Raw genomic sequence first — 541,327 nt, 5'->3', positions numbered from 1 at the left:
GGTGGTCCGGGGGAGATGAGCTTAATATTGGGGTGTTGCTCAAGAAGCTCCGGGAGGCCGAGGGTTAATTCCCACGCACCACACCGCAGCATGGTCTACACCTTTCACACAATTTGTTATGGGACAAATTAAATACCTGCTTAGAATTTACGTCAACTGTCTATTGATTTTTGGGTAAAAGTAGAGGAGATGTTTCACCAACACTGATAAAAGACAATTGTTTACCAACTTCAAAAAATGACTTGAATTGGTAATAAACAAATGAATTACGTTGTTCAAATGTAAGTTATCAATCATATTAACTTGGTAACTTCTAAATTTTAAGTTTAAAAACAAACTGAATTCATTCGTTTTTAATAATTGATTGTTTCACTAATGTCAGCAAAATTATAAACGTACTACCACCAGCTTAAATTGTGAATGTTTGCTCCCCCCTAAATAAATATGAATAAACATATTTATTATGTTCTTGTCATTATTAGGATTATCCTAATAATAATGTAACACATCATACAATGTTATCTCGGGCTCTCAGCATTCAGAGAGATGATAGGGCCAACACTCTTGTTGACCCTGGATGCCTTGGCCTTGCTATTTAATATGTCTTTTCTGTATGATCTGGGTCAGACCTTTGAACCATTCCATGGTGAAGGAGCTCTGAACCAGCTGAACAGATGCTGTTGTACTCTTGACTTTCATTCAATTAATATGACTTTTAGACAAACTTGTTATATTTGAATGATTATCTGTTCATTTCTTGAGGAAATCAAGATTTCCACCACACTCTAAATGATTGAATTTAGAGGTTACACAAAGGTTAAGCACTTATTTAATCATAACTACCTCCATGAATAGCTAATGTTAGACTTTTCTTAGTTAATGTTATCACTACCAATGCCTCTACCAGTTAGGTTATCATATACTCATGTCCAATTATGGTCATCCAGACAAAGTGTATACTAAATCAAACATATCTGATTGTGTAAAAAAAATACAACAGAAACACTGTTAGAGTTTTTAAGAATTATTTATTCATGTCTCCTGTCATAAAAAGGACACACGTGCATTCCTCTGAGTCTTAAAAAAACATGGTAGTTCGGTACAGACCCATCACGTGTAAGAAAGTTGTGTATGGCATTTGAGAACCATTGTAAGTGGACATTATTGCAGCAGACTGACACTGACAGGCCGAGCTTGAGACTGATCGTGTTACCATGGTTATTTTTGATTTTTCCTTGTACTTACAGTGATTGCTTTTTAATTTATGTCGCTTTATCCTCCCTTTATTTTTTTCACGATTCTGTCAGTTGACAATCAAAACATAATTATATTTCCCTGTTTCAGAGAGACCAAACTGCAGATCAGAAAATATTAACATGTAACGATTACAGTATCTGATCTTAGTCAATTTCAGCCTAAGCAGTCTGTGTCCTTGCTGATGTTACACATTAAGTGATGCAAACAATTTGGGCATGTATCTGTGGGCTCATGGGAAGCAGGATGTGGAACTTGATCTCAGCCAATCAGATCTTCCCAGGGTCTTCTTTCAGAGTGACTGTTCTGTTGAAGATAAGCTGTGATGACAGAAAGATTACAATTAAAGCTGGAGCTCTGATTAACAATATGAATAATTGAATAATTTCTAAAATGAACAAAATAACAGAAGCTTTCATCAATTAATATTTATAATAAAAAACTAAAACTTTTATGTACCTTATCTGCGGTGCTGTCAGGGTCCAGGGAGAAGTAGCCAACTCTCTCAAACTGGAATTTGTCCAAAACTTTTGCTCCCTTGACTGAGGTATCCACTAAGGCACTACTTATCACCTGCAGGGAATTCTAAAGGACAAAAAGAAGATATCCGTTATCCGTTGTAACATCTCAGTTAATCCAAAAAAGGCCTTCTGTCACAGCAGAGCAGAATCACTCACAGAGTTGATGTCACTCAGGAAGCCGCTGGGCACTTCAGATGGATCCTCTGGATGTTTATGCAGGAATCTAAAAAGAAAGTGAGAAGATTAGGTTGAGCGAGGTTTTCTACATGAAAAACTAATTGTGAATGACAGGTTGTTTGAGACTTACAGTCTGTCGTAGAGACGCACTTCACACACCAGCGGCTCGCTAACCCAGTGGATGAAGGCCTTCGGCTTCTCTGCAGTCTCAGAACTGCAGCAGTTCACCTCCAGTCCCACCACTTTGCCCTGAGCATCCTGAGAAATGGTTAAAGGGAACAAGTGCATGTTGTGAGGACACAGGTTTAGCAGAAAAATAAGATTTAACAAGGAGGACACAGAGGTAAAGACATCTACAGACAGAAGCAAACACTGCTGAGGATGTAAACATGGTTTCTGCTGATTAAATCTAATTAAATCTAAGGAACAATAGTACTGGGATTTTCCAAACCATTTTTTTGATGAAATTATTTTCGACCTTTGTAAAATAAATTCAAAAGCTTTTCCTCAATGTGAGGAATTTCCAAGTGAAACAATAGATGTAAGCAGGGTATAGTTATTAAAGAGTTTTAGTCACATCCTTCAGATTCAATTGGATCACTTGAATATAGACATGGGTTGAACAAATAACTTTACCCTGTGTCTTTACAAGCTACCGAGTGAAAGTCTTACCTTAATGACCTTCTGCACAGAGATGACATACCCAGCATGCCTCAGGCCTACAGGCTGTTCTGGGGTCAGACGCTTGTAGCCCTTCTCCATTACCTGCAAACGAAAAGGAGTCCATCATCATATAAACAATCAAGAGAAAAATAAAGTATTTTACATGTACTATGAGTGGGTATATGTGTATGTATTTATTTTCTCTCGGACCTCTCTAAAGTCGCTTTGTTCAATGAAGATCGTGCGTGTGAACGGAACCATGTGGCTGCCCTTGGCCTCGTTGGCAGGAAAGTCTGGTACTCGTACATCCGACTAAGGGAGAAGAGCACAACAGCAGGAAGATTCAGCAACTGTGATGTTGAATGCTATGTTAAAGACAGAACACACACAGTTTTGACTTCAGGGAGAAGTCTGATGTGTAACATAAGAAATGTACAAACCCGTGAGTTCTCAGGAAGGTTAACTATGGTGATTTTAAGGGGTTCCAGGACAGCCATGACTCTGGGAGCTGTTTCATTCAGCACTTCCCTCACACACGACTCCAGTAGGTGAGGCTCTGTTGTTGTCTGAGAAACAGTGACTCCAACCTGCCAAGACATTTGACGTACTATAACACTACAGTAAGCACCGTATTCTGACATGTAGTTACTAGCTCTTCCTTCCACAAATCCGTCCTCTCATCCACTCTGCATACCCGTGCACAAAAGTTGTTAATGGCCTCTGGTGGGAAACCTCTTCTTCTCAGCGCAGTCAATGTGAAGAGACGGGGGTCGTCCCAGTCTCTATAATGAGAGAAGAAATTGTCTACAGTTACCTAATAGATAATATTTAGCATGAAGACGGAACATTAAAAAACTGGAAACAATTAGCAAACAGAAATGCCATTTCACCTGACAACGCCAGTCTCGACCAATTTGATGATTTTCCTCTTGGAGACAACAGTATAGGTGAGGTTCAAGCGCCCATATTCCCACTGCACAGGGCAGTACAAATCCAGAGCGTTACACAGCCAGTAATATGAGGAACGCCTGTCACAAAAAAGTAAGGAAAACAACAGGGGGTGTGAATGTTAACATTGCATGCATCTCCAAGAAAGATCATCATGTTGAGTTTTGACATAATTCATGTATACCTGGCCTGAAACTCTTTGGTACACAGCGAGTGTGTGATATTTTCAATGGAGTCACACAGACAGTGGGTGTAGTCATAAGTGGGGTAGATGCACCTGCAGAGAAAGAAAGTGATACAAGTGTAAGTAAAACACATCTTGTTGTGAGAAAGATTTAAGATTTAAATTGAACTACCCCGGTTGAAAAAAACATATCAGATTTTCATACCACTTGTCTCCTGTTCGGTGATGTGGCGTGTATTTGATTCTGTACGCCACAGGGTCCATCTTCCCGTCCTCCATGACCATCTTCATCCTGAGTGTGGCCTCTCCCTCTGCAAACAGGCCCTTCTTCATCCTCTCAAACAACACCAGGGACTCTTCAATGGGACGGTCCTTCCACGGTGATGGAGGAGCGTTATGGCCCTTCAGTTCCTCTCCCTTCTGGTGGCACACATAGGCATGGCCCCTGAAGATGACCGAGAAGAGAATGAAACATCATCTAGAAGGCTTGTGCACATTTACCAACATGGATACACATTTCCTACACCCACCTGCGAATAAGATCCACAGCAAGGTCGTAGAGCTGCTGAAAGTTGTCGGATGCATGCGTGACTTCATAAGGTGTGTAGCCTGTGGAAAACACTTTCACTGGTAAGAAACTATCTTCTTGAATGTACAGCCTTAATCAGACCCCCCAAAAAGTGTAAATCAATCTCACCTAGCCACTCCACCATGTCCTTGATGGCAGTGAAGTATTTTTCCTCCTCCTTCTCTGGATTTGTGTCGTCATACCTCAGGAAACAAATACCATCGTTTGCCTACAGGAAGAGTCGATGTTTGAAGAAAAAAAAGCTGCATCAGAGAGAATCAACATTAAGCACCTTATGAAATGGTGAAAGGTGAGAAAAAGCATTGTACCTTTGCATAGCCAAAATTGAAGTTAATAGCTTTCGCGTGTCCGATGTGAAGGATACCGTTTGGCTCAGGAGGAAAACGGGTACGAATCTAGAAGGAATTCGGAAAAACCAATACGTGAAATCTTGGTTAACAGTTAAAGTTCAAGTTATTTTCATTATTAAATTGATTAGTTGTATATTCTAACATATAGTGAAAACTTTGATTCAATGTCTTAAAAAAGCTTGTTCCGTCCGAAACCCCAAAAGAAAAATTTAGTATCAGGCACTACAAAGAAAAACAACAAACTGTCAAAATGTAGAAGCTGGAAACTGGAGGAATATTCAGTTTATTTTCTTAAAAATGACTTGAATGATTAGTAGATTATCCATTATAGTAATTGATGATTCATTTTCTGTTAATCAACCTTTCAATTAAATGACAGATCATTTCAGCTCTAGTGACACATGTAAAGTTTATACCTGTCCACCGGTGAATTCCAGGTGCTTTTTAAGCAAGGACATCGTGTTTGGTGTAACCACATAACCCTCAGTTGTATAGTTCTCTCCTGTAAAATGGAAAGAAAGGATGAGAGATCAACATACTCATCAAATTAATTTTAATTGAATTAACTTGATGTAGCGGTGGAGTGTGGAGAAAAACTAAACCGTTCAGGTGGTTTATTCTCACCCGTTCTGTGGAACTTGAGTGCTTCTCCTCTGAGCTGTTCCATTAGTGACTTTCCCTCCACAGCGTTTGCCTCACCTAAACAACCAACACACACACACACACACACACGTAAAAAAATAAAAAAAATAATCCAACACCACATAAAGTTAAATTCGCTCCTGTCTGCTGCTTACCGTTCACTGCCACCTCGTCCTTCTTTGACTTTACCTCATTGTCTGTGACTTTTGATTTCTGGACCTGTAAGATCATGAGATATACAGATGAAATCAAAGTTTTCAAGGTGCAGTGATTCATCATATTTGCTTTCGGATAGCTGCCAGCTAGCCTGAAACAGGAGGACACAGCTCGCCTGACTTTCTCCAAAGGTGACAAAATCTGTCCAACTGCAGCTCTGAAGCTCACTAAATAAATTGCTATATCTTGTTTGTTTAATCAGCAAAAAAAAAAAGGGTTAAAAACCCCAAGTTGTGGCTTTACAGGGTTAGGGGTTAGGGGCAAATTGTTTCTTGAAGAAAGCACATTTCCACATTTCACCCCCAACATTGTTGAAGCATCACCTTAGATTTCTTCTCCAGATCAGCCTCTGTCTTGGGTCCTAAAATGTGTAGGACCTTTAAAACCAAAGCCAGAGTTAGTTGAGATCAACCTCTGATCAAAATATTCCCTCACAACAACAGACACACTACTATTCATTACGGTACATGCTCTTTTTCCAACACACCTGCATGTCCACCTCATTTTTTATGACCTTCCCATCAGCCCACTTTAGGGCAGAGCGAGCTTCTCCTGTAAAAGACACAAGCTCAGTGAGACGTGCCATTTGTCTGTTAGGCTTTAACGGCTTCAAAAACATTTAACTAAATGAAAGGTGCTCTATGTAAGTTTTCTCTGCTGCCGAACAAGGTTTTTTGACAATAGCGAGTGGTGGTGACGATTGCTTGCAAAGAGCTATAGTCATTTACAAGACAGGAAGTTATATTGTGCTCTCTGAGCTGCGCTACGTCTTCAGGGCAGACTGGACACTACAGTAACTCACTATCGGAAAACAGACAAGATGAGTGTAGCTGGTTAACATGCTGACATGAGTAGGGGAAAAGAAGTGATAGAAACAAGGCAAAACAAGAGTTAACGTTGTTGTTGCTTTACAACAGTGGAGAAAAAGCTCTTGGCGAGTAAAGGAATGAAATTTGATGCTGAACTTGCAACTTTCTGCCAGATTGGTAGGTACACAGCTATTAATGCTAACGCCGGCGATGTAGCACGAGCAAAAACTTACATATAGCCCCTTTAAGTGTGAGATCGTACCCATTAGCAGTCCCATGTTGAAGCGATACCTCTCCTTCAACAGCTGTTCCTTGTGCTTCTTGATCACAGACTCCACCTGCACAAAATTCCACTGTCACTGATCACACCACGCACGGTGAAGCTCGTAAAGAAAAAAAAAAAAGTAAAAAACTTCTGATCAGCGTGAGCTTGTGCACTTACTGCATCTTCAATCTGCTCTGGAGTTGTGACCACGCCCACTCCGCATGCTTCTTCAAATTCCTTCTGGTTAATGGGGTCCTGAGGGTGACTCTTCAAAAAGTCCAGTGCAGCTGCAAGAAAAGGGGACAAAGCATCACTTGCAAATTCATGTTGAAATATATATTTAAAACTTCTGTTTAAAACAGTTTGGGCATGCGGTGGGCAGACATAATAATAAACAGCTAAAACTTGTTTTCTTGTGTTAGGGATTAGTCTTGAAAATGTACAAGTCACAAAAGACTAGTGTTAACATTTTTAATTATCACACAGTCTTGGTCAGTCACACATTACCTGCCAGTTGTAGCTCTGTGCAGATTTTGCGCTGAGCAATGCTGTCTGACAGGAACACCAGTCGTTTTGTGTCTTTGAGGCGAGATGCCATACTGTACAGCAGTGTGCCCATGGCTTTGTCCACCCCTGATGCCCCATTGACACGCTGCACCTATTAAAATACAATGGTAAGAGAACAAACTTGTGAAAATCAAAACAAACTTGTGATTACATTATATGGGGTAAACCTGGGGCTCTTTTGGCCCCAATTTTAGGAACCGAAATTGCCTGTTTAGTAATCCAGCCTTGTTGCAAACAACCTCTGGAAAGTGAAAATAAAAGTGAAGTGAACATATGGAGCCCATTTTAAAAACAGCAAGACGAAGAGAAGGTTCATACAACAAGTGAGCTGAAGAAAAGGAATGCCCCAGCTGTCCCTCCAGTTTCTCCACACACACACACTGGGGTCACACCTGAGTAATTGCGTCCTTCAGGACAGAACTTAGTGCTTCATTCTTCAGCGTTTCTTTCGCCTTCTGCTCGCTGAGACCTATGGAGGAGAAAAGTGTCAACGTATCCGCCATTTTCCACCGTAATCACCGGCTAGACCGGAGCCACGCCGCCGCCAACGAGTCTTCTCTAGTGGGAGAGGAAGCCAAATATGTCAGGGACGACTTCCTGTACACCTCAAAGAAAAAAACCGATATGGAAAAATATTAACCAATAGGACTTGACGAGAGCGGACGATATTGACCAATCATAAATACGTTTGAGCTCAATTTACCGCCTACTACGAACGATAGGCCAATCATAGGCTGTACCACAGCAGCGAGGGAGGGGCTACTGGAATCTGTTGTAGTCTTGCATCAGTTTGACAGTGCATTCACGTTGTGTGGAAATAATCGGAAAACGAACAACCGACCGGGAAAAATGTACTTCTACATCAAAGTCTGCGAAACTGGTGCATAATTTGCCGAGTTATTGTCGTCACAGACACAGAAACATGGTGGACGAAAGTAAATGTTAGAAACCTTTGATCAGAGGTGCAAATTAAGCTATCGCATATCATTTTCATTTAATTTACCGTTAATTGTAACCGATAGCTGCCCGCCCACATAGAGTGACTTAGATTAGTTGGAAACGTTATTAATTAGCAGTAAGATAACGTATTACTCACACAACGGGGAAATATCGGCAATAAAAATGATAAGCTGTTTCCAGTAAAATTATATTTAACTGGAAACAGCTACCAACGTGTTGTATAAATGCTCTGAGCAATAGAATATTTAATTCCTTCTATTTATTGTAGCTTTTTAAAATATCCATATTGTCTACACTTTTTTGTTTGTAAGCATCTGGACCCACGGAAGGCGGGTCTTACGACTTCCCTAATTTGATCATCAACACACAAATGTATTATTCAGTAATTTTAAAGAAAGAACGCACGTTGAGTTGAGAGAATAGGTTGAGATATGAGAAATGAGTTCGGAGAGAATTTTGGACTATTGTTAGCCTACATTAAATTCCTCAATCACTTCTCATTTAAGTTTTAAATTACACGTGGCCAAACTTTGCCCTTCTATAAAACCTTTCTCATCGAATATATGCCCCGTTTGAACGCAGCGGTAGGTCTTTGTTGTCCATCGGTAACTGCTAGCTAAAACAACTCCTCGGAGTCGGAAGTTGGAGCTGTTTACACCTGCCGCTGCTTGAATTGTTCAATGAAAGTGTATCTCCAAGTAAGACCACTTGCACTCATGCGTGAGGTTTACTTTACGCAGGCACACGCATCGAATCACTGTACGATGCGTTTGACAATATTATGACACCGCTGTCAGGTCTGTGCACGCTCGTTGTAACATTTAGAAACTGTTAGCGTCGATGGCCAAACATGCGCTGCGTTCATCGGGGGGACACATGTGGAGATCTCTGGCCTGTGCCAAGTCGGAACTGCGTCTGGAGCTCACGCTTGCCTGTGGACAATCTTTCCGGTAGGTTGGACACTCTCAGAGAGTCTCTGGACATCATTATGCAACAAGAGAGGTGCATTCAAGATCACCCCCGTGGCTTTGCATTAACACATTTACTTCCATCCTCAGCTGGAGAGAATCCGGAGAGGGCCACTGGACCGGGGTGTTGGGAGGACGAGTGTGGACTCTGACCCAGACAGATGACACGCTGTGGTACCACGTTTATAAGAACCGAGAGGGACAGACGTGTGGACCTGCTGGGACTTCTTCCCCAGGGGTGAAGACGTCAGAGACGAGAACCAAAGGGGCCGTGAAGGAGGTGGACGAGTTAGTGGCTGTGGCATCAGTGAAGGACGCCGAGGAGGAAGAGGAGATGCTGAGGGACTACTTCCAGCTGAACGTGAAGCTGGAGGAGCTGTATGCAGACTGGCGAGCAGCAGACCCCCACTTCAAGCACATTGCAGACATCTTCACAGGTCAGTGCGCATTCATATGACTTTACAATGTGCAATTAGTAATAACTGAGTCGTAGTCTTAAGGATACAGTTTGGTCTTGCTCAGGTGTGCGAATGCTGCGCCAGGACCCCACCGAGTGCCTGTTCTCCTTCATTTGCACGTCCAACAACCACATCTCTCGTATCCAGGGCATGGTGGACAGACTGTGCCAGGCTCTGGGGGCCCCACTGTGCCAGCTGGATCAAACCTCTTACCACGATTTTCCTGCCCTGGCGGCGCTTGCAGGTACTCTGTCCCTTCCACAAAGACCCTGTTTATAATCTTGTGATGTAGTGTTTTTAAACTATCTGGCCCTGAGTTCACTTTGTCCCCAGATATATAACTTATCCCTTCACTTTTTGCTTTTGTGTTAGTGGTTCAGTGCTATAAAAATCCAACCAGGAGTCCATGATTCATTGCGTTTCCACTGCAACACCGTTTTCAACTTCAGCCATGTTGCTGAATAGAGATAAATGTTCTCACAGCCATTTCCTATCATTGATTGTTCAGTGGTGCTAATCCACATTTGACATTGGTTTAACTACTACCCTATGGCAGTGTTTTGCTGCCACCATGAGCCCTGACCAGGACCGAGTCATGACCTGGTCATCTAACCACATGCATGTTTATCAGTCATGTTTTATGAGTAATTTGGGCGTCTTTCTTGTTATAAAAACATACCAACGTATCATGTTATTATGAGAGAAGTTAAGTAATAAGTAGCCAAATTGTGACTCATCCTGAGTAACCATGTGAGAGGACAGTGAGCGAAATATTCATATCCAATAAAAGAAGTACACATTATACCAGTAAACGCTCACATGTTGTCATCACCATTGTTTGTTTTCTGAATTGTAACTGGCAGACAGCAGCGTTGAGGCGCGTCTCAGGGATCTCGGTTTTGGATACAGGGCTCGGTTCCTGCAGCAGAGTGCCAAGCAGATTTTGGACACCCATGGGCTCCAGTGGCTCAAAGGTCTACGCAGTGTCCCATATCTGCAGGCCCGTGATGCCCTGCGCACTCTTCCTGGTGTGGGCAACAAGGTACAGAAGCTTTATTATGTTTGTTTTTTTAATTAGGTCAACTTGTAGTTACAATTGCATGTACTGAAGGCATTTCTTTCATTCTTTAGGTGGCAGACTGTGTGTGTCTGATGTCCCTTGATAAGGCAGAGGCCGTGCCAGTTGACACACACGTGTGGCAGATTGCTAAGCGTGACTACAAATATGCTACTGGCAACAGACAGAAGAGCATCACTGATAAACTTCACAGAGATATTGGTTGGTATCCACGAGCCTCAGTAGTTTCAAGTGGATTTAAACACTGAATACTTGAAATTCTTCAGACAATTCCTCATATATATATTTCAACACAGGGGATTTTTTTAGAAAACTGTGGGGTCCCTTTGCTGGTTGGACACAGTCGGTCAGTGGTATTTTTGAAACATTCGATATCTTTGGTCAATTTATGTCATGTCTCTCTATCTGCTATAACCAGTGTCTGTCTCTGTTATAGGTCTTGTTCTGTGCTGACCTGAAGAAGTTCCAAAAGCTAAAAGAAATGCCACGCCTGGTGCAGCCAAAGAAGGAGGAAGAGGACGAAGAAGAAACGAGGATAGCGTGCAAGAAAAAAAAGATTAAAGGGAAGAAAATGGAACCGTGAAGCGTGCGAAAACCAAGCCAGCAGGTCATAAGAAAGCAAACCTGTCTGTCAAGAATGAGAGGGTGGTGTGAGGTAAACAAGCTTCTTACATCAAGATTCACACCAGATTACAATAACACTGTATGTTATTACAGCTTCATTTAAAAACAAATCAAAATGGAAAATCTAGATTTTTTAGTCAAAAACATAGCCTACAACTAAATATAGTAAAGTGATTCTCATATTTCTATAAATTACTGGAACCTGTCCTATGTCTACCTCCCCCATGATTTCACAATTACAAATGCAGTTTTCTTTTTTTTAATAAAACAAAATCCTTTATTCCATTTTAGTGTATCTATTTTGAGAGAAAATGTCTGTATTAGCACAATCATCAATATCTTCAGGTCGCGTTAAACCATCAGGCACATTTTGTTCTAATTGTTCCCAAAAGTGGCCCCTAGGTGGCAGTATGCATTGGAAGATATGAGGATATTTCCCTGCCACATAATAATAAACATAGTGTGCCATTTGCTTTAGCTGTTTTAAAAATATATGGTCAACGGTTTTTGGTGGGGGAGGGTTTTTTAGAACAAAAATTGCACTTGGTGAATATTTTTAGTCCAGCCCCCAGGTTCTTGCCACACCATGTACCCACGCCATGGCGTTCGTGTGCATGTCTGCAAAGGTCATAGGATACATAATTGGGTTTCCTCTATGAGTTTCATGCATTAGAATAGTATATCTATCGGTCAGCTCATAAGAAGCTGTTTGGCTGGGCTGCAGCGGAGTGCCATGGTGTCTGTATGTTTATCTATAGGCATTAGTTGACTGTGTCAGCTGGTCTTTTAATAGCAAGGATTGCAGTTATCTGTTGTCAGTCTCTTGTGACAAAATGGACATGCCTCTTTGGGATTTTGACTTCATAATGTCTCTTTACAGCCATGACCAAGTCATATTATAGTTTGTCTAAACATATACTGTATATGAAAATGAGTTATTCTGCAATGTGGCAACATCATACAGGAATATCAAATCACTCTTTCTCTCTCTCTCTCTTGCCCTAATTTGAGGGATATTTTCCGAAACGCAGGCTTAAGTGAGCAGGTGCATCATGCGTGTCGTTGTTGTGTCTGTACACACAAACAAATGTTTGTTGTATTTGTGGAAGAGTGCAGCCATGTGAGTTAATGACTGAGTCAGCTTTCATCCCCACTCCAGTTGAGCTGGACAAAAGCTGGGGCCAGCTTTAAGGCAATGTCACGCTGAAGAAGATAAAAAAAGTAGATAGTAAAAGGAGTATATAAAAAAGGAGAGAGTGGAATAGGTGAAAGTGTGCTTGAGGTGGGGACATGTGATTTCAAAGAGAAAGCTGCATGTGCATGCAAGTTGACACACAAAGCCCAAAACAGCAGCACAGTGGCCTGTGCGTGCATTATGTAAGAGGTGGGTCACAGCTTGTGTTATGCCCTCGAGAATTGCTCAGTTGAGAGAACATCTCTCAACCTATGCTCTCGACTCAACATGCCTTCTTTCTTTAATAAGAGCCTCCCTTTCAGGCACTAGGGGGCGCCACTTTTGGAGCACCAGAAAAAGGGGGAAAGTAGAAAGACTTCTGACTATTTCAGATGTGCAGCACCTGAATTGCATTTGTTTGCCTTGTCGGCGACAATGTGTGAGAGGTGCGTTTGTGGTAGTTGAGTTACAGAGATGTGTGTGTGTGTGTGTGTCATACAAATCATGATGTAGAAATTTAGGAACACCTGACTAAGACCAATGCAAAAAATCCTTACTTTGTAAAGGTTTAAATGTTCTGTTCTTGTTGACACTGTCGTGAAAAGGTGAGAAATGACTATAGAATAATAATAATTGCTATTGTTACAGATTTATTTAAAAGATCTGATTTGTATTTCATATCCATTCTCTGTAGGTTTGTCTCTGCTGCGACTCAAGTGCAAAGATGTTCATGCACAGTCGCACTTTGTCTGCTACTTGAAATGATGGATGTTATCATTCCTGAACAGTAACAGATGTATTATATAACGGTATCCGAGACAATTCCTAAAATGGATCAAACTTAGAGGGAGTTGTGTTGATTCACCTTCGATGTGGTGAAACCCAATTCTGCTGGAGACGGCACTGGGGGAGCCTGGGGGGGGGGGGGGGGGCAGTCCCCACATAGGAGTCTGTCTTTGGGGCCCAGAGTTGGGGAGATTATTCTTTGGTGTCTAGACAACCAGGGTGTAGGAAAAAGCCTCAGCGAGAAAGACTGAGAGCACAGAGCTGGAGGTATTTTAGATAGTAAGCTTATCTGAATCACATACGTGCAGATGGACGTTGGCATCTTCACTGTTCTTAATCAAAGAGGATTATTTTGTGGTGACATTTAAAACTTTCTACCATCTGATAGGGTCTCTGCTTAGCTGGCTGCGATTAAGGTTCAGTGCCTTATAAATTGGGTGGAAGAAACTGTTCCGTCTGCTCTGGTATTACATTTCAGAGGCCGCGACCACGATCAATTCAAATGACTTAAGTGGAATGTATTCTACACATTCCTGGACAAAGATGGTAGAGAAACACTATCCACAGTACGTGGGATAGCATATATTCTGTTTGTGGATTTGGTGTATGTGAGTGTCAGTGCAGTTAAACCTTTCCTTTTTAAGAATCTGTTCATTTAGGGGGGTTTAAATAAAGCTGCCCTCTCTTTATTTAAAGCCCCCTAAAAATTCTCCATATGGATCAAGGGCTGTCAGTCAAGGGTGATTTATGTGGAAGTCACAGGGTTGACATGCTTTAATTTCAGTGGGGCACTGTCGTGGGAAGTAACTAAATACATTTACTCATGTACTGTATTTAATATCTGCTAATTTTGAGGTACTTTTTATTGTGGGTCAGATGCTTTTTTTTACTCCACTACATTTCGGAGGGGAATATTGTACTTTTATTCTGTGCTACATTTACCTGAGAACTATACTTACTAATCAAAATTTTATTTAACATGAAATTTAACTTTGTAATAAATGGGTATCTAAAGGTTTCCATGCAAATGAGGTAGCTCAGTAAAAGGAAAAATGTGAATGAATGCACTTTTCCATTCACTATCCTTACGCAAACATAAGGAGTGTAAGAACATGTGGTAGTGCTAATATTCCAGTCACGCATCAGTCAAATCTCAGATGGTGGAAAAAAAATGTAGGAAATATTACATGGTATAGATGTTTGCTTCATGTATTCATTTAACGTGACAAGTTTGACCTTTTCCCTTCCGAATATCTCACATAGTTTTAATTTAAATCATCTTGTATTTAGATTTTCTTTTTCCTCTTTACCGTTAATCATCTCAGGACCCCTCATATTCATCTTTTGACAATTTGGAGGGGCCCAACCCATATGTTGGGACTGGACTACACTAACTAAATCTTAGGTCGACAAACTAGCTTGACTTGGACCAGCAACAGAACCATAGTTCAAATATATCATTTATCAGACACCTTTGTTTTACCGAATCATTGTCTTTTTAACATTCAGCAAAGAGGACTTAGAGGACTTAAAGGAAAAAGCTTATCTGGGCCTTTTTACATTACGCTTCAAGATGTAAGATAAATCAGCTCCAGTACTCTAGATTACAGTTATCTTGTTTAAGGAGAAATATAACTAGATAACAATCCACTCATGATCTAAATGCTGCACCCAGGTGGTGAGTAGCAGATGGGAAGTGGATTGCACACACAACACAACACACTGCCTACTTGTGCTAATATTCTGGATTGCAAGACATCTCTTGCAATAATGTCACAAAAATCTGTTCATTATTTATTTCTACTAGGTGAGTGGCTTTTAATATGTCGTGTTTTCTATACACCTATATCTCCTATATACCCAGAGAATATTAACTCATAATCCATGTGCAATGAATCTGATTAGCATCTTTAAGTGTCCTGGCTCCTCCTGTCCAAACCCGTCAGTGTCTCTCCCGCTGGTTCAGTAGTAATTTAATGGCATTAGGACAATCCTCTGAGCTGCACTAGTTATTCTAGGAGTCGGCAGTTCAGTACAGACAATCTAATGAAAGTGACATACTGTACATGGGGGGGGGGATATTTATTAGCATTTCTCTGCTCTCGGGCTCAATCAGGGCCGAGCTTGCGGTGACAACAGCATGTCCAAACTAGTGTTGTCTTTGAGCAAGACAGATATAGACAATCAGGTGGAGGATGAAGTGGCAGGGGGCACTGAGCCACGGTGCAGTGTCATGTTGGCTCAGACCAGCTTGCTCCCCTCCACGAACCCTGCGTGGTGGAGGGCGGGCGAGGAGATGGAGGGTATAGAGTTTCAGGCACAGCTCTGTTCCCAGTTTATTGTCCTTGGCTCCTCTCCTCACCGGTGTCCCCACATGACCCCACCTGGCCACCGTACAAGAACCCATGCGTAGACTGAAACCCTCCACAACGCGCAGAGAGGCACTGCATGCTGTGATGATGATGAGGACGAGGATAATGATGATGATGATGATGATGTCAATGGCGGTGTCGTCATATTTTACACTTGAGCCGGTCCAAACAAGCCGCTGTGTGAAGACGGGATGACAACTCACCGCGTGCCAGACGCGCCGCTGTTGCGTCACAGACGTGCCAGGGTTGATAGGTAGGAGGGCAATCGTGTTCATCCGCTTGAGAGAGAGGGAGAGGGAGAGAGAACGAGAGGGAGGGAGCGATGAGGAGAGAGATGGAGCGGTCGGAGGGGGCGCACGTCTCCTCACTAGCTCATGACCAGAGGGAGCTGGCCGCGGCACCGGGCTGCTGAACGCGAACCCACCGGCGAGTGTGCGACGGAGGAGCGTTTGTCACCTGCGCCTCGAAGCGGTCCACGGTTGTTCCCCTCGGATAACCCGGCATGCCGTAGCCCTGGTGTCCTGCCGCAGAGGAGCCGCACAGGTACGGTCGGTGAGTCGAGGACTCTTTGGACACCAGTTATAGGGAGAGGGAGAGAGAGAGAGAGACTGCTATGCGGCGATACTTTGCGCAGTGACTCACGCGTGACGCCGCCGCCCCCTCTACCTGAGCCGCGGCGTCCACCACACCTTCACGTGTATTACCGTGTTGTGACCGGTCGTCGTCGTCGTCGTTGTTGTTGTTGTTGGGAATAATAAACGCCCGAGTCCCGGTCGTGAGTGGCGAAGTGTCGTTATGGTAACGTGAAGAGTCACGACGCGACTGCCTCTCGTGACCGACCCGGTGAGTGACGGCACCGACGCGCGGGGAACAGTTCGCATCACTGAACTGTATGGAAAGCCACGCATTTTCTAAGACGATATTTGCGCTTATGGCTTTCCATAGAACTACCCTCGGTCCTCTTCCACACGGACACGTGCGGGCTCACGTTCGCCGACGTCACTCGGCTGCCGGCGTACTGAACCACAGGCAGCTGCCCCGGGGACGGTGCGTGTGGGACTCGGTGTTCAGTTCATCGGAGAGCTCCGTCATAGGGATATCTGACACGCAGTCCCGGTGCGTGTGCCCACGTGACCTGACGAGCAGCCGCGTTCGTCACTTTGACTGGAACGAAACATCTGAATGTGCAGCAGATCTGCGGGAATTTGAGACTCGTGGTCTGCTCATGAAGTGGAAAATAAAGTGCGTGCACTTGGGCGCTGAGACGGCAACAAGTGGAGTAGTATTTCTCCTTTAGGCCAAGTGCTTGTTGCAGGTGCGCAACGTGTTGTGTGTGTGTGTGTGTGTGTGTGTACGAGGGTTGTCCAACCTCAGCCTGCGGGAGAAAGGCTGTGGTTCCTCAGAGGATCTGGTTGCACTTGTTCCTCGCCAGGACTTGAACGCATCCAGCCGGGGGGGGCGCTCCAATGTGCGCCTCTCTGCCGAGGGCGCACGGGACAGACTGGGCCGCTGCTCCAAAGTGCTACTGGATGTTACGCAGAGCTCAGATAGACGACTGGAATTCAAAGGAGAAATTAGAATTTACTCATAGAGTAGCTTGAAAAAATATTTACCAGCTGCTTTGGTAGTATTTTCATGGAGAATTGTTTTTTTGTGTGTGGAAGAGTTAAGGGGTGTTGCAGTACTGAGGACGTTCCATGTCTGCATGCCTCAGTATTGGATAGCCCCCCCAAAAGAAAATGCTCACGTTAATGGCTTATCTTTCAAAAAAAAAGAAAAGAAAAAAGGTTATCATTCACTCATATTGTGGGCCAGATGCTTTCAAGCTGTCAGGATGGTTAAACAATACCTCCCATTTAACCGCATGTCACACTTCCCAGAGCAGACAGTCCCGAGCTGTCCGATATAGTGGAAAGTAAAAGCATAGTGATGAAGCACAAACCCACCAACCACTGGACACATCTGTTCCTAAAAGCTCTTTCATAGCTCTGGAGCTTCTTTTTTTTTCTTTTCTTTTTTTTTTGCTATACAGGTATATATCAAGCAGTCAAGTGAATTCCACACATTTTGAATAAAGTAAAGAATAAGCACCAAGGAGGTCCACGCACAAACTAATACTTTATGTTCCTAAAGCAAATTGAATGATTGCCACACAACACACCACTTAACACAGCAGTCACTCTATTGAAGGCAGATGTGAGAGTCTCTGGGTCGAGGTGGAGCTCTGGTGAACTCCCTGCAGCAGGCATCCAGTTTATGACTTGTGATGCCTGTAATCACTTTTCCTGAAGGTTGTTTTGTGGCTTGACATGGTTTAAGCAGCTGTCTTAATCAGTCCCCAGACTTGCTATCTCACAGCGTGTAAATTCTGGGAATGTGTGCAAGGTAATTTGAACATCTGAGCACACTCTTAGTCATGAACATTCACCGAATCTTTGTGGACTGTGTCAGCCCTCTGGTGAACTTTCTCTCCGTGGTAGCCGATCATACGTCAATGGTCGTAGCATGTTTTTTTTTATGCAGAGCTTTGTCATTTTCCACAGTGTGTGTGTGTGTGTGTGTGTGTGTGTGTGTGTGTGTGTGTGTGTGTGTGTGTGTGTGTGGTGCAGTGACAGTTTAGAGTGCCCCACTCTTTAAGGCTGACCTTCTTCACATGCAGGCGGAACATCAGTCAAAGATGTTGTGGAGCTCAGCACTTTAAAGCTGGACATCCGCTCCGACTGGGGATCAAAAGCATCCACGATTGGTTCTGGAGCCTCCTCTCGCCATATAGCATGACCTCGCTGTGTGGTCGGGTGCCCCCCCCACCGCCCCCACCACCCCAGGGCAGTCGAGCACCACGAGAGGGGCATCTTCAACAGTCTTTGGCTTGACTTAGAGGGTCTAGGAGTTGGTTGAAAAACTTTCTGGAACAGCTTGTCTATCTCTTCATATATAAATTTAATATAGACTGAATAGTTCAGTGTCTTGTTTTATTGAAATTGCTTAACGCGGTAGCTATATTCAAAATCAGCAGGAAAATAATGTGGGAGCTGTTTCCTATCCATATGTTATTCCAAGGTGGGGAATTTTTAACGGTCAAACCAGCGACCTCCCCCCACCACTCGCATACCAGCATAACCACATATACTCCCCCGCCCATGTCTCCCCTCACTCTTTTTCTCTCGGCGTCTCGCGTACACACATATTAACAAACATACACTGCTTCACAGTCTCACCTCTACACTTCCAGAGTGCAATACAAACAAGTCACACATCTGCATGGCAAGCTGATGGGCCAGCAGCAACACATAGTTGCTCTTTAGCTGTAGCTCTGCAGTAGTCCCGCCAGCTCTGGGCTGGTTTATTCCAGTCTCTTTCTGTTTCTATATCTCATTATATCTCTCTCCATCTTTGCTAATCCTCTGCCTTGCTTTCTGTGTCCTCTCTGTCACTGCAGAAACACTATTACTGTAAATCTCTCACCTTGTAATCTGATTTTTACTGTCAGTTTCTTACGCTTTTATTTTATTATTGGAAAGCTTTGGATCTCTTCATCCTCCCTGGTCTCATTTCCGCCCCCATCTTTCCCGAAGCAGCTGTCCTTCTCAACGGACTGCCTCTCTGGACATGACTTTGTTAATTCATGCTCATTGGCGCGACACTGGATACTGTATAAGTCAACTCCGGTGTTGGGCACGACCTTGTAATCCCATGCCCAGGCACACACATTACATGTGCACATGTGTGCACACATATTCACACATATACTGAAGGAGACTAAGGCTGAAATGTTGTTCAGTCAGTCCACAACTTTCCTCCAGGCTGTGACGTCTTTTAACAACTATTCGTTGGATAGTCATCACATGTGGTAAAGACATTCATGGTCCTGGATATTTCCTCTGATGCCACTATGAGGTTGTCATTTGCCGGCAGTGGTGCATTCGCAGCCATGTTTGTAGTTGTTTTCTCCAAGTGGGAGAGATTGTCAATGTCGGAAAATCTCGAAATCTCCAATTCGGGATTATAAGCTAGAGACTGATGTCGACTTTTAGTTTTGTTCAGTTGTTTATGATTATGGTTCAACCTATATTAATGCGCATTTAGGCATAATACCAGAATTTTGTTAATTATACCAAAAAAGTACTTACTGTATTTTGGTAACATACTTTGAAGAATACGATGAACGTCTTTCTACACAATCCTTGTTGTTTAAATAAGGAAAAGTCTGTTCAAAGAATAAGTAAAATAGATTACTGTACATATCTGACCACACATTCAGTGCCTTTGTATTTTATACTTGACAGTTTTCAAGTACTTGACTAGCTTTTCAGTCATTACCAAACAGTATTGAGGCTTAATACCCAGCACTAATGGAGCCAAGTGTAGATTAGACCAGTCTTTGTTGAAAAGACACAGAGCCTTCTGTCTCCAATGGACTTATGTCTGTCCCTGGAAATATTCACTCAAATTAATGGAAATTTCGTACTGCCACATGTGGCTGGTGAGAGAGAGGGAGGTTACAAAAACGACAGAGGTTCACCAATAGCTTTACTGCACACCAAACCCCATCTGCCTGACTCTTTAAGCAAAGTGACATTAGCTCACTGTGTAAATATATAAGAATAGACATTGGCACGTTGGCACCACTACTGCAAGGATTAACTGATGAGTCACACGATTGCATAACCAGGTCTATACTGTGGGCAAGGAGTTTATAGTAATCTTCAGATTGCAGCTTGCCACTGTAACACTGGATATTATCCATTGGGCATTTCCTGCCCTGGATAAAGAACGTATTGTGCGAAAGAGGAGTGACGACATCCACGCAACATGCACACCCCAGTGCGAATGAAATACAGAGTGAGTGTGCTTCAACCCCGAGGGGCTGGATGTGATAAAAATACACCCGTCTGCCTTCCCCCCCACTGGACAGTCACAGAGGGACGTGCTGTCTTATTTGTGAGTGCGTGCGACTGTGTTTTACTCACTGTTGAAAGGGATGTCGTATACGAGGATGCTCGGTGATTGACTGAGAGTATGTAGGTCTGTATTCAATCCAAACACCAAACCAAACGGAATACACTGATCTGGTCTTTGTAGTGTTTGGTTAGAAGTGAAATCCAACGAGCCCGTTCCCAGCTTGAAATTCCGACTGCTCAGAGGAGCTGCCAGGCTGCTTCATTTACTCCACTTGTATTACTATAGTGGAAACTTGTAGTAAATCCAGTCAAGAAAAACATTTTGGGGGGAACCACTGCTCTGTGTGTGGCAGTGTGATTGTGCATATGGCCCATGTGTGGAGATGAGATTAGTGCTGACAGCGTTTTAAAGACGGGGTGTTTCTCTCTTTTTACCAGAGTGTAGTTGGCTACAGAGACTCATTAATCACTACTACCTACCTTCATACACATGGGCTGATTCATGCTGGATTACCTTGGATCAAGATAGTGGTATGTTTACATCCATTTCTCATAAGTCCGGTTGTTTATCTCCAGCTGCCAGAGACTCCACACCTGCCAATAAACTTCAGAGCAAAGGTGAGGTAGGCTCGGTTTCCCCCGGATGCCTTCCTGGACACGTTGCCATATCTCTGCTTGGACCATAACAAACCTGTTAATTCTGAAACATGCTGGAGTTTCCTCGTGACTCTTCCCCTCTCTCTCTCTCTCACATATCCTACTTCTCAGTTTCTGACAGTTTCTATCAACTATCCTCCCTTGTCCCCTTCGACATCCTCTAAATATTCGGCCCCCACCACTTCTCTCAGTCATAATTTTTGCCTCTCCATGTCCTCCACTGTCAGATTCATTACCATCAGTGAGCCTCCACCATCTTCTCCAGCCTTCCATCTCCGCCTATCCCCTCCTGCCGCCCCATCCTCTCGGTGAGCCTCTCTCTTATCTCCACGTTCTTACATCAACCTCCTCTGTTTCTACTTATCTCTCTTATCTTCGGGGCTTTTTCTTTCAACCGCCATCCAAGAGCATGCTGTAGAACTGTGTTGAAATAACTCATGAGCAAAAGAAAGACAGGGGATTTATCGGAGATTGCATTGGCTAACAGCCGACTACGCTGAGAGAAGAGGAGGTGACTGTAAACATTGAGGCTTTTGTGAGTGGGTGGAGATTGAGATATACCACCACTATATTACTGTACTCATGGACCGCTTTTCTCTACAGCTGCTCCACTAACACTCAGTAAACAGGGAGACAAAACACGTGTAAAGGCGACAAGCTCAAATGCATGCAGAGACTGTATTTGCAGTGCACTGGTCTAAAGCTCCTCACATACCTACAGTATGCTCGTGAACTTCGTGCTTGGTGACTGAACCCCTTCTGCACACACATAGACTCAAAGACATTTTCCATATACTCACAGAGATTTCTCACATCGACTTCAAGAGCACAAAATGCACATACCAACTGTAGTGTGCTGGCCGCCGCAGTCATTTCTCAGAGAACTAGACACCAGGGCTGTGAATGGGCCCTCGGTGTGAGTCATACGCAGCAGAACGGATTCTCCCATAGGCACTGATCTCTTTTTTTTCTATGCTTTCCCTCCTGATGTTTCAGGATGAAGTTTCCGTATGATTCTGACTCTGCTCCCTGAGGCTATCTCCAAACTGTTAGTCATAGGTAGGGACCAGTTTGAACAAGGGAGCTTTATGTAAGACAGCGGCTGAAATAGTAAAGGAAAAGGGGTGTTTTTCCATAAGAAGTCCACATCGGGGTGCGACTGGCAGCTGTTTAGCTCGATGACTCGTATAGGATTGTGTAATCCTCAGGAGCCTGGGGAGGGGGGGGGTTTCTGTGTGGCACTGGGCCCTCTGAGCTTCACCGCACTCTGGTGATACAGCTGTCGGCTCCTGGCACCCGTGACTCAAAACAGAACTAGCATGAAAAAAAAGGAATAGAGTAGAGAAAGAAGCTGATGTTCATCCAAAGAACATTTTATGACAGAAAATAGATAGTGTGTGGGGGGGGAGTTAATTTCTCCATCTGCCACTGAATGAAACCATCTGTGACTCCTTTTGGTTTTTGGCAGGGCTCGTTATATAACTTATAGAGTTTGAACTCTTGCCATTGTGTTTGCCTGTGTGCCATTCATTCTGAAACCTTAAACCTTGCCGCACCCTGTGTGTCTGCTGGTGTCGTGCTGCTGAAACCACGTGGGAGTCTCGTCAACCTGCTCCTTGAATCAGCCGTGTTAACTCCTCATGTAATACATGTTCACACAATTCAGCGTATCACCGTTTAGCCAGCTATGGACCTTTGCCACTGCATAAATATAAATGTGCAACTGTGAAACTGTGTTCTACCACTCTTCGATATCATGTTTTCATGTCCACAATATTGATGTCTGTGCTTGTGCTGCTTGTTTTATTGCATGACATTTACACGGTGCCTGTTTTTCTCTGCCACCAGGAGCAAAGCTGAAGGATGAAGGTGTGACAGATACAGAGACAGACAGAGGGACCAGTCACTGCTCACCATGGCTCCTATGTGCATACTTTTCCTGGGCTTCCTCCTCTCCCTGCTCCATTCTTCAGATGCCCAGACCATCATCGGCTCCTCGTCCTCCTTCTCTCCTCTCGACCTGCCTATTAATTCTTCACCTCCGCCAACCAAGCAAACTGCTGGATTCTGGCCCTCGTTACCTCCCAGAGGGCGTAGTGATGTGCCTGTCAGAGCTACAGTCCGGGATAGGCTGACAAATAGGAATACGGTGCAACAGGGGCAAAGAATGACCCGTACGACATCACAGTCCATTCCTTCCTTTGTATCCGCCCTCTCCACGAAGAACTTCAGCCGTGGGCCAGTTTTAATCCAACCAACTGCCTCCAGGCCCAGGACTGACACAGCCAGTTTAGTATTCAGCAGAGCCTTGGCAAAGGGGGACACCACTACAAAGAGTTTGACTCCCCCTTTGCCCACTTTGCCCTCCGCTGATGTCGCTGAGCCTGCAGGTAATACGCCAGTGACAGCAGATAATCCAGAGTCAGAGGATGGTGATCCACAGGGGTTAGGGTCAGGTAGTTCTCCAACACTGATGGTGGTGAAGGAGGAAAATCCTGTCCCTCTTCCAACGGTTGGCGATGAAATGGCACAGTATCGGCCACAGGCACAAACCGCGATATCTAAAACTTCTGATGCACCAGCGCCTGACAGTGAGACCGCGATGCCTCACCCGTTTGTGCTCACAACAGCCAGTAAAACCACCACATCACCACAGACTGAGACCAGAGCAACCCTGTCCCCTGTGGTGAAACTAGCATCCCCTCGGACTGTAGCGTTAACAGGTGAGAAATTGACTATATTACAGTTTCAGGAAAGTAAAGTGCTGTTTACTTTCAAATATTTAAACCATGTCACAAACTTTTTTGTCTTTGTTATTTTAGGTGAACTCACAGCAATCACTCCTCCCACCGACAGAGTTTCTGTAAAGCAGGACTCTGCTGCTGTCACGACCTCCGGCTCCACTGATAAACAGCCACAGGCTCCAGCGTTGCCAGTTACTGCCCAAAGCCAGGAGAGTTCACATTCAAACACCACGACACCACAAGTGACAACCACATCTACCACATCTACGACATCTGTGACCACCCTGGAGGCTGTGAGAACGCCCTCAAAAGCATCAAATCCACCAAACAAAACATCACAACTAGGAAGGAAAAGAGCCAGCACAACAAGGACAGGTAAGAGACAGGCCTGCTGTGTTTTAGTTGACTAGATTTTTTTATTATTTTTTTTCGAAAATCCTTTGATCATTTAAAATGGAATTATTTGTGCAGCTGGGACTTTTTTTACTGGAAGAAAAAATTTCGAAGACAGGGAAAAGTACACACACTTTTCCATGGAAAGTGGGGTGGTAGACGTTTGGAGTAGACACAGCAAGGGGAGAGAGTATGAGCGGGAGGAAAGAGGGAGGGTGGACGAGGGGGTGGGTGGTGGATTCGCAGCCAAGCAAAGAGATAGACAAGAGGGGAAAAACACGGGGTCTGAAAAAGAGACTATTGGGAGTACAGATGGGAGAGCAGACTGGGTGGGTGAGAGTGTGGCAGAAGAAAGGTATGGGTACAGAAATAGAGGGAGTGGAGAAGGTAATGAAAACCAGATGCAATGAGAAAGCAATGGAGGGAGGGGTGTAGAGGAAAAGTAGATGGAAAAGGGAAAGGCATGACACATGGGACACACGAGCCAGTCTCCAAGATACCATGAGAAAAACATCATATCGACTATTAAACACCCCAGCTCCTCTGCCCGATGAGCACATATAAAGTCTGCAAGTGGGCTCTGCGGCAGGTCGTTGACAGAAGTAACAGCCTGCAACCACGAGTAGCAGTTTGTACAGTCTGTATATACATGTCCACTTTCGAATCTGGGCCATAAACACCAGTGTATTTACTATGAGATGGAACAGGATATTTATTTTGTAGTTAATTGCAACATGTGGACATACAGTGTAACGCAGTGTAAGCGGAGGAGAAAAAAAACTCAAGGGTACGGGGTTGGTATAAGTGTATCCAGCTGTGAAATGTGATCAGCACATCTGGAATGTGTCTGGATTTTGCTCCTTTGAGGGGAAAAAAAGTAGTTTGAGGGAAGGAAGTAAAACATACCTTTTATAAAAATAAAGAAGCGTGTCTGTGATCTGTACGCAGAGCTAGCCAATGTGAGTCTGAAAGTGTGTGTGTGTGATAGGAAGGATGGAGTGAGGGACAGAGGCAGGAAGTGAAACACATGTTGGAGTGAGTCATTAGTCAACATATCAGCTCTATTGGTGTCTTCAAATATATGTGTGCGTTAAAAATTCTTTATAAATAATGGCTAAAACTGAGTCGTTGTATTTTTACATATTTATTTTCTTCCAATAAAACGATTTTAAATTATTATATTTAGCAGTATTTTTGTTCATAAAGTCCTGGTGCTCACAGAGTAGCTTACGAGGCACTTACAATGTTGTTGGGTGTTTCCAGGGTTTCGCAGTAGGACAAGGTGCGGTGCTTTAAACAAACATCAAGTATGTGTGTATGCATGAGAAGGTGAGAGACATTGTTGTTGAGTTGTCTTGTGTCGTGAAGGATTTATGCGTCGTATGACGCCGCACATTTGAACAGAGCCATTTCCCCGTTGAGTTGCATTGTGACATTGTGCTGCAGTATGTAACGTAGATGAGCTTGTTCATTACGTAATCTAATCCAATTAGGGTCACACAATAACTGCTCAGTTAGCTAGAAGAGTTTCGCTCAGCAAAATGTCCCATGCAGTTATGAATATAATGTGGATGGCGATGTGGCGGGCTGGTATTCAAAGCATACTGAAATGTCATGATTCAATGAGTAAATATTTTTTTCTGAATTGTTATTTAAACTTAATCGGACTTTGGCTCAGATATGTGTTGGCTGAGTTGTTGTGCCTTGTGTGTGTCCTTTGTGTAATTTATCCACTTGTCCCTGCACACAAAGGAATACTGTCTTTGGTCTGGGTCTGTTATTTTTACACCAGGTCATCTTTTGTGATACGGAATTACAGCTGATGGGCAGCAACGCACCAAACCTGCCGCAGAGACAATGAGCTGATAAAAAAAAAATGATTTTAAAAATAGATGTTATTGAGTCTGATAGTTTGGTTAGACCTTGTCTGCATCGGTGTCTTGTGTCTGTGCATAAACCGATTAAGTTACTTTGAAGAACATTGAGGGTCAGATGGTTCTGACCCCCTCTGGTGGTGATCTACACCCCTCTAGTGGCTCTGAATAGTACTTCTACTTTTCAGTCAAATGGCATTGAGGAAGGAATATTCTGTATATTCAGTGACATTAGACTTTATATATTTAAAAATCTTAAAACTTATCTTCTCTTTTTCTAGGGACAACTTCTCTCCTTACCACCGATGTCGTCCCAGTCACCCGGACAAAGTTTGGCCCCACCTTCCAGTCTGGTATTAGTCAGAGGAACCGCTCCATCATCCTGGGACATCCTCACCAAGCTCCCCACTCCACTTATAATCCAGTCCCCTCTCCCAGCGCAGATCCCTCCACTAATGGCACATTTCTCTACTGGGGTGACCTGAGCCGGACGCTGGCTTTCGCCTGGGAGCTGCATGTCTACGGCTCAGCAAGTCTCTTCCTCCTCCTGTTTGCCGGAGCTGCTCTTGGCCTTACCTTGTCCCCTGCCACAAACTGTCCACATCGGGGCGCTGTTGCACTCGCCAATGCTCTATTGTTTCTAGCCGGAGGTCTTAGGGCAGCCCTCTTTCTCATTGACCCCTATGGCACACGGAAATTGCTCCCCCGCCCTGCAGTGATGGTCCTTTACAACCTGCCTCTGCACCTGCTGGTGTGGACACACGCTGCCCTGGCACTGTTGGCAGTGAGGGTGGCAGGGGTAAGTGTGTTACCTCCAACCATGGAGCGTCCCCCTCTGGTGGCCGTGTTGGCCGTGTTGCAGTGTACCCTGCTGCTGGCAGCTGATCTTCTCTCCCCAGCCCTGTCCCCTGTGGTGCCCGTCACCCTGCAGGTCCTGTCCCTGTGTTGGGGCCTGGCGATCTGTCTGGGTTTCCTCTGCTATGTCTTTCCACGCATACGCTGCCCGTCTCTTCCCCACCCTGGAGTCCCTGAACAGGGCAGGAGGAAGGCTTGGACGGGCAGCAGGAGGATAGGTGTGATCCTGGGGAGAGTTCTGGCAGTGTGCGCAGTGGTGGGGACACTGTGCTGCGGGCTGCATGTTTATGCCACCTTATGGCTCTATGGGCTGCTAGGGGACTGGACACACTTCAACTGGGGATGGTGGCTGGCTCACTTCTGGGCCCGCCTCTTAGAGCTCACTTGGGGTTTCTCACTCCTACTCCTGGCTTCATGGCTGTTCTGGAGGCCTCAAGGTTGCCAGGGAAAGGAGGAGGGTGGACCAGATGGCCGAGCAGCTGGAGACCTGCCGTCCCCTGGCCAGTCTGTAGGGTCCACTCAAAGACATACCTGCTGGTCCAAGATAGTGCAGAGCCTGAAAGTGAAGCCTTGTAAAAAATCTGACAGTAATGGGGTGGGGGGAGGAGGAGGAGGAGGAGGAGGAGGAGGACCAGGGGAGGTCCCTAACAACTGGGCGGGTCAGGAGCGTTCTGGAGCTGACATCAGTAAAAGTCTGATTAGGAACCAGAACCACGAGCAGGCCAATGCCCAGCCACGCTACGTCAAAGACAACAACAGAGAACGCAACCACAGGGGCCACTCTGCAGAACGAGGCATATCTGATGGCTCTTCAGGCTCCCTGCTGAGACTGCAGGCATTGGGACGTCCTCCACAGCGCTCAGTGAGTGGCAGCCTGGATCAGGATAAGGACACTTCGCTGTCTCTTTATGAGTTTGATCTGCGCCCCCCGTCTCCCATTGACCTGACCCGCAGCATCGATGAGGCTCTGCACAGGGGACACCTACTGGAAGGAGGCAGCCTTTTTCATCCTTTGAACCAGACCTCACAGTCCCCATCTCCAGGGTCAGGGGTCAGCCAGGGGCCCTGGCTCCGCAGGAACAGTGATCCTCAGATGCTCTCTGAGAGCAGTGATGCCCCAACAGAGTCCTCCATGCCACTAGGGGGCAGCATACTCAGCAGTGTGCCCAGCAGGCAGGTGACTGCTCCACCTACACCTTCCCATCAGGGTAACAGGTGGGCTGGGAACGGAGTGGGGAGTGTCCCTTCATCAGTGTCCTGTCCCGTGTCACTCCGACCCTCCAGGATATCGACAGGGCATCTGGACGAGGACGCCGTGGATGACACGCGGCCGTTCATCACGCCAGACTCAGAGAGGGTGCGGGGAAGGGCTGGAAAGCCGACAGGATCACGGAGTTACCTGGAGGTCAGTCGTCATGACGACTCTGCCAGTGTCAGCAGCGAAATCATTGACCTATGAACCAAAATCTGGACAAGAGGACCAGTGACATCAGACATACCCATTTGACAAATTCTGTTCCTAACAGAGACTTCAACACATATTTGGGAAAAGTTGACCTCGTTCCAGGGTTCGACGACTGTGTTTGTGGAACAGAAATGGAACACCTTTTACTCTGAGAGTAAAACTGGGAGCTATAGCCCAGATAAACAACACAGCAAGCTCATCACTCTCTCTCCATCTCTGTTAAACACGCACACACACACACAAATATTATCTCCCTCCCTTCCAAACACACACACACGCGTCACACTGACATTACTTCTAGTTCACTGGGACCATATACACATTTCAATAAGCGCTGAGAAACGCTCATCAGCAGATTTTGGGTGTGAAATATGTTATATTGATCATTTCCTTTGACCATATAGTATGAGATCAATAAAATAGGTTTGTATCATCAATTCTACGCACAGGAACATACTTCACATTATGAGTTTCAGTGAGTTTCAAGGGTGAGAGACGAATGTAGCCGTAGGTCCAATTTCTATTGTCTGCATGTCAACCGTCGAGCATTTCACTGCTTTTTTGAAGTTTATTTGCCGTCTTCCATATTTCCAATTTGCGTAGTTTCGTAAAGATGTGCCATACATAACCACGGTTGGTTCTGTGCTATTTTTAATGGTCCTATAAACCCATTATTTGGGTCACGTCTCTACAGCGTCTTACCAGTGTCATAGTGACTCAACTATGGATTAGTACGTCTAAGCTCTTCACATCCCGCCACCGCTGTTGTTGTTGTTGTTGTTATCTTTCTGCCTTGTACGCTTTAACGCAAAGCTGGTTACATGAAGAGGCGGGCTTTGAGCAACGGAACGCGCAGACGCATGCTCACGTGGGAAAGTGCTGCCAAGGCTTTTAGCTTTTTGCTGAAATTGTCAGTGTTAAAATAAGATCCAAGTCTTCACCTGTGAGGTTTATGCATTTCATCTTTTGCTGTTAAGACAAAGCTCCTGCAGCTGATGTACAACTGAAGCCTCTTGGTTCATTTTTACAGAATCTAACTAAGAATATTAGACATAATCAGTTGCATTGGGTCAACTCCCGCTGTGTGACCTCTTATCTAATCAGATGCTCCACAGCTTTACAGAGCTGCAGCACACACACACACACACACACACACACACACACACACACACACGATTAGCCTGGCATGAACCTTAGAACTGTTATACCTAACTCATTTTCAGAGCACTCAACTGTAAGCCTGAGCACTAGACTGAAGTATTTTACTACCCTAGAGGAGAATATCTTTCAACTCTACGACGAATAAGCAACAATGTAAATACTGTTATTTTTGATGTACATGAATAAAGGGTGTATTTGGAACAGTTGTAGTTGTTACTGTGAAAGACAATCTGAAGTGGTATTGCTTATGTGTCCAGGCTGCGCCCGCAGTTGTGCTGTTTTCGACCTCAGATCGTGGCCCGTTGAGGACGTGCAGAGCTGTGACAGTGACAGTGATCAGGATTCTAATAATGATGCTGGTTTTGCAAAATGATTTTCCAAAGGCCATGGTCTGCAGGATTTTGATATTTTTTAAATTTTTTTCAGTCATTAAATGATTACAAAGACAATTTGTGAAGAAACAAACAAAACACACCCCAGTTAGTGTATTAATTGACTCCAATTTGTCCTGAAAATAGCCCGTGAGTCCCTCTCTTCAGTTTTACATCTGCAAGGTTTTGTTCAAAAATGACTTGCTGTCACAGTCTCTTCTTACAGAAAGGCTGTTTTGGATGTTGGTGTGAATATGTTATGGTACTTTTGACATTTTTCCCCAAGTGGATAAACATAGTTTTGGACTACAACTTAACTCATGCCTCCGTTCCCGGTGAGAGCCAGTCCATGACTCGTTTTCCGGTTACCTCAGGGTGACCTGCAGTACCTCCCAGTGATGTGACATACTCGACTTGTTTAGTATTTGCAGTACAATGGCCTTGTGTTCTTGTCTACATTCCAATGAACCTGTAAGATTTTACTGTATCAGTACTCGCTGTTACGTAATTTTACTTCTTGACCAGGGTGGTATCTCCACCGCTCAGTGTTTTTTTTCCTCCCTCTGTCTGCAAAGCAGTACGTGCCATAGAAAATACAATCGCTCTGTAGTCGCAGTGCCGAAGTACAGTGTTAGTTTGATTCATTTGTTTTTCCTCATTGAACTTTTGTTCATGTATTTCTTGCTGCATTTTGTGTCTGGATCCCAAATAAAATTGAGGAGCGTTAAAAATCTCCTGACTGTCTATTTAGTTATGTATTGTCACATATTAGATATATACTGGAGTATATATACTAGAGTATAATCGGCTACAGAAACTAATGATCAATGTTTTTCATCTTCTTTTTAAAAGTTTTTCTGTTGAGCAGTAAAATCAGTCACCAACAGAAACATAGATACGGATAAGTCTCAAACCTCAAGGGTTCATGTAGCCGAGGAGTCTGCTCAGCGTTGATGATTTACAAATTGATATTAGTGTGATGGTAATGACTCAAAATCATAAATATTAATAATGTAAGTTATTATAATGTGTTACTTTCTATGTTTAGAACCATTGGCATTCATCATTCACATCATTCTGAACCGAGCGAGAAAAGGAAAAAAATACGCGAGTGGGTTTCTTTTTCATTGTTGACATTGCTGTCAGGAAACTTAAGCTGCAGCTGCACAGTGGATCCACTTCCAGCAAATTCCTTTAAAAAAAGTCACAGTAAAATCAGTGAAAGTCAAACTCATCGAGCTTTGATATTTGATACATTCGTGTCTCACAACGATAATATAATTTCATTGTCACCAAAAATTTTAAACCTGACTAAAGCTGCTTTCAGACCGGCACTGAAGTCCGTACATTTTCCGAATGTCCGAAAATGTTGCTCTAGCCATATTTCGGAATTTTTCCTCTCAGAAGAGAAATCGACGGAAGATTCACTGCGAGCGAGTGGGCGCTGTACGCTGTACACAGCGCCACCCCTCACCTGAATGATCCTTTTTGAATGCGTCTCCTGCTGCCTTCTTCTCAGCAAACTGGAAAAATGTAGGGACACGATGTCTGAAAACAGCTTCAACAACATTATTGTCGTTGTTTGATCACACATCAGCTAAGATTGATTATAATGATAATAATGAGTCATTATGCGCAGCCCGGCCACGCCTCTACATTTCGGTACGAAACTTCAGTGTGGAGTTCTTCATCTTTTTCTTGTGGTCTTCATCAAACTCTTCATTCTGCGCCACAGTGAAGTGGTTCTTCCAGTCACCAACTTTCCCTGTAGAACAACAGAGAATGAGCCCGGTAACATCATGAGATCAGTGATAATGGTTTGAGTTTCCCAATACATTTGTGACCCACCGTACCTTTTCTCATGAAAGGAGACACACTGTGATCCATTATTTGAACAGTGGAATAGTTGGCCATTTTGTTGTGTTTCATATTATCAAACTTCGCTCCAGTTAAGATTCTTTCCTTCTCCTCAGCCGAGGGAGACAAACCAAGGAAGGAACAGAGCTGGTCCAGCTCACGTCCACAGTCCTGCACGCATTGAAGAATGTCAGTGTCAGCTTTGTGATACATAGATTAAAAGACACAAAGCATCTTTAAAAGGCTCTTATTGTTCTAATCATCTCGGCACAACATTGATTTCTATGCAAATACCAAAGGTCTGTGCAGAAGGTATATGCTCACTTGCCGTCTAGCTGAGAATCAGTTGTTTTTATATCAAAATTGTGTTTGTATATATATATTTTTTTTATGTAATAAACCCATGACATTAAACAGACATGGGTTTATTTAAGTCAAGACCACTTTAACAGTTCTTTTGAAACACTCTCTCTCTCTCACACACACACACACACACACACACACCTCTCAACTAACCTCAATCAGATCTTCATAGAACATGTAGTGAATTTTTGAATGTGTCTGTTTCTTCTCCCACCAGCCGTTCACATGGTCGTACCACGATCCAAACACCACTGAAGCCACAGAACAACGGATGGAGGAACATTTAGAAAAAAGGAAATGTAGGAACTGGAGCCTCCACTTATATGACAACTACTGTAAAACTCACTCTTCCCCTCCTTGAAATTCTGTAGGAAGTTGCTCCACTCGCCTGGTTCTGGCTCCATATTGTTCATGCGGTCAAAGTGGAAAAAGGAAACTGCGTTGTCCTTGGCATTACGGGCGACATACACTATCTAAGGGGAGAGGAATCAATCAAATCAATTTTAAAGGAATCAGAAACTAATTTGGTCCATAAATCGTACAGTTCTCGGGCTTTTACCCTGCTGTTCTGCTCCCAGAAGGACCTGGGCACTAACTGGACAGGTAGGTGAGTTTTAATAAGACGAGGAGTGGTGGGAAGACGGTCTGCGAGGTCTTTACCTTCATGGAGAGAAAGATTCATCCGTGACTTAATGCATGCACAATTAGACTTAATATACCGGACGACAACAACATGACTTACAGCCAAAACAGTTGTAGCAGTTGTTGCTTCTCAGACATTTTACATGATTTTGTGAGTTTACAAACTGAAAAACTGCTGATAAAAACATCACAGAATATGATCATCAAGCAAACGAAAGTTATCCAACTACATATTTTCCGAGGTGAATTCAAGATAAACAAGACCCAGTATATGGCATAGGCTGTGTATGGTCAATGTGCAAAACTGAGGACGTGGTTGAAGGTTGTTGGGAAACTGCTCTAAACAATGACTTTCAAAGGAAAGTGGCTAAGCCTGCCTGGCGTCGGTCAGTTTGAGCCTTTAATCCATTTCCTCTTCTCCTGCTGTCGGTGCTCACATATACAGGATTTCAATGCAGCCGAAACCCCCCAAAATTCTCATTGACAGGTTTTTCTGTTTCTGTTGTCAAAGGGCCACTTTGTTGAAATCTTCCCATAGAGCTGACATGCCACACTCATGCCCAATTACGAATAAAAATACTCAGGAGTTCTGACATGGATGCAAAACGAGTTTTGTCATAAAGGCCACAAAATGTATTCGTAAAATGAAAATTGACTAATGAAACCCCAGAAGGCCGACTTCCTGGAGTCCCAGACTCAAGTCTTTGTCTGTAAAGTAATTGTCGCCATGGCAATAAACACGCAACGGAGCCAAGTGCAACAAACCGATTGAAATGCACAGGAGGAAGTTTTTTTTGTTATGATGTCATACAAATGTGATTGTGAACACATGACACAAAACCTTTGACTCCATAAGGAATGCTGATCTCCAGGAAGGGAACTCTCTCTTGAATTGGAATGGACGTCTGACGCTCGGGACACATCTGGCCAAAATACAGCAGATCCAGGATGTAAGAGACCCACGTGGTGCCTGAAATCAAAACACATATGAACACCGTTGCCTGGTCTGTTCATCGACCTAAGATGATAAGATTTATGATTATAACTATGATGCCAAATGTCCCGTACTCTCGCACACACACAACCCCACCTGCTTTAGGATAGGTAGCTATAAGAATATCATCTGGTCTCGCTTTGAAGTTTTGTATGTCGTCCCAGTTGTCGGTGAAGTATTTGGTCATGGAGACTCCATGGAAGTCAAACAGAGTTGGTCGAAGTGGCAGCTCCATCTGTGGGAAATATCAATGAGACGGGTTGTTTTTTTGGTTTTTAAAAATATTGACCATGCAGGCAAAAGAAGAATCATACATAAAACATATTAGTCTGTACTTATTCAGTCCAGTCTACAGATTATTGAAATGGAACTGGTATCTGTTATAATAACTAGCAGCCAGTTCAATACTAATTCATAATTACAGAGTAACGTTTATGGTTATTGCATTTAAGACAAAAAACGAGTCTGCCTACCAGCTTGAAAACCACACACACACACACACACACACACACACACACACACACACAGAGTGTTACAAATAGAGGGGAATACAAATATTACAACATACAACTCAGAAAATCCTAGACAGGCTTAATTTACAATACAATGTGATTCAATCTGCCAGTAAATGATAATCACGTGTAAGTGAAGGAAGTTCTTCTTCAAAGACCATTCTCTTGAATGAATGACACAGAGTGTTACAAATAGAGGAAAAGAGAAAAATTACAACATTTCCTATTAAGGCTAAGTGTTGCTTTAGTGTGTGGCAGACCTCAGATTTATCGCTGGCAACCTGTGAATGTGAGGCTTGTTTGCCTTTCTGCTTCACCCCTGATGACTCAAACATTGTCTAGATTGTCGATCAAAGGTTATCGAAGAGCTGATGTATGCTTGGTAAAATAATTGCAGCGTATGACCCGTAACTTTAAAGAGCATGTCTCCTTTTGGAGAAATGTTTTAAAAGTGCATAATATGTGTGGAGAAGATTTGCTTCTGCAAAACAAGAAGTGCTTTTTGTGCACAACGGTGAGCAGATACAGAAAAACTGTGTGTGGACACTCAAGAGTGTGTTACTGCAGATGCAAGTAGATCTGACTCTGATTGGATAATGACAATGAAACTGTCCAACCAGTAGTGCATGATCATACATTTGAGGGAGTAACATGGCCACTCAGTACAGTACATTTACATCTTCGCTGACGCTTTTGCACAAAGGAATATCTGTGCATCACGTCGTGACGTGTCGCAGGTCACATGCTCGGGCGGGTCCGCGGGTCCTTATTGTCTCAAGGGGGAAAAGAAGAGTAAAAAAACAACACTTACCTCAACGAATCTCCGAGCACAAATATGACCAGCCAGCAGCTGCAGTCGACTTTCACTCGCGGTACACTTCGCAATTGTCCAATTGTCCAATCCTGACGACGTCCGGGGAGGGGGGGGGGGTAACGACCGACGCCTGACGTGCGGACGGGGGGTGTTGCTCCGTCCGAGGACAGAGGTGGAGAGTCTCCTCGGAAGTGTCGTGTTGTATTCCGACCGCCTACAAGAGAAAGAACAACGCAATCTTTCTCCCCCCCCACTTTCTCTTCATTTGTGCAGGTCGTCGTGAGGTCAAAGGTGGATGTTCCTCAGAGTGCATTCAGATAGAATGGCATGGGTGCTTTTGAGCTTCAATATCAATTTTGATAATAACACATAGCTCCTCTAATAAAGCAGAGACAACGAAGCGTTAAGAAGCCAAGCTCTTACATTCTTTTCCAGAGTACCAATGTATTCACTGTGCTCTTTCATCTTCTTGTGCGGCACTTTTTTTCTGTAGTTGTAAGCTCAGTTCCAGATGTGGTGTGCGAGTCCACCCACTCACTGTCCTTCCAGATTTCCTGTTTTTTTTAAGCCACCTGTTCAATGAAACAGTAAAGATTCATCTAGTATGGTCATATGCACGCCCATGTTTGTGTGCATCGGACATTTGAACAGGGGAGGTGACTAGATACATCTCAGCATTAGTAATTCCATACGATTGTTTAAAAACAAGGGTGTTCTTACTTCCATACTATATGTTCTTTTAATTTAAAATATTCTTCAATTTTTTCTCCTACAAAATCTTGCAGCTTTAACACAATGTGCATTTCAGCTATACTAACCAATAGTCTAGTGTGCAGTCAACTTAAATCATATGTCTTTATTTCTTCTTCACGGTGCCTCTGAGGTTGTTCAAGAGAATACACATACATGGATCAGCCTCAACAGTAAAACCAGTTACCTGCTATGATCTTATCACTGATCAGTGTGAAGCATCTTTTTGCATAGAGGGTGGAGGAATTTCTGACTGCCGTCGATCCAGAACGTTGCAGCTGACAGCTGTCGGGTCTGTGAGCATTTCTAATAAATCCTTGATTAATTCATTACACCTGTGCATTCCCTGCACAGGTGTAATACCGTGTTCTTGTCACCCAATAATGTGTAAAAATGTCTGCTGTGAAAAAAGACAACCATTTAATTATAAATTTATATAATGTTAGGTGATAATATGTCAATGTTGTTGTGTATCTCTAGGTGATTTTTGGAGCTCTTCAGTCAAAGGTCCGAAAAACATATTTTTCCAAGATTTCTGGTATAATAGCAAAGCTCATTGTCATGTTTATGAAACCAGTTTGAAACAAATGTTGCTCCTGTGATATGTGGCGTCATCGTGCTGCAGCAACAATACTCACATTCAACATTCAAACAATGACGGATCCTCCTGAGATCATACATAAACAGGAAAAATGGATCGATGATTGACATTGTATCTTTTGGTTGGTGGGATCAAAGAAGAGTTTCTGATACAAAGTTCGCAACTGTATGAATATAAATGGGTAAATAAAGAATTGAGGGAAAAAACGTTTTTGTTTTATCTCATCTGTACTTGTGTATTGTTGTACTGTCTGTTCAATAGTCGCTCCAAATAAATGATCATTATTATTGTTGTTATTATTATCATTACATTGATGATAATAATAATAATAATAACAACAATAATAATAATAATAATAATAATATTTTTTCTCTCATGGAATGTGTACAAGTAAAGATGTATTGTGATTTCTTTTTGTAAAATTGTTTTGATTACACTGAAATGAACAACATAAACAATAGTGAGAATAATAATAATTATAATAATAATTATTATAATTATAATAATTATAATAATTATAATACAATGTTTTTCCCCTTGGGATAGAAAATAAAAACATACTATCAAAAATAATTCCGAATTGATCAGAATAAATCAAATAAATGCAGGACGGGAAGTGACGTCTTTCATGTGCGACGTCGTAGGAACTGAAAAACGTATACAACAAAGATGGCGTCCCCCGGCAAGGCGAGTGTGAGCGATTCACACGTGGGGAAAAAGAAGAAGGTAACTGCGATGAAGTCATTAAGACGAATCGTGAATTGTTGAAACCGTGTCAGACTGTTGGTGTGACGTCGTGGCGCCTGCGAGCAGCTCGGAGTCACAGAGCTTTGATTTTGTACCGAACAAACTAACTAACGCCCCGAACTCGGCTCCTCTTTAAGTCAATGCCGCTCAAAGCCGCCAACCGTGTTCTTGTCACCCAACAGCCTCCGGCTCGATACTGGCAGGAGGAGACAGATGGAGAAAAGAAAGGCGCAGAAGACGGAGGACGGGCCGCCGAGGAGGAGCCCAGGACCCAGAAACCAAAACAAGAGGAGCATCAGAGAGATGGAAAGAGATTCATATCAGGAGTAAGAGGGTTTACTTTCATAATCCACGTTTCACAAGTTTTTACATCACGGAAAATGTTTCATCTTATACTGTCTGAATGGTACTAATACCAGTCACTGTTTGCTTGAGTACGCTGATCTGGTACTGTGAGCATGATTCCACGTCTTTTATAATGGAAGTGAAACATTGTTTGTCCCCAACCCTGCTGCCGAAGTTCCCACAGATGTGCTGCACTCGCAGGTCGCTTCGGTTCCGTCTTCTTCTGTCCAGTTCATCCTGAAACCGGTTCTGTGAGGTTCAAGTCTGGAGACTAGTTCTTCTCTTCCTTCATGTGAAGCCACTGCCTTGGTTCATTTTTCTAACGTGCTGGGTCATTATCTAATTACAGGATGAACCCCTGCGTCCAACCAGTCTGTTTTCTTATTGTTACTTGTCTTTATTTTCAGCGTTCTGATGTATATTAATATACAATACTTTCCTGACAATGCACCAGAGGGTGTATAACACTGCCCTTGTGCAGACAGATGGGTTGTAAGAGATCTGTAGGAATTATGTGCATTAACTTTCAAGACTACATCACTATTTTTATTTCTTTCTTTATTTTTTACCTAGGACAGTGAACTCACCTTTGTACGACTTAAGGTTATTAACTGGACTTGAACTTCTTCAATTTCAATCCAAGCCGAAGAATTTGTGTTATTTTAAAATAACACTGACCAGAAGTGTAATCAACCTATTTCCCAGCTGTACACTCGCTGCCCTTCGTCCTTGTGTGGACAAAGTGTATTTTCTTTAATTATTGTTCCTATTCCCTTTTAGAAATCCGACCCTTTCCCTGGTCCTGCTCCTATTCCAGAAGACAGGCTGCAGAAGTTCAAGAGGAAAGAGAAAACTAAAAAGGTAAACAACCCAGTGTCTCTTTTTTCCCCTTACAGTTTCTGGTGAGTATGTTGAGATAACTTATGCCACCAGCCAACATCCAATAAAAAAATTTGTGTCCCTCTTCCCAGCATCGTCGGCAGCATTACAAGCTGAGAGACATCATCACTCGCTCTGAAGAAGCTTCAGAAATGGCCCAGAAACAAGCTGCCCGGTTTGACATCTTACTCCCAGAGGACGCAGGGTAAAATAAGCAGTTTTCCTCATGTCCCTGTTGGAGATGTGACCGATATTAAATGAAGCAAAATGGCTCTTGGAGCCTTTTATCAAAGGCCTGGTTTTGACACATTTCCCTCTGATCTCAGGTTTCTCGAAGGAGACGAAGAGGAGGACACGTACACGATCTCTCAGGAAGATATTGCAGATGCTGTGGACATAACATCTGGAGCAAAGGTGGCAGACACTAGTGAACGTGTTGGGAGAGTTAACTTCTGACATTTAAGTGCTGTGGCCCTTTTCTTACCAACACCTCTATTTTGACATTGTGAAAGTTACCTTTTTTTGTAGATTGATACAAAAAAAATCACCTCTGTCAAGACATTAATACATCAGGAAAATTATAAATGGGTATCCAAATAGAGTAAATAATAAGCCTAGCTTTTCCCCTTTTCTCGTAATAATTTTACAACTTTTTGCAATTCGATGATAAGAGACATCAGTAAAACATAAATTAAAATGCACCTTTTCATTGCTTCCCAACCCCAAACTAGACTAACTCCATGGACCCTCTTCTAAATACCTGGCACATAATAACATAAATAAAACGAAGTAAGAGTTAAATCTTTACATCATAGTTATTGCATAACCTGGCCTGCTCTTTTTCACCCAAGCATCAGAACGCTCCACAGATACGATCTCTACTAGACAGTGGTTCTACTGATGGATAGAAAGAGCGTGCAGTCGTTGCCACCACCTAACTGGCAATATCTCTTTAACATTTGTGCAAGCTGAAAGCCACACCTGTCTCCCAAAACATTGTAACTGGTGGTAGTCGTGTGTTACTTAGTAATTAAGTGCAAGCTGTACATTAAAAAAAACCTATGAGATCAAAAAATTCTTCATCACAAATTTAGTGAATTCTCTCCTTGTTACTGGAGGCACATCAGATTAGACGGAGTAATGTGCACCGGCTGCATTTCAAAGTGTCACACAGGCTGAGACCATCATGAGCAATAGACAGTACTGGTTGTTCCCAGCTCACTCAATCATCACAAGATCACGTGTCAAAGCTTAACTTGACAAATCCAATATGTTTTTAATTCCTGTTTCTAGTTGAAAAAGGATTTTTTTCCCCCTTTATTTGAACCTTTATTTTTTATTTTTATGTCTCCAGTGAAGTCAAACCAAAGTTAATTTCAGATTTGTACAGTTTATGTAACTTAATTGTTGTGTTGTCATGTCATACTCCTTTTGTTACACAATGTGCTGGATGGTATGATTTACTTTTGGTGTGTCTTGATGCTCAAATTTCCATAGTAATGACAAATGTCTAATACTGAGAAAACATGTGGGATTAACATACGTTGGCAAATTATGTATGGATTGCCTTTTAACTATTGTAAATTAATCCCTATCTCTTCTATTGTTGCATTTTATTAATCCGTGTTTTTCTTCCTCAGTATTTTAACCTGAAACTGTCTCAGTTTGGACCATATCGAGTGGATTACAGCAAAACTGGACGGTCAGTATCATGCACTCTTCACTCATTACTATTCTTTGCACCTTGGGGGCAGCACAGGAAGTATATTGTACCCTAATGTTATGTATTTATAAGTTAATGATTGTCTTTTTTACTGCAGGCATATTGCCTCATTATTGCAGGAAAAGTTCAGGTGTATTTTGTGACATTGTATAAGTTAATTTTTACTTGGTTCCCACAAGGTGGGAATTGATAGGCACATAACAATTACACGACTAAACCCAGTGGCCTTAGGTCTGTTTAATTTTCATAGACACATTTAGTTAACATAGTAACATAGATTGTGCATCAGTGATGGTGCCCACAAAGTTTCGGTGAAGCTTGACTCAGTACTCAGAACCCTGAACCAGAGAATCCCCCCCCAGCTGCTGCTGCGACTGCTGTTCAAAAACATAACATGTATCCACATTCAACACTGCATTGGCTGACAAGATAAACGATTCTCCAGATATGTTTTATTTAGCAAGATTAGTAAGACGGTATCTCAAGCAGTGGAGAGGGCCTCTCTGCTGCCCTTATATATATATATATATATATATATATATATATATATACGTGTGTGTGTGTGTGTGTGTGTGTGTGTGTGTGTATGTGTGTATGTATATATATATATATATAGATGGATTTAACTTTAGCATGCCCCCTGACCCTCCCAGAGAGTCTGACGTCCACACACCATAGTCTTTGAAAGTCCCATGGGAAACAATGAGTGAGCGTTATTTAAGAAGAAATAGTATAAACAGGAAGTATATTAGTCAACACAAAAACTGTGTATGGCACAAGTTATTGTGAATTTTTCATAAATGACTAAACTTTATTTTTGTGGGCTTGCTGTGGTCAAAGTGGGCAATGAAGCAGATTTAGGGGATCTGTTAGCAGAAATTAAATGTAGTATTTATGGGTTATGTTTTCATTAGTTTATACTTACCTGTAACTAAACACGGCTCTAGGCTGCACGGTGGTGTAGTGGTTAGTGCTGTCACCTCACAGCAAGACGGTTCAAGGTTCGAGTCCCGGTTCAAACCAACCAGGGCCTTTCTGTGTGGAGTTTGCATGTTCTCCCCATGTATGCATGGGTTCTCTCTGGGTTCTCCGGCTTCTTCCCACAGTCCAAAGACATGCAGAATGGGGTTGGGTAAATTGGAGACTCTAAATTGACCGTAGGTGTGAATGTGAGAGTGAATGGTTGTCCGTCTCTGTATGTGGCCCTGCGATAGGCTGGCGACCTGTCCAGGGTGTACCCCGCCGGATTAAGCGGTAGACGATGGATGGATGGATAAACACGGCTCTGTTGTTGTTACCTTAGAAGCGGTAGACGATGGATGGATGGATAAACACGGCTCTGTTGTTGTTACCTTAGCATGAGTTTTTCATATATACAAAGGGAGCGGTCCTGAAATTGACATGCGTGATCAAACTGAGCAGAGCCACATCAAGTCTCTGGGAGTATATTCAGTTCACCACCCAAACACTCGTTAACATCTGAATAGCTTACAATATAAGTGACTTATTAAAGAACAGGGAAAAAAGGAATTGGTACTAATGAAAAAAATAATTGTTCTTAACATCCTCGCTTTTGCTTTTTTTTCCTTCAGTCACCTTTTGCTTGGTGGGAGGAGAGGCCACGTTGCTTGTGTAGACTGGCAGTCCAAACAGCTGATGTGTGAAATTAACGTGATGGAGTCTATCAATGATGTAAAGTAAGTCCTCCAACAACAATACGTAATATTTTTACGGTCGTGCTTCACCTACCAGTATCTGTGAACATGTTCTCTGTAAATGAAATTCATTTGTGCCTCGTGTAGGTGGCTCCACAGTGAGACCATGTACGCTGTGGCTCAGAAGAAGTGGCTCCATATCTACGACTCCAATGGAATTGAGCTCCACTGCATCCGAAAATTCAATGACGTCCTTCGCATGCAGTTCCTCCCCTACCACTTCTTGCTAGCCACAGCGGTGGGTGATTCATTACCTTGGCCAAGGAGGATATGTTTTTTATCTGCGTTAATTTGTCTGTTTGTCAGTTAGCGGGATTATGAAAAAAGAAAAACTATTCATCCAATTGTCATGACATTTTGTGAAGGGGTGGGGTATGAATCAGGAAAGAACCCATTACATTTGAAAAGCAGATATGGATAAACAGGCAGACCAAGGATTTTTTAACTACAACTGCCTTCCCGTTGTGCTTAGAACACCAGTCATTCCCTCCACGCCTCAGATTGAATAATAACAAAACCCAATAATTTTAAATTCAATTCACGTTAATGTGAATGATAATTTCCAGGTCCCTTTTGAAATGTACCTGTATTCATCAACCGTCACCAGCTCTTGCATTCCCTCCGTGTCGTCCCTTGTCTTCAGAGTGCTTCGAGTTTCCTGAAGTACCTCGACGTGTCTGTGGGAAAAGAGGTGACAGCCATCTGCACCAAGACCGGCCGCCTTGATGTGATGTGCCAGAACCCCCATAATGCAATCATTCACCTGGGACATCCTAACGGCACGGTCACCCTGTGGTCGCCCAACCAGAAGGAAGCCCTCGTCAAGATGCTCTGTCACCAGGGTGGCGTGCGCTCCGTCACTGTCGACAAGTCGGGCACGTGAGTCACCTCAACACCCTGAACTGCATGTAGGACACTATGGATTTTGGTTTTGGTTTAGAGGCTGCAAGCTCGGGATACTGGTGTGTTTAATTAACATGGACTGCTTGATAGTTGAAAATATTATCATTAATATTTTACTTTACAGTCCTGGAAAGATTAATTAGTGCTTGTGATCATTGATAAATGTTTTCTTCAGTTCTCACACATCCATCACCCGAGGGGCCACATTTTGTGTGATTTGCTTATAAGGGATTTTTCCCCCCTCCACAGTCGCCAAGTGCTGCTCATTTTAGGAATTGATGGATTTCTCTGTATTATTATAAAGTCTTGACCTCACCATGTAAAGTGCATTGAGATGATTCATGCTGTGATCTGGCGCTATACAAATAAAATTGAATTGAATAGAGTTGAATTGAATTGATAAAACTACGGTTGAATTTACTGGAAAGAAAATAATAATAATACAACATTCCTCCTGAACATTGCGCAGGTCTGATCTACAGATACTGGATGTTCCTCCCCACACACTTACTTGGTTGTTATTTGCTTAACCACATTGTGTTTGTCTACACGTGTCACTTCAATTATGTGCAGATCATATTTTATGAGCAACCAATGCAGGAAATTAAACGTGATCAAAGCTTTCACGCACTCACTTAGCTCATGTCTCTGTTCATACACAATATGGATCACATGATCTCGTTAAATTCAACTGTGCATAGAGGAAATCTGAGTAGTGCTCATTCCCATGGGCAGAACAGAGGGTGATTGAAGACGAACACGTTAGCAGAAGAAATCCATAAATGTGACGAACAGCTTCATTGTCTTGTTAAATATCTGTCACTTTTTCTGTGGTCACCAATAGAACTGAACTTTCCTCAATATTCATTGTTATAATGATCTTCTTCTTTTGGCAGATACATGGTGACATCTGGGATGGATAAGAAGCTGAAGGTGTACGACATTAGAGCCCTCAAGCCCCTCCAGTCCTACTTCCTCCCGGCTGGAGCTTCCTGTTTGTCCCTGAGCCAGAGGGGGCTGCTGTCTGCAACCACGGGGGATGTGGTTCAGGTCATTATCATCGCCACAATGCACGATTAATGATTTGTCTTTTTTTTGCAATCAGGCAAACACAAGGTCATTCACATTAAAGTGTGGAAGTCGTTGGTTTTGGATGCACACAGATGGATATACACACCATGAAATAAAATGTAGTTTTTTGGCTAACAATGATGCAGGATATTGAAAAACACAGATTGCAGTATCGGTGATGTGACGTGATTTAGCTTGGTCACACTTTATTTTATGGGTCAGCAGTATCCTAATAATGATCTGGAAAGTTTCCTAGAAAGAACTATGTCATTTGGTTCTAATTATGGAGAAAATGGAGGCAGATGCTAGCATTTCAGTAGCCGTGTGTGTGTGTGTGTGTGTGTGTGTGTGTGTGTGTGTGTGTGTGTGTGTGTGTGTGTGTGTGTGTGTGTGTGTGTGTGTGTGTGTGTGTGTGTGTGTGTGTGTGTGTGTGTGTGTGTGTGTGTGTGTGTGTGTGTGTGTGTGTGTGTGACAGAGGGATCGAACAATTCATTTACAGTTTGAACAGGGGAGTAACACTGTCAAATTGTTCATGCCGCAGCTCGGCGATTTGAGCTCTGGGGCGGTAAAACTTTTAATTAAGAAACCAGAAGTCGTGTTGGGACAGTGAAAACTCACGAGCTAGATCCCAAAGGAATGAAACAGTGGGACAGAAACAATACAGTTTCTACATTACTGACCTCTTTACATATTATTAATCTTCAACCTTATTTTGTGTCTTTGAAAACTTGTCTCAGGTGTACAAGGACGTGTGCAACACCCCAGTGACTAAACCATACATGGCTCACAGAGTTCGAGGAACAGCATGGGGACTGAGCTTCTGTCCCTTTGAGGACGTCCTCGGGGTAGGACACGGAGACGGCTTCACCAGCATGCTTGTACCAGGTCTGACTTGATTTCACACCACACACTTAAATAGACTGAACAACTAGGGTGCAAAAAATAGGTCACGGTCAAACTATCCGTGACCAGGTGACGCACAGTATGCGATCGCTAATCCTTTTACTTTACATTTTCATAAAACCGTTCTGGTTCCTTCTTTACCGCTGTTTGTCTTCAATAATAATTCACAGGTGCGGGTGAACCTAACTTTGACGGTTTGGATGCAAATCCCTACCGCAGTGCAAAGCAGAGGCAGGAATGGGAGGTTAAAGCTCTGCTGGAGAAGATCCAGCCAGAACTCATCAGTCTGGACCCCTGTGAACTGGGACAGGTCGACCAGGCCACCTTTCAACAAAGGCACCAGGACAGGGTCCAAGCCTTGGTCAGTGTCTGGAAGAATCTTATTGTTTTATTGGATACATGAAATATTGTTTTTAATGTTGTTTACAGCCTTCTAAAAGCAATTTCTGTCTTCTCAGGGCTTTGACCCACTTGCCAAAGAAAAATTTGTTCCCAAGTATAAGAAAAAAGGTCGTAGTTCAACAGGCAATGTTGAAAAGCGCAAGAGGCAAGTGGCGCATGAGGACCAGAGGGTGAGTAATCCAGAATATAAGATGGAAATTGATTCAATGACAGGCTGATTCTTCTGCTGTGTCTGCAGTGCTTGGCTCATCTATCATGACTTGTTTACCCTGCAGGATATAATCAAGCAAACTGTGGAAGACAAAATGAAAATGGAAAAAGAAAGAAAGAATAGGGAAAAGAAGAAGGCAAAATTATCTGGCTCGAGATCTGCTCTGGACAGATTCAAAAACTAGAAGAGGAGGACCCATTGTGCCACCCAGCTGCCAGTGACATCCTGTGCGAGTGACCTTTTGAACTTCATATAAAGGACACATTTTTTGGACACATTACTCCACCATAGGAACAAAACTCAAACTGCAGAAATTCTGGATATTGTCTACGAATGACGACATTGTGATGGGTAACAGTTGAGGCAGTTTATTTAATGCCTGTATCCTGAAGCGCTTCCTGTCAACTGTGGTAGATAATGTGGGGTGCCATGGCTGGCATGGTTGTCACAAAGAATTTGTGTTAGGTTTTTCATTTTTCTTTTTTTCTCTCCTGATGATAACATTCTAATTAATTGTTGAACTTTTCACGTTGAGCTATTTGGTGGCTGATCTGACCGAGCATACGTCAAATGTTTTATATTAACAGGTCCTGAAAATAAATAACATACTGCCCAGCCTCTGAGTTCATTGCTATTTGACGTTGTGTCTAAATCCCTCATTATCAGCACTTTGTTTCACTCATTAATAGATTGACTCTTCACAGCCGATGTTTACACAGCAGGCGTGGTGTGGTCTACAACCACTTGTAGTAGTAGTAATAAAAATAATCTCAAAATTCTGTTTCAGAAGGCAGCAATTCAAAGAAGGCCATGAAGAGCCTTTAAATTAAAAACAGTAAAACCCGAAAATATATTCTTAAACATGGTAAAAATTACAATGGATTAATGTGGCTGCGCAAAAGAATTCATAAAATAGTTTTTGCGGTGTTCATGTGAGACTTTGAAGATACAGACCACAGTGGAAGGCAAAGCAATTACGGAAGAAGTCTTTCACGTCAGTTGAGTTTTGATCTTAGTCACTTGACAGGTTTTAAAATGTCCTCATACCAACTCTTTCGTGGTAGGCAGACAGGTTTGACATTCAGCTCTCTAATGGAATTCAGCCGAATGAAAAGTACTGAGAGTATTTGAGGCTTATGTGCTTTGTTGGTGTGTGTTTGTGGGGGGGGGGTGAGACTCGCCGGTTGTCTTGGATTGACTTGTGTACACTAATTGTAATAGGAAAAACTTCCACAGTACTCCGGTGTATAAGATGAAACAAAATATTTATTCCAGTTTGCAAATCGTTACAGGAGTGTCCAACACCAAGAATTCCTCACACAGGAGTGTAGAAAACAGTGCGGCTCGGTCGGTCTTTGAGCCTCTACTGAACTCATGGCACATTCCATTATAACTCGGAACTCGGATCTCCGAGCCGGGAAGTCGGGGTGGTGATTTTTTCCCAACCTCCCGAGTTGGAATTCTGACTTGGAGGGGCGTTTCAGTCGTAATTCCGAGTTCCGAGATTATAATGGGCAAAACAGGAGCTCTGATTCCCGAGGTATAATGGAACGCAGGGTAATGATCTAACTTAAAAGCAATGCACTAACAAACTCCAAAGCCACTTATTTAAACTAAACCTGAATATGTGGGAGTGTAACATGTCTCCCACTGTTGGGCTCACTCGTCCTGTGTGTTTGTTCTTGAGTTAAATGAGATTTGCTGATCAAACAGTTAATCACAGATTGGTCGTTCACTAAATGGCACACTTACTAATGGCAATGAGCAGGAATGTGGACTGCCAGTGACTCATGATATCAGGGAGTGATCAGGGTTCAAACACAAGTGGAACCTTGAAGCTGTTCATTATCATAAGGTTTGTTTCCTTGCAGCAGTAAAACAAACACTATCAGCCTGTGCCATTGTTAACATCCTTTGAAGATACCTGCATATGCATGTGTATGTTTTGACCTCTGAAAAAGATGCCAGGCAAACCCTAAGTTGACACTGAGAGGTTTATTTGTGACCGCATTGGATCCATACACCTATTTGCTGAGTGTGAACACACTGACATTCTCTACGTTTACATTGTGGGAGGAGTAAGACGGCCTGATCTTTGACACAAGATAAACTGTCCTTTAAAATTGACTCATAGCATACTGGCCTAAACTCGGTCTAGAGACACATCGGCACAAAACTGTCATTTCACACTCGACTTCATGTTTCGCCCCCTCACAGACAAAAAGTTAAAAACACTGAAGTCCAGTTCAGTGGCGTTATAGGTGTGTATCACGTCAGTTTGACTGTTTATGTTTTCTGAAATACTGAGCCTTCCAAGAGAGAACAGACACTTTGCAGGATGTCTGTTCCCAGAACTGAGTGGTCAAATCTGTCTCCAACCGACCAATTAATGTGCTGCCATTGCATGTACCATCGTGTCCTTAATACTGGATAGCAAAATGAATTAATTTCATATATTCACATGATTAATTTTAAGATAATAGCAGTTTTATGTATCTATCATTACTTCCTTCCTATTGTATATGTCAATTTTGTGGTTTGATGTGTTTTTTGAAGACATGCATTTCTGTGTATTATTAGACTAACATCTACAATTTAAGTACCTGGTGATTTACTACATATATGACGGCAGCAGCTTATAAATGTTGGGCATAAAGTGTCGGTAGAAGTACGTATTTTCTCACTATACTATCAGCATGCCAACGCTGTGTGTTCTACATCTACAGTATGTGCCAGTGTAATAATGCAGGATTCTGTTACAGTCTAAAGAAGTTAAAGGTGAGATAGTTGTTCGTAAAACCAACTGATCATCCCCATTTCTGCAACAAAAAAAAAAGCCGGTTAAATACATTATATTAAAAAAATAAAGCTATAAAAATAAACTGCCATTTTCTCAGTGCACAGAGTGGAGCTTCACAATCTGAAGAGCACTTGTGCTGTTCACAGCATTGAAGCGAGGCACAGCCCCACTGATTCCTGTTTTCCTGCTCAGCAACACTTACGACCCTCACAACCCCTGCTCCAGCCCCAAAGCCGACCCAAGCATCGCCCTGACTTTGCACACCCCCAGGGATGCACGCAGATTCAGCCAGGAGCAGGGAGGAGATGAATGAACGTCGGCCCAGAAGTGCAGCATCTCCCTGGGTGGGATGTGGTGGATGGACACCATGGCCTGGTAGCAGCAGCGCCCATAGGGAACGAATGGACCACCCGAGAAGAAAGGGCAGTGTGATGGCAGCACCCCGGCCGCCCGAGCACATAGACCAACAAACACATCCTCAGGGGGCAGAGGTGTGGATAAAGGTGAAGCAGAGGCTGCCAGGGAGATTTTGAGCAAGGCAGAGCGGGACAGAACATAGGCTGTACCACTGCAGTAATCTGGGAAGACAGAGGGCGGGTAGGCTCCTGCAGGGAGGTAGTGCTTGCTTTCAGGGTCACGGTCCGGAGCCACATGGAGATGCACCCTGCCCAGGTACAAGTCTCCTTGTTCATAGGGATTGCGGCTCTTGTTCAAGAAGTGCAGAAGGCTGCTGGGATTGAACAGGACATCATCATCCACTTTGGCCATGAAGTGAGCCTGAGGGCAAAAGCGGCGGGCCCAGCCCAGCATGGACAGGGTCTTCAGTGTGAGGTTGGAATAGGTGTCCAAAAAACGCCCCTGAATCAGATCGCCTCGCTCCCGGGCCTCCTGTATCAGCAACTTGGCCAGTCCCGGGTCGGACGCCACGCCGACCATGAAGAGGGTCATGACCCGCAGGCCCCTCACCTCGACCTCCCCTCCCCAGGTGTCCCTGATGGCTTGGCGGGCCCGCTGATTGGCAGGCGCCGTGGTAACCATGGCGATGAGGTAAGGCTTGGCACGCTGGCACACGAGCGGGCTGGGCATGAGCAGGAACTCCTCGGGTCGGGTGGGGGGCACGCTCTGCGGGGGGACGATGCCGGCGTGCGGCTCCGCCACGGTGTTCATGCCCATGGAGGTGACCCATGACTCGACGAGGTCGACGAAGAGCAGGGCGAGCAGCGCTGCGGTCGCCATCGCGGCGCAGACAAAAGGCAAGACCCCATTCCTGCCCCCTCGCTTTCCAAGCCGGGGCTTGCACGCCCATAGTCCCCGTCCGACCATGACCGACCTCAGCTCTGGGGACTGCGATGGCTGCTACGACTCCCCCCGTTTCTCCCTCGTCTCCCTTCCCTCGTCCTCGCGACTAGACGCGCTCCTCTGCCATTGCGTGTTTGCGCGTCTCCTCCGCTCCCGGTCTCCTCGTTGCTCCGTTGCTCGGGGATCGAGAGCCGCAGCAGCAGCAGCAGCTGCAGCAGCTGCAGGAGCAGGAGGACCAGGAGGAGGAGGAGGAGGAGGACCAGGAGGAGCACGAGGAGGAGGAGGAGGAGGACCAGGAGGAGCACGAGGAGGAGGAGGACCAGGAGGACCAGGAGGACCAGGAGGACAGTGTCGGTGTCCGTGTCAGTGGGGACGCAGCAGAGGACACGTTACCTCTTCTGCTGATGCTGCAGCAGCTCAGTCCGTTGTTCCAGAAGTGGGGTAGTCGAATGCATCGGCGCAAACCGGTCGAAGCGGTCGACACTGGCCCGCAGCTCTTCTCGCTCTATACTCCACCCTCGTGTGGCAACGCGCCTTGCGATGCACGTCTCCGATGTTCCGATGACTTTTGATGAGCAGTTTTTATTTTTCCGGTCGTCGGGCTGCGCAGACACACAAATCTAATGGCACAAAGAAATTCCTATTTGCTTCGATACATGTTGGTGTGTTAATAATTTTATATTGTATAGCCTATATTGTATTTTGGGTTATATATATATATATATATATATATACACGTACACGTGTTAATTAATGAGCCATCGCTTTAGCTATTTATGAGATGGCACTGTTTTATCTTTACAAGGCATCAGCCCTTAAAACAAACCTTGTGCTGCTGACTGAATGTAATTGGCTCGATATGTTCCCCCCCGCTGTAGGCCTATTCTGACCCAATTCAAATCTATGTTTCTGACATAATCGATTATAGCTGCAATATGGGCCTGTATTTCTATCGAATAATCTACTGGACGGAGATGCAATAACAATATGATGCAATCCCGGTCCAGTCAAAGAGGCGAAACGTCCATATTTGAATTTCATAAACGACAAAAACGAGAAAATATTTGACCACGGTGGACTTAAATTTCAGTTGGATATTTCCACGAACATTTAATGCGCATCCAACGGAAGTCTTCCTTTCAGACTTCACCTTATGTTTGCAGGCCGACTGGTATTTCTCCTTTCCTTCCGAGCTTAAAACCACTCGGGGGGAATTGACATCGAGGACTAGAGCTGGAGGTGATGTCCGCCTCCTTCTGTCTCTTAAAGCTAGATTCACATTTATTGTTATTATTCCACTAATAATAGTAATAATAAGAACCTATTGTGCCCGTAAACATCTCGTCCTGTCCTGGTGCAGGTTGACATCTAGTGGTCAATTTGTGGTAATGCTGTTTTATGTGTACTAAATATATTCCATGTAGAGCACTGACACAGACTATCTATCTATCCATCCATCCATCCATCCGTCCGTCCATCATCCGTCCATCATCCATCCATCCATCCATCCAAACCATCTATCTATCGATCTATCGATCTATCAATCTATCAATCTATCTATCCATCCATCCATCTATCTATCTATCTATCTATCCATCTATGTTGACTATGAGTGTGGGCATGTTTTTTTCCTTCTTGTTACTCCCTTCTTTTCCTTTTTATCTTTTTTTGTCTTAAATTTCCATAAGATAAAAGGTCTCGCAAACACAAATATGAATATTTGAACATATGGCACATGCAAATATGGGTCCTCTACTGCAAATATATTTAAGCATTGTTTATTCAATATAATATCCAGGGAAGTTGTTTGGGATTTACAGAACTGCATTTTCTCTGTCTATTGGAATATAAAAGATGTATCGCAAAAAGAGATGCAGCATAAGAATAAATATGAATTAATTTTATTGTATGGTGTAGATGTTTTTAATGTGTTATGGACCTTCTTTGTATGCAATGATTACAGACAGCATCAAAACAGCAAATAACACAGTGAAACATTATCAGATTTTTGTTACTAAATTACATTTGTTTAACATTTAGATTAATGAGTTATACTTTAATATGTTACACTCAGTCACACTAAAAGATGATTAAGAGATAAATTACAAATAAAAAACCCTTTGATCATTAAGTTCTATCATGTTTGGAAAACAACATTAATTACAATTTAGATTGGATTAGATAAGATTGTTCTTTGACCCGTCGAAACCTAAAGAGGTATAATCATTCAATATTTCTCAAAATAAAAGAAAATATTCTATCCAGAGTCCTTTGCGCCATCAGACTGCACAACACCACAGCACCACAGTCAAAGACTCCAGATCTCAAACTGCACAATCACGTAGCTTTTCCAAACAGCTACATTGTATTGCACTGTATTCATTATTGTATATAGTATTTGTTATTGTATATAGTATTTCTATTTTGTTCTATTTTACCCCAGAGTCTGTTTACTATTCTTATTTTTTTTAAATTACATTTTCTATTTTTAATCAAATTTATACCACTGTAAAAAAGAATTCACTGGCACATTTAAAGTGCAATAACAAAATGTGAAATATTTATATTCTATGTGTAACTATTGCTACTGCTCTGTATATAGTATTTCTGTATATAGTATTTGTATATATATATTTACTGTTATATTTTGTACATTCCTATTGCTTTTTAAAATTTCTTCCTATATTCTTCTGTCCACCTTGCTGCGGTAATGCCCAAATTTCCTCATTGTGGGACGAATAAAGGTATATCTTATCTTATCTTATCTTATATTCCCTCACCGCAGGATCAGTGAAGGTACATTTTATCTTCACTTATATACTATTTCAATAGTCTAGTATATACTTCGGGGCAAAACTTCCTTTTTTAGGACTACGACTATCAATATGGCTTTTTTGATGATCGATTAATCGGCTGATTATGTTCTTGATTAACCAATCGGTTATTTTGTCTGTAAAGCGTGGAAACAGCGTGTAGGTGCTTAAGCTTGAATTTAAGAATCTGTATATTTCTCTCACCACTGTTTATAATCAATAAGGGTTTTCCTTTATCTTTTTCTTTTTTCTTTTTTAATCTATAACTTAACGACAAAGTGACCAGACCAATGACGTCAGTCCTGTCTGGCTCGCGCGGAGGAGGGGGGCGGGGGGCGGGAGGAGGAGGAGGAGAAAAAAAACCCTCAACCATCATCAACGCGCTGGCGGTGCGGGGTCACGAACTATGACCTTTAACAGAAGAAAAACCAAAACAAACATTTTTATAAAATAGCGGAGCGGCCAAAATCCACGGCCGCAGCCCCCCACAGGTGAGTCTCGGTGCCGGACTGAAAACCGCGCAGAGTTCTCGGAGACGCCGGCGGATAAAAGCAGCGCAGCTCATCTCCCGGCTAGCTCCGTTAGCTTAGGCGGCGACGAGCTCCCCCTCCGGCCGCCGCCTCCGGCGACTCGGGCACTCGGGCACCCGGGCACCCGGGCACGGAGGCTGGGCTCGGCGTGTGGCGACGCGGATGTCCCGTGCGGACAGTCAGACTGAGCGTCGCCGCGTCAGTCTGAACTAACCCGCGTCTGTCAGAATGAGCGCGTCGCGGGGAGACGCGGGTCGAGTCCGCTCCCGCTGCAGCCCCTTGTCGAGTGCGCTGTGCGGAGCTAGCGTTAGCTGAAGCGGCTAACGGGGGAAGATGTAGCTGCTGCCGCGGATGAACTCGACCCTGTTACCTTTGCCATCCCGGGGACAAGACTGCGTTGAAACAACCGCGGCTTCATTTTTACAGAGCTGCTTTTTTCTTTTTTCTTTTTTACATTTACTTCATTTAACAACCGTCCAATTACAATGTAGTTGGAAAATCGTTTTTTTGTTTTTTTTACTGTCATATTTATCATTAGGATTCGTCTTCTCCAGTGTTTATTGGCTCACTGCCACATTCTCCATTTTGTTCTGTGCTGTGTGATGCGTTTGGGCACCGAGCTACTTCTGATGGACGTTGTGTTGCACCAACCAGTAGACTGCTCCCTGTGGGCGGCCAGTCAGTCTGTGGAGCTCTGCAGGGACATCCATCACTCTTCACTAATGCTGTCAAAAGTTAAGGATGGTCCAGGCACCAGGAGGTGATGTCGATGATATCTGATAGAATATACTTGTTATTTTGCAAATTAAAAAAAAATAAAATACAATTTTGGTCAAGTCACATAAATCAGACGATCTGACTGCAGCACTAAGAAGAAATATAACTTTAGATTCTTACGTCCCAATACATCCTCTCTGTGGCGCTCCAGCATTAAGAAGAATTATGTTTTTTGGAAAAATGTCCCGGCGTTGTTCGGCCCTTCAGTGTGAGGTTTGACCCTGTTGGTTGATTAATGACTGTGGCGTCTTTCCAAACAGACCTCAGTAATGACCTTACATCATCATGACATCCAGCCTGAATCTGCTCGCTCAGCAGAAAGTGGATTCTGAGCACGAGGCAGAGGTGAGTGTGCAGAGGGAGAGCTGCTGACAATCTGATTTGCTCCATATAGGCCATTAAGGTTGTTTTTTTTAAATAATATAAAAACAGTAGTATCTTTGCATGTGTTGTTCGGTGCGGCGTTTCATTTTTTTTTGCCATCATGACCAACACTCCCCAGACAGTTCCCTCTTTAATTTACAATTTTTTACAATGACATTTCTACGCTTTACACAGTCAAGTGTAATATATTTGTGTTGATTTTCAATTTGAATGTGTTTAGCGGAGTTAAAATGTGTAATTAATTGTAGGTGTCATCCTCTCCGTCAGACTCAGTGATGAGTGAGTCTCCACAGGGCTTTCAGGTAATCTCCGCTGAGCCTGCCACAACACCACAGCGATTACAGGTAACTGCTCTACTCTCCAGTTGGTACCAGAGAGTGTGACACTGCTCCTACACATTGGTGTTGTCCTCATTAGGTGCATCAGCAGCAGCAGCAATGATCAAGTCGATGCTACAACATGTAGACTAAGCTCTTCCATCTTAACCGTGCTGTATGCTCATTTCCACCTCCTCCCTCTCTTTGTCTCTCCCCCTTCCTTCCCAATCACTCTCAGATTGTAACTGACCAGCAGACAGGTCAAAAGATCCAGATAGTGACTGCGATGAACCCGTCCAATGCTCCCAAGCAGCAGTTCATCCTCACTACAGCTGACAGCTCAGGGGCAGGCAAGGTTATCCTGACCTCGTCAGACAGCCACAACACTAAGCAGCTCATCTTCACCGCTGCAGACAGCCTGATGCCAGGACGAATACAGGTACTGTATCATCCCCTGGTACATAGTGTGACGATGCTATTTGCATGTGTGGTTCCATTTTTATGCCTCAGCCCCAGCGACAGCTGCAGGCATTTGTCTGTACATATGTCCAATTCCGTACGTGAGCATCATATCTCAGGAACGCTCTCGGGAATTTCTTCAAAGACTCAAAGATGAACTGGTCAGATTTTGGTGGTCAAAGGTCAAAGTTACTGTGAAGTGATATCAAGAATTGATATGCTGAATATGATCAAATTTAACAACTTTGGTGAAGTGATGACATTTCATATCCAAACATGTCATAATCTTCTGCTAAAAATCACACTGGACATTATTAAATTTTTATTCAAAACGGAAGCTCAGGAACAGAAGAGATTGTGACCATGTTTTCCTGCAACTTCACTGGTTTGCAAAGGCAAACAGACCTTGAGGCTGTAATTCAGACTTTGTTATAACTATGTAACAGATATGCAAAGTCAATGGCCTGTTTTTGACTTTGATTTTCAGATTGTCACAGATCCAGTTGCAATGGAGCGGTTGTTGAGTCAGGCGGGGGACTTGAGTCGATCGCAGCCAGTCGAGTACTGTCTGGTGTGTGGTGACAAGGCTTCAGGTACTAAAGCTTGCCTGTGCATTACCTGGAGATATGACTGATGCCTCCTGATGTTAAATCCAACAACACGGTGTCAGTAATCTCACACAGTGGCTCAGACACTTGTGACCAGTTTTCTCTGTGTTCAGGGCGTCACTATGGAGCAGTCAGTTGTGAGGGCTGTAAAGGCTTCTTCAAGAGGAGTGTGAGGAAGAACCTGACCTACAGCTGCCGCAGCAAACAGGACTGCGTCATCAACAAACACCACCGCAATCGCTGCCAGTTCTGTCGGTTGAGGAAATGCCTTAAGATGGGGATGAAGACTGAGTGTGAGTTTGCATCCCAAATCCAGGATGTGAAACCTGAAGACAAAAATACGGTTCCACTCAGAAACAAGTCAGGTATCTTCAGGGTATCTGCTTGAGAAATCTTAAAATCGGTGAACAAAGTTCCCTCAGAAAGGCCTTAAAGGGTCTTAATTTTTGTCTTGAATATATTTTCTTGCCTGGCGTAGACGGTAACATTTGTTCTAACTCTTTATGCCTCCGCACAGTCAACAGCCGTAGCCGGAGACATTATCTCCCACAAAAAGGTGATGTTAATTGATTAATTATATTACTGGGGATTATTGTTATATACACCTGGGAAGTTCTGATTAAAATGTGATATAAATTCATATAATTAATTTATAATCATTTTAGGCCTTTTTGTCTTTTACTGGCCGTTAAAAAAAGCTATTCTGCTGTGATCACTATCATTGTTACACTTTTCACGTACGAACATTGTTTGCCTGCAGCTGTCCAGAGTGAGAGAAAACCCATTGATGTAGTGCCCAGAGAGAAACATGCCAACTGTGCTGCCTCCACCCAGAAGATCTACATTCGCAAGGACCTCAACAGTCCGCTCATTGCCACACCAACCTTTATCTCAGACACAGAGACAGATGGCTCCAGGTCAGTGGAATCAGCACTCCAGAAAAAAATGTTTTGTTCTATTTCTCAGTTGTTTTTGCTAACGTGAACTGGATTTTGATAAAGCTCTGTGCCTTGTGCAGATCCAGCCTGCTAGACCAAGGGATGCTGGTGAACATCCAGCAGCCGGTCGTCCAAAGTGATGGAACGTTGCTGCTGGCCGCTGACTCAAAGGTACAGATGTCTCAGCAGATACAGTGAGAGAAACATCCGTCTGCTCTGCTCTGCTGCCTGTCTCCTTCTAATATGTTTAGTCTAAGAACCACATCAATGGTTAAAGTTAAAGTATCCGTGCTGTACATGCAGTGTATTTAGTACATAGAAAACAGCAGTTCCACCACATGACCACTAGATGTCGACCTGCACCAGGTGCGACAGGACTGGATGATCGTTAATCCCTGGGAGGAATTTATTTTCGTAGCAGCCATACAGTCAGAGACAATGTCAAAAAGTACATGCACTAAGATAGTACAAAAACAAAAACAAAAAACTAACACAGTTCACAACCCGGAAGTAATTGGAAAAAATATAAAAAACAAAGTGATAACAGATATAAAGATACAGAACAAGTGGTATAATAGTCCCTGAACAGAGGACACATTGCAAAGTGTTTATGGTGCTGAGAAATTTGATTACATTAAGTCCAGTTCATTGATCACAGACCTGGCGGAGGTAGATGAGTTTAAAAGTCTTCAGTGTGTTTAAGAAGCATTTGTCATTTTATTTTGTTGCATGTCACTTGTTTAAAAAAAACAAACTAGAATGGATCTAGAATGGATCAAGTAAAACATGTAAAATAATCTGCATTGTTTCTGTTCTGTCTTCAGATGGAGTCTGGCCAGGGGGACTTGGGGACACTAGCCAATGTGGTGACATCACTGGCCAACTTGAGCGACTCATTGAAAGAAAACTTAAACAACGGTGACACCTCAGACAGCCAACTAGAGGAGCAGTCTGCCAGCGAGATAACACGGTAAGTGAGCAGGACACTGACAGGAGTGAGTGTGTGTGTGTGTGTGTGTGTGTGTGTGTGTGTGTGTGTGTGTGTGTGTGTGTGTGTGTGTGTGTGTGTGTGTGTGTGTGTGTGTGTGTGTGTGTGTGTGTGTGTGTGTGTGTGTGTGTGTGTGTGTGTGTGTGTGTGTGTGTGTGTGTGTGTGTGTGTGTGTGTGTGAGAGATATCAGCAATGTTTCATCACTCGATTTCTTGTGTTGCCTTGGTTTGACTTGGCATTACTCGTAAATTTACTGGCCTCTTTAGAAGCAGATTGTTTTCAAAGGTCCAATGCTTCTCTCTACAGAGGCAAGAAAATATATAAAATAACAGGTAAAAGACCGGACCTCTAGTGTAATGTATTCTGTTTATGAAGTGTAATTCTACCAATTTAAGCCAAAAGGCCAGAGTTTGCCAACTCAAACTGGCATTCAGAATTTGTGATGATGAGTAATCCTACAAATCTGTCTATGTTGACATCAACCTTATGTTATGGGTTGTAGTATCTGCAATGGTTTTATCACTGGTAGCACCCTGTTCTTTTTTAAATTTTGATTCACATGATATAATTTTACTATGATTATTACCCACACCATTGTTCATTTACACAAAACTTTATCAAAACTAAAGAACTTTACCACAAAACAAGAAATTGCTGAACACCAAAAAACAGTGGCTGAGAGCTCAGGTGATAAATTTGATGCACATGGGGATGTTTAGATTTTTTTTCATCACTCAGGTGTGCAAGACATTCAGTTTATACAAAAGGGAAACATTTTTGTGTTGAAGTGAATTTGACTGATATGTCAGATCAGTGAATTAAAATGTGTGTGCGCGTGTGTGTTGTGCAAAGTGCCTTTGACACTCTGGCAAAAGTCTTCAACCCACCTGAAGTCGGGGTGCGACAAAGTCTGGCAGAGAAATCGCAGTTTGTCGGCGGAACAACGATCCAGCTAATTGGTAGAGGCCAGGAGACGCCCATCATTGAGGTGGAAGGACCACTGCTCACTGACAGCCATGTCGGCTTCAAGGTGGGTGGATGTCAAGACCGGCATAATGTACAAATCCTCCTCACCTATAAATCCAATCCGTATTCTGGCCCCCCAGTACTTGTCTGACCTCCTCCACCCTTATCCCTCGTCCTGTAACCTACAGTCCTCAGATACAGGTCTGCTCGCCATCCTATACACCAGCCTGAGAACCTGTAGTGACAGGGCATTCAGTGGCAGGCAGAGATCTGCAATGCTCCATCTCTGTTCACTATGAAAAACTCCGGAAAACTCACCTGCACAGTTAATCGATTATTAATCGACTACTATTTGGATAATCGATTAATCGTGCCAAATAGTTTTTATGGAAAAAAGTCAAAATTCTCTGATTTCAGCTTCTTAAATGTGAATATTTTCTGGTTTCTTTGCTTTTATACGAGACTAAACTGAATATATTAGGTGTGTGGACAAAACAAAACATCATCTTGGAGTTTTTGGGAAACACAGATGACATTTTCTCACCATTTTATGGACCAAAAACAACTAATTGATTAATCGAGAAAATAATAAACAGATTAATCGATCATGAAAAGAATTGTTAGTTCTGTCCTTGGTTTATTTTATTTAGTTTTATCTTCCTAACTGTAAAGCAGCCCTGGTTACCCTGAAAGGTTCTATATATATTCAAGTTATTATTATTATTATGATGATTATTATTATATATTTATTTGAATGATCCGGCAACCTCCTGTCTTTGCGTCTTTCCTCCAGCTGACCATGCCCAGCCCCATGCCTGAGTATCTGAATGTACACTACATCTGTGAGTCGGCATCCAGGCTTCTCTTCCTGTCCATGCACTGGGCGCGCTCCATCCCTGCCTTCTCAGCTCTCGGGTGAGAATGTATTTGTCACATGAAAACTCACGTTACACTATGCATGATTTGATCTAATGACAGTACATAAAGGCAGCTGTATACTCTGAGCTCCCGCCCATCTTTCTTTCCTCCATCTTCAGTCAGGAGGCGAACACCAGTCTGGTGCGAGCCTGCTGGAACGAGCTGTTCACACTGGGTCTGGCTCAGTGCGCTCACGTGATGAACCTGTCGACCATCCTCACCGCCATCATCAACCACCTTCAGAGCAGCATCCAGGACGGTACGGATCACAGACCTCGTCAGCACTTCACAGTAGGACACGCACACACATAAACAGGAGAGAAGAGATGTGATGTTGAGAGTTGTTACTATGACAAACTTCGCTTGAGGAGTAGTAACATGGTCGCCGCTGTTGATTAGATAATGATGTTTATAGTTTAAGATGTGTGATTTAACATCATGTTGGTACATTTCCACATTCCCAGCCCTGATGGCAAATCAATGTTTTATTTATTCATGTGTCAGACATTATTGCTGATTGGATTTTTATATTAACTCAAGAATTGATGCCTTTCTTGTTTGTCTTAATCAAAATTTCTGGTTAGATAAAGCTCAAACAACACAATACTAAATACGTACATTACGATTGTTGAGACATCAATTTGGGCATTTTCTTCGGTCTTAGACAAGCTTTCGGGGGAGAGGGTGAAGCAGGTGATGGAGCACATCTGGAAGTTCCAGGAGTTCTGTAACAGCATGACGAGACTGGAGACCGACAGCTATGAGTATGCCTACCTGAAGGCGATCGTGTTATTCAGCCCTGGTGAGTCTCAAGAGCAGTGTCTCGATTTATGATATGACCAGTTAGATTTGAGGAACACAATGGAAGAGAGAATGAAACAAACGTGAATAAACCTGCTCCATTTGCATCTTGTGGAGAGATAATTGTGTTTTTGCCTCGTCAGATCACCCGGGTGTGGACAGCAGCGGCCAGATTGAGAAGTTCCAGGAGAAAGCTCTGATGGAGCTGCAGGACTATGTGCAGAAAGCCTATCCTGATGACATGTACAGGTCCGTTCAGACAACCTCCTCGCAGCAGTTCAAAGAGAACTGAATTTAGTCATTGTGCATCTAAGGTACAGAGGATTTAAGTGACATAGATTTTGCTTTTGAAGACCATTGCTGCACACTGAGGAAAAAGATGAGGAGCTCACAAGAACATCTTTTTTTTGCAAACAAACAAGTAAACACCATAACTAAATGTGCTGTGTGTTTGCCTCCCCAGGCTGACCCGTATCCTGACCCGTCTCCCTGCCCTGCGTCTCATGAACTCAAGTATCACGGAGGAGCTCTTCTTCACGGGCCTAATAGGTAACGTCTCCATTGACAGCATCATTCCCTACATCCTCAAGATGGAGACGGCCGAATATAACAGCCAGGACGCTGATGCCACAGAATGACAAGCCGCCACTCCAGGACCCAGAACTGTCGAGGTAAAGATGGAACTCTCTTTGTCACTAAAAGGGGTTTCTTTTTTAACCCCAGTCTAAAAAAAAAAGAAATCCTGCAGCAGCCCCTTGTTCCCCACCGATCCGTGGTGCAAAGTCATTCAGGATCCCTTCATAGATTAAGACAATCTGGCACTGGAGAGCCTGGATGACACTTGGATTGTTTTCTGGAGCTGATGCAGTGTGGGGATCCTTGAGGATTTCTCTGCAGCTGCAACTGTGCTTGTCTCCGGCAACGTCTCTGTAGCACTTAAAGCTTGTCACATGTGAACTTTAACCTCTGAACTAAGCCTTTTTCAAATTGTTTTAGTCTCATCTAAGTCTTTCTATGCTTTCATATTGACCACATAAATAATTTACAGGTATCAGATGATGTACATCAACAAACAGATCAGAAACTGAAATTTGACATTTTAATTTGGAATCAGAGTATTTCCTTTAAAAAAAGTGTACTTTGAGCTGTAAAGTATTTATTAATTTTGAACATTGGCACTGTAATCTTGTACGGTCAACGACTGTGTTGTTTAATTAAGAATTCAGGCTTTAAAAAAGATTAAAGACTTAAAAGTAATTATTTTCTTTTTTTTTTATTTGAAAGTGACAATGAAGGAACAGATCTGTACTCTAATGAATCTAAATGATAGTTGGAAGCACTTCAGTCAGGAACAAGAGCAAACTCAAACCTCAACCCTTAATTTGCAAATAATTCATAGGCAGTGACTTTCACAACACTGAGAAACCAGTAGCTCATTACAGTTTGTCCGGTAACTGATTTTATTTCATCTTTCAGTTTAAGTTTACATTCTCGAAACCACATAAGCCAAATTAGCCAGTTAAATTCACGACATGTCGTTTTTTATACTGAATGACAAACATAAGAGTCATTATGTTTGGGTACAGTTTCCTCTGGGTTAACATGCATCTGTTTGTTTTATAATCAGTGCAATCACCACGTCACTTTTATGACAATCAATTATATGTTATCTCCTTCTGTGGCATTAGTGTCACGACAGCTCTTTTCAACCCGCATTTTGTCTGCGTATTTATCGGTGGAAATTTATTTCTTCTAAAGAATTTGATTCACTTTAGGTTCAGAAACGTTAACTATGTGTAGCTATGCTACTGTTTTTGGTTTTCTGCGCAGTGCACATCAGTCGGCTTTTGTTGCATCTGTGCTGAAAACTTTGTGTTTTTGTATGTTTTCTAAAAACTTACATTTGTTGTGAACATTTTTGCCTGTTGCATACTAAGTGTACTTAAAGTACTTTTGGGCAGGTTTCCCTCATTTTAAAAAAAAAAAAAAGAAGAAGGAAAAAATAGAGAGATCTCCTGGGAAGCCAGTCTCCTGTGTCATTGTTTTTTCCTCAGTTGTCTGGGGGCATCCTTGGCACCGTCGCCCAAATAATTTTTTTAAAAATTTTTCTCGATCTTCGGTTTCCTCGCTAAGGCAATGGTTGGGAAAATACTGAATGTCTTGAAGAACATATGGAGATTTTTACGCTGGCTCACCCACTTGTATAATGGTTCAGAATAAGCATCCGCAGCAACGTGAATGAATGATAACGGGGATATAAAGAAGTCAACAACTACTTATGTCTTGTGAAATTAATGTCAATTGTAATAATAGGGTTTAAAACCCATACAGACTGTTCGTAAAGACACTGGTGTGAAATGACCTTTGTACGTGTAATTTCATGAAAATGAGTGCATGTTGTTTTTAAGCGGGGTTTTATAAGCTTGTCGCTGTCTGCCCTAATAAGGAGCATTGTTATAATTTTTATAGTGCATTGCAGTGCATGAAGAAGTTGCTTAAGTGCATTTTATCAAATGCTGTATGAAAATATTGATTTCAATGTTGTGGCTTTAAAATATCAACCATGAGCAGCTCCCAGGTAAGAGAGTGTTAGAGCAGAATTGTTTTTCCAGCTTTGTGGATTGAGTATCCCATGGTTAAAATTTTATGCTATGTAAATGTTTTTTTTTGTTGTTGTTGTTGTCTCATGTAAAATGTATTTCTTCAAAAAAAGAGATTGAGAAAATCAAACATTCATGTTTTGCTCTTAACCCTACATTTCTACCTCACACCAATGCAGCTGTAAAACAAATGTATTACCGACTCAGCTCCTGTTTCAGCATTCCAGTCTCTGGGGCCGGCTTCTCCGAAGCCGCGTATTATAGCAGAAATAAACAATTATCCATGAAATATAACACGACTGGCAGGTATTCATGATCAGTGAGAGTTTTACGGTATCTGCAGGAATATACAGTTATTCTCATTCTGTTTGTTTTATTGTGGTGTTTAGTTTTACGCAGCAATTCCCTTTGTCTGAGACAAAGCGATAGAATATGACCTCTAACCTTGAAAGATTTTTGCTAGAATCAATAATCATATTGATAAAGTTTTGTTAACAACATGGGCAACACCATACCAGGTTTCACCTCATCATGTATGTGAGGTCTCTGTCACTATTAAACACAGATGCGTTCCTCAAGTCTTCTCCAATTTCTGTCAGAACAAATTACAGCTCTTGATTACTTGTTCTTTTTATTTAGTAAATGAAGTCTTCTTAACAGATTAATAAAATATAATATATGATATGATATTATATGACATAATTAAACTTACTGTCTTTCTCTGCTATTTCAATATCTGATGTACAATCCTGTTAAAGTGTAAATATGTAGGTTACATTGATTATATATATTATGTCAAATTATTTTGATTTCAAACGTTTATATTTTTTATATTTCTTAGAATGTAATATGATGGGGGTTTAATCAAAATATCGCGTATTCCTGATTTGCCATGCTATAATTATGAAGCATAGAAAACTTAGAAGCATAGAAATATATATTTATCTGAATTTTGTTTTTTATTTCTTTTGTCATTGTTTTCATCTCTCTCTTCTACACGATGCAAGAAGTGTTATGAAGAAGTGAGTTATCATCCTTGTCTGTTCGCTCTCAGTCGGATAAAAGTGATTAAATGATATCGTACAGCAAAAACTACAACTACCAGGCCGCTCCTCTGTTGCGCTCCTCACTACGTCATCCGAACGCGTCTTGTATCCGTGCCTGCTTGTGCGACAGGTCCATGCTAGCTCCTGTGAGAGGCAGGTTGTTTTCACATGATTCCGCTGTGAGGTGTAACGGAGTTTGTTGTTCAAGATGCCGATGAAAGGAAGGTTTCCGATCAGGAGGACCCTGGAATACCTGCAGAGAAGCGACATCATCTTTAAAAACCGAGTGAAGATCATGACGGTGAACTACAACACGCACGGGGAGCTCAGCGACGGAGCAAGGTCAGAGCTAACGGCTAACGGCTAACGTTGTACTGTGTCTGTGCTGTGTACATAACAATATGATTGTTACGGAACAAATAAGTACAGATATTTACAAATGAGACATATCTAATGCAGTTACTTTAATGTCATTAACTTGAGGAATGGGAGGGAAACGTCAACAGTAATTGTCGCAATTTATTTGATCAACTAATGGATCAACCACTAGTTATATTCAGCTCTAATTTCTTAAGTTGACTTTTACTTGAAGTCAAACAAAACTACCACAGATGGTTCAAATTGTTGAGTACCAACATTTTTCCTCCCAAATTATTAATTTGAGAAGTTGAAATGAACCTTTAAATTCAAACAGTAATATAAGAACAATTGTTAAAAAACACTTCAGTTGGTATTTCACATTAAATCCACTCACAGTTTCTCTACATACTGTAGCTATTACGATATTTATAGAAAACTGCGTCAAAGAATAATGTGGGATACTCTATGTAACTATTCATAAGATATACTATGCAATGCACCAGTGAAGTTGTCATTCAATTGATTGTAATTTGTCCCCCTTTTTTTTTTTTTTGCAGAAAGTTTGTGTTCTTCAATATTCCTCAGATTCAGTACAAAAACCCGTGGGTCCAAATAATGATGTTCAAAAATATGACACCATCACCGTTCTTGAAGTTCTACCTGGGTGTGTAGCTTTTCCACTATATTTTTTTATCCGCCAGTGAAGTATTGATCATTATAATAACTTATTATAACTGTGATTTCATGAAGCTGGTCTAATCTCCGCTCTGTCCTGCAGATGACGGGGAGCAGGTGCTGGTGGATGTGGAAGGGAAGGAGCACATACAAATTACACAACATATAAAGAAGATTTTGGGCAAATCAGAGTAAGATATTCAGCTGTAATTCTGCACGTGGATGATGATTTGTGACAAATACATGACTGTAGGCTTGTGATCTTGGTGCTCAAACATAAATAATATGGATGTCACTTTTCATTTCACTTGGCTCATGCAAATAATTTTAGACCTGTTAAAAATAATATGCACGTTATATGTGTTATTTAATATAGCTAAATCAGGACCCCGGAAACAAGCACCGAAATGAAATCAGACATTATTTGTTTATTCATTTACCTCTGTCTTTTCCAAGGACATTTGACAAATGTCTGATCCTGCAGCAACCGGATGATCTGTTCATGTATTTCTTTTACTGTCTCCCTCTCTCTACAGAGAAGTGTTACAAGCGGAGGCTCGTGCCAAGATGCAGGCCTCCAACCCTGCAAACTTTGGTCCAAAGAAGTACTGTCTGAGGGAGTGTATCTGTGAGGTGCACGGCCAGGTGCCGTGTCCCGGCATCACACCGCTGCCCAAGGAGATGACGGGAAAATACCGGGCAAAGATGGCAGCGTCGCAGGAGTGAAGACGCCCGAGGATGAGAGCGTACGATTCACGATTTTACTGGACAATATTATTATATTGTTTAATTTTGTACAATTACATTAATGGACTAACGCACAGCATATTGTGTTGTAAATATGCGCAAGTGAATGGATGGTTGAGGATCGTCAGTGCCTGGACTGACGGCCTCCACGGGTCGGGGCAGTTAGCGCTTTGGATAACTTGACAACGAACATTGTGTTTGTACATGATGAGGCCTGGTGAAAGATTCTTCACATCTGGATGTGAGCTGAATATTCAAACATTCAAATAAAGCTCAAGATTTGCCCTTGTGTCTGCTGTGACCAGACAACTTTTTCATCACAACCAGACTGAAAATAGATAAGACAGGATCACAGCATTTATGGAAAAGAAAAGGAAAAACACAACCATGTTTTAGAGTAGACAACTTTTTTTTATTGGTGCTGTGATGGAAAGTTAATACAGCGATGTCCGCGTGTCCAGAATTTTGCTGTTGCAATTGTTTTAAATACAGAGGTGTTAGTCAAATTTTAGCTACTTCCAAAGCTAAAATCAACGGCCAACATACATTAAGAAGCTGCTCGTCAACTTATTCACACTTGTCACAAAACATCTAGCATCACCGTTTGCTTAGCGTCTTCTGTGGACAACACAGATAAGTAGTGTGAGATTAACAGGCAACACAAAACACGTTTCTATTGAGAGAAATGTGGACAGTTAGGTTTATTGAAGGACAGACCATAGCAGCACTGAGTGATAATACTTGCTGGCATTCATGTAGTGTAAATGGGTCTAAAGTGTTGCTTTGACCTAACAATTTAGGCGTTGGATTTTTCTGAACACTGGGATTTCTTGTGAATTCTGGTGCCTTAGTTGTTGACTAAAAAGTTGCCTACGCTGCATCTGGAGAGTAGAGTTTAATATATACATGGCAAATGCTGGGACAAGCCAGCTGGATGGACGTCTTTGACTGGACTTCTGAGATGAAACAAACCGAACCGATCACATGCTTTAACATACCAATCTTGGCCAACAGCGCGGAACAAGAGCGATGCTTTGAAAGATTTTTGTCAATTTGTCCAAATGTATAAAAAAAATAATAAACAGAAGCAGGAAGACAGGCTTTTGGCCACGAGCTCCGTAGAAAGACCAGCATTACAAACACTTGAAAGACTCAGAACACATGAATGGCGCAAGACCACTGGACCAGTGGTGCCACTGTAAACATCAAGACCGCACCTGGCAAGCGTCGCACAGCAGGACACGGGCAACCGTTGGTTCACTCGGCTTGCTGTGGCAATTAAGATGCATATTTTTTAAATTGTTTTAAAAAAAGGTCTCAGATTTAACCATGTCAATCCAGATGCACAAAAACTATTATTCAAATCTGCTAGATCATTTCAACCATGCGGAACATGTTTTTTTACACAATATTTTTTCAGTCTTTGATATTTTACTGCAAATTTACCTCCAATTATTAGCAGTGGGTGATTACATCTAACAATTTAATGATCAGGTTCCTTCAAATACTCGGTTGCCCCCAAAAAGACTCACAAAAGTTAAATTTACATGTTATTAAATTAAAACAGTTCCTGACCCAGTTAGAACAGTCGTGCATGATCTTGTTCTTTGGCATTAATTAAATGAACAGCAGGAATATGAATAACCACAAATATAGTCAAATTGTTGTTGTAGTGACACAAAGACATTAATAACAAAAGGACTCCTGTGGACTTAACGCGTCAAAGTTTGAGGGGTTTGGGGGGATTAGTTCTGCATATGTGAAAAGATCTTGTTTGAAGCCATTTTGTGACTCCAGAGAAAAATCAGATTAATCTTCTCGAGTGATGAAGATGACAATTCTTTTTAAATTAAATCTGGGGTTTTGAGAAGTGAACTTTCCAGGCCTCTGTAGCCCGATCCTGCTTAAGGCTACATTAGCCACTACTAGTATAACACAGCCAAATCTCCAGGTTAATGTAAGCAAGAAATTTTGTCAAGGAAGATTTTTTTTTTTAAATCTCTGGTTCTGGTGCATCAATTTTTTAATACTGTCCATAATTTATTTTTAATCACCACGAAGAAAAAACAAAACTATTTCAACATGGGTTTTGTGCATCAATCAATTCCGTGGCTGGTTTGCTCAACTGTAGCCATGGTAACATGTTATGTCTTCATTCATAGCTTCTGGCAGAGAATCACGACGCACATTCTGACTTCCACAAGAACACATTCAGACACAACTCAGAGACAGACCATCTGAATGTCCCATTTAAAAAAGATCTTTCAAGTGGCATTCTTCCATCTTCCATTGTTCATATTTGCAACGCTGCCTGTACAAAGGGATTTTTACTTGTGGTGCTTAAAAAAACTGTGCATGCTGGGATCGCCTCCAGCCTTCTGTGACCCTGTGTGGGATAAGTGGTTTTAAAAGATGTTTGGAAATGAATGGAGTCATTCCAGATGACTGGTCTCCTCTACTTTTCATTCATGGACAAAGCACAGCTTTCTGTGGTGCAGTAGACATCAGCCAAACTAAAACCAGTGGGCTCATTAGTCGTCTAAAGTGAGTTAGCCTTGCAGGACTTGGTAAGTAGCGGGTGGTCATAAGAAAAGGTGTCAGTGCTTCTTCTTCTTTTGCTCTTGTAGGGTGTGCTGCAGCTCTCTCAGGTTCTCTGACAAGAGCTGCACCTCGTCGAGGCGGCCGCTGAGCTTGGCGTCAAAAATGTAGGCCCTGATGTTGTCGATCTGCTGCAGCAGCAGTTCCTCCTCTATCATGTCCAAATCGGGCAGAGCTTCGTCGTCGTCTTCCCCGTCAAAGGGGTTGGTCGACACTCCTGGAGAATTCCCAGAGGCCTCTGTGAAAGGGTTACTTGGGTCGGTGTCGTCGTCGTCCTCAAAGGGGTTCCTGGGTACGGGCTCAGCCGGACTGTTCTCCTCAACGTCCTCCTCAAAGGGGTTGTATTCTTTCTTACCATTGGTCACGTCTTTGTGTTCCCTCTTGATGTCCTCCGAGAAAGGATTGGTTGGATCCTCCTCAACGGGAGTGGAGTCCTCCTCATCAAAAGGGTTGAGGGGAGTGCTGTTCGGTCCTTCGCCACCAGGCGGGGTTATGTGCCCCCCTAAGCTCCTCAACCTGGGAGGCGACTCCTCCTGGCTCGTGAGAGCAGGGAATGCTCTGACAGATGACGGGCTCCTCTCGGCTGTAGGAGTCAGATCGTCTGCTTCAGTGTCTTGCTCTCCCTGGAAGCCGCCTGCTGGGCTGACATCTTGAAACCTCTCCCTGGTGAAGGAAGACTCAGTGGAGCCCACGGCGGGGCCCTGTGGCTCCCTGTCCTCCCTCTCCCAGGCCTCCAGGCGATGGAACTCCCCCAGCTGCAAGCTCCTCTCTTCAGCCAGCCTCTGGGAGAGAGCGATGGCCAGGCTGGTCTGCTGCTGGTCGTATTCGTCCTGCAGCTGACGCAGGTTCTCCTCCAGCATGGTGACCTCGTCTGTTCTCTTGGCCTCCCGCGCTTGGCGGAGGAACGACTGAATGTTCTCAATCTGCTGCAGGAGGGGGTCCTCCAGCTCGCTGCGTGTTTGACCCGAGTCCGCCGAGGGCAACCAGCCACCAGCTTTGGTCATGCGTGGCGCTCTAGGGGCTTGCGGCAGCTCTCCGTTAGCACTGACAGGTGGACGGTTTCTCTCAGGCTCCTGCCTCTTCTTCAGGGCCTCCTGGGCTGACTGTTGAGCAGGAAAGCATATCAGTACCTTGACCGATGACAAAATTTAAAGATAAGCATTGATGCACAGGCTCACCAGTCTCTCTTGTTGGAGTCTCTTCTCTTGTTCTTGTTTCCTCTTTTCTTTTAGCTCTTCATATTTCTCCTTAGTGGGTAAAGACATGAGACCTAACAGCTTCTCCTAAAAGAGGGAGGAGACAAAGAGTGGGTCATTTCAAGGAAAGGAAGGATCAAGGGAGGAAGATTACAGTCCTCCCATAATTCAAATCTAGTCTGGAGGCACTGCATTTAATACAAACAGCTCAGCACAGTGTGATAACTGAAGTAAAGAAAATGATTTAACTAACATAGTGAATCACTTGTCAACTTACACACTTAAGGAACACCAATAAACCAGAGCATGGTCTCACCTGAACAAATAGTGTGGCTGTATATCGAACCATCCTCTGCAGTTGGAGCGACTTTGGATGCGGTGGTGGATCATCTTTAACTCCCAGTGTTAAAATCCTCTTACTGAAAACAAGAAAAACACAGAACTCCAGTTGTAAAAGTCCTTGATTGATTAACATGATGTCTGGTACATTTTGAAAGATTACTCAAGGACCGACTTGTACCTTAATGCGTCAATCAGTTCATAGTATTTCTGTACTTCAAGTCTGAGTCCACCAGCAGTGTCGAGGTTGTACGTGGTTTCTCCGGCACTGTTGGAGCGTACAGCCATGACAGTCAAATATAAAACACATCAACTCACCGTGAAAAGACCATTTCTAAAATGACATTTTCATGTGAGGCTTACTTGAGAGACTCGGCCATTCGGATATATTCGGGAGCCTTTTCATCCACTTTGTCCATGCACATCCTGAGCCTCTGACAGGAAGAAAGAAGTTTTGAGCAAGTGAACAACAGGAAATCCCCAAAAGAAAAACACTGCATGGTGGGAAGGATACGATAGAGTAAACTCTAGACAGCTTGAAAAAGGAAAACACTACATGGACCTGAAAAAAAAGGCAGATTTTGAGTTCAGAAATCCCTTTTCGTGTTTCATGTACCAACCTCATAAAGTTTCACGATGTCAGGCATGTGGTCCTTCTCTTCCAACTTCTGCTGTCTCTTTAACAGTGTGTCCATACAGTGGTGGCAGCAGCGGATCTTCTCGTCGTCCTTTTCCTCCAGCATGGAGGTGACGCTGCTCAGGCTGCTGATGCTGCCTCTCCTGGAGCCCATGCCACTGCTGCCGCCTGCTGCCGGGGGAGACTGGGAGTGACCGGGGCTTCCGTGTGCACACAGGGCTTCTCGTGTCCCGCTTATCAGCTTCTCTGTGAATGGACAAAAGGCCCAAAAAAAATTCACAGAAAGGAGACACGTCGCAAAACTTGACTTTTACAAGATGCCTGATGAGTATTTGGAAGTTTGTAGTATTTTCATTCATACGTACGGGCCAAAGGTATGGGGACAAAGTCCATGCACCTCCGACACATGATAGACCCACAGAGACGACAGTGGTGGCGTCTGTTTCGCATGTTGAACTTGTTTCCACAGTCGGGACAGAACGGGACGTCCGAGTCACTCACCCATGAAACTACAGACTTCTCAATAGCTATAAAGGAGGATGAACAATAATTATTTTACAATTATATGATTAATGATATTTACTGTGAGGACTCTAAATGGAAACGCATGTGGACAAACCTCTGATTTTGGCAGCATCGGAGTTAATCCTGTCGAACGACGTCAACTGAAACAACAGTTTTTTTATGGGAAATGAGTTGGAACAGTTTAGCCCATATAAAGTCTAATTTCAACAGGAAGAAAAATATGGTTTAACTGAGCTGTGTTTTGCTGTTGTATCCACACCTTCTCCAGTCTGATGATGAGCTTGTTGACCTCAATCACATAATGGTCTATCCTGGCTGCCCTGTGTTTTTTGAATACGTCCAGGTGACTTCGAGTTGCCCCTACAAAAGAAAACGCAAAGATATCTGTTAGTATATTATATAAGACATCTGCTAAAACCTCTTTACATTTTAGCGATAATATAATTGCCGCACCCAGTTCCTGAGGCTCCCACATATACGGGTCAACTCCACCATAGTAGAAGGACTCATAGCTGCCAGTATCCGGTCGGTCATCTCCATCCCTCTTTAGGAACTTGTCTTTAGCTTTCTTTGCCTTCTGAACCAAACCTGTGCACAAAACAAATTGGGAGAGAACTGACTCCATGTATAGAAATGGCAAAAAAGGATATTATACAGTATACGCAGAGGTGATTGAGCTTTTGTTTGGGCACAACTAATAATCATTTTCCTTTTTGGCAAGTTTCCACTGGTGCACCGACACTGTGCTGCAGCGTCCCTCAGTCAGCCACAACATGAACCCTCATTATTTAACATCACAGATTATTTAAACCAGTAACTGGGTTCAATGTTGCAGCTGATCCATGTAAATTCACACTCATCAAGCTGTTATTTTAAGAAAGAACTCTCTCTATTTTAAGAAAGTACAAAGTTATTTTTGGAACAATTACACATGGACTCACTTTTAAGTTGCCCCCTCACATGACGGTCATCCCCAGAGTGCTCCTCTTCGTAGTGGTCCTGGAGCTGGTAGAACGACTGCAGGTCTTTCAGGCACAGTGGGCAAAGGAAGCCCTCCTTCACTTCGCCTGTGCCCTCGAAGGGCGGAGGGTAGCCGGAGGCCATGACAGCGGTCAGGAGCTGTGTTGTTCGAGAGGAGGTGCAAGGTGGGATCCTGCGTCGGTCCCCATGTCACTGGGTGTGCGATCCACCCCGCATCAGCTCCATCACGCCAGAAGAATATCCCGGGACACTGAAGAGCGAGATAAGTTTGATTTAACAAAATCCATGAATTAACTTCAACTCTTGACGGGATTTAATATTTATATATATTGATAACTTTCCTTGAAATGCAACAGAGATGTAAACACGTGCTCTACTCGGGACTGTGTGTTTCAACCACATTCGCTCGTTCATACCAAACTATTGCTGCAGAGACACTGTGGGACGTCTATGTGATTGAAACATAAGAGGCAGAAGTGTCACGTTTTGATAGAGATGATGATGTTGAGGCTGAAATATATAAGATTTAGTGAATGAGTGAAGTACAAAAGTTCAAATCTCTAATGTGGTCCACTCGTGAAAAGGTCCATGTCTTTTATTTTGACATGACAGACAACGAACACAGTTTTAGTAGTTGCACGACATTAAGCATTATATATATATGTATGTATATATATATACATATATATACATACATATAGATTGTCTTGGTTGAATGTCCTTTAAAACGAACTTCAATGAGGGTGTGACGCGGCTAACGACAACTGTCAGTTCATTGGTCTAATCCACTAACTTTATCTACACAAACTTAACTGTACGAGCACCATCTTTATTTAGTGTGTGTGGTCATACTCTATAATAACTTGTATTCTTTCATATTTGTGTCACGTTGGCCGCCGCGACACTGAACGATCATGTCACGTTAGCTGGACGATGCTAGCAGCAGCAGCAGCTCTCGCTTTTCTTTAGCATCGTCTCCACAAATGTCGCTGTTATGAAACACGGGGACAAATCACGTCCAACTCCACGACACAAGTGCTCGCAGACTAATCGACACGATGGAGGGTTTATACTTACAGGTGTATGACACAATAGGTGTGTTGTTGATAGTTTGTTTTGTCAGTGACAGCTCGACAACACCAGCTGCAGCAGCAGCAGCGGCGGCAGCAGCCTGGTCATGTGATTAGCAATCCGCCTGTACAGGAAGCGGAGAGGGACACGCGGAACGAAACGCGCAGCAGCATACGGACCCATCACAGCAACATTAAAGGTGACATTATTCTGCTCATATTCAGGTTCATGCTTTTAATTTGGGCGACCTGTTGAAAGGGTTTACATGCGCTAATGTTCAGAAAAGGCATCAGTGTTCTCATACTGCCCATTCCTGCGGCTCCTCTTTTCTCCCTATGTCTAAAACACCCGGGATGCGGTTTAAATGTCCTTCCTATCTACTCTTCCTTGACCTCAGTGGAAAACGTCATGAGGTCAAGGAAAGGTGTAAAGGACAACTGATAGGACTTAGGAAAAGCCGACAGCGCTGCTCAGAGAATCCAACTCGACTTTCACAATACTACGTCCTCAAGCGATGGCGGATGTTATTGCCGTGCGTGAAACCACTAATTTCCGTAGATTGACTACAAAAAACGCAGTGTCTCCATCCGAACAGCTCTTATCATGGGCTGCTGATCAAATACTTCTGGGTGACTTCAAGAACTAGGAAACTTCCTAAGCCATTTTGACAATTAGACCTCGCCCCTGGATTTCTTTTAGCTCTTCCTCCCGATTAAACCCCCAGTCTGCTCTGATTGGTGAGCTGGCCCAGTCTGTTGTGATTGGTCAATAGATTTCAAAAGGTGTAGGAAAAGTCACGCCCCATCACCAGAGAAGTGGAGATTCTCATATTGCAGGCAGGGTTACCCCCAAAAGAGTTCAACTGTGACATCACAGGGGGAGAGAAATCTGAACCAGTCATTTGATTGTGATTTTTGCACTTTAAAACACAATGTGTTTTATATATTAAAACCCAGTGTTTCAGTTGACATTGACAGTGTTTGCTAGCTTCCCTATTTTATATGATAGTAAACATTTTGGGGGTTTTACTGTTGGTCTGACAAAAGGTTTGTTTATTGTTGTATGGCAGAACAGTGTCTTTATAGATGATAGACACTTTCCACCTCTTTAAAAAACAATGATGAGCAGTCAATGCTGCACCAAGGGTTTGCATGATTAATGGAGGAATGTTTCCTAAAAGCTCAAACATGTTGGTGACTGCTTTGGTGTTGGTGGTGGTGGGGTTTGTGGGAATGCAAAATTGGAAACTGCCTCGAGAACTCAAGTTCAGTGAGTTTCAGTTGGTTATTGAATTCATTGCAAGTTTTTTTTCCTGGAATATGCAGCAGAACTTTAAGGTCATCCCTGCATTATTCTTACTCTGAGGCTCAGTGCTTTGAAGTGGACCTTTCAATTATTACAGTTTCTGTTTATATTTAAAAAAGAATTTGTCCTATATGGCCTATAGAGCAATTAATTAAAAACAATTAAATGCCCCAATGCAATTAAGAAAAGAAGAGGAGGATTATTAGGTTAATACCGGGCCAAAGGTCATCCAAATACCATAGAAGGTTGTTCCTGTCATGGGCAAATTAAAGTATGATTCGTAGAGTTATCTCAGATGTCCTCATACATTTTTAAGATTGATTTTGTTTTAATTATGTTTTTTTTCTACATGTGGAGCATAAATCTGAGGGGATTCGTCTAAGAGAAAGTTCAAGGATATTCAAAATTATGTTCTGTAAGACATATATTGTAGATTCAATTTTCTTTGAATTTTGATTCTTTGTTGCAAAATCAATACTTTTTCTGGACTCTAAAATGAACTCAAATTGAACAGTCTGAAAAGGAAAAAAATCTGTCATTGTTGTAACTGCTCCACGAATAGACGGAGTCTCTCAAGTGTGTTTTACGCTCTGTATGCATATCACAGTCTGTGTGAGTGTATGTGTTTCAGAGGAGCATCGCCCTACCATTAGATCTCCATCTCTAACTCACATGCCTCATGAATAATCTGCATATTGATCAGGCTCTGATGGAATAAGCCCAATTATAAGGAAAGGAGGATCCCTGACACTCTCCATCTTCTACTCAACCACATTAATCATTCTCGCTGAGGCAAAGCAGTCGCCCTGTCCAACAAAGCAGGGCGACTTTGGACTACACACTAATTAATCTAAGTTGGGTTGAATCAGCAGTTTAAAATACTGAGTGTGTGCATCTGCTCCAACTAAAAGCAAACAATACGTTTATACCAATGCACTTTATTGTTCAACAAAAACATTGGTGGTAGGTTTTTAAATTTACAACACTGGGTTAAATAGACGTAATCCATGCAATAATGTGTAAAAAAATAATCAATGACACAATTCATTTGCTGTGATATTCGTTATATTTTACATAAATACAAAATAATGAAATGCAAATCAGTCGGTAAATAAGGTTTCTATGCATCAGTGTAAACGCAGCCACTTTGATGTGTTTCAAGCATGAACTGCACTGACCAGTGTGTGTTGCCTCACAGAGGCGACATCGCAAAAGCCAGTAGACTATAATAATGCTTTAATCAAGGACTTGACTTAGGCAGTAACTGAAAAAATACAGAATAATGATAGCGATCATTTATTAGTAAAGTTCAACATAGAGCACAAACTCTCATGAAAACCTTATCAACGGTGATAAAAGTCAGTCTGAAGGACATTTTACGCACAAGCTCTCCAAGCAGACAAACTGCAGATCAATGGTTTTGCAGTGATGATACAATAATTGTCTGCCGATGGAAGAAACGGGAAAAACAGCGGCACAAAATGATAAATGATGTCAATAATTTTTTCAATTTTTATAATACGTTATGGTCACTTCATTTACACATTTATTTGTTTACAACACACCATTACGCACAGCAGAGGTTATATGTTTCTTGACCCTACTCTCCTTTCACTAAGTCCTGCTCGGGTGTGAACCTTTTACCCGGGTGTTGCCTCTTCTCCTCGGCATGACTCTTGCTGATGTTGTCTAAAAAGTCGAGCAGCAGACTCGTCTTGCTGCAGCTCGTGGGGTCCAATACGTCACACGGACTGTTCGTGCCCAGATCCGGACTCGAGTTATCCCAAAACCGCTTTCCTGGGTGTTGACGCTTTTCCAACCCCGCGAGGTCTTCGTCTCCCTCTGCGCCCGCGTCCCAGTCCCCGTCGCCATCCCCGTCGTCAGGCTGGCGCTTACCTGGGTGCTGGCGTTTGCTGTGCAGCACCAGGTAGCGCTTGCCGGGGTGCTGGCGTTTAGAAAGTTCACTCAAGAGTATAACGGGGTCGTCAGAAATGTAGCCCCCCGCGGAGCGCTTCCCCGGGTGCTGTCTCTTCTGGAGCTCCGTGAACGAGTGTATTTCGTCTTCGCGTTTCCCCGGGTGCTGTCTCCTCTGAACGTCCAGGTACTGGTCCTCCTCGTCCTCCTCTCTCCTTCCCGGATGCTGCCGCTTCTCCAATTCGTCTCCGTGTCTCTTGCCGGGATGCTGTCGCTTCGTCACCCATTCTGGCTGAGGGGTAAATCCCTCTGGAGACAGGAAAACAACTTTGAACCTCTTCAAGCCGAAACGTGACCGTCTCCCGAGCTCGTCTACACACACCGTGCGGAAATTACGCACACGTTTGTATAGTTGGTGGGCCACGCACAACGCAATATGTGAAGATTGTTTTTCATGTTCATATTCTATAACACAATTAAAAACTTTATTTGTTATTTCTATTTGTAATCATCACGCTGAAAAGATCAAAAGTTGGCGTAAAGCTCATGCTGCTTTGAGCATCTATGTGCTTGCCACTATAGTTCAAGAGTTTTTAGGTGAAACCATTGAACAAAAACTCTAATGTCCATGCAGTGGTATAGAAGAAATATACCGACAGACATAAGATTGCTAATTGAGCATTTTAAAGTAAACTGTGGAACTATTTAGCATCAAACGAATTCTGGTGTCGCCCATAAAATTGACGCAAGACGTATATTTTACGCACCGCTCCTGTCGTCTTCGTCCTGCATCTTTGCCAGGATGGACCGTATCAGGAGACTCTCCGCTCTCTGGAGAAGGATGTCGTCTATGGTCCTGCCGTCCGTGTCCTCCTCGGCGGGGATGCCCTGTCCTCCGCACACCGCCAAGTTGAAGAGCACGAGAGAAGCCAAGATGAGGAGGCACGTCGACTTCATGGCAAGTAAGTGGGTCGTCTGTTGGAGAAATAGAAAAATGAAACGTGGGGTAAAGGTGAACTAGTCTAGGAACGCGTGGTTACACTGCATCATATTTCTAAGGTCATTTGACTCCATGTAAAGACCAAAAGTCTATAACAAATGGAAAACGATCACAAACGACTCTTTCTTATTTTCCAACTTATCATTCCAACTTGTCATGGGTATTTTTTTCCCTTAAAGCTGACCACTGTCCTTAAATTCCGAGTTATTATAAAATCCTATGTAGCAGCAGTTCAAACTTGTTTCACTGGAAGAGAAAAGATGGACAGTAAAAATGAACCTCACCTGAAGTATCCAAACTCTGCTCGTTCCTGGCCGCCGACGGTGATGTTGCTCTCGGTTGCTCTGAGCCTCTCGCAGCGGTGGGTGACCCGCAGAGGCCAAGTCCAGAGGTATGAGCAGAGGAACTCTCCGCCCGAGCCTTTATACTCACCAGTCACTGTCGTCACGCCGACGCCGGAGTCATTTTTCAGGATCCCTCGTCCCTATTGATGTCACTAGTCGTGCGCAACCGACGTGGTGAATGATCCTCCTATAGGGGCCTCTGTCCAATTTATCATTTGAAAAAAAAACAAATAAAGGGCCAGAGAGTGAGAGATAGACAGCTGGCTCTTCTACACAATGACTGGATAAGATCAATTCAATTAGTAGAAATGTTTTTCAAGTGTAGGGCTGTGTAACGCACAAGCTGCTGTATTAATCCTAATGATGGATTTTTCATTGCTGTTTGCGATTATATAGGCGAGTATCCTAAATCTAAAGGGCCTATGGGACATTCATATTTTCCATAAATAACCTATAAAATCGAAAGACTCGGGAGGGGGAGAGCTGAACCCATCTGGTTCTTCTGAATACAAATAACGCACTTTCTGGTCACGATGCAACGCAGCTTAATGTATCAGAGGAGGCTGTAGCAAGATTGACACGGAGTGGGAGCAGGGGATTTTCAAGCAACCAGAAAAAGCGGTGCTGTAAAATCTGTGGGAGTTTTCATATTTAACCTCACAGCATCCACAGCTCCCTTTTATTTTCTCTTAAGTAGCTTCAAGGTTGGTAAAATCAATGTATCTCCATTAGAGCCATATGGTGTTCACACTGAGGGAAAGACTCTTAGGCTGCATCAAATGGAAATACTCCAGACAGTTGGACATTTTATGATCTCCAATAGAATTTCCAAAGAACGTCTGGAGGTTTGCTTGGCTGCATCGCCAAGGTTTGTAATGACTGACCCAGACAGAGATTGTTGATTGGAGTTTATAAAGTTAAATAAATAAATCAAACTTGGTTATTTGAGTTGTTGCCTCATGCTCATCTACAATATCCTTGCAGATGAAGAAAGGTGAACCCTAGTATGACCTTTACACCTTTAAAGCATCAGTCAACACAAACAAAACAACGACATGTTCCCTCTGTGTTCCATCTCCATCCAGACTCTGACTGTCAGTTGAGCTCAATGAAGTGACGCCACAACTGGGTCGGTCAAGAGTACTAAGGATTTTTGTGTTTAACTGTTTGAATTCCAGGTCAGAAAATCCCTTTTTTTAAGGCGATTTGACCCGTTACCTGTTGAGCAGCAGCAAAACAAAGTATGCGTCTCATAGCCAAAATTTTTATAAAAATTACCTGTATGAAAATATACCTGTAAATATATCCTAGTCCATTATACAGAGTCAAATCACTGCACGGTCTGAATGAACTCCCATAATCACACTCAGTCAGTGGTGAATACCATCGTGAATTGAATTGACCGTATAATGCCATAATTACTTGCTTTCAACGTGCTGTCACGTTCAATACTTCAAGCTGGTTTAGTCTCCTCCCGAGTGTGCAGTTAAAAACATCAATATCATGGTGGAAATCAGTACGTATGCTTATTGCCTGATGATTTCTCAGTATCTTCACCTCATCTATAGCTATAAAACTACAGCTATCTTTTCTTTTTTTTTTTACTTTCTGAGGGAAAAGAACAATCTCTGTTTGACATTCCCTCTGCTGTAACAATGAAAGAATAAAAAAGATCCGTATCCTCTCACAAGGTGAAGTTCGTCAGAATATTGACATTTAATTAAACGCTTAAGCACTAAAAATAGTATGTTTGTTAAACGTTGTGCGTTGTCAGTTACAATGTGAACAAGATCAAATATTTCCCTGTGAGAACAGACTCCGTCTGGGAGGGGCTCCTTTCTGCACGGCCTCGCCTCAGACAACCACGGAAAGCAAAAGAGGCACAATTAAGACAAGTCTGATCTGTGTGGGAAACGACCTCCTCACGTCCGTCATGTGGGCTACATGTCCCCTCCCTCCTATGAGGCCAAGAGTGTAAAGACACGGCCGAGGGAACCAATTAATTGCCCAAGAGAGTGTGTTGGATTCTAAGCATTTAGAGCCAGCATGTGCTGCTTAAACATTGGAAAGTTTGCAGCACGCGTGCGGCGAGCGAGCGAGCGGTCGTGATACTGAAGACGTAGCACAATTAAAGCCGATGAGTGATTGTTGCCGCAGATGTTGGCGACATTTACGTTGTCACGTTAGCACGATAGGGCCGTAATTAAAATAAGCCCTCCTTTCTCTTGATTTCACTTTCGGTCGTCCTGCGCAGAAAAAGCTCACCATCAGACTCTTTCGGAGGTGGGAAATCACAACAATTAGTATTCCATATAGCTCATGTACTGAGGAAGAGGACAGGCTAAGTACACAGCCTGTGCGGCATGTGAAAATAATAAGACTCATTAGCCTTTATCCTGTTTATTCTCGCTGGTGTTGATTATATATTTTCTCTTGACAGTTGTGGTGAACAGGAAGCTTCTGCAAAGAACAGCTACATCCAGTGTGTGTATTCTGATGGATGCTGCTGTGTCACGAAGACATTAGATCACTGGGTGAGCAGCTTTCGTCAGCTTTAACTTTCACTAAACTGCCTTTCTTTTAGCCAGGTTATATCGCCATAGTAGCCTTATTGCGTGGTATCAACTTCAGTGGATCAGTGGCCGTTTTCACAAGAAGGACTTTGACTATGTTTTAGATGAAACTAATAGAATGTACAGTATAATATCACCGTAGCATCAAGAACTACTTGAATAAAGAGATTCATATGATGATCTCAGTGAGGAAACTGGTTTAAACACAGCAACTAAAAAAAAGATAAAGCATCGACCTCACATCTTTGCTAAGTTCAAGTTAAGCTGTTTTATGAATGTTAACTCTCCAGAATCTTTGTCCTTCATTTCTCTGATGATCTCCGGTGACATTGCTCACGTTTATTCTCAATAAGTTCGGACTGACACAAAGTTTCAGTTTTATTTAGTGTCAGGTTGACCGTGATATCGTCGAGCAGGATGTGATCTGCATTTGGCTCATGATATGTATTTTTATGGCTCACCGAACAGTGACAAGGGTAAAATATAATGCTAAAGATGAACTGAATCACATAAAACAGACAGATCTGTTTGGCTCGTGACACGTAGCAGTCGGAGGGCAGCAGGTGGGGGTTTTCTCAATCATGAAGTTTATACCGTTCGAGAAACGAACTGCTGTGATCAATAGCCACAGTGGTGATCGATGCCTCTTAGCCTAGTTCTGAAATCACATTGAAGCACAGCCTCTCATGAATAACTGCCTAATAATCCTCTGATATTTCTTTCCGTGCTGAGAATGAGGGATGTTTTGGTTGCTCAACAATAAATGAGTTCAGAGAAGGAGAAAAAACAAAGTTCAGTCAAAACTCATTGAAAGTAGAGTGCGGGTCTGTGGACAGGTGAAACCCAACACCTGGATGTTAAAAGACACGTCGTCTGACTGTGAAAGCAGCTGCGTGTTAGCAGCGGAGAGTAACAGGCGGACAAGACGAAGACAGACACTAAGAAACAAAAAAGATAAATATATAAATGCAGAAGCGAGTCTGTGTGGACGGCGTGATAACCCTGTCCCCCGATAAATGGCAGTGGCCTGACAGAGGTCACTGAGGCGGGGAATGAGTGACAGTTTACAGGGTGCACTGGTGGAGAAGGCTGTGTGTGTGTGTGTGTGTGTGTGTGTGTGTGTGTGTGTGTGTGTGTCACAGGTCCTGCAGACAGACTCAGTCACGGTGGGGAGCTTGTTGTCCTTATCTTGCATATTAATATTGTGCAGAGATTCAAAGTAAACCCAATCTTTCCAGTTGAAATCATTCGTCATGCTCATTCAAATGCGCTGGATCACGGTTATTAATCATTTCTTTTTTATGAATTTTTTTTCTACTGTCAGTAGAAGCATTTTTAAGCATACTCTCTCTCTCTCTCTTCTCTCTCTCTCTCTACATACATATATATATATATAGTAGATAAGATTGAAACCATTTGATATCTTTTGGATATATAAATAAGTTCACAAAAGAATGTGAGTTCTCACCCGAGGTGATTGTTTACCCTTTATGCTCCGTGAGAGAGCTGTGCCAGTTGAATGGTTGGAGCTGTTAGTGAATAATATTTGACCTGAAGTGCTTGGTGGGTGTCTGTAATAAACTCATGAGAAAAAGAGTGGATGAGGGACAGGGGCAATTTGCATCAGAGAGTGTATGTTCACTGGAAGTAAATATCAAAATGGGTTCTTAAAGGGCTCGCGCAGCGGGTGAGCGGCCCCCCGTCGCTGCACATGACATAACAACAATGTGTGACCTCGGATCCATGCCATGACAATCCTGCACACTGCAGCTGCGGGATAACTGTAGAGGAGGGTGTGACATCAAGCGAAACACAACTAACCCTGCCACCGCTGCAGGATGTCAACAGTATCACTATAAACGATTGACTCTGTGTCTCTCTGCCTGCCTGTCGGAGTTTCAACACTCTCAACAACTGCCAATCCGATCAGGTTCAAACTTGAATGGTGTATTGCTGGGAAAGTGCAGGGTCGACTGTTACGTTTTTTCCCCGACAAGCAGCAGTTTGAGAGAAAGGTTCAGATGTAGATTTTGTTTTAAATACTACTTGATATGAAGAAAAAGGCAGAGTTGAATCAGGAGCAACTGGACTTCGTTTTAGATTGTTGAAGACGTTTACCTCTCATCCAAAAGTCTTCTTCAGTTCTTCTTCAGATTTTTCAGTTCCAACTATTTGAAAAGCTGCACATCATGTCTATACAAGGTTTCAAAGCTGACAATGCATATCGGAGCACAATTAGGTCGAAGGAAAGGCCTGCAGAGCTCGTAGACACGATTGTGTCGAGGCACAGATCTGCCTTTATAATTGTCACATAGAAGAAGTTTGAAAACTGGAGGAGGGCTTAAGAGAGATGTGACCAAGAACTGTGAAAACAAGATACATGATGCCCAGGGTCGGGTTTCAATTTCTTTGTTAACTCTTGTAGTGATTCTTATTTTGCCATTTTGTTGCCAAGAAACTCAAATCTATGCTCAAACTCTGAAAGCTGGAGTTCCCATATTGACTCAAGTATCATCTCATTTTTCATCCCCCAGAATATGTAGTTGGAGTCACAATATACATACAGATAGGAAGACATGTACAAGCCCACACTGGCGTGCGCGCGCACACACACGCACACACACGCACACACACACACACACACAGGAGAGAAAGAGTATTTAGTATTATTTATTTTCAAATATCATTTCTGTCTTAAGCTGTGTCTGATGCACTGAGAATCCCATTATCTCCCAATAACCTGTGAGGCGCCTGTGTGTTTCTCCAGCCGGAGACCATGATTGGTGCACCACTACCACATGGTACAGCTCACTTATCATTGCGCTCCCTCTCTTTCCATCCGTGTCTGTCCTCCTTGGTTTTCACACCCCTCCATCACAGTCAGGTGGTGTCTGGCACCGGCCGTGATTGTGGAAGATTGAGCTGATCTTACGGCCTCACGCCCAGCTGAAATGGCAGATGCGAGGTTTTAAATATTTCAATCTTCGGGACTGATGAGGGAAGGGAATATATCTCACAGTAAAAAAAAAAAAGTTCCACAAAGAGTCTATAATCACAACACTGCAGAAATAAAAATCTCCATCTTATCGAGCCATTCGGTCTGTGATTGAGACCCCAAACCCCAATTTTGCTAGAAAAAAAAGAAGAAAAAAACAAACTAATTTGAAAAAATAAATGTATTTCAACCTGTAAGCCTGATAATTTACTTGATAATTCATCAGAATTGATTTCACTGTTTGAATTGATACACAGACAGATACACGGGCAAGTAATAATCCCACAAAGTTTACCGGCCTTAAACTTTACCTTGCAACCTTCAATCTTTCAATTCTGCTCCTTGTTCTGGTGCTGCACACCAATTCTGATCTAATCGTACAGCTAAACAAGCTATATTTGGCAACTTGTTGTATAAACATTTGCTGAACAATATAAAAATTAATTTTCCAAGACCAGATATTCAGACCTTGAAGCTCAAAAATGCTCCAAGCGAAAACATTTCCCGTCATCTAGCTGTTAGCTCAAGGAAACTCAAATATCAGCCCTTGAGTCATTTTGTCTCATTTCTGTTGTCGTCACTTCACGTCAAACATACTGTGGCAAGAGTGACGGTGTGTTTATTGGTGTGTAAGTATTGAGGAAGGTTGATTTATTTTTGGGTTTGTCCTTCTTTCCACCCCTTGCTCTGTTCTCCAAGCCGTCTAACACGCCGACAAACACTTGCATACACCCTCACACTTCGTTCACCTGTGTTAGTGGCTTTTTGAGCTCTCAATCAGAAGGTGGTCCTGAGGGAGGTTGGACGAGGACTGCTTGATTGTGTCTTTGTTGAGAAGAGTGCGGGGCAGCTATTTCTGTCTTCCACAGTGCTCAGTGGGAGAGGCCCATGCGGTTGACCGTCTTGATGAGCAACACACTGATTCAAGATCTGATGTCAGATCACCAACAACATCTTCCGACCCCTTACTCACCGCGACAGGAGACGGTATAGGACGTATGCCCAACTTATGGCGTGCATGGCGAAGATGGCTCGGGCCACGTGAGCTGAAAGATGTAACAATCAGAGAGTCAGACTTCTCGGGCTGCTATGAAAAGCGCCCATGTGAAACCAATCAAATGGAGACCAGAAAGGCACTTAGAAGAGCGCATACCTCCGCCAAGGCCCAACAACAGTCAACTTCATTTCAATCAAGCTGCACCCAATTGCACACACTAATAGATATCAGGCCCCTGAATATGCCAGATTTAAAAAAAATCAAGATCCATGCTTTATTTCCTGGGAAATCAGTGATAATGTGTGTGGGGAAAAGCCCTATCTCGCGGTGTTGAAGAAAAAATGAGAAGGAAAAAAAATCCTAGATCTGCCCCTTTGTCCAGCTCCATACCAAGATTTAAAGGGGTTCTTGACCCAAGTCTTATCCCTCCACCAAGTTTCGTGGAAATCTGTCGAATAGTTTTTATGTAATCCTTCCGACAACCCAACCAACCAGCCCACCAAAGAAACAAATGAAATTGAGCGGAAACATAATCTCCTTGGCGGAGGTAACAAACGAACAGGGGTGAAAACATAACCTCCTTGGAGGTTAAAATGAACCTCCATACAACAAGAGGAAAAAGTCCTTCTCTCTCTCACATGTCCTGTGTTTTCTCCAGTTTTGTTTTTTTAGCACCTCTGAAGGCATAGTGGAGAGTTTGCATACTGTCTTGTTCAGGGTGTGTCATGCTTGGGAAGACCACCGGGGTAGACCAGTCGACTCACGGAGGAATCCCTCTGAGATGTATGACTGTCGCAGCAGGTGGTGATTCTCCTTATTGACCCAGTCCCAGGAGACAGCAGAGGGGAACGTCCTGTCTGCTCTGTCAGTTGTGATCAGGCTCTAGCCGGGGAAACAATACTCCACATCTTCCTTTGCTGTCACTACCAAGAGAGACGCACCTGAATCAGTTCTAACCACATTGCGTTCATTTTGTTACGGTCAAGTGAAAGCACGTCCCATGAGGTCACAACTGTTGTTGTCCAGCTTCACCTTTGCTAACGAGGTTGTGTTCAGTTGAGGCTCGCTGACATTTCTCACAGCTATTGACATTCCATCTGAATTTGGACCATATTATATCACTCCGACATCAGACAAATCAGTCATCTCCCGGGATGACAAAATGGTTGCTGTTTAAAATAAAGAGCAGCACTGACAGGGTCGTCTGTTCCACCAACCCAATTGTCTGCGTCGTCCGTACATGAAGATCTCTCTGCAATGCTCGGAGAGGTTGTAAAGGTCAGACTGCAGAAGAGTTGATCTAGGAGTAGTAGACGATCATGTTTTGTTATGACTGAACTCTAGTCACAGCTCTGTAAGATGCTGTACATGAGACAAGAACATTGTTAGAAGTCGAACACATGACAGGCAAGAATTAATCCGGTGTCACACTGCTTTAACTCAATCATTATCTTCTGAGTGAAGCAATTTTCTTTCTGCAGATCAGCTGCATTGACTGGTAGGTGTATTTCCACTTGTTACTTTTTTTCTCCAAACCTGATCTTAGACAAATGGAAAAACATAATAGCCTTGTGGCAATGGATATTATTTGACATTTTGAAATTTAACCATGGTTGGAATGAGGGTTACCACTCTGTACTCTCTGTGTTACAGCGTCAAAGGATAAGGTTGGTTTTATTCTAAACCAACTTGTTTTAAACTAAACTAACTTTTTCTTACTATGAACCAAATCCATGAAAACACCAAACACCGATGTGCGCAGTCATTCATCTCTCAATGCCTCCCATCTTCCCTCCCCTGTCTGTGGCACGAAGTCACAATCCCAGTGGTTCCAGCAGAGATTTGAAAATGGCTGACGCATATAGCTGAATGATGACACAGTTGGATACAGATATCCGCAGTGGATGAATCCAAAGAGATTTTGAATTAATGAATTTCAAATACCAGCAATGCTACTGCATTAGTTGTATTTTGTGTTTAATGACAAAATGTTTTTTATCATGCTAACAATCTAAACATTGTGCTGCTTACGTACAGCCTTGGATTTGTTGTTTGAATATGAAGCTACTGGCAGCAACAAGCAATCGTACAGCTACTAGTTTAGCTCATCTAATTTGGTCAATCCAATCAGAAACCAAATTGTAAAAATGTGTGATTTTATAAGGGTGTGTGTTTTAAAAAAAAGTTTTTGAGCATTAGTGGAGGTAAAACGGCACATGGGGAATAAGATATCAGGCTTTGCCTACACAGGCCATTCTAAGCAGTATCAATTAAAGTCTTTTTGTGCAATTTGGTCACAAGAAACAAAAATGGCCGTCTTTATCCTGTAAATATGCTTCCTGCTTCTTAGAATTTGAAACAAATTCAAAATCAATCACCAGCATATTCAGGCCTTTGCATAGCCCTCGAATGTCCGAGACAACTTTATTTGAAGATGGCTCATAATGAGACTGATTCATTTCTTTGTACAGATGAATGAGATGGCTATGTGTTGTTATTGTGGACAGGAAGTTGAGAGGATGTAGACTGACAAAGGTGGGACAGATGGGATGAGTCAACTGAATCACAAAATCACTTTACTTAGGCCCTTTGTCAAAGCTGAAACACCCTTTGAGCTGCTCAGAAAGTAAGTTGATTTGAGTAAAAAAAGGCCACTTAAGAGAACACAATGACATGGTGATTGTGGTATAGGTGGCATCTGTATTGTCCTGGAGCCATGAATACGGTGGGATTTTCTTTTCTTTTTTCACAATGCAGATTCTAAATAACACGCAAATCAATTTGTTGGCTCAAAGTGATGCTCAAAATGAATCATGTCCATGGTGTCTTGTTTACTTGCAGCTGACCTATTCTCCTGTCTATGCGAGATGCAGTTATTCCCATGTGGAAAAAGTTCAAATGTCATGATAAAAATAAATCCTGATCCTGCCAAAATGACCTTTAGTATTCCTTCCATGTTTTGCCTCCTTCATCATTTTTTCCTGATGCTTCCAGGACCTAGCTTTTTCAATTTTCCTTAGTTTTGCCAGTTTGATGCATTAAGGTGGCTAAGGCCTTCAAATGCATGGACACAGAGGGCAGGAGTGATTGATTGATCGTCTGAAGTTGTGTCTGCATGTGACTTACTGTAGCTAACAGATAATAGCTTTGTGATGAGGTCCAGTGCTCACACGCAACTTCCAGCCTTTGAGCAAGGCCTCGGTCCACACACCCACCACTGAGATTGATTCTCGGTCTGCCGTTAAAACTTTGATGGACTTCTGTGAATTGAGATGATAGCTTTAAAAAAAAAAAATCCACTTAAGTTTGTTTCACTCTAATAGGTTTGAGTTAATGGGTGAAATGGAGGAATCACAAAATCAGATATTGAATCTATTTTTACTTTATGCTTGATTCCTTTTTTGATCACTTTAGTCAGACTAAAGAATGAACTATCTTGCCCCGTCAAGCATTGCTCTTGTTTACTAGACCAACATGGAGGGATTTCATGCTTCTGTGTTACCAGTCTCAAGTTGTGTGATCAGTCTCGAGCCCCCTCCTGTCTTTTCTCCCTGTCAGACAGCCCTGTCATTGTCTTGCTGCCTTGCCACCCTGCCAACCAAATGCCTGCCTGCTGCCATACTGACGGAGCTGAGGAACAGTGAGACTGACAGTCAGGATGACTCACCAGCCCCAAACGACTTCTTTAAAGACACCCCTACACGATCAACATCCGCAACACATCCAAAACAGGAACAGGACCAAATCTGGAGAACTGAAAGTATGTTGTAAGATTTTGATTTCAATTTTTCAATTCTATCCATCATGTACACATAATACCACAAAACAGCAATGACAAGATAAAAACTCCAATCACCCAAAACAATTTAAAGTGCTATTGTCATTTTTCTCCCCATGTGGTTTCTAAGAAGACTGATTTATCATTTTTCTTAAAGCTATTGCTTTTCCATGCCTACATAAAAATCTATTTTCCCCTCCAGAACTTTAGAGACAGGAATTGCATATACAGTAATTTGTGGCTGTAGGGAAGGGTATCAAGGACATTTGAGTCACGCTTGCTCAAACAGACACAAGCAGGTGTGTTCACAGATCTCACAACAGGTGCAGGTGTAACTGAGTGCTTTTATATGAGCTCATGTGCATGTGTACAGCTGGCCTCAGCACAGATACGGCTCGAGGTGCTTGCCATGAAAAACGCAGGAAGAATAAAAGAGATCTTGATTGTGTGTCTCACTGAAACATTTGAGATTGATGCCCTTAATAGATTTTTGAAAGTGTTGATGAAAAGAATATCATACGTCTTATCCTGTATCCGATTTCCACAGTCCTGCAGGTCGATTTCTATAAATATACTCAAAATATTTTTCATTCTCTTGAAGGTGGTTTAGGCGGTTTTGAGGTTTAGTATGAGACAGGATATCCGAGAGTTACTAACAATTGTGGCTGACTACACATTCATTTTATTTCATTGCACACCTGCACATGGCCTCTTTTTTACCGAGGTCACATATTTCAAGTTGTGGATGAAGGCGTGGGGTGAGTGAGCTGCTGGATATAGGTGCTAAACTGCAGACGGCTAAGCCAACTCTGCCTGGGCTCTTTATAATGACTTTGCAGCTGGTAACGTAGCTGTTGTCTCTATGATCTGCCTTTGGTGTTTGCTGTTATAGAAGCTGTATTGCTGCAGCTGCTCGACGGGTTCGCTTTTGAAATATCGATGTCAGAATATTTTGGAGAATTATCAAAGACTAGTAGACTGAAGTTGTCGAGCTCAGAGTCACACAAGCACCGCTGTGCGGATTGACACACACGATAGAGCAGCACATTTGTGCACTCAGCAAGAGTTCCCGCTCACCCCTCACAATTAAATGAAGACACATTTATCTTACTGATGAATCCAGAATTCACTGTCTTTCTGTATGACTGTCCTTCGATTTTGTGCGATTATTGCTGGGGACTCGCAAACAAATTATTACTGGAATTTCAACTGAGGGTGAAATGGATGCTGTGGCACTTGGGAAATGGAATTGAAGTAGAATTGGACGGATGAAAATCTAAAGCATTTACACCAAATAAATGATATTAATGCATATCAGTGAGATATGTATTTGTGTGCATCTAAATGTGTGTGACGCTGCTTTTGTGTACAGTCTTGCTGTGCATGGAAATCTGCCTTGAACACACACACACAAACACACACACACAGACACACGCACACACACACCCCCTATATATTTGTATTACCCTATATAACCTACGGTAAACATTTGTGATTGTGAACATCATCTACATGAGCAACATGGAGCCGTTCAGTAGCAGGAGCGTTTGAAGAAGGTTCTCCTTGTATAATACATGAGCAATAATTAAAGGCCTTCACCGTTAGCATTTGTCCAAGGTAGGCTCGCACGTAACTAATAATTAACAGGGTTTCCTGACAGCAATGGCCACCCACATATCACTTTACATTTACTACAGAGGCAAAGAGAAAGGGCAAGCAGGATCACGTATTGTTTGGAGGCAACGGTGTGACATCTGCAGGAGGAAAATTAAAAACATAAAGATAGCAAGGGTTTGTTGTTGATCTCTCTCTCTCTCTCTCTCTCTCTCTCTCTCTCTGTCTATCTGTCTCTCTCGGTCTGTATGTGATGGCCGCAGTGCTGTGGGCTGTAATAGAGAGGAAGGAGCATTAGGCACACTCAGCACTGAGGCAGCGGTAACTTGCAGCAGAACTCCACGGAGTCCTCTCCATCTGTAATCAGTGGAGTGAGTGGGGAGTCACACCTTCTCTCTCCTCCACACAAACAATCCCCATCTCTCCCCCGCCTGTCTCCTTCTTTATCACTGCTTTTATTTCCTTCCTCCCGATGCTATACACTGCCTCCTTTGACTTTATTTGACATATTATCCATATCCATATTCATTTATATGGTATATTGTTTGTTTGCCTTCTGTGATATTGTTTTTTGAAATCTCATCATCATCACACATGCACATATTTCAAGGCTAGACAGTTTTATTTATAAAGCACAGGTCAGAACAGTGTGCCTACGTCAAAATAAGTACATATGACAAAAACATGCACAGAAGAATATATGAAAAAGCAACAATAACAAGCAAGGAAAGGCAAGAAAAAAATTATTTCTGGTCAATAAGCAGAAGATTAAATCCAAAAACTCCTTTAAGTTGCACCTGAATCTTGTTAGTTTCTTACAAATGGCAGCCTCCTCCTGATGCACACATCTGTCTGGTGTGACATCATCCATATATGTCTCCTCACTTAAACATGATGCCTTCCAAACGGTGTACCTCACTCTTAACAATAAGCCCGACAATTTAAACTCCGCTTTGCACTTCACATCCCACCTCTTCTTTTCATCTCACTCTTCCCCACTTGCTGAGTCTTATATAACTGTAAGTAGCCCTCGGTAATATTGCCTGCTCTCTGTCCTCCTCCTCTACCCCAGTCTCTCCATCCGTCTGTTGGTCTCAGCAGGGTTGTCTGTATTACACCAGCTCCCTTAAGGAGCCAATTCATGAATAAATGAATGGAACTGGCAAATGATGACAAGATTGCTCATTTCATAGCACAACATTGTGTTTGTGTGTGTGCGTGTGTGTGTATGTGTGTGTGTGCGTGTGTGTGTTTGTGTGTGTGTGTGTGTGTGTGTGTCTGAGCCACTCCAATGTAATGAGTCCATTTACATGAATAACCTGAACTGCACCTACTATAACTACCTTCAAAAACCCCGTCTGTTATCACAATTTTGTGTCACTTTTATAAACCGATTTAACTCTGATATGTATATAAGATGGGATGTTTAAATACTAAATTAACGTGTATTAATGTCCATTTTAACTAAAGATTCAAACAATGCCACTTTACCCGTCTTTAAGCCAGTGGCCTACGTCACCTCACTGTATCCATGACACCTACCCCAGTACCAACACATCTTCCTCGTAATCCAGAAGCCAAAAGCTTCCGAGCCACCACTTACCTAAAAATTGAAAGGAACAGACATGAAAGCCATGCATTGCTTGAAGCTTGACGATAATAATCTTAACAAGAATGTTGTGTACGTTTTAGCTTGAGAGGTAACATACATACCTGTGCCCTCATGAAGACCAGCAAGAGGATGAGTGAGGGAAGGTAGCTGGGACAGGAAAATCCTTAATTGAATATTTACCGCGCCACGCTTCAAAGGTGGAGACAAGCCAAGAAAAGGACAAGAGGTGGGGCCCTGCAGCAGAGTGCCAACTCTGCACTGTGGTGATGGATGGTTGCAGAGTCATCTCAGAAGTAACAATAATACTTGTTCTTCTTTTTTCAGTGTTGTTACCGTGTGAGCTTGAGTGTAGGTTTGCAGCTGTAAAAGTCAGTTATGAAGTTGCACCTGAGTGTCTTCTTATGTCTTACGTTTTCTTATGTTCTGTGAATCTTGATGCACGATTCAAGTAGAAGGATCCTGTCCTTGCAAAACTGCCGCCGTGGTCTCTGTGTTGCCACGCACAATGGGATGATATGACTTTAAATTTGCTTTGTTAAAGTAAAACCAAGAACATGAGGTGTGTTCACCACAAAGGTGCTATAGATCTGCATGTCATTAAATGTACAAAGACACATTCAAAGCACACAGCTGCCGACTGCTGGAGCCGCCTTCCCTCTTTCCCTTTAATTGACCGAGCGGCTGCCCTGAATGGAGCAGTTGCTCGGCTGCTGTCATCGGGGAAGGTCAGAGCAGTCACGTACGTGTTAGTGAATCCTTTGTTTGTACAGACACATATACATGTACTTACTATGGTGTGCCTCTGTGTGTGCTTGTGAGTGTGTATGAAAAAAATGCTCAGTTTTGTTCTCTCTGGACTGGTTTAGATGAGATTCTTTGAGAAGATATTCATCCACTGTGTAGCCTCTTCTGTTGACACTGAGAGCGGATATATATCTTATTATTAGTTTGGAGAAAATGTTGCTTTGCATTGCAGATTTAAGTAGTACTAATGTATACAGCAGCAGTGGCAGTAATAGCATACAAAGTACAAATGGTAGTTGTGGTAATCCTCACGGTGAATATTAGAATGAAGCTGTTAAAACACAGTTGGGATGTCCTCGGAAAAGCCTTCTCCTCCAACACACAGTATATACGGGTTTAATTGCTCTCGCCATTATGTCTTGAAAGGACGTGCAAGACTTCAGCCAAGAACTTTAATAAGACAGAGTGTGGCTGAAACCTAAAGTGGCATGTCCTATTAGCACAACATAAAGAGAGGGGGAAATCTCAGCCTGTGTCACAGGCTGCAGCACGATAGGTAAGACGGCCTGTCGCCGGGCAATCACCAAAAACTTTAACAGGGACACAGAGCAGGTATTATTAAACCAACAGCGCCTGTTGTTGGTTTTGGAATCTGAAAACAAGGACAATTGGAAAAAAATGACAAAGTTGAAATTCTCAAGAGGTGATTAATTTTTTTCTGCGAAGCTCATCCATTTTTAATGTAATATTTTGACATTTCGGGAAACAAGCTTATATTCTTTCTTGCCATGGTTAAGATGAGAAGAACGTTTATTGATTTAGACTGCATACTATTGACCAGGAAAAGTTTCAGTTGCGAAAAAAAGCATTGTTAGCTGCCTGAGTGGTGCTTGTGTGTGAGTGTGTGTGTGTGTGTGTGTGTGTTGTGTCAGATTAAAAGAGACAAAGCATCAGGTGAGGTTGCTACCAACCTTCATCCTTCATTAAAAGTTATGCTCAACCTTACTTTTTCTCCTTTAGCCTGCACATCACCCAAACTTTCCTAGTGAGATTTCTGTGTCTTCCGTGGTTGTATTTTGATTTCTCCCCCCCCCTGCGTATTTCTGTAGTTCTCTCCATTGATTAAATAACCCATAGAAGTAGAATTTGGCACTCAATCCGATGTAATGGCTGCACTTCAACAACTGGGATTTGACTCTTTTTCAATTTCTCCATTTGCATCGACACACAAGTTCATTATATTGGGTCCGATGTCATATGGATCACTTCTGCTCTTGCACAGTCTCTCTCAGGACATTATCTCAGATCAATAAGACAGGCCACTGCTCACTGTGACTCACACCAGCAATCTTTTTATTTGCTTTGCACTTAGGGGTTAAAAGCCAGTTAAAACTAATTGGCCAGTAGCTGTGTGATACTAACAATATTAAGAACAATGACCATTATGTACCACCAACATGAACAGAGAAAAAAATGACGCTAATATTTTTTCCAGTTGCTTTTTAAGGCAAACTGCTAGAAACTTCCACATTCATGTGGGATTCTCTTAAAAGTGACTTTTTCGGTTAATTTATAATTATCTCACGCAGTTATTGATTCTTCGGGGACTGCATGGGACTCATTAATAAGAATCCCTCTTGTCCCACTTGAGGTATGATATAACTTATACATGACTCATACTAAACTGTGAGGTGTTTGTATCAGAGCCCATCACTTTTCCCTGATAATGAGGACACCTATAAGAGCCTTTGGCTGTAAATTGGGTTAAAAGAAAAGCAATTAGACCACATCCTCAAAATATCTCTAATCTCTAATATGACAATAAATGAATTTTCATATACCCTTTATGAAGAACTTTGATATTGATCTATTATCAAAGTTAATGTTATCACAATGTAAATAGTATACGTTCAATTATGATAACAGTAACATGTGTTCCTGGAGTAAGTTTGGGCAATAATCAAGACGCAACATTGAATAGCTGCCAAAATGAATCTGTGGGCAGTGGCTATTTGTCGTCGATGCTATGGTATATCATTCATTCATTCATCGTCTACCGCTTTATCCATTTAAGGGTCGCGGGGGGTCGCTGGAGCCAATCCCAGCTAACATTGGGTGAGAGGCGGGGTACACCCTGGACAGGTCGCCAGCCTATCGCAGGGCCACATACAGACACGGACAATCATTCACTCTCACATTCACACCTACGGTCAATTTAGAGTCTCCAATGAACCTAACCCCATTCTGCATGTCTTTGGTGTGTGGGAAGAAGCCGGAGAACCCGGAGAGAACCCACGCATACACGGGGAGAACATGCAAACTCCACACAGAAAGGCCCTGGTTGAACCGGGATTCGAACCCAGAACCTTCTTGCTGTGAAGCTGCACCGTGCAGCCTGCTATGGTATATAACAGAAATATTTTTTGCTTATGTTAGCATTAGCCATAACAGCTTTCAGCCCTGCTGGCAGGCCTTCCCCTTTGAATGCTAATCCAAAAACTAGAAATAGCGATTAGTCCTATTAACATGCTGATCACTGTGGAGATGCAGGAACACTGAGGAGGAGGCAGAGGGATCCTGACCTTATCAAAGATTGTCAGCAGCCAGTGGGTATGCTCAGAATATAGAGTGAGCTTAGGTTTTTTTTCCTTTACAAAAAGTGAAAACTGTGCTCAGAAATGCTGTAATTGTTTGGATTTTCAAGTATTGGTTCCCAGAGGAACCAAGGAGGATGAGGTCACTTTTTGTTACTGTCAACAAATCTCTTTGAAACAACAAATCCAAAGAATGAGTTGTCCCACAAAGTATTCTTAGAGCTTCATGCTCATCCCAAACTACAAAAAAACATAAAAAAGCCATAAAGTTGACATGTTTTTCATCACTATGAACATGGAAACTATATAGTTACATTAACTAGAGTGAAAATGCAGCTGCAGACTTATTTCAGAATAAACTTCACTGGCCAAGTTCATGTTAATGAAGAAATATGACAGCAACTGTGTCCGTGGATGAGACTGGTATGGGGCTGTAAGCAGCCACACAGGTAAAATATGTGAGGATGAATTAGCCACTGTGTTTTATCTCTTCAGGGAACTGTTAAAAACAAGACTACAGCCATGATGGCAGCGCCGTGGGGCTGTGTAGAGGTTGATTGCAAGCTATTGTCAATGAGAACAAACTTACTGTACAGCTGAGGCTGATGGGAAACTCTTTAGTTTTGCTGGTATTTGGTCATAAAAATAAATATTGGACACATTAAAATTCCGCCCTGATGATGTTACTGGATGAATTTTTGATATTCATTTGAAATTATTAAATTAAAATTTTTATTTACCACCAAATGTATTATAAGTCACCCAGACGGGGGAACATGAAAGTCTGTACCAATTGTTATTTTGGTAAGAGACAATCATTCTCCTTGTGGCACACAGTCAGCTAATCACCACATTAAGGAGGCTACATGACATGACTGCCTGCACCACATCCACATTTCATGGCAGTCAATCTAATAGTATAACTCCCTTAATAACACCAGCTCTCAGGATACAGTATATCCTTACAACTGACACTAAGGCTAACGGACAACCTGTCATTCATAGAATAGAGCTCATTAAATTCCACAGTAAAAGGAGGAGCTTAGGCTACTCTCCCTCTGGATGAACAATTACTGCTCTGACAGGATTATGAAAAAAAAGAAAAAACACGCAGCTTGAAAAACTCACTCCCCCTGAAGCTTAGTTTGAACGTAACAATGCCGGAGACACAAGAGACTTTTAACAAGACACAGCAGCTTCCACTTCCACAGGGAGAGCAATTTGTAACACGTGAAAAGGAGGTGAGTACGATGAGGTTGTGAGGTCAAACGCAGACCAATATAACATGCAGTCAAACATGGAGCCATCTTATACATAGGAGTGTGACCTATGTGTGATGGGGGAAGAAGATGCAGCCCCTCAGTCCCCAGACTTTCCCAGCTGTGGCCTCACCAGGCTGGGGATCGATCTCGGCCCGCCTGCCTCGACTCCCATGCTCCAGACCCTTCATTAGGCCCCGCCTGCTAGTGTGGATGTCCTAATTGGCGAGGGCCACTGAGAGCCAGCATCCTCGTCTGCTGTGCTCTCAGAGAAAGGGTCGCCAGGCATCAGCCGCTCAGACTAATCTTTCCCATTATCCTCTGCTCTTCTGCGCGAGTGGGAAAAACAGCCTGCTCGTGGTTGGTGTGGGTTTCTTTTTGTGTGTGCAGTGTATGTTATATTTAAGGTTTTTGTCTGTCACCATGTGTAAGCTTCGTTTGAGACCTTTGGCTAATGGGAGCACGGGGCTCATCAGAACATCCTTACCTCCATCGACAACACTTGTTGACAGCTCACTCTTTGAGGACCATGTTTTGAGGAAAACTGGCCATTTCGTCTGTTCCACAGGATGTTTTTCATGTGAACTTGCCTCGGCACTGCACTTCCTGTTGTGTAAGCATCTCTGACACATTCATGAAGGGCTTTTATCACAGAGTGGCACATCAATCCTGCAAACTCTGCCCATCTGCTATGTCCGTGTCACAGCTGAACTTTCACATGAGAGTAGACCGATTTCATTTTCATTCACAGCTCCTCTGGTGATTCATACTTCTCACTCCGTGGGCCCATTTCATTCCTTAATCATTATGATTGAACATTTTAATTTAGACATTAAAGTAATTTACGGCATGGCAGTAATAATTTGCAGGTCAGTTACAATCTTCTACAGCCTGATGAGAAATTAGATTAAACTATTTTTATTTACTTGGCGTGGAGACTCCACAGGGCGGGGCAGCAAACAGAAAAAGGGGGCTGCAGTCAGGGCAGCTCTCAAAGGAGGTCCTGGGAGTAAAGGATGGAGGGGGTAAAAACAGGTTGAACATGTTTCTTAAGTGTTTTCTGTTGGGTTTTACTGTACATGTTTTTCCTGATAGATATAGAAAACATAATGCAACACAAAAGAACAAAAAACAGAACAACTCAAAGCACATGTAACTAATCCGAGTCAATCAATCATCATGAAACCAATGAGGAAAGTAGGAAAAAGGCAGAATATAAATAAAAAGACATTATTATTGTAATATAAGGCATTCGTAACATGTATGTAACATATCACAGAAAAAGTTCCAAGTCATCATCCGAGAAGGGCTCTTTATAGTTACGAAGATGAAAAAAACATGAAATAAGATGCACTGTACGTTGTCTACCTCACAGATCCTCATGAGGAAGTGACGCATGGGGGCGTGACATTTTTAGATTGAACGATTCACGGCCTCTGACACACTTTAAGTTTAAGTTGGAGCACAGCTCATTGGTACTGACACAGAACGGTGAAATATCTTTCCTACACAGAATACTGGAATACAAATATATAGATTTTTATTTCTTCATTTATTTTGTTTTTCCCATACAGGGATGTGTAAATCTTGTTCTTTGGGTTGCAACTAAATTCAATGTTTTTAGCATATAAGTAAAAAAATCGCCCTGCCATGGCTTTGATTAAATTCTTTTTATATTATATTAAGTATATACAGTAAGATGAGATTGCATTCCTTTGGTATTTTATCTTCCTTTCATTATCTTAGCCAATAGATTTTGCCTGTTTATCTCTCCCACATTAGGTGACTCACACTCTCACCTTTCCCCAATGTTGAAAGTAATCTTAGTGTTATAAAAATCTATGAAACATATAGACTCTGTGTAACACAGGAGGTCAGCTAAGGCTTGTGATTCATCTTGTGTGAAAATGAATAGTATCAAAGCTCTGCTTCTTTTTTTGTCTCAGTGATTTTGATCAAATCAGTCTCTAATATGCAACAGGGTTCTTGTAAAGGTCAGTGAATTTTGAGAATATCAGTAACAGCTGCCGGGTCCAGTTGTTCAGGAGCTGGTACAAAAGATAAATACAGACCCGTACTGTACTTTACAGTGTAATCTTATGACACAATTTAAAAGAACGTGCAGAACAGTTTGTTGGAATTTGGATTATTACAAAACCATAACAAAAAATAATGGTTCAAGTAAAGATCCTTTTGCAAATTAAATTAAACTTCTGTCTCAGTCAACCATCCATCCATTATCTATACCACTTTATCCATTTATGATCGCGGGGGGGCTGAAGCCAATCCCAGCAGACATGCGGCGAGAGGCGGGTACAACCTGAACAGGTCGCCAGCCCATCACAGGGCCAACACACAGAGACAAACAACCAATCACACTCACAAGTTTTTGGACTATGGGAGGAAGATGGCGTACCTGGAGAAAACCCACGCAGACAAGGAGACAACATGCAAAGTCCACACAGAAACGCCCTGAAACTTCACCTTCTTACTGTGAGGCGACAGTGCTAACCACCACAGCACCGTGCTGCCCTCTCTTGTGAAAAAGAGAAAAGAACCTGTGATGAGGTGAATCTTATTTTTTTTAAATGCCCATCCACACCCACTCACATATTATACAGTATTCTCCATCTTTAGACCCTCATGGATGCTCTTATCTCCCTCCCCTCCACTTTCCCCATCTGCCTCTTGCCCAGTGACTCTCCAGTTCAGCCGACAGTTTTAACATCTCCTGCAGTCATTCACGGATCAAGTAGAGAGCATTCTGTGTGGGTTTCATCTAAGACAGACTCATAGGGCACTGAACAGTAGGACGATACATACTGTACTCTATGTTCTGATACAGACCAGCTCTCACCAACATACCCAAGTCAATGTTTCCATCTAGTGGAGGGAAATCGGAGCACAGCAACAAATGCAGCACTGCACTCAACAAACTGTCTTTCAGCACAAGCTCTAATTAAAGCTCTTCAACTCTTAAGTTGTTCTTGATTATACTTTAATTTATTTCCTTTTATATGTCACACTTTTATATGTCTCAACAGGCTGTGTTGCCACAGCCTGTTGAGACTCAAGAAATACTTTTGTATGCATGTGTATGTGTACAGGTTTCACTTTTCCGAGCATGACCTCAGCGTTTTATTGGATTATGTTTTAACAACCATGTGGAAAAGACCGATTATGATCATGGTGATAAATCTCAAGGGGTTTATCCTACCTAAAAAAAAAATCAGACTACAGGAAGAGTTGTTTATTACTGTATTATCTGTCATTCAGCTTCACTTTGCTTTGAACTTGACTTCTAGGCTGACTGATTTACCCACAGTACTGTTGCAGAAGTATTGTAAGTTTCTTAAAATTAAAGCTATTCATGACTTCTTATATTAATGATTTTAAATGAAAGGAAGGAAATTGGTCTGCAACAAATTATTTAAAAAGCTGAATTAGATGCCATTTATTTTGTTGACTATTTGGGTCTAAATCTAGACAATACTGTTTTCAATTTGATTTGGATTGTTAGAAATATTGTTTCACACACACACACACACATTCAGTAACAAAAATGCAGCAAATTCTTACAATTTAGGAAATTGACACTTGGTAATGTATGGCTTTTATGCTTTGTGAATAGCTCGAACGAATCATTGATATTCTAAATATTTTTTCTTTTAATCAACTCATTGTTTTAGCGAGAAATTATTGCAGCTTTAATTATAGACATATAAACTTTGTTGAAAAACAGCGAACTTATCCTTTAATGTCACCCCAATAGAATTTACTTTAACAGATGGTTTCCTGTTCTCGTTTTCCAGTGCAACCAAACTCTGTGTTACAAATAAACATTTTTTTTAATAAGCACAATAATATATGTTTTTATAAAATTATGCTCACAAAATTCCAAACACGTGGGTTCGATGAGTATGTAGAGAATCTAAAAGTGCTTTTTTTTTGCAGGCATACATCAAAGGGAAGATATGAAGACTTTAAAAAGAGGTGTGAGTCATCTTACCACAGAACAATCTTTGGTTGACTTCCCGCTAGGTTGCGTCATGACGTCAGGAGAGGGGCTGGAGGGTAGAGTGTGGGGCGAACGTAGCACGGTGCTCAGTAGTTGGGGTGTCCGGGTGTCCCGCCTCGGTCCCTCGCCACAAACGTCCGTGTGTGTTAACTCCAACAGTTCGCTGTCACCAACGTAAGTGTGATTTATATATTTCCACCTCCGGTGTTTTTTTTGTTTATTGGAGGCTGTTTTGTGATGTGTGGCGCGTTTGCGTGCCCTTAGAAAAGGCAGCGACGGTGTCGATGTACGATATAGATGGAGACATTTCACCGCATAAGAGGCACAGTGTGATGACACAGTGGCGGGACTGTGGACCGGAGTCCGGGGACACTCACTGACCGCTCACTGACATCCACACCGACTGACGCTCCTCGAACATTTCAAGAGTCGCGGCTCGTCGGGGGAGGAAAGGGAGGCAGCGCATCCCCATAAATTAGAGGCGAGGGTGAAAAAAAATTAAAGTTATATGTGATGACATTTAAACAGCATTCAGTTTGAGATACTTTATGTTTTAAGTGAATAAATATAGTCTAATTTCGTCCCGGTGTCGTGACTTCTGTCGTGACCGACTGTTACTGTGAGAACAAACCATCTAATGCCATAAACGGCGGCTGCCTTCACGTGGTATCGGAATTATGGTTCATACGAGTCGCCGACTCGGAATTGCACATGAACGCCCCCTCAAGTCGCATTAAGAGTGGGGAAACCCGGAAGTAATTTTCATACCCACGTTCCCGAGTTGGGGTGTCCAGAGCCCTTTCAACGTGGCGGGAAATAAAATGAAAACCATTTCAGCATTGTTTTTTTGTCATGTCATGACTGTATTTCCGTGCAGTTTTACATTATGCGTTACTCAATAGTGAACATTAAAAAATTATACTTTGATTCGTGAAGTTCGCTACTCATCATCATGTGATGTCATATTAATATTTTTGCTGAGGTACGTTAATAACAAAGGGTTTTAAATGTTTTCAAAATATTTGATAACATATGTATTCCAGATCTGTGTCATTATTTGTTAAAAACAAATTAATTTCGCTCCATCTCGAATTCAAATCATTAGCGCTCACGTTATCTTGGTGTTTTATGACTCTGACAGCTTGTCATGGACTCTGGAGCGGGATCAAAGTTATGTGCTGGGTGCTTGGTTCCAGTTAACTAATGAAATTCATGTTTTGATTTACTACGATAGTGTCATGTTAATGCATGTCTGTGGCTTATGCTTCATCAGCCATGGTCTCAAACCCTCAGCAGGGTTTATTTTAGTCTCAACTCAACCAGCTAATGCAATCTAAAGACATCTCATGGCCTGGAAATGATGGCTGTCCACAGCCTCATTACATCTGATAAGGCTAGTATTCATCACAGAGGAGCATTTTTTTCTGCAGCGTATTATTATCAGTGTCTGGGAGACAGAGACACACACAGCAGGCAGGGAAACGCAGAGAGTACAGTCAGTGTGCCAAGGAAGCATTTAGAGGATTACCGTTTCCATCTCACTTTTTTCAACTCTCTTTTGAAGACCGGTGGGCCTGGTGTAGCAGGTTGTCATTGCCACTGCAATGAAGGAAAGCTGCGCCAGCCTCATGATTATGGACTGAAGGTTTGTTTTCATCACTCTTTTTTTATTCTCTACTCCGTTTATATCCTGGTGGTTTTGAGACGGCACTGCACTTACAGTAGATACACATGTCGACGGTCGTAATGGTCCTGTGTATGACAGGATACAGCATATCCTAGTGTCTGTTCGGCATACACTGCTAAGTGGCTGAGAAATGGGCTGCCCCTCCAGGGCACTGCTCACGCAGCCATTCATGTCTCACTGCGATGGTCAGACCACCAGGATGACGCTGCCCTCCTCCTCCTCCTCCTCCTCCTCCTCCGCTGCACTCACTTTGTTCCTCCTCTGCTGCAGAGCTAAGAATTTGGAGACTTTGCTTGACTGTAATGTGTTTGTGTGTATACAGTATGTATGTGTGTGTCTGTTTGTGTGCATGATGTCTTCAAACTCTTCACTTTGTGAAGATGGGCTTAGTCTAACACTGTACTCATCCTAAATCAGATGAACCATTTTAACACAGATTGTTGTAAATACGCCTGGCTGTCGCAAGCGCTCATTAGGTGGCTGCGTGAACAGTAAACCGGCATTTCTCACAAGAAATCTGCAGACAACGGATAAGAAAGATGAAGACGTGAAAGTAGAGACTTGTAAAGACTTGAGATGTTTAATAAGAAAGGAGTACAGATTGTTGTGTGTTAATAAGGTTTTAATGATGATCGCACATACAGTGTTGTTTTACTGTCGTATGACATCATGTTTCTTGAAGATTGGCTGCAATTTACCATAGTTAACATTAAATATAACAATTTCTAGTTAGGTCTTTCTGATGAATCCTCAAAATATGTATAATATGAATTTAATTTGTTTTGTTATTGTGTGAACCTGTCTATGATACTATAGTGTTCGCATAAGTTACACTTACTCAGGCCTGATGCTCTGATTTCTTCCTAAATTGGCTTCTAGCTAGAGTTCAAGAGTTTTATCTGTTCATATGGATGTTAGTCATGTGACAGATTTTTTGTTGTCTCCGCGATGTACCTGACTTCTCACCTAGTTGATGCATATGCAACAGCGTCAACCCTCTACACCCTGAATAGGATAAGTGTTATGGAAGATGGATGGGGCATACAGGGCATTACAAAATATTCTGCCACATTTGACAATGACATTTTTTGTGTTGTTTGTAGCCTACTGCTTGGTTGCTACGCTCTGCTGCAGAGGGTATGATGCACTCTGGGTGCAGCATATCCTGGGTTGCCTTGGTTTGGTTCTTCTTGGCAGTACTGTCCTCAGCTTGGTTGTGCATTCCAACAAACACAATTGGCAGTGTTTGCGAGTGGGAAGCCAGTGAGGGACCATGTCTCTGCAGTCGATCGTGGGGCAACATTAAGCAGCTCTTGAATTTAGTCCTTAGAGTTTTTCATTGAATTCGTTGCCCATCTTAGCTGAAGTGTCCTATCTGGATATACTGCATCATGCTATTGACATTGAGCTTGGTAAAATGGATGAATATGCAACAACTCACCTATGAGCCCCGTCTCTGGATGCAACACAGTTTTTCCTGCACTCCTCCAGTTGGTATGTGAGACAGCCAATCACTAGCATTATTGGGTATTGGCACATGCACACTGCATATTTACTAGACCACTGACGCTTATGAGATTCACGCCTACCTCCATTTGGTACCGAATGTCAAGGCTTATTTTGATGACAGTGTTGAAGTTCAGTACCCAGCCTTACTACCAACAATGGGTACCCAATCATTTAATGTTGGTTTTGTGAAGTTGTTGTTTTTAGCTTTTAGTCGTTTTGTCGTTTTTCTCAATCAAATGATGCAGTGTTCAGAAAGAGATTCAAAGCATTCAGATAATCTTTTTCCCCCCCAACCTCAGTGGAGTCCAAACAATGAGAGCATCATTCAGACGGGAAGTGCTGTATCTCAGAGAGGAAACTTTTTTTCTTTTCACTTGTTTGCCCTCTCTGTCTCACTCTCTCACCTTCTTCCTCTTCCAGCAGGCCTCTGCTGTTTAAAAAAACCCACAGGGTAGCAGAGGTTTCATAGTGCAGCTTAGTTTAGATAAAAACAGACTGATCATTCTCTATCGCTGCTGCAATCAGACGTGAAGAGAAGTAAAAAGTTTTCTATACCGTCCTTTACATTAGTGCTGCAGCTGTGGATAGATCGGGTTTCTTCTCTCCAGTAGGACTTACTCCCACACCACCAGAATGAAGGTGAAATTCCTTTATAAAGGCTGTGGTTTCTAACGGCAACGAGCTGCCTCCTTCCCCTCTGATCCCTTCCTGTTTGAAGACAGAGTCAGAAAAGAGGCAGGGGTCACAGCAAATTTGCACTTTGAAACACGACTGGGGTCCATGTTTAAGTAAGTTAGTATATTCCAAACTTACTGTCTTTTTTGTGTAAAATTCCCTCAGTGTGTTTCCCTGTAATGTGTTTGCATGTTGAGTAGCAAAATGCATGTAGAAATGCAGCTTGTTGGTTTCTGATTAGGTACCAACTTCACAATTCAGATTAGTCTAGAAAGATGTTTGTTCCCTTTGCGTTGCAAATTGGGTTAAATAAAATCCATCTTACAATAATAAACCGATCAACAGTCAGTGTTCAATTTAATTTCATATTTATAGCACCAAATCACAACATACATTATCTCAAGGCACTTTTCATAGTGAGGTTGAGACCTTACAATATGACAGAGAGATCCAGCAGTCGTTGGGTTTGTTCATTCAAACAAACAGCATGTGAGGAAATAGGGATTAAAGTTGAGTCACAATGTAATATCCTGTTATTCAGGCAGTTTAAAACAGGCATTTCATAAATGTCCTGTCATATTTGAACGAAGCAAGAATGATCACTGACGTAACAGTCACCTGTGTCTGAATGTCAAACAGCCATTGCTTTAGCAGATAGATGAAGCAAACATTATTCCATATTCCATATCTGAAAGGGCCTTTAAACATACAGATATTTTGGACTAAAATATCCACGTTGTGTGTCAACTCAGAGAACTGAAGCTCCATATTAGTTCTAAATAAACCTTAAAATGCCTTTTTGTACAGATCTGCCTTTAGACTCTCACACTCTTGAGTATCAATGTCAGGCATAGTTATTCAGACCGCTATTTTGTTATTATGGACATTTCCTTCTGAACAAAACTGCTTAGTTTTCACCAGCCTTTCATTTCGGTTTGTTCATATTTTCTTCTTCTTCTTCGATGTCATTACGGTAGAAGAGTGGACATGGACGTTATGAGGTCAGGGGGCGGAATATTATCATTCCATCTCAAATCTTCTCCCATTTTATATTGTTAACCCACAGCCTACGTGCTGAGCCCAATATCACGCTCATAGTAAAAGCTTCAAGACCAGAGCTTGGATGTGCTGAGCCCCACTAACCCCTCTACTGAGCTATTGAGGTGAGGTGTCTGGTTACCTGAGCCCAGCGCTTTGACTGGAGTTTTATTTAAATAGGCGACAACGTGAACGATTTATATTCGACTGCGCAAGCTGGTTCTCACCTGCAGGCATCGCACAAAGAGCCCGATGCCCTGTGGCCTGACAGCATGACAGGTTGGGCTGACCCCGGGACACATTCCCTTCTCCGTTCCTTGCGGCTGTGCGCCTTTAACACAATCTCTGGTATGAGATTTCAGCTGGTGTGTAGGTGGTTTCCAGCCTGTTGACTGTTGATGATGCTCTGCCAGAGCGGGTGGAATATGAGCTATGTTGGCCAAGTTGGAAGCCTGGCCACCGTTTAACACCTATCAGGTTAGTAAGTGAAGTCCACTTTGCAGGGCTTGAAATGTTTTATATACTCTTAATTTCTCCGCTTGTCAACTGGAAATCCCCCTTTGAGAGCATCTGTCTTAATGTCTGAACACACTTTATATGAGGTCGGACACATTAAGCCAAGTGTTTATTGTAGTTGTTGTCGACGTGGACCAGTGTCGGTTCCATGCACGTGGTGAATTATTCATAAGGAGACTTGTGGTGGTGTTAAACAACGTTCAGAATTATGTTTCGTCACTCACAGCCAGCCTTCAGTTATCTTTCACATCGCTATCCTGCTTCCTAGATTCATTCACTGTCCAACTCCTTTGTACAACCTATACTCAGATTCCTGTGATTTTTACACCCCTGTCTACAACCCTGTCGGTCTCTTTTTTACTTTATTTTTGCAGCATCACAGACTGTTGAGTTGTTGTAGGTGAATCACACTTTCCTTATAACCTATATACCACCTGCTGTTCTGTAGCGACGACTATCCATAAAAGATTGCAGCCAAGAGGCTAAGCAGGCTCCTTACTGTGACATGTTCAAAAAGATACATGAGTCCAAATACTTGACGTGTGCAAGAAGTGATTGTCAACAGAAATATTTCGGAGCCCTAATCTCGTTTTTGTCTACAACCCACCAAACAATTGAACAGGTAAAGAAGGTGAAGACCACACCCTAGCCCCAATTACCCAGAAAGTGTAATAACAAACAATTATCTGCAGCCTATAATAAACAATAACCACCACAGGGGAAATATTCATTTTGGCTCCCACTGTTGCCTTGTGTGTGTTTATTTTGTGTGCATAACACCTTTGTTGGTTTCACAGTAATATTAGTAATAGGAGGTAACAAGGGAAGTACGGTAGTTACATGGGGTCTCCTGTTGCCTCAGAGATTAAATAACATCAGAAATATTAGATAAGACAGACTTTGTCCATACGTCAGTTTCACACAGACACCGGATGTGAACCATTTGTCTTATTGTCAGACAGCATCTTTCATTCTTTAGCATTTTGTAAACAATCTGTGGTGTCTTTTGAACAAACAGATGTTTGTGTGTTTTTTGCATGTGTATGAGTAAATGACTGTGTGTCGTCTGGTTTGTCTTGTTCCTGGAAAGCTGAGCGCAGCGTTGGCAGCACGGCCTCCCTGTGGGTTTCATCTTGCACAAAAGGGCGTTGTGCTTGCCCTCTGCCAGGGAACTACCTGCCATTCACCTTCTCATTCAGACACAGTCTCTGCTGAACCCCTGGCTGAAACCAACGTAGCAAAACACGGCGTGGACTGTCGGGTGCCTTTGAACCAGCGTGGCCTCTGTCACTCCCTCCGTATCCGTTTTCTCAATTACTCACTCCCCCTGTCTGGTACAAAGAGTCATGTCTTCTCTTATCACACTTTTTGCAGAATGCTGAAGTCATCTCCTGTGCTGTCAGGACTGATACAACTGTGCTATTCTCTGACCCCCTCCCTCGCCTCCCCCTGCAACAAACACACACAAATACAGTAACGATTGTTCCTGTTTCCTGCCCATGCTGTCATTATGCAGCTGCTGAATGAGATATGGTCCAATTTCCATTGGCAAAAAAAAAAATATCACACTCAAAGACAAGCGCACATACATATGCACGATATGATTCCCCCTATCTCTCTCTTTCTCGTTCTTTTTCTCTCTGTCTGACGCAACCACACACTCACACACTCACTCACACACACACACACACACACACACAAAGACACACACACACACACACACACACATTGATGCATGCAGCCAGTCACACACAAACATCGCTGCCAGAACTCTCTGGCCTAATTCCCCTCTTATTGATGTGTGTCTGTCAGTGAAAGAGGCGCAGCACAAAGAGCAGTGATGGGCCTGTTTGTGGCTCATAGGGAACAAAGACTCGTCTATTCCACGCCAGCTCTCAGACCCTTTTGGAAACACAGCATGGCCTTGTTTAAGCTATGGCCATATTTTGAATCAGCCGACTGTGTGTTCAGCAACGAACAACATGGCTGCTTCAGTGTCAAAGAGCACGGACAGATTGACCTCCACTTGTGCTGATCATGCCCAGGTTGCTACTAGAATTAAATAGAACGGTTAAAAACAAACAGTGGTCAGGTTATTGTGCATATATTTGGTTTGGAACTAGCTATTCACAGTAACTACTGTTTACATGCAAAGACTGTAATACTTATAAACTGAAAATTTTAGGATCGTGATACTGTAATTTATTGTTGAACACTTGCACTTGACAAAGTAAAAAAAATAAATGAGATAAAGAGGCCAGGAATAAAGAAAAAAAGATTGTTGTTTAGTATTTATGGCAATACCTTTTTGTTTTATTTAACTATCTAAACTATTATTTTCTACCCTATTATTTCACTTTCACTCTGATGGCAAACTTACAAATTGTAAATGTGTGAGTTGTTGTTGCTTCTGTTTTTCAGGCTTCCATGAGTGCCAGATCTCTGCTGAGCTTTAACCACCTGTAGTTTTAACGGACCAAAGACAATGTGACAGCAGGAGTGGACAACTGACTGGAAGGAACCACAGAGTAATGGACAAGGAAACACAAGGTGTGTGTGCGTGGAGTTTTAGACATTGGGGACATGTGAAACACCTTGAAAGGGCTGTTGAAGGATTAAGACTTGGTTTTAGGGTTATGTTCAGAGTAATCAGCAAGGGAATGCATTTTGTCAGTGTCTGTCCTAACAAAAGTGTGTGGGTGTGGGTGTGTGTGTGGGTGGGTAGGTGGGTGGGTGTGTACGTGGGCATGAGTCAGGGTAACACGGTTCCAGGGAGGCCATTGTCCATGGGGTTGTTTGTCATTTGCCTTTGACATTATTGTGAAACGTGCTGACTTGCAGAGGCTGCTGACCCCGTCTGTCACTGACACCTGTTAATCACTGATAATCACTGCCTGTCAAACATCTGCTTCTGTGGTGGACAGTGATTAAAAACACCAGAATACATCCAACCATGTTTTTTAGGTGGATTGGAGGAGCAGGTGAAGAGAGAGAGAATCAAAATTGGTCTGAAGCATGCACTGTTAGTCATTATATAACCAATTAATCATATATTCTTATTTTTTAGAAATATAACAAAACAATGCTAGATTGCAGATATGCAGTATTTTGTTGTATTATGTTTGCGTAGTTTTGGGTCAGAACAGGACAATCACAATACAAAGACCCATCTGGTGTTCGTTCACTTCATCAAGGTGGCATGACAAGCCTTGCTTAGATTGAAAAAAGATGTGGGAGCTCTCACACATTCACAAGCACCCACACCAATTCTGACAATAAAGCATTGTCCTCTAAAGGCTCCTGAAAGAGGATTTAGTTTGAATATAAAACCATGGGCAATCAAGACAACATCCAATCCAGCACTGGGATCAGCCCGGGGATGAAGGAGGGGATTTACAGACGCAGAGGGTGGGATGGGTAAGAGGGTTGGGACAGGGCGAAAGGTTCAACCTCAGCTTCAGGTCAGGAATAATTTAGGTTTAACCCCACCACCACCACTCATCAGACCCAAAAACAACAGCACAGTACACCGCAATAATCACGCATCAATGTGACTGAAAAGAAAATACCACTCACCACCGTATATATAATAACTATTTCATTGTGAGGGTACATGCTTGCATGCACTCAAAAATGTTACGTGTGTATGCATGACTACTATTGTAGACAATACTAAAAAAAAAAAATACATACGTCCAGAATCATAAAGTCATATTCTACAGATATCTGCAAACAGGGGTCTTTGATTTTTTTTTATTCATAAAACATGAGTGACTCATTGAAATTGGAAGTGCGATGTGGGCCTATGTATGATTGCACAATGAAAACTGAAATTAGACTCGGGCAGTGGAGAAACAGTGGAGAAACAACATAATAAAATCGATGTTTGCATTGTGTTGAGATTTAACAGTGATATAAAACTCATCAACACATCATCAAATATTAGCATTTCTTTGTACATTTTTTAGGCACTGTGGGAAATTTAATCAAAATGAATGGAGTCATTGCCTGGATCTAATCAATGTGAAAGTTGAAGCTATGTCATTAATATAAGAGGCGGTTGATAGTCCAATATCCTGATGACCACACACAGCAGCCAGGCACCAGGTCATCATATGAACCTCTTCAGCACCTGCTTCCTCTCTCAGACAGGCAGAGTGGCAACACCATATTAACACACAGCATCTGTATTAAACACATCAGCATCTGCGGCACTGAATCTACTTATGGAACGTCAGCTTGTGTAGAACGTAAAAGCCACTGTGTTAATGTGTTTTATTCATGAATGAAAACCTTTCTTGCCAGTGAAAGTGGCCCTTGTGGAGAAAAAAAATGTATGCTACCTACACACAAGTGTCTAGACATAATTTAAAAAGTACAGCTGATTGTATATACATAATCAAGCCTGTCACAGCTTCGCATGTATGGAATACATTCTTGCAGTTGTGAGAAGTGTGTGACTTTGTGTTTATTCTTCATGACCTGACAGTGTAGCTGAAGGAACATAGTTTTAATATGTAACTGCGCCTCCCCAGGCTCTGAATGTTCCTGCCTCACTTGTTTTGCTGCCCTCAGTGGGAGCAGCTATTGATGCTGCAGGGAGGCTCGGGCCTTACTGCCTTCCTGTTTGTGGGACTTGTCTCGGAGGTGATCGCTTTTCCACCAATAAGACTCCTTCTTGTATTTTATCAGGTGTCTACTCTGTTTGATTTTGTCACTTGACTGAAATTCAGCCTGGCAGTTTTGCGTGGCTGCAGGAGGCGGCCGATCACTGTGATCTGTGTTTTTGTCACCACACCGTGTGTTGTTTTTCTAGTGTGGAAACGCACATCTCTTGCTACCGCCTCAGGATGAGGAAGGGATGTCCTTTGGAGATAATAAATGAGCTCCTGAAGGGACACACAAAGTTGTGACACACATGCTCGTCATGCATGATCTAGTGGCGGCATGTTCACTGCACACAGTGAAAGTGATTATTGATTGCAATCCGAGTGAGATGTGCAATTGATTGAGTATCTTGTGGTCAGTGAGGAGATTGAGATTGAAGTTTCAAATCTTTAATACAGTCTTTGTTTTTCTTCCTTTGGTCTCCCTCATCTCTCCTCCTCCCTCTCAGGTAATCCACAAGAGTGAGTCACACAAGGCTGACTGTTGGGCTGATGGGATGTGATTTTTTTTCACCCTTGTGAAGTGAGTCATTATCTCTTTTCCTCTCCCCCTCGTCTATTCGTTTCTGCATCCTTTCCCTCGGCCTCCTGTTTTTTTTCTGGCTCCATCCCCCTCTAGGCTATTGATTGATTTCTTAACCTGCATGCATCTTTTTATTTTCTAATTTACGAATGCTTCATTTTCATCTGATCTTTGTGTCATGCTAGCGAACCTGGATCCCAAAGCTCTCATAGAGGCAGCTTTTCTAGTATTTATTCATTTTGAAATTATAATTGCAAATGCACCTATTCATAAATAGATAAATGCTGTCCAGTCTACGGACTGCAGAACTTTAGGGTGATTACTGTGCACTCACACTTTCTGCCATATGCATGAAATTGCAAAGATTTAATTCTCAATTTAAATTAGCGATTGCTTTTCACTGGGAAAATTCCAGCCCCTCATAATCAATTTCCTCTCTCTCTGCACTAGACCAGCTTGGCTACTTCCTCCTGAGTCAGAGATGCATGCTCCCTCTTTGGATTCATCCCCCTGACCACCACTGAGCCGATCAAACCGTCTGTCAGACAGTCCCATCTCCAAATCCGCTGTTCTCCATTGTACTCCGCTGTACTCCATTGACTACTGTTTTCTAGTCTCCCCTCCACCGTCATTGTCCGGTTGTTACCCTCTGCACGTCTGCCTGATAGGGAGGACAGTGTTTTTTTCAGACTGTTCATTTGTACAATTCCTCCCTGCTGTTCATGAAAAGTCAGCAGGGCCACATGCAGCCGAGGGAAGGAAGTCAAAGGGAGCCAGAGGGAAAGGGTCTCAGCTCAGGTCGTGGAGCTAGAAAAGGGGGAGGCCCAGGGTTGATAAGGGCCTCATCCCAGTCAGAGCACCCTTCTTTCAGTAAAATGAGCCAGAACGCCAGGGAGAGCGTGGGGGTTCTTGGCCAGGGACTGAAACAGCTGTTCCAGCAGGAGCGTAGACGCTTTTCCCTCTCTCGCTCCGCCACCACCACCTCCTCATCTTCCTCCTCGTCTTCCTCCGTAGTGTCAGCAGGTGGCACCACCCCCTCGGCCCCTGACGATGCCTTTGGGTCCGGCTGTCCCGACTCTGACCGCCCCTCTGCTCCTGTGGTTCCCTCTACAGCTGGCCAGGGCTCAGCGGCTGCAGGCATAATGAGGCGAGGGACCAGCCTGCAAAGTCGGCGCAGCAAGGGATGCGGGTCGGCCTTGGGGGGTGGAGACTTCGATCCATTCCTGAGAGGTAGCCCCCAGCCCCCACGCCGCCGAAATACCAACGATCCACAGCAGCACACCAGCCGCCCACGTTCGTCTTCCACCACTGACGCCAAGCCCAGCAGCCCTGCCCCTGGAAACACAGGCAGTGATGTGGTGCTGTCATCAGGGTACCAGTCCACAGAGGAGACGGACAGGGTAGGTAACCGTAACCGTGAATCATATCATCACTACCCAAGATGATTGATGTGCCTCTTTTCCCCTTTTACTGGCGTCAGGCTTCATTTGTCAGTGAACAAGTCAAGTCTGTCAATCAAAAGCCGAGGTTCACTTTCCTGCTGATGCAACACTCCCTGCTGTTTCAGCTGGGAACACACAGGGAACAGGCCTTTACTGCTGTCTGTCATCACCGCAGTCTGAGTTTGCCCAGTACTGATTATTGATCAAGAGCGAAGACAGGTTTTTAAATAGCCAAAGTAATCTAAGCTGCGGACAGATCCACAGTGCAGCTTGCTAACATTCACACACACCTATGGATATGTTGATGTTGAAGGAGAGGTTCACAGATTTTGATGTGCTCATATGAACATTGAAACAGGTTTGGTTGCTGTAATCATTCCTCGAGTTTAATGTTTCTGCCACCAGAGGTCACCGTCAGACAAGCCAAACTGCTATGTGTGCAGCACTGGGCTTGGTTCATGTGGAGGTTGTGTTTGCATTATGAGCTCATGTTTGTGGTAGACGAGCCTGATCCTTGGGTTAATGAAATCCGTATCAGTGCTGTGTCACAGATGGAGTGATGACTGGATATGAATGCAGCAGCAGTGGGCGGTGTGTCTCGACCAGAGGGTGTTGATATATCCACGTAAACTGACTGTTTTAATTTGTGAGTTAAATTTAACATGATCATTCCCTGTTTATTTATCGGTAAAAACCCAGTGTCCTTCAGGTCTGTGAAAATGACCTCACCTGGGATGACAAACCAGGGCCAAGAGCCACACGTCTGTGCTCCATTAGTCCTGCTGCTGCTGTGAGAGACGACCATCAACCTTTCTTTGGTGTGTTGCTCATAGCCCGCTTCGCTTGTCTACAGCTAACATCATAGCCCTGACTCTGAACATCAACACAGCGGGGTCATCTTTGCGGTCGGCGTGGTTATGCTGAAACTGGCTGCTCAGACCTACGCCCGCCTGCCGTTGCCATAGTAACAGTGAGATCGACCTTGGAGGTGTGTAACATCCTCCTGTTAGTGTTGGTCGAGGATTGTATAGTGGTTCTAAATCAATTCTTCTGTCATCATCATCCTCAAGTCTTTCTTTCTTTCTTTCTTTCATTTTTTCCTGCACCCCCTTCCTTTTTCTTCTTCTTCTCTCTCTCTTTCTCTCCCCCTCTCTGTCCCCCTCCCTCTGTCCCTGGAGAGAGTTTGTATAGACAGTCATCTGGTCCCTCCTCCTCTTCCTACCCCCCACCACACCCTTCGGCTCACAGACAGGAAGCAGGAGGCAACCTTGGCTCGTCCTAGATGAGTTAGAGCTGAGCACTAGTCGTGTGTGAATGTTATCAGTGGTGTGTTTAGAGGAGGATGTGGAGGGTTGTGTATATGTATGAATGTGAACCTCTTTTTTGTTCATACAAGTTTGTGTGTGCGTGCGTGCATGCACGGGATTTGTGCACTGACAACCATGTGGTGTGAGCATCTTGACTGACTGACTGACTGTGTCTGTGAGAGAGAGAGAGCGACAGAGCTCAGGGGATCACTGTGAACATGAGTAGAGGGCAACACAGCTGAGCTGTCTTTATTTCTGCTCGCTCTCTTTTTTTCTCTCCTCTCCTCATTTGTGTTTGTACAGTAGACGAAAGCAGCGTGGACTTGAAATGTGTGTGCACATGGATGTTTGGAGAGTAGGTTAGTGCTTGTGACTTCAGTGTGTGTGTGTGTGTGTGTGTGTTTGAGTGTGTGTGTGTGTATTATGTGAGCGGTGTGTACTTTGGAGGACTATGAGTGGAGAGGAGTAGAACAGGGGGTCCAGCTGTGGGTCTGTCACTCAGTCAGACAGGATGGTGCAGCGCTTCAGTCTCCGCAGACAGTACTCCAAGGTAAGCTTAAAACACAGAAGCGTGTTGTTCATTTAAGCAGTCTGTCTCTTTTCATCTCCATGCTGCATTCTTCTTTCATGACTAACGACAGAGTTGATATTCTCCAAATTTTTGCTGCTGACAAAGTCTTTTATTTTCTCTATAATGCTGATGTGATGCTTTTGCATATCCGTGCATGTCTCTGTCTCCCAGCTTTTTGATATTATGCCAAGAGTTTGTCTGTATTCTGGCTTGATCAGAGCTTTGAGTTCTCAGTTCAAAAATGACTTATCATGTGCAGAAATTTATGAGCCACTTGACAACATGGGAGAGAACTTGTTGTTTTGGAGACTTCTTGCATATCAACACTTTTTTGGTGAAGAGATTTTCCATTCACTTTTACGTCATTCCAAGTGGTCCGTCTTTGCACTTTATCTCAACTCTTGTTAAACAGTAACTCATGCTGAAGCACAGTAGCAGCCTGTAAGGTCAATCAGAGCTGTCACAAAGGGATGTGATTATTAGTAAACATTATGTTTTAGTTATTGCTGATTTGGGAGCATTTATGACTCATTTGCGATAAAGGGCCACTTTGGCGTGCGCTGCAACTGTCCATTACTTTGATATATCTATCCCCTGGTGGTAGTTCTATTGAAGAGACTGTGGGGGTTGTGTGAAAACTCAGCATTAGCTCTGTTCTGCAGCTGGTGCTCAGCCTGTGGGATTAATTACAATTAGCTGATAATAAATTGATTGACTGACTACACCCTCCCTATTTATGTTTAGCCCTATGTTATGGTGCTGGTGATGTTCATATGCCTGGAAGCATCAACATGTACATGCACAGATGGGCAGACAGAAGCACAATATCACTTTCAGACTAGAAGGCCTGAACCCAGACTGGTGGAGCATTTTTTTCTCCTCTCAGAGGAATTGAGAGAGACAGAACAGTAGTAAAAAACAGACAGAGAGGGGCTGGAAGGCAAAAAATGTTCAGTATCAAGACGGAGGACTGGTTAAAGTCAGGAGATGAGGTATGAACAGTGGAGAAGCTTCTAGTGGGATATAAACTTCAACTTGAGATGAAACGGAAGCCTCGAGGCCAGTCCTCTCATTCCATAGGATTTCAGTGTGTGAGAAAGACTGAGGCTGTGTTTGTCTTAGGAGACCATAACCTCCTCCAGGGCCTGTCTGAAAATGTCAGCCAACCCTATCCCCGTCAATTGAGGGATGTTGGAAAATATTGGAAAGGAGGGGGGAGGTTGGTGAGCTCTTCTCTTTCCCTCAGGCCACATCTCCACATGCCCACCTGTCTTCCTGCCCATCCGTTGTCTTTTATTGTCTGCTCTCATACTTTGTTTTTTATCATCTCCTGCAGTATCCCAAACCAGAATCCAAATCAAAACATGCCACAAATTTAAACAATTTCCGAGCAGCAATATCCAGCTGAGCTGGAATGATGCAGCTGTAGACAGACTGAGACTGGAAATACTCCCAGGATTGTGGTCTGATGATAAATTTGTTCTTTTTTTTTTTTTCTTCCTTTGAACACAATTCCCCTTTTTCAAAGGTGAATGTTACCTCACGACAGATTTTCATATAATCATAAGGGGAAGATCTCGAGTGCTTTGAGTTAAGATTACTCTAAGATAAGGTGACTATACTTCAGATGTCCTGTTTTGTTTAACTAACAATATAAAACCCAAAGATAGAAGACCAGACAGGCAGTAAATATTTGACAAACTGAAAGCAGATATTTTTTAAGCAATAATTTTTTAACTTAAAGTTTAACTCTAGTTTGTTACATCTTTAAGAATTAAAGTTTCCATATGTTTTGAATCCATGTTTTATCTGAAGAATTACTCTGAAGAATAAATTTACTGTCCGATTTTGACCCTGTCTTTGTAATAAATGACTGCCACTTACGGAATTTGCAGCAAACTACCGACAAACAAACAACAAACAAAGCGATGACTTGTTAAAACACTTTCTTTTTTTTTAGTAAAGCCTCACTCTTGTGCAATTCCACCTGTGCAGTTGACAGAGCAGTAAGTGTCCGTGGGAGGTGATGAACATCACCTGGTCCCCCGGGGCTTGTTCAGTCCCTGCTGGTTCAACATCCTCATCACTGCGCTCTCGCCGTCTCTCACCTCCCGAGGCTTTCGGCTGTTTGACGGTGAAAGCATCCGTGCCCTTTGCAGCAGGGCACCACAGCTCGTCCCTGAACTTATTTTAGTGACAGGTTTTTTTTTTGAAAGGCTTAAAAAAAAAAGACAAACTGGGTATTGCAGGGTCACGTTAACTTATTCACAACCAGGGCTACAGATGCACATGACCTCAATCAAGACTTAACCACGGCCACAGCAGATTGCCCTGTAGTCATAGTAAACACATTCACAGAAGCACGCAGTCAAACCTGTGTATAATCAAACAACTGAGTTTCGATTGACTTTCAGCGGAGAGAGAGAGAGAGAGAGCCATGGGGACGATGAAGCATGTGCTCTTAGTTAGCTTTTAGCTTTTACTTATGTCATCCCCATGGCTGTGTTTGCCAACTATCAGCCCGTAGCAAATTGTTTTTCAGGCACAGTGTGTGTGCCGGCGGTCAGTCCACCATCGCGGCTCTCTGCATTTTACAGTTGTTGACAGGAACTATGAGACCTTATTACTGTGTTGCAGTCAGATGAGGAATGGGTGAAACATCTGTGGCTCGTGGTTTGTACTGAGTTTCAGGGAAGGACCAGAAAATTGTTATTTTCAAATGTCCCTTAATCTCCCTTCTCTGCTTTGTAATCTTTCCTCCTCTCCTGGCTTTTCCCTCTTATTTACCATTTAGTCATTTCCCCCTTCCTTTATTTTTTAATTCATCTTCTTTATCTCAGATAAACTTTTTTTTTAAGGTGAGTGTAAATATTACCTTGCCTCCCTTTGACATAAAGACCGCAGGTCCATTAAATCAGTGGTGTTATGTTTGTGTGGAAGGCTTTGTATTCTGTAGTGTGGGTGTACATTTGTGGCAGAGAGACAGTCATTGATCAGCAGAGCAAACACTGGTATCGACTGTGAGTCAAACACAATAGATCTCCTGTTCACTGCTCTCACTTTACTTACATTACTCGCTATGAATGGGTTCTCTTTGTGTGTATGTGTGTTTACTGTATAGGTTTGTTAGAAGTGGCAACCCACCTTGACGTCACCGGTTGGTTTGTGAGCTGCCGTTTTGAAGCCTGGAGGTTAGCATTTTGATCAGCACCATGTCATTGTTTTTTTGCAACCGGACGTAGAATTGGGTGTGTGTCTAACTGAGAGCTGTGTGTGCCCACCTCCACCTGCAACCATGCACCGATTGGACAGATCAGCTGTCAATCACGCTGTATCCACCCCCCATTTCATACTATGCTTTATTGACCACAAGAAGAAGACTTGATACTACAGAGTCCTCAGGAAAGTGTTAACTGGCGTTATACATCAAGTGAGAAGTAACGTCATTTTCTCATAGACCTCTTTAGAAACTGACTTCTTTTTGGAACCAGTGAGTTGACGTCTGCTGGTGATTCCAGAGAATACAGACTTCAGGCGCTTCCACATTGGCTTCTTTTTCCGGACCCGATGACTACATTCATTTTTGTAGAGTTTCTCTCAAGATTGTAAACTTTCACCGGTGACAGTCCAAAATCATACATGTATGAAGGCTGTGACGCCTACATGGAAAATCAGTGAAAGCCAAATTATTATACTCAAAGCTCTATACAAAGCATCCACATTTGTTCTAATTTTTACTTCAATAGGCCACCTCCCCATGTATATTTGGGTTTATACTATGGTACAGATTTGTTCATTTGTGAGAGTGGGTTAGATGTTTTCTTTATTGAACAAGCATCTAAACCTGATACTGTTTTTTTTACTCCTTCTTCAGCTTTGCTTGTCTTTCTGTCTTTACACTTCTTACCTTCTGTTTGTCTTACTTTATGTCTTGGTGACTGTCTTTCTCTAGCATTCACTGTGTCCTCATCCCTCTCATCTGTGTCCAGTTCCTCAGACAGTGGAGATGGTTGCCCATCTCCATGGCAACAGGGTGATGTGCAAAGAGGGCCAACGCGTCTTTACCCAGCTGAACGCTCAGAGGATCATTGTCTGATTTCACAGCCACCATCAGCCTGTCTGATGGAGTAAACCCTCTTATATCGAGGAAAATTGTCTGCTGTGTAATTCACCAAATACGCAAACGTTAAATACAGTTTGTTCTTCACGTCACAATAACGCTTGAGTATTTCAAATTCCAGAGCTATACAAAAGACATGTTTGAAGGACACCTTATCACTTAGAGCTCAGTGCTGCGGAGACACCGCTGTTTCCTGTTCCTGTTCTGATGCATTTTTAAATTGAGTTGTCTGAATGATGTACAAAGTCAGTTGTGAATTGTGTAGAAATGTCCCAAAAGAAAAGTTTGTTTGTCAGTTTAACAGACTTCAGTGGGACTCCTGTCTTCCACTTCAAAGGGAATGAAAAAAAACATGATGCACTGTGAAACTGTTGTTGTACCACGTAAAATCCGGGGAGTAGCCTTGAATCGGATGCAAATCTTTTGTGTGCAGGCGTGCACATGTGCTTGAACTCTCCACCCAACTGTTTGTGTTCCCTTTGAAGCGTAGCCCCAGCCTGTTTAATTGGGCTGTTGAATATTCATACGATCGTACATATAGGCCAACGCCCTAATCCAGTGCTGGCTGCTATATTAGCATTCACAATACTGGTGGGAACACATTTGGCTATTCCACTACACACACACCCACACACACAGAAAACAGGCTTCACCGTTGATACATATCAAGCTATGTTGTGTGAAAGACGAACTAAGACACCGGCTCAAAAAGAGAGATGGGGTGGAAGAATGTTTGAAAGGGGTGTGTGTGTGTGTGTGTGTGTGTGTGTGTGTGTGTGTGTGTGTGTGTGTGTGTGTGTGTGTGTGTGTGTGTGTGTGTGTGTGTGTGTGTGTGTGTGTGTGTGTGTGTGTGTGTGTGTGTGTGTGTGTGTCTGTGTGTGTCTGTGTGTGTGTGTGTGTGTGTGTGTGTGGTGTTAATCAGCAGACTGTCGTGGGGAATGAAAGGAAGATGAAGCTGTGAGTTTGAAGCCATTCTTCCTTCTTAACCAGATTTCTAAACTGGGTCTGATTGAGGAAGGAGTCTGCTGCAGCTCTCTGCCTGTTTCTCTGCAGCTATTAATAGACAGATGTCTGAACCAGGACTTCTCAAGAACATTTAACTGTATGAACAAATCTTGAGCAAAGACACGTTCATAAGTTTATTTCATTCAGAGTAAAAAATAACAATACCAGTGAATTGATAATGCTAGGAAATACCCTGATTTACTGTTCACAATTTGAACAGGTCATTACGATGCTTAGTGGGCCACTTGTTAGTCTGCACGAGGTCACATGCATTTATGTGTACATGTCAGCAGTGAGTCACTATGGGTCGTCCTTTGTATATTTATTTTTGGCCTGCAGCTGGTCCTTCCTCTTTGTGTGTGTGTGTGTGTGTGTGTGTGTGTGTGTGTGTGTGTGTGTGTGTGTGTGTGTGTGTGTGTGTGTGTGTGTGTGTGTGTGTGTGTGTGTGTGTGTGTGTGTGTGTGTGTGTGTGTGTGTGTGTGTGTGTGTGTGTGTGTGTGTGTGTGTGTGTGTGCGTGTGTGTGCACGTGCGCGAGCAAGGACATTAGTGTGGGCATTCACATCTATCTATGTTGTTTTCTCAGCCGTTGCCACATATTTGGTGACTGAGGATGTTCTTGTCAACCTTGACCCACATTTCTGTTCCTCAGACACCATCCTCCTCCAGCAGAGTCGACAGTTACTGCTTCTGACTGAGGCAACTATCAGTATTTGTTTTGTCAAACTATACCACCATGCATACCACCCCTTTCTGATACAGTGGTGTTGTTGTTTTTTCTCTCTTTACTCAGAGTGGCCAGTAGATTGTTTTCAAAGGGAAATTGCTCATTCAAGGAGAGGGAGAGCAGAGGAAAGAGGCAGACACACTCAGACAGGGCATGCCCTGCATGATGCATCCCCTGCCACTCCTTGCTCAGTCTATATCATTTGTGTGACTCTGATGAATTATGGATGAAGCTATAGATCGCTGAGCTCAGCTCTCCTCCACTGACCCACTTAGGACACATAGGACAAATCTGATCACATCCACCAGGGAAATATCATAATATTTTCTCTCTATTAATAAACAGAACCGCTATTAGATTAGCACTGGGCGTGGACTCTTTCATTATTTCACCATTTGCATCACATCAGAAAGACTCACTAGAAAATCACCTATAGAACACATATATATTGCTGTAGTTTTGTTTTTGTTCAAGCAAAAAAAGCAGTTGGTTTGAAAATCATAGAAAGGCATTTTCTGCACACTGACATCTCCCACTTTTCTAATCTTGTCTCATGATCTCCTGTCTTGATATATTTTACAACCAAAGGGGTTTCACAATTTGCCGCCCTCGCTCAGACCATTTCTGTGTTTCATCTCTTTGACATATCTATACTCCCTTCCTCCCTGTTCACAGTATCAGCCCACAAGGCACATGTGCACCTTGATGTTACTGCCACATCAGGTATTATGTCATATAAAGGGCTGCATGTCTGTCAGCGAGAGGATTGATAATGAAAAAATGCAATAAAAAACATCGGCAATTGACAGGAAACCTGTCAGGAAATGGTTGCAGGTAATGACAGACCAGTAACAGAGTCAATTGGCCACATAGCAGATGAGGAGCACCATGTAGCATTGTTTGTGGTCTAGCTCCCTCTGGTGGATTTTGCATGGTACAGGTAGTTGGTTGTCATATCCTTTGCTGTAGTTGATTGTGTTTTATTGTCTCTTCTTTTTCTGTTTTAATCATATCTTAATCCACCTTCACACGGAAATTTGAATTGAATCAAATTGAAAGATGATCTTTACTTCTGTGTTCAGTCCATGCATCAGACTTGTGATTAAAACGAGAAAAGGTGTGAAAAAACATGTGAATACATTTAATTATTACTGTGTTGCTGTTACAGATGCAAGCAATAAAGCCCTCTTATTGTGGAGCTGGGCCACTAATAGTATTTGTTAAACCTGTGCTTGTGTCACATTGATGGGTCCAGTTGTCTGTTGTGAACGCCAATAATTAAATTGTGCATTTCCTGAGCTACTAATGGAAATTTCAGTATAATTATGTGCATAGTTTCAGACTCATTAGATAATTACGACTGGGCAATGTGAGAATGCCCTCGAAGATTTTCAGAAGATAATGGCCGTGCAGCACTGATGAGAACTTCCTATTAGCCACATGCCATTCTTCATTATCTGTCCTCCTGTTATGAAATCTAATGCATCCTAATGGTCTGATTAACACAGTGTGCTACTTAAACTTCCCAAACAGTACTCGGACCACAGACCGTCATGTAAGTCTGCTTCAAAGTGGGTAGTGAGGTCAACGTGGGGCCACGATGTGTGGTATGGGGTTTGGGTGGAGAGGACAAAAAAAACTGAGAAGTTGCCAGACCAAATAATCTTCCAGGCACTAAAGGCTGGGACTGTTTGTTCTAGATTCTTCATCTTCCTGTGTATGAAGAGGGTGGCAGTGTGTTTGGGCCTGCGTACGACCCCATGGTAATCTTGGTATTGTACAACATCCAGCCAGACCAACTCTGCATTTTGGGCTAGTGCCCTTTCTGTTTCCACGTTGCATAATCGGTGCGAACTGAGTGTAAACAGAAACAGCTCCAACAAATTCAAAACACTCCCGACGGACAAACACTGTGACTCCTCACGTTCCCACTCTGTTTCCCTTCCTGTACATACACAGCTCATATACTGTACACATACCATCTCGCACATGTCACACTATCAAACAAAACATTAGAGTTATAACCTGACCAGTATTTGTTTATTTAGGCCGATACCAATAGTCAGTCAGTAGATTATGATATATATCAGATGATATCACTGTTTATGCCTGAAACAAAAGTATAATGCCTCTGTGGTGGCAACAGCCACGGCTGGTCGCATGATGTTTTTTGGGTTGTCGGTCTGTCTCACACCAAGTTGGATTCGTGGATGAATTTGTTAGGTTACTTGGTGTTATTTAATTATACGACCATCTTATCATTGGCATGTCTATACTGCAATTTCTTGTTACTTGGCTGACTTTTATTCTGATAGGGATATATCGGCAATAGGCTGATATCAGTCTACCTCTACTGAAGGTAAATTCCTGCACTTTACACATGCAAGGACAATATCCCAAACAGATTCACTAGAGTAAATGTGCATGTTTTCAATTTTCAGACTGAGAACAACTTCATTGTGTATGTTGTTGTTAGTTTGTTTTCCCTCCTGTCCCACTCTTGTAGATGCCAAATATTAGTGTTGGCTACTAAGCTGTTTCACATTCATAATGGTCTCTGTGTACAAAGTGCCCAGTGGTTTATGTAACTGCTAATGGGGCCATTGATTACACCAAAGCTTAGACCAGGAAGGACTGGACAGCTAGGGTTGGACCGGGGGGGGGGGCATTGTTCAGAAAGGCCTGAGCCCTGAGTCATGGTTGTCTCTTCTCTCAGGCTTGAATTACTCTCAGTCCGTGCAAACAAAGCTCCCGCTCTTCTGCCTTTATGTAACATCTCACACCCCCGAACCTTGCCACACCACAAGCCATCGCAATTGACGTCCGCATGGTGGGCACTGTGGTGTTGGCACAGTAAAATAATGATTTGGTTAATTCTGTATTGAGATGTATAATTTTCCGCACAAAAATTCTAAAGCCTTACAACATAATGTTGTACCAACACCTACTTTGTCCTTTGTCCAACCCCAGTCCAGTTGCATCAGAGCCAGTCTCTTCCCTGTCTCTTGTGGATTCTTCCAGAACTTTTTGGCCGCGTGCCGCTGCCTGGCCTCAGTTCAGCGCCAGGCTCTGTCTTGTTGCCTCTCTCCACTGGCTGAGGAAATCTCTCAACACAAGTTGTTTTCTATTCCTTCATGTGTGAGCTCATTGGCCAGTGCATTGTCTATTCAAAATGTACAGTATCTCTATTGTCAAACCGGAGTTGTCTTAAGTTATGTTTCTCTATAAAACATGAGATATGTTTTACCAATTTCCCCACAGCAGTTGGCTACTGTAGCAGTAACAGCTTCATATTTCACCAAGATTGAGTCGGGGTGAAGCCAATCTTTTTTGCCACTTGTTTGCTTGTTTGCTGTAGAAATTAGCAAGTTGCACACCAAAATAAAAGAACATTACAAAGTTGGATTTAGCCATTAATGATAAAAAAGTTCACACATCATATATGCCAAGCATTCTCTAAATCATACATCTTGTAATGAACTATAATTACAAGACTATTAGTAACGTGAGTATTTGTCATATTTTTGTGTGTCGTATTCATCAAACCGGGTCATTGTTTTGCCTGGAAAATAGATGAATTATTGTGCCAGATTTCACCCTATTAATTGAAGTGCATCCGAAATATCGTGTCAGAGCTGAACATTTAATTCTAATCAATTTCAATTAAATTATAGTGCCCCATTAGGCCTGATGATATCTATTTTTCAAACTCTGGAAGACATGCGTCCATTATCTATACTTTATCCTTTAAGGTTTGCTGGGGGACTGGAGACCATCCCAGCTGACATTGGGCGATAGGCGGGGTACATCCACATCCCGGACAAAAAAACCCACGCAGACAATGGAGAGAACAATTCACCAAAAAGAATTCGAACCAACAACCTTTTGCTGTGAGGCAACAGTGCGAACAAAACACCAGCATGCTGCCACTCTGGAAGACACTGCAAAGATAAATCACTCTTCTAAAACCTCTATTGTCATCTTAGCTAATATAAACTTTCTGCCTTTGATAACACCTATGACAAGCCACAGCTGTTCTCCCTATCCTCTAATAATGACCAGCTAATATGGCACTGATAAGGTAAAACTGCCCCTGAGCCGAACATCCCCATTTTCTATTCCTTTTCAGGCATCAGTCACTTGTCAGCACATGACTATATCTCTCCCCCCCCCCCCCCCCCCCTGTGAATTTGTCATTGCGGAGCCTCTCTGCTATTCGCGGTATGTTATGAAGGCATGCTACCAGAGAGTGTGTAAAGATGGCCTGAGTCACCCTGAAAGCTACTCGTATTCTGGGACTACCGTGAGCCGCTGGGGGCCGCATCGTCTCCACAGAGGACTTTGTCCTCAGGCCGGAATGACGCTGAGAGCAGGGCAAAGAATGTATGTTATGCATGTCTGAAAGGAGCCTGTTGGCCAAAAGATCCAGTTTGGGATTCCCCTGAGTGACTACTGATTGGCAGTTAAGTCATCCGTGAGAAGAAAGACCTCATTTTAACTTTTATTTATATCTGTATCTTTACTTGGTGTCACCACATACAGTCCAGGAACTACCCACACCAGCTGTTCTTAAAGCAGCTATAATTAATGTTTTATATTAACAACAGATTAAATGACAGAGTGCCACTGTTAAAAGGGTCGCTCATAGTGATGGACTTATAAAACTTTATGAAAATAATGACGAGAATCTGCAGCTCCTCTCGGCCTAATGGACCTTTAGCTCATAGTTCATGAAGGACTTAACACACAAATATAGTGACAGTGATAATACAAAAAATGTATACAGTTACTTTATTGACATGCAATCACTTTCTTTTGCGATGTAAGTGACTGACCTAAGACTTTGAACCACCAATGCTGCCGTGTGTCCCCTTTATTTAATAGTTGGGTTAAACCTACATGTCACACACTTGCACTTTCATCTGAGCAAGCTGGTGTTTGTTCTTGTATAAGCAGGCTTTCCCCCCCAAATCCTACCCTCTCTCCCGGTCCCCTAACTCCTCCCGCTCTCTCATTAAAGCCTGTATTCATGTTCTGCTCTCCCCCTCCCTCCGGTCGACCTCTGCACACAAGTCTTTAGTAACCCGGCTTCACACTCTACGCTCCCTGCTTTGCTTTGTCTCCCTTATTGGTTTGTACATGTCTTTTGACGCGATCGCTCAAAAACACCCAAGATTTTATCACGGAGAAAAAATATGAATTGCAAATGTTATGATGCAGTGAAGATAACCAACATCAACCCGTTAAACAATACATTTTGATGACCTCTCAGGTAAAATTGAAAAAAATATAAGAATAATCTAGTAAGATTGATCATCGTGCTGTTGCTGTGACATCCCTGTAGAATATTACCGAACCAGTGCTGCTGAAGCAGTTCCTCCATCTGTTCACAAGTAATGCAGTGACGCAGGGACAGGCCATAGTAATGTGTACACACATGCACAGTTTTTAATAGCAGCTTTGTCATCATATGACTGTGTAATCTGTGTAAGTACAACTGGAAGTTTTTTCCTTCACCATAAACCCAAACTGTCCACTCCTCTGCATCTGTGTATTTCGTGTTATACAACCAGACAGTTCGGTCAGTTCATAACGTGTCAGTGGTCAGAAGGAACCCTCGGTCTAGCCCTGTTTGGTAGATAGTACACGGGCAGCGGAAGGTGATTCATTACAGTGTGATCACTCTGCAAACTGATTGGTTGTGACAATCAAACTGTGGGATAATTGAACGGAGGGAGCGGAAGATTTTTTTCCTTTTCTTTCTGCCGGAGATATCCACTGTTTCGGTGGCTGAACTGGCCTAGAAACTTTAACAGAAGAAAAGCCCCCCCCCCCCCCCCCCCCCCCCCCCCCCCACACACACACTTTTCACGAAGCTTTCTCACAACCCCTCTTTCCTCTGCTCCCTCTCTCGCTCTGTCTCCCTCTCAGTGACAGCTACTGGTGGGATCCTTTTTTTCCTGTCTGTTCCCTCGCTCCCCTCACATCCGTCCTCTGCTACTCTTTTCTCACACAGAGGATTTAATGCCCGATGGACCCTTTGAACGCTTAACTTCACGGTAAACTCTTCCTTCTTTTAACCGTGCCTCCATCCAAACCTACGAGTCTTCATCGGATTAACCGCCTTGGCTCTCCTACCTCAAACCTGCATCAGAAGGACCCGTTGCTCCTGAGGAGTCCTTGTTCTCCCGCTAACGCACGCTTTTCTGAGTGAGTCGTGCTCGTCGAAGCGCATATATATGTTTGTCCCAGAGTCTCTCTGCTGTGTGCTGCGGAGCACGTGTTTGCACTGAAGCGTAACCATGGGCTTTGAGGAGCGGCTGCTCTATGAACCAGCAGCACAACACTCTGTAGACTCTTCAGCTTTCAGTAGCCATGGTTCACTGCTGGAGGGACTGAGCCCTCTATGGATTCTAGATATTTAATCAGGCCAAGAGTATCTCCCAAGAGTTGCCAAGTGGAGCCTTTGTTCGCTAGTCAAGTGGATTTTGTTTGGGAGAAGTGTCCGGAGTGATGAGCACTCTCCCAGGGCCGCCACGCTCTGCCCCTCTTCCCCGACTGCGGTCGCCTCCCAAGGGGGACAGAAACTAGACCGACGTGCACATGCGCCTTCCGGCCATGGAGGTCATCCTCAACCTGGTAACTGCTGACACCTCTCCACTTCCCATTCCTACCAACGTGAGTCTCCACCTGTCTATAGTGTGTGTGTGTGTGTGTGTGTGTGTGTGTGTGTGTGTGTGTGTGTGTGTGTGTGTGTGTGTGTGTGTGTGTGTGTGTGTGTGTGTGTGTGTGTGTGTGTGTGTGTGTGTGTGTGTGTGTGTGTGTGTGTGTGTGTGTGTGTGTGTGTGTGTGTGTGTGTGTGTGTGTGTGTGTGTGTGTGCTCATGCTAATCGTTTCCTTTTGAGATTTTAACTCCTTTTATCCACTTTCCTCAGTGACTCAAGCCCATTTCATTGCCCCAGTACCTGTACATTGATATTGACCGTATATGGCTGCTCACTTGTTAAAATGGTTGTGTTACTTGTCACTGTGTTTGGTAACTAAACGTAATATGTGTTGAAACCGTCAGACCTTTCTGGTAGGAGACCAGGTAGGAGACCAGTTTTAAAAAGGATTTTTTTCTTAATATTATAGGAATAACAAGTCTTTGTTGTGATAGTGGAGTTGGACTTTTTCCTCCCCAGACCTGTTGTCTCAGCTCTGTTTCTTTCTTTTGGATGTGAACACGAGGGGATTTTCTCACACTCTCTGAATTCCTGAGGAAATCCACTGGTGGACATTGGCTGTGTGAGACTGTTGTGTGGATGTGTGAGTGCAACTCTCTGCTGTGTGTATATTTATGAGTGCATGTGTTGAGTAAACTGCCCCTTGTCCAGCATCACACAGAGTTATATAATTTTCCATATCTGGTGAATGGGGTTCATTGTTCCCACACTGGATCCCCTTAAAGAAAAAGAAAGGCGTATTTCTATTAAAAACATCTATTTTGTGTCAATTCCAGCCCTGTTTAAATAACTATTCAGTACTGTCGTGTTGTTACTGAGATGGCCATGCTCACTTCACTTTCTGATGCCCAGACTGCAGGGTTAAAGATCAGACCAACTAATCAGGGGTGTGAAGTTCAGTCCGTTAGAAGCGATTGGCCTTGATACAGGGTGAGTGATGAAGTCACAGAGGAATAAGTGGTATAAATGGAGAGGAGACAGCTGTAAGATGTGAAATGAAATGAAATGTTTACAAGCGGGTAAATTACAGAGTTTTTATTCACAGTTCTAGGCGTACACCCGAAGACCCCGTATCTTTTGCCCTCCAGGGATCCAAGGTCCTGTCTCTCATGGATATTGGACTCTTGAAGATAAGCCAGGCTACACGCGCTTAAACTCTGATAGCCCGTGTCATGTCAGAGCTGCACCTTTTCCATATTTCAGAGAAGGCTACTGTAAAATAGGAGAGGTAAAGAGCAGCACAGGAATCTAAAATTACAGTATCACCATGGTATCATTCTTGCATCTTGGCACGTGGAACTGCTGCTTCACATGCTGACATCACAGGAAGCCCACAGCCGCTCGGTACGAATGAGAGGCATAACAACCAATAAGGTACGTTTTTTTGCACTCGCTCATACAACGGACACAAGCTTGACCTTGACCACAGAGAACATATGAAAGAAAATAGGATGAGGCTAAAATAACGTTAGCGTTTCGGACCAATCTGTTTATATCCAAAGCAATCGCAGCACAGCTCTATGCTGTGGTTTATTCTCGCCATGTTTACTCTAAATATTGTGTTTAAGACTTATTATTAAAAACATTAAGTCTAAAACATGACAAATGTTAGGATTATTTTTTAATTCTGTAAACAAGGTTGTAGAAATCCATACATCATTAAACAATAAGTCGCTGCCAGGAGAGGGAATATGCTTCAGACTCAACTCACCCTGACCTGCCGAGTGTAGATATCCATCAGTGTGTGATTAGAAGCTTAAGATTGTCTCTTCTTCCACTGTTTCTCCATCAGAAGAACCTAAACTGAACCTTGACTAACCTGAGTCATCTGGAAAAAAAAGCAACAACATTTTTGTTTTTCAATAGGGTAGAACCAAACAATTCCCCTAAATTAAAAACTGAAAATGTAATTTTTTTTGCTGTGGAAGGAGGAGAAACCTACAACTGCTATTCCGCTTTGTTTAGCACTATGTGTTATACATCAGCTGACATAAAACCATTTAAACAATTAGCTTAAATTCAATCAAATGAATACTGCAGCCCCCACTGTACAAATGGGCCCGCCTCTTCTTCTGCAGTATATTTGGGACGGGGAATCCTGTCAGCTGTGAAAGATGAAGTCTGTCAAAGTTAACATGTAGGCTTCGATAGCTGCTTTACACAGCCACCCACAGTGCTGGCAAGATAAACAGCTGATTAACAAAACTTTTTTCAGGAAGATTTTGAAGGTTTACATTGGACAAAATAAGACCTGTACAAAAAAGGTCATCCACGTTACAGATGAGGGAGACACCCCAGTTCTGTTAATATCAGTTGACAGCAAGACCACTATGTGCCCTGCGCTTCCACATCAGGTGAGCGAGAGCAGAGCCCCCAGTAGCATGAAGTGTTCTTTTAAAATGTGTTGTGCATTTGAAATTATGAGAACCATCACTGTGTACATATTTTTAAAAGCCAATGCTGCAATGGCTTGTCTCCAAAAAGGGTGTGTAAATTATTCAATTCTTGAATGACAATAGGGGGCCCTTTAGAGGGCGTGGCCCATTTACATTGAAACGGGTGAAACATAGAAAAGGCTACCTACGATTGAAGCCCTTCCTGATTTTGCCAAGTGTCCTGAGACTAACAATATGTATGAAGTTTCTGGGACAACGACAGTCTCAGCCAAACGGCGTTTGTGATGTCATCACAGAGAGCAACCCTGACCCTACACAAAATGTTGTTCTCAGGACAGCGTGCACTTGGCCACGAATGAAACAGAGTCCAGAGCACAGGGAACCATTGGATGGCATGTCTGAAGCTATTGGTTCAGAATTGAGAGATTACCCCAACAATAGGAAATGACTTGTGACAGCATCAGCCCATTTTCTGTTCCGTGACCTACATTGAACAGACAAGAATTTGGGGCACACGTGTGACCGGGAGAGATTGAGATGGGCCAGCACAAGATGTCCCTGTTGTGTGTATCTTATTATGTGTGATGCCTATCCAATAACATTAGCGCAGAGAGGTTTATTAAATGCCTGTTTGTGTAAAACTTATGGCCACAGGTCTGGGGGTTTAGGTTTGGATGGGCTCTTCCCAGTCTCCGGGATGATCCAAGGTAAGTCAGGGTTGCCCTTTCACAGCTCTTACCAGCTTTACTTGGATCAGAGGCTGTTGCACAACCAGACCCACCAGCAGGCGGACCTGGTTTGGGATGACATGGGTGGAGTGAAAAGACAGTCTTTCAAGAGGACAGGTCCGTGCAGGATCTTTGTATTTCCACCATCTGATAAAGTCTAATCAGAGTGGACTCTGCCCCCCCCCCCCCCCCCCCTATTTACAAACAGACACAGCTTCCCTCATTAGGCTACTCACTCTCCGGTGATGCAGTGCCTGTCGCTTCTTGCTTCAGTGGCTCAGTACGTCAACGTGTTTAGCTCTGTTGACCCTGGGAAATTAGCTTAATCCTGCAGCTCAGCATCTTTAATTACGTGCATGATTAGTCGCAGGAAAACTGGACCGTTTGGGGATGACACTGATCGTACAGACAACTTGTTTGGTGACTGGAACGGGGATTGGGGATGAAGCATTTCTTTGCCATGTGTGGTAACATAACAGTAAGGCTGTATGAAAAGTGAGAGCATAAGTATGCAGTGACCAGTCACAGACATACGAGCTGGCTGTAGAGCGGTACAAGAGGGTACACCTTTGACGTACCAGCTGTTGGTGGTTTCTTCGTTTACGTAAGCGGAGAGCCCTGCTGACAGTGAAATTTCCGATCAATGACAGAGCGTTGATTTGGTGCCAGTGTGTGCAGGTCATTAGGCCTTCTTATCACAATGTCTAATATCTCTATCTCACTCCAGTTGAAAGGGTTCAGCTGACTTTGTCCTCTGCCCTCTTTATCTATACCTTTGGTCAGAGGGCATATGTTTGATGAGCCAAATAATGGAGTCATCTGTGAAACAGGAACAAACTGGGACATCTTCACATTTTTTTCCCACGGCCATGCTCATATGGATGAAATAGGCACTTTATTCATGCTTTCCCTCATAACACTATGAATACTTTAGTGTTTATAGCCAAGAACGGACCACGTGCCATTCTGCAACGTCACCCCTTAGTTCTTTATCGTGCCAGCACGGCAGGCTATTCTAGTTCTGTGATTCATCTGATCCCCCCGTCTGCCCGACAAGAGGATTTAAGAATGATTAGAATTGTTGCACACAACAGTAATTAAGTCAATTGACTCCTGGATGTGGGGCTTCCTCCAGGCCATTTGAATGTTGCTGTACCGTTATCAACACAATGCAAAATCATTCATTTTAAAGTCAAAAAACGAATTTCCAAATATATAACATCACCCGCCACAGGAATGTGCCCTTGGCCGAGTGTGTATGTGTGTTGAAGAGACGTCGGACCGGTTTTTCTTGCCCTCTTGAGCTCCTCTCTATTGGCTGGCACAGACACAGAGACTGTTATAGTTGATTTAGTCGCACATTGTGGCCCAGACTCTCAGTCTGCCCTGTAGCCTTTTGTTCAACTCAATTATAGAATTTCACTTCACACACCAACTTTCTGATCGCAAATATTTGTCAGGCACATCTATGATTGTTTAACACATTAAGAAACGTTCTCATCTTAGCTGTGAAAGTCTGTCTACTGATAAGCAAATATTTGACTTGTTTGTGTGGATTTTTGTCGTTCATTCTTTCCTACTTGTTCGTTGAATTGATCTCATATTCTAATTAAATAGATGAGAGCAATTATTTATGATATTTCCCATCAATAATTCCTCGGTGGCACTACCTGTACCATTGTTCCATAGCTGTATGCTTAATTTAAATCAAACGTGTAAAGCTCAAAATCTTTATTTGTATGTCTGTAGCTATATTGTCCTGTAAATGTGTTCATAGTGAAATGCTTCAATAGGAAAATACTAATTGCATTTTATCATGTCAGTTAGGTAAAAGTAATGAACTGTGAAATGTAGCTACCTATGTACATAAGTATGGAAGTAGAGTGGAAGTAGAAAAATGCCTGCTGCGAGTGATATACAATTATTTGTTTTATGTTCTGTTGCGAAGTTACTGTCTACAATTGTTATAAATATTCTATAAACGCTTTACATGATTTGTATATAATATCTGAGTCTGAGGTTTAGGGAATAAAGACAGTGTAGTGGAGTAAGAGTGAGTACATTTTCCTCTGAGTTGAAGTGGAACATGCGTATAAAGAAGCATGAAATACTCGGGCACGAGAGCACAGTACCTCCTTAAATGTAGGCTACTGGGACTACAACACTGTGCCGCCTCTCCGCACTGTGTGTAAATATATACTGAGAGTAACTATTGACTAATAGTCTCTCATATAGTGAAGAAAAAGGAAGAAAGAAAAAGTCCCTGACTGAGGATCTATTTTCTGCTCCGTGAGGTTGATTGGAGGATGATGTCATCCCTCAGCCGGGAGGGGAGGGGCGAGGAGCGGAGAGGGGGCGGAGCTCTGCTCACTCGCCCAGTTGACTGACTTTCAGGTAGATTCAACTTTCACAACAATCCCGTCGGGTCGGAGCGGCAGGAGGAACCGGCGGATCTTCCTCTGACCTGAGGGGATGGTCAACAGAGCCGGACTGAGCCTTTTAACTCTGACTCTAGTGTCCGGGCAGACTCAAACACGGCTCCATTTCTGTCTGGAGAAAATGCACTGGGAACAATTTATCCGTTTGACCAATGGAAAGGTGAGCGCTCCTTTTTTTTTTTTTTTTTTTTTTTTTTTAATTTAAAAAAAAATTGCGCAGGATCTGGTCGCTTTTCAGAATGTGACTTTATCAAATGACTTATCGCGGGTTTGTGGGCAGTTTCTTCCTGTGTTGACAGAAAAGAAACTCTTGAAAGAGTTCTGTGTTCTCTGCCGGATGCATTGCGTTGTTTCTGTTGTTGACTGAGCGACGTCTGTCATCAATTAGTCATGCCATGTGCACACAGGTGAGCCCCTGGTGTGTGTGTGTGTGTGTGTGTGTGTGTGTGTGTGTTAATAATGGACGGCCTATTTACAAGCTGGGTGATGAGTGAGTGATGGATGCCCAGTCTGATTTGTTCTGGTTTCTCAGCCCCCTTGGTTCGGCTGCTTATTTTCTTTTCATTTATTTTTAAAAAAAAATGTGTGTGCATGCACAGTGCTGAGAATAATATTTTGATCACAATCCCCTCTTGAAGCACGATTAGCTCCAGCGGTTATCACGGTGTTCCGCGTGTTCCTCCCCTGAGGTGTCGAGGAGATAAATCACTCCGTCCTGCCTGGGACTGGAGGTGCTTTAGGTTCATCATATGCTTGGCTTGAGATTATCTCGTATTTGGGAAATACAGGAAAAACTCAATGTTAGATAGCATCTTTCATTTTTCCACAAATGCTCTGTGTGTGGCCTTTTGACAAACTCAGGCCCGTATCTGAAAGGACAAATATTAATTTGTGAAACTGTTGTAAACAAAAGTCTATTATTCTGTCAGTCAGGCTCCCTGAACTAAGAACAAATGTATTGATGCGGCTGATACTCTTTTCATTCTGTTCTTGCCTGTTTAAACAAACTAGTTCAAAAGCTCTGGATTCACACCTGGAAGTTATGTACATTTTTTCCCTTCCACTTTCTTTTCTTTGTTAAACCCTGAATGAAAAATGAATATCCTGCATCTCCCTCTTCAGACAAACTGACCGCAAGTGGCCTTTTCAACTGCTGCAGTTTGCTCTCTTTCCTGGCAGAAATGCAGAAGCCTTTTTTTTTTCAGTGTGTCAGCAAATTGACATATTGAAACCTAAATATATAACTCACACTGTTTTCTTCCCTCCCCTTAATTCCTCATTCCAATATCTGACTTACTCCAATCTTCCTCTCGTCTTCTCCCATGTTCTCTCTTCAGATCGACCGGCTGGAGGTGAGTGGGCTGGGCCAAACACCGCTGGCTGTGTCTTGTGGGGCAGACGGTTCGTTCCCAGGTGGGGAGGATAGCACCCCAGACCCTCAGCGCACCAAACAGGCGATCGCGCAGCTACAGCAGAAAATCCTCAAGCTCACAGAGCAGATTAAGATCGAGCAGACGGCCAGGGATGACAACGTTGCCGAGTACCTCAAACTAGCCAACAATGCGGACAAACAGCAAAGCACACGCATCAAACAGGTAAAACAAAGAATTATTCTGTTCTTTGAAACTAATTAAATGTCAATTTTGTGAAAGATTAAATCTGGGCCACTTGATGGTTCTGTTTCGTTTTTCCTTAGTGGTAGGGAGGGAGCTTACTAAATATATGCAAATAAAGTGGATTATTGCAGTGTCACTCTCATTCATGAAAACTTGTTCTGTGGCTGTCAGGTTTTTGAGAAAAAGAACCAAAAGTCAGCGCAGACCATCCAGCAGCTGCAAAGGAAACTGGAGCACTACCACCGGAAGCTGCGAGAAGTGGAGCACAATGGTATCCCACGCCAGCCCAAGGATGTTCTGCGGGACATGCAGCAGGGACTGAAGGGTGTTGGAGCCAGAGTCACGGGTTTTAGCGAAGGGGTGGTGGACAGTGTCAAGGGAGGCCTGTCGAGCTTCTCCCAGGCCACTCACTCTGCCGCGGGGGCCGTCGTTTCAAAACCTCGAGAGATCGCCTCACTGATTCGCAACAAATTCGGCAGCGCTGACAACATCCCCTCCCTCAAAGACTCTCTAGATGACCCCTCGGTGGATGAAGGCGTGACGGGGGCTGGCGGACGTTCATTTGGCAGTGCTGGGCATCACCTCCAGTCCAGTCCAAAGTATGGCAGCGAGGATGACTGCTCTAGTGCTACGTCGGGCTCAGCGGGGGCCAACAGCACCACAGGGGCCCCGGGAGGCCCCCCCAGTTCCAAGGACAACACACTGGACAGAGGCCAGAGCTCCAGCCTGGAAATGTTGCTGCAGGAGGTGCAAGACCTGAGGGAGGGCCAGGCGAGGCTAGAGGAGAGCCTCGACGGCCTGAAGAGCCACTATCAGAGAGACTACACAGTTGTAATGCAAGCCCTGCAGGAGGAACGCTTCAGGTACAGAGAGAACCCACGAGCAAAAGTGTGCCACACATTTCTGAAGCATTTCCAGTCAACACATGAAATCCCCTAAATGTCCAACAGTGTGTAATCAGGAAGAATTGCAAATATTTAGAAAGACACTCCTAGGACTGATCATTCATATCACGGTACTTTCTGGTGTATCATCACAGGCAACACTCCCTCGGCCTGTGTCACACAGCTCTTTAATCAGAATTAGCTCGCAGTGGATAAAAAGTAAACCTTGGACCTGGACCTCATCTGCATGAACATGTACAGCTCGCATGAAACAAAGTTTTTTTGAAGTGCTGCTTTTATACTCAACGTATACAGTATGTGCCAGTGTCACTGTGCCATTCACACTATGCAGATTTTGAGTGGCAGTTTTTTATGTATCCCTCATAAACAGGATTGTTTTGGTGACTGACTCTGTTGCCCTAATAAGTCTCAACGGCATTTATCTGAACATGGGTTTTGAAATGTTACTACCCTTTTAGAATTGTAGCTTTGTTGAGAGGGACAGACACACCTGCACAAGTGTCCTCAGAGTACCAAAGATCTTCAGTGTTATTTCAGCCCTCGTCCCAAGCTCTGCATGTAGACTCAGACGTCTGGGGGAAGCTTTCTGTGGGCAGTTGGCCTGAAAAGAAAACACACATTCACATTCCTACAGAATGTTCTGACGAGAGGGCACAAAGATTAAGAGGGTTGGCAAAGAGGCAGGACAACGATAAGAGGGAAACATGCGATTAAGGGTCGATTTTCTTCCTAAAATGTCCATTCGAGTCCAGAGCAGTCTGTGTTTGTCCTCTTAAGGCCATTATCATAATAACCACTGAGGAGCTGTTTTCAGCCTGCTCATGGGGAATAATCATTTATAAACCAATCATGGTGCCATATTGCTCCTGGGGGACTGAATCCATCCTGAAAATAACCAAGAATTGCAATAAAATATGACCAAGTTTCAACCAGGGCTGAAAATAGTGATTGTTGATAAACTTAGAGCTGAAACAAAGAATTAAGCAACAGAAAATTGATCCATAAATTTTTCCCAGTAATCACTTAATTGTTTTAGTAATTCTTTAAATGAAAATGCCAATCTCACTGGTTCTTCTTTCTCAAACCTGATATTTGTTGGTTTACTTAGTTTTCTGTGATAATGAATCCAACTTATTTGACAATTTTGAATGTATCGCCTTCACTTTTCGGACTCAATCTCCAAAAAAACAAAATCTGCAGATGATTGATATAAAAAAGTTTTTGCAGCCCAAGAAAAACCAATTGAAACAATTTCAAGTCATAGTTGTGGGTCATCAGTTGTTGAGTGTATAAAATATGGTAGGTAATAGGTAATGACCCTGAGCGCAATATGATCCCTTCATATAGTTAATTTTGATCAACGGTCGAAGACTGTTTTAGTATACAAACCACTATATCTGTATTTTTATGATATCTGTATAGATCTATTTAAAAGGAAAGTAATTCAGGCAAACTTACACAGGGGCGTCCTCCCGCCTATTCCTGTCCTATGTTTTCCATCCAATTCTATGTGCCTGCCAAAATAAACAGCAGTATAGATCCATCTCCTCCTGCCGGGCTCATCCCGTTGGCTGGTCTCATAATGCAGACTGTCTCTGATTGGCCACTCGGATCAGCAGACGAGTTAGCAGTCCTAATCTTGTCAGTGCTAGTCATCAGTTCAGTCAGGTGCCGTGTGGTCAGATGCCCTCAGGATCTGTTTCTTCTAATTCCTGCATGTGGCTCAACTCTCACGTGTGTGTGTGTGTGTTTTGTTTTCTGTGTCTTGTGTGTTCAGGTGTGAACGTCTGGAGGAGCAGCTGAACGACCTGACAGAACTTCACCAGAACGAGATCCTGAACCTCAAACAGGAGCTGGCCAGCATGGAGGAGAAGATCGCCTACCAGTCTTATGAGAGAGCCAGAGACATCCAGGTTTGTCCGTCAGGCAAACGTCCACAAGCAATGAAATAAATAAGCTGCAGCAAAAAAATCTGCTCTGTCAGAATTACATTCTCTTATTCTCTCTTTGTACTTAAAATTGGATACGACATACATGAACACAAGAGCAGATAAAGCAACGTTTTCACGGAATTGGACAGTTCTAGTCAAATCAAAAATACTCAGACAACAGGACACATGACATGTTGTGTGTGTGTGTGTGTCTGTGTGTCTGTGTATGTGTGTGTGTGTGTGTGTGTTAATACACAGATTTTTAGCATTAATCTAATTGTTGTCTTTTGACATTTTACGGAAGCAATATGCTGCCAAATTTTATGGTCACCTCTAAGCGATGAAACTCCAAACTGACGTGTTGTATAAAAAGATAGAAAATACATAAATGTAATCTGTTATATGTCAATACAGGGGAACATAAATGAACCACTGATCTTTAAGATAATTCATTACTTTGTTAAAATTGGTGCTAATCCATGTCAAGGTAACACTGAGTTACTGTGACAAGAAAGATGACAAAAATAATGAGATATGTTAATCTTATGATGACAAACAGACTTGAAATAATATTCTAATTATTTGCAGTGTGTCACATTTAGAGGTCATGTAGAGGGGAACGTGCTGACCCTCTCTGGTTTTACTCTCTAATATCCGACTCAGACCAGACCCTCGTGGTGTCAGTCTTGAGTTAAACTGAAACTCTGAGGTGGCCACACACCCTCCAACAGTGAAAGGCATTATCTCATTTGTGTATATTGACACTTTAAACAGGAAGATGAGACAGAGAATCCAGTTTGTTCAAAACATAAGAATTTCCTTGTAGACGACTCATGTTACTCGTGCTCTTTCCTGTCCGTCTGTGAGGGTGGGTGTGTGTGTTTGTGTTTTTGTGTGTGTTTCTGTATGTATGCCTTTGTGAAATGTATTTACAGCTGAAGTTGCCCCTTGCTGCATTTCCTTTCCCTGACAGAAGGGGGTGATAAAGGTCTATGAAATATACCCTTGTGGTCACTTTATTAGGTACACCTGTAACCTTAAGTGAACTCCAATACAATAGAGCAGCTATATATTCTACCTTCATGATGCACTATATGTTTATCATTGTCATTGTAGTTTAAAAGGACAGAATTTACTTCATGGATCTCAGGAGGGAAACTGGTTTGCCACCATAGATCAACAAAACATCCATAATAAATCAACAGAAAACATAGAGACAGACACAATATGTACAAAAAAAGTCACCTGTACGTTTGCATTGGAGTTGAATTTGTATGGTTTTGATTATTCATTAACATGAGGGGGGAAGAATATTAGAAACACGTTGTATGCAAGCAGTCACGCACAGTTAAGTGGCAACTGAGTGTGTAGTATGTTGTGGGTTTTGATCTTTTAGATGTTATTCTGTGTACGTATGAAGAATGTGACTGGCTGACCTTCTCATCTTACTCTTTGTGTCATCTGCAGGAGGCGTTGGAGGCCTGTCAGACCAGGATCTCTAAGATGGAGCTGCAGCAGCAGCAGCAGCAGGTCGTCCAGTTGGAGGGGCTGGAAAATGCCACGGCCCGGACCCTTCTGGGAAAACTTATCAACGTGCTGCTGGCCCTTATGGCCGTCCTTCTGGTCTTTGTCTCGACCGTGGCCAACTGTGTGGTCCCCCTGATGAAGACCCGATCGCGCTCCCTCTCCACCCTCCTCCTCATCCTCCTGCTGGCCTTCTTGTGGAGAAACTGGGACGCCCTGTCGGGGTACACACACCGTGCTCTGCAGTCGCCGGGATGACCAGACCAAAGCCAGCACGTATATATGCTCTGGTGTTGCCAGGTGATGTAACTGTAACCGCAGTCATGCAGGATACTTGAAGGACGTGTATGCCGTAGGGATAGCCGTGTGGCCGGGCACTGAAAATTCGGCTGAGCACTTTTCGGACACGCCCTGGAATCAAGACAGACTGGAAGAAACTGAGTACAGTTGAGAACACTGATGAATTTTTTTTTTTAGGAAGGAAAAGACTGTTTACATTTTTAAATGAACTGCTGTGTTGTTTCTCTCGCAGAATGCAACGTTGTTTTTATCTTTAAAGTTTAAAACCGTCATGATGCTATTATTTCTAATATTATTATTATTTTTATTTTCATTGTTATTTTATTCAGTACCATGTAGCATTACGCTCCTCTCACTCTACGTGGAGGGGAGTTTAGTCAGGAAACTGGGCCCGGCGATTCGCCCCAAAGAAGTCGAATTGTTGACATGCAAATGTGATACGGTGGTTGACTGCCTTTAGGAAGAGAACGCTCACCTGGCTGTGACTGGTAGATCTGAACCACGGCTGAAAACCTTCCTGGGAGCTGCTCCTTTCTTGCTGTGATGAAACGTGTTCAGAGTCAGACAGAAGATTTTTTGATTGACTGACCATGGCCCTTTTGAAGTGTCATGACTAGAGACTTTCTGTGCTTCCTTACTTTTCTAATTGCAAAGATGACAAGCTTTTTAATGATTTCTTTTTCTGAGTAATAACAGGACAAACTGTGTTAAATTGGGGGAGATATAAATGACACACAAAGACAATGGGCCAGCTTTAGAGGGAAAAGCTACCACGGGCTGCTGACCACAGAAACGGCACATAAAGGCAGACACCGTCTGGTTATTGTCAAACATCTGCCATAATTGCTGCATGTATACAAGGCTGCACGTTTTCACTAAGAAAAATTACAAAGGAACCACTTTTGCTTTTAAAAGCAATGAAAAAGGGTCGTTGTCAAAGCAAAATCAATTTGCCGGGGTCATTTCCTCGTCCCCAGGCCACATCTAATGTGATCAGGTTTGGAAAGAGACGATTATTGGTGCTCTTCCAGCTCCGTCTCAGTCGGAGTCGGAATGCTGCTTCTTCATATCTACAGTGCAAAAGTCATCTCCACTGCCACGCCAGTCAAAGGCACACTGCCTGTATGTGACATTGTTCCATTCCTCCGACACACTCCCTGCATTCTATCTCTGTGGCCGTCCTTCTTTCTTTCTACACTATGTCATGGTGTAACCACCCAGTGCCAAACCTTAGTGAACCCAGGGATGGGTCCAACCTGAGATGGCGGAAAGCGGAGGTTGCTCTGCAGATGTGTCATGAATGTCTCGATTGTTTTGGGAGACAATAACTTTTGACGAGCTCACAATCCGAACACGAACTTTGACTCCAGATCGTCCGTTGTGTGTTTGCACCTTGCTTTCTTGAGGACAGATCCTCGGCTTAAGCGTTCTAGTCCTTCTCTCAACGCGCCCCCATTTCTCAACTGCCCAAGGACACGACCAGATGACATTGCACATTTAACGGTTCACCCTGCATTTCATTGCTGAGAAGCCGATTTCCTAACAGATAGTGAGATCATTTGAACTGTACAGCTGCACTTTAGCACACTGCTATGATAACCTAGAGGTTAAGGCCGAGGCTTGAGAAACCCTTGATAGAGACCTCCTCCGTGGGATAAGAGGAGTCGACTCAGGTCAGGATCACTGTCATCCTTGTACTAAGCTACAACCCACAAAGAGGAATCTTACTGAAGCTCATTTCTTTTCAAAATGACGACAAACTTGATTCCTCTCACGTTCAACATGTAATTTAAATGGCAGGATGCAGATCCGTTCCTCTGTCTCGGTCTTGCCACTGTGAGTGCAGCAGACGGGTTGAGAGTGAGTTGACCTTTGCTTGACCTTGAAGTAAATTCTCTGATGTAGGGTAGCGTGCTAAACCACTCTAGTGCCTTCTGATGTCCTTTTTTTAAAAGTGTGGAATAAATAAAGTGCATTCCTGACTAACCCCTGTTCTCCTGTTGGGGTTGTTGATAAATACAGATTTGGATCCAGATTTTCATTGTTCGCCGCCCTCACTCTGGCCACTTCCACTAGATGGAGATCTTTAGCCTTCTATCCCCCTCCATGTCTTTTTTCGTGGTCGAAATGCTCCTGATTTAGTCTGTGTGAGTGGTCTTTCCGTAAGGAAGGCGGGGGCCTGAACTGGAGGAGGTGTCACTCCTTATCAGGAAGGAAACAGGTTGGGTGGAAGGCCCCTTTAACCGCAGTCTCACAGCCAAGAGCCAGAGTGGACCACCAGGGACATTCTTTTCATTATTAACGCAGCAGAGACCACTTCTAGCACACACTCACTCTCTTACACACACACACACACACACTCTCTCGCTCTCTCTCTCTCTCTGTCTCTAACACACACAGAGCTTAATTCCGTTGACTGTCGTGTTTGATTGAGCAGCACCAAACCGCAGCGCCCGGTCGCACCTCGCTGGTGATATGTGATGCTGACAGCTCTGACCCACACTGAGCCTTCTCCCTGCAGGACCTCATGCCATGCCCCCCCCCCCCCCCCCCCCCCCCCCCCCCCCCCATGTCCACCGTTGAGACTGCCGGTGGTTCGGTCATTGTGCAGTAGAGGGGGTTCATTATGTTGCACTTTATCAGTGCGCTCTCCTCCTCTCTCCGCGCTACCAGATTCGATGCGCATGGCTGTGCGCCAAGGTAAACACGGGGCGCACTTATCTGCCTCGCTGAAAGCCGCAATAAGTGACGAGGGGATCCGAGAAGAGAAAGGGAGTTCGTCCCCAGAGCAGTGAGTCCACAGTAAATAGGCACAAGCGATTTGCGCGCGTCGTTTTTTAATTATCGCGTGTGTTCGTACGATCGTCCGCAAAAAGTGATTTATCCAGTGTCTGACACGTAATTCGTTATTCCCTTCTAGAGAAAAGCCATTTCTTTTCAGAGATGTGAACATAAGCACACACACACTCCACCCAAAGACAACAATGCACCCATATTCGTGCATATTGTGAGTGGGGGCGCGTGTGTTGCTCGTGAATATTTCTGAGGCGCAGCTCGCAAGGAAGCTGCGTGTTGGAGAGATGTGAATGTCAAAAGAAGAAAAAAAACGGAAACTTGTGCTGATGTGCCCATCTGGTAGCACTTTCACGGTGCTTACCTTGCCGTGTGTGCCCAAAACGGAACCCTCCGGATCTGCAGAACTAATCCGGGGGCCGGGGAGGAGAGGGACGATGACCCGTCATTAACCCCGAGATGAGCGCAGCCACGCAGGGGCGCAGATTCATCAACTGGCCCATCTCGACTTCTCATTCAGCTCCATGGAGGTTTCAAATGGAAAGTTCATGTCAGACCTGTTTGATAGGTTTGTTTTTAAAGTATAAAACGAAAAAGGACAGAAAGAATCAGGTCTAAAATAATCTAATAATTGAGTATTAGATGAATATTTTAATTTAAAAAAAATAATTAAATTGCTCGACCAAGAAATGCCAAATTGTATTTCTACACTGGACACAGTGAACCACCCACTTCTACTACAACTGCAGTTCTCCACAGGTGCAGTTTAAAGTATAAGATCATTTTCCTGCACCATTGATCCCAATTCAATGAAACACTTTATTCCAACAAGGAACATTCCCAGTTTCATATGCTACACTGATCCATTTCCCCACATGGAACCATGTAAATCACACTGGACCTGTTGAAGTTAAAATGATCAACACTCCTGTTACAGAGAGAGCTTGTTCTTTATGGACAGTAATACCACACACACTGACAACAAACATGGGAGACACCAGCCCTGGCTAGAACGCCTCCAAACACTTTGAACATAGTTTCAATCTAACTTCACATTTTCCTAAAAATTTGTTGCAAATCAAATTGTCTTTCAAAAATTTTTTTTTTTTAAATCTCGACATGGCAGGATGAAAACTTCATCTTCTCAACTTACCTTGAGAACAATGACACCAGCTGCTTCCATCCTGTTGAACCTGCTGCCCCCCCCCCCCCACACACACACACACACACACACTTGATATCCTCCCAGTCTGTTTGCCATCGCGTGTCCTCCTCATCCCTAAGTATTCCCCGAGTAAGGTCGATGTTAAAACACTTCAAATAGTTATCTATGTCGTGTCAAAATGTAATGTCAGCTCACAACATTTGGTATTACTATAACAAATGTCTATATTATAGGGGACGGATCAGATATAAATATTACTGACTTTAAACAATTGCATATATTTATGTATATCATTTTTCTTCTTCTTTTAAATAGATACAATGCTGATTTACTTTATTCTTTCAACAGCGTGTTTAGAGTCCTCAAGCTCTGATGGCACCGGTGCTGGATCCTTCACAAATACCATAATTAATGCACTACGAGAGAAGAAAAAGTGCAAATGATGCAAAACAATCAAATAACAACACACACATTACAAACCAGCAAGTCCCGGCGGTCGTTGCTGACGAGGAGAAATGACAGGAAAGCTGCGTAATGGTCACAGATCACTTCCGGCAGCATCAAATCAAAACGGGAATCAAAACAGGCAGACTTCATAAAAGGTAAAGTCACAGTTTACCTCTGGCAATAAAGGGCAGTTTTACAATTCGTCACGGGTCCTGAGTCAGCGGGTCGCATGACGTGGAAGCTGTTGAATTCGATGCACTTATCTTCCACTCCAGCAGTAATGTACTGATGATCCGCGAGATAAAGTCCCGTGTCGAGGGCTCGGGGGGAGATGACCGGCCGAGCTGTCGAGTCCAACCTCAAACCGACCTCACGCGGACCCCCCCTCCCCTCCCCTCCCCCCCCGTCCCGTGCAGTGTGTCAAGCGAAGTCCAGACTTATCTTAAATATGTACTTAAATAATGCTTTTACTGGGAATCTGTTCATTGGGGGGGGGGGGGAACAAAAAAACACACTAAAACAAGACGCAAAGCAAGTTCGGTCGTCTTTGTGCCGGTGTGACTTTGTCGTCCAATTAACTTTTAACTCCATCTACCTCAAGCAGCCCGTTGTGCGTCGGGGAGCCTCGGGGGAGAGGCAGCTGGAGGCACAGTGGGCAGAGGGGGACAGAGGAGGCAGCCTGCAGGAGAAAGAAGAGGAAGAAGAGAAAAAAAAGGGAAGCACGACTCGCTCATCGCGTCATTCTGGGCTCAGGCGTTGAGCAGGAAACAGCCTTTCCTCTCGGATTGTCGCAGTGGGAACAAACGCACATTTTTGTCTTTGCTCAATGCACCCCACGGCACAGAACACGCGGAAGCCGGTCAGAAGGAGAAATGCCTCCTCCGATAGAGATAGCTGTCCTGCTCCTCGGCGTCCTGGCGCTGGAGACGCGCCGGAGCGCCAGCGCGCTGCGCGTCCAGCGGGCGTTCGCGTCTCCGAATCGGACTAACAACTTCGCGGTGGACCCGGTGTCCCGGCGGGTCTACCTGGCCACCGTCAACACGCTGTACCAGCTGGACGGCAGCCTGGCCGTCGAGGCGGAGAAGAGGACCGGCCCGGTGCAGGACAACCTGTTGTGCCATGCGCCGCAGCTGCCCCAGGCGCCGTGCGAGCATCCCAAATCCCTCACCGACAACCACAACAAGCTGCTGATGCTGGACCGAGAGCAAGGCGTGGTGGTGGTGTGCGGCTCGGTCTACCAGGGCTTCTGCGAGCTCCGGAAGATGGAGAATATTTCGGAGATAGCCGTGGAGTTCCCGCCGCGGGGCGAGAAGACCGTCTTCCCCAGCATGCTCAACGTCGCCGCCAATCACCCGAACGCGTCCACGGTGGGGCTCGTCTTCAGGGGCCACGGGGGAAACACGCGGCTGCTCGTCGGGGCCACGTACACGGGCGCCGGCACCCAGTTTTTCCCGAGGAATCACAGCAAGGAGGACCTGCGCTTCGAGAACACCCCGGAGATCGCCATCCGCTCCCTGAACACCAAGGACCTGTCGCGGCTCTTCACCTATGACATCAACCCCTCGGAGGACAACGTCTTCAAGATCAAGCAGGAGGTCAAGACCAAGAACAAGCTGAACTTCGTGCACGCGTTCATCCAGAAGTCCTACTCCTACATCGCCTTCAACAACGACGCGAAGCTGGGCCACAAGGAGAGCCAGCCCAACAGCATCCTCGCCAGGATCTGCCTGGACACGGAGCAGCCCCGAAAGCCGTCGGGGCCGGAGAGCAGGAAGCTGACCGAGTCCTACATCCAGATGCCCCTGCAGTGTGGACTCCACGGGAACATCTACAACCGCCTGCTGTCCGTGTACCCCGCGGAGATCCCGGCCGAGGACGGGCGGGGCTCGGAGTCGTACCTGTTCGGGGTGTTCCAGGACCGACAGACGGACAGGAGGTCTGCGCTGTGCGCCTTCAAGTTCGGAGACATCGAGGAGGAGATCCGCCAGGGCCGGAGGAACTGCTCCAACTCCCCCAGCAGCGACGTGCAGGTGCTGGACAGCGTCATCCAGGGCTCCGGGGCCGCCTGCATTCAGAAGGGGAACCTGGTGGTGAGGGGCTATTTCATCTGTTTCAAAAGATACGTTAGATGAGACGTCAGTGGACTTTGGTTTAACCGAAAGCCACGATTCCATGTTTCCGAGTGTTTTTCAAGTCAAATTTAACATGACACAAAATGCAAAGAAATTCCTAAGTTGAGATAGTTCCACTTGATTCAAGTTGTCCATGGTGAGTTTCTTGATGGGGCATGAACACACCACAACAAAGGGACAGAGGACAAGTCATAAACCTCACAATCGAATTTTGCTTTAAAAAAACAAACAATGCTTTATTATTTCATTTATGCTTTGATTTCTCATCCATGCATTATTTTGTAAACTTCATGCGTTCAAATTGGATACACCCCCTCTATACAGGAATCATGGAGATGATTTTTTTTGTTTATTAATCACCTTTTTAATGAGCCCTGCTGCAGCAAGCCAGGGACACAATCCTTGTATATTTGGCCAATAAACTTATTTCCCAGTCTGATTTCCGACAGCCCCGGCTCCCTAACAGTTGTTCGGGCTCCATGAAAGAAGAAAACCACACTCATGACTGCTCTACCCGTTTGACAGTTCCCAGTTGTGCTCGCTTGCAGTCATCCTCTTAAGCCCCGAGGCTCATGACTTGGAGAGAGGTTCTCTCATGTCACGAGCAGAGGTCATGATGGTTGGAAAGATGCTCCAGAGCCACATCTGAGGTTGTGGGAAAGGGGGAGACTCACACCCGGCAGCTCCCCGTCTCACCAAATATGAAGGAGAGGATGGGGTCAACAGTGTACAGTGTTTTTCAGTTAAGCCCTTAGACATCCTCTCTTTCTTTTTTTTCATTAATGAGTGTGCGCTGCAAACTATTCCGCCACAGATTTAGCCCACTAGTGAATGAATAGCAGCGTTGTCTTATGTTATCTTTTGTTTTTTACGACACACTTTCCACTTGCATATCGACCAACATTTTCCCCCTAAATTCGGCACTGTACAGTATGTTTGCCCTCCTGTGTTTGCCCTCTTTAAGGATGGTTTCTGATAATAAAGGCAACAAAAAAAGAGAAGGCGGCGTCACACAGTTTCATATAGGAATGAAGTGAAATTCCAGCTTTTCACTGTGGTGGTTTTGACTGACAAAGCTGAGGTCAAAGGCGTCTGTCCTGCGCCCTGTGCTGTCAGGTCAGACTGTTGCCCTTCTGGCTGGCACTTGTTGGCTGTGGCCCCGAGGGCCACTCCTCCCGTGACCTTCTATCTGAATACTATCTCAATGGCCCGCAGGCCTTCCCCAAGATAGACAACTGCTCAGTCCAAAGTGGTTTTGAGTAGATTTTTGGCTTTTTGCTTTGATACAACCTACTTACCCCTCACGGAATGAAGTTAGTCTTTCTTTGGTTTAGCATTTTTGTTGCCAAGACCTTTTTTGTACCCAACTGAAGGCTAGCACTGAGGGGAAAGCCAGACACAATTTATGATAAGAGAGACAAGGCCGCGAGCAGAAGGGCCCGTGGGAAACGACTCTACAAATATCCACTGCGCTTAATTCTTTTTTTTGCCTCTGTGCGCTAAAATATTCAGAGAATTCCCAATAGGTCCTGGTGCTCATCCAAGCATGGCACTAATGTTTTATCATTGCCTGCTGAGGATTTGACAAAAGCAGACTCTTATGGGTGTTGAAGACCCTTGTAAGCCCCTTTCAAGTATTCATTGAGATGTCTGAAATGTGATTTAGAAGAATGAGCAGCACCGATGTGATAGCGACTATCAGCTCTTGTATTCCACTTCACTTTCATCACACGGCGCTCTTTTTGTGCTTTGTTCTCTCCTGTTGTCTAACCTCCGTGGCATGCGTTTATATGACAGCTGATGAGAACTGATCTCTCCTCTTCATTTTGTCCGTTTTCTAGCTGCAGCCCGAGCAGCTGGACTGCGGCGCGGCCCACCTGCAGCACCCGCTGGCCCTACGGAGGCCCCTGAGGTCCATTCCGCTGTTTGAATACTCAGGCCTCAGTTCAGTCTCCGTGGACAATGTTCACAACCACACTGTGGTTTTCCTTGGAACCAGTAATGGACGACTTCGTAAGGTGAGACACGTATGAATGAATGCAAACACACACACACACACACACACAGTTGCAGAACATAAAGGTCACCGTTAATGTGATTGAGCCCTCGGGCTTGGAAACACTATAACAGTGCCAGTTACATTGTGCTGCTCTGATGTGGCTGCAGTGAGTCTTTCAATAAACCAAACTCAGGTGTGTGATGAAACGATCCGAGCACCGGCAAAACACGCAGGAATGTGTGCTCTCATCCGATTGGTTCTCAGCACTGTCGTCACCCGACCCCCTCGCTCACATCATCCATGACCCATCCTGGGCCATTCAGCAGTCCTAATCATGTGCTCCGATGTTGCTCAGACATGGTTATTGTTTGAGAGATCACCGGGAAGCCGCTTAACGAGACCTGTGGACGTGTGACTCAGCCCTGCCGTGTGTGTTGTTGGTCTGCGACCTCAGCTTTCAAACATCTGCAGTGGGTCCAGCTCGTGAATAAACCTTCCCAGGTCTAATTAACGGCATTCCTTAATTTTTTCTCAGCCACATTCCTAGTCACCCCCGACTGGGCTCGCTAAGCAGTCGCCTGCCTGTGAGCGCCACAAGGTTTCTACTCAGCTGTCTGCAGGAACAACATTAACAGCTCCCCGACCCTATTGTTTTACATCAGACTCGTCCCTTTTACAGTATTAAAACCCTTCTGCTGCGGGGCGTTTGGGTTCGGGCCTGCTGAAAGAGCTCCTTGTTTTCCTCCCCTGATGAAGCTACTGCTATTGGCCCCAGCTGAACATGCAGTAATATTTTTGGGGGGATGGTTTATGCCGAATGCACAACACTGGTCGGGATGGTGTAAGCAACAGTGAGAATGAGCGTGTTTGTTTGTGTCTGTTTGCCTGATTGCAGGTTTTACTGTGTTTTTAGGTGTTTGACTTTGTCTGTAGGCCAGTGCAAGTGGTCTAGTGATTTCATGTGTTTACTCACATGAATGAGCACCCTGTGATTATGTGCTATATGTGTGTGTGTGTTAGTGTGTGTGTGTGTGTGTGTGTGTGTGTGTGTGTGTGTGTGTGTGTTCTCTCTGCATGTGTGTCAACCTTGTTATACTGGGTGCATGGTATTTATGTGACCTTGGGCAACAACAAGAACTGGGCTTTTTATCTTTATGTGTCTGTCTTTGTTTGTGTGTGTATCTCTCTCTCTCTCTGTCTGTGTGCGTGCGTGTGTGTCTGTGTGTTTGAGAGTGTGTGAGAGTGTGTGTGTGTGTGTGTGTGTGTGTGTGTGTGTGTGTGTGTGTGTGTGTGTGTGTGTGTGTGTGTGTGTGTGTGTGTGTGTGTGTGTGTGTGTGTGTGTGTGTGTGTGTGTGTGTGTGTGTGTGTGTGCGCGTGTGCGTGTGCTGGGCAGCGTCTGTGTGCGTGTGTTTGCCCCGAGGATAGCGCTGTTACAGAGGTTAATGGTGCTGTTAGTGTGTGTAATGTGATTCTGACTGTGACTTTGGCTCCGACTAAACATGGGGGAACAGTGGTTGAGATTAAGTTAGGCCTCTTTTACTGTCTTTGAAAGAGCCCTCAGTGAAGTAATTTGTAATTACATGCATTTTTTAATGAAGTCTCCCCCTCCCCATTACAGCTGACTTCCATTTTCTGCCTCTCGCAGTGTCCGCCTTTATCTCACTCAATCTCGGCCAATTTCCCTCCCTCAGTCAGTCCTCCCCTCCTCTCCTCAGCTCATTGCTTCATTGTCTGCTCTCTTTCACTCAGCCTCACATATAAAAGGCTCCTTTAATTCACATCGCAAACAAACCCACTTCATCTCTTTATCTCTCTTGTTCTCGCTCTTCTGCCTCACCTCCATCTGTCTTTATTCTCTCTCCTTAACACCCAGGTACACCACACACACACACACACACACTCACGCACACACACACAGACACACACACATGTGCACACACGCACGCACACACAGATTGAGCACACAGCAGCTGAGCACTCCTTGGTTGAATAGGGTCTTTCATCTGCAGGCATATAGACAGGGAATGAAGTCAGAGTGACCTGCCAGTACAGCAGGTGGTTCATTGGTTGACCTTGTGGCCCACTCTGCCACTTCTCTCCTCACCACTCCCTCCTCTCTGCTGCTCTTCACCTCCCCGTCCAGGTGTGTGGGCTGCTGTTTACTCGGCCCTCAATGTGTCACTCTGCTTATGTGTTTGCAGTCGCTCGGGTGAGGGGTGAAGACATAGCCCAGCTGCTTACTATGTCCAAGGGAGAAGTGTGTGTGTGTGTGTGTGTGTGTGTGTCTCTGTGTGTCTGCGGATGGGTGGGTGGTGTTACAAACACAACAGTGATATTTGGAAGGTTGAGATAATGCCTCCCATCACAAGCCAATGGTTTACTAAGCTTCTGTCTGCTCTGGTTTAACAGTAACCAGCGCGTCTCAGTGGGTGGTGATGGCTTTTGTCGTGTGTGTCTGTGTGCGACAGCGTGTTTGTGTGTTCAGCAGATGGAGAAGTGGCACAGCTCGTGCTTGTCTCCAGATGCCGGTCAGTTTGCCAGTTCCTCAGGATGGCAGGATGTCTCCATTGAAGGGTGACCCGACGAATTGCTGGAATAAGAGCTTTCACTGTCTGCGCGACAGGAAGTCTCACTCAGCACAGTCTGTTTTTCTTTGCAGCTCTGTGTGTGTCTGTGTGCGTGTGTGTGTGCCTGCGTGTGTGTGCGTATGTTTGTGCGTACGTGAGAACATGTCACCCATTTTGTATTATCTTGAGTTGTGGGAAGGCCAGTGTGTAGATAAATCACTGCTCGGGGAACAAGATTAGGCACACCGCTTCAACAAAGGACCTCCTAAAATATATATTTCAGAAGGTTGAGGATGTAAAAAAAATAATACTTGAAATCAAAGATTAATAAGATAAAATATAAAAAAATACCCCACATCTGACAGCTATTGTCAAACATTAATTTCACAAACAACGACGTAGTTATGGTGCTGTCGTGCGTGTCTCCGTCGGGTTCAGAGGAGTTTCCAAGTTTCCATGTGAAAGAACACATCAGTGTTCATAGTTGGCAGCAGTTGCCTCAAAGTTAGAGTGATTATGATGTAAAAGTTGCTTGTGTGAATCCCCTGCCAAATACAGGCGGAGGAAGTGGATTACTAATCTGCTTCTTCTGAGGGGTTGCTAAGCAAGACACCTGGTCCTGAATCTGCTTGGTGAACAGAAAACGATTGCAGCCCATTGAGCAAATTCGCGATATTTGAGAAAGTCGTCTGTATGAATGTGAAGCAAGAAGTTGCTCAGTTGACTTTTCCCATGTTGAATTAACCTTGAGAGCATATTAGCTCTGCATCTGATCCGACCGTGTGTCCTCTGCTCTGATGTCTTCACACAGCTGACCCTCCTGCCGAACATGACCTTGGCCAACCAGTGGACACTGAAGCTGCCGGCCAGCGAGGCAGTCCACCACATCATGACCTTTGACCCCAGCGACAGCAACTTCCTTTATCTCATGACCTCTCACCATGTAAGAATGTTGCGAAAAGACGAGGCTCCGTTTTGCCGATTCTATCCACCTCTGTCTCTAAATTAATTCATTTCGGCATGAAGGGCCATAATCAGACCTCATTTCACGTCTCGTGAATCCCTCACAATTTGGCTGAACACAAATAACAACGTGTGCAGACCTTCAATAGGTTTTAGTGCTGCTTTTGCAAACCAGTGTGTTTGATAACAGCCGTGCTCATGACAGGATGTGGCATCACCTCCAGCAGTCTCTGTTGTACAGTGCAAATGCACCTGATTGTTAGTTGGCTGTCCTGAGATTAACTCACTGCCCTTCCTGCCTTAAGAAGCCAAGCACTGGTGGTCTGTTTTGCAAACTGATAAGATAAAGCTCTTTTCAGACACTAACATGGCAAACACGATGATCCCTAGCACGCCTGTATAGAACGTATACTGTTATATATTTATAAAACACTTAACTTTAAAGTGATAATCTATTACAGTTGCATGCAATCAAAACACATTTCTTGTCCTGTTCATGTTTGACTTTTTCAGCCGTTGCTTTTGAATGATTTAGTCTGTAATACCTCTCTATTAAGTACTTTTATTTGTCGGTTCAATCTATATGCCTACATTTACATACAATGCATGTTTTTTCAGCTGCAATGTAAACAGATAAACCAGCTGCTCTTCTGTTGTCTGTATAAGCAAACGTCTGCTCAAAGAGCTTTCGCTGCCTCCAGAAATTCTGGGACACGAAGTCTTTATTAACCCTCTGGAGTCCACGCTCCATGATCAAATCATGTGATGTGTCATGTGTGTTATTGAGTCCAATGTGTTGATATACTATGTCAAAGTGAAAAATTATTTGCCTGGTCATTTATGCAATGTAATGCTGGAAAAAAAGATACCAAACATTGGCAAGGTAAATATTATTTTTAATGTGGTATATAAAGGCAAAATCTAAATGGCCAAAACAGCCCAGGGCTCCAAAGGACTACAAGCTGCACTTGTTCATACTACAAGTGGAATGTGTCGCTAAATTTATTCAGGACTGTAACTGCGTGTATTGTTACATGACGTTTTAGTAGTATATGAATATCGAATAGGCTTAAGTGGTTTACAAAGCACTATAAAGTAATTATAAGTGGAGATATTTAATTATTATAACTCCTCATGTGGCCTCCTGATAGGTGGAGGCTGCTGTATGAACAGATGAAGACTGACAATATAAAATGTGTCTTCATGAGACAATTCTGTTGACAAATACTGTACATTAATGAAAAAATTTAAATGTTTTGATACTATGTCAACTATATTACAGTGTGTTATACTGTTGTTGGGGTTTTACTCAGATATGTGTAATATCTGTTTTTTTTTCTTTTTTAATCATCTGATTGAAAAGGCCTGTCATCTTTTCTCAGAGCCAAAGACGACATGTTGAAAGAAATTTTTCTGATCCACAGTCCAAAACCCCTATCCATTTATAGCGACATGAAATTCAATCCTCAACTCCGAGCAGTCGGCCCTGTGCATTTGACGGAGATGATGTTGGGAAGGTTTTTAAATGTTATCAGTGTGTTTGTATTTGATCTTTGGGCTGCGGTTTGCAGATGCTGAGGGTGAAAGTGGCAGAATGTGACCAGTGGAAGAGCTGCAGTGCCTGTTTGGGAGCAGGCGACGCCCACTGTGGTTGGTGCACTCTGGAGAACAGGTAAAAAAAAACCACGCACACAGACACAGTTTTTGTTTGCCTACCTCAATCTGTCCAATTAGCTGTCCTCGAACTTGTTCTGCGTAGCTCTCAGCCTCTCTTCTGCTGCCAGTGAAACATAACTCAATCAAACTATCATATGTTTGTGCATCACGCACATGCCACATGCTTTTTGACGCAATCTGCTGAGGAAATGTGAACATGTTTGCTGTCTGTATTTAAGCAACTGGAGCCGTTTATACGAGTAATCGACTTAAGTCATTGCTCATTTTGAAGCAATAAAGGATCAGACTGATGGCACAATGACACAATTTGACTATGTTGTTTTGATACTTTAAGCGTTTGGATCATTGAAACCGCTGAGGCCCATCTTCTGGTTTTCATCTTCCTCATTCTCATTTCAAAATGCTGCCTGGCTCAATGAGTCTTGGCAGTATCAAAGTGTATTTTTGGGGTTTTGGAACGCTGCTGTTGGATCGGTATGAACTGATTTGCTTTTCATTAGGCCTCCGACTGGGGAGTAGCATCATTGTTTGGAGCGGCCTCTTGGTTCTTTGGTAGTGTAGGGAGGGAGTGACGGGCCGGGCGAGGAGTGACTTGGATGGAGTGTTGCTGTGAGCAAGCGAGAGCGCCACTGTGATTAATGTGGCTCTGTCAGGACTGGCTCTGCCGCTCTGTGTTTCGCTGGCTTTCGGGGAGAATATGTGTGGAGACGAGCTGTTTGTTTGTGGGTTGTTTGCCTGCGTGTGTGTGTGTGTGTGTGTGTGTGCGTGCGTGTCTGTGTGAGATGGTTGGTTGCTTGGTGATTAAAGTAGATCAGACGAGATAGTGAATTTTGTGATGAGTTGTGCTGCAGCTCTGGAGGCTCTGGCATTGCCAGCGGCCATTCAGAGCTGGAAGAGTGGAACTGATGAGAGTTGTGTGTGTGTGGGTGTGTGTGTGTGTGTGTATATATAGATGTGGTCAGACTGTGTCACTGTCATCTCCCTGTCTCCTCTCCTTATTTATCTGTCTGTCGTTTCGTTACCCCAGTCCCTTTCTCGCTTCACTGCCTTTATTTTTTACCCTCGTGATTCCCCTCGCTCTCTTTGACTTCTCTTTTCCCTCGCCTTGCCCTCGTATCTCCAGAAGCGTTGTGAATATAGTTATCCCTCTCTCAAGCCACCTCCTCTTCTGCCTCCCTACTCCTTGTCTCCTCTTCCCCTTGTGCCCTTGTCCTCCTCTCTATCCCTCTACAAAGGAGCGTTGATTGTGATGATGGCGGTGGGAGGCCGAGTGCACACTGGCTCTTTTGACAAGGAAATGTCAGAGTGTGTAAGTCTGCGTGTAAGCGTCAGTGTGTGTGTGTGTGTGTGTGTGTGTGCGCGTGTGTGTGTGGCTGTCTGGCTCTTGAAGGCCAGGGAGCTGATGTCATGAGTGTGTATTTGTGTGTTTGATGCGCTGTTTGGCCAGTCATGTTGGCCGCTGGGCTGGCGCTGTGGCCTCAGAGCCCACGGGGGATCAGGAGGTCGATGTGTGGGGGTGGATGGTCTCCTCCATCACCCCGCTGCCTGATACCACTGAGGACAGGGGGGAAAGGGGCCGCTAAAGAACTATCTACAAATCTGTGAAGCCCCTACTGTCTCTGTGGGTGTCTGTTTGATTTTATGCATGGCTTTGACGTCTCTCAGCACGTCTGCATTTAGAGAGAGCATGAAAACACGTCTGTTCGCTTTCTGGAGTCATGCATTGTTGTCTGAAAAAAGAGAGAGCTACTTCCTCTGCCAGAGATAAAGCTCAGTCCTTGATCACTCTTCATGCTGGAGCTGGTTTAATCTGTCACATGTCACAAGAAAGCACTTTATTTTATCTTTATTTGAATCAAATTATCCATCATGTGCAGCTTTTGCTATTCACAAATTATCATGCCTCTCCGCATGTGCTTGTCTCACAGTGACTTTGTGTGTCTGTGTGTGTTCCTGTGTCTGCGCGTGTGGTTTGGAGCTCATATGTTCAACAGTCTCACTGGCTTCACACCTTATCTGACGTGCAGACACTTAGGAGGTGATGAGTTTTCTCGGGTCATATTTTAGCTGCATGTATTGACTCTGTTTAGTTCAAGGAGCTGCTTGAAAAGCTTTTAAAGTCGTGCCGCTGTGCGGCAGGTGAGCAGAATATTTGTCTTTGTACTGTGAAAAAACAAAAGTGCATTGAATCTATTATTCCTCACTGCTGTGCTCCAGCCCATTGCTGTTTGAGTCAGATCAGGTAAAGCACGAATGCATTTAAAAACAAATAGATAAAAAGGTGAAGGGAAGAAATGTCCTCAGCTGAATGACATTTGACTTTGGAATTTTCTGGCCAGTTGTTACAACTAACATGCCGTTTGTTGATTGTCATCTGAGACCACATGTCTTCTTTCTTTTGAGATGGTGAAGTGGAAGTTTCCTGGATGCTTGCTTCAGTTTATACCAAGTATTCAGTACTGAAAGATAGAATCTGGAGTTTACTGGATAATCTAAATATATTCGTCAACATGGAAAACAAGAACAAGGCACACTTGACCCATTGGAACCCGAGAGGAAGTGGTGTTTCACTCCATGGTCTCAAAATGAAATGCAAATATAGCTCAAAGCACAGGCGCATGTTCGTGAGTACAGTCTCAAAGACAGAGCTGGTTTATTGAGCGTCGATCTTTCAGAGTGGTGACCCAAATGAATGGTATCTTCGAATGCTTTGTTCGGTCTTGTTGACATTTTCTTTGGTTCAATATTCAACTCAGGTCAAGATTTCTTAATCTCGTTGTGTTTCAATACTGCAGAGTTCTTGTTTGAGAAGCTTGGCAGGATTTGTGAAATGAACCACAATGTGTTTAGTTCTACAGCCACGACTTTGCCAATTCTAATGTTGTTTCTAACAGTGTATCTATTTACGGATGTAAAGCACTTTGTGATTTGGTATCTGTAAAAGGTGCCATTTAAATAAACTTTACTTTCTTACTTAGTAAAGGTAACAACGTTTGCCACGGTCACCATCTTAGCTCCTATTGCATGTTGAGAATGAATTTGAAATGTGGAGAATAAAATGGAACTAATAAGGTCACATAAGGTTTTTTGGGGTTTTTTGCATTTCGAGAATAAAGTTGAAATGTTGAGAATAAAGTTGAAATGTCAAGAATACATTCAACTCCCCTGCTTCATCAAATCCAGTTCATAGTTTGATATATTCTTTGACTGTAGAAATTAAAATTAAAATTAATAAAAAATGTAAAAAGAATAAAATGTTTTTTAAATCTCCTCATATGTATTTTTTCTCAACATTTCAATTTAATTCTCAAAGCGGAAAAAGAAAATTCCTCTGCCTGGCTCCAATTCTCTTCCAAACCCTCCAAACCTTTGTATCCATCCATCCATCTAAAAGTTGTTACATTTCAGTCTAGCAGATGGACACTTTTTTAAAAAAGAACGAGGGGTCATTTCGTTATCTGTACTGAAACCCATGTATCATACTGACAGCAGTATCAAAACAATTTCAAGAAACAACCAGCTACACTCTCAAAAGCTTTCCGAGTCAAAATGAAATCAATACCTAAACGAATAGTATAATTTCGCCATATTAGACACCGAGTATACGTCAGGGTGACTGTTGAGTTTGCTGGGAATGTGTTGAGTTTTGAGTTTGTTTGTGTGGAGGGGATTTTTGTGTGGCTTGCAGAGCCACTCAGTTCTATTTTTAGTTCCACAGCTGACCTCACAGCCCCTCTCAGTCCCTCAGCGCCGACGGGACTGAGAAGCTGGACACGCACTTGCCTCGGACACACAAACACCAACAGTCACATGCTTTATTTTAAAACAATTGGAAAGTGTGAGAGGGAAGTGGGATGTGCCCAACTCATTATGTGGCCTGTTAGGACGTTGCTGAATGGAGCCTCTTTGGTTTCTCCTGCGAGGTCACTTTGTCCTTCCGCTGTGCGCTGCAGATGAACAGAGCTCTGTGCCAACAGCCGGTGGAGTTCATCAGTGAAGCAGACGTCAGAATATGAAGCCACCTTGCATGTTGAATGACCTTTTACTATTCTTTTGTCCTACCCAGTCATTATTCTCACAGAGACACACACACACATACACACACACACACACACACTGACTGTGCCTATACAAACATATTTTGGATGCACTATTGGTCAACACAGCTAAAGACGTTTTTTTTATTCCACTATCAGTACCTGGCCCCTGATCTTTTTGCCCGTGGGATGGGTTGCCATAGCAATGTGTGTGACCTGGAGTCAAGTAGTCTCTTGTGTTGAGCCTGACAAACTGACAGCCGAGGTCTGAATGTGACATTAGGAGACCAGAGCACCTCATAAATCTGTGGGAAGCAGACCATGAAACCCGACGGTGAGAATTTGTCAAGTCCAGAAATGAAAACAGTAACGTTCCTGCTCTCCTCACAAAGGATGAAATGTTGACCCTCAAACTCTGCGTATACATACCAGTGCAGTTCTTTATCACAGCTGCAGCTTCAGGAGATGATCATATTCGAATGTAGCACACGCGCGCTGATGGAAAAGCCAACCAGAAAAACCCTAAAGAATTTACAACTTTTCTGCTGCAGCCAAGATTTCTTTGCGCGGGTTAACAAGGAAATGTGTGACCACGACAAACAGCATATAGTGAAGAAAACCTACGAAAATAATGTTTGAAAAAAAATTGCATTTGGACATTTTCCGTAGTTTGCCGTTCACATATGACATATGCAAAATCAGGCGCATTCACAACAACAGTGTAGCAGTGTCTGTGTAGCGCACACAGGAGGCAGGACATGGAAAGCAGTGTTTGTCATCAACACGCCCACTCGCTCGCTGTAGATTGTCCAGAGATTTTCCTGCTGTATCCTCACCCGGGCTCACTCGGACATTTTCCAGAAATTTTCACAGTTGCGGTCTCGCATACAGCCTCTCCAGAAAAGTTCAGGAGTTTTCCGGACTCCAGTGCAGGTCAGAGAAAAGCAGCTTTGTAAACTTTCCCTCTGTTACCTTCTGTCCAGATGCACCATCCAGAAGGAGTGTGCTCAGTGGCGGTCGGCACGCTCGTGGATCAGCATGGGTGAAGGCCCTCAGCAGTGTCCGTCCATGACCCTGACACCGCCAGAGATCAGCGTCTCTGCGGACATCAAGGTATCGTCAGCTCCCTTCCTTGTTACCATCACAATCTTCTCACAAGTCATACAGTCATGACCGCTGCAGTGGTCAGTGGGGGCAGTGTTCCGTATTTAAAGCTGCATTATGACCACCTCACTGTTATTATCACCCCGATGGTTAAGTAGTACCAACACCTTTTTGCTGCGGCTGCAGCTGCTGCCTCCACTGCCCCGACCTTCTCCTCAACAGTGTCAGCTTTTTTGTGAAATTCCAAGCAACTGCGTTGCCAACTATGATAAGAACAAATCGGAAATGTGCAACAGCATTTTTTAACTGGCACTAGATAAATAGCTAGAGAGCTTGAAAGAGTGAAGCAGCTACTTGTCGGGACATTGATCCAGACACTGACTGATAGAGAAAAACAGTGAAAAAGTGGATATATGGTGTAAAGAAAAATACGAACTTATTATCTCCTTAAGAAAAAGCTATGAGTATGGTTTAATAAATGGAACACAAAGATCCCTATGTGCAGCGATACGTTCAGGAGCCCTACTGTACCTTTAGCCCTTCAGGGTTAATGCCCCTCAAGAGGAGGTCACTTTGTTGTGGGTTAAATTGGGAATGAGGTTCTACTGTCCCGTCTCCAGAGACAGACGGGGATGTACTTTTTAGTGAAATGTTCTCTATTCATCTATATTCTCTTTCTTCTGATTCGATGATGTTGAAAAAACTTGAGTTGTTCTGTAGAAGGGAAACTCACCAGAGAAGGCAGATTATTTTTTGTTTAAGACCAAGCTTTCATTTTGTGATGAATTTAAAAGTTACCAAGCATTTGACCACTGCAACTGTACTTTTTGGTTTCTTGTAAACCCAAGATAGTTGGGCATGACACAAAAATATAAAAAATAACATTGTGTATTAAATAACATGAAAACCGATGCTTTCAGTAATTTCTTCCAGCCAGCGCATCATGTAACAGAAGCATAATAACAATGTGATAATCAGCTCACTGCAGTCTGACACTTGGAATATATTTGACCTTTAATTACATCTCATAATTAGACGAGGTGGAGAAACGACAGGTCATTAATTGGTTCATTAATTGTGAAAAGTTGCTTGTTATGTAGGTCATTTGAGCCGGTGTGTAATGGATCCACCAGCTGCCCGATCCACAGGCATCCTCCAGAGTCACAGGAAGTCCAGCTCAAGGTTGTCTCCCCAAACAGGAAGCAGCAGACAGGAAGTCGGGGTTCTGGCCAGGAAATGATCAATTCCGACAAACAATAGAGCAGATTTTTGTGACTTGTTAACACATCTTACCGACGGCTGCGGCTCGTATTTGCTGAGCTGAAGAATATGTCATCTTGCTTTTCCTTTCTGTCACCCCCCCCCCCCCCCCCCCCCGATTTTTCTCACATTGAAATAATTAAAGCTCAAATCGAGTCATGTCAATGTGGTGTTATGCTTCTCAATATACATCTGTCATACTTCATCACATAGCCGGATTTAGATGTGAATGTAGCACTATGCCATCTGTTTCGTCATTGCAAGTCGGCTTTTTCTATTTCCCTGCCTGAACTCCTGAACAAACTTGAGGTGATGCCAGCACCGTTTGCCCTCCACTAAAGACTAAATATATTTTTCTGGATTTGAATACATGTGTGGGCACGAGGAACTGAATTTGTAATCAATTTCTGTTGAGATAAAGATCAGCAGTTATCTATATTTATGCTCCTATCATATCTGTTCCCGTCGTAGGATGTCGGCATCCTGATAAATGGCAGTGTTCCCGATCTGGTCGGCCTCCGGGTGGAGTGTGACTATGGTCCAGGTGTTTCTACAGCCGCCACCGTGCACCTGGACTACGGTCCCGCTCAGATCCAGACCTGTCCCCTGCTGTCTCGAAAAAACTACCAACCCATCCCCCCGGGCACAGGTGAGTCTGCAAACAAGCATTTATTTGCTGCCGTGCCAGCCACATTCTTTTCCACACTATACAAATATAGTTGCAGAATGGGATTCTTTGTTTTACTCATAAGATGTTGAGCTGTATCACAACAAATGTAATTTCCCCTTTTGTCTTTGAAAACACAGCAAGGTCTGTCTTTCTCGTTTGTGTTTTGAAAGTGATACCATCTCCAATGCTCCACACGTGCTGCTTTGTTTACATGCTTTTGTTTCTCCAGATCATCTAACTGTGTCCGTGGTGATAAAAGTGAATGGCACATCTGTCGTATCGGGGAGCTTCATCATCTATGACTGCGAGCGGACTGGAGCAATACACCCCAAGACGTCGTGAGTCGCACATTAATTGTCACCACTGTTTATCTCAAACTCTTGCTCTTGACACCGCGCAAATTCATTCACTTGGTGGATGAAAGTAACCAAATGCACTTACTCAAGTACTTGAGTATTTTATACTTCTGCATCTCTCCATCTGTGAGGCAAATATTGTATTCCACTCCCTTCTCTTTGCTCCACTACATTGATCTGCCTGCTATAGTAACTAGTTACTATATAGATTAGGATTTCACATCAAAAAAACTGCTTCCCAACCTTTTTTAGCTTGAGATCTCAAACAAAAACACAGCATCTAGTTTGGGGGCTCTTGACCTTTCACCTCTTAAAATACGCACATATTTTAAATTCAAATGACTGCTTGAGGCACAAAGAGGTAAAAACTCTATATGTACTAAATTCACAAAAACACATGAATTTGTGTCATTGTGTAGTGGCACTTTCTTTCTTTTTTAGTAGCACATTAATTATCTCCTGATCCCTCAAATTTATCTTGTGACCCTTCGGAGGGGCCTGACCCCCAAGATTTGGAACCTTCTAAACTAACATAGTGTATTTACCACCATCCACTGGCTTTTTGATTTGCAGCAGAGCCATCAAGACAATTTCTCCTTAATGAGACTTTAATACCAATAAAATATGAATATAGCTGTGCCTAAACATAGGGCTTTGCCAACCCATGGTGTAAATATCGGCCAAATGTCAGCTCCAATCTCTGTGGCATTGTGCACATATAGCTTGAAGGCGAAAGACAACAAAGCCTCTGCACTGTGTCTCAAAGGCCTTTGTCCCTCAAGTCTTCCTCTCATGCCGTTTCCCCACTGCTTCCTCTTTAGGCCTCCGTCAATAAACACTGCCGACACGTCCTCTCGGAGGGTTCACTGTGTATTTGGCCTGCTCAGGAATCCTCAGCAAAGGATCAAATTTTGGATTAATATGCTGTTAGCGTTAAGCCAAAGGAAATTGGATATGTTTGTCTGGCTGGTCATCTTGATGTTTGTTTTTGTGGAGGACTATGACTTGTATGGCCTGGTCACAAAAAGGGGTTTTCTCATATCTGGAGGCAAACCAGCTGGCTTTCCCCCTGCATGTTGGACCGTGTCAGAGGATCCACTTTATCTGATGGGCAGATCTTGTGCGTACGTGTGTGCATGTGTGTTTGACTGATTCCCTGTGACTGAAACTGTTTGGGTGTGTCCCTTTTGTTCCGTTTTTTGCGGTGCGAACACAGCAGTCGCAGGTCCATGTGTGGAAGACTGCACCCAATATGTGCACATGGCCTCGGTGCTCGGCGAGGTCCAGGAGTGTGAAATAAGACGGTGGTTTGTTAAAGGTGATAATGAGCAAAGTGCCATTCTCACAGGATGAGCAATGGGCTGCAAACTGCGGAGCTGCTATACTCCGTCTGATTTTAGTCACTTCAAGCTGTTTTTTAAATAATCCCTTAAGATAGACCTGTGAGCCACATCGCCTCAACGAAAAGGAGATAGTGGAGTCTCTTTGTTTTGTGCTTTATGGATAAAAACTCAAATGTTGAACTGGAGCACCCCTTTTACAAGTTGCACTGTAATAAATCAGAAAATACATCCACATATGTAATAAAAAGAAAGTCATCGCCACATTTATCATTCTCAAGGTAAAAGGGGAAAAATGTCACAATTCTTCTTGGTAGGAGTTTGAACAGTACTTAATCAATGTGGGGGAGAGTTTCAGTTTTACGAGGTCTTTATTATGACATGAGTGTGCTGAAAAGGGTTGTGTGTTGTTCAAATAATCTGTGAGTTTGTTGTGTATGAATGTGTTTAGACAGAGCTCCCATGACCTCTTCAAGTGGTCACTCAGCAAAGTGTTAATGACAACCAGACCACAGCATTCCAATCTCACCAAGCAGCCCAGTCGGACAAACCCCGGAACCTGCCCTCTCACTCTTTCTCTCACTGTTTTTTTTATGGTTCTCAGCCACACTCACACTCTCTGTCTGTGTTTTATTTGCTCTTGATGTGTTTCCCTGTCTCTCTCTTTTCTCTCTCTCTTTCTTCGTCTGTCTCAGTCCGTTTGCTCCACTCATCCTGTCCTTCTCTTCTGCTCCCGCTGAAACTGGTCTTTTCTTCTGGACGTTTTTCTTTTTGACAGAGACGTGATTGAGGATGTGTGTTTAACCGCTGTGTCCACTGAGAGGCCCCGAAAGTGCGAGCCCGACTGTGTATTTAGTGTGTGTGTGTGTGTGTGTGTGTGTGTGTGTGTGTGTGCGTGCGTGCGTGCGTCTGTGGTCATTATGACTTGAGATGGACAGTGCCATAGGGTGTTTACTGTTAGTGTAAGGCCAAGCAGAGAGAGTGAGAGAGAGAGAGAGAGAGAGAGAGAGAGAGAGAGAGGGAGTGTGGAGAGAACGGAGAGAAAAGAGTGAGACAGAAAGAGAGAGAGAGCATGTTCATGGGTGGTGTTGTAAAGGTGTTTTTGGTGAGACAGAAAGGGAGTCAGGGAAAACAGAAAGGCTGCAGCTGATACAAGCCTTGAGGTGCCGTCTGCTTCTAATCAGAACACACACGCACACACACACACACACACACACACACGCACACACACACACACACACGTTTCAATCACGTTTCTGCATGCTCTTACACCCACTGCACTCCCCCAATCTAGATCCCCTCCGAGTGCTGCCATCACTGGAGGTGATATCATTCCCAGTGTGGGACATCTGTCTCTTCCCAGAGGCAAAACAGTGACACACACACACACACACACACACACACACACACACCTCAACATTTTTGGAAAACAAAACTAGAACTAGCTGTATGGCTAATTAGGAGTTAACCATCTGGGTGAGTGAACCCTTTAACTTAAACTTAAACTTTATTTAATTGAAATGATTCAATCTAAATAATCTCTAGGTTGTGACATTTCTTAACTCTGTACGACACAATTTTCTGGCTTTTTGTAACTGAATGGGGGAATCATTTTTTCATCAATATAAGACTTTCAGTGTCTCTCTGGCCTTATTGTCTTCTCTGACCCGCCAGCTTAAAAAATAATCATCTTCCTAAGTAATACTCCTCCCAAGTTTGGTAAAAATCCGTCAATGTTTTGTTGAAGTTATTTGTGTATACACACACACACACACACACACACAGGGGAGAAAACAATACCCTGCTTCCAGCTATGCCGGCGCACAGGGTAATAAAAAGAAGGAACTGTGCAAGGGACCAGAGTAAATTATATTCAGACACAGTGTACATGGAGTTTCCTGTCATGTGTGCGTTTGACCTCTTTCATACAGTGGTTAAGTGGAGAAAATGAATTTTCGGTGCATTCCACAATGAAGAGGATTTAATGAAATGGCATTCATGTATATAGTATTTTTGTTGCGATGGTGATATTGTGAACAAGGAATTCAGTATGTTGGGAAGAAATCTTTATTCATGGATTTGGCCGATGATGTAGGGATTTTTCCTCTGATTATGATCAAGAAACAAGAGTTAAATAAGGTTCTTTGTTGTTTCCACATTCATGTGGGTCTGCACCGGTGCAATGTTGCCACCGCAAGGGATTGTGGGACAGCATTATCTCCTTTCCTTTCTTAAAGGATGGTTCAGTGGATCTGATGCTAAAGGAGATAAGAGCTCCTTTGCTGAACATTTAGAGAATTCGACCGGCTCTTATCATGGTTGCCACTTAAATACTTCCAGACCTGTGCTCCTACAACCTGACGTGACACCATGAAGAGATCAAAACAAGATGTTTCTATCCCGCAATGTCTGTGACTGCCATAGCCCTCTCCCACCAACAGGGCTCCTTTCTGGTTTGCACACCAAACTTGAAAATTTGGTTTGGAGCTGGCAGCAAAAATTAGCTGGTTCTTCACAGTGAACCATGACGACGTGTGTGGGCGTGTTGTTGTCAGTGCTCGTTTTTTGAGAGTGAAAAAATGAGTGTCTGCAATAGAAGAACAAATGCTCGCAGGAAGTCAATGCACCTTGCTACTGTTAACTTCCGTTGTACATCCTTCCATTGTGTCCACCTTTAATGATGCATCGATGGTTCCGCTCAACACTGATGGAAACACAGGCACGTTTCCCTGTTGGTGGAAAAAAAGAAACACAGAAAGAGGATACATACACATACATACACAGCCACATACACATACATACACAGCAAGACAATAGTCTTTAGCAGACATTACTAAAACTAAAGTGAGAATGTAGGCATCGTATGTGGGATCAACTCAAAATAAACTGTGTCCCTGTTCACCTCAACGAAGACACGTGTGCCAGAGCAACAGTGTAGCGCACTGACGTGTTTAATAGTTTTTGGACATCAACATTTCCACAGCAAAGATCAATAAACTATCTCAGGTTCTAATTACACAGGCAGTATTTGTTAGTAGGCCCAATTCATTGTTGGTTTTGGTCTTCGCATGGAATTTTCTCACCGTAACAAAAATATACAATATGGGCAGACTTCTCCTTTCACTTGAAAACTGGGTCCTAACCATCAAGCATCCCTTTGAACTTAAGGAGAGAGCGCTCACTTCACAAACACAGACAATTTCAACTTGTCACAAGTCTCTCCCACCCGCCGGTTTTTAAAAGGGTGCGTCTTTGACCCATTACAGCTAGACTCTAAATGGATCTCACAAAGATGGAAAAGCTGGAGACAGCACACACATTATCATTAACCAGCCACTGTTAAACGCCCTGTTCAGGGCAGGAATGTCGCGTCCTTATTCCACCTCGCCATTCCATACGGTGCGAGACATATTGTTGTGGCGTTAGTGTGAGTGACTGAGTGTTTGTAGAGAAATGCATTGTTTCATCTCAAGATGTTTTGGCCCTGTTTGACTTACTGTTATCGTGACTAATCATTGCTTCAATTTATGAAAGCTATAAACTTTGATGCCTGTAATCAGTTCAGCCTCAGTCTGTGTTATAGTCCAAATGCATCAGCGTTTGAAAAAAACCTATTTCCTGCATGGGAACAGATCAGAGTGAGATACAGGGGACTAGAGCGGGGCAGCTTTGGCAATATTTGATTCTTGTTTCTCAACTCTTTCCATGTCTGTGTGTGTGTGTGTGTGTGTCTCCATCTGTCAGGTGTGTGAGCTGCCTGAGCACCAGGTGGAAGTGTTACTGGGACCAAGAGAACCACCTTTGTGTCTCCAGTAAAGATGAGTCAAAGCACAACCTGCTGGAGGTGAGTAATCCTCACGTTCTCTGATCCATCATCCAAACCGATGCCTGGAGGATCTCATGATGTCAGGATCCCAGTGGTCACAGCCTCAGACATAATCCAGACTTGTAGAGGCTGTCCAACATCTCTGGGTGTCCTGTAATTAACTGAGTCCAGACGGGTTAAGGCAAGAGCAGTCGTGGTAATTCAGGTTGAATGTCTCAACGACAGAACGCAGAAATGTTGAAAGCAGTTATAAAATCCCAGGAGGTTCTTGGTTTTACAGACTCATAACGGGGTATGAGTCTCTTAACTTTCTCCGTCTGCTAGTTTAGTTTGGTCTCCCAGCATGTGGGAGAGTAGATTCGCTGTGCCCTTGTTTTTTGTAAGGAATGATTTCTAATTGTCAAGACTGCTTGTTGCCATCGATGCATTATTGTCAGTTTTAATTTATCATTTTAAGTAGGTGATTGTACAAAGGGATTATGTAGGTATGTAAAGCCCCACTGGGGCGGCAAGCAAACAAACCAAACACTGTAAAAGGTTTGGCACGAGCCTATGAAAAGGCTGTGAAACTCATGAAATTCATCCAAAACGAGCGTAGCCTCATTGAAACCAATACCGTACGCTGTGCGTGTCCCTGGAAACATCAAGACTAGGTCAGCCATCGTTTCATTCCTGCTCCCTCTGGAGTTTTATTGCCCAGTCAGGCCCCACAGCCTGTGTGTGGAGGCATCCTCTCAGCAGACTGTGACCCTTGGGGGCGTTCAGTCACAATACTGGACCCAGCGGGAGGGGAGATGATGTGGCTCGCAGTGCCTCTGGTCAGCTGCTCATCAACCGCTCTTGTTTTAAGTGTTTTAAGTGTTTTACTGCCATGAGTGTTTAATGTTCAGCCTTATATCAAAAGACCTCCTGAAAAGGCAAATGGATTTTTGTTGTTGTTGAACAACTTAAGTAATAAAGACATCGCTGCTTTTCTTGAAGCAGGAAAATGCAATAAATCTAAAGTGAGGAATGTTTCTTCAGACCCCAAGATACAGAAAAACAAACATATTAAAACACAGGAGGCGTGTAACTTTTAGTCAGTTAATCAAAATGTAGGTTCTTTTCAAGCATGAAAAACTTTACTAGGTCTTAATGAAGGTCATAAAGAGAAGGGAGGTGAGATCACAAGTTTCCTGCTCTGCTGAGTCCATCACAGTGTCCGGTCGGTGGGTCTGTTTTTCTAATCCCTCATCGTCCCTCTATTTGAAGCTATTGTTGTTTCTCTCAGAGCGAGACTTCACCCTCTCATTTCCTCCTCCTCCAGATAAACAGGACAGGTATTTTAGGTTGCGGATGTGTGCAGGGCAGCCATTGTTTCTTTAACTGCTATATGTCACTTCCTGCCCCGACACCCCACCTCACCACAGAATGCAGCTTCCTGTCCGAGCCTGGTTGCCTCCGAGGTTCCTCTGTCTCCGTCAGAAATGGCCCAGGACTTCACCTTATCCCTGATCAACATCCAGGAGGTAGGACAGACGACCTCCAGCGCTGGTGCTGGACTTGGACTTTGTCCAAAATACGTGTTGTGAAAATGATTGGAATAAAACAGAAGCATATGGTGTGTTCGCTTCAAGCTGAGTCAAACACAGATGGATATTTGTGTGGGGAGGGGGGATGTGGGTCAGTGCGCGAGCTAAAACTTGAGTTTGGTTGATCTTCATGTTGTGAGACAGAAATGGAAGTGGAGAATGAGCGAGGATGTTTATGCTTATGCTGCTCACTGCTCGGCTGTCTGAGCCCACCATGCCTTGGGTATCTTACTGTGGCAAGCTGAGTTGTGTCCTCGTCAGCAAAGTGTACAATGTGCTGTCGGTCTTAGGCAGCACACACAGCAGGAGCTTTATTTGCTTGTATTCATTTTCAAATTCAGCTAGTCCTTCCAGATCAGTTTTTTTTTAAACTCCTATTGTAATCTTTAATCCACACTGAGCGAGTCAGACGCTGATCCTGCATCACTCGATAAGGACTCTAAAAATTCCAGTGCCGACTCGTTGCCAGGTGTGGTCAGTTACACATGCCTAACCCTGGCTGGCCTTTCGAGGTCTCTCCCGGTGTGTTGCTATGGTGACAGACAGTGAGGAACATACAAACTCAGACACACATACTGAATGTGACACACAACCTGGATGTGATTGGTCGTTGAAACTCCTCTTAATAAGCGAAAGTTTATTGGAACCGACGCTGTTTGAATAATGTCTTCATCTTGTCGACAAGTCAACATAGTCATTTGTGGTGTCATCAGTCAGAGCCTTGTGGAATCCGTGGTGAATTTTGGTTTCGTTTCCCAAATGTTAAAGAGGCAACAAGACAACCTTCGTGGAGGAGAAGGAAGAAGTATGTTCACGGAAGCTCTTATTTCGGTTTCTGGCTCCAAGAGAATGACATGGTGAAATCAAGGCGTGTGTGGTGTCACTCTTTTCGATCGCCATTACACTGTGCAATCAGTTTCAACATCATAATGTTGAGTCTGAGCCAAAAAGTTGTCTACTTGTGCCTTAAAGAACAGACTTAAAATAAGCACAAAGAGTTTGTATGTTGGAGGTTGTTTTGGTTTTTTTGGTAAAAAGAACCGGACAGATGCAATCAAGGTTCTCTGGTGTCAAAAAAATCATATAAAGAGCAAAATCCGGGAGACGGTGTTCATAGTAGCCCAATTAAAGCTGGAGTCACAGGCAAATGATTCCCTCCACTCTAAGTACTTATCCTTTACTGCTCTTACCTATCTTAGTTTTTTTCATGGTCTTAACTTCACACATCCTTTCTCAGTTAAACTCAGGGCTCTCATTTTATGAAGAATACATTTACATTCATTACTCTGACTCCCAGATGATTTTGCCGAGGTGTGGGAGTCCAGATGTTTATGAATTATGAATTTTGAATGGATTGCATATTTTTCCTGGCAGGGACAATTATTGTGGGTTATTTCAGTTTCCTGGTATCAGACGTGTAAATTGTTACCAGACAGGTTTGAAAGAGCATTTCTTTGCAGAAGCTGTCTCCAATTGTCTCATTTCTGAGCACTGAAGCGGCGATTATATCGTTCTGAGAACAGCATAATATTCTACAATTTGCTTTCTTGTCTTTGTAAATGCTGCACATTGTTTAAAATATGTGCTTTGCATGACACAGGGGGAGGAGCTGGAATGTGACTTTGGGACAGAGCAGCGCTATGAGGCCACATGGCTGAACAGCTCGACTGTCAAGTGCAGCGGAGTGACAGTAAGTATGGACAATGGGTCAGTTTTCCAAGACTAAAGATGAGCTACTTTCTAACTCAGTCACTATGAATATACTGCTTCATTATTGTTAGGTTCAAGCCTGTTTGTAAGCTGTTGTCTGTTTGTCTGTCAATGTAGCTGTCCACTAATCAGAGGACTCAGGTTTATCACCTCAACCTGCGGAGGAGAGGATACTTTACCCAACAGGGGGAGGATGTTTTTGTCGACAGCCCGCAGCCCATGGAAGGTAAGACCTTACACCCATGGTTTTGTAGACTTGGAAAAGAAAACAGATGAAAAATACAATTGCCATCTGTTACGCTTCAGCTGTTTGCTCAGCAGTGTAATTATAGACAGCCACAAAAAATGAAAAACAAGACAAAATGTGACATGGATGACACCGTTGCTCTGAGAATGTGTTTCACCTGTGCACGGATATTTTCTGATGAGATCAGTGGATTTGCTCACACCTGGAGAAAAATAAAGAACTGCTTACAGGGGCAAGCAGTGCAAGACTGCCTTTCAGTTGCAATAATAGTAGTTTGTCCATTACAACACATAATTTGCCAACAACTAGTAATTTGCCATGATATCACATTCTCCTACCATCTAATTACATAGAACGATTATGGGAGATAGGGAGAAGCAATTTAAGGTGCTATCAATGCCTCTCACAACCCATGTCCATCTTTATTGTTGTAAATACAATCTGAGCTCCATGACAACGGTGGGATGATGAAAAGTGGCGTGCATGTTGTTGAACTTGGCATGTTGTCTTTAGTGCAGCAACGAGCCAGCGCTTGCCTTTCCCAGTTCCAGATGTGCTGTACACAGTCCATGTGTCCACCATGTGAACAACGGCCCTGGTCCGCTGCCAGACACTCCGCGCTGCTAACGGACATGACGGTCACTTCGTAACATGCGGAGTCATCAAATTCTAAAACAGCTCCCTCTTTATCACGCACATGCAGGGACATAGACACTGCGATGTGCACACAAATGCAAACACAGGTGCACATGCAGTGATACAAATGGGACTTCTCACCGGGAGGCACATTGGAACGTGAACATGATCGTCTGTTCCTCGCTGGCTTTGTTCTCCTCCTCTCTTTTTTTCCTGCCCTTTTTTTATAGCCATGAATATATCATCTTGCAAAATGCTTATGCAGTTTATTTAGAGCATGTAGACCATATGGTTCATATACAGTAAGACTCATATGAGGTATAAAACAATCTTAGGAGTCTCCAGCACCCAAAGTCAAGGCAAACACAGCTCATAAAAGCTGCACTGCAACAATAATTGTCTCTTTCTCTCTCTCCTCTGCCTCCCATCTCCTTCCAGTGGAGGTGTACAACTGCGGAGTGGGTAGTTCAGACTGTTCCCAGTGCTGGGGCCGGGAGGATCAGGGCCACCTCTGTGGCTGGTGTGAAAACAGCTGTAGGCTGCGGGACGAGTGCCAGCCAATCAGGGATCAATGTCCGGCTCCTGAGATTCACAAGGTGAGATCACAAGTTAAAAATGCATGATGCTAGACAACAAAGGAGACCCCCCCCCCCCCCCCCCCCCCCACACACACACACACATATCTCCTTTTTGTAGCCTCCAGGCTCTATTTTAAGGCCATAAAACGGTGAATCATGGGGTCACTCACATGATGCGGTGCTCCCATGCTCTGTCTGTCCAGTGTCAGCTGCTGAGGGCAACGTTTGAACAGAGTCTCATTAAAGCAGTTCCCTCAGTAATATCACTAACACACACTTAGCCATAGGCCTCTGGAGACACAGCAGAGTTGATCTGCTTCACTCTTGAGAAACACCTCCTGTCCCGTGTAACTACAGTATATGTGTAAACTGTTTGGATTTGGGGTATGAAAGCTATATGTGTAGGGTTCTTTGTGTGGAAAACCACTGAAACACAATGAAAGCAAATAAGGACCATGAGGGATTTTAGATATGTGACCACAAGAAGAGCCAAACCAGACTGGTAATCTGAATTAAGGAGTGTTTATCTTTAACATAATCTGACTGCGGTCACGTCAAAATGGTCATCACGATTACCGGCAGGGTTCTTTTCTTTAAAACTGTTTCTGGAGCTCATTGTCATGACCACATTCATCTGATTGTCCAACTATAATGGGAGTGTGTTTAGAGTTGTCCCCCAAACCTTTTTTTTTTTTTGCTGCTACCGAACTTTATACCAGCGGAGCCATTGTAGGCGGTCATGGGAAGCACGGCTCACATGAGACCCAGTCGGCCTCAACATCCTGCAGATAAAACCTCGTCAGCCCAAGAGAATAAGCAAGCAGAACAAAGCAGGCGGACACACACACACACATTCTCTGACACACACATATTGCCATATTGAAGCGTTCACGATTATCCCTCATTCTTTGTAGCTGTCAGCACACTGTGACTAACAGGATGCTCTGTGAGAGTCTAACTTCTTACGTGACTGAAGTTAGTTCGATGGGGTGAGATGCCGTATGCGTGGGTAGACTATTGCTGCAATTCTCTCTCTCTCTCTCTCTCTCTCTCTCTCTCCAACTCACACACACCACACACACACACACACACACTGGTTCTCTCAGGAGAACGAGTTGCAGAAAGGATACTGGGGCTGTGGATCTGTGGGGTGTGTGATGCAATGCTTTGGCAGCCATGTTTTCCCAGAGACTCCACAGGGGTTAGCAGCTGAGTGCTTACAGAGGAAAAGACCCGCTCTCCCTAAATATTCACACTTACCGCAGTAGTTCGTATGGTCCTGTTGACGGTGTGTTATATAGGTCAACCTTTCTTTTCTTGCTCTGCTTTGTCACTAATACATTCACTACGAACAAGGTATTAGCACCATAGTATGAGAAAAGAGGTAGGATTGAATTTTTCCCTGAGTTTTGCCACTTAATCATGAAAATTGCATTCTGTTCCATGCAATGACATAAGACAACAGACATGTTTATTATCTCTGTCAGCCTTTTATTCTGTGTTCTGGCGGCACTGTTTAAAAAAAAAAACAGTGATTACTGGTGCCTCAGCATCCAAAACAGGAACTGCCGGGCATAGTTTGTCCATGACATGAAAAGAAAAGCACAGAGGGATCTGGGTGAGACATAAACGGTTTGTGAGAGAGGATGGAGAGCTGGACAGAGAAAGGGTGGCGAGGTACGGTATAGCGAGGAGCTTTTTCCTGTTTTTGTCCTCATGTCCTCTTTGATTAGTGTGATGCAGGGGAACTGGAGTGAGGAGAGGAAGATGAAAGCTCTGACCTCAAAGTGATCTGTTCAGAACCAAAGAAAAAAAGTAAAAACAAAAAGAAAACATAAGGAGTTCATCAGGTAGGTAGTTAATCTGGTGCAGATTAGGCCTACCTATCTGGGTATTTTAGATTTTAAATCCAAGAGTGGAGAAACGTGTAGTCCCCGAGGGCGTCTCATAGCGCCAACATTCCTCGTGGAGGTTTTTTTCACAGAGACAGACTCACACCCTGGGATCTCCCCGCAGGCCTGGCAGAGTTTTTGCTGTAAATCAAGACTCACTTCAGACTTGTAAGAGGTGTAAATGAACAGCATGCCAGCTGATGGAGATGTCAATGCTCAGTGGCACCGCAGAGACTCACTAGGTGCTATAAGACGCGTTGTGATAATAAATAACTCGACTTTCTGCTGAGCTCTGTGGCGATGGTGTGTTTGTCTGCTCACACATCCATTTATGTGGCGTTTGTACAATACATGTGTATGAGGGAATGTGGATGTATGGTTTTGTAAAAGTAAGTATACAAGTAATGGGTCGGTTTCCAACACTGTTTTCACATGATATTAAAAATAATACATCCTTGCTGTGTTCAACCACCTCCCCTTTAAGCTGAGAAATAGATGGTTTATTTGTCTGCACCGTCACTCTGCCGGGCTTCAAATGAACTGGATGCATTTTTTTCAACCTTGTCCTCTCAACTAGACGAAACAGAAGAAATGCTGTTTTCATTCTTAAGCTCAGTTTGTCAGATCGAGCTGGAGCCAGGCTAATAACACAGAGGGGTCACAGTGACCTCAGGTCAGCCGGGGGGGGGTCATTCAGAAAAAGCCTTGCTGGGCCCTCGCTATGCTACAGTGGCAAGATGATGGCGGATTGCTTCTGTCTGGGCGTCGGAGATGCTATCTCTAAAGCCGTGTTGCCGTGGTGATCGGAGAGGCGACGGCCCTCTCCTTTCTTTTCAGCGGCTTCTGAACGGAAAGTTGGGAGACCTCAGGCGCGACGGCTGTAATGTTGCATGAGGGCGTGCATCTAAACAACAGCAGAAATGGGACTAAGGAATTTGACAAAGCGGACACCGGAAAACAGATGAAAGGCAATAAAACTGCATTAATTTTTGCCTTCGGCCCCTCACCACCACCATCAGTAGTCACTGTGCTCTTGACACTCGGTTCCCTGAATTGCCTCACCACTCATCCACCTTTGTGCAGTGCTCTCCACCTCGCCTCTCCAGCCGTCACTCTCTCACTCTGCCTGTCTCTTGTGGCGTGTGAAGGGGGCTCTTAGGCTGCTCTCTATTTGCATGTGCTGTGGAGGATTAGAGGCTGAAGAGTCTCAGACTGACACATTTAAGTGTCCACATCATGTGTGCATACACCTAAACCGTGTGTCTATTCAATTAGATCTCAGTCTCCAGCAGAAGGACACTTACACTGGGCCACTCGCCCTAATCTCTCTGTGTGCCGCACTCAGCATCTCCCTTCTCTTAATTCTCTGTCGTGTTCATTGTCATCCATCATTAGTGGGGTGTTTTATTTGGTGATAATCTGCTTTTGAGCTCTGATTTATTGTGCGCAGTACAGGCTTTTCTTTCTCCCTGCTCATTGCTTCACTGTGTCTTTGTCAGATCTTCCCCCTGAGGGGTCCAGTGGAAGGAGGCACCTTGCTGACAGTAGAGGGCAGGAACCTGGGCCGGAGAGCCGCAGCAGCGAAGGTCTCTATTGGAGATGTGCCATGTACCCTCCTGCCCGACTTCTACACTATCTCTGTTAAGTAAGTAACACTGAATTATAATTTTACAAGTTTAGCAGCAGAGTGTGGTGACCTTTTTTCTTTTCTTGATTTCTGTTACCTTGTACATAAATATGATTTTCATCATCTACATCGTCGTATACATCAATAACATTTATATTTAAGCGCCTGTTAAAATATGCAGTTATGCTGCAGCTAGGGGTGGTGAGATTATAGCTCACAATAACACGTTGGCCATGGTGACATGACACGCTCTCCACCAGGTGAGAGATCAGGTGGATGGCAGACACTCAGAGTAAGTGAGTGAAAGATCTGTCACAGTTAACAAGCCTCAAACAAATCCGGACATGTACAGAACATCTTAGCCGTGAACACGGTGTGAAACCAGAGCTGAAGCAGTGAAACGAAAGATCAGATCAGCGATCATTACATATAATGGACGGTGGGAGTTACTGTAGCTGTTCCACATGAGAATCACTTACTGACTGGGAACGGCATTAAAAAAAGGTTAATGCTTTAAAAATACAACTACAACTAGAACTACAACAGCAAAAAAAAAGTATTGCTGTACATTCGTAGTACAACATAAAGGCTGTATAAAGCTTTTTGTGGCTAGGGAGCTGCAAAAAATTTGATAAAAATAAATTGATGAATAAAACATTAGAATGACAGAGTAACAGTAACAAACTTAATCTTTAGTAGAATAAACCACTGACAGTGTCAGACAATGATACTTTTCAGTTTTAAAACCACCTTTATATAAATTACCACACTTCCCCTCACAGATCACCATCATAGAGCATCAGTAGAATCGACCATTGCTTGGAAATATTTTTATGAAAATATATTTAAAAAATTAACAAATTTTTCGAAAGAAAGCTTCCCTGCATGGTTTAGTTTATTACCATGTGTATGTATTCATGAGGCTAATTTTAACAAATATTATTATGCAGCACACTTCTCATTTGAAACGACTCCAGTGCCGTCTCCTCGTAGCTCAGGGACCATCACACTATCACCATGGAGACAGCAGGGCCCCGCTTCGGCTCTGGGATAACAGAGCTCGCTGGAAGTCAGTAACTCTACAATTACATCCGAACTTCCATTCAGTGTCTGTAATGTTCCTTGACTGGAACTGTTTATCTGGTCTTGCTCCACTGAAGCCACTCATTGTATTAAGACCAGTTCGAGGGTGAGCTGTGGGTTTTACCTGTCACTCCAGCTGCCTGACACATCCCCCCGCCAAAACCGCACACCGGAAAAACAGCGAATCACGTTTCACTCCCGGGATGTTCTCAGCTTGTGTCGTCATTGCTTCATTGGCTCCCGAGGCCGGTTGTTATGACAGCGACGCATACCCTCATCATCGCTGGAAGTGCCACTGACAAATCATAGCACGTCAGTGCATCGGACGGTGTCAGCACATTGGACTTGCAGACACGCACACATGCACAAACACAAGTGCATCTTTGTGCTTCCATGCTTGTGGCGACCTCCTGGATTAGATTTGATCCTATCACGTCCCATTAACTCAAACACGATACATCCATCCTCAACATTTAATCCTCCTGTAGTTAAATCTAATTTTGAGAATAAAATCTAAGCATATTATTTCCACATCCTAAAAGCCACTTGAAGACACGAGGGCTGGAGGAAATAAACCTCCTTCACAAAAATATCCTCATTTAAGAAATTGGCTCTCGCAGAGGTGCACACAAACTCACTAGCACACACACACACACACACACACACACACACACACACCTGCAGATGTGACCTCATTTACGAGGGCTGTTGAGACAGGTGTCTGCCAGAGTGCCAAGAGGTCAAAGTTTACATCTGCATGTCAAAAGGAAAATTCAGCGCTGGAGAGACGGTGCTCCTCTGACTTGTTGTCAACATTTTAATTATTGGCACCGTCTGCCCAGGCACACCTCCTTTACTGGAGTACAGATCCTCTCTGCTGCCCTCTCTCTCAGTTCAATGTGACCCCCGAGTGGCTTTAGCCCCTCTGCATTTAGCACAACCCAGACAACGCTCACATCCAAACACACAGACTTGGTTGTTGATGATCCTCATTATCCACTCGAGGGAAACGCAGACTTCTCAGAGTTCTAGCCAAAATAATGCCCTCTGTAACCCATAATATCTCCACAGAGGGGCTGTGCCGGAATGTGCATGGAGCAGGGGTCAGTCCGGGCTCCGTCTGTTCCGACTTGGAGTCTGCCTTTTCCTTTGACAGGGATCACACTGCATCAACATCACGCTCAGCTCACACGCATACACACATATACCAGGGCCTGCGTGCCTGGAAGAGGCTTGGCCCGTGAACATATTAACATATCTTGAATTTAATCCACAAAAGTCTTTTTGTATGTTTTTGTATTGGATTGCCGGCTGTCAGGAAACATCACACACACCTGTAATCTAAAAAGTGACAGTGGATTGTGTGTGCTCCATCAGAGCACACAGTAAACTACAGTAGCAGTCATCGTCCCATGACGAGTGTCAGATTTGGCAAAACTTAAAATGAATTAATCATTTTCATTTTGTCAATCCATCCATGCATTTTCTGCCTCTTATGTGCTTGTAAGTTATTGCATTCTATTTAATTTGGTGACATTTACTGTAGAAGCCCTGCTACACAGGGAGCCCAGAATACAGTGTTATGTTGAAATGCTGCAGACTTCACCATAGCTTTTATCTGCTGATGAGCCTTTGTTCATACTCTTCAAGAAATATTGTTTTTTATTTAGTTGTATCATTTTTTCCTCACAGAATAATTCTCAACAGAATGTTTCAATAGCAGATACAATATATTATGATGTTTTGTTTTGATAGCTGTTTGATTCTCAGCCTGATTCTCCAGTTTGGCCTGAAGCAACCCGAAAGGTTTCGACTGACTCAGGCTCCAACTTCTTCATTTTCACTCAGACACGTTTCAGTTTGTTTGGCCTTTTTTTTAAAAATGTTCTTCTTTCCCTAAATCAGATGTGAAATTATGCATTTCCTTCAAACAGGTGCATGCCTGCCCTCATGGCACTGAACTGACAGGAGTGTAATTTAAATGTAATTACATTCTTTACCTGATGCTCCTGTAATTAATGATCAGCAATGCAGACCCTGCTTTTAACGCATACAGTTTATTCTAGAATATGCTTTTAACAGCTGTTCAGGCTTATAAAGAATATCAGTAATTGAATTGGGCTCATTAAATTCTGCAGCAGTTTGGATTTGGCTTCGCTCAGACCGGAATACATGTCTGTGTGTGTAGAATTGGGCCTGACATTTAAGAGCACATGTAGATACAGCTTTCTCCCTGGTCTCAGCTTGACCCCAGCCGGGCTTAAATCTGTCCAGCCCACCCTCATCTCACCTCATGTGCTGCCAGGGCCTCCTACTGTAACACAGCTCCTCCGCTTATGTAAATTCACCACGATTCCTCTGTCAATCATTTGATCGCTAGCAGAGAATTTATAACCACTGTAGCACCAGGCACCTGACTAAATAAACCGATGGGGGTGTCAAGCTGGAAGGGAGTCGCGTGTGGTGATAAAGGTTGCGTTCCCCTCCCAGTACATTTATCCCGGCGAGGCCCCAGCACAGTAGATCCCTGTGCCTCAGTACACCAACGTGTCATTAATATGAGACGTCCCTGTAGAGCGTGCACTGATGACACAAGGCTTAATCACAGCCAGGAGGCAAGAGAACGAGCCTCAGCAGCCTTAATCTCCTCTGTGGTTAGACACATCTGGTCTGAGGAGCTTTGAACTTTACATCTCCTAATATCTGATATCTCAAGGCTTTATTAGATTCCATATGTAAATGCAATATGGTTTGATGAATTAGTTCATAACCACCTCCAAGTTTAATTATGTGTCTCCGTTTCGCAGGCATGACCAAGATCTGTTTGAATCTTTATATTGGTTCCTCTCACTTGCAATTTGAGTCCAGCATTTCCCTTTCTGAAATTGGTTCATTGGATTATGGTTACAAGCTGCATTCTTTAAAGGGCTCTCGTTGTTTTTCGTTTTATCAACTGATGTCTGATGATGTTGTTTAGAGAACCAAACAAGGAGGTCACATTCTTTTTAAATCCCCCAGGCTGGTGTGTGTCACTGGGAGGTCTGCACATGACAGGACAGATATTGTCCAAGTGGACGTGGATCAGAGTGGGATGGGAGCATCAAAAGAGAGCTTCTCATACTTAGTGAGTATTCTCCTGCCATCTACCCTCCTGCTGATCTTTGCTTTATGTTCTTCCTGTCTCATCCCTACACATTTTTCCTTTTTCTATGCTCTCCTGTTCCTTGTTCCCCACTGGGACAGCCTTCCCAAGTGTCATTTGAGTGTTAACAGATGCAGGTTATGATTCAGAGGAATGCAAGCGTGTGGGAATCTTCAAAGGTTTATCTCAGCTGCAACTTAGCCCCATTGTCACTTTGCACTCGCTGCCAGCAAAAACAAATATGGCGATTGTTGGAATGTCCTCTTGCTCTGAATCCATCACTGGTCGAGACGAGCTAGCCAGCATTGTGTTAACTGACCCCAACCCACACAGTCTCCCATTAGATTAAGAGTATTCAGCCAGTGGAAATACCCATGTAAGAGCTTTGTTCCTATTGTTTATAGACAAAGAGTTTTTCATAATTTGGTGGTGGAAAAGTCAGCGGCTCTGCCTGTGAGTCATCTCACAGAGAAATAACCCCGATCCTGAAGCCCTTCTTGATACCCGTGGATGAAGAAAATCCAGAACAACAAACATTATGCTGGGCTGTTGTGGGAACTTCTCTCGGGTTTCCGTATCCAAACCCTGAGATGCTCAGTGTGAGGGAGGTTTATGCTGCAGGGCTTCGAGGGGAAGGTTTGGGAGAAAGGGAAAACAGTTTTGCAGACAGGAAATGTGCCTCTGCTGAATCTCCTTCCTCAAACCTTTATACGGAAACATCTGCCTCCTTACGCCCACTCTGACACAAACACACAATAGGTCTTCTCCACCCGTGCATGCTAAGGAAGTGAATCCTGTCAGTGAGGATAAGAGGTTTCCCTTGAGGCGAGGTTCATGGCGGGGATAGAAAGTTGGGAAAGAGTGGGGATGCTGATGCTGGTAGCTGCAGAGCTGGACAGGGCTATTCATCTTTGCGTGAGGAGCCTGTGTGTGTGTGTGTGTGTGTGTGTGTGTGTGTGTGTGTGTGTGTGTGTGTGTGTGTGTGTGTGTGTGTGTGTGTGTGTGTGTGTGTGTGTGTGTGTGTGTGTGTGTGTGTGTGTGTGTGTGTGTGTGTGTGTGTGCGTGTGCGTATTGTATATTTGTTTGCATGTGCATATATGACTGTGAGTGCGTGCAGTTTTTCATGCGTATGTATGAACATTATTGCTTCTTACCCACAGCATAGTTGTCCTGCAAGCTTGGGCCCCAAGGCCTGGGCTTCACCAGCACTTTAACATTCTGCAGCGTGGGCTGTCTTCACAGTTTCCTTCACTAATTTACTGTTGTAGTCAGCAGCTGTCTCGGCCAATCTGTAAAGACGAGATATCTGAACCTCAAAGGATGAAGAAAGATTTAATTTGGTGGCAAGAAAAGCATCATAGAGCACAGAACACAGTTTGTGTGAGTCTGTCCTCCTCAGTGTCAAAAGCTGCCAGATGTGTAGTGATAAATGCTCTGTTCTGTTATATCTCTTCCTCCGCGTTCAGGTCCCAAAGCTGCTCTCCTTGGAGCCGAGGAAAGGCTCTCGAGCTGGGGGAACCAAGGTGACCATCAGCGGGGAACACCTGGACATTGGTTCTCTGGTCAAGGTCAAGGTCAACAGTACACTGGAATGCACTATCACAGAGTGAGTATCATTTATTTTCTAATTGCTTGTCGTCACTTTTTATGTTTTTGAAGTGAGCCCAGATCTAGTCTCAGTGTGTCAGTGCAGTGTAAGTCTTCTTGAGCAATTTGAAAGTCTTTGCACTGGCCCTTAAATATCATGCAATTTGAATGTTGGGTTTATAGTGTTTTTCCATAGCCGATACCAAGTGTAGTTACCACGCCTAATAATTAGACTTTCAAGCTGTGCTCCTATGCGAGACCTGCGTGAGATTTGATGTTTTTCATACCACATACAAAATTTTAGACTTGAAAGCAAACTCAAGTTCAAAGTCAGCAGCACTACAAGAAACTATAACGAAGTGTATTCCAAAGTGTTTGTATGAAGTTCTAAGCTGCAATCAACATAACTTTATTCTTAGTGGAGAGTTTGGGGTTGTTTTTTTATTGATACTTTATAAACATCACAAGATGTGTGGTAACGGTGTTTGCCTCCTTTCTTTCTTTCTTTTTAGGAAAACAGATGAAACCATTGAGTGCACCATGCCTCCAGCCTTGCAGGTATACACTGACTCAGTGACAGTCTGCGTCGAGTTCGAAAACCTCCCCTGTCAGAGTGCAGAGCTCAGTGCCACGTACACTTATGAGAAGAATCCCACCATCAGCTTCATCCACCCCAAAAAGAGCTACCTCAGGTGGGTCGACTGCCACACACACCCCACACACATCTGAAATGTCTCGAGCTGGCTGACTCTGTTTCCTCTCTGAGTCTCGGACATAAGTCATTACTGTAACGTTATCCTGATGTGCAGCTTCTTCTCCCTATTGTGCTCTAAATAGCACAGTGTGTATGACAGAGAAGCGGCATTTCTTTGATGACATGGGAACTGCCTTTTCAAACTGTCAAACTGCTTTGCATTATTATATGAGCCCCTGTTTGCATACCAGTGGGAATTTGACATGTTTTCGTCTCGGCTGAGATGTGACTCTCTGTTCCTGTGCGTGTGTGTGTGTGTGTGTGTGTGTGTGTGTGTGTGTGTGTCACAGTGGTGGCAGGACCATCACCGTGACAGGCCAGGGCTTTGATCTGGTGCAGGGTGTCATCATGCAGGTGTTGGGGATCGGACAAACAGTGAGTAATCAGCTCTATCGTTTCCATTTACACTTGATTTGACATGTGAATCCATAATTCATGTGTAAAACAAAATAAAACATATGCTTTCAACAAATGTCAAACTAACCCAAATCCTTAAAGGAATAGTTTGACTTTTTGGGGAGAAATGGCTTATCAGCTTTGTGTCAAGAAGTCCTTCCTCCCAGAAATAAGCAACTATCTTCCCATAAAACTGGTTTGATTTTTAGGCTTTGGTTTTTGTACTGATATTTTAGGGAGCTTTAGAGCGTTCCAGCTTTCTTTGCAGGTTTTGTTACGCTTGGACAAAACCAAGCTTTCTGTTTCCCCCTGCATCATTTCATTAACCATCTGAAAGGTGAATGAAAAAGGGAATAAAATTGTTTCCTCCCTCCGCAGCACTGCACAGTTCTCTCGTCCTCCCTGATCACCTGCCTGTCCCCGGCGTCCAGCCAGTCCCAGCAGACCTCGGTGCAGTTCCTTCTGAATGGAGTCCTCTACACTGGAGACAACCCCTTCTACTTTGACGGCGAGCTGGAAGAAGAGGAGGGGGAGCCTCATAAGGGTCACTTCCCGCTGGAGTATGTGGAGGACCCTCAGTTCTTCACCGCCAGTAAGGAGAAGCTGATTAAACACCACCCGGGAGAGCCACTGACACTGATCATCAACGTGAGTGACACCGCTGAGACAGGAAGTTCAGATTAGTGCTTTACTGATAAGTCAAGCAAATATCCATTTCCCTTCTCTCCCTTCCTGTCAGACTGTTGTACTACTGTTTTATTGATTACATGTCAAACACAGATTCAACAGCAATAGTTTGCTAAAATGCTGCGGTCGGGTCATATATGAATCAGGAATATGAAATCTTTTTCAATTACTTGTAGGGACAATTCAGCTTTCACCAATGTGAAGTAACAGATGATACAAATATTTAAAAAGAATAGATTTTAAAGAAGAGACTCAGTAAGACTGAGACTCTTCAGCCGGAGCTCTGTGCTGTGTTTTGTGGTAAGCTCACAATGATAATGCACAATGTACAGTAAGTAATGTTTACTATACTCATTCTTAGTTTTGCGTGTACAGAGCAGTTGGGGATGATGGAGCTGTCATTAGTCATCAGTCCATAAACCAATCAAAGTGAAAGACCCTATCATCATCATCCACACTGGCTATTCAACCATCTCAGTTCACAAACCTGTGTTCAAACTCTACACAGAAGAAGTTTGGGGGATTTTCTAAGGATTGCGTGTCCCTTGTCTTAAAAAGCAGCACTGCTGTAACCTGACTCCCCCCTCTGCGAACAGCAGACAGGGCTGAACATTACTTTATTCATATTCACATATACCACGGGCACATAAAACACATCAAAGGTGTTGAATCCTGTCGGGGGGTCTGAGTGGGGGAAGAAGCGACGGCAGCTCAGTGGGTGGTCCCGTGTTCCTATGTTCTGGCTGATCTAAGCACCTGTCTGCCTGGATTCATCACCCTAAAGGGCCCACGGTTGTGACACTGTTCGCCGTGCACATGCTTACCGCACAGACAGGGAAGATTGAACGTGATGCAGCTTCCTCCTCCCGATGTGTTTGTGTCAGACGAGGCCCCTGCAGGAATCGCTGCCTCAGCCTATCTACGCGGTCAACTCGTCGGTCGCTTCCTGTTTTCTCTAGGAAGGTGGATTCCGCTTGTGGTGGACCTGAATGGTGGCGACTGAGTGTGTTTATTTAATAGGGAGCTTGTTAGTGAGCCATATCCTATATTAAGACCCTGAGCTGGAATGTGGGTGGGTTTTGTTTGCTTTCATCCTGTTTTGGCCTTTAGATTTCATTGTTTTGGTCTGATGAGTTTAGGTGTGAAATGCCGTGTTGCACACAGTATGGGGGTTATACAGTGTATTCTACAATATGCTCAAACCCTTTTTCTATGATAGCGTGATGTGTATTTGTGTCTGTGTGTGTGTGTGTGTGTGTGTGTGTATTACATTTGTGTATGCGTGTGTGTATTACATTTGTGTATGCGTGTGTGTATTACATTTGTGTATGCATGTGTGTGCGTGTGTTTTGTCTATGTTAGGAAGCATTTGTTGACAGAGACCCAGGGGGTGGCATCCTGCGGTGGGGACAGGACCGGGCCCTGAGGGTGTAATCAAAGCAAGGAAGCACACTGGGGATAAACATACAGAAACGCAAACACTTCCTCGTCTGTCATTCTCATGTCAAAGGGAAATTACAGTTTCATTCAAATTGGCTCTTTTCATAGTTTTGGCCAATATTCCTGTCGGTAAAAACCACATTATATATACACCGCAAGTTAGTGCATCACCAAAAAGAAGACGGGTAAAGACGTATAATGATCAGACGGTCATCAAACTATAATGCTTCAGAAAACGTAATAATAACCTGGATGATCGGCTGTCCACTCATGTTTCTACTCTTACCACATGTTCCAGACACTGTCACTCTGGGGAGAACAACATTTAAAACTATAAGTGTAAACAACAAACACACTTCTCTCAACATACTGTTCTGTACAGTGTTATAGCCTCACGCTCTCAGTGAATAAAAAATGGAGCCTGAATCCGTAGAGACTTGAAACTACTGACATTAAAGGGGTGTTCCAGTGATTTAGCGTTGTGCTTCTAGATGGTTTGGGGAGCTAAAGAAATTGAAGAAGCAGTGGCCAATATATCCTGACTTTTAAGTTCAAAGCTCAAACTCTGGATCCAACATCTACAATAAACCCTCCCGTGTGTCTTGCAAACTCCATTGCCAGTTTGCGGCAATGGCGGTTTGTACTGTAACGCAGGCTTTCTATTTTAAACGTGTGTTGTCCACTGTGACATAATCAGGGTCTGTCGGTGGCTCCGGAGGGATCCACCGCTCTCAGCAGTGAGAAGCGGGGCTCGGATTGCTGGATTGACAAAAGACACCCGTTCAGCTTATTCCGAAAGGCTCCTGTAAAGGCCCTGAGAATGTTATTTTGGGCACTAGCAGGAATGACTATCAGCAAGTTTGTTTGTAGAAACTTGCCTGGCCTATATGAGAGAGGCAGCGGGAATGTTTGCTGCTTTAAGCCGAACTTTCGCCCAAAGTGGATGAGTTCTCTGCTGCGCGACAGCTGCGTGACAGGCCTGCCACGGCGCACTTAATATATATGTCTCTGTGTGTGTGTGTGTGTGTGTGTGTGTGTGTGTATGTACAGTATGTACTGTATGGCTCATAGCAGCTGTGATTCTTTGTTCTGTTTGAATGTTAACTGTGCCTGTTCAAAGCAGCCCCTCTGGTCTCTTACCACTGGACCTGGCTGACGACAGTTTTTTTTCTTCCATTCCTGGCGCAGAAAGGGCCGAGCGATCTGGAACTGGTGCCGGAGGAATACACCGTAATGGTTGGCTCCTATCCCTGTAACATCAGCTTCCATAATGACCAGCTGTTTCACTGCACGATCAACGGACTGCTGAGCTCCAGTGAGAGCGAGCTACCTGTCACCGTAAGTATGCAAAGCACGTGAAACACCGCAGTGAAACACAATAACACACACGGCATCATGTTGAAAATATTGCACGATAGACCCTGATCATTTAAGGATATCACCCATCTGTCATACCGAGCTCAATCCAAACATTTAGCCAGAGTCCAGACCATCTGTGGTGTCCAGTGAAACAGCTTTGATCTGCACAGACCCCTGCACATTCATTGATTTTGTGTGTCTCTCTCTTTGAATCATAAATAGTTTTCTCATCTTCGGGCATGCCACCATGAATCAGCAGTTACAGGGGGTGGTGAGCTGTCACTCTGTACCACAATGCCACAAAAGAACAGTGAAATGTTTACCACGTACCCTCTATCTCTTTAATCCTCCGTATCAGTCCGTCCGTCATCGGCGACACCATTACCTATCTGTTCACTCCCAGATAGAGATGGTTTCACTCCTCACTTGCGTTTTTATTTTGTCTCCAAGTTCTCTCCATAACAGTTTAAGGTCTTAATCAAGAAATAGTTGAGCGCTGCACAGGCCTGATAAAAGCAGACACTCGTTCCTTTGCCCACGTTCCCCATCTGTTGTTGTCCATTCTGGTCCGTTGTGATAGGACTTTATTAAAGGGGGGTAGTGGGGGGGTGATTCATCTATATTTAAATATGAGCAAAACTGTGAGAGGTTTGCTTAAATAGCTCAGAAACATATGTTAGTCTCTTTCTGTCTATAAGTAGAGTTGTAATGTAAAAACTTAACTTTCTCCTTTCTCCCCTCTGTACCTGAGGCTCACCCGAGTAGCCGGCCATCCCCTGTCTGTCTCTCAGGATGTCTGAGAATAAACACAAGCAATTAGCCCAGACATAAAGGCAGGGCAAGGGTCACATGAGATGCCATAACATGAATGGGTGGGCTGCCTGCTCGAGAGCTGTGTGAGGTTGATTTGTGTGCACATTTGTCAGAGGCATAAATACACGGCGCATGTATATTTTCCTTTGTGTCGGCTGATTTGAATAAATGCACACACGTCGGGCTGGTGCATTGCTTATGGTCATTTGTGTCTCTTCGCTTATTTTCTGTGGCAGATCTATTTTTACATGCCTGTGCTGCGCTTGGCTCTGAGGTACAGCTGAGCTGAAGGAATGGATGTGGGGAAGCAGTGTTTTTGTACCCTGAGCGAAACAGGAACATGATGGAACAATGGCATTTTCCCCTCCATTAAACCAGGCCCGGCTTTTGCAGTCTCTGGAAGAGCACCTTCTCTCGCTGGGCCGGGTAAATAAATGCCTGGAGTAGAAAGAGAAAGAGGGAATGAGAAAATAAGGAAGGAGTCCAGTGAGGCAGTTTCCCCCCTCGGAGTAAGACCAGAGTAAGAGGGATTTGGTCTGAGGATTGGAGGCTTTTTTCTTCAGTTCTTTTTATGAAGTGTGTTCGGATTGGGGGATGGAGAGGGAAGGATGTGAGGAGGGACCACAGAGACCCTGCTGACTAATCAGAAGGCAGAAGTGAAAGTCCTTTTCTTGTCACATCTGGGTTACTCTGAACTGCGTGACTCCTCCAGCTCGTCGCAGCGAGACCATTTTTCAAAATCCACAGTGTGCGTTTTTTTTTCCCTGTATGTCTGCACCTGTGTCCATGAAAAAAAAATGATGTTGTGCGCATATGGGCATGTGTGCAGACACTTGTGTTTCCATTACGCACATGTTACACTGCATGCATTTTTACACTGTATTACAAAGAAAAAACTTAATGTTCCTCCGCTCTCTCCTCATTACTGCTCTGTTTGCATCTGTCTTCATCTGTCTTGCACTGCCTCAAAACCCAATTTGCCTTTTTTCAGGATTGTAAGTAACCTACATTGTGCATATATTACATCATTACAGTACATTTCCAGTATATACTGTACAATAGTATGTGTCATATTTGACTCCAACCTGTCACTTGACAACCAATGTTCCATGGTTGAAAATCATTCTACCTTCAGTTGAGGACAACAGTTAAAATGAGTCTCAAATGTTAGGAATTTTTCAATGTTTTGTTATTTGTTTCTGTCAAATTTCACCACTGCAGCAGTATATTTGGTTTCTTATAAGTCTTTAAGGTGTTTACACAAACAAATTGCTTACATATTAAAAGAAAAACAAAGTGCATGTTCAAATTTATTATTTACGGGGAATAAGATGGGGGGTCACGGGGGTCCTCAACAACATAAAAATACAATAACAACATATTAAGAACAAACTTCTTAACACACAAAAGGAAAAATAAAAAAATAAAAATAAAAACTGCTTGCTGACAAAATTAGAAAAAGAATATGAAAATGTGATGAAAATGTAATGTTGAGAACTATAGAAGAAAAGACATACAAGAGGGGAAAAGAAGGGGGAAGTTTAAAAGATTTTTTTTTAATTTGGTTTGTATCTTTCTTTCTCTTTCTAGGTGCAAGTGGGAAACTTCCGTCACACCATTGCCAAAGTGCAGCTTGGTGGAAGTGAGCTGGCCATCGTGGTATCAATTGTTGTGTGCTGCGTGCTGCTGCTGCTGTGCACTGTGGGTAAGTTGAGTAGGTATGCTCCCCAGCTGATGATGGATGTGTGCCTGCTGCAGCAATGGATGATCCAGATGTGGAACAGATAAAAAGGAATTTGGGCGTCATAGTTTCCCCGCACATGCTTCATCCCTTTATAGTAACTGGTACACAAAGACCTCACTGTTCCCCTCGCTGTCTGCTGTGTGTGTGTGTGTGTGTGTGTGTGTGTGTGTGTGTGTGTGTGTGTGTGTGTGTGTGTGTGTGTGTGTGTGTGTGTGTGTGTGTGTGTGTGTGTGTGTGTGTGTGTGTGTGTGTGTGTGTGTGTGTGTGTGTGTGTGTGTGTGTGTGTGTGTGTGTGTGTGTGTGTGTGTGTGTGTGTGTGTGTGTATGTGTGTGTGTTCGTATGCGTGCAGGCATGCGGGGCAGGTGTACAGGAGAAAATTGGTGCTAATTTAGATTTTCTCACATTTCCCAGCTTTTAATTTGCTCTCATTTCATGAATAAATAAAATGGAGTCTTTTAGACCCATATCTGATGCTGGTGTTATTTCCTGATTGACTGGAAGCTGTCAGTGTGATAACAGTCTTTGTTTTTTCCTCAGCTCTTGTAGTGTACTGCACAAAGAGTCGAAGGGCGGAACGCTACTGGCAGAAAACTCTACTCCAAATGGAGGAGATGGAGTCCCAGATCAGAGAGGAGATCCGTAAAGGTGTGTTTACACAAGAACACACGGCCTCGGACACACGCCCTCTTCCTTTGTTCCAGCTCTGTTGTTACTGTGGTTTGGACCAGAAATTATGTTTTTTTTCAATTGACCAATTGATATTTTCACCACGTACATCTGGTTATTTGTCTGTTTGTGCACGTCTATGTGTGTGTGTGCAAGCAAAGATTGAGATCTATTTTCCAGTCTGAAGTGGGAGGGAGATACAACAGTCGACAGATTTGTGCCCAGTCAGCATGACTCCTAGAAAACAGAGACTGACAAATGATCAGCAGCACACAGACACACTCAGTGACCACATAGTCTCTGTTGTGTCTAACCCATAGGAACAAGGCCCGCGTGTGTGTTTAGTTTGCTGTGTTTTTCTGTGCATGTGTGTGTGGGTGTCTAGGGCCTCAGAGTAAAGCCGTGTGAAGGCCACTGCACGTCTGAGCACCCAGATTTATGGCGGAGAGATAGGGGGGACAGATAGAGGGGGAAAAATGGAGGGAGGAAGCGATAGGAGCGGGAGTCAGGACTGAGAGTATGAGGAGAAACAGGAGCGTGGGGGGGAGGGGAGAAGAAGAGGAGAGGTTATTTAGTCAGGTGACAAGGATAGATCTGTGGCGGAGTTCAGGGTAAGTGTGCTCAATGTGAGCCATAGTTCTGCTTAGAAGAAAGATGTGATAAAAGCAAACGAAGGGGGAGTGAAAAACGATGGCAAATTGACATATGGACATAGGAATGGGAGGGTTTTGGTATTTGTATGAAAAGTGAGGCAAGAGGGGAGGTTCAGCTTATCGGGAGCTGACGGTGTGAACCGACTGGTGGTTTAGAGGACACTTCAGTGAGCGGGAGGATAAATAACCGGGAGGAGTGATGAAATATGTTTTAAATCCCCCAGGTCTGGTGTTCCCTTCTCTCTTGACAAACACAGTATGGGCTGAGGAAACTGGCATTGCAACCGTAATACGTCTCTCATCCTGCAACAGGAAGCACTTTTCCATAAAAACTTCTCCAGCATCTCATTAGAGGGGAACATGATCCTCTCCGAGAACATGCTACCCAATGAAGTGGCTACAATATTAGCATGTAAATTAAAGTCAGAGTCTGGACGCGCTGGTACTGTTTCTGCATGTGTTCCCGCGCACATGTTCTGGATGAAGAACTCAGACGGGATTGCGCTGCTCTGATTGTCGTATGTGTAAATATTTGCATGTTTGCCGTGCTGAGCTGCACAATCTGGCAAACAGAGGGAGAAAGAGAGAGAAAATATCAAGGGATTAGTGTTTGATATATTTAGTAGTGAGCATCAGATCTAGGAAATTAAATAACACAATTCTATGTTTCTTCTATAATATCTTCCACTGAAATCAGCTGGATTCTCTCAGATCCCACAGCCGCCTGGGAGGATTTTGATGGTCCTTGCCTTTGAACCGATTCCTGACTCATTTTTGCTCAGCAACAAATGAAGCATGATGAGCCAGATACAATAAACAACTGTGGTTTTAAAGGTCCCAGGATTTATGCTCTGCTTGGTCCTGTTTCTTTGTCCTTTCAGGCTTTGCAGAGCTGCAGACAGACATGACAGATCTAACCAAGGAGCTGAATCGCAGCCAGGGCATCCCCTTTTTGGAGTACAAACAGTTTGTCACACGCACATTCTTCCCCAAGGTGAGACACGCGATTTTTTTTACCCGCTATCTGATCTCGACTGGCAGACTGACAATACCATTTTTCTCAATGGTCTTTTGATTTTTTTCCCCCTACATGTCCCATTTCGCTTTACCCACTGCTTGTCATATTCATGATAAAAATTCACCTTGGAACTTTTTAACATACAGCAGCGAGGTGTATCTCAGCTCGGCACTCTGCTGGAGAGTTAATGTGTTCTCCATAGGTAAGCCTTTTTCTAACGTGTGACCCACTAAGAAGGTAGACTGCGGGTCTATTTGCTGGAGGGTGTTTTTCTACCGGTACAGACAGACACAACTCAGCGGGCCTTGTCTTTCAACCACAGGCATGGACTCTCAAGGAGACAGAACAATGGCAGGCACTGAGACAAGGAAACTTTCCCCCTGATTTCTCAAAACACACTTTTCACTCAGCTCACACGCCCACACAGCTTTGCAAGTATACACGCTCTTGCGCAATGGAAAGCCTCACTGGCTTGTTGCAGTGGACACTGGACGCTGTTTTGGCATTTGAAGGAAGTGAGTGGGGAGAGTGTTGTAAAGTCCCGTAAAGTCCTGAGTTTGCGGTTCACATATGTAGAACACAGCTGAAGATTGTCCAGGTCAGACACATTCACAAAGGCAGGAACATTTCCGGGAACATCCAGGTGAGGAGTGGTGCCTGGGTAGAGCGCCCACTCATTGGCTCGTTGGGAATTGCCCTGAAATGTTCCTGCTGTATTCTTACAAGTTTTACTTGGAGGCTAGCAGGAAAAACATTTGCGGACATTTGCGTTCACCCATACACCCCCTCCGGAAAAGTTCAGGAAAAAATATCCGGGCTTCAGGACATGTCTGAAAGCAGTTTTAGAGGGAAACATAAATTCAAGCATTGCTGCTTTGGCATTGTCTCTCTGTAGTATTCTGCGTAGACGGCACCCGACTCCCGACCCTTCACGTCTCTTCTTTCCATGAGTGCTTCTGGTTGTCTTAGATTACACACACACACGCACACACACACACACACACACACACACGTAGACACCAGTGTTAGACACATACTTAGACACAGTTGAAATACAAGCCAAATGTAGCTTTTCTGAAATGACAGAGTGCATTGAAAAGCTGCCTCTTGGCTCTTGACTGTTTGTCTCTAAAGCCTTTTAGGCTCATGACGTTTCGTGTCACGGTGTCATGTTTCCTTTTCATGGTCAGTCATGGCCCATTCAAGGCCCTTTTAAGAAAATTCTGCCCATTGGTTCCAGAGGTTGCAAATTTACCGCCAAAAGTCTCATGGCCAGCACTTTTTTGGTTTCCCCTGTCCATCTAGTATCTGCTGCACCTTCCTGTGTTTAGAACTAGAGCTGGTGTTGTATTCAATTTTTCTGTGCGTGTACGTGTGTTTCAGATGTGTTCAGATTACGAGAAGAGTCTAGTCCAGCCCGTCTATGAGAATGATGCTCTGGGCCCTCGAGCACTGCCTGAGACCCACCCGCTGCTGCAGGACTGGAAGGTGAGGTGTTAAGCCATTAGGATGATAGGTTAGGTTGCTCTTTCTTGTGCCTTGAATTGGCTCCTTTTTCACTCCCTTGTTTTCTCAACTGGGTCACACTGAAGCTTATTAAGGCTTTATGCTGGGCTCCGTCTTGATGAGGAGTAAAGAAAGGCACATTCTGCAGTTTTTGCCTCTGTGTGCTTGTTATAATGAGTGCGTAGCATGTCAGTATGTGTTTGTGTGCACCCGCATGCTTTTGTGTGTATATGCGAATGGTAATGCATGTTGTTCAGTGGTTTGTAGTGAGTGAAGCACAAGCTTGTCAAACAACGCTGCCCACAAAGTTCATGGCAGGTTGTTGACACACTTCTCACTGGCTCTTGGACAACCCAACAGTGTGCTTTTCATTGAAACCCATCCTTAGTCATGCATTTGTCTGTGTGTGTGAGTTTGTGTGTGTGTGTGTGTGTGTGTGTGTGTGGAGGAGGAGATGGTAGCGAGAGTCATTGTATGAAGATAGAGTGGGAGAGAGAGCGTGCACTTTCACACCTCAATGTGAATGATGTGAATGCAAGTCTGTGTGTGTGTGCGTGTGTGTGCGTGTGTGTGTGTGCGTGCGGGTGTGTGTGTGTGTGTGTGTGTGTGTTGTGTGTGTGTGTGTGTGTGTGTGTGTGTGTTGTGTGTGTGTGTGTGTGTCTGCCTGCACATTAGAAAGAGAGAAAGTAACGATTGTAGTGCTAGTTTTGGGTCGGCAGCCGGGGGAGCCTGTCTGAAGGTGATGAAGTGCCTTGGATCCACATCGTCTTCCCAGGAAGTGTTTTCCAGGTCACAGCAAATAAATCTCATAGGCGCGCATTTATCTTAATGGACACCCCTGTTCTCCTTCTGTCAGGCTGCAAACCACACCATATGGCTGCAGTCCAGAGGGAAGTCTCCATCTCACCGCTGCTTAGTCGCACCCATAGATAGGCCATACTCATTAAGTCGACTCGGCACATTTAGAGACAATCGCACTCAGTCAGGGACTGGAGCACATGATACAGATACTGTACAGACACCCAGAGAGGGATGTGCCGAAAGTAGCAGAGAGATGAGCTATGACAGGAAGATGAGGTGTTCACTCGACGGGTAGATTAGGGAGGATGCAGCAGGTGTGTAATGCAATGTAGGTGAAATTGTGCAGAGAAACCACTGTTTCACCAACACCACCCTCCCTGTCTGTCGTCAGGCAACCAACACAACAAGACCCAACGTTGAGGAGGGCATCACGCTCTTCTCCACGCTCCTCAATAACAAGCACTTCCTGGTCACATTTGTCCACGCTTTGGAGCAGCAGAAGGACTTCGCTGTACGAGACAGGTAACAGCTTCAACTAATACACAGTATGTTTGACTGTTAAACAGTTGCTCAGAGTTAGCAACTGGCTAGTGAACCCGACTGATTTCAGGCATTCAGAATTGCCGAAAATGTCTAGAAAATCTGGTCCGGACATTTTCTGGAGTTTGCCTTTCACATATTACGAATGCATCAGGAGATTGTCGGTGTCAGACACGTTCACACCAACAGGAACATTTGCGGAACGTCTGGGAAGAGCAGGCAGGAGGCATGATAACGGTGTGTGTGATATTCCTGGAGAAAGAGTATTAGGCTTACATTCACCAAGTGGCCTGTGCTGTAGCCTCATCCCTTAAACAACCAAATAGTCTCAATGTATTTACTGTAAACAGTACTAGGTATCCAATTATTACAACAGGAAAATTGTAACTTCTCCTATAAGACTCAGGTTGTATCTACAGCTGCTGTATACACAATAACAGCATCGGTAAGACTATCTTTGTTTATACTAGGTCATCTGTAGCTGCAGCTGCCCTACAGAGGTCATATGTTATGGTCCTAAAACTAGCCAGTCACTGTGGAGACTGTAGAGAAATTCCAGAGGCAAGACCACATCCCTGTGCCAGCTCAGCATCAGCACTTACGGACTGACTGATGTAGCCTCTTTCTCCTGGATTAATGGGGCTTTGTAAGGGAAATCCCCTGCACCTCTGGATCTAGTCACCCGGACACTCCCTGCGTTAGCTCAGGGCTTTATTTGGTTCTGCAGTCATAGGTGCTGTGGGGAGGAACCGTGTTGTTGTTTCTGTAATGTAGATATTTGTTTCTCCACTGACCACAAACGGACACAGCATGTTTTCGGGAATATGTTTTTGCTCATGTGTCCGCTCTGCTAATCTATTTTCTCATCCTTCAGATGCAGCCTCGCGTCTCTGCTCACCATCGCCCTCCATGGCAAACTGGAGTACTACACGAGTATAATGAAAGATCTGCTGGTGGACCTGATTGATGCCTCGGCTTCAAAGAACCCCAAACTGATGCTGCGCCGCACTGAGTCTGTTGTGGAGAAAATGCTGACCAACTGGATGTCCATCTGTATGTACAGCTATCTCAAGGTGAGTAAAGAAAAGAGTGAGGTTCTGCAAAGAAATGAAACAGATAACGTTCCACAGCTCTGATTTTTGACTCCACTGCTCACATTCTTCAGGAGACAGTGGGGGAGCCTTTCTTCCTGCTGCTGTGTGCAATCAAGCAGCAGATCAACAAGGGATCCATAGATGCCATCACAGGGAAGGCCCGCTACACCCTCAATGAGGAGTGGCTGCTCCGCGAGAACGTTGAGGCCAAGCCACAGGTCTGATACCTCACTTACTCTTAGTCCATCTTTCACATCCTCAGTTTTTCTTAGAGGTCAATGTCAAACTTACAACTGACCACTAGAAATGTTCAGTCTCGCTGAAATTCAAAACTCGTTCTTTGAAAAGGTATGAAAAGTATTGTTTTTGTGTTTTTTGCAGAACATCAACGTGTCCTTCCAGGGCTGTGGCATGGACTCGCTGTCTGTCAGGGTCATGCATACAGACACAGTCTGCCAGGTGAAGGAAAAGATCCTTGAAGCCTTTTATAAAAACCTGCCATTCTCCCAGTGGCCCCGAGCCGAAGATGTAGACCTGGGTAAGAGCGCATTTTCTCTGATTATTTTCATTCTCTCCCCTCCCCAGCCCTCCGAGGTATAGTAATCTCCTTTGCAAAAGGTCAATTCCTCTCATGAAGCTCAACTTACCTGAGGCTGCAATATAACAAATGACAGAATCCATCGAGGAGAGTGTACAGTCATAATCACAAAGAGTTATTGCTTTCAAAGGCTGTGGAGCCTGCAGAGCTGATTTGATTAATGGCCGGAGAATATTTGCACAGGTCGTGACACGGAAAGAGTATGGCTGCCCTCTGTCACACATATATTATTTTCCAAATTCAGGATGAACTCGTTTTTAATATCACTTTCCTTCCTTCTCTCGTCTCCTCTCCACCAATTTTCTCTCCTCCAGAGTGGTTTGACTCTGGGAGCAACAGTAAACTTCTGCAGGACCTGGACAACTCCTCGTTGATGGAGGATGGCCGAAAGAAGCTCAACACAGTTTTCCATTACCAGGTGAGTGTGTGTGTATATGTGTATATGTGTATATATATATATACCTGCATATGACTGTCCAAAACTGGAGTACACATACTCACACATCTCATTTATTGTGAGCACAAAGAAGTTTCTCCATTCAGCAGATGAATATATAAACACATTCACAGAAGCAGAAGACTATTTTGCATCAAGATGGACATATTATTATTATCTAATATTAATTGTTGAAGACTAAGTCATTAATAATGGAAGTTTCAATTCATTATTGAAGTTTAACATCTAAATTCTAATGACTTGTTATTTATCAAAAGTTATTTTGATACACATCGTTTACATTATTTATACTGTTAGTTGAAAATACTTGACTAATAATATATACTGCACCTATACTGTATTACAGTGTATACATTCAATATTAATATATTTTAAAGTACACTGTTGAGTATTGTAGGTAATTAAAAAAGTGAAAATGAAAACAAACACTGCTTACACATGAAACAAATGATCCCCAAATGTTTAAAAAGAATTTGGCCTTTTGAACTCTCATGAAGTTTTATAAGAAAAAAAAGTTTTTGCTTTCACCTTACCTTCCAGCAGCGCTATCATTGCCAATTACTGTGTTATAAAGAAAAATAACCACCGAACTAGTAAAATCTCATGAACTGGTGTATTTGTTTGGTAATGTCTACGTTCATTTGTGCGTGAGTAAGGAGCAGTTCAGTGCCCCTCGACCTTTGACCTGTTACCTGTACTTGTTAAGTGCTCTGTTTGGTTTGTGCTGAGCCGTGGGGACGGAGCTGTGAGAGCAGTGAGCTGCAGCTTGTACTAACAGTCTGGGTTCACTAGCAAGGCTGTTCAATCCATTTCACCTGGAGTTGACTTTAATGAGTCCAGCCAGGCTCCAGCAGACGAGCACCACCCGAGATGCACGCAACACACACTCATTCACACCTCTCAACACCACACTCCCCTTGAGGGCATGCTTAATGATGCTGTTCTGGTGCACCCTAGCTCACCTCTGACCTTGTGCCCTCTGCCCCCCCCCTCCTCTTCTTTCCTCTTCTCTCTCTTCACAGATCCCAGAAGGGGCATCACTTGCCATGAGCATGAAAGACAAGAAAGGGAACACCTTGGGGAGAGGTACGTCACCTTTAAACACGCCCACTTCCTGTCGCTTTGTCACCAACACTCACCCACACTTGGATAAATACACGCACTCACTGGATCACAGGAAACGGCACATGCTCAGTTGATCACAAGAACACGATACGCTCATGTAAACACGCATGAAACCGCACACCCTCCCGTTCCCGAAAGACACGGCGGACATCTAAACACACTCCCACCCATAAATCACAACACGTACTCTCCTGCTTCACACACAAGTTACGCCACTGCCTCTTTCCGAGCTCTTTTTTCAGAGTTATAGATGTATTCCATTAGCAAATGTCAGCTTGTGGAGAAAAAATGCGACGCAAGTTGGCCCATTGTCCAGCCTCCAGCCGTAATATAATGACTACTCGGCCGGTTGACAGATTAGTTTACATACAGCCTATAATGGCTTGTCCAGTTGCCGTCTAAGGTCGACCTTACATAATCAGCACCAGCCCAGAGCTCAGTTCTGCTCAGACTCTGTCCGTCAGAGCCTCTGCGCTCATTCATATTGGGCCAAAAATAGGCTTATGTGGACAAAACCTGGCTGCGGCTTCAAAGCATAAGGGGGGGTGTTGTGAAAGTGCATTGCTCCCTGGCTAATATAAAACATTGTCCTGCCTGCCTGTGATCACTGCTGAGGGTTTGGACTGAGGCCCGCTGGGCAGGAGCATCGCTGGCAGAGCAGCCTGTAATGAGAACACACTCACCATGTGTGTGTGCGTATTCGCACAAATCAATGTCTTTGTTTTTGCTGATGTGTGTGTCTGTCTGTGTGTGTGTGTGTCTGTGTGTGTGTGTGTGTGTGTGTGTGTGTGTGTGTGTGTGTGTGTGTGTGTGTGTGTGTGTGTGAGTGTGTGTGTGTGTGTGTGTGTGTGTGTGTGTGTGTGTGAGTGTGTGTGTGTGTGTGTGTGTGTGTGTGTGTGTGTGTGTGTCTGTCTGTGTGTCTGTGTGTGTGTGTGTGTGTGTGTGTGTGTGTGTGTGTGTGTGTGTGTGTATGTGTCTGTGTGTGTGTGTGTGTGTGTGTGTGTGTCTGTGTGTCTGTCTGTGTGTGTGTGTGTGTGTGTGTGTGTGTGTGTGTGTGTGTGTGTGTCTGTGTGTGTGTGTGTGTGTGTGTGTGTCTGTGTGTCTGTCTGTGTGTCTGTCTGTGTGTCTGTCTGTGTGTGTGTGTGTGTGTGTGTGTGTGTGTGTGTGTGTGTGTGTGTGTGTGTGTGTGTTTACAATAATTTACAGTATTTATTTGTATTTGTGTCTGCGTGTGTGCTTGGACATGCATCTACATGCTTCCTATCGTATCTGCTCATGCATTTGTATGAGTGTGTTTGTGTTCAGACCTAAATATAAACCAGTAAGGTTTAATGCTCTTTCCCAGCGTTGGTCCAGCATTACCATCTCATTACACCGGCTCCAGAGCCAATCACAGACTCTGTGTGTCTGTCTCCCCTAATCTCTCTCTTTTCTCTCTCCTTTCACTCGTAATCTTTCTCTTTCATTCTCTCAGACAGCTCCCCTCCCCTACCGGCCCACAGTCCACCTTAATCACTTTCTCCTCTTGCATGTACTTTATCTCCCTTGCTCTCCTGTCAATCTCGCTCTAGGTGGGGCTTTTTTCTCTCCCCTCTATGTGTCACACTCCCCTGTGCTCCCTCCTCCTGTCTCCTCTCATTCTCTCAGGTCTCCAACTTGCTGATTGCACATTGTTTCACGCTGTGTGTTTCTTTTTTTGTCTCTTTCTCCTTAGTCAAGGACCTGGATACAGAGAAGTATGTACATTTGGTGAGTATCTCCTCAGATTGTTGCTCTGCGTTTATCTCCAGAGCCTTTCCTGTGTATGGTGGTGTTAGTCAGCCCGGAGTGGGCCTGACAACAGAGAGAATGGGGGTGAATGGAGGTGAAAAGGAAAGCTGCTGAGAGGACATGACAGCATTAATGCCGCTTAAGCCCTTTTATAAACGTCAGCTAAGATATGGGCCCTTTGACTTTAGAATAATGAGTTCCTTGGAGCACAATTTGCCGGGTGACTAGTTAGTTTGACAGGACAGTTCCGTAGTCCTCTTTTTGACACATGTTGCTGGAATTTGACTGCTTCTTCTTTCCCCTGCCCCTATTTAGACCTGTATGAGCAAGTCAGAGACGTGATCCTGTACACAGCGAAAAAAAAATCTTTCCCAACTCCCATCTCTTCCTCAATTCTGTATATTTCAAAATACCCTGATATGGTTTCTGGATCATGTGTCTAAAGCATGATACAATGTAAATCCCCTCGACAACTTTGGCCTCTGTTGTGTTCCAGGTCCTACCTCACGATGAGCTTATGGAGACCAAGAGGTCGCACAGACAGAGCCACCGCAAAAAGGTCCTGCCAGAAATCTACCTGACCCGCCTGCTTTCCACCAAGGTGACCAGAAACAGACTAAAGTTACAGCTAGATATCTATGTTGTAGCTCTGCTTCATGTTTATAACGTCCAGCATCAGGAGCCTTCTAGAAATCCCCACATCACAGGATACCATGTCTCTTCATCTCCACAGGGAACTCTTCAGAAGTTCTTGGATGACCTCTTTCAGGCCATCCTTAGCATCCCTCCAGATCGCCCCCCTTTAGCTATCAAATATTTCTTTGACTTCCTGGAGGAACAGGCTGACAAACGGGGCATCACAGACCCGGACACCCTGCACATCTGGAAAACCAACAGGTAGACAACTTAACTCCATGGTTAAAGCCCCCCTCTGTTTTCCTAACAGCAAGTGCAAGGCTTTAAAACCTTTCAATTCCCTCTCTGTGCAGTTTACCTCTGCGTTTCTGGGTGAACATCCTGAAGAATCCTCAGTTTGTGTTTGACATTGAAAAGACGGATCACATGGACGCCTGTCTGTCTGTCATTGCTCAGGCTTTCATAGACGCCTGCTCCATTTCTGACCTGCAGCTTGGCAAGGTGGGTTTCTCTATCATTCTATCTACCTTTCTATTCGGGGGTTTTCATTAATTTACATTTTGGCAAAGTGCCACCATCAGAATTATGCCGAATGAGTTTACAGCAATTCCAGTTTGCAGTTTACCTTTGATGTGCAGCAGTTATCACAGATTTTCTTGATACTAATCAAAACCTAACCTCCAAGTTCTGGAGTTATAAGGAGCATATTCATCTGATTTCCTACTAATTTATGAATGTTTACTCACTATCTTTCTATCCACCTGTCCCCCTCGCTCCCCTGGGCAGGGACATGCAACAACTTGAAAAAACCTCTGATCTGTCAAACTGTAATTATTATTACAACTATTATATCCACCTGATTGAATATATGGTGGGTTGTATATCTGTGTCTATCCACACACACACACACACACACACACACACACACACACACACACACAAACCTGGTCCCCCTGTGAACCCTCATCCCAAAGCCTTCAGACTGTCAGCTCCATCTACTTCTGCTCATGTTATTTCAGCCCAGTCGGCTGAACCAAGGTCATGAGCACCAGGGTTCCCTTTTTCGGCTGAACGAGAATGTGTGTGTGTGTGTGTGTGTGTGTGTGTGTGTGTGTGTGTGTGTGTGTGTGTGTGTGTGTGTGTGTGTGTGTGTGTGTGTGTGTGTGTGTGTGTGTGTGTGTGTGTGTGTGTGTGTCAATGTCGTCACTGCTCACAAATCCGTCTCATCCCTCAGACACCGTGACCCTGAGCACGCTCTGCTTCCTGTCTCTCTCTCCGACTGACTTCCTCCCTGGAGGAAGTCGTGGACTCATCATATAATGCTCCTTTTTCACTGACGCACACTCTGATTTATAAACTTGATTTCAGCGCCAAAGCCAGTGCACTCAACACCGGCAATATTCACATGCACATTACCTGTGGATGCACAGACATACAACCAACAGCTTTGGGACATTTTTGCAGCCTCCTCATTAACATGTCGCATCTGGCTGTGCAAGCTCAGTGTGATGATGTCACCAGGTTCAAGGATATGGCCACATTTCTCCTGAAGGGTCAAGGAGAGTGACGTGACACATTGCTATATTTTCCTCTGGTGTTTACAGTCACTTGTTTGTGTGTGTGTGTGATGGCCTCGGGACAGGGGAGTGAAGGGTACGGGATCTGGATTAACAGGAGCACGGCAGGGGTGAGAGAGTGGTGGGAAACTGAGCAACGCTCGCTGTTTCCACGGAAACCCTCTTATCTGGCAAAATGCAGAGACGGAGGGCCATGGGGTCACAGGGGGGTTACCAGGCAGATGGACGAACAGCAGGAAGTGACCTTGCGGACAGGAAGCGCGAGGGTCCCCGATCAGAAAGAGCAACTTCAGTCCCCCAATACCTTCAACACACACGACTGGGTTCACGCACAAACACACATACACACATTAAGTGACACAAATAACCCATGACACAGAAATATTAAGGCGCGCTGTAAGCACATTCAACGATGCTAAAAGCCGAAGCTATTTTCCCAGTCTTTTTCCCTGTCCTACTTTCTCTCTGTCACACACACACACACACACACACACACACAATCAGCACCAAAAGACCTGCACACGCCCACTCGCAACACTAGTCACCACTTAAACCCGAACATGCCCACAACCTCTTAGCCCCGCTACTTTCGTTCCTGCTTGAATAAGCACCAGCGCGACGGTCTGAAAGTGACGGTGGAGAGAGTGGCCGAGGTATGAAGGAGTATAATTTAGACTGGAATGTTCCTTCTCCAGCTCTGGCTTTTTGAGTCTCCTGTTGTGTGGAAAGGAAACAGTTCCCTCCCTCCATTGTCTCATTTCATGCTGGCTAGGACTGGGTCATCCACAAATAACATCCAGTAAAAATGAACAGCTCCTTATTCCACCAGTGGTTGAAGAATTAATAAAAGTAAAAAACAGCAATACCACTTTGTGAAACTACTCTTTTACAAAAATATATATATTATCATCCAAATATGCCCAGTATCAAAAGCAGAGGTCCTGGTTGGGTAATTGAAATTTATTATTATTATTATTATTATTACAGTGGCCCCCATCAGAGAGTTACATAATTGTACATATATATATATAACGGGTGTATTTTGTTTTTTGAAATAATTTTTACTGATGCATAAAAGAAGCATTTTAACGTTTCAGCTGGTCGATGTAAAGCTTAGTTTAACCCCTCCTAAGATAATAATAATAATAATAATATATATATCATATAATCAATGATATCATCATAAATTATATTCTTTTATTTATTAAATCTTCATTCTGCAGAGTAAGGAGTAACTTGCTTTCAGGCAAATGTAGTGAAGTAAAAGTACAATGTTTGCCTCTAGGAAGTAGTGATGTGGAAGTATAAAGTAGCATAAAAATAAAAGTAAAAGTAAAAGTACCTCAAAATTGTGCTTGATTTTGTTTCCCGAGTAAGTGTTGTTAGTCACACTGCACCACTAATTAGGGCCTGATTGTAGAATGTACAAGCCTTTTTCCGGTCCAGTGATGAATTATTAATTTACCCTAAAAGTGGATATATGGCGCTGTGGGTCATTTTATATACCTGCTGTAGTCAGATTTCCATAAAATGTCCAATCATGTATCTGTCTGTCCATGACCTCAGCCTCACCATATGAACATTCAGTCTACACACAACATCGCTGACACCTCATCGTAGCTGATATTATGCTGAATGCTTTTGGAAATTTAAATCCAGCCTCCCCCTGCGTTCGCATTTTGTGGTTTGTGGATTTTGAAATTTTTCTTTTAATGCATTCCTTTGGATCTCAGGCTTTTGATGTCAATCCCAGTCTGTGTCATGCTTGTTCAGATTTGTTTCAGGCTAACGCGTGAGCAGAGTCACACCACGCCAAAGTAATGTCAGTTAAAAGCTCTGACATGAGCGTCCTGACTGAGGTGTGTGTGTGTGTGTCTTTTTTAATCAGGACTCCCCGACCAACAAGCTGCTGTACGCCAAGGAGATCCCAGAGTACAAGAAGAGGGTGCAGTGCTACTACCGGCAGATACAGGAAATGGCACCTCTCAGTGAGCAGGAGATGAACGCTCACCTGGCTGAGGAGTCACGGGTGAGTCAAGTGCTCACAGTGTTCCTGTGTGTTTGTCATCTTCACATTTATTTTTTTTAGATCCAAAATCTAATATAACAGTCTGTCCGCTGTCCGTCCTGCAGAAGTACAGGAACGAATTCAACACCAACCTGGCCTTGACAGAAATCTACAAATATGCCAAAAGATACAGAACCCAGGTAAGAGATTCTTACGTTACCTCTCTGTCTTTCTGATCTCAGATTCATATTAGATACGCGGCTCGTGTTCAAACTGGCCCACCTTTCTGCTGCCACATCACCTCAGTCACTCCCTTTCGCTGTATCGCGTTCCACAGACGAGTATCAGAGACATATCACTGTGGAAGATCATGTCCATGATGAGAGATGGATGAAACTGTAAACAGGCTCACGACTTATCACATAATCATCTGGACAAATATCTACACTAAGTAGCCATTTTTCTTTCTTTAAGTGTTTCAGCTGGTAAACATTAGATATGCATCTCCCAACCAGCAGCCACTGCTCTGTGACCAATCCCCCCCTCCATCCCACAGACAGTCTACCTTTCACACTAAGCAAACAACATGATGTTTACCTTCTCTTTATCCACCACCCCTATCTGCTTAATGGCAGTGTTACGTTGCTGCCTCATATCTCGTGTTTCCCTGTTGAACTAGGCCTCTCTCGGCCCCCGCTGTCCTCCCCCAATGTTTCCTCAGTGCTGGGACTATTCTCCGGAGAGGCTTAGTCAGTGGTGACTGTGCCTTAATGGAGCGCCCTCGTGATAATACAGTTTAGCTGCTTTCCTCTGTCATGCTACTGCACTGACGTGGGCCAGGGGCTTAGACTCAGACTCACAGAGCTCTGTGAATGGCCCCTGATTGCCTATTCTCTCGCCCCAGCTCGGTTTGCTCTGCCCCGTAAATCCCACTGATACGGTGACAACTACTGGGCATGAAAAACAGAGCAGATGTGGGTTTTGTAAATATGTGAAGAGCAGAGGCTTTTGTGGTGCGGAGGCATGCGTGAAGGCAACGAGAAGAGGCTTCACTTGCTCCACTGCCGCTCTCCCTCTCTCCCTCGTTTCAACTTTCTATGTCCAGGCAGGTGGCCTGGTTTTTTTCCCCTCTCCCACACAGATAGATGCATGAATGCTCGACAGCCACTGAAAGTCACCTTTGTTGTGTGTTTCTTTTTCTGTCTCCGCCTGGTCAGGTGGTGAACGCGCTGGAGTCGAACCCCACTGCACGGCGCACTCAGCTGCACCACAAGTTCGAGCAGGTCATTGCCCTTGTGGAGGACAACATCTACGAGTGCTGCAGTGAAGCCTGAACCTGCCAGCCTCTCCTCCTCGCCACCTCTTTCTCCTGCTGACTGCTGCCTCCTCTCCCGCCTACACGGTTACTTGGGAATGTCGACCACTGTGGAGTTAGCCTTCACGAGTGTCATTGTTATTCCCACAGACTCTAACAAGCGTGAATGGTGGCGGAGCAAAGGACTTAAACGTGCCTCTCAAGTGTTATATATTTGCGAGGTGTTCCTCCTTTCATCTGGGAATGCCGAGCAAGTTTCCCAAATATTTCCCCATGAGACGGGCAGAATTCCAGTGTGGCTCAGCTATGCTTTAGAGGGAATGTGTAGTAGCTCGGAGATGAGGCTTTTTTTTCTGGATGTCTTTACAGTTACCGGGAGCTACAGGAAGCCCTGGTGGCAATCTTAACGCACTGAACCCTTTTCTGAAGGGAAACGAGCCAATGATGCACTGTACTGTATTATAATGTCCATAGCAATATTTATAGATGTGTTATAATTCTTTCAGGTGGCCTGTTCATCAGGATGAGTAGGAAGGGCCATGAAGAACTCCTCCCATTCCCTAAAGCCTGCATTGTTCTCAGGTGTGATTGGCGAAGACGGGGCGACTCGCTCCCGTCGCTGCTCTGAACAATGTGTCTCAATGTGCTTTGCAGGTTGATGATGGGTTGAGGAGAAGAGCAGAGAGAACTATGAATGACTGAAATCAGTGAAATCAAATGTTGTGTAGTTCACTGGGAAGAGCTGCATCAGTATAGAAGTGTTGATTCGTGTTCTTGTAAACAAATGAATATCATGTTGGATTCCGACCAATTTAAAAGAGGGAAATTAACATTTATGGAAAAAAAAAAGTGAGCTCAATATAATCTGAGGAGAGACTGTATTTGTGATGCCAAATGACTTGTCAGAGTTTGTGAAATAAATTACAGTATTTAGAATTTTAAAATGTCTAATAATGACAACATTTATTGGATGAAGTCTAGGAGTGCTTCATTTCTGAATGCATTACAGCATCACTGTGAATTTTGACATTTGCACATGATTTAGATTTCCCGTTACCCAAAATCTCACAAACCAGCATCTGAAACATCTTATAAGCCCTAGTAAACGTTCTCATGGTGGAGCAAGTGAGGGAAAAGTCATGCATTTAGCCTTTTTAATTATTGCAGGACACAGAACAGCTTCCACAAGACCATAACCTTTACACAATGAGCAAAATAATATCTCTTTAATACCCACACGGCCATTCTGACATCCACTCAGATAAATTAACATCCACCACACATACATCCAGTTTCTTGCAGGAGGCGCATCCAGTTTCTTGCAGAAGCTCTTCTCCGGTCCATCTGGTCTACACTCATTTCAAAGTTAATGCTAATAGCAAACTAAACCCTTTAGCTTCATCACCATGAAGACAAGAAGAGCGACAGAGAGACCAGAGGATAGCGCTGTCTGAAAACACATGAGATATCTAAACAAATTCATGACTAATCTCGACTAATAATTTCATAAAGTTGATTGTTCAAAGCGCATGTTGGTGGAGATATAGCTGTAACAATTACTTGAACAAGAGTTGATCATGAAAATGATGCAGTGTGGGGTTTTTGCATTGGATTTTCTCCTACTATGTGTTTGCTTTTTTGTGTGTGGGGCAGTGGGGAGTTTGGAATGTGTTCAGTTGGATCATCTGGCGGACACCGCCCCATTGATGCAGGGTTAAACTCTGTGACGCCAGCTGAACACTTTCCATGATTGATTGGATTCAGAAAACACATGCTGGCTCTTCAGCATGTCAGTCCCCGCTAAGGTGTAGCTGTGCCACTGCAGTGAAGACACACGGAGAGGTAAGTCAAGAGGATTGGCCAATACAACACAGGACTGCTTGGCAGTGAAGGGTCCCTTGGTGTGCAGGGACAGATGGGACGGTGAAGAGGAGGAACTGGGGGGGGGTTGGTGTGGGCAGGTTAAGTCGGGGCCACCTGACTGGAGGATATAGATGAAGTCTGGGTTTTGGAGGTAGCGGCAGCCGTGGCGGCGTCATCGTCTCCAAACGGGTTCTTTCCACAGCAAACCGTGGTGATCATGCAGTTCCTGAACTGGAGAAACAGAAGAGGATCTGGATCACGATTATCACGAGACACTTTCAGTCAGTGGTGGAAGAAGCGTTCAGACGTTTCACTTGAGTAAAAGTTTAAGTATTCCATCACAGGTAAAAGTACTCTCTTCAAAATACATAAGAATAATATTAGGTAATAAGTGCTCGTTACACAGAACATGTCCCCCCTGTTGTATTATTTCATAACATCATTAGACTTAGACTGCAAAAGCAGTGTTTTACTTTTCCAGAGGGAGCTATATGAAATACTGAAGATATATAATTCCGTAATGTAGGCCACTGTTTCCCAAACATCTGGTTGGGGACACATGTTTTATCTTGAATCTTTTTGGGTCTTGAACAGTTATTTTGATTAAACTATGCGAGGAGTTAAGTGGTGAAGTGTCAGCGCCTAACAACTCATTGCTTCAGAAATCTAAGGGGAGGTCTCAACACTGCTTTTTTTAGTAACGTTTCATAACCCAAAAAGGTTGAGAGCCACCATTTGAATTATTAACAAGGAATTTTCTTTCACACGCATATAATATATTTTTTTAATGTAAAATGTTAACCTGAAAAGTGACAGCAAGTGTTAGATAAATAGTGCGGTAGTAGTAGTCGTAGTAGTGGGTAGAAGTATTTGAAGTGGTGCAAAAAAGTGAAGTGGAAGTAGGATGCAGCATTAAATGGACACACTGAAGTGCAAATACCCCAAAATTGTACTTGAGTATGTACTTGGTTACTCTCTCTCTCTCTCTGGGCCCCACATACCTGTCTGTTTAGCAGAATGTAGATGACTGGGTTGTACAGAGCAGAGCTCTTTGCGAAGAAGGCCGGTGCCGTCATGAATACCGGTCCAAACTCAGTTCCCTGATTGGCAAATATGTACCAAGCCACGGTGGCATAGGGCACCCAGCATATCAGGAAGGAGATCACCATGACGATGACCAGACGTGTCACCTCTTTCTCGGCCCTCTGGGTGGTTTCAGACTCCTGCTGTTGGGCCGCAGCCTGAGCACAGAAAAACGCAGCTTCATTTATGAAATGCTAATCTATGTAAACAGTCAGTGAGTTAGTAATGTGTTCTCACACTGTTGAAACGTTGTTTACGTCTGTTATGGTTTCATCATCAGCAGTAAAACAAACTTGGTATCCATCATTAAATCAAACTATCCAATTATACATGCACACATACTTATGAATCAAAGAAATTACAGATGGATTTTTTAAATAACAGAAAGGCATAAGATGCCTTATTTTTTTTTTTACTTTTTATGACTGCTAATACATTATCAATGTGGTTTTGCTATTATTAATGAGGGCATCAGGGTGACACAGTGGGTAGACAGCCTGCCCTTCAGCTGAGGAACCTGGGCATAAGCCGTAATTTTGGCAAGGATCTACCCTCCTGAAGTGCCCTTGAGCCATTGAACCCCCTCGCATCCCCAGAGACCCTGATCTGTGATGCTCTAACCTCCCTGCGGAGCGGAGAAAGGTAAAAAAAGAAGAAGAAGAAAGGATTTCTCCACAAGGATATACGAGGTATCACGTTCTTACCGCTCGCACAGTGCAGAGCAGGCGACCGTAGCAGAAGAAAATGATAAAGAGGGGGATACAGAAGTGGAGGACAAACATATAGATGACGAATGAGGTGTTGTTGATCTCAGGTTTGGGAGTGTAGTAGTCAATCCCACAGGAACACTGCATTCCCTCCGGGATGTACCTGCATCCACACGTAATAACGATCTCAGAATTTCCATCAACACTATCACACACCATATTTGCTATCAAAGTAAGTGTGCTGAAAACATGGACATAATCTCTAAGGTGGTTTGTTGTGTAAACGATCAATTCTATATTTGTATGGTTTGAAAGTCTGGTGAGCACAGTGCGGACACTGAAACATACAGTACCGGGACCATCCTAACAGAGGAGGCGCAGCACAGGTCAGGGCCATGATCCACGTGAATGCCAGGCCAGCGATGGCATGTTTTTCCCCAAAGCGGAAGTTAGTCATTGGCTTACAGACCACAATGTAGCGCTCGATAGCCAAAACCACCAATGACCAGAGGGCAATCTCCCCTGAGACGAACAATAGAGCAGGATTCCATTTAAATAAAGAACATACATCTGATATTAAACATCTGTAATTATTAGATTTCAAGTAGTTTCAACAACTAAAAATGCATATTTAAAAATATTTTCTATTATGAAAGAGACACACAAAGGATACAATTTACATTCATCAAGATGAGACTGGAAACATGACATACCGGTGAATTTAAACTTCATTTCATGTTTGTCTCTCTCACCTCCTAAGGTGGCGAAGAATCCTTCAATGTTGCAGCCGGTGACCCCCAAGATGAAATATCCATGCAGGGCTGTGTAAAGAGTGACCGTGAAGCCCCCGACGACCATGAAGAGGTCGGCCACCGCCAGGTTGAGCAGTATGTAGTTCAGAGGGGTCCTCAGCTTCCTATGTTTCACGGTGACAAAGAGGGTGAGGAAGTTGATGGGGAAGGCAGTGATGATGAGGAACAGCATGTACGCAGCCAGAAGAGAGTACTTCCAGGGCTCAGCCAGGTAGTACTGCGGGTGCTCAAATGGGCTGCGAACCAACCCCGTCTTGTTAGACATGGGGACGTAAAAGTTGGGTCCTTCTGTGCCATTCATGGCTGCTGGTGGTGATGGTTTTTTTCTTCCTCTGAGACCTTTTCACTGAGTAAAAACCGTCTGTCTCCTCTCAGAATGAAATACTGTGAGGGCGTCTGGTCATGCAGCTGAAGTGCAAATGGGGGGAGAAAGGACAGACGAAGGGGCCGATCTTGTGGAAGTAAGCTGTCCTCTGCCGCCCTCCAAGGAGATGCGGTACCTTTTAACAGGCCGGGCGGATTAGGGACATGCATGGAGCAAAGTGTTAGCAGAGATGGAATTAAGACAGTCTCAGCCTCACTCTCTCCCACTTTCACACATGCATACACACAACGCACTACAGGAGGAAACTCCAGAAATAACTGTGCAGTATGTTAAACATTTCCAAAGTAATTGGCTACAGCTATGGCCATTCAAACCCCACCATTACTGTCATGTGCATCAATGCATCATCAGAATGAGATGAGAGGAGAGGAAAGGAGGACGGCAAAGATGGAACCAGTCTCTGTGAATCAAACCAGCCGGAGTGGACAAACTACAGATGACATTTTTTGAGCAATCCAAGTTATTTACATCATGAAAGCCTAATCCCTAACCACTGCATTATGCGGAGCTCAACTCGTAGCCTTAAGTGTAATCAGAATCAGTGGGGCATCCCGCTCATGGCATGCACTCTCACTCCAGCTCATACTGAAAGACTAAATCTCAAATTGTCTTAGTACCATTGTCAATAAAAACCCACTGTAATAAAAATGCCAATTTTTTTTTTATTGAAAACGGTTTTCTTCCCCTTGTGACAGTATAAAAATACATTCTCATCACCAAACAGATGAAATATTCTATTCTGTTACAAAACATAGAGTATAGCATCACTATGTGAGTCTGTGGAATGCACTTTGTGAAAAACAGACGACAAAATAGTGTTTTTTAAATAAATTTTCTACAACGACATTTTTTACATTGTACACCACAATCCCTTTAAAGTGATGATGTAATCAGTGACAGCCCCAGGTAATCTGATCCTAATAATCCAATAGGGTCAATTGGCTGATGGTGCACTTTTCTTGCACTCAATAATGACCAACACACGGTTCAGGTCAATGTTAAATTCACATTAACGTTACAATACAAAACTATTGTCTAAGTATATTACAGTACTAACTTAATTACAATGCACATGCACAAATTACAGAAAATTAACTGCCAGATTTAAAAAAAAAAAAAAAAAGAAGAAATGTTTAAAGTAGCTGCTGCAGTTTTAAGAAGATCAGTTTGGTTCATCGATGGGTCTGCGACAGTAAGGACAGCAGTTGTGCTGAAGCACCAGGAGTTCATAATCCTCACTGTGGAACATCTACGAGGAAACAGACAGAAAATAACATGAGTATATAATAACATCTCCAAAAAAAGGTGTAACGACAGAAATTTAGATCTATGGAAAATGAGCAACCTGACAAAACAAACTTTGTTTGTCATTCACACCAGGTTACATAAGCTGTGTATCTTAAAAATGCTGTACCTTGAAGCAGGTGGGGCACATGGTGATGCTCACATCAGGCAGCAGGGAGCGGAAGTATTCCCATTTGAGCGGCCTGGGCCAGCGTTTGATCAGGACGTCCCTCCTGCTCATGGAGCGCAGCACCAGGCGACTCACCTTGACGGGGACAAAGTTCGAGCCCCCCTGCTGTTTGGACACACACAGGAACACATCCATGTTCTATTGAAGACTTTGTCCTTTGACCTTGTCCAGCTGGTTTGTCCAGCTGGTGGAATATTAATCACCTCGTCTGTTCTGTCCTCTCTTACCTCAAAGCTCATTTTGGCAGTAAACGGGTCTTCCTCTGCATCATCTAAACCGTCATCCAGTCTTAAAGCCTGCATCTCTGATTGGTGTTAATAAAGAACAAATAGCCCAAGCAATACATTTGACATATTCCAAAATCATGTTTAACTTGTTATGCATGTTTTTTGTAACTATATATTTTCAACACAGGAAAAACTAAAAAAACGAATTCCTTAGAGACTGTTCTAAGAGTGAGTGTTCAAAATGCCAATCAGTCGGGCCTGTCAGTCACGTCTTGGCTCTGGGACAACAGAGCAGACCTCGGTGCCCTTGAGTGTCTGCGGGCTAATGCAGGTTAATCCCTGCACTCGGGCTGTGGCTACGGCTCTCGGGGTTAGTGTCATTAAGATGAGACAGGAGAGCCTCGCTAACCCTATTAGCTCAAGAGCTAAGATGATTTAGCTCTGACAGCTTACCCACCAGCACAGAATCCAGGCCAATGCAGACTAAACAGCTTCTTAGAACTGTCACAAGGCAAAGGAGAGTCACATGCTTCATTTGGAAGTGATCTGCAGTGGTACGTACTCTCCGGACCAGCAGAGCGAGGAGTTAATAATTCATACAAAGCATGTAAATCATTTACAGTACAGCTGTTGTCAGACATGAAATGTCCAGACCCAATTTTCTGGCCATTTTTTCCGGAGTTTGCCTTTCACATATGACAAACGCAGAAGGAGATTGTCCCAGTCACACTAACAGTAACATTTCCAGCATATTCTGTGGCATCTGAGTGGATCATGCAGGTGGCAGGACATGACAATTATTCCGCAGCAAGAAAGCTGTTTTTTTTGTTTTTTTTACAGTCATCAACACGCCCACTTGCTCGCTGTGAATTTCCCATAGATTTTTTCTGCTGTATTCTCACATGGGCTCACACTGACAAAGGGACAAAGTAAAGTGTCCGGAACAACATTTGCGTTCTCGCATACAGCCCCTCCGGAATCTTTCAGGTATATATCCGGACTTCCGTGCACATCTGAAGGCAGCTAATGTTACAATAAATTATCAAAGGATACCTTTGTCCATATCTTGCCAGTGTGCATCCCTCTCATCCGTGTGAGGAACTTCCAGGTCGATAAGAGACACAGCCTCCTCATCTCCGATGCCCTCGTCCAGGTAGAACTGAACCAGGGGCAGCACCTCTGAGCAGTAAAAAAAAGGAAATCCATTAGAAACACAGGGAGTCCTCTCTGGAAAATGCTACACACAGTGCATTTGTGTCACAGACCATATGAGGAGGCTGAGTAGATGAAAGGCTGCCTGCAGTTGATGCACATACTCCCCTGGTTGTTCAGCAGGGGGTTGTTGGTGGAGCAGCGGTAGCACATCATGGCCTCGATCAGATCCTGCAGTTAACACACAAAAGTTTAACCTACACGTGAACGCACAGGGACAAAAGCTGTTATATTCAGACAGTATTTATGTACAGCGTGCACATCGAGCTTTTTAACACACCTCGCTGTCGTGGAAAGGTTTGGAGCGGATTTTGAAGCTTCCCAGTTCTATGGGGTCCTGGAGGCGAGAGGGAATGTACAGCTCCTGGAGCTTCTCGTACGAATACCTGGCGAGTTTATACGCACCCAGTTTTTCACTCTGCTTGGCCAACGCATACAAGGTGTTACTAATAATAAGGTCAAGGAAAACTAATGTACTGTAAGAGGAAGAGTTGGCACAGGGATATTCATTCTTAGATCTCATTCATATTGACATATTTTACTATGTGGAAAAATATAAACTTGTGCGCCTTTATAAATAGGTATAATAGTATATTCCCTCTTTTCTCCAAATGAGCACAACAACCACCTTGCTAAGACAAGACAGCAACACAGGCTGAATGCCAAGAAAGTAATACCTTCTTGGTTAGGTTTCTGTGTTTGTGTCTGTTTTTTGTTTTGGGTTGAGGAGATTGTTACCTTTTTGTATATAAATTATTACAGATTGTCAGGAGAGCAGCTCTGAGTAGCTATGACAGGGCAATGAGTTGCAGCTGGAACAGCTCGACACTGGCACTCCTCCATCACCCAACTCGTAACACTACTCCAATCAGTTTTACTCCAGCGCTTCCCACACACCCTGTTCTCTTCCACGGCTGGGCCTGTTGATAAATGCATGTCCTCCAATTGTTTAGTGCAGCTTTTCTGTAACACTGTGTTTAATTATTTAAACCAAGTCCAGTGCAGACCGGCGAGGTCTATAAATCTAAGTTCAAAGTTTTTCAGTTTGGCCGGCTGCTCAGCCTGATTTCCTCCTCAAAGGCTGGGCTTTCCTTCCTCATACCACTGTGGCAGACCATATGGATTTGTGGGTGGCTCTGTGTGTATTTTTTTTCAAATTAAAGCATATTATTTAGTGTGTTTATTTATGTATACATGTTCAGAGTTCAGCAATCAGATCATTTGTTTAAACAGCGGAGAATGTGCCACTTGCTGGCATCCTCTACATCTACCCATGATCACCCATTTTCTTTCTCCCAGCAGCAACATGGTTTCCGCTGTGGCACCAATTCTTCTGCTTTCTCCCTGTTTATCTCTGTTTCACCACTTCATTATCAATGCCTCCGCCAGTCTTGATGTGAGATTACCATGTCTGCTCTTGAGGGCTTTCCAGAGAGGAAGGGCTCCAAAGTCGTTTATTCCAAAAATATTTACATTACATTCTCAAATGGAAGGATACACTTTAGAAATGCCTCGTGGTTTGTCCTTGGTGAGGTTGTTCAGGAGGAACCTGCAGATGTTGAAGAGCGTCTCCGGCATGTGGGAGCTGAAGGGCTCATCCTAAAGAGGAAAAAAAACAAACGAGAGATGGAAGTTGAAGGGATTTGTACAGATTAGAAAATGGGATAAATTATAAAAATTAAAAATAAAGGTTTTACATTTAAGCTCTATCCCTCTTTTTCTTGTCTTTCCGTCTTTTAACCTGGTCTAAAAGCAGCCTAACCCTTTGCAGCGCTTCATCGCACCTCACACGACCCTAAAAGGGAAAAAGGAATTTGCTAAAGCAATCACTAACAACACTTATTCCCAGGAGTTGATAGTTCAAATCTATTGTGCCTGCCCAGGAGAGTCAAAGTGAGATAGAAGTTTCCTGCTCTGGTCTGGATCACAACGATGCCTCTGTATTGCCAGGGTGTGACCACAGCCGAGCAGAAAGCTGAAACAACAAACTGAAGACACTGATACTGGCCAGGTCTCCCATGTAATGCTCCTAACCAGGCATGGCTTGTTTGTGAGTAGGTTGGGGCTGGGGGCTTGAAGACGACCACTGATGAGGAAGTCGTCATAATAAATCAAGCGGCTGGTTACCTATGAGGGTTGGGTGAGGGAGGTTTCAGGAAGCAAACAATTTTGACTGTGGATAAAGGGGAATATCTTTCACTACCTTTTCTTGTAAGTCAAAAACCAAGTAGAACCATTGCAAAAAAAAAGTCTAAAAATGGCAGGTCCAGAGTTATTCAAGTTGATTAATCCCTTTTCTTTTCTCTCTGGCTGAACAAAACACTCTCTATTCTTCACTTTTTACCAAGCTCTGTGCATATCCTAATTTTTTCCGTTAACCTTAGTCTCTTTTGTTGGATTGAGATAATCTTGCAGAGCCAAACCTCCTTCTTGTCAAACTCACAGGGGTCTGGAGGAATTTAAGTACAGAATTTGATTTGAAAGTGGGCAGAAATCGATTGGGTTGTCAGTTTACTTCAAGTGAAAAAATATATACTGTATATTTGGAATATGAATATATAACCAAACTGAAATCTAACTGCACAGTAGGTGCTATTTTCAGGGCTAAGCAGTTTCAATCTGATGGTCAATCAAATTGTAGCCTTGTGATTTCAAAGCCTCCTCCCAGTTTGGTCTGCTCAAGTTATGCAAGATCAAGATTGATTAAGTATCATGTTCTCACCGTGTAGCGCTGAATAGAGCGATAGACGTGGTAGAGTTCAGCAAGATGCTGAAAATGCTCAAACTTCTTCAGCATTTCATCCCTCTGTTCTTCACTTTCTGGTTCCGACAAACACAGAAACACCAACATGATTAGCAGAGAGCAACAAATCCACCAGGCTTTATCATTAAAGCGTGTTGTGGTTGCAGATGGTGTGTCATTGCACCGAAGACCTGTCTCACCTCTGGCGATGTCCAGACACTGCATAGACAACATCCAATAGTAGTACCCTGCATCGTTGAACCTGTTCTCCACCACTGCATTGTGGGTAAGCTGCTCCAGGACTTTCACAGCTTCGTTCTGTCGCCCTGCTCTGTGAAATGCTAGAGCAAAAGAATCAAAGTAGTGGTGATGAATTCATTGTTATTACGTCACCTTGAAAAACTGTCAATGCTGGATCTGAAGTGGCAGTCCAAGACACCCAAATTTAACTTTCATTTATTTCTGTGTGATGTGTCTGATGAGCAGTCATCATGACAGAGGTGTTTTTACGCTGTTGTTTCATGTATTTGGTTCACGATCAAACACGAGGCAAATGTAATGACAGCTTTTACCTTTCTTTAAATCTAGTTTAGTTAAGCATGCACGCTTTAATAAACAACAGTGCTATTTTTCATGTTCCTATCAAAGGGTAATTAAAAGCAGCTTTATGGAGTCGAACCCACACAAGCGACCCTCCCCCATAACTTCAGTGTGTTTCAGAGTGTACTAGTGGTAAATATTTATCAGTCTACCTAACTGGATAAAAAACACATTCAGCTGCTGTTGGTTAATGTTAGGAAGGAGCACACCCCCTTCCCCCTAACACATGTTCTGGTAAAGGTCCCACAGAAATACGACTTGCCCTGGGTTATAATGAGTGTTTAACAGAAATATGGCCAATCAAGTCTGTAGCATGACGTTGATATAATTTTCCGAAATGTCACTGTCTGTTTTTCATTGTCAGAGGTGAGTAGCTTTTATCAATAAATTAGAAGAATTTAGAGTGATTCAGTTTCACAAGAATTCGAATGAATGAAATTGAGAAGCATGATGACAATGATATAAGATACATCCAAACATGAGACATAGGAAATTGGAAAAATGAGACAACAATTAAACAGTCTTCAGATGAAAATCCAAAAGAAAGTCTTCTTCGACACTTGGAAGGTTCAGATCCCCATTTTAGGATTAATGAGCTTCATCTGAAGCCCACAAAACATGTTCCTAAACAATTCCGCCCATTTGTAAAGCTGTCACTGAGAAGTACCAGTGCAACAGACAGTCGACAGGCCAGATTCTTCGACTCAATTACAATCACTAGTAAGACAATTCTGCATCGCCGGCAAACTAAAATACACACAATCAGCAAAATGCATGACCACGAGCAAGCCCCAATACAATCAGGCCTGTTCAGTCGTGTAATCCTTGTCGAGACAGGCAGAGGAAGATTATGTAGAAGAGGAAATATGCCTGCTGAGATCATAATTATAAATCTATGAGATGATTATAACTATGGTTACAGTTGGTAATCATCATCAGGGCTGCTTGTAGTACTGGTGATTAGAGGTATGCATGCATGTCTCTCAGTTAACAGGCAGCACAGCTCTGCCCTGCTCCAGCAAAGAGGATCATGTTTTACAGTGGATTCAGAGAATCTTAAGGAAGTAGTGAAAAATGTATGCGGCCACTCAAGCTTTATCACTTCCATATGTAAACACTGGCTACGGCTGTGGACTCTAATGTTCACTGAAACAGTCCTTGAAACATTCATTTAAAGAAGGAGATGAATAAATATACTGGAGCATCCTATATATAGACCAACTTTGGAGAGTTTGAACAACGATTTGTCTGATCATGTCAGAAATAAACCGTTTATAGTTCATCCCAACAGCCACATTGGGAGGTAGAGTAAAAAGACGGTTGTCACAGAGAGAGAGGTGTGATTTTATTTAAACGTAAGAATAACGGTAGACATTCTAGACAGTTTCTCTTAGTTTTACACTTAGTTGTTGAAAAGTGACAGAAATGGTATCAATTATGAAAAGAGATAGGAGAGAGAGCGAGAGAGATAGAAATTCGAACCTGACAAATTTTCTCACCTATATTCGAACAACGAGCTAATCACTGTGTGAAGTGGTTGTGAATGTCAGACTGTTGGCCCCACCCCCACTCAGCACCTCATCTAACATCAGAAAAGTGTCAGGGGCGTCCAAAGCTATTTTACCATTCAACATTTTCAGATCCGGACCTGGTATCAACGTCCGTCTGAAAAAAATCCAATCCGATCACGAGTGGACAGCTCTGAGATCAATTGTTCACACCGGGCATTAGAATACGTCTCCACGTGTGTCTTGAGTGACAACGTGTGATCGGATTTCACTTCCTACTCTGTATGCAAATAAACACATACGTTATTTGTGTTCGCAAAGACCAAATTATGTTGTTTTTAGCTAGTCTGACTATACACACATGTCCATTGTCAGTGTGTGAGTGTGTGTGTGTGTGTGTGTGTGTGTGCGTGTGTGTCTCAATGTGTGTGCGTGTATGTCTGTGTGACAGAGAGAGATAGAGAGGGTCGACTCTGGACAGGCTAAGCAAATCAATGCTCTGCCCATAGCTTTGCAATGAAATCCGATTCAACCCATTCAAAAAAAATTATGAAAATCAATACACTGCAGTCTGTGGTAATATTGCAGAGGTGGCCACAAATAAATCAATGTATGGGAAATACTGAGAGGTGTAAAAATACTTCCAGTTCATTATGGAACTGTAGGTCAGAGGATGTGAGCTGAGCAGGTCGTTCTTCAACATGGCCCAAGACACACTTGTGTTCATGCAGCTAAAAAATGTGGCCTAATGCGTCCCACACCACCTCCAAATGTGGTCTTAGTGATAATATACCAGGTATGAACGCGTGCGATGATGATGAAAACTCACCTTTCTGCGCTTCCTCAAATCGATCATTCTCAGCCAACCACTGGGCGTAAGGCACAAAGACGTCATCTGTGAACTGGGGACGTTTCTCCACCAGTGAGAAAGCCTGAGAAATGGGTAGGTGGAAGCAAAGGGACAATACGAGTTACCACATATTACTCAGAGAAACACACGTGTCTTCCAGTCAAAATATTGCTATAGCATTATTAAGTAGTTAAGAACAAAGAAACGTGTATGAGCCAAGTTGATTTCACACTCAATTAGAACCAGAAGTGTAGCTCTTGTGCTGTTTCAATGAAAAGGTATAAAGAGCTGTTGTAGTGCCCTGTGGACATATATTCGCCTGTCAAAGTGACAGAGTAACCCTAATGTCCTTTGGCAAAGCTTGAGCCAAGAAATACACACCAGTAAAAGAGAGGGAGAGAGAGAGAGAGAGAGAGAGAGTGTGTGTGTGTGTGTGTGTGTGTGTGTGTGTGTGTGTGTGTGTGTGTGTGTGTGTGTGTGTGTGTGTGTGTGTGTGTGTGTGTGTGTGTGTGTGTGTGTGTGTGTGTGTGTGTGTGTGTGTGTGTGTGTGTGTGTGTGTGTGTGTGTGTGGCCTTTGAGCCCAAAGTCATTTAAAGAAACACTTTGTTGAATAAAAAGAGTGGGTGCTGAGAATAGCATCCATATGGTCCACGCTGTAACTCAGTCTGGGCTCCGTCTCATCTTGGTGTCCACCTCCCCCAGTGAAGCACATAAAGCCTAACAGTTCTCTCAACCTCTGACTCCCACCCTCTGCTCTTGCTCTTTTTTTTTTCCTCTCAGAGGATCAAATAAATATCCAGAAAGACTTCCTCAGACAAACCCACGTGACAATGATTTAATGTTCTGCTTTTGCTCTTCCATTTTTTAGCTTTCAAATTGTCAATGAGAAACTCTGCCACACCTTAACTTGAGTAAAAGAATGTAAAACGATTCAAGAAATGTAATATGTTCTTTTTGTCTGAGCAACATGATCTGCTCTGATGGAGGAATTTGAGTGGAAGCTGAATAGAGCTTTTCTTGTTGCAGTAGTGTTTTGTGCTTCTCACTCTAATCATCATGTGGGCATGGATTCAGAGAAATCCAAAGCTGGATGATTAGCTCTGGAGTGTGTGCGTGGTTTCCAGTTTATCAGTGAATAAGGAAATTAGGCAGCTGTATTGTCTCATTGTTTGCATTCAGCTGTGGTTACTTTAACAGATACAGTATACTTTTCTGGAAATCCCTGTAAAAGCTGAACAAGCCAAAATCATTAAGTGGTTTATATTGTGGTTTACGATACGTATTTCTGAGTACCACAGCAGTTTATTTAGCACAGCCCTGTGTGGTTCACATTATATTCATGCGATTGTCTCAGGAGAGGCTATATATAAGTCATGATGAGCGTGCAGGTGTGCCTTGTGTGTGCCTAAATGTGTCAGACCTCTTCCCAGTGCCGGGTTTCCACATGCAGCTGCACCAGAGCCTGCAAGTCTCCCATCTTGGAATAGATCTCTGAGGCATAGCCATGGTGCTTCAACTTCTTGAAGTAGAGCGCACATTTTCCCAGTGGCTCGCGCTCAGCCTTGTCCAGCTTTCGAGCGATGTCGATTAGCCTGTATGAGTGGAGAGAGGAATGAGCACACACAGAGAGGACAAGTGCAGATAGACCCTAAAATGGGGATCTGCTGTATCAAACTATGCTAATGACCCCAACAAAAATGTGAATTAGTCAGGGTCACAAGCTGAATCTGATGGTTAAAGAGTCCTGACTGTTCAGCTGCAGTGTTTGTTGTGCTGACCCGCTGGCAGCACCAGATGGAGTCGGTGAGGAGTTTTGATATGACCAGCAGACATCAGCTTATAAGTTTGCCTGGTTTTCACACACTCCACAGTTCCATTACACACGCAGTAGTGAAAGCTAATGGAAAGTTAATCGTAGCAGTCACACTTTTCCCTCAACATGTCAATTACTCCTCAGTGTGAAGGACATAGGTTATGGGCAATTACTATTGATACCTTGTGCTACTATCTATGTAACACAGATTCAAAGTTAAACTTCAACATGTCAAATCAGGAATATGCATTGGTTGAATCACCTTCAACCCAGGATCAGGATATAAATTGTCATGTCATGTTGTGTCACAAAATTTTGGTAATTCCACTAATCTCAAGGATATTCAGTCAATGTCCCTGAACATGTATGTGTCAAATCTACAAAGCCAAAGTTTAGAGTTTCACCACAAATTAAACCATGTTAACGTCACATTACTGTCTTCTATTCAGTTGTGACCTATAAGAAGGAAGAAGAGGCAGTTTGGATGACAATTATAAATTGGATTAACTAGACCAAAACCTTTTCTCCGTGTAGAAAAGGTTAAACAAGAATAACGGAGTATCTTGGAGTGGAAGATGGGTCTAAAATGTTTCATTCAGTGACTGACACCTACATGTCTGCCCAGCCATGCTCGCCAATAATGTCTATGGCTTTGAGATGTTCTCCAGCTGAAAGGTACATATCTGCTGCTGCCCGCGGCTCCTTGCTGCTCTTAGCCCAGTCTGCCTGCTTGGTCATCAGGATCCGAGAGCTCTTGGGGTCTGTCGCTCCAAGAAACTCCTGCAGACAGAAAGACACAGTAACAAACTTAGTAATATTTCAATTGTTAACTGGGGAATCCTCATCACGACTGACAAGTGAGAAAGGTATGAAATATCAAAAGTAGAATCCTAATAGTAATCTGAATGTACAGCAAGAGAAGTCCAGTTTAAACACACAAAATCATGCGGATAAAGGCCAAGCCAGGAGGAAGAGGGTCAACCAACAAGGCAAACCATTTGAAAACCTTTCCCTCCGGTGTCCGTCCTTTCTAAAACAAACAACCAGTAAGACCAGATGGCCACACATCCCCATAAATATACAGCAGCCCCATCAAATACACATACAATCTGATACCTGACAGACAAATACACATGAACCAGTCGTGGATGTGTCATGTGCACCAGTAAAGTCATGGTACTGCTGATGATCAAAGTGTTCCCCCACATTTACACATAATAAAGCATGAATTTGTCTCAACTCAATCTGACCTAATCAAAGTGCCAATGTAAGAGCGGATGCTCACATTATTTCTCCCCATTTGTACAACAATACATGTATAGAAGCACAGTGTGTGTGCACTGATCAGTTGATATATGTGGAGATTGTAGTGATATATGTGGAGATTGTAGTGATATATGAGGAGATGAAAGACAGATGGTAAAGGGGGGGACTTTTGAACACAGTGCAGGGCCCCAACTTGGCATAGCTGCACATGATGAAGAAAAACATGTGTTCTACACCCTTAAAAACATGCAATGCTTCCCAGGTCTTTCTGTCTGTATCGATACAAACGTATGCTGTGCATGTACAGGTGTTGTTGTTGTCGATCAATGATTTAATCACCTTGGCATACTCAAACATGCGCAGGTCAGTGTACATGCTCAGGGCTCTGGATTCGTGTCCAGTGCGTTTGTAGAGCTTGGCTGCCTCGTGGAATTTCCCCTGGTAGGCATAGACGTCTGCCAGGAACAGCTCGTTGTCGCTCTCACCCCGCTTCTTCCTCTCCTGCAAATCAGTCAACACAAACACTGGTGTATACACGGCAACGCCAAAGACACAAGTGTATGTATACACACACATGCAAACACACAACGTCTAAACAGTGAAACAAATGCTAAGTTAAAGGTCATTAAAGTTATTATGAAAAGCGTTTTTTTTTTTTAAAATCAGTTCATTATGAAACTGGCAGGACGAATTAGACTTTGGCAGGCTGCACCAGTTTAGGTAATTAATGTGAAACAATGTGTGTATGGACCAGACTGAAGAAGGTCAGTAAATACACAAGTTCCTCATTTGTATAAGGTTTTGAAGTAGAGCCCAGAGAGAAGCCTATCAATTTAATGTATGATGACAAAAATAACAGTGATTTGCCTTGTCTCCTCTGGGCATTGTCTAAGGTTGAGGACATCAAGTCTAGCCAAAATAGAAAATGTGAACTTGACATTCCACAGTATTGAGGGATTTGTTTCCATTTCAGAAAGTAAGTATTACCTCGATGCTATTGATGAGCTCCAGGTATCGCAGGTCTCTGATTCTAATGAAGGCCTGAAAAATGGAGAAAAGAGAAAAAAAAAATTTAAGAGAATGGCCTCTTAGAATCTCACCTTTGTGTTTTCTATTGTAATACCAGCTGCTTCTTAAAAATTATGCCTCAAAGACTCAATGTGAACATGGTTTGTGCTTATATTTGGCTGCCTGGGTGGTGTACATCCTGTAAATTGGTGGCGAGTGTTTTCAGATTATATGAAGTCTAAGAGTAAGGTACAAGCAAAGTTTGCTTTTTGGTTATTTCTTATTGTCCTGTGGAGATATAATCAGTAAAAGTCAGAACAGTCTGTGTGTGTCTCACTGGCCTTCTTGGCTGTGTCAAAGTCAAGTCCCTCCAGGGCCTCTGTGGCTAAATCCCTCCAGTCACTGTCTGTTACACCCAGACAGGCGATCTGGTAGGCCTCCCTAAACACCTTCTTCTCCAGGTACTGGTGCATGGGAGCTGACTGGGCAGAGCAAAAACAACACAGTCACAAAGCAAAACAAAATTAATATTGTGAAAGCACCAGCAAAATAATTAACCATTCTCTTCTTTGTAGCACAAGCAAATTTCCATGACACAAGATATATAAACCTGCCACTGACAACAATGTGCTCTCATTTCTACATTATGACTATATTATGTGTCACTGTCATTGTCTTCAGACTAAGGCAAGCTAACAACATACCTGAGGCACATCCACTGCTGACATGGAATAGACATGGAGACAGAAGATCTTCGATCCATTGTAGCCAACCACAAAACCCTGCATCTTCTGCTGGTGTACTGGGAAGTCGCTAGCCTTGATGTTAAGGTACCCATTGCCAGAGAAGCACAGCATGTCTTCACACTGGGTGTTCCAAGCCACACTGTTCGCATTAGGCTCCTACAGGTAAAGCAAGAGAGGAGACGGGTGAATGAGGGTAGTGGGGAAAAAGGTGAATAGGTGGTTGTACAACATAGACCAGGCAAGAGTACACGTGTAAAACATGTACCTGTTCTTAATGCAAATTAATTACACACGTTTCTATTTTGTTCCACTCCATCTCTGAAATGTATTGTTACTTCTGCCAAGTTCGGCTCCTCAGTCATACACTTAACACTCTCCACTGCTAGCTGACCTGAAAAAGCAGGACTTCACTGTTGATGTCGTAGACCAGGAGAGTGTTGTGCTCATCCACTACAGCCAGTTTATTGCGTGATGCGCTCATGTCCAGGCAGCGCACTGATGTTGAACGCTTCAGCAGCGTGATGGGAAACGGGTTGTCAAGAAATATCTTCAGGATCTTCATTATGAAAAAAATGACAAAATGAGCAGAACAAAATCAGTATAGACTAGTTTAGACTAGTGACTTTAAGTCCAATCCTCATATAAATAAATCATCTTTTATGTTTTGAGCATGATATCTATTGCTAAGTCTTCTTCAGTCATCTAAATTGCTTAATGTGGTAATGCATTCTCCCAAAATACTCACAGCTCCGTTCTTTAACCCTACTAGTAGGCCCTCTCTGCCAGGTGGACCACCAATTACTTTGATGTAGCGAATAAGAGACTCCATCACCCATTCTTTTTCCCTGACACTGGTGAAGGACAGGCACTGGAGTCGCTTCTCCTGCAACCGAGCAGAATGAGAAAGGTGAGACCAGAGTAACGTGTAACACAAAACACAAACTGTCTCTGTATGACCAAATAATTCTGTTTTTATTATTTCACAGTCTGTCAATATCACCCTTAAATTTTTATACAAACTTGTAAATGTCTAACAAATCTGAGAACATTGTTCTGTTGAGCAGTGCTAAATGTGGTTCAGTGCTATGAAGATAAAGAATGATTTGAATTGACACAGACATACACAGCCCATATGAGCACAGCCCATTTATTGGGTCTAAAAGCTGTCTGCCTGTTAGAGAGATCTGAAGCACGTCTGTCACACACAGACAGATTTAAAAGGAAATAACCTCCGTGTTATGGCTGCTCCTGCTCCCTACCAGCCTCTGTCAAACACACAGAGACATGAAGGAAAGAGGGACTCCAAGAGACACCCAGACTGTGGTGGACGTTCCCATTCATTCAAGTGTCTCACTTCATCCAGATTGAAAAGGGTTAAGAAAGGAAGTGAGACAGAGCCTGCAGAGCACATGCACAGCTGGAGCCTGTTGCAAACTAGGCAGAAACATCTGGGAAAGCAGTAATTTCATGATACAATAATTTTTCTTTGGGGATGTTTGGGAAAGTAGTGAATGGCGGAACACTGATTCATTTTGCCTCCATCAAGTTCATAGTTCTCAAATGCCAAGAAAGACCCAAAACACAAACAGACTCTGCTCGCAGCAAGAAAGAAACCCAAAATATTATGGGTGCTCTGGTTTTATAGTGAAGGAATTTGTTTGTGTTCTCTGCCTCACCTGACACAGGATGATATGCTGGGAGCAGACTACGAGCAAGTTGCAGTCAAACTTCCAGCAAATTTTCTCCTTGATGCGGTAGTGCATGTCTGAGGAGTCATCTGAGTAGAGCTCATAGATGTGGATCTTCTCCGGCAGCTGGATGGCGAGGCGGTTTCTGTAGATAGCAATCTTCTTCACCAGTTCACGGCCCTTGATCCTCACTAGGGAAAGGGGGAAATGAAAGAGAGAGTGGGCATGTAAGGTGGGATGAGGCTGGCTTCATTATCTAAGCAAACGCATTGTACTGAAAGATTCTGCCGTCAAAATTCTCTCCCAAAACTATCTTGACGATCTTCCCTTTGTGTAAAGGAATTAAGGATTTGACAAAAATGGGACCTTTTAAAAATGAGATACCTGCTGGTGGAACAGCAGCAGACTGTCTGCCTTACAAAAAAGTAGTTGGATGGCTGTAGATATAACTAATATAGCTGATATGATAACTGGAAACTAAGAATAAATTCCTATTTAAGTTCTAAGTATTTTTACTTTGACAACTGTGATGCTTCAGGTCACATACAAACTATTATTTGGAGTGACATTAAAATCGGTTCTCTTTCGGTTTCCTGTTGCTCACACAACACTGTACCTTTTTGTTCAGTGATTAGGTGCTGGACAATGACATCGGTCATGCTGTCTCTATAAGCATAGCGATCCTTGTAGAGGCCATGAACTGTATTGAAGATAAGATGGTAGCAGGCGATGGTCCCATCCTGGCAGCCCAACACCTAGATAAGAGAAAACAACGTGGCAGTACATCCTATTAACACCTCTAAGAAAAGACTGTGAGAGTGGGAAAATGATGCTGTTATTAAAGGCTCGACACAGTAGAACTGAGATAATCTGCCAACATCCAATTCTCTCTTGTATGCCTCATCACTTTCACTTAAATGTAGTGAAAGGAATAGCTGTAAAGGTGTTAGTGTAAAATACAACACTACAGGAGGGCTGTGGTATCAGAACAAATGCAGACTGGCAATCTGAATGTCAGGTCTGAGATTTATCAGTGTTCCTCATTACATTCTCCTTCCTCTTCTCTCAAAAAGACAGTATTATTCACAGGTTGGATAACTTCTCTTGACATGTGGCTTCACAAGCTGTAGACCCACCACAAAGGGAGAGTCAGGCTTAACCCGGCACGTCCACACCCAGGCATTCTGCTCTCCAATGGTGCCGAGTCGCACACCATCTTTAGTGTAGAGAGAGGCATGTTTATCAGAGCCGCCCATGACTATATATTCGCCCTTAGAGAAGTAGCTGACGCAACACGGGTCATAGGTGAGAGTCCTGTCTTTTCCAATCTGAGATAGACAAAGAGAGACAAAGAGAGAGATGGACATTAAAGCAAGAATAAAGCAAGTATATTTATTGCAGAGGGGCCTGGGCCAACACACATCAAAGTCCACAGTAAACCCAACCACCCCTTTGAGTGTTCGATGAAAAGATAGACAAAAAAGAAAGTCTTTCTCTGGCTTAAATAGCCTCTATTGTATTTATGTTCAAAGTGCAATTGCGCAACATCATAAGAGTTCCCCAACTCTGTGCATCTGTTTCTTCTCACTCTGGAAAAAAATGCCTGACAATTCAGTCTTTTTTTTCACTGCAAACGGTTTCTGGTGTTGTAATCAAAACAAAATGTTCACTTACATAGATAAGTAGGCCGATGACAATATATGAGCCTGAGGCATAATGGGAGAGTAAAGAACAGTGCATATTTGTCTATAATTATGGTGCTGCCCACAGGGAATTTAGGAGCAATGGGGGACACTGATGGGGCCATTAAAGTGTAGGAGTATCACTTCCAATGTATGGTTATGGTTTCAATATACTCTGACAGTCTCATTACAACAGGAAACATGAGTCTTGAAATGTTTTCAACATTTTGGATGGATAGACAGACTTAATAATTCTTGTTTCTTATGGGTATAGTAAGTGATAGCACATAAGATGGACTGATGGTATCTCATAATTTCTAATAATCTTTTGGTATTCCTCATGAGTGGTAATAAGACCTTTATTCATCTAAATCCCCACTAACAGCCTGACAATACAGAGGAGAAAGGTTTATTTTATTAGAGTATAATGCACAAATGAGTCTCAGCATGCATTGCCATGCACTCATACTGTGTGTTCATAAGAACATGGATTCAGGAATGTTATGACACACACTTGTGATATTCACCTGTTTTCCACTGAGCTGATAGAAGGAGAGCTTCTGACCCCAGTCTGCTACGGCCAGAATGTCATTGTGCTCATCCCTGTGTAAACACAACAAAAAAACTTCTGTCAACATCCTGCATGGAAGAGGCTTTGGCTATTTGGGTAATGATGACAGTGTTACAGAGCACCCACCCTCTCTATTGACATGGCTAATATGACTCATATGACCAAGCACGTTTTAATCCTTAACTGATATAATTGAAGGCCAGCACACATCGGGCTTTATTATTGTTGTATCTGTAAGCCTGCATAAGTACTGATCCATCTAAGCCCTTACTTGTGCTCACAAAAATTCACCCTGTCAAAGCATACACATCGAAAAAACCTGGTGGCTCAAGAGACAGTGTTCTAACCAATAATATTATATCTGATGCATCATGTCATTGTGTCTCATCACTCTCCTCTTTACCCTTGCACGTGCAATTTTTCATCCTCCAGTCTGCCGAACTATTTTGACCTAAATATGAACCTGTCCACTGTAATGGCTTTAGCTTTGCTCCTGGCTTTGGCTGACAGGGTCATCAAAGAAGAGAGACAGGTCCTCCAAAGCACAATGAGTCTCTCATCTCCTTCACAGAAACGATCCCTCCACTCCCTGGTTGACCACTGCCACCTGGTGGCTCCAACCAGGCTAATGCAATTTTAGCACATCATTCATTAAAATCTTGGCTAGATGGAAGGACGGTGCCAAAGTTTTTTGTGGCAGAGACAGGCATAAGATTGAATCAATTGTTTAAGATACCAATGCATTTTTATACTAACTTTGAAGGGTTCCAGTTGATGGACCGGATAGGAGAGGAGGAGCCTCCTGGACGCTCTATCTTCACCTTCTCCTCTCCATTCTTGTTCCGTATGCTCACCACTCCATTCATCATGCCAAGGGCAAGGTATTGGCCATCGTTTGTCCACCTGCAATCAAATGAAATCCTTCAAAAAAAAATATCACAAAAAAATGTACCACTAATAGTTAGTGTTACTGTTAGTCACTTACCCACAACATGTTATTTTGCTGCTGACTTTATGCTTGTTCACAGATTTTTGCTCTGGTGACCACAAACCTAAAAATAAAAAAGTGTTCAGATGATTTGTGCTCCATAAAGGCTTTCTTTGTTGTTGTTTTTTACAATTAGAATTTTATAGTTTTATAGCTTATTGTGACCAAAACCAAAAACGTAAATACAGAATAAAATACTCATGGTGCACTCACCGAAGTCACCAGAAGAGCAGGAGGCAAGTTGGTGAGTGACAGGGTTGTAGGCAACACACTGGATCGAGTCATTGTGACTACAGATGATGACATGAAAAAATACAAAGAGTGTTGGAGGAATACCCACTACAGAAGATTAAATAAATCTACACTACTCAAGTGAAAAGTGACACTTACGTGTATTTTAAAATTCCCTCCAGTTTAGATGTCCAGATGATGATGCTTTTGTCTGCTGACCCAGAGGCAAACCTTTTACCTGCAGGAGAAGGCAGAGATTAGTAAGATTAGATTGATAACGATGAAGGAAAAATGCAATGTATAAATGGAAAGCAAGTTGATTACCATCTTTTGCATAGGCCACGCAGTACACTATGTCTTTGTGTCCCTTTAAAGGCTGAATAATAGTTCCATCTGCTGCATCATAAACCTGCAAGAAAATACAATCAATTACACATAATAGTAATAATGCATGTATTCTTTAGATATTTGAATTCTTTGGCGAAAGGAAATAAGAAAGTCTTACAAGGACACGGAGCCCTGCAGCAATGATGAGTTGGCTGCCATCAGGCTTGAAGGCAATGTCATAAACACTGCAAAAGAGAATAATGTATTTTTGCTGAAATTGTTTTTCAGTCAACTGATTAGTTGATCAACAACAATTTTGCTGATCCATTCATCCCTGAAGTCATGTATTATGGAAACATGTAAAACATATTCATGGGTTCCAGCTCCTCAAATGTGATGATTTGCTTTGTTTCAGTTTCTTAAATAATTGGTAATTGAATATACCTGGGCAAAGCACCTGTGGGCAAGTTATAACATTTTTATATTTTTGAAGTGAAAACAAATTGCTAATATGAAACTCCTACAGCAAACAGCCATTAACAAATGAACCTTTGTTCAAATGATAATGCTCTGTCATCTTTTATTTCAGGAACTTAAAGAACGTAACATCTTACCATTCTTGACTTTAGAAAAAAAGAAATTTCACTACATTTTCATATTTTCAGACTGTCTTGCACGCAAAGCATTTTTTAAGACATACCCACAGATTTCCAATTGTGGTCAAGTCAGGGGACTATGATGTCTTGGTGCATGCGTTTCTTGAATCAGTTTATAGTGGATTTAGAGACCTGAAATACTGTCCACTTGACTTATCGATTGATCAAGTATTGCTCTGTAGTACAGTAATTGTTGATAATTGTTTTGTTTGTTTTTTAAACAATGAAACTTCTATATTTAGTTGCAGCCCTAACAATGCATCACTGTTATGAACCACATAGAATCGATTGATAGAGCAAATAAAGTTGTAACTGTTCATTTAAAAACCGTCATCTTGGATTGACAGAGGACGCAACTGAAGTTACTGAAGTGAACTAATGATGTGCAGCAACAACGAAGACCGAACTGTTAACGAGCGCTAGCTAGCCTAACATCACCGTTAGCTCCGACCTAACGTTGTATCGTGTTTCAAAATAAAGCTGTCGTGCTACACGATTAACAGGGGTAACGTTGTGCACGAAAGCCTACACATAAGACATACAAACCAGCTCCAGCATCACTGTCATTTGTCTACGATAATCAAATTGCTGAGGGGAGTATGCTAGCTAGCTTGCTAACAACAGTTTGCATAGCAACCGCCGTTGCTAACCACATCCCAGCACCGGGGACGAGGTTGACAGCGTGATATCCATGAATATCCAGACTCTTACCATTGTTCACGAATTGTTTCTTTCCATACTAGAAGGGCTCTCATTTCCACCTTCTAATGGTGATGTTATCCGCGACACCAAAGCTCCGAGGCGCGTGTGCGTTGTGTGGAAATGTTTGTTGTGTTGCGAGCTAGGAGTATTGTAGTTTGGAGCTACAGTCCATGGCGGAGGCCTGTACTACGAAGCAGGATTTGCGGTTCTCGAGGTTATTTCAGGTTTAACTCTTGGTTTTCCGCCCAACGAAGCTGGTTCTCTTCTTACCGGGACAAATCACCATGGTAACTTATGCTGAACGGCGACTAAAGCCAGTAAACGGTCCAACTAATTGACCAATCAGATCGACGGAAAACTAGCGTCATCATTCTACGGGACCCTGACTGGGACAAAAAGAGTTTCGAAAGCGGAGCAAATATTGAGTTCAACAGGGTCCGCACACTTTTAGAACGGCTCCGGTTCCGGAAGTAAATTTCCGATTCACGTTTCATAACACCCTTATAAAATAGTTTTAAGTCTGGGTCCAAGCCAGTAAACAACGAGATTAATCATTACCAAAAAACATTTTATTTGGAGCAAAAAAGGAAAAAGAAAAAGGGAAAAGGGCACTGTGAACATAATTATTTTAAGAGTGAAGGTACTAGGTAGTACTTCTCAATGATATGGCGAATATGTAATTTATATCATACATACTTGTTGCTTCTACAGGTGCATATACCATCGTTTCACAACCTCATTGCTTGTGGTAAATCTACCTTGGATGGTTACGACATAATGGCTTATAATAAAAAATTTGATACATAATATGAATGGGATTTTGACTTACGTGGGCTGTGAAGCTCTTGCTGTTCTTGTGCAGACTTTTCATGTGTCAAATCTGGTTTTAAAACAGTTTCTAATAAACAGAGGGAGAGTTCATCACACTAAATAAATACACAGACTCACTAATTTAGAGCTTAAATTTAATGACTTTTTTATTCTATCAACGCAGCTGCACAACAGCAGGAGGAGACTGTGACGATAAATCTCTTTTATTAGAACAATGATCCACACATTGATCAATATTGTTCCATAAACTGGTCAATATTGCTCACGCTCCTGAATGAACAGTTCAGTGTGATTTACCTCATTATCACACATTAACTTCTTCTGTCCTCTGCTTCACGTCAGCTTCTCTTCATAATTGTTTGATCATCGTCAGACAAAAGGGCAAAAATACTCACTTTACTCGAATGACTGAAAGGTTTAGTGTTTAGTGTTGCGTGTGTGCGTGTGTTATTAATTGTGGAACTCAAGAAGACAAGCTCTGCTTCAGGACACAGACAACAAACAAAATAAGTTGATTTTTACCAATTTTATTTATTTATTTCCATAGAAAAGTTTGATCTATAAAAACAGAGACTACATCAACATTAATAAAGACACAAATGAATCCCTTCTTTATGACTGATGGCTGAGTCAGAAGCTGCCGTTGCTATGGTAACCAGAGTCAATCAATCGTCATCTTGACTTCTGTTCTGGATTCAGATTTGTGCTGCAGAGCTGATGGGATTAAGTAAAACAGGGTCCTTTGCTGGATTTACACCTACAGAGTTTATCTCTACTCCAGATGGAGGGGCTGAGGCATATAGGCACAGATACTGGGTGAGGTGAGGGACAGGTGACACTTAAACAACAGGAAGCTGCTGATCAGGGATCGAGGTTCAGATTTCCTTCAGTATCACAGTGATCCAGGGATAGTTATCTGTACGTCACTGGGTTTCCCTGCAAACAGGAGCTGATCACAGTCAATTCAGCTTCTTTTATTTTGACAGTTTGACTCAATGTAAATAAATATAAGTGAAGACTTTTAATCTATTTAATGAAACACTATCAGACTTATCATCTGATAACACCGACATTTAAACTGATTTACTCTACGTAGATGCATAAATGTGTGACATTTCTGTAATTTTAAGTAGTTCTTATCACACTGATTCAGTCTATGGTGTGGATGAAACCTCTTTCCTGAATAAGAATTAAGACAATGACTGGACAGTTTATAGGCTCTGATTGGATAAATCTCTGTTGATTTTGGCTGGTTTTCAAAACCTCCAGGTCTGAAGGTTTAAAAAAAAAGGAAAGTGTGTTGGTCCATTAACTGAGGCCAGAGCAAATGATGATGGCAACAAGAAGATGATGGACTCAGTTACCATTTCCCTTCATGTCAAACATAAAACAGATAAAAACAATAATAAAGTGTATCATGATCTGGTGTGTTCCACTAACATCCAGTGAACATCCAGCTAACATTTCCCTGACGCTCTCTCTGACTGAAGCTCTGCAGATGAAGCTCGTCCCGACAACATCACCTGTTTTTAGTGAGCCACCTTCACAGGTGAGTCCACACCTGAACGGTTGAAGAACAGCAGAAAACACCATAAAAAGACTTCTTGAACGCAGACCAGGTGAGGTGTGATGCCGTAGACGGTCGCTATGTAGCTAACATTAGCATGAACTGTTTATTGACCTTGGGCTTCAGCCATCTTTGTGTTTGCAAGACCAGAGGTCATAAAACGTCATCTGAGCAGCAGACGGGTCGGGGCTAACTGGCTAACACGAGGAAACATGAATGACGTATGAATGAACAAAAGTGACGTTTTCACTGTGGAGACAGAACTTGGTGAGTAGACAGCTGCTAATGACACACTAACATTAGCCACATAACAAAACCTCAGCTCCTTTAAAACCTTTTGTGGAATTTTAGTCTGCAGCCAGGAAAAAATGATATATATATATATATATATTCTTTCATTTAGCTAAAATGATGAAATCATAAATCAGAGTGTTGATTTAGTGTCACATAGTTATAATAATAATCCTTCAATAATTAACAATTACAATAAATGAATCAAAAAGGGCTGCAGGGTGGTGTGGTGTTTAGCGCTGTTGCCACACAGCAAGAAGGTTCTTGGTTCAAAAATCGGTTCAAACAGCCCAGGGCCTTTCTGTGTGGAGTTTGCATGTTCTCTCCGTGTATGTGTGGGTTTTTCTACGGATACTATGGCTTTTTCCCACAGTCCAAAGACATGCACATCGGGGTTAGGTAAATCGGAGACTATAAACTAAAAAAATGTGAGAGTGAACGATTGTTTCTGTATGTTGACCCTGCACTACGCTGATTGGCTCCATCCATTCATTTTTAAAACTAAACTTTGTTGATGATAAAATGTTTTCGCTCTCAGAGCAACTTCAGGTTTTTTGGACTAAAACAAAAAGACATTCAGGATGTCACAGTTTAAAACAGATTTTTTAATTTTCACTGAACTGATCGAGTTATCGATGGATTAGTAACTGATCAGCAGCTGGTTTACTGACCAATGTGCTGTGAGTTTGTTCATTATCAGCCAATTAGCTTCTGGGCTGTTTTTTCTTGTCTGATGTTGACAAGGATGAAACAACACTGCTGTTACCATGTAGAAAAAAAATCGGTTTCAAAAGGTACACTGGAAGAAACAATAGCTACCGTGGTTCTCGAGATGAGGCTGGAGGACATATTGGTTATCATCAAAGAGACATTGTCGTTTCCACTGTGACACTGGAGAGCACAGTGGTTACCACTGTTACACACAGGGACAGAACAGTTACCATGCCATCACATGGTCAAACTGTAGCAAAAAGCAGTTGCCTTGGTTACAGGCAATCACTCAATAGTTATCATGACGAAACTGGAGGACTCCCAGTGGTTACCATGGTTATGTTGGACAGAGTTGCTACCTGTGACTTCACTTTTGAGCGCTATTTGTTTTGATGCTGTCACTGAATATCAAAAAAATATTTCTTTTAAAAAATTAAAATAAAAAAAATCTCTCAGCTGGTCCATGTCCCACCTCCAGCTCTGGCGAATCAGATCAATGCATGAGTGATGATGTCATCAGAGGTCCTCGTCCATACTGAAGCTGCTCCTCCTGCTGCTGGTCTTAGAGGCTCCGCAGGACAGCAAGGGGTCGGACATTAGCCCTCCTCCCCCCTCCTCCATCAGGATGTCTCCCAGGCCCTGGAGCTCCGTCAACCCCACGTCAGACATCAGGTCAGGGTGGAAGACGGCGGGGGCTCCCTGAGGCTCATCCAGCTCCACGAAGCTCAGGGCGTCCAGACCCAGTGAGGGAGTCACCAGAGAAGAGGAAGGGGAGGAGAAGGGGTGAGGCAGAGTGTGGGAGAGCAGGGTCTGGGGGTCCAGAGAAGAGGAGGAGGAGGAGGAGTTGGGGGGAGGTGAGGAGGAGGAGAGGCTGTGCAGACGAGCCTGAAGCTCCAGCTCCTACAACAAAGAAAGATTTTATTATAATCTGAGTCATCGTCCCTGTCGGTGACCTTTGACCATTGCAAATCTGTATCCAGATGTGGTTTTCACTAATTTGTCCAGTTTCATAATGAACCAAAATCGTTCTTCACAATCATTGGTGTAGCCTATTAGACTATTATGGATTTTTGGGGGCCGTCTGATAGTGATATGTCAGGTCGGTGTGCATTCAGAAAAAAGTCAACATCCACAGAGGCAGCCAGACCTCTTCAGATCTTCAGCTGTAGGTGTGAACGTTCCCTTGATAGGCCTGCGGTTCTCAGCAGGCAGGGGGACTGCGGTCTGATTTGTTGCTCTGTTGCCATGGCAGTGAACTGCGTTCTCTCCTTCGTGCTCTAGGTTGTACTGTTGGGTTTTGCGTTGTGTGCGAGTTTTGTTTCTATACTAATTCTCAGCATATTCCATCACTCATTGGGCAAATTAGTCAGGATATGAAAACGCAGCTGCTGGTACCTGATTAATTTCATCTGTTGTTCACATTACATTTCCAATTCCTCAAAAGCCTTAAAGTTCAGACTCTGCCTGTGACCGAGGAGACGACTGCTCCCTGTGTTTGCTGGCTAACAGCTGCAAGCTGCCTCGCTACTGCTACCTAACTGGTTTGAAACAGTCACATCCCCCTCCTCACCTGAATGCGGAGTAGCAGGGAGTGGTTGGTATTCTCCAGCCTCCTCTGATTCTCTGCCATCTCTCGGGCTCTCTGCTGTTCTTTCTGCAGTTTGCGGATGTAATCCACTGACGCCTTCAGGATAGTTCCTTTGTTCCACCTCATCTCCCTGATCAACCAATCACAGGCAACGCCTCGTTAACACACAGCAATAACCATCTTAATGAGACGCAGCAGGATAACAAGCTTGATTTACTAGTTATTAAATGTGAAAGATGTGCTTTACAAGTATTAGTAGTACAGCAGTATAAGGAGTAAAGCACTATAAGGCCTTGTTCAAACTACATGATTTTAGCCCAACTATCCACTCACCGACACATTTTGAAACTCAATGACAAAAGCCCCAGATCTCAGCTAAATCTGTGTTCGATCAGTGGCCAATCCCTATGTGTTAACTCTTAAGACACCATTCGAGAGGCTCCTCTTCCTGTGTGGTCCAAACTTGGCATTAGTAATGTAAGTAGTACAGCAGTATTAGTAGTTTTGATACTAGTGCAGTATTGGTAGTAGTTTTTACTGACAGGTCAGTGGATTTCGGGACTAGCGCTCCAAGTTCTTTGATGCGGTCATTGATGTTGAACCTCCTCCTCCTCTCGACTGAAACAGAAAGAATATGAAGGTGACTTCAGATTCAGCTGTTTCAGTAAAACAGCAGCTGATTGGTCAGGAACAGAAACACACTGAAGACTCGGCTGCTGATCACAGTTGATCACAAACATGCAGACTTGAACGTCATCAAACTATTTAAATATTCACCATGACTGTAGTAACATTCACATATCATCAGATCTATGACAGAAAGGAACACGGTGATGATTTTTGTTACAAACAAATGTCCGAAGGTTTTGAAGTCATTCTGAATTATTACTGCAGTACTCACTGAGGTTGTGGCTGTCCTTCTTCTGTCTTTCTTTGATCAGAGTTTTGGTCTCCACATCTGAAACAACAGAATGTCAAAATAAAGATAAACATATATATTTACACACACAAATAAACACACATATTTTGCAACTGTAGAAAATGTAAATGTGTGTATTTTTGAGGACAGATTGAAGCGGCTGTGTCTGAATCTACACAGGTTTGTAGGGAAACTTTGAAATGTGAGGACATCTTTCTGAAGTGTGGACATTTTGAAACATAAACATTTGCTAAAAGAACTTTCTGCTGTTACAGAAGCTCAAACTACAATAAAAGGGTAACTAACTATTTCAATTTGTCAACACTCAAGGCCCAATTTCTATTTGTTTCTGATACTTTTAATGGCAGTCAACAAGTTTTTTTAGTCCTGAACATGTTTGTGGGTGAAATCAGAGAAAACGTCCTTCTCAGTGACAGTTATCTTACTGTGATGAAGACCATGTGATATGACTGAAAGCTCCAAATAAAGTAAACTCCAATTTCCACGATAAAGGACGACCTTTGTCACATAATAATTTCAGCAAAATACTTTGATGAACATCCTGCAAGAAGTTGGTGGAACTATTTAGTTTGTAGTTTTTTTTCTGAAGAACAACATGAGAGTGAAAAATGTGAACTAAATGTTTAGTTACAGAAACTTCAAAATGCCCAAAGCTCTTGTTTCTGTTGAAGCAGACATTCATGTTGACTGAACAGGAAGTGGGAACTGATGATGTGGAAAAATACGACTGGCTCCTCTGTGTGTGAGTGCGTGTGTGTGTGTGTGTGTGTGTGTGTGTGTGTGTGTGTGTGTGTGTGTGTGTGTGTGTGTGTGTGTGCGTGTGTGTGTGTGTTTGTGTGTAAGTGTGTGTGTGTGTGTGTGTCAGAGGAAGTCATAATGTTGACTCATCAAACTGAAGAAGAACAGATTTTACAGCAGAAAACAGGGAAACAGAGGGTGAGAGGGCTTCACTCTCTGAGAGTTGAACTGCGGTCATTCTGTTACCACACATTTACCTGACAGACAATGAACGTAAACGCTGAACCTCAGTCAGTTTGTCCAGCAAAAATTACAATAAAGTTTATTTAGAAAAATAACAATAACATAATAATGTCCTTAGAGTCACCCTGCTATGAACCACAGACTGTAAATAAAGATGGACAACACGACAGCTACCAAAAGTGAAGCCAAATTATCTTGATGGCCCCTTGGTTGCCAGCTGCAGTATAGGTCATAAACCCCGCCCCTCCATGTTAGCAGATGGGACATTTGGTTTTCATTTGTTATTTAATGCTATGAAAACGGAACTGAGACTTCATGATTGACAGCTGTATAGGTATATGGGTGGGACCTTGATACCGTGACTCCACTCTATGATGAATACTGCACAGATTCTGGCTCCAAATGACGTCACCAGCACAAGATGGCGGCAGCCGTAACCAAGACATTTTAGCTTAATTTTTCTACTAAGGGAAGAAGTGGAGACGGTGTCATTCATCTTTATATGCAGTCATTGATCATCTTTATGTACAGTCATTAATTGTCTGGAACCCACCACACATTTCGTTCTTCACGCCATTGAGTCCAGCCGGGCAACTGTTGCTCACGGTGACGGTGGGCGTGGCCATCCCTCCACTGCTGCCGTACATGTCAACCATGGTCCCAGACATGGGCATCTGAAAATAATCAATCAATACACAGAATCAGCTGCTGATAGAGAAACAGACCAATCAGAAGCAATCCAGAGCACCCTGTACTGTGATTGGCTTAAGGATGACCTACCTCATTCACTGCTTCTGATAAACACACACACAAAACTTTTAAGTGTGAATTTGTTTGTATAACATAGAGAGAGGGAGAGAGAGCTCTGCGCAGCTCTTCAATGAAAGAAACCACAAAACATCTTAAAGATCTTTTATGTTCTTAAAAACTTTTATGCGATGTGGACTGCCACATTTGAGGTAATTAATTTGAAACGCTACACATAACTTCAAGTTCAGCAGAAGAGTGAGGATGAATATAATCTAACGTTAAAGATTTCAGGAAGAGATCCAACACTCTTTCTTTCTTGGAAAAGGTCCAGTGTAACCATAGACTGCATATAAAAATTGGACATAGATCCCGGGTCCGGACAGTATTGAATGACCAGCGGAGCGCGACTCTACTGGTGGCAAAATTAAGTCAGTTTCTATTGAAGTCTATGAGAAAATGACCCTACTTCTAACTTGATTTATAACGTCAGAAAACATTTTCCTAAGGAGTTTGTGTTTTCAATCGCTAGTTTCAAGTCTTTGTTAATACATCATGATGTTCATTTTGTAAATTGTGGTCCCATTTAGAGTAAAATGGACGGTAAAGCACAGTTTGTTTTGGGGTTTGGACACCGGGTGATTGACAGCTAGTACTCATCCAATGCGTGCAGGTGTCCGTGAGCTCTCAGTCAGACCCACCCCCCACTCCTCTAAATATGGTCAAAATGCCAAGCTGGAGGCTTCCAAATGGCAGTTCACAAACCAATGGATGACGTCAAGGCGGGTTGCCACTTGGGTGAAACGCCACTATTGTCATTCATTACCCGGTGGGAAAATGTCCACACCATGGCATCCCTAGCACGTTACTAAATAGATTTTACAGTAAGCACACATCTATTTTTTTAGTAGCAAATGCTAGCAAAATGGTTTCACTGTTAAGACCTGCACTGTGTTCATGCATCGATAATAATGCTCCTGTAAAGAACAGTACATCAAGTACATTCTGCTGATCATACTTAACTAAAGAATCCACTTTCCTGTTCCCCTCCACATTCTAACAACAAAGCAGAAAAAGCTCATTCCTTGGACGAGCCTGTCCTCCAGAGCTGTTCAGAGGTCAGAGGTCAAGGCTCAATCTGACTTTAAAACAATACATTTTACCTCTGATTTAATCCTCCTCTTCTCATGGTCCGGCAGTAAAACTAAAATCCTCATCTTCTCTGATTTCACACAGACATGCACACAAACATAAACACAAACAGTCACGCACACTCACACACACAAAGTCAGACTGAGCAGTTCTCTTCCTCTTTCTGTTTGGACGACTGTTGAAAAATGAGGAAACGTCTCTTTAAGAAAGAAAGAAAACCCTCCCAGTGAGCTTCATTATCTGACAGACACAGACACAGACACACACACACACACACACACACACACACACACACACACACACACACACACACACACACACACACACACACACACACACACACACACACACACACACACACACACACACACACACACACACACACACACACACACACACACACACACACACACAGCTGACGAAGCAGAAACAAGGAAGTCTGAACTGAACTGATGAGTTTTAAACGTCACCATCAGTTAGTTTGGGTTTTAGAAAAAACAACCCAGCACAGACCTGCTGAAGGAGACAGCCTTAATCCAGATGAATCCAGATTTAATCCCATTTCAATCCAGCCTTGATCCGGTTTAATACAGATTTAATCCTGTTTAATCCCACTTTAATACAGCATCAAGTTTAATCCAGCTCTTAATACAAATTTGATTCAGATTTAATCCACTTTTAAATCACATTTAATCCACTTTTAAACCAATTTTCATCAAGGATTAATCCGGTTTAATATGGTTTTAATACAGTTTCAAACAAGATTTAATCGAGCATCAAAACAGATTTAATCAAGCCTAAAACCAGTTGTAATCCAGATTTAATGCCATTTCAATTCAGTTTAAAACAGCCTTAATCCAGATTTAATCCATCTTTAAACCAGATTGCAACACAGCCTTAGACCAGTTGTAATCCAGATTAAATCCATCTTTAAACCAGATTAAATCAAGCTTTAAAAAAGGCCGGAAAAGGGCCTTATGCGCCGCCATAAAGTGTCCATGTGGGTTGCTCAGTGAGTGTGTGTGTGTGTGTGTGTGTGTGTGTGTGTGTGTGTGTGTGTGTGTGTGTGTGTGTGTGCGCGCTACCGTGTTGGCGAGTTGCAGTCCAGAGTCGATCAGTGTCAAAAATTCATCATTGAAGCTCGATTCCAGACTGATGATGTCATCAATGAAGGTGTCTTCAATCTGAATGAAGCAGTCACAAAAAATTGGATGATAAGAGGGCCCCCAACCCCTCCATGTAGGAGCAGCCCCAAACACAAAGAGACACAAAACAACTATAAATGACACAGCCACGTGTTCATGTGTATATGACTTCATGTGTTCATCTGTTCATATATTAATGTGTCCATCTGTTCATGTGTGTTCATCTGTCTTCATGTGTTCATTTGTATATCTGTCTTCATCTGTTCATCTGTTTGCGTACTGTATGTGTTCGTACTGTATGTATTACTTACTGTTTAGATGTATATTTATGTGTCCAAATCAACCCCTACCCCTACAGTGTGCATTTTAGAGTGAGTTTCCTATTTTGTAGTAATATCTGAATGCTTATAATTAAATTTATTATACCCTATAAAGTGCACTTATTGTATCTCACAATGCATTATGAAAAGTAGTGTTTTTTATTTGGCGATGAGTTCACTTTTTAATCCACTACATAAAGTTCCCCTAGGTAGTGAGTAGGGGGTAGTGAATGAGTGGGTGATTTCGGACACCTATTACTTCCTGTTTAGATGGCTTTATAATTCTCACTTCCTGTTTGCTCTCCCCTGGCTGCAGTCCTGGAGCACAGCCCAGTTGGGGGGAGTGGCTTGGGGATGGTCCAGCTGACTTCTGATTGGCAGTCTTGGGGGTAACGGCGGTCTGAGCGGTGGAGAGATACTGGCGCACCTGCTGCTTCTGAGCCTGCTGGATGTGATACCTGGTGGGGTTCTCCAGGTGAGTCTGCACCTGAGGGACACACACAGTTGGACATGTGTTTTATAGGAAATGTAGGAAAAATAAGAAGTCTCTTGTCAAATAAATGAAGAATCAGAGAGAGGGACCGACAGACAGACAGGCAGAGAAAGAGACAAAGAGGCTTTTTTTTTTTTAATGTTATTTCTTTTTTCCTTTATGATTCTTTTTCTTTCTCCTCCTCCTCCTCCTCCTCCTCCTACCTTCAGCACCTCCACAGGGACCTGAGCAGGAGGTCTGCAGGAGGAGGACACTGAGATGGGGGAGGAGGAGGAGTCTGCTGTGCGGAGCTGTTGCTGATGTTGCGCCTCCTTCTGCTGCTCCTCCAGAGCCTGCTGACGCATCAGGTCCTGACGCATCAACACCCTTCCGGAGAGGAGAGGAGAGGAGAGGTGAGGAGAGGAGAGAAGGTACAGGTTATCATCTGACTGAGTCCACATTCAGGGCCATCGCCCCCCACAGGAGAGCGAGAGAGTTAAGATGTGTTGGAGTGTGTTACCTGGATGACATGATTGAGGGCAGTGAGGATGATGTTGAGGAGGAAGAGGAGGCAACTGCTGCTGAAGAACTGAGGAGAGGGAGAGAGAGAGGATGACATCATCTGTGATTACATGACATCATACTGTGTTCAAATGATGTCACCAATGTCAGCTGCTGTCGCTGTGGAAACCGAATCCTGTCACAGAGGTCAGAGGTGTGTGTATGTTACCTGACGCTGATTGGCTGACTCTTGATCTGGTAGAAGGTGTCGAAGCTCGAGGGCAGCAGACTGTCAACCTCGATGTCAGCAACGATCCCAGACTCCACCCTGACAGAGAGAGAACCAATCAGATGCCTACTCAAGCAAAGAGGAGGAGGAGGAGAAGGAGGAGGGGCCTGAGTGAGAGAACGCGGAAGCCATAAAAAAACACTTCAAATGCGGCTAGTGTCACAGTAAACATCACATCACACGGTCACATGGACATGGGAACCTGTGTCATATGAGCAGACCTAAAGAGAACACCCATTGACTTAGACTGTATATGAAAATGGATGTAGGGGAGTATGGAAAATGAAGTGCCTGAAGCCTGTGTTATCTGGAATGATCAGCAGAGCGCGACTCCATAGGTTGCAAAAACAATTCTGTTTCTATAGAAGTCTATGAGAAACTGACTCTACTTCTCACTGGATCTATAACGTCAGTAAAGACTTTCCTGAAAAGTTTATGGTCTCAATCGCTAGTTTCAAGTCTTTGCCAATACAGCATGATGTACATTATGTAAATGGTGGTCTCATTTAGAGCAAATAAATAGACAATAAAGCACCATATACATTGGGGTGTAGATACTGCGTGATTGACGGCTCAAACTGGCACGTTCGCGACGCACATAGACATACACCTGTGGCTCTGTGGAGCCAAACAGCTGGGAAGTGGACACAGACCACTGTATTTGTGACGTAAGTGATGTGTTTATCTTTGTGGTTGAAGTTGCAGTTCCTCTAATGTCCACCAGGTGCTGAGAGAGAGTGAGACTTTCAGAAACACAGGGAGAGAGGGTGGATCACTCTGCTGTTCTGTTCCTGTGGTGACGGATGGGGTGTGTGTTTGTGTGTGTGTGTGTGTGTGTGTGTGTGTGTGTGTGTGTGTGTGTGTGTGTGTGTGTGTGTGTGTGTGTGTGTGTGTGTGTGTGTGAGTTTGTTTCTGCTGACTCACTGCAGCCCCCCCTCCTTACACTGTAAAAAAGCTGCAGTGTTTTTAATCGTCCTCCTCACTTTCAAAGCTTCAAGTTGATTTATGTTTTTTTTGTTATTTACACATGATGAAAGACAAGTTTCGTGCTCAGTGATGTTACAGAACTATACAACAACAACAACGCAACAGAGTAGACAGACAGACCCAGAGCTGAACCATTGACTGTAAATATAGATGGACTTCATTGATCGTCTTTATGTTTGTCTTGTCTGCAGACAGGTGTGTGACCTCATCCAGCAGCACACATGTCTCAGCCCTGGGTTTTGGCTGTCAGGTTGTTTGAGCTTTGTGAACAATAAACAGTAGAAAACTTGAAAAGCTTCAGTTTTTTTTAACGCCTGCCTTTGATTGGTCGAAAATAAAAAGCCTGTCAGACTCCGTCTAGCACTGTAAAAACATGCTGCGGTTAAAACACCTGGAAACCGGAGAGACAAAAACATCTGGCAACAATGTTCTTCATAATCATGGTGACACTGTAAACAATGACTATTTTTCCACTTAATCTGTTTGTGTGTGTTTGTAAGCACGGTGTGGTGGTGGGAACCTGAGGAGGACGAGTCTCAGCTTCTCTCTCTCTTTCCCCTGGGAAAATACCTTTGTGAATGTGTGTGTGCATCTATGCATGTGTGCGTGTGTGTCTGTGTATGTGTATGTGTGTGTGTGTGTGTGTGTGTGTGTGTTAATCTTGGATGAGTCATTACACCAGGAGGCAAAGAGGATCAAAGTTCAAAGTTCACCATCATCATCCTAACTTGTACAACACTCACTCAGCACTTTTTTGACTTGTCTCTTCATGTGGTTGTTGAAGAACATGTCACACCGAACTCGATTCATAACTTTGGCTAATTAAAGATTTATTGTTTGACTGCTTGTTATTTCCACGCCAGCTTCACTGAAAGGTGACTGAGATGAATGTGAACAGCGCAGACTCTTCATCATCAGCACCAACAGTTCTGCTCAGTTGAACTGGAACATGTATAGTGGTAATGCTCTGCCTGTTTTGCCAAACTGTATAACACCTCTGTGCTTTAGTCTAAGTAATTCTCGACTCATTTATTTGCCTCATATGCGAGATAGAAGTATTCCTTCAGATCGATCAGAGCAATCAAAAACATGAATTTAATGAAGAATTGTAACTTTAGTGAATGAGTAACTGTCTTGTTATTTATCTTAGCTGCAACAGCAGGTTTGTTACTTACTGTATTACATTAGGTGTGCAGTGCCATTGCCGATTTTACCAGAAGATACTACACATGTAAATGATCTCTTCAGGCATGGTCAGTAAATATGTCATTGGACTGTAGAGACACGGAGGCGTTAAAAGTACAGCATTTGGAACGGAGTTTGGCGTAAGCAGAAACAAGGGTAAACTTCCGCACTCACTGGATCAGATTAAGTGTTTCAGCCGAGTCCAGGATGACGAACACCGTCTGCGGCTGCAGGATCCCGGCCTCCTGTCGCACCGACTCGGCTCCGGTTTGGTTCACCTCTCCGGTCTGGACCTGGACCGAACTAACGCCCGACATTTCTCCAGAGACAGAGACGATTCAACAGCAACGGAACCAGAGAAAGTCCGACCAGGAACAGCAGCCCGTCCAGTTCTCAAGTTCAAATACGTTTCATATCGATGGATTGGATACAAGTCGCAGATAAGTCGCAGTTCTCTCTCTCTCATCACACACACACACACACACACACACACACACACACACACACACACACACACACACACACACACACACACACACACACACACACACACACACACACACACACACACACACACACACCGGACATGGGCCGACCAATCATCTGCTGGTCTGGCCACTGCAGACCAATGGGAATGCGACTGTGTAATCTCATAGCCAATGAGCTGCTGGTGCTGTGGAACGCTCGGAGATCGCTTGTTTCTGTCTATGGTGTTCCGGGAAGAGGTGGTGGAGGGGGAGTGACGTCAGTCCAGCCGATCGGCCGAGCTCAGAGTGGCAGAAGAGCGGACCAATCAGGGAGGCTTCGGGGGGGTTTCATCAGCCATATGACGTCACAAATAATTTGGGACAAACTCACTAAGAGAGACTCCAGCCTGTTTGTACATATCATTATTATTAGAATGATTATGATATTAACGTTAAAAGCATCACCGAAGAGAAATGTTATCTTCAAACTTAATATTTAATGATTATTTAGAAAGAAGTTTGATTTTCTGACGCCATTACTACTCTCACGTGACCTGTAAACTATAATAATTAAAAGAAGTTGATTCAGAAGATGATGACGTGACAGTGACTTGAAACTACATGATGTGCAAAATATATATAATACAGATATTTTACTTATATGTAAATCGTGAAAAGAGTAAATTTGTGCATGAATGAACATTTCTGACCTAATATTATCTTTAATGGTTAACTAGCCATTTTCAAAAGATATGTGTGATAAATGAATTTTATCTTTGCTTTGTTTCATGCACGTGTTATTGAAAACATAAACACATGTTAAATACTTAAAAATGAAACTTATTAAATGCATTTGGGTTGAGTCTATCCCATCGCCTCCCTCTCGGACTATAGTTTGGCTCACTTGAGTTGTAGTCTTGTCTTTAGCTGGGCCATTGTTTAATGAGCCAAATATCCATTTTGTGTGGCTGGCAGCTGAATCATGGATTATAATGGTGAAAACCGTTGCTGTTTGGGTGGAAATATGAACAAGCTTCCACATGTGGCTCCGAGGTATACAGCAGACATAAAAGACTCATCTGTGGGTCCCGACCCAGTCTCTGGGAATTACTGAATTTGACGATAATGTTGAAATAATTTCTGCACTGACTTTTATTTTGAGGGGACATTAGGCTGCTTGAGTTTCACTGATTTAAAACTCTGTTAAATCCATTAATATGTGTAAAAATACATCTCCATCCCTTCACTTGCACTTTCTCTTTTTGATTCATAACTTGCATCAACAGGTTCAGGTTGTTTTTCATCCCACATCTCAGCTCGTTGTTGTCAGCAGAGGATGCTGTCATTTCACTTGGGAGTGGTTCTACAGAATCACAATGAAGCTAGTGGTGGTGGTATTAGCAGAAGTAATGACAGCTGCAGACAGTTATCATGTTTTTTATTTCATTTATAACTTCATAAACATTTCTCATTTTATTTTCTTACAGAGGGGGGCATGATGGGAAACAAACATGGACAGGATGGAAGGCAGTGGCCGGCCACTAACCAATAACCTGCAATCAATCAATCAATCAGTCATAACAAGGTCCCAGAAGTACAAGAAGAAGAAGACAGGTCCACAAACATGCTGCAGTTACACCCGCAGAGAGGGAGAGATGCTGATGGATTCTGTTGTCATGGTAAGAGTAGTGATTGCTATGGCAACAGTATAACCAGCACCGGAGAGTGAGGCTTGGGGAACCTGAAGGTCACCATGGTAACATGCTGCTCCAGAATCCCTGCGGTTCGTCTGACAAGAAGTCAGGAAGTTAGTGCTCTGGTCAAAAAAAACAATGCAATTCCACTGCACGACATCACGGCCTCGTCCTCCTCTTATTGGTTCTTTCATTGTTGTTAGAAATATTTATATCCATATTTGGTCATGTTTATATTCCACATGCCAGAAATATCATGATTGTTGTTTCATGCATGTTTCATTCTGTTCTCATGGTCTCAAACCATAGACTGTAAATAAAGACGGAAGACATGAAAGCTCCCAAAAGTGAAGCCAAATCATCAGGACTGTCCCCTGTTGGCTGCAGTATAGGTCATAAATATAATCCCCGCCCCTCTATGTTAGCAGGTGGGACATGGACCATAGTAAAAAAGTCAAAGAACATGTTACATAAATGGTGTCTGTCATTTTAGGTTCTTATTAAACTGATGTATGTTCAAGTCTTCATGTTTCTGATAAATTTGGTTTTAATTAGTTATTTGATGCTACAAAAACGGGCTGAGATGTCGCGATGGACAGCAGAGTCCGAATTGGTTGAGTGCAGCTCTGGGTGGGACATCGATACCGTGGCTCCACTCCATGATCACTACTGGCTCTGGCTGATGATGATGTCAAAAGAACAAGACGTCAATAAATTCAAATCAAGTTTCATGTTTTCACTTCTATATTCATATTTATCCAAATCATTTTGGAGACTTGCCTCATGCTACAGCTAGCTTATGTTGTGAGAAAAGAGTCTTCCATTACCTGAACAGGTGCAACAGAGAGTAACTGGTTGTGGACTGACATGGTGTTAAGACCAAATACAACAAATAATTCAATACATATTGTAGATGTGATCAACAACTTTACCAGCTCTGAACACTGAACATCTTCAGATACATGTAGAGAAATTAAATACCCGACTGATACAACACACCACTGCTCAACTGTATCAATAACATACTGATCTGAGTCAGAACCAGTCAAGACCAGTCAGAACCAGTTAGGACCAGTCAGAAACTGCCAGAACCAATCAGCGGCGGTAAGGACCTGCCAAAACCAGTCAGAACTGGTAAGGACCAGTAAGGACAATTTGGATTTAGGACCACTGGGAACGAGTCAGGACCGGTAGGAACCGGACTCCAAATGTCTAAAAAAGTTAAATTCAAAGAAATGATGCAAAAGAAACACACAGCTCAAATCAGACTGAAAGTTGAATACATTTTTACACCTAATGACGATGAAAAAGGCTGAGTTACTGGCCACTTCCTTCCACTGAGGGAGGAGAGGGCAACACACCACTGGAGTCTGCTTTACACGGCAAAAACACGCTGTTACAAAACCAGGGCCACGCACAGACGAGCACCGCAGCAACGCAGGTAGAAGTTAAAGATGAGTTCAACATTTTGAGAAACATTCATTTCAGAACATTTTCAGTCGCATGTTTCAGATGCATCAGTTTTCATCTGTGTCCATGTCAGTCTAGCCTAGGTTAGCACAAAGACGGGAGAACCACAGAATTTGAAATGTCAGATTGTTCTTTTATCCTTTGTAGCCAACATGGCTACCATTGGAGCCCAAACCGTCTGCAGGGCTCTGGCTGTGTGGAGGAACAGCCGGGGTATAGGGAGGGGGTCACAGGAGAATAAATTATATTTACAAAAATCTTACTTTGTTTTCTTCTTGCATCAAGCAAACATCAAACACAACCCAGACTCGAAAACACAGAAATATCCAACGAGAAGTCAGATTCATCAGTTACAATAACAATATTCATAATATTCACGATTTTCACTGTCAAAACATTTTGTCCAAAAGAACGCTGCACCACCAGGGGTGAAGACGAGTCAGTTCATGTCGGCTCCCTCTAATCACTCAGTGTTTTTAACGTCCATCGGACCTGAGTCCAGTCTGGTTTCTGGTTCATATCTCCATTTTTAAAACTTCACATTAAACTCATATCACCTCCATCATCGGTGTCTTGCAGGAGCCTCACATCTCATCTTCAGTAATTCATTTTTCATTAATCAGTTTTTAATCTGGTTAATAAAGGTCAGAGAAGATTTTTTTTTTTAAAGGAAGCAGGTAAATTGTCTCTGAAATAAATTATTGTTGTCATGAGATACAAAGTAAAATGTTTAATTTGACAGATCTCATGGAATTAAAAGTTTAAATTTATTCTTTTTTCTGTCAAAATTATGGGATATTTAATGTATTTACTCTGACACTCACTATACACGTGAGACAGTAAATAGAAATTATTAAATATGTAAAAGGACGAGTGAAAATAATGAGAAGAGTTGAATCTTTTGAATTATTTCATTACTTTGATCTACATTTATTTGTACAGTTACAATAAAGCCTTTTTTAAACTTTTGTCATATCAGAAACGATGATGACATTATAAGGAGAGAATGTCTTTAATTCATGAAGTGAATATCAATAAAGTCATGTTTATTGTTTTTTTTACGCCACAAAATGTTGCAGGATGTTTGTTTAGGACACTGACGAGAACCTGCCGTACCCTGCTTCATCTGCAGAGGTGAAAGAAGTCCCTGCCTCAGAGCAGAGTTCGCTGGGAAGCGTAGTTTTGGAGGTTAGACAGCAACTGTCAGTAAGGAAAGAAAAAAGAGTTGTTTTTTTCTCCAGGAATTTTGCATAAAAAATTTAAAAATATATATATTCAGATTGCTTATACTTCATATTGAATTTCACTTTAAAAACAGGGAAGAATTTCTTTTAATCTCTTGTTTCATCATTCAAGACAGCTGGGATGGGGTCTCCCTCACTAGACTACGACTGCAGCTCTGTGACGGGACACGGACCCTGGAGTCCTGTGTCACATGACCTCAGCAAAGACCAAACCCTTCACCTGAGGCTGCCGAATTCTGATTGATGATAATTATGAATAATGATGATTTCTTTATCTGTTTCTACAAGCTATTCATTACAGTGCAGGACACACCTGTGAACCTGCCCCATGTTCTCATATATTTACATATATATATTTAAAATTCTTCAAATAACTGGGCCCTTATATCATTTATTTATATATGAATTCTCTTCTCTAAGATATTTTGCCATCATCGTGCGTGGTTAATATATAAATGTTTCCATGAGTGAAAATAAAAGACATTATATCTTTTAAAATTATTTTTGAAATGAACCGATTATTATCGGGCTCATGTTAATTCATTCTTATGACTCTGATGTTCAGATGTCGCATCACTGTGATGTTTTAATGCTGTTATTTAGCTGCCGTGTCAAAATTTAATAAATTAATCTGAATCTTTCTTTTGCTTATGGGAGGGAAAAAACTAAAACTCAAATCTCTACTCAAAAGACAAAAATCTCTTTTTGCTTCTCGATGAAAGTTTATACTGTATATGATGTATTTTATATATTAAAAGTAATACAGTTATGTTTGTTTATGTATTAACTGAACTCACTGCAGATGGAATCCTGTCAACATTTGAAATTTGCAGGACCCAAATCCACTACCAGGACAAACACTCAGACTCTGACACACTCAACAGGTTTGTAGGTGCAGTACTGTGGCCACATGGAGGCACTACATCACATGAGTGGACACACTGTTTTCTACACTCGGCCTTCACAGAGCCATTGGACGGAAGTGCTGAGGTGTTTCTGGGGGAGACTGGACTGGACTCTGTTTCACTGAGTCCAGGTCCAGGTCCATATCTAGGTCTTAGTCCCGGTCCCGGTCCTGTGTAAGTGGGTTCCACCTTGCTCAAACATTCTGTCACTGCACTGTGCAGAAAATGAGAGCATCCTCCGGCACTTTGTTGTCTTCAACAAATGGGCATTACAGATTCACTGCGTCCATTTTATATTCAACCGTCCCGGTGTAATCCCACACTCTCCTGCAGGTTTGAATGCACACTGATAAAAATAAAAAGTGTCTCGTTGTCCATTTTCTGGAGAAGTGACTGTTTGACCTAAATGTCTCCAGAGAAACTTTAAATACGTTAAATTGGTCAATTGGTTAAATTAGTAAAATGTGTTAAATTAGTTAATAGTAACTCACAGTAATCTTCTAACTGGACAACAGACAAGGACGTCCTTCAGTCAATCAGAAGACAAGTGGGGACATAGTCCGTCACTGCTGATTTAATGTGCTTTATGGTTGACTGTGAGCTCCGGCTGGCAAAATTCATTTGGGAATTTTGGGTCAGTTTCCTGAAGATGACACAAATCTGATGTCACAACTCTGGGTGGAGGCTTCTCCATTTCAACAGCAGATGGGGCTCTTGGGAACTGTAGTGTTTATAGAATCTGGGGGAACATAACTGTGTAACCATAGGCTGCACCAACCTCACCTTACAGGTGTAGCAGCGGTGAAATGAGAGAGGGGGGGACGCCATCTTGTGTCGACAGCAGCAAGGAATCATGCAGACAAAGCACGCAACTTTAAATATACAGAGGGTTCAGTGTGTGTGTGTGTGTGTGTGTGTGTGTGTGTTTGTATGTGCGTGTGTGTGTGTGAACCAGTGACGTATGCACTACTTTGTTCCGGTATCCAATAGGGATCGATCTTCATCAAAAGACCCCACCTTCTTCATCTCCATCGTTTCTTGTCCAATAGAATCACGTGTTTTCACCCTCGACAGCAGTCACAAGCTCCTCTCCCTCCTCCTCCAGACTCTCCACAATTGGCCGGTGGACCTGAGGCTCCTCCCCCCTCCCGGCCCTCGACAAGACGTCAATCCATCGCCGCTGAAGCTCCTCCCCTTCAGCGCTGAAGTACAGGGTCAGGTGACTCTGGGAGATCTTGAAGGCGTGGCGCCTCTCCAGGCGGTCACATGACTCAGGTAGAGAGACTTCGAAGCCAATCAGAGGGACGCTGCGCTGCGCTTTCACGTCCTGGTGGAGATAACATGGAAACAGACACACACATCTCTTTTCTCAGGTGTATCATGGGAATTAGACCATCGCAAAAGATGTTTTGTTTGTTGTGTCTGTTGTGTTGAGTGTGTATGTTGTCTTAAGCCATCAGACACTGTTAAAGGTTAACATACCTGTGGCGCTCCGTAGATGTAGAGCACCAGTGGCTCGTTCTCAGGAATGACAAACCAGGCTTTCTGCCAGCCCCGCCCCCCTCCTTTCTCCATGTGGTGAAGAAAACTGCAAATCACGCTGTTCTCTGCTGCCAGGGAGGCCTGTTTCTACAGCAACGAAGAGAGAGACTCAGCATTCGGGACAAAACTACAAATCGCACTGTTCTCTGCTGCCAGTGAGGCCTGTTTATTAAGCAACGAGAGACAGATCATCAATGAGTTGGTTGTAATATCAAAATTAGATGCTTCACGTTTTACATCGATGCCACAGTGATATCACACTAACCTCCAAGATTGAGCGCCTCCTCTGGATGCTGCTGGTCAGCGTGGCGGGCGAGGGCAACGCTCCCACCAGTGTGGCGTAGCAGTCGACACAAACGCGATTGGTTCGGTTGTTGTCATACGACAGACGAGCACGAAACTCTGAACATTTCCCACAAACCACCTGGTTTCAACATGGACAAAGGGACAACCACTGAGTCTAAAAAATGCCATTTTTGTTGTTATGGATTAGATGATCGTATGTGTCCGCCATCTTTACACTGTGATCTGTCCCTCTGCGGCTTCCTGCCTTGACTCTGTTTTATCATTTCCTGTTTTATTTTGAAATGACTTACCTTCTATGTCTGTTCTGGTTTGACTTCCTGTCTTAGTCTTTTTTCCCTTGTCCTGGACTAACTTAACCTACTGGACCAACTGGACTGGACGGTGAAAAGTGAAGGGCATGTGTGTTGGACGTACGTGTCCACAGGCCTTGCAGTGATGTCGTCTCTTGGTGATGGAGTTGAATGGCTCCTGACATTTCATACACAGAGTCACTTCCTTCTCTCTTATCGGAGTTGGAGCTCGTTTCCCCAGTTCCACACAGCTCTGCAGAACATGGACACAGTTACAGTGTGTGAGTGTTTGTATGTGTGTGCGTTATACCAAGTTCAGACTAAAAGACTTTCACATGAAATACATCTGTGTGCGTGCGTGTGTGCGTGTTACCGGGGAGTGAGGTGGTGTAGACTCATCATCTCGTAGTGAGCAGTTCAAATGTCTGAAGCTCTCCACCGTCTGCTCATGTCTCTGGATGGTTGCCTGGATGGCCTGAATACATTAGCACACACACAGACACACACACATTCAGTACTATTGGCTGCTGTAAACACCAAACAATATCCAAAACAGTTCCCTTCATAGATTCATGTTTTTACCACACACATTAAGATGAGGAATCAAACAGCTCTAGTATCACTGGGCTTTTAGCTGTTTTCAGAACTCTGGAAAAAGTGGAGTTTTCCTTTCACAGAACATAGGGTTAAATCCAGGTCAGACGTCATCAGGTACAGACTTTTTTTTATGCTTTCCACTCCTTTGTTGATTCCGTGGTTCGATTTTGTTATCGACATGGCCACTCTCTCGCTTTGAATTTTCTGGAAATGTTACTACAGAGTTTGCAGGAAAAGTTTGTGAAAAATGTCCAGAGCAGCTGAGTCGTACTTTTGAGTTCTTACATAAAGCCCCTCTGGACAATTGCAGACAGGGACAGACAGAGGCTAATGAGAGGACAGAGGACAGACAATGGGCCTACCTGGATCCAGTCTTTCTTCTCCTCCTCTGTCCTGCAGAGACACAATCAAACAGAAAGTCAGTCAGAAAACAGCAGGACCAGTTTCAAGTGATGAAGCACCGTCTCTGAGTTTGTACCTGGCCTGCAGCTCCAGGGACCTGTGCTTTCCAGACACCACGAACGTCCTGGGAACTGCAGCACTGCTGGTCTCCTTCAGCTGAAAGAAGGGGGACCATTATCCAAAGTGGACCCCAGAATCCTTCGTGAGCACCTCCTCCCTCTTAAAGCATGCAGGACAGACTGAAACATCTTGGGGTCACTGTCTCACCTCCATGCCATCCACATCAATGCGAGCGCGGACACCATACTTCTGACCAATCAGACGCAACTTTGGGACGCAGTACAGCAACCTGTCATTAATCTGCAGAGAGACAGAGAGAGAGAGAGTTGTGTCACATGTTACCTTCTCCACAGTGACGTCCTGTAAAACAGTGAAGGGAGCAGAGGATGGCAGACCAGTATGAGGTATCTGTCCTGCGTGGTCCCGTTCTTGTTCGACAGTTTGAGGATGTGTCCCTCTTTAATGAGCTCGTTAGTAGGGTTGACAATGTCTTCTTCTCCTCCGAGCAACTCGTACACTTTTAACAGCTTCCTCATTCGATCCTGATGGGAACAGAGACAGATTGGGAAGTATTTTACTCAAAAAAAAAATCGGAAAAACCAAGCAGCAGCTCTTTTTGACAAGCTTCACAACAAGTGAAGTGGTTTGGACTGTGGCAGACCACCAGGGTCACGGTTGACAGGAAAACTCTCCTACCATTTTCCTGATGGCGGCGTTGGAGTGTTCAGCCGCTGTGGCAATGAGCTCCAGAGACTCTGCGGAGAGAGACACGTCAGGTCAGGTGACGCTGTGAACACTACTGATGGTTTTTTGTCTCTTGACGTCGTTCAATGAAAGGATGTCAAATTCTAACCTCTGTCAGCTAATGTTAGCTGATGCCAACTGAAGTTAGCCAATGCTAACTAACAAATACATTTTGGTTTCCTTCAAAAGATAAAAGTCCTTCTTGCTTTGTTTTTGTTAGATATATGATTACCTAATAAGAATGATACTTGTTCAGCATTGATTGTGACATTTCTAACTGTTACATTGGTTTAACACTCATCATTTCTATTCAAATGGCTTTTTGGGATATTAATGGTAATTATACTTAAACTGTCCAGTTAAATCAATTCCCTTATTGGGCATTTAATGACATTCTTTTTTAAATTATAAAATCAATATCAACATTCAAGGGATTATAATAACAACAAGGAACAATTACCCTACACTATATTTGATGGGGGAGGCATTGAGGGCCCAAAAAATGTTAAGAAACACGGTCAGTTGATGATAGCTTAAGTCAGCTGATGTTGGCTGATGTGTAATGTTGGTTGCTGTTAGCTGATGTTAGCATCACTGTCACCACACTGATGTTGGATTATGGTTGTTTCTCGTACTCTGAGCGTCCCTGTGGTCCGGGGCATCCTCTGGCAGTCGGTGTAGATAATCTTTAAGCAGCAGCTCGTAGCGAGGAATCCTTTGAACTGGCTCCAACATGTGATGCTGCAGCGTCAGGTTACCACAGCGCTCCTCCCTCTGCAATACACACACATAGTCACACACTAACACACAAAATGACAACCAGGCGATTGCAGAGCGGAGCAGCGGTATTGCTGATCTGCACCTGGATCTCCTGGATGATGGTCTTGAACTGAGCCGATCTCTCCATCCAGGTGTTCACTAGCTCCAAGGCGCAGTCAAAGTTCTTCACGTACTCTCCATACATCTTCAGGAAGGGAGCCAGCTTCTGCAGGATGTCCCCGATCCGGGGGTTCAAGTCCCTGCACACAAAGGAGGAACAAAGTGAGAGTGATTCTTGAGGAGCAAAGCCAGCAGGAGAAGAAGCGGAAGAGGAGCAGAGCTGTCCTTACCACTCCTCCATCCGTTTCTGCAGCGCTGGCAGCAGGAACTGCTGATGGAAGCAGTAGATGGAGCAGATGTTGGAGAAGATTCCCTGAACGACTTCACAGGGAAAGGAGGAGCGAGACCGAGCCTCCTCCAGGAGTCTGGCACAGAAAACCTGCAGGTGGAGACCAGAGGGGAAGAGGGTGATAAACTGAACATGATGAACAGATTCATTATTTGTTCAGTTTCACAAGTGAATCCAGAAGAACAACTGTAGATATTCTAATAACTTCACCAGGGATGGACATTCAATGCAGTGAGATTTCCATGGCAACTAGTGGTGAGACACAGGCTACATCCACACTACTGTGTTTTAGTTTTAAAATACATCGCTATTGCTGTGGTTATGCCTGGCGGAGACACAACAGAGACTTTAAGAAACGTTTTTTTTTTTCAAACAACAACGCCCACGTCCTCTTCCTGTTTAATTTTGATCAGTCACTACCATAGATTTACTATTTAAAACAGTCACTACTCAGCTACCAGCAGCCGACTGCAGAGTAGACTATCTGCATCCTGTTTACACCTGAATGATCATGTGGCATGTGTTTTCAGGTGTGTTACTGTGGGCAGAGATTACTACTGATATGGAGCTAAAACGTTTGTCTGGAGGTTAATTTTCAAACGAAAACATCATTGGATACAGTATGGATGCAGCTACAAATATAACAACAAAAGACTGTGAGAAGTGGTCCAGGTTCAGATTCAGAGCAGGAAGGTTCTGAGGCCAGCAGCTTGAGGGGTAAAGCTTATCTAAGGGAGCATAGTAGGTGGCGCTTAAGCACATTAAACACTATGTGCCACTTGCCATTAGAGAAGAAGAAGAAGGTTCAGAGCAGGTGACTCACCTGGTCCAAGAGATGGAGCTTAGATACGTAGGTGATCTCAGTGTGCAGCAGCTCGTTGGCAATGTTGAAGACCCTCTGCTGGACAGACAGCTGGACAGAGACACAGAAGGTCACTGGATTTATCATGTGACACAGTTAAGATCAGCTGATCATATCCTCCTTTGCTCCGGACAGATCTGCAGCTGAGATTATTATTAGTTGATCAAATCATTTGATTTAGCCATTAATATGAATATCCAACAAAAACAATTTAGATAATGATAGTTAGATTTCCTGTAGTTGTTTGTGTCAATGAAGGCATCTCACCTCAGCAGAGTCTTGTCTGTCTGTTTTGGGCGGAGACAACACCAGTGTTAGCTCCGCCTCCTCCTCCTCGAGGTCACTGTCTCCATCCTCAGAGAAGTCCCTCCTCCTCCTTGCCGCACCCCTTACGCCCCCCTCATCCCCCTCCCCCTCACCTCCCTCCCCAGCGTATGAGGACGAGCTGGAGAGGCGGGGCAGGAGGGCGGGGCTGCAAGGATAAGCCACGCACCCGTCCTCCACGCCGGCGAAGCACAGCTCCTCGCTGTGCGATGGCGAGCTGATGCTATCAATCCCACTGTCCCGATTGGCTAGCTTCCCGTCTGTCTGCGAGGAAGGGAGCGACAGGCGCTCTGAAGGGATCTCTGATTGGTCAAGGAGCAGTGGCAGCTGTTGTTGTTGCTCTCTCATGTCAACAGCAACCACATCGTCCTCCGGATGTTTCTCTGAGGCGCTGTAACCTGACTCCATGGACAGACGCTTCTGATGGACGTCATCACCACACGCCACTGCCAGCTCTTCATCTTCATCATCATCATCATTAAGCAGTTCACTCTCCTCCTCCTCCTCACCCCCCACAGTGATGTCATGATGACCTTTGATGTCAGAGGGCAGCTTCTCATCGGGTGGGGGAGGGGTGGGGAATGATGATGATGAGGGTGGTGAAGAGGGTCGGGAGGAAGATGAGGGGGCGTCAGGAAGGCGGGGACACAGAGCACCCCCAGTGATGTCAGGTACCACGATGATCTGCTCACTGTGCACACAAAATAAACACACACAATGAACACAAAATATCAATTAAATCATAAATGATGACATCATATGATGGCACCTGTTGCTCAGTATATGAAGCGGTAGTGTAAATTGCTTTGGGTGATCGATAAGACAAGAAAAGTGTTTAATAATTACAGATAATTTACACCTTCTGAGACCAATCAGAACTCACCGCTCAAACTTCTCGATGAGTGAGAGGACACAGGTGGGGGAGGCGGTGCCGTCGGTGCGGGTGGGCGGAGTCCGCCCCCCCCTAGGGTCCGCTGGGAGGGGTCTACATGGCGGAGGAGGGGGGAGGGGCTTGTCTGGACCCCTGAGGCGTGGCTTTGACACCCCTGCCTGCTGGAGGTGGGGGGGCTTCGGGGGGACTATGGAGGGCAGGGTCACAGGTCATTTAGTGATGTAATTAATGTGTTTGATGTAAAAACGAAAATGAAAGTGAAAGTTGTTCACCTTGAGGTTTGTGTCCCTGCGGCAGTGGCCTGCTCTTGCTCGGTGGTATTATTGTTGTAGCTGGCAGCTCCGGCGGCCCCGTGTCGTTGACCAGTAGCAGCCCGTTAGCTGAGCCGCGGCGCCCTGTTAACAGAGGGCCTCCCTCCAGGGAGACGGGTCCTGGGTCTGAGCTTGGCTGCTGGGGAGCATCGGCATCCAGCGCCCCCTGATGACCGCACGGTGAGCAGGATGGCTCCAGAGAGAGACTCTTAGTCAGCAAGCTGGGACTGGAAGAGGAGGAGGGACCTGGGGGTGGGGGTAGGGGAGGACAAGTCACAATGATACAGGAGAAAGGTCACGCCCAAAGACTGGCATAATAAAAGTTCCTTGTCTTCAGTAAATTCACCAGAAACTAATAATGAACTAATCATCAGTTAAAACACTAAATTCACTGTGCCCACTTTATAGTATATGCCTGGATTTTTTTATTTCACTATGTAAAAACATTTTTATCAAATATTCAGTTTTTACAAAAAGTAGTTGATTTACATTTTTCTATTTCAAAAACTCGAACTGTATTGATTAATATTGATATGTTCTGCTGATGTCAGGGTCTTTATTCATGGTTTTATGTTTCAGGCTTGTACTGTGATAAAAACTGACTTGGCTCTCATGCTTAATCACCTCATGGGAGTTGTAGTACAGGAACTGTAACACCAAAACAAATATCTCTTTAGTCTAAAGGTCAACAAATTGAAAATAACAGAGGGTCAAAGGTCTCATCGTGGTTTCAACGTCTCAGCCTAGTTTGTTGTTTTACATGATTCCTTCTAAGGAATCAGCTGCCAGGAAGCCCTAGGATTCAGCCAATGAGCAGCAGTCCTTAACAAACCACAAACATCTCTGTCTTTGTCTCCATGTGGAATTTATTTCTGTCAGCGCCAACGACCAGAGACATCATATGGAAGCGATTACTGTGTGTGTGCAGACTGCGACCAACCAGAGTCTGCTCACATCTTTCTGCCTCAGTTGTTTTGAATGAAAATGAACTATGTGAAACATATTTCAACTTTTTTTTTATAGTAATGAATAACAGAAATCACACACACGCACGCACGAACGCATGCACACGCACACGCACACACACACACACACACACTCTCTTAATCGTTGCAACAAAGGAATCTACCAGCCATAAAGCCAGACACTAGAGAGTCCTGCAGGTCAAAGTCACCATCATCATCTTCATCATCACCATCATCACTATGACCATCATCATCATCATCACCATCTTAGGCTCACTGTGACATCAGTGAGGACTCACAGTGAGCAATGGCATCATTTCTAACTCTGGTTACATTCAATGTTCAATCTCCACACTAAGTTTACACACCGCGCGTCTCTCGTTGTAACCATGAGAGATGTCACTCGTTTGTTTCACGTCTGTTTTTTGCTGAGTAGCTGTTTTCTTTCTTCATCAGGCTCATCCTTTATTCACGATCAGACACGTGTCAGATCAATGCTGCCAAGGACACGGTTATTGATCATTCATCTCTCCTGACTGTGTGTCTGTCTGACCTCTGACCTTAGCCTCAAAGGATACAACCTCAGATGAGACTGCTCATCTGTTGGTCGATGCAGCTGTGTCCTCCAACCCATATGGTTGGGTCATTGGACATGTACCAGGTGTACTGTCATAGCAACAATAATAACTACATGGTTAAGGCCCATCCATGCACCCCTAACTACTGCTTACAGAGACACTGTGACTCTGTTGATGACTTCACCTGATTTCCTTCTTACTCCTGTGGTCATACGCTGCTATACCGACGAGCTGAGGGCCCGGTTTGACACAAGGAATCATTAAATGATCAAAATAGAGAAAAGGTAAAAATACAAATGACAAGAGATTCAAATCAACAGCCATGTGACTGTGAGGTCCACTCAGTGTATGAGAGTGTGGTGTGTGTGTGTGTGTGTGTGTGTGTGTGTGTGTGTGTGCGCGCACAGATGTGAAAATGATGGGGGAGGTCATGGGAAAACATCAACGGGCTAATGTAAAGCAGATGGTGTGTGTGTGTGTGTGTGTGTGTGTGTGTGTGTGTGTGTGTGTGTGTGTGTGTGTGCACGCGTGTCCGTGCGCATGCAGTTCCACTTATCACACTCCAGACTACATTACCCAGAATTCTTAGTATAGCTTCCAGCTTGGAATAACTGAGATATGGACGTCAGCCTAAATTCATGTGAGTCCGGTTGTAACCTCTGCCAAAGAGGATGTGTTCCGGTTTTGTTTGGCTTGTTTGTCTGTTTGACGGCAGGATCAACAAAAAAAGTTAAGGACGGATTTTCATGAAAATTGTATCAAAGATAGGTCTCCATGGTAACAGATTAAATTTTGTGAATCGGCATTCAGGAAATTTTATAGATTGAAACAGAATGTAGTTGGAACTCTGCGCTCTTCTTTAGATAGATCTAGGTAACTTACTTTGGGTGACTGGTGATAAGAAACAAATGGAGATATAGTGGGTCAGCAGCTTAATACATTGGTCTAAAAGCAATTAGGATGATATGAGTGTGGGTAGATAATTTGGTCTGAAGGATTCAGGGCAGGGGTTACCAACTGGCGGACAATAGGCATATTTTGTCATTAAAGAGATCTATCTTTTATATTATATCTTATGTATATTATCTGTTGCAATTGTCAAAAGTGGACATTTAAAACAACATTACGGGTTTGTGTTAGGTGAAAAGACAGTGACAGGAAGCCCTGCTACTTTGGTGCTCAACATGGGGCTCAATACAACCAGAAGCATGACGGATCCACAGCTGTTCAGCCATTGACCGTGCTGGCCTAAATGGTGGGGGAGATCGCAGTGATGCACCGGGAGCAGCCAGCGGTGAGCTTGAGGCCCTGCAGGTAGGAGAGGCAGTCCCAGCTACAGGAACATCTCTTCAGCCTATCAGAACTGCATTGGGTCTGCCTCCTAAGTGCTCACAAGTCTGGCCAAAACCTGCTTCTCGTCTGGTACAGCTGACCTCTGCTCCTGGTTCTCCATAGGCAGTCCAGCCGACCTCTGCCCTTTTTCTGCTGTCGGTGGTACGGCCGGCTTCTGCTCTTGGTTCTTCGTCGGCGGGTCCAACTGACTGCTGCTCCACATCTGGGGTAGGCAGCCCAGCCGACTCCTCGTCTGCGTTCGGCCCAACTCCTGCTGAGCCTCTGGAGAGACCCAGCCTTCGCCCTTGGCTTCACCGTTGGCCTCCTGCTCTCTCCTCTGCTTAACAAGCTCAGCCTTTGTCGATGAGACATGGTCACACCCACGAAAATGACAGAAACGATAGATGCAACGTCTGGAAGTCAAGCTAGCTTCCAGAGACAATAACCTGACCTCAGTGGGGGAGGAACGCAGATTTACTGGACCTCTCATAATTTTAGTTTAAGACAATTGCTGGATTAGGGTATATCAGAAGTGTGGTTGGTTGGTATGATGGTGCAAACACAGGTGGGCAGGTAATCAGTAGGTGGGTAAGTTAGGTAGATGAGTTGACTGGTAGTTAAGGTTTTGTGCTGCAGTGTTACATAAGGATAAGGAAAAAACATTTGTTCATATTTTACAAAACCTAAAGGAGGTTCTCGGAGTGACTGAGGATCTTTGAGTTGTCCTAAGGAAGGTTCAGTTCTGATTCTGCTGGTTTCTCTGGGTCATTAACAAGGTTTAAGAGGTCCTTAATGTGATTCAAGAGCTGTTAAAGGGGGATCTATTGGCTCCAGAATTGGTTCTATTAGTCCTGTGGTTCCAATGCCACCAAGGTGGTTCTTGTCATTCTTAAGGTTTTATTGGCCACTGAATGGATTATGTGGTTCCTTTAGGTGACCGTAGATGTCCCAAAGTAGGTTCTTGTAGACATTACAGAGGTTCTACAGGTTCTATAGGACCTAGAAGGGTTTGTGGAGGTGGTCCTAGTTGTCTTTTAGATGGTTTTGGTAGTTCTTTGGATGGTCCTAATCATCATTCAGGAGGTGTTAATGGTCATAGCTAAGGAGGTTCTAACAGGCCTTTAGGGTGGTTCTGGTAATCATCATGAACGTTAGGTGAAACAGAACAGAGCAGTGGCTTTGAGATGGTTGGGGAGGTTCTGTAAGTCATTTACATGGTCCTTTAGGAGGTTCTATGGGTCTTTAATCAGTATTAACAGTCATTCAGGAGATTCATGGAGGTGGTTCTGAGAGGATCTATTGTGGTTTGTCTGATCTCATGTGTTCTGCTGCATTTCGACCTGTGCTAACAGAGAACATGTAAAAAACAGGTAAAGATGGCTATTAATAGGACAGATAAGAATGAGTATTCTGTCTGCATATGAGCATTTGTCACAGTTTGGACAGACAGAACAGACACAGAACAGAACAGACGAAACAGAACGGAACAGAGAAGACAGAATGGAATAGAACAGAACAGACGGAACAGAACAGATAGAACAGAGCCCTGAATGAATTCAGTGTTCGACCTACAGACGTTATTAAGTCTGTATATTTCACCTTCATTGCTGTACCGCCATTTTAATGGTTAACATGCCGTGTGTGTGTGTGTGTGTGTGTGTGTGTGTGTGTTGGTTTGTCTCTGCAGACAGACAGACACACCCCCTCCACACACACATAGGCACACAACACACACACACAGTCTGGGCTGTAATTAGGATCCTGTCTGTGTAAAATCTGCCTGATTTTGCTGTCACGGATGATGGAATAATGAGTATCGATCGGTGACGTCAGGTGGATCATTAATACCCCAGTGTTAATCGCAGATGTGTCACGTGCCTGATCCTAGACTCACATCTGCAGCCATACTACCCTACATCCACTGCGGCGAGATGTCGGTCAGTGTGTGCGCGTGCATGCCAGATTGTGTGAGCGCGCGTATGTCATTTCCATCCCGCCGTCCTCGGGATTATTATGGTTTTATATGCAGTGACAGTCGATCATCAATCATCGTCATTCTGCTGTTTAACACGACGACAAGGAGAGGAGGGATGATACTGCAGCTGTGCGCTCGCCCGTGCGTGTGCACGCGCGCTAGTGCAGCGGTTATCAGCAGCTAGGGTATTTATGCTGTGTGTGTGTGTGTGTGCGCGCGTGTGTGAGTGAGAGAGAGCGAGAGCGCGGTGCAGACGCGCGTACACGTGTGTGTAGATGTCACTCACCCCTGATCAGGCTGCTTCTGTCCATGTACACCGCGCAACAAAACACAAATCCGGTCATTAAAGACGACGTTGGTGCGGGGAGAGAGCGGCTCTCCCGGTCCACAGCACGGAGAAGAAACCGGGTCACACACACACATATACACACGCGCGGGCGCGCGCACACACACACACACACACACACACACACACACACACACACACACTCTGAGGCACGGACCGGACCCACCGACACACCGACGGTCCGGACCCACTGCAGACCCACAGGACGGATAAGTGGGTTAGGTCCGCTCGGTTTGCTCAGTGGGCTGCCCGGTGTGTGAGCGGCAGGCGGCGGTGGCAGAGGCAGAGAGAGAGGGGGGGGGGGAGAGAGAGAGAGAGAGAGAGCGAGAGAGAGATAGAGAGACGGTATATCCTCTCTCTCTCTCTTTCCATTTTGGTTTCCTTGACAACAAATAAAGAAGATGGGGGGGTGGTATATGTGATCACATGGTTTAACACAGAAGAAACACACACACACACACACACACACACACACACACAGAGTGAGAGATGACATGTTTCCACAGTAAGACGCTTATAATGTTTTTCTGGATAAGAGTAGTCCACCTCAGCCCACAAACGGCAAGAGGTGCTGATTCTGACACACACACACACACACACACACACACACACACACACACACACACACACACACACACACACACACACACACACACACACACACACACACACACACACACACACAACCCCCTAGAGTCAGGCCTGTCAACACTGTCACTGTTACTGCTGGGTCAGTTATCAGTTAGCATTAGCACTAGCCCAGAGAGGAACATAAAGACCTTCAGCCACATGATCATAAATCCAATGACTAACTCCACTTACTGATGTCACTAAAAAAACAAACACACCCCAAGTTAACCAAGCTGCTGATTCGATCACAAACCTCCATCAAACATACCCCAGGTACTGAAGAAGCAGGGAGACTATTGCAGATGTAAATCAAACATACACCCATTTCACTAAGACAACTCCACCCCTCTGTGGTCGGGTTGAAAAACAAACGCACCCTGTTATCTGGCAGCGGAGAAGATAAATCTATAGGCTGACCTCTGACCTCACACACGCACACACACACACACACACAGCTCCCTTCCCCCCAAAGCATCGGTGAGCGACCTAGTGACCTACAGAGAGAAAAGCTTGCTCGTCCATCCTCCAGAACACTATTAATGTAGATAGAGAGACAGTGTGTGTGTGTGTGTGTGTGTGTGTGTGTAACATTTTACACACACACACACACTCACACACACACACAGACACAAGCGAGCGTGCGCACACACACGCAAAGAATCTGTCTATTTTTAACTCACAGCTCTTCATTCGTATCTGTCTCTACATGTCCTGCTGCTGAGAGGAGGGGGGTACTTTGGGGGATGAAGCTACAGGTCAGCAATCACGTCACTGTCACAACTACATGTAATTAGGACAGAGGACAGAGACAGGACACGTGTGTCATCATACAGTCCGTGTGATTCGGGTCCAGTCCCAGTGTCCACCCTCAAGGACTCACAGACTCGTTCCTAATAAGTTGGTTCGGGCTGAGGGCTGTCCCTCTGGGACATCATGTCCCTCGCTGACTTTTATAAATCACCATTGCTGCAGACTTTGAAAAAGGGAATTACTAACAGTTCATAGCGTTGCGACCACAGACTAAATAAAACATAGACGTAGTCACCGGGTCCGGAAAGGGATGCCAATGTGGAAGTGCCCCACACCTGTATTCTCTAAATTACCAGCAAAGGGCGACTCAACTGGTCTGTTTCTAAAAATTACCCTACTCTCACTTCATTTTTAACATCAGTAATCAATTTTCTGGGGAGTTTATGGTTGCAACACTGCTTCAATACAGCATGAGGCTATAGAAAGAAAATAACATCCCCTAACTGTCTAAATTAAGCCACATGTTCTGGCATCGTGAAGGTAATGTTCTGTTCCCATTTATAACATTTGGATCCCTCGCTGCCTCTCACTCAATCCCTGGAAGCTTGTTACTGATTTTATAACGCCACAGAGAGGCGACCAAATGAAATGCAGACCTTGATTAAAACGACAGATTTCTCCAGGTTTGAAAATATAAACTCTCAACTACATGTACAGTATAAGACAGGTCTGTTGTTTTGCAAGTGACAGTTTGCAAACACCTGAGGCACACCTGAGGCATGATTGGACCAGGAACCAGGGGAAAAAGGCGGCATTAAGCACCCGAGGGGCCCCGGGCCCCTGTTGACCACCAATAAACATCCGTTTCATTATTTCTCAGAATAAAAATCAGAATAACTTCTGATTAATGGATTAGTTTGTAGTTGAAAGCAGTTTCACAGTTTTCTTTGATAGAAAACATCAGTCGATTTAACCAGTCAGAGGAGAGACTGCTGCTGTCTGTACGCTAACAACAATGGCGGCTTCTGAAAGAAGAAGGTTATCAAGAGAAAAGAATGACCCTGAAGGAAAAGAAGTGTGGTTTCAGTAACAGTGGAGGAAAGATGCTTCATCCAATCTGCTGCCCAGGATTTCAGTGGAGGACCAGGACCACAGGACAGAGGTGAACCTGTTAAAGATCAACATTTCTTACTAATAGGGGATCAGTCAGATTATCTGATTGATTATCAGACAATCCAAAAAGGTGTGCAGGAAACATGGGGCTTTCGGGGCCCCTGAGGGGTCAGGGGCCTCTGGGCACTTGCCTGGTTGAGGATCGAGTCTTGGTCTGTGTTCAGACTGATTTTACTGCGTCAGTTACACACCGTTGTACAACAACAGGTCAGAGGTCAAACACTGGTTTGTATGTGTGTGTGTGTGTGTGTTTTTTTGTGTGAACCATTATGTTTCACATTAGGATTAAAGTTTGATCCACCATCTCCATCTCTATGTTTTTACCATTTACCAGAACCCGAACTAGACTCTGGTTGGTCTGTTTTCTGTCACAGCCTCCCTGAGCCTCACCACATAATCTGACAATTGTACTGTTTAAAATGACAAACTACAGAACCATGAAAAACAAAAAACGTACATACAGTACCAACATGACTGAGTATGACATCATACGACACAGACATAATGTCGCTGAACTGTTATAAAGGAGGCATCTCTCTCCCACTCACACACTCACTCAACACACAGAGCAAATGTGAGCGACTCACCTGTCCTGCAGGTGGAGCTGCTAAGTGGTGGCGTGGAGCTCAGGTGGTAGGAAAACCTCATGGTGCTGAAATGATTGGAGAAGGAGGCAGGAGGAGGAGGAGGCGGAGGAGGAGGAGGGATGCTAAGGCCCAGCAGGGAGCAGCGAGGTTGGTTCAGCTGCATGTTTAGACCTGCAAAGGTGTGTCAGTCCACACCTGGACACAGGTCAGTCAGCAGGGGAGCTCAGGTTTGCCTCAGAGTTTCTTTTCTTCCTGTTTCAGTTCGTGTTCATGTTTCCATGTTTAAAATCAGGCTCTTATTCTGAAGGGCTCAGCCACTGATCAGAGATCAGCACCAGACTCTTATACTTATTCTATTTCATTTTATTCTACTCTTTTTCAAACCTGTTCTCATTCTGTCTTTGGGTTGCTGTGATACCCAAATCACAGTCACAGTCCAGTCACAGATCAGCACCAGGCTCTTAGTCTGTAGGTCCAGTCACAGATCAGCACCAGGCTCTTATTCCAAAGGATCAGTCACATATCAGAGACCAGCACCAGGCTTTTATTCTGAAAGTTCAGTCACAGACCAGTTATCAGCACCAGGCTCTTACTCTGAAGATTTAGTCACAGACCAGCACCAGGCTCATATTCTGAAGGTTCAGTCACTGATCACAGATCAGCACCAGGCTCTTACTTTGAAGGTTAAGTAATGAGCAACATTAAATTCTTATTCAGAAGGGTTCAGTCACATATCAGAGATCAGCACCAGGCTCTTCTTCTCAAGGTTCAGTCACAGATCAGCACCAGACACTTATTGTGAAGGGGCTGTTTCCAGGATGCAGCATCATGTTTCTGCCATGTGGAGATCTCTCATCCTCCCTCTCTCTCCCTCATCCTCCCCTCCTTTTCTTTCCTGTCAGTGTTGAAGAAAAACAAACTTCGCGAATCTCTCGTCCTCCATGTTTGACCGCAGACATCCAGGCTGTTAACGTGAGCCCACAGAGCAAGCCATCTTCAGACCTGCTGCTTATCCCAGATCAGATCTCGGACCTGCTGCTGATCCCAGTTCAGATCAGACAAATGAGGAAGAACTTGATCCAAAGAAGAAATGTCTTTCGCTTCCTGTCGACTCAGCTCTTCTTCTGCTGCTGCTTCACTTTGACTCCCTCCAACGTGTCTTCATCAGACAGACCGACAGAGAGACAGAATGTCAGATAGACAGTCAGACAGAGAGAGACAGTCAGTCGTCTTTCTCTCTGCAGTTTCAGGCTTTTGTGTGAAAATCTAATTTGAGCTAAAGACCGACACCACAACTCCTCCTCCTCCTGTGTCCAGACATCTGATCCCAGACCAGTTCCCCTCTCCTCCCCCTCCGTCTGTTTCTCATTTTCTGCCCTTTTTTTTTCAAAAGACTGAAATTTGAAGCAGAAGGAAAAATTCCAGCCCGTTTTTTTTGTTTTATTTTTTCCAGTGTGACTCTCGTCCATATGACACGTTTGAGTTGTTCTCCAGCAGGAGGCACTACCAGCCTCCTGAGACAAGCTAGAACGTTGTTAGAAAGTCGCTGAGCGTCAATCATTTGTCAACTACTGGTCAAGTCATAATCAACAGATTGTCTTCATTGTATTCCTTGGAATGCTATTTTTGGGATTCAACTACATTTCCCATCTTTTTTTTCATTGTATAAATGTGTGTGAGGTTAGAAGTCAGACACATTTGTTTCATGTCATAAAAACACATCTCTGTTTAAAACTCAACTTTATTGACATGAAACATAAAAGCTTATGACGTTGTCTCCGTGATGTCATATTGGCAATGTCATAGCAAGATTCAGAGAGTCTCCGATCGCCGGCTCCTCAGGCTGTAACGACACTGAGTGTGCAGAGAGTGAAACAGCAGAGGTCAGAGGTCGTAGGATTTCAGTCTGTGGTTGCCCTTGTAACATCTCATTGGTTCAGTGTGAGTAAAAACACATTGTTGTATGATTGTGAGTTGAGGCCTGTACGACAAAGGGTTACTGCCTTTTTAGGGTAACTTCTTCAGGGGTAACTTCCTGGTCAACCCGTACTATGGAAGATGCATAGATTTAACCCAATGCATGTTGCCATGGTAATTGGCTATAACACACACATCCCCATTAAAGCGCACCTAGGAGAACATGAGGGGGATTATGTGAATCGGATATCATTTCACCACATCAATGCTCAGGTATTTGACCATATCCTATTTTAATTGACATGGTTACTTTGTCTTGCCCTTTAAAGTTCTATTCTTATATTTAGGGCAAAGACACATTAGGTGGTGTATTTTGTTATGTTAAAATGGCAACTCAGTGTTATCATCTGAACTGTACATAAGACCGGCTTGGGAACTACATAAAATTATCTTTAACCAGGAAATCAAAACAATTGATATGATATTACCTTTTACATAAAGGATGGACATTGAGCTGCCACCAGGATCAGAACCTCCATAATGGTCTTAATTTATTATTTGCTATGGCTAATAATACGTGAACATGATGCAGGAGTTTTTCTCCTCAAGTTGAGCTAGTTTCAGCTTCTTTTCTGTGAACACATCAAAAGGCTTTTATAAATGTATCTAGAGGATTATAACTTTCAACTCAAATAATCGCATCTGATCTACCTGTTTGTCCTCCACCAGGATACTATAGACCAGAGGGGAGGAAGGGGGGCCACAAGGACGCTGGCTTGGACTCACTGAGGCATTGTGGGTAGTGTATGGCAGTGGGGTCACGTCAGCTGTCCTCCGACCTGTTGCAAAAAAGTGGCCAAAAGTATGTGGACATGTCAACGAAATCAGTAAGTGACGATCATAGTGATCAGGTGTTTGATTTCAAATCTCAGTAGATGATTGATCGGGTGAACAGGTGACCTGTGTGTGAGAGGTGAGACAGGTCATCCGCTTGTCTTCTTTTCTCTGATCTCGGGAGGACACGACGGCTCAGACTAAGGACATCGTCTTTGTCTCCTCTGTCCTTTTCTTCACCAAACTTTACCCGAGTCATCTCCTGTCTCTCTCCGAGACGCTCTGCAGACAGACAGACAGACAGACAATTGAGCTGCCGTTCCTGTTCCCTCCACCAGCTGTGACGCAGGTTCAGCTTCTTCGTGCAGACCGAACTCACCTGCACGATGTAGTGCCTCCTGCAGGCGGCGCTGCGTCTCCCTGAGCTGCTGCAGTAGCTGCAGGCTCTGCTGCACCGGGTCTCTGTAGCGAACACACGCGTACAGCAGAACACACAGTCCGACACACAGCATGAGCCGCCGCAGCATGCCAACGTACGCGGCGAGCAGCTCCTGGATACAGAGGACCAATCACACACGAGTTACCACCTGACACAGACAAACACCAGTCAGTACATTACGGTGTGACATCAGCGTGACGTCAGCGTGATGTCAGCTGTTTACTCACCATGTGTTTGTGCTCAGGATGATTAGAGCTCATCACAAACTGGTAGATTTTTCTCTCCAGGTAGAAATTTAAACACACCAGACACAACAACGCTAACCTACAAACACACACAAACAACACATTAATTAATTACATAACAACAAATGATGAAGTGATTGGCTCCTCCAGCTCCACCTCCTCCAGATCCAGGTACTGTGGAGGAGGGAGAGGAGGAGGAGGAGTTAGAATTACCTGGCTTTGGAGGAGGAGGAGCAGTAGGAATCGACTGCATTAAATTGACAGCATTTATATCGCACATTTGAAGTCCTATATCAACCACTCAAAGCATTTTACAGCACAGTTGACATTCACACATTCATAAAGCGCTTGTATAACCAGCCCTTTGTCAATCATTCACACGCTAGTGGCACAGCAGTTAGGGTCAATTTTGGGTACAGAGTCTTGCCCAAGGCAAGTAGAGTGGACAAGCTGAGAATCCAACCACCGACCAAGTAGTGGATGACCCACTCAAACTCCTTAGCCACAGCCCTCAATGGTAAGAGGAGTTACCTGGCTCTGTAAGGAGGAGGAGGCGCAGGAGGAGTTACCTGGCTCTGGAGGAGGAGGAGTTACCTTGCTCTCGAGGAGCGCTGCGTAGAGGTGAGTAGGAAGGAGGTGCAGAGAGCAGCAGCGTTGTAGCAGCAGGAGCTCAGGCTATGAGCCTCCATCAACAGGAAACTCTGCAGGAAGGAAACTCTGTTAAAGAGCTCAGACAGTGCCACCTGCTGCTCCCTAGACACGCTACTGAGCTCTGAGAAGACCGACCGCAGGCCTGCGAGACACAGACGGACAGAGAGAGGGATGGAGGGACAGAGACAAAGAGAGACAGACAGATGATGATGGAGTCCTGATCTGTGTATTTTCACACTCAGAGTCTGTCAATGTATCCAACCCCGATTAAGTTTTTCACCTTTTGTAGACCATCTCAGGGTGTGTTTGTGCTTTACCCTGTGTCGAGTCTTGCAGGGTGACTCTCAGCTCCTCCCCATTGTTCAGGATCTCCTGCTGCGCCTGCAAGGCCTCACTCTGGGCCTCAATGAGCTCCTGTGCCATCTGCCTGGTGGACTGAAGCTGCTCAGCGACACCTGCTGAACTCTCTGTTAACCTGTATACACATACACAAGTTCAATTCAATTCAATTTGTAAACTGCCAAATCACAACATACATAAGGTCAAGCCGTAACAATATTTCAGAGAAACCCAACAGTTCCCACAATTAGCAGCACTTGGCGACAGGAGAAAAAAACAACTCCCTTTTACCAAATAGACATTTCTATTGGCAGAACCAAACTCACTTGTGGGGGGTCATCTGCGACCGGTTGCGGTGAGAGGAGAGAAATGGGGGAGAGAGAAGAGGAGGTTGAAATAGAGAAGATGGAGAGAGATCAGGAAAAGTTCACCTGTGTTACTCACCTGTGCATGGTGTTTTCTGCTCGGCTCTGCCACGCATCCGACTGCAGGAAGTGACAGATGGAGTGAGTGTGGGTGAAGAACTCCGTGTAGGCGTTGAAGGCCACAGCGTCCATCCCACCTGTACACCTGCTGACCTCGGAGCCGTCAGGGCACGATGGGAAATCCCTACCAGAGCTGACAGAAAGCGACGACATAGATTCCAGGAATTTAATCCATGACGTGCCAGCACCATAATGTAACCAGTGGAGTTGACCCTTGGTGGTCATTCCAGGGAATACAGATTTAGCTCAGTCTAACTGAAATGTTTTATAGAACCATGGGAAATATTGAGGGGTATTAGGGTATTATATTATGCATAAAAGCAGCATTTTTATCAAAACATTTAAATGTATCCTCAGTTTGTTCAGAGCTGCACTGATAGAATGTCTCAGTAAAATAACAAACGCTGGCATTGGTTCTTTACATCAGCTGTCACTTATTAAACTGAGCTGCTATCAGTTTGTGTCTCTCTGCATGCCACTGTCACTTCCTGTCAAAGATGTTTTGAGAGAGAAGAAACTCTGTAACAACACGACTGTAAAAGAATCCAATAGAGTGAGACATCTTCTGTCTACAGGATCTACAGGAATTTTATATATAAGTAGAGAAGTAGCGGTATGTGTGATGAGGTTAATCAGACTGAATTGTTCATTCATAGTCATGGCAAATATTGAAGTGTGTGGATCATTTTTCTAATAAAATACATAGTATGTAGTTGTTATGAATATTCATCGTCACGCAGTGTCACGCAAATAATCATTGTTGAATTCAAATGAAGCCATAATGTAAATATGCATCTCTCCGTTTACGGGTTCTGTTTTAAAACCAGATGGGAAACTCATTTATAAATCTAACGCTCTTCATCACTTGACACTTCACTCTTAACTCTTAACTCTTTTGTCCCTTTCAGGGTCCTGCGGGATGATGACTCGGGATTTCAAGTGATTTGATTGGTCAGTGGCTGCACGGTGGTGTAGTGGTTAGCACCTTCGCCTCACAGCAAGAAGGTTCTGGGTTCGAGTCCCGGTTCAAACCAACCAGGGCCTTTCTGTGTGGAGTTTGCATGTTCTCCCCGTGTGTGCGTGGGTTCTCTCCGGGTTCTCTGGCTTCCTCCCACAGTCCAAAGACATGTAGAATGGGGTCAGGTTCATTGGAGACTCTAAATTGACCGTAGGTGTGAATGTGAGAGTGAATGGTTGTCCGTCTGTATGTGGCCCTGTGATAGGCTGGCGACCTGTCCAGGGTGTACCCCGCCTCTCGCCCAATGTTAGCTGGGATTGGCTCCAGCGACCCCCGCGACCCTTAAATGGATAAAGCGGTAGACGATGAATGAATGAATGAATGAATGAATGATTGGTCAGTAGATGGGCCGTTAACAGGTTCTGAACTTTTCCTGCTCCAGGTAAAGGGACTAAAAACCCAAAGTTACCCCGAAAACTGCTAACATGCGCGCGCGCGCGCGTGTGTGTGTGTGTGTGTGTGTGTGTTTTTACCTGCTCAGGTGACAGTGGGTGAACTTAAGCGCTATCCGGCTCTGGCTCTCCGACGTCATGTCCTTACAGCGCGTGTCCAGGTGCTCCAGAGCCTGCGCCCAGCACTCTCCGTACCTGGGCTGAGAGGCGAGGCCCTGCACGCGCCGCAGTTCCATCCTGCCGCGCCCTGAGTCCGGCTCCGGTCCCGGTCCCGGAGCGGAGCCGGACTCAGAGGGTCCAGGACCAGCGGAGAGTCCGAGCAGCAACAGCACTACGGCAGTCATCTTCACCCGTCTGCGAGGCTAGTCCGCTCGGCCAATCACAGAGCCGCATTTTCGGGCCCGTCAGAGGTCACCGAGAGGTCATGTTTCTGTGATTAGAGATCACGTGAGAGTGGGTGCAGTCGAATTGTCTAATTTGCGTAGGAAGATTCCTAACTGAGTAAAATGACATAAGTATTTCATCGGCAGCTGTGATAACAACTGTTCGAATTCTTTAAATGCTTAGGATAGGTGCTCCAATGCTACCTTTTTCTATCTCCTTTAGCATAGGGTACACTGGACCTAACTTTGCAAAAGGAAAGGCGAAATAGACGCCCCACAATTCATTGCGGCAGCGATCCGAAGTAGAAGAGTATGTATATGACGAGAAGGGACGCAAGTCATCATGTAAGTTACCGTTGCCTTTGATTCCTTTCCATCTTATGCCACACGGTGGTCATGTGGATAAATGTGAGTGTGAGCAAACATTCTCAATGTGACAACCTTTTCCTTTCAGTTTTGTAGCCTATGTCATTGTTTTTATTTCAATTCCAACCTTGGAAATGAATAAATATTTTTCGGTGTTGTCCACGTTCAGCCTGCATGAATCAACGGGCTAAGAACGCACGGGGCGAGAAGATGCGCTTTTTGTAGTCCATCCTCCATCTGTTGGCTTTTCCTAAGTCCTACAAATCCTCCTTTACACCTTTCCTTGACCTCAATGACATTTTCCAATGAAGTTAGGAAAAATAGAAAGGAAAAGGTGACAGGATGGACTTTGCGAATTCACCCATAAGCATGTCTGAGGGCGAGAACATAGTACAAGAACAAGATAAGAATGAGCTTGTACATTTGTTCACCCTTGCACATGCGGATTGTCACGTCTCCTAGAATTCCAAAGATGGCAGGCAACTACAACGTCTCACATATTTTCTTTGATTTGACACTTAAAGCTTAAATGCTTTGTTTAATTTAAACAAGGTTAGGGTTGTGGTAAGGGTAAGGGTTCGTTGTCGTTGCACGCTATCAAGCTTGATAATTATTATTATTATTATGATAATAATTGATATTAACAATAATAAAAATGAAAGATTAGCAGAAGTTGGTCTCATGTTCGTTAAGATTAAATTATTTCAATATCATCATGTCTGACAGGTATTTCCTTTGATAATTTTTGATAAGTGAATAATTATTTTTCTGAACCAGTCAGAAACTCAAAGACATTCATTATCAGAGAAAATATTCACATTTAAGAATGATTGAATAATGATTGATCACTGTTGCCAATTAATTTTCTGTCAATCTACTGATAGATTTATCGATTGACTGATTGTGTGATCACTTCATTGATTGACTGACTGACGGATGGTGTTATCACTGGCTCAGTGTTTGCATGTGGGAGTGAAACAGACAAGTACAGATCAGGGACACAAATGCTTTTAGTTAGAAAGAAAAATAAGAAAACAGGTAGAAACTAGTTTGTCTACAGCGACAGTGAGTTAAAAGCAGAATATTCATCCTCAATATCAGCAACTATGAGGTCACCACACGTCACTACTAAGTCTAAAAACACAACATGGCTCCGCTGACATGGTGGCTTCTGGCAAGACGCACAATATTATAGGCACTAAACTCTGGAACATGCAATATGGTGGCTGGTTACTGTGGCTTGTGCCGGGTCAAGTCCTGCGGAGCAAGTCCGTTCACAGAGGGACACTTGATTTCCGACTGGGCGGCTGACGGAGCGACACATACGCAGAGGGGAGTGGCCTCAGGCCTAGACAAACTTCACCTGTATGACATCACCATGAAGGCGACTGTACGTGGACTTAAAAAACGAGGCACGTTAATTCTCAGGATTAAAACATTCACTCGTTTGTTGTTTTTTGTGTTAAAGTGCTGGAAATGAAGAACGTTAGAGCAACACGGTGCAACTTTTACTGAGCAGCAACGACATGTGGTGATAAATTCTTTTGGTCTCCGTGTCCCAGTGATTAATGCCAAGTTCAGACTACATGACTTTCAAAGTGGTTGGATCACTGGGCAGTTCACACTAAATGACTCCCCCCCCCCCCAGAAATTATTAGAAATTGACCATTCTAGTAGCCATGCTCTCTGCTATGCTTGATGATGTTGTATTCCTCTTCTGGGTTTCTGACTATATATATCGCCTTTTTTTAATCTCACCCCGTCCTGCGCTCTGATAGGCTGGAGTTGTCCCAGATTCATCTAGATATTTTGCCTGCTAGAAATTTATTTGGAAGAGGTGAAACGTTGGCGAGCCTCTTGAATCACATCTTTGAAGAGCTCACACATAGCAATATGTGACTGCCTCTTGAACTATGATTTGGCTCAGATCTGCTGCTTTTGTCTGCGAGTTCAAAAATTTGTTGGTGAGTTCAAAATCAGGCTGAAAGTAATGTGTGAACTAAGTCCAAGTGTTTTTTGTGTAGAAAAACAAAGCCTATCAATGTTTTGCACAGAGCTCTGACTGTGTATTCCCACGCACTGAATTGAAACTCAACTGAATGCTGGCTCTTACCCCCAGCTTCCTGAACCTGAAGAGCTGCTGTTTTAACAAATAGACAGAACTCGGGTCACAACTCTCTGTATTTTAAACATTTTCTAGCTTAATATTGGAGAGAAACACTGGTTTTTCAGACCTTTTAACTGATCTACAGGTCAGCATTACTTTTAAACTTCCTAGGCCAGATTCCGGGAATTTAACCCTTTGAACTCTGCAATAAAAATTGGCCCTCCAGTGCTTACATAGGTATTTTTACTTACTGTGGTGTCATTTTCCTGGAGTATGCCTCATATCTCTAAAATCTGTACAATTTAAGGTAAAAGGTCATGTAAATCAATTAACCATAATAAATTATAAAAGTTCTAGCATCAATTTCGCAACGCAAGCAACAAAATATGACATCATCAGCGTACACCGTGATGAGGTGGAAGATGGCCTATTATCAATTTGAAAAGGATCATGCAACCTACAATCTGATAGTCCCAGATTATCGTAAATACGTAATTATCAGTTACGCACTTCTCGCAAGAGATTGTACCCACTCACCAAAGTTACATAGAGCAATAACAGGGCGAGGAATAGGAATGAAAGAGGTTCCACTCTATCTTCTATCATTTAGAAGATGCTGTTTTAAGGTAAAAAAGTTGCATCGTGTTGCTTTAATGTCCAAACAGAGGCTGTAAATTCAAATCTGAGGGATTCACATAGATGCCACAGCTCAGAGCTAGATTGGATGTTCTCATCACAACAACATAAAGTCCACATCTTTGATCCAAAAGTCAGATCTACAGTTGTGGCAAAAAAAAAAACTGAAGGAGAGGAGTTAACTACAACTCCCAGGGTGTATTTCACTGACGAAGAGCCAATCACAGCGCCTCAGTACTACGGTGAACATGACACTGATTGTGGATCAGTATTGGAGGAATTCGGTAATCATGGGGTTTTTGATGATGTTTGTGTGACAAATCATTTTTATGTAAGTGGGAGTCTTTCTTTTTACGTTGTCTACATCTGGATCCCTAGCGGGGATACTTTTTAACCTCCCAGATACACACAAAGTGACACCAACAATGTAGCTGCATACATCTTAGGAAAGAGCAAGAATACCAGGACCTTCTTCCTGTATTTACTTTATCTCTATAATAAGACAAAATTGGTGAATGCAGCAAGTTCTCCTAAATCACTCGTATGCACAAATTAAGAACAAATCTTTTCGAACAAACGGTTCTTGCATGAGGCCCATTGACTTTGTGAAATATCAGCTAAAGATCCAGAGTTGTTACTAAAACAATCTACCACTGGCCACATTTGCCTTATAGCTAAGGTGGCGTCGTTTAGCAGAGTTACAGCAGAAGGAGCTGGAAAGCAAGGCTGGGGAGAGGGACATCAGCAACATCCTAATTAACCTGCTGCCACTGTGCAGAATCTCATAAGCAGAAAAAAATGGATCGGATGGATAGAAAAGGAAATGAAAAACTGAAGGTTTCATGAGGGGTTCACAGTTATCTACTAACTGTGTCAGTGTTGTTTCACCACATTGCTTTTCTTCAAGTGAACTGCACTCAGTTCCTCCAGCTTCCAACATCAGTTATACTCCATTCTTGCTTGTTCTGTGCTCATGAATTACTCTCAAATCTGGACTTATAGACTAGGTTAGTTTTCAGATCAATTGATTGGTTTGTGTTGCATTCTCCAGTTCATCTGACTCAACATGAAGCTGCATCACACCTCCTTTAAGGTTTTACTTGTGCAGAACACCGACATCACCAATATGGCCATCAGTAATACCCTCTGCGTACGTGCGTCTCCGGTTGAAGGCCTGCGGGGTCTCTGAGCGACATGCAGACAGTTGATTATACAAACTGTTCCAGACGTTCAACACAAAGAAACAATAAACTATGAGTCCATGTCCCACTTTCATTAAGACTAAAAACTAAAATGAATCTACTGTAAAAGTGGATTTGGTTTGACATTAAAATGGCTTCCTTTGGAAACAAAAGAGGACAAAAACAGATTCAATGAAGACCAGTATGGAAGAAGCTCTAAACTGGAAGAACAATTCGCCTGAAATAGTTGAAAAACAATTGAGTGGCTCAAGGTTTTTTTCGTCAAACAATGGACTCATCTGATTTTGAGTTTCAGTGTCTGATCTGAAAAATCAAGAATTCCTTAAGTTGATCAAATATTTCATACGATAATCACAAAGACTGTTCAGAATGAGGTCTGTGCAGAGTCATGAATTAGATATAAATACTCATTCATCAGAATGGCTACCTGTAGGGGGCAGTCTGGAAGAGGATGAAAAACATTACTGACCCCCCCTTTGTTTATTGTGGGATTAATGGATAACAGGGAGGAACACAAATGAGAGATTTTAAGAAACCAGTATAAGGTGCAAACCGTCGCCCCACAACACTTCTGAGGCTTTCAGTCAAGGACTAGTTTCAATAAGGGACTGTCAGTCCACAGGAGGACTTTGAGTAAGAGACCGTCAGTTGATAGCAGGACTTTAAATAAGGAACTGTCAGTCAATAATATCAGTTTAAAGCTGTATAACAGAGACAAAACAATAAACTATCAAAATACGGGGGAAAAAAACAGGTTATATTCCGGAAGTAACATTTCGTTCAGAGTAATGGGTTGTTAAGCGTTGGTTTTTAGTTCCAAACTACTACCCCCCCTCCCCACGGAGACTAGCGGGACACAACAGCTGCCTTTTGATTATATATACACACACACACACGCTGTTTTATCAGTTTTTCCTTTTTGTTTGTTTTTCCTAGAAAAAGACACTATATCTCTCCTCTATGGCCGTCCAGGTCGGTTTTCTGATCCAAAACTTTAAAGTCTCCAGACAAAATCTACAGAGCAGAAGCTGCGACAGTCCCACCAGCTCTGTGTGACGCTATCCTCCGATCTGAAAACAGTGTAAAAACATGAAACCTCAACAAACAGCCCAGTCTCACTCCTCCTCCTCCTGGTGCTGACACAGTCCGTCAGTCTAATAATCGGTCAGCCTGTTCATTGGCCCAACAAATCAGCTGACTCTCTCGCTGACAGCAGTCCGTGACTCAACAGTTTCCTCACGGCTGGGGCATGGGACTGCGGATTGAGGGACAATGTCTCTGAGCTCCCTGCCCTCACCTGCTGCCTCTGGCTCTGCCCTGAGCCTGGCCCTACCATCTGAACCTTGGACAACACCAACCCCAGCACCCCCAGAAGGTCCTGTAGGCATGGAGCTGGGAGGTCTCGAGTTGCTGTTTGACCCTCTTTCTCCTCCTAAAACCTCTCGGCTTTCTGAAGTCACGACCGGCTCCCGTCTTCCCTCTGCCATGCTGACCTCTCTGCTCGGCACCAGACTTCCTCGACCAGGCCGTGTGGTGCTCAGGTCTTGGGGCTGTTCACTCTGGTTTTGTTGAGCAGGGACAATGTTGGTCCTGGTTAAGCTGGGAGATGAGAGTTGCTGCACGTGGGGTCTACTGATCTGAGAGTGTGGCTGGGGGGGCTGCTGTGTTTGAACACGCTGAGAGTGTGGTTGTGCTTGGGGCTGGGCTGGCCTAGGCTGGGAGAGAGATTGTCTGGGTTGTTGTCTATATTGAGTCTGGAGTTGGTCATGCTGAGGGTGCCTTGTCTGCAGTTGGGGCTGCACTTGATGCCTGGGTTGCAGGTGAGGTTGAGATTGGGCTGGGGTCCTGGAATGAGGTTGAGACTGAGTTTGGGTTGGGGTCCTAAACTGGGGTTGAGGATGATTTTGGTTGGAGGTTCTGGACTGGGGTTGAGGATGAGTTTGGGTTAGGGTCCTTGACTGTGGTTGAGGGTGAGTTTGGCTCCTTGATAGGGGTTGAGGATGAGTTTGGGTCCTGGACTGTGGTTGAGGTTGAGTTTGGGTTGGGGTTGGGGTCCTGGACTGGGATTGAGGCTGATTTTGGGTTTGGGTCCTGGACTGGGATTGAGGCTGTGCTTGGGCTGGGGTTCTGGGCTGAATTTGAGGCTGCATTTGGGCAGGGTTTCTGAGCTGCAGTTGTAGGTGGGTTTGGGCCGGGGTTCTGGACTGGGATTGAGTTGGAAGTTGGGTTGGGGTCCTTGACTGGGGTTGGATTTGAGACTGCAGTGAGTGGCTGGACTGGGGTTGAGATTGTTGTCTGTGCTGGCTTTGGGGTTGAGATTGTTGCCTGGGCAGGGGTTGAGGTTGGGGCGCTGTGGGGGACTGGCTTTGTGGAAGTGGCTGCCTTGTTTGGGGTGGATGAACGTGCAAGATTGATAGGGATTGAGAAGGGAGTGACTGAGCTGGAGCAAGATGAGCCTGAAGCTGGGTTCGGTGCTGGGCTGGAGAGTGGACAGACTGTGACTGGGCTTTTTGGGGGGACAGCTGGGGCTGACTGTGGGTTTGGAGTGGGAGTTGTTGGGGCCGGACATGCCTGGTAGGAGATGACTGGGATGCAGGGTATGGAGGCTGGGCTTGGGGCTGACTGGGAGAATGGGTCTGGGGATGTTGTTGGGGATGGGGTGGGACCTGGTGGTGTGTTTGAGGAGGAGGAGGCCGAGGTTCAGACGAGGACTGAGGAACAGATTTGGACTGTGGTCTGGAAGGAGTTTGCTGGGTGTGCTGCAATTGTTGGGTGGTAATCAGAGGCAAAGTCTGGGACTCAACTTCCGGCCTGGACTGGCTGGAGGGTGCTGGGTGTCCAGAGGCTGGGGGGCGGGGAAGAGGAGGCTGATCCAATGTAGATACAGAGGACTGTTGGTGGCGATGATGATGATGGTGGTGGTGGTGGTGATGATGGTGTTTGTGAGGTCTGTCCTTCCTTTTGTGGGTTTTTGATGGGCTAATGCTACTGCTGCTGCTGCTACTTCTTCCTGATCCCTCTCCTCCTTTATCACCTACATCTTCACCCACTTCTTCTTCTCTGCTTCCTCCATCTCCTGCTGCTTCCCCTGTTTTCTCCTTGTGCTTCCTCCCTTTATGCGTCTTGTGTCCATGTGAGTGGCTTTCATCTGAAGCAGTAGGCTGCCTCTGTAATTGTGACTGGCTCTGCTCAGAGGGGGCGGGCTGAGGCTCTGAGGTTTGAGCCCCCTCTCCTATACCACCCTCCCCCTCTGTAGTATCCTTCCTTCCAGTGTCCTTTGTCGTGGTCGTTGGAGTCTGAACACTCTCCCTCTCCTCAACTGTCTCTCTCGTTTTGCGTTTTTTGATTGGAAGAGCTGTTTCCTGGACGACATGTTTGGTGGAAGACTCCTTGGCTGCTCTCCGTTTGGCCTCGGCAGCTAAGATGGCAGCTGTGGTGTAGCTCCCAGCTGTGGAGCTACCAGCAGTTGATACAGAGGAGGTGGATGCTGCAGCAACTGTTGATGCTGCTGAAGCTGAGGCAGGTTTCCTACCCCTTTTCTTGGGGGCGGTCTGTGGTGGCGGTGGAAGTTCCTGTTCTGATTTTCTTTTTCTCCCAGGACGGGACTTGGGCACCATGGCTGGGGATACCACCTGCAGAGGAATTCCCACATCAACAAGTAGCATTAGTATCAACATTTAGAAAAAAAAGTTTTTAAAAACCTTCAACAATAATATCACACAGCAAAATTAATGGTCTTTAAGCTAAAACTAAACATTGTAAATACACATAGCTGCAAGGCTATGTTAATTCAAAAACATCCACCTGGGTTGATGAGGGTTTGTTCGAGGCAGTGCTTTGAGAACTCACCATGAAAATCACAAACATAATCTTGAACTGGGAATATGACTTCCAAATCCACACCCTTCCATAGTAAAGTCTAAAGGTGGAAGTTGAAGACCATACACAAAGGCTCCTCAGCTAGATGTTCTCAGTTCACCCTTATTTCACGTTTTGATTTACCTGGTCTGTCTGGCAGCCTCCCCTGCCATCTGGTTTAACTCTGCTATGGTGTTCCTCAATAGGGCACTCTTTCCTGTCTTGGCTGATTCAAACGCATAGCTAACCTTGGACAAATTTGCCCTTTTAGACCCTACCAAGAGCTGCTGCAGGATGGCTCTGATGGTAAAGGGGGCATACAAGGTCCCCAACCACAAAAGGTAATGATGTCGTCATTTAAATGATACTAGAACATCAGTAAGTATTTTGAATATCTACAAATGTGTCAGTTTTCGGGGGGTCTGCACCCTTTTGTGGTTGGTTGAGAAAAAAGCCCCAGTTGGGCTGGACAGCTTTTGGCTGTGATCCTTAGACTGAATGACAGACCAGTCATACCTTTGAGGCAGTGGAGGTGGTGCTAGTGGAGGACTCTGCCTTGCTGAAGGGCATCTTGACCAGCAGTTTGCCTGGAGTTTTTTCAACCACACGCTTCATGGCCACGCCCTCTGTGGCTTGCCGCATTTTCCCACTGCCTACACAAATACAACAGAAAATAAACACATACACAAAAACCTACAGACAACAAGAAACACCAACAATCTCTGCTCACTGTTGAGTTATTGACTTCAGTTTAACTCTTAGTGTCAGTGCACGAGTACCTTTGGGCCGCCCACGGCCTCGCCCCGACGGTTTCACCACCTTTGGTTTTTTGGGGGGACGTTTCTCTCGACGGGAGGGGCTTCCACGTCCAGTGACAGTAAAATCAAAATCGTTGGGGTCAGTTGTCGTGTCGCCGACCTTCTGGAAGTAGGCAATAAGTTCCACTTTGGATCGAAATGCCTTCCCCTCCGAGCTAAATGATTAGACAAGACAAACAAACATCACTACTAAAACTGTGCTTTTACATCATCTCCTCATGGAGGCCCAACACAGCATCAACAGTGCTTTACTTGATCAGGTAGACATCAAACTTCCCAGCGGAGCGTCCAAACTTTCTCTGTTTGAGTTTACGAGTCCAGCCTTCAGGCAGTGACGGATCATCGTATAGCGGTCCGCGATCTCGGATGATGGAGCGGCGCTGCCTGGGAGAACCTGCAGACTCACTGCCGGCTGCAGATTCCGACCCTGGTGCTGAGGGGCCTGCCACTGGCTCCAACACCTGCAGGAAGGAAGCAACATGAAACCAACAGGATAGTTGAGAACATTTGACCAAGTACATAGAAATAGCTTTGCATTTACATAAAGTATTAGGAGTCTCAGTCATGTCGTAAAACTTTTTTTTTTTTAAATAAACAGTCTATGGATTTAAACGCAGTCTGTGGTTGAAACCAGCTTCTCATCCAAAACACATTTGGAACATGTTGTTTGGCAGATGGGCTGTCTGGCTAACTTCTGACACCTGTCTTTACCTTGGCCTGTGGCTCCGCCCCCATCTGTGGCTGCAGCTCAGCCGTTGGGGCCGTGGCTGGTGATGTGGTCTCAGTCCCCCGGTCAGCATGGCGACGCTCCCTGCGGGCCTTCTTGGTCTTACTGTGGGACCTGTCTCTTTCTCTGGTAGGGAGCTGAGGGTTGACAGGTCCCTCCTCACCCTCCTCCCTTTATAAAACAGATGACATCATACCTGATACCAAATTTGCAATATTTCTTTTGTACCCAATGATTTTAAAATAACACATTTTAGAGGTGTGCGATACCATGATACCATGATACGTGGTGTTTCTGCTTACGGTAATCATACTGTCAAAAGCTCATACTGGCCCATGCTTAAGCTCTGGTTTCAAGGCCTACAAAGCTGGTTCACTTCTTCCCGGGGTAAATCAGCAGTTAGCTAATGGAGCTGCCGACACGGAGTAAAGCGGTGTCTTCACGGTGAGTTGCTACAGTAACTAGTTTGTGAACTACAAACGGGGAAGATAATAAACAATGACCCCAACATTTCCCTTTTCAATATAACTAATTCGTTAACCCTGCTCCTGACAACCGGCATGTCATTCATGCTTGTTAGCTAGCTATAGTTTGTCAGAACATTCAGCAACGTAGCACATTGAAAGGTAAACATCAGAGCATCTTGCGGCAGCGAACAATTAGTAATTGTTAACATAATACATTAACAGCGAAATATTGCTAAAGATGACATGTTTTGATAAGCAAGAAAAAGCATTTTTGATTGGAGTTCAATCCATTGAAATAATGATTCGGAAACAGACAATCTCATAGCTAGCTTGATAGAGTAGAGTATACCTGGTTGAGCAGAGAGCAGTGGTGGAATATAACGAAGTACATTTATTCAAGTACTGTTGCCCCCCCCCCCCCGGATAGTAACCAAGTGGCAACCCACCGTGATGTCACCCATTGGTTTTACGAACTGCTATTTTGAAGCCTTGAGTTTTGCATTTTGACCAGCGCTTTCATGGCTTTTAGGAACCAGAAGTAGGACTAAGGGGTACCATTATAAGAGCTGTTCGAGTTCTTTAAATTCTAGTAAAGGTGCTTAAATGCTTCCTATCTTATCTCCTTTAGCATAGGGTACACTGGACCTTCCTGTGCGACAGAAAAGGAGAAATAGACGCAATTCATTGTGGTAGCAATATGTAATGTGACGCGCCATGCATGAACTTAGATGATTACATCCAAAGTAGAAGAAAAGTATGAATATGAATATGATGGAGAAGGGACTTACTGTTAAGCCTATTAAGCATTTGTATCTTATGTCACACGGTGGTAATACACTCTGAAAAATGCTGGGTTGAGCCGGTGCGCCTTTTTTTAGTCAATCTTTGGAAATCTGTAGTTTCACCATGGCAGGCACACGTCAATAACATTTGCCGTTGAATAATATTACATAGCATAGTGTAAGTGGAGTCGGATTCCCTTAGCACAGCTGTTGGCTTTTCCGAAGTTTCCATTGAGGATTTGGAGAAGTGGTTAGGAAAAGGCGATAGAAAGGACTTTTCGAATCCACCATAGACTTCAATAGATACAGACTCATTTTTGCAACCAGAGGAGTCAACCTCTGCTGGTCATTCCAGGGAATACAGGATTTAGGCACTTTAGCATTGGCTTCACATTCCAGACCCAGTAACTACATCCATTTTCATATATAGACTATGATTGTAGTCACAGTGTGTGATGAAGCTGCTGGTGGAGGTGAAGCAGGAACAGGAAGTGAGCTGTAGAGGACGGACGGAAACACACATACACCTGCCTTGCTCAGCAGTTCTAGGGCATCTAGATGCTAATCTCACTGGGCCTAATGTGTCTCGACCCACGGACAGTAGGGGGAGCAGGTTGTCGGGAGAGCGGGCCGTGTGCCTGGGTGTGTGTGTGGATGGGGGTTAACCCGGGTTACTGAGCAGCCTGACTCTGTCCACTCTCATGAAAACACTGTGTTTGCTAATCAGATAGCAGCCGTTAGCTCCCTCCCTTTCTGACGGCAGCGGGTGGACACACCGCTGGTGTCCGGGGCTGTGATGTTTATGACGAAGACACGCCACCGCCGACGCCTGGCCTGACTTCACGAGGAGCTGTGTGGAAGTCAGAGCGGCTCGGTGGCGCACCGAGAGTGGGCTAAGCTAAGGCTAACCTCCGCTCCTGCTCCAGCAACTGAAGTACAGACTTAGCAGTAAGTTGGTGACGTATTCCCGCTAACCCCGCTCCGCCGCGACAGGCCGCGGGGAAAACCAACGCACTTTTACTTCAATAAAACACACAACACACAAAGCTCGGCGGCGGTGGGAGGCGGCAGCAGCGGCGGCGACGCTGTAATAGAGAATAAAATGTAAAAATCTCACTTACAGTCTCTCCTCTTCACTCTCCACGGCGGCCATTTTTATTTAAATAAATAATTTTATATTAAAAAAAGCCCCCAAACATCTCTGCTCCCTCCTGCTGCACCCCGCCCCCTCCGACTCCATTTTCAACCACCGTCACTTGCCAAACACCGCGAGATCTGCACCAACGTGAGGTCAACGCGGAACAGGGGCGTTGTAATGTGATTTCAAAAACAACAACAAAACTCTGGTTTGTGTTTTGGTGCTGAATTTAATTTCCAAATAATATGTAGACAGCAATTTTCGGCTGATGATGTTTAAAATTTAATTTCTATATAAACCTTCTTTTTTTAAGTTTCAGTTTAAAATTAAAGTCTTAATTCATCTTAATTAAAGTCTGATAATTATATTTATTATCTTTGATATTGTGTATGATATAAATCATGCCTGGCCAAAGTTTTGTCTCGCGGATGGATGACCTGAGAGGTCTGTACCTGAAGCTCTTGTTTGGCTGCCTGCATGTGAGCTGTGCTAAGAATCTTCTCTATGTTGAATGAACTAATATATTCAAGTAAGCACAACTGAGGCTCATTGAGTTAATTATTTTATTCGCCAATGCTAAAATCAATAACAAGTCCCCCTCCCTTTCATTAAACACCTGTGAACATTAAGTTTTTGCTTTATTCTATCCACACTAAGGGCCAGCTGTTGTCTGTCGTCATTCAAATCACAGTTTTTTCTTGTCTCAGGTTTTGCCTCTTGAGTACTGTTTTAATGTGTCTCTTGTGTAGTTTGTCTTGGTTTGTCTAATACGTACTTAGTCTCAGGTTTAGTTTGTCTCTTGTTTAGTTTTTTAGCTGATCATCTTATCTGTAAATATTGAAAGGTAAGATGAAAAAAAATATCTAAATGGGTAATATGATTTAATGCACTTTTTGTAAGTCGCTTTGGACAAAAGCATCAGCTAAATGAATGTAATGATAAACTAGCTCATGTGGACATCACGTGTGTCTTTTATTTGTCATGACGTGGTCAGTGACGGAGACACGTCCTACAGCGGAAGAGTTGGCTTTCCATAGTTGTGTCATGTCTCGCTCTTCTCATTATTTGCTGCTCGCGAGCTTTTATTTTGGAGGGTCACTCCCGGAAGCGGCTAAAATAGCATCGAGTTTGTTGGCGGGCGGAAGTAGCTAAACCCGTTAGACTAAACTCGGTGACCATCCACAGGCAGGTCGTGTAGTGTTGACGGTTTTACCGGGTTGGGTTTGTTCCGGACTCTGATGTGACCGACTGCTCCATATCCCGATGTGACACCCCCCACAATACCCCACTCCACTCACAACCACTGTTAGCTGTTAGCTTCAAAGTTTAGTTTAAGTTAGACGATGTCGGGGGTAGACCCAAGGGGACACTTTCTCTACACCCTGCCGTCCAACGTCCTCTGGGACTTCTGCCAGGTCATGGACGGACTGTCAGACCTGGACTGGACCCGCTTCGGTGAGTCAGATTCGTGTAGGCGGAAGAGAGGGACAGTCAGTCTCTTTACCTGTTAACTTACCTGTTTTTTTTAAACCTCTTTGTCTCTACAAACGTCTGTCTGTTTAACTGTCTCTTAACCTGTCTGTATACCCGTCTGTTTGTCTGTCTGTTTACCCACATGTCTCTTTACCTGTCTGTCTGTTTACACACCTGTCTGTCTGTTGCCCGTCTCTCTCTCTGTCACAGCCTCGGAGGTCCTCCTCGACCAGACCGCTTTGCGATTGGCTGAGAGGAGGGAGAGGCGGACTGATTGGGTGATGAATCAATGGGGCAACAGGAACGGTCGAGTCGGGGAGCTGATCGACCTGTTGGAGCGTCTACAGCTGTTCCGCCCCCGTGATGTCATCCTTGGCTGTGAGTTTACCTATGATGACCCCCGACCTCTGAGACGTCATCAGTCCTCAAATGTAACCTCCGAAGGAGTTAGAGCCTGAAGTGGGACACAGCTACTGTTAAGGATGTACTAACACTCATTGTGTCTGTCTTTCTCTCTTTTTCAGGGATGTCCAGTCAGAAGTCTCGCTCATCCTCCCTTCGACCTCCACCTCCTCCTCCTCACCCTCACGTCTGTCTCCCTCAGTTTGACCCCCCTCCAAAATCATCTGAGGCCCAGCCTACATTAAGCACCTGCAGACTGACAGGTGGGTGTGTTTTTGTGTTTGACAACCAAAAAGAAACGACTGATCAACCAGTCTGTCTTTTGTAAATGTGTTTTTTTGATTATTCTATTCAAATCAATTTTAATCGTAAAGTGCCAAATTACAACTTACATCTCAAGGCACTTTATATAGTAAGGCTCCACCTCAGGTCACTTTTGCTGTTTCAACCAGCAACACCACAGACCAAGCAAACAGCCCATTCCAAACATGCATGTTTAGAAGGGGCTAAACTAGTAACTAGTAACGTCAACAACAGAGCGGAGCATTCCGCCTCCTCATTTTTGTCTCTTGTACATGAGCGCATTGCACTACATGATGGTAGTTGTGTGGCCTGGTGGCAGACTGAGAGCTGCTTTACTGAAGCAATGGTGCTAAACACATATTACAGATCTTTTATGTTATTGAGAAATATAAAAATAGTCAATGGTGCTACAAATTAGACAATGGCGGGCTGCCACAGTCTAGGTAATTAGTTTTAAGTATAGAGACCATTGTCTGATGTGATGAGAAGTTTGTTTGTAACCTTCAGCAGTGCTGTTTCTGTGATATGATGTTCTCTGAGTCCTGACTGTTCTCAAGCAAACTATTCCTGTGCAAATAATCACATTACTGTATTGTTTGTCAGCAGGATTGCACAAAAACTACAAAAAATATTTCCATGAAACTTGGTGGAAGGATGAGATATGGGTCAAGGAAGAACCCATTACATTTTGGCGTGAATCTCAACAAAGGGGCAGATCCTGAAATTTTTGATCACTCGCTTTAACATTGTGGGATAGGACATTTTTTGACATTTTTACCAATTCCCTAGACAGTAATTTATGGATCCTGATTAAAAGAAATCTGACATATTTGGGGAACTGATATCTATGAGTGTGTGATAGAATTTAAGGGCACCGCTAGGTCTTGGTGGAGGTATGAGCAGTACCAAGTGACATTATAGTTTAAAATGAAACAGTGTAACTCTGCACCCTTGTGGCTGCTCTGAGAACTCTACTAATGTTGATGGCTCGGCTCCACTTCTTTCTTCAGAAGATAAAGGAGGAGGAAGATTACTACCCAGACCTGCCCCACCCCCCTCCAGTCTGCATTCTGACCGCCACCCACCCCCCAAGGTCTCTCTTTCACACACACACACACACACACACACAGCCTCACACACTCATTCCTGTGTGGGCCCTTAGGCAAGGCCCGTCATGCTACCTGCCTCGATTATTGTAAGTCGCTTTGGACAGAAGCATGAGCAAAGTGAATGTAATTTTAATGTTGTGTCAATGATAATGACTATGGCAATAATAATAATAATGTGATCTCTTAGACTGACCCAGTGGTGGCGTGTGGAGGCGGGGTGATGTGCTGGTCGTATGAAGAGGTGCATGCTGGGACCAAGGGATTCTCCCCCTCCCTGCAGGTGGGGGAAGGGGGTTTTGGAGTTGTGTATAGAGCCACTCTGAGAAACACTGACTGTGCCATCAAGAGACTCAAACAGGTCAGCTAATCACAACACAGATCACACACGACTCACTATTACTGCTTTCCAGTCAGAGGGTGGTGGCCCCCCACAGGGCCTGAGGAAATGTGTTCCAGTAACACCTTTCCAGGGTGACAGACAGGTACGAGTTCGATGACACATGAAAGCACTTACCGTCTCGTGCTGTGCGTGCGTGTGAATGTGTATGGGCGGACAGTTATTATAGTTGTGATGTTGTTTTTGTTTTGTTGCTTTTATTATATTTGTTTGTTGTTGTTACCGATGTCATTGTCAATGTTGCTGTAGGATTGTGTGTTGGACTGGAATCTGCTGAAAGAGACTTTCCAGACCGAAGTGGAGAAACTCTCAAAGTAAGTGACGTCAAAATAAATTCCTGTGGACTGGTAACAGTGACAGTGGTCAGAGTGAAAATTCTAAATAAAAGCCTCCTTTTTTGGTTCAGGTTCAGACATCCAAACATTGTGGATCTGCTCGGTGTCAGTGAAGGAGGTGGATCACTGTGTCTCATCTACAGCTACATGGACAACAGATCACTGGAGGAGCAGCTACACAAAGTAACACTCACACAGACAGAGATAAACAGACAGAGACAGACTCATACACTCTATCGTTAGATTTTATAAAAAAGACTATCCTGATATGATTTTGAATGTTTCTCTCTGTCTCTGTGTGTGTAGCAGTGTGTTGCCCTATCCTGGTCTCAGAGACTCAGTATTGTTGAAGACGTTTCGTCAGCACTGGCTTTCCTCCACTCCCCCCCCGACAGACACGCGCCACTGATCCATGGAGATGTCAAGAGGTCAGCAGCTATGTACCCTCCGCACACCACACGAGCACTTGACTCATCACATCCTGTCATGTGATGGTACATTACAGATCCACCTGTGTCTCTTTGTCCTCAGCTCTAACGTTCTGTTGGACTGCCACCTGGTAGCGAAGCTGGCTGACTTTGGTCTTGCACGTTTTGCGTCTCTCGGGTCATCGGGATGCTCTGTGGCTCGGACGGCATCAGTCGGTAAAACAGAGACGATCAGAGGAACACTGGCATATCTGCCTGACGAGTATGTGAGAAACGGGGAGCTGGGGACCGCCGTGGACGTCTACAGCTTTGGAGTGGTGAGACACAGCAGGGGGAGATGGGAAATGTAGGTTACTAAAGGCTGTGATCTGGGGTCAAGCTGATGGATGCATCTGAAATCAAACTGGGATTATTTATTCATCTGCCCACTTCCATCACATTTACTGTGTGTGTGTCTCAGGTGTTGTTGGAGGTGCTGACTGGTCGTCGAGCTCTGGAGAGAGACACCGCGTCAGGAGAGAGATACCTGGTGAGAAAACGCACAGTTTGTGGTACACCTGTATAAAGATGTCCACCAGGTTCCTAGCACAATATTAAAATGTTCCTGTGCAAACGTTTAACTCAATATTTTTCTTGTTCTGATTGTTGTGGTTTTGGTGGCTGTGACTGTTGTTGTGGTTGTGGTGGTTGTGATGGTTGTGGTGGTGGTTGTGTAGAAGGACCTGGTGGAGGAGGTTGAGGAAAGTCCCACTGGTTCGTGTGCAGCAGCCTGGAGGAAGCACCTGGACCATCGGCTGATCACAGGTCAGTGTGTCTGATATCGGGGCTGATCAACCTGAGGTTTATCACTGGAAATATAATACAGTGGTAGAATACAGTGAATATAGTTCAGTGGTAGAAAAATACAGTAAATATAATACAGTGAATAAAGTACAATGGTAGAATGTAGTGAATATGGTTGTGGTAAAATTCTGTGAATATACTACAGTTGTAGGATACTGTGAATATAATAGTGGTAGAGCACAGTTAAATACCTGGGAATCACCACAACTTAGTTAGAACTGAAGAAGCCTCTTGAATTAGAGGTGAAACGTCTTCAAGAAATTCCGACCAAGTCCAGTTGTTATTGATTCAACACCCTCTTGAAGATGCTGCAGTGTGAACATCCTCAGTGTTTCTGGTACAGATAAAGAAGTATCAGGACTTAACCACAATGCTTCTTCATGAGCTCCTCTGTCTCTGTCGTGTCTTAAGGGGGGGCTGTAGAGCCTGCTGACTGGATGGAGGTAGTGTCTCTGGCCAACAGCTGTTTGGACAGGAAGAGGAAGAAGAGGCCAGCCATCAGCGAGGTCTGTGAGCTGAAATCTCAGGTTCTGTGTGAACAATGAACAACAGAATTAATTGTTTGAGATTTCATGTTTGAATGAAATATCATTTCGACCCGAATCCACAATGCACATTTTACCTACATGTAATTTTGCCAACACCTACAACAAAGGCTGTTGTAGCCACACCCTAAACCCAACAGGAAGTCCGCCATTTTGATTACTCACTTTTAAATTTATATTTTCTTCGGGATTGATTGACAGCATCAGATCAGTTAACGAGGCATGGCCTTCCCCAGGGCTCCTTTCTGGATTCTCTGCTCTTCCTTACATCTTTATTTTCCTCTCAGGTCCTTAAGAAATTAAAGGACGTCCACAACATGGTGACGAAGACCTGCTCCTCTTCCCTCCTCCATCACCCTCCTCCCCCTCATTGGAATCACCCTTCCCAGTCCTTCCCCTGCCTACCTATGTCCATCGACTCCAAAGTGAGTGCTTTGTCCAACCAGCTGTCCAAACTGGGACCACTGGAGGACACCGACCAGCCCTCTCAGTACTCTACATCCTCCTCTTCCTCCTGTGCCCCTGCCATTCCTCACCCACTCCACTCCTCTTCTGTGTTTGGGGGACCGTGTGAAACCGATGAGAGTCGAGGTTTCTCCCAGTTCAGGTCAGACGGGACCAACTCCTGTTCTCCGTCACCGTCCACCAGAAACCAGTGCCCCGGTCCACTTCGGCCCTCAAGGTCCACTTCTGTTCCCACTGAGGACCAGTACAACTTCCCTCCTCAGCCCAGTAGCTCAAGAGACAGACCAAGGGCCGGAGCCCTCAAGGGACCTGACACCAAAGGGCAGACCACAGCACAGCTCTATTGTGTCCCAGAATGCCTCTCTCCTCCAGGGTCCCTGCAATCGATGTCCCCAAGGTCCTCAGGTACAGTGAGTGAGTGAGTGATTGAGTGAGCGAACAACTAGTGACAAACTAGTTATGCTAGTTGTAGTAGTTAATGAAGGTGGAGTTCAATCACAAACTGAGTGGATATGGATTCATGACGTGTTGGTTTAGTCAATATTGATTAAGAATGAACAGTATCAGTACTAATCCTTATCTCAGCATAATAATAGTTGAGTGTGAAAATCCTGCATATCATTTCAAACATGTGTCTGTTTGTTTTCAGTTGACATGAATCACAGTGAGGAGTCAAAGATTCAGGTGGCAAAGCTGCTGTTGTCTGACGACCTATGTACGTAAACACCTTCACAAACTGTCGTTTATATCATACCTTTGTTTTGATCATGTCTAATGATGCTGTTCTTTTCCCCCATATTTGCTCAGATAGAGAGGTGGCAGCTGTGGGCTCCAGACAACCAGAGGAGAGTGATGAGCTTGATTATCTCCCTGCCAAACACGACTGATGGATTGTGAAGCTACGTGGAGCAGAGAGGTCACATGATGGCGTCTCATTACTCATGACCAAAGAGTCTGACAGCGCTGTTCGTAGATTGAGCTCCTAGACAAGACCTATTGGATGACGACAACCTGTTGGACCACAACTTGTTGTATGACGACGTCGACCAGTCAGATGACGATATCGACCTGTCGGATGACAAGCTGCAGGCAGCGACCTACAGGTGGCGCTGTGTCACAGATCTCTGTTAACTGAAGCGCCTGGTATGCCTCTCACCACAGACATACTGTGTCCATGTCACTGTGAAGAAACCAGGTCATACTTCTACAGGTTCACATAAAGGTACAACTCGGTGAGGGGGACCCTGGGGTCAGAGCCTATACTTGAAGTTACGGTTCACATCCCGCGTGATTGGAAACTTAATGACCAATAACGAAGAGACAAAGCAGCTGCAGCAGGGGGAGGCCATCGTCATGGCTCCTCCCATACACACATCATGTTTACATCATCAACCACTCGTTTCTTTTCTCATCATCCAGTAAAATATCAAGGCTGTGTCTGAAATCATTCACTACTCACTATATACTGAGTCCACTATTTTGTATTGCTGTCTAAATGTTTAGTGGGAATTAGTATATGCTACAGAGTAGACTCAGTGTCCTAGCCAGGCCAGCGGCCTGTACTACAAAGCATGTTCAACATACCTTGAACATACATACTGAACCTAACAACGGCCATCCTGAAAACCTGTACTATGAAACTGGTTATCAACTGTCTCAGTTAACTGGGTTTTCATATCCAGGTAGGAGCATGTTCATGTGGAAGAGGCGGAGGCATTAATTACAAGCAACATAGTCAGAAAGATGAATAAAGTTCTATAATCTCTCCATAATATAATCAAACGACTTGAATAGAAAAGAACCACTCAAAATATGTTTTGATATTTAAAGCCCAATGATTTTCTGTAAATAAGCACAGGGATTTTATCAAGTTTACTATTGAGGGAATATTTTTACTAACTATTAGGAACAGAAGTTGAAGTAATGTCAGACTCCTGCTGCTAAAGCAGAGATAAGTAGTTATGTGATGAGGTAAATCACACTGAATTCTAAATTCAAAGTCATGGGAAATATTCAAGTGTGTGGAATAAAATAAAATTTTTATAATAAAATATATTTTGTTTTTATTACTATTTATCGTCTAACAATCTTTGAGTGTTATTAAACCTGCAGTGATAGAAGAAAAAAGTAAAACACTGTCAGGAATCAAATAATCTTTGTTTAATTCAAATGAAGCTATAATATAAATTAGCCGATAGTTATTTACATTTTAAATTCTTCCTCATTTTATCATGAGCTCTATTAAAATGAGAGTGGATGCATGGAAGTCTGGAGTAGCAACAGGATTCCACTCATCTATTGCTCTAATATTTTTCACTTGACTGTAAACTCCTTTGTGATGAGGAAAAACTTCATTCTTTTGACAATAGATCAAAAGTTTCAACTAGTTACTCTTGAATAGTTTCAAAAGGCAATCAGTAGTGTTGGCTTATATTACTATGTGTATATTGATTCATAATCAACTCATTGAACTATGTACTCATAGTAGTGGAGTTAACTGTTTTAGTAAGGTCTGATGTTTAAGAAACAGCTGGTGTCTTCTGCTGACATCCACAGTTAAACAAATGAACCCCACAGTATGAACTCTGTTTACAGAACGGTACTCTCGGTTTATCCGCTGGGTTGACTGGTCCGTTATCAGTGAGCCGCTCTGGGTCTTCTTTGGCTGCTGTTAGCAGTAACGATGGCAGCTCCGGTCTCGGCACACAGTCCCTCTGTTCTGCGTAATTAAGAGCGGGCCGCAGTCTGCGTCTCCGGGCGCATGGAGCAGCCGCTCGCCACTGGATCAGCGCTAGTGTCTGTTCTCGCTCGTGACCGCCGGAGCAGCTGCCGGCGGCTTTCTGCCGACTCCGCAGTGTCCACCGGGTAAAATGGCGGACTGTTTGCTGCAGTCTGCGGCTAGCTAGCAGCACCGCTGCCCGTCTCTGGACCAACGGTTTGGTCTGGTTCTTCTCTGGTTCGACACAAGCGGCTGGTTCTTCGCGGTCTCGCGAACGTTACCGACCCTGGGACGGACGCTGGTCCCCGCCCGCTGAGTGATATTGGGCTAGTTAGCCACTAAGCTAGTTACTGGGCTAATGCTAACCCGTCACTGTTAGCAAGCGGGACACTATTTAAAAACTTGAGACAACCGTCAGCTGTACTTATTATTATTATTACTTTTTTTAATCTCTCGCCGAGGACCGGGCTCTGACAGCGGCGTCATGGCATCCGAATTTGCGGTCCCCGCGGTGCAGCAGCCCCGCTGGAAGCGCGTCGCGGGCTGGACCGGCCCGGTGCCGCGGCCCCGGCACGGACACCGAGCTGTAGCCATCAAGGAGCTGATGGTGGTGTTTGGCGGAGGGAACGAGGGCATCGTGGACGAGCTCCACGTCTACAACACAGGTACCGGGGTTACCGTGGTCCGTGTCAGGGCGCCGCTCACAGGCTAATGATTACCAGGCTACCGGTTCCCTATGTCAGTGCTGTCCGCAGGCTAGTTGCTAACTATGCTAACAAAAAATAATGTGTGTTGATGCGGACTGTTGCTTAGCCTGCTAGGCTCGTTTAGCTTCCAACACTCCTCCGCATGCCAACAACATTAGCAGGAAGCTAGGAGCGGCTCTGACAGCAACACGGGGAGAAATGGCGCGTTTTTTTCCAAAAACACGAGTGACGTCTGTGGGACACGCCCCGTGCTGCTGCAGCAGAAAACACGGAGACGGCGGGAAACGACCATGTAAACAATAAACAACATGAGGAAATATGAAAACAATGCATGTGTCACAAACAGGACTGTGATCAGTGGCAGGGTTAAGATATGACATTATTGATCAGATCAATCTGTGATCAGCATGAACACTGAAGTCCAGTCAGAGAGCGTGTGTGTTTGTCTCCAAGTTTATTTAAGCATATCTCTAACCCCCAGCCACCAACCAGTGGTTCATCCCTGCAGTCCGCGGCGACGTCCCCCCAGGCTGTGCCGCTTATGGCTTTGTGTGCGACGGGACGAGGCTACTGGTGTTTGGGGGGATGGTGGAGTATGGCAAATACAGCAACGACCTGTACGAATTGCAGGTGAGTGATGCCGCTGCGGGGGGCGGGGCGCCAGCACACCTGTCATGGACACAGCCCAACAGCTGCAACACTCCAATGCATCCATCCATGACAAAAGTAAACAAACAACATGAAAATGTAAGTTTGTGTCTCAGCTGACGAAGACAGAAACTCTGCTGCTCCCTCATTACGTGGCTCAGATCCATTTGACAGTCTCCACTTCCAGGTCTCAGAAGTCTGTTTGGGTCAGCGCCATGTTGCTTAAAGACACTCTGTCCTCCAGGCAAGTCGCTGGGAGTGGAAACGTCTGAAGGCCAAATCTCCAAAGAACGGCCCGCTCCCCTGTCCCCGCCTCGGACACAGCTTTTCTCTGATTGGTAACCGCTGTTACCTCTTTGGAGGACTGGCCAATGACAGCGAGGATCCCAAGAACAACATCCCCAGGTGAGAGACATCAGACAGTTGTATCTCTCTTGTCTGTTTGAAGCCTGACTGACCTTTGACCACTCTCAGGTACCTGAGTGACTTGTACTGTTTGGAGCTGCGCCCAGGCTCCAGCGTGGTCGGCTGGGAAATCCCAGTGACGTTAGGTCAGCCGCCACCACCCAGAGAGAGTCACGCGGCCGTGGTGACAAGCGGCCCCGGAGCCAACAGGCTGATCATCTATGGAGGGATGAGCGGCTGTCGCCTGGGAGACCTGTGGGTCCTTGACATAGGTGAGGCTGGCTCAGCTTAGGTGGGACATGGGCTAGGGAAGGATCTGGGGCTCACTCACGTGGGTGAGGTTCATGGGGGAGTTGGCAGCAGCTGTTGCAGGAGTGTTCCTTGCTCTAATGTATCCTACTCTAAAATAACCAGTACTGACCTCTGATTGGTTCCTGTTCTCACGATGTCACAGACTCTCTGACCTGGAGGAAACCGAACCTCAGTGGAACAGCCCCCCTTCCCCGCAGCTTGCACTCCGCTACTGCCATCAATAACAAGTGGGTGACGTGTACAAATATACACTACAACTACAAATACACACACTAATACACACACCTGTTGTTAATGCAGCTCTTAATCTGTCAATATCTATACTGGACTCACCTTTCTGTCCCTGTCTCCACCAATCTGTCTGCACCTGTCTCTCCGTTGTCAGGATGTATGTGTTTGGAGGTTGGGTTCCTCTGGTGATGGATGATGTTAAAGTGGAGTCTCATGAGAAGGAGTGGAAGTGCACCAACACGCTGGCTTGCCTCAATTTGGGTACACACACACGCACGCATACACAGACACTCTCACACTCACCTGTCTGTCTACTTGTCTGACCACCTGTCTATCTGCTCAGACATCATGTGCTGGGACACTGTTCTGATGGACAGTTCGGAGGAGGATGTCCCCAGAGCTCGAGCAGGTCACTGCAGCGTCTCCATCAACTCCAGACTCTACGTCTGGAGCGGTAGAGACGGATACAGGAAAGCCTGGAACAACCAGGTGTGCTGCAAGGACCTGTGGTACCTGGAGACAGGTGAGGACAGTTGGGTGTCTTCTTCTTTTTCACGTGTCTATCTCACCCAGTCCCTCTCATCCCATCACTCTCACTCTCACTGTCTGTTTAAACCCTCTCTCTCATGTATCTCTCTCACCATGTCCCTCATCTGACTGTCTGTCTCTCCCATGTGTCTGTCGCTCACTCTGTTTCTCCCTCTGTCTGTCTTCAGAGCGTCCCTGTCCTCCCTCTCGGGTGCAGTTGGTCCGGGCCAACACATCATCTCTTGAGGTGAGCTGGGGCCCGTCACAGACTGCGGACACGTACCTGCTGCAGCTGCAGAAGTACGACATTCCTGCTACACCTTCCCCCAGCCCTGCCCCAGTCGCAAAGGCACCAGCCAACCAGGCTGTGCCGCTCTCTGGCAACACGCTGGTCCCTTCCTCCAATGCCTCCATTCCTGGAAGCCCATTGGCCGCAGCTGCAATAACACCAGGTGGGTTTGCTTACCTGCACAGGTGATTGAACGGGTAGATCAAAATTTTTCTCACCTGTCTGCCGTGCTTCTGCAGTTGTCCTGAAAGTCGCAGCAGCTCCAGGTGCAGCAGGAGGAGCCTCCATTCTAACTGCGAGACAGGCAACGCCCAAATCCCCAGTTGCCATGACAACTCTTCCTGCAGGTGTTCGTATGGTGGTCCCTGCTCAGACCGGACAGGGGACGGTATGCACATCTGTTCTCAAGGTCCACATACCTTTAACAACCATTTCTCCATGGCACTGCTGCTTACCACCTGATGTCATGTGACCATATTTCACATTTAAGTCATGTGATTAAACACAAAACGTTTCAGTGACTGTGACATCATGAGAGATGGTTTCATCAAATGAACTTGAGCTAAACTTACTGGGAATGTGCCCTGGGTTTCAAATTTCAGTCACAGAACTGTCCTCATGATAGCTGAGTAATATCTGACTTCTGAGAAAGGCCATGACCTCTGTCTGAAAGGTCTGGAAACTGTACAGTGAACTCTCAACCTCCGTCCTCCTGTCTGTCTACTCTCAGCCAGTAGGCAGCAGTCCTCAGATGAGCGGCATGGCAGCGTTGGCGGCAGCGGCGGCAGCAACTCAAAAGATCCCTCCGCCCTCGCCGGCAGTGCTAAATGTCCCTGCAGGAACTGCAATTGTGAAAACGGTGTCTGTGGGTCCAGGATCCAGCAGTCTGCCGCTCAATGTGTTGTCTCCTGTTACCATGGTATGGACCACATGAAGGCATGTCGTTCAAACTGTGTCATGAGTCTTGTTTTCAGGAACTTTTCATTAAACCATACATGAAGTGATACATGAGTGTTAGACCACGTATGTAGCATGACCACGTGGGTCTCATAGGCAGGATGAGAAAACAAGAAACGATGGACCCTCATCGCCATGCATACATGAAGAGAAGACACTGGAAAGTGTTATTCAGTGATGACGAGTTGTGTGTTGTTGACACTAGAAATCCCACTGGTAACTGAGCAGCAGGTTGCTTTGATATGGTAAAGGATTTACAGATAAAGACAAAGTTAAAATCACATTCACCCATTCACACACATTTATACAGCGCTGCAATTTACTGCCTTTTTTTCTGTCCGGGATCAAACTGCTGATCTTCTAGTCAGTGTGGCTTACGTCCAGTAGACATGTTCATATGCAGCATGACGATAGCTCACCTGCTCTTCCTGTCTCAGGTGAGCAACCCTGCCGCTCAGATGCTCAAGACGGCTGCTGCTCAGGTGGGTGGGGCCTCAGGTGTCTCCACTCCCGGCACACCGAGCCGACCTGTCATCACGGTCCATAAGTCTGGCACGGTGACAGTCTCCCAACAAGCTCAGGTGGTCACTACGATGGTGGGTGGAGTCACAAAGACCATCACTCTGGTGAACAGTCCACTCAGTGTGGGAGGAGGTGGGGCTCTGGTGAGTGATGTCACCTGCTGGGCATGAAACCACACCTGTATGTTCATGTTTGCGGACATGATGATGTTAAGCCTCCCCATGTTTCAGATCGGTAACCTGGGGAAGGTGATGTCAGTGGTCCAGACCAATCCGGTTCAGACCGGAGCGGTGACTGCTCAGGCTGCGAGCAGCGCCTTCACCAAGTTCATCCAGGTATTCACTTTATACATAGTCTCTAATTGTCTTTATATTAATTATTTTATAACCTGTGTATACAGTCATTGATCATACAAGCAGTCACCCAACTCAGATGGCAACCTTTATGTCATCAGACAAAGGGCGCTCTCCCACCAGGAACCATCTTGAAGCTGGTGACGTCAGCAGATGGTAAACAGACGACATTCCTCAGCACCACACAGGCCAGATCCACCGCAACCAAACCCACCATCCTGGGCATCGCCCCGACAACCTCCAAACCTGGAACCACCATCATTAAGACCATCCCAGTATCTGCTCTGCAGGGAGGGGCAGGTACAAGAAACACACACACATACACACACACTAAAACACCTGGATCTTTACCCTTAAACTGATAGACGACTAAGTGAAGCCCCTCCTCCTGCAGGTGGTAACAGTCCAATCACATACCTCACCACCAAGGTGGTATCTCCAGGAACTATGGGTAAAATCATCACAACCGTCCCCAAAATCACTGCAGGAGGTCAGCAGGGGGTCACACAGGTAAAACACACACACACACACACACACACACACACACACACACACACACACACACACACACACACAGAGGAAGTGACCCGGCTGAACCTGGATATTTATTTTTTGATTGTGTGCGTGTGTATATGTTTGTAGATGGTGTTTAAAGGAGGGGCACCTGGTACCTTTCTTAGGACCGTCCCAATTAGCGGAGTCAAGCTGGTGTCACCGGGAACAGTTGGCTCCAAACCTACCGTCACAACTCTGGTCGTCAACAGGTCAACAGGTAAACACTGACTGAAACTGTGTGTGTGTGTATGTATGTGTGTGTCACAACAGGTGCGGGTGTGTGTCGGTGTACCTATTGACAGGTGTGTGGGTGTCTTTGCAGGTGTGTCCAGTCTGGGGAAAGGAAGCGTCTTCACCACAGTGGCAGGTGGAGCTGTCACTGCTGCCAATGCCTCCTTGGCAACGCCCATTACCAACCTGGCAACAATCGCTACGCTTGCCAACCAGGTTACCACAGCAACCGCTACTGCAGCTGTGCCCAAACAGGTAAAGTCTGGCCTGACCGCAGTGACATATTGTAGTAATACTGCAGTACTGCAGTACTGCAGTAATACTGTAGTAACTGTGTTTTACTCTGCAGGTGACTCTGATCACGACTCCGAGTGGCGCTGAAGCTCAGCCACTCGTCCAGGATCTGCCGGTCTCCATCATGGCGTCTCCTACCTCTGAAGAACCTGGAAGTACAAGTACTACAAGTACTACTGCTACTGTAGAGGGAGAGGCTGAAGACACTTCACTTGACACAGGTAAAGGAAGCACTGTCAATGGTAATAAATCCATTGATACTCCGTTAGTACTGTACTTCTCCCTCACTCAATTGTCATGTGTGTTGATGATTTCACTGTGATGATGTTGCAGTGACGTCCGTCTGCTCCAACCCTCCCTGTGAGACTCACGAGACGGGGACCACCAACACTGCCACCATCACCAGAGCAACCATCGGCGGTAACGACAGAGTTTGCTCCAACCCGCCCTGTGAGACTCACGAAACGGGGACCACCAACACTGCCACCGTTGCCACATCAGCCATCGCAGGTAACAACAGAGTTTGCTCCAACCCGCCCTGTGAGACCCACGAGACGGGGACCACCAATACCGCCACCACAGCAGGACACGGAGGCCTCAGACAGGTGAGACAACAAGCGAATGGGCAGATGAATGAACAGGTGAGATGACAGGTGAGGTCAGTGAAAGGTAAACCAGATCAAAAAATACTTTTGTGGTTTCAGGTTTGTTCAAATCCGCCATGTGAAACTCATGAGACCGGAACCACCAACACTGCCACCACAGCTACAGGTAACCTGCTTACACACCTGGACCACACCTGCTTCACTCACACAAGGTCCTGGAAAAACTTAGACGACAAAATTTCAGTTAGTCCTGGAAAATTATTCAAACTTGACAGTAAATTGGAATAAAAAGTTCCTGGGGCCCGGTTCACCTTCTGATCTTAAAGAAAACATATTATGCTATTTCTGTTTTTCCCTTTTTCGGTTGTTATATAGATTTTTTTTGTGTATCTAAAAGGTCTGCAAACTTATAAAGCTGAAAGTCAGCGGTAAAGGGAACTCCTCTTCCCGACAGAAAGCCCTGCTCATGTAGCTCCTGAAATGGTTTGTCAGTAATCTGCCCTTTTCAAGTAATAACCCATATAAAAATTAGAAACCAGAATATGAGCATATAATGTCTCCGTTAAGTTAAGTTGGTCATAACTTGGCGTTTAAAGTCCCACTGCATAGTTAAGCCAGTTGCACCAACTAGGCTTCAGAATTTTCCCCCGTTCGTAAATATTACGCCTAGTCAGGAGAAGGTGTAAAGTCAAAATCTAAGCCAGTAAAAGAAGGTAAAGTAGTGAAGTTGTGGGCGTGTGTGGTTACGCTAAGTGTCGGCTTTATGTGAGAGATGGCATACTGTATGCTGGTAGTAAAGACCAGTTTCTGCAACCGGCCCCTGGAAAGTTATGGAACATTTCATCTAAAGATGTTGAAAGTTTTGAAGCAGCTGCTCTTGTCAGTCACTCACTGAGGATCAGCGAGCACAGGAAGTGACCTCACTCACACCTGTCCTGTGTGTCCAGCTCAACAGGGTGGAGATGTTCTGCAGGTAGACTCCACGGACCCCTCTTCCTCCTCTGACCCTTCCACCACAGCCAATCAGAGCAGAGCTGTTACCACGGTTACACAGGCAACACCCACACCTGGACCGTCCATACCTGTAAGAGACACACTGAAACACACAAACACACACAGAGGGTATGATGCTGATCGTGTGTGTATGTGTGTGTGCCCGCAGGAGATCTCCTCCTTGGTCGGAGAGGACAGGAAGGAGTCCTCGGAGACAGAGGCTGTCGCCATGTTGACAGCCGCTGCAGAGGAGGGGGAGGAAGCAGACCAGACAGTCAGCCAATCAGAGGCTGTGATTTCATCAGATGCATCATTGTTAAAGGTTCACATGGAGGGCAGCGAAGCAGTAGCACAGGTAAAACACACACACACACACACACACACACACACACACACACACACACACACACACACACACACACACACACACACACACACACACACACACACACACACACACACACACACACATGGAGCATTGACCAATCAGCTTGTACCTTGTTAACCCCCCCTTCACACAGATGGGGACCTCAGACAGTAGTCTTCCTCAGGAGCTGATGTCATCAGAAGGGGATGGAGGTGAGGTGATCTCGGGCACAACAACCCTGATGGTGACAACAGGACTGACCCCGGATCAGCTGAATGCAGGTAATACACACACACACTCTGACAGACATACATACATACATACATACATAGATGTTGCTTTAGTTACATCTCAACAAACTTTGTCCACCTGAACTTGGAAAGCTTGTCTCATTCTTCCTGACACGTCCTCTAAGGCTGCATCTGATTGGATTAGAAGTGTCATGACGTCCTCAGGCCACTACACTGATGTTCTTTAGGGTTCAAGTCTGGGGCACTCAGGGTCAGACAGAGACGGCTCCTATGGTCGGAGACAGACTGGTCATGAAGATAGACTGATCGTGAAGACCGGAGCTGTGTCCAGAGGTTTCGTTTTTGTCTCATCAGACCAGAGGATCTTGGTCCTCATCGGGAAATTGAGCTGTTAGAACCAGGGGATAACATCTTAAAGAGGGACAGTCTGTCACTGTGTCTTTTATATATCTTTGCAGGCGAAGCAGAGGGGGCGATGGATCAGTCCATCCCAATCGTTCTGACCCAGCAGGAACTGGCAGCTCTGATCCAACAACAGCAGCAGCTACAGGATGCCCACAACCAACCAGAGCCAGAACCAGTGCACAGTCCTCTTCCCACAGGTACAAGACTGTGACGCCATCAGTGTCCCTCCTCAGCCCTGCCTTGTGGCGTCCTCCTGCCATGTTCAATAAAGTTTTCTGATTACTTCTCTGTTTGTCAGAGGGCCTTGCTCCAGCAGACAGCCTCAACGACCCAGCAGCAGAGAGCAATGGGAATGAGACAACCTCATCAGCAGTAACCAGCGCTGTCGCCCGATTGGCCAGCACGTTCAGCCCCTCCCCTCCTCTGGCAGCAGGTCCGGCTAAGATTAAAGCTGCCGCAACAGGGGCCGTGGTGACTAATGGCATCACAGCAACAACAGGGGTGAGACAGTGCTGCAGGTCACCAGGAGGAGGCAGCAAAATGCTAACAACACACTGACAGCATGCTGACGTGTGTGTGTGTGTGTGTGTGTGTGTGTGTGTGTGTGTGTGTGTGTGTGTGTGTGTGTGTGTGTGTGTGTGTGTGTGTGTGTGTGTGTGTGTGTGTGTGTGTGTGTGTGTGTGTGTGTGTGTGTGTGTGTGTGTGTGTGTGTGTGTGTGTGTGTGTGTGTGTGTGTGTGTGTACACGTACGCGCGTTTCTCCAGGTGAAATCTTCGGTGACAGACAGTCAGTGGTACGACGTTGGAATTGTCAAGGTTACGAACATGGTGGTCTCTCACTTCTATGTCCCGTACAACGACAACATGGCCAATGTAAGATCTTCACACTTATAAATATGGTTGATTGATCATAATCAATAATCTGATAAATTGATCATTCATGACATGCAGCTACCTCTTCAAAATAAAAGCTCCAGTGTAAATTCAAACATTCTACATCACTGTTTTTACAGGCTTTTATTTTTCAAAATGATGCACATTGGTAGACATTGACAGGACGACTCAGGTGGGAAGATGATTGATCGGTTTACTGATGACCTTTGTACTTGCAGGACGACTCTGGTGTGATGCCTGACTACAGCCAGATGAGGAAGGTGGAGCTGCAGCCTGGGACGGCCTACAAGTTTCGTGTTGCAGGGATCAATATCTGTGGCCGTGGAGCATTCTCGGAGGTGTCTGCATTTAAGACGTGTCTGCCTGGTTTTCCGGGGGCGCCATGCGCAATCAAGATCAGCAAGGTGAGGAACTTCCTGTTTGTGAGGTCTTCTCAGAGAATCGGTTCCAAATAAAGCATTGAAGGCAATAAGGAAACATCAGCACCTGTGGCACCATGAACCCTAACCCATGATCAAATTTGTTTTAATTTTTTTATTGTTTTAACTATCAAAATGATCTGGCTTGTTTTGTCCACCACTGTGTGTCAATGAAGAGAGGACTCAAGGGAAGTAGATTGTGAACGTCTTGGTCTGTGGTTGTCTGCAGAATCAGGACGGGGCTCAGCTCACATGGGAGCCTCCAGCCATCACGTCTGGGAGGATCATGGAGTACTCTGTGTACCTTGCCATCCGGTCCAGCCAGGCTGCCTCCTCTGCTAGGGGTCCCAGTCCCGCCCAGTTGGCTTTCATGAGGGTCTACTGTGGTCCTAGCCCATCCTGCCTCGTCCAGGCTTCCAGCCTTGCCAACGCACACATCGATCACACCACCAAGCCCGCCATCATCTTCCGCATCGCCGCCCGCAACCAGAAGGGCTACGGGCCGGCAACACAGGTCCGGTGGTTACAAGGTGAGAAGGACAACGGTCGGTAAAAAACGTACATGCAGGTCCCAGAGATCAAGAGGTAGAATGTGAGAAAACCAAGAGTTACTGAGAGGAACTGAAAGGAATTTTGAAGAACGACTGTCGGTAAACGCACAGGCAGGCTGCACTGACAGAGAGGTTGAATGTAAGAGAAGCAAGTGGAAGTGAGAAGAGCGACGGTCAGTAAATTCACACGCAGGCCTCAAAAGAGCGAGAGGTAGAATGTAAGAGAAGCAAGACAGGAAGTGAGAGGAACAGAGAGGAAGTGACATTAATTGAGATTCTCAGTTTTTGTTTATTTTTTTTCTTCCCTAGAAACAAGTAAAGACGCAAAAACAACGATAAAGAGACCAGGACCTACAGATCTGTAAGAACCCCCCCCCCAGTAAACCTGTTGGACCAAAGAAGTTCAGAACCGACATATAGGAGGAGGCCGCAGAGGAGTGTGCTTAGTCACCTTTATCCTAGGCTCCACCCAGAAGCTGGTTACCATGACGACTAGTACCTGCGGCACTGACAGCTCAGGAAAGACACGTTTGTTGTATATTTAAACATTATCAACCAATCAGGACGTCTACAGTGTTTATTATCAGGGAGATTGCGAGGGGTGGAGTCATTTCATGTAATAATGGAAACAAAGTTTGAACTTATTTGAGTTTTAGCTGTCTGTAGGTCAAATGTCGCACCTAGGGTGGGGCCTCTTTTGGGGGCGGGGCTTATACCACCTCTTTATTTAATTTATTTTCTTTGCTGTTTTTCTTTCCGTTTTATAAACATCTAAGAGTTCTCTCTTCTGTTGTTGAGGCGTCTGTTGGCCGCCGTGACGTAGCATTCCCATTGGTCAGTGGATACATTTTCTAGCTGTTTGATAATCAAACCTGAGTGTGAATATTCTCTGGAAAAATAAAGATTTTTAGAGCATTTTTTTTACCAACTGTGTGGACTCCACTTCCTGTTTTTCACTGTTGTTTATCACTGGTTTATATTTATTCTGTGTAACGTCATTCTTATTTTATAAATAAAGTTTTTCATTCATTTTTTTCTTTTCATGTCATTGTCTCATCTCTGTAAACTTTGTTTTTATTATTATAGATTTAATATTGATTGATTTATTGATTAAAAAACCCAATCTGACACGGACTGGACTCAACTGGAAGAGGACGGGGACCTGATCACCGCGCGATTTTTAACCTGTTCAACCAATCTCCACTGATCAAATCACAACCTCAATCTGTCCTCCTCAATCTGTGTGTGCGCGCACAGACGTTATAGCGGGAACATGCGCGTTCCCGTCGCGTGTTGTTGTGGGCGCGCCTCGTGGTGCTGATGGGGCTTCGTTCAGTGAAAACACAGACCGGAAGCCGAGGAGGCGGTGGAAGAGTGATTATCGAACCATCACCCAATCGGATCACCCAATCGATGATCGATCAACGTTCGCAGCCGCGCTTGTCAACTCGTTAGATCCCGGAGCGGCTGCACGAGGCGACAATCAGCGTCATCAACCAATCAATCAGTGAGGTCATCGATCACACCTGGCGTGAGACCGAACGCGGTGTGGAGTGCGAGGTTGTGGATGATGTGACGGAGGACTCGCGGGTTCGATCCCCGGCGGAGGTGGCGGAGAGTCGGCGTAGAGAGGCCCGCAGGTGACCCAGGTAAGAGATCCTCAACCAGGCACCAGCGGCTCACTGGTCCCTGCAGCGTGGAGGAGCCCGCACACCAGACTCCCTTTAAAAGTTTGCCGTTTTAAGGAGCCGTGGCTCGTGGGCAGCAGCTCTCAGCGATGAGAAGAGAAGTGAACAGCTGCCCTGAGCCGGAGAAGGCTGTTCTTTAATTCAGCTCTGTCAGTTCAAGATTCACGAGTCGTTTGCTTAAGATGCTCCATTTGTCTCCACTGCTCCACTGGATTTTGTTATTCCTGTTCAATATCCAAGTTTGCAGGAATTAGAGAAGTTTGAAGTTTAATGACAGTTTGTGTGCGTGTGTCTCTGTCTGTCATTCCATGTGTAAACACGTTTGTTTGGGACTGTTCTGAGTTTGTAAATGTAGTTTCTGTGAAATGAAATTAACTTTGTCAATAATTACCCTAATGAATCAGTCAGTGATGCTCTGGATTGTGTGGTTGGTGACGTCCTCAAGTGTCTGAGGATGGGTTGACTGAAGAGCAGGATGTACTGAGTACCCTGACTGCAGCACAGACACTCGCAGCGGATGTGGAGATACTCCAGGAAAGGTGTGTGTAATGCGCGTGGAGCATCTGTGACTCTGTTGACATGATATTCTCAACTGAAGCTTGTGTTCACATCACAAGAGGGTCAATGGGGGTCTGACCACCTGCCTCAGGACAGTAACGCAGGACTCGCGTGTAAACATCAGAGGTTTCAACAGAAATGCTGCTTGTAGTTGGGATAAGCAACATTACAAATGTCCAAGGTCCATGAGACAGAGATGCTGTGATGAGAGAAAAGCCTGTGTTTGATTCTTTCAGAAATAATATTGGCAGGGATGTTTACTCTGTTGGATTGTTGTCACCCGTCCAACAGCAACAAGGCCAGGTCCCTTTGTCTCTTCTAGCTCTCGCCAATGTGTAAAAGCCACTCTGATATTCACCCTTGTCCGGTCACTTATCTGGTCACTTTCTCTTTTCCTCTTCTTCGATTCCTCCAACAACGTCCCATTCCATTTTTTTCCCTGGCTCTGCAGTGAAATCCATGCTGTGAATATAGAGCTACCTTTTATCCTATAGCTAGCAGCTAATTCCGACCTCTGGTTGTTGATGTGTGATGTACTGTATGCTGTAAAGCATGTTGCTATTGCTTATGCACAATAGAGCAACACAAAGCAATAGTAGGGATTCAAGGCAATGACAGAGACGCTATTCTCCTTGTTATAAATGTGTGTTCAATTGACACAATTTTGCAGCTTTTATTTATAGGTAGAAAGGTGTCGCTTTAACTGGTAGGAGCCAGCAGCAGAACTGATATTCAGATTCTAGGTCAAAACCTGGAGAAGCCTGTTCCTGTTCTGATCTGTGAGATGTTCAGGAACAGAACAGGAAGTGAACCATCTCAGTCAGCGCTGTGACATCACAGGTGGATGATGATCAGATGATGATCCAGATGTGCGAGTTCCTGAGCGTCTAACTTCTCCATCAGCTGCGCAGCAACAGGCTCTGAAGCTCTCTGATTGGACAGCACCTGTAGCAGTGCCCTGTGGGAGATGTAGTGAACGTTATTGTAGTCATTCAGGATTTGGGTGATGTGTGTGGACTCCACCCACTCACCTGCTGTAGCTTTGATGTCACTGTGATGTCACTTGAACGCAAAGCCGTGTTTCAGTGTGTGAGAGAGTCTACTGTACCGTACCCCCCCCCACACACACACACACACACACACACACACACACACACACACACACACACACACACACACACACATACACATTGTGCCCCCAGGGTTGAAAGGTTATTGGCTGCCTGGCTAGAGCTCTCAGCCAATCAGATGCAAGTATTCACAGTTGGGATGCTCTACATTGTTGCCATGCGGAGAATCTGCTGCTTGACCTACATTCATCCTCAATACACACACACACACACACACACACACACACACACACACACACACACACACACACACACACACACACACACACACACACACACACACAGTTGCAGTTGTGTGTATGGGTGTGTGTCTTCATCAATAGTCAATGTGTTGTCTCACTGGAGCTTCAATGTGTGTGTGTGTGTGTGTTTGTTGAGGATGAGTGTAGGTGAATGTAGAAAGGAGCCAGTTGAGATGGTTCTGGTATCTTGTCAGGATCCTCCTGACTGCCTGGATGGGGACGTCTGATTAAACTGCTGCTACCGAGACATGACCTTGTATAGGAGGAAGGAAATAGAGGACATTCAATTTGACCTTTTAATAGCAGTACTGTATGAATGTGTGTGTGAGTGGGTGAATGTGACTTGAAAAGTGCTTTATAAATACAGTCCTTTTACATTTACTATTGAGAATGTTGATATTACAGTCAGACAGCAGCATAGACTTCCTGCACAGGAAACTACATGGTGCAGAGACGTGCACACGCCTTTTTAAAAGAGCCAATTTTAGTCACTTTGAACAAATTATCATCTCTTAACTAAATATAAGGCGACTTCTATCAGCTGCATCTGCTTATTGGATGAAAATGCAGCACTACCTGAATGAAGCATAATATCTGTCGAGATCATGCGTCTAGATAAGTGTGAACCTTCTGAGCAGGGGTGAAAGGACAATATTGTGGGTGTGAGAAAGGTGGTGTTTTCCTCTGTTGAGGGATGGTTACTCTATTTTGACATATATGGGTTCCTGCTCTCCTCTTTCAAACTGTCCGTCTTCCCTGTCTTAATTGTGTACATTTGTGTCTTTCAAGGAGTGTCTGTCCTTTAGGTGTAGGAAAACAGCTAAGTCTGGTCTGTTGGGCATTTGTTGAATGGTTGTTTGGTTTCTCAAATATACAGTTCGGTAAAATTTTCGCAAAAATATTTTTTGAAGATCCTCCTAAGTTTTTCAGATATTCCAGAAACATTGGATCAAATAAAAAAATACAGAAAACTAATTTAAACAAAAAACCATCTGGAAAAACTCAATAGAAATAAAACCTAGTTAACATTTAAAACTATGATTATTTTGTTTCCGAACAGATGAGAACTTTGTTGTTCAGGACAGAAATTAAAAAAACCACAGAGTGATGATAGAGTCTCTCCCTGTTTGATGACTACTCTCTTACCCTGAATTAAAAGCCAGCTCTCAGCAGCTGCTCTGATTGGTTGGTGCTGGCTGTTCCTATGGCCCCTCCCCTAACCTCCCTGAGTCCACGTGGACAAATTTTGAGTCTGGAGCTTTTTGACTGGTCACAAGACACAAATCTTAGGCTACATCTACACTGACACATTGTAGCTATAAAACGTATCTTGTTACTATGCTTCATTCTACTACGGAGACCTTTGGAAATGCTGCTGGCCCGTTTCAGTTTGAAAACTCTGGGGTTGTACTTTAGTCTGGATGGACATAAACTGATTCATCTGTGAACTACCCGACACCACTGCAAATTAAATGACACCACTGTAAATCAACTGACACCATCCAATCAGAGATGGGCGGATCCATCAGAGCCAGCCCTCAGCTCGTTCCCAATTTATTGGTTGGATCATCTTAATGCAGGAAACATTTTGAACGACCGACCAGATGTAAGGATGTGCTGTGAAGTCTCTAACTGTTACAGACAAACTCCTGGTTCCTCAGCTCATCTCATCTTTGTTTTTCAAACTCAAACTGTCCAGGTGTGTCTGTGTTCACTGTCTCACCTACTTCTTGTTGTTCAGGTGAGTGTGGAGCGACTAACAGGAGTCCAGCAGCCAGGAAGTAGGAGAAGAGGTTACATGGAAGATGCCTGCCATGGAGGTCAAAGGTCAACTCATCTCAGCACCTGGTGAGAACTAACAGCTGGATTTTATACCAGAAACCTGAGGTGCGCCTTACACACTTACTTACTGTGTTTGTGTGCGTGTGTGCGTGTGTGTGTGTGTGCGTGTGTGCATGTGTCCACGCGCGCAGACCCTCTCACCTGTCCGGGCAGGAAGCAGAGAGAGCGAATGACAGAGCTGCAGGACAGGAGGCGGAGTCTTCAGCTGCTGCTGAGCATGCGATTGACTGAGCTAAAACGCATCTGTCTGAAGGAGGCGGTGAGTGATGTCATAGTCAGACTCCTCCCCCAAAAAGGTATTATCTTGGGCCAAATTGTTCAGAAGTAATCTGACTGGATTTAGGATCATGGATTGGATCAAATCTTGTAGATGGCTTGTTCAAAACTAAAAATGGATTCTGAATATGGGTCAGATCACTTAATCCAATCTTGGTTTTAATCTGGATCAAACCTTCAGTATGTGTTGTTCAAAACTTTTTGGTGGGATTGGGATAACTTTGATTAAAAAAAAATCAAGTATATATACACATATATATACAGTATATGTTTTTCACCTGGTTGTTTTACCATTACAGCGATAGGCTAAATTAGGCTTTCAGTACTGTAAAGTTAAACAAAAGGATCTTGTCCATACAAAAATGTTTACGTTTTAATTTTCATTCATCAATTTATATTAATTACAATCATACAGTTTCTTCCGTTATTGTGTATCCAGTCAGTCCCTCATTCTGAGCTTATCAAATGAGAAACCGAAAGATTGAAACACGCGTTCATCTGGCAGAGGAACAAATCGCTCTCACCCAATAACAGCAAAACCAAAGAATTCAGATCCACCTCATAGCAAAGCTTCAAACTTTTTCTTTTGGTCTTGTCTGGGTCTTTCTGGTCTTGTCTGGTTCTGTGTAAATGAAGATGTTTGAAGCAGAGTTTTCCTGTCTTTCATTGGTCAGGAGCTGACAGGTGCTGTGCCCAGTGACTTCCCCCTGGAGGCGGGAGAGAAGCCCCCCTTTGTCCGACGAAGGGGGGCAGCACCCCGCCAAGGAAACAGAAAGTGTAGAGCAGAGGTGATCAGCTAATGTCTGTTTACATGAAAAAATGTACCCGTCTGTGTATGCTGAACTTAAACGTGTGTGTGTGCATGAGTGTATAGGAGGAAGACTCTCAGCGTTCGAAGCCAAAGAAAACCTTATTCAGTGGAGCTCTGAGGAAACACAGTGACTCTGAACAACACAACACACACACGCACGGCAAGAGGACTGTACACAGAGGCTGCCACACAGGTAACACACACACACACACACACACACACACACACACACACACACACATTCGGCAGTAGACGAGAGGCCATTGTTTTAGGAAGACTAGGAAACTTACTTGTGTTTTCAGATGACACAGTGAAGTCGGAGAGCAGCTCGACATCAGACTCAACAGGACACGACAAAGGTAACAGGAAATCAGATAGTTTATTCCTTGGTTGTCAAATTGTCAATCTGTCAGTGTCAGCTACTGTTGTTTGACGTCTGTCCTCAATACAGTGTTTTTTCATTTGTGTCTGTCAGAGGACAGTGTGTCTCAGTGTCGCCCCCCGCCGGTCTCTGCTGCTTCTCCTGTGGAGGTTTTCTACCACAACAAAACCAGAAGAAACTCGCTGCACAACAGGTACATTTAGCGTGTTAGCTTTTACATTTAGCAATGTTAGCTTTGACATTTAGTACGCTAGCTTTGACATTTAGTATGTTAGCCGTGACAATAGGATGTTTATATTTTGGCATGTTAGCTTGACGAAAAACAACATTAACAGAATAGTTCCAGATATTTTTCTTTCTGTTAATCAGATTTAACTACGATAAGTCTGTCGCTCTACTCGTTCAGGAATGACCAACCAGAGACTCCTCAGAGACACAAGCCCCTCCCCCTGCCACCGGTCCACCCTCCCTTTCTATCTCAGGACTCCTCCTCCTCTGGCCCCTCTGATCCAGAAACAGCGGGTGAGGGGGGCGTCAGGGTTAACACAGCTCGCCGCAGTAGTAGCTCAGACGGCCTCCTGGACCGCGTCACCCCCTCAGAGGAGGAGGGGGGGCCACAGCAGGAAGGATTGTGGGTAAATGGCCTGCCTGGTTCCAGGGGAACAAATGCTGCTGGAGTGTTTAGGAGCTCCGAGATGATGATGGATGGACGTACAAGGATAAATAACAGAACCGCTGAGGGAGGAGGACGGGGTGGAGAGGGAGGAGGAGGAAGAGGGGGTGGGTACAGCGAGGTCCTGCTGGATTATGTCTGGGGGAAACAGCAACAGCTGCAGCGACAGCAGTCCCAGACCAATAACAGGCAGCCAATCACATTGCAGCACCAGCTGCTCTACAATGGCCAATCATCCCAGCAACCCCCTGGAGCCCCGCCCACCTTTCGTGGACACCATGGCGAGCAACGGCAAGTCAAAGTGACCCGCACCAAATCCTGTGGCCCTTTCCTCCCGATGCAACAGAGCCAGTCCGATACCCATAAACCTTCTCTGTCAGCCATCCAGCCTGACCCCCACCCCCACCTGCTGCCTCCCCGACCCCCACAGCTGCTCGCCAACCAGGAAGCCCAGCTGGAGGAGGCCACCAGGAGCCTCCACAAGTCTCTTGCCCTGGAAGGTACGCACTGGTTACATCAGACAACACCTTAAACACCCGAGTCCCCCTTAAACCCCTTAAACACCAGAGTCCACCTTAAACAGAGTCCGTTGTAAAAAAACAGAGTTCATTAGGGGGGGTCTTACAAAACCAGGATGGTCCACTTGATTCCTCATGACCCCACTTTGGTCCTTTGTGGGTCAAGATATAGATTTTATTCTCAATGTTTGCACTTGGCTCAGTAGGCAAAAAGGGTAACTTATAACTAAACGGTGGCTCATAGCATCCAACTGTATCTGCTCTGATGTCATCGACAGGTCTGAGGGACTGGTACCTGAGGAACACACTCGGCTCCACCCACCAGAACCAGGCCAACATACAGGTGAGCACAGGAGTCTCCGCTAAGGTGAATGGAGGGGTCAAAGGTCAGCCATGCGTGGGCAGAGCTTTGCAGCGCAGGCGGACGACTCACGGTGTCATCCAACAGTCGACCTATCATACGGAAATGAGTCATCATCACACTCTGTCACTTCACAAACTGACGCTGCCACATTCAGCCACGTTCCATGGACAGCCACTGCTCGGCAGGTAGGAGTACGTTCACTTGTCCAGGTGCAGATCCACCACCTGAGGTCTGTACCTCACCACCTCTCTCTCTCTTTCTCTCTCTCAGATCTGTGGACAGTTCTCTCTACCATGACCACATCCCTCTGCAGAAACAGGAAGTTTCTCGCAGAGACTCGCCTATGGACCAGCCGTCTCCTGGGACTCTGGTCTAACACACTGTCCATCAGTAGGCAGGCAGACAGCAATAGACCAATCCCAGGCTGGCTTCCTGGGATCAACGAGTATTTTACTCTAAATGAGACCACAATTTTGAACATCATGTTGTATTGGAGAAGACTTGAAACTAGCGTTTGAGACCATAAACTCCTCAGGAAAACGTTATAAAACAAATGAGAAGTAGGGTACTGTTCATAGATTCCTATAGAAACTAACTTCTTTTTGCAACTAGTGGAGTCTCCATCTGCTGGTCATTCAAGGGAATACAAGCTTCAGGCACTTCCGCATTGGCATAATTTTCCAGACACGATGACGACTTCCGACAATCTATTGGTCTGACACAGACCCCCACCCAGGTCAAACCAACTGACCGTCCTCTCAGCCAAGCTCAAACTCAACCGGTGTCAGGGATGAAGATGTACTCCATGATGCCGAACATCTAAACATCATGTGACGACCCCCCACGTCTTAACCTGCCACCCACCCGCCAACTGTCTATGAATCAGAAACTCAGCTGTTGGTTTACATCTGGTGTTTTTTTAATTTTCTATGACAATGTCCTCGTCACTCAGACTCTGCTGAGACAATCAGGACACATCTGTTTTTATAAGAACCATTGATAACTGTGGTTATGATGATGCACTTAAGATATCACCAGCTCAGTCTAGCCAACCAGCAGTTCATTAAGTCTGAACTTTTGATACAGTTGATCCGATCAGGTGACGTTTTGATTCCTCAGGTGAGTCCTTCAAAAAGCAGCAGGTGGACTCCTCCAGGTGTTTGGACGTGAAGCGGCGACCTGTTGTCTCAGACTGTCCAGCAGGTGGAATCATCCAGGTGTTTGGACGTTAAGCGGCGTCCTGTTGTCTCAGACTGTCCAGCAGGTTGAATCATCCAGGTGTTTGGACGTTAAGTGGCGTCCTGTTGTCTCAGACTGTCCAGCAGGTTGAATCATCCAGGTGTTTGGACGTTAAGTGGCGTCCTGTTGTCTCAGACTGTCCAGCAGGTTGAATCATCCAGGTGTTTGGACGTTAAGCGGCGTCCTGTTGTCTCAGACTGTCCAGCAAGTTGAATCATCCAGGTGTTTGGACGTTAAGCGGCGTCCTGTTGTCTCAGACTGTCCAGCAGGTTGAATCATCCAGGTGTTTGGACGTTAAGCGGCGTCCTGTTGTCTCAGACTGTCCAGCAGGTGGAATCATCCAGGTGTTTGGACGTTAAGTGGCGTCCTGTTGTCTCAGACTGACCAGCAGGTAGAGTCTCAGTGTCCATATCTGAGACATAAAAAGCTCCACTGGCCACATTTACAAACTGTTCAGGATCCAAACCAAAGCAAACACACATGTTGTGTAGTCATTCAGTTTTTATACAACAGTTTTCTATTTTAGTCACGTGTGAAGCGGGTCACTCTTAAACCCTGTTCCCTGAATATTAACATTCATGTTGAGAAGAACAGCAGCTTCTGATATGAAGACAAAATCAAATACTTGCTTGTGGCGTTGAGACAGATGGACAGGAGATCAGCAGGGTCGCTGCATTATTTGAGTTCCACAAATCAAAGATTTGTCTTTGTCAAGGTAAACAAACCTACGCCATCAAAAAACACCTGTCTGTAAAAATACCACTAAACAAACCTCTGTATTTGTTCTCACATGATTCATGTCTTTTTGATAAAGGCATAGAATCATCAGAGAGAAGGCTGAAATGGGCTGCTCCTGCTAAACAAGCAAATCAAAGCAATACGTCTTCAAATTGGAAGTGAAAAGATGATGATGATCCAAGACCTGCATATTTCTAATTAAAAAAATATATATATATATACACATCCTTAGCATTCTGACAGCACCACAAAATGTCGAACTCATTATATAGTGCTCTATATAGTGAGTAGGAGGTGATTTCAGACAACCTTAGTCCCTCTGACAGTTACCCTATTAGCCTGGTACGCTGTTGGTATTTCTTTTGACCTGTGAGCCGAGCAGGCTGTAGGGTTGGTTAGATGCTGCCCTCACGTGGTTGTGTTTACCGTGTTCATGAGAAGAATCCATTGGAACGCCCCCGCTTGTTTTCACGACCTCTGAATTATCTGAAAGCACAGAGTTCATGAGTTGTGAAATGATTGCTGATGTTTCCAGGTAGGGTGGAGGTCATGGTCACATTTCATTGGTGGATAAGTTAATGTTTTAATTTTAAGTCGTACACAGTTTTTTCTTTGTAAATTTAAAACATTAATTCAGTCACCATTCAAAACATGCCCTTGAGAATGAGCGACGGGCTGTGCTCGTTCTAAATATGAATTTGCATTTCCTGCTAAAAAATGTTGTGTAAGCGCTGAAGATCAATAAATGCGGATTGGCTGAAAAACAGAGCAGCTCGAAGTACAGTTTGATGTCACTGCATTTCAGCCAATCAGAAATGGCTAAAGACAGAGATTCCTGTAATTATAGGATGAAAATTAATGGATTATCAATCAACTAATCGATGCAGAATCAGACAGTTTATCTGGTCACAGGTTTGTCTCAGGAGACATCCTCTGTCTGTCTTATTCTCTCCTGACTGACCGCTTGTCCACTCAGACCAGTCCAGTTCTTCAGTCTCTGCAGGACTGAGTCAGAACCCAGACCCAGACCCAGTGTGAGAGCAATAATAGTCTGCTTCAGTTTCAGGATAAAAAAATTTGCAGCGACAATCCGACGATGATGTCACAGTGTTGATCGACTGTTTTATTGATCAACTGAATTTATCGTGTTTTGCACTGAACCCCAGTAAACTCTTTTATAAAAACATGATGTGAACTCAACGTGAATGAAATATGACTTTTGTAAACCATGTGAGGTTGGTGTTGATGGAGGTCTGATGATGTCAGAGGAGAAGCCCTAATATCACAGCAAGAGAATTTCTTCTTATCGTCTAGGTTGTTCTGCTGAGTCATTTTGTTCCAGTGGTAAAAAAAACTGTGGTCTAATCCAATCTTCTTCCACAGAAATGTTTTGTTTTTTTAATCAGGTCATTTGTTTTCACTTCACATCTGTCTAACCAACATCTGCTTTACTGAAGGGTTGTTTGGAATTCTGACACCAGCTTTCATGTGGACCCAGCATCAGTCAATTGTATATGAATTGAAAACTTTTATTTATCACATGTAATGTGTGTGTGTTACACAAGGTGTCCTCAGCCCTGACAGTATGTGTTCAGTACTGTAATTGCAGTACCAGTACCATGCATAACTACTATTAGTTGCACCAGTATTTATTCTAAGGACGTTGTTGTTGATGTTGATGATGATGATGATCTGTGTCCTCTTTAGGTCCATGACCAGCTGTGTGGACAGATGTGATGCATTCAGGTGCACTCTGTACAGTTGGTGTTTGTTTCTAAGCATGGGGAGGGATCTTTTTTCTATCCTTTTGTCATTTGTACTTTTTCACTCTGAACTTTCTGCTGTTTCACGCTGGAAAATGAAAAAGCTTTGTGTAAATAAAATGACAGAATGGTTGCTTACATGGCATTTTTAAAAGTGTCCTCTTATGTGCCTGTGATAGAGATTCTCACTTACCGGTCACACGCTGTCATTACAAACTGGATCTACAGAGGACGCTGCAGTTACAACAGCTTTAATCAGAATAAAGTTCTGTTTTTGTCCCACAGTCGCAACTGGAGAGGTATTACTGACTCAGTGATAAAGCTGGTTAAGATCTAGTTACCAACGGTTAACATGTCACCACTAACCCCTGCTGGTGACAAGGGGCCAGAGTAGGACAGAAGGAGTCGAGGGAGAGTATTCGGACGCGGCCTGACATCTCAGGTAAGCGGACTGAACTTTCTCCTTGGGATATTATAACTCAGTAAACGGTTAACATGAAGTGAAGGATAGATAAGTTGAGGGTGGGGGGCAGACGGGGCCAACGCATTGATGTCCCGGTCAGACCCGGAGCAGAGGAACCGGATGAAACCGGGAAACTCCAAATCGTTCTCATGTTCACATTAGAGAAACAAAGTTCGTGCACTTAGCGGTTAGCTTCGTTAGCATCGCTCCCTCGGCAGCCGGGTCCCTCGACCCGGGCTCAACTCTTGGTTCGGTTCAGTGTCGACTGTGACGCAGTTGACGGATCAATGTACGGAGGCGGATGTTTGCGTCGGTTCGAGCTGACACGGCGAAGAGCGGCGGCTGTGGTCGGCTGCTAGCGGCCGCTACCGTTTACCGAACAGTTAGACGCTAACGGTAACTAACCGGAACTAACCCACCGGAGCCAACTAACCGACTGGGGCTGCGCTGCGAGGGGCTCACCGGGATTCACCGGCGTGAACGGCCACTGACTCGTCCGACAGGGGTCTGACTCATGATGTCCTAAAGGACGAAGCGGACACACGGGACGTTACCGTCCCAGCGGCGGAGCAACAAGTCCCGTCTGTACTGACGTAAAAGTACTAATAGGCAGCAGTACACACAAGTATACACGCTACAAGTGTGTACTAAGGGGACATTTACTGAAAGTATTAAAAGTAAATGAGTTGTAAATCAGATCATTACTGATACTTTGGTTTGTAATAAGTTGGTGTTTGGATGATTATTGATGAGTGAGTGTATTGATAATTGGTGTGTCTCACACTCACAGCGCAGATCATTTCACATCAACGATCACTTCGCAGATTGATTTCCTGTCAGTCCACTGGTCAATTAATGGATGGATATTTGAGCTCTAATGATCTGATCACATTTGATCAAATGCTATTTGGCATTTAAATGAAGTAAAAATTACAGTATTTACTCTGTGGAGTACAAGTACATATATACCGAGTACTCGTACTCCATCAGTATTTGAGTACACGTACTTGATTACTTGATAACGATTTAACAGCTACAGACGATCAGTTGATTAACAGAAACTTGATCATCAGTGAGATGTTTGATGATTCTTTCTCTGTTTTGTAAACTGATTGTCAGCGTTTATAATACGTAACACATGCATAATGTCCTATCTAGCTGATCATCAAAACATCTGGATGGACCCCTGGTGGCTGACTACAGTATAGATTAAAAACCCCGCCCCCTTGATGTTAGCAGGTGGGACATGGACCATAGACTGAATATAAAAATGGATGTAGTCACCAGGTCCAGACAGTGAGGCCAATGTGGAAGTGCTTAAAACCCATCCTCTCGAATGACCAACAAAGGGCAACTCCACTGGTTGCAAAAAGAAATCAGTTTCTTTCGAAGTCTATGAAAAAATGATCCTACTACTTCTCACTTGAATTATAGTAAACAGTAAACATTTTCCGGAGGAGTTTATTGTCTCCCAAAATAGTTATTTCTTGTACAGGTACACTGTCTTACCTGTACAGGTGGAGTGTCACACTCAGTGGTCAGCATGTTGTTTCCGTGCCGCCCTCAGTTGACTCCTCCTGTGACACGCTGCTGCTTCTTGTCCTAGGATTGGTCAACTTTTACTTGGCAGCATGCAGCTGACCTATGAGAGACTGAGGCGGAGCTCCAGACTCAGGAAGCTGACGGCTGTGCTGCTTGCCGCCTACGCCGTCAAAAAACTGTCACCGTACATCTGGAGGAGGATACACGTAAGAAAACACACACACACAAACACGTATACACCCAAACACTCTCTCTCTCTCTCTCTCTGCAGGTAACTGTATGAGTTTGTTTTGTTTTCAGAGAATTGCAGCTGGTAAACAGCTGTGCGGAGCTAACCTCCCTGTGGATGAGGTCAGTTCCTCCACCAACTCTGATAAGAACAACAGAGAGAAGAAGAAGAAAAAGAGTGACAGCAGGTGTGTGTCTGTGACCTGTCTGTCTCTGTCTCTGTCTTCAGGTCTCCGTCAGTGAACAGTCTGTGACGTGTCTGTGTCCTCAGGTCTCCGTCAGTGAACAGGGAGTTTGTCCTCAGACTGTCTCGTCTGTTGAAGCTCTTGTTTCCAAAGTTATTGTGTCCAGAGGTCGGTCTGTTGGTTTTGCACTCTGTCACTCTGATGTCAAGGACCTTCCTGTCCATCTACGTAGCTGCTCTGGACGGTCAGTCACTGTCTTTCTCTGAAACAAGACTTTCAAAGATACACAAGGATACTAGGGCTGTCACATTTTCCAAAACTCAAATTCGAACAAATTTGACTGGGCAAGCAATTCAGTCAAATATGTTCTAATGACACCAGAAGCACTGCAGACACAGTTTAAGTGTAAAATCCCAGATTACCATCTTTTCACTTTGTTCAGTACATATCCCAGAGCTCTTCCTCCTGACTTGAGGTGGGATATCCACAGCCTCTTTTAATGACATGTGCTTACCCAGTGTTAAACAGAGACACTTGTACTCTGAATATGATAACACTAGGGAACCCAAGTAAAAAAATAAAAGAGCTATATCTGTATCGGATGTTAATCAACAGTATTGTTCTGTTCAGGTGTGATAGTGAGGTGTATCGTGCAGAAGGATCCTCATGCCTTTATGCTGCAGCTCTCCAAGTGGCTCCTCGTTGCTGTTCCAGCAACATTCATCAACAGCACAATCAGATTCCTGGAGGGTCAGCTGACTCTTCGCTTCAGGAGCCGATTGGTCAACCACACCTATGAGCTGTACTTCACCAACCAGGTAACACACGCACACACATTGAAACAGTAACAGACTCACTCAGCTAAAACTGATCACAGAAAATAATATTTATCTCTTGGCATTGGTTTTGGTCCTTGAACGCCACACGCTGTCTGTGTGTCTCTGTCTCTGCAGACGTATTACCGTGTCAGTAACATGGATGGCCGTCTGTCCAATCCCGACCAGTCTCTTACTGAGGACATCGTCATGTTTTCAGCCTCCGTCTCTCACCTCTACTCCAACCTGACCAAACCCATCCTGGACGTGGTCGTCACCTGCTACACCCTGCTGCGCACCGCCCACTCTAAAGGTACATCAGGACTCCGTCACGTTGTGTCTGTGCTTCAATAGAGGTCACCAAAGGTCACTGAAACCTCCCTCCTGCAGGAGCAAACACCACGTGGCCGTCTGTCATCGCTGGCTTGGTGGTGGCATTCACTGCCAACGTCCTGCGCGCCTGCTCGCCTCGATTTGGGAAACTGGTTGCTGAGGAGGCGAAGAGGAAAGGAGACCTGAGATACATGCACTCACGCATCATCACCAACTCTGAGGAGATTGCGTTCTATGGAGGACACAAGGTAGGAGACCAGTTACTGGTACAGGGATGCCCCCTGGTGGACTACTACGGAAAATACCACAGTGTGGCGTTAATGTTTAAACTGAATTTGTTTTATTAGTAAGTGGTGATGGCCCTGTTTGGGGTGTTCATGTTGAGTCTGGGTGTGTTTGATTCATGGGTGGAGATGGCCCAGTCTTTGGTGTTAGTGTTGAGTCTGGGTGTGTTTGATTCGTAGGTGGAGATGGCCCAGCTGCAGAGAAGCTACACTTCTCTATCGTGTCAGATCCATCAGATCCTGCTGAAGCGACTCTGGTACGTCATGTTGGAACAGTTCCTCATGAAGTATGTGTGGAGCGCCTCCGGCCTGGTGATGGTTGCCGTGCCGATCATCACCGCCACTGGATACTCAAAATATGGTAAAGACCATAGATGTGTTAAATATGAATAAAGATCATGTAACGTACATTGAATACACACACACTGCACAAATAAGGTTATTCTAAATAAAAACAGTCAAATAAATAAAAATAAATGCTGACGTGTGACCTTTGATCCCTGATGTCAGACTCCGAGGAGGTGAAGCAAGCGGCCATGGTGATGAAGGAGGAGGAGTTAGTGAGTGAGAGGACGCAGGCGTTCACCACAGCGAGGAACCTCCTGAACGCCGCTGCAGATGCCGTGGAGAGGATCATGAGCTCATACAAAGAGGTGAGTCTCCCCCCACTCTCCGTCCCTCCCTCTCTGATCCTCCTCCTCCTCACCCCTGTCTCTCATGTGTGGTGACCCCTGACCTCAGTGTGTACTTGTGTCTCCAGGTGACGGAGCTGGCAGGTTACACAGCTCGGGTCTCTGAGATGTTGGATGTGTTTGAAGATGTGAATCAGGGAATCTACCGTCGCTCTGTGGAACAAGAGGAGGCGTTAACAGATGGAGGAGGAGAAGCTTTGGTCCAGCACGGTCACAGAGTCACCGGTCGACTGCAAATCAGAGGTGAGTGCAGAATGTGGCATTCAGTGAATATAGCCCTTTCAGACGTTGGGCCCCGTCACTCCCTTGTCCCGCAGCAGGGAAGATTTAAACATGACGTCCTCACTCACGTGTCTAAATAAACAACCTGAGTATTAAGTTTATGTATTTAACCTTTGTTTAAGTAACATCTCACTGACATTAAATATCACTAAAGTTGTCTATGAATGTACTATAAGATGCTGCGGCCCAAAAATAATTGCCCCATGTATAAATATAATATGAATAATAACCACTGGAGGTCAGTGTTGAGTTCAATAGTGGTCCGAGAAACAGGCTGAAGATCTCAACAGTAATTCATTTACCAATTCGTCTCCTCATTTACCAATTACAGTCCTTGTGTTGAAGGGTTTAATCATTCAGTCATGAGCGTTCAATCCCTTACATCGTTGTTGTATGCAGGTCAGGTAATCAGTGTGGAGAAGGGGATTCGCTGTGAGAACTTGCCAATCATCACACCTACCGGAGACGTGGTGGTGTCCAGCCTCAACATCCAGGTAACACGCACAGGCACACACACACACACACACACACACACACACACACCACACCCGGGGCTGCTGGTGCCACAGAAGGAATGTGATATAATGCGGGAAACACTGGAGATCAGAGGTCACAGTCAGTCTGATCTCATTAACATTTACTGAAACACAGAGACAGAGTGTGTGTGTGTGTGTGTGTGTGTGTGTGTGTGTGTGTGTGTGTGTGTGTGTGTGTGTGTGTGTGTGTGTGTGTGTGTGTGTGTGTGTGTGTGTGTGAGAGAGAAATTCTTGTGGTTAACAGATGGAAACATGGCGGGAGAAGATGAAGAAGGGGAACATTGATGGAAACAGAACCGCCTCTCTTTAGTCTATGTCATCACCTTTGAACTCTCTGCTCTGACAGCTCCTCTGTGATTGGTCAGTTCTCTCAGAGTGCGAACATTTCAGGGAAGTGGTTCAGCGGCATGTCAGAGTCTTGTTCATACCTGACATTAACGTGCCAGTGTCAGATACAGAGTTAATTGATGTAAGAATCAGGTAGATTTAGTCTCCACCCTTCTTTTCCGGTGTCTGTTGGTGGTGTTTATCCTCAGCTTGCTGAACTCCCATGTGACCATAGCGTCATCATCAAGACGCCCACTTGCTCGATGTCAATTTTCCTCCTGTGTTCTCACATGGGCTCAGTGTGACATTTTCTTGAAATTTTTCTTGGTAGCAGGCAAGAAAAGTTTTGGAAAATGTCTGAAGCAACTGACTCAGAAATTTGCATTCTCACACTAAGAAAAACTTGTCCAACCTTCATTTCATGTCTGAAAGCAGTTTGAGAAATGTATTAACCGTATATACATATATTTTTATTACATTAAGGCACACAGAGTAGACATATGGCCAAGGGAGTTGGTTATATGGTCAATTAAACAAACTACTCAACTTCTTCTCTGACAATAACCAGGCCGTTCAGAGGGGCCAACACGGGGCATGACAGTGTGAGCACATACATCCTGGGCTTTGGTTTTCCTTCTTGAACAGTGTGAGGTGGAATTAAACAACAACATTTCTAAAGACTCAGAGTGTACGGGCAGCTTTAGTTGGGACCGTCTGTTCAGTGTGTTCACTCTTCACAATCAGTCCTGCATCATTCAGGTAGAAAAGGTTTACTCTGGTGTTTTTTTCTGTGTGTGTGTGTGTGTGTGTGTGTGTGTGTGTGTGTGTCAGGTGGACGAGGGGATGAACGTGTTGATCACAGGTCCTAACGGCTGTGGGAAGAGTTCTCTGTTCAGGATCCTCAGTGGACTGTGGCCTGTTTATGGAGGAGTCCTGTTCCGCCCAGAACCTCAGCACATGTTCTACATCCCACAGAGGTAACTGTACTGCAGCTGCACTGCTCACTTTTTCACACACATCATCATCATCATTAGTGAGCGCACACTGGCTATCAGCTCCAATCAACCTGCGTTCAGACATGCACTGAAGTCCGGACATTATCCTGAAATTTTCCATAGGGGTTATTCTGAAAATTTCAGAGTCAGTTGGACATTTTCCGGCCAGCCCCAGACTGTGAGAATGTGAGAATACTGCAGGGAAATTTGCAGGAGTGAAAGGGCAAGTGGGCGTGTCAGTTTTTGCAGATACGTCCAAATGCTTGCCGTATTGTTGTCAATGCAAAAATAAACATTGCGGCAAGTCATTATCTTCTTCACTTGCTGCAGCAGAAGTTAGGAGGAGGACATGAGGATTGTTCAGGTGACCTACCTGTGGTGCTTTAGTACTGTAGTGGTGATGGGTGTGGGGCCTCAGGTAATCTACCAGTAATAGTGATTGGGGGGGGGTAATGTGTGTGTTTCAGGCCCTACATGTCGGAGGGGACCCTCAGGGACCAGGTGATTTATCCAGACTCGTTGGAGGAGATGGTCCAGAGGGGGGTCACTGATTCACATCTGGAGAAAATCCTCCGTACCGTACACCTGGTCTACATCCTGGACCGAGAGGGAGGTGTGTGTGTCTGTGTGTTCATCAGCTGAACTGAAGTCTGAGCCAATCAGAAAAATGCATTTATACTCATCCTCATTCATGACACACTCTGTTGTGTGTGCGTCAGGCTGGGAGTCGGTCAGTGACTGGAAGGACGTCCTGTCTGGAGGAGAGAAACAGAGGATGGGGATGGCTCGTATGTTCTACCACTGGTAAATGTACAACAATGTAACAACAATGTGGTCCTGGTCCTTGTCCTGCTTGGTTTTCTGACTGTCGCCTGTCGTTCTCTCTCTATCTTCCCTGTGGTGTGAATGTCTGTCACCCAGCCCTCGATATGCTCTTTTGGACGAGTGTACAAGCGCCGTCAGCATTGATGTGGAGGGAAACATCTTCCAGGCTGCCAAGGATGCTGGTATAGCTCTTCTGTCAATCACACACAGACCATCCCTGTGGTGAGTATACGTGTGACATTGTGACATCTTTGTGTGATTCAGTGTTTCATACAGACATTAGAGGTAAAATGTTTGAATTTTGACCACAGATGTTGTAGTTTTGTTTCCGTCCTGCAGGGGGCATCAGAGCTCTGAGCTCTCAGCAGGTACACCTGGTGATCTTCTTCTTCTTCCTCTTCTTTTTCTCCTCCTCGCACAGGAAGTACCACTCTCACCTGCTGCAGTTTGATGGAGAAGGAGGGTGGAGGTTTGAGCCTCTGGATGCCTCCACTCGTCTCTCTTTGCAGGTACATAAATCAAACCATCTTCACACCTGCAGGAAGTCCACCTGTCATCTGACTCCTCTGATGATCACACTCAGAAAAATAAGAAAAAAAGTTAAGATAGATGTATGTGGATGCAGCCTGAGGGTGGTGCCACACACACACACACACACACATACACAGACACATACACACACACACACACACACACACACAGCTCTCTGACTTCTGCAGATGCCGTGGTTATGGTAACCATCAGCTGCATAACAACACACCTTTAGTGTGTGTGTGTGTGTATGGTCAAAGTGTAGAGAGGCGAGTGGGATGAACAGATCAGCTGTCTCTGTTTATGTCATGTGTCTGGGTCCAGCTGCAGTTTGTATCAGTACAGTTTTACCGATTTAAAACAGAAAAAACTGTTTACATTTGGTCTCTAACCACTGGTTTCTTGTCTTTCTGGTCCCTATTCTCTAACCTCTGGTCTCTAACCCATTGTCTCCCTGGTCTCGGATCTCTAACCTATGGTCTCTGGTCTCTGGCAGGAGGAAAAGCATCGTCTGGAGAACCAGCTCTCTGGGATTCCTAAGATGCAGCAGAGACTGGCGGAGCTGTGTGTCTTGCTTGGGGAGAAAGAGGGGGAGAAAGAGGGGGAGAGAGGAGGGGAGGAGTTCGAGGAGTGAACAGATGAAGAGGAGTTAAACTGTTTTTTACTTGTTACCATGGAAACACAGCAACTGTTCATGTAACTGAAACTAGTGTTAACCTGGTCTGGTCTGGTCTGATCTGGACTGGACTGGACTGTGTACTGTATTTTATGTCAATACACCAGGCTCAGTCAAATGACCTCAAAGTTCTGGACTGGACAGGCCTGGACAGGCCTGGTCTGGACTGGTATGTGTACTGTATTTTATGTTAAAACACCAGGATCGATCATGTGACTGAGCCTGGTGTTAAACTGGTCTGGTCTGGTCTGGTCTGGATTGGACTGGACTGGACTGGACTGGACTGGACAGGACTAGACTAGATTAGACTGGACAGGCGTGGTCTGGTCGGGGCTGGACTGTCTACTGTATTTTATGTTAAAACACCAGCCTCAGTCACGTGACTCAGATACTGTAAGGTCATTGTTCAGGTTGAGGTCATGTGATTTTTAAATGTTTAATCTCTTAGTTTTTGCATTATCAGGTATTGATCTGATAGAATCTATATTATATTATATTATTCTATATTATATTATGATAATCAATCAGCTGATCAATCAATCAATAAAGTTTTTGACTGATGATGATGATGAAGAGGATGATGAAGAAATTGATTAGTATAAAATAAAAATAATAACATGTACATGTGTTATGCTTTTCAATATAAAGTTACTTTAATCATGAGGGAAAGTAACAAAGTGCATATACTCCACTACTGCAAATACCTGCAATGTTGTGAGTATTTTCCCAGTTATCCCAGTTACTTTGCAACTGTACTGTTACTACGTGTAATACTTTGACTGTGGTACTGCAACTACATGAAGTACTAAAATCCACTGGATTGTTTCGTTTACTAGTGCAGTACTGTGATATTCTTGAGTACTCTTGAGTACTGATACTAAGTACGTGGGGTTTTCTGATACTCTGGGTATATGGAGGAATCTGATACTAGATTTTTTTTTTCTATTATCAACTGATTACTGATTGTTATTGTCATTTTAAAACTCGTCCGTTTTTAAAAAAACAAACAAGAATCGGTTTTGTCTGATGGAAGCGCGGTGGAACGTCACAGTCTATGCGCCAGGGTTGTCGGTTGTCTTCCCTGCAGAGGAGCCAGGCAGTGGGGAGCGTCGGAAAAGCCTCCCGGCGCCGCGCAGAGCGGGGCGGGGTCTGTGTCGGACCTGTTGTGCGGCTCTCGGTGCGGATCGTTCGGCTTCGCGTCTTCGCTGGACAGCGAGTGCGGGTTAGTGGAAGTTTGTTCGGGCGGGTCCAACTCCGGAGGACCGCGGAGCAGCCGGCCGAGCACAGGTGAGAGTGACCAAGTCCCTTCTAACGACCAAACGCTCACCGAGCGGCAGCTGCTGCACGAAGGAGCGAGTCTGACAGCCCCGCGCCAGACTCCGTTCAGACTGTGGACGCTTGTGAGCGTCCTCGCGTGTCTGTCAGCCCGTGAACCGGAGAGAAGTGACGGCGGGGGGATTGGCAGGACCTACAGGAGAGCTGCTTTAATTCGGCTTTAATACTGCAACTCGCTGTCTGTTGTGACTGTCGCTCTCCCTGGTTGAATCCGCACAGGCGCTAAACACGCGTCGTCGTCGCAGGCTGGACAGCAGCGAGTTTAAAAGTAGTCGCGGTGTAACGGGAGTCCGGTCGGTGTCCGGCAGCAGAGGGAACGTTTGAATCCGGTTACTTCAGAAATGTTTTACTGCGCTTTTATTAGTGTCTCTGTTCCCAGCCTGTCCTGGCACGGCACGGCTCAGCCCGCAGTCGCACTCTGAATAGCTGACATTCCATCACACACACACACACACACACACACACACAGAGACACACACACACACACACACACACACACACACATACACACAGAGACAGACACACACACACACACACACAGAGACAGACACACACACACAGACAAACACACACATACACTCGTACACACATACACACACACACACAGAGACAGACACACACACACACACACACACAGAGACAGACACACACACACAGACAAACACACACATACACATACACACACACACACACACACACACACACTCGTACACACACACTCGTACACACATACACATACACACACACAGAGACAGACACACACACACAGACACACATACACATACACACACACACACACACACACACTCGTACACACACACTCGTACACACATATACACACACACACACAGAGACAGACACACACACACAGACACACATACACATACACACACACACACACACACACACACACACACACACACACACACTCGTACACACATACACACACACACACACACACACAGACACACTGCTGCTGTGTTTATGGTAGAAGTGAATTCAGAAGTCACCTTTGCTGACGTTACATAAGGGAAGTCTGAATCACGTGACTGAACAAAAAACAAAAACAATAAAGACAATAACTGCCCCCCCCCCAAACACACACGTACACACACACAGAGGAAAATGTCTGTACTCGTCATTCCTGTTGATGAATTGAGTCCATGTCTTTGTGCTGGTTTGATTCATGTAAAGAAGATTATTGGTTAATATGCTTGTTTTAATTTTCAGCTCAGGCTTTATCTAAACTGAATCCATGAAGGTTTTAAATCTGTGACCCACTTTGAGACCTGCGGTGTGTCTGACCAGCGCCAAGCTGTGGGGTCCCCGCGGCTCCCAGGCACGTTCACTTGACGCTGCTGCTCCGTGACCACCAGTGAGCCTTTTCTAATCATGTGATTGTGTGAGTGTCTGCGTTTCATTACATGTGAACAGTTACTCTCATTGTGTCATGTTTTTCTGAACTTACACAACGACGTCAGAGAATCGCCAGGAGGCAGAGATGTAACGAATGAACACTGAATATTTAACAGTGACTGATCGCTAATAATCAATATTAACTATCGGTTGAATGATGATTGCTTCAAACCTGCGTTGAAAGGCGTGAATGAGGACATCTGGCGGACTCAGCAATGACAGCTAATTGGTTGGTTGAATTTCTGGTCACAGTAATTGGTTCATGTCATTGTTGTGTAATCTCAGGTCATGTTCACACCTGGAGTTCACGCCAGTCTCTGACCCCGTTCACCTGGCGTTCACATCTGTCTCTGGCCCTGTTGTGGAGACAGATGTTTAACACCTGGTCTGAACTGTGTGATCAGATCACCAGAGGCAGGTGTGACCAGCCGGTGTGAACTGGTTGTGAGTATAATTACATTATAAACTTCAAGAGAAAAGGAAATGAAGTTTGGTGTGAAGGGAGTTGAAGTGAAGGTCTGATAGTTTTCTGAACTTGACCTGAATGAAGCAGCGTATGAAACATCGCCATCGTCATCATCAGTGAGATGAAGATTTTACTGAAATCGTCCATTTGACTAATCTGGAGGATTTAGTCTGGGTCCAGATTCAGAGTCAGATTAGTGTTTCTGCTTAATCACCTCTAATCTACACACACACACACTCACAAACTGAACACACACATGCGTGCGTGTTCAGGTTAGAATCAGGTTTAGGCTACATTCACTTCGGCACATTGTCAGTTTTAAACTAAACAAAATCCTTCCAGACGAGCGCTTAGCTTGAGAAATAATCTCTGTCCACACTAACACACCTGAAAACGCACATCACAGGACAGGAAAAATATTGTAGTTGGTTTGCAGAAAATACTGCGCCCAAGAATGAGTGATGATGGTGAAAAAGTAAGAGCAGGGACTTTTCTTGGAGCGACGACTGTTACTGACAAGAAATGTTAGCAGTGCTTCGCAGTTACGACTCTGGTAGTCAAGTCGTTACTGAATGATTGAATAACGCGAATTATGGTCCTCACGACTGCAGAAAGACGTGTGTGTGTGCGCTCGCGTGCATGTGTGCGTGATTCATCTGTTCCTGCGGATGAAAGAGTTGCTGGTTCGATTCCTCAGGGACTCTCAGCCAGAGGCTCTCACACACACAAACACACATTCTCTCTCCCTCTGTGTGTGTGTGTGTGTGTGTGTGTGTGTGTGTGTGTGTGTGTGTGTGTGTGTGTGTGTGTGTGTGTGTGTGTGTGTGTGTGTGTGTGTGTGTGTGTGTGTGTGTGTGTGTGTGTGTGTGTGTGTGTGTGTGTGTGTGTGTGTGTGTGTGTGTGTGTGAGCGTGAGCGAGAGATTGGCCCTGTCGGTCGGTGATGGGGGGAATTATTCTCATACACACTCAGTCACAATCACATGAATCCTGTGTTTCTGTTGTCAAACGCATTCAATTGTTGTCGTTAATCAAACTGTAGGAAGTCAGTTTAATGTTCAGACAACTCTTCCCTTATAAACTATCACCTGCTCTCCGTCAGTCTCAGGAGTCACATCCTCATGTGTCTGTTCCTCACTAATCAATATTCAATAATCAATACTGATGTCAGACTAAGAGAACTGGGAATCAGGTGCGATCCAGTTACCGAGTGTGATCAGATTTGTTTGTGTGTGTGTTTTGTGTGTTCTGTGTTTTTGGGTTAGAATCAGGTTTAGGCTACATCCACACTGACATCATTTCGTTTCAAAGTTAAACCACCTACATCCACACACCTGGAAACACATGTCACATGACCATTCAGGTGTAAACTGGAGGCAGATCGTCTACTCTGCAGCTCGTTGCTTAGTTACAGGAAATTCTACGAACGTGGAACAGCGATGGTGAAAAGTAAGAGCAGGGATTTATTTTCTTGGAGTGACTATGAGGTGGAACCATTTGCAATGGGGACTGATAAGAACCAATAAGGGAGAGAACGTGTGCTCCTGGGTTCTGATGGAGACCTGGGGACAAGAAACTACAAAAACAATTTCACGACGGGGGGGGGGGGGGGGGGGGGGTTCTGTTGTTGATCCCAGATTAGGGCGTGGCCTCTGCACAGATTACACACACACACACACACACACACAAAAATGGTGGAGTGTGAATGAAGCGTCCTTGATCGCACAAACTGCTGAGGCCCCTTTCAACCCCCCCTTTGTTCATCCTCGCCATCCCCCCTTCCCTGTGTGTGTGTGTGTGTGTGTGTGTGTGTGTGTGTGTGTGTGTGTGTGTGTGCGGGTTTGTGTGTGTGTGTGTGTGTGTCAGATCACACACGCTGACTGTGTGTAGCTCGAGGTGATTTTAATAATCCATAAAGAAGCTGGTTTCTGTGGAATGCTCCCTGGAGTCAACACACACACACACACACACAGTATCATGAACAAAATGTGAGGAAACTTGACTCTTTTCTGAGCTCAGTGTTTTAATAATGATAAATGATTCTCAATAATAATGATAATATGATTATGATAACAAGCCAGTTATTGTCAATAATACTGATAATAATTATACAGGTGCTGATAATAGTAATGATAAACTATACTGATAATGGGATGGATACACTTGTAAAAGATACAAGTTATTGTTTCTAAAGAGACAGTTTTATTCCTGAGCCATTGTGTCAGGTTTTTTTTTAATATTCTAAGTTTGACCTCTGAACAGGAAAAATAAAGGTCACACTGATGAAAAATGATCAGTTAATAAACTTGTTTCAGTGAACAAATCAATGACTATAACCTGCAGTCTTAAAATACTGTTTATTCAAAGTTTGATTGATGACACTGGTTCTTATTTTACAAACTTGATCAAACATAAATCTGTAAACTAACTGCAGCTTCTCTTTAACTATGTTTATTGACAGTTTGATCGACGATACTGCTTCTTCTTATATAAACTCTAAACAGGCCTTAGCCGCAGACACATATGGTTCACTGTGAATACAAGTCAACTACAAGTAGACAGAAACAGAAAATGGAAAAAAAACAGTATCATACTTCAATTAAGTACTTGGGTAAATGTGCTACTTTCCACCACTGTATCTTATTTCTTATTAATGTATGCATCATCACTGAAGCCTCTTTCCTCAGACACAAACACTGAGTCTCTGTTCACTGGTGTTAGCTGTGTGTGTGTGTGTGTGTGTGTGTGTGTGTGTGTGTGTGTGTGTGTGTGTGTGTGTGTGTGTGTGTGTGTGTGTGTGTGTGTATGTGTGTGTGTGTGTGTGTGTGTGTGTGTGTGTGTGTATGTATGTGTGTGTGTGTGTGTGTGCGTGTGCATGTGTTGCGTGCGTGTGTGTCCTGCTGTTTGTAATGAAGGAGGAAGTAAAAGAATGAGCTGTATTTACTGTCGGTCAGTTTCCATTTCCTCTGGCGGTACGACCTCTTCCTTTTCCTTTGTCTGTCTCAACAAAAGGCAGTAAAGTCTAAACAGTGACTGCAGTCACTATTTAATTATAAAGATTATTGGTCTCGGAGATGAATAATCCTTTACCACCCGCATAATGTTTCACTGTACATGTCGTCATAGAGGTCACCCCAACCAATCAAACTGTTTCTTTAAGGTTTTGCAGCAGTTGGGGGGGGGGGGGGGGCAGCCCACACCTCTGGTGTCTCAGTGGGAATGTTCAGATTACAGACTGTGGAATAATGTGGTGTCACTTCCATCACACTGAGGATTATACTGTCTGACTGTGTGTGTGTGTGTGTGTGTGTGTGTGTGTGTGTGTGTGTGTGTGTGTGTGTGTGTGTGTGTGTGTGTGTGTGTGTGTGTAATTGGTATGTTGGAGTGCAGCTGTCTTCAGTCACTGGCATCTGTTACACCCCCAACTTAGAAACGCATACACACGTTTACACACACACACACACACACACACACACAAACACACACACATACTCTCTTGTGCATATATGCAGATTACAGCTCTATAATGTTTCAGTTTGCAGAGTTACAACCATCAGATTAACTCCACAGATTAGTGAATGAAGGCAGGCAACCTAATCTAATGTGTGTGTGTGTGTGTGTGTGTGTGTGTGTGTGTGTGTGTGTGTGTGTGTGTGTGTGTGTGTGTGTGTGTGTGTGTGTGTGTGTGTGTGTGTGTGTGTGTGTGTGTGTGTGTGTGCGTGCGTACGTGTGTGTGTGTGTGTGTGTGTATACGTGTGTGTGTGTGTCAGGGTCAGGTTTAATGGGGATTAAATGGGCTGCTGTTCTGTTTGGAGGCTACATTTTTAATTTTTCTGCACAGAAAGTAAAAATTAAAGAATCTAGATCATAGAGAAAAACATATAGAAACACTAGAAACAACAGACACATTAGAAACAATGGAAGCATTAGAAACAATAGATATATTTTAAATAATAGACTCTTTTGACTGAACTCCACCCTCAATGTCTTGAGCTAACTTCCTGCTGCTGACTTCACTGACAGTCGGTGACCTGAGCGTCAGTGAACTTCCTGCTGCCGAGTTCATTGACAGTCGGTGTCCCGAGCGTCCCGACTGGCGACAGAGCTGATATTTACACTGATGAATGAATAGACCCTCTGTGCTTGACCTCTGCCCTCACTACAGGACAACTTCCTCTGTCACACACAATCTTGGAAGTTACTGACGACTTGAGGACTGTGATTCTGTGGCTCATTTCCTGTCTGTTTTCAAAATAAAAGCCTCCGTCCTGCTGATATAGTCAAAGATGTGGTGGAGACCAAACACTGAAAAATGAGTCTGGATTGTGATTGTTTTTATGTTTTGTGTGATGTGTTGTAGTTTTTGTGTATTTGAGCGTGTTGTTTGTGACTTGTTGACAGGAAGTGGAGCCACAGACATAGATTTGATCGACTGTTGATAAGATAAGACCTGATCAATAATTAAATGATCATTATTGTTAATCCATAGTTTTCGGGCTGAATTTTTTTTAAATTTTAATTTTGACAGGAGACATTTTCTTTAATTTCCTTCAGTTTGTATCTGTACCCTCACCATCAGATGTCACTGAATCCTGTGTCGACGTATTTCACGTGAAACATGAAGGCTCCCCCTTGGTCAAGGACAAACGAATGTGGGCAGCTCAGTCTATAGATCATCAATCAATATCTGCTGTGATTGATTATGGGCTCATTAACTCGCTGCAGACAAACAGGAAGTGATTCATCGCTGGTCCTCAGTTGGCCTTGAAGGCAGATGGCGGAGGGAGAGAATACATTTTTTGTAACTTGTGGGCAGAGACAAGTCCATCTGATTTTATGGTTATTAGAAGGGGGGCGCGGGGGGGGGGGGGGTGCTCAGGTGAGGTCACATGAGCTGAAGCTCCACCTCTGATGAATATTTATCACATGACTGACCATGAGACCCATGATGATTCATTATTGTCCAACCACACGTTTTAAGGGTCTTTGTGTGGGGGGTGTCCTGTTAAACTGACAGTTGGGTTTACGATGTTGGTAGTGTGACGTGCATCTGTGTTTGTGTATCTGCAGGAAACGTCCTCCTGATGAAGAAGGTTCCTCCTCAGCCTTCCTTGCCGCAGACGCAGCCGATCGCCTCGACAGGTCTGTGCAACTCTAATCTGTCTTTCTGCTGACGCAACGGCTGAGTCAGGGCGTCCAGACAGTTACTATACCAACCAGTGACCTCACACGAAGCCGCCACATGGTGACCGATGTCATCAGTCTGAGATAAAGTGGACAGAGTTCCGTCTGTGCAGAGTGATCAGTGATTGGTGGAGGATGCAGTTATGTGATTGACTGTTCCAGAGGAATCTGCAGATTCAGATCATTAGTGTGTGTGTGTGTGTGTGTGTGTGTGTGTGTGTGTGTGTGTGTGTGTGTGTGTGTGTGTGTGTGTGTGTGTGTGTGTGTGTGTGTAAAACAGAGCAGTCTTTGTTTTCACTTTGTTCTGCACAAACTGCCTCATTCAGTCACTTTGATTCACAAGCAGTCGGTTGTAATGGGTTTGATGGTTCAAATGGTTTTAATAGTGCTGCTAGTTTTAATGGGTTTGATGGTTCCATTGGTTCTAATTGTTTAAATGGTTCTACTGGTTGTGATGGTTCTAATGGTTCTCCTGTTTCTTATGGTTGTGATTGTTCAGAACCAGAGTTATAGTTTTAAGTGTTCATTAGTTTAAATTTTTAGTTAGGTTTTCAGTTTGGATTTTGATTTCAGTTTCTTTTTCGTTAGTAAATAATTCATTTTTATTTTGAGGAATTGACAATGTAGAATCTTTCATCTTTGCCTCCAGTAGATGAACTGGAGCCTGGAGTTTTAAACCTGAGTAAATTTATTGATTTAATGGCTGGATTTTCAAAGTGAACACATATATTGAAATATCTCTGAATAAAATGAATGTTTAAAAACCTTGAAGTTTCCATTTTTAGTTCAGGTTTGAGAAACGTTTAAAAACAATAAAAACTGGTCACTTCTGATCCCATTGATTGTCTGCAGAGGACGATCAATGGACCAGACCTCTGTCCAATCAGGTTTCAGTCGTGGGATTGAAGAACTTCGCTGAAAAACTTGATGTTCTGACAGAAAATACAATATTTCAGCTATTTTTTTTTTTTTTTACCTCTGTTAAGTTAGTCTATGTGTATTTGATTAATTTATTGATCTGGGATCATTCATTGATCTGCGATCATCAGAGTAAAGTTCATTTTTCATGTTGCGCAGTGAAGCGTTGTTTCTCTCCATCTCACACATTTCCTCCCAATTACTGTGCGTCACCTTTCACCTCCTCCCCTCCCCCTGCATTCATTACTCCGCCTGGTTGGTTCGTCTCTCGACAAGCTGCTTTTCACGCTCTCTAACCCGCCCCCCCCCTCCCCCCTCTAAAGCCTCTTCACTCGTCCTTCATCTTTTGTTTCTGCTTTAAAGCCTCAAATACCTGAAAAACAACACACACCACACCCTACACCAAATAATATAATATAATATAATATTTGATGGGTTATTACCATTGAAGTTTTTAAATGGATAAAATTCACTTAAAATTTAGTAGCTTAAAAGTCTTTAAAAGATTTATTTTCACCTTAAAATGATCAAACAAAGGAACAGGAACATGTTTACATTACTATGATAAGATCAAATTTTTAAATTCTGTTCAAACAGAATCGTGTCAGTTTTGTTGGTTTTAACCTCAGAACACAGATTTAACTCCAACGTATGACTCCATCTGTCTTTAGAAACTCCTCAGTAAAGGTGTCTGTTCAGATCCTGAGGATCGTATTGGACTGACTGTATATACAGATGGTTAATGACTTTATATAAAGACGATCAGTGATTGAAGATGATCAATGACTGTGTATAAAGACGATCAGTGACTCTATGTAACGATACCTCTCCACTTCTTCCTGTTGTACAAAAATTAAGCAAAAATATCTCTGATATGGGCGCTGCCATCTTGTGCTGCTGACGTCATTTAGTCTGTGCAGTAGTGATCGTGGAGTAAAGGCGTAGTATCGAGGTCCCGCCCATACACACGCTCAACCAAGGGTCTCACTCTCCCCTTTTTTATAGTATCAAATAACTAAATAAAACCAAACTTATCAGAAACATTAACACTTGAAAAATCATCAGTGTAATAGGAACCCCCTTAAAATCCCAGAAGCCTTCTTTGGAAACATTTATTCAACGTCTTTTTTTTTGTTGGTCCATGTCCCATCTGCTAACATGGAGGGGGTGGGGTTTATGACCTAAACTGCAGCAGTCATCAGGGGGCGATCCAGATGATTTGCCTTCACTTTTGGGAGCTGTCATGTCGTTTTTATGTCATTGATCAATATTGGTATCGTTAACAATAATCTTTGTATTTTTTCAGCTGCAGAATGTCTGAGGTTCAAAGGTCTGAATGGCGACGTGTGATTGGTCGGATTGACTTAGTGTAGAAATATAAAATCACATCATAGACACAATATTTATTTGTGCTGCCCCACCAGCTGTCCACACTCTCTCTCACACACACATATTATCAGACCTCAGGCTGTGTGTGTCTTTTCTCTTTGTGTCTTTGATTGATGTGTGTGTGCAGTGGTGCATGTGACCGTGTGTGTGTGTGTGTGTGTGTGTGTGTGTGATTAATATTACATGAGGCTCCTGATGAGAGGTGGACAAACTCCCAACTGAGCTGTAGCACACACACACACACACACATATGAATGAATGCATGAATGTATTGTCACACACGTTTTACGAGCAGTGTGTTGTGTCACAGATAAGATGCTGTTGATAACACACTCACACACTTTTCATGCCGTCTTCACATCACATTAAACTCTCCATGGTCGCTATGACAACCGGAACACTTTATGATCCTCACCTGCTGTGACCTGTCAGCTGTGAACCAAATCAGACAGGGACAGGGATCAAACAGACTCACCTGAGCAGAAAAGTCATGCATAGACAGAGTCTCACACTGTGTTTTTCCAGCTGCATCAAATCTAACAAACCTGATCAGTATTGATCCTGAGTGTATCACACGTGTGTATGTCTCGTGGAGTGCAGGGAGTCGCTGTCTGATGGACCACGACAAAGAACGAGAGAACAGAAAGAAGAAGAGGTCAGGACGTTCTTCCTCATCCTGCTGTCTGTGAAAACATGCTGAATATTTAGCAGCTGTTTCCCATCATGCACTAGGCTCACAGTGGGATAATTCAACCACCCACTGCTGCAGCTGATGGAGGAGAATCAAAGAACCAAAGCAACTGTGGGACGACGGGAACGACCCACAGGAGCAGCCCACAGAAATGAAGGCTATGGTGCGACCGACAGGAAAGAAATCACAGGAACGGTGTGGAACTGTGTCTGTTTAAACCTAATCTGAAGGTTTGATGATGGCGCCCACCAGACGTTGTCTTCATGCTTGCCCACTCTATGCATTAGTTCCCAGAGAAACCAGCTACAGAGGCTTGACCAGTCACAGACCTGATCCAAGTCAGAACCACTCACACACAGAACCTCGGCACCAGAAGCACCAGCGACTCACAGTGGAGGAGACGTAACTGGACCCAGGTAGCCCTTTTCCAACAACAGGGAACTGGTTCTCTTCTGGGTTACTTGGACTTTGGAGGCATCTGCGTTTCCACCAGTTTTCGGCAGAACAATTGTTTCATGGAAGCATCATCAATGGAGGACACAGTGGAAGGGTGTACAACAGAATTAAAAAGTAGTAGCGAAATGGTGGGGTACACTGTTATTACTGTTATTTTTTCACCTTCAGAAAATGAGTATGGACCAACTTTTCACAATAAGAAGATGCAGAAGACTGTAAAGAGAGACCAATGGTATGAAAAAAAACATAAAGAAAGCCTTGTAACGACAAGGACACACCCACCAATGTTGTCACGGTTCGCACCGAAGAACCAGCTATTTTTTGGTGCGAGCTCCAAATCAACTGCTCAGGTTCTGAACCAGTTTTTATGTGGTCGAAATGCTCTTAACTGAGCCTGTTGGTGCAGCGTAGGTCAGTGTTGTGACCATGGGCTCAGAAAACAACCAGCAAACAGGTCTGTTTTCATCCAGTGACCAACAGGGATTAAATAATTTGTCAGTGACCCGCTGTCCCTGACCTGATGATGGTCTGATGACATCACAACTTGTTCATGATTCAATGACTCAACGGGTTTGAATCGGTTTTTGTTGCCTTCAGTTTTCTCTTCAGTAACTGAAAAGCTGCTCTACTGGGTTGAGATCAGGTGATTGACTTGGCCACTGAAGAATACACCATTTTTTGCCTTGAGAAGACAGTGTCCAGAGGCAAAATGACACTGTCCAAATACTTATGACCTGATTGTACTAATAGCAGTGAAAACGCGGGGCAGGTTAGACACCAGTATAACAGTCTGTCAGTCTGAGCATTCATTTACAGCTTCGATCTACCACTCTCTAACTTCACGCCTAAAACCTCAGATTAAATATTAATGAGTCTGACCCCGCCCACTGTAGTGTGAGGAATAAACCGCGCCCCCTCTATTCCCTCTGAGACTCTCTTTCTGTGTCTGAGTGTCTCTCGCCCGCTCGCTCTCTCAGAACAATGTGTCGTTCACAATAATGGGATTACAGCCATCCAGCCGGCTGCTCGCTTGCCCTCCCTCCCTCTCTCTCTCTCTCTCTCTCCCTCTCTCCATCTGTGTGTCAGTAGTCGTTCGACCCCTCTCCCTCGCCCAGTGTGCAGGTTCTTTCAGGGTTTTTTTGTGTCTTTTGGGGGGGAATGAAAGAAAAACGGACTGTTTCCTGAAGGAAGTAAGTGTCTCTCTGGTACTCCTCTCTCTCTCTCTCTCTCTCTCTCTCTCTCTCTCTCTCTCTCTCTCTCTGTGATGAGGCTTTGATTGACAGCTGACTCTCCTTAATTGCGCAAAATTTAATTAGTGTAGCAGGGATCAGATCAATCGAGACTCTGACTCTCGCTTTCTCTCGCTCTCTCTCTCTCTCTCTCTCTCTTTCTCTTTCGCTCTCTCTCTCTCTCTCTCTTTCTCTTTCTCTTTCTCTCACACAGTGAACAAGTTCTTTCAGTGAAAAGACAGTTCAGTTTCCTGCTGCTCAGAAATCTTTTTCACTATTTATTTCATTGTCTCACTATTTGTTTCACCGTTTCACTATTTATTTCACTGTGTTTCACTATTTATTTCTTGGTTTCACAGTTTGTTTTACTGCTCCTCTTTTTAGTTCACTTTCTTTGCCTGTTTGTCTCGCTGTTTCACTGTTTTCACTGTTTCCATCCTTTAACCTGAAATGTTACTTCAGGACAATAGGATTTGCAGTGAAATGTACTTGAAGTTTCAACATATAGAAGTGGTCAGTGAGCAGAAGAAATCCCGTCAGTGTTGACTATTTCTTATCATTGATGCATGAATACATCAGCAGCAATGCAATGGTGAAGTTTAACTGTCGCATAGAGAGGGACGCGTTGTTTCATCTGTACTTTTTAAGTATGTCTTGTAAAGTAGCAGAAAATGGAAATAATCATTGAAAGTACCTCAAGATTTTTTCTTACATACACAAGTATTATAAATCTTTTAACTTTCCACCTGACACCTGACTTGTTTAACTTTTATTTTATTTATTGTTCTCAGGTTGTATTTAGACTATATTAGACTATATATTAGACTATAGAGCAGTGTCCGCTTTGAACTTGCCTGTTGAACGGCCTGTGGTATTGTAAAGAACGGCTATGGACTAGGTGAGGACATGCAGGAGTCCGCAGAACCGTGAAGCCACACCCCCGCTAATGCACAAAGAGCTTTTCACCTGTTTATTCAAAGTTCGGTGAAGCTCAAATCAAGTACGCAGCACCCTGAACTGGAAAATCTGTTGTCTTTGCCATTATTGTAAACATGCCATTGTCGTAATCGTAATATTAGCATATATCATAATATTTTTTGCATATCCAAATTGCACTACATTTGCCACTGCATATCTTTGGGCCCCCAGCTACAGTCGGTCTGCAGACTGCCTGTTAAGGCACGCTGCCCCGCCCCCACTACTGCACAGAAGGCAGAGCACTGTTCGCCTGTTTAATCAAAGTTCATTGATATTGAACGTATCGCGTGTCCAAATCCCACCAAATTCAACACTGCACTTCCTTGGGCCCTTAACAATATACATGTCGAGTGTGAAGCCGATAAGATTAAGGGTTTGGGAGACATGAGAGCCACAGACAGACAAAGATTTCTGGAATTATTAGTAAGATGCAGCAGGGGGGAAAGAGGGCGAGAGGTTCTCACTGGAACTGAAGCAGGTTCTTTGGTCGGTGCTTCTGCTCTGTGTCCACGGGACAGAGGACATTTTAAAGATAAAGATATAATACCGAATTTACACTATGTTCTCTTGTGATGAACTCAGTATTGCGACTTGAGGAAGTCGAGACGATGCTGTCAGGAAACTGTGTGAAGGTTTGAAGCTGCTGTTGTGCAGAAACGGAACTGTGTGACAGATTCTTCATGAAGTGTGACATTCTTCACAGTTGAAGCAGATCTCAGGTTAGTGTCACTAACACGTTTGTAAATGATGATATAGATGCCCATGTTCTATTTCTGAGTGGTTATTATCTTATGCAAAGCTATGCAAAAACTTTCTGTCAGTAACAGTTCCACGTTGTTGTCGCTTCGAGAAAAGAAATCCCTGCTCTGAGGTTTTTACCATCACTCTTCCACATTCGAGACTGCAGAATAGACAATCTGCTTCCTGTTTACACCTTGATGGTCATGTTACATGTATTTTCAGGTGTGGACAGAGATTTTTTTGGATAAAGAGCTAAAACGCTCGTCTGGATGGAGGTTGTTTTAGTTTTAAATATCATATCACTGTGGGTGGAGCCGCAGTCTCAGCGTGCCGTGTTTCATTGTGTCTGAGGTGAAACTCATGGTCACTGGAGATGTGTGTGTGGATCTCATAACCATGTTAATACCAGATGTGAACAGGTCTCCATCTGAAGGTGGTTAATGGTCTTTTTCTCTCCTGAAAGACGTTGGGTCGATCAATCAGCTGCTCGATGCTGAGGTCACATGATGCTCTGTGGAAGTTCATGGTTTTGTGGTTATACATGTCATTGATGTCTGATGATGTAATCTCTTTGTGTGTGCAATGAGCTGCGTAATCATGATGAGCGCCACCTTAACGTACACATGGACAATTAGCATAATTAATGCTCCAATAATACCATATAAGGCTACGCTTCATGCCCCATATGTCAGGAAGTGTTCATTCATGAAAATGAGATCAAAGAGCAAAAAGAAGAAGTATAAGCCGCGTTTCCACCGCAGGAACTATACCCAAGAACTATAAGCCAAAGGAAGAACTAGTACTCGCCGCATTTTATTTCACCCGCCATGTTTAAAAGCCGGTGTGCAGCTGCAAGCTCACTACTGTTTTGTTTTTTCACGGCGCTTCGCCATTGACACGCATGGGGAAGCTACGATAGATGGAGTGTTTTCGGCGAGGACGATATCCAGACGGGGTTCGAAATGGCGAAGCGAAACGAAAAAGTACGTCATCGGCCTGATTTGCATAAGCTTTCCACAGGATCCTTTTAGTTCCTGGAAGAGTGTTCTGATTGGCCAGCTGGCCCACTCTGTTGTGATTGATCAAACCCCTGACAGCGCGTGTAGGAAGTTCTCTGACTATCGCTTTCCCTGGCTTTGTTGGGGGTGTGTCAGACTAACCGTTAGACAAGCTTCCGTAAGAAGGAAGTGTCGGCTGGATTACTGACCAAGCCTTTCAGGAGCTTCAGGAGCAGTGTTTTCTTTCGGAGAGAGGATCTCCCTTTACTGCTGACTCTCGACTTCTTTATTTGCAGACCTTTTACATACACAAAGAACCTATATAACACATGAGAGGAAATGGAAAAACTGAAAAAGCATTAAATGTCTCCTTTAATAGAAAATCCATGAGGTTGTAAACGTGTGCTGCAGCAGCCATCATGTATGGATCGTGACACACGCCGCTCCTTGATTGGTCCCTAATTGCTGCTCAGAATATAAACAGGGTTTTTGATTGGTCGTGAGGACTTGATGGATGGAGGCCTATAGTTGTGAGGTGAGGTCAGCAGGTGGAAACACGAGCATGTCACTGTGATGCTGAATGTCTGGACCTTCAGGAGCAGTCGCTGGAAACTCTGGAGCATTGTGACGACCATGAACTGAAGCGATCATGTGATCTCTACAGACGAGCCCAGGACTTACAGAGTCTGGGTTTGATTTTGAAATCAGCTGCAGCATCATAGTGATTACGTCACCAGAAACTAGAATCTATGCTTCTAAAATGGGACAGCACTGTGGTAATCCTTAAGGAATAAGTGGTATATATGATGGATGAAACTGAAACAAGTCATTCTGCAGTTTCCTTTGTGTTTTTAATGAAGTCAACATTAAAATACAGGGCTTCTGTTTCTACACTGGATTCAGAGTTTTACTGAAGCGCCACGTCTTCCTGGGGGCAGGTTGGTGTTGGTTGGAAGTGTATCTGCTCACTCCACATTCTGTTCCTTTATGTCTCAGGGTTCTCTGTCTCGTCTCTGACCCCACCTCCTATTATTACAGTATTGCTGCGGTTCATCACCCCCCCTCCCTTCTCGTTTTGTGTCTTGTAAAATTCTGCTCTCATAAACACATGATGCAGCCGCTTCATGCCTGTTAACTACAAAGAGCAGAGGCAGGGTGGGGCGGCGGGGAAGGAGACATAGCTGTGAAACACTCAGGTTTGGTTTTAATAAAAACTGCACCTCCTCCTCTTCCTCCTCCCACTTCTCCCCGATGCTCTGTCTCCACCCTGATGCAGAGAAATGAAAACCGTCTCTCCCCCTCTGTGTCTGCTGCAGGGCCGGCTCTGTACATCTGAGAGCCTTAAACAGTATAAGTTTGGGGGCCCTGCCTCGCAGTCAATAGACCAGATTTTGTATACAGTTATAACCCTTATTCAGTTGAAGTCTATTCTTTTGAAAGCATTGCCTTAAGCATTCTAATAAATCGTACATACAGTCAATTTGTTTTAAGCAATTTTATTAAAAATTTTAATTTTTTTAGTCTTGTTGCACATGTGACGTAAGCTACATTACATTTTCAACTTAATTCATTAAGAAAAAAATAAATGTTTCTTGTTCTTCTTCTGGTAAATCTTTTATTATTAATATTATAATTTTCACTATGCAACCAACAAAACGTTCTCTCACTGACTGAGGTAGGGTCCTGCCTCCTCGATAGGCTGCGTTACTAACGTATATTATCATTGTTGCCAGTTTTGGATCAAACACATGATGCTCCTCGCTTGTTGCCCTCTCTAACAAGAATGTTTTGGGGGCCCCTGGTGGCTTAGGGGCCCTAAGCAGCCACTTAGTTTGCTAATAGGAAATGCCAGCTCTGGTCTGGTGTTTTCTCTGCCGTGTAACGTCCGCCCTCAGTCAGTGAAGGCGTTCAGAGGTCCACTTCCTCATTGATTCCTGTTTTAATCCTCTGTGTTTGTTGCCATGGCAACCAAACGAGGACCGAACCTGTGATGTGATGGAGGCTTTCAGTGAAGCAGCAGCCGAACAGATGATGTGTTAGTGAGCCTCTCAGGGGGAACTGGTCAAAGGTCAAAGGTCAGACAAATACCCAGAGTTCATTTCACCAAATCTGAGAAATAAATCAATCTCCTCTTCTCTTCCTCCTCTCTCTCTCTGTCTCTGTCTCTCTCTCCCTCCCTCTCTCCCTCCCTCCCTCCCGCCTCTTCTCTCCTCCTTTCTCTCTCCTCTTTCACTCATCAGAAGAAATGAAAACCAGCTCAGACTTGGACCATGTGAAATAAATCCATCCGCAGTTTTTGCCACCCTCAGTCGTTTCCCCTCAGAGGGCTCGTTCATGGCGTGTCTGTGCGTGCGTGTGTGGAGGAGGGGAGTCGGAGCTGCCTCCACTATAAAACACTGCTGGAATTTTAATATCTGTGGTTGTGTGAAATATTGGATATCAATAATCAGACTGATTTAATGTCTGTGAGTGTGGGCGTGGTGTGGATGTGGCTCAGGAAAGCACTTCCTGCTGCACCTGGGGAGTGATTGGCAGAGCTGACTCCAGTTGACCAATCACTCCCCTGCTTATAAGGTGGCTGCATGAATGGACAGAGAAGAGAAGAAGCTGCCACTAGAAAACTGTGCCTGAAGTGTGTGAAGTTGGTTTGGGTGTTTTGTGTTGACTCTTTCACAATAAAAACTGTTACTGGTGAGCAACAGTCATCTGTGTGTGTTCAGAGACCCGTGAAGTCAGGAATATTTGCCACAATGTCTTATTAAGTTTATGAGCCTCAGTCATGTCTGTTTATTTTATATTCATATTTTTATGTATTTTATATAAACTCTATGCTGTTTTAATGGCCCAGAGTTTATATAAAAAATATTGAGATAGATATTGAGCCAGGAATCATATTTATTACTAAAAAGTCAAAGCAGAATATCAATAGAAGTGAAGATTTAGAATCCCTAATGTCACATATGCTCTCCATGTGTGTCACAAAAAGCGACAGTTTCGTTTGCATAGACGATGTCAGGCGTGTGGGAACCTATCCAACTCCTCCTGAACTGCACTACCAATTCCCGTGTTTGGTGGCATTGGTGTACGGTACGTCGACTGTTTTAAAGCTTACCAAAAGTATTTTTCTCTGGGAGAAAGCTCTGGTGAATAAGGCGGACACATCACATCAACGACGTTAGTGGCACATCTTACTTGAGCTGTATGTGGACATGAGTTCTGTTATTTAAGGTCTATAAAGGTTCTGCTCTCATCTGGGCTGGACACCACCTTTGACGCTTTCGCACCTATGTCACTCGAGTTACAGTAACAGGACGGCAGGATGCTTTGAAGATGAATATAAAGATTGTGAGTTCAAAGTCATCAGCTTATTTAATTGGCACTCACTCTGGTTGCAGTGTCTTAGTGTTTCTCTTGTCGTACTATAAGTGGAGCCTCCGGAAACGCCGATCCACAGCAGCTGCAGTGACTCGTGTCTGGCCCAGTCATGGCCAATCAGCGACAGATCCAGTGACTCTCTCGCTCACGAAGAGGCTTATTGTGTTGTGCTAGTGCCCCATCCAATGCACAACTTCATTACAGCTGAGGACCACTTGTAAAAGGCTCATACAGTAGCACGTTCTCTTTGTTCTATCGAAAGTGGTGGCATACTGTATTGTGGATGTCATCTTAGCTTTAAATAGGCTAGGAGCCACACCTAAAATGTTATCTCTCGGATCAGTCCCCGATTCCAAAATATGAGCCATAAATACAGATACAATCAGTCAAAACAAAAAATGGAAGTCGATGAAACAATAACGTGAGCAATAATCTGTCAAAATTATAATTAACAGAAATGACTGAGCATGAATATAGAAATATGTTTTCCTTATATCATGACCAACAATGACACTGTGGTATAATATTTTATTTGTTAACTCACCATGACTGGTCGGGTGGATCAACAAGCTGAGGTGTGTTAACAGCCTCTGAACAGAGAATGAGGGAGGAGGAGGAAGATAAGGTGGAGTAAGGAAGTGGGGGAGGAATAGGAGAGGGTGGAGGAGGACGAGGTAAACAATCGTCATCTCCCACTGATCAAAAACACTTTTACACACACTTGTGTGTTAATTGTGGAGGAGGCTGCAGTGATATATTCATACACACACACACGAACACACTGTCACACAGATGTGTGTTTGAACAAGCAGCGAGAGGTGATGGGCCCTAATGATATTGATGCTAATTCCATCACGCTGTGTGTGTGTGTGTGTGTGTGTGTGTGTGTGTGTGTGTGTGTGTGTGTGTGTGTGTGTGTGTGTGTGTGTGTGTGTGTGTGTGTGTGTGTGTGTGTGTGTGTGTGTGTGTGTGTGTGTGTGTGTGTGTGTGTGTCGTAGTGTTTGACTATCAAAGTCTGGTAGTTATTAATATTTCATGTATGCAGTGATCAGTATTCAGTTTGGCTCAGATCAAACTGCAGCTGCAGTAAAACTCTCACAGTAAAGACATGGTAGAATACAGTAAAGGACCGTGAGCATGCCAGAGAGACCGTGTGGGACAGTGACCATGTTTACATGCACACAAAAATCCAGCTATCGACCTCACGCTGAATAAGACATTGTTTCTGTTATGTTTACAGCAGTTGCTAATTATCCATTTATGTTCCTGTTTACATGTTACAGAGCAGAATCTGATTATGACTCATGGCTACATTACGTCAACTACACCACACCCTCCATCTTATACGTTAGATTTCACTGCGGGCAGCCTCACCCCCTGCTGCACTTGGAAGTTATGTGCAGTTTCAAACTATAAGAGATTGGCCGGTTTAGTCAGCGGTATCAGTTGTGTGCATGTGGATGTATGAAGACGATGTAGTGCAAACTGTTGTGGAGTGAAAATAAGCTGAATCCAAGCAAAACAAAAGGTGCTGGCGAGGAAGAGAGACTGTCGCTCTGGAAAATGTGTCTCTATTTCCTTTGCTCCTGATCTGTTTTGGAGGTTGCAGTTAGGTCCTCTAATCAACCTCTGCATCCAGCTCCACCTCAGAGACAACACAGGTAAACACAACTGACAAGGATGGGCCGAGGCCATCACAGTTATAGCTCCTTCTCAGACAGTCAATAATCTTCAGTCAATAATCCAAAGTAATCCATCTTTACTTTTCTTCTTTTCCTTTCAGACTCCATTTATTTATGAGGTGACTCTGCTGCTGCGGGGCAGACACTTTCACTTTTTTAACTGCAGCTTCAGAAGTATTGATTACTGCTATTTTACACAGTGTTTTTATGTGATGAACCTCTGTGCCACCACTGATACACAAAAATTTACCAAATGAGTTTTTATGTCTGTTAAAAAAATAAACGTTGGCGCTGGTGTGCAAGTTATATAATTCCTGAACACTGTAACACAGACTACCGTGGCAACCTCAGTGTGGGACACATGGACATCTCTGATTGTGATATTTTTGGGCTGAAGCTGTTGTTTCCTGTTAATCTGCTGATTCTGATCTTCTGTCCTGAATTAAACTATAATTCTCCTTATTCTCATCTGATCCTTTGTGTGTTTACAAGTCTATACAAACAGAATTTTAATCCAGATTAGAAACAGAGGACAGCTCCGCAGCTTCACCGTGGCTAAAACACACTGATGATGACGATGATCATGTGACGCTTTAAAACCCTCAGATTCTCGTCTGCAGTCTGAGGACAAAAGACCAATCAGCTCCTTTCAGACCGGATCAGAACAGAAACTGGTTCATACTGAGACTCAGAGGACAAAGCCCTGCAGCTTCAGGATTTGCTGATGCTGTCTACAGCCTGTCCAGGTCCAGTTTCAGGTCCCAGAACCCCTCAGGATCTCGTTGTGGTGGTGGTGGGACTGCAGCCGGTTTCTGTCTGTACCAATGAAAAAGTTGTAAACTGATGATCAGTTTGTCTATGAGGATCAGAGTTCACTGTCGGCTCAGGACCTGGGTGTGTCTTTGGCATGTGTGCCTGCGTGTTTAGCTGCATTCAGACATTTCAGTTTCCTGAAATTTTCTGGAGGGTCTGTACGTGAGAATGCAAAGCGCGTGTCAGTTGCTCATGACAGTTTCCAGAACTTTTCCTGTCAGCCCCCTAGTAACATGTCCAAGTGAGCCCACGAGAGAATACAGCAGGAACATTTCGGGGTGGGTGGGCATGTTGATGACAAAATGAATGAAAGAGTGGAAATCAACGAAACAGTGGTTGTGTAAAAAAAGGCCATACCACTATGTACTGTTCTGTTCTGTAGATGTAATAGTATTTCCAAGTTATGAGACATTGATGGGCCGAATACGGCCGCTTGCATTTTACTTGTCAGATTTATGTGTTTATGAGCGTTCACTCCTGTTCTCTATAGCCGTTAAGTAGCAATCCCGTTGATGTAAGGATCAACGGATCCAAGATATTCACCTTCCTGTGATCTAGCACACTCCCACTCCTGAGATCAAAGTATCTCATCGTATATATTAGGCCGTGCATCCTCCTCAGACTTACACTCAGTTAGACTCATTCAAGACTTCTTTGAGACTCCCTTCCTTCGGATTGTACCTAAAATGTGATCACCTTGTATTTGGCATGCTGGCCTGCATTTTGACAAATAGTCAGAACTCCACAACTGCTTCCGCCTCCATCTTTCGTCTGCACTCTCACCTGAACACAACTCTAGTGTCCTGACCCGACACCCTGGAGCGATTGTTTCCACACCTTTAGATCCACAACACATACTTTCAAATAGGTTGTGTGGGGGACAAATTTTACATTACATTAATTTCTACCCTTTTCACTCTTCATACATCATGTCCTGCCTCCTGCACGCTCTACTCAGGCTCCACCCCTCGTCTGAATTTTCTGGAAATGTTCCTGTTAATGTGAACACGTCTGACCTGGACATTATCCTGCTGCACTTCATATGTGCAAGTAAATCTGTCCAGACCCAATTTATCAGAATTCATTTGTGAAAACAGCTGAAGACAAGTCGAAACACTGTGTACAAAGCAGTTAGTTATAGTCTGACCAGCTCAGCACCTGTCCTCTGGTCCAGTCTGGATCCCGTTCAGTCAAGACCAGGTTCAGGTCCAGATCTGGTCCAGTGGGTTTGAAGTGGAGCGGCTGTGCTGAGGTCAGTCTGCAGCTGTCGAGATCTGAGGCTCCTCAACAGAGAGAAAGTAGGACAAACTGAACACAAACACACACACATAGAGAAGAAACAAAGACGCACACACACACACACACACACACACACCTCCACCCCCATATTTTCTCTGTGGTTTGCTGCTGACTCTTCAAAGAGATGACACAATGACACACACAAACAGCTGTGTGTGTGTGTTCGCGCATGCGTGCGTGTGTGTGCGTGTGCGTCCTGCGCAGCCTGTAATCATCACCTCAGCGAGTTGAAAGCAGCCTGTCCTTCATTTACATATAGAGAGAGGAGGAGGGGGGGCGGGGTCCAATGAGAAAATTAAAAGCACAAAAGGAGAGGGGGGTACAGACTGCAGACACCTGCAGCATCTGCCCTGTTACCATGGTTACCTGCAGGTTAACACACCTGGAACAGACACAAGGCTGACAGCCAATCAGAGGGCAGTGTTTTTATGTAAGAGTGTGAATATTCCTGGCGTCCTTGAAGGTTTGGCACGGTGCTTGAGAAAGCTCCTTTTATGGGTTGCATTGGTGCTTAAGACGTTTCAAAACTTACAATTCTCCAGGTGTCCCTGGACTCCTGGGTTTCCAGGGGTACTTGACGAGGCTACAATTATCCTTGATATCATCCATGGGTCCTTGAGGGATGTCCAGGGGTTACAGAATGTAGTGTTCCTTGAGTCCTTGAAGACGTTCCAGTGGGCCATTTAATGTTTTTCAAGAATTGCTGATGAAGATTTAGAGATCCTTGAATGGTTTTAAAGGTGTCCTGTTGTCATGGTTACCTGCAGGTAGACAGGCTGTCAGGCACATGACAGCCAGTCCGAGAGCAGGACTCACCTGTCGGTCAGGTTGGACGAGTGCCTAGCCAATCAGAGAGCAATGATCTGCTGGTCAGATGTGAATCAGGAAGTGACACAGACACAGCAGCTGAGTCTGTGTACTGTAAACTTGTGCGATCTGAATCCGGATCTGGATCAGGTCTGAATCTCGATCTGAATCAGATCAAAACCTGATTCAAATTAACTCTCTCTCTCCACCCCAGTCTCTCTCTCTCTCTCTCTCTCTCTCTCTCTTTACACCCCATCTCACCCCTTGCTCGCCCTCATCCTTCTCCCATCCTCTCTCTCTTTCTTTCTTCCAACTTTAACTCTAATTCTACTTTCTGACAAGTCTCTCTCTCTCTCTCTCTCTCTCTCTGTCTTTCTGTTCAGCTGCATGAATTATAGATGAACCCCTCTCTACCACCCCCATACAGAGAGACTGTGAGGATATTACCATGGAAATGTTGAAGCATGTGTGTGTGTGTGTGTGTGTCCTGAGGCCTCTCTGGGTGTTTCCCAGCATGCACTGGGGCAAGTTTAACAGCGAGTTTCGGTCTGAACCAACACACAGCAGGAGGGAGGGAGGGTCGGCGAGCATGACTTACACAGGAGAGAAAGAGATGAATAGTGTTTTGTATGAGAGAAACATGCACTGTAAAAAAATATGTCAGAGAGAGTGCACCGCCTACAGGCCGCACAGCTTTCTGCGGGTTTTCACCACTAGTGAAATAATCAAGTTTAGTTAAAGGGACGGCTGTGGCTCAGGAGGTAGAAGGAGGTAGAGCAGGTTGTCGTTCGATCACTGGCTCCTAACATTTAGAAATCAAATCAACCACTCAGACGAAAAGATGTGGGTTAAGATTCATTGATGCCTGTGGTCAATTGTGATTAATCATGACGTGATCGATAAAATGTTTATGAGTGATCAAGATCAGGTGGTTTGTCCTCTGGAGAGAAGGAAGCTGAAATGAGGCGGAGGTCTGAATCCTTTCATTGCGTTGCTGTGGATACGGGCGTGTTGCCGTGGTTATGGGTGTGTTGCCATGGCGACGTTACTACAGGCAACTACAGTTTGACCGTCAGATGAAAAGTGTGCAGCAGCAGAGAATTAATAACGTCTGCAGAGCTCCGCTGAACATCTCCATTGAAACATGGTATTGATCCCTGTCTGATATCTTAGACCAAACATCTATTACATATTGATTATATAGCTTTGATAGGAATTTTTGAATTCTTTATTTGAAAAGAAAAAGATTTAAAAACAGAAAAAAAACCTAATCACTAAGAATTTTTTTATTTTTTTAAATGATTCAGGACTGACACGTCTCGTTCCAAAAAGTTTCAGTCCTTGTGTCAATGAGTCCCCGCTGACCTCAGGTCCCATTGTGGACCCAAACCTGGTTCACAGCCCCAGAACCAGAGCTGGCAGACAATGCAGATTAAACAGCCTCATCACTTTCTGACTGAAACCTGTGTCTACATCATAGACTGTATATAAAAATGGATGTAGACTCAGAGTCCAGATAGTAAAGCCAATGTGCTTGAAACCTGTATTCTGTGCAATGATCGGCAGAGGGCGACTCCTAGGTTTGTTTCTATAGAGGCTGATGAGAAAATGACTCTACTTCTCACTTGATTTATAAAGACAGTAAACATTTTCTTGAGAGTTTATGGTCTCAATCTCTAGTTTCAAGTCTTCTCCAATACAGTATGATGTTCATTTTGTAAATGATGGTTCATTTAGTGTGAAATAAACTATAAAGCACTGTATCCATTGGGGAGTGAGTGTGATACCAAATATGGTTACGTCTGCTTTCAAAAAACCAAGATGGCGCCGGCCAAAACGCCAAACTCAAGGGCTAAAAAGGGCAGTTCACAAACCATGGGTGATGTTTCAGTGGGTTGGTACTTGGTATTTAATGTCTCTCTCTCTCTCTCTTTCACCTTTTACAGGTAAAGAGGAGCTGCCATGTTGGCCTCCTCCATCCCCCCATCACTCATCTTCCTCCTCTTCCTCCCCGCCCCTCCCACCCTCTCTGCTGATGTCATTGTGACATCTGACCCCTTGACGCTGACGGTGAATCTGGATGGCGCTCCCCTCTCTCACCTGCTGCTGGACTCTGGGGCGGGGCGTCTGTATGTGGGCGGGGTTGACCACCTGTACCAGTTGACGTCTGACCTGGAGATGATATCACACGTCAGGACTGGCCCCCACTTGGACTCCCCAGACTGCCTCCCCCCGATCGTACCCCAGGACTGCCCATCGGCCACGCCCACTCACAATCACAACAAACTGCTGCTGATGGAGGGGGGGCAGGGTGTGGAGCCAGGGAGTCTTATCGTCTGTGGTTCGCTGTATCAGGGAATCTGTGAGAAAAGGTAACGCATCATCAGTTGCCACTTTACTGACTGAGGGAGGTTAAATAATATGCTGTGTTCCATTGTACTCGTAGCTCGGGAAAAAATTACCTCCTACACGAAAAAGTGCAATGGAACGGCTATTCAAGTCGGGATTCCAAAACGGAAACTTGGGCAAGATCCATGTAGACTGAGACGGTAGAATTGACATCACAGCAATATGGCGGTTTTAAGTGTAGTCCTATTTTGTGGTGGCTTATTAGCTCAGCACCCGTTTATCGTACACAATTCTGAGTTGTATGGTCTGTTATTGGAATGAGCAAGATATAGATTTATAGCATATGCTGTTTCACTGATGGTGCTGCCAAACAGACATGAGTTTCCTGCGGGCATCCATGTTCCCTTGAGCAGATGAACTGGAACGCGATTTAGAAAATCGACTAGGAATTATCAAATTCCGACTTGCAATGGAACACAGCCTTAGACCCTGTCGACGCAGTGCATGCTTCTCCAATCGCCTATCGACATTTAGCCAACCCTCTGTTGACATTGAAGAGTGGCCAGTCAGCTTCCTGTCTTTTGTTACATTCATAATGGTTTTGATGGTGACGATGATGTCATGGCGTCCTGACTCTGGTCTCCTTTCTCTCCTTAGGAGCCTGTCCAACATCTCTCAGATCATCTATCAGACGTCCAACCCCGTCGACACTCAGTACGTAGCTGCCAACGACCCCCGGGTTTCCACTGTCGCTGTGGTGATAACCGTAGAGAACAAACAGGAAATGAGTGGCATGTTGCATCTGATGCTGGTTGGTCGAGGCTACACTAGTAAAGGTCCTGGTGACATTCCACCAATCACGACGCGACGTCTCTTCCCGGTGGTCCCACCTCCCTTCTCTCAGGAGGAGGAGCTGGGGAAACTCGTCGTAGGAAGTTACTCTGAGTACAACAACCACTTTGTAAAGGCCGTAACCCATGGTGAACATGTCTATTTCCTCTTCTCAAGACGAGACATGTGGCACAAGAAGGAGTACCGAACCTATGCATCGCGGCTCTGCGCCTCCGACCGCAGTTTCTATTCGTACGTGGAGGTGCCACTGCTGTGCCACGGTGGGTACAACCTGGCTCAGGCGGCGTGGTTAGGAAACCACTCAGGTGAACCCGCCCTGTTTGTCGTCATGGCAGTGGGACAGGCGTCCACGCCTGTAGCAACGGGACAATCTGCACTGTGTGTTTATGGAATGGCAAAGCTGGACGCCATGCTGCGACAAGCACAAGAAGTGTGTTACACGGAGGGAGGACGAGGCAGCAGCGGCCAGGAAGAAGCCTACATAGAGTACGCCGTGTCATCAAAATGTCTCAAACTGCCAAAGGTAAACACACCCCTCACCACTTCTCCTTCTGTCAAGTCAGAGCAACGCTGACGTTTCAAACGACAGCAATATCATGTGTGAAAGGATTGGTGTTAGAAGATTGCACAAAACCAGTCAGGTTTTGTTCCCAGCATGCATTGGGTGAAGGACGAGGTCACAGATGTCACAAAATCAAAAACCCTTTGCCATCATACCTGTGTTGATTACATCATATTTATTTAAAACATTTTCAGTGATTAGATATTTAATTATTATTTAAAAAAACAGGTGATTAATCATTAATGTATTGATAGTTTACAAAGCATCATCAATGATTTCACTGATGATTGTTCAATTGATGACATCACAGATTAAAAAATGTGACATGACACATTAGCAGCATGTTTGGAAAGAAACTGTAGCTGGTCATCATCTGTCTCACTGCTAACCCTAATACTGTGTGTGTGTGTGTGTGTGTGTGTGTGTGTGTGTGTGTGTGTGTGTGTATATGTGTGTGTGTGTGTGTGTGTGTGTAGGTGTGTGTGTGCGCGCGCGCGCCTGTGTGCGCCTGTGTGCGCCTGTGTGTGCCTGTGTGTGTGTGCCTGGTGGTGGGGGATTATAGATGTTATCTTCAGCAGCTGGATTTATCAGCAGACAGCTGTCACTCAAACACAGAGCTACACAGCTGGTGCCTGTACTACGAGGCGCATTCAACATACCCAGGATCTGTTCTCGTTATTTGCAACCTCACATCGGACGTCCTGATAACCTGTACTACAAAGCTGATTACCAACTATCTCAGTTAACCCTGGGTTCTCATATCCAGAGGTGCAGTGATTCATTATAAACATCATCGTCAGAATCATGAATAAAGTTCTTAATATGATACCCGAAGAAAAGCTGCAGGTAAATTCAGTTAAAACGACATCTGAAAGTGACATTCAACAAAGTCAAATGTAAATAATATGATCAAATGACTAGAATAGATGCAATGACTAGAATAAGACAATAAAAGCATCAACACAAGGATTCAAGGATTCTGTCAGAAACAAGTTTTCTTTGTTCATTCAAAATGAAGCTATGATATTAGTTAGTCTATGTATTTATTTAGCGTTTTTATTCTAAGCTTTACCTCCAATTATAATAAGCTCTGTTTGAAAACCTTAGTGGACACATGAACGGTCTGGAACAGCAACATGATCCCACTCATCTATAAATATCTGTTGCTCTTTGTCACTTCTCACTTTACTGTAAACTATTCTGTCCCTGTCAGGATCCTGTAGAATGATGACTCTGGTTTTCCAGTGATCTGACTGGTCAGTAGTTGGGCTGTGTAACAAGTGAACCATCTTCATAGGACTGAAAAGTAGGAGTTAAACCTGAAATTACCTAGATAACCATAAATCCTGCTTCATAGTATAGGCCCCGGGTCGGACTGACCCAGATATAACACACACACACACACACACACACACACACACACACACACACACACACACACACACACACACACACACACACACACACACACACACACACACACACACACACACACACACACACACACACACACACACACACACACACACACACACACACGGATTAAACTGCAGTGATGAAGATAAAAACACGGTGATTGATGATGTGAAGCATTTGTCTTTTTGTCGTACAACTTTGCACCCTCATCTGTCCAAAAGTATGTGGACATACCAACTGAGCATGCTCTGGATTTGGTTGTAGATTGTTGAAGACGTTTCACCTCTCATCCAAGTGGCTTCTTTAGTTCTAACTAAGGTGTGTTGAAACCAAGGTATTCAACCTCAGTGGGGTGTGGATAGCAGAGAAAGTCCAGCATCATTGTTGGACTTCTGTGATGCTTGACATCTGAACGTGACTGAAACCAAGAGAGACAAGGATGATCAATGAACATGTTATCACAGTCATGAGCGTTCCACTACTGTAGTTGCTTCATTTCAGCTCCAGTGGGCATCCACTGCTCACTTGGTTCTTCTGATAGTAAACACTGGTCTCATTCTCTCTCCATTTGTCTGTAAGGTCTCTCTCTTGGAGTACCCCTGTGGAGGGGAACACACCCCTAACCCCATCGCCAGTGCTGTGCCACTTCCAGCCACGCCAACCTTCTCCTCCTCTACCCTGCTGACCGCCGTCACCACAGCAACAGAGGCGGGACACACCATCGCTTTCCTAGGAGACAGAGAAGGAAAACTGCACAAGGTGACAACATTATCACAAAATGAATGGTGTTTTCTATTAGCGTAGCATAAGGTAAGCGACTGAAGCTTAGAAGTTTCCGTTTCATGTGTGTCGTCACAGAAACCAAAGTTGTTTTTCATTACTTTCACTTTTCATGGGTTTGATCTAATAGTCACCGCCCCCCTCCTATTATACAACAGGTTCACACATACACCCAAGTACAAGCAGACACATACACACACATGCACACACACACACACACACACACACACACACACACACACACAGAACACTTTGAAGCCTGAGGCTCTTCATCAACAAAACAACACATTAATATATTATGTGTGTGTTTGTGTGTGTGTGTGTGTGTGTGTGTGTGTGTGTGTGTAAGATGACTAAAAGGCATTTAGCTTGGGGGGGCAGTGGGGATGTTTTTCACAGGGGAGCATGCTCTGACTCTTGTTGTTGATTGGTTATTGGTCCCCCAGGTGATACATTTACTGTGTGTGTGCGTGTGTGCGTGCGTGCGTGCGTGCGTGCGTGATGTGTTGTGTTAATGAGTCTAATCTTGCCTCAGAGGTAAACAGCAGGTTTTTGATTCATCCTGTTAATATTTAATCACACACACAAAGGAAAATATGTGTGGCGTCAGATGTTTTTTTCCGTCTCCTCTTATGAAATGATGTCCACATGAGGGATGTCCAATGTAAGCGAGACAGTGAAGAAGACGTGGGTCACTTGTTCACCACAGAGCGACCAATCAAGTCAAAGGGCAAACGCCGAGGCTGAAGACATTCAAAACCTACCTCCTTTCTAACCTCCTCACCAACGCACCAATCACTGAGTGAGGTGGTTTCTGGCTGTGTGGCGTCCCGTTCAGGTGACAAGCAGCAGGCTAGGGCCGCTGACAGGTGTGGTCATGTGATGCTGTGGTTCCTGCTGAATCAGGTAGATCTTGGTTCCACCGGAGCAGTAGAAACAGTTTTCTCTCTCTGCTGAAACGTCAGGCTAGAGAATCACAGTACCACCTGCTGGCAGGTCATCGCCACCACAGCAGTGATTTACTGACACGTCCGTAGGGGACGCATCTGCAGGGTGAACAAAAAAGTTGGAGAACAATGTTCCCCCCCACCCTCAATGGTTGAGGGTGGGGGGTTGGTTGGTTGTGGGGGGTCAATTTAGGGTGGGGTCAGATCTTCACTGTGTCTGTTGCTGTGAACAGTGACTTACCTGTGTGTGTGTGTTGCAGGTGTTGGTGCGCTCTGATTGGTCAGGTGATCTGTACGACAGTGTGGTGGTGGACAGCGGCAACGCCGTTGCTTCTGACATCCTATTGGATGACAGGCAGCAGCACATTTACGTTCTGACCAGCGGCAGGGTGAGACAGTCGTCTGTAGTTTGTGTGTCTGTTGTTGTGTACTTGTTGACTGACGTGTTATCTTTCTATCTGTCTCAGCTGTCCAAGGTTCCTGTATCCTCATGTGAGAAACAGTCAGACTGTCAATCTTGTCTTACTCTCAGAGACCCACACTGTGGGTGGTGTGTCCTGGAGGGAAGGTAGGTCTTTCTCTCTCCCGCTCTTACCTGTCTCTCTCCTAGCCTGTCACTTTCCCTCTCTTTCTGTCTCCCATACTGTCTCTCTCTCACCTGTTTCTCTCTAAAGCTGTCGGTTCTCTCACACAGATGTTGCCGTAAACATCAATGTCAGCGCCACCTGCAGTCCAACCATTGGCTGTGGAGCTTTGAATCAACCAAACAGTGTGTGACAGTACAAACTCTGCAGCCAGCCAATCAGAGCAAAGACGAGCAGACACAGGTAGACTGTTTGAATCAATCTGATCAATCTGATCTGTTCAATGTGTAGAACTGTGATCAAGGATCCAGGTTTGTTTTTTTCCAACAATGGGGAACAGTCCAGTCACCGTTCCAGCCCCAACTTACATCAGCCATTTGTAACTGTCACCAACCGACACCAAATGACACCCACCGATACCAACTGACACAACCAGACAACACAGACAACAACCGACACCAGACACCAACCGATACCGACACCAGCACACCCTGTGAGCCCGATGTACATCTGGGCGTCAGCACCTTGACCTTCGCTTACAGAAACCATAACAGCGTCACAGACAGATAAGACCCAAGACTCACCTGATTACAGGTGTGTTTCTGTGTCCATCTCCAAGGTAACGCTGTCAGTCATCCAGCTTCCCAACCTCACTAAGGCTGAGTCTCTGTTCTGCGTCTTCGGGCTCCTCCAACCTCAGCCTGCCATCATCATGGGAACCAGCATCACCTGTCAGACACCTGCACCAGAGCTCCTCCCTGACATGCCGGCAGGAAGTGGTGAGTGAGACAGTGTTCATCAGGATTAGTCCTGTGTCGGGGAACTGATCCTTACTCCTCATTTCTCATCACATTAATCTCTGCTTCCAGATCACATGGTCCTGCCTGTGTCACTGAAGTTTGGTCATGTGACGATCACCACAGGTCACCTGACCTTCTACGACTGTGGAGCAGTGAGCCGCCTGAATCAAAGCTCCCAGTAAGATACACACAGTGATGATGATAATGATGATGGTGGTGGTATGAGGAAGATGATAGTGATAAAGGTCTTGTGTCTTCCAGGTGCCTGTCCTGTGTCTCCAGTGTGTGGAAGTGTAACTGGTGTCCTCTGGATCAAGTCTGCACTCACAACCACAGCTGTCCCAACAAACACATCATCCTCAATCAGAGAGTGAGACAGTCTGTCTGTCTGTCTGTCTGTCTCACCCTGTGTCTTCTGTCTGTCTCCTGTCTCACCCTGTCTCTCCTGTCTGCAGAACTCTCCTGGTCCGTCTTTGTGTCCTCTGGTCTTCTCTATGCAGAGTTCTGCCTTAGTGCCAATGGGCCTGAGCAGCAGTGTGGTTCTACAGGGACGGAACCTGGACGTCTTCACGGTGAGAACCAGTGTCGGGTTTACCTGAGAGACTCAAGATTGAGGTCAGGTGACATCACCTGTTGTCAGTTATCATCGATTGTATGTCTGTCATTGTGTCTGCAGGACGATGCTCCGTATGTTTGTGTCGTGGAAATAAACGGACTTAGGGTGAACCTGACAGCTACTGAAGAGAGGACGCACAACAACACACACACCTTCACCTGCAGCCCACATGAGGTAACACAACACGCACAGCTATGCAGCTAGCTCCCTCTACTGGCACTTCAAGGCACTGTATGGAGATCCAGTGTGGTTTGCCTGGTGTGGTTGTTCAGGGTCATTAGTTGCTGCTCTCCTCAGACTTTCCATGAAGACTCAGGGATGTCCCAGAGCAGAACCCATGCATAACCTATAACCCCACAACAGACACAGTCCCCAAACATAACCTCTAACCCCAGAGCAGACACTTTCCGCCAAATATATTCTCACCTGTTTGTCTCTCACCTGCCTGTCTCTCTGTAGTTTCAGTATACAGTCAGTCAGCTCCAGTTTTCTGCTCCGGTTTATCTGCGGAGAGGAGAGAGACGCATCGACTCAGCTGGTCTCCACCGTAAGACACAACTTTCTCCCTCTCTGTTTGTGTGTGTGTGTGTGTGTGTGTGTGTGTCTAATGTGTGTATCTGTCTTGTGTTCTTCAGTCCAGTTGTACGACTGCTCTGCTGGCCAATCAGATTGCTCGCAGTGCAGGGCGGTACCTGACGAGTACGGCTGTGTGTGGTGTCCAGGAAGCCCATCCCCCAGCTGTGTTTACAACCAATCGTGTAGCACCACACCTGCAGACACCTGCCCGCCTCCTCAGATCACACAGGTGAGTGTAATGGTCCACCTGTCAGTCACTCTGTCCGTCCACCTGTCTGTCTCTCTTACCTGTCTGTCTACCTGTCTCTCACATGTCTGTTATCAGGTGTTACCTGTCTCTGGTCCCCTGGAGGGTGGAGTCTTGGTGACGATCACAGGTTCAAATCTGGGGATGAGGTACCAGGATGTGGTGGGTGGAGTCACAGTGGCAGGTGTTCAGTGTCTGCCGAGACGTGATGGATACGAGATCTCCACCAGGTAACATAGAGACACACACACACACACGTTAACATGATAACACATTATGCAATGCATTTTGAAATTCTGTGTGTGTGTGGTGTAGGGTTGTGTGTGAGTTGCAGCCCAGTGGGAAGCAGAGGAAAGGGAGTGTCCTGGTTACCGTGGGAACAACCTCACCTGGAAGGTCGACACAGATCTTCACCTATCAGGTGAGAGTCCTGTCAATATGTAAGAGCAGTGGTCTCGCCCCTCATCCACTTCCTAGTTTCTGTATCACCTCAGCAGCACAGACCCCAGGGTCACAGGGACATGGCAGCACCACACTGCAGGGCTGAACAATGTCTCATCTCCAGTAGGCAATGAACCTTTTCTTTTCAGGCTCCTCTCTGTTCTCAGATAAAACCCCTGTGTTCTCATGTTCTTGTGTTTTCGTGCTCAGGACCCTCGGCTCATTGATCTGGTTCCTGATAAAGGTCCAATCTCTGGAGGAACCAGGCTGACCATCAGAGGACAGCAGCTGCTGACCGGACAGATGTCCGACCTAAGCGCCTTCTTGGGGCCACAGCCGTGCTACATGTGAGTACTACAGTACCACAGTTTTAGGGTATTACAGTACTATGGTGCCACGGTACTACAGTACTATGATACAACAGTACTACTGTACTGACACTACTGTACCTACACTATTACTACTATGAAACAGACAATAGAACAGACTGACTGACATGTTGATGTCCTCTCATTGTCTCCTTGTCTCCTCTCTACTCGTCTCTCTGTCTCTTCTCTCCTTGTCTCCTCTCCTCACCACTTTACTCATCTCCTTCTGGCCTTCTCTTCTCATCTCTCTCCTCGTCTTCTTCTTTCTCCGCTCCTTTTTACTCGCCTCTTGCCTCTTTGTCTCTTTCTCTCCTTGTCTCCTCTCTCCTCTCTTCTCTCCTCGTCTCCTCTCTCCTGGTCTCCTCTCTCCTCTGTCCTCAGTGTAGCAGAGGTCAAAGACACCCAGTTGGTGTGTCAGACCGGTTCCAGTCCTCAGACGGGTGGCGTTACAGTTCAGGTGTTCTTTGGTAAAGCGGAGCGGACCGTTCCAAACGTCACCTTCCGTTACCTTGATGACCCTGTTATCACCGATGCCAAACCTTCTGAGAGCTTCTTCGCGTAAGAACTTCATCACCAATCACCAATAATCAATCTTGGATTAACGTAATCCCCTAATAAGGTGCTGACTTCCTGTCCGCAGAGGGGGGCGTATCATCGTTGTGACGGGCAGGAACCTTGATGTTGTGCAGCAGCCAGTCATATCAGTGTGGGTGGAGCCTTTGGACGTCCAGAGGGTGAAACGGAGAAGACGATTGACTGTCCTCTCTGCCAGGCAGCAGCTGGTCTTCAACAGCACCATGACAACGGTGATACAAACAGGCTAATTAGAGATGATCTCTGTCAGTAACTGTACAGAATTTAATTGAACCTCTCTCACCTGTCTGACTCTCAGGTGTCGGAGCGCTGTTCGATCGTCTCATCCTCTCAGATGACCTGTCCAACCCCCACCGTGACCCCAGAGGTCAAAGTCAAAGGCGTCTGGTTTCAGCTGGACAACGTCCGAGTCCACTACGAGAGCATCAAGGTACCTGTCTGTCTGTCTGCATCCAACCTCAGACACGTGCTGAAGTGACATATCAGTCATCAGTGACTGTAGTTGTCTCAGATGTCATCCAAAGTAAAGCCCTCTGCTCTGCAGATGGAGAGTCTTGATGTTTTTAAATGTCCTTCAGTATCAGTGATCCAATGATAGATGTCTGTACATCACTGTATTCACTGCAAACAGGAGCTGATTCAGCTGCTTTATCCTGAAAGACCAGCTGAATGTGGAGTTTGATGTTAAAATCTATAACTTTTCAGAAACACAAAGTCACCTGTGTGTCTCCTTCTGGCCATTAACCTATCTGTCTCTCTGTGCTTCTCTTTACACCAACCTGTCTGTCTCTCTGTCCACCTACCTGTCTGTCTCTCAGGGTAGAAGCTTCACGTATTATCCAAACCCGGAGCTGTTCCCTCTGAATCGAGAATTTCCTGAATCTCCGCATCGTTTCAAACCAGGAGGGGTGATCGCTGTGGAGGTAAACTAACCCGCCGCCTCTGCCTGTCCATCTGTTCAGGACCAGACACAACCAACCCGTCCTCATGTCCTGATGTCTACCTGTCTGTCCATCAGGGACTGGACCTGACCAGAGCCATGTCCAGACAGGAAGTGAGGGCTCGGCTTGGAGATCAGGAGTGTGACGTGAAAACCCTTGACAACACTCACCTGTACTGTGAACCTCCAGAGATCCAACCAATGAGTGTTGATGACGGAAACGAGCTGCCTGCCCTACAGGTAGCACAACCACACATGATTTTAACATACCTACAATATATACATTATACAAGGAGATACAGTATAAACATAATATACAGTATATATAGACACATATATATGAGCAATGTGTTTTTGTCAAAATCATTCAACGGAAATTACCCAATGTTTTTAGTGCAGCAACGTATATAACTGTACAAACACAGAGATACAGTATATACCCAATATACATAACAATATATCAATATACAATATATACAGATCAGTCTCCCTGTCTGTGTCTCCCTGTCTTCTTCCCGCCCTGTGTACCCCCCCATGTGTCTTCCTCCCTCCTTGCCCCCACCCCTTGTCTGTCTCCCTTCACCCCTGTCTTCCTCCCAGGTGTTTATGGGGAACCTGCAGGTGGACCTGGGATTGGTTCAGTACGACAGTGACTCTCTGCTGTCTCCCGTCCCATTGGCTGCTCAGATCAGTTTGGCAGCAGGAGCAGCTGTCATCATCCTGTCAGTGCTGGTTGTCATCCTCATGTACAGGTAGGTACCTGTCTATCTGTCTCCGCCACCTTCAGGTGCATGCCACCGTCTCGTTGACTCCCTTTTTTTGTGTCTCTGTAGGAGGAAGAGTAAACAGGCGCTCAGAGATTATAAAAAGGTTTTACTGCAACTGGAAACTCTGGAGATCAATGTTGGCGATCAATGTCGGAAAGAGTTCACAGGTGAGTGTGTTCACATACACACTCATGACCAGTGACTGTATATAAAGACGATCAGCGATCAGTTTTTCTATTCATGAGGCTTAAGCCTATCACCACTTCTTCTTCTCCCTCTCCTTCTTATAGACCTGATGACGGAGATGATGGACTTGAGCAGTGATGTTGGAGGACCAGGACTCCCCCTGCTTGACTACAGGACATATGCAGAGAGAGTCTTCTTCCCCGGCCAGCAGACAGCGCTGTTGAGTCGACAGCTGGACCTGCCGGAGTCCCGAAGGCCGACGGTGGAACAGGGCCTCCAGCAGCTCAACAACCTGCTCAACAACAGACTCTTCCTCAGCAGGGTGAGTAAGGAGGGAGGGGGTGGGAGGAGGGACCTCCCCTGGTCCCAGACCACGAGACAACTTGGCCTGCAGGTGTCTCCTGTTCCCTGGTCTCAGATCAGGGGACAAGAGACACCTTGACCTGTAGGTGACGTTGACTCTCTGTCTCTGTCTCAGTTTATCCACACTCTGGAGGCCCAGCAGGGTTTCTCTCAGAGAGACCGCGGTTACGTTGCGAGTCTGCTCACCATCGCCCTTCATGATAAACTGGAGTACTTCACCGAGGTCATGAAGAACCTGCTGCAGGACCTGGTCCAGCAGTACGTCGCCAAGAACCCCAAACTCATGCTACGCCGGTACGTAATACAAATGCACCTTGGTCTGTGAAATCTGAGGGTGTTTCATGTTTAAAATCACCAGGTCTGCAAACGTCAAACTCAACACAGATTCATTCTTCTGAAAAAAATACACCAAAGGATATCAGGTTCATGGAAACTGAGCTGTCTTTAGATTCTGGTCCTCAGACACAGCACGTCAAAGTTCAACACACAAGGTGTTCTAGTTCCCCCCTAGAGGACCTGAAGGTGTAATGCCTCAAGCACGCTCTCACTTAAAAAGCTTTAGGGCCATGGTCTGATATGGAAAAAAAGAAAAGATTCCATGAGGTTCTTCGACCGTCAGGGTTCAGGAACAGCTGGTTAGCTGGCCGGGTGCAGTGTGCTGTACATTCTAGGTCCAGGTCCATATCTTCCTCTGATAAGAACAGTCTGGATAAATGTCTGTCCCTCTGACCTGTCTGTCTGCCCGTCTGTGTTTCAGGACAGAGACAGTCGTAGAGAAGATGTTGACCAACTGGATGTCGATCTGCCTCTACTCCTTCCTCAAGGTAAATCCCTGTCTGTTTTTTTACCTGACTTTCTTCGCTGTGACCTGTCTGTGACTAGACTGACCCTCACCTGTTTACCCTTCTCTCTGTGTACCTGTCGGTCTGTCTGTCTGTCAGGAGGTTGCAGGGGAGCCTCTCTACATGCTCTACAGAGCCATTAAGTACCAGGTGGACAAAGGGCCGGTGGACGCTGTGACAGGAAAGGCCAAACGAACGCTAAATGACAGTCACCTGCTGCGAGAGGACATAGATTTCTGCACCATGGTAACCCCGGCAACACACACATCTCACCTGTCTGTTACTCATACACTGGACAGGTGGAAAACAAGGTGGTGCAACATCTTCGAAACGATAAATAAGTGTAAACCTGTCTCTCTCTCTACCTGTCTGTCTCCCTCTGTACTTGTCTGTATCTGTCTCCCTGTACCTGTCTGTCAGACTCTGACGGTCTTGGTGAAGAATGGTGTTGAGGTTCAGCCGTGTCCCGTTAAAGTCCTCGACACCGACACCATCACACAGGTAGGTACCTGCCCGTCTCTCTGTACCTGTCTGTCTGATTACCAGCTGCATGTCTTGCTTTCACCTGTCTCCCTCTCACCTGTCTGTCTCTCTGTCTGAAGGTGAAGGATAAGATCATGGATCAGGTATACAGGGGAGCTCCATTCTCTCAGAGACCAGCAGCCGACAGTCTTGACCTGGGTACACATACACACACACACACACGCGCACACACTGTACTTTCTCACCTGCTTCACCTGTCTCACCTATCTGTGCCTTGTTTGATGACAGAGTGGCGTTCCGGTCAGGCGGGTCACCTGACCCTGTCGGATGATGATGTCACTGCAGTGGTTCAGGGTCGCTGGAAACGAATTAACACTCTGCAGCACTACAAGGTAAAAAAAACAACCAATCAGAATGCACTTTCACATCCACTACTCCCCTCTTCATGTTCTGTTCTTTCTCTTTTCTTCTTGTTCCTCAGGTTCCTGATGGAGCGACTGTCGCTCTGATTCCTCGTTCTCAGAGTGGAGTTGGAGTCAACCAGGTCTTCCAGACTGGAGAGAGTAAGAACACAACACATCAACATCCAGAACTTACAGAAGAGAACCCAGAACAGAGTGAACCACATAGAACATCTAGAGCCCAGAACCAGTGCAAAAGTTCCATAAAGAACCTGCAGTGGACACAGAAATATTTAGAACTTATCAAGACCATCTTGACCATTTAGGATATGAACCATCTAGCATATATTCAAGCCACAACCAAGAAAGAGAGGACCAATCTGAAGAGAACATCTGAAACCCAGAACAAGACAAGCAGAACCTTCTTGAACACCTACAGCACAGGGCAAATGAAAACCAAAACTAACACAAAGAGAACCACGTAGAACCAACAACTATCATCTGTGTTTCCTTATTGGTCATCATGGTGATTAACATCTCTCTGTGTGGCTGCTGTAGAAACACCGATGCTCGAGGGCGAGGAGGAGGAAGGTCTCCGTCTGTGGCACCTGGTGAAGAGCAGTGAAGATCCTGAAATTCCAAAACACCGAAAGAGCAGCATGAGGGAGAGAGAACGAGCCAAGGCCATACCTGAGATTTACCTGACCAGACTGCTGTCCATGAAGGTAACACACACAGTAACACTCCTGAGATTTACCTGACCAGACTGCTGTCCATGAAGCTAACACATACATTAACATACCTGAGATTTACCTGACCAGACTTGTCTCTCTCTTGAACTATGACATTCCAGGGGACATTGCAGAAGTTTGTGGATGATGTCTTTGTGGCGATTCTCAGCACCAAGCGTCCTCCTCCAATTGCTGTCAGATTTTTCTTTGACTTCCTTGATGACATGGCCGAGAAACATGGCATTGACGACCCTGAGACCGTCCACATCTGGAAGACAAACAGGTGAGACATCGCTGGTCATGAGACACACCTGGTCACCTGTCTGTCTCTCTGACCTGTCTATCTGTCTCCAGTCTCCCTCTCAGGTTCTGGGTGAACATCCTGAAGAACCCTCAGTTTGTTTTGGACGTTCAGGTGACAGACAGCATCGATGCCATCCTGTCCGTCATTGCTCAGACCTTTATCGACTCCTGCACCACCTCCGAGCACAAAGTGGGGCGGGTACGACTTCGTCTCCATCCGTCCGTCTCTCTCTCTCTGAACAGTGTGAAGTATCAGTGTACACATTATTATTATTATTATTATTATTATTGTCATATGACCTCATGATATCTATGTCCATTCAGGACTCTCCTGTCAACAAGCTGCTGTATGCCAGAGAGATACCCCGATACAAGCAGCTGGTCGAGAGGTGAGACACACTCCTGTCAGAGTGAACACAGTTTTAACATGTACAGGTCAGCTACCATTCAAAACACCCTCATTGATGTACAGTTATCATAGAAACACAAACTCACTGACGTACAGTTACCATAGAAACAAACTTACTGACTTACATTTGCCATAGAAACACACTCACTGTTGCACAGTATCCACTTCACTCACAGACACCAACATTGCTAATAAGGATGTTAAAGTAATGTCACACCATGTAAACTGTGTGTTGTCTATGTTCGTGTGGTTCTGTCTTACACAGGTATTACAGTGATATCCACAGTGCTGCGTCAGGTTGTTATCAGGAGATGAATTCTACTCTAACTGAACTGTCGGGGGTCAGTAAACAATCAAACACACCTTAATATATATATATAATCTATATATTTGTGTATATGTATGCAGACATGCTTATGAAAAGGACTTGACGTTGTTTGTTTCAGAGTTTTGCTTCAGAGATGAACAGTCTTGTTGCACTTCATGAACTCTACAAGTACATCAACAAATATTACGACCAGGTAACACACACACACACCCGCACACACCGGTGTAGCTCATTTAGCACTTTGAGATTACTTTTAGCAATGAAAAGTGCTCTATAAATGAAATGTATTATTATTATTATTATTATTATTATGTGACCTGACATCACCACACTTCTCAGATGATATATCCGATATTATAAATATATTATATCTCAGATTATATGTCATCACAAACCTGATCTGATCTTTGTTCTAGAAGTTTAACCTTTTTATATATATTTTATTCATTTTTCATTTATTATGTTTTTTTATTTATGTATTATTTATTTTATTTCTTTATTGCTTATTAACTTTTCACAGAACTAAAAATTAATTTCTTAACTTTCTGTCATCAGCCTTTCACGTCAAATAACCCTGTAACTGTGTGTATCTGTCTGTCTGTACCTGTCTGTTTCTCAGATCATCATGTCTCTGGAGGAGGACAGTTCAGGGCAGAAGATGCAGTTGGCCTATCGGCTGCAACAGGTTGCCGCCCTGGTGGAGAACAAGGTCACCGACCTCTGATGACCTCTGAACCCTGGAGACAGTTAGAGCCCCAGTGAGAAGGAGGATGAAGACAAATCTTCTTCAGCAGCTCTAACCAATCACTAGACGCCTTTCAACATCGTGTCTTCCTGCTGTGTGTGCGTGTGCGTGTGAGTGTGTGTTTGTGTGTGTGTTTGTGTGGCGTGTGTGCGTGCGTGTGTGTGTGTGCGCGTGTGTCACTCTCAGGAGATCTCGTCACTCTGCAGCAGCAGTAACGTCCTGTTTATTAAACACTGAATCTAACCTAAACCAAACCTAAACCAACCGGACACGCCCGTCTGTGATGTAAAACGACAATCTAACCAATCCGATCAGGGAACACCATCTTCTGCTGCCTTGCACTATATTTCCTAGAGTTCCCTGCTGTGCTGTTCTGCTGCCTGCAAAGAGTCAAAAAGCACAATTGTAACAGTTTTGTATTGATTATTGATCAACTGATGTTTTTTATTGAAAGTATAAAGTTCAGGGACGTTCATTGACACAAACGGAATCAGTGAATTTTCACATTGTTTCAGTCTGAATCCACTTTCTCATCGTTTCCTTGTCGCTGAATCTGACTCACCTGAAGCGGCTCAGGTAACCTGACCATGCCCACTGTGGTCTTCCGCACTTCTGGGTCTGGCCCAGATTGACTGTCCAGGGTTCTCAGGTTCATTTGTCGTCATCAGCGTGCAGCAGATGAGATCATAGCTCAGTGATGCTTGTTGCTATGGAGACGAAAGTGCAAATTATATCGGTGATGAAGGTTTTTTTTACAAAGGTCAAGTAACAGGTTCAGACAAATGACACGTCAGATGGTGTTTGACTTTGACATGCGTCTGCTCCATCTCTAACAATCCAGAGCAGACCGAGGAGTCTTGTCCTCGGTCCGAAGTGGATCAGGTCTGATAGCCAGTCCTCGAGTCCCTCTTCATCAGGTCTTATGTTGGGTCCTGTTCTTCTTCTTTCGGACACATTTGGTTTGATGCTCCTTCTGGTCTCTTGTAGACCAGATCAGGTTGAGTCACTTTGTGGATGAGATTGTTCCTGGTCTAATCTGGATTGGATTAGTAATGTCCTGTCATTGGTCAGTTTAATAGACACACTGACAAATGATAACTGTTTGTCCATTCAGCATCTACTTTCCAGGATGATGTCAGCAATGACACGTTACAGCTGGGTGTTTTGTTTTTTAACCCTGATGGTGAGCTGACAGCTGTACAGTCAGGAGCCACACCCTGAAGGAAATGTTAGCCTCTTGTTTTATAAATGAATTGCTTTCATGGGATATTTTTGTATTTCTGAGTTGTTTTTTGTATTTATGAATCAAATTGTCTCATGGGCCGCACGTGTCCCTCAACCCTGACTCAGGTCCATTCAGGTTTGGATCCAGTTGTTTGTTGTTCCAGTCAGGCCTGTGTCCTGGTCTCTGGTCCCGACGGGTCTGGTGGTCCACCTTTAGGTCTGTCTGAAGAGAATCCACTGATCGCAGCCGTTTCTCAGTTTCAATATAATTATTTTTTATGGTTTCCTCTGTTAAAATAAAACCTGACTGCACAGGTGAGATCTACCGGAGCCACTAGATCAGCAGGTGTTTGCTCACCATAGTTTACCTCGCTGCTGTTTTTGTACAGAAAATGAAAAATAAGTTTGCGTTGAAAAGCTGAAGAAAAGAAGGACGAGCAGAAACTAGAATCAGACTGAAACTTAAACATTAAAGTCGAACCTGCTGAAAGAACAAAGATAGATAAATATGATTTAAAAAAATCTGAAGTCTGGGGGTTTATAGTGTGTGTGTGTGTGCGTGTGCGCGTGTGTGTGTGTTAGCAAGTCACTAACTTATTGTGTGTACATATTTTCAGTCCTATTTATACCTATTTATCCCAGCTGTGCCTTCACTCTTGCAGCTAGGAGGCACTGTCTGTCTGTCTGTTCTGACAGCAGCCTACATGATCATATATCCCAGTTCATATTATGTTTTACTTTTATTGAACGAGAGATGGAAACCAACAAACCCCTGATCATCATGTACCAACACCCCACAAGTCTAACACTGGATGTAATGCACAGCCAGTATAACATTACATTATATTACAGAACAGCCAGTATAACATTACATTGTATTACAGAACAGCCAGTATAACATTACATTGTATTACAGAACAGCCAGTATAACATGTTAGACTGAGAAAAGCTCCACTTACTCGACTGAAATTATTGTCAGCTCCTGATGCTGACGTCATCAATGACCCGTCAAGTTACAAAAACATGTATTAGAAGTCTATGTACTGGTTGTTTGAGGTCTTTGTATGAAGAATGTGCTAGCTGCTAATAGCTACAAATGCTTTGACGCGATTGTGTATCATCTGTAAACGCAGATGGCTCCAGACCGCCTGTGTGTTGTCAGATTTGCTGGCCTTTTGACAGTAACTGTTTGAAACTGCAGTAAACATCAATAGTAACAAACACGAACAGATATTAAAACAGCGCACTTGTTTTTGTGGAACCTGTGCGTGTAGCAGCTTTGTGACGTTGCTGTTGTCCTCTAGCTGATGCTGAACAGTTGTGTACTTCCATTGTTCTGTCAGTATGGACACATACATGCTTATATTTTTAGCTTTGATCTCAATCAGCTCAACTGTCGTCCTGGCTGAAGCCTGACGACATTAGCAGCAATAACAAACTGTGTCTTCATGGTAACAAATCATTTAACAGCGATGTGTTTTCTGTGTGGATTTAGTGGGCGGGGTCTGTACAGTGGAGCTGAACCCTTCCTGGAGTGTGTTTGGGTGTAAATGGGCTCGAGCCGAGACTGAACCCACCAGGCAATAAGTAAATGGACGGACTGACTGTCAGTGGTCGTCTGTGCTGCTGGACTGAAGCACAGACCTGAAACAGCTCTTGTTTTATATGAGATGTTTGAAACTCAATGTTTTCTTCCTGCTGACTGACAGCAGCTTCTATATATTTCTTCATATGATTATTGCTGTTCTCCTCTGTGTTTTTGCCTTGTGTGTTTTTTGAGCCTGTGTTTGACCCGTAGTTGTAGTTCTCTGATCAGATTGGAAATTTGCATGCACGTAATGATGATGATGATTTCTGGTGCTTCTTCGAGCTAGATTTTTGTTTTGTTTTTAAATAAAGATGAAAGGCGGGGCTTAAAGTCTCCGGCGTTACTGACGACGTATATCAATGGACGTCAAAGGTCACAGTTTGACCTTTGTCCTCCTGATCTCTGTACAGTTTTCTAATATTCTGGACATGATGAAACAGGTCCTCAGCTCTGATTGGTTGGGCTGTGTTTTTTGCTGAGTGTTTTTTTTTTTACAAGGGAAAGAAAACTATAAAGTGTTTGTACGAAACAAATCCTGGATGAGTTGTACTGAAGCACAGACTGCTTTTCTACTGACTGTGTACAGTTTGCTAACAGTGTGTAAATGTGCCTGTAAATACCTGAGGACGACGATGATCATTGTTTTTATTGTGACGAGGCAAACACAGTTTGTATCATGTAAAAATAAAGTTATAATTTTAACAGTTCTCCGTAGTATATTGTTTTTAATGTGTTCATACTGTTGCTCATATGAAACTAAAACACACTAACATGAGGTTTTTCTCTTCTGTGAGTCAAAGTTACAAAGTCCTTCTGTCCCACAGTAAACTCTGAGCCTCAATCACATCATTTGCAATCCTGGATTTTAAAAAAACAACAACTACATCACATGTTACAATGTGCCTGCCGGTCTATTTGGCAGAACCAAGTATCAACCCACCTTGAAGTGTCCCATTGGTTTGTGAACAGCCGTTTTAAGCCAATCTGTTTTGTTTTTAAAACAGAAGTATTTGCAAGGGGCCTGACTGACAGCTGAAGACACGCCCACCTACACCTGTGACCTGTACCGATTGGACGTTACTAGCTGTCAATAACACTATACGAGGCCCAATGCATACAGTGTTTTATGGTGTATTTGACTCTCAATGGGACCATCATTTTACTAAATGAACTTCATGCTGATGCTATTGAAGATGGCAAAATGGAAAATTTTGAGTAGAGTCATTTTCTCATTGACTTCGACAGAAACAACCAGTGGAGTCGCCCTCTGCTGGGCATTTCAGAGAATACACGGTTCAGGCACTTCCCCCTTAGCTTTACATTATGGACCCAGAGTCTACGTCCATCTTTTTATATACATTATATAATCTGTACTATATGACTGAAAGACCCCCCCCCCCACCACCACCTTCTCGATCCGCCACTGGTCCCAGTTTGGGTCCCGAGTAAGCATGGCCGGTATCTGCGCATGTGCACATCCCGGTGTCCGGTGTCAGACTGTGAGCAGCTGTCGAGACCATGAACGGTAGAACCGTGACAGTAAAGACAACACACCCAGAATAACCGAGCCGAGCCGGGCCGGTGCAGACCCGGAACACACGGTACAGAGGCAGCACAGGCCAGGCCGGATACCGTGGGAGAGCCGCCGACCTGCAGCTGCAGCTGGAGCTAACGGAGCCGACCGGGGGTAACGGGGCCAAGGGACAGGCCACTGGCTCATGTTCACCACGCTGTCCCGCACTCAGCCGTCGGGTTCCGACTCGGGCTAGTTCGTCGACCTGCTGAACCAGCTGCAGCCGGACTGGCTCCGGGCTTCACCGGGTTTTGCTGGAGTGCAGCTGACCGAAGCTGAAGTGTCGGAGAGTGTCGTCAGAGAATAATCGCTGCGGGCCGGGCTCGGTCGGAGGACCGGGGGCCACGATGTTGATAGGTGAGTGGTTCTGACCCGGATCGGTGTCCGACAGTCAGTGGTGTCGGTGCAGGCTGTTTCTGACCGAGCGACATGGACTCTGCTAAGCTAGTTAGCATTAGCTAACGGTACCAGGCTGTAACTGCTGCTGTCACACACACACACACACACACACACACAGTTTGTCTTACCTCATTACCAGACTCCGTTTAAAAAACGTGGTATTTAAGGTTTCTACTGATCCTTCTGCTGGAGTTTGATTCATTTGTGTTCATTTGTGAGAAGTGAAGGTTGTGTGTGTGTGTGTGTGTGTGTGTGGCTGCTCACTGTTGGATTTTACAGTGACATGTAATCTAAAATCAGTGTCTGTTGATATTCCTGCAGATGTGTAAGTGTGTTAATACAGAAGTGTAAAGGGGTTAACTCATAGATCAGGATATAGTTATAATATTGATTCACAAATATTGATACTATTCATAGTTATATTTGTTTTACTATATAAATATGTATGATATTCACAAATTTAATATAGTATTGAACAATACTGGGTTTTTTTTTATGGAGTTTGGTGTGCGATTGAAGCTATCAGAAAAACTGAAGTGTGACATCACTGACTGACGTTCTGATGTTCCTCCTCTCAGCGGCGGTTAGTGCTGGAACCGGAAACTCTGCTGCCACCGGAAAGAAACAACGACGCAGGGGCAAGAAGCACCGGAGAGTCCGAACAGATGAGAGCCGGTGAGAACACACACACACACACACACACACACACACACACACACACACACACACACACACACACACACACACACACACACACACACACACACACACACACACACACACACACACACACAGACAGACAGACAGACAGACAGACAGACAGACAGACAGACAGACACAACAATACATAAAGAGACAAAGAGAGAGAGACACACACACCCACACACCCACCCACACACACACACACACAGACGGAAAGATACACACACTATCATCAGTCAATGGATTTCAATGCAGTTGAGACAAACCTTAATAATGTCCATGACTCAGAGAAGAGCAGCTGTGTGTGTGTGTGTGTGTGTGTGTGTGTGTGTGTGTGTGTGTGTGTGTGTGTGTGGGATCATGATTCAGTCTCTGGGTCTATTATTGGAGCTGACTCTTTTAGGCCGAGCACCAAACCTGTTTCTGTCAGCAGGACATGTGTTAGCTTAGCACTTACGACAATGAGTGGGAGCAGAGGGAAACAGTTAGCCTTTCTTGGCACAATGACTGGAAACTTTGTTGCTTCTGTGGTTCATTCCTCTTCCTCCGTACATCAGCATATGATCTTGTTTTTCAGGTCTGATGACCTTCAGAGTGCGATTCCTGACAGCAGCCGATCCCCACCACCACTACATAATCCAGACCCCACCACATCATCACATCACCATGAAACCATCTCAGCAACCCCCACACACACAAACAACCCCACCACTCACCCCCAGAGTGTCCCCCAACCCCCCCCACCACCTCTGCAGACCTCATCCCTGGTCCTGCCTGAGACTCCCCCACTCGTCCCAGTAATCACCCCCCACACAGCCCCGGTGACTCCACAGATCTTCACCCAGTCACCTCCTGCCACAGCTCAGAGCCTGCTCCACAGACCCAGCCGATCACCATCAACCCCAAAGCAAAATATTGCCCTGAACTCTTCCAGATCACCTCACAGAACTCTTCAGAATCCCTCTGAATCACCGGCAACCTTACCCCCGGATGTTACCCACCCTGCCCCTAAATCACTGTCGGTATCTGCCCCGCATCCTCCCAAAGCCCCCTCTACCCCTCCGTTAAGCCCCTCCAACACTGACCCCTTTCTACTGACCTCAGTGACCTTCACCTCCAGTGTCTCCTCCCACCTCTACCCGCCCCTCTGCTCCTCCTCCGCGTCCTTCCTCAGCTCCCTCGACTCTCTGGGCCCTCCCATTGGTCTGGCTCCTTCGATGTCATCAGCACATCATCAACTGACCACACCCCCTCCAACGTTAACCACACCCCCTCCAGCGTTATCCCCGTCCCCTGTCCAGCTGTTGGGCTCAGATGATGAGGAGCAGGAGGACCCGTCAGATTACTGCAAAGGTGAGACGACGCAAAGCTCGCCTTCATTTTATACTTAAGACAAAGATGAAAATTCTGTGCCAATCACTGATATGAATTTTTTTTGTGTGAACAATAACAATCTTTGTCGTAAAAAAGCCCACTCTTTCGTTCACTTTGACTCTTTCTTTGATTTATTCATTAATTAGAGACGCCGCATCTCTAACATCTGCTCTGTCTGTGGTTCAGGTGGCTACTACCCGGTGAAGATCGGTGACCTGTTCAACGGGAGGTATCACGTGGTCAGAAAACTGGGCTGGGGACATTTCTCTACCGTCTGGCTCTGCTGGGATCTGCAGTACGACACACGTTACACTCATGAAACTTACACGTGTTTCTGTGAAAATTGTTATGACTTCACACACAGACACTCTCTGACTTCTCCTCTGTCTGCTCAGGAAGAAGCGTTTTGTGGCATTGAAGGTTGTAAAGAGTGCTTCGCATTACACCGAGACGGCTCTGGACGAAATCAAACTGCTGAGATGTGTGAGTCTCAGACACACATTTATATATATATATATATATATATACACATACACACACACACACACACACACACACACACACACACACACACACACACCCACACCTTGTGGTCCTGGTAGACAGTGTCTTTGTGTCTCCAGGTGAGGGACAGTGACCCCTCTGACCCCTACCGAGAAACAATCGTCCAACTCATTGATGACTTCAAGATCTCTGGAGTCAACGGAGTCCGTATCCTTCACCTGACTGTCTGTACCTGTTTGTCTGTCTCTCTGTATCTTTCTATCTGTCACTCTGTTTGTTTGTCAGTCAACCCTAACCCCTCTCTCAGATGTCCGTCTGTCCGTCTGTCTGTCTGTCTGTCTGTCAGTAAGTCATCCCTTCTCTCATTCAGTTAACCCTAACCTTTCTCTCAGATGTCTGTATGGTTCTGGAGGTTTTGGGTCATCAGCTGTTAAAGTGGATCATCAAGTCAAACTACATGGGACTTCCCATGGTCTGTGTCAAGACCATCCTGAGACAGGTAATAGTGACTCAGACTGTCTCAACAGTGACTCGTTGACAGCGATTCATCAGTGACTTGATTATGACCCAGCTCCATCTCATCTTGCAGGTGCTCCAGGGTCTGGACTACCTGCACACCAAGTGTAAGATCATCCACACAGACATCAAACCAGAGAACATCTTATTGGACGTTGACGAGGTTTACATCAGAAGGCTGGCAGCGGAAGCCACGGTCTGGCAGAGAGCTGGAGCCCCGCCCCCCTCAGGATCATCAGGTGAGCAGCAGTGATGTTATTGGTCAGATAGAAATGACAGACAAACCGTTGAGTGATATAATCTGTTTATACCTGTTCTGTTTCTTCAGCTTGTTAAGACAGAAAACATTTAGGAGTGACTAAAACTGAAGCAAGTCACAGTCAAAACACCCACATCATAGAGATGAGTCTGAGTCAAAACCCTTATGCCCACATCACTGAGATGAGTTTGAGTGAAACTGAGAGGAGTCTGAGTCAAAATGCACTAGCCACATCACAGACACAAGTCTGAGTCAAACAACGACGAGTCAGAGTCAATACACCCACATCCCTGAGATGAGTCCAAACAGCAGAGTTACTGGGAGCTGTGTTTCCACTGTGTTCAGGGAGACCTGTCTGTCTCTCTGTTAGTCCTCTTCTGTCTTTTATTTCTTCCATCTTTCCTTCCTGTTGTTTCTGATAGTTTTTTTTTACCGGTGTCTCTCTCTCTCTCTCTTCCTGTCTGTCTGTTACCTGTCTGTCTTTTATTCCTCTGCTGTATTTAATTGCTTTCGTCTTTCTTTCCTGTTGTTGTTTCTGATGTTTTCTACCTCTCTCTCTCTCTCTCTCTCTCTCTCTCTCTCTCTCTCTCTCTCTCTCTCTCTCTCTCTCTCTCTCTCTCTCTCTCTCTCCCCTCTCTCTCTCTCTCTCTCTCTCTCTCTCTCTCTCTCTCTCTCTCTCTCTCTCTCTACCTGTCTGTCTCTGTGTGTCTATCTCTCAGTCAGCACGGCTCCCAGGGATCTGCAGGTAAGAGTCCAGGTGTGATGTTTGCTATCTTCCCATTGGTTACTGTTGTTTCTATGTAACTGCAGTAAAGAGCAGCTGATTGGATGAAACAGTTGAACGTGAAAAATTAGCCAGTAGTTGCACGACCCCTCCAACCCATCCTTCCTCCAAACCCCCTCCCTCCATCCAACCTCCAAACCCCTAACGCCAACACCCCTTTAGAAGAGAGACAAGCAACAAACCTGTGTGTGTGTGTGTGTGTGTGTGTGTGTGTGTGTGTGTGTGTGTGTGTGTGTGTGTGTGTGTGTGTGTGTGTGTGTGTGTGTGTGTGTGTGTGTGTGTGTGTGTGTGTGTGTGTGTGTGTGTGTGTGTGTGTGTGTGTGTGTGCGCACGCGTGTGTGTAGGCTGGTAAGTTGTCTAAGAACAAGAAGAAGAAGTTGAAGAGAAAAGCGAAGCGTCAGGAGAAACTGTTGGAAGAGAGGCTGGTGGATATACAGGTAATACACAATAATGTACATAATAATACAGTAAGGTGGGTTGGTCAAATACAGACATGGCAGATAATGTTGGACGAAACACACAGATGCAGCCAGGCTGGCAGATCAAAGTTAAGTGGGGAAACCTTGGTTGCAATGATGCACCTTAAACTTTAGGTGCCACCTGAAGAAGAAGACTACAGCAGTACCACTCTATAGTATTGTTGTTTCTGTAGTACTACATCAACACTAATGTACACAGTAGTGTACTACAGTACCACTACTGTAGTACTACTATTGTAACAGTACTGCTGCTGCTACTACAGCCTGTACATTTACCACTGCCATTACTCACTACTGCTGTTATTGCTGAGCTGCAGCCAATAAGAACAAGCTCCCTTCTAAATAAGAGTCCACTTTCTCCTGTGTCTGCAGAAGATGGACGAGGAGGAGGAAGATGGTGTACAGAAACATGAGGACACACACAGTGACTGTGAGTACACACTGATACATGCACACTGATTACCACACTTTGTGTACTTTACTTAATATAAACTGTATATGCACTTTGCAGTATTAGCTACACACAGTACTACAGTTACTGTCAGTACTTTAGTTCAGTTCAATTTTATTTGTATAGCGCCAAATCACAACATATGTTATCTGAAGGCATTGAACACAGTGAGGTGGAGACCTAACAATATTACAGATGAATACAACTGTTTCCACAATGATCAAGCACTTGGTGACAGTGGAAAGAACATTTTAACAGGAAGAAACCTCCAACTCAGTTGGCGGCGGCCATCTGCCTCAACCTGTGGGGGTGAGAGGATAGAAATGGGGTAGACTGTTTGTAATTGTCTTTTTTTTTTCAGGCTCTCCGGTCGTAAATGGCAACTACACCTGCTCTACAGCTGATAGTAAAATCCTAAAAAGTCCTGAGTCCACCTGCTCCTGGTTGGACGACAGGTGTAATGGCCATGACCCTGGTCGTTTCTCCAGCCCCGCCTCTGGCCTCTCAGGTTTCTCGAGCTCTGTGTTGTCAGCGACGTCTGAGTCAGCACTTTCTACCCAGTCAGGATATTCGAGTGGACGAGACGGTCAGAATACACACACACGGACACACGGACACACACACACACACACACACACACACACACACACACACACACACACACACACACACACACACACACACACACACACACACACACACACACACACAATCGCCTCACACACACCTGTCCCTCTTTGTCTTCAGTGTTCACTGCGTCAGATTTCGTCCTCAGTCCTCTGGATCCTCAGAACGCAGACAGACTGAAAGTGAAGATTGCTGATCTGGGAAATGCATGCTGGGTGGTGAGACAGCTCCTTCTCATCTTCCTGCTTCCTGTGGGTGTCCTATTTAGACCAATCAGACAGCTCCTCTCTCTGTCTCTGTCTTTTTGTTTCTCATCCAGCACAAACACTTCACAGACGACATTCAGACCAGACAGTACCGAGCTCTGGAGGTACTGATTGGAGCAGAGTACGGAACAGCTGCTGACATCTGGAGCACTGCCTGCATGGTATGTACACACACGCACACGCACGCACGCGCACGCACACACACACAGTAGTCGTTTTTCCTCAGTGTGGTCCATGTTTTATTGTAGAAAATGCTCCTACCAGCAAAAACACACTAGTGCAGTGTTCTCCGGGTCAAAACACTGACTTTCATTGTCACATTCTAAATATACAAACACAGTATCCACCTACTTCTCATTGAAATGAGGTAGTAACCTGACATTATTAACCCCTACAAATAAGTCCAGAAATCTCTGTCTGTCTGACTGTATGTGACTCGCCTATCTTGAGAACCATACATCTTATCTGGAATAACTTCTTTAATCGGGACGTGACCTTTAATGATTCAATTTCAAGCTGATGAAATCTTCTATATTAGAAGACAGAATAGGTTGTTCCAACTGGCCAAACCTGAAACTGCACTAACTACTCTTTTTACTACCACAAATTGATCAGCATATTGTGTTGTTGATTTTCATGTTTCAGGCCTTTGAGTTGGCGACAGGAGATTATCTTTTTGAACCTCATTCAGGAGAAGATTACACCCGAGACGAAGGTAACCCCCCCCCACACACACACACACCCACACACAGTACGAACACTCTTGCACAATTCTTCACTGTGTAGTTCTTTATTACTTGTGCAGTATGAAGTGTTTGATGTGCTGTATAATGTGCTTGATTACCTGTATAGTTTATAGTAATCCATTCATCTGACTACTCAGATCACATCGCTCACATCATCGAGCTGCTCGGCCCAGTCCCTCTACCCTTCGCTCTGTCTGGCAGGTACTCCAGAGAGTACTTCAACAGGAAAGGTGAGACCACCTCCTACCTGCTATGTGATTGGCTGCTTGTTGGCCAAATGCACCTTGGGAGTTGTAGTTGACTTCTCTCCCTCAGTTTTCATATCTATAGGTTTATCTGTCTCCGACTGAACCAGCAGAGTTACTTGTGCTGTCACAGTTTATCTCACATCTGTCTCACCTCTCTATGTGTACCTGTCTCAGGTGACCTGCGGCACATCTCCAGTCTGAAGCCCTGGGCGCTGTTTGACGTCCTGTTGGAGAAGTACGAGTGGCCGTTGGACCAGGCGGCTCAATTCAGTGACTTCCTGTGCACCATGTTGGAGCTGCAGCCTGAACGCAGAGCGACGGCGGCGCAGTGTCTGCAGCATGCATGGCTGCAGACATGAACACACGAACGAACGAACGAACGAACGAACGAACACACACACACACACACACACACACACACACACACACACACACACACACACACACACACACACACACACACACACACACACACACACACACACACACACACACACACACACACACACACACACACACACACAGCTGTTCACTGTCGTTTTAAACAAACTGGAGGAAAACGTTTGTTGGGAACTATTTACAGCTGTTTAACAGCTTCCAAATCCCCTGGATTGCCCCTTGTTGGCTGGCTGCAGTATCTGTTGTATACCTTGCCCCCTCCATGTAAGCAGATTTGGGACATGGACCAGACTAAAAATATCAAAGTACAAGTTAAACAGAGGAGGAGCTCCGAAGGACGCCCGTGCTTAGACATAATCTGGTAGCTCCTCCCACCATCGAGGAACCACAGCAGTCTGGACTGTGACAGTTCGTGGGGATGGAAACACCAGACACCATTCCTCAGAGGGAACAGAGCGGTGGGGGGGACGGACGGTGGGGTCTCCTCCCCACTGATCTTTGACCCCTATCAGGTCAGCACAGTGACTGTTGTCAGATTTTACATTACAATGAACTGATCAATGATTCAATAAATGAAATAGGATTCACCTCGAAGTTTCTACTGATTCTACACATTTCTGATCATTTGATCTCTATAGACTTCTGTTGAATTCTGCTGATGTTTTACAGATTTCTGTTCAATTCTACGTATTTGTTTCTACTAATTTGTCGATTATTGCTTATTTTTTAGTTTTAATCTATTCCTCTTTAGAAAAGGTTTGTCATTTTACTGAATCTCCTGATTGTCTGCTGAATTCTTTCATTTTCTACTGATTTGAGTCTGACTGTATGAATATAATTATTGGTTGTTGATCAAGGACTTTTGAGTCTCCTGAACCTCCTTGATGATGAACTCTAGGTTTTGACGAGCACACTGTAGCTTCCTCTCACTGACTTTGACAGTATTGATCACTGTAGCTGAAACTGAATTGGTCTGAGATGACCTCTGACCTCTCCACGTCTTTCTATGTTCATATAAGCAATAGTGCCTTGAAAGGAACCTTGGCCCCTCTCCCTCCATTTCACAGTGACACCGGTGTCGTGTGTCTTCTGTGTGAAAAGTTTCTGTGAAAATAAAGATTCATGAAAGGTTGTCTGAGCAGTTTCCTGACCTTTGACCCTCAGCTGCGGGCTGGTCAATCAGCAGAGCTGCAACAGTTAGCTGACTGGTTAAATGACGGACAATTAAATTGTAACTATTTTACTAATCGATCAGGGTTAAGGTAAATGATTCGTGTTTCACTGTTTAATATTAGACTGAAAACAAAACATTTGACATTTAATGTTTTTAAAGCCAAATGATCAAAGTATTGATTAAAGATTCATGAGATTTGGAAAAACTGATCTAAAAAACAGTTAATTTATAAACTGACATTTTTATGACTTTTTTTGTCTTACTTTAGGATACAATATGATGTTATGGTGAAGTGTGGTTGTTTGATGACATCACACAGGAAGCTGCATGTTGAACAGGTCTAATTTAAAAAAAACATAATCATCTGCTCCTCCCCCGTCATCTGTCCTCTGTCTCTGCGGGTCGCTCAGACAAGGAGCAGCAGACTGGCGAGACGTCCTCATGTATGGAGGAGCTGATGGAAGCCTCAAGCGTCAGACACGCTGTCATCCTGAAGGTTAAAGGTCAGCTGCTCCAGACTGAGGTCAACAGTTCATACTGCTCTTCATCATCCTCTTCACTTCTTCTTCCTGACCACTGTCCAGCCGTCCTCTTCGTCCTGAGGAGGAGGCGGAGGCGGGTGTGTCCTGCTGACTGATGGTGTGGACGAGTCACACTCCATTACCTGGAGACAGACACTTCTCTTTAATAATCAGGCAACAAAACAGGGTGGTCAGGGTTTATCCATGATAGATTGATATACATTTTGTTCATTATCTTCTTCCCCACCACAGCTTCAAAAGTCTGTGTATGTGTGTATAAGACAGACGAGAAGTACCTGTGTTTCATCCTCATCACTTTCTTCATCAGACTCCTTGGGCGGAGCTGTGACCTTTGACCTCTGACTCTTCTTCTGTGTCAGTGTGTTGATGGTGTGTTGGAGCTGCTGTAGTGCCCCCTGCTTCCACTGACTGAACAACTGCAGCAGACTGAATGACACCTGCAGATAGACAGTGAGCAGAGGTAACACCTTCACTTGAAGTCACACTGTGTGTGTGTGTGTGTGTGTGTGTGTGTGTGTGTGTGTACCTGGGGTAAACTCCCATCATCCACCACTGTGTCAAACTCCTGATCCATCAGTTCAGCAATGAAATCCTCCACTTCACACTGCTGCAGGTCAGCTACACACACACACACACACACACACACACACACACACACCATATTATGCTCAGTGACGCTGACAAATCACACGTAGGTTAGCTGACAGGCTAGCATGGTTACCTACCATTGTCATGGAAATACTGCTGAACAACATCCACCATCCAATCAGCTTTCTGCTGCCCGTACACGCCCCCAAACCCGTTATCGACCGAGATCTGATGTTACACAGGTCAAAGAGAAAGGCAGGTCAGAGAGACACAGGTTAGAGACGACCTGTTTATTGAAAGTAAGGTGAAGCTCGATTCAGTACGCATTATCTCGAAACGGAATCAGTTGTCGTTGCCGTTGACGTCATTATCTGACCCCTCCCCCATACTCTCTATAGATAGATGGACGGACATCAAACCAGCTTCAGTGACAATAACATGCTGCCGCCACAAGAGGGCGTACATTTAAAATGGATGTAAACACAGATCCTTAGTGAGATGGAACTGCTCTGAGATAAGATGGAAGGAGAGATATCATTGAACAGAATCTATTTTAGGCTTTTGCCTGAACACACCCTGTAACACGGCCTGTATGACGCCGACAGGCTCCTAAAACCACCAAGCTTTTGGCTTCGGTCCCTGAACACTGTCACGTCGTCTGTACGAAGCTAACAGGCTGCTACACATGCAGCTGTTAATAACTTTGGCCCGCCTGAGCCGCAGAGACCGTCTGTCTCACTGCTGTCACCTGTCTGTCTGTCTCACTGCGGTCACCTGTCTGTCTCTCGGGGACACTCACCTGTAGGACGGGCCAGGTGTGAAGAACCGCTCTCACTCCTTCTGTGAAGAGCTCACGTGAAGCTGCGGAGGCCGCCATGTTGAATGTGGCAGACTTAAACAGTTGAGTGAAGAAACAAGGATGAGCGGATCAGGCGGAACAAGTCGATCCCGATGATCTGGACCTGATCTGATTCAGGAGCATCTGGACTGAAGGAGACTGCGCGGACAATGGGCTTTTATATGAAATCAACTTTATTTATAATAGAAGATACGGCCAAAGTTCAAGTAACGTTTCCTGTTTGAAGTAGAATCACGCCACCTAAAACTATATATTTTCAATAGGCGACATTAAAACATTAGTTAATCACAGGACCATACAACAAAATAAAATAAATCAAATGTACATGAGAAAATAATATAGTGACGCAAGTAAAATATAAGAAAAAAAGTTGATACATAAAGACGACAATTTAAAAAGAAGATGAACTGAAGAAAAAGAAAATGATTTTCAGACAAGTATATGGAGTTACCTTTTCATGTATTTGTTAAAAAGAGGAATCCATTCTTTTATTTTCATTCCATTTTTGGGGGATTGACAAAACATTAATATATGTATGAAGAGTTCAATATAATCATTCTTAAACATGACTTCCAACTGGACAGATGTGAAGAAAAAAATCAGCATTTATATATTTGGAGGTTACACAATCATGAGAGGATTTACATCAGTTCAGGATGATGTCCCCAAAATAAATTTGTTGTTCTGATCTCTCTATATTTACATCTTTCAGTCCTGGTACAACTACGAGGTTGCTGCGCTGTGAATGTGGTTGCAGCATGGAATTGTGGGAAAGCATCATCTCCTATCCTTTGGTAAAGGATGGTCCAGTGTTTCCTATGCTAAAGGAGATAGGACAGGAAGAATTGAAGCCTCTTTCCTCAGCCCTTATCACGGTTGCCGCTGAAATACTTCAGCTCATTTCACTCAGTCTGGAAACTTCCTGAGAAAAACAGACGACTCCCTCACAGACCGGGTCCACATCCAGAGACGGAGACCAGGGTTCAGGTCCTGAGAAAAACAGACTGTACCACCACCGACAGAGAGGGGAGGGGTCTGATGTCACCGAGGGTATGTCAGCTTTAACTCTGGTTGAGTGGAAATGTTTCCGATCAGTCACATCTGGATCTGACTCCAGAGCTGCAGTAGAACTTTGACTAATAACGGATTGAGTATTTAGATCTATTCTACTATTATTGTTATTACTGCTATTATCAACAGGTACTGCTGTTATTCTTAATGGCATCTATTATAATCATATCACAATAACAATCAGTCTGACAGTGTCCAGTGATTATAAAAACTAGATACTTTCATTTAGTCAATAATTTATAAATCTCATTGAAAGGAATCAGTCATAAAATTAACTTTACTGAGAGATACTGCAACAAACCAGGACTGTCCAAATACTTTTGTCCACGTGGTATTGAGTGATGTGATGATTTTTTACAGACAAAAAATTTACGGTGGAATTCTGCTACTCTGCCGACATGCCTCTGAGCAGGGCAACAGAAACAACATGACCCTTTTATTGTGAAAAGACACCTCTCCTTGTTTGCCTCATTCCTTCCAGAATAAAGCTAAAATGAATATTTTAAATATAGTGTTCATCACAATGATGTCATTCATCAGCTGACTCCAAGAATCATTTTGTCGTCATCGTCATTTTATTCAGTGGGTTGTAATCTGCACATTCACCACTAGATGCTAGCAAATCCTGAGGACTTAATTAGCAGTTGATGAAATTAAATAATCAGTTTTTACTTTACCACTTGTTCCAGAACAGCTGTTTAATGAATATAAAAGTTTCCAGAATAAAAAACCTGAAACTTTATCAACAAGTTGCGATCAAACCACTCACGAGCCAAATCAGAGTCTGAACCTGTGGAGGGAAAAATCTGAAGGATCATTAATAATAGGAATGATAATAACGATAATAATAATGTCAGTTGTATGTCAGTGTGTGTGTGTGTGTGTGTGTGTGTCAATACCTGTAGATTGTGTTACTGACTTCTGTCAGGTTCAATCTTCGTTTCTCCGTTTTGTTTCTGAGACAAGCTGGCAACCTCGACGACAGCCTGCAACATAGCAAAACTGCAACTGTTAGGCAACACAGCAACACATCCACCGTCAGGCGAGCCAGGAAATAGTGAACACCTTGAAGCTTTTCTTTCTCTTCTGTACGTTCTGCTCAGGTTGGAAAATTATGACGTAAACCTTCGGCATGTAGAGCATCCCAAGAGAGACGGACGCACTGAGAGACATGGACACGGTCAGAGTCATCGTCTGGATAAACATCTGGAGAGACAGAGACAATATAAACATCTGGAGAGACCATATTGACACAGCGGCCATTTTCCTGTGACGTCACATTGAGGGTGTGAAGCTGAAACGCCGTTATGGGCAGAATAATGTCGCCCTGCTGTGATCCAGGTTTATAAGTCGTATTTCACTGCTTCCTGTCTGATCAGCTACTGAAGAGACTATGGACATCAGACCATATTTGATAAGGATGCTAAGGGATTTGCTAAGGCCTTTTTTTTTATAAACTAACATCTGTGAAACTTGTGAGAGGATGTCACAGAGACATGAGAGGTGGTTTGATGTCAATAAATTCATAAATGAGGGAGCGATTGTAAATTCACGTGGAGCTAATGGAGAAAACTGACGAAAAATGAATGAAAATGACATCACCCCGGAATATCTAGCTGGTATAGTTTTTACCTCCCGCAACAGCTTGGTGACATCTTACCTTCTCGGTGGACTGGGCAGTACCAAAGAAAATGGGTACGAAGGCGAGCCAAACGATACAGGTGGTGTACATCGTGAAACCGATCGGCTTTGCCTCATTAAACGTCTCTGGGACACCTCGACTCTTCACTGCATACACGGTACATGTCACCTGGCAACAGAAATGCAACATGTTACCATGCCACAAGAATAAAAGAGGTTACTTAGCAACATGGCCAGTACAGTCTCCTGTTCCTTGTTCGGGTGGGGGGTCCAAAACCTGAATTTATAATAACAGGTCAATGTGGGATCAATACGTTACCATGAGCACGATGCTGTAGCTGAGGCAGCAGATTATTGACAGGTCAGACATGTCGCACTTCAGGATGCCGCGGGCGAGGTCAGGGTTCGGGGGTCGGAGCTCCTCGTAGTCGATGATGGTGTGAGGGGGGATGACGGCAAACCATACAAAAACACCGAGGACCTGTAACACACACACACAAACACACAAATCTGTGTCAAGTGACAAGCTGCTGCCGTCAGTGACAGGAGATCATGTGACACCCGTGCTCTCACCTGCACGGAGATGAGGATGAAGGTGATGATGAGCTGGGAGCTGGGGCTGATGAATTTGGGTGGGGTCACCGACCTCTTGCCCTGTTCGAAGATGCGGTAGATGCGGTTGGTTTTCGTCAACATGGCGGAGTAAGTGATGGCCATGCCAAGGCCCAACAGGAGGCGCCGGAATGCACAAACTACCACACCTGGCTCCGCAATCATCAGGAAGGTGATCAGGTAGATCAGGAAGATACCTGTCAATAGTATATACGTGTCAGTAGTACCTGTTCAGCATAAACCTGTCTGTAGTACTGGTCTGTAGTACTCACCTGTCAGAAGCACGTAGCTGAGCTCCCTCCCTGACGCCTTGACAATGGGTGTGTCGTTGAAGCGGATGAAGGTGATGACCACGCTGCTCGTTGCTAGGATACCCAGCATGGCGATAGAGGTGGGGACAAGAGCCCAGGGTGAATTCCACTCCAGTTTGATGATTGGGGTAGGACGACAGGTGGTTCTGTTGGGGGCAGGGCGCATGTCTGATGGACAGGTCTCACAAGTAAACTCATCCAGCTGGTACTGGTACCCATCACAGAGCTGCAGACAGGTCACAGAGAGAGACAGACAAGTCAGAGAGACAGGTCAGAGAGAGACAGACAAGTCAGAGAGAAAGGTCAGAGAGAGAGACAGTTCTACAGGGCAAATATTGGAGCAATATTATTTGTGTGTGTGATGATTTGTGTGAGTCTATCTCAATCCATGTGTGCGTAATCAGACGTGTCTGTACACGAATATGCAAATGCATGTATAGATCTGTGAATGTGTAGATAAATGCATAGATATTAATGGCTGGGAGTCTCATGAATGGATGGAATTACAGGATGGCCTGTAATTTTTTTACTTCTGTATTCAGACATAACTGAAGTCATTGTACTTGAACATTACAGAAAGTAGAGACAGACAGTAAAGACAGTAGAGCCAGGCGTTACCTCACAGTGCCAGCAGCAGGGGACACCCTTCACCATCTTCTTTCTCTCTCCTGGTTCACACGGAAAACTACAGACGGAGTCAGGAACTGATTTATCTCCTCCGGACCACTGCATGTCCTCCAGCTGTCCCCAAGACAGAAATACACGTCAGAGCGAGAGAGACATGTAAGAGAGTGAGGTCAGAGAAAGAGAGAGAGAGGTCAGAGACAGAAAGACAGGTGGACAGAAAGACAGTATCTTAGACAGCAGATGTTATTTCATGTGTCTTGTTTCATCCAATCATCCTACATTGAGTCTCAGGTTGTTGGTCCACTGGCCAATGACACGGTATCCAGGATGGCTGTGATTGGTCATCTGAAACTGGAAGATGTCGTAGCGACCAGGAGCGTCTCCGTTCTCATTGAACAAGACACTGGTACCTGCACTTCCTGTTGGACAGAGAGAGAGGAGGAGAGGAACAGAGACAGACAGGATGAGGGACAGACAGACAGACAGAGAGTATGTTTTTATTTTCTTACCGTTGATGTTGATGGCTCTGATGTAAGTTTTTTTTCTCACCGTTGAAGTTGACAGCTCTGATGAAGTCAAGGAGTGAGCGTCCCTCCACCGGGTCCATGTGGCTGCAAACCCCGGCCTGGCTGGGACATAGATTCAGATGCATGCTGTGCAGAGCGTGAGCCACGGCATAAACTGCATCGATCACAAACTGCACCTTCCCTTCCTGCTCATAGGACGAGTCCTGACCAATCCTCTCCTCACCTACAGTGACACATGCCAGGTCAGATGAAGTCATAATCACATGTAGATGTGACCCAGGCCCCCGCCCCCATAGGTGAGGCCTCACCTGTACACTTCTTCTTGTCAGGGTCCAGTTTGACTCCAGGTCGGGTCAGTTTACACCTAAAGTCGTCCTCCCAAAACTCATTGAACCAGATGTTCCTGCGATTGTTCTCCAGAGAACGAGACATGAAGTATTGATCGAAGCCTGGTGAAACACACAAACACACACGCACGCACGCACGCACGCACGCACGCACGCACGCACGCACGCACGCACGCACGCACGCACACACACACACACACACGCACACACACACACACACACACACACACTGTAACATAAACCTCTTGAGCCTCAGCAGTTAATGAGAAGTTCTCTTCACTTTGCAGGAAGAGGTAAAACCCTGCTCTCAAGACGTCTTCTGATGGTTACAGCCTCTCTTCCACGGATGCATTCAACTGATCCTTTTCAGTGGAGCTGTTAATAGATCATCTTTATCATCTTTGTGTTGCGTTTTCGTTTTTACCGTCAATTGATGCTCGCTTTGGCAGGATGGTAACGGCGCCTTCGGCAACGTCTTCCAGCTCTGCGATTGGTGAACTTTTTGCCCCCCAGCTGTCCGAGCCCACGAAGCGGAAGTGATCCGTCAGGTTGGCCCGCCTGGCTGCCTCGAGGACACGCCTACAAGGGAGCGAGAGGAGTCATATGACGACACCATTGAAAAGACGTGACCTGGCGATGGCAATGTGACGGCAATTTTTTTTACTTGATGTCATCCTCGTTGGCGAAGATGATGACGCCTCTGGCGTTACTCGTCTCCATCAGGCGTCTAATGATCTTATCGAACTCGCCGGGCGTTGGCTCTCGAGGAATCTTCACCGACTGAGCGATACACACACCCCCTGAGAGACAGGCAGGTTAACAGAGAGGGGGGTAAATCTTCACTGACTGAGCAACCCCTCCCAGAGAGAGAGACAGGTTAACAGAGAGAAAGACTGGTCAGTTAACAGTGCACCTGACAGGGAGAGACAGGTTAATCTTCACCGACTGAGCGATACCCACTCCCCTCCCCCGCCCTGAGAGACAGTGAGGTTACCAGAGAGAGAAGGATTAACAGAGAAAGAGAGAGAGAGAGAGAGAGAGAGAGAGAGAGAGAGAGAGAGAGAGAGAGAGAGAGAGAGAGAGAGACAGGTTAATAGTCCACTTGATAGAGAGAGACAGGTTAATCTTCACTAAGAGACAGACCAGAACAGAACCAGAAACAGGACCCAGACGTACCGGCCTCTCTGGAGATCTGCATGAAGGCTTCAACACCGCTCTCGCCGTAGTTTCCCTCAGACGCCAGCGTGGATACATAGTTCCATCCCAGAGCTTTGACGATGTCCAACATGGCCTGAGCTTGGTACGAGTCCGGAGGAACCACCCGAGAGAAGAAGTCGTAGCGATTATTGTCACTGAGCTCCGGGGCTGTGGACGCATAACTCACCTGAGGGATCTGAGAGACACAATCAATCATCAATCATCAAGAAGACAGAGACGGACAGACAGACAGGTCAATAATCAATAATCCATTATCAATAATCAGAACGAAAAAAAGACACATCAAAGACAGAGGTGGACCTAAAGTGTCAAAGTGTCTCTAGCTCATTTCAGACATGATCTGAAGTCTGGACAAATGTCCGAGTAAGTTGCCCTGGACATTTTCCTGAACTTTTCCTGCCTCCTAGTAAATATCTGAGTGTGAATATAACTGGAAAATGGGTGTTGATGAAAAAAAATCACAAGCTTTGATTGGTCACTTACACCAAAGTTCTATATAAATAAAACCATTTACCATTTATTCAGACACACATACACACACACACACACACACACACACACACACACACACACACACACACACACACGCACACACAGGATTAGTGTTGTGTAACAGCCTCAGTAAAATGAAAAACAATCACATTAACACAAGTGTGTGTGTGTGTGAGTGTGTGTGTGTGTGTGTGTGTGTGTGTGTGTGTGTGTGTGTGTGTGTGTGTGTGTATGTGTGTGTGTGTGTGTGTGTGTGTGTGTGTGTGGCCAGAAGTGATCACAAATCAGATATTGTTGATCAGAGCCTGACAGATTTGTTTGATAAAAATCATCACGTATTAATACAATTTTTACATAAAATTATATTTATTTTCAAAATTCAAGCTCTATATATGTGGTTGCATTATAATATATTTATAATATATATAAATATCGAACCAGATATCGGTATCAGAAATGTCAGATGCTCTAATGGTGAATAGATTCTGCATCTCTGTCCCTCATTGTTTCCCCATTTTTAACAAACCTTTTGTTATAATAGATAAATAGATACATCCAGCTTATCTGACAGTTACAAAGAAAACCAGTTATTAAGAAAAACCTAAAAATATACATACATACATTGAAAAAATATATATAAACTTTAAAATATATACAAGCAAATTTTAGTTAGTGCAAAGGGGGGCTGAAAAAAGCCAGTAACTGACTGTCAGCTCTGTAATGGAAAAATGTATGAAGTTGATGCAGAGAATCAGATGGATGGAGACCATGGATGCGTAACGCAGGAGTATTTATTCAGAAGCTCAAAATTGAGGAGAGTTACACAAATCATAGAATTGTATCCAAAAAAACCTCCCTGTCCCAGTCTTAGCGATGTATTTAACCCTCTCCGAATCACATGCCATTAGCTAAAAGACTGAGTGGCTCCATAGAAACTCTGTCTCTCTGTCTGAATATAATCACACCACAGGGCATCTAAACATATAGCAACTTGTGCTTCTGGCTCCAAAAAGGCGACGTTGCTCAAGAATCAAGATGACACATTCCCTCTTGAACACGTCAACAAGCGGGACAAAAAAAATCCTCAATAAGCTCCTCAACAGTGACAGAATGGAGGTGAGTGTTCAGTCACCATCAGTCTGCTCCTGCTGAGAGGCACTGAGGGGTTTTATTGCCTGGGTCAGTGGAGCAGGACTGATGTTTAGTCCACATTACTACGTTTTTGTTCTAAAATGCATCACTGCTGCTACGTTTACGCCTGCCGTCCACACTACTCTGGGGTTTCTGAGCACTGAAGCTGTAGTATGGACAAGCAAAAGCGGAGACTTGTACCTTAAATACTAGTTCCACCTCGTCGTTGCTCCAACAAAAGATGTACCTGCTCTTACTTTTCACCATTGTTGTTTCTCGTTCGCACTTTTCTGTAACTAAGTAACCGACTGTACCGACTCGCTCTGCTACTATCATGAGTGAATCCAGCATCTGGCCAACCACAGAGCCGGCTTTCCTCAACAGTCTCATCGCGTCTTTCTTCTTAACGCACAGCACCACGTAGAAGAGGACGCTGGCAGCAACAGACTGGTAGAACATGACCGTAAGTTTCCTACAGATATTGAAGGAACCCAGCCCCCTCAGGAAGTACAGCCAGCTTTGCACCTTCCTGTGCAGTGTGTCAGTGTTGGCAGACCAGTCAAGTTTCTTGTTGTCCAGTTGCAGCCCCAGGTATTTATACGTCCTGACCATCTCCACATCCACACTATCAAGACCAGTTGCAGAGAGGGCCTGTTGCAGAGAGGGCCTGGTCCTCAGTTCAGCAGTTCAATGTCCCTAAAGCAGATAGTCTCCTTAACTGTAAAATGTCCCAGATTGCACTTCCCAGTGTTAAAAAGTCCCCCTCCTTTGTTCTTGCCGCTCAGCATGGCGTCCTTGTTTGCTTTCACAGTTTTAAATCCAGGTAAATCAACATTTGCATCAGGTTTTTTTTCTGGTTAGCCACTTTTTTTGTGAGACACAGCACACTACACTCCGGGTAAATTTTCTGGTTCATCACCAGGGCTGCCAATGGAGGAAATTCCCATCACTACCGACAGAATAGATGTCTTGTATATCCACCGCTTAGCAATTGTTACGAGCGCGCACGCACACGTGCACACACACACACACACACACACAGTCATTAAAAGCTTTTATTAGAGTCAGTCACCCAGAAACAAAAACATTAATCCACCGACCAGACTGTCTGTAAACGTGTCTGTAAAACAGACTGTTAAAGCTGGCATAGTAGTCATTTGTTCAGTAACGTGTTTTCTGATATATTATATATGATTAATTTATATATATATATAAGTATAAACGTATAATATATAAATATGTATATGTACATATGTACACTGGGTACCCAGTTTTCTACAGAGCCTTGCTGGTGACGTTGTACCTTAATATGGACCCAGATGTTTTTGATAACTATAGACCCATGAAAAATCTCCCCTTCCTTTCTAAAATCTAGCTGTTACTCACCCGTTTGTTTGAATACTTAAAATATTTAGAGAAGCTCAGAGCACAGAAACCACACTGCTGAATGTTACCAAAGACCTTCTCATGGCCTCAGTCAGTGGACTCTACTTTTTATTTGCTTCCTTTAGCCAACATTACCAGGAAAGCAGCACATAAATGTTCGATGTTACGCGGATGACACACAGCTGTATTTATTTATTCATATTAATGTCCAATATTACGCAGATGACACCCAGCTGTATTTATCTACGAAGCCAGATGAAATTAATCAGGAATTCAATCTTCAGGATTGTCTTAAAGATACAAAGGCCTGGATGACCCGTATGTTCGCTATATACTACCTGTATGTTACCTGTCATGTTACCGTGTTAGCCGTTATGAGTATATTTACAGGCATATTATTACCTCAAACAGGCGCAGGATGTTGGCCACCATGATGGACACGGAGCTGGCCGATGCTCCAATCACTCCCACCACCCTCTCTGGTTTGCGGATGATGGGCGGCTCTCCATTAGAGCACCGGATGTCAGACGTGTCTTTCTGGATCAGTGCCTGGACAAAGGTGAGGGACTGTTCCAGGGCATAGGTGTCTCTGGAGCAGGTGTCCAGGATCCGAGCACCCAGCGTAATGTTGGGCAGCAGATAGGGGTCGCTGTTGATCTGGTCCAGAGCATACAACATGGCTTCCATGCGGTGGATCCCCTTCTCCTTCTTCAGCTCCCCACAGTTTATACCATGCGGGCCACGGGCGTGGATAGGGAACAGCCCCCCCAGTGTGATGTCACCAGGTATCTTAATGGAGTGGGGGTGGAAGTGCTGGTGGGAGGCGCTCACATGGATCACCTGTCCACCAATCCAGAGCCAGAGAGAAAGCATTAGGCGGGGCCACAGGGACAGCTGATGGAGTATTCGTCCAATCCAGAGTGAGACATGGTGATGTTGATGATGAAAGTGGGGGAGGGGAGATCGGGCAGGGCCTGATGATGTCATGCTGAGGTGATGTTCAGCTGAGAGTTTTCATCCTGCTGTGAACACCTGAGGAGACATCAATCAATCGATCAAAGATCAGTCTGATTTCAATGCATCTGGTTGATTTGACACTTTTCTAATGATGATCTGATAATTGATTTTTGGTTCATAGAAAGGTGAGTTAATGAGTTAATAAAAGGTAGAATAACAGAATGTTTAAGTACTAATTATTCAAAATGCGCTCCTTCTGTTTTTACTACTACCTGTAAATTAAAGGTAATTTAAAACCTGTTCTTTCACAAACCAAAAATAATTTACTATAATAAAAACATGTTTAAAATTATGATAATATTAATATGTGATATGTTCTGTCATGTTTTCCTGCTAGTTTAAAAACCGAAGGTGTCCAGACGATGGCTGTTGTGATTTTCCTGCTGCACTAACACTAACACTAATCCCTTTCAGGAGTTATTAGAGCATTAAACAGAGCTGACTTTATTTTCTGACATGTTCCCATTAAAATACCACTCTGTGGTTCATCTCAGAAAGGAGCCGTTTAAAAACAACAGTCCATCTGGGCTGATAAAACAACAGACACGGTAATAGAAGCCTAGACACTGATTAACTATGATGGTTATTAAAATTATTTTTGATCAATGATGAAGAAGCAGAACTCAAATAAAAATGACAAACAAAACCATTGTCTGTCTCAGCTCAAAGACAGAAACCACCAGTGATTGGTCAACAACATACTGACCAACAGATCTTCAACCAATGAAAAAACAGATATTTACTCATCAGTGTAACCCGTAGTAGAACTTTAACCCCTAACCCAGATATTTACTCAAACATATGAAGAAGTCATAGACAGAGACAATCAGAGGAAAACCAGAGATATAAGGACAGACAGGTCAACAGACAGAACGACAGACAAAACGCAGAACGGCAGACGTGTTCTGTCATTCAACATGTCATTATTAATGCCCTCAGACTCAGGTCATGTCACAGAAATGTGTTGTCGATTGATTCTTTTTATCTCATCATGTAAAATTATTTTAAATTCTTCTGTTTTCATCATCGCACTCCACAGCCTCTCTGGGAATGTTTACTCCATGGTGTTGGAAAGGATGCTCCAATCAATTATTGATCTCTGATACAGGAGTAGCAAGGTGGATTCTGGAAATGTGGATTTTGGAAGGCATATGACCATGTCCCCAACTAAATTATTCTTATTCTATTTTATTTTATTATATCTAATCTACCTGGACCCATTCTGTCTTTGGGCCACTGTAATAGCTGGATTATCTATAATAATGAATCTAAAACAATAAAGAATCATTTTAAAAAATGAAAAAAGAAATCGATTAAAATTAATTGAAGGCTGAAACAAGAGTCCTGCGTTCGTTAATTATGACCAATTGACCTAATCTATCGTGATCAATCACGTTTATCAATCATCAATTTCAATCCAAAGTTTTATCAAACTTTCTTTGGTTCGCATCACATTTTCTTCAAATGCTTATATATTATATATACCTTACGTTTAAGGTTGAATTAGTTTGCTTAAATGATTAATTAATTTGATGTTTAGTAAGTTACATTGTGATAAATGTAATGTTTTAAAAGTTGGATCAATTGAATGACGAGCTCATGCATCAGCATCTGGTTTTCCCAACATGAACTGGTTGATACGATTGCTCCTCAGAGCAGGTCTTACCGGAGCAGGGGTTCCGTCTCCTCCCGTCATATCATCATGACTGTCATATCACCGCCCCGTTTCGCTTCAACCACCGTTCCGCCTAGAGCCGCCGGTAAACACCCTGCCTCGTCTCGGTGAGTCCGTTAATGTGAAGCTGCCCCCCCTCCACCAATCAGTGAAGAGCTGTCTCCCTCTTTCTGTCGGTCAGCCTCTCTCCCTCTCTCTCTAATTAAAGCAGCTTGTTTCTCTGACCAGTCCTCAGTAGGAAAACGCCACAGTGACCTCTGCTGGTCACTTCCTGGGTGTGTTCACCTTTTCAGGTTTCGCACAGGTGTCACACAGGTGGTGAGTCAATAAGTGGATAAGAAACAGTGGAGAGTTGCATGATGGGAGATGGTGTTTGTTCGTGTTGTACTACAGCAGCTGTAACACACGGTAGAGATACATGTTCAGAGACAGCTCTTTAAAAAATATAAACATAAAAAGTTTGAAAGTCTTTACTCTCAAAATGTTCTCATCAAACTGCAGCTGCCAGGGGAAAAAACAACCCTAAAAACTACAATATTTATCATTTATATATTCATAGTACAAAACATATTTACAATGTAACACATAATTGCAGTAAAATATATATATTTACAGTATATTACATATTTATAATATATATTTACAATACAATATATGAAAAGTAAAATATATGTATATTGTATATTTACAGTATGTGATATATCTACAGTACAACATATGTTATATATTAACAGTGACAACATATTGTCAATGTGATACAGTGTCACTGACATGTTGACATTCAGCTCAGTCTCTGAGCCTCTGACCAATTAGCAGGAGGTGCCTGGCTGGCTACAAGCTGATTGGTCGCTGTCTCTGAAGCCATCAGAGGTAATCTGATATTGGATGGTGGCGTCCGCATGACTTGGAGATTTAAACACAGTTGCCAGTCGCTGTGACCCCGACCACTGTAGGAGGAGCCTGATGGTGGGGGCATGGCCCCAACTCTCCCCGAGTGCAGGGACCAGCTGCGATTGGTTGCCCCGCAGCCGCGTGGTCATCTGGTTGGTGAGCACGACAGCGACTAGGTGTCTGGTTGCGATGGCAGCTAGCTGCTGGGCGAGGCCGTAGAGGACTCGTGTCCTCTGTGACAAGTCTTCAAACCGTCTGAAGGGAAGAGCCACACTGTCAATGACCAGGAGGCGAGCTTTTGGATGACCTGTCAGGAAGTCAGGCAGCAGGTGAAGCTCGGCTAGCAGTTCCACGTAGTCATGACAACGCACCTGAGGGACAGATGGCCAATCAGAATTAGTCATATTTACACCTGGGTTACTTCTGTTGCCCTGACAACCTGTTATCATTACCAGGAAGATGTTGGATAGGATCGTCTCCACCGTGAAAGTTGTCATGGCGACGCGCTGCTCCTCATCTTCCACCAATAAGGAGCAATGTCTGACGGCAGCGGCGGCCACGTCGACGACCCTCTGCAGCAGGAAGCTGCCCTCGGTGTCGATGTATATCGCCTGACCTTCAACCCCCCCGAAACACTGAGGCACCTGAACGTCCACCACCAACTGAAGGCTGATCATCAACACATGACCGCTGACATTATCAACATTGGAACAATGCCATATGTCATACTGATATTTAAGGTTTATTGACTGATTCTCAACATCAACTCATTGATTAACACACATGAAAACATTCCACCTTAAAAACACATAAACAAAGTGACCACCATGATCACATGACCAGAACAGCTGAGGATAAACCATAAATAAACAGCAGTGACTGAGTGACTGTCTCTGAAAAAAGATGAAAATCCATTTAGTTTTTTGATGTACAGAACTCTGCACGTGCATGTTTGTGTTTGTGTGTGTGTGTCCATGTGTCTGACCAGAGTTGTGTTTTTCCGACTCCCGGCGTTCCACAGATTTCCGTTGACTTCCCGACAGGAACTCCGCCTCCGAGAGCGGCGTCCAGGTGAGAGGAGAAGGTCACGATGCTCCTCAACTCCCCCTCCTTCTGCAGGAGCTCCAGAGCACTCATAGAGGCTCCTCCTCCTCCGTCGCTCCTCACGGCCTGCAGCACCTCCAGCGCCTCCTGCTGGGACAGACCAGCCTCTGCAACAGAAAAAAAACAAAACATGCTCCATTTAACAGACTGGTCATGTAATAATAAAATTAATTTCAATTTAATAATAAATTATTGATTCAATTGTATTTTAATCTAATAAAAAACACAAATTTAGTAATACACAATTCATTTATATATTTATTATATATAGTATAATTATATGAATTATATTTATTATTAGTTTTAATATAACAACAAATGATTCAGACTTTGTATGAAAAGTGCCATACAAATAAACAATGAAATATAAAGTACAGAATAAAATGTATTTTAAAAAACGTACCCACCAACCTTCCAGCCACCCCATCAACACACAAAATGAAAAACAATATTAACAGGAAGTGAGATAATCCTGTCGTAAATCTAGTGAATTTAAAATGAGTAAACACCAAAGGCAGCTAAATAAAGAAGGATACAATGATAAAGATAAATAGGAAAAGACTAAAAGAGGTGAGAAAAAGACAATAAACTGCTAATAGAGATGTGAAAACGATGGTAGAATAAAATATACGATAATTAAAAATATGTGGAAAGATAAATGATTTATTTAATAATCAGAATCAGTGGACTAAATATAATTTTTTGACTGGAGATCAGTGAGGATACATTGAGTAAAAACGGACTCTCCTGACTGGGTTTAATGGGACGCACCTCGGCTAATATGTGGCGGGGATTGGTGAGATATCAGCGGGTAAAAAAGGGATTCTTGTGCCCGGGTTTGGAGGGACTTACCTCGGCTGAGCTGTGGTGGGCTGAGGTGCAGCAGGTCTGCAGTGACCCGAAAACCAGCAGAGGCCAGTTTCACCTTTACACCGGGACTCAGAGAAAAGCTGGAAACTGGCCGCTGCATCGTCAATCCTACTTTCAAAACAACCCGCCATGACAGGTATCCCAGCATGCCTTTCACTGCAGAGAACCAACCGGCTGACAAAACATTAACACTTCCGGTTTGGCGTTTCAAAGTTCGAGTTTTTGATATGTGTTGTTAAAAATGTCTTTATCAAAGTGTTAATAATAACATATGACAAAACTAAGTCTACATTTGAAATTTGCCTCTGAATTTAAATCATCGTAATTTTTTATGTAAGAGTTCTTGAACATATTATATATATCAATATAGATAATACATTTTCAAATAATTAATGAATAGCAAGTGAATAGTAGTGTTTCGATTAGGAAACATATTCTGTCAATCACTAATACCAACCATGTCTTTAATTTAATTGTATCGCAAAACAAACCGAAAGTTTTATTTTGAAGGTAAAACTGGAAGCAGGTTGTGGAGCAGTGTTTCGTCATTTTCATGCGACAAAGCTGCTGCGCAGTCTCACGTGCAACTGTTTGTCCACAGTGTTGACGGAGATTTAACGTTTAAAGGTGAGTTTTTATATGATTTATTTACACAGTAGAAGCGTTTTAATGCGAAAGAGGAGAAGCCGGAAGGGAATGGTGACGAAGTGATCAGCAGTGATCAGAAATGAACAAATACAGACAAGTTATTGATGACAATATTGTGGTTCGATTGAGATGGACTGCGGCTGACTTGATATGTGAGTTAAATGTAGCTGTCAAGTCGGACACCTTCTACTTCCCATTGCCGGCAACAACGACCGAGTTCAAGTGTTTTTGACATCTCAGTCTTTATCAAAGTAATGTTTCCTTCAGAGTCATAGAATAAAAAATTATAATTCTCTAATATATGCCAAATGATTTAGAAATTACAGTATTGACTTTATGTCTATAGGCTATGTACTTTGTCACTTTTTCTACTTGAAAAAGTTTCCCTGGTATCGTAGAATGAACTCAATAATTACGATATGTAAATTCGAATCTATGTTTTGATCTGGGGGAAAAAATCTAAACGATAAAAATACAACCTACAAGTTGTCATCCCAGTTGTTGCATCTTGAATAACACAAGTGCAGCCGTTTTGCTCCCGCAATGTTGTAATGTTGTGAAAGGTTCATGTTGTGTAGCGCCAGAGATAGTCGTACAAAGTTTTTAACTGCTTTACACAAACAGTCTGACTCTGAAGCCTCAGTCATTTACTATTATCAAATATTATTGCACAAAATCAGTCACATAAGTTGCTTTCAGAGATGTTTTTAATCCAGATACAAAACAGTCAATGATTTTTTGTGTCAGTCTGTTCAAAGTGATGAGGGAAATGAAGGGAGGAGAGGAAGAGAGGAGGAAGAAGACGACGACAACAGCTCTGAGAGAAAAGGAAGAGAGGATGACGACAGCTCAAAGAGAGGAGGAGGAGGAGGAGGAGGTGGGAGCAGCTGCAGACAAAGGTGACGATGATGAAGATGAGGAGGAGGGAGTAGCTGAAGACAGTGCTGATGATGATGATGATGAAGAGGAGGAGGAGGAGGAGGAGGAGGAGGAGGGAGCAGCTGCAGACAGAGGTGATGAAGATGAGGAGAAGGAGGACACAGCTGCAGACAGAGGAGATGAAGATGGTGGGATGAAGAAGCCCAAACAGAAAGTCTGTCAGTTGCTTCCAGGAATCATCTACGTGGGTCACATTCCTCCGAGGCTCCGCCCCAAACACCTGAGGAACATGCTGTCCGTGTATGGAGAGATCGGAAGAGTATTTCTGCAACCTGAAGGTTCACACACTACTGCAGTACAAGTACACACAAATACACATATACTGCACCTGAGGAACCTGCCGTCTGTGTATGGAGAAATTGGAAGGGTACCGGGTACCCACACATTGGGAGGCACATGTGTCCACATTAGGAGCCAGCCTCAGACACCCTTTTCACACGTTTGAGTGTGGGCGGAGTCTGAGACAGATGTTGACAGCTGAATGGCGTTTAGATTGTTATCAGCATTTTGTGCCTGATCATCTTGACGATCTGATCACTGATGTTTTGATCCCTCAGATAGTCAGGTGAGGAAGAGGAAGAAGAAGTCTGGTTTGAGGAGGTGTGACTTCACTGAAGGATGGGTGGAGTTCCGAGATAAACGAGTGGCAAAGAAAGTGGCGGCGTCTCTCCACAACACACAAATGGGAACCAGGAAACGCCAAAGCTTCTCCTCTGACCTCTGGTGCATCAAGGTAAAGTCTGCCCCTCAACATGTGACATCACTCTGACATTACGTGTCCACATGTGACATCATGCTGAAGTATTTTATTTTATCATACTATAATTCTAGGAATCTGTGCCTTTACATAGCCATTTCTGGCTGAAATGTAGTGACATCATGCACTGCCCTTTGAGCTGCTCTGCTTTTCAGCCAATCAGCATTCACAAAGCACTTTCAGCAGGAAAATGCTAATTCATGTTTAGAATGGGTTCAGGCTACCGTGCACTACATTAGTTAATGTAAGAGACAGTGAGACACTGAGACCAATCTAACTGTTGGTCTGTGGGTCTGTTGACCTGTCTGTGTCTGTAGTACCTGCACAGGTTCCAGTGGACTCACCTGAGCGAGCGGCTGGCCTATGAGCAGACGGTTCAGCAGCAGAGACTCAGGACTGAAGTTTCTCAGGCGAAGAGAGAAACAAACTTTTACCTGAACAATGTGGAGAGAAGTTCTCACATGGACGACACAAAGAGGAAGAGGCGGAGAGACGGACAACAGGTAAATGACCGGAACAGGTGGAGTCACACTCAACATCACAGGTTTGATCTAAAGCTTTATTTGTCATCATCAGGTGGACGAGAAAACATGGGACTTCACTCAGCGTCAGACGGAGGACGAGATCCAGATGAAGAAGAAGAAGAAGAGAGACGTTACCCAGAAGCATCTCGACAAGGCCCGTCTCATACAGCAGAAGAGCCAATCAAACGTCTCCCTCCTGACCAAGATTTTCAACTCCAACCAGTCAGCGTGATGGTAGAGAGGCAGCTGATTGGCTGTTTGACAGGACTGTTTCTGTAGAAACAGTTGGCAGATGAACTGGTATTGACATACCCACCTTCGCCAGCCAATCGCAGGTCAGTCTGAGCTGTGGGGTGGAGCCATGAAGCAGCCAGCTGATCTGATTGATTGATTGATTGATTGATTGCAAATCCTTTATGAAGATGACATTTTATCTCAAACTAAACTTTATAGAAAGTTCTTGCATTCATTCATTGAAATAGATACAGAGTTATCCCAACACACCACCACCCAGAATTCTGTAATAAACTGGAGCTCGTTAACTCTTCTTTCTTTTACGAGCTCATTAGAACTTGTGTTTTTCAGTTTAACTATTATCTTTGTAATAAAAATTACATAAATTACTGACCATGGGTTCATATTTAAATAAAGGTTAATGGGTTCATATGTAAATAGAAGTTAATGAGTAAAGGGGTTCAAGTAAATTGGTTCATTTTCACTAGATCACTATTGAAGGGAACTGTTTTATTGAAGACCAACGGAAACCACGGGGACGTTCCTCTTTTTTTAATGTTACGTCATGTTCTGAGCAAGTGGCAACCCACCTCTTCCTGATTTTATGACATTCTATAACTAAAGAAAAAGTATGTAAAAGAAGTAGTGGATGAAAAATTTGCGTGGAAATACCATATTGAGTTTGTTGGTATTTTGAGTAGAGTAAATCATTGCTGCAGTTTAACTTTTTATTATACTTTAATTTATCCTTATATTATGTGCTGTAACACTTTGTGGGCTGCCACTGGTCCCACTTTTGTCAATAAGTTTTTTGCACACCCCCTTCATCTACTCCTCTTTTCAGAAAATACGAACTTCTATCAATTTTTTGTGAATATTTACCAGACTTGTGTGATTTAAATATATAGACCTAACTCAAGACTTGCCTAGAGCTTTCAATCATATAATACAAGATACTCATCCATATTTTGTCGGACTTCCCTAAATAAGTACACTTGAAATCACTACAATCAACATCTACATTATCATCATTCAAAATAACATCTGAAAAAATCTCTAATTAACAACGTTTTCTGACATTTCTTTGATCTCATTTGCTGCATTTTCACTGCAGGACCTTTTTTCAGGTACTAGGAACCTTTGCCAGAACCATGTACAGGGACCAGGGTCTAAATTAAGTTCTGGGGAGAACTTTTTGCCCCCAAAAATCCCCAGCTCAAGGGGTGGTACTTTATAAAAGTACAGGAACCTTTGGGAAGGGGCATGCAACACTGAATTGCCTGATTGGTCGAGTTCTCAAGAGTTTTAATTTCAGTCACACAATCTCTACAATAGCTGGTAAAATGTTTCCTTACCTCAAGTTTAGCAATTCAGGTTTTTGGAGTTTGCTTTGTCACTCGTAATTGTCTCTCTTCTGATCAACAGTGGCATGATTTGAATCTGATCTGATTAATACATAACATACATTCATTGTTGTTGTGTTGTCCTTTGCATTACTGCTGCCTGGTGGACTGGAGTGGAACCGCTTGCTGTAGCCATTGAAATCTTTTGCCTTGCTACTTAGTCTTTAAAATCTGATGACATTTATTTTGGGGTTAATGAATTTCTGATCATTTTCAATCATCAGGGTTGATGTAAATGTGTTACCTGTGACTCTCTATTGTCACTCTCAGTAGTACAGAACAGTTGAACACTCTGACTGCGACAGATCAGCATCTCTTATTGAAAAAAACACATCAGTCACAACCTGCAGCATCCACCTCATCAGCTCAGCTCTTAAACTTAGGCTTCTGTTCTACAACCCTACCTATGCAGGAAGCAGCAAATTCATTCACTCCTTATAACCTCCACGAGTCTGAATCTCTCCTGAAATAAGACTCCATCATCTCTGGCCTTATGCTCACCACATCACTTTGTTGTGAAATGATACAATCAGAACTTGTTAAGTAAGAATTTGCCTAAGGCTAACAATGTAGCCTACTAATATGTCTGTGAAATCCTAATTTTGAAACATGCCACTGTTATTACTTGCATTATATACACATAATATATACTTTCATATTTTTATTTCTTATATAAATGTATATTAGAATGGTGTGTTGTGTGCCTAATTGATGCTATAACACTGGAATTTCCCATTTTGGGATCAATAAAATACATCTATCTATCTATCTAATATATTTTATATTAGCAATAATACTAATGTTTGTATGTTTACATGTTAATCTTTCAAGTGGCAGTATTAGTGCTAATAGTTGCAATGTAAGTATCTATGCCGTAATAACTTGCCCCAATGTTCGTAATTTTAAGAAGTTTTTATTGTTGGAAATCTCCTGAAGGAAAAAAGGATATTACTACCGGGTTTGGCTAATTCGTAGAGGCGGTGTCCAGACATCCTCGTGTCTGATTGGCTGCTTGTGGAGTATGCGGCCAATGATTATGCAGGTTTTTACTGAATGACAATTCAGGAAACTCCTGCTCACACCGCATGTAGCGCAAAGAAGGAGGTGTAAACACTGACACAGCTAGGTAGCCAGCAAGGTAAGATAAATAACGGTACTTAAATGTATATATCGGTTAGATAATGTGCATCTGTAAACTTTGTAACTATGAAGGGTTCGATTTGACGTCAGCGTTAAAATACGACATGCCTTTTGTTTTCTATTGTGATAAACGCACTGGTTTGGTTGTGGCTCTAATGGGAGCATCGGGCTCTCCGTCCGGCCCGCTAACGACTAGCTCGTCACAACGACTTTGGTTCGTGCGCCCCTGCGCGGGAAATCTTGTTTGTGATACATTCGCTCGAAGGCCCTTTGGGGAAGCATCCACGGCGAACCGTCGTCGCCGCGCGCGCCGGATCCACATTTTCCCACCGGAGAAAGTTGACCGATCGTCGACGGAACCGAGCTCCTCGGTCGTGATCGTCCGGTGGCATGCTAGCGAGCGCTAGCTAGCGAGCGCAAGTGTCCCGCGAGTGCGCAGACGAATCGACGGGACTAGGCCAGCGCTAGCGAAGCTCCAACCTCTGGCATTTGCTTCTGTTTTGCACAACAGCGGGTCGAGGTGAGACTTTCTGTTTCACCCATTAAGAAAACGCGGTCACCAGACGCGTAATTCGAACTGAGCCACGTCAATAGCGGCTCGTCTCTGGGCTTGTGTTCCAGCAGAGGTGTGATCAACAGTGGACGACGAGCTGTGACTGCCCTCTGGAGTTAGCTCTCCGAGTTAGCACACAATCCCCGACGTGCTTTCATGACCATGTATGATGTAGTCAACGGCGTGTGGCTTTATATCAGACCAGGTTAGGGCAGAGACGAGTTAACTCCGCCGGTGTGAACGACTGGTTGGAGACGATCACAGGGTTGCGATGTGAAATGGATAGTGATTACACATTATGTAAACATATATGGTTATAATAAGCATTAGAATCAACAAGTTAGCCTCGATAAAAAAAGAAAGGTGTCGCTGCCTCGCGTTGTGATCCTACGTCATCATGTGAGCTCTCACGAGAAGGACTTTGATCGTTGATTCACTCACTCCTCCTGACTTCATGTCTTTTGCACCATCAGCAAACAAGAAGTTTGGCCTCTGGTGATCACAGCATGATTCCTTTGAGGAAATCGTGTAAGTTAGTTTTAGTTAGTTAGATGTAGCCCATTTGCCGATTCATAATAGATGACACCACTGGAGAAAAACTAGTGCATATTGTTTGTAGATCCTCCCTGTAGTCGTTATGCTAGTCTGCCCTCTCCATTACCGGTGTGTGACCCTAACCCAGGAAACTGGTGTTAAAATCATTCTAAACAAATTACTTGTATGGTCCCCAAGAGACACTTTGATGGCCCCCACACAAGATGCTTTACTTGGTTGTGTCCATGATCAGGTCGTTCCTGATGGCACTCTGTTCGTGCCACATTCTGATCCCTGGCCGCAGCACAAAAACCAGCACACCAGCTGCTCTTCCACTGATTGACGCTGGTTGTAAACGGCTGCATCTCCCAAAGTGATCCAACAGATTTTCACACCAAATGTGACAAATGGTATAATATGGAATGAATATTAGTGGTAGAGCCAAAATGTGTGTTATAGCCGTGTGTTTTTAAGTAGTCTAATAGTCTAATCGGATTTAGCTACCAGTGATAAGAATAATATTTTGGGACAAATTATTTTAGGGTTTAATGTCATCATAAGCAGATACATTCTTTGTGAGACCACTTGCTGGTCTTCATTTGAACCAAAATATAGATTATGTAAACAACCTAAACTGGTTTCTCCCAGTAACTGCTGAATTAAGTCTACAGAAATTCCCCAAACTGTTAAACTTTCAAATGAAGGTGGTGCACACCATAACGAATCCCACGTGTGAGTTCACAATAGCATGGTGAACATTCTATTTTTTAAGCTGCTTTGTCGTCTGATATGCATTATGTTTTTGTTTAGGAAAATGGAGATGAACAGCAACAGCGAGTGCTTTGGATGTGGCCGCTCCGGGCATTGGATCAAGCATTGTCCTAATGCCAGTGGTTCACGTGGACGTGGCAGTGTCAGGGGCCGGGGACGATCCAAGGGTACTATAAACTTGGAGGCCACACCCAGCACAAGATTAATATTAAAAAATACCTGTGCTGCACATACCTTTTATTATATTATATCACTTTACATGTTATTACTTTTTCGCATTAGTTTTTAGATTACTTGACCTGTACTTTTCTTTTATATCAATCTGTCTGTGTCATTACAGAGTTGTTCTGCTATCGTTGTGGAGAACAAGGACACATGGCCAGGGAGTGTGACCAAACTGAGGATGGTGTGCATTCCAATTCTGTTTCTTCTCATTCATTTGGTTGGTGTGAAGTGGTATTTGATAAAACATTTTCAGAGGTATTGAAAAGCATTAGAGTGCCAATGCATTCCCTGTACACGCGTTGTATACGTCATTGCTTGGGATGGGTACCAACAAGCATGGGGCTAAATTTTAAAGAGCATTGTATCAATTAGCTCTGATGTTTCTACTGAGAAATAAAGAAAATAGACTTCCTATTTATTTTGCTACAGAAGTTGTCTTGCATATATTATCTCAACTCAATTTCTGATGAAAACCCACCTATGATGCATTATGCCATTCCCAAACCAGGTGAGGTATCTCTCTCTGAGGTTGTAAATGAGGGGTAGCTCTTTCACTCACATGTACATGCAGAGAGGCAGCAGGAAAGGAAAGTCTTGCTATGTTTTACTTCAAAGTAAAGAATGAGAGATATTGATTATTATCAATGTAGCAACATATTTTATTTGTTGCTGTATGAAGAACAAAATGTAAAATCTAGCGCTCTGACCAGAGCGCTTTTATCTGTTACCGAATGGTCTTGTTGAATCTTGGAACATGAATGTTTCATTTTCCTTCATTGTTTTATGCTTTTTCTACTAATAATCCAAAAAGCGAAAAGAGTACTCTTTAATTACCAGGTTGATAACTGTAAAAATCTAGACATTACCCATCCCAAGTGACTGCAATGCTTCCGCAGGTTTATTAAATGTAATTGAATGTATTGGTAGCCAAACCACATTGTCTACTAAACTTAACAGTAAAGCACTTTTGACTAACTGTCTTGAATTGTATTCCTGTTTACAGCATGCTACAACTGCCGCGGCACTGGCCACGTTTTCCGGGACTGCAAGGAGCCCAGAAAGGAGAGAGAGCAGCTCTGCTACACCTGCGGCAAAGCTGGTCACGTGGCCCGAGAGTGTGACCATGCCAACGAGCAGAAATGCTACTCCTGCGGTGGGTTTGGCCACATCCAGAAACTTTGCGATAAGGTGAAATGTTACAGGTGAGTGTTGACTTTTCTTTCTTCCTAGCTCAGTATTGTGGCCAGTGTTGCCTGACATTCTGTACAACATATTTTTCTTAATTGTCTCTCTCTGAAGAAACTTAACGCCCTGTCTCTCCCCTAGGTGTGGCGAGATTGGTCACGTCGCCGTGAACTGTGGTAAAGGTAGCGAGACCAACTGCTACAACTGCGGAAAGGCAGGCCACGTGGCAAAAGAGTGCACCATTGAAGCCACAGCATAATCAGTGCCCTCTGTTGCCCCTCCTTTTTTCAGATTGATGGTTGGTTGTATTATTTTCTCTGAATCCTCTTCACTGGCCAAAAGTTGGCTAACAGAGGCTAGTCCCAGGCCAGTGAGCCTCTCGACATGTAATACAATGAAAGGGGTGAAAAAAAAATCTTTCTGCATTCAATACAAAAATGTTTTAGTTTGGTAGCGGTGTTATGTATAATGCTTTGTTAAAGAACCCCCTTTCCAAGCCACTGGTGATCAGAGATGAATAAAATGGGACTACACATATGGGCATCTATAGGACCTCTGAGCTTGTGGAAGTGAGTCTCAGTAAAATGAGACAGCAGAAGGGAGTAAATAGAAACCGAACTTCCATGTATGGTTATTTTGGTTTGTTTTAGTGGGATATGAGTTCGCCCAGAGAGTATGACATGGAATCAGTTCATAACATGATGCATTGCAGCCCACCATGCAGCTAAGCGGGCGATAACAAACTACATGTTATATTACTAAGATATAAACATTTTGGAGGTAATAAAAGAAACATGTTCTTTTATAGAAATCTGTTTACAATTTAAATATCACTTAATAGTCCAAGGTAGACTTTTCCTTTTAAAATGGCTTTGGAATTATTCTTATTTTTACCTTGGCAAAATTAACATCAAGAACAGTTGTCGGAACAGAATTAGGAGATATTTGGGAATGAAAAATGTTTTCACAGAAATCAAAATGTTATTTTTGTACAATATCACTTAGACTACTGTATAAATACCATTTGCTTGTACTCAGTTTTTAAGTCGGAAGGAAAGTGCAACTGAAGTCCTAGAAAATAGAAATGTTTTAAACTATCAATAAAGCTGGAGGAGCACGGGGAGGACTTGTCGTCTGATTTTGAGACCAACATAAGTTTGAAAGCTTGTTTTTAACATGTCTTTCCTGAACAGGTGTCTCTGCTTCTCGAAGACCGGTCCAAGTTTTAAAAGACGTCTAGTCTGAGCTGCAGTTTACTCAACACGTGTGCCTGTATGATAAATCGTCAGAGCCTTCAGAGGAACCCTGTGTATAATAATCAGAAAACCAAGCTAATCTGAACTGAAGGTTAACAGTAAATTAAGTGGACTGTGTTCCAGAAAACACAGTCTGGTGGTCCTGCTCTGTTGCGGTGCCTTGGCTGGACATCTGCAGAACCACATCCCTCCAATTCAGACACATTGTTCGGAAATGTGCGGCTGTTAATTCTCTCTGCAGCCAGGTTTCTATGCAGGGGCTCTGTAAGGGGGGCGGGGTGCTGTCATCTACAGAATGTTGGCTCAGAGTAGAAGCCTGATTCTGCTGCGTCTCAACAGAAAGGGTCGGGATGTCAAATTCCTCCAGGTTTCTTGCAGCACATTTAGCCCCCGCCCCCCTCGAGGCACATCATCCAGGACACGCGGGCGGACCGAACTAGTTTAGTGTCCTAAAGATAGAGCCGAGGAGTAAAATGGAGAGCTAAAAGTGAGGGTGCATCAAGTGCCCATGTTGTGGAGTCATCCGTGGGACTTCCGCCCCCGGGAAGCCGCGGTGACCGGAAACGAGATCCCTTTTGTTTCCGCGGCGCATCGTCGCTTTGATCCGCGACTGAAGCGCTTTGATCCGCCGCGGGGCTCGCGCGGTTTACAGACGGGGTCAGCCCGGGGGAGCGGCTCCACCGCGGAGTCTAAAATGGCAGCGGGGGTGTCGGTGGGTGCAGATGCAGCAACGGCTCCTTCCGACGGGGAGACGCAGCGGAGACCCTCCTCCTCCTCCTCGTGTCGTCATCGGGTGTCGCCCAGTCAAATAATAGGCGAGAAAACATCGGGAAAAAAAAGAGAAAGAAAAAAAAAAAGCCGGAGCGGCCGGAGCGAGCCGGCTCGTGCCGCGTCTTTGTGCTATTGTTATTATTATTATTATTATTATTATTTTATTTTGTTTAAGTCGTGAACCCGTCGCTGACCAAGGAGATGAGGGGACTCCCGTCGCTGTACCGGGGCTTGTTCACCCTGAGCAACCGTCAAGCCAGACGAGAAGCCGGGACGGTCGGTCCCCGGTGCGGGTTTTGCGGAACTCGGTCTAATAGCAAGGTACAGTTGGATCTGTTGGATCTGTATATATATATATATATATATATATATATATATATATATATATATATATATATATATATATATATATACTTTTTTTTTTCAATTCTGTGAACCAGTGTACCATGTCGACGTTGCCTGGGTTGCATGCAACCTCGTCAGATGAGGATGTTGTTGTCAGGGATGGAACAACAGGGGAGGAAGCTCGCTCCTGTATTTTCTCCCCATGAGAAAAACAAGCGCTCACAGGCTCCACAGTTTCCCCAGCAACAGGAAAATTAGAGATTGAAAAGAGACAAAACAATATCTTCTCCTTTTTTATTTATGATTATTTGTCGCAACCAACTACCCCTATGTACTCCTGTGTCACCATAGGACCCCCACTATGGATTCTCTGTGGCCGCCCTGTGCGTTGCAGATATAATAAAGACACCACGGTCATACATGTTATTAGAAAAAGACTTTGCAACACCATGCATAGTATTAAGTAAGCTTAAACAATATAATGTGACAAATGATCATTTGGATTCCTGTAAAAATGAATGATTTCATAGTGTGCATGGTCACAAATTCTCCCATAAGCTCCTCTTTCATTATCAGCCACTTTAAGGCCCATTCGTTATTTAGAGAATCCTAAAAGGAAAAAGAAAATGTTCTGTGTTATCTTCTTTGCTGGCTGACAATCTGCTTCCCTTCTCCAGCCACAGCCAAAATTTGGGCTGTTGTTCGATATTGATGGCGTACTTGTCCGGGGGAGGATGCCGATCCCCGCTGCAAAGAAGGCGTTTGAGAAGTTGGTCGACTCTCAGGGACAGTTTGTGGTGCCGGTCGTATTTGTCACGAATGCAGGAAATTGCCTCCGACAAACAAAAGCAGACCAACTCTCTCACATCCTGGGAGTACCTGTGAGTTCTTCACTAGAGAGGATTTTCAGATTTTTAATAAAATCTTTAGTCCTTTTTAGGATTAATCTGGTCACCTCTGCTATTAACACTTGATCTTTTTGCAGATCGCACAAGATCAAGTCATCATGTCGCACAGTCCTCTGAGGATGTTCAAGAAGTTCCATGATAAGTGTGTGCTGGTGTCAGGACAAGGACCCGTCCTGGAAATTGCTAAAAAGTATATACTTGAATCCTGGAATTAGTTACGTTTCCATTCTCTGCATGATTCATTGAAAGTGAATAAAACTCTCTGTTTCTCTTCTAGTTTGGGCTTTCAGAATGTCGTCAGTATTGATATGCTGAGGGAATCGTACCCGTTGCTGGACATGGTGGATCACAACAGGAGACCCAAACTGCCGGTGAGATACTGAAACCTTGTTTAGAAATGACACTGTAGAGTCACATTCAGCAGCACATGTTGAGTTTCTCCTCTTTCATTTTCAGTCCAACCCTGTTATCAACCCTCCTAAGGTTGAAGGTATGAACCTCTTATTTTATCTCAAAGCTTTTATATCCGTCTGTGTCTTGGCTACTCACCATTTGTTTTATTTATTTGTCCGGCGATTAAACTTTTGTTTCCTGTCACACAGCTCTGGTTCTGTTCGGGGAGCCAATTCGATGGGAGACCAACCTGCAGCTGATCATTGATGTGTTGTTGACTAACGGTAACCTCAGCAGTGTTCATCAAACACATAAGATGCCTCACCTCACCGTGCTCGCCTGCAACATGGACCTCATGTGGATGGCTGAGGCAAATTCTCCACGGTAACCATTAGAAATAAGTGCAGACACAGAACATATAAAATAATATAATTTATCAACTCGAGCAACGAGAGCACAGTCTTGGAAGTATACTGATACCACACTGTCTTCTTTCTCATTTTGTCACAGGTTTGGCCATGGGACCTTTCTCGTGTGCCTGGAGAACATTTATAAGAAGATCACAGGTAAAGACCTGAAGTACGAGGCGCTCATGGGAAAACCCAGTGAGCTGACCTACCATTTTGCAGAATACCTCATCAGAAGCCAGGCCATGCAGCGGCAATGGAAACTCCCCATCACTTCACTTTATGCTATAGGGTAAGACACCAAGTTTCCTCCCAGTCTTGCAAAAATAGTTAACGGCATATGGGAAACACTTTTGATGCATTTTAATGACAGTGTAAGTAATGAAAAGAGGATATTTGAAAATATATGTAGAAAAATGGAGCTCTTCCCTTTCCAGCTGACTGTAAGCGTGACAGTGAACATATCACAAAGTCCCTTTCAGATTTTATAAAATCACAAATGCCGCAGTTGTGCTGCTGCAGCTGTTCTGTGTCGGTGTGCCGGCACTATGTCATTGCTTTAATTGTCCCTTCATTCATAGCAGTGTGGCATAGAGCATCAAAAAATATAAACTTTTTTGTACACATTAATATCCTGACTACCTCTGTGCATACTGCACCGAGATACTGTGTCATGGCACTTCATCTGCATTCTCAGGGATAACCTTATGACTGACATCTATGGCGCCAATCTATACAACCGCTTCCTGGAGGAGAGAGTTGCTAGAAAGAACCCCAAAGCCGTCGCTAAGATGGTGGCCGCCACGGGATCCACCACTGCCGTGCCCCAGGAGGAGGACGTCGACAACCTGTGGGAGAGCGAGCTGGCGCTGCCCTCCGCAACGTCCTGTAAGTCTGTCCTCGTCTGCACGGGGGTCTACAACCCCAACGCGGAGGTGCCCCCGGATGCAAACCACTGCATCAAAGAGACGGTGTTCCACGGGCACCGGGACTTCAGATTCGACCCTGCGCTGGTGGAGCCCGGCCAAATTGTGCAGGACGTGGCCGAAGCTGTTGATCTGATCTTTGAGCTGGAGAAGTTTGTGCCTCAGTAGAGTTTGACCTAACGCGCTTCATGTTTTCATGAACAGGTAGTAGAGGAGGGGTGGAGCATTAAACTGGGTATATCGTTTAACGCATAAATGTGTAGGAGCCTAACACTGTGGACATGGTTTGACCACCTGACACGGCATCGACAAAGTATGTGTCATCCTCTAAACATTCAACACTGAGACCAACCTTAAAAAAGATGAATCATAAATCAGTTACTGTCAACTGCCCTTTTTAATTGTTTATGTGCTAGTCTCTAAATACCTGCAATGTGTAAGAATTGCCTTATTTTACCCTACTAAGTATCTTTTTTTAGATGATAGTAATGTTTTAGATTATTACAAATCCTGAAATCATCCTATATTTATTACAAGAATTTGCCAATGTTTTTAAGAAGCATATTCAGATAACATTTGACCTTTATTCTATATGACTTTTTGTCATTGCATTTTTATCCACTTATCCTGGGAAATCTATGCATGAATTCAACAGAAAAACTTGTACTGTAATAACAAATGTTTGATGTGCAATATTGTCCTCCGATAGTTCTGTCACCGCATTTTGTCCAGTCGTGAGAGCCTCGACCAATATCTGCACAAATCAGAGACTCTCATCTTTGTTTAATGTTTCTTCCATTTCTTCCTGCCATAAAACATGTTTGTTGTTATGTAGAAAAATGTAATTCCAGTATTAAAAGCTAATTAAACGTTTATTTAGATACAAGGAAAATGTAAATCAAACACTTTTACTGCCCCACATTTGTAATAATTCACTCATTGTAAATATTTTAACGTAAGGAAATATAAGGGAACAGTCACACAACCTTTGCAAAATGTTTGTGTGCCTTTTTTTTTTCCCCAGTCAGAAATGATTGACACCCGTTGGGAAATTGTCAAGATATACACTGTCTCTATGTAATCAAACAAACGCTCAGTCTTTTTGTAAGAGCACAATTGAAAAGTGCATAGGTCTGAGTGGTTGAGATCAGTTGTGAGAAGAAATTTAATGCATAGACTGATATAGAGTTAGATCTCATGACTAAATGAGTAAACATGTTCCCAGAGAACAGGTTACATTGTTAGGAAAAAAAAATAACCTGTAAGAAGACGGAGCTCTGGAGGTTTAACAGTAAAATAACTTTACTGCTAAAAAAAACCCAAACTGAAATAAATCCATTGTGCTGCCTTGTTACTTGCATCTGCTTCCTTTTGTTTTAATTGTAGTGTTTTTTTTAATACCTAATTCCTGTAGTAGACAAGCGTCCCTCAGGTATTCTTTATCTTTATATTGTGCTTCTTGTTCAACATGTCCAGAACTTGTGGCAGTAACTCCATGTTGATGAGCGGCCTTTCTAGAGTCTCTGCACAACTGAAAGAATTCAAGTCCACTCTGACTTCTGACAGAGTCGTGTGCAGCCTCCTCCTGTGTGTGGGCCTCAGTGAGGGCAGAGAGTCGGCCTCCAGTCCTGTATGTCTGTCGTCTATGTACAGGGTGATGGTGGAAGACTTGGCCAGTCTCAAGCTCCACAGTAGCAGAGCGATGAGGCAGCACAGCATCACTCCCACCACAGTGTTGTAGGTCCCGCCGGTGCAGCTCGCCAGGACACAGGAAGAGAAGTGGTCATCGGCGAGTTCAGTGATGGCTCTCTGAGCCACAGAGCTTGGACTGGCACAAGTGGGCTCCTTCAGAACAATAGCTCTGTTCTTTAGCAGCCAGTTCCTCAGGTATTGAATCCTGCAGTCACAGTGGAAGGGGTTCCCAGATAGCGAGACCCTTTTCAGACCGACAAGTCCGTCGAACAGGCCTGGAGACACCGAGGTGAGCCGGTTGTCCTGCGCATGGAGCTCCGTGGTGTCCGAGGGCAGAGGAGGCAGCTCCATGAGGTGTAAAGAGCTGCAGTTCACTTGCAGACCAGCAGACCGGCGGAATGAACATACGCCCGGTTGACCAACAGTATGTGCACTTGATGTGGCCAAGAGGAGGAAGACGGCTAAGCTGGAACCAGGGAGCATCCTGCAAGATCAGGAAGAGGTTATTCCCTTTTTTGATGGTATTGCATTGTAACTTCCAGTTTGTATTATAATGGGAACTTATTACATAACAGCGTGGGTGCTTCACAGAATGCTTACAATTCATCACAGAGAGAGCTGAAATATTGCACTTTGAAATAATACCTTGTACACAAAGGCTGTGTGTTAGGTTAAGATTAACATTATGCAATAAACAAAAATGGTACATTTTCAGAATGTGTGCTAAATAACTGAGAAAGAAGTGAAAGTCAAATCTACAAAAGAAAACAAACCTTTTAGAGTCAACCCAACTCGGGCGTCACTTCTTGTGCTGTCAGTCATCCTTGAAATCTCATTATGCATTCACTGGTCTTGTCCATTGCTGCTTATGAGCAAAAGAGCATTTTCCAAAAAGTTGTCCTGACCTCGAGGTGTCCCCGTTTTGTAACTGACGTGTTATTAGAACTCCGATACATAACCGCGTCAGTCCGAGGACTGCACCAGTAACACTGCACAGTTATGGCGCATTTGACATGAAGAGAATCCATCTGCTTTGAGGAGATAAGAGTTTATCTATTAAGAACAGTGGCGGAGGCTCTCTGAACCTTTCCCACTCAGTGTTTATTACTGACATCCACTGCAGTGCTGAGGGCACTTTACTGCAAAATACAGCTGGGAGCACGTGCAGCTTCACATGGGCTTAAATGTACCTATATGAGATATTTTGCATGCCAAGTGAAGAATGAGCTTGAGGCCAAAAAGAAAATGCTTCTGTTTTGAGCTCCAAAGCGGAATGGACATATATGGAGGCTGGATTCCAGTGAGAAAGATACTACGCTTCCACAGATACAGAGAAGTGGTTGAAAAGCAGAAGCTAAGTGTATAAACACTCATCTTCAGTTAGGAAGTGTGGCAGAGACTCTTTTCACCCATAGGTGGTGTGAAGGCACAGGGTTTTCCTTTTCATTTTGAATAATGCCCTCTGGTGGAATTGCTGAACTATAGTAGAAAGTGTTGTTGGAGCAGCGAAGTGGAGGATACGACACCCAGAAGATTCCACTTTGTGTGAAATGCATTGTACATGAATAAATCTAGTTCCATTTTCCTCCGAGTCACAGTGACGGGAGATTCAGAGCTCAGCGAGATAAAGTTCTGTGCACAATTTACTGCAGAGCAATGAAAAACAACAACGCATGTACCATAAGTCATATATTTGTTTATTTTGCGTTCTCAACATTGTCACAGTTGAAGTTTTACAATAACTGGGGTCTTACTGACTCACTACTCACTGTACAACAGAATGCACGTATAAATGAGGCCATTCTTGTCTTTTCCTTTAAAAAAAAAAAAGGGTCCCACTCCACACTGAACAGCTTGCAGCTGGATGTGTGCATGTCTATCCGTGTGTACAGTATGTGTGTATGTGTGTGTGTGTGTGTGTGTGTGTGTGTTTGTGGGGGTTGCATGTATGAAAAGAGCTGGATGTAAATGGCAGCAAACTTTCTAACAGTCTGTTTTTTGTTTTTTATTTCTACAACAAATGTCTGTTCACGACAGCTGGAGGCTGAGACAATCGATATGTTCATTAATCACCCATCACATCCATCTATGAGGTGATGTATATACATCCTGATCTTGACTGCAGATATCAGAATAGAGTACTGATCATATACACATTATGTACAGTGCCTTCAATCCCCCGCCTTGGTCCCTTTTACAGCGTCATCCTCCGACCGCACAGTCGTTCCTTATACACATCAAACTCCCGTATTTACACAATGAAAGCCCTCGGCAACTGAAGTGCAATGTTCTTTGTTTATTTACACAATGGCTTTGTGGATGAAATGCATGCTGAGCTTCAACAACTACCAGCCTAACATGGAACAACAAGAACACATCAACATCAAGTAATTCCAAATCATTCAAAACAAAAGTCAAAATTTATAGGCTGATTCCCCCCTCCTCCATCAGCTCACAGTGAGTAGGACACATGATGCATCAGATCCATGCAGTGCATTGTTGGGGTACTTTCTCACAAAGAATGACTGTAGACATTGGAAGCACTACAACACACACAGAAATAAACTGATTCCTCAGGTTTTACATCGTCCCATGATCTATAGAAAAAAATATGGAATCAATGGAAAGACACATTCATCTGCGCATTATTGTCCCATATGTGATTTATCTGCCATCCGAACTCTCTTTGTCAATTCACATGAGCAGATCCAAGTCTGACTTATGGCAATGGTTTTCTGTGTGAATGTTAAAATACATTTACAACCTGAATACTGGGACAAACAGATTACTGTCACTAATTTACACACTAGAATAGACTCTTATTTGTAGAATGTAGAAAGTTATTCTTTACATATACCCAGTTCTGTTGTTCAGTTTGCATTTTGTATATTATAACTGCATTTCCTGAAAAAATGAAAGTGTTCTTTCATATGTGCTTATCCAGCAAAATATTTTCGTTTAGCCCAAAGAGAAGCGTTTCTTTTATTAAAATATATACACACATTCCTCTTTCCATTGTTTATTGTATAAGTAAGTATTTATATATATATTCTTAAATGAAAAACGTTTTTTTTTTCACCTGAATCTTTTCCTGGACAACAAGACAACAGACTTTACTTCCACAAGTCTGCATTTTCTGAACATGATTGCACTTAAACTTGCTATGGTAACACTGATTTGTTATACAATGTGCAGAGGATAGCCTCACATCAATAACATTACATGCAAAAAAACAAAAGAAAAGAAAAAAAACCTACTAGACATTCCACTGAACTCCAAGTCTGTACCTCTCATAAGACCACGAGGACAGCCACACATTAATTTACTGAAAGACTCTGACAGGGGTCAAAAACTAAAATAAATAAATAATGATGCAACTTGACAAACACAAATTGGAGGGAAACCTTGCTTGTTTTTGATGTACAAAATCAGTACAAAGATATTGCACACATGATAGAAAAAAGATGAAAAAAATACTTCACTATGTAAGAACTGATTTTATCCACTCACCAAAACCTCATTGGTGAATAAAAAAAAATACTAAACAAGGCAAAAGAAGAAGTATTTCCGTTTTTTGATTTTAAGAGTCGAGAGAGCAGCTGTTGTATATGCTGAAGGCAACCGACTGGGCATGAACTGAGCCTCGAGTGTCTTCAAAACGTCTTTTCACTCTTGGTCTTCGCTCACTTTTTACAGTTTGAGCAGCCACAGCGTGAGAAGTAAACTGAGATTCACACAACCAATTGGTCCTGTTCATCATTTGTGAGAGTTGACAGGAAGTCTGCTCTGAGGCCTCAGCTGTGACGGCACAGCGCGATGATGCCCATATGCAACAGCTGCCATCCAGGGGCTCGCTCTCATCCGTTTGAAAGGCAACAAAAAATTCCAGAATTGATTAAAGGCTGGACTGAATGGAAGTTCACTCCTTTTCAGATCTACATCCCGTTACCACAGAGTCAGTATAATACTGATAAAATTCATTTTTGCTGATAATAATAATGATAATAATAATTGTAAGTATAATCTTACAAATTACCTTACGCACAATATACTGTACATGTAGTCTTGACTAAATAGATTATGCATTAATTATTGGCACATTTATTAATGAGAGCTAGGAGACAACACATACAGCTGTCATCTACACTAAATACAGCACTAGAACTACTATGACAGATGGTTCACCCAGTTGTTTACCTGTCCTGTGATTTAAGTTAGTGTGAAATGATTATACCTAGGTTCTTCAGTATATATGTGAGCTCTACGGGAGGCGACAACAAATAGCATTCGTATGAAGGGTAGTATCTGCAAACCAAAGATTTGAAAGTTGACTTCCGAAAGGCTGTGAAAAACAGTCAGCCATTTTCTAGTCTCAGGTCGTCTTTCCTCCTGACTGTGTCAAGGTAAGACAGGCTATTGAGGGAATGAAGCAGTGTGGAGGCGACTAGCGGTCACAGCCGGGCGTGTGTGTGTGTGTGTGTGGAAAATATAGAGCATCTTCCTGTAAAGAACCCAACCCCCCCACAAGACCCTGATAGGGCCGAGCCCCTGATCAGGCAAACTAGAAAAGGCCCCGAGTGGAAGATTTGAGTCCTATTTCCATCCTGCATATTAGTTGGACCTGGAGGTGAAAACGGTGACTGCGTGTGATTGGTTTCCATCACAGCAGCGGTAAAACACAGTGGACAGGCCATAGAGTTATGCTGTCAGTCCCTTTGGTGTAAGCAATTGTCCCGCCTTCATCGAGTTCCCTCCTCACTTCTCCTCTCTGTGTTACGAGCATCACACTACGGTGCTGATGCCACTGTGTTTGGGTTTGGGTCCGCCAGGTGCCGAACCCGCTTGCTGACTGTGGTGGTGAGCGGCGTGCTGGGGGTGCGAGGTGTGATGGGAATGCTGGCCGTAATGACTGTGCTGTGGATGGGCGTGTTGGTGCGCATGTGAGGAATAGGCTGGGTGCTGGTGGTGCTGCGTGTGGGGAGGAGGGTAAAAGTGGTGGTGGTGGTGGTAAGGCGGCGGGTTCTGTGGGACTTGGCAGTACTGGGGATGGTGACCTTGGTGTTGGGCCGGCACTCCATGTGCCTGTGCTGTGTGGTGGAGGTTGGTTGGGTGGGGCTTGTGGGATATGAGGGTGGGTTGACCGGCTTGAGGGTAAGGGGCGTGGCCCTGGGCTGGTGGTTTGCCTCGCTTGCTGCCGAAAAGCGACCCGAGGATGGAAGTCGATGCTGAGTTAGGGATGGGGGGTTGGCTGTGGGACGCTCCCTCACGTGGCGTAGTGGCTCTCCGGCATGTGTGTGGACTGCTAATGATGGACCCCTGCAGGAAGGAAGAAAGGTAACAGCACGTCCGTCACACAAATGTGCAAGTGCTACTGCCCGATCGCTACTCAGCTACTGCTGCAAGACACCAGCAGGATGGATTCACAGTTTTCTTATTTCAGATAAACAAGTAGCAAAATGTTATAGAGCATGCAAATGGGAAACTGTGCAAATGTTTTCATGAAAGGCAGCAGCAACACTAAGGATATTTCAGCTGGGTCAAACACTTCATGGTGGAGGGAGCCTTTATTCAACATAGCTCTGTTTATTAAGGAACTAACTGGCCTGAAACAGTAAATCTGAAGAAAGAGTAAATTAACATATAAATCATAAATAATAACATTAACAAGGGCAGACAAAAAGACATTTCAACTTCATTGCAGTCCGTGTGCCAAATCCCTCTAAGAGTCACACATGCAACATGTTATAACCAATGGAGGCATCGTTTCCACATGCAGAGGACGTGACAGGCAAACTCGTCATCCACACACGGGCATTCATCTAGAAATCAGAAGGCAGGAGGAACTACGCTCTTGTGTGCAGACTTCACAACAGGCCTGTACTTTCCCCCATGATCTGGTCCAACACTACTCGCTATCCAGGAATCAACTCTCCCTAAAAAAAGTGTTTCCTTTTGCACATTCGTCCTCTAAGACTGGAGAAAGACCATGCGACGACTTTGAAAGCAGAATGAGATTTTCAGGGTCCCAGACTTCAACCAAACACGTGAACTCATGGACACATGGAATGAGTGAAAGATGAATGAATGAAATCCACATCTTTATTTGTCTTTATTAAAACCAATCAGAAGACCTCTGACTATGAAGGCCACATTCCTCCCTGACCTTAACAGCATTTAAGAGAAGTTGTAGATAAAGAGAAAAGGAAGGACTCGGACGGGCAGAGATGTACTGTTTCCTAGTGTCTCACAGAGTGAACACCCTGCCGCAGAGGAGAAGAACCAGATGAAAACTGCTCGGATGTGATTGAATGAAAGACAGACAGGCAACAAGGGGAGGGGATCAGAGGAGGGATTAGTAGAGTCATGCTTGTTTGAAGATAAAGTGTATATCGGCCATATAATATGACCGAAACAGGAGTTCTACGGCTTCCAAAAAAAAGGGGGGGGGGGGGGGGGGGCACGATCAGAGGCAGGCAACCCATGCATGCACACTAACTGAGGCAAGCAGGTTATAAGGCATCCCAGGAAGAAAATTAAATGATCCAAACAAATGAACTGAGTCTATGAAGCAAAGGTGTAAGACCAAAAATAAATGGTGTGTTTTCACAGTGCACATCATCACATAGAGAGTAGCTTGGATACCAGCTGCTTCAAACTTACTTCCATATTGCTGTCTAGTGATCCTGCACTGCTGCGACGCCCCCGCTTGCCTGCCCGAGACATGCAATACCACAGATTAGAGATGGACAGCACTCCTGGATGGACTACAGACGTTTGGGCTGCCCACCCGACCCGTAGGGGGCAGTGCAATGGATTGTGCTTGGAGTAAAGTCCAAATATGGGCGGGGGGGGATTGGGTCCGGCAGTGTGGTGGGTGACAGGTGGCACTGTGGCTAACTGAGCCGTGAAGTCACATCTTCACTCAGGTTGAAAATTGAATCTGCATTAAAATTTCAGCGAGTTAAGTTTTAAAAAACGCCTTACAAATAGCAGGCTCATTCAAGTGATATTTCGATTTTTTTAATGAAAAAAAGCTTTCTTTTTTAAAAATAAATAATGGTCACCATGAGCGTCCACAAAGTTTTACCAAAAGATTGCGGGATATTTCTTTCTATCAGGGGATGAAAGATCTGGGGAAATTTTCATCCCCAGATTTTTGTCTTCATAAAATATGAGAACTCGTGACACAAGATGTCGATTTCCCCTAAGGGTCTATGTTGGCAAAAAGCCAGTCTCAGTTACAGTCACAGAGGAGGAGACACATCAAAAGCAGTACAGTGGTTGTTGCACATGGGATGTACAGGCATATACAGGTCTGAGGGCGAACAGAGCACTTTTGCCGTTGTTAGGCACACTCAGCCAATGATACATGACCAATAACTGCACATAAACAGGAAAAATACCTGATGTGTATGGAGAAAAAGAATAACACAGTAATAAACATGGAATGGAGTATGGCAGGGAAAACGAAAAAAGAAAACAACACTTAACATAAAATGACCCCACTAACATGCCACATCCTGCGTCGCAAGAACACAGGACACAAGAGGGCGCAGGGATTCCTACAGACTTCTTCCCTGTCTTCACAGCGTGTCGCAGTGCCAACAGTGAGGCAGACCCCTGACTGGATTTCATCTTGTTATCGAGGTAATCACCCGATAACTTCCCATAGCTGTTAGCTGTAATGAATGAAATGTATTCGTGCTTCAGAGACACAGCGGCTGTGTTAAACACCGATACTCATGGTTGTGACATGACTGTTAACGCCAAGACTGAAAACTGAATTGTGATTCTGTTACCGCTAAAGAATGGTAAACATCAGCACTCATTTGTTTGGTTCACAAATATACTGGAAATGCCACATGGTTTTCGAATACAAGAATAAAATTATCATGAAATGTCTTTGGATAAAAACGAACTGAGGAGGAGCGAAAAAGTGCCAAGTTAAAAAAAAGTTCACAAAACCATGAGTGGGAAAGTGATGTAAACTCATCCAAAGGATCAGGGGTGACAACTGCCTGTCAATTTCCTTCATCGCCGAGAATACAGATCGAGAAAAACCTTTCTCAACAATTAAACCTCTTCTCGAATACTGTAGCTCTGAATTCACACTGTGAGGAGTGGAAAGGTGGAGCAAAGCCTAAGTCCCTCTCAAGCAAAGTGCACAAACCTGTCTAGATCAAACTGTCCGATAATGGGTGAGTTGGATAGTGGATTTAAAAGGGAGGAATCTGAAATCGATGTATGGTGCCGTGAAATAACATTTTGCTATTTTTTATCCCCTTGGTGTCATCGCAGAGAGGTGGATGACGCGAGCAGAGTCCGCTTCCGTGGACGAAACCGGCAGGTTAGAAGAAAGACGTTGTGGCTGTACCTGCTTCGGAGAGGTCCCGCAGGGAGCTGCTGAGGGCGCTCCTCTTCAGGCCCTCTCCCATGGCGTAGGTGTCATCCAGACTGGCGCGGTTCATGCTCCCGTTGCCGGCCTCCTTCTTCAGACCGGAGCTCTGCGACATGCTGGGTCTCACCACCCCCTTCTGCTTCTCCAGCTCAGCTGTGGAGAGGAGCCGAGGGTAAGGCTGCGGTAAGGGACACCATATCTCAGTCTGGCCAGAGGAAGACTTTACCACCCATTGCTGTCTGAAACTCACCAACATCCACTATTCACCTACACAACATCCAGCATCCTGTTCTTTCATCCTCGTCATCTTTCGAGCTCTCCCTCCTGTAAGCCATCATGTGAACTCTGTAAACACCCTCCCTCATAAACTGCCTCAGTTGAGGAATGAGAACCATGCCCTGTTTCTACTTTACACAGCCTGAGGTGGAGAGAGTCAGAGGGGGATGGGAGGGAGAAAAAAAAAAAAAGGCAGCTCACACTCTATTCTGTATTTCTCCATTTCCTGGACCTCGGCGATGGACTCTCGTAGGTCATCCGTGAACTTCTTGCGGTCCTGGGGGTTGGGCGCGTTGAAGTTGATGAGGACCTTGATGTCTGCACCTGGTATCGCTGATGTGAGTCTGATTCCATTCGGGTAATCTGGGGCAACACGCAGAGGGGGAGAGAGATTTATACAGGGGCCATTGATCAAAACCAAGTTAAAACACATTGGACGGATGTGTTTGAAGTTGGGAGAGTATAAACAACGTCACAGCCCATTGGTTTGACTTCCCATTTCTGCTAAATGTGTTACTGTGCTAAATCCAACCCGCTGAGGTAAACACCGTCAGCTAACACGCTACAGACGACGGATGAAAGGAACAGGCCCTGTGCCACTTACACTGATTTTCAAACAGCATGACTTGCATCCCGTACAGAGAGAAGGACTGTCGGAAGCTGTATGTCACCGAGTTCTTCTTTTTCTGGAAAATCTTGGTTACCTGAAATGGTACAGAGAGATGGTTGGTCTAAAAGGGAGGAGAGGAGAGGAGAGGAGAGGAGAGGAGGAGAGGAGAGGAGAGGAGAGGAGAGGAGAGGAGAGGAGAGGAGAGGAGAGGAGGAGAGGAGATGAGATGAGAGGCCTTTTACCACTAGGAGGTCATTGAACAGGAAGATCTCCCGCTGATGCAGGCCCAACTTCTGGAGCTTGTTGGGATCTGGCACTTCAAACAGGCGGCAGTAACACACCAGCCGGCGATGGGGCAGCGACAGAACCTACAAAGAAGAAGAAGAAGAAAGAAGAGCACAGATACCAGAGGTCAATATGGCCTCAGTCACAAGGTAATGAGAAATAAAATTTAAAAAAATTGTTTTTCCCTGATTTTTTGAAACGGTAGGTGTCAAATAAATGTTTGTTGTTAGGTTTTTTCTTAAGGAAAAGTCAAGCACACATTTTGTTTAATGATTTCAAGACATTAATCAATGCCGTCATCTCTTCCTGCGAAATAAGAAAAGAAAGAAAAGAAAGTGAAACCTGAGTGAAACCGAGAAAACTGAGTAAAATGTTACTGTTTTTATGTTGTTCCATGGCAACTTTATAATAAATATTAAAGTGCAGCTGTGTGTCTGTTGATTGTGTCCACATGGTTCAGCAATAACTGCACATCTCTCGATAACAGACGTAATGTTTTGGAGGGTGCAAACATCCTTTCCTTTGTAGGTAATCCAACTTTTGAAACTGTAACTGTAATGTTCAGGGCCAGAAATGAAAAATGATCAAATATTAGTATGATTTATGTTTTTTTTGTCTACTTACACATCCGAGGCCGTGATGGAGCGATCCGATCTGAAAACAGAAAACAAAGAGGATATTACATGCATCTGTTCTAGTGGGATTATTCAAACCAATGCCTTTGATAACATGGCAAAATGTAATCTTCCTGATTAATGAGCCCATATGAAGATTTCTCCTGTTAAAGTGGCCGTGACGATACATGAACGTCTGTGTACAAGTCGGTGGTCTTTCTCACTTGCTGGACTCAGGGGAGTCTGTAATGATGCTGAAACGAAACTGTGGAAAGATTCCTCTGCAGGACGCAGCGTTAGTGGCCCTGATTGTTACGGGGAGGAATTCCAATGTGAGTCTTTACGTTAAAGAGTTTCAACCAAGTTTCCTCCTGGTTTTTTTTAATGCCACGGCTAAACGGTGACGAGGGATCATTTTTCAATACATTCAATTATTACAGGCGGAACCGAAGAGATTCCAACCTGCTGGAGACCGACGGAAACAGAGTCCTCTGAGCGAGACGAGCCTCTCTCTGAGGCGGCATAGGTTAATCACACTTTCAACCTTCGCACACGAAAGAGACATCATCACCTGCAGAATAATGCAGAGATGCTGTTTCCCTGCTCCCGAGGGGCTGGAGCGGAGGCAGAACTAAATTTGATAATGTCTCTGGTTCAGTCTTAATCCTGAGAAACTAGAACCACCGCCTCGCACTTGTAAGCCTCCGCCAATCAGTGAAATTGCAGTTTAAAATACAGTAGTTTTAAATGTATTCAAAGTTATGAATACAATTGATTTGAATTGACTCAATATTTGTCGGTCTTGTTCTGCTGCACATCTACTGAATTAGTGTGTAAGTTCATCGTGAAAAAATAACAACTGGGCCAAACTCCTTGCACGTGTTCACATGCTTGACCAGTATAATAGTGAAATTCTCCCTGACTACATCGCATTCACAAGAATGGGATTTACATGAGGTCATCGAATTCCAATCTGTTCCTCCTTTGTCTACAACCGTCAGTTGAGCTGAGACAGCACAATAGAGAATCAATAGATTATTGAAATGTAACCCTTGGTCTGTTTAACGCTGGTGGCACTGCGGTGTCCGAGCACTGCACCTACTTCTCCCTCTGGAACGAGGTGGGGACTATAATGTACTAACGTGGCAGCGAGTGTCCATTTCTCATGCGACTGCGGCACTGGGTGACACTGCTCAAGGGCTTTTTGCTGTGTAAAAATCACCAGCGTGAAGGTCTCTAAGCCCAGGCGTGAATCCCTATTCGCACAATAATACCCAAAGACTTTCTCAACTATTCCTTCTATGTCTTAATCTCTCTACCTTTGATTTTAGAAAATCAGGAGAAATGTGGCCTTGTTGTTCATTTAAATTGATAGATAAGGAAGATACAGCCGTCTGAGTGCTGAATAAAGAACATAGAGGATAAGTCAGAGACAAGAGTCATGCCTTGTGATGAAAATACATTACTCACTGGTTTCTTTCCGACAATGAGCTTCTCAACCTTCTGCACCTGCGAGACATGGTCCTCATTGGTCTTGAGCTCTCGCTTACGGATCCTCTCATAGATGCCGACCAGAGTCTCCCTGGGTATGTCCTCTCCGTCGTCCACACCTGGGACAGAGGGAAGAGCCGGGTTACAATGTGAAAGTGAAAGGGGATGTATTAAAAGCCACCTGTAGATCAAAAAATGGAAAAATGGGAAATGGTTTAATGTGAAGTGGGGTACGTAAGAGGAGGAACTGAGAGGAAGAAGATCATTCACTTAACTGCAAGGGACAATCTCTTGTCTAGTAAATACATATTATGCCCTGGAGTGAAACGTAAAAGGTGCCCAAGGATGAATTTCACACGTAACACATTTTTAAATATCAAAATATGAATTCACAAAAAAGGTTTTATCACCTCTTAAATTCTTGATGAAGTCCTCCATCTTCATCTTCCTCTCGGGCTTGACGTTGGGGCTGTACATGTCGGTGTTGAGGAGGATGATGGCAAACGCCAGGATGAAGATGGTGTCAGGGTTCCTGAACTGTCGCACCACCGTGGGATTACAGATGCAGTAGCGCTGGCTGGAGACACGAGAGGGGAGAGCGATGTGACCCAGTTCAATCTACACCCAAGCTCACAAAACACACACATTTGAATTGTGCTCAGAGAGAGAGGAAATGTTCTGAGCGTGACCGGTAGAAAGCAGAAGTAAAGCTACAACTGGTTTACGTACCATCTATCTTACCTGGACAATACTTGTGTGAGGAACACCAGCATCAATGACTTAAAAAAAAAAAAACTATAGATGGTTGATGTTGTTTTCTCTCCTTTCTTTCCTAAATCGTTATCCTTCTCTTTGATAATTGACACTTCATGACAGCTTTTTCTTCAATCCTCTGCGTCTTTCTGTGTGAATATCTCTCCAGCCTTAACATATCAAATGCCGTCTGTGAATGAGTGATCTTACCTGAAAGCTTCGATGAGCCGCTCCACCTTCTGGGCTTCGCCCTGGACACGTATGTGGTTCTGAAATTTCCTGAGCGCCTCGTCCAGCTCCATGCTCTGGAAGTCCATTTCATCCACCACACAGCTGTACCAGCAAGGGGACAGACGGAGAGAGAAACAATTCTGTTACGTCTTACAAGGCTCAGCTGGCGTAGAGTCTATCGTGGAGGACATCTCAGTGTTTATTAAAGAGGATATTACAAGAGATTATCTTTTCTCTTTTATTAAATTCACCATAGCAGTGGCCCTGATGTTGTGGAACACTCGGTTTTTCTTTTGTTTGCTTTGGAATGTGCACATGGTCAATGATCCTCTACTTCAGTACATTTACACACAATTCAATCACTTGGATTTTTCCTCTGGTTTTATTTAACAGTGCGGAAGTTTTCAGGGGAAGGTGTCGTACGTACTCTAGGACATCTCTGTTGAACTGTTTCTGTCGATTGCCAAGAAATTCTCCAATCATCTGCCTGCTCAGCCCCTTCCTCTGCAGCAGGAAGTGAGCCACACCGACCGGTGTGTCCGGGATGAATCCCCTCTCAGTCAGGTACTGGATACCTTTCTCTGGCTTCCTGTAAAGAACGAAAACAGACAGAGGAGTTATGTCTTGACATTTCTGGTATTTAGATGCTCATCAACTTTGAAACAGGAGATAAATGATAACATCTTCAGTAATGATCTCTAAACCTGTTCATTAAGTTCTCAAAGTCAATTAGCATTTGGGAACATATGTCACGAGGGGTTACAGGAAACACATATACAAAATAAAGTTTCTATAATTTTTTGTGAGAGATAAATAATTGAGCTACATAGCACCAAAGTTGTCATGTCACTCTCATGTAGGTGTGTCAGTTTCATTATGGAATACTTTTCTCCGGAATTTACACCAGTTGTCACATTCAACTCACAAATCAAATCATGTTACTAATTTCCCCTTCCACACAAATAACTTTCAAAAGGCCTCAGAATTTGATGTGAGTGCAACTGATTACAGTTGTGAGTGAGAGAATGATTTTCCAAGAGGCCTCTCTAACATCTTGTCCGCTCACTGGGACATGAATCACTCCACACACACCGGTCAAGTGCCTGCTCTGTCACCTACTTGTTGAAGAGGTTCAGGCCGATGCGGTAGTGTCTCTTGCGGATAACATCATTACTGAAGATGGGCGAGTCCCAGCTGTTGCGAGTCTCCTTGTGGTAAGTCTGTTTGCTGAGCGTCTGCTCTCGTAGGCTGTCCCTCGACGAGGACTCGGAGCTGCAGTTGATGGTGTCGTTCGAGTTGGATGTGCTGTTGATGCTGTCGTTGTCGCCGTCGGAGAAGTCAGACTCGGACTTGCTCTGTCTGTTTGCCGAGCCGTTGATGGCTAGATGGCCTTCCAGCTGGCGGTGGCGGTGGCGCAGAGGTGCGTCGTCGTCACGGGATGGGGCTCGTGGTGGGGGCCCGTGGGAAATGTGTTTAGGGCTGGCCTGGGATGATGTTACGATGTGTCCGTGTGCTTCATACACAGGCGGCCGTTTGACAGAGCCTCGGTCAGAGCGGTCACTGAGCTCGACAGAGCTGTCACTAGGAGGTTCAATGGTCAACAGAGGGAGATGGTCCATTCGAAGACGCTGCTCTTGGCACTCCAGAGAAGGAGTGCTGCGGCAGCTCGTGTCTGTGTCACGACCCTCATCTTTGGGGTCAATAGGCCAGTAATCCTGAGAGGAGTTGACTGACCGTAGCCGCAAGTCTGATTCTGTGCTGGAAGGATGGTCCCCTGACCTTGACAGAGCAATAGAGGGGGACATGTCCTCCTCGTCGATGAACAGAGTAACATCACTATACGATGCCAACGTTTCATCATGCATGCGTCCGGCTGCCCTGCGGTGGGACTTCACCTGATAGGGCACGTCCCTCTCCACCTCGGAGCAGCCCATGGCCTCTGGGTCTGGGCCCTCGTCCCCCTGAAGACTGCGACAGTTCAGCGCATCATCTATCGACTCCGCCAGAGACTTGACCTGCCTGGAAAAGGCGTCCTCCAGCTCCGTGATGGCATCTGTCAGGTCGCCCTGCTGCGGTTGGTGAGATGTCATGTTGGCCTGTTGGTGAACCTCGATATCTCCACATTCAGACTGCACCATGGACAGCGGGGAGCCATCCTCTGTCATGGACACCTGCCTCCCTTCGAAATAGGAGCTGTGCACTTTCTCTGGGCCCTCAAACGACAGCTGCATCCTCATATTGGAGAGAACAATGCGTCTGGACATACGGTTCTCAGACATAGAGCTCCTGAGACGTTCAAAGTTCTTGTTCATCTGATATTGGCGGAAGGCTGTCTGGATGGTGCGGGCTGCATGCCGAGTTATGAATCTTCCACCATATTTACGCTCCAGCATCTCCACCTAGAGAGAAGACAGAGTAATAGTGAAACAGTGAAACTATAAGCTGTCGATTAAGTCATCATCCTGGACGTCACTGATCATCTGTTTCTCCCTGTTGTCAGTGGCGCTGTGACAATTCAACAATAAAAAGTTCCTAAAAAATATATCACAGATCAGTGTTTCTGCTTAGCAGCTCACACAAGATTCATAATCTTTCAAACTAAAATTGCATAAAACACTTGGCATGAGAACATGGGAAACTTTGACCAGCTTCAAAAGCAAACAATTCAACGAGGCTACTCGGAACTACCTGTTTGTCCTGAAGGTCAGCAGAGAGCTCATAGCTCTCAGAGAGCGAGCGTGACCGCTTGATGGCCTCCTCCTCAGCCTGCTTGCGGAGGATGGACTGCGAGTGCTGAAGCTTGGCCCGACGGGGCCTCTGAGGCCCGGGCTGGACCCCGTGGCTGTAAAGCGGACTGTCAAAGCGGTCGGGGCTGATGGCCGACCCGTGCGTCACCGGAGCCTGACCATAGCTGGCTCCTCCATCCAGGGAATGGCCACCGTCATTGGACCGTCCATCCCCTTCCACACTGCAGTGAGAGAGAAAAGGGACCGTTAGAGAGATTTAATCTTCTCGCAAAGGAAGGGAAACAAAGTCAATCAGGATCAATCGGTTTTTACAAAAAATAAAGTGATATGAAAAACAGCCATGGCCTTACAGAAGTGAACTACAGACTGTGTGTAAGTGAGTGGAGCAGGGATTCATCTGTAAGCGGTCTGATACTGGTCGGTATCTCTGAAATAATTACAGCCTGCCACAGATTTGTCTGTAAATACAAATGCCACGTAAACACTCTCCAAATATTAAACACATCCAGCCGACGCAGTCCTTGTGCGTTTACCTCTAACACAGTTATTATTGAAAAAACAAAACAGACGGTTACTCACTCACTCTTACATTCTGCCGCGTTACAGGACGACTGTTTGCTGCGAAAAGAGCGTCTGTTTTCTATAAACTGCCAACTCTTCCTCCATATCTTGTCCACCATTCTTTCAGCCAAATGAAGTCCAGAGTACACAGGCTCCTCCAGGAAACCAAAGTTTATGTCACATTACCAGCCAATCAGTGACCGGCGGGAGTTGCATCATGTTTGCCGGAGCGACGGCACACTGCTCCAATACATGTTACAAAGTCCAGTTTAGAGCCGAATGACAGAGCAAATATAACTTTACTGGTCCCTTTGAAATAGCTAAGTGGGTATATATGTGTTGCCCACTTTTTCAATAACTAACCTCACACCAATATTTCTTCTCTCCGTCCGTGGTACAGTAACTTCACTGTACGCTGGCAGCCTGATGTGTTTGAACTGTGACTTTGACACACCCATGCAGTGTACACAATCCACTTCCTTCATTAAACCGCCTCCAATCAACATTCAGTAACAACAGCCTGCCAAGCAAACAGCAAACAGTGCTGGGTGGAAAAAGTGAAGCTGAATATGGTCAAAAGTTCACACAGCAGATGTGTTTATGAACTCGTTTCATGTTGGTCGTGTGTTTCGCTCTTAAATGAATATGGATCACCCGATTAGAAACCCCGCTCAGCACAGCATGCCAACAAAATATTTACAAAAGATGTCCAGGATTCTCCACAGCCTATGAATACGGATATGATAGGCCGGCCTCAATCTGCAACAGGGCATACTTTTCATTTTGGAAATTTTAAATCTCATTCACAACCTACAACTTGTCCCTTTTTGTCTGCTAATTCATAAGAGAGTAGATGTATTATACAAATGTAAAGTTTGTATAATAATGTAAAGTAAATATAAATCAAAGATTGTGATTGTGATTGTGAAGTGACTCATAGACTCTTACACAAGCCTCTTTGCCTCAGTTTTCTAGACCGATTAAAAAAAACAACCAAACATTTGAGTGTGAAACATTAAAACATATTTTGCTGAATTTTGCTGCCAAATTACCACCAATAATTGCTGGTATCCACAAAGTTAGTCCTGATTCCAACTGCTAAGAACAGAAATATTATCATGTTTTCAGGTGGTACAGTGAGTTATTGAGCATAATTGGCCTTCTTCTGCTCTTGTCTGAGAAGAGATGACACATTCATTATCGGCCAAGGCCGAGGTGACACAGGCAAAGTTAATGGTAGGCAAAGTGTGGACCGGCACATGACAACAAGGAGACCTTCATGCTGCAGGTTCAACATGATACCCTGCACAGCACAGCACACTGAATGCCATACGTCGCTGCATAATCACCACTGGGAAGAACCTCCCCTACCATCTGTCATGTGAAGCCGCCGTCCCTGAAGTTAAAAGTCAAACCTTGCTCGCTGTCACCGCACCAGAATAGAGCCAGTGGCATGTTTTTCATGCCATGTGTTCAATCTGTAGAAGTTTTTCAAATTCATGCATGTTCATCTTTTTAGACATTTAGCCCAAAGCACTGCAGTCTACCACTGGTTTGGCTGCAGGCTCTTAGTTTCATTATGTAGTGTCATTTTGTTTTCTGTTGTATTATTTATAGGGAGTTAGGAGTAATTGACATTCCATTGTTTTGCCTAATTGCTAGCCAGTAATTACCAACCAAAACACATTAAAATTTCAATTCATGCCTTGGACAGTAAATAAACTGAAAACACAATGAACGTCAAACTGCTTTTTATAGCTACTACAGCGCTCCTCTGTGGTTTGCTCTCTCTCACCCAGTCACCTACCAAAACGTTCAAGGTCAAAACTACTGCAACAGTTCTGTCTTTGCCTTTCGCCACCGAGACCTGGACCCAACATCTGCCCCTCCATTTTCTCTCTCTCTTTCTACCAACCCTAAATCCAGACTGTCTGAGTCCAAGAATAGGGGGGTGAAAACCGAATTTTAAGAGCTCATGTTTTAAGCTGTAATTTTGGAAGGGAAAGTGTGATTTTATCATCATCATCATTTACATCAACATATTGTCCAACGACCAAAGCCCTTGAAATAAGATCTCACTATATTAGCAATGGCTACCCCAATGGTGTCCGTCCCTCCGTCTGGGTCTTTATCCAGCTGTAGTTCCCGTTGGTTCTGATGTAGGCATGGATAAGCATGTCAGCTCAGCTGGCAGTGATTTTCAGCCACATGAGATCCAGGGGGGGTTGACCATCTTTCTTACCTCCCTCCTTCCCTCTCAACACATCCTGAACAAACAGGGCAGGCCCAGGCCCCTTGTCCAGGCCTCAGCCCATTCCATCAGTCGGACCTGGGGGAGAAACATTCCTACATCCCGGAAAAGAGGAGTCACATCTACAGGGAATAGAACAAGGCTAATGAAGTGCAGGCCGGAGTCACGGAGGAAAAGAAAGCTGCAGTGTGGAGCTAACGTAAACTCCCAAACCAAGTCACAGAGCTGAATAAAACCTCTAAGTTGTGTTTGAAGATGTGTCTGTGTCTGTGTCTGTGTCTGTGTGTGTGTGTGTGTGTGTGTGTGTGTGTGTGTGTGTGTGTGACAGCATAATTTAATTACCAGTTCAACTGTTAACTTGAGGAATATGCTGTATATCTATGGAAAAAGCAAAGGACTTATGCATGGTTACTCCTCAATTTTGTCAGTAACCTGATTTTGTAAACATTAATGTAAAACATAAAATTAAATTTCCTTTCAGGTTAAAGGATCAGGAACAATCAAATGAATGTGGACTAGACTCATTGTTATTATGAGTTTTTTTTTAATGGAAGAGCTATGGTAAGGAGAGAGGTATCCATTTTTTTGCTAAACTTTACAAGGGGGTTTAAGATGAAATATGAGCGGATTCCCTGCCTTGACATGACGACTCATACTTATCTGTTCTTTATGTGTGGATGTAAACACACGGCCAGTGAACCGATCTTTCCGATCAATCAAACAGAGCTTCCATTATCACAGCTCTCACCCCACATGCACTGACATCATGTGCTTGTGTCCAAACACAACAAAAGCAGATGTCTGCTCTCTCTCTTTCTCTCTCTCTCTGTCAGAGAGCTCATAAATACAGATGTGCTCACCAGCTCCAACTACACAGATGTGAGGGAGCACATTTCTCAGGTAAAAGGTTAGGAGACCACACAGTGACAAGTTAATGAAGAGCAGCGTTTAAAAAGTCGAAGCTGCCAGTAAACACTCAGATGTGTCGGTCGCTTCAGCATCAATAACCAAACTAATGGAGGATTTTTTTTTGCGACAGCTATAAAAAGACAGCTAGGAGCAGGTCTGGGATTTACGGTTCGACACAGTTGCGAACTGGAAAGCTACACTTTGGCCGTAAGACTGACAGAATCTCTCCTGAGAGTTTGCAGCAGACAGTATCAACTGGAGCCTCATAAGACTCTGGGTTGAGTCATGGTAACTACTGGAAGTTGTACGTATATTTCACTTTGAGAGCATGTAGGACTTGGGTGTCTCTACAAATCAGAAAACTGTCATCTCGCATCGGATTCGAGCTGCTCAGAGACACACGAGTTATGAAAATAGAGCCACACACATGAATGTATCTGAGAGTTCAACAGTCTGCAAATGAAAGCTCTAACCTTTGCCCTCATTATTACATTTTGAATATCAAAGTAACATGGAAGCACAACAGTATTCAGCTGACTTAGTTTTCCTTCAGAGCACCAACAGTCAGTCTGAATATTGAGACATTGTTCCAGCGTGTTTCACTGTTAAGCTGATTCATAATGAAGTTGCACAGATCTTTATGAGCATATTAATATAGCACAGATGCCGCAAATTAAAACATATGTCAATGCAAGCTTTGACAAGTAGCTGATTGATGCTTTGCTTACGCCGTCCACATACTTGTTACTTGAAGTAATCAGAAATCAATAGGCTACTGTTTCCTTGTTAACTTCCAGGCCTCGTTCTGTCTGAATCAAGGCTTCCCTCCGACCCCCTGCTGTCAAGACTCAGATTACAACAACAACAACACCTACAACTACAACTGAGCTATTGTCATTATTTCTCAATACTGAATAATTTAAGCCTCCTCCACAATACACTCAGCACCTGGTCTTCTATATCCAGCTATGAAAAACCACACAGTCACACAGCCAGCAAGCGGGAGGGACACGAAACACCACAGGAATGCCCTTCAATCGAGCTCGTAGATGGATTCTGTACAGTAAGACAAAACACGGCATCATATCACTCACATACAGTGACTCAGAGAGGGGACGGGATCTGTTTCCCATTGTGGGTGAGTCACAATTGAAATGACAGACCACCCTTTAAACTTCATGATCTTCGTGACTTAGCTGGAAGCTTCACATCAATCCTGTCACCCTCTAGTGTGGATTGATGTGAGAACACATGAGAAACAATTTCAGAGTGTGTGTGTGTGTGTGTGTGTGTGTGTGTGTGTGTGTGTGTGTGTGTGTGTGTGTGTGTGTGTGTGTGTGTGTGAACCGTGCTCTTTTTCACAAACACACATTCTCTCTCTCTGCTGCTTATTAAACAAAGACATTTGAGCTCTTGGAGCTTGGTGTAACCTTATCCAATGACAAAAGTCTCACGCACACGCACACACACACACACACACACACACACACACACACACACACACATACACACACACACACACACACACACACACACACACACACACTATTCTCTTACTCTTACCAGCCATTCAGCTCCAGCTCCAGCAGTGACAGGGTCTTCTCTGAATTACACTGCAGACACCACATGCTGGCCGGCGCTCACAAGACGATGCACTACAAACATAAGTATTCCCACTCAAAAGTCCACATTAGTGCCTCAAAAGGTTTCTCTAAAGCAGACACACAGATCTCCACACTGTCATCTCCTACAGCTCGTAGCTCTCTGCTCCTCAGAGACAATCCCATTCCTTTTTGGAAGCAGCTTCCTATGGATGGTAGGCCTGCATAGTCAGAGAGTCAGTTGGCAATCTCTTGACAGACAAGTGGAGCTCTTTCTGTTTCTCTTTCTTCCTTTCTGTCCTCGGTGTGCCGGGCTAGTTGGAGTATAAGGGGGGAGAGGGGGGGGGCGGAGGCTGGGAGACGGGAGTGTGGGATTCTGCCAGGCCCTGAGCAGTATGGAAGGGGGCGGGGTGCAGGAAAGAGGGTGTGAGAGCGTTGTGGCTCTGTAGCTGGGTAGAAAGAGAGAGAAGGGGATGAAACCTCCTCCTGAACAACATTAATCAGGCGAGGAAGGGACGGCACAAATGACCCCTGGAGTGGGTGACATCGAGAAGAAAATTGCATTTTTCAGGCATTTTATCAGAGAATGTGAAAACATATGAAAAGCGAGCCCTCCAGACAGCGAGGGCTTTAGGAATGAGAGATGGAGGAAGGTGCTACAAGCACAGAGAGGAGAGAGGGGGAAGAGTGTGACAGCCTCATCCAGTTGGGTGCATAGTGGTATAGTAGATAAACAGGGGTGAGATGGAGCAGCGGAACAGGTAAGAGGACAACGTGTGAGGAGAATCTGGCATAAAGAAGAGATGAAGCTGGAGGAAACAGAGTTTGCAGAGTGTTTGAATGTCAGAGGAAGACTGACTTAGCAGGCAGAGATAGCAAACACAAGAGAGCAACTCTAATAATAGAGCCTTTCAGGCCTGAGAAGTGGCCGTCAAGATGGGATCTAAGAAAAGAACCAGGGCGCATTCTGCTTCAGTAAACCACAGTGGTGTCAAAGCCGTTTTAAAGCCTCCTTTTATTTTCAACCTCCTTTAAATGTGCTTTGTTTAATTTCACGGATAATGTCATGATGCGGCCAAAACGCCAACCATATTATACCGCAGCTGCGGATCTCAACGGCACGTCCATCCAACTTCACAATGGCAGCAGACCCCGAGTTGACTGCGCCTCGTCTCGACTTCACAGTGTGTTGCTTCGACAGGCCAGAGACTAATCACCCCTCTGAGAGGAGGGGGTTGGGGCAAACTGCCCCCAAGTCAAAGGTATTTTCTATCTAATGACAACAGGCACAGGAAACAGAGGAGAATGGCTCCCACATGGAGCCAGTTTACAGGGACACCAATCATTTGCAGACACACACACACACACACACACACTTGCGCGCACGCAAGCACACGTTTCATGTTGATGTCTAATTACAGGCCTGAACCCTTAAAATGATCACCTTCCCTGGACTGTTTACATCTGAGCCTTCAAAGAACGGCGCAGAATGAAAGACAAAGCAAAAGAGGGAGCTGCTGAAAGGCAAAAGTTCGCATTCGGTATGTTAACATGTGCCATGAATCCCAGCCAGGGGATACGCACAGACTTACTTGCCATGTGTGACTCAGGCAGAATCATTATGTGCAGAGAGGCAGACAGATCAACGGATCTATTTCCGTTCGAGACCTTGGCCCCGCGCTCTGGTGGTGACTACAGCTGCTAATGCGTTGTGGAGCTGCAGACACGTGACTCACCTTACAGGACTCAACTATCACGCAATCTCCCCGCTCCCACTGAAATCCATTTATTCACGGGTGCCAGTAAACACAACAAACAAAAATGGAACAAACCCCATTTACGCCACCTCTTTAATAAAACTGACGTCCTCATTATTCGATCACTTTGTCAAACCCAGCGCAGGCTGTGTTTGGGTGGCAGACCTCAAGGGAGTGTCTTACTGGAGTTTATTTGTTTGGGAGTAAGATATGAAATCATCTCTCTTCTCATTTTGAAGATACGCATTTGATGCTTATAAGACCCAAAAGGCATATGATTGTTTCAGTATGAGGCTCAAGGGCCGCATCGGTTAAAGCGTCGCCGAGAGCTCTGCGGAACTGATCAAATTAGATGAGTTCCAGGTAAAGCTGAGCTGTAAAAGTTTTCACAAACTTAGGGACACTTAACAAGCCTGTGTAATTAACTCTGTCTGCCTGCCTCAGAGTCTCGCTATTCCTGCTCTAGTGTTACGATCCGGCGCAGTCGTCTTGGCCGTGTGAGGGCCCACTCCATCTCCTGAGTCCTGGCTCCACAGCGCTCAGCTACAGAATGATGTCATTGAGAATTCCAAGCAGAGGCCCACTCTCTGCTCATAAAATGCCATTTCTTCAACTCAATACATATGGTTTCTCTGTGTTTCAGCTCAGACTCTACCACCACCCCCACCTCCCTTCGGTTTATTTTCAGCGCTTTCCCCTTCTGGTTTTTCAAGCATCAAGAAAGTCAGATACATTATGTCTGGGACAAGGCCGAAGAGGCATCCGCAGGTCAGCTACACACAAACTCTTTTATCAGGTGCATTCCCACAGATGCAGTACCTGAATATCATCACAAGAACAGGCAAACTGGGATCTGCCCATTGCAAAGAGAATGAAACAAGACAGAGCCCAGGAAAAGACAGCAAAGGAAACGATGAGGGGGGCGGGATAGCTTCCTGGAAAGTTGGTCACCAGATTTTGGCGCCGTGTGTTCTGTCTACATGACATCATGCACCGTTCTCATTATCTGCGCATGCAACTGAGACCTGCGCTAAGAAATGGAAAATAAAGCAAAAAGTCAGTCCTTGCCTGGTCTGGAAACAATTAGAGCAGGGCTGATGTCATAGTTTGATACAACGGCATGCTAAATGAGATGTAGTGGCTGCCGGGATAGCTTTGTGAACACAGAGCACTTTGTATAGGAAGAAAAAAAGAAACACATTCTCCCAGGAACAAAGCATTTTTCTGTACATGAAAAAAAGGGTCTGGCAGTAAGATGTATAAATAGAGCTGAAATAAGAGTAATTAAAGGATATGCTGCCTCTGCTCATCACATCCCGGCAGCAAAGCTGGAGCAGATGTGTTGCCTGTGGGATCCTATGGGAATGATCAGAGTTCATCAGTGGCAAGTGATGGCTGAGAGGCTTTGGTCTTTTCTTCTGTCCACAACCGAGTCGTTCCAATCAAGATCGAAACAATCTGCTTGTCCAGACAAATGGAAACCGAACACTCAACTGGAGGAGATGACTTTTTGAGATTTGCAGTAAAAAACATTCTTTCAATGCAACTAAATGTTTATTTTATTTTACACATCACTGGGTATTAAACCTCATCATCTTTTTTAGAGAAAAGTTTTTGTAGAACGGTGGACTGAAAACTGTCAAAGTGGGTACTGGATGTCTGGTTAGGACTGAAGGCTCTTAAGCAAAGACTGGTTTGACAGTTTGGGAATTACAGTCATTTACTTTCTTGTCAACAGTTAGAGGAAAAAATCAATAGCACTCTCATGTGTACACTAAATATGAAGCTGCAGCCGGGAGACAGTCAGCAGAGGTAAGAACAAAACTGCACAGCCAGCCAACCAGCCAAGAAGTCACTGACAAAACCCTCTACAACCGCAACTAGTCAATCATACACCTGAACTATTATCTGTACAAATTTAGTGGTGCAGGTAGGTCGGACATCGTGGGGGGAGCCATTTCCCCCATCTTCCACTATTATGCTAAGCAATAAGCCAGTGTTATTAAGCAAAGTTCTTCTTAAGCCTCCTGTGTTTAGAGAATATTTAGCATCGAGAGGTTTAGACCCCTTTGTTGATATTATATATACCTGTACAGTATCAGATTTGTGTCTGCATAAAGTATTGTATTGTTATTAATATTAAAAAAAGATTTCAAATCCTACCAACAACCACTATTCAAGTAGCACCTGGGAAACAATCCCAGCAGGAAAGAGACAGGTTTGCTTCTCTGTATTTTCTGGGTTCTCTTTTGTATTTTCTCTTCTGTATTTGCTTGTTCTCTCGGTGTTTGCGTGGGTTTGCTCCGGTTTCCTCTCACATTCCAACGACATATGCAGGCTCAGGTGGGGTGGAGACTGTAAAACTGAATGCGGGCATCTAGTGACTTGTTCCTGGGCCTTTCTCCCCCAGCCTGGGCAGAGAAGATGCCTGAATAAAATAACACCCTTACGATGGAAACAAAAACAAACCTTGACTTCACAACTCAGCCACATGTTTGTGTGCTGCTTTCTGTGTATGCATTTCTGTAAAAAAAAACCCGCACATTTCATGGGAACGTGGCAGATACAGGGCTTCAAAGGCGTACTTCTCCTGATTGCATGCACATGCTATCGCTCTCTCACACTGTAAAAGACAGATAGAGGTCATACGTTGTGTACCGTTTCCATTATTAGAAGCGGGCCCTGTTTGTCCATTTACAATATTTTCCTTCCAGTTCACTCCCGTCCCCAGATCCCATATTTCTCTGCAGCCCTTCACCATAGCCCCTCCCAAGCACTGAAACACACTACAGCACACTTCTGCTAAAAATAGACCCATGTGAGGCGACACACTCCGCGAGAGAGGAACAATACTGTATAGAACAAAGAGGAGGATTGCACACTAACACAAGAAACCTGCCACTGAATGCCCCGCTGATTCCAACTCATTATCTCTCGTCCTTTGTGGCAAGATCGATGTTTTGAGATGAGTTTTTCAATGACAATGAAATGAAATCTCGAGGTCAACTAGGAGAGGGTGAAAGACGGAGACAGTGTCTGCGGCGGTTTTGTGCTCGGAGCAGCCCAGACTGTAAATGTGACAGAGGCCACAGAGGGTATAAATACTTGTGGTCATGATGGTCACAGGAGCGTGACGCCACAGCCACACCCACAAAACAGACCCTGACGGAGACCTTATATGACGAGACTCAGTGTACAGGCTTTCAAAGTGACACTGCCACCCACTGGTTGGACATGATACTACACACTGTATTCCCCTGCACACCGGGCCTGGGGGCAGACATGTGACTCTGATCTCATTCAGGACTGAGGTCAGACATGTCTGTCGTGGCTGAGGGTTGGTGGCTGTTACACTCAACCGCACCAGGATGTAACAGACGAGCCTTTTCTGGTTGGGGAGCCTTGGCTGCGATGTTGGGGGGGGGGGGGGGGGCGGGGCGGTAATGGTGCAATAATCTATTTGAGGCAGTGGCAGACTCACACCTGTCTCAAGTCACACAGAGAAAGTCCTGCTGTGGTTCACGTTCACTATGTGTCGGGGAAATGTGGCACAGCGAAGACATGTTCAAAATGCCTTACATTACTCCTCTTCATTACCGACTGTATAGATTACATTAACAATATTTTTGCGTGTGTTCATACAGTATATTTCTTTCCACATTTTCCTTTCATTTAATTTCATGCAAAAATATATTGTGAGGATGCAAATAACTTTGGTGTGTCTAGTACAAACAATTTGTGGTAATCAGCTTGTGCACTTTTTTTTTTTTTTTTTTTTTAAATCACTGGAACATAGAAGGTAAATATGCACTTATTAGAATGCACAAGCACTAGAGAATATTCAGATGTATCCATCAACTTTGAATTAGAATTTTCCACATTCCTAAAGCGTCTGCCTCCCGACCCAACAGTACCACAGTGGCCAATCAATCAGCAGACGCAGTCCCAATATGTGTAACATCATCCGAACCCTTGAAAATCGTGTCTTACTGCTGCCCCTGATTCCAGAGCCGATTTCCCCAAACAATCCATCAGCGTAATCCCAGCAAACAATTAAAAAAACATATCTATCGTTTGACATAAACCAGACATGTCCCTAAAGCAACCATGTGTGTTTGAGTGACTGTGTGTGTGCTTGCTTGCTGGCGTGCCTGCGTGCGTGTGTGTTTGTGCGCCCGGCAATGCAAAATCAATTTGGAGCCACGAACTAAGTGACATCATTGAACTGAGTAAATTGACTGGAAGGCTTACAGTGGTGATAATTGCTGTTTCAATCAGATTCCATTCATTGTCGACTGCATCAGTGATCAGATAAACAGCCGAGGACCTCGAACACACTGCGCTGCTCAAACGTTCACATAACTTACAAGATTCCATCAGCAGTTCAGCATGAAATGGTGGTTTAGAGGTGACTGTTGTTTTAAATAAGTAGACAAACACACATGTTAATTGTACACTTTTGAACCAATACTCTGCTACATAATATGCTGACACAGAGCGATAAGGGATTAAGTTTGAGGAGAAACAGATAAAGGGAGGAAACACAGATCGACCCTTTACATTCCTACAATACTCAGACGGACTTACATACCACCACGACTCACCTCTCCACACACAGCTGTCTAATCACTTCAGCACATTTTTTGCTTCGCTTTGCTTTCCCCTCAGCCCTGGACTCCACAGTCAGGACTCCGGTTACTCGCTGTGCTTTGCCGCCCTTCCCCGGTCAAGCCAGCGTGGCCGCCGTGGAATCCGAAGCCCACAGCAGAAACACTACGCCTATTGAGCCCCGAGGAGCGCCTCCCGGCTTCGGCTGTCTACACTGGCACAGGCCATTGTTTGTGTTGGCACCGTGCACAAAGGCAGCCTTTCTCGCGTCTGCCTTTTCACTCTTTGATCCGGGAGACACACAGTCACTGAACAATCGGGGCCACACTGCGGTGAGGACATGTGTCAATATGTCCGACTCGGACAAATCACATTTGTCGTCTTCTGGTTTGGGGCCCACAAACCACAGTCATAATCCGGAGCCTGTCACAGTGTGATCTCAGCGTCGTAAAGAATGTCAACGTTTTCTCTCAGTTCCTGCTCCACTCGGAGGTGGAGGCACCAAACGTATTTCACTTTAATGGGCCTCATTAGGACGACAGTGACAGAAACATTCAGGAAACTTGAGGCTGTTTTGGGAGAAAGTGCCTCCAACTGGTGGACTTAAATACAAACGTGGGAAAGTGGAGGCAGCTATGGTAAATGGACTGTATTTACAAAGCGCTTCTCTTGTCTCATCGACCACTCAAAGCGCTTTTATGGTACAAGTCACATTCACCCATTAACACACACATTCACACAGAACTTCTATTCAACGTGCTTTTTCCGTCACGTCCACACACTGGCGTCGCAGCCGTCCGAGGCAATTTAGGGTTAAGTGTCTTGCACTTGACTCTCGCTTCGGCACGCGGACCGGGTCAATGGAACGACCGTCTCCCTGTCTCCTGGCCCAGAGCCACTATGAACATTGTGATGTGCAAATATTGTTAAGCTAACTGAGGGTACAACAATTACTTCATACATTTGAACATGTGGGAGCTTTTACTGTAAATCTAATCCTCATTTCAAGTTTAGTTTTGTTGTGATTCAAGTCAGTTAAACATAATAATAATATAAATGATAAAATAAATCAGACTACACAGGTTAGACAACTAGACATACTTCTCATACTACCAACATCAAGTAGGAACTTTTATCAACCATGTTGAACGTTTTCTCCTTTTTTTGTCCAAGCAGAAAACAACGTCCACTCCAGACAGAGTCACCAAAGAAGGAGCAAGAGAAAACTCAGGATCACTTTACATGTGATGAGAACTTTGCCCGGCTGCAATGAGAACCCGATCAGTTGTATTTAAATATTGATTGAAAGCCACGGGTAAAAAAGCTAAACAATGGAAGCAGAATTAAAAGATGAATAATTGATGACTCCCATCACGCTTGTTTATTTCTTCACCAGACATGCATGTCCACGTTTTGGGAGGCTGAGAATGGCCAAAAAGAGCTGTTTAGAAATTTTAAAATGAAGAAAAAAAATTGTTTTCAAAGTAACAGATAAGCAGGAAGCAATCAATCACAGTACAAAAGGACTAAGACAAAGAGCCGCCGTCCTCGATCTGCATTCCTTTTCCTCGGGAATGTATAAGGAAGCTGAGGGAGCCTTTTTTTGTGCAGGTCACAAGAGTTAGTGAGAAATTGATTCTTGTTGACATATTCCAGTAGGAACAAGTTATCCTGAGTGTGCAGGTTCCATTCATACCACATTTCCCCAAGACCCGGTGGGTGCAAGTCAGCAGATCTTGTATTTCAACTTGTGCCCCGTTCAGGCAGGCGAGGTACAGGACGTGACGCCGGGCTTTACGGAGCGAAACAGACATTCCGAGAAAAAACAAGCAGACTCAAATTCATTGGAACCCGCCGTTGAAGAGAGGTTACACAGCACCGTGTTTATTGTCTCAATTCTCCCAATGCCTCCCATAACCTCCACTTGAGAAAATGCCAAGGCATTTACACAGGGGCATATGGATTCATTCACCAGCTCTATGACAAACTACCCGACAGCAGCTTATGTTGCTTGGGCTTCCATTTAATTTACTCTCCGCCAAACTTTATTGGACACTTTTTGGCACAAATTGGAACTCAATAACGACTCAGGTCCTTCAGGGGCGAGTTAGAGGAGAGCCAGCCATCCGTCCGTATGACACATCAACACAAAGCCCGCAACACACCAGAGCTGATCAGAGGAGTCTGAGGATTAAAAAAGACAAATTCCTTTCATTACAAAGGAATGGATTTCAAATGTGGAGCGAATCTATCTGTTACCTCGGCCGTATCCTTGGAGATTTGCTGTACGCTCCATAAAACCTACTGTTTTATTGACTGAGAGTGCGGGCCGGGTCTCTGCAGGCCGCGGGGCCCATCGATCTGCAGCCCCTCAGTAACTCATTAGAGGCCCCTGTCCCGGCGCTCTGAGCCCACAGGATAACAAACTGCTCCTCTGTGCAGTCGGTCGGTTCTGTGCATCACAAATTGTAGTCATGTCAAGATGTGTCAGTTTCCACCAAAGTGGTTAAGTTGCTGTCAGTGTGAGAAATACAAAAAGCAGTGGAAACCGATACTTGTTTTTTCACCAAGGCATGATTTACTGGTGGTTTTCACTGCACCCCCTCCCCACAAAAGACACGGACTTGGACGAGGATGTGGAAATATCAGCGGGCAGAGAGGATGTTTCTCTACCTCCCAATTTTTCTGTGGGATCCTACAAATTTGCCTGAGAAGTTGACAGTGCAGCCAGAAGACACATGTGTTTTGACGTGGTGGTTTTGGGATCTTGGGACCGTGTGAGTACCGGCCAAATTCTGTCATTTTAATCAACTGAACTTCCTAAAAGCCTCACGTGGCAATAAAAAAACAGGCGATCTTACCAGCGGAGAGTAATTCTCACACCCATGTGGTAATCTATGACTGACAAACATCAACACAGACCATATGATAATGTTTTTTCATTTGGTGGAGGTTATGTCCTCAAGCCGCTTACATAGTGAAGTTGTAGTTTGATCCTGGGAGTTCTTCACTTTGATATATTGGTTTGGCAGAAACAGTAAGTAACTATGTGGAAAAGGAGATATTTAATTTATGGGAAAGAGCAGCATGGCTCTGTTTTACATCTGGTCCACCTCAGATAATGTGCTGTCGACCTTATTCTCAAGTCTGCTGTTCCGAGTTGACATCACATTCAAGATAAATATGCTACTGTATGTCTGAGAGCCTATGTCAGATTCTTTCCCATCCAGGCTGCTCAACAAGTCCACTGAGTACTTAAGGCTGACTCCCTCACTTGAACCTTTAGTAAACTGTACGATATACAACAAAGACATTGAAGTGACAGCTTGGAGGAGCCGTTTCAGAGGGAGGGACATGGTGAGTCAGCGACGTCGGCAACATCCTCAAACCAACGCTGATAACAGGATGAGATCCTTTCCCTTGTATAATCTGTTTGTGTGTCTGGAGCTCAAGTGGGGCCAGTGCGAGTGTGACAGGTTCACTTTATTGCCTGCTGGACCTCCTGTTCAAGCACATAAACATCTGTTCCAAATAAGGCGAGGACGCTCGCGGGAGATCCTCGCTCCTCAGCGTCATTTTTAAAGCGTCTTCGGGACCTTATCCTCGCCGTCTTCTCGTATGAATACAACACGGAATAATGAACAGTATATAGAGAGAAGCCGTTACTTCTTGTTTAATGATGAAACCCCAAGGATTTCTGTGTAATAAAAAAGCGATTGAGATTCATAGCTGCATGTGCTCAATGATCCCAGAAGGGAATTCTGCCTTTAATTCGTCGCACCACAGAACGTAACTCAGCGACGTCCTGCACCAGGACGACAAGATAACATGTGACTTGATGGAGTGTAAACACAGGACACGGGGGGGATGATACAGAATTCTACAGAGGGAAGGACAAAGAAGAAGAAGGGGAGAGTTGCATGTGATGTAAACAGAGTGCGGACTATGCATGCATTCAGCACAGTGCATCTCTCTAATTTCTCAAAACCGCCAATCAAACGTACAGTGTGACCGAAGAGGGAGAAACCGCCTCTTGCTCCGCGCATCTGATAGGCTCTGATGATGATCACTGTCCACGTCCACTCAGGTCTAATGAGGGCAGGTCCGACCACAGAGGCTCTTCATGAACAAAGAGATCGTCAGCGGTCCTGTTTACAGGCATGAGCAGGACAATCAGCAGGAATGTGCCGTGGACCACAGACATGTTGGGATTGGAAACGGGGCCCCGGCCAGTTCAGAGGCTCAGAGGCCACATCGCACAGGTTAACTTAGACATACAGTATAAACCCAGTTAACTCTTCCCGTCTGCTCTCCCTCCCAAATACCCCTGTACATCAGTGAGGGTATAACATCAGATGAGCGAGCAGCGGCCGTTGGTGCCCCCCCCCCCCCTCGTGCTCAAGCATCAATGGCTTTCTGTCACACTTTCCATACAAATGCAATCACATAAATGAGGAACCATTTAGTCTTCACATAGTCTGTTACCAAATGTCTAATAAACAACAGCATCCAGTTTACTATGATATAAAACAGAAGTGAAGGTTTGGAAATGTTTTCCTGATGACTGACAAAAACAAGCTGCTGGTAAATACTTTTCTGTCTGATCATTTCAGCAGGGATGTAAAGTGTGCTCCCCACACGCCTGCAGCGTCTGACAACATAAACAGCTGCTGTGTCCGCTGCACACACGCACTCACCTACACATTCAGAGCCCACCTACCTCCACACCCCTGTCCCCCGGGTTGGCCCATATAGTGAGAAACGAGATCCTGGCTCTGCTCTGTGCAGAGAGGTGAGGGGGACTGTGGTTACTGGAGAGCTACACACTGGCTCCGTCGGGCACAGGAGACAGGAAACCCTCCGTCGGACTGATTTACTCTCCACTAATCAGCACATTCCCCTGAACGTCAATGAAAAGAGGAGGGTCTCCTCACACAGAGCGCCCCCCCCCCCTCTCCCTCACGCCGTGACCCTCGCGGCCTCATTCGTCTCGCAGCCTCTCTCTTTCTTTCAATCCTCTTATCTATCTCTCTCGCTTTTCTTTTTCACCATCAGCTGTCCTCCTCTCCCTCGCCCCCTCCATGATGCCTCCACACAACCAGCCTGTGGTCATTTATTCGGCTGCTGTGTTGATGTCCATGGTCCGGTGGGGACACTGCATATTGCGGCTCTGCAAGGTCACCCATTGTTTTTCTTCGGGACACATGGTGTGAGCTGAGGGGGAAATCGGAGCTCTCAAACTAAAAGCACCCCCCCAGGCAGCCGGAGCACGATCCGAAATGTAGTCAGATAACAGGTCATCTAACAACCTCTTTCGATCTGAAGAGAAATGTTGATGCTATTCGTGTTGTTAAATATGTGGACAATCATAAACAGGTGATCATATCAAACATCCTTCTGATTCGCAAATGAACGTTTCATACTGAGGGAGCAGACACTGCATCTGTAAGTTTGCTGCTCTGCCAAGGATCCACCTCTCCGTGTTTCCTCTGTTTTTGTGTCCTGCTCAAGCCAGTTCTGTCCAGTTTGCCCATTACTGACCAAAACATGACGACTAAAGAAAAACTGGGCAGAGTTTCTCAGTTCTCTCGTTGTTTCATTTGAGCCAGATTCTCTTTTTTTATCTCTAATGTTGCTCTGTGTATTTTGCACACAGATTTGTCAGTTATTCTACTAAAGTGCCCAAGTAGAATGCTAATTACGTTACACCTGTTCAGTAAACCTTGTCAGTAAATGTCTTCACGCCAGAGGAACAGACTCCGAGGCTGCAGCGGCCTCTGTGGGAGACTCCCGACAAGGCAAGGGCCCCCGTCTGCCTTATCTTGTCTTCGCTCTACTCACCGATGGACCGCACAGAAACCCAGGAGTGCTCATTTATTATACATCGCCCATTGTTTCATATCTTAGCTCTCTGTCCTTGACTTGCTCACAGAGGACTTTCCCGAACCATCGACTGAGTGGCCGTTAACAGGGAGACAACTTTGATGGGTAACTTTTTTCAGTTTCTTGAAGCCAAAGCCAAAGCCAAGGACTATCCACACAGTTGGAGGGAGATTGATACAGACCTCTATCAAGTAGTCACAGGAGATTATCTCAGACCTTGAGGCTCTTCTCTGTCCAGACGGCGCTCTACCAACAGATGGCGGTGGTGTACAGTCAATCCGGCTCTGGGACTTCTGCAGGGTTTAGGGATATCACTGATCAAAAGACTCCCACATATCTTCATCGAGAGGGGGTAAGGAAACAAGTTGATGTAAAGTAGAGCAGCGGAGGGAGGGCTATTGTCGTTAAAAAAGGAATGAGAGCGAGGGGCTACAGATTGGGGAGAGAGAGAAACTTTACTCTGTTTCCCGAGGGAGCTCATTTGAGCTGCAGGCGGACACGTTCGGGTCTGTATGACGGGACATGTTGTATCTCTTAGTCTCACTTGTCAGAGACGGTGATGACTCTTCAGTTCCAGGCCCGAATGGCCCGTATTTTGAACGGCACCGTCTCCAGTCTGGGTAATAAGTCGAGACACTCTTAGTTAAAAAAAAACACATCTTTTCCCACTACACCACTACAATCTGTAGAAAAGATGATAATTATCAATGATTCAGCGTGTGTGCACCACTGATTAATTTTCTGCAGTCATATAAATTACAGCCCTGGGAACCCGAGAGCCTGAGTGACGGAGGCATGAGATGTGTCTCTGTGGACACTGCCTGACAGACTGACGGCAGGATTTATCACAATTGCATGCACGTGCACAGATCTCTGAGGCCAGTTGTCAAGGCAACAGCTAAGGCTGACGGGGGGGGGGTTTCACTGTCCGTACCATCAGAAGATATATATGTTGGTGCAAAAAGCATGTGCCTGCATTTACACTCACAGCCAGGAGCTATTAGTCCAATCAGGATAAACATTTAACTTTAATGACTGTTTACCAGCCAGTCGCAGCCTCCCTGACAGCACGGTGATTTCCCTCATGCAGGGACATGTGCTAATTTCCCAAGTCATGCGCCCACACAATGAGTGCAAAAAATATCAGTTCATGATCAAATATTAACTGATGAGAAAATGTTTAATTCTGCTGCTGTTGTGCAACAAATGATGCCTGTGTTTATGATATTGGCATCAGGAATCTTGAGACGATGAGGCCCTAATGTTTTGTCATCTGCCAACTGCAGTAATTCAACCATTTATTCACCTGTACATCGCAGGCGGGGACGGAGCTGAAAGCCCCCAACGGGACCACTCTGCTCAGAGTAAATGCTCCGTTGTGCCATTATCAACTGCCCCAATCCCTCGACCTCACCCTGCCTCGCTAATTTCTGACATGAATCAAAACAAACTCTGGATAATGAGGGTCTGCTTTGTCACAGAGTTTGTGGATTAGTGGCACTTAACAACCTGAGCAACAGCACCTATGGTATAATGTAGGTACAGGACACACATAAATTCCCACTCAAAGCAAAGCACAGAGGGAGATTAACGACGAGGATACGAGGACGTGCGCGCCAGCCTCCGAATCCTGCAGCAGAACGCTAAACTGTGTTCTGATTAGATAATCAAGATATGCTCTCTCTCAGCCCGCGTCTGCATGTGCACACATCGTTTCTATGTGAATTGCACAAAAACTTTGCATATGCATTTGTGCATCATGTGTAAGAGTGTGCACATGTCATAAAGACAAGGTGCAGAGCGTGTATGCAAGAGCTGCAGTGCACCAGCATGAGCTCATCATCGCCCCCCCCCTTCACTGCCCCACCATCCCACCCCTCCTCTCGCTCGCCATTACATAAGTTAATGCAGCACACACCCTCATTATTCTCCAGGCAGGCGCTGAGAAGCGGAGCAAAGGAATATGTCATCAAAAGAAGAAAAACAGCACAAAAAAAGACAGAAAGAGACAATGGCTGTTTCCCTCTGAGCTCTCACAGTCCCCCACTCATCAGGAGGAGCAGAGAGGCAACTGTTGTAATCATACATATAAAGTGAGCAGAAAAAGGGAGACCTTACATTATCATGACAAATTTTGACTAACGTATGCATTTTTATTTGCACTGTGAGCATTTTCCTCAGGGAACACACTGCACAAGAAAAGCAGCCTCTCTGCAGGCAGGCATTCTTGAGCAACAGCGTAAACAAACCGGCCTCGTCAGATGATCAGCGTTTCAAGAGCCGTACAGCTTCACATGAGCAGTGTAGATACTGCAGCAGAAGCAACGCTGCCGAGCACATTCTCCCCGTCATGTTACAAAACCCTGCAGCGAGGGGAGGTGAGGAGACAGAGACTGGAGTTCATTCTCAAGCTTTTCCCCGTGTGCCGCCACACCGCAGCAGCCCATTTTTTAACAACACAGTCATGTTCAAATTTCCTCTGAACAAAGCATGATGGCCAAACTATGAAAAGACAACGGTAATACAAGGAAGAAGGAAAATCTATCCCCTCGCACAATGCCGATGTCCATCTGGGAGAAACACGAGTATAAATTATTCAGTGGTGTGTGGACACGGACTGCAACCTAAGCATAGGTCGTAAAAAGCCTGCACATATAAAGTGCTTCACATGTCATCTAAACTTCACATAAACCAAAGCACAGAGATGAGTCTAACTCTCTCTCTGGTCATGGACACTGAGGGGAAAAAACCCCCATCCATAATGATGTGCCGCTCTGTGAAATCCAGCCCATGGAAACAGCCAGAGGATACAGATTGTTGCAGTGTAAACCTATTTTCCACTGGTTTAAACATTTGGACAAGCATGAGTGCAAAAAAAAATACATTTGACAAATAAGTGACCAGGAATATGTTGGATTAACGCTGAAAAACCTACATTTGAGATCAGCATTAGTTTGTGTGATGGTTATTCAAAAAAAGTATCATTAGAAAAAGTAAGTGTATTCTAACTTTTTATCTGCTCAGCATCAGATCTGGAAACTAAAGTACCAGTTTTTATGGTTTTCAGTGCAAATGGAGAACAGCCTTTTCACATCTCCACCATCTCTGACCCGAAAACAGCTTCCATCCTAGACGCGTGTAAGCTTTTCCACCCTGGAGAGTATTTTTTCACTCACCACAGTGGAACTGCAAGCTCGTTTTTGGCAGGTTGCTACTTTTCCATTACCAGCAGTTTGTCTCCGTTTCCCTCCTGCCTTTAAAAAAAAGACCTCACTTGTCATACAGCCAGTTTACCAAAACAGTGGGGCCGACAGAGGGGTCACCACCTGCTCTCATTCGATCTACAAACATGATGCTGAGTCACCTACTCTCCAGCGCTACCGGTCCAGTTCAGGTCAACACCGATTTGTGTTCTTGAGTCCAGAATTAAGTCCCGTTGGAGCCGTTTACTGATTATGACGCAGCGCAGGTCAGTCAGGAGGCATTTGACACGCCGGTTCCTTCACATGAGACTCTACGGCATTTTCCTCATGTGCTCAGTCCCATGGATATCCACCGTGGGACAAGGAGGCAGTAGTGACATGCTCCAGAGCCACACACATTAAATAAGTAATGGTGTCGTCACAGAACCAGTCTCAGATCAAATGTCCCCTCATGTCTACGGTGTCACTGCTAAAGGATTCCTGTCATAGTCAGACGTACATTGCCTTATATTATTAGATATTTAGCAGGTAAGCGTTAACCCTCTTGGTACAGAAGAATTTAGGACACAGTTTATTTGGGGTCATTTGTTTGTTTTCTTTTCTTTTCCCATGTCCCATCAGGAAAGTGGGAAGGGAGGAGGATAAAAAAGAACTGACCACAGGGATGGGCAGTGCAGGAAGTAGTTCAATTTGGACTGTTTGGACTGATATTAGCATTGCAGAGATATCAGGAAAAAAGTAATTTGAATCGCATTTTAAACAACCTTGCCAAAAACTAAAAATATATGAATATATGTAAAAAATTTACTCACTTGATCCACAAAGTAAAGCCAATGTGGAAAGTGCCTAAAACCTGTATTCTCTGGAATGACCAGCAGAGGGCCACTCGCCTGGTTGGAAGTTTTATAGAAGTCTATGAGAAAATTACCCACTTGATTCATAACCTCAGTAAAAAAATGACTTTGCCTGCCAATAAAAAGATATTAAAATCTGACCCAAGGAAAAAAAAAGAAGCAGTTTAGAGGAAAAAACTGACAGATTACATAAAAGGTCTGCATGTTTGGAAAAGTCAACTTTGTCTGAGTGTTAGAAAAGAGATCGGCATATATGAATTCACCCCCTGTCTACATGTTTATAACAAGACCACAGGTTTATCGCTCATGCAGCAGAAAGGAGATTTAAATGGAAGAACATAAGATAGAAAGATCTTTTGTGCATAATGTTATCTTTGGAACTTTGCGAAGCCTTCTGTGTTCATTCACAAGGATATTTAAATACTGCATGTCAGAGGACGTTCCTGCTGTAGTCCTCTACTGGAAGACAAAGATAAGATGAGAGTAAGGCTTAAAGGAGGTGGAAAAAAGGATGGAAATGTTCTTCTTAAGTCTTTATTAGCGAAGACACGTCCTTGATAAAGTACATTGCCCAGAAAGACCTTGAACATGTCTTTATTGTTGCCTGTCTGTACTGTTCAGCTGCGGACTAGTGATAATATATTTCCATGGTTCCAGAGAGGAAACCGCCGAGCTTGAGCATATAGACAGGAATGTTATTTGATCAGTCAGACGTCAGAAATATCTGCACAGACTGCTGCGGTCAGTCGGAAAGACAACCACCACTTATACTGCAGGCCAGTGCCGTCCAAGCTGCTTCGCGCCAGATGGTCTCCTACCTTATAGTTCGGCTGGATATGCAGTACTTCCACATGGCATTCCACACGGCAGTGACATCACTGGAGGCATCAGACATGCCCGAAAAAAATGTGCATGGCACCAAATGGAAGTTTCAGAAAAAAGTTTTAAAAAACACAAAACTGCAGCAACTCCCCGTAAAAGAGCCAGAAGAAGTACAGTCTGTGCTCACTCCCTTCTCAACCACAAATTACACCCCACATCCTTCACTTTCCATAGAAAAGCCACAGAGAAGTTCATTCTTCTGCTGCTAAAGTTACTTTGTCTGTGCCTTTTTTTGTTTTTTCTCTCGAAGTTCTCCCTGCCCCGAGTTTATGTTGGGCTCAGAGTTGCTGCTCCAGCAATCCGCCTGATGACCAAGTAAGGTAAAGGCTCAGTATGTATAGCAGAAGAAAATCATCCCTCTCCTTAACAAAAGCTCTCCACCCACAACGAACCACACACCCGTCCTCTCTCTCCTCTCCGCGGACACCCCTTCCTTTTTGTTCCTTTTTTGTGCCGTCCAATGCAATCTTTCACTCATCTGGTGCTGCCATGATGCATGTGCTCCCCAGCGCTTATGGGCAGGGCCTGTGCCGTGTGTTTGATGTGTGCTTATTTATGTCAGAGTGACTTTAAAAAAAAAAGGAGAGAGAAAGAGAAACAGAGTGATAGAGGCAGATAGGAAGAGCTGAGAGAGCGTTCGGTCCCACTGTGTGTATGGCTACACTTGGGCCCACGTCCAACAATCACACTGCTCTCAATGGGAAGGCCACGCGGAGGGAGGGTGAGCCCCAGTTCAGCAGCTGGGAGAGGCTGGTTTGAGTTACTACACTGACCAATGCTCTGACAACAAGTCCCTCTGTCCTGGGATACAATTTTTAATATGTCATACTGAAGCCAGAGCAATGTAATGAGTTACGCCCAGTGACCAAGATATTCCAGTAATGAGTAAGTAATGAGCTGCTCTCACAGTAATGTGGAAAAAGAAAAGAACACAGCGAGATCGGCAGTCAGCCGCAGTCAGAAAATGATTATTTAATAGTAATTCGTTATTTAAAACAAAGTAGACCAGGCACCTCTAAATCTGCCATGTATTAAACCATTTTCATATTCATTGTGACTAAGTATTTTTAAAGCAATCGTACTTTAAGCTCAACGCAGATGAACAGCTCTTTCATTGTGTTATTGTTGTTGTAGAGGTTTTTCAGTGCATATGCTTTTTTTCTCTGCTTTTTTTTTGCTTGCCCTAAACCAAATTGCCTCTGGGATTCATAAAGTTGTATTGTATTGAATTTTACACCTTTAGAAGTCTGTGATTTGACACACTCAAAAATAACCATCAGTCTGTCTAAAAGGATCTAAAAGGTTATAATAAACAGTCACTTGGTTCTGCGGTCACCCCTCTACAGCTGCGGGGATTCCCTGATGACTACGTTCAAAGAAGAGTTGCCAGCTAAATAGGCGATGTATTATTAATGAATCATGGACATACTGTATCCCCCCCCCCCCCCCCCCCCAGAATGCTAACGCTTTCTGAAGACAAACCGTGAACGCACTCGCATATAGAGCTGCGACAGGAGGCAGGTGCCTCTGGTTCACACATAAAACATCTCGCATGAGAGTTCAGAGGGAAACTCTGCGAACACAACCGGTAAGAGGCTTCCTGGTGTAGCAGGAAGATAATGGACCAAAAATGACTGTAGCTCCAACATCTGGTATTTCTACCGTGTGCTGCATTAGAGGAACGAAACAATTCTTGCTGCTTGAAATACACATGTGAGATTACAGAGCACCAGACACATGGCAAGGTAAGGTTAAAGTGAAAAGCATCCCATGCTTGTGTGTGTGTGTGTGTGTGTGTGTGTGTGTGTAATGTGGAGCGTCAGAACTGTTTTTTATCGTGATAGGCAGTAAAACACGTTTTTTTATGGTCTCAACAGAGCGGCAGGGGGATGGGGCGAGTAATTTACACACAGTGTGACAGAGGAGGACGGTGCACCTTCGGGACATACCTGAAGGCTGCAAAAAACAACAACACAAGTCAGAGTTGAAACCTCTGTTATGTTGCATTCAATTAAAAAGGAAACAAATGATCGACAACATATTTTGCATCCTCGGATTTGACGCTGTTCTTTGCAAGAGTCATTGAGTTAAATCTGATGACGTGACTGGCATGTTGCGGTGAAAGACGACTGAATCCCCAAGCACATTAGAGATTCATGAACTCCAAAATTCGGTGTGAGCTGCAAAGCTGCCAGACTCAGTGATCAGGCGTAGATTATGCAGTAGGTGAAAGGTGAACGAGGAACGGGGGGCAGAGATGAATGAATGCAGTCACAACCAGGTCGTCTCCATCTTTCCAAGAGCGCCGACGCTAAACAGACAGCTGAGAATCCTCCCGAGTGCCGAGTCGCTTGACCAAGTGTTTTTACAAAATAACAGCTGTAACCACGTTCGCTCTAAGTAAATCGATAATGGCTCAACCACCCCTGAGTAATGTCCCCTTCAGTCAGCCAGCGTGTCAGCCTGCAGAGCCCAGCACATCACTTTCTCTCTTAATCAGCCACGTTCGGTGAAGTAAATCCCAGCGTCTGTTTTGAACACACCGACCCACATCAACAAGCTGACACCACGTAGTGAAGCCGAACATGGTCGCACATCACAAACGATTTTGTTTTAAACGTACCTCTTATAAAAGTTGTTGTGTGGGTGCAAACACAGCACATGCCAGTAATCCAGGCAAAACGCTTTGAACTTCCACATCCTCAGCTCAGACAATCAACAGGGCAGAACAGCGGTGGGATTCCACAACATTAACAGGCACCATGGCACGGGAAGCACAGGACCCTGCTCGTTTGTTTCAGCCAGCGTATTCCTCTGCCTGGGCGTTGGGACCGTCCTCCTCCGGAGCTCCAGCCTCGCCACTGCCACTGGATGACAGCCTGAGTGGTTTCAACCCGCCCAGAACGACCACATCGATACTGGACCTGTTTCAGTCATCACCAAAACCCAGAAAGCCAGGAATCCTCTAGAGGACCGATCTGGACCCAGTGTCGATGCTCGGGATCCACCTCCAAAATAACACTCCACATCGGCTGCTTTGGCTCCGTTTCAGCAGCTATCCAGGTCAGTCAGTCTGTCCTCTGTGCCGGTCGCTGCTCACAGTGCGTCAGCCCAGGATCCTCTGAGACAGCATGGCTACATCTGAGGCTCTGCACCGCTCCAGCAGGCACAGGTACTGGAATGTGTGGCGGCCAGGGACGAGGAGGAATCCTCCAAAACTCACAGGGATCATTAGTGGCCTCCTCTTCTATCTCCTCCTCTTCCTCTGAGGACCAACTTTCTAATAAGCAGAGAGACTGGCTCACTTCTTTCGCTCAAAGCCCATCCTCCTGAACCTTCTCTCCTCCTATCTCGGTCCCCTTCTCCCGATCCTCTCCCTCTTGCTCTCTCTGATTCCCTCTTACAGCCGCTGCCATCCACACAGGACCTCCCAGAAATGTGCCGACTCCGGTTGCTGGGCAACACCACCATACTACTGAAGCTTCAAATGGAAGCCTCGCAGAGCAGCCCGCGATTGGTCGGCTATTCAGCGGGGAGGGGCTGCTGCAATGTTGTACGACCGCATGAGTTTAAACACACGATTTGTTCAAATAAATATGAGCTTGACGTGTTCTCATGTTTTGTCAGTGTCTGGTAAAGAGACAGACAATTCTGCTCTATTTGACTCATCAAGGTCACGGGGAGCATTACAGAATATGCAACTGCTTGAGCAGATTTTTTAGTTACGGTCAATGGAGCGATTCATGAAGTGAATGAAATGGTGAGGCTGAGATATGAATGGCAGAGGCATGCAGAGAGAATATGGTGAAATTCGATTTCTGTACATAAGAAGACAAGCATGTCAAATCTGAATCAAAGAAGTGTCTGTCTTCCTTTGGAAACATGTTCGAATGACCTGCAGAGCTTAGAAAAGCAGAAAGATTTTATACACAAGCTGTTGCTGTCTTTTCTTGCAGAGGGGGGGGGCGACACGCACAGTGCTGCTCTGTCTCTGACCGAGATGCGGTGCCACACTGCAGTGCCACCCAGTCCCAGCCGTCATGGGAGAGGGGTGTGGAGGGGCCTCTCATCAATATTCAGCCACTGGTCCAAAACACAGAAACACTGAAAATGCTGCATATTTACACAAACAAGAATGACTCGCGTATGCAAACACAATGACACAGGTAAACAAACATGCATTACTTCGTGTGCATATTTGCACACCGATTGGTATAGTTAGATCTGTTTCGTCTGACAAGTCGTCTCCACATGACTCTTTTCACACGCACAATATGGGCTTCCTCTGTTTTCCCAAGCCAAGACATAGAAAGGCCAGAGCAGCACAAAGGCTTTACTGAGCGCCTGTGGGAATTAATCTACACACCATTCATCGACCTTTTGTCACAACTCGGGCCTCCTGATTTACAAACATCTCACAGAACATGACCACACACTGGCAGACTCTTTATCTGTTGCGCTTCCTCCTCATTTGCCTCAATGAAAAATCTCCGCAAAATAACATTTTACGTTCGCCCTTCATTATTTCTAAATGCACATTATGTTGCTGTTCCTCATGGAGAACCCTTCTAGTTCCTCCTCTTTCTAATTCCACGTGAAGTTGCCTTCGGTGGAGAGTGTGTGAGACTGTTTCTGTGAGCACAACATACTGGAGTCTATCAAAGGCAAAGAGGAGCAATTACTGCAGCACCAACTGGCATTTAACACAGATGGCTCTGATTCAAGCGCACGTGACCGGCTATTATTTATTTTTTTGTAGGATAAAGACCTGAGAAAGTGTGTTCGCAAAAAAAACAACAGGATATGATTTAATGAGTAGATACAATGGTTGTTTCTGCTCGGCGTGCACTGGTATGTCCCCGCGTGTGGTGAACTGGTGTGTGTGTGTGAACTGCCCCGCTTAATGAACATTCTTTCCACTCGCATGCCTCCACCTACACTTAACTTTCACTAGCTCAGAGTAAATACACGCGGGACGCCAGCATTTTTCAGTGTTTGACAGGGGAGCTGTGTCGACAGCGACAGATTACTCACTACCACTTGTTTTATTCTAGAGACATTTTTCACCTTTAAAAAAAATAGGGCTGGAAGCAAAAGACAATATGGGCAGATGGGGCTAACGTGTCAAAGATGCTTGATGGATTCAGCATTAGACATTGCAGCAACATGGTCCAGGACTCATCCCAGTCACAATTATTTTTGATTCTCTTTCCCACTATTTTGTTGTCATTATAATCCCTTCAGAGGTCAGAGTCAAGGTCAGTTATCACATTGGTCACATAAAGCTACCAAGCATGTGTTTGAAAGTCAGAAATTGTGGAAACCTTCCAGTGAGGATGACATATGTCTTTTGTTCTCGACTAAGATCCCCATGGGACGGCAGGAGGATCAATATGAATCCACCCTCCTTCCTAATCAAAAGGCTATAAAACGACAGACAATCATATCTGCTCGGCCATCGATCTAAATAAATGATCTCATGTGAAAAAGCCTTGTGGCAAGCTCTTATAGTCTCCATGTTGCTGCCGCACCACACTCCAGTTCACAGATACAGGCGGTGTGATGAGCAATACAGAGCAGGGAGCCCTGCGACTGTCCCAGTCACTCACTGATACGCTGCCCTGGGAATTTCAACATGACCTGCTCCGAGCCAGAGACGTGCAGACAATACGCACTTCAACAGAACCCGGCCTGCTGCAGAAACTGGTGAGACGGTATATGAAACGGAGTTGAATGAAAAGGGGACGGGGAGGGAGACAAACTCAGGGCAAGGAGGTAAAACATTGTAAGAACATCCAATAAGATGACACTTATAGGTTGACCCTAAAAAAAAGCAGAAACTTCATTATAACCTTGACTTTTTGTCGGCCCTGTTGGGTCATCCTGAACCTGGAAACTGATCACGTCAAAAATGGGATGAAAGACGATATGAGGACATACATGGAGACAAGCATGTGGCGATGAGCATAGGAGATTATAATAACCTTCATAGATCACAGAGAAATACTTAAAAGGTCGAATGTATGCTGTATTAAAAAGATCCATGACGACGACATCACGATGACTAGGATACAGAAGAAGACGTGCTCATCATGTCAGTGTGAAGGACGGCCTCTCTCAAAGCATGTGTTGGAAAAGTTCACCCCCTGGTGGACGATTGGAGAAGCTCCCATGCTTTCGCAGCAGTTTGATGTGATCGGGGGAACGAGGAGTCTGACAGGCATGCTGATTCACTCGGAGGACATAAACACAATACACAATGGAAATCTATTCATGTCCCATTCATACTGCATACGAGGAGCATTCAATAACTAGCAGGCCTCCGATCTCTGGGGGCAAATTTGGACATTTTGGGTCTGTGGTTAACCGCAGTTTATGACAGCTAAATGGAAAATGCAGATGAATGTGCACACGAGAATGACTTGCGAGACTGATTTATACAGTCAAATGTCAACTCTTTGCACATGTGCCCGTCTGATATGACACAGTCGTGCTTCCCTTTTCGGTTTCTGGGTGAAAACCAAATTCCTGCAGTGAGCAGGGCGAGACCAACACTGGCAAAGAGGGAGGCCCAGAAGCTCGGGACGATCTCACCAGCCAGCATGTTGGTTTACAATGCTACAGGGCAGAACGTTTCACAGGGGAGATCTGGGGATATCATCTTGCATGAAAGTTAGCACAGTTTGAATGAGTACAAGCGCCTACATCACAGAGACTGTAGTGTACAGTACAGCTGTTTAGCCGCAAGCCAGGAGGCAGCCATGCAGAGGATCGGCAGAGGAGATGAAACGGCAGAGAAGAAGGAGGAGGCTGAGGAGATAAAACCAAGAGGAGAGAAATAAAGAGACGGCGAGGACAAGGAGGGGAGAGAGATCCATAATAACAGCAGACTCACTCCTCCAGCTTTGGCTTTGTGTTGAAGGAGAAAGCACAAGCAGAGACAAACGGTGAGGCGGAGAAAAGGGGAACAAAAGAGGGGAGGAAAAAAACCACATCCTCTGTGGCTGGTTGGAGGTGGAACCTATAGTCCTCGGTCTCTGGCAGCTACTCTCGGGCCTTTTCATAACCTTGAGGGGGGAACTGATGAACAGCGTCGCCTTCCCTGAGGAGGAGGGAAGAAGCACCAGCGCAGCGCACATGTCAAACAGAGCCGGAAGTATTTGTCAAACCACCCAAGTCTCCTGTGTACCCTCTCAGATAATCACATGAATAACAAGGCTCGTTGAACTGCATAACTGAGCCACTGTTAACACACATGACTGTTTAAAATAGATATGAATCACAAGTCTAGTACAAAGTAAGCAAACACAGCGCCTACAGAAAGTCCAGAGTCATGACGGTGAAAAAACATACATAGACAGAATATACGGTGTAAGCATGAGTCATTCAATGTGCCAGATAACATGATGTCTTGGTTCTGTTGTTATATAACACCGTAGCTGACAAACATATCCTCATATTTGCTTTTATTTCCGCCAGAGGAACAAAATGTTCCGGAGAGGCTTCCTTTTTTTCTAATGCACCCAACTCTCTCCTCTGCGCTGTCGCTTCTGATGCTGCTGTTGGCAAAGGCAGGGGCTTATTATGGGCTGTTCCGAACCACGGACGCACCAGAACCGGCTACTCCCCCCTGAAGAAACTTTAACCCACTGAGATGTTCCCCCCTGGGAGCACGTCGACGCCCATTGGAGGATAATCCTCACACATGGCCGATATACGGCTCCAGCTGCCAAGTCAGCCACTTCGGTGCCAGCGTACAGACGAACAGCTGCTGGTGTTTGAGCGTGCAAATGACGGCCTGCGAGCCGACCGCGCTCAGCCTGCGCGTCGTTTGTGCTATTTTGGCAAAAGGCAAAAATGCCACTGTAGCACTGATGTCTAAAATGGCACGGCAGACTGCTTTACGGTCGCGTCTCGTGTTACACCCTTGTGATTTGTGAGCCTCGTGTAATCGATTCTCATCTGTTCATGATCTGTTATTCTAAAGTGTGATCAACTGGAGTGTGTCCAATTTGTTGGTCTGTGAACACCGGCCGATGGAGCGGGAGAGGTGATCTCAGGTCCTGTGTCTGTCGTTAAGAAGGAGTCAAGCAGTCAATAAATGAGCTTTACAGTTCTTGGTATAGAAACTGAATAATGATGGTGCTAGAGTGACTGTATGGTTGTGTCCATTTTTAGTCATTTGTGACAGTGGACAGCTACTGTAGCTAGACAAGTGAAAATTCGAAGGGTTATTATGATGACAGGCCTGTACGTCACGTACCCCTGGTGTACACGAGTGATTCACTTCCTGCTCTGTAGCATTGTGCCCTCCGTCCACTGATGCTACATGAACTGACAAGCATGTTCTATGCCAGCCCACGTGCTGGCAGTGCCATGTGTTGTTTGTTAGCGGTAGGTGTCTTATGTAATAGCAGCATATATCCTACAGTTGCTGTCTGCAGTGGAGGCACATTCAGAGTTGTGCCCGAGCACACACACACACACACACACACACACACTGCTGCTGTCAGGCGCTCAGGCTCAAAGTGGAGGAATGTCCTGTCAGTGCCGTATACAGCTCTGCTGACGCACTCCCTTTTTCATCAGCACTGGCATCACTTGAACAGGGGCATCGTATAAAGAAGCTCTCGGCCAATCATGGGAAATGGGCATTCCTGCTGTAACGGCGTCATGGTATGAATGTCCTGGGAGAATGCGTGACATTATCTCTATGACGGGTAAAGCTCACTGATTGTTCGAGAGTCCATCTTGTCCGTGCAGCGTTACACACGCTCAGCATGGTAAGTACAGAAAAGTGATTAAGAATCCCAGAGATATATATCAAACCTCCTGCATGGTAATGTCATGGATAACAGGATTACCAATCATTGTTTTTAATAAAAAGAAGTCTGCCCACCTCAACTCAAAAACACACCTTCCACCATCAGGAATTACATAAATTAGCATATTATTAGAAGGCAGTTATTCCTCTTTCATGAACCAAGCCAGGTTAACAACCACTGAAGAATGAAGAAGGTCAGAGACACTGGTGAAAAGCAGCTACCGACCCACGACACAAGAAAAAAGACAGTCACAGCCCCTCGGACAAAACCAACTCACAGCCTGTGGATTTTGCAAAACATGCAGATTTAGTTCTAGTTGGTTAAAATCTTGGTTTTACACCAAATGTTATTATCTTGTTTTATGCTGTGTTAACATACACTACACCCCCCTGTTGTGTTTTCCATGCAGTGCTCTGCACCAGTAAACTGTATGACAGCCAATTACCTAAACTCTCTGTCAAATGGCTTAACACATGACTGCACATTAACAGATATGATTACTTAAGATAAGCGCCTCAGTTGTTCCAACTCCGACTTGCCTTGTACACATTTTTTAAGGGCAACGGATATGATAAAAGTTGTACATGTACAGTTGTATTTCGTGCAAGGAGTATTCAACCCAAGGCAACCTCTGCATCCCTTCAGGCCAGAGAAGTGAAGTGTAGTATCTTTAAAGGCCAAGAAAGCCTGTGGCAAAACTCAAGTCTCGTCCTGCTCTTGGCCTTCCAGTGTAATAGGCATTAGGATTGGGATTCCAGAGGAGATGGGGGGCTGCCAGCGATGATGCAATGACATTTTAAAGAGAAAATCATCATCATCCTCATCCTGCTCAGATCCTAATCAAAGTACTAGTACATAGTACTGGCCAGACACTGGGGGGCCTCGGCCAACATATTCATATCAGTCTGCAGCACCACTCCTCTGTCCTCTGACAACAACAGAAAACGTTTCACAAAGTCATTGATTTTCAACACACTTTCACCTTCCTGCGCTCTGCTCCTCGGCCACGTGACTTTCTGTGGTTAAAGGTTTCCTTGGACTAAGGCTGTGAGGAAACAGTGGGGAAATAAATCAGCCACTATCTCCCTACCACAGACAGATGGAAATGTTCAATAGTCTGTTATGCAATAACAAAAACAGAATCAATCATTTAATTAAAATCCTAATAGCTGGTACAGTAAAGGAACTTGAGAATCTGCGGGATGTATTCCTGCGTTCGTGTGTGTGTTGCACACACGGAAACGAGGCAGAGATTTAAGCCAGTGAATGGCAGAGGCGGATTGCCTGTGAAGGACTCAGTGGAGACCCGTGAAGGTCTCATATTCATTAAGATGACTGATCCCCATGTATGGTATTAGATCATGACATGACAGGGTAATTCAGCTCGACGCTATGCAGCAGCTGGTAAGTACATGTGTGAAAAAGTGTTCACGTACATGGTTTTCACTTGCAGCGTTGTACAGGAATCAGAGGCACCAACGTGAGGCCGACTACACACACTACGATAAGAGCAACACACTTGAATGTGCCTCTGCTGAGAAATAAAGAAGCAGAATGCTTATTCAGCTGAATACTGACACAGTGTTGTGTACTCAGCAAGGTTGGATTGTGCGCAGAAAATGCTTGTACAGCACTACGCCAAAAATACAAACGCTGGCCAACATGACTTCCAAAACACAACACAATATAATTTTGTCCTTCTTGAATCCGCGTGGAAACCGATTTACTGAAGGAGGGGACGCGAGCTTTCCACACAGACAGTAGGACTCATCGCCAGCCCAAAAATAACAGCTCAGACCCAACCGCATTTGACACACACACACACACACACACACACACACACACACACACACACACACACACACACACACACACACACACACACACACACACACACACACACACACACACACACACACACACACACACACACACACACACACACACACACACACACACACACACACACTGTACCAATCGCACACGAGAACACCCTCACACCCACAAATAAACGGCAGAAGCTGTGAGGAACTCATGTGCCCTGTAAGACATGTCACAGCATCATCCGGTAACGACTCATTCTTCCAGCCCCCAAAGGCTCTAAAAACCAATCGTTCACAAGACTCTGTGGTGATTTCAGTCATACTGTACAAGGCTCGCAGATAAAACAAAAGCAACAATCCGGTTCAGTCACTTTGTAAAAAGACGCATGTTATTGATTGATCCTGTTGAAATTTGAGCATCTCATTCACACAAAAACAAACCGCCTCGCCGCCCCTCCCCATGAGAGAGACATTGTTTACTAAGAGCACTGGGAGGGAACATGAGAGCACAGAGCACGGTCTGGATGCCATAGGTGACTCAGCAAAGACACTGGAGAGGCAGACACTCCGTGTTTTCCGCCTCCTCTCACTCGACTGCCGTCTCCATGAATGGGAGCTACGCTGCTGCCGCCCAAGCTGGCGAGCCCACCTGTCTGTCTGCCTCCTTCACGGGCGAACATGCTACTCACATGTCGTAGAGCCGGTAACCCATGGCAGAGCCTGGTCTGCTCGGGTCTCGTGTTCGCCGGGGATCCGTGCTGCTCACCACGGCGCGCCACACGCTTGGCTTGTCCATCCTGTGCTGCTGGTCAATGGGACTCGACGGTGGGACGGCGTGTGTGCACACACAGGCTCACTCACATTCACTCTCCCTCTCCCTCCCAGTCACAAACGCTGGCTGCCAGAGAGAGCAGCTCGTGTGATGTAACAAGGAGCGTCCAAGATGCTGGCGGCTGGTGGGGGAGGGCTGGTGATGGTGATGGAGGAGGAGGAGGGGGGGGTGGTGGAGGGAGTGTCACAGAGCCCAGAAGCTAAAGGAGCTCTCTGGTAAACACTGGTCAGAAGCCTTTGTATGAAAGCGTGGTTGATGATGGCTTTGTCTCTCCTAAGGTGACATTGCCAGGTGGAGGCTGCCACTGCAACATTAATGAACGAGAGCACAACCTGCAGGAGAGCTGCAGGGAGACAATACTGCTCCTCATAAACACAGGGAAGCATCTGCATGTCCCTGTTTCCACCCTCTTATCTGCTCTCAGTAGTACGGTCCTCAGCAAGGCCACACGATTGGCTCCTTGGTCTCCATAGAAACAGGAGGATGTGTCAGAGGTAAGGCTCATTATCATGCCTTCTCTCTCCCTCCTTTCCCATTTCTCTTCTTCTCACATACTCACCCCACAACCCACCCTTTCCATATTTCTGCCTCTCCTGCAATCAATGCACTTTTCTCTGTGGTGTCTTTCAAAACGCAAAAGGCTTTTTCCAGTCAAATGAGGAGAATGGTGCAATCAGCAAAAGATGCTGCGTGGCTCTGTGGTTCATTATATCTGCAGAAAAAGGGAACTGCAGAAAAGAAATGAAAGAGAGACAAAAAACAATATTTCTTAAAAAATCACAAATAATCAGATGGTGCTGTGCTTCAGCTCTTTGTATCGCCAGTCACACAAAGTTAGTGAAGTGGAAACTATGGGGCTTGCATACACGTTGCATCATAACACAAATGTTGCCAAGACCAGATAGAAATATTACATACTAATCAACATTACATTACAAAAGCAGTGAAAATATACACAAAATGTAGATGGTGTACAGTATATTGTAGCTCCTACAATGCTTAATATGTGTGTATATATATATACACACACACATATGTATAAATATATAGTTTATACACACAAAAAATGTAAAAATGATGTTGACACCTTCACCAGGTAATTGCATTCAAAGCAGGACGTCACACACACACACACACACACACACACACACACACACACACACACACACACACACACACACACACACACACACACACACACACACACACACACACACACACACACACACACACACACACACACACACACACACACACACACACACACACACACACACACACCAGGCTAAAGACAGAAACCCTGGGCTGATATCTCTCATTCTCCAGGGGAGGATGCGTTTCATCGCAGCCAGACTTGATGGCACGCGGCGCTGTTGATATATCGAGTGTTAACGTGAGGGTGACTAGTGCTGTCGCACCTTTTTGTTAATGAACTTGTGTAGCTGTTAATTGCATGCATGCATCATCTCACTGCAATTACACTGGCTATGTAGACTCTAATCATAACGCACGAGTGCTGATCTCTCCAGCTCTGACACGCACCTGTCTGCTTCACTGTGTACACATGTTCACTCATGTGTGCCTGTCTGCAGAAACTCTTTGTTACCTGGGACTCCGTCATCGTCCATTAATCCATATCAACATATCCACAAAACAGGGTTTCTCAACAAAAACAACAACTGGTCAGCGTGCTGTGGTCCTGCTGCCCTGATTAATGCTTACGTATTGAATCCTTTCAGACACAAGCCATGGTACCCGCTGTAGTGTACACATCTCAAAATATGCTGATAGCTAAGGAAATTAAAGAGACTGTCCACAGGAAGATACACCCTCATTTGAATATCCCCAAGAACAAACATCTGGTTTTTAATTAACACAATTCACATTTCTATTTAACAATTTCAGTGGCAGGACAAACTGGAGACTGCAGCCACTAACTAGCAGTAAAACTCAACGTCCATTCTACCAAAGCCTAACAAGTTATTTAACCTCCAGCTTTATCCTGGTCCTTCTTTTAGAAAATTCCACCTTGTGTACATATTATTGTGCTCCGTGAAAAGGCTGTGTGGCAACGTTGAGCTCCACTCTGTACACACTTGAGTGTGTGTCGGCAAACCTCGAGCAGAGTGTTGGCAATCAGGGCACACGCAGACACAGAGGAGCAGCGTGTCGGGCAAGATGCTCTTTCAAATTGACAGATAACCTTGAATTCATGGTTTCAGCGACACAACCGAAGAGCTCAGGCATTGATGCATCTCCACTCATGTACACACAAGCGGAACAAAAACAAGCACACACACACAGGTAGTTTTATTGTGTGGTCTAGTGTGGCCTTTAGAGATGTACAAAATACTGCAAACGCTGGGCTTCTTGTGCCAACCGCCCTGCTCTCCTCTGTCACCATATGGCCCCTTTTATTTCAGCGAGCCCTGGTGCATGATGTGGGCTGTTGGACTGTAGGAAGAGGATTTTGTTCAGGACTGCATGCAAAGGACTTTCCAGCCCGGCACCCCATAGCGGACGTACAGACAGATAACACATGTCAGGTCACAGCACAACAAGTTCTGCACTCCTCAAATTCTCACAGTCACAATGCAGCACTCTGTTCCCATGAAAGTGCATTCTGTCTTTCCTCTGTTTTTTGTGCCGGCTATAGCTTTACTTGGATCTTATCAAGCGGCTTCAACCTGATAAGAACCTGCATCTGTTCAGAGTGCAGTGTTTTGTACGTGTCTGCACGATCAGTGGGGAACAACAGTCCTGTCGGACGTGTCTGTCCCAAACACTGGGAGGCATTATTTTGTCGTCACCTAAGCTGCTCTGCAGGGGGGCTGTCTCCGCTCATGAGACTTCAGCCTATTTCAAACACATCAGAGGGCGAGAGAGAGAGAGAGAGAGAGAGAGAGAGAGAGAGAGAGAGAGAGAGAGAGAGAGAGAGAGAGAGAGAGAGAGAGAGAGAGACAGAGAGAGAGAGAGAGAGAGAGAGACACACAGACAGAGAGCAATAGAAACTTCACACCACAAGATGGCGGTACACCACCTCTTCTGAATGAGCGAACTCCACCGTGACGTGATCAATACCATTACTGAGGATGGGAAAACATTTCCCTCAGGAGGTTTACTGTCAGGACACACGTGACCGACCAAGTGTGGCAGAGCGTTCGACTGCACCAAGGCTCAGGAACTAACCTACATGTGCTCTGTTTGTGGGCTTTTATCACGACAAACGCCACACCCCATGTTTCCTTCAGTTCTTTCAGCTTTGCTGGGTTTTCAGTTTTTCAGTAACCAGCTTAAAATAACAACAACTATAAAGGTTTTGTTTCCACGAAAACATTTTGCCAAGCGCAAAATTAGTGTCAGCAGCTGGAAAAACTGACCTGCCCCCCGTGACAGTGACCTCCACACTCGACTCTGGAGACGAGAGGTGAGGGGTTTAGCTTCCCTGCCGTTTTTCCATGTAACAACGCAGCGCAGCCTCTTCTGTCTCTCTCTGGCAGAGGAGACGTCGCGCTGTGCAAAGGCTCCTTCTGTCACCGACTTGGCCGAGGGCCTTAGAACATCAGAGGCGGGAGACAGACGAGCCCTTCATCGCGGGCTCAAACAAAGAGCCGTCTCTCTGCCTCTCACTTGTGAAGTACTGCCGGAGCCGTTTCTTGACCCCTCGGGCCGCCGCCATTGCTCTTCGCTGCCATCAAGTCAGACGTCTCGATAAGCTGAAGTCAATGATACTGATGTGAAGCTGTAGCTGACCCAACACCCCAGCAGAGACCATAACCTCCCAATAATGTCGTTTTTTGCAATTCCAAAACATTAACACAGTATTTGCTGCAACAAAATTGGCCCAGTATTTATAATATTGGGAAATTACTGGTTTCTGCAAAAACAAGGTTAACCCAATAATGTAATAACCTACAGTTAATGTAATTATTTATTGGTACAGAGATAATTACATTACCACAAAGTTATTACATAATTGGCTTTTATTACATTTTTGATGGAGTTAAGAGGAATTTTTTTTATACATTTTGGGTAATAATTACTCATGCTGCAGTGTCAATACTGATGCATCAGTTTGTAAGGGGGATTTTCTGTTATAGCTGGTCAGTTTATTTAACTTTATAGAGTCAAGTAGTTCCCATCTACCCAGTCAGACCCTTCAAAGGGGTCACAGAATAAATCTGAGGTTTTGGAAAATTATATAATTTTTGTTTCATATACAGTAGAGTCTTAATCTGAAAAGCAACTAATACTGTATCCTCTGGGCTCATACAGTGTTGAGAAGTGAAAAAAATAGGTTTTGTTTTTTTTCCCCAATATACTGCCTGTGAATCTGGTGATTTAGTATTTACTATGCCATCAATGTGCCAGGTAACACATCCAAACGCAAGATGAAAAGCAGGTCCAGAGCTCCTTTATTGGGTTGTGCTGCTGTTGTGTTTCTCATTTGTACACTATGGCTCGTGAAGAAATAATAAATATATTCTCGTAATCTAGTCCCTCTGTCATCAGCTTTTTCTGCTCCTCGCTCGCAGAAGATCCTCCATATATGAGGGGATCATACATTCAGCAGCAGCAGCAGCAGCATGTTGTTAATATATCATATAAACAGGCAAATCCCCCCTGTTGAGCACTAGAGCTGAAAAAGCAGCTGACAACAAGCGATCATGATGCTCTCCAATTTTTATTTCCTGTGAAAACAGTGTGCTGCTCCTTGCTTCCTCGCCTCATCCCTGTGAGCCGTCCCTCTGCTTGATCTGAGCAGTGATACAGAACTACGGAATTTCAAATGCCGAGTCCCGTCAGACCGGGAGACAGGTGTGAAGCGCTCCGAGCGCGCTTTTGCCAGATATTGCTGTAGCGCGGAGCTGAAGGGAAGATTAGATAGGTGAAATAGTTGCTTCTCACTCATCTCTCACTACATCTAATAACCAGGGAAATGACAATGGGTTAAAGAGTGAGAAAACAGATGCTCCGAGGTGTTTTCACTGGGCTGGATGTGCATCAGTTGCGCTTGTATCGCCTAAAGGTTCAATCTCATCCCACTGGTGTCACACATGATGCCGTCTTGAAGCGTGACACGTGAACATGTGGCTACACACCGGAGTCGTTTCATTACAGCTGAAGTTACATTCACCAGAGGCATGTTGTACTCGTTTAACCTCGCCGGAAACACAAAACGCTTTCCTTTGGAGCACCAAGTGTTTTTTCTTCATTTCATAATAAGGCCATGTCTGTAGCTTCTTTAAATCACTATTGTTTAGTCAGGTTTATTACACAATGTCCTCTTGTGTTTGTAGGCCTGCAAAATACAATTATTTATATTTTTATTGAGTTTCTAAACTACAAAAGGCCAAAATTAAAATCAAAATACATAAATATTAAATATTCAAAGTTATAAAACAGAGGAAAACAGCTGATATTTACATTTGACAAGAAGGAACCAGTGTTTAGTTTTTTCTTTACATGATAAACGATTGTATTGATTTATCAGTTGACTTTTTGGCAAATACATTTTTTATCAAGTAATTAATCAACTTGACAACTTGTTTCAGTTATATTTAGCATTTTTTAGCATTTTCTATATAAAACATTTTCAATCAATATTATAACTAAATGATGACTTGAAACATTTGGTAGGATTTACAGATCAAATTTGACTGAAAGAGGAAAAGCTGAATGTAAGATTAGTAGACACAAGACAAACAAAGTGTATGTATGTAATCATTTTGTAGTGGCAACAACAAAATATTATCAGTGATACATTTTGGTACAACATCATTTTCAATCTATCTAATCTCTTTAAACTGTTAATGTGTGATGTGGCTGTCTGAATACAAAACAACAATGGTACACACCCACGCACGCACGCACGCACACACGCGCGCAAATACACACATTCAGACATTCAGGCGTGAAGTGAAAGGCACATGGTACAAAGAGCCTCACATCCTCTTCCATCACTCAAAGCAACTTACGATAAGCTACATGGCCTGTATACGCCCTCCAGAATCAGAACCGTGTGTTTCCAGTGATCCGGCTGAGGAGCCCGTAATTTACTCTCAGAGAATGTGATGACGACACAGAAGCTGGGAGCTTCAAAGACAACGGAGAGCTTTTCCCAAGAGTTCAAACACAGTACGGAAGTGGGCCCTCTGTTTCATAGGCCTATTAAATCATTGTGCACTTGCAATTTCCCATCTGTTGGAATCAACACTTTACAATACCAACAGGAGCAAATAAAAAGGACCAATAAAGACAGAATTCATATAACTGGCTGAATGTTATAGGAGGTGGAAGTTGCTTCTTTTTAAAAAAAATAAAAAAACTTCTTCCCCCACGAGAACCTCTCCTTCACCTACTGTATGAAGGAGACTGTTTGCTGCCACATACAATGAATGTCTACTCTGTGTAAATGACCTCAGATAGCGTAAAGGCCTTACACAGGGGGAGCGCAGTGGAAAACACAACAGCCACATTTCAGTGCTAAGAAATCACAGCAATCATACTGCTGCATGTGTCACTCATCACCGTTGCAGCTCCATCACTGGCTCATGAGCTGCTGAGCCACCTTCAGCAAATAACACGCCGGCAGGCTGGGGGTCTGACATCCTGAAGAGGCAGTGCCATTCCCATGAATCAATAGGCTCTGCAGTGGTATTATTATTATTAGAGGGCCAGGAGATAATCACAGGTCCCGTTCTGAAAGAGTCATTCGCCATAATGAAGATCATAAAGCATCTGAATTATTTATATCCATTAGATGGAGCTCCTGGTTAGGATCTGTTCTAATGGTCAGATGCCACATCAGAGCGCTTTACGACCTTTGGATAATACCTGTGGGGGCCTCATAAGACGGGAGGCGGGGCTGCACGTGCACTTTCAGCAGGATTTACACTTCACTTAAGACCGCCGAGCTTTACTTCTACCTTCCCCAAAGCCCCTGCCTGTATCTATTAATCACATCAGACGTGCCCTCTTAATTAAAGAGACAATAGAAAGAGGCTCTAGACAAACAAAGTAAGAGAAGGTGGGGGAACATCTTATTTATTTATCTAAGTGTCCATAGCCATGACAGGCAGCGGTTGATGATTAACAGAGAATACTGAACAGCAGATATTTCGGGGGGGGAGAAAGAGGATATCTGGAGAGAAGAAAAAAAGAATCAAAAGACGCGGGAGAGCTTCTTGGCTATTTTAAAAAACTCATCCAGCCTTGAACTGGGAGTGATCAGACCACAGAGGTCTTAACTGTGGACAGGCCTGAACGAGAAGGCAGCTGCAGGCAGTTTACACAGTAACTACTGCACAGGGCATCACTCCCTTCAGTTAAACAGTTCACGTAGTTGTTATTACTGAGGAACTGGCACAGTTGAGCTGGTTGTACTTCATCCATTGATGAGGTCATTTACATTCCTAAAATCGTAAAAACTGCTTCTGAACCATCTCTATTCAAGTTGCCGGTCATAAAAAATTCAGATTCCTTACCCCTCTGTAAACTGTACAGATACAATTACCCTTTCACCCAAGTGGCTGCAATTGTTGCATCCCTATTGGTTGACTGCTCCACTGTCACCCTCTCCTCCTGCTCTCACCTCTCACTGCTGCACAGCGCTCGACAGTGACGGCAATAAGAGCAGGAGGACAGTTGAAATCAAAGAGCCAGAAGACATTAAAACAGTCATAAGAACAGGGCGATTTTTCACAGAGGAGATTCCTTTTATATTGGAACGCCTACGCACCAGTATGGGAGAAGATGTCAGAGGAGGACATTGGGACATAATTGAAGGGGTGGACGATAAAAGGACAAAGAACGTAAAAATTTAAATGGGAGAACTTCACAGACTTCATAATCAATTGTAATATAGACGGGCACAGAGCCCGAAAATTAGAGAGTTGAGTAGCCTAAAGCTCCAGTTAGAGCAAATTCGACCAGGGCCTCTGCAACCTAGGAGTTGTGATCCTGCCCTATTTGCAGAATTTAATTTCTTTATTTTGTGGCAATACTTTACAGCTGAATCTATTACACATCCTGGGCGTTATTGTATTTTTGTGGCTGGTCCTGATATTGATATTTTGATGGACCAATAGAAACAGTTTTTAACAAAAGCAACAATCTCGATATGAATCTATTAGATTTGTGGCGTTTTGTTTCTTGACACATGCTGAGCTGGACATTGAAAAATCAACTTGTCAATGCTCGCTGGTGAACAAACTGTTCTCCATGATCTAGTTTGGCATTTCTCTACTGCAGGTTTTTTGTTGCTTATCAAATGACATAAATGTCGATACTGATATATTTGCAATAAGCTTGTACAATCTGAATTGCCTCCCCAATTTGCTGGTTTTGTGATTTATCACACTGTAAATTGAAAAATCGTTGCATTCTGTACTCATAGTTGGACAATGATTGGCATTTCTCACTATTGTATCACAGTTTGTAGAAAAGAAGAAAGTCTGCGGATTGATCAAAAATGAAAAGACCTGTATGCACAGAGACAAACGTGAGGACATCAAGTAAAAGAGCAGACTGCAGGTGTACATAAACACACTCAGCGGGAATCCACACAAATAAAGCTCCTGTGGTGTGTAACGGTAACACATCCGTCTTGTCTGGCGGTAGTAAAAGTTTCTGGCAGGAGTTTCTTCTCGATTTACTACGCTGCCACTACAGACCACTTGCTTTACTCTCCTTAATATCGTAATTGTTTGGCATAGTTACACTACAGGTTACATTTAACTGTTTATGTTCGGGGTGTATGTAGAACTGACCGAGGAAAATTATGAAAGGTTGCTTTGCTTGCTCACGTTCTGTCCAGGACTTGTCACTGTTGTCATGGAGTAAACATTCATTTGTACAGCACATTCACAATCATTTCTTAAAGTTCTTCACATTCTTTAATTTCTATTAATTCATTTTTTCACTATCTTAACATTTATCTGTATCATGCACCACGTTTTATTTTTGCAGTGTTTTATTGCCAGCCACTTACTGACAGACTGTGTTAGTAAGCAATGCACGCGAGTCAAGAATGGAAAGACATTAAACTCCTTGAGGGTTCGTTAATTTGATGCAGGTTCAAAGAGGGGTCAGGTTATCTGCCCCCTCTGTTCTGGTTCAGATATTCTATTGCACGAGATCCATTGCATTCCAATAATTCAACAGTGATGGTATTTACTCATGTGAGTCACATTAACATTTCGCTGTCCAAGGTACTGAATCCCACCAGCCAATGGAACCTAATTTCCTCTCCCCATTCACACCTGGACCAGCATTAGAATCACTCGTGACATATTTGTGGTGATATTCAATTTTTGATACAGTTCCATGTCTAGTTTGTGGTCGTACTGTTGTTGTTCTCATGTTGCTCATTTACTCATTTCCACTTAGTGGCAGGATCATCAGAACCAGCGGTCCAACAAATACCTCATTAGCCAACTATTTATTCAAAAATGCACATTCAGGCATGAGGAAATTAAAACATAGTTATTAACTTAAATCTAATTATCGACTAAAATCTAAGCTGTTCCAGTGCCTTTGAATAACTACATCTGATAATATGATACTTCAAGAGACAAAAGAGAAAAGTCAAGAAAAATAAACCACAGGAGCAACTATTCAAGTCGATCCCTGGGGTGCGCTTCTGCTAATACAGCCGCAGCTGGTCTGCTTGCTCCGAATGTGAGTGGTCGACCCCGAGATCGCCCCCAACTATGGCATTAAACATGTTGAGCGATCCGGTTCACTCTGTGAACAACACCAAAGTTTCCCCATCAACTCCCGATATCTTCTTTAACCCGGTTTCCAGAGTCTGCAGGAATCATTACTGGAACTTTTAGACAATGACAGCATCTAAATTGAAAATAACAGAGGCTTAAAATAACTGGGCCGCAATAACCAAATGCAAGTCGCATTTGACTCTTTCCAGCAGACAATGTGCTAACTACAACAACTTATAATTAAAGTTTCATTCCAAATTTTCTCCCATCTAAATCCAGTACACACTGGAGGGCATTGGCACGGCACCTCGCAAATGGCACAATGATTAATATTTCACTTCCTCCCTTCCTGTTGGTGCCACACAAACAAAAATACAGCCACAGAGATCAATCATCCACGAGAGCCTCACGCAGCCACACCGCTGCAGTAAAAAATAATTACCGAATGTGAAAAATGTTGTTTTGTGGCGACTCGGTGGTCGCCAGTGCAAACCACATAACTGCAACATCCTGGATTCAAATCTGGCCCAGGACCTTTGCATGTCATGTCAAGTGAACTTCCTGTCAGCTAAAGGAAACGCGTGTGTGAGAGTGTGTGTGTCCCTTGCACTACTCACATTCATTTTCAGTCTTTCAAACTGGCTAGAAAGGTAGAATAAGGACTCTCTTGTTTGTGATCATACATCTGGAGCACAAAACAACCATCTGAGCTAAATCTGCAGAGGTCAGATAGAGTATTTTCACAGGGGCACGTTCCCTCGCGCTGTCATCAGTTGGTAATGAGCTGATGGCAACAGTGTGCCTGTGTGAGTCGGGTAAGCAGCACAAAGGGAAGTAAACAATCCTGCTGAGCTGGAGAGGGAAACAATCAACCTCTGATCACAGCCATCATCTTGTTTACAGTCATGATCCATTTAACGTATTAGCTTTCAGCTGTGCTCGGAAATTACTTACAGAGCAACAATCACACGGAGACAAATGGAGAGAGAGAGAGCACAAACGAGCGAGGTATTAATCAGAGAGAAAAGGCACAAATCCTCATTTCTGTGAGGTAACCAAAGACTGAAACCAACCCACAGATCCTCCCTCCCTCTCCTCCAAAACTTCTGAACACTGCTCTTCAAAAATAGAACACATTACCACCATGCACTGGGATTTATTTTGGGGCTGCACATGAGCCAAAAGTGGGATATGGATTAGGCGCACATGGCTTTTTGATGATGAAGCACGCAGCAGTGGGAGGCGTCTTTGAAACTCTCTCCAGCCTTTTGAAGCCCCCTAAGTCTGTCCCAGAGATGCGACTGTGTGCTCAGCTCGCCTCGTTTGTTGAGGGGCCGTCTCGAAGCTCCGCGCTCGGCGCGAGCTGATGGGTGAGCAGCGATGAAGGCTCATATTCAAAGGGATAATATATTTCATTAAGGATACGCTTAATGATGTCCTCTTACAGTGCGTTTGGCCACTGGGGGTTCATTGTACACACCAGAAAACAACAGTGAAGCACCAAAACTGCTGTGTCACAAAAAGCCGATGACTGTGGAACAGTTGCAAAGAGTGAAACCATCAGGACGCAGCACAGTTTGCGAGTTGTCCCGACGGATGCATCTGCCACAGAGACGCTAATAAGCCGGGGGGTGATAGGAGCCGTGAAGACAAGATCAAGACAGGGAGAACACTTGCTTCCACAGAGATGGAAATGAAGTGATGTTCATCATGGGGAAAAAAACTCAGCATTAAGGACGCAATCATAAAAACAACATCTCACTGTACCCAAAGGAAGCAGATTTCCACTTGTGGCAGGGGACGACTCTTCTGCAGCCCGCAGACACTGACCTCCCGGCATTCTCTGTGACTTCGACAGGTAGGGGGGCGTGTCTCCTGCAGAAGGACAAACTGAATTATAAGAGGACACACACTCACACATGTCCTCAGATTTCTTTTACAAAAAAATATACATATTTATTTCCTATTCTATGACAAGTGGCAGGCACAAAAAAAGAAACAGACCACTTTTTAAATTAAAGGTATATAATACAATTTAGGGAGAAAAGAAAAGAAAAAACACTTACGACCAAAGAAAAGGAGACAAGTGAAAGGTTTCTTTGTCTGCGTGACTTCACACTTGAACAGCTTTGCCCTCCTCTGATCATTGTTAAGTAACGTCCCATCCCCTTGTATTCTCATCTGTTATTTGTAAGGGTTTTCACTGGTTGTCGCCTTTGGGCTGCTTGCCCCACGACAGGCCAGGCACATTTCTCAGTCTGTCAACTATGCAGTTAAACACTGATGACCTACTGTACACATCTCTCACAGGACCTGGAGGTCTTCATCAAAAACATACAGTACAGCTCCACAGAGGCTCAAGCCTATAATGATAAAGACCTACAGGTAAAGTCTGCGTGTTAAAAATGATTAACTGCTCAGTGTCCAATCAAATAAAACCATATTCCCAATATTCCGTGTAAATTACAGTCCTGCATTTTTTAAAAGCATTTATACCAGAAATGTATCCTTCATTCCTTGACACAGCTTCAACTCAGTCTCTTTATAAAAAACTTTAAAAATCCACCGCTGAGGCTGTGTATGATATCAGTGGCTAATTGTGTCATGGCTGCTGCGATTGGCCGCTGTTTCGGCATAATGAATTATTAACAAATAAAGAAAAAACATGCTAATCCCTCTGCTCTGGCTGTGTTGGGAGCTGTGAACCTTGAATCAGTCTACCATTTGTTACGACCACATTGTGCTGCTGAGACTCAGAACTCGTTTCAGACCGGTGCAATGACATAAACACGGGTCATTAAAGCACCGGCACTTCTTTTCCACCAGGGAGAAATGCTCTGCGATTTAAAAACCCCTATCATTCGTCACTTAATTCCTGTGTTTTGTGAACAGAGCCCGTTCGAGACCTGACGCCCAGTTTGCTTTGAAAGGAACTCGCACAAGGACGAAGGTGGCAGGCAAGCAGAGGTGGAGTCCTGCCCGTCGATGTTAAGCGTTGCTCTCCATGGCAACAGGAGATGCTGAATGACACAGGAGAGGATAATAGGTTTGTGTGATCCCTGCAGAGGGCTCCGGCTGCGGGTGAGAGACGGCACCAGACGGGTCCTGAATGGTCCAACGCCTGTCGCCTCTCGTCCCCGCAGATAAATATCAGTTCATCCGCCCTGACACGTACCATCGCTGCACCAGAGGACTGGCCAGCTCTTTTCTAGGTTAGATTTATGTGTGAATAAATTACAGTCCACACAATGTTGCTGTTTAAGAGAAATGTCCTGCCTGCAGGTAGAAAACTGCAGCTCCAAAGCTATTTCAGCAAACACCTCATCTGTTAGAAGCAAAAGATGTTGCATGAGTACAGTCTCTTCGGTCCAATTCAAAAGCAAATGGTTATTCTTGTAGTATCGCTGGCGTTGTGCTTCATGAATGATCGCACACAATCCAGTTGCGGTAAATACAATGACAAGTTGGGCCTGAATTCATTTTCGAATTGATTGGAAACACTTTGCTTATTGGTGTTCTACAGAGACACACTCTTAAAGAGGCTTTAACCTCCACAACAACAGCCCAGCAAAGCTCTATTTTCTCCACTGTCATTCTCCACAATAACAAGGAGGCTTTATAATCCCTGCTGCTTCCCCAACTCTCTGTGGAACATTACAGGGAAATAAAAGGCCGCCGACCCTCTGCAGAATACCTCCAGTCAGTCACTATACAGTTCTTTGTGCGTGGGACCACACATGTTCAAAAAAAGAAGAATATGCACTGCTCAGAAAGCCCACAGTCATGGACCCTGTGCATTTTCGATTAGCCTCTCCGTCCTCAGACATATAAAACAAGTGCCATCCATCTGAACACACTCAAGATCACCAGGCACAAGCAAACAGGTATAAACACCAGGAGCACAAATGGACTTTCAAAAAACTGCTCAGTAACAGACAAGAGCACTTTCATCCTTCACTGCCATTACAGTCGGCGTGATAAAGTGTCAAACTGCTCCTCGGCCGTGGGCTTGTGTCATGTGCTGGTCTGGGTTTTATGCTCGGCAAGAGAACTAAAAGAGTGAGAGAGCGTCTTATCGTGAGACGCTCGCTGAAGAACAATCCAATAGAAGCAGGTCACGGAGGCTGTTGAGCGTCTGCCGAACTCAGCCAGGTTCTAATCATGTCTGAATGAAGCCATCCATATTGATTAGAGAAAAGCAGACCAATTAAACACCGCCATGTTGTTGTCCCTCTCTCATTAGTGACTGAGTGTGTATGTGAGAGACACACACACACACACACACACACACACACACACACACACACACACACACACACACACACACACACACACACACACACACACACACACACACACACACACACACACACACACACACACACACACACACACACACACACACACACACACACACACACACACACACACACACACACACACACACACACACACTTCTATCAAACCAGTGCAGAGCAATCCTTCGGGAGCAGGGTTTATTTATTTATACCGCTGTGCCAAGTTCAGGGGCTATTCCATTATTAATGATAATGAATCCTACCAAGCCATGTAACACAGCAAATGACACAAATGTTAAAACAGCCAGTGCTCAGTAGCGTCATGGTGTGACATGTTAACAGGGTGAGAGATGTAAGCGACTGTAAGTCTGCCGTGTGTTGTCAGCAGAATGCGGCGCTGGCAGCTGCCGCGGTTTTAAACAGCTCCCAGCTCCGATACGAAGGAGAACTCTGTGCCAGAGATAAACCATGCGACTGATTTACTGTAAATTCAGAGAGAGAGAGAGAGAGAGAAATTCACAGTGACGCTCACAGCAATTTTTAAACTGGCTGCTGCTTCATTTTAAAGAACATGCTTCTGAATATTTAAAAAATGATACTATAAGCGTATCATGGGGAAAGCGTGAGCGGCGGTGGCATACAGGGAGTTTTCACTGAAGCTAACTGCTCTGTTTGGTGTAGTGAGGCAAGGAAAGGCCATAATATTTTCTGTCTGATAGGCACCTGAACACCAACTTGTGGAATTTAATTCTATTGAATGCTTAAAGAGTCAACAGACAACTTTCACGCCCCTAGTGGTTCCAGGCGGTATCACAGTTTGGTCACTGTCGTAGAGACGCTGCAGATGTGAGACGCTGGTAAGGACGCAGCTGCTTTTCCTCAGAGCTCCTGAGGAAGTTGTCAAAAACATTTTGGAGATAGAAGTATGTACACTGAAGCCCCTACTTCGTTTTTCTGGCTTCTAGCGTTAACTCGCGGCAACGTAAGCATCATGGCTAAACCTGAAAATCCCAGTTTGAACAAATACCCACTAGTTACACATCCGGTATATTAATACGTAGGCTGGTTGTTTAATTACTGATCTAGTAGGAAGAAAACAAACTGCATGATGTTTTTGAAGGTTGAGGTTTTGTTGTCAAATTTGGCTGTTCCACCACCTGCATTTCCATAACTGGGGATGGATACTGGGAGAAAGATATTCTCCTCCTCGTTTTGGTTGCGCAATGGGTGACGCAGTTCCGTTGTGCCGTTAATCAAGTTGTCCCTTTTCCACGAAAATCTCATCCCGGTGGCGATGAGAGAGAATAACATGGTGAAAGCAAAGCTTATAGGGGACGGATATAAGCAGAGATGGTGTCATTTCTATCGCAGGGGTCATTTATAACTTCATAATGACAAGTTTAAGCCAAGAATTTGTCTATTTCCAAATGCTGAAGTTTGGAACCACAGCATTGAATTTTTTAATATGTGACTCATCGGTTTGAATTTAAGAGCAATTTAATTCCCCTCTTTCAAGGTCATTTCAGTGCCCAGAATTTCCGTTCACTAATCTGGTATACAAACAGAGCTAAATTATTAAAGACCCCAGTATTGATATGCTCTGACATTATCGGTCCCGTCTCCGTACTGGGGAAATTTAGGAAATTGATTTCCTATTTACAATTGCCGCATAAAAGTTATCTCGCACATTTGATCTCAACAACTCCGTAATTTGTCTCTGATGGATTTTTGTCTACTCCTAATGTAGAAGTGATATCTCTCTGAGCCTGTGTGCGAGGGCTGGGAGCAACATGCAGCGCACGCACGCACACGCACGCACACACACAGTGGAAAGCCCTGTTTTCTAGTTTGAATTTTGTCATATTAAGTTTTGCTGTCTGAATTTACAAATACAACTAGAAAAAAAATTAAATTAAAAAAGTGTTGAGTGTACTCCAATACAGTATTGATGCAGGATCAAACGGTTACTGTTTCAGCATCAGGAAGTGTGACTCATCTGTTGGCAGCTCTGATAATCTCAGCTGGTTCCTTCCTGCCTGTCGCTCTCTAACTTTTCAATCTCCGAATAACATTCACTGCAGGATTCAGGTGTTTTGAGTGAGATTAATATTTGGCAGCCAAACCTTAAGGTTACTAAGGTTATTAGTACCTTAAGGTTAAGGTACTAATACTGAAAGTGTGATTTGATGTTTTGACTCAACTGATTTCATACAGTACATACTAAATGTTGATATAATCCATTTTATGTGCTGATTTCTTTCTTCTTGGCACACCGCTGCTGGTGGGGAGTCCACTGAGTGACAGACATAAATCCTCATCTCTCACTCTTGCACACACACGCGCGCAAACCGCCACAAACTGAGATGGTACAAAGACAAAGACTGGCACACTTCTCCAGCCGGCGACCCTCTGGATTTGCTTCAAATTTGTAATGAAGCGAAAGCGGGCTGGGGAGCGGCACAGACAGTAGACCATGTAAAAAAAAAAAAAAATGAACAGACATGGCCTGGAAAACTTTCTCTAAAACACAGTGACGGGTTTTCGCTTCACTGTCTTCAACTCGTCTAGACACTTATTACACAGCTGTCTGATCCCACGGCGAGGCATCCCCGTAGAGAGAAGCTGCAGATAAGGAGTGTGTTTACCACTGAGAGGCGTCTGTGTACTCTCTCTACACATGCTCAGCAACGATGGATTCACTTTACAGTTTTAAATCAACCCACATTCTTAACTGTGTCAGCAGATACACCCCTACAAATCTCCAGCAGCCACTGAAGTTCACACTGCCAACAAGATAACAACAGTGGAATGTGACCTTGGCCTCCGCTCGACATAAAATCCCATCATTTCCTGCACAATGTAATATCCACAGAAAAACAAAAACAGGCTCTACATGAGGCCTGCCTCAATCCTTCAGACAGAGGAAAACCTCGCTCTGAATAGCACCATGATCCTTGGTTCTTCAGCTTTACTCAGTCAAATTAAAAGACTTACATAACACCATGTCGTCACCAAAATATTTTCTCAGGGGATACGACTTTTCCCCCATTAAGGCAGAGGATTTATGGGCCTTTCCAGAGAGAATATTCACGGGCACACGTAGTCTTATGCAGATAGGAGTACTGTCACATTCAGACCTGGAGGACAGAAAAACTGGTTCAGCGATCTTGTTGAGCAGATAGAAACAAGGGTGCTGCAGCACTGCAGTAATGCAGCTGATGACATGTACAGTAGCATTAAACACTTCACCGACCACATTCACTTCTACATCAAAACTACATCGCAGCAGCAAAATTGAGCCGTTTGGCACACAGAGGTTGCTGCACTATGAAGCGAATCCAACTGGCCTCCAAAAAAGAAAAAGGGCTGCACTTTAATTTCCTGCAACAGCTTGAATGTGACATTCAGAAAACGATATATTTATATTCCACTGAGTGCGGCAAAAACGCCTCCTGTGCCAATTCAGTGCTTATCAAAAATATAAAGCATCTCGTCCTTGCAGGTACAAACAGCTTTCTTTATTTGGTTTGGTGTCGATTAAAACCGTTGGTCATTTTCAGGAAATAGTTATCTCTGGTAATAGTGGGACCATTATAAAAAAAAAATTGGTGGAAAAAACACTGAAAACACCCAATGCAGCCATCATTGTAAATAATAAAGTGTAAATAATAAAGTCGATGATGGCAGAATCACATTGAACTGCCTCAACTTCAGGTACCTAGATGAGAGGTGCTTTTCCAGGAGCCCTTGGTTCTGTAAGTACAAGTCCCATTAATTTTTCTCCTTGGACAATTTCAGATTAGCTGGGGCACTTCCACTGAGCTGGGCATGAAACTCAGCACAATCCTCAGTACAAAAGATAAGAGATGTGTTCGTTAATAGCGGGTTTTTCAATGAAAATTTAAATGGCACAAGTTTAAAAACATTAAAAGAAATCACAAAGTGATAGTTAAACTACAACTGGTAGAGAAATAGCCAATCAGGAGGTTTAAAACTGAATATATTCACAGCCAATAAAATTGTATTAGTTCTGGAATGAAGTGGGATGAATTCAGAAACTACAGTATTATCAGTCGGCCTGTGTTCTGCCTAATATGTGAAATATCTGCTGTGAAAAAGGCCCATCACTTTGCAGACGTGCAATAAAGATAAAATAAATAGAGTGGTTTAATGGTGAGGCTCACTTTACTTGGGAATATATGGACATTTCAGAGACATATTTTACTTTTTAAACACAAAACATCCTGCACAACAAGTAAAACACATCAAACCATCCGCCTGGTGCATCGTCGCCTCTTTGTGTGTCTCCGTGTATCTGCTGCAACACACTCGGTGCTCTCCCTTCCTGTCGTGGAAGTTTCAAAGGCCCTTTTAGAAACCGTCTGCGGTAAATGGCTTTCCGACAGCAGGGGAGGTTCTCTTTACACCACGGAAATAAAATGTGGCCGGTTCTGTGAACCGTAACACTAGGAAGCAGTAAAGTGACAACATAGCTGCATCGAGACAAATTTATGATCGCCCCTTTTCCCTATTCACAAGAAGAAAACAATGAGGATTTAATGGTGAGACGACGATACAGTGACTGACTATAGCATTAGGTACTGTAGCTGCAGAGGTTCTTCTGAGAGGGGGTGGTGTGTTCTGCTTTTTTGTTGAGTTGGCTTGAGGAGGAAATAATGATCCTCTCTCGTGCGTAATGCTTTTGCCAATTCTCTGTTGGCTGGGTGATTGTTTCCCCCCCTCCTCTCTCACCACTCACCACACTCATTTGACTCGTTTTATTTTCTATTCATGATTTACTCTTCTTTGACCCGGTTCTTTTTCTGCGCCTTTCCCTTCACTCTTTCTCTTAATTATTCCATAACGCACAGAGCAAACCTGATGCCGCTGGTGTTTTGACCGTGGAATTTGGATGAGGTGAAAACTAGAGCCGGGTCAATATAATGCAGTGGTAGGGTGAGACTCATTGACACAATGAGCAATGGCAATTACTGAAGCTATTGATTGCTGTGTATACAATGCATCACTGAAAAAAAGATCAGACCAGAACCATATTTTACAAATCTTTTGGTGACTGAAATGTCCATATTTTAAGCTGCTCCCCACAACAGCAGACCAAACGTCCTCGGAGCAGCACAGAGGTAGAAGAAGCAGTCAGGACCCTGGACAGCTCCTCTGTCCTGCAGAGACGACGTTAGTCATTGGTATTCGAGCAGAACTTCATCCCTTTATTCCCTCCTATTCTGAGCCACTGCTTGTTGAGGTAAAGCTGAAGGTGACAGAGGAGTACTTTACTTTTACTTCCTCTCTTTTTTTTGTTCATGAAATATGTAACAGCTGCTGTACTGCAATCTGCACGAGTGTCCTCCTAAGAGTGAAACAGAGTCAACAGGCCCCCAGGGGTACTTATCGGACAATAACAATAACATAGGAACGTAGTAGGTTAAGACAGGGTGAAACAGCTTTTTTCAGAGTGTATGATTATATGAGACAGGCACATTAATGAAGTATTAATTAATCCCGCTTGCAGTCTAGACAAAGCCCACTTGTCTGGTCACCAAACGAATGAATTCCACATTTTATGGCCTTTTCTAGGCAGAATCTACTTCATCATCTTTACGATGACGGATATGTGGTTGGAAAGTTGAAATGCAAGTTGAACACTTTATTTTCTGCACTGTGCAGAAACACTGGCCAAGAGGTTCGTTCAGGTGCATTTCTAAAGCCTCGTAAATAATGCATGAAATGCCAAATCCCATTGGAGGTATCATTCCACAGGAAGGGGCCGCCACAGGCTGCGTTTCAGGCCACGGTGGCCGACAGAGAAGCCAAATCTTCTCTGAAAGGATTAAGATTTCCAACCAGCTGCTTCCTTAAATCACATCTTACACTTCTGTCATGTCCGATTCTTTCACCTGCCCTTAACCTGTTCCCATACGTGTGTGTGTGTGTGTGTGTGTGTGTGTGTGTGTGTGTGTGTGTGTGTGTCACTGTGCACTTGTGCCCTTTCTTCTGTCGCACCGAGGACAGTCTGTTTCCTGTTGTGAGAGAGGAAACGGACAGAGGGCACACCCAGTGCAAAAGGGAAAAAAAGAAAAAAGGAAAATGCTGACTCGGCATCATCAACGTGCATTTGCGCCAGAGTAAGTGCAACTGGACACGGCTGCAGGAATGCACTCGTCTGCTCATTTAATCATAGCTCCCAGCCTCACTTCAAATGAACTGGAGCGTCATAAACCGCAGGCCACAAAGCTGCAGTGATTGACACGTCAACATCTCACCGCCCGTTTGTCACTGTTCTCAATGTGTTACTAGTCTGTTTTTAGTACAACAATATCTCTCATTTCAAATAAAGTTCTACGTATTTTACTTGTTTTTTTGCCACCCTAAGGAAAAACATTGTTAAATATCATTCTGCCCATTGTTTGTTTCTCACTGTTAAATACTGAGAGTTGTTTATTTCAAAGCAATGGCTTCGAGCACTTCTTCACATTATTACCCTATAATATTAGGGCTTTTATTGCTCTTTTGGCAATAAGAAAAAAAAGCAGAGTACAAAGGCAATAAGGGAAATACATGTGTGGCTATTTCTTTTTTGAAATTCAAAATAAAATCAGGAGGTAATTACAGTTTAGGAAGATTTTTGAAATGCGTGTGCCTGTGTGTGTGTGTTGGACATTATATGGTATATGGACATGGTCTTTTTGTTATCGTGTCTTCCTTACTGCGACTATTTTTTTGGGACATATTTCAAGTGTAAAATAAGAACACACAACGCTGACTTCCTCTTTGACTACGATGCCCGTTTGACATTTACTGAGGCCATGAATGAATGAACTGCTTCGACCAGAGCATATCTCCAGAGTTGCCCCGACAGTCACCGTGTCGTGTGGTGTCAGCCGTGACTGCCACCAAACGCTTCAAGCTTCGGCAAACAAACCGTGTCCTGCTGCGATGAAAAAGAATAAATCACATCTGAAGTAACACTGGATTTACATAACTCTCCATTGTATATATACATATATATATATATATGTATATATATATAAAAGCACTGCATTTTTTTGTTGTTGTAATTTTGTGGCTCTTGCTTCCAATCACAACAATGTCACCAAATGATGAATGACTTGAACCTGCAGTCTGCTCACTCTCACTGACTGGCTCCTCAGAGGAACACTGTGAAGCTTGACATTCTATTTCAGTGTTTCATATTTATTTTCATTGTTTTATAAGATATATATTTTTTCCTACACTGCAGTCAAGACACAGCAACGTGATGTAGATTCTGCTCCAATGAAATGCCTTTATGTCTTCTCCTCTTGATTCGAGGTTTTCTCTTTCTCGGTCCAGCGGATAAATGAAGGGCATTCCTCATGTGTTAGGCTCCTCAGTGCACCGCACACTTCTGGTGTCCATATTACTGAGACCTGAATGATCTGTATTAATCAGCAACTAATTACAGGCAGAAATGTGTCTGGCTAAGCAGATCTAATGAGTCGCTCCGGTCCTCTGGAGTGGGTTTGCTTCATATGCTGCTCTCAAAAAAAAAAGTATATCTAAGGAGTTACTGGTGCGTGACCCCGACTGGCTGCCTGCCGCACGCACACGCGCGCGCACACACACACACACACACACACACACACACACACACACACACACACACACACACACACACACACACACACACACACACACACACACACACACACACACACACACACACACACACACACACACACACACACACACACACACACACACACACACACACTGCTCAAAACCGTCCGCATGCTTCCTTCGTCCGCTTTCATTTCTCATAATCTACAAGCCTGACTTTGCCCCACAAGTGAATATAGTATTTTATCATTAAGACAAATAACATGGAATCCACCAGCAGGAGAACTGGACCTTTTACAATTGATATACAGACTCCTGACGCCACTCATCAGTATTGCTATGGAGCTGGGAGCGGTGCCTTGATAGATGAGCATTTAGAAGACATTTCATCGATCTTGGCCATATCATCCCAGGGTGAGATCTGACATCTTAAGTTTGGGCTGAAATCTGTAAATTGTGAATTGTTATTTCTGGCCGATATTCCTAAAGGGAAGGCATTAACCATTTTCTACTCAGTATTTCAAAAACAAAATCAGATATGTGATCTCAATAAGATCTCAATTTCATAACACAGATCCTTAAAGCTCTTGTTGATGCTGAAAGGGCAGCGTGCCCCGACTGCGGCAAGCACCTGATCTAACACAGGGAGCGGGATACAAGGAAATCCCACTTTGCATTCCTAAAAATATTGCTCGGATTCAGACCGGCTCTCGGAATCCCTCGTAAAGTCGAACACAAACGGCAGTGCACACCAGCCGCCGCCGGGGAAACGGATTACAGCTCGACAACGATAAGAAGCAATGAAGCGGAACCAGCGAGTCATTAACTGCCCAATGAAGTTAGATATGCCAGCTATGTGTAACGGCACACGGGAATTAGCGCAAGCGTATTGTTTATGACTGCGTGCTACTTCATAATCACCCTGAACACTGGTCGTCAAAGGCCCAGTCAACTGAGAGGAAGATGAGGTTTGATATCTTACCGGGATGACTAAGAAGGTGTGTGAGCAGTGGCCCCTCATCTGTGTTTAGCTGTTGACTCAGCCTCCACCTCATCAGTGATCCACGCACACACACACACGCACGCACACAAACACACTCACACACTCACCACTCCCACTTGGCAGAGAACTAGTGGCAGCCTTTCAAACAGCTCTCCACAGGTACTATGCTACAAATTGCCTTCGATTCAGCTGCTGCATCAGCTGGTTTTGACAGCTTCGAGGCGGATAATTGGTTCAACTCTGAAGAAAGAAAGAACAAACGGGGGCACTTTGGCCTTGCGGACCCTCGGAATGCGCCGCTTCAGTGCTGATCACAACTTGTAAAGATAAAAGATGGTCAAAAGAAGATTCGGAGACTTAGCTTGCGTGAAATAAAAAACATTTTGAAAAGAAATGTGCATCAACTTATTGAATATTTTCAAGAGTTGTTCTCAGTTTTTCTCACAAACTGACTAAATAGAAAGACTGAATGGTTTAGGTATTAACGTATATGTGCCTATCACAAAGTTGCCTATCACAAAGTTGCCTTATATGTGCCCTATCATAAAGAAGTTGATGTCTTTATGACTCATTTATCGTTTTTTATTTTTGATAACAAACAAACAAACAAACTGAGAAATACAATTTTAATGCTTCCAAACTTCTGTCCCATGTGATAATTATAACAGTAATATAAGACAGAACTTATATTTGCATTTAGTCTGGAAGCACAGGGGACACGGCCTGCCTCGGTCTGTCCAAGAGGTAACAAAATCATATTGACCTAATCTGTACACAAACAGAAACAAATAACAAGTGATGTTTTTGTATGCTGAACTAAAATAACTGACTGCAGCTTCATTTTCAGTGTGAAGACGTGCGAGTGGTGTCGAACCTCTCGTCTAACTCTCGCCCACTTTGATATGAATCCGACCCTGATCCACTAACAATGTACAAAAAAACACTTTAACAACTTCAACATCATATAACACGCCCCGTGAAGTTTTCTTGTAAACTAAGTCCCTGTAGACTTTGTAAGACATGTTACTCTCGAAAAGGCATTTCTTTAAAGTCCAACGTACACGTTTGAATTGGTCCGTCTTCCTCAGAAAATATTTGCAAAGCAATGATTTACATTTGGACTCTGTATATTATTTACATCAGTGCTTATGAGCCAGAAGTATTCTTTTCTCTGCCTCAGCAATTGAGGGAACACATTCATAAAAGCGCACGTCGTACTACTGGTCACAGACTCGACTGGGTACCTTTAAATCTCATTTCAATGCAAATCACGATTCAGCTCTATTGGTTTACAGTGACACTGAAGTTAAACCATTTATATTCCACTGACTCTTTGATGGCTGATTGCAGATTACATGTCTATCAATACGCTTAGGTTACACACATACGCGCCTGTACCCACCGGGTCCCTGGTTGCGGATCATACAGGCAGAATGGCAATGAGGCACAGGGCTCAGCATTTTCACACCGTCTTGATTTCTTTTTCTGGCTGAGATCTAAGAGTCTGACAGCGAACTCGCAATCTGAAGATCAGGGTTTCATGAAATACACGTCAGAAAATGAATTGAACATTATCCTGCAAATGTTATGCAATTTGAAAAGAGTATTATCAGATGTCACAGGAATCAATGGCGGGACTTTCTCTTGCTCTCTTGTCTTGTTGAAATTTGAATCGGAGTTTAGTGATTTAAATGTAACTCATTACGAGTCTGACTCTGTACAATATGACCTCCCCCATTGTGGACTTTACCAGTAACACCATGAGACAGAGGTAACAGTGCTCATTAAAGCCATCATTATCCTTTCTCATGGGACAACCCGCTACATCAAAGGAAATAAAAACAACCTTAACTCTTTCTTAATGGGCCTGATTGAGGGACGCAGAGGTCAGCAGGGCCTGGCTCCTTTCCAGCAAGACCACAGTCCCGCTGAGCTGCAGGGAGGGGCGGTCCATTATAGATGAAGGCGGCCTGCAAACTGTCTTTGGCCATTGCTTGAGATTTATAGGTGGGTCTGAATGCAAAACCTCCCAGTGTAGACATTTATTTATCAGGCGTATTTCATTAGAGGGCGATTTGCAGGAGAGCAGGGAGTCCGCGCGCTCGTAAATTTGCTTTGGCACACTGATTGTTCAGCAGATCGCCGGGTAAATGAGTAGACGCCGGGAGCCAGGAGAAGCAGCTTTCTCCGTCGCGCCATTATTTCATGCCGAGGGGGTCCCTAAACACATGCTTAAGCCGTTACTTTGGCTTGGGGTGAACTATTTATGAACTTGGCGATCTCAAGCCTACAGGCTCCATCCAGGGGACCCAGTAAGGGCAGCTGAGGTTTTCCTCGGCAGCAGATTACAGTAGTGAAGCCAAGACGGAGTCACTATAAACAATACAGAGGGCAATATAAAACCAGCAGACACTGTAGAGAGATATTTCACTTCAATGAGCCAAGTTCGACAACCTAAACAAACCTTTATCAAGTACTTCAATACCTATTGATTAAATCCTCTGATTATTAACCCCTCTGGTCTGTTTCTAGACTCATCAGAGATGTACTGTGAAGCCAACAAGGCCAATTTGGTAAAGACATGAGTGAAGTATACTGAAAAATCTATCAATTTATTATTTTAATTAATATTTATTTGGAATTCTGTTGATAGACTAATCGTTTGGGGTTTTTAGTGACAAATCATAACCGCCCAACTGTATTGTTGTGAAGCTACAATTTTTTCAGATTTTTCCCCATAAATTGAAACAAAACCCCAAAATAAACACAAACTATTGCCTTAATAACATGACCGAGTGAGAAGAACTTTTTACTTGTGACTCCAAACTTACCGCACGTCCTGAGCAACACACCTGGAGGGATTCAGCCGAGGGGTTCGACCACCGTCTCCATGTTTGAGGGGGTTATAGGGAAAGTATGTATATTTTCTGCAAACTGTCTGTGCACATCTAATGGTTAAAGGTAAAAAGTCAGGGTTCGGTGACTGGGGAGTGTTCGACACACAGACCTCCAGGCTGAATCCTCCTGGGTGTGCAGCTCAGGATGCATGTGATATACAAACCTCCCAGTGATCAAAAAATTTCCTTCACAACTGGGTCTTATGTTCTGGCACAAATCCGAAACACGATCTGGCCCAGAATCAACAACTCAAAAGCTTTGCTGCTCATACATCAGCACCGAACCATTCATTATAGCACCATTAGACCATTAACAGGGAGAACGTCGAAGTTGGCAATGATTTGTCTTTCATCAATATTTGATCATGAAAGATTACTCACTTATTTACTTAGTGAGATTCATACTGAATTTAAATGACCGTCTGAAAATAAAAGAATTGCCACCTAATGGTTGCGTGTCTGTCCAGACTGATGCAGGAAACTAATAAAAAGGTACTGAGTTTACACACATCTGCATATTTGGTCATAATTATTAGGGGTCAAAAACATGCTTCGTGAGGTCACAGTGACTATGACCATCCATCCGCCCATTGATTAGTTGTACCACTTATCATTTGAGGCTCACAGGGGGGCTGCATCCAATCCCAGCTTATATTGGCTGAAAGGCAGCAAACACCCTGGACAGGCCGCAGCGTATCACAGGACCTTTGACCACATAATTCAGAAATTCCCTCAAGGTGTTTGTGAGATAATGCTCCGGTTTTCTATTTGAAGGTGAACCTTTAGACACACCTTAAAACAAGACTATGAAGAAAATTACCCACCTGCTGTCAGAAGCATGCTCGAGCACCAAGATAAGCAATGAAAGCGCTCGCAGACACGACTCCTCGCTACGCAACAGTTTCAGATCACAGTGCATCCACCCCGATTAAACCACCAGCCACTGCTGCATGAAGCGAGTCAATCATAACCCACGACTGTACATTGTGGTGTTATTCAAAGATTCGACATTTTGTTTCACCTCCCAACAGGTTATATTCACCGACCAGGCGTTTGTCCGGAAAGTTCAGCTAAAACGTTTAAGTCGGTCGGGACTTCGAGTCATTTATCACCACTGTGCGCTGTACAAATGTGCAACTCTGTCTTGTTTTACCTGTGATTTAATTCCAAAGTGAGCACAAGGGATACAACTAACTGTACACTGTTTAAAACAAAGACCATTAGGAGAGAAAACTGCATGTGGTCAGCATAAATACAGCTGGACTAAAGGGCTGACGACGCAGGCAACTCAGCAGCACTGACAAGAGGAAACCTGATATGTGTATGATTTCTAATTCGAGCCTGAGTGGTACATGCATGAACCATCTTTTCACACACACTTTAACTTAAACTTGAGAAACTTTGAAAACAGAAATGGGCGTTTTAGCTTTAGTGTCTGGATCCACGGAGACACTGAGCGTCTGGGGGTTACGATCACCTGGGTGAATACGGTTATGGATCCACATCAGGGTCAGTGCACAGCCAGATGATTTCCCAATGACCGACAATGTTACCAAGGAACCGGTTCTGCACAGAGAGATCTGTTGACTTGGCACTCAGGGTTCCACTATCAGTGGTGCATCACATTTCCTGCTCTCTGCACACAGGGAAAAAAAGGAGTAAAAACTACATTCAGGGAAAAGCCTCCCATTCGCAGCCAGGCCGAGATGACAGTACATAATCTAATGTCTGTTGTTTTGGAACAAAAATACAACGGTTTTACAGTTTTTCTTTAACTTTCTTTCCATCATTATGTCATTCAATAATGTACCGAAAGAGAACTGACAGCACAGCCCACAACTATCTGTGTATAGACCAAACGATATGCACTGTATTCAAGATGACTAACACAAATGAATCACACACATGTTCCTGCATGTACAGTAAACACTTGCCACCAGCTGATAAACAACAAGGGAAAAGTAAAAGGGAAACAAAGAACAAAAAGCTTCAAACCAACGCAGATATCTGAGCGGTGTCGAGTTCCCTATAGAGAGTGAAACACAGTATGACTATAACTTCCCTACATGCTGCAAGAAAATCTGCATGCACTTACAAGGGTGTACACGTGATGGACTTAAACTGGAACCGCTGCGAAAGCACAAGACCTTTAGCAGTAGTGAGGTCACATGGGGCTGACATAGGTCAAGAAAAAATATATATATATTTGTTGTGTCCACACAGACACGGGTTCCAACACAAGCTGAAAAACAAAAAATCAGGCCCCAAATTTCCCCCGCTCACCCCACTAGTGTAAATCAGAGATTAATATCAATCTCAGCAGCAGAGGAATCATGTTTAAACAGACACAATTCAGACACACTTCGTGATTTATAACATCCCTGTGTACTTCAAGATGTGGACACAGAAAGCTGAGGACACACCAGCGACACGTAGTTGTTTGTATTCCGCTCATGGGCACATACGAATCAAATCAAAAATTTGCGACATCCATGCAAACGGATGGAGAGCCTCGTTGTCTGCCATTTTCTTTGTATCCTTTTAAAAATGATTGGTTTTTTTCTTCTTCAAGTATTTAGTCCTAAACCGAAGCATCTTACAAATCAAAATATGTGTTTAGGTGTTTTGGTCGGGACGAGGGGGGCTCAACCAACCAACCGACCAACGCACATCGTCATCAACAGAGCCATGTGTTACTAGCATGGATAAAAATATCAAATGGACATTGTCAGTCAGCAGAGCTCAACATGATGCCTACAAATGATTTCTATCTACCATCCAGTAGCGTCTCAGATCTCCCTTTGGACGAATGCAGAGAAAGGAGATGACTCCCGGCCTGGGAATTCATGGGAATCCCTCAGAAAGCAGAACTAAAGCTACACAAGGAACAGACTTCTGGGCCGCTCTGGTAAGTGACAAAACAAATGGATGGCTCGACAGGTTAATACTCAAGTAAACACTATTCAAACCCCTGCTTCGCCATGTCAAAATGACCTTCACAAATGGTAGAATCCGTCTTGCTCAAGACTCCAGCATTCTAATAATGACATTTTAAAATGCGGTGTCCTCCATACACCCCACTTTACGTCATTAAGTGCACATTTCATCGTGTTCACACAGACGTCACCACAGCCATGGTAACATCAGTGTCAGTCCGCCAGACTGAAGTCACGTTCAGACACTGGGACTGCACAAAATGAGCGATGAGTGACAAGACTGGTTTTCCAGGGAAATCGGACAGAAAATACTCCAAAGAGCCACGGGGAGATTTACAGTATGAAAGGGGGGGGGCACGAAAGGTCAGTGTTACAGTAAGTCCTTATCTCACGAGTCTGGTGGTTTCTTATCAGCCAGGCAGCGAAGACATACAGTCCCATGAGTCACCAGTATTGATCTGCTGCCACTGATCTTCGTGACACTTACACGACCCCCCAGAGACAAAGGTCAAGCACAATCACACAAACCTGCACGCTGAGGCCTTTTGGAAACACGGCATGAACTTCAACACAGAGGGGGTTGAGCCTCTGACCCCTGACCCCGTGTCTGACTATCGAGGTTCTTTACCACCGACTTCCTGTACCCGCCCGACCTGCTTTGCCCTGTTTGAGGTCTACACCCCTGCCCGCAGACAGGGCCAGCACAAACACACAATTGCATAATGCATCTATCCCGAGTGGACTCCATTTTCCTCAGAGGTTGTACTTAGTTGGCGTCCCATATATCATGGATTAATGTGCCTGTCCATGCACACGGAACCGTAAAGACCCTCGGGTGGGGGCTATAAGGGCCATATAGGTATAGCATTATTCATTCTGCTCATGACAGAGCCTGACGAAAATAACACAAAGATGACAAAGCAGAAATCAGACAGTCCACATTGCAGAAGAGTTGGTCTTCTATGAAGACACCAACAATTGTGTTCAAGTGGGACTTCACATGGTCTCAGTTACAGCGGCTCAGATATAAAAATGAAAACATCATCATCTGGCACATTGATGCAACGTGTCCCACCTGTGGTGTCAGTGTTGCACTGGACCACTCAGGAACAGGTGTCACCTGTCCTGCGGGACCGGTGAGCGGGCACCACGTGCCCACCAGGTGTGGCTGCGTCTCACCTGTCCTGTGCGACCGGCCGCCGGCAGGTTGCCAGGTGCCGCCGGTGCTGCTCCTTCAGAGCCGCGTTCTCGGCGCACAGGTCGGACACTTGCTGCTGCAGCTCCTCGATCCTTCCCCGCTGCCTCTCCAGCAACTCCTGCTGCGTCCCGATGATCCGGTTCAGCTCCTTCAGATACTCCGCGGCCCTGCCGGGGTTCTCGGCGGGGCCGTCCATGTCGCTCCGAACGGCTTCTTTCTTCCTGTCTCTCTCTATCCCCCCTTTCGAGCTGCGGTCCGCGGCGCAGGCGGGTCTGAGTCCCGGTTCAGGCGCAACAATTCAGGACGTTGCGCCTTTTACGCCTCGCCATTGTTTTTTGAAGCGGCGTGGGGGATAATTCTCAAAAACTAATTTTTTTTAAATAAAAATAATAATAATAATCTCCTAATCGCGTGTGAAGCCGCACAGTGTGAAGCGGGCGTGAGACGCACCGGTCAGCCGCACGGTGAGCTCCGCGGCGGGCCGCCTCTCCTCGTCCTCCTCCTCGTCCCGGTGGAGTCCGCTCGGTTCCCCGTGTTGGCGGCACTCTGGGACATGTTCCCCGGGAGCCCGTCGCCCCTCCACGCTGCTGCTGCTGCTCCTCCCGGGACTTTCTTTGGTAAACAGTCGCCGCCTGTCAGACGGGGGCGGGGTCTTCAAGTTTTATGAATGCGCAGCCGAGCGCCGCCTCTGCAGCCACTGTGGAGGGAAGGTGGAGGAGTTTGGATTTCGACGGCACGTGTTTTTTCCATCTTTCCCCAGAATAAAATCCATCCATTGTCTGCAGACATGCACATTTGCATGCACACACACCCCCCCATTATGATGACGACAACTTTTGTTGCATTGTGGTCCATGTGTGTTGGAGGCTGTTGCACAGACACTGCAGCCTTGTTTACTATTCTGTCTGTGTTTAGTCATTTCACCAGCCGACTGTACCCCCCCCCAGTGAATTGATCATGATAGGTGGGAGCAGTGTGTGTGTGTGTGTCAGCACCTGAATCAAAAGAGACTGGACTGCCCAGTGGATCTGTGTGTGAGTGTGTGTGTGTGTGTGTGTGAGTGTGTGTGTGTGTGTGTGTGAGTGAGTGTGTGTGAGTGTGTGTGTGTGTGTGTGTGTCAGCACCTGAATCAAAAGAGACTGGACTGCCCAGTTGATCTGTGTGTGTGTGTGTGTGTGTGTGTGTTTGTCCATCTGTCCGTGTGTGTGTGTTTGTCCGTCTGTCCGTGTGTGGATCTGTGTGTGTGTGTGGCATTTCCCACAGAGCTGCGTGCCCCCCCATGGGTGTAGGAGAGCAAACTGCAGCACTTTGTGGTGTAAAAGAGGCTGATGCTTGAGTTTCACAGGTGGCCGCCTCATTCCCATCTGCCCTGGCCTGAGAAGAAGGCTGTAAAATGTCTGACAACAACTGATGATGACGATGATGTGAGGAATGTTTGCATTTGCTGATATTAATTGGGAGAAAAACCTTTAAAAAACTACCCATTTGGGAGACAGGAAAATTATCCAGAGATTTCAAATACCAGTCCAAGTACAAAAAGTGAACCAGTGACTGACACTGAGCAGTGGCAGCTGGTATTATTCGCTCTACAGCTGCACACTCACACTTTAGAGTGATGGTCAAAAACTCACAACCGCTCGACCGTTTTCAAACCCGCTCGACTCCTTTCAAAAATTGAGACACTGGAATATTTTGGATGCAGTTGCAGTGCAAGGATGGAGACCCCCCCCCCCCCCCCCCCCCCATGAAAACAAGGGGCTTTACCTTCATGGCGCACAACCTGAAGGCTGCACTTGGATGATCCGACAATAACTTGTTTTTATGTGGAGGCAAAAAAAGCAAAAAGCAGCAGGGAGCAGTGTCTGAGGACAAAGAGTACAGATGGAGTACATTAGGTGTTTCTTTTCTCTCTCTGGCTCCCTAATCCACATGGCAGTGGGCCAGCGAGGGCTGCAAGAGGCGCAGTGCCACCCAGAAGGATCCACAGTATACAGTCCACAGCCGACAGGCACAGGCTGGTGTTGCATGTCATTGCAGCCAAATTTTTAAACTCTCAGTCGATCTATCATCTTCTCTAGTGTGGGCGCTTCACCGACAAACAAAACCAAACCCTGCCACATTCTACAAGCAGTGTTAGAAAGCAAAGAAGAACATCCTTCAGCTGGAAGGTCCCACATTCAAACCCATGTGCTACAGCACGCGATATACTTGTTCTGCTTCCAGCTCTCGTGCTGCTGCTCCTCAACTGACCGTGTGTTTGAAAGACAAGGGAAGCGGGAAAACCTCTCTCTCGGCATGCAACCAGAGTCATCTGAACCCTGGTATGTTCATATGTTCTCGTCCACAGCAACACCACCAAACCGCGCGTCTCCATCATCGGTCACACTGTACCGTCAAGCTGACAGTAAGTTTTGTGAGTTTTTGGAAGTGCTGGAAACTCATGACTTGTGGATGAGCTATGTCAGCAACCGCAGGATATTAGCCACTTCAAAAAAAATATGACTTGTCGTTATGCTTCTGGGCTCTGTCCTCCCTTTCGCTGGGTGACCAGTCATACGCCGGTGCCAGCCACAGAGATTTATTCTGTGCAATCGCTCATTTATTTGCACTGAGGCAGAACCACTTGGAAGCGCCTACAAAACATTTGCCAGCTGTGATGGACGAAGGGCCCCCATCATTTAACCAGCAGAGTGGAAAACCTTTTTTTCCGAGGGTGCCAAATAGTCTCTGCTGAGCCAACAGCCACCTCACACAGTCGTGCACGTGTGTGATGGATCTGAACGGAGAGACAAAGAGGGGGCGCTGTGGGCAATAGAGGGATTGACTCCATTTTCTGATATTTATATACTGTAATACATAATTAAAGTCATAAATACCAAAGCCAAACAGGTTGGGGGTTTCCTCAGTAATGCTCCTGCAACACATCAAAACAGCGAGAACATAGAGGGAGGTGGATTAGGTTTGTGTGGACTCGTCATTTTAATGAGAAACATGTTTCCAGTTCTGATCACAAGCTGAAGTACAGTTCTCTTTCCCCAGGAAACCACTCAACCATACAGAACCAAGAGAGAGAGAAAAAAACAACATTCTGAATCTTTAGATTCATTACAGCCGTGATACAAATGAACAAAAATGTTACTTTCCATTGTAGGCCGAGAACAGCATGCTCCGACTCCCCTCGCAGGCAGACCTTCTCGTATGAGGAACCTGTGAGAGCCACCTCACCATTCGTGTCGTTTCACATGCGGCGCCGGCCTCATTGATCCCCTCCGCTGAGCCATCTGGAACGGTGGAGGTTTTCTCTGCGCCCGGCACGCCGCACGAGGGCTCCCAGCTTGACAGGCTGACAGGTGGGGGCCTACGCAACACCGTGTAGCCTTAATGGAGAGAATGAACTGAGTGTCATTGTAGCTTAACATGGATGAATGCATTAATGAGCTGCTGTGTCCTGTACGGTCATGTTAAAAAAAACAAAAACACACATGCCGCTATCATTGGATGGGAGTGATTTAAAAAAATAGTCATTTCCAATTGTGGATTTCATCACATCTTAACGGAGGCCGACAGTAAATCAAAACGAGTGCGTCACTGCTGCCACTGCTCTCCCCTATACGAGCAGCTGCTGAATTAGATAACCAGTGTGCTGGTGTGTGCACGACACAACAGGTGACATGTTTTCTATTCCTTGGCTCAGCCAACATCTCAGTCACACCCTTGAGCTCATGTTGTGGCCACAGACTGAGCTGCAGTTCTTCACGCACTCGTTCATGAACTCCTCTTGGGCACGAGTTGAGGCTCTGTCTGCCCGACGTCCCCTCTGAGAAACAAGGAGCTTGAGGGAAAAGATTGTAGCCGCTGGTGTGTGTGTGTGTGTGTGTGTGTGTGTGTGTGTTGCTTGTTAGTGGGTTTTGTGTGCCTGTAAACATAATTTGCACGGACCCCTGTGATCGTTCTTCAGCTGCAAAAACACCAGAGCTGAAATGATTAAACAATTAATCAAAGAGTTTATCAACAGGAAACGAATCTGTTACAATTTGTCATTTTTCGAGCAAACACGAAAAGGGCTCTCTAATTTCCACTTCTCAAATGTAAGAATGCTCTGCTTTCCTTTCCAACACAACATTGTTGACTGGATCAGAAAAAGCAATTTGAACAGAAACTGTGGTAGGCAATTTTTTTTTTTACCATTTCTTAAATTTAAAAATATAAAATGAAAACACAATAATGAAGATAATTGTTAGTTTAGGTAAAAAAAAACCCCACACCTTATAATTACTAAAACGTTAATGTTTTAGAAATAAATCATATTCAATGTAAATGTACTGAAAGTCCATAGAAGCAAGTCAAGTCAGCTGCAGCCGAGGGTGAACCTCAACTGAGAATCCTTCGGCGCTGCACAGTGTAGTCTGCTCACCTACTCGAGGTTGTGCAGCAGTGGCTGACATGCGGCTGCAGCTGCTGAGGGCATACAAATGAGCCGGGTGACTGGGAGCCACCGCAGCAGCCCAGAGCAGTGTCACAGACAGATGGACATATTTGATCAGTGGTCGCAGACCTTTACTCATCCTCAGGGAGCGGGAGAGAAGGACAATCCCCCTCCTCCCTTATCCCCTCCTGTTTGTCTGTAATACACAATAGTGTGGTGTGTGTGTGTGTGTGTGTGTGTGTGTGTGTGTGTGTGTGTGTGTGTGTGCGTGCTGGCTTTTGGATGCATGGGAGTTCAGCCAGTGCCAATGCACAGAATATTTTTCCTAAATCAAACCGCTAAACCTTTTACTGAACATCTACAGTCCTTTATCCCCCCCAACATATTCACAACAAATGAGAAAGAATGTAAATCTGGTGCAGATAAGACATTAAAACAATTAAACTGTGAGCCAGAAATGCAGACTACCATTAACAATATCAAACTGGCCAAGACTAAGATGTGTACAAAATGTAAGGAGGAAAACAAAATGTGTATAAAAGATGGAACGAAACAGCATTGATGCAGAAAATTAATTCAAAGGCACGTTAGTGTAGAAAATTTGCGGGTTGAGTGGGTCAGTGACAGTCGGTGTTGGTAGTAGATGACAACCTCCTGTTTTCTGTACAGATGCATCTAAATGTGAGTGTTCAACAGTGTGTTGGGAAGCATTTGTATCAGTTTAGTGCAATTCTGTGAATTTTTTTAAATATTAACTTTTCAGAGCAAGATAAATGACCATAAAAAGTAAAAACTTTAATTAGCAAAGGCAAGAGCATATACACACAAGCAGACAAACCTTGTGTTTGTATTATGTGCTGAAAGCTTTTCAGATATGATTGTAAGGCATGACAACGAATATTAAACACAAAAAACACTGATCCACTCATCGTAACACAGCCTCCTGTCAGTAAAACTGAATTTGACTATTTAACATAAATACCTGACATCGTCAACACTTTTTCAAATAGAAAAATGTCTCATTTAAAACTTAGTCACACTGTTATGTAACAGAAATTCAGTGCTACAATTATCTCTCTCTGGAAACTTGGGCAGGTAAGAACAAACAGAACAAGAATCATAAACCACGTCACATTGTGATTGCTCTTGCAATGAAGCAACACTGGGATAAAAACTGAAGGATGGCTCACATTTCTAAACTGTTTCACATTAATGTATTAGACAAGGAGCTGCATGTCAAAAACTCAGTATCGTTAAATAATCACAGAAGTTTGATTCCACAAAAAATGCCCAAAACAGAAATGAACCAACCATTTTCCAGGCAGGATCTTGCACATTAGAAGGGTTCATCATGTATGAGGAGGATGGTATTGTATCAGTGGACAATATTTTCACTAAGTGTGTAAGCTGCAACAAAACAAAGGATGGTTTATGCTCAAAAGAAAAAAAACTAAAACATTTTCAAGTTGTGTGCTCTGTCAAACAAGACTGTTTTACATCCTGAGTTATTAAGTTACACTTAGCACACACGTGAATATCAAACAAACAAACAAAAAAGCATTTTAAGCACAAACTAGTGATTTGGTTTTCCCAACGTTCTTCGAAAGATATCAGTCTGTAACAAAGTGGTTTTGTATAAAAACCTTTTTCCACAGCAAACCACAAAAGACATATAAACATAAGAACCACACACAAATAATATAGCCCTGTTATCGTCTTGCAGCTCTTCATTGATCTTCTATTCTGAAAAATTAAATGAATTAAAGAAAAGAATCTCTACAAACACGATGACAATGGAGCTGAGATTTTTGCGGTCGCATCCCACAGCATTCGTCCGGGGCGACGGAGGAACATTCAAAATGCATTAACGGCCTGTGGTGTTCTACTTTTGAAGAATAGAGACCGGACAAAGGGCTTCATCAGGACTTGTAGTCTGGAGAATAGAGCCGCGACCTGGGGCTGCTGTTTGGGTCAGTCCTGTTTATTGTGTGGTTGAATGAATTCACTACTGGAGAGTTGTAACCTGCAAAAAAAGAAAAGAGCGGAATATAAAACAGGGTAAATGAAGCATCTACAGCAGAATAAAGCTCACGCTGTGGAAAAAAATTATCATTAAACAAAAGGTCAATGGAGAAAACCAGTTGATAAACATGGCAGAATTTAAAAAGGGAACATAACCTAATTTAAAAATCACAATCCTTTGTATTTCTAACAAACAAATCGCGACCATACATACTGTAGCAGCACGAGGATAGGGCTACGAACTTTGACATCAACACTACGGGTACTTGAGACTTGAGGACCGATACGATGCTTTTTGCTCGGTTTTACACCAGAGTGATCTTTAATTCACTGTGGGCGAGGTAGCATTTCTTCAGAAACTCTATTTTGACTCACCTAGTTGTCCCGGCTGCTATCAGACACCTCTTCTGTCTATTCTAATTGATTCTCAGTGGAGCTTTACAGCCCAGTGGCATCACGTATATATACGGGTTATAAAAACTTCTATTTACTCATTAGTTCAAATGAAAACAAAACAAGACCTTTAGTGGTTTACCTGTTTGAATGTATGCTTGAGCTTTTATTTACTTAACAGCTGTGGTGGGACAGTGTCCTACCTGAGATGGGTGGTGGTGGTGTCCTCTGGATGAAAGCCGGGTGATAAGTTTGTTCCTTTGGAGAGAACACGGTGTGGAGGACTGCAGAGAGTAAAAGTTCATTCAAAACAACATCACATTGGAGAGCTCAGTATCAAACAAAGTCACTAAACACCCTCACGACTTGGAATGAATGGAGTTGTGACCCTCACCATTGACACAGATCTTATCGAGTGTGAAAGGTGCTTGAATGAATCCGTCTTTTTTTTTTAACCAGAGACAAACCAGCACTACTGCAAAAGTTCATTTTCCGCTGAATAACTGTCCCTCATTATCGTATAAAATAAGTCAGGTATTTATCAGTGTCACAGTCCCTCCAACAACTACTACTTCCACCCTACTACAAGCATTGCATATCCGACAAAGATGAGGTAACGCACCGATGATGATGATGGCTGTACCGGCCAGGAGGGCAAACAGGGTGAAGAACATCATCTGGTAGGAGTTTATGAAGCTGTGCAGGGAGAGGTCCCCCTCCATGGTAACAACTGGAGCGGCAGCTGCTGAGACGGAGCAGAGGACAAGATAATAGGCTGTCAGAACCTCATCGAAGGGCTGAGAACATCAACGATTCGCTAACAAATGTTGGTTCACAGGGATGATGATGCTGGTTACAACGGAGCGGAGATCTGTTCGAGTGACTGCTACTGGAAACCTGATTCATCAGTGTGTTTAATTCCTAGTAATGTTGTCTAAAACTAAACCTAAGTGACGAGTTCTCTTGTTTGAAATTCAAACTACTGTTCAACTTTTAAATATTTGATGTGTAATCACATATTTAAATTCTAAAAATCTCTGTGTAAACTCATCAGGGTGTGACTTGTACCGATGTCGGTTAGACACAAGAACTTATCTTTCTAACAACAAACCATCTGAGTTGTACATTTGTGGATAAAGGAAAGACAATGTAAGTTTAACTGACACTAACTGACGCAATGCAACCTCACAGTAACAGCAAATTAAGGATTTGGCTGCAAATTATACACGTTAGTTCAAATTTATTCAAACTTGATTTACAAAAAAACAAACAACACCCACCCTCTTTTCCTGTGACCTTGCACATAAAATACACAAAATTTATCAGATATCTGACCTTGCATTATAGCACTGGGATCAGACACATGAATCAAAGTGACCGGGATCAGGAGACTCTGGCCAGAGGAAGTACTGCTTATGGAAATGGAAGCGGAAACTGCAGCCTGAGGGTCCACGGCGCTGACGGTGAACTTTGAGAAACTGGGAAAGCCGTGGTGTGCCTCCTTCTCTTGGACAGCAATGTTGGGAGAAGTGGACACCACCTGAAGCAACAGAGAAGTGAATGCAAACCTTTTTTCCCTATAAAACGAAGTTTACTTAAACAAGGGTCATATCAACTGTAATGTACAGTGTTATGTCTGACCTCCATGTTGGACAGGGTGGCAGTGGGGCCGTAGACTGTGAGCTCAGCTGATGGATGCAGGTTTGAGAGCAGCAGCTCTGTCTGGTCGGAGAAGAAACCGGGCTCTATGGGCAGCCTGGCACTGACTTGTTCCCCAGAGAAAGCACTGCCCTCCAGGCCCGCTTTCACCAGCAGGTTGGTCATGGACATGCTGAGCACACGGGTCCGTTGGTCAGACATCGGCTGCAAGGTCATGGAACAGGTGTAGAGGCCTGGGGCGGGAAATCAACGAAAATTAGGTTCAACATAAATTATTGATGTGTGCATTTTGGACAAGAAATTACTACGGGTGTGTCAAAGTGTGTAAATCTAGCATCAATGTGGTTTAAAAACGGTGTAAGGTAGAAAGGAGGTAATATATACATTCCCACTCAGTCGTATTCAGAGAGGATCATTTCTCAACCAAACACAACCACTGGGACTTAAGTGGGATTCAGCTGAGTGGTTGTGGCCTTGTGCTCACAGTGGATCCCCTAAGAAATAAGACAACAACTGGGGTGAAGTCCCAAATCCCAGACACAATTAGACCAGTGCTTTCAAGCAATATAGTCGCTGCAGTTCAATACGTCAACTAGACACTTTCATAGCCACTACTAAATTCATTCAAGAGCCAAAGCAGGTATTGATTAGGCCCTTGTAAACCGTGCCCCTCTCGCTGAGCATACAGATGAACACTTTAGGGAAAATGTTTTGTTTTCTATCTTTTGTTGAAGCATTCTGAGTGTCAAGGGATGAACAGGTGAGAGAGGATTCACATCAGCCTTACCGATGCTAGGGTCAAAACTAATGTGTGTTTTGAAGACATCATTAGCAGGGAAGTCAAAGGCATCGCTGGTGAAGCTGAGGTGGCAGCTGACCAAGGTTTCTGGCTGCAGTTGAGAAATAGCTTCAGTCTGGGCAGAAGAACAGGTTCCTGCAGGGTAGAGCACACTTTCATTAAAAATAAAGGAAAAGTTGGATAAATACTAATAACTGACATATTCATTTAATTATTTATTATTTATTAAAGCAAAGGTTTGACATTTTTGGAAATATGCTTGTTTAAATGGATAAATGATTGATACCGCTCATATCTGTTAGTTAAATATACAGTAACAGCTAGTTAAAAGATAGCTTAGATTAACACCGGTCTGAATTCAGGGGGGGCAGCCAGCCTGGCTTTGTCCTTAGGTAACTAAATCCTCTTACAATGCTTCCCTTTTACTTATCAATACATTTGACCTCATTTGTTTAATTTGTACAACAATTGGGGTGCAAAAACAAAAACAACTGAATTAAGTGCAAGACTATTTCTTGGCTGAGTGCAGGCGCCAGATACAGGTCACAGCCAAGAAATAATCCTGCACATATTAACATTCCGTAAAAACTGCCAATTACTGACTTTACAATTTTGCATCGATTAAGTAAAACACAAACATAATGTTTTCATTAATGAGCTTTAGAGGCACGTCAGGCTTAGCTAAGCTAACAGGCTGCTGGCTCCAACTTCATATTTACCAAACAAACCTAAGAAGTATGAATCGCCTTCATAGAATTCTTGGCAAAAAGTGAATAAAAATGTAAAACAAATCCTTCAATTACTATGATGGATTAAGTTCTGTACCGATGAGGTTGGTTCCTCCCTCTCTGGTGGTGAGTAAGACCTTGGTCTCCTGGCCGTTCCTGACGGGTGCAGGCTGAGCGATAGCTGCTGTTCTTGTAGCTGCTTCCACTATTACCTACAGAACCAAACAGAAGAAGTCCAATAAATCCAAAGAACATCCAGGTGTGTGCTTGTTAAAGTCACATTAGAATTCTCATCCAAATCTAATTGCTAATCAATCACTTCAGACTAACAGAATAACTAAAAGACAGTTGAGTGTTTAACATTATTGCTTCCTCTATATCAACGTGTCCTCCCACACTGATAATACAAAGATATCTTGGTTCAGTTCACTTTGTTAGAATGCCTTTGAGCACTAAGATTAAATACATCGCACCAAATCTCATCAATTCTCACTCAGCTGAGAGGAAATACGGTAGGGAGAACGGAGGGTCACCGAGTAGATTGCGCTGACGCTCCACTGAACGCACCATCGTGGATGACAATGCTGATGTCATGCACATATTCACACAGACAGAAAAGCGTCACTGAAAAGTGATGGAGGATACGATATACACCTGCTGTTATTTCACTCTCATTATGATATGTATGTTGAAGGACTGATACAGAATCATGCACTGGCAGAGAAGATTCAAATCTCTGGAGAGCAGAAGTAAAGGAAGCAGAGAGGTGTGCTGCATGTATAATTACAAAACTCTCAACTTGCTTCTTGTAGCTCATTCATCACACCCATGAATACAAGAAAAATATACATACCAGGGCATACCTCAATGCTTCTCACACAGTCTGTTGGATAGTTAAGATAGTAGTCAGTATCTATAGAAGACATACCTCTCTGTAGGTTTTCAAAACACCAGGTATTTCATAGTACACAGTGACCGTCCCAGAGTCCCTGGCTACAGCCGCACCACTTCTGGGATCCACCTGCAGAATGCTGTTAGCTGAGGAGCTCCAGGTGCCATGAGCACCTGCAGAGGGGGCAAGATAATGTACAACTTTAAAAAAACAAGATATTTGCACACTGGCAAACTAAAACCATTTGTGAAATGAGAAGTACAAACAAAGGGCTCTCCTCTGCCAAGAGAAGCACTCGAAGTCTATTGGACTAAAGATAAATAGGTGCTTTATCCTTGAAGGAAAGTCAATAAAAAGTGGAGCAAAGTGGATGCTGAGATGGAAGAACACTGAGGCAGACAATATATCGTATCATTGTATTTTGTATTTGTACCTTTTGATATCGTCTCTTTTGGCTTGTGGCGGCTACGACAAATTCATTTCCCCCAGGGTTTAATAAAGTCTTCCTCTATCTCTCAACATTACTAGAGAGTCACAAACACACACAGTACACAGCACATAAGATCAGTTGCTTCTACATGTATAACCTCTCACCATCTGGGCTGGTTAATTGGGCAGTGAAGCAGACGACATCTCCCACCACCAGTATTTGGGCCTCGTGTGGATGAATCGCATGCTCGACAGCAAGTGGAATGAAGTCTGCGACCCCCATGTTTTCACTGTCCCACACTGCAAGAAGGGTGAGGCCCACATTGATCGTCCGCAATGTCAGAGTGTGGTTACTCGGCCCGACCCCTACCTGCACCAGGTCATCTCTGCGGGACAGAACAGAGACACAGGTTTTATGTTAAGGAATAACAATCTTTTCATAAATATAACTTTAAATATAATAATGGACTTGCAAGCCCCTCTCCCAAACAGAACTTTAGAAATTAAACCTCGGATTTATCTTTTTTAAAATTGAAAAGAGAGAATAAGCAATAATAAAATAGGGATTAGGTATAATGGAATGTTCCAAAATTACTTGTTACGCTTGATAAAAAAATGCATCAAACTGTCACAAAAATACATCAAAAATGACCTTTGTTACATGTCATACCCATTTAATTGTGTTAATATTCTAAAAAAACTAAATTTTGATTTTAGGAACGAAAACAATATACCACATTCAGTCACAAGCTCTTTTTTGAGGAACATTAACACGGGCAGGGACTCCCTTTGCTCTCAAAACAGCCTCAATGTTGGGAATGTTCCTTTGAGGTTCTGGTCCGTGTTGACAGGACTAAATCAGATTTGGCAGATGCACATTAATGATGCGGATATCCTGTTATATCACAACCCAAAAGTGTTCTATAGCATTCAGATATGGTAACTCGGGAGCCCACTGTGTGGTTTTGGTGAGTCTGTGTCCACGGCCGCTTTAGATTTGTGTTGCTGGCTGACAGGAGAGGAATCTGATGTGGTCAGTTTGTGGTTGTCACCCATCTGCTTCAAGGTTCAATGTGTTGTGCTCTCTGAGAGGCTTTTTTGCTCTCCACAGTTGTATAGAGTGGTTGTCAAGAGTTACCTTGGCCTTTCTGTTAGCTCCAACCAGTATCACGAGTCTCCTCTGACCTCTGTCATCCAACAAGGTGGTTCCATCTGCAGAACCACTGCTCAAACGAAGTCAAAACTCTACAGACTGTTTGACTGTGTGAAAATCCCAGGAGACCAGCAGAAATACTCCAACCAGCTTTCTGACACCCACAGTCGTGTCACGGTCAAAGACACTGAGATTACTTTCCCCCACTTTCTGATGTTTAATGCGAAGTTTAAGTGAAACTTCTGACCTTTATATGCATGTGTTAATGCATTTCACTGCTGCCACATGAGAAGCTGATAAGTCATAGCAGATGTGTCGGTGTGGTAGGTCTAATTCAGCTAAATGCTAAATTTATTTAGGGCGATTCATTAATACACTTTTTCATTAACAGAGGTCAAACATGGGTATATTGTGACATAATCTAATTTCTCATTCAGTTTGTGATTGCAGCACCATCCTTGGCCAAAAATTGGGGCAATGCTATTAGACATGCTTAAAATAACCATGCTAGTAAGAGTTTTAAAAAACAACAACAAAATGCTTAAATGTCTTTTCTTGCAGCAATAGTTTAACATCGAACTACATTTATGTCCCCCCCTTCAAAAAAAAAATCCAACCGACTCCTTGGAGTCTCAATAGGATCTAATCACAGACCAGTTCTCCAAGTCCCAAGACTATCAGCCCTTTACTGCTCTGATATCGATACTTTCCTCCTAAAATTGTCTGCCAGCACCTGGAGAACAAGGTAATAGAATCAATTTATTGTGCAGACAGACGAGGGAGTCCCGCGTCGGGAGTGTAGCAATGCTCCCCCTGCCCAACACTCCCATTAATTTAGCTCACTCACTCAGGTGGAAACTACTCCACACCTGAAATGAGGAACAGCCCAGGAAATTAATGTTGTGAACTACAGTACATGTAGAGTCTGTATCTAAACCCTGGCATGACCTCATTTACAGGCTGGACCGTGCAGATATTAATGTACACAAAGAAAGAGGAGATATATGACGTATCACAGTTCTGGCTTTATAGAAGTAAAATAAAGTGTTATTGTCTTTCCCAGTGTTATTGATATGTGTGGTAAAGCTTCGACCAATAATATCAGCCGATATGAGGCTTTCACAGGCATGTATCAGAACCTTATAACGTTCAGAATAAGAAATGTAGAAAAAAGGTGTATTATTGTTTAATATATATTATATATATAAATATATTTGGTATTTATAGTTAATTTAAAAAAAGTTAATGGTTAAACTAAAATATCAAGCTTCAATTACATGTCTTTGTCATAAAGGTTTAACAACTACATCTTAGGTATCATTGACAAATAAAATAAAAATATATATGCTGAATATATATATATATATATATATATATATATATATATATATACACACACACACATACATACATACACGCCAATGTATCTGTATCAGTAGGGTTCTAATACATTGTATGGATCAACAACATAAAAACATAAATTCTAAAAATCAATAATGTGTCGAGACCATGTTTGGCCTTTTTACATTGAGATCAATGTTAAAATCCCAACTACTGAAATGCATTTTCTGCTCAGCTGGTAGAGGGTGAGTTGTTTATGGGTTGACATGACTTGTCTGGCAGAATTTGAAATGGGAGTCATTAGGCTACGCAAGGCTGCACGAATGGAGCACTTTAAAGAGCGGGCCCGCTACTCGCTCTATATATAGCACGGAACAGAAGGATAATGGCTTCTCAACCTTGGGGTACCAAGAAAACTGCAAAACAAATCCTCTTCCCTCCTTCGCCTTTCTAGAAGCCATGTTTCAGTCATGGTTTCACACAGAATGCACAAATGGATGCATTTATATCAATAAATGACAGCAGCTCCTAAAAAAAGGATGATGAGTGTTGAAGAACCTATAGGTTGTGTAACCGACCTGTTCGTGGAAAACGTCAGGTGAGAGCTGGAGCTTTGTAGGGCCTCTCCAGTGCTGGCATGGAAGTGGACAGTGAAGGTTAGTGCTATGCCCAGTGGAAAGGCTTTCAGACTCTCTCTGGTGTGAGTGTACAGCACTGGACTGGTACTGAAGCGCACATAGGACACAGGCACCACCTGACAATATAAAAGAGGAACCAGTGTCGTACTGAGTAACTGCAGGAACAGTCAGCTGCCATTTCAGGGGTCAATACAACTGTTGAAAATCATAATGGCCATATAACATAGTCCACTAAGAACGAGCCTGTAGCAGACAGAACAACACAGCTCGAGGTTCAGTATGACTCATATTATGATTTGATATACTGACAACATTTTCAGAAAGAAAAAAACATCCAAGCAGAAAAAAAACCATTGCTTTTATATTCAAGTAAATAAAAAAATGTTCTACGACTGCACGATTAATCATTTTTGAATCGCAATAAAAGGGATAGATTTGAAAACAAATTTTCATGGTGAAATAAAAAGCAAAATTTAGATTATGTGCCGATGTTGTGTGCAACTTAGAAACAGTTCATCAGATTGAAGCCTCAAATGGTTCGATTTAGTAGAAAATTGATTGAAAGATTATGAACAAGGTTTGCGATGTCCGTGTTCTGCACTGTCATGTTGACTATATATAGTATAGTATATATTGTTGTGTTTACATTGTAAGAAGCAATATGGAGTCTTACATTTCAGTAATGACCATACTGTTTTTCCATCTCAAAGAAAGAAAAATATTTGAAGAAAATATTTCCTAATTCTTGCTCAAGAACTGTGATCTCAATTATAATTTAAAAACAAATTGTAATTTACATTTGACCTATAATCGGGCAGCTCTCTACGTTAAGACGAGAACTAACATTCTCTGAACATTTAACCTTTGAGAGGAATCTCTTGCTGACCTTACAGTACCCGAGTTGACATGTATTTCACTGGCTGTATTTGTAGACTACTGCTATTTTAAAAACAAACAAAATCTGAAAGATGTTTCATGCAGTGGCTCTCAAACTGACCTTCACGGCAAGGATGAGAGTTTGATTGACACCAAAGGTTTCTTGAGAGGTGACCAGCAGAGAGGAGATGCCAGTGAGAGAGCCAGAGAAGAGAAAGCCCTTATCATCCACTTGAGCAGTGACAACCTGGTCAGGGCAATTCAGCATCCGATAAGAGAGGGCACCCACACCATCCCTATAAAAAAAAAAAAAAAGAAGAACAAAAATCAATGATTTATTTGTTTCTGACATTTTACACTTGATAAAGAGGCAAAAACCATCAGGCAGGATCATGTAACTCACCTGTTCGTTTGGAGTTTGAGAGCTGAGTTTGGAGCCATCAGTAATTCCCCAGCCTCGACTTCAGGGTTAAGCATGTGCAGCTTGTCATAAACCTTGATCAAAGTGAAAAGTTGAAACTCCAATTATCAGAGGGCTTTAATCATTCTCTGATGTTCTGACACTAATGACATGTCAAAGTTTAATGCAGTTTGAAGCTGGATGGATTCAGCAACCAACTTATCTGCAGTGTTATCACCTCACAAAGTTAACACCAGATATTCCAGAGCTCAGCAACGTGTGCACTGTGCTGCCTTAAATGTCAGCTTTTTCTATCTAGCTCTAAGAGGAGCATAGTCATGATAAGCAAAGGGATTTTAATGAAATATCTGCATATAGTTTCTACAACATTGTTCCACAGGATTCCCAGATACAATGTTTACTGCGCTTTCTCCAGAGAGTTGTAGCCACTGTGTTTGCTGTACCTGGATCTGGATCTCATCTCTGAGCTCCTGAAGGTTCCCCACTAACTGCCCAGCCTCTGGGTCAGTAACTCTGAGCACCACCTTCAGCCCTGTCCGCCCTCTCGTTCTTCCAGTCACCCTCATGCCAAAGTTGTGCTCTGGCTGGAGCTCCACGTTAGCCTGAAGGAGACAGGCACCATTATGAGAAGGGCAAAAATAGAAGCAGCAAATCAAATAAAAAGACAAGAGTGATGATGAAAGCAGGGACAACGCAGAGCCTCACAAGGAAGCAGAGACGAGGCAGATGCTGGTTTCTAACCATAGTGTTATGCAGGGACAGCACATCTTAAGTCAATTTGATAAAAGAATCGAAAGGACAACAGGAACTAAAAATAGGAACGGTGGAGTGGCAGAAACTGTATGTGATATCAAATACAAGTGCAGGGTACCTCAATGTGCCTTGACTGCACATCCAGGATGTCTCTCTTGGTGGTGGACCAGTGGAACGTTAGCCCTGGTAGAGCATTTCCAAAGGAGAAGGGTGTCTGACTATTGGTCAGGCCCATCACATATACAGGCATCTAGAAAAAGGACACAAGCTTAGTTAAGGCAATCACCAAGTACAACATCACCCATAAAATATTTTCAGACATGAACTCTGGAAAATTGGGTCGACATTTTATGGAGCTGGCCGTTCACATGAAGAACGCAGCGGGAGATTCTCCGAGTCAGATGCGTTCACACCAAAAAGGAAATTTCCAGAAGATTGAGGCGAGGGGTGGCACATGGGTAGAGCGCCCCCTCGGTTGCCAGGAATATTCCAGAAATGATCCTGGGGTATTCTCACAGACATTTTTTCCAGAAATTTTACGAAGAGGCTGGCTGTAAATGTTTGGTTTTTTTTCCCTCACTAACTGCAGTGCTAGTCAGAAACTCAATCATACCTGTGCTCCTGTCTTCATTCTTGTGATGGGTGTTCTGATTCGAATGGCTGTCAAGACCACAACCTCGACTTCTACTTGATCCTGAGAAAACAAGAGAATAAGCCTCTCATCGGTAAATAAAAAATCAAGTGAGCCATACACTTGTCCACGTCACCTATATATACACACTAACCTGAGACACTACAACTAGCTTCCCAGTTTCAGCATCAACAGCTTGGACCAGTCCAGTCACAGTTACATTACCAATGGCAACACCCCTGACGTGGCCAATGCCATTGACAGAAGCTATCTCTTCATCGGAAATGGAGAATAGGATATTGGACTGAGGCTGAGGGCCACCCTCAGATGTGATCTATAAATGACAGGAGGAATAAAAAGGAGAAGAATGGTAAAAAAATATTAATATCACTCTCACATGACAGTAACATTTTTTAAAAATTGAATCAATACAATATACAGGGTCTGACAATAATTAGCTGTAAGTGATTATGCTTTGTGTATTTAACTACTTAGGAATTATTATTGTGTATTACTGAGTTTAATGTGCAGCAATCAGTATGTCTCTTGGATAGATGGTACATGGCTTTCTTATTAGATAGAAAATTTTAAGCAAAGGAAAAGCAAGCTGGATGTTAAGACCAGGAGCAATTAAGCTAATGTCATCTTCCAGAAAAGTCCTGGCAGACGACTCTTAAATAACCGAGGACCAGACAAACTCTGAACTGAGGCCAAATGTTGCCGCACGGAGACCCAGTATCAACGTTACACATACCTGCATCATCGCTCCAATTAAAAGAGTAATTTTCCTTGGGATGAGTTTGAAAGGTGGGAACACCTAGAAGTTAAAAAATAAATAAATTACAATACATGTAACATATGCAGAGTGAGAGTTGAAAATTTGAACTGATATTACAGAGAGACAAACAAAATTATACCTCAATTTGCTGAGGTGGGGAAGCAATTTTTCTCCCATTTTTATCCACGACAACGGCCGACAGAGTGGTCTGACCAATCAAGACACCTTTTACCAGGAAAACAGCTGTATCGTTCTCTGCGGACTCTGCTAAGTGTCTGCAAAAGGGACACAGAAACTTACATAAATCGTTGCAAGTTATTAAATCATTCAGAAATGTATCATTACTTACTTTAAAGAGACTATTGCAGAAGCTGCCCTGAGTTTGAGATTCATGAAATGGAAATAGCTGGCTGGGAAGGGCTTCCTGTTATCGTCCAAGACTCGGACATAAGCTCGCACAGATTGGCCAATCTCCACCTGTGATGGAGACGAATAACATTGATCATTATGGAAATAAATATTTTGGTTCACAAGCAGGGCAAACCTTATGATGTTAATTCATGACAGGCTATCTTTCATGAAAAGAGGACACCCATATTCAGAGCTTCAACGCCCTCGAGGCATTCCAGAAATGTTTGGTACTGATAATATAGATCACCTCGCCAAGCAGTGCGCCTGGAGCCTCAAATATGAGGGATCATTGGGATGAAAACTGACCTTGTCAACCACTCTCACATAAACCTCCAGGATGTCGGACACATGTACTGTGGCTTTGGCAGGTGCTGGAAAAGCCAGACAAAGGTCATGAACCATCACCTTCACCACTCCTGGGTGAACGGGAGAGACCTGGGAAAGACGGCAAAAGAAAAGACATTCATTTAAAAAAATTTAAATCTTAATTCTCTGCATTCAACTAAGCAATTTTGAGCACTGGCATACTTAACACCATTATCCAGCAAAAAACCCCCAATAAAAATCATAAGGTTTCTTGAAATTTAAACAGTATGCATGTTGTTGAACGTCACAATTGTGTAGTCCCCAGAACGAATCCCTCACAGATCACAACCCAGATGTTCCTTATTACCTGAGCTGCTCCTTGGGTTTCTTGGAATACCACATCCACCATTCCATTGACACTGGTATTGACAAAAAAGTGTCCCGAACCCTCTCGCAGGCCCAGATTCGCCTACAAAACAAAATGCATCAATGCTTTGTAAAATTGCTGAAAATGATTAGAATGACAAAAAAAAAAAACTTATTCCATATCCAATTCAGGAAAATCAGTTCCAGTCTATTGCAATGTTTGTGTGACATCAAAGGGGACCTCTGCCCACACCCACTCTGTAAAATCCTCTTACACAGGTCAGTAGCTGTTATTTAACCCCCACACCTACCAAACACTTCTCCTATATCACATTGGATTAGGAGAGGGAGGCCCACTGAGCAGAGTTTCCACTTTGTCAAGAGCTATGATTATTCAAATTTGGATTCCTTGAGTCATTACCAGTGAGATGAAATTTTGTTTGTTCTGCAGCAGAGCAGACTAAATGCTAAAATGTATGATTAAATATAAACGGCACTTTGTAAAACAAGCCATGAAATGCCAGTGTAAAGAAACAACAAAGTGATGAATCCGTCTCTTACCCGCACATCTGGGTGGTTATATATGGTCACTGCTTCGGGAGAAACTTTCACATCTTCAACCAACAGAAGCTCCAAATTGGCTGAGACAGGGGTCAGGGGGTCATACTGTCCAGTAGAGGAAGAAGAGTTGAATGAGGATCAGAAACACTGAAAAATGTATAAATGAAAATGGAGTTTCGCTTAAAGTTGAAGCGGAGGATCTCTTTTGGGAGCCCTTGTTGCAAGAACAACATTGATATTTTGCATGTTGTTTCATTCTGCTGCTTCTGCTTTTAAAGAGGAAGTAAAATATGTTTTCACTTACTGGACTGGGAACATTAGCTGCTGCAAGATGTGAATCCTGGTAACCCAGAGCTGTCACCGTAATGGCAGCAATGCCTGTCTGATGATGGACAAGAACTGTCTGACGTCCTGTCATGGATGACAACAAAAATCCTCAAAATTATAGTATCATGAACACCAATCCAAACTTCATGCCATATCTATACAAACATACAGGAAACGCAATAAAAATTGTATTCCCAGTGATAAGTGAACGGATAATTCTGCCACCACCGTCTCAGAATTAAATCCCGTCAGAGCTTTTTACCCTCCTGTTTTTGTCTCATTACTTTCCAAATGTCTTAACAAAAGAGTAAAGTTAAGCGCATAACCCACTCTTTCTTCAAAACAAAAACAACATGCAAATAGGTTTATGCCTGGTGGGAATGTTTTACCGTGAAGTTTCATCTGTTTGTTGCCGTCCTTGAACAGCTTAAGCTCCATTGGCATCGTGGGTTCAATACTGGCCAGCAACACCTTCGTCGATTCCCACAACATGTTCAGAGAGCTGAAGTTGTCAAACTTCCTTCCTTGTTGATCAAAAGCAGCCAAGTCCAAAATGGGATTTCGGTAATTTGATACAGGTACCTAAGAAAAACATTGTTAAAAAATTTGTGTAGCTATAATAATGACTATAATTGAATGATTCATTTCTCTCGAGGGTTAGCTGTTATTTTTTCCAAATGACAACAACAACATCACATCCAACAGCATTGGATAAATTAAAATAACCAATGTTGAGCAAATACCGGTATGAAAAAAACATAAAGGTACAAAACTTAATGTACACAGCTGGTATCCAAGCTTTGTTAAATCACTTCGCAAACATACCACTTGTTTGTTCTGCTGCAGCAGCGGGCAGGTCAGGTCCAGCTGTGGGCTGGTGTACACAGGGACCAAGGTGAGGCGGGACGGAGGAGCACATACAAACTTGACCTTTGCTGGCTCCATGGCAGGATAAGGATTAGTTACACTGGCCTTGTTCCCCACCATCACTTGCAGAACCTGACAAATAACACAATGTCTACTCAGTTGTCTCCCATATACGCAGTGGAAATTTGAATAACTATTGGAAGAATATAAAGACGGGGTTTTTGAGCTGTTGTATTTATTCTCAATTTACAAGAACTTTTTGATGTCAGTAGAGCCCACCTGTTCTCCCAGGACCCTGCATGTTGCTCTGACCCCATGCTGGTTATAGTTGTGAGATGAGGGACCAGTCAGAGTCAGGCTCACACTGGTCTCATCCTCAGCGATCAAGTTGCAGAAGAACTTTGAGGGTTCTAAAACCCAAGGGCGTGGCCCGCCCTCAAACAACATGTCTTTAGACGACCCCAAAGTCACCACAGCCACAGATACAGGGTCAACAGCCTGAAAAAAACATTATTATTATTTTAGGAAATGCACTAGTTCTTACAGTTACAGTCAGACACAGTGAGGAACTTCAGAAGGAAATGCTGTAACAGATGTCAACAGATTTGGGACAAAATGTAATAACACAGGAGGTACGAAGGCAAAATAGATATTTCAATGAAAAATGAAATAATAATTTATACAAGATTCTGATTCTGGTTCTCAAGATTCTCTGGTGTTAGGAAGAACTTAGCTGGGGAAATGTTAAGCTGGAATACACAGTATTACACAGCAGAGAAAATGAAATTGGGTCAACCTTTAGCCGCCAGGGCACCAGTGGGAAAAAAACATCACAAAATAGATTCTACATTTTTATTTTTTTAAATACAACATAATGATCCCATGATGAAAAAAATACAAAGCCTAAAAAGGGGCATCAAAGAGCATGTGACTGTACTGACAAACTGAATATAACATGCAGTGACTGTTATCGGTGGCTCAAGAAAGACAACATTTTTAATGATAGGAAATTTGATCACCTCATCATAACACATCATACTGTTAAATTTGATGCTGAACCAAGGCAGTTGAAGTCAAATGAAATCCGTTGCAGTATTATCACCCAGGCGTTGAAAGAGAATCAGTGTAGCAAGTGTATAATGCATAATTAGAATCCAAAGAGCGCAGAGGAAACCCAGGAGGAGAAAATGTTAACACTCGCTGATCATCACATTTCTTTGACCGGAAGGAGAGTCTGTGTATGAACGTGTGTGTATGTGTGTGTTTGTACGAGAAGGTTTGTTTCCTTAGAAGACAAAAAGCTAATTGGTGCTTTGAGATGAGTTGAAAGACTAATGACTTGAAGATTATTACAGCTTGCAGCTGCCCCAGAGAATTAAAAAATGTGAGCTAGGCTATTAAATAATCAGCAAAGGAAATTAGCAGTTGGAGTTTAATTGTGGAGGCCTTTAGAATTATCCATTGTGTACAAAGGAAAGAAAAATATTACGCTTCAAATTTGATGGGGACTCACTCGGAGAGGAAGATAGGCAGCGATGGTGATCTTGGCACTGAGGTGAACGTTGCCATGGGTGTAGCTGACAGTGATCATGGTGAACCCAGGGGCCAGGGCCTTGGCTCTCACCCCACTGCAGTGGTCCTGGCCTGGAGCCAGCCTCCCTGGATCAGGAGAAAGAGGAAGTCAAAAAGTAAGAGAGCATGTGATATGACAATGTACAAATAACCAGAGACGAACTACTTTCTCTTTTAATCTTAAACCACACTGGAGAACAGTCGTATTATTTGTCCCAGTCAATTCTTCGGATTATTAAATAAAATATCCCACGATGAACAACAGTAGATCTTCCAAACAGAAGAACTTTTAAGGAGAAACTTAAGATGATCTGAAATCCATAAATTATTAAAAACACTTCAGTTTTAAGGGGATTGTGCCCATAGTGATTGTCAAGCACAGTCAACTTCGTGTTTCCCATTTATTTGATTTGGTTGACCAACTAATACAGTTTTTATTATTTCTTTCTAATTCTTCCCTGTGTGATGTTCATCTACCATAGAAAAGTATTCAGGAAAAAAAGTCTGTAATTGATGTTTTTGACACTGAACCAAGGGGTGCCCCTCCCACACCCTGGACCGAACACACAGCTGCAGAGCAGTGAGTAGACTACATCTATGGTAATGCCTCAACAGCATCACTTCAACATCGCTAAACAAACCATTCCCACAGTCTCTTTTCATGCCAGTCTCCGGTTCAGCCAACCTACAACTGGCCAGGAGTCGTGATCAGTCATAACCCTCAGTGACCTAACTGACACCAAACACAGTGATGATGAATGAATGAGTCCTTTGAGTGAGCATCCTCTGGCAAATGCCCCTCCACCTGCGCTCTATGACTGAATGAATGAATGAATGAGCTCACCGTCTAGCAGCTGAAAGACACCGTGGCTCTCCTCCTCAACCTGCAGGTCAAAGTGGGAGCAGTCACTCAACATAACTCGCTCTTTCTCCGCCTCCTCCAGCAGCCCGAAAATCCTGAGGGGCAGATCCAGAACCAGACCCACTGTAGCCTCTACCCGGCAAGGAGCAAAGTCCATGGCCACGGGCTCCACAACGTAAACCTAAAGGCGGAAAGACATCAGAAGGACAGTAAACAGTAGAATTCTAAAAGAAGTAAAATGGGGCGAATGAAGCTTTGATATATAATGTAGATACTTTAATCGCTATAGTTATGTAAGATAATAAGATGATTATATGTCAGAGTTTTATGTTTTAATGATTGAGGAAGTTTTTCCAAAGTGCATCATTATCTATTATCATTTCAATTCTGTCTTGAATGACTTCTCAAATTACATGCCATTACATGGCATATCACATTCTTTCATAAAAGTTTAAAGTGGAAAAGCAGGACAAAATTAGATTGATCATTGGACTCTAACTGTGGGCTGAAAGAAGGATAACTCTGACATGATTACTCATCCTTACTCACATTATTGAACAGTGGCTACTTTGGGAACATAAAAGATGAGGAGTGATCTTCCCCACTGGTGATCCTAAGCGACATTTATGGAAAATGCATTAACATTTCCTTTCAAATCAAAAAAGTATTTCCCTATATCACAAATTGATTAGCTAAAGCTCCCTGCTTCTTCAAATCAGCGTGGGGTAGTTTCATCAGAGTTGATTGATAATGGCCTGACAACTGTTATTACAGCTGTTCTGTTAAACTGCACAGAAAAAAATGTCTCATGCATTTCTTCATGTTGTACCCCATCGCTCGTAATAACAATTTTGAATATTGTTCTTTGCGAAGAAACATGGTCCACAATAGCTGAAGTTGCAACAATATGCCTGTTAAAATATATCCACTGGTAGCATATCATATTTAGCCTGAAAAATAAACTAAACTGAATCTACTTGCATGCCTCGATTCATTTATTCTTGAATCGTGATATTAGAACTGATAAGCAAAGGATAATCGTTTGTAACTTCCATATTAATATATAACAGGTGTGTTGTTTCGCAATGTGACACAATGTCTTCCGTGTCAACTTACCTTCATTTGACCAAAGTGCAGTGGGTTGCGTAGATCATGAGCGTAAACTACACTGACGCCAATGTCACTGACTGTTGTCATCACTCCTTTCACGGTCAACGTGGCGACAGCTGTGTTGGAGGAAGACCAGCTGAAATTTCCACTCCCTCCCGTCGCCTGTAACAAGCAACAGAGAACAGAAGTCATTATCTGCAACAGAATGACCTCTCATTTTTTATCTCACATTCAGACCCAGTGGTAAAATTACAAAAACCTTAATTAAGACTAAATTAGGAGTAATGGCTAAAAACACCGTCTCATATAGGTGTCAAATGCTTCACACACTCAAGTTGAAAATCCATTCAAGAACCAAGTTCCTCATACGTTCTGAAAAGGAAGAACTACCTTTATTGTGTACTGATACGCTCCAACCTTGGGCTGCCATGGAAAGGTGAGAATACTGGGACTCAGGACTATTGGGTTATAGATTTCCACATCCTGTTCATTGTGGACTGGGTTGGCGAGTGCATGGACATTTCCACTCTGAAATAGAACAGAGGCCACAGAAACTGATCAGGCTCTCTCTACTCAAGTGGAAAAAATGGGTTGATGAGCGCAATAACGATGCTCCAAATGAAAGAAGGGTATGAGTTGCAGCTGAACTCACTTCATCCACAACAGCTCTGAGGGTAGCCTCGAAGAGAGTGAGGCCTTCTTGGAGCGCTCGGACACGGTGGTATGATCCATTCAGTGAAGACTCCAGGAGTTCAAAGTACTCGGCGGGAAAGTCAGCAGCGATACGGACATTCTGCAAAATCAATGTCCAAAACCACAACCAGATTTTCAAACTAATGCCTTTGTATCACTATAGATAGAACCTGGTTTCAAACTTTTACAGCCTATAAGGTTATTTTGATTTCATACTTTGAAACTGGAGACAAACCACTGGTTTGAAATGTTGGTTGATAAAATGTGTTTCTGGCTGTATCTGATTTAAGACGACCAAATTCAATGTGTTAAACAAAATCCTATTAATATTATTGGAAAGCAGCTCCATTGTCTAACCAAATCCACCAACAACACAGAGCAAATGCAAAATATATTTATGAGAAAACCAAGAAAGAAATTGGACATCTTACATAACTACAGCAGAGGCTGTTTGTGTTAGCTGCTTTTCGCTACGCATGAAATGAGAAATATTTGATTTTATCAATAGCTAGAGCAACACAATGCTGGTCCCAGGACCAGCATTGTGTTGTTCATACACATTCTCTAGCAATAGACACAGCATTCACACAGACACTCAAATGACTTCAAAAAAAAAAACTTAAAAAGAAACTACCTATAGGGAACTTACATCCGAGAGGTAAATTTTGTTGCTGGATTTATCAAATACTTCGATGGAGATATCGTACACTCTGCCTGTTTCCAGCACCCAGCTGTCTCCTGGATGAATTTGAAAGCCTAAACAAGTAAAAGAGAAAGATGTTAGATGAGTCAAGTCTTTCATGAGCTCATACTATACTTCTCATTATGTTATCAACAGTAGTGTGAAAAACAAACCTAGGTAGCCTGGTTCAACCACATACAGAGTGCTGTTGGGGAGACGAGACACTCCCTGCATTCGAAGGCCTAAACAGATTCTACTAAGGAAAGTAACGACAGGCAAATTGATTGATAACGACACCATCATGAACTTAGCTGGTTAATCGGAACCAAATTCACAAAAAGAGACTTTTTGTATTTTGACCAGATATTCTCCTCGACGAGTGCGATCTGTCAGAAGGATACTCTTGTGATCCAGCACCACGTTGATGTGTCCCAGCTGAACAGCCGTAACTGTGGAGATGCTTTGAGCCAGACTGGCCACAGCAACATCTGGGTTTCCATTCGTGTCAACCACACTGTTCTGAAGGTGCAGCTCATACTGATCACAAGGCATGGAGAGCTCTGATCAAACACAACAAAAACACAGATTAACACAAGACATGGCATTTCAGGACTACACAGACTTGAAATTTAAAAAGGAAATAGGACAGCTGCTCCGCTCAGCTGGTCACACTGAGTGACTTCAATGGCTCAAGCAACATTTTTACTTTGTCTTTAACTTTGTCAACTGATGCCTGAGCTGGGAGCTCTCTAATATAGCTTCGAAAACGGCACAAGGGCCAAAGTAAAAAAATTTAAATGATGGACTTTATTCTTCACTGAACTGAGTCAGACCTGCGATGGTGCCCTGTCTTATCTTCAGGACTTTGTATTGGATGGAAGTTCCCGCCAACAAGTAGACATCATGTGCAGGACTCAGCAGGATGTTCTCTAAAATCAGCAGTCTCACCTCTGCAGCACCCACATCCTGTGACACAGATGCCATGGTTACAGAACAACACACCACAGCATGTTCCCGCCCAACAAACCAGAAAAAAAGGTTGGGAGTTCTCAAAAACAATCACATAAATCAAACCAACAAATTTTAACAGCTAGTGGCTGTTTTTTTAATTATTTTTTGGGAATAATGTCTATATTATTACTTCAAATAACATTTCTGTCTTCTTACTAATTATTCGGACAGAAGATAAAAGGTCGGCCTGATGAAAAGAAATGTGAGTTACAAATTCGTTGAAAGGCAGAAATAAAACTTAAATGACATTACAGCTGTCTGTGTCATCAGACAGGGAGCAGCCATTACTACTGTTCAGTCTTTTGCTATTTTAAGTCTGCATCTCACAATAAGGCACAGTTCATTTAGAACTTATTCAGATTTTTCCTTTTTTCCTGTTAAAGAAATAGAACAGAAAAACCTTGTAATATTTAAACTGTGGGGAAACGTCATCAGCCACAAAAAATGCATGTTTGTATAACTTAACAGCTTACCTTATATAATGATTCTCGTATTTTGGCTTTCAACTTGGCATGTCCTGTTTTTAGTCCTGACACCAAAATAATATCGCCCTGTTTCCCAACACGCTCCATTTCAGATATGTACCCAGGGGGTGTGTACGTGGACTCTGAGAATTTAAGTACCCTGAGACGAGAAAAGATACAGATAAGAAAATACACAGTCTCAACTCACTATCTGACCATAAAAAATTATTAATTTTCAGAGCAAGAGGAAACAAGAGGGGAATCTCACCGTAATGAATTGTAAGAGTCAGAGAATCCATTCACATCTACATCTTTCACTAAGGTCCAGTCAAACACTAGACCTGCAAGGGTGCTGAAGGTGTTTCCTGAAATATAAAAAAAGAACAAGTTTGTCTTGCTATTTCTTTTAAGCGTTAAATATTAAACACTAAGACTTCATCCACACTACTACGTTTTAGTTATAAAACCTTCATCCAGACTAGCAATTTAGCTCCGTATCAGTATTAAACCCCGTCTGTACTAAGACACAAATATATCACGCGACCATGCATGTACACCAAGCATGGGCATGCTGGTGTATACAGGAAGCAGATTGACTACTCTGCAGTTGGTTACTTACAGTTGGTCACAGAAAATTATACGAAGGAGAAACAACAATGGTGAAAACTAAGAGCATGGATTACTTTTCTTAGACCGATGACCAGGTGGAACTGTTACTGACAGAAAGTGCTAGCAACGCTTTGCCTTCACCGCTGGTAGTCGAGTCAGTAAGAACCAAAGCAGGAAACGACAGCGGGTGACTGATTCTTCGTTCCCAAATGTCTGTTTTTGCCAATCGATACTAGAAGGCTGCCCCAGAGTTTTAACACTAAAGCGGGGCGAGCAGCATTACCAAACTTCTCCATTTGAGGTGCTCAGAAACTTTGGAGTGGTATAGTCAGACGTAGCAGAAGTGATGCATTTTAAAACGAAGAGAAACAGTATTTACATACACGTTTCAACATGTAATATGAGCCTGAGGTCACTACTGTATGATTGAGTGTATACTGGATGCTCAGCACAATGTCTGAAAGCAGTCAAATTAGCTTAAGCAAAACCAATAGGCATTTCATTACAGGATGCATGATTTCCTTTTGCGATCTACTCTAAGAAATCTAAAAGGCACTTTTTGGGCCAAAGCAAACCAAAACAAACCACCAGGCCCTGGAGCCATCATCAGACAGAATTGGGCTGTAGCTGCAGCTCATTAAACTAAGTGTGTTTGCCCTAAATGGAACCAGTGAAACAAAACAAACACAGCCACCGCACAGTCTGAGCCTGAAGGGAAAGGAAATGCTGCCTAGAGCCAGCTCACTCATTACACTGAGAGGTCTTTAGGGCAGCAAATAAACACTTCAATGCAGGCTCCTTTCAAAAGCAGAATGGAGTGATATCACAAGTACTTAAGTCTTAAGGGAGCATTTAACACCATCAGCCAATAAGAACAACCATGTTATGCTGTGATAAGCCGGTATATGACACCTTCAGAGTCCAGTGCATGAATTTTGAGTTCCAGTGGTGAGTCCTCGAGATGCAGCTCTCTGGTGGTCGATACTACTTGGATCTCACTGATGATGTCGACGATGGCATCGCAGCGGAGTACCTGTCCTGTAACTGCAGATTGAAGAGGGAACAAATCATCATTTCATTCAAAACATCATATATAAAGGCTGCACTACAATACTGCACTTTCACTCAAGAAAGAAAAGCTCAGAAAAAAATGTCTTGATATTGTAAGGGAACAGTAATATGCATTACTTATTGAGACAAAAAACAAATCTTATTCCAGGCAAAAGCACTTTATTATGAGAATATTATCTGTAGCTTCCTCTGCTCTTGGAAAAGTGAACTCAATCCAGTCAGATTTTGTGTATTTTTTGGGTCGGCTAAAAGGGCTGTTGCACGAGTGACAGATCATATCAGATTGTTTTGATAAACCTAAAACAGCTGGAGCAAGTTGGACCTCATTCAAAGTCAGTGACTCTGGTCGGACAATCTTTATTTGATTTGATTTTTTTCAAAAGAGACATTTGACATGTATCTGGAAGGGACAATTTCCCTGATTACAAAGCAAATGTCCATGACAGGCCAACAGTAGCAGGCAGCAGATGACATAGAGCTAACAGCCTTCTGTCTTACTAATGTGTGCATCGTCTTGTGTATAGTATTTTTCTTAAAAAGTCCATCTACCTGCATTTCCAATCAAGGCCATTTGAAAATTTTGCAGTGCACATTTGAGAGATTTTGCTTTACTTTCAGAATATAATTCTCGACACGCTGGATACAACTATACTAAAACTCTGTATGTGACCAATGGTCTCCTGAAGTAACCACTGCTTGGACCTTATCTGCTCCTTAACACATCCCTATTAGTTCAGTTGCAGTTGATTCTCAGCAACAGAAAAACCCCAAATATAAAAAATAAATTCCGCCCCCAAAAACTAAAACTAACCCGTGTCAAGGTCAACAGATTTTCTCTCATTTTCATGTAATTCTTTCACAGTTTAAAAAAAATTATATTTTAGGTTTCATTTATATAATCCACTATTCTTGAATGAGCTACTTCAGTCAATTAATTGCTGATTAAACGAACATGACTGTATTTACCAACATCTTCAGCCAGAATGATGCTGGTCAGTCTCGAGGGCTGCGTAGAGAGAGCCTGGAGAACGGCTCTCCTGGAGCAGCCACTGCCGCTCACTTCATCCAGAGCCTGGATACGAGCTACCTCTGGTCTGGTGGATGACCTGGAAGAATAACGTCAGAAAAAAAATGGTCATATACAATAAGTGGGGTATAGCCAAAAGGTTCTCTAAGTGACAAAATAACAATGTAGTTTGACCTTATGTCAATCAAGGAAAGTTTTGCAGCTTTACTACATATTTTAAATATAGATATCAGATAGAGACACAAAAATCAAAAACAGAGTAACAAACTGTTTAAAAAGGCAAGTGTCAATATAACATTTTCATTTCTGTATGTTTATATTACTTTTATGTTTCCCATTTGCTGCTGTAACACGGCAAATTTCTTCATAGTGGGGCTAATGAAGGTTTATCTTATCTTAAAACTGCAAAACTCAATTATAGGTTTTATGGATGAATTATATTCAACCAATGATTATTTCCATAATCGAAGAATCTGTCGATTATTTTCTTGGTTAATCGATTAGTTGTTTAGTCCATAAAATGGTGACACGATCGTGTTAAAGGAGAGAACTCTCTATCTATATATCTATCCATCTGTCCATCTATCAATCTACATTTCATTTATTTCATGACGTCTTTCTAGACACCCTAGGACACCTTGCAACACAACATCATTAAACACAAGAACAATTCGAAGTACAACCATGTGGAGTTAGGCCACGAAGTGTCAGTGTGCTTGACACGTGACCTTCACGCAGGATGCGTCCTCTCCACGCCGATGGGGCACACACACCATCCACACACTCACCATCTGTAGCAGCCCTCGGTCGTTTCCAGTGTGAAGTTGATCCTCGTGCTTCTGGTCAGCGGGAGCAGCACTTTGGGAATATTTAGTTTGGAGCTACAGTGAACTTCAGAGACAGTTATTAAAAGCACCAGCACCAGTAAGGAAACCATTTCCGCTCGGGGGGGGGGGTCTATCGGCTAACGGTCGGATGAATGGACAGAGTTCGAGCGCTAGCTAAACGTCCTCGGTCCTATTAAAGTTCGCGGACGGAGGCGCAGTGGTCACGAGGTCGAGGCTCTCGACTCGTCCAGGTGAGCGGCTAACATCGCCACTGAGGCTCCTCGGGTTCCTCAGATCACACACGCCGTCGTCTTCCTGCTCCGTCTCGGAGACGGCAGCCTCATGATGACAATAACAACAGTCCCCGTGTGTCCTCGAGTCCTTCTCCTAGTTCGTCCTCGGCGGAGCTTTCGGAAGCGCGCGACTGAAAACTAGTTTGACATGCCGAGTTCCGTGTTACTATGCACAGTTAGCGAGCGGTAGCTCCACAGAAGCATGTTCGGTACAAATACCCGCCATTAGCAATAATTGGACTTCCAGCGTGCATGCCGGGAGTGCGGTGACGTCATCGACAAGCGTGCTCCGGCGGATGACGCGGTTTCTTAAAGGAACAATCCCTGCTGTAAATAGGAACTTGTATGAATATGTAGCCTGAGTATGAAGTTGTTCAAATGACATGAACTCTCCACGGAGACAAAGACCTGCCGACCTGCACCCCTTTTCCCCTACACATTACGTATTTTCACATCAAAGAACGCCGGTCACGCTTTGTCATTCTAAATGACGTAATAAAAAACTGGTGACAGATAAAAGTGTGAATTTAATAATGACGTCTGCTGCTGCTCCACAGCTGTTAATTCAAAATGTATCAATAATAATTGTTCTGTGGTGTTATTATTTAGGGCTGCAACTAACGATTGTTCTGTAGTTAGTAGATAGATAGTTTCTGGATTAATCGATTAGTTGTTTGGTCCATAAAGTGTCATAAAATGTCGATTGTGTTTCTCAAAACTCCAAAATGATGTTTTGTCCACACACCAACACTATTTAGTTTACTGTCATAGAGGAGCAAAGAAACCAGAAAAATATTCACATTTAAGAAGCTGAAATCAAGGAATTTTGACTTTTTTTTCATAAAACTACTTGAACCGATTTATTGATTATCAAAATAGTTGGCGATTCATTTAGTTATCGATTACTAATCGATTAATTGATAAACTGTCGAATCTCTAAAGATATTTTCAAAAGAAGCTACACTTCTCCGCTTTTTTGTAATAGTATGTGGGTGGGGGTCAGTGTCCATACAACACATGTAAGGATATTAATGGAGGTGATCATCATTTATATCCATACAACCTATGTGTATATGATTAAATTCTTTACCACAGCACACAATTATTTTCAAGAGCATAACGTTCTCATAGATCTAGCTTCCTAAATTGCTGTCAAAGTGCACCAGCTTGATGGATTTAACTTTGAAAGGTAAAAAATGCTGTGGGTCTGACGTCCACCGACCATAGTCTCTAAGTCTCTTAGACTCTAAGACCAGAGCTCCAGGACCAGCTTGCAGAGCAGACTCCTCTTGCAGAAGCCAAGGGCTGAACAGGGATTATATGTAAAAGAATGTTGGGCTCATACAGCAGCCCCATTTCACTCCCCCATACTTTTCGAAGTACTGTAATTGTTTTTTTTTAGTTGGTTTTTTTATTACACATGAAATTGATTTTTCCCATTATGCCAAACTCTAATAATCGATCATTCCAATCCAGTCAAAGGCCTCTTTTCAAATTTTTAAAACAAAAAAATATATATATTTTGTTGCAGATGTGTGTTAATGAGAGTTGTGAGGGTAAAGATGTGGTAAAATGTGTGATGGTTTGGCACCAATCCAACCTGACTTTGATGTATAACATTGTGGCCATTGAGGAATTTAACTATACTATTATTATACTATTCTTTACCTAATGATGCTGCACAGCTCTTTTCCCAACTCTCAGGAAAATTTCACACAACCAGTTCCATATTTTGTGGTTTTTCAAGTATTTTATCGATCAGTTCTTGATGGTGTTGGCTTAATAAGGTCTGAAAATATTCAGTCCGTATGCCTGTATGATCAGCTCCTCAGACTCAGACTGACTACTCTCTTCAAGTAGGCATACTTGATTCTCAGAATTTATCTTTTGGTTTTAATTAAATTTTTATTCATTGTGAAAAAAAGGCCATGCTTCTATGTACACTCTGTCAGTTTTTCTATTTAGCAGTAAGTGGACTTGGAGAGGTTGTCTTCGTTTTATTTACATGATGTGATTCAAAGCTGACTGCTAGACTGTAATAGTATTTCTGAGTTGTGTAGCTTTATATATACATTTTATATTTAGAATTTTTGAAATAACTAAAGTTATCTATCGATCTAGCCTGAATAACCAAACAAAGGACACCATCATGAATGCCTGGCTGCCAGTTATTCTTATATCACATCTTTTGGGTGCATCTATACTTTGGCTGTCTGGATCTTCAGCATGATAGTTAGAACATGCAATTCTCATCTTTTCACCTCTAGGTGTCACTGACAGCTACCTATACATTATGCTCACTGATGCATTGATGGCAGCAAAAATTAGAGGGCAGGAACATTATTTTATGACTGGCTAAAGAAGGGAAATGTCATTAGTGCTCTTTAAACAATGCAGTGTTTGACAAAAGAACGGTTTGAAAAAGACTGTGGCTCAGAGTGAGCTAAAGAGCAACATGTGTGAAGGTGTAATGCAGAAATAAATCACAAGCCCAACTCTGAAAGCCTCTGACATCAAATTTCCCCTTCGTCTGTTTACGAGTGAGATCGTTTTCTGGCATTAAAAATTAGTTCTGAGATGAAGCATGAATTGTGAACAGAACAGTTGATTGTACATTCTGAAATCGATTGGCTGCATTATTTCTGATCCGTCCTCTCCTCCTGGATTGTGCCTGTATTTTTTTCTAGACACAGAAAGATGCACAGCTCGATTAGCAGATACAATGTGCTTGTGAAGTGTTTTACATAATGCTGCTATGTGCCAAATGTGACATATTGTTCGAGTCGCAGAGCATTTGCGATAAAACCATCACAATGGATGTTAGGAGTGAATGATGTAACGTCTGAGAACATGGAAAACAAAACCCGAATGTCACACACTGTGTCTGTAGCACTTCACACGGAGGCTCCAGTCTAGACGACACAAAGAGCAGAACCAGACTGAACTCAGTCAAAGGGTAAAGTGGGTCTTTATGTGATTTCCTCAGTCCAAAACTGATCGTGTTGGAGCTCAGCAGACTGCCCTCACCGATTCCAATGTGTTGTATATGGTGGATATAGACTGTGTTACTTTATTATATATGCTGCAATATATAATATACAGTACACAAACCATCAGAGCATTTCGTATATGCTGATGGACTGAAAACAACATATCAACGGCTCATATGTTGTACATAAAATATTTTCCTATATCACAAATGGCTGCAGCTGCTTTGCAATTTCCATTTAGTGTCTCCTCATCTGGTATGCATCAGCAGTCACATCCTTCCTGATGTGAAGTCGGGAACTTTTCTTGGCCACCGTGCTTGGATTGGTCCAAACAAGAGGGTGCAGAGGACCATAGCACTTACTTAAATGCTTCCTCAGTGGCAATGTTCTCATCTGGTAGGTCAGCTTTCACCAGCAATATAATAGGCTTTGGAGTTGTCACTGCTCCAAATAGTTTCGGAAGTACACAGCTTAAAGTCCCCCTAAGGTGTCAGGCACAGTAAAACCCTCTGTGGGTATGCATAATACAAGGTGTTGCTATCCAGTGAAATCATCCTTTGCCTCGGGGAGCTACCTTGTGTGTTCCGAGAAATGTAAAAGAGGAGAAGGAGGTTGGGCTGCCTCAAACGATCGCCATGGTACAACTAAGACTCAGATAAAGCTGCAGATGTCCAGAGGGTTTTGACTTGGACCATTTTCTCTGCAATCTGGTGAACTTCATGGAGGATAATGTTTGTTTTTTTTAATTCATTAGTAGTCTGTTTTTAAATAATCAATTACAACGTTTGGACAATTTAATCCACTTAAATCAGAAAATTCCCCCTGAGAATTAATATACCATTTCACTTACAGATTAGCTTGGTCTGCATAAAGTAAAAACAGGGGGAAGCCTACAGAGCTGCAGTAAGTATTAAATCCCTTCACACGATCTACTATGCAAATCCCACGGTAAAGGCATTTGGTGGATAGAGGTGAGTGGGTTTGTGTTTGCAGCTCTGTGCATTCGTGATCATGGACCGTGGAGGTGTAATCTTGTCAAAGCGCTTCCATTTGTACCACATTTAACTACCCATTATTCGCAACCCAAAGAGGTTTGCCGGTCATTTGAAATTACACTACTAATAGCACACTTTAGACATTAGATGGTCTTAACTCATTTTATTGATGTCACAACATATGTGAACCAGAATTGAACATCTGACTGTTTCACAGCAGAACCTGAAGCTGTTGCACCATGGAGCTGCGTCCCTCAGACGGCAGGCCATTTAACTACAGCCTGGAGAGTGTTTACAAGGCAGGTGGGGAGTCACTTTCACCACATTACATTCGGTTCTTAATTTCCCATGGTGTAGCCTCCCACAGAGTCACAGTGCCGTGTCTTTGCTGGTTAACTTTGAAGACTTCCTCTCTTTACTTTACTCTCATTTACCTGCAGCGGGGCAATGGCAGAAAACCCATTCAAGTCTTTGAAAAATCTAAGTCATTTAGAAAAGCAAAGGCTGCTTGTTTGCCATTTGGGAGGTTTGTTACTGCAGAACACCATCATTAGACTGATAAAAAAAGAATCGTCTGGCGCTTCACATTTGCGTGTACTTGTTGCTGGGATCCGCTGATATGTAACAATGCTGTAATGGGATGACGTGTAAGAAGGATTCCACACTTTAGTCCTTGCAAAATTACTCATGGAACGAACAGACTGAGGTTTACAACATGTCAATTTAGATCAGCTCACACACACCACCTCTGAGATCTAAGAACGGTTACAACAAACGCTATTTCCACCTGTTTAAACAAAGACCGAAGAGCAGGACAATGTATCACACAATGGACAGATAACCTGCTGCATTAGCAAGACAATGATGTCACAATCACAATCAATTTGAATGAAAACGCTGAAGATTATTAGGGCTGTGCACGCATCAAAAGAACTGAGGCAAGAATGACTTCACTCTGCCTGGAGAACAAATAATAAACACTGTGTATCTAAACTTTAAACTTTAATTCAATATTCCTAGTGTGAAATAGAGAAAGCGCCCATTAGGTAGATTATTATGAGGCAGGATTGCAGTCTGCGGACTTGGGCAATTACTAGTGGCATAAGTCACCATTCAAACATGCATGAATGAGAAATTACAACAGTGTGGGGTGCAATTACCTCTCCCAAACCAGTGCGTGTCAGATGACATTATCTCGCAGGCTGAGAGCCATTACTGCACCGAGGCTTTCTTGCCCCGGCGGAGTAAGACGAGGTCAACTACTGTGGAGGGAACAGGCCATTTGGTCTCTGCCGGCAACATTAGGACATCTCTCCGGACCCCGGGGGGCCTCAAGTGTCGTAAACCTACAAGGCACGAGGCACTTAAAGGATTCATTTCTGAGTTTTAGTACAGAGATGACTTTGTTGTGTGTTGAAAGCGTGTACTTTGAGAACTGAAAGCAGCATCCATGGTTGATGAAGTGACAATACTTCTGAAGTGGTTAATTGCCAAGTCTTCCAGCGACGCATTACTGCAGGTGGCAATGGGTAACGTGTGTTATGTAATCTTTGTCATTTGTACAACAGCTGTGGAACAAAGGCTCATGTCATGTTTTAATCCCTTTGATGGTGATTTCAGTTGCTTACCATTCCTAAGGGTCGGCCGCTGACGGGGGCTGCTTGGGTGGATTTTGGGCTTCATAGCGGAGCAGGGCTGCAAGGACAAGTGAGGGCAACTTCCCTGGAGGATGAGACAGTTACAGGGGCCACTTAGTTTATGTGTCCAGGCTATACACAAATGAAATACTACAATCAATAAAGATGGGTTACTATGGATTCTGACAGAGTTCCGCAGGTCACATTATGGTAGATGTAGACATTAGATGGTCTGTTATCAAAGGTCGGTGGTTAAGTAGTGCATGCGTCTGCATCTCCTGTTTTTATATTTGATTTACACGGTCACACAAATGAATGAAACAGGGATAACTTTTTAGCATGGATTTGGAATTAGTTGAGAGATAAATATTTAACTCAATCTGGACAGACATTTCGGGACCTTCACGGCGTGGGACTTGTGCAGTTGTGCATGAATGTGATGATAATGAAGAGAAAGAGCTAATAATGTGGCCACTGACTCACCTCTGTCATTGATTAGTCAAGGGAGACCCCTGAGACAAAGTGGCCGGTGGCCCCTGTGCCCCTTCTGTCTGTCTGATCACTCTACTCACTCACCCACCGAGGCAGCTGCTATTCTCCTCACCGGCGTCTCAATGGAGAAGATCAAGAAGAAAACTGAAAGATTAGGAAAAGATCAAATCCACTGTAGTCTGTTCAGAAGAGGCAGTTGTTTCATTAGTTACAGCTGTTTTACAATGAATCCACCCAAAGCGCTCTGTGGACAAAGATCACAGACATGATGTGATGCCTATAATGCTTGTGTGAGCTCGGTTCATTAGTGACCTGTTGCTATCTCTAAGTCAAACTGGCGATCTGTGAATCTGTAGATTTAGGGTCAAACACCAATAATTGTGGTCATTCAATGTGTACAAACATCAGTGAAAATTCTGTTTTTTTGTGCTATTGTAGTAATCTTAAAAGACTGAGTCACTCTCTTAGGGATCATCAGAGTAATTCTCTTAGATAGGCCACATGGCAACGCAGATTTTTCCAATGACGTCGCCACATGTGAAGTCATTTCTCGTATTCCGGGTGATTATCTTTCAGAAAGAGAGAACAAGAGTCATTTCGAAAGCGTTGGAAGTCATTTAATGGAGGTTCGTCCCGCCCTCCCCCTCTCCGAGAGGACGCTCCCTGCCTCCCAAGTCCGAGTCCGCGCACCAACTTTACGCACGAGTTTTCCTCGGGAACACAGCGGCACTGAGACCTGAGACACAAGGTAGGAACCACGACTTCTATACATGAGAGGAGAAAGTCAAACAAACTGGACGACATGGGGACAAAGGGACAAATATTGAGATTGTACGCTCTGTGTATTCTGTTTAATCATATTTCTGATCTCGGATCATAACTGTTTGAGTGATATCTTAAGTCTGGTGTTTGCCGTTGTAATGAAACGGGGGGACTTAATTCCTGGATGTCCAATGTGAACCAATACCATTATGAAGTTCAAATGTTGAAGTCACACGAAAAGGCTGAGTCCTGTTCGACACGCCGTGAAATCATGTAGTGGTTTGAACGTGCGCACTTTTCTCTCTTCAATGAAATTAGCGAGTCCGTCTCTTAATTCCTCGAAATATTCTTGCACCGACGTCTCAGCGTCTTTTCTCGCTCGCTGATGTTTGAGTACGTGCTCGAGGACTGCGTCGGCACGTGTGTGTGTGTGCGTGCGCGCGCGTGCGCGCCACAGTGAGCAAAAGGATAAAGGTCATTGTTTTTGTCCCCTGGGATGGCAGAGCACAGTGTCCAAACACTTCGCAGGACATAACCTGAACTGATAGCGGAACAAACAACCCAGCAGACCACTTTTGCTTCACAGAAAACAGACCCGTCCGGTTCTTAAAAGGTTCATCCAGACCAGACTCACCGTCATCCCATCAGATTCCATCGGATCAACCTACAGTAGCAACACTCTCTGTGTTTTCCCTTTCACTTGCAGTGAATGTTGTAGCCTGACAGTTTGTATTTTGGTGCTTTAGGCCTGAGTGCAAACACTGTTACGGCACCATAGCAAAAAGACTGCGAGATCTGGTGTAATGATTTTGTGCCCACAGCACACAAAGACTTCGCTGATTCCCCTAAATTGAGCGGCGGTGCACTTTGAGTTGTTCTGTGGCTTTGCCTGGATTATGAGAGAAGACGGAGCTACAGATGTTACATTTATTTTTGATGACCTCTAGACCATGCTGGCCACCTCTTGATTTTATTTTTACTCTAAAATTGATGCACATCATTTTTACTGAGCAAATCTGTTGGAAATAGATTCCCCCTATTTTCAAAGCACCGCGAGGCAGATTCACTTGACAAAAGTCACACGCCTGATGTTGAAGCAGGATTTCCATACTTCCATACATACAAGAATACAAGCATGGACTGTTTCTATTGAAGAAAAAGTGATCTGTAAACAGCTGCCCCTCTTTTGGTGGGAATCTATTCCAAGGACGAAGAGTTTAGGATGTGTTCGGGGGAAAACGTGATAACGCAAGAGGCTGTGGGAAGGGAAAATGATAAGAAACATTTCAGAAAGAAAAGTCTAGTTTGTCATGCAGATTTTAAACTAATCTCTAATCCTTAGCGTGTAATGCATCAGTCTCTCCCAGTTGGCGCGAATACAGGCAATGAGGAAAAACAGGAAAAGTAAAATAGAAAACATCTGTTTTTTAATATTCTTTTGTATTCAAAGTCACATCTCTTACTCACAGGATCAGGCCTTTCATTCTGAGTGCGTGTGAACTGTAAAGGTTACAGAAATACTTTGTACTATTTTATACATCATTATATATCATATTTGGATACAAAACTTCTGTTAAATCATACAAAATTATTTGTTATATTATTTTTGCAAGAGCACATGAATCAGTCTCTGCTCCACCAATTAATTTTCACAATGGACTCAAGTGATTGTACAGTAACTGCACAACCGATTCTGGGGAAGCAGACAATCTTATGAGAATGAACATGCTGCAAATTGATAACCTATACAAGCAGTTCTCTGCACAACACAATCAACACAGTTTTCCTATGGCAAAGTATAACATTGTCCTAGATGGGAGGGTTTGTTATTCCATCACTGTTTTTTCAACAACTGACAATTTTGTTGGGTTATTATTGTACATATTTCCCTCAGTCAGTCTGACATTTTGCCAAATTTCCGTGTGCAATCGAAAATAAATCACCGCTTTCATTCCCTGTGGTGCGAAAAAAAGAGAAGCCATGGAAAAATGTACATTTGGCAGGTGGTCAAATTAAAGCAGACAGGTTGTTAAGTTAAATCGTGTGTTTTTGAGAATATCTGTGAAGGAAAAAGTAAAATAATCATCAGTTGTCATGCTGAATCATTAACCACTGTTTACCTTCACAGGCTGACAGAAGTTACTTTTCACCTGGAATCAAGCAAAGCCTGAAGAGAAGCTTACTTTGAGAAACTCACTTGGGAGATTTCATTGTTGTACTATTTTATTCAAAATGAACATTCAGAAGACAACGTTGTTTTTATGTTGGGTGATTCTGTGCATGGACATCTGTCTAAGCCAGAGAGACTGCACAGGTGTGGACTGTCCTGTTCCTCAGAACTGCATTCAGTCGGTTTTAGAGACGGGTGCCTGCTGTCCCACCTGTACACAGAAGGGCTGCAGCTGTGAGGGTTACCAGTACTACGACTGCATCCAAGCAGGCTTCAGGAAAGGGAAAGTCCCAGAGGGGGAATCTTACTTTGTGGATTTCGGAAGCACCGAATGCTCCTGTCCCCAGGGAGGGGGGAAAATAAGCTGTCATTTTATTCCGTGCCCTGATATTACCCCCAACTGCATTGAGATTTTACAACCTGCGGACGGATGCATGCAGTGTGGGCGAATTGGCTGCGCCCATGGCAGCAAGAAATATGAAGCAGGACACTCCTTCCAGATGGACCAGTGCCAGGTTTGCCACTGTCCAAATGAAGGTGGAAGGTTAATGTGTTTACCTGTCCCTGGCTGTGACCCTCGTGGGGTTAATAAGCCCACGAGGGCTACGACCATTGAAAACAACAACCCCTTGAGAGCCATCAGCAGTCGTCACGACGGCCAAAAGACAAGTCCCGTAGAACCCTTTTCCAAGCTGGCGATGGGAAACACTCTACCACTGTATAAGCAAGACCCACCCAGTTTTGGCACAGAGGATTATGACTATACACTGGCAGAGCCAACATCTGCCACAATCCAAGATCTGGCCCCACCGCTGGAATCTACTACAGCACCACCAGCTTACCCAGAGTCAAGCTCCACTTCCTTCGGCGCCCATGATGACAGGAGAAATGAGACGAGAGGAAAAGACAAAAACCCAAATCCAGCGACGAGCAGTGAGGATGAAGTCACACGTAACGTTGATCCAACCACTCAGACCAGTAAATCAACATGGTTAACAACTGCAGCCACACAGAGAGTGACCACAGAGAACCACGGGCAGCCGCGGGAAGTTGGTGACAGGACCATTAGACATAACAGTGACAGAAACAGAGAGGTGCAGGACACTTTTAAAGACGCAGCACACACCACTGTCCATGCTGACAAGGCAGGCAGGCACTTGGGCCATCACAAACGTAGTCAAGGCAGTCACAGTCACACCACAAGTCATGGCGGCTCCCCTTCTGCAGGTCATAAGGGACAAGAACAAGACTCAGTGGAGCACGGGCCGACGCTCAGTAGAGAGGAGCAGGGCTCATACCCCACAGTCCGGTTCAGTCCCACCAACAGATCTCCAGTCCGGATGATAGAGGACGGTGAGCAGCCTCGGAGACAGTCCCAGACCCTCCACAACTACCAGTCTCAGGATGAGGAGGGAGACACACAAGGTACGTTTGCATATTACAGGGACTTTTATACAATCCTGACCATTTATGATCATAACTCACGTTGTTGAATTAAACCACTGAAAGCAGGTGAATGTAAAAGAACCATAAAGTGTTTTGATTCATTCAGCAGCTTCGTCAAAATACCAAATATGATTGTTTATTGGTGAGCATAATGTCAATGTTACTTTTTCAAAAGACATCTTCCCTTGCCTCCTCTCACATCCTGTCTCTTGAGGAGCAATTCGTCATCACTCTATTCAAGGTGGCAGTGTTCCAGGAAAAACAATTGTCTAGGGAAAGTCTGTTTTCCCTGGATAGTATTTATCTACCTTACTGGAGAAAATGACTATACTTAGTATGTATTAATTGTCATGCAGTCAAGTTGAGAGATTTTGATATTTATTCCTCTAGAGTTCTGTTAAAAACAGATAATACTGGTGAGACTGGTCCCCCATTTACATTATTGTGTTTCTAATATGTCTAATAAATCCTTAAAGAGCAGCAAATTATCCCCATACTTTTCTCCTCATTCCAAATGTCACATTCTGGTTATATACAACATATTCAGAAAATCTTCCTCTTTTATCTCATACAGTGCCATATAATAATCCATTTTTGTTGTTTTAGCTTTAATGAAAAAGATAATAATTCCATCATACACCATCATAATTCCACTTTAATCTAGAGCCCTAAGGCACGATGTAGTCTCTGGTACTTTCTTATAATGATCCAAATTATGACTGAGTGAAATGTCTTAGCCTTGTCATTTTTTATCCTCACTTCAGTGAATGAAATACAAAAAAAATAAGTTCAGGATTCTGAGGATGCTTTCCTACTAAAGTAGCGGTGTTTTGTCGAGCAAACCACAATCCGGGGCAGTGTAGTTAACCTACTTCACAACGCTATGATTGTTGTTGAGACCTGTCAGGACTTTTCTGTCCTTTCAGCACCTGGCCACCATCGGTATGTATAGTATATGCTGAATGTATATGTGAGGTATTTCTGTGGGCGTGAACTTCAGAGGTACCCGTCAAGTTAATTTACCGGCGTCGAGTTAAGAGAAAATAGGTTAGAAACTGACATTTAGTTAAAGAGGACCTCAGACTTGGGGACGTCTGTATAGAAACTCTTATTTATTCTGGGAAATATGTATTTGCTTTGACAGACATCTTCAAAGGTTTTCCACACCATCCACCATAAATGCATTAGGATGAAGTCCAGCTATTCAGTGGAAAATTGTAGCTTCATGGTAGAGAGTTTGAGTATAGGATGTTTTTTTCCTCTCTCCGGGGATGATGATCTATCTGGTCAGGCAACTCAGTTTGCAGGGTGGAATGACACTGTCAGGGTTCACTGGTGAAGGTCATTGGACAGAGTGAAGCTCTCCAACGCAGTGACATGTTGTCGCACAGGAAAGGCCCAGCTGATAAGGGCCTTGAGTAGTGGCTGTTATCACTGCCATTAGCTGAGCATGTCATTTGAAGAGGAAGAAAGAAGGCATGATATCGAGCACACAACCATTTTAACTAAATACAAAAGAGTCTGCTTTTGCTGTGGAACACAGCTCAAGATAAATGTTTTTTCTTTCAGTCAATAACTCCCAACCTCTCTCTCTTGCTCTCCAACCAAACGCAGTGTGTGCTCAGAGGGGGGATGGGATTGTTTAGGCTTTCTGATGCTGGGCTGGACCGGGTATAGGATTTCTTGGGGGTTGTACCTGTGAGCGGCATAATACCCATGTGATGAATGAAGCCACTGTTGTGGCTTGATTGCCAGACGCTACTCACTGCTCCCTCATGAGCCGGTGTGATTACCCGTCTCCCGCGAGGCCGCTGGTTTCCCAATCTTCCTAGTAATCACCACATCTTAGGAACACCTCCACGCATGTTACCTCCCTTCCTACTTAACCCAACACCAACCATAATGTTGAAGTGAACTGGAAGAAGATAAAGTTGATACAACACATGGCTGAAGCATAATTATCATCATGAGCATTTGTTTTTATCAACGGCACTGTCACAGCATGCTGCAGATGGGAGTGGGCTGAGGAGATGTATAATTTGCCTCAGGATGAAAAGGAGGGTGAATTCCCAAGCGAGGGGCCAATGTGAGAGTTCACTCCTCCTGCACCACTACTGTGGCTATCAGTTCGAAGAACATAGCTCACTCTGGTTAATTTAGGGTGCCTTCCAGGTCATTTCCAGGAAATTTGTCAGTACTCCCATCTGCAACATGTCCTTACTAAAAAAAAAACGCCTGATCCACATGTCACCCGCGCTTATAAATAACAAAACATCTGCTCCAGAAGCAGGAAAACACTCATAAAAAAGACCCACTGTGTAAGTAGAGGGAGATTTGAGTTAAATTGTAACACAAAAACAGATTTGCCTCCTGCACTCTTCTAATGGCATCCAGGCAAAGTGCAGCTGTTTCCAAACTTACAATACGAGCAGTCACTCATGTCTGGTCCACCAAATATGAAATACAGTAAACCTTTCATAGGAAAAGTTATACTCATATTTATGCTTCATTCATATAATGATTTCTAATGCAGAAAACACTTGATTCTAATGGGACTCATGAAACTTGAAAACTGCCAATTAGGTGATATTGTTCTTCAAGTCCAAAATCAGTGTTTGGATGGATTTCCTCTGGCAAGAAATTAGCAAATTTCCTGTGTTCTGCTGTGTGAACAGACCATGGAATATATAAAGAATAATGAGGCAATGGGAGTCAGATTCAATTTTTAAGACTGTGGAGGATAATTGGTCAGAGGCGCGCAGTGGAATATACTTTAACATTTATACTATGCAAAAAAAGGTATTGCACATGTTGAGTAGCAGAAGCTTTATCAAACATCACAAGGGCGTGCCTGCTTGGGTGTTTCAAGAACATGGAGCATCTTTAGGAAACAAAAACAACAGTATAACACGCAAGAGTTCAATGTAGCATTAGAGACAAGTACTAACAGTGTGTGTTACAGTGTTTCATTCAGGTTATCTAACCACAAAGAGATGTAACTGAAATGGATGTTGCTCTTGCAAACCATCAAAGACTGCGGCAAGCCTTCGGGGCTTGCCTAAACCATAACCCCACTTAAGTCAAAAAAGAAAAAATGTGGATGACACGATTTATCGGCTTACAGTCTCAGTTGTCAATAATTGAAACCTGAACCGGCCATTTTGGAAATGAAGTCATGGTGATAGCAGGAGAGGCCTCCTGGTTATGTCACAGCCAGCTGTTCTCGGGCAGTGATTATGTGTTTCAGAAGACACGATATCTCTGATGAGGGTGCTCATGTTGAAGGTGAGAAGAACATGGTGTCACTCCCTCCTGCAGACACACACACACACATGCACACATACACAGACACACACACACACACACACGCACGCACACACGCACGCACGCACACACACACACACACACACATTCTTCTGAGCTCTCAGCATCAATCATCATGTTCAACCTCATGAGTTTGTGCGTCGGGGACCCTCGGCTTGTGCTGTTGTTCACATTGTTGGTCCTGTTCTTCTCCAGCCCACCTGTATGGTAAATCACTGCCAAGCCCACAAAAGAGAAGACACATGAGCCTTGATTAGTGGCAGCACACACGCCTCCAGACATGTTGAGAGTTGCCCCTCTTTTTCGGTTGTTATTCTAGTTCCATGTTTTCAGAGGGGGGGATGTCGCCAGTTTTTTGGATATGACACGAGCAGAGCATCTGGCGTTAATGCTAGCCTAATGGACAGATATAATGATAGGTCTGCTCCCCGGCCACATTTCAAGTGTATATTTTAGATCCCCAGGCACAATAAACTTGGCTAATTGTTGCTATATAGGCTTCAGAGAGGGTCTGTCAGAGAGACGGGAAGAGAGATCTGGTTAGACTCATATATATAACTCAGCCAAAATGGTTTATCATAGATTTCATCCCCAGTAGCTAATTTGATGAAACATAATCTCCCTCCAAAGTAACGTCATTCACCAAATACTTTGTCAACATAATCATAATTATGAACTGCATGTACTTAAACTCTGTATACATCCAACATTCTGGATGGACACATGGAGCAAATTTGTGTCATCATAATGACGAGGGAAATGATTCCACCTGGAGAAAATGAATGGCAAGCGAACGAAGGCGGATGAATAATTGTGCTCTCTGTCTTTTAATGTACACTCGGGCTCAAAGGGACTTGTTTAACTCCACGGCTGGCAACAACGCTGTAGTTATATAAAAGAGTCATTGTGCCTTTTCAAGGTTTAGATTTTCTCATTTCTCATCCTTTAAATTAAGCACGCTGGAGCTGTCATGTGCTCGCTCCGGAGCAACCGCATTGATCTTAAGATGCATAGGTAAGTCGAGGAGAGGTATTTCAACGAAAATAAATGTGGAGGTTTAAATGCGAGAATGATCTCGGGCACTCTCCGACCCTCTCTGTGCTGAGCCTCATCTAATTTGGCGTGTATAGTGGCGTACGAGGCGCTATAGGGATGCCAGTGTCAGTCGGTCCTGTCCTGAATTGACATGAAATTTAGTCTTTCATGTTCGCCAGAAAATGAAGTCTACTTACTTTGTTGATCTTCTCCTCTAGTGCCAACATGAGGTTGACATTTTTGGTTGTGAGCTGAATGTCACCCCAGCTACTGAAGGAATGTGCTACATGCATTCATGTCCCCCTCAGGATGAGTTATAATAACTTTCAACTTTCCCTCAACTTTTTATCTAGTGCCGTCATCGACAATACGGTACTGTGCATGCGTATTGGCACGTCTCATGGAATTCTGAAGACGGCGGACAATCAACTTAAAATCTCTTGTATTTTCTTTGATTTTACACTTTAGCAGCATTTAGATGCTGCGTTTAACTTCGATTGGGTGAGGGGTAAGGATTCATTTTCCTTGCAGACTCAAGTGAACATCAAAAGACAACTTTTTCATGACCTATCAAAATTAAAAATATATTGGTTTCAAAACCAAATATTCACTACATCATCATAACGTCAACGTAGGTACCTCTAGTCTTTTGTGTTTCCGCCACATTTAAATATCTGCCACTGTCAGAGGAAAGGAAAATATGAATCTGCTGTAGGGACCTCTTATTGTGTTTGTGCCCCAACAACAGAGCTCAACAAAGTCCAAAGCTTCTAGCATGTGAGCAGTCCAAAGCTTAAAACATTATTCATAAAAGAGCAAACTTCATTATTTTGAGGTAATAAAATAAATGAAATTAGCCCAGTGGTGGCCATTGTCATCATATAAAGCGTACAATAAAAACAAATTCAGGGTTACATCGTGTTTCTGAAGTTAACGTTTAAATGCTCAACACACTCAATAACAGTGACATTTGTGTTTGGTGTAGGTCTTGATGAAGGAATATTCTTTCCTTTGTGGTGTGACTTTCTGTGTAGTGATGGATGTCATGAGTTGTGTCTTCTACAGTAGCACAGGAGCCACAAATCAAAGCTGGTATGCGCTGCCCTGTTATTGAGGGAACACGTATATATTTACGCCCTTAACTGGATAATGTGTTTTTTTGCTCTGTCTGCTCCTTGACCCAGTTGGAAATGAAGTGCTAATGTGTTACTCCTTCACTCTGCTCCAGCTCTGATTAACAAAAAAGGGACATTTTTCTCTGAAGGTAATTTTTATAGAATCTTGTGTTTCATACCTCTGCCTGCCAATGAAAGTGAGAGCAGAGTCAAGGAGTCGGAAAAAGAGAAACACAGGTTGCACTTGTTATTCTCAGCATGCACTTAAACCAGCTCTAAGTCTGTGAGACAAGTGTTCAACGGAGGATGAGATTTGGTTGCACTTATATTGTGTAACCAGATTTGACACCATCTTGCTGATGGGATTTTCTGATGGTGTAACCCAACCATCCTGTTCCAGGTGAATTTGCATTGTAACCGTTATATCATGTGATTCCTCTGAAACGCTGGCTTTACTGCGTTGGGATAAATCCGGATCTGGGTGTTTGTGTTTCTCCGCAGTGTCTGCCAAAGAGCTGGTGAAGAGCTGCTGTGAGACGGGGGAGAAATGGGCCTCAACTAATGGTCACTGCAACAACATGGGGCCACTCACAAAAGATAGGCACTCCATCTGCTGGTAAGGCCATTATTAAGTGCCCATTCATATTGTTTATCTTAGTTCTCATCATGAATCCTCTTTCGTGGTCTTCAGCGGAACGGTAATCACTGTTAATCTAGTTGACTTGATTTAACTGGATATATTAGACAATATTGCAAAAGACACAATGACAATGAATTTTAATATTATGAGGTTATTACAAGGTTTTCTTGCCAGTTCAGTCACATTTAAGTTCACTTTCCTGTGGAAACACTGAATGGAGTATGGTGTGATAAGTAATTAGAATTTCAATTATAATTGTTCCTTTTTCATTTAATTCATAGAAACTCAGTCAGGTCAGTAGCAGCACTCGTGGGAAGAGCAGTCATCCCGGGCATTATTGTGGGGCCACAGCTGTAATCCAAACACTTCTGCACTTCTCTCTAATGTGTCCCCTTTCTCTGCCAGGACTGCCCAACAACAGTGCTGCCACGGTTCCCTGAGAGAAAGCCGGTGTTTGGCTGGAATTAATGCAGCCAGAGCAGGAAGTATGTGTGAAGAGGATGCCAGCGATAAATGTGGGATCGATCCGTATAAAGCAAGTATCAATGAAAAGATACCAAGGCAAAGGGTCGAACAGAGTTCACTGGGTTCACAGTCAAACTTAATGACATTGTAAATTTCTAATTGAGCCTAATGCAGTCAGAACTAGATCACATACCTCCGCCAAGGCCCAACAGTCCCTTTAAATTCAGTCAAGCAGCACCAAATTACACACACTCATAGATATCAGTCCCCTATATATGCCTGATTTGTTTTCATCAATGTCCATGAATTATTCCCGGGGGAAATTGAAATTGAATGGGTTCTTTCTTGGCCCATGTCCCATCCTTCTACCAAGTTTTGTTGAATCCTGCGTTATCCTGCTGATGAACCAACCAATCACCGACCAAACAAACAAACAAACAAACAAACAAACAAACGGACAGGGGTGAAAACATAACCACCTTGGCGGAGAATTATATTCATCAGCATAGAATTGAAATCATGTGTCGTGGTATTAGTCTGCAGCCAGACTCGCTGTAGCGTTTGAGTAGCTTTATTCTACATATCTCCTCTGAGGATTACTGCTGTGGTTTTAATTCTCTGTTATTTAATCACCTTATTTAATTTAGACAAAATGATTTAAGCCTAATTACAGCTGAAGATTCCCAAAGTCCTAATGCTTCACTGTGTCTTCAAAGCAGACCTCAGCATTTGGAATTGTCAGATGTCTGGCCTCTTCTTGAAATTGTGGAAACACGGATGGATGATTGATGTGGTAAAGCAGTGGCAGTGGGGCACAGGAGTCGGGACATGGTGACTGCGTAAGGCTGCAGTGTTCGTCATGAATCTGAAAGCCACAGGTCAGATTTGCCATCTGACCTGTGTGTTGAAGGATACTTACTCACCTGCTCAGAGGCCCCTGAGCAGTACGGGGTCATTATTGACTCTATGCTGCAGTGCAGGTGTTAAATATTGGCTTTCACCACCTTTCCGTGGGACCCCTGTAGATTTAGTAACACTATGCCATCTACTACCACGCTACATCACAGCGGCCATTACTTCAGTTTTATGTTTCACTATGCCCCATGTACTCTCAGAGGTGATCCTCCTGAGAGCAACAGGGAAACGGAGCGAGAAGCTGCGAGCAAGGGAACCGTTGAAGACAGTGAACGATAATATTTGGAGCTAGTAATATTTACCATATTCTCCATCTTGATTTGATGTGTTGCCATGCTATCATCTGCCATAAAGTATAGCTTGGAATGATTCCAAATTACAGAAGTCAGCCTCACGATGGTGCTAAAGGAAAGGTCACCAAGCGGATCATCAAAGTCATTATGATTGATGGTCTGAGAACCAAATTAGTTAAATTAATCCATCCATCACACTAATCCATCCAATATTAATACATTTCAGTGACAGACATGTCAGCGCCATGGTGGCACCAGAGGAAAACCAGGGGATCACCAAAGTCAGCCAGCTCTCTCCCCTGCAGACAACACTATTTGTGTTTCACATCTTTATAATAGTTGCTGAGATATTTTAGGCTGGAAGAGGGGAGGGATCAATCGACAGACCAGCAATGCCATCCAGAGCCATGCCTCAAGTATGGCAAAAGAAAAATAACGCGAAAAAACAAACCTTGCAAACAGTGTGTGTAGGGTTTTTACAAAAATATTTTTAAAATCTTTTTCCAATAGCAGCAGTCTCTCTAAAGACGTACATGACCCATGACTAAGTGTTACGACTGACTGTATGACCGGCAGGAGTGCTGTGGCTGCTGCTCACTGGGGCTGCAGTTTCGGAGAGAGGGACATCCCTGCGTGGCCCACCAGTACCTGGGTTACCACTGCAGACATGTCTTTCTAAACTGCTGCAAGGGGGAGGAGGACATGGCCGGCCATCAAGACGGCTGGCACACTGTCCGAGAGAGGCCCACACAGGATTCAAGTCCACCCCCTGAAAAAGGTATCGTCAACAGATATCCGCACTCACAAATGCACAATCTTGTTTCATGGTAAGGAATGGGATGTTGTTGGGTTGGGGGGGGGGGGATGTGATGCACACCGTTGCACTTCCACTGAGAAGTACCAAAGACAATCAATTTTCTTTATACTAGCTGTTAAAAGGAAGCAAAGTTCACCCCTCTACTGTAAATCTACTTCTGTTTCAGTAAACCACTCTTCTGCTTAAAGAACTCTTGTACTGATTCAGTTTTGCGGCTTTTAAAGGAGACGTATAATGCCCACATTTAGGTTCATGATTTTAATTTGGGCCACTTCCAGTGAATGTAGGAAGTGTTTACCTAGCTTTGTTTGGGTGCTCACCAGACTAGCCGATAGGCGATATCACCGTGTTACGGAAGCATTGGCCGGATTATTGGCGATAATCTGTGGTACTGTAAAAATATACATTTGAATATATAGCAAACAAGAAAATAAACCTTCCTTATCATTTCAGCCGTTGTGTCTGCCCTGTAATTGCAATATGTAAACTGTTTTCCTCTGGGGAAAATGATGAAACTATTTTCAGCTTTTTACGCAGTCATTCAATGTCATTATGCTGAACAGTTTTATTCCCTGTGAGAACATCAGTCCCTCTCTATGTGCTGTAGTGTCTGACAGCCTGTACCCTAAGGAGGCCTTCTCTATTGGCGTAGAGAGGGATGGGGGGAACGCAGTGGAGGGTCCTGTTGAGGTTGAGGACATGGATGAGTGTCTGATATATGAAGGCAACATCTGCCACCACAGATGTGTCAACACGCCAGGCTCTTTCCGCTGTGAGTGCTTCCCTGGATACGTGCTGCAAGAAGACGCTTTCACTTGTGCACAAGGTAAAGTGAAGACCACCCATCTCATTTCTTGACGGCAGTACACAGGAAAGCAACTATCTGTGCCATTTGCTCTTTGAAATATGATTTACAGTCGGCGCTCCTGGCAGGAACAGCGCATTTGGTCGTAATTTGTCTACACATTCACGGTGTATCATTTTCCTGGTCTCTTTGTGTTCCTTCCTGTCTCCAAGGCCTGATACTGCCTAATAATAGTTATTCTAATCACACACGAACATCCCTTTCCTGGAGTGACAGCAATGCTCAAATAATCGCATCTCTGTTGTAGTCAAGAAAAAATTACTGCTAAAGAAAAATCTAGCTTCCCTCAGTTTGAAAGTCATACTTCAAGTCATAGGTTTGCTCAGATACACAGCTCAGATATGTTTTCAGGGAAACGCTGCGTGAATTTTCTGCAGAGTACCAGATTTTAATCAACCCTGGCTTTCACCAACACAAGCCTGTCTCAACAGGATACTGATATCAGATGTCTCAGCAAATTACAGTCATGGGATGAGGCCCACTAATAAAACCAAATGTTTGTCTGCGGGCAACATTTTTCCCCGTCTCACCTCCATTGCTATTACAGCCTTAATCTTTAGCTGCGAGCCTTTTATCATTGAGTGGAGATGGTGTAAGTCTCGAACTCAGACGTCAGAGCGAGCAGAGGAGGAATTCTGGATTTACACTGATGAAATCCTTCGTGTTTCTGCAGAGACCCTGGACGAGGAGAACAGACTGAAGGAGGATGACAGAGCAGCAGCGGAGACGACATCGCCGCTTCCACCTCGGTCGCAGGCCACTGTCCCAGTCAACCCTTGTGAAGGTTAGAAACCCTTAATGAGGGGGGGGGGAGCTGCAGGGCTGACATCTCCGGATGCACACTTACATTCATCCTTACAACTTAATAAAACAGGAGCGTTCGTCTTGATGTAGCTGAATACGCTTTAAACAAGAAGCCGGCACAGGCCGATTCAGATTGACATTTTATTATTTCAAACTCGCCATTTCCATTAAACGTAATTGTGTTGCAAATGTCAAACACGAGCAGCGAGATGGTATCAAAGGTTAGTTTGCTTTCAGCATCAGCCTCTTCATATCATAATCTATGCATGGTCGCATCGTGTTTCTCTTGTTTGGTTTCCATGACACCAGGGTGGAGGACCACCACACTGTGGGCCAAAAGCAGGAAATACAATATAACCAGGTCAGGGATCAACCTGGAAAATAGGAAATGAGCAAATGGTAATACAGTAAATAGAGTTCTGTCTCCCATGCAGCACCACAAAGCTCTCCTCTCTTTCTCCCCATATGCTCGCGTGTTGAGTTGTAGCACAATATGTTTTCATTGACCTCACTGAACGGCGTTATTTCCAGGGAACGGCCCCTGTGAGCAACACTGCACCCCAGTGGGCGCGAGGCCACATTGTTCCTGCTCCCCAGGATTTACCCTGAGGGCCGACGGACGCTCCTGTGAAGGTAAGGAACTAAAACCTGGTTATCACGCAGGAAAGAAAATCTAACATCGAGCCAGGGTAGCATGTGGACATTTTGTGCAATCGTCTGATCCAGAAAACTGCCGTTGGATTTCGGCCCTCATTTCAGTGGAATTTGGTTCCAGCTGAGGAGACTTTCTTGGCGAGACTGTCTGCTACTGATCTGCCTCTCTCTCTCATCATCGCCTCTAGATTTGCAGAGGAGATACAGCCCTAATCCCCTTCACTCTCAGCAACACACTGAGCCACTGACAAAAAACATAAATGCGATATGTTCTTTTCGTTTTGCTCTTAAACTGAGTTTTCTACGCGAGGGATAATCTCAACTCTCCATCCATTATGACGACATATATCTCACCGTCTGCATACCACATATACCCTTTATTTTTTAAGCCACTCAGATCGGCTGAGTGCTGCGTGTTTTATCACGAGGCTGATCGACTACTGCTCCTTGTGTCTGAGCTGTCTCCTTGGGGAAAGATCTTTAAGTTGAGCCAAAACGGCTGGTCTGCCCCCCGCTCCACTGCGGCAGTGATACAGAGAGAGCTACACTCGGCGTGGTGACAAACTTCTCGTTGTGTGGATGTTACACCCAGTGGCCTTGCCCCCAATCTCTCTCCCAGAGGAAGGTCTGACCATCTCTCTTGTTAACACACACACACACACACACACACACACACACACACACACACGATGGCCCAGCTGACAGTTTGTTGCTACATCTCCGTGTCTGTTTTTTTCTAAACAAGCTCGTCCAGCATTTTCTGCGGCACACTTTTCCTTATTAATTCTGTGTTCTCCTTCTTCTCCTTCTTTTTTTCATAAACATCCAGACATAAATGAGTGTTTGTCCGCACACGCCTGCCAGCTGGATGAACGCTGCGTGAACACTGCAGGGAGTTATATCTGTCAGAGACTGATCTCCTGTCCCCCGGGATACCACATCAACAATTACATTTGTGAAGGTACGGCACTCACCTTATCAGCATTAGGCAGAATCAGTTAAGTATTCACTTTTACCCACAGTGTATATTCTGTTAGTGCCAGCAGGGGAGCGTTTGTATTACTGCATTTTCACAATGTAAGAGAAGCACATTGTTCAGGGAATAACAAGCGCTTTGACTACTGCGTGGTCAAAATTAGAATTTCTTTTTTAATTTTTCTCATCCAGTGATCATGTAATTTCACATGTGAGCGCACAAGACAAGAGGGAATAAAAGAAATATGACTCCAGAGAGCGATTTCCATGGTATTTGCTTGCTATTAACTCTCAGTATGTAGAGCTGCCTGGCTTGTCTGTATGGCTGGTGCGTGCCCAACTTTCAGCTGCAATAGTAAACTTCCCCAATACATCTCATTATTCAATGCACCATACATTGTTCCTGTTTAGAAGTCTCATTCATAAAGCCGAAGCAGTGTTCAGGAAGAAGCGACCCTAAGATGAGTTCGAGATGTGCCGCGTGCCGCCGCAGATGGGTTTTCTTTGGGCTCAGCCAAGAGGACTCTGCTAATTTGCAGCTCCTAGTGAACTTAAAGAATGTCCAATCAGGCAAAAGGAAAATTTAACGAGGAAGTATGTT

General features: G+C 44.0%; 34 protein-coding genes and 5 long non-coding RNA genes across 101 annotated transcripts in view; 19 read left to right on the top strand and 20 right to left on the bottom strand.

Annotated features, from left to right (window-relative positions):
• Positions 1-1,008: 1,008 nt before the first annotated feature.
• qars1 (glutaminyl-tRNA synthetase 1) lies at positions 1,009-7,773 on the bottom strand. The gene is made up of 23 exons (XM_035644345.2): positions 7,578-7,773; positions 7,126-7,276; positions 6,796-6,905; positions 6,616-6,691; positions 6,032-6,096; positions 5,868-5,921; positions 5,484-5,547; positions 5,311-5,385; positions 5,103-5,188; positions 4,645-4,731; positions 4,445-4,544; positions 4,278-4,356; positions 3,953-4,192; positions 3,748-3,840; positions 3,506-3,643; positions 3,310-3,397; positions 3,056-3,202; positions 2,826-2,927; positions 2,625-2,717; positions 2,083-2,210; positions 1,932-1,998; positions 1,714-1,839; positions 1,009-1,574 (listed from the first exon to the last, which is right to left on the bottom strand). The coding sequence occupies exons 1-23, from the start codon at positions 7,686-7,688 to the stop codon at positions 1,524-1,526; spliced, it is 2,331 nt and encodes a 776-aa protein (XP_035500238.1). The 5' UTR covers positions 7,689-7,773; the 3' UTR covers positions 1,009-1,523.
• Positions 7,774-8,382: 609 nt separating this feature from the next.
• Positions 8,383-11,558, top strand: ogg1 (8-oxoguanine DNA glycosylase). Its single transcript, XM_035644349.2, has 7 exons — positions 8,383-9,095; positions 9,204-9,550; positions 9,636-9,815; positions 10,435-10,613; positions 10,703-10,850; positions 10,946-10,995; positions 11,086-11,558. The coding sequence occupies exons 1-7, from the start codon at positions 8,986-8,988 to the stop codon at positions 11,230-11,232; spliced, it is 1,161 nt and encodes a 386-aa protein (XP_035500242.2). The 5' UTR covers positions 8,383-8,985; the 3' UTR covers positions 11,233-11,558.
• Positions 11,168-30,757, top strand: LOC118316482 (proline-rich transmembrane protein 3). 9 transcript variants are annotated; one of them, XM_047330751.1, is made up of 5 exons: positions 11,281-11,304; positions 21,391-21,471; positions 23,012-23,886; positions 23,986-24,282; positions 26,456-30,757. In XM_047330751.1, exons 3-5 carry the CDS (start codon positions 23,079-23,081, stop codon positions 28,486-28,488), a joined length of 3,138 nt encoding a protein of 1,045 aa, XP_047186707.1. In that variant the 5' UTR covers positions 11,281-11,304; positions 21,391-21,471; positions 23,012-23,078; the 3' UTR covers positions 28,489-30,757. The 9 variants fall into 9 exon arrangements, with proteins under 9 accessions (XP_047186708.1, XP_047186707.1, XP_047186704.1 ...); XM_047330748.1 differs by lacking the exon at positions 11,281-11,304 and adding an exon at positions 15,344-16,148; XM_047330749.1 differs by lacking the exon at positions 11,281-11,304 and adding an exon at positions 15,344-16,157.
• A 381-nt stretch (positions 30,758-31,138) lies between these two features.
• LOC118316492 (cytosolic sulfotransferase 3) lies at positions 31,139-35,365 on the bottom strand. 3 transcript variants are annotated; one of them, XM_035644355.2, is made up of 8 exons: positions 35,206-35,365; positions 33,979-34,117; positions 33,730-33,858; positions 32,806-32,906; positions 32,593-32,719; positions 32,400-32,497; positions 31,880-32,054; positions 31,139-31,791 (listed from the first exon to the last, which is right to left on the bottom strand). In XM_035644355.2, exons 2-8 carry the CDS (start codon positions 34,115-34,117, stop codon positions 31,679-31,681), a joined length of 882 nt encoding a protein of 293 aa, XP_035500248.1. In that variant the 5' UTR covers positions 35,206-35,365; the 3' UTR covers positions 31,139-31,678. The 3 variants fall into 3 exon arrangements, with proteins under 3 accessions (XP_035500248.1, XP_035500246.1, XP_035500247.1); XM_035644353.2 differs by lacking the exon at positions 35,206-35,365 and adding an exon at positions 34,655-34,744; XM_035644354.2 differs by lacking the exon at positions 35,206-35,365 and adding an exon at positions 34,655-34,744 and having other exon boundaries at positions 32,635-32,719.
• Positions 35,366-37,169: 1,804 nt separating this feature from the next.
• wdr46 (WD repeat domain 46) lies at positions 37,170-46,073 on the top strand. Its single transcript, XM_035644347.2, has 14 exons — positions 37,170-37,285; positions 37,489-37,632; positions 38,432-38,512; positions 38,623-38,735; positions 38,857-38,944; positions 40,171-40,232; positions 41,846-41,950; positions 42,056-42,206; positions 42,612-42,847; positions 43,768-43,921; positions 44,680-44,827; positions 45,016-45,206; positions 45,304-45,417; positions 45,523-46,073. Exons 1-14 carry the CDS (start codon positions 37,229-37,231, stop codon positions 45,640-45,642), a joined length of 1,764 nt encoding a protein of 587 aa, XP_035500240.1. The 5' UTR covers positions 37,170-37,228; the 3' UTR covers positions 45,643-46,073.
• A 631-nt stretch (positions 46,074-46,704) lies between these two features.
• Positions 46,705-50,218, bottom strand: b3galt4 (UDP-Gal:betaGlcNAc beta 1,3-galactosyltransferase, polypeptide 4). Its single transcript, XM_035646080.2, has one exon. The coding sequence runs from the start codon at positions 49,579-49,581 to the stop codon at positions 48,466-48,468; it is 1,116 nt and encodes a 371-aa protein (XP_035501973.2). The 5' UTR covers positions 49,582-50,218; the 3' UTR covers positions 46,705-48,465.
• A 2,490-nt stretch (positions 50,219-52,708) lies between these two features.
• Positions 52,709-63,235, top strand: nr2c2 (nuclear receptor subfamily 2, group C, member 2). Of its 10 annotated transcripts, none has more exons than XM_035644260.2 (16): positions 52,709-52,861; positions 53,938-54,022; positions 54,310-54,405; positions 54,617-54,817; positions 55,325-55,430; positions 55,559-55,810; positions 55,963-56,001; positions 56,206-56,362; positions 56,464-56,554; positions 57,208-57,353; positions 58,225-58,402; positions 59,132-59,253; positions 59,376-59,515; positions 59,921-60,058; positions 60,201-60,306; positions 60,521-63,235. In XM_035644260.2, the coding sequence occupies exons 2-16, from the start codon at positions 53,963-53,965 to the stop codon at positions 60,693-60,695; spliced, it is 2,007 nt and encodes a 668-aa protein (XP_035500153.1). In that variant the 5' UTR covers positions 52,709-52,861; positions 53,938-53,962; the 3' UTR covers positions 60,696-63,235. The 10 variants fall into 10 exon arrangements, 9 of the variants coding, with proteins under 9 accessions (XP_035500153.1, XP_035500160.1, XP_035500164.1 ...); XM_035644267.2 differs by having other exon boundaries at positions 52,710-52,861; positions 55,559-55,738; XM_035644268.2 differs by having other exon boundaries at positions 52,739-52,861; positions 54,329-54,405.
• A 572-nt stretch (positions 63,236-63,807) lies between these two features.
• mrps25 (mitochondrial ribosomal protein S25) lies at positions 63,808-65,774 on the top strand. Its single transcript, XM_035644273.2, has 4 exons — positions 63,808-64,045; positions 64,621-64,727; positions 64,842-64,929; positions 65,275-65,774. The coding sequence occupies exons 1-4, from the start codon at positions 63,912-63,914 to the stop codon at positions 65,462-65,464; spliced, it is 519 nt and encodes a 172-aa protein (XP_035500166.1). The 5' UTR covers positions 63,808-63,911; the 3' UTR covers positions 65,465-65,774.
• Positions 65,775-65,875: 101 nt separating this feature from the next.
• Positions 65,876-72,943, bottom strand: LOC118316440 (rabenosyn-5). Its single transcript, XM_035644258.2, has 12 exons — positions 72,839-72,943; positions 71,722-72,209; positions 71,234-71,368; positions 71,040-71,140; positions 70,875-70,920; positions 70,621-70,782; positions 70,239-70,501; positions 69,982-70,052; positions 69,800-69,886; positions 69,596-69,698; positions 69,262-69,366; positions 65,876-69,186 (listed from the first exon to the last, which is right to left on the bottom strand). The coding sequence occupies exons 2-12, from the start codon at positions 71,882-71,884 to the stop codon at positions 68,083-68,085; spliced, it is 2,340 nt and encodes a 779-aa protein (XP_035500151.2). The 5' UTR covers positions 71,885-72,209; positions 72,839-72,943; the 3' UTR covers positions 65,876-68,082.
• A 2,241-nt stretch (positions 72,944-75,184) lies between these two features.
• Positions 75,185-77,455, bottom strand: trh (thyrotropin-releasing hormone). The gene is made up of 3 exons (XM_035645181.1): positions 77,336-77,455; positions 76,819-77,026; positions 75,185-76,360 (listed from the first exon to the last, which is right to left on the bottom strand). Exons 2-3 carry the CDS (start codon positions 77,006-77,008, stop codon positions 75,738-75,740), a joined length of 813 nt encoding a protein of 270 aa, XP_035501074.1. The 5' UTR covers positions 77,009-77,026; positions 77,336-77,455; the 3' UTR covers positions 75,185-75,737.
• On the top strand, positions 76,849-88,013 carry LOC124849910. Its single transcript, XR_007030538.1, has 3 exons — positions 76,849-77,013; positions 79,836-79,929; positions 87,519-88,013. It is a non-coding gene; the product is annotated as an uncharacterized LOC124849910 (long non-coding RNA).
• An 11,593-nt stretch (positions 88,014-99,606) lies between these two features.
• LOC118316903 (transmembrane and coiled-coil domains protein 1) lies at positions 99,607-139,913 on the top strand. Of its 11 annotated transcripts, none has more exons than XM_035645170.2 (9): positions 99,611-99,753; positions 101,144-101,224; positions 107,426-107,554; positions 110,121-110,194; positions 110,645-111,594; positions 132,989-133,246; positions 133,439-134,130; positions 135,950-136,085; positions 137,571-139,913. In XM_035645170.2, exons 5-9 carry the CDS (start codon positions 110,917-110,919, stop codon positions 137,883-137,885), a joined length of 2,079 nt encoding a protein of 692 aa, XP_035501063.1. In that variant the 5' UTR covers positions 99,611-99,753; positions 101,144-101,224; positions 107,426-107,554; positions 110,121-110,194; positions 110,645-110,916; the 3' UTR covers positions 137,886-139,913. The 11 variants fall into 11 exon arrangements, with proteins under 11 accessions (XP_035501068.1, XP_035501065.1, XP_035501063.1 ...); XM_035645174.2 differs by having other exon boundaries at positions 99,613-99,753; positions 111,209-111,594; XM_035645176.2 differs by having other exon boundaries at positions 99,615-99,753; positions 111,308-111,594.
• Positions 139,914-142,887: 2,974 nt separating this feature from the next.
• On the top strand, positions 142,888-202,238 carry plxnd1 (plexin D1). Its single transcript, XM_035645191.2, has 36 exons — positions 142,888-144,422; positions 146,306-146,482; positions 149,842-149,973; positions 151,565-151,665; positions 156,691-156,820; positions 158,543-158,720; positions 158,971-159,079; positions 164,182-164,281; positions 165,673-165,771; positions 167,435-167,524; positions 167,662-167,770; positions 168,866-169,023; positions 172,397-172,542; positions 176,626-176,731; positions 178,216-178,355; positions 178,849-179,028; positions 179,381-179,465; positions 179,865-180,134; positions 182,802-182,951; positions 185,376-185,490; positions 186,068-186,175; positions 187,731-187,843; positions 189,251-189,355; positions 190,566-190,696; positions 191,589-191,787; positions 191,880-192,026; positions 192,190-192,346; positions 192,721-192,824; positions 193,886-193,949; positions 195,703-195,737; positions 196,255-196,359; positions 196,492-196,655; positions 196,748-196,895; positions 199,860-200,000; positions 200,105-200,179; positions 201,197-202,238. Exons 1-36 carry the CDS (start codon positions 143,205-143,207, stop codon positions 201,311-201,313), a joined length of 5,706 nt encoding a protein of 1,901 aa, XP_035501084.2. The 5' UTR covers positions 142,888-143,204; the 3' UTR covers positions 201,314-202,238.
• A 196-nt stretch (positions 202,239-202,434) lies between these two features.
• Positions 202,435-206,685, bottom strand: LOC118316929 (rhodopsin). Its single transcript, XM_035645230.2, has 5 exons — positions 205,700-206,685; positions 205,301-205,469; positions 204,945-205,110; positions 204,159-204,398; positions 202,435-203,388 (listed from the first exon to the last, which is right to left on the bottom strand). Exons 1-5 carry the CDS (start codon positions 206,058-206,060, stop codon positions 203,257-203,259), a joined length of 1,068 nt encoding a protein of 355 aa, XP_035501123.1. The 5' UTR covers positions 206,061-206,685; the 3' UTR covers positions 202,435-203,256.
• Positions 206,686-206,786: 101 nt separating this feature from the next.
• ift122 (intraflagellar transport 122 homolog (Chlamydomonas)) lies at positions 206,787-226,762 on the bottom strand. Its single transcript, XM_035645197.2, has 29 exons — positions 226,446-226,762; positions 225,257-225,323; positions 225,076-225,160; positions 224,911-224,989; positions 224,734-224,810; positions 224,518-224,584; positions 224,289-224,435; positions 223,489-223,564; positions 222,416-222,607; positions 221,896-222,034; positions 221,268-221,470; positions 220,337-220,474; positions 219,983-220,147; positions 219,550-219,747; positions 219,187-219,327; positions 218,825-218,878; positions 218,177-218,338; positions 217,185-217,351; positions 216,179-216,350; positions 214,738-214,840; positions 212,001-212,141; positions 211,780-211,877; positions 210,556-210,656; positions 209,338-209,503; positions 209,111-209,228; positions 208,899-209,024; positions 207,846-207,922; positions 207,559-207,723; positions 206,787-207,393 (listed from the first exon to the last, which is right to left on the bottom strand). Exons 1-29 carry the CDS (start codon positions 226,487-226,489, stop codon positions 207,307-207,309), a joined length of 3,555 nt encoding a protein of 1,184 aa, XP_035501090.1. The 5' UTR covers positions 226,490-226,762; the 3' UTR covers positions 206,787-207,306.
• Positions 226,763-227,778: 1,016 nt separating this feature from the next.
• tfe3a (transcription factor binding to IGHM enhancer 3a) lies at positions 227,779-240,643 on the bottom strand. The gene is made up of 11 exons (XM_035645225.2): positions 240,318-240,643; positions 237,912-238,010; positions 237,702-237,770; positions 237,406-237,568; positions 236,999-237,196; positions 236,330-236,428; positions 233,899-234,019; positions 232,326-232,382; positions 231,967-232,042; positions 231,407-231,554; positions 227,779-230,736 (listed from the first exon to the last, which is right to left on the bottom strand). Exons 1-11 carry the CDS (start codon positions 240,458-240,460, stop codon positions 230,353-230,355), a joined length of 1,557 nt encoding a protein of 518 aa, XP_035501118.1. The 5' UTR covers positions 240,461-240,643; the 3' UTR covers positions 227,779-230,352.
• A 1,388-nt stretch (positions 240,644-242,031) lies between these two features.
• Positions 242,032-262,148, bottom strand: fgd1 (FYVE, RhoGEF and PH domain containing 1). 3 transcript variants are annotated; one of them, XM_035645199.2, is made up of 18 exons: positions 261,758-262,148; positions 253,383-253,667; positions 253,102-253,297; positions 252,162-252,909; positions 251,856-251,945; positions 250,974-251,122; positions 250,727-250,883; positions 250,500-250,638; positions 249,817-249,875; positions 249,516-249,662; positions 249,328-249,420; positions 249,137-249,216; positions 249,021-249,051; positions 248,435-248,536; positions 248,186-248,314; positions 247,731-247,889; positions 247,406-247,552; positions 242,032-247,250 (listed from the first exon to the last, which is right to left on the bottom strand). In XM_035645199.2, the coding sequence occupies exons 1-18, from the start codon at positions 261,918-261,920 to the stop codon at positions 246,975-246,977; spliced, it is 3,150 nt and encodes a 1,049-aa protein (XP_035501092.1). In that variant the 5' UTR covers positions 261,921-262,148; the 3' UTR covers positions 242,032-246,974. The 3 variants fall into 3 exon arrangements, with proteins under 3 accessions (XP_035501092.1, XP_035501093.1, XP_035501091.2); XM_035645200.2 differs by lacking the exon at positions 261,758-262,148 and adding an exon at positions 258,558-258,911; XM_035645198.2 differs by lacking the exon at positions 261,758-262,148 and adding an exon at positions 256,398-258,505.
• Positions 262,149-262,217: 69 nt separating this feature from the next.
• LOC118316928 lies at positions 262,218-268,828 on the bottom strand. 3 transcript variants are annotated; one of them, XM_035645229.2, is made up of 9 exons: positions 268,159-268,828; positions 266,627-266,800; positions 266,161-266,318; positions 265,787-265,985; positions 265,175-265,271; positions 264,888-265,059; positions 264,635-264,790; positions 264,386-264,513; positions 262,218-262,916 (listed from the first exon to the last, which is right to left on the bottom strand). In XM_035645229.2, exons 1-9 carry the CDS (start codon positions 268,419-268,421, stop codon positions 262,893-262,895), a joined length of 1,371 nt encoding a protein of 456 aa, XP_035501122.1. In that variant the 5' UTR covers positions 268,422-268,828; the 3' UTR covers positions 262,218-262,892. The 3 variants fall into 3 exon arrangements, with proteins under 3 accessions (XP_035501122.1, XP_035501121.1, XP_035501120.1); XM_035645228.2 differs by lacking the exon at positions 262,218-262,916 and adding an exon at positions 263,481-263,611 and having other exon boundaries at positions 268,159-268,827; XM_035645227.2 differs by lacking the exon at positions 262,218-262,916 and having other exon boundaries at positions 263,481-264,513.
• Positions 268,829-269,818: 990 nt separating this feature from the next.
• Positions 269,819-282,274, bottom strand: mecp2 (methyl CpG binding protein 2). Of its 2 annotated transcripts, none has more exons than XM_035645202.2 (6): positions 282,209-282,274; positions 278,159-278,345; positions 277,700-277,908; positions 277,409-277,602; positions 277,146-277,282; positions 269,819-276,403 (listed from the first exon to the last, which is right to left on the bottom strand). In XM_035645202.2, exons 2-6 carry the CDS (start codon positions 278,180-278,182, stop codon positions 273,962-273,964), a joined length of 3,006 nt encoding a protein of 1,001 aa, XP_035501095.1. In that variant the 5' UTR covers positions 278,183-278,345; positions 282,209-282,274; the 3' UTR covers positions 269,819-273,961. The 2 variants fall into 2 exon arrangements, with proteins under 2 accessions (XP_035501095.1, XP_035501094.1); XM_035645201.2 differs by lacking the exon at positions 282,209-282,274 and adding an exon at positions 280,545-280,678.
• irak1 (interleukin-1 receptor-associated kinase 1) lies at positions 279,892-288,933 on the top strand. 5 transcript variants are annotated; one of them, XM_035645219.2, is made up of 15 exons: positions 279,892-280,371; positions 282,245-282,412; positions 282,559-282,699; positions 283,750-283,832; positions 284,036-284,206; positions 284,495-284,559; positions 284,652-284,763; positions 284,887-285,008; positions 285,112-285,325; positions 285,469-285,537; positions 285,725-285,812; positions 286,263-286,357; positions 286,684-287,266; positions 287,511-287,576; positions 287,669-288,933. In XM_035645219.2, the coding sequence occupies exons 2-15, from the start codon at positions 282,316-282,318 to the stop codon at positions 287,746-287,748; spliced, it is 1,986 nt and encodes a 661-aa protein (XP_035501112.1). In that variant the 5' UTR covers positions 279,892-280,371; positions 282,245-282,315; the 3' UTR covers positions 287,749-288,933. The 5 variants fall into 5 exon arrangements, with proteins under 5 accessions (XP_035501112.1, XP_035501110.1, XP_035501109.1 ...); XM_035645217.2 differs by lacking the exon at positions 279,892-280,371 and adding an exon at positions 280,601-282,016 and having other exon boundaries at positions 284,890-285,008; XM_035645216.2 differs by lacking the exon at positions 279,892-280,371 and adding an exon at positions 280,604-282,016 and having other exon boundaries at positions 283,753-283,832.
• Positions 288,934-289,474: 541 nt separating this feature from the next.
• Positions 289,475-301,133, top strand: hcfc1b (host cell factor C1b). 2 transcript variants are annotated; one of them, XM_035645195.2, is made up of 28 exons: positions 289,475-290,245; positions 290,769-290,917; positions 291,180-291,340; positions 291,410-291,612; positions 291,795-291,879; positions 292,038-292,144; positions 292,227-292,406; positions 292,600-292,863; positions 292,940-293,088; positions 293,431-293,619; positions 294,095-294,322; positions 294,410-294,514; positions 294,634-294,832; positions 294,927-295,042; positions 295,175-295,304; positions 295,410-295,573; positions 295,668-295,833; positions 295,946-296,217; positions 296,317-296,383; positions 297,165-297,301; positions 297,380-297,565; positions 297,732-297,858; positions 298,287-298,430; positions 298,532-298,734; positions 298,998-299,105; positions 299,345-299,530; positions 299,775-300,075; positions 300,406-301,133. In XM_035645195.2, the coding sequence occupies exons 1-28, from the start codon at positions 290,065-290,067 to the stop codon at positions 300,459-300,461; spliced, it is 4,563 nt and encodes a 1,520-aa protein (XP_035501088.2). In that variant the 5' UTR covers positions 289,475-290,064; the 3' UTR covers positions 300,462-301,133. The 2 variants fall into 2 exon arrangements, with proteins under 2 accessions (XP_035501088.2, XP_035501087.2); XM_035645194.2 differs by having other exon boundaries at positions 292,940-293,109.
• An 84-nt stretch (positions 301,134-301,217) lies between these two features.
• On the top strand, positions 301,218-312,458 carry ccdc120a (coiled-coil domain containing 120a). 2 transcript variants are annotated; one of them, XM_035645220.2, is made up of 10 exons: positions 301,218-301,745; positions 305,456-305,562; positions 305,688-305,815; positions 306,507-306,620; positions 306,707-306,836; positions 306,946-307,002; positions 307,119-307,218; positions 307,432-308,198; positions 308,495-308,765; positions 308,851-312,458. In XM_035645220.2, exons 2-10 carry the CDS (start codon positions 305,520-305,522, stop codon positions 308,954-308,956), a joined length of 1,716 nt encoding a protein of 571 aa, XP_035501113.1. In that variant the 5' UTR covers positions 301,218-301,745; positions 305,456-305,519; the 3' UTR covers positions 308,957-312,458. The 2 variants fall into 2 exon arrangements, with proteins under 2 accessions (XP_035501113.1, XP_035501116.1); XM_035645223.2 differs by lacking the exon at positions 301,218-301,745 and adding an exon at positions 305,177-305,320.
• A 128-nt stretch (positions 312,459-312,586) lies between these two features.
• abcd1 (ATP-binding cassette, sub-family D (ALD), member 1) lies at positions 312,587-321,849 on the top strand. 6 transcript variants are annotated; one of them, XM_035645209.2, is made up of 17 exons: positions 312,587-312,762; positions 314,390-314,531; positions 314,626-314,741; positions 314,825-314,982; positions 315,369-315,556; positions 315,692-315,866; positions 315,944-316,134; positions 316,351-316,531; positions 316,681-316,823; positions 316,931-317,105; positions 317,544-317,638; positions 318,839-318,984; positions 319,470-319,615; positions 319,722-319,806; positions 319,924-320,049; positions 320,249-320,336; positions 320,855-321,849. In XM_035645209.2, exons 2-17 carry the CDS (start codon positions 314,415-314,417, stop codon positions 320,990-320,992), a joined length of 2,268 nt encoding a protein of 755 aa, XP_035501102.2. In that variant the 5' UTR covers positions 312,587-312,762; positions 314,390-314,414; the 3' UTR covers positions 320,993-321,849. The 6 variants fall into 6 exon arrangements, with proteins under 6 accessions (XP_035501102.2, XP_035501103.2, XP_035501105.2 ...); XM_035645210.2 differs by lacking the exon at positions 312,587-312,762 and adding an exon at positions 312,822-312,954; XM_035645212.2 differs by lacking the exon at positions 312,587-312,762 and adding an exon at positions 312,992-313,179.
• Positions 321,850-322,127: 278 nt separating this feature from the next.
• Positions 322,128-365,958, top strand: plxnb3 (plexin B3). 2 transcript variants are annotated; one of them, XM_035645192.2, is made up of 40 exons: positions 322,128-322,321; positions 329,320-329,391; positions 346,756-347,181; positions 347,816-348,533; positions 350,568-350,747; positions 351,976-352,104; positions 352,183-352,283; positions 352,410-352,542; positions 352,919-353,078; positions 353,169-353,277; positions 353,361-353,469; positions 353,555-353,671; positions 353,776-353,889; positions 354,175-354,262; positions 354,351-354,520; positions 354,617-354,768; positions 354,854-354,959; positions 355,190-355,326; positions 355,729-355,905; positions 355,988-356,153; positions 356,240-356,371; positions 356,760-356,864; positions 356,960-357,121; positions 357,482-357,633; positions 357,715-357,815; positions 357,939-358,156; positions 358,313-358,491; positions 358,955-359,021; positions 359,139-359,285; positions 359,460-359,540; positions 359,642-359,720; positions 359,811-359,914; positions 360,004-360,085; positions 360,482-360,648; positions 360,777-360,937; positions 361,009-361,156; positions 361,282-361,346; positions 361,632-361,707; positions 361,813-361,887; positions 362,314-365,958. In XM_035645192.2, exons 3-40 carry the CDS (start codon positions 346,772-346,774, stop codon positions 362,416-362,418), a joined length of 5,682 nt encoding a protein of 1,893 aa, XP_035501085.1. In that variant the 5' UTR covers positions 322,128-322,321; positions 329,320-329,391; positions 346,756-346,771; the 3' UTR covers positions 362,419-365,958. The 2 variants fall into 2 exon arrangements, with proteins under 2 accessions (XP_035501085.1, XP_035501086.1); XM_035645193.2 differs by lacking the exons at positions 322,128-322,321; positions 329,320-329,391 and adding an exon at positions 331,809-334,077.
• Positions 342,419-347,042, bottom strand: LOC118316936. The gene is made up of 3 exons (XR_004795296.1): positions 346,910-347,042; positions 343,862-343,986; positions 342,419-342,706 (listed from the first exon to the last, which is right to left on the bottom strand). It is a non-coding gene; the product is annotated as an uncharacterized LOC118316936 (long non-coding RNA).
• Positions 348,736-354,757, bottom strand: LOC118316935. 2 transcript variants are annotated; one of them, XR_004795295.2, is made up of 5 exons: positions 354,624-354,757; positions 354,142-354,219; positions 351,533-352,056; positions 350,514-350,717; positions 348,736-350,406 (listed from the first exon to the last, which is right to left on the bottom strand). It is a non-coding gene; the product is annotated as an uncharacterized LOC118316935 (long non-coding RNA). The 2 variants fall into 2 exon arrangements; XR_004795293.1 differs by lacking the exon at positions 348,736-350,406 and having other exon boundaries at positions 350,609-350,717; positions 351,533-351,814; positions 351,957-352,056; positions 354,157-354,219.
• Positions 365,959-366,695: 737 nt separating the features above from the next.
• Positions 366,696-375,710, top strand: srpk3 (SRSF protein kinase 3). The gene is made up of 17 exons (XM_035645208.2): positions 366,696-367,181; positions 367,802-367,898; positions 368,503-369,278; positions 369,486-369,594; positions 369,695-369,782; positions 369,923-370,010; positions 370,196-370,302; positions 370,393-370,558; positions 371,298-371,323; positions 371,707-371,799; positions 372,214-372,271; positions 372,654-372,878; positions 373,040-373,137; positions 373,239-373,346; positions 373,831-373,900; positions 374,069-374,161; positions 374,354-375,710. The coding sequence occupies exons 1-17, from the start codon at positions 367,172-367,174 to the stop codon at positions 374,536-374,538; spliced, it is 2,397 nt and encodes a 798-aa protein (XP_035501101.1). The 5' UTR covers positions 366,696-367,171; the 3' UTR covers positions 374,539-375,710.
• Positions 375,711-375,848: 138 nt separating this feature from the next.
• Positions 375,849-377,806, bottom strand: tsr2 (TSR2 ribosome maturation factor). The gene is made up of 5 exons (XM_035645237.1): positions 377,682-377,806; positions 377,020-377,110; positions 376,821-376,912; positions 376,570-376,731; positions 375,849-376,416 (listed from the first exon to the last, which is right to left on the bottom strand). Exons 1-5 carry the CDS (start codon positions 377,757-377,759, stop codon positions 376,309-376,311), a joined length of 531 nt encoding a protein of 176 aa, XP_035501130.1. The 5' UTR covers positions 377,760-377,806; the 3' UTR covers positions 375,849-376,308.
• Positions 377,807-378,615: 809 nt separating this feature from the next.
• Positions 378,616-389,941, bottom strand: grm6a (glutamate receptor, metabotropic 6a). Of its 4 annotated transcripts, none has more exons than XM_035645206.2 (16): positions 389,788-389,941; positions 387,507-388,136; positions 384,054-384,270; positions 383,542-383,677; positions 383,302-383,456; positions 382,839-382,979; positions 382,553-382,753; positions 382,283-382,422; positions 381,995-382,117; positions 381,338-381,602; positions 381,027-381,262; positions 380,773-380,934; positions 380,473-380,622; positions 379,878-380,018; positions 379,712-379,798; positions 378,616-378,745 (listed from the first exon to the last, which is right to left on the bottom strand). In XM_035645206.2, the coding sequence occupies exons 2-15, from the start codon at positions 388,089-388,091 to the stop codon at positions 379,724-379,726; spliced, it is 2,727 nt and encodes a 908-aa protein (XP_035501099.2). In that variant the 5' UTR covers positions 388,092-388,136; positions 389,788-389,941; the 3' UTR covers positions 378,616-378,745; positions 379,712-379,723. The 4 variants fall into 4 exon arrangements, with proteins under 4 accessions (XP_035501099.2, XP_035501098.2, XP_035501097.2 ...); XM_035645205.2 differs by lacking the exon at positions 378,616-378,745 and adding an exon at positions 378,780-379,618; XM_035645204.2 differs by lacking the exon at positions 378,616-378,745 and adding an exon at positions 378,780-379,602.
• LOC118316937 lies at positions 378,655-380,689 on the top strand. Its single transcript, XR_004795297.2, has 2 exons — positions 378,655-378,791; positions 379,916-380,689. It is a non-coding gene; the product is annotated as an uncharacterized LOC118316937 (long non-coding RNA).
• A 451-nt stretch (positions 389,942-390,392) lies between the features above and the next one.
• rad51c (RAD51 paralog C) lies at positions 390,393-392,806 on the bottom strand. Its single transcript, XM_035645231.2, has 4 exons — positions 392,644-392,806; positions 391,673-391,898; positions 391,140-391,356; positions 390,393-391,058 (listed from the first exon to the last, which is right to left on the bottom strand). The coding sequence occupies exons 1-4, from the start codon at positions 392,759-392,761 to the stop codon at positions 390,606-390,608; spliced, it is 1,014 nt and encodes a 337-aa protein (XP_035501124.2). The 5' UTR covers positions 392,762-392,806; the 3' UTR covers positions 390,393-390,605.
• A 1,437-nt stretch (positions 392,807-394,243) lies between these two features.
• Positions 394,244-397,234, top strand: abt1 (activator of basal transcription 1). The gene is made up of 4 exons (XM_035644423.2): positions 394,244-394,526; positions 394,806-394,981; positions 395,323-395,508; positions 395,582-397,234. Exons 1-4 carry the CDS (start codon positions 394,382-394,384, stop codon positions 395,759-395,761), a joined length of 687 nt encoding a protein of 228 aa, XP_035500316.2. The 5' UTR covers positions 394,244-394,381; the 3' UTR covers positions 395,762-397,234.
• A 922-nt stretch (positions 397,235-398,156) lies between these two features.
• On the top strand, positions 398,157-402,697 carry cnbpa (CCHC-type zinc finger, nucleic acid binding protein a). 3 transcript variants are annotated; one of them, XM_035645233.2, is made up of 5 exons: positions 398,157-398,304; positions 400,204-400,331; positions 400,505-400,606; positions 401,393-401,591; positions 401,716-402,697. In XM_035645233.2, the coding sequence occupies exons 2-5, from the start codon at positions 400,208-400,210 to the stop codon at positions 401,831-401,833; spliced, it is 543 nt and encodes a 180-aa protein (XP_035501126.1). In that variant the 5' UTR covers positions 398,157-398,304; positions 400,204-400,207; the 3' UTR covers positions 401,834-402,697. The 3 variants fall into 3 exon arrangements, with proteins under 3 accessions (XP_035501126.1, XP_035501129.1, XP_035501127.1); XM_035645236.2 differs by having other exon boundaries at positions 398,158-398,304; positions 400,505-400,570; XM_035645234.2 differs by lacking the exon at positions 398,157-398,304 and adding an exon at positions 398,515-398,826.
• Positions 402,698-402,831: 134 nt separating this feature from the next.
• LOC118316926 (haloacid dehalogenase-like hydrolase domain-containing 5) lies at positions 402,832-407,934 on the top strand. The gene is made up of 9 exons (XM_035645224.2): positions 402,832-403,645; positions 403,777-403,922; positions 404,624-404,827; positions 404,932-405,044; positions 405,132-405,225; positions 405,311-405,344; positions 405,457-405,631; positions 405,758-405,946; positions 406,352-407,934. Exons 1-9 carry the CDS (start codon positions 403,339-403,341, stop codon positions 406,746-406,748), a joined length of 1,659 nt encoding a protein of 552 aa, XP_035501117.1. The 5' UTR covers positions 402,832-403,338; the 3' UTR covers positions 406,749-407,934.
• gp9 (glycoprotein IX (platelet)) lies at positions 407,434-409,284 on the bottom strand. The gene is made up of 2 exons (XM_035645232.2): positions 409,046-409,284; positions 407,434-408,756 (listed from the first exon to the last, which is right to left on the bottom strand). The coding sequence occupies exon 2, from the start codon at positions 408,753-408,755 to the stop codon at positions 408,009-408,011; it is 747 nt and encodes a 248-aa protein (XP_035501125.1). The 5' UTR covers position 408,756; positions 409,046-409,284; the 3' UTR covers positions 407,434-408,008.
• Positions 409,285-409,948: 664 nt separating this feature from the next.
• Positions 409,949-487,948, bottom strand: LOC118316914 (IQ motif and SEC7 domain-containing protein 1-like). 9 transcript variants are annotated; one of them, XM_035645196.2, is made up of 15 exons: positions 487,316-487,948; positions 469,153-469,260; positions 423,619-423,898; positions 422,050-423,329; positions 421,358-421,519; positions 420,910-421,032; positions 420,357-420,523; positions 419,926-420,065; positions 418,466-418,495; positions 417,799-417,924; positions 417,551-417,650; positions 417,148-417,309; positions 416,647-416,823; positions 414,933-414,982; positions 409,949-413,588 (listed from the first exon to the last, which is right to left on the bottom strand). In XM_035645196.2, exons 1-15 carry the CDS (start codon positions 487,528-487,530, stop codon positions 413,055-413,057), a joined length of 3,654 nt encoding a protein of 1,217 aa, XP_035501089.2. In that variant the 5' UTR covers positions 487,531-487,948; the 3' UTR covers positions 409,949-413,054. The 9 variants fall into 9 exon arrangements, with proteins under 9 accessions (XP_035501089.2, XP_047186997.1, XP_047186998.1 ...); XM_047331041.1 differs by lacking the exon at positions 469,153-469,260; XM_047331042.1 differs by lacking the exons at positions 469,153-469,260; positions 487,316-487,948 and adding an exon at positions 457,524-457,731.
• A 4,586-nt stretch (positions 487,949-492,534) lies between these two features.
• Positions 492,535-518,675, bottom strand: nup210 (nucleoporin 210). Of its 2 annotated transcripts, none has more exons than XM_035645042.2 (40): positions 518,001-518,675; positions 517,152-517,291; positions 516,027-516,158; positions 514,774-514,870; positions 514,515-514,665; positions 513,864-513,996; positions 513,432-513,590; positions 513,204-513,272; positions 512,998-513,104; positions 512,308-512,448; positions 512,046-512,183; positions 511,662-511,817; positions 510,528-510,726; positions 509,625-509,770; positions 508,391-508,609; positions 508,070-508,243; positions 507,634-507,826; positions 507,222-507,328; positions 506,918-507,022; positions 506,358-506,459; positions 505,991-506,119; positions 505,623-505,750; positions 505,413-505,548; positions 505,250-505,312; positions 504,650-504,829; positions 504,478-504,558; positions 503,983-504,114; positions 503,555-503,713; positions 503,094-503,185; positions 502,812-502,986; positions 501,755-501,930; positions 498,848-499,068; positions 498,290-498,426; positions 497,459-497,573; positions 496,622-496,768; positions 495,817-496,067; positions 495,511-495,715; positions 494,798-494,920; positions 494,379-494,459; positions 492,535-493,783 (listed from the first exon to the last, which is right to left on the bottom strand). In XM_035645042.2, the coding sequence occupies exons 1-40, from the start codon at positions 518,147-518,149 to the stop codon at positions 493,680-493,682; spliced, it is 5,652 nt and encodes a 1,883-aa protein (XP_035500935.2). In that variant the 5' UTR covers positions 518,150-518,675; the 3' UTR covers positions 492,535-493,679. The 2 variants fall into 2 exon arrangements, with proteins under 2 accessions (XP_035500935.2, XP_035500937.2); XM_035645044.2 differs by having other exon boundaries at positions 494,798-494,917.
• A 3,798-nt stretch (positions 518,676-522,473) lies between these two features.
• On the bottom strand, positions 522,474-525,649 carry LOC118317186. Of its 2 annotated transcripts, none has more exons than XR_007030505.1 (3): positions 525,414-525,649; positions 524,438-524,590; positions 522,474-524,039 (listed from the first exon to the last, which is right to left on the bottom strand). It is a non-coding gene; the product is annotated as an uncharacterized LOC118317186 (long non-coding RNA). The 2 variants fall into 2 exon arrangements; XR_007030506.1 differs by lacking the exon at positions 525,414-525,649 and having other exon boundaries at positions 522,474-523,830; positions 523,946-524,039; positions 524,438-524,885.
• LOC118317185 (fibulin-2) overlaps positions 525,057-541,327 on the top strand; it is a 22,722-nt gene continuing 6,451 nt past the window's right edge. The window contains exons 1-9 of the mRNA XM_035645661.2: positions 525,057-525,194; positions 527,337-528,803; positions 534,800-534,914; positions 535,344-535,473; positions 537,188-537,389; positions 538,036-538,254; positions 538,967-539,077; positions 539,629-539,730; positions 540,581-540,712. Coding sequence (XP_035501554.2) covers positions 527,441-528,803; positions 534,800-534,914; positions 535,344-535,473; positions 537,188-537,389; positions 538,036-538,254; positions 538,967-539,077; positions 539,629-539,730; positions 540,581-540,712 — 2,374 coding nt within the window. The 5' untranslated portion in view covers positions 525,057-525,194; positions 527,337-527,440. The remainder of the gene's footprint in view (positions 525,195-527,336; positions 528,804-534,799; positions 534,915-535,343; positions 535,474-537,187; positions 537,390-538,035; positions 538,255-538,966; positions 539,078-539,628; positions 539,731-540,580; positions 540,713-541,327) is intronic.

The sequence above is a fragment of the Scophthalmus maximus genome, chromosome 3, assembly GCF_022379125.1.
Source record: "Scophthalmus maximus strain ysfricsl-2021 chromosome 3, ASM2237912v1, whole genome shotgun sequence".
NCBI classification, from domain to species: domain Eukaryota; kingdom Metazoa; phylum Chordata; class Actinopteri; order Pleuronectiformes; family Scophthalmidae; genus Scophthalmus; species Scophthalmus maximus.
This window is presented reverse-complemented; position numbering and strand designations above follow the sequence as displayed.

Coding starts and splice junctions, on each gene's coding strand:
- qars1 (XM_035644345.2), bottom strand. CDS start 7,688: ATGGCGGATACGTTGACACTTTTCTCCTCCATAGGTCTCAGCGAGCAG. Junction 1,999..2,082: donor GTGCGTCTCTACGACAGACT/GTAAGTCTCAAA, acceptor CTTTCTTTTTAG/ATTCCTGCATAAACATCCAG. Junction 1,840..1,931: donor TCCTGAGTGACATCAACTCT/GTGAGTGATTCT, acceptor TTTGTCCTTTAG/AATTCCCTGCAGGTGATAAG.
- plxnd1 (XM_035645191.2), top strand. CDS start 143,205: ATGCCTCCTCCGATAGAGATAGCTGTCCTGCTCCTCGGCGTCCTGGCG. Junction 146,483..149,841: donor GTAATGGACGACTTCGTAAG/GTGAGACACGTA, acceptor GTCTTCACACAG/CTGACCCTCCTGCCGAACAT. Junction 190,697..191,588: donor GACTTCGCTGTACGAGACAG/GTAACAGCTTCA, acceptor CTCATCCTTCAG/ATGCAGCCTCGCGTCTCTGC.
- mrps25 (XM_035644273.2), top strand. CDS start 63,912: ATGCCGATGAAAGGAAGGTTTCCGATCAGGAGGACCCTGGAATACCTG. Junction 64,728..64,841: donor GTTCTTGAAGTTCTACCTGG/GTGTGTAGCTTT, acceptor TCTGTCCTGCAG/ATGACGGGGAGCAGGTGCTG. Junction 64,930..65,274: donor AAGATTTTGGGCAAATCAGA/GTAAGATATTCA, acceptor CTCTCTCTACAG/AGAAGTGTTACAAGCGGAGG.
- LOC118316929 (XM_035645230.2), bottom strand. CDS start 206,060: ATGAATGGCACAGAAGGACCCAACTTTTACGTCCCCATGTCTAACAAG. Junction 205,470..205,699: donor ATTCTTCGCCACCTTAGGAG/GTGAGAGAGACA, acceptor TGTTCGTCTCAG/GGGAGATTGCCCTCTGGTCA. Junction 203,389..204,158: donor ACATTCTGCTAAACAGACAG/GTATGTGGGGCC, acceptor CTGTTTCTCCAG/TTCAGGAACTGCATGATCAC.
- mecp2 (XM_035645201.2), bottom strand. CDS start 280,576: ATGGCCGCCGTGGAGAGTGAAGAGGAGAGACT. Junction 277,909..278,158: donor GGGCGGAGCCACAGGCCAAG/GTAAAGACAGGT, acceptor TCCTTCCTGCAG/GTGTTGGAGCCAGTGGCAGG. Junction 276,404..277,145: donor CCACCTCCACTGCCTCAAAG/GTATGACTGGTC, acceptor ATTCCTCTGCAG/GTGGTATCCCCAGCCATGGT.
- LOC118316914 (XM_035645196.2), bottom strand. CDS start 487,530: ATGGACGGCCCCGCCGAGAACCCCGGCAGGGCCGCGGAGTATCTGAAG. Junction 420,524..420,909: donor CGGCTCATCGAAGCTTTCAG/GTAAGATCACTC, acceptor TCGTGTCTCCAG/CCAGCGCTACTGCATCTGTA. Junction 413,589..414,932: donor CACTAGACAGCAATATGGAA/GTAAGTTTGAAG, acceptor TCCTTCCTGCAG/GGGTCCATCATTAGCAGTCC.
- gp9 (XM_035645232.2), bottom strand. CDS start 408,755: ATGCTCCCTGGTTCCAGCTTAGCCGTCTTCCTCCTCTTGGCCACATCA.
- nr2c2 (XM_035644260.2), top strand. CDS start 53,963: ATGACATCCAGCCTGAATCTGCTCGCTCAGCAGAAAGTGGATTCTGAG. Junction 60,059..60,200: donor GATCGTGTTATTCAGCCCTG/GTGAGTCTCAAG, acceptor TTGCCTCGTCAG/ATCACCCGGGTGTGGACAGC. Junction 60,307..60,520: donor TATCCTGATGACATGTACAG/GTCCGTTCAGAC, acceptor TTGCCTCCCCAG/GCTGACCCGTATCCTGACCC.
- tsr2 (XM_035645237.1), bottom strand. CDS start 377,759: ATGGCGGCCTCCGCAGCTTCACGTGAGCTCTTCACAGAAGGAGTGAGA. Junction 376,913..377,019: donor GCAGTATTTCCATGACAATG/GTAGGTAACCAT, acceptor GTGTGTGTGTAG/CTGACCTGCAGCAGTGTGAA. Junction 376,417..376,569: donor GTGATGAGGATGAAACACAG/GTACTTCTCGTC, acceptor GTCTGTCTCCAG/GTAATGGAGTGTGACTCGTC.
- cnbpa (XM_035645233.2), top strand. CDS start 400,208: ATGGAGATGAACAGCAACAGCGAGTGCTTTGGATGTGGCCGCTCCGGG. Junction 400,607..401,392: donor TGTTTCTTCTCATTCATTTG/GTTGGTGTGAAG, acceptor TCCTGTTTACAG/CATGCTACAACTGCCGCGGC. Junction 401,592..401,715: donor GATAAGGTGAAATGTTACAG/GTGAGTGTTGAC, acceptor TCTCTCCCCTAG/GTGTGGCGAGATTGGTCACG.
- LOC118316926 (XM_035645224.2), top strand. CDS start 403,339: ATGTTGTGGAGTCATCCGTGGGACTTCCGCCCCCGGGAAGCCGCGGTG. Junction 404,828..404,931: donor CTCACATCCTGGGAGTACCT/GTGAGTTCTTCA, acceptor ATCTTTTTGCAG/ATCGCACAAGATCAAGTCAT. Junction 405,632..405,757: donor GCTGAGGCAAATTCTCCACG/GTAACCATTAGA, acceptor ATTTTGTCACAG/GTTTGGCCATGGGACCTTTC.
- plxnb3 (XM_035645192.2), top strand. CDS start 346,772: ATGTTGGCCTCCTCCATCCCCCCATCACTCATCTTCCTCCTCTTCCTC. Junction 353,278..353,360: donor CGCCTGAATCAAAGCTCCCA/GTAAGATACACA, acceptor TGTGTCTTCCAG/GTGCCTGTCCTGTGTCTCCA. Junction 356,372..356,759: donor TCCACTACGAGAGCATCAAG/GTACCTGTCTGT, acceptor TCTGTCTCTCAG/GGTAGAAGCTTCACGTATTA.
- ift122 (XM_035645197.2), bottom strand. CDS start 226,489: ATGAGAGCCCTTCTAGTATGGAAAGAAACAATTCGTGAACAATG. Junction 222,035..222,415: donor AGCCTGACTCTCCCTTTGTG/GTGGGTCTACAG, acceptor TCTCTTATCTAG/GTGTTGGGCTGCCAGGATGG. Junction 209,025..209,110: donor CTACTCAGCCTCCTCATATG/GTCTGTGACACA, acceptor TTTACTGCTCAG/AGGTGCTGCCCCTGGTTCAG.
- irak1 (XM_035645215.2), top strand. CDS start 281,905: ATGTCGGGGGTAGACCCAAGGGGACACTTTCTCTACACCCTGCCGTCC. Junction 282,413..282,558: donor CCGTGATGTCATCCTTGGCT/GTGAGTTTACCT, acceptor TCTCTTTTTCAG/GGATGTCCAGTCAGAAGTCT. Junction 287,577..287,668: donor GCTGTTGTCTGACGACCTAT/GTACGTAAACAC, acceptor ATATTTGCTCAG/ATAGAGAGGTGGCAGCTGTG.
- abcd1 (XM_035645209.2), top strand. CDS start 314,415: ATGCAGCTGACCTATGAGAGACTGAGGCGGAGCTCCAGACTCAGGAAG. Junction 314,532..314,625: donor ACATCTGGAGGAGGATACAC/GTAAGAAAACAC, acceptor TTTTGTTTTCAG/AGAATTGCAGCTGGTAAACA. Junction 315,867..315,943: donor GCGCACCGCCCACTCTAAAG/GTACATCAGGAC, acceptor TCCCTCCTGCAG/GAGCAAACACCACGTGGCCG.
- rad51c (XM_035645231.2), bottom strand. CDS start 392,761: ATGCAGCGGCCAGTTTCCAGCTTTTCTCTGAGTCCCGGTGTAAAGGTG. Junction 391,899..392,643: donor CCCACCACAGCTCAGCCGAG/GTAAGTCCCTCC, acceptor TTTCTGTTGCAG/AGGCTGGTCTGTCCCAGCAG. Junction 391,059..391,139: donor TCCTATCCAACATCTTCCTG/GTAATGATAACA, acceptor TCTGTCCCTCAG/GTGCGTTGTCATGACTACGT.
- nup210 (XM_035645042.2), bottom strand. CDS start 518,149: ATGGTTTCCTTACTGGTGCTGGTGCTTTTAATAACTGTCTCTGAAGTT. Junction 513,591..513,863: donor AAGACAGGGCACCATCGCAG/GTCTGACTCAGT, acceptor GTGTTTGATCAG/AGCTCTCCATGCCTTGTGAT. Junction 503,186..503,554: donor GAGATGAGATCCAGATCCAG/GTACAGCAAACA, acceptor ACTTTGATCAAG/GTTTATGACAAGCTGCACAT.
- LOC118316482 (XM_047330752.1), top strand. CDS start 23,079: ATGGCTCCTATGTGCATACTTTTCCTGGGCTTCCTCCTCTCCCTGCTC. Junction 23,887..23,985: donor TCGGACTGTAGCGTTAACAG/GTGAGAAATTGA, acceptor TTGTTATTTTAG/GTGAACTCACAGCAATCACT. Junction 24,283..26,455: donor AGCCAGCACAACAAGGACAG/GTAAGAGACAGG, acceptor CTCTTTTTCTAG/GGACAACTTCTCTCCTTACC.
- abt1 (XM_035644423.2), top strand. CDS start 394,382: ATGAAGAAGCCCAAACAGAAAGTCTGTCAGTTGCTTCCAGGAATCATC. Junction 394,527..394,805: donor AGTATTTCTGCAACCTGAAG/GTTCACACACTA, acceptor TTGATCCCTCAG/ATAGTCAGGTGAGGAAGAGG. Junction 395,509..395,581: donor GGCGGAGAGACGGACAACAG/GTAAATGACCGG, acceptor TGTCATCATCAG/GTGGACGAGAAAACATGGGA.
- grm6a (XM_035645206.2), bottom strand. CDS start 388,091: ATGACATCATCAGGCCCTGCCCGATCTCCCCTCCCCCACTTTCATCAT. Junction 382,754..382,838: donor TGACAAGAAGAAGTGTACAG/GTGAGGCCTCAC, acceptor GTGTCACTGTAG/GTGAGGAGAGGATTGGTCAG. Junction 382,423..382,552: donor CAGAGCTGTCAACTTCAACG/GTGAGAAAAAAA, acceptor TCTGTCCAACAG/GAAGTGCAGGTACCAGTGTC.
- LOC118316928 (XM_035645227.2), bottom strand. CDS start 268,421: ATGACTGCCGTAGTGCTGTTGCTGCTCGGACTCTCCGCTGGTCCTGGA. Junction 265,986..266,160: donor CCTGCAAGACTCGACACAGG/GTAAAGCACAAA, acceptor TGTGTCTCGCAG/GCCTGCGGTCGGTCTTCTCA. Junction 265,272..265,786: donor CAGCGCTCCTCGAGAGCAAG/GTAACTCCTCCT, acceptor GTGTGTTTGTAG/GTTAGCGTTGTTGTGTCTGG.
- LOC118316903 (XM_035645171.2), top strand. CDS start 110,917: ATGAAAAGTCAGCAGGGCCACATGCAGCCGAGGGAAGGAAGTCAAAGG. Junction 133,247..133,438: donor AAAGCACACGCATCAAACAG/GTAAAACAAAGA, acceptor TGTGGCTGTCAG/GTTTTTGAGAAAAAGAACCA. Junction 134,131..135,949: donor CTGCAGGAGGAACGCTTCAG/GTACAGAGAGAA, acceptor TTGTGTGTTCAG/GTGTGAACGTCTGGAGGAGC.
- ccdc120a (XM_035645220.2), top strand. CDS start 305,520: ATGCCTGCCATGGAGGTCAAAGGTCAACTCATCTCAGCACCTG. Junction 306,837..306,945: donor ACACAGAGGCTGCCACACAG/GTAACACACACA, acceptor TTGTGTTTTCAG/ATGACACAGTGAAGTCGGAG. Junction 307,219..307,431: donor AGAAACTCGCTGCACAACAG/GTACATTTAGCG, acceptor CTACTCGTTCAG/GAATGACCAACCAGAGACTC.
- LOC118316492 (XM_035644353.2), bottom strand. CDS start 34,729: ATGTTTGAGTCATCAGGGGTGAAGCAGAAAGGCAAACAAGCCTCACAT. Junction 32,907..33,729: donor CATTCCTTATGGAGTCAAAG/GTTTTGTGTCAT, acceptor CTCTCCATGAAG/GTAAAGACCTCGCAGACCGT. Junction 31,792..31,879: donor GTCTCCTTTCATGAGAAAAG/GTACGGTGGGTC, acceptor GTTGTTCTACAG/GGAAAGTTGGTGACTGGAAG.
- trh (XM_035645181.1), bottom strand. CDS start 77,008: ATGAAGTCGACGTGCCTCCTCATCTTGGCTTCTCTCGTGCTCTTCAAC. Junction 76,361..76,818: donor GGACGAAGACGACAGGAGCG/GTGCGTAAAATA, acceptor TCCTGTCTCCAG/AGGGATTTACCCCTCAGCCA.
- hcfc1b (XM_035645194.2), top strand. CDS start 290,065: ATGGCATCCGAATTTGCGGTCCCCGCGGTGCAGCAGCCCCGCTGGAAG. Junction 291,880..292,037: donor GCTACTGCCATCAATAACAA/GTGGGTGACGTG, acceptor CTCCGTTGTCAG/GATGTATGTGTTTGGAGGTT. Junction 296,218..296,316: donor GACACGGAGGCCTCAGACAG/GTGAGACAACAA, acceptor TTGTGGTTTCAG/GTTTGTTCAAATCCGCCATG.
- b3galt4 (XM_035646080.2), bottom strand. CDS start 49,581: ATGGTCGGACGGGGACTATGGGCGTGCAAGCCCCGGCTTGGAAAGCGA.
- srpk3 (XM_035645208.2), top strand. Junction 372,272..372,653: donor TGAGGACACACACAGTGACT/GTGAGTACACAC, acceptor TTTTTTTTTCAG/GCTCTCCGGTCGTAAATGGC. Junction 373,138..373,238: donor TGGGAAATGCATGCTGGGTG/GTGAGACAGCTC, acceptor TTTCTCATCCAG/CACAAACACTTCACAGACGA.
- wdr46 (XM_035644347.2), top strand. CDS start 37,229: ATGGCGTCCCCCGGCAAGGCGAGTGTGAGCGATTCACACGTGGGGAAA. Junction 40,233..41,845: donor GATTACAGCAAAACTGGACG/GTCAGTATCATG, acceptor TTTTTCCTTCAG/TCACCTTTTGCTTGGTGGGA. Junction 42,207..42,611: donor ACTTCTTGCTAGCCACAGCG/GTGGGTGATTCA, acceptor CCTTGTCTTCAG/AGTGCTTCGAGTTTCCTGAA.
- LOC118316440 (XM_035644258.2), bottom strand. CDS start 71,884: ATGGCCTCCGGCTACCCTCCGCCCTTCGAGGGCACAGGCGAAGTGAAG. Junction 71,369..71,721: donor TGTGAGGGGGCAACTTAAAA/GTGAGTCCATGT, acceptor TTTTGTGCACAG/GTTTGGTTCAGAAGGCAAAG. Junction 70,921..71,039: donor TCATCATCAGACTGGAGAAG/GTGTGGATACAA, acceptor CTGTTGTTTCAG/TTGACGTCGTTCGACAGGAT.
- tfe3a (XM_035645225.2), bottom strand. CDS start 240,460: ATGTCGGGCGTTAGTTCGGTCCAGGTCCAGACCGGAGAGGTGAACCAA. Junction 237,569..237,701: donor CCCTCAATCATGTCATCCAG/GTAACACACTCC, acceptor CCTCTCCGGAAG/GGTGTTGATGCGTCAGGACC. Junction 232,383..233,898: donor CGTGAAGAACGAAATGTGTG/GTGGGTTCCAGA, acceptor CTGTTGTTTCAG/ATGTGGAGACCAAAACTCTG.
- fgd1 (XM_035645198.2), bottom strand. CDS start 256,668: ATGTCTCATCGACAAAGGCTGAGCTTGTTAAGCAGAGGAGAGAGCAGG. Junction 250,884..250,973: donor CAGAAACGGATGGAGGAGTG/GTAAGGACAGCT, acceptor CTTTGTGTGCAG/GGACTTGAACCCCCGGATCG. Junction 249,876..250,499: donor GGACCACAGGGACGCTCAGA/GTACGAGAAACA, acceptor CTCTCTCCGCAG/AGTCTCTGGAGCTCATTGCC.
- ogg1 (XM_035644349.2), top strand. CDS start 8,986: ATGGCCAAACATGCGCTGCGTTCATCGGGGGGACACATGTGGAGATCT. Junction 9,551..9,635: donor CATTGCAGACATCTTCACAG/GTCAGTGCGCAT, acceptor GGTCTTGCTCAG/GTGTGCGAATGCTGCGCCAG. Junction 9,816..10,434: donor TGCCCTGGCGGCGCTTGCAG/GTACTCTGTCCC, acceptor TGTAACTGGCAG/ACAGCAGCGTTGAGGCGCGT.